Source organism: Phyllobates terribilis, unplaced genomic scaffold, assembly GCF_046119375.1.
Source record: "Phyllobates terribilis strain yellow unplaced genomic scaffold, ASM4611937v1 Scaffold_3__8_contigs__length_932513732, whole genome shotgun sequence".
Classification (NCBI taxonomy): Eukaryota; Metazoa; Chordata; class Amphibia; order Anura; family Dendrobatidae; genus Phyllobates; species Phyllobates terribilis.
This window is the reverse complement of record NW_027362763.1, coordinates 433,131,495-433,708,210: the sequence shown is the minus strand read 5'-3', so window position 1 is coordinate 433,708,210 and position 576,716 is coordinate 433,131,495. Positions and strand designations below refer to the sequence as shown.

The window sequence follows — 576,716 nt, the reverse complement described above, 5'->3', positions numbered from 1 at the left end:
AGATTTCATGCTAATACATCTTAAGACTTGTTTCAGGTGTATGTGATAATACAGAGGTTTGCAATTAATGAACTTTCTTTTTTTCCATTAGGTATGTGAAAAAGAAAAGCTATTAACCGAAAGGAACCAGCTAAAGGCCTGCATGGGAGAGCTACTAGACAACTTCTCTTGCCTATCCCAAGAAGTATGTAGAGATATTCAAAGTCCAGAACAGATCCAAGCTCTTCACAGGTACTGTCCTGTTTTGAGGCCTATGGATCTACCAACAGCTGCTGCATTCAACCCTTTACCAGCAAGAATAGAGCAAAAACTTATCACGTCCCAGGACGTTGGAGAAAACATGCAGTGCTGCAACGAGCTAGGTCAAGTTCAGCTTGGAGGCCACTCAATTTCAAACAGCATGCCAGAGAATTGTATAGCAAGAAGTGTGGAGGGATCAGAGCTTGGTACTTACTCAGAGAGGGAGACGTGTTTGGAACAGAACAGCCAAACAGTGACAGTAGACTTCTGTCAGGAGATGACCGAGAAATGTACAACGGATGAACAACCAAGGAAAGATTTCTCCTAGTGATGTTACAACCGCATGGTCAACCAGAAGTCACCCGTCAGCCTTTGGCTGCCACTGCCTCCAGAAAACATTATTGGTGCACACTACAGCAGTCTTAGCAGCAATACTGTTTTATAAGTATTTTCCTCCTCTCTGAAAGTTGGAGATCCTTTCACGATGGTGCTATACCTTGCTCAGGCAAGGGGGACAAGACAGTGGCTGCACTGTCCTCCTTGTGTTCTATGATATTTGTTAATGTATTCTAATTTCAGATCTTAACAGGGATGGATTTAATACTCATGAAGACCCGACAGCAGCTTATATTCTCAGTGACTCAGTCACAAAACCTATCTCAGGAATTTCCTCAGAATGTTCATTTATTTTCATTAAAGACCGCTAATCAAGATTTTATAGGTGAACTGTATATAGGTTCTATGTCCATATGCAAAAAGTCCACGCATCCCTCGATGTTCACAACCTAAAACTGGAAGTCAACTCTTTATTTCTGTTCATATAATACCCTACATTCCTTTTTATGTCATTGATGCCACAGACTGCTTCTTATATTTTATTTTTCAGTCTGACACTATCATTTAGTTTTTAATTATTTATAAACCGCTGTATTGGAATTTTTTTTTCTATTTTTTTTTTATTATTACACATGAGCTTTTAGCGCAACACAGCGCCAGTCTCCATTTCAATCAAGCCGTACTTTTGTACGTTTTCTTACTGAGCTTCTCCTAGCCACATGCACTGAGTTTTGCTGTTGTGTGTAAATTTAACATGACTACATATGCATTGTTTGTATAACAAAGAAAACAAAAAAAAAAGAAAGAAAATACTCAGGATATTAGGAACATTTTCTTGCCAAATATTGCATTTACCATACAGTGTAAAATTTCAATTCAGAATTTCCCTAGACCCTGGTACGTTAAAACTGTTCTGAAGAATGAACTTGGATTGATGTCATCTCCGGATTTCTGTAGGTTAAATATATGAAAAAGTAAGAATGCCGACAAAGGGAGTTTGCAGTCCATCAAACCAATGAAAATCACATACCTCATATTAACAAATGCAGGAATTCTAGAACATGTTTTTAACACATTATACTTTTTTTTTGTTTCAAAATTAGTTTTATATTCTGTTTTTAGAAAGAATCTTATCCTGGTTTCCCTGGGTGTTTTCCTTAATGACATGGCCACAAACAACTCCTATGTTGGATCTCATGAGGATATGCTGTATTGCTGGTATTTAGATATCAAAAACGTAAAAACCGCAGAATTAACTGTTCGTTTGAATTGTTGCTATGCAAATGTGACGCAAGGCAGCTCAGATGTATATTGAAATATTGACCATGTAGTGCGCATATGTGCTGCAGCAGTCTGTCAGTTTATTAAGCTTGGCAACGTGTATTGCCTCATTTCCCTGCTTTGCATGTAACATAAAATGACAATGAAATTGCTATTGAGTATATCGAAATACACACTTGCGGTTTTTAGCTTGAATAAGTAGTGACTATGTTATTCAGATTCTCCCCAAATACTGTCAGGTGTCAAAGAATGCCTTCTATCCATCCATCTGTACCCCATTCTAGAATATTAAGTATCGAGACGGTCAGAATTGCTTCCACCACATTAGAATGATTGGGGTAATGATTAATGAAAGACTGTTTTATACTGTGTTAGTAATACTATCTACCGTACTTTTACTTGGAAATCTCTGCATTATGAGAATTATAACTAATACTCCAAATGTTTCTTCCACAATTATCTGATAGTGTTATAGTTAGCGAAAACCATGAAGTATTATCAGATGGCCTAAAAGCCATACAAGTAAAGTCTCACAGTTTACTATGCTAAAGAAGGACTATAAAGAATCGGATCCGTACGTAGGTAATGTGTTGTCCCCTCTTGTTACATCCCTTTTACAGTCTGTATGACAAACCCACACTCTTCATTACATTGTATTGATGGCATAGAGTGCTGTAACGATCATAATATCAAAGTAAGTTTAGAGGGAGCGTGTTGCATTAATGCAATACATATGTCATATTAATCCAATGCATGATTTCACCTGTGCTCCACATTGAAGCATACCACATGTATAACATGCATTTTCCTACAATAGCCCATTCCAACTATGTGAGGACCGATGGACTTTCTAAACCGAAAATCTAACTTGTAGCATTTTCACTTCTAGATAACTTAGTCAAAAAAGCAAACATTCATTTTACAGCCATTTTTTGTCTTTTAAATGTGTATTGCCATCAGCCATTGTACATCAAAAATAGTATGGTACCAGATATTGGCCAAAACATCTTTCTGTAGTTAAAGGGAATCTGTCAGCAGGTTTTTGCTTCCTCATCTGAGAGCAGCAGAATTTAAGAAAAGTGACCCTGATTCCAGTGATGTATCACTTAGTTTACTGGGTGCAGCAGCTGTGACACTATCAGAGTTGTTAGATGCAGCAGACCTCAGAAAGCTGATCCCTCCCACACCAGGCTCTCTATCTACATTGTCTATTGACAGTGAATTCTTATCACACGAGGGGGTGGAGACAGACTAGCAGTCAGGTGCCCATCAGACCAAGCAATGATAATCTCCTAGTGATAAAGCCTTGTATGTAAGTAAGCAACTGCACACAGTATAATAAATGACACATCCCTGAATTCTGTGTTTCAGCCCATATCTCCTGCGGTCTTCAAATTACATAGAAAAAAAACAGCTGTCAGATTCCCTTTAAGTAATTTGTATAAAAAAGACAAAAGGTTTATTTGTGCATTTTGTTGGGAACTCTTCCTTTCCTGAATGAGTTTGGGCAGTTGGACTAGGTTTTTTAGACTCTAGATTGGGTACAACAGAAAGCAGAATGAGAATTAATAAGTATATATTTACCATTTAGCCATAGTAGACCCCTGTGACACCCCAAGTGTCTTGATACAAGTGATCAGGTATTGGATTACAAATGTGAATTTTCCTTAATCCGAAAAAAATACTTATGTCCGATGTATCGGTCAGCCAGATATAAGCCATCGGTAACCTATAGGCTTCCAGGTTAAAAAAATAATAATAGTACATTAATTATACATTAAGGTTTACATTTTGGGTTGGATGATAAAAGATTGTATTGAATTGGCAGAATTACTGGTTGTATAACTTAACAAAATCCAAGAAAAGTTAATAGAGAAGACTTCTGTTGTTCTGGTTGGATCCCTATAAAATCTCATTTTAGTAGAATGTCCAACACCAGAGGTTTGTTAGAATCTTGTTTTTATTTAGTTTCTTATTTAGCTCTTGCATAAGATTCACATGATAAATTTTATATATATGGTTTTGAAGGCCTAATGTCTTGAAACTATTAAGACAGAACCTCTTCCCACTTTTACTATTTGACCTGCTTGGCAGCATTTTGTGCATTGACTGCAAGTTTCTGTTAAAGGGAAGCTGTCGGCAGGTTTTTAATGTGTAAACTAAAGACAGCAGGAGATAGAGGCTGAAACAAAGAATTCAGGGATGTGTCACTTGTCAAAGTGCTTGCTGTTGTTTACAAACTGTGAAGGATTTATCACTAAGAAATTAATACTGCTTGACTACACTGCCGGCAACGCCCCCTCCTGTGATAAGCACCTCACTGTCTATGGACTTGATAAACAGAGAGCCTGGTGTGGGCGGGGTTAGCTTTCTCAGCTCTGCTTCATTCTAAACCTAAAAGCTCTGATTGTGTGAGAACGGATGCACCCAGTAAACTAAGTGATACATCGTTGGATAAAGCTTCTCTTTACTACATCAGGCTGCTCTCAGATGAGGTAACAAAAATCTGCTGACAGATTCCCTTTAAGAAGAATTATATAATCATTCATGTCCGTGTTAAATTTATAACTTATGACACTTTGGTGATAGTGGTAAAAATCCTATATCTTGTGTCAATTAAATGTTAAAAAGTTAACAAGCGAAAATATTTCTTAAAATTTTATTTTCTATGTTGCATCACAAGTTTCCAATAATTCAGGTTTGTGCTAGAGACTTGGTGGCTACTTAATCTCTAAATTTGTAATTTTCTTTCATTTAAAAAAAAAAAAAGGATATTTTAGGGCAAGCAAAGCAAGTTTACTTTACAGAAATAGGACAACACGTGGAAAATCCCACATGTGATATATTCAAATCAAATCGAAAAATGTGTTGTTTTTTTATGTATTCTAGATTATGATGTGTAATCCTCACTCATTGTGTAGTATTTGTGGTGTACACTATCTTGCCTTTGGAATTGTGTATATGTGTATTATTATACCAGTATTTTAATTTACCCTTGAAAGTTCATTTATATGAGCTACTCTCTAAAATATTAAGAGGACAAGTATCAAGAGGCAACAAAAATTTAAATGTTATGCCTGTTAAGATACCCTAACAATTTATTGCCGTGGTGCAAAGATCTGACACTGGCGGCAGATTGAATCCTGTTCTAGGTAATTTTTTTTTATTTATTTCTTTTTGTATATAATTTATTGGGGTTCCAGTACACATAATGTTTATATATTGTACTTGTACAAAGGTTATGCGATTTTCTGCACCGTATCTAACACTTGACTGAAGATTAAGTGGTGTGGCTAAAGAGCAAATGCCCGCATACTTCATTAAGCTTAGCAGTGTTTTTACTTTATGTTCTTTTATATTTATTAATATGAACCTTGTCATTTTTTCTGTTCACTTCTTTAGGTTCACCTTCTCGGTTGCTAACATTTTATGCCATGTATTACTTTTATACATGACCCTAATCTATCTTCCCCTATATACTGCAGGTACTTGTTCTCATTTAGTATGCCATATATCCTGCAGTGACTTCTAGCTACTCTGTATTTGACTGCAAGTAATTATCTTAAAAAAAAACTTGTCTAACCATACCAAACTCATATACTTCTACTAAGGTCTTTCATGTTTCACACAAGCATTGCTATCGTTAAACAATTAACTCTTATTCTGCTGCTCATCATATTCAAATGAGCCAGGAGTAGTCCAATATTGTCAGTTCCCCCAGACAAGATCCACCTTGGATTCTCCTTGAACATGATTGACATCCTCAATTCAATCCCCATCATGGTCATCACATGAGCAGGATTTCTAGCAGTCCTACCATGATGAGGATTTTCCGGAGTATGTCAGTCACATCCAGGCAGGTTTCATTAGAGGATCTTTAGGCAGGACTAATCTGGGGGAAACTATGACCAGGTGGACTACTCCTTCCTCATTTACATATGCAGAGCAGCAAAAAAATAGTTCATTTTTAATAGATCTCAACCATTGTGTTCGTCATATAAGAACTTACTAGAGACCAGTAATCGCCATATATAACGCAACAGTGGCAATTTAGGACATTTAAGGGACCTGTCAGATTACCTTTAATTTGATAAACAGTACATTTCTGATTGTGCAATTTCCCTTTTTTAATTAATATCTCAATAATTTCACAAATTTCATTTTTATATGTGAATTTTTTTTTTTCTAAAAAGCTATTTTTTTGTTTATTTGAAGCTCATGTATTCTTTCACTCTTCCGTGCATCTAATAAGATTCTATACCTTTTTTCACTTGTGCTGTAATCGCTAGCAATGGTATCTGCTATCTATGTACCAGCTTTATGTGCTAGCATAGCAATTGATCTAACAGAGTAGCAGATGCTATCCTTTCCAACTTCCCTGGGGGCCCAGCTGCCGATCTTATATACTGTATGTGCTGCTTCTTTTTTCACCTTGACTTTGTATTCATGTGGAATCTCTACTTTTGGAGCTCCAAGAAACAGACAAGGCTTGTAAGACATTTGTATTTGTTTGGTTGTATTAGGGGTAAGGAAGCATGACAGATGAGATGGGTCTCAGCGCAGGAACATCAAGTTATCAAAGTATTATGTACTATGATGTTTTCTTCAGCTTAATTTAAATGAGTGTAAATGAATTCTCATGCACAACGACTTATTGAGAGCCAGTACATTAGTTATACCTATACTTTTCTATTGTATGCTGACAGCAGTTGATGGGAACTCAACTGTAGCCATTATTAATTTAACTTACAATAAGTATTGCTTGATAACAGAACCAGTGAACAATGCACATCTATATTGGATGGATCTTACATGTCTAATCAGTTTTCAGAATGGACAGTTTGGAAAGAAAAACTGGATTTCAGTTAAATCTACTGATGTCAAAATATAGTAAAAGTGAATTTATTAAGTTAAACTGTTTATAACTGTTTAACAGTTTACTTGCTTATATGCAGTTATAGAATGAATGCTACTTAATATATAGTACATTGTATCTACAGATGTGATAAAAATAGACAGCATGAAAAACTATAAGCCATATTAGATTTATTAAAGTGGTTATCCAGAACTATTTTATTTTTTTTCTATGGGCCTAAGCTCTAACAGGCCGGTAGTTACTAACTACTTACCTGTTGTACCCGGCGCCGGCTAGGAGCAGTCACGGATCGCTCCCGCCAGCGATTCTGTTGCTTCACGTCAAGAGAGCAGCTCTTCCTCTTCCAGGCTGCTTTGTTAATGGGGCGTGACTGCCGATGTCATCCTCATTGACAGCTGGCTTCCTCCAGTTAGGCAGCAGGGAACCAGCTATAAGTGAGCATGAATTGTCAGTCACCCCCCAACCAAAGAGCAGAGTGGAAAAGAAGCAACTGCTCTGCTGAGGTGATGTCACTGGAAGCCAGCAGACATCTGCATCGGGCAGAACAGGCAGTTAGTTAGCAACTACCTGCCTGTTAATTCTTAGGCCCATAGTAAAAAAAAATAAAATTGTCCCAGATAATCCCTAAAAGTTACACACCATTTAAGTGTTGAGTAGTAGAGGCCTAATTAGCTGCACTGTCAACTTGTACCATAGGGCCTCAAGTGATGCTTCAAGGAGTAGGGAGAACAACCTATTCAGATGTTGCCAAATTTAAATTGTATCAGTATAAACAACATTAGCATCTCCTTGTATCAGGTAACAGTGTCCTGCTGCGAACAAAATGCTAAATCAAGGTTAAAGGCTTTATCCAGGGCCATTTTATTTTTTTTCTCATTGAGCTTAGAACTGATAGGCAGGTAGTTGCTAACTACCTATAAATTGAAACACCCTGCAAACGTTTTCTTCAATAGAAATGTCTTTATCCAATATAGTGCAAGAAATATAGTCCAACAAGAATATATACAAAAAGTAGTTCACTTTTGGTGTATACTGCTACTTTAAATAGACATTGCTGTAGATCCACAGGAGATCTCCTCCATGCTGAGACACTGCCAGGAGGAACAAGATGCCCGCACACCTGTGTGATGTTTTGGGGGTAAACTTCCCTTTCTTTAAGCAGTTGTTAACTACCTGCCTGTTCTACCTGGTGCTAGCTCAAAGGGTTCACAGACCACTCCTACCAACGATTCTGCTGCTTCATGTCAAATGAGCAGGACTTCCTCTTCCAGGCTGTTCTGTCGCCGGGGCATGACTGCCGATGCCCCATGGTTTGGCAGTAAGGAGATGGCTGTCAATCAGCATGGCATCAGCAGGCATGCCCTGTTAATAAAACAGACCAGAAGAGAAGCAGATGCTCTGTCAACGTGATGTCACCGGAAGCTACAGGAGTGGTCCGGGGTTGCTCTGAGCCAGCAGAGATCGGCGCCATGCACGACAAGCAGGTAGTCAGCAACTACCTGCCTGTAAGTTCTTAGGCACATAGGAGGAAAATAAAATAGTCCTGGATAACCCCTTTAAAAACTACAGTCATTTTGTAGAGTAAGAGGTATCCATATAGTTCAAACTGAATAACACCTCTTTGCAGAATGTGTGATTCATGATATTGCATACCCCTGCTTTAGAATACTCTGTTGTTTGTAGTAGTTCTCTATGTGGCTCCCAGATGACTTCTTCTCTTGGTGTCTACTAAGCAGGAAGTATGAAGAAATGGTGCACAAAACATGCATTAGAATGGAGCAGTGGCTCAATCCATTGTCTATGAGACAGTCGAAGCTAGGTGATAAGTTTCCCAGTTGGAACAACCCATTTAAATGTGTACATTGTAAAGCATTAATATATTAATTTATTGGAAATATAAAAGAAATATATTAAAAATGCAACATGGCCATTTGTTGACCAGTGTTAATGCAGCAAGCAGATAATATGAATATGTTGCTGTGCAGCGAAATATAAAGCTTACAGAGAGCAATCATTTAACATTAAATAGTATTCACCATTTTTTCATGTCGAGTATAAAGTACATTTATAAATGCCAAATGTGTAAGATAGAGAACTGGGTCCTGACCTCAAATAGCCTGTAGCTTTATTTTATTTGACCAGAATTTTAGCTTTTTCGTGGGCATTACTATTATTATGATACTATTGCTAGTTATTTCCCTTGCTTTTTCTAGTTATATACTATCCTCAGTGTAAACCCCTTTTGTTTCCACTTTCACAGATTGACACAAAGAGGAATTATTTTACATTTTTGCTTGGGTTTGGTATACAGTATATTATTGTGTATATATTTACATGACTATGGGAAGTATATAGATGACATTTTAGAAATGTAAAGTGGGTTTCCCCTCTGATAAATATATTGCCACTATCATAAACTATTGTGAACATCATTTTAATCCACCTATTTTGGATTAATGAGGTGAGACCCTTCACCTCTACTGTTGATAGTTTATCAAACATTATGATGGGCAAAACCCATCCCCTTTTAACATTTCTAAAGAAAAAAACTAACTACAAATATGCTATTTGCCTAATTTACTTTGGTCTTATAAAGGTTTTTAAGCTAAAATTGCTTCGGCACGAAGTTTTGTAAAAAGTTTAATTTGCAAATTACCGGCATCAGTCACCCACACAAAAAGTATAGAAAATGTATTAAAGCCAATAGATTTGTGCTGAAAGATATCTATCTAAATAAACTACAAACTATCCTGATCTTAAATAGTAGTGGTGGTGTTGAAATGCTCAATGCTTATATATACTGTTGTTGGGTAACCTCTTAAATGGAAAAGAATTGAAAATAAGAAAACTGTACATGCAGCGCACTTTCATATGCCATTTCTGCAAATAAATATTTACCCTATTGCATATAATGAGGAACAAAAGACATTTCCTAAAAGTTGAAAATGTCAAAATTTGGGCAATTTGATCACTTCCTAATGACTCTAAGAAAAATCTTGTTGATTTTCATCTAAGATAGTCACAATAGAAGGTGACAAAATGTAGTATTCATTCTGTACTCGGGATGAATTGCAGAACATACATGTGATTTAATTAATTTATCTATAGATAAATATAAATGAATTAAATATAACCTGAAATAAATATACTGAACGGAGAAAACTAAATTTATATTTTCTACACAAATGCTAAAAAAAGACTAATTACGTTTAACTTGAGAACATATATTTTATGCCATTAGCTTACTCTATCAAAATCATTTTGGAGTAGCTATGCTTAACCCTTAAGCACTTTAACTATATTTATTGATTGGTTAGAGGATACACCTATTTAAAATGATATTATAAAGCACTTAAGATGTCAAAAAGTTGCCATTATTCAAAGGTATCTCCCAAAATACTGGAAGATCAAAATGTAAACCATTGTAAATTTTGAGTTCACTTTCTATATTTATCACATTATCAGTTTCTGTAAAACAGAAAACTCTCTCTAAAAAAGGTGAGCAGAGGATCAATTGTTGAGCTGTTTAACAGTCATCTACCTATTTGCTTATCATTCTTTTTTAGTATAACGGGGTCTTCTAAATCCCTTATAATTAAATACTGTGTAGGTTCCACCTATTCCACTGCAGTAACTGTGCCCACATACTGTACTTCTGTTAGCATAGCATACCTTTGCAAAAGGTTTAGTTCTCTTCTTGTAGATCCCCTTCCCTTTCTTGCAGCCCCTTCTAGCAACCCTTTGACACCCGGGTGTACACCAGCTGATATTATGCACAAAAGTTCTATTAGACTGTTTTTTAATGGTACATAGCTTTGATTCCAGTCATACCTAGTCACACAATGCAAAGTTTCAGAAGATGGCACTGACATTTGCAGGGTATTTAGTGAGATGGCAGGTTACGAATACCTCTAAGCTGCGCATATTGCAAATGTTAAAATTAAAACCATGCAGACAGCTTTTACTGTTATTGAGCTAGATAACCTTCAATTGGTATGTAATTAACTATTTTCTTCCCAAAAACATTAGCTTAGAGGGTACAAAGAAGTGCATTAACAGACTGTGCGATCTGTACACTGAGATTGAAGTCGTGGTGAAGCTTTTGATTGTAAACTCTGCAAGTCTTCAGTTTGACCATATAATTGGTATGTACCATCCTGGTATAATGTACCACATTTTGGTATATTGTCCCCATCCAGGTATAATGCCCCCATCCAGGTATAATGCCCCCATCCTAGTATAATGTCCCCATTCTGGTATAATGTCCCCATCCTGGTATAATTTCCACATTCTGGCATAATACAGCCATCTGGTATAATGACCCCATTTTAGTATAATATGTTGGGCCCCTTCCATTCTTCACCAGCACATTTTAAAAAGAAACAATTCTACTCGCCTTCCTCAACTCCCACACCGCGCAATGTCCTCTTCTGGAGCCGGAGCTGGCTGCTGTCCTCTGTGTGACCGGCTGCTTGTAGGGATCCGCAGGTCTCTGCACCACAATAAATTTTAACTGAATATGTGTCCAAAGATGCACTTCCAGGTGAAATTGGCGTTGGCAGGCCCTCTCCAGCATGGGCCTGGTCGCGGTCGCACCCTCTGCGACTGCGATCGTTACACCCCTGATAATATCTATGGCACATAGCTGAATAAATTAAATGTATGGTTAGAATGATCCAGTCCATTCATATTATTGCACTGTTTATTCTGCTCTTCAAATAGAAATGGCAGGTTATTGAATATTATACATTTAGATTTAATAGAAGTTTTAACTATTTAAAGACAATGAGGCAGATTTATTAATACTGGCACAAGATTCAAGCTCAATGCCATCAGTAGCTCGAATGTTCATGATTTTGCATGTGTGGGGAGAGGGGGCACATGGGGCTTTCTGAATAGGTTATCCTGAGCATCATAGATATTTTATAATCTGTTTATAACAGGAATTATTTTCCCCTCATTGGGAAAATTGCATTTATCATCAGTGCACAGAACATAACTATGTTGTGCGTTGAAGAATCCAGCAAATCATTTCAGTAGAGATCAATGAAATCAGAAATAAAAGACATCACTAGTTCCTCCTCCTATAATACTGACTATAGCATAAGACTATACACCTGTATGTAGGTGACTAATGCACTTAACCAAAATGATTGTGTTATTTTGTGAGCGATTTTAAAACCCTGACTTATTTTGCATGTTTTACTCAAATTCATTTAACATAAAAATTTCCATTCATTGGTTTCCATTCATTTTTCATATGCAGTAATTTAAGCCAAATACTTTAATTTTCCGAGATATATCCTACATCAAAGCCTGATGTTTATTTTGTGCGTGTCTGTGAACGATATACTGTAGCTGCATTCATCTGCTTCTTGTAAATAATGCTCTGCGATATGATTTGCTTACCATATACATATGTGCAGTAAAGTAACGTATTTATAACAGAGACATACAGTAATATTTAATGACTTTGGCAACCTCTAGGTTGCTGTATAACAGTATATATTGACCCACTGTCATAGGTGTACATAGGAAGTATACATGCTTATAAATAGAGGATTTATGAAAACATAATATGCGGCAATGAAATAATTTTTATTTTTGCAAAACATTTGAAAAAACATTTCACGCTGTACTTTTTTTTTTTTTTTTTAGCTGTTCAGAATTTGGAGACCAATTCATTTTAAGTGCAAGACAATGTATTATTGCAGGACCCTTCAGTGCTTTACAGGTTAAATGGTTTCATAATTATGTAGTAAACAAATTACAGATACTTTTCATGCCGATCTACTTATGTTTGGGTAGTAGTATTAGACTGTGTCATGGGATTCCAGTATATATGCTTGTGTAAGCAACCAAAAAGGCAAATGCGATCATTGTGACTACCTGGACAGATTTTGGTTGACCTCTATTATGACACTTTAGTTTCTGGAAATGAAAACAAATATCTGCCAAGGTGAACAGTTATTCATTTTGGGTGCCATATCTGTACCTGCTGTCTGTCTGTAAGCCGAGGGTGGACACACTACTGGTGCAACCTCTACAGTTGCACAGGGGCCCATAGGGTAAGAGGGTCCACTTCCAAAGCAGGTGGAATTGTGCGTTATGAAGAGCTATTGGACTGCAAAGGGGCCCATATATTGTTCTTGCACAGTGGCCCTATTCTGCCTGTGTTCTCCCTGCTGTAAGCTGATTCAACTTTGACATGACAGTAGGAAATAGATAGTACTTCATAGTACACTCAGTATATGGTACCTAAACTAATAGAGTGGGAAATATTACTGACATGTTTGGGTGGTAATCCTCTACTTAGGGCATCCATTCTGATTTTGCCCATAGCAGTAACCCAGATTCCAATTACAACTTTCTCCAGTACCAGTTGCCTGATTGATTTGTCGTGTCCCTAATTGATACCCAATGGGTCTATTGGGTACTTGTGAATTAGGGGTTTCTTTTTGGTTGTAGGTAACACAAAACAGTTGTGAACTCATTGAGACTGAAGCTGACGCTGTTCTTTTGTATGAATTTCCCTATTGAATTGAGTTTTAATGAAAATTGAGAATGTTAAACCTGTAATGTATTGGGTGGAGGGTTTTTATCATCCCAGTATGTTCTGGCGTGACACAGGAAGGATGGTCCTTCCCATGATTAGGCCTAACCAGTTTATTGTTGTACGTCCACAGCCAAGATAACAAGGACGCTTTGGCAATTCATAAGACCGTTAAGGGTTACTCAAAGGTACCAAGAGAAATCAAAGTACTCATTTGTATGTATAATAAAGCTAAGCAATTAAATACATATTGACTCTAGGTATTCTTTTGTTGCTGACGATGATCCTCACAACTGTAATGTCAATTTATTATAAAACTAGGTTATACTCATTCACCTCTATGAAGGTGCAAATACAGAGCTCTAATCCTGCAGTGTAACATTTTTATCAGTGAAATTTCTGTCTGTATGGAGCATCTTAAAATTTGGGTTCTTTATTTCTTTTACAACAGGCTGCTTGATCTCGCATTTGTTCTTCTCACTCCTGCTCTGTTAAGGCCTAGAATTATGACTCTTACTCATCTGACCAAAGCAACACCCCTACCTTCTGCTAGCAGAATTGTAAAATGTTGTAGCGGTTGTAGAACTAATAGGAAACAAGTGCACCTATCATTATTTTGCCTTACAAGCTTCAAACTCCATAGTCAAACAGGGTTTTTCTCAGTGTATGCAAGTGGAGGCCCCTACCTCCCCTTCTTCCCTACGCCCCAGGTCAAACAGAATGGACAGTTTTCACACACATCTACCTGTAAAATCCTCCGTACCTCTCATAACTGGTCAATGACTGTAACAGGTTACATCAGGTGTTTTTCTACATACTTTTTACACAGATTCTATGCGATGTAACTTAATTCAATGCAGCATTTTATTGTACTAGTTCTTAAGCGTGTCTATTATTTTTTTTTCTAGGTAACTGTGGTTTTTCTTGTGGTTTTCTTGTAAAAATGAGCTGTTTACGCTTGTTATATGTTACTAAAAGTTTTTACCTTTTTGAAAGAAAATGCAATGCTATAAACTAATGAATTAAAATGTGTAAATACAGTATTGTGCAAATTTCATTTTACTGCTAGTGTTAACTCATTTTTTTGGTCTAGACACCATCTCTGTTGATGAAATAAAGACATATCATTATGTATTAAAATCTTTTTTTTTTCTATTCTTGTCATGTGTGATACCTACAAATGAAAAAGTGAATTGACATCTGACATAACACCAAGATGAGTCAAATGAAAAGAGGTGTTTTTAATTGATTTGCAACTAGCAAAATGTGAAATTGAGTTGGAAAGCAAGTGACTACAAGACCACAAACAGCATGGCCCCATATAATGTGTTTAGTCAGACTTCAAAGGGACGAGAATATAAATTTTATAATGAATTATTAGGTGGTTGACCAACATATCAAGAGTCCTTATCTCCTATTCACTTGCAGAGGAGATATGGTGCAGTATCCTGATAGTGGCCACTAAATAATGTATGATTAGGCAACCACTGGAGCAGATAACCTCTGATCGATGGGGATGCCGGGATTCAGTCATCCACCGATCTGATAATGATGACCTAAACTACAGATCAGTCATCAATATTTCCGTATTGGATAACCCCTTAACATCTTGGCTGTGCAAGCATTCTTAGTTCTGTGAGCAGATACCAGCAAAGATTCTAGAATTATGTTCATATTAGAAGTATTTAGATGTCCCTGCCGGAACATTCCCCATCACATTTTGGATCCGAGAACTCCTCCAAGTCATTCTCTTAAGCCATCATTTATTTCAGTGTGATTCATATGAGTAAAAAGTGGCTAAAATTAATTTGAAATGTGAAGAGTGAGATGTCCATTCTATCCTTGAGTAGAAAATAGAACCACGACTCTCTGGTTGAAGGAAGAGAGTAGAGATGCAGCAGGTAGGTTCCCAATCCCGAATATTTAATATGCAATATACTCTACCTTTCACAGATATAACTTTTGATCGCTTGTTTTATATACAGCAATACTTGGTTTTTGCCATATATAGTAAAAATCACGGTCTGCTTTGAAGCCCTGCCACAGGCTTGGTTTCAATGGTGTGCCATGTTGGCGTGCATAGAGGTCTTCAGCAAACCTCCAGCTGCCAGTTGTTGTTTTTTGTTGGTTTTTTTACCACGTTTACTGAATGCTAAAACTGACCTACCATTATTATTCTCCAGGTCATTACGAGTTCGTAGACATCAAACATGTATAGGTTCTTTTTTATTTAAGTGGTGAAAAAAAATCCAAACTTTGCTAAAATTAAAAAAATTGTGTCATTTTCCGAGACCTGTAGTGTCTCCATTTTTTGGGATCTAGGGCTGGATGAGAGCTTATTTCTTTGTGCGCTCAGCTGACGTTTTTATTGATACCATTTTGGGGTAGATCCGATGTTTTGATCGCCGGTTATTACATTTTATTGCAATGTTGCGGAGACCAAAAAAATGTAATTCTGGCATTTAGAATTTTTTTATTGTTACGCCGTTTACTGATCGGATTAATTCTTTTTTTATATTGATAGATCGGGTGATTCTGAACGTGGCGATACCAAATATGTGTATGTGTGGGGGTTTTTTTTACTGTTTTATTTTGAATGGAGCAAAAGGGGGGTGATTTAAACTTTTATATTTTTTTTAATATTTTTAAAAACATTTTTTTCACACTTTTCACATGCTTCAATAGTCTCCATAGGAGACTAGAAGTTGCACTTGTCTGATCCCATCTGCTACACACAGGCGATGATCAGATCGCCTGTGTGTAGCAGAATTGCTCACTTGCTATGAGCGCCCGCCACTGGGTGGCACTCATAGCAATCTGGCAATGACAACCACAGGGATCTCCTGCAGACCCTGGGTTGTCATGCCAACCCATTAGTGACCCGCGATCATGTGACGGGGTCACCGATGGGCTGGGCCAATGATGCGCTTCCAGTGATGCGCTAATGGCTTCACCTGCCCCTTTCCCTATTTACTGCATATTTCCAAAACAGTTACTTTATGATCACTGTTATGTCTAGACTTTTTCTACCTACATCCACTGCTGAGCAAGCAGCTTTATCCTTACTCACTTGTGTCCTCTTACAGTGCAGAAGAAAAAAAAGATGAACAAAAATATCATATGATGTTTCACATGTTGACTGGATACTGCCTATAAAACATTTATTTTTTAAAGTCAATTTTTTTTTGATAAGTATATGTATTAACAACATATGACGTGCATTTTCGTCATGGATCACTAAGTAAGGTATGAACTGGATCAGGGGCTGGACGTCATTGCCGGTGAGTTACCATGACACCTGCTTAAAGCTGCCGTAACAGCCATCTTGGTCCTCCTGAGATGCTCAACCATAGGGATACATAGGAGAACTGTGATTTTGCTATATAATCCAATAGTGTGGTATTACAGTATAGAGAATAAGCGTTCAACTGCTCTCAGGTTCAAGGGTGACTAAAAAATAAATAGTATTGTCATGTCTAAAATAGTCTGAACTATCAAAATATACATCTATTTAAACCATAAGTTTTAAATCTTGAAAAGAAAAAACTTGGAATACCAGAATTGCCATTTTTTGGTCAACGCACTTACCAAACAAATGCAAAATTGTATCAATAAAAACATTGGCTTTGCAATATAAGCAATCAAACAGTCTCAGAATGTGGCAATGCAAACATTTTTTTTCTACAAATTTCATATGTTTTTTATCATTAAAATATAAAAAAAAACTGAACAAGCTTGGTATTGCTGTAACTATATTGACCCAGAAAAAAATGTAAATATGCCATCTTTACAACAGGAACACTAGAAAAAAAATAATATAATAATAACAATAATAATAATAATGGAAAAATTAGAATTTTTTTCCTGTTTTCCAATACATTGTATGATAAAATGAATGGTGTCACTCAAAATTACAAGTTGTCCAGCAAGCAAACCCTAATATGCATATGTTGATGGAAGAATAAAAAAAGTTATGGCTCTTGGAAGAAAGGAAGGCACAGGGAGTGAGTATAGGTGGTGTTATGTTCCTGGCGCAAACATGCAAATTGATACAGGCATGCCCAAGTAGTGGACAACCCCTTTAAGAAAGGAATCTGTTCACATCTGAATCACCGCATGATGAACTCTGACAGCGACCAGCAAATATCATTAACTTTATGGTGATGGTAAAAGTTTTGCTTTCTGCATCTCTACCTGCCAGAATGATGAAATCTGTGGCAGATGTGAACATAACTTTACATTTTTTTTATTAATTTTTTTAGAATTAAGGCATAAGTCATGTAAAATTTTATTATACTTTGATGGCCCTCAAAATAATTCTCATTAGTTTTTGTTATGAACACTAGCTTCACTTTATGTCACTGTAACAGTTCAATAATGCAAGAAATATGGAGCTTTGGTCAACAAAGCAAACATAGGAATGTATTTAGGAATACTATTTCATGTGACATGTGGGCTTGATAACTGTGAGAATACAGTCCCACTTGGCACATGCAGAGGCGGACACACTATTGGTGCAACCTTGGCAGCCACATAGGGGCCCAAGAGTTAAAGGGGTCCATTTACACCTCCAAAGAAAGTGGAATTGTGTATCATGATGACCTACTGGACTGCAATGGGCCCATATACTGTTCTTGCGCAGAGGTCCTCTTCTATCTGTGTCTGCCACTGATGGTGATGGAAAAAAAATCAAAAATTTGTAAAAACAAATTATTTTTCTTTTATCGCTTTTCCCAGACCCGTAATGCTTTCAATTTTTCAGGATATGGGGCTATTTCAGGGCTTATTTTTTTGTACCCTGAGCTGACGTTTTAACTGATACCATTTTGAGGTAGATATGATATTTTGATCGCCTCATTGCATTTTATTGTAATGTTGGGGTGGTCAAAAAAACATAATTCTGGCATTTCAATTTATTTTCTCATTATGCCATTTACCAATTGTATTAAATTACTTTATATTTTGATAGATCGGACTTTTATGAACGCAGCGATACCAAATATGTGTATTTTTTTAATGGTTTTATTTTTAATCGGAAAAAGGGGGGTGATTTGAACTTGTTTGTTTTTTTCGTAGTTTTAAACCCTTTACAAACCAAGGTGGGTTGCACGTTAATGACCAGGCCAATTTTTACAATTCTGACCACTGTCACTTTATGAAGTAATTACTCTGGAACGCTTTATCGGATCCCCCTGATTCTGAGATTGTTTTTTTGTGACATATTGTACTTCATGATTGTGGTAAAATTTCTTTGATATCACTTGCGTTTATTTGTGAAAAAAACAGAAATTTGGCGAAAATTTAGAAAATTTTGCAATTTTCAAACTTTGAATTTTTATGCCCTTAAATCAGAGAGATATGTCACACAAAATAGTTAATAAATAACATTTTCCACATGTCTACTTTACACCAGCACAATTTTGGAACCAAATTTTTTTTTGATTAGGGAGCTATAAGGGTTAAAAGTTGATCAGCGATTTCTCATTTTTCCAACAAAATTTACAAAACCATTTTTTTAGGGACCACATCACATTTGAAGTGACTTTGAGGGGCCTTTATGACAGAAAATACCCAAAAGTGACACCATTCTAAAAACTGCACCCCTCAAGGTGCTCAAAACCACATTCAAGAACTTTATTAACCCTTCAGGTGCTTCACAGGAATTTTTGTAATGCGGAAGAAAAAAATGAACATTTAACTTTTTTTCACAAAAATGTTACTTTAGACCCAACTTTTTTTAGTTTCGCAGGGGTAACAGGAAAAAAAGGACCCCAAAATTTGTTGTGCAATTTCCCCTGAGCACGCAGATACCCCATATGTGGGGAAAAAACACTGTTTGGGTTCACGGCAGGGTTCGGAAGGGAAGGAGCGCCATTTGACTTTTTGAATGTAAAATTTGCTTGAATAATTAGCAGACGCCATGTTGCGTTTGGGGAGCCCCTGAGGGGTGTAGTTTCCAAAATGGGGTCACTTGTGGGGGGTTTCCACTATTTAGGCACATCAGGGGCTCTCCAAACGCGACATGGCGTCCGCTCTCGATTCCAGCCAATTTTGCATTCAAAAAGTCACACGGTGCTCCTTCCCTTCTAAACTCTGCCGTGAGCTCAAACACTGTATTTTCCCCACATATGGGGTATTGGCGTACTCAGGAGAAATTACACAAAAGTTTTTTCTCCTCTTACCCTTGTGAAAATAAAAAAATTCAATAGCAGCATTGCCGGGGTTAATGTGCCGGGAGCGGTGCGGGACCGCTCCCTGCACATTGTCACAGCTGACACCCGGTGCTATCAGCTGACACCCGGCAGCGATCGCGCCCGCAAAGCCTGTGTGGGCACGATCGCAAACACGTATTAATACGCATCAGGCTCTTAAAGCCCAGGGCGCAGACACTTCTTGGGCTTTAAAGGGGTTAAAAACATTTTTTTACTTTTTACTGTAATAGTCCGCTTAGAGGACTTGAAGCTGCTATCGTCTGAATGCTTGTGATATACATATCAGTGCTCCACCCACAGCTGTTAAGGGCACATGATGGCTGATTAAATCAGCCATCATCTGTCCGGAAAGACGGAAAGATACAGGCTCGCATGCAGAGTCAGTCAGGAAGCTGGCATATGATGCACCAGTATGTCATATGTTGGTGAGGGGTTAATACACACACTACACTACATTTACCATTTACATACTTAGAAATAGATACAGTGGGTACGGAAAGTATTCAGACCCCTTTAAATTTTTCACTCTTTGTTTCATTGCAGCCATTTGGTGAATTCTAAAATGTTAATTTTTTTTTTCATTAAAGTACACTCTGCACCCCATCTTGACTGAAAAAAAACAGAAATGTAGAAATTTTTGCAAATTTATTAAAAAAGAAAAACTGAAATATCACATGGTCATAAGTATTCAGACCCTTTGCTCAGATACTCATAGTTAAGTCACAAGCTGTCCATTTCCTTGTGATCCTCCTTGAAATGGTTCTACTGCTTCATTGGAGTCCAGCTGTGTTTAATTAAACTGATAGAACTTGATTTGGAAAGGCACACACCTGTCTATATAAGACCTCACAGCTCACAGTGCATGTCAGACCAAATGAGAATCATGAGCTCAAAGGAACTGCCCAAGGAGCTCAGAGACAGAATTGTGGCAAGACACAGATCTGGCCAAGGTTACAAAAGAATTTTTGCATTACTCAAGGTTCCTAAGAGCACCGTGACCTCCATAATCCTTAAATGGAAGAAGTTTGGGACCACCAGAAGTCTTCCTAGACCTGGCCGTCCAGCCAAAGTGAGCAATTGTGGGTGAAGAGCCTTGGTGACAGAGGTAAAGAAGAACCCCAAGATCACTGTGGCTGGTGAAGCCCTCCACCAGTCGGGCCTTTATGGCAAAGTGGCCTGACGGAAGCGTCTCCTCAGTGCAAGACATGAGTTTGCTCAAAAACACATGAAGGACTCCCAGACTATGAGAAATAAGATTCTCTGGTCTTATGAGATGAAGATAGAAATTTTTGGTGATAATTGTAAGCGGTATGTGTGGAGAAAACCAGGCACTGCTCATCACCTGCCAATACAATCCCAACAGTGAAACATGGTGGTGGCTGCATCATGCTATGGGGGTGTTTTTCAGCTGCAGGGACAGGATGACTGGTTGCAATTGAAGGAAACATGAATGCGGCTAAGTATAGAGATATCCTGGATGAAAACCTCTTCCAGAGTACGCTGGACCTCAGACTTGGCCGAAGGTTCACCTTCCAACAAGATAATGACCCTAAGCATACAGCTAAAATAACAAAGGAGTGGCTTCAGAACAACTCTGTGACCATTCTTGACTGGCGCAGCCAGGACCTTGACCCCAACTCAATTGAGCATCTCTGGAGAGACCTGAAAATGGCTGTTCACCATTCAACCTGACGGAACTGGAGAGGTTCTGCAAGGAAGAATGGCAGAGGATCCTCAAATCCAGGTGTGAAAAACTTGTTGCATCATTCCCAAGAAGACTCATGGCTGTACTAGCTTAAAAGGGTGCTTCTACTCAATACTGAGCAAAGGGTCTGAATACTTATGACCATGTGATATATCAGTTTTTCTTTTTTAATAAATTTGCAAAAATTTCTACATTTCTGTTTTTTTTTCAGTCAAGGTGGGGTGCAGAGTGTACTTTAATGAGAAAAAAATGAACTTTTTAGAATTTACCAAATGGCTGCAATGAAACAAAGAGTGAAAAATTTAAAGGGGTCTGAATACTTTCCGTACCCACTGTATATAAAAGCAATCTTCATGGGAGTTCTTGCTTCTTTAATTGTACAATGTTTTAGGCACATCCCACTACCAGATACGTTAAAAGAGAACATGCAACTTAATGCAATTTAACTCAGATTTTTTTATAAAGAATTGCAAAGAAAATGCGTTGTAGTTTTGAGGCAGATTTATTTATTTGTCATTGCTTTCTAACCAAAGAAAATATACATTTCCCATTCTCTTAGGATTCACTTATTATTAGCAACCTCCTTTATGACATATTAGCTTAAGAATAAGTTAAGAATTCCCAAAATATATCTGAATTCTGTTTTGTCGCTCATGTAAGGTGTTACATATTGCTGATGCTTTACTGGCGTAAACCCCATTTTTCTTGGCTTAATCAATGAGGGAGCCAAAGATCTGCAGTTCACCTGCTAAGATAGACGTTGGCCCCCTAAACAGCACTTTCTGCTGGTATCTGTTGTGCAACGTCAGTGTCTTCCACATTAGGCACTATTTTTTCATGATAGAGGAAAGCTCCAGAAGCATGCTCTGAAAAAAATATATGAAAAGAAGGTTAGAAGGTAAGATTTGAAAAGTATTCATTTACAATGAAACAAAGATGTTATGACTCCTACTGAAAACATTTGCCACAATGCACATTAACCCCTTAGAGACAAGCTCAATTTTTCAAAACTGACATTTGTTACTCAATGTCGTAATAACTATGAAATGTTGCATTATATCCCAGTGATTATGAGATTGTTGCTTTTAATAGCCGCTGACATACTCTGTACTGCTGTGGTGGATTCGCTGACATACTCCGTGCTGCTGTGGTGGTGTCGCTGACATACTCTGTGCTGCTGTGGTGGAGTTGGTGACATACTCTGTGCTGCTGTGGTAGGGTCTCTAGAGGGGGCTGTGTAGGTATGAGTGGTTGATGTAGAAGAGATACTCAGTCTATCTGTCTCTTTGTGTCTGGCTGTCTCTATGATGAGCAACATATTTGTGCTTCGGGGCAGGCCTATGGTCGGGTGTTATCTTGCTGATCTGGCTTAGAGCACTAGGATAAGAACCTGTCTACAGTCCCGCCCCAAAGCACGGGCATATCATCATAGAAAACTCATTCGCAAGATGACTTCACTGCATTCAAAAAAGCAACACTCGCATTCAAATCAGCCCTCACCTACTTCACAACCCTCATATCTTCCATATCCTACAACCACAAACAGTTACTCAACACTTTTAACTCTCTCCTCCACCCTCCACTGCCCCCTCCGACCTCCATCATCTCTGCTGAGGAGTTTGCCACACACTTCAAAAACAAGATTGACCAAACACGGCAAGTCTTTATTGTCCGACCACCACAACCCCTTTGTTTCCCAGACCATTGCCCTTCCCCCATAACCTCCCTTTCCAACATCACAGAAGGAGACCTCATTCGTCTCCCTCCAAATCACACCTCACCACTTGTGCACTCAACCCCATCCCACCTCCTCCCCAACTTCACCCCCACACTCATCCCATCCCTAACCCATCTCTTCAATCTATCACTTACTTCTGGTACCTTCCCCGCTGCCTTCAAACATGGCACAATCACACCCATCCTCAAAAAGCCATCCCTCGACCCAACCGCCTTGTCCAGCTACCGCCCCATATCGCTGCTCCTATTGGCCTCCAAACTCCTTGAGCAACACATTCACGCTGAACTTTCTTCTCACTTCTCATCTAACTCTCTCTTCGACAATCTGGCTTCCGCCCCCACCATTCCACCGAAACTACCCTTACCAAAATTACTAATGACTTACAGTCAAAGCTAGCAGACAATTCTCTGTACTCCTTCTTGACTTGTCCTCTGCCTTCGACATAGTTGACCACTGCCTCCTACTACAGATCCTCTCTTCCTTTGGCATCAAAGACCTTGCCCTATCTTGGATCTCCTCATAGCTTTCTAACCACACATTTAGCGTCTCCCACTCCCACACTACCTCCTCATCCTGCCCCCCCTCCATTGGAGTCCCTCAAGGCTCTGTCCTAGGACCCCTACTCTTCTCAATCTACACCCTTGGCCTGGGACAGCTCATAAAATCCCATGGCTTCCAGTACCATCTGTACGCTGATGACACCCAGATCTACCTCTCTGGCCCAGATGTCACCTCTCTGCTGTCCAGAATCCCAGCATGTCTATCAGCCATATCCTCCTTCTTCTCCTCTCGCTTCCTCAAGCTCAATGTGGACAAAACTGAACTCATCATCTTTCCCCCATCTCGCATATCTTCCCCACCTGATCTTTCTATCACAATAAATGACATCACACTTTCCCCTGTACCGGCAATCAGCTGCCTCGGAGTAACCCTTGACTCTGCCCTGTCCTTCAAACCCCACATCCAAGCTCTCACCACCTACTGTCGCCTCCAGCTCAAAAATATTTCCAGAATCCGTCCTTTCCTCAACCCTCAGTCTACTAAACTGTTTGTACATGCCCTCATAATTTCCCGCCTTGACTACTGCAACATCCTCCTCTGTGGCCTACCTGCTAACACTCGCAGTCCGTCCTCAACTCTGCTGCGTGACTAGTTTATCTCTCGCCTCCCTACTCCTCTGCTACCCCCCTTTGCATATCCCTACACTGGCTCCCAATTGCCCAGCGTATCCAGTTCAAACTACTAACACTGACCTACAAAGCCATCCATAACCTTTCTCCTCTGTATATCTCTGAACTAATCTCTCGATATTTTCCTTCCGATTAGCCCCCACATTTGGTTCCTTCAGACGGAACCTGAAAACCCATCTCTTCAAACAAGCTTACAGCCTGCCATGACCTTGCTTGCTGCCACCTCAACAACACCGGAGCTACTGCAACCCCCCCAACCTACTGTCTCCTTCCCTGTTCCTGTAGACTGTAAGCCCTCGAGGGCAGGGTCCTCTTCCCTCTCTACCAGTCTATCATTGTTAGTTTTGTTTACTGTAAGTGATATCTGTATTTGGTATGTAACCCCTTCTTATGTACAGCACCATGGAACCAATGGCGCTATATAAATAAAAAAAAAAAAATAATAATCATTAACTCAAAACTGCAAACACTGATTACACAAGAAAAGCAAGGTGGATTTCTTCACCTCAGGTATCATTTTAATCAGTGCAACAACCCCAACATGACTATGCCTGTAGTTTACTCAGCAAAATCCTGCTGACAGATTTCCTTTAAGGAAATTTACAAAACATATTTTTAGTGTCCCATTCATTTTTTAAAGTGACTTTAAGAGGCCTATATATTTTGGAAACTCCCCAAAAGTGATACCATTTTTAAAACAGCACCTCTTATTGAACATAAAGTGGAATGCATGGAATGAAACATTTTTTACAGTAAAAAGTTGCTAACAGCTCACCATAACTGGTAGTTCCCAAAGCCTCTACTTGGCCTTGGATTGCCATGCCAACCATTGGGACTACACAATCGCAATCACAGTGTACCTATGGGGTTAAAGAGGGAGCCCCATTTCTCTGTTAACTATCTAGATGTCGCTGTCACTATGACAGCAGCATTGAAGGGGGTTAAACAGCTATAATTGGTGCTAAAACTGATCATGGTCGATGCAGCAGCTATATTATACAGCTGACTCCAGCTGCATTTTCGCCTGTCGGGAGCGCTATTCTCTTATTCTTCTCATCAGTAAAAAGGCGTATTGTCATAAAAAGCAGTTAGAAATAATGCTTGATCTTCTGTGCAAAATTTTCACTGTCACTGGAAGGGTCCAAGCACCTTTTTTAGCCAGAAATCGGTATAAATCCCAGAAAAAAATTAAACAAGGAATAGATTCACAAATCTTTCATTTGTGAGTGTTTTCCTTTTGCTTGTATCCTCTTTATATTTATGGCTGCAAAATTGAAGAGTCTTCTTCAATGTTTCAGTGTAAACTAAAAAACTGATTGCATCCATGTACAACCACTTTTAGTTGAAAATGACTATTAGGCTATGTTCACACGTTGCGTTTTTGCAGCGTTTTATTTTTATGCAATTTTTTTGCTGCATTTTACAGTACCAGCAAAGTCTATGAGATTTCAGAATGTCATGTACACACCTTGTTTTTTTTCCTGACTGTTTTGTCAAACAGCTGCGTTTTTTTCAAAATGCAGCATGTCACTTTTCATAATTTTTTCAGTGTTTTTGCAGCATTTTTCACCCATAGAAAGCAATGGGTAGAGCAAAAACGCAGGAAAAAAATGCAGTTATCAGGTTTTGCTGCGTTTTTGGTACCAAAACCTGAGAAAGTTGAATCAGGTTATTTTTTTATGCACTAAACTTTATTAGCATGCACAACAGACAAATATACCCTGACAAAAATGGCTAAAAAAATGCAACGTGTGGACATAGCGCACCACTCCAGCATTTTTTTTCAGCACTGGAGTGGTGCTTCTAATCTAAGGTCCATGCCTGTTGTCTTATACTTACCTGCTGCCATCTTCACCTTTAATCGGCGCCATACTTTGACCACAACTTCTGAGTGGCTGGAAGTCAGAAGTAAGAGTCACAAGCTCTCAATGCAAGTCTATGAAAGCCAGAACAAGGCTCTCATAGAATTGCATTGGAAAGTGACCTGCGGCTTGCTCCAGTAAACAGTGAAGCGATCTGGCAGGTCACTAAAGGAGCGGCTGCAATAGAAGGTGATGATGGCGGCAGGGAAGTATACGACTAAGTGCAGGAACCTTACATAGATTAGTAACACCACTCTAGCACTGCAATAAAAAAACTCTGGAGTGGTGCTTAAGGGTACGTGCCCACGATCAGGAACCAACAGTGTTTTGGAAGCAGTGTATTTTCGCTACATACAAAACGCTGCGTTCTAATTACACAGGTAAATCCACATGTGTTCAGTGAAGAATACGGATTTACCGCATCTAATACATTCTATTGTCGAAATTTCTGTAGAGGAGACTAGCGTCTCTGCTGTAGATAATTGACGTGCTGTGGCTCGTAAACCCGGGCCGCCGGTAAGTTTACCCGGCGTCATATAGAAGCACAGTGGGCATGGGATTTCAAGAAATCATCCACTGTGCTTCTAATGTAGTACGCAGCGTTTTGGACGCAGCGCAGGTGAGCTGCGTCCAAAACGCTGCTCTTCCTGGTCATGGGCACATAGCCTTAAAGTAAAACTCTCAGTCAATTTTTAGAATTAGTAAAACAAATATCTTAGGATCATTTAATATACCAAGATTGGTAATTCTTTCACGCTGGCTTGCAAGGTGCTGCATGTACTAAACATTGCAGTAGTAACATATATCTGCAAGTTGTTGGGCTGTACAGGAGAAGTTGCTCAAACAACAAACCGTTTTCTGACATCATCTCCCACTTGGCAGATATTGACTGAAGTGGCACCACGCCAACCTTTTTCTCTACGCTCCCTCTGCTAGTCGTCTGCACAAATGGTAATATGTAATGGTAATGAAACTATCTATTTCTTCCTCCCTTTGGACTAGACAGCAGACTATTACTTGAAAAGAAGCAGGAAGATTAAGTACTGTATAAAGGAAACCTGTCAGTGGGAAACCCTCATAAGCCGTCTATATGGGCATACAATTCCTAGAAAGTTTAATAAGATAATAACTTCATATGTGTTATCTGTTGTCTTATTCCAAAGAAGTCTACTTTTTTCTTATATGTAAATGAGCTGTTAAGATCTTTGGGCAGGATACTGATCTGCATGAGAATCTGTCTCCAGAACTTCATTTCAATAAAAGGGGGCGTTAGCAGTTTGAACCAAGCAATAGCTGACACTTTGCTCTTATAATTACACACAGCTCTGCACTGAGATGAAAACTAACATAGTACAGCAGAAGTGAACTTTATCTTATTACAAACATTTGCAGCAGTACTTGTCCTCTTAGTGCTGTCAGCCTTGTTGCAGAGCTGTGCCTGATTAAAGCTAACACAGTACAGCAGAATTGATCCTTGGAAAGGGGATAACTTACTGTTCACTCGGGTCTGGTAGCTGGGACTTCCACTGGTCCTGAGAATGGGGCTCTTGCCAACTAAATGGAGCAAGTGACAAGCATGCGCACCTCAACTCCATTTATACTTAAAGGGGTATTCCCATCTCCAAGATCCTATCCTAATATGTAGTAGTTATAATAATAATAATATTAGCAAATACCTCCAATTAGAAATATAGTATAGTTCTTCTGATTCGCTATGTCTCTTTCTTCATGTGCAGGCATTGCAGTAGCTTAGGCATCCATGGTTACGACCCATTGCAACTAGCTAACTAACTGTCACTATATGAGTGGTCGTAACCATGGATACCTAAGCTACTGCAATGCCCTGCACATGGAGTAAGCAACATAGCCAATCAGGAGAATTATAGTACATTTCTAGTTGGAGGAATTTGCTAATATTATTATTATTGGGATAGGATCTTGGAGATCCTTGGAGGTCTTGGCACTCCCATTAAAGTGGTATTCCCATCTCTGGTGGTCTATTTAGAATGGATAAAGTGGGGGTTGGGCATGCTCAGTCTCTAATGTATCCAGACAGGGCTCTTGAGATATTGTGGGGGTCCCCGTTTGTGGACCCTCAGCAATAGGAAATGTATCCCTTAACCTATGCATGGAGGGTAACTTATAATCTTGGTATATACCCTTTTCCTTGAGTAGAAGCTGATCTGCAGCTCACTTATTATATCCAGATGCCACTGAAGCAGATAACAGCTGATTGGGGGTGGTGCTGGGAGTAGGACTCCCAACAATTTGATTTAGATGGCCTATCCTACAATTCCGGTCCGTAAATTGCAAATAGTGTTAATCGTAACCTCTATGCTTCCTCTCAAGTAGATTTCTTTTAAGTCATCAATATATCTTGGACAACCCCTTTAGCAGACCAGGTATGTTACATGCCCCTAGTAGGTACATTTTACTAATTATGAACATTTGCCTTTAGTTTCATAACAGCTAGTGATGAGCGAGCAATAAAATGCTCGGGTACTCATTGTTTGAGTAGAGCAAATTAGAATGCTCGAGTGCTCGATCCGAGCAAAGAGCCCAATGTAAGTCTATGGGAAACTCAAGCATTTTTCGCCCCCCCCCCCCTACCCCCACAGAGGTCTGCAGAGGGCCTAAAAATAGCCCAAATCGATGGGAACAGTGCTCAAATGACATGGGAACAGCATGGGAAAGACCCCTGGAAGCATCTCTGACTCCGAGGTCACTGATGTCAACAATGTTTTCAGAGTATTACGCCACTTTTACGGACTCACAATAAAACATACAAAAACCAAACCAAAATGTATTTTCGTGGGAAAAAATGTTAAGGAACATCCTTTCCAGTATAATGACTTGCATCTAAGGCAAAATAAATAACCAAAAACAAAAATGCTCCTCCACACCTTGGGCTATGTTCACACGTAGCGTTTTTGATGCGTTTTTGTACTTTTACATTGCTTTCAATGTCATTTTAACATTTTACCACCTTATCTGGCCATGTTGTGTATGAAACATGATCAGACACATCCTGTTTCATTTATGAAGGAGGGACTCTGAAAATCATAAAGCCTATTTTTATAGGGCCATCAGGCGGCCCTTACTATTCTTAAAGGGACAACAGTCAGCTCTCACTATTGTTAGAGAGACATCAGCCAGCTATGCTTTGTTGTTCCCATTATTAAAGAGTGGGTCACCTATACTGTTATTGCGTATGCAGTGACTGCAAGGGCTGCCAAAAATTTGGACACACCCCAATACCCCTTTGAAGAGACATAGAGGATGGCCTCAGTAAAAAAAAAAATGTTCCCATTATAAAGGCGTGGGCCTCCTATAGTGATAATGTCCATGCAGTTACTGCAACGGCTGCCTAAATTTGGGAAAAACCCCAGTACCAATTTAAAGACACATAGAGGTGGGCCTCAGTAACGACATGTTCCAATTATTAGGAAGTGGGTCTCCCATACTGTTATTGCCTATGCAGTGAATGCAAGGGCTGCGAAAAATTTGGACGGACTCCAATGCCCCTTGGAAGAGACATAGATATGGTGACATGGTAGATATCGTGGTGATATGGTGGCCATCCACGCTGAACAGACGGTATGACAGTTGGGCGGGTAGTACTTTCTATAGCTCAGGAAACTAGCTCCTGTTCCTCATCCTCCTCCTGTTCCTCATTGTCACCCAATCCATGTTGGGATGAGATGAGGCTGGGCTGTATGGCATCACCCTGTATTGTTACTTGCTCCATCTCATCGTGCTCCGCCTGCAATGCCTTCTCTTTAATTGTGAGCAGCGAGCATTTCAGAAGACAGAGAAGCGGAATGGTAACGCTAATTATGGCGTCATCGCCGCTCACCATCTTGGTGGAGTCCTCAAAGTTTTGGAGGATGGCACAGATGTCTCACATCCATGCCCACTCCTGAGGTCTTATGTGTGGAGGCTGACCTGAATACTGATGGCCGTGTTAATGCTGGTAGTCAATAACTGTCCTCTTCTGCTCACAAATCCTTCCCAACATCTGCAACGTTGAGTTCCAATGTGTGGGGACATTGCACACCCGGAAGCTGCAAACGCTGCTGAAGCACGGCAAGGGCGGCAGAAGCTGTAGCTGACTTTCTAAAATGGGCACTCACGCAGTGTACTTTGACAAGCAGATCTGGGTAGGTTTTGAGAAACTGCTGAACCACGAGGTGGTTCAGCACATGGGCCAGGCATGGTACGTGTGTGAGCTCGCCTCGCTTCAGAGCTGCCACCAGGTTCCGGCCATTGTCACACATAACCATGCATGGCTATAGGTTCAGCGGTGTCAGCCACAGATCTGCCTGCTCTTTCAGAGCTGTCCATAACTCTTCAGCGGTGTGCGGTTTGTGACTCAAACATATTAGCTTCAGCACAGCCTGTTGCCCCTTGGCCAAGACAGTGCTGCAGTGCTTCCAGCTTGTGACTGATGTGGTCATTTCGGACATAGAGGCTGAAGAGAAGGAGGTGCAGGAGCTGTATGTAACATCCCTGGCGGCATGCTGGCGTAGCTTACCATCTCCCACCATACAAGACCACCAACTTACCTATCAGTCCAGTCTGCACACTTTGCTCCATTACTTGCTGTGTGCATGTCTCTCGTCTGATTGCTTAGGGCGGCAGCCCTGTTTCTTCCTGATTCTTAAAGTTACAGTGTGCACAGTCCTAATGCATCCCCAGCCTATTGCTGTGAGTCACTGGATACTTAAACCCCCTCCACCCAGTAGGATGTGCCTGAGCAATGCTTTCTTTCAGTGTGTTCTATGCAACTGAGTTTCCAGGTCCTGTCCTGTATCTTGCCTGTTTCTGCCACCCTGGGGCTGAGTACCCAGGCCCGTTACCTGTATCTGTGACTTCTAGTCTGTTTCCGCCACCCTGGGGGCTGAGTACCCAGGCTCGTTCCTGCATCTTGTTCCAGGTTCAGTTCCTGTCTGAATTGTGTCCTAGCCCATTACCTGTTTGTCTCTATGTCCGATCCGTTCCTTTTCCTGCAGTGTCTGAACCTGCACCTAACTCCAACTTGTTGTCTCTGTACTTCTGTTTGTGAGTTTTGTGTCCACTCACTACTTCATTGCAAGTACCTTGTGTATTTGGTTCTGCTTGTCCCGTTTCCCTGCCTCCGTATCTACCTCCTGTGTTCTAGCTATCTTCCTGTGTTTCCCAGTCTGTTCCATGTGAACAGAGCCCTGTCCTGTCTGCCTGCACCTGCGGTTCTGCTCTGCTCCTCTTGTCCTCCACACCTGCGGTTCTGCTCTGCTCCTCTTGTCCTCCACACCTGCGGTTCCGCTCAGCTCCGCTTGTCCTCCGCACCTATGGTTCCGCTCTGCTCTGCTCCACTTGTGCTCCTCACCTGCGGTTTCGCTCTGCTCTCCTCCGCTTGTCCTCCGCACCTGCGGTTCCGCTCTGCTCTGCTTGTCCTCCGCACCTGCTGTTTAGCTCAGCTCTGCTCCGCTTGTCCTCCGTGCCTGCGGTTCTGCTCTGCTCTCCTCCGCTTGTCCTCCGTGCCTGCGGTTCTGCTCTGCTCCGCTTATACTCCACGCCTGCAGTTCTGCTCTGCTCCGTGCCTGCGTTTCTGCTCTGCTCCACTTGTCCTCCGCACCTGCGGTTCCGCTCTTCTCTGCTCCGCTTGTCCTCCGCACCTGCGGTTCCGCTCTGCTCTGCTCCGCTTGTCCTCTGCACCTGTGGTTCCGCTCTGCTCTGCTCCGCTTGTCCTCCACACCTGCGGTTCCACTCTGCTCTGCTCCGCCTGTCCTCCGCTCCTGCGGTTCCACTCTGCTCTCCTCCGCTTGTCCGCCCCGCCTGCGGCTCTGCTCTGCTCCGCTTCTCCTCTGCGCCTGCAATTCTGCTCTGCTCCGCTTGTCCTTCGCGCATGCGGTTCTGCTCTTCTCCACTTGTACTCCGCGCCTGCGGTTCTGCTCTGCTTGTCCTCCGCGCCTGCGGCTCTGTTCCCAGTCTGTACTGGTCCCTATCCAGCCTGCTTTCTTACCTGCCAGTACCCGCCTGTCTGCATACCTGCCATATCTGCCAGTACCCGCCTGTCTTCATACCTGCCTGCCAATACCCGGCTGTCTGCAAACCAGCCGTGCCAGCCAGTATCCACCTGTCTGCATACCAACCGTGCCTGACAGTACCCACCTGTCTGCATTCCAGCCTAACCTGCCCGTTCCTGCATTCCCCAGTGTGGGTCAACAGCTGTGACTGGGGTCTGACCTGGAGTAGCTCCTGGGCCACCTCCCACGTCCCTCCTCGGACCACGGATTAAGCCGCTGTGTGTTCGTGGACAGATCTGGCGAGACCCCTAGTCACGCCCCTCCAGGCACTCCTCGGTTCGTGGACCAGTGGGATCACTAACCATGCTCACACCAGTCAGTCCGGGCATCAGCGTAACAGTTTGCTCAGGCCATGGTCCCGTTGAGCCCCACAGCCCTTCGCTCTCGGAGGCATTTGAATCCTTGCCTGGCGAATACGTGCACCAAGGAAAAAAATTTTCTCAAGCTGAGGTCCAGGCGATTTATGCACCAGCCCAAATGGAGCTATCAGCACTCGTTCCTGCAGATCCACCACGGTGCTATGGGGATCCAAAACAAAGCCGTGCGTTTGTGGAGCAATGCATGCTGCATTTTAAATTCTATGCTCACTATTTTCCCACCGATCGGGTTAAAGTAGCATTTCTGATGTCCTACCTAGCAGTCAATGCCTTGAATTGGATCACCCCCTATGGGAAGCATGGGATCCTATCGTCTCTGACCTGCAGGCCTTCCTGGTGGCCTTTTTAATGGTCTTCGATGACCCTAACCCTGAAGCTTCTGCTAAAGCTTCCCTTCCCAATATCCTGGAGCAGTCCCGATGGGTGATGCGTGTAGGTAGCCGACCAGTTCCCCAGCCTGAAGAGGCTGCTGCCCATGCAAAATCCACACAGGATGACAATGCTCTGCAGAATACTTCCCTTCCCAACCTCAAGAGGCAGTCCAGACGTGCAAGGCGTAGAGGTAAACCGTCACGTCAGGTTCTGTCCTCCCAAAGACCTCCTGTTCCCCAGCCTGTAGAGGCAGCTATCCGCACAGAATCCATGAAGGTTGACCATGTTCGTCAGGCAAGCAGAGGCTGGAACTCAGTCATAAAATCGGATTGCGGACCCGCTGCGGTTGTTTGGATCACCCTGACAGTCTTTGTACAGCGAAGGTTGGAGAGTCCCAAGACATTAGGCCTGTAGGAGAGGCTGCCCTTGGCGTTAGTGTTTCCTCTCCACAGATGACCATGACTGTCTTTGTGGTAAGTGAAGGCCTCAGATTAACCGGAAGTTTCAGGCTTAAAGCCTTGAAGAGTCGGTGTTTGATTCCCGTCCGACAACTCCAGAATCCGGTTTGGGCATTGTCAGCGGAAGGACGAGCCCTACTCAGAAACAGTCAAAATATGTCTGTACAAATTAAGCTCCAGATTGGAGCATTACACATGAAGAAGTTCACATTCCAGGTGCTGTCTGGTTTACCCACAGGTCGTCCAGAGCCGAGAGATCTAGTGTCCGCTCAGGTCTGGAGATCCTGCATGGTGTTTCCTGGGGAACTGCTGAGGTACAAGGGGTGTCCAGTCCCCATACCTTCAGGACAGCCAGCAATGTCTTCTTCTTCTTCACCAGATCTGCTAGTTGCTGACTCGCTATGCGTTGAAGTCTCTGAAGGAAGGGAAGCGGAGGCAATGTCCCCACACAGTCTCGACGATTGTACCAATGATCTGGCTTCAGGTACCGCCCCGCCTCGCAGACGTGTCATCTCAGAAACCAGACTGAAGATGGTCCCAAAGCAAGGATCCTCCATCTCTAATAAATCTGGCAATAAGTCCATCAAGGCGGTGGCTACCTCCAAGTCTCTGCACCCCTCCAACCAGGCAGAGGACCTCCAGTTGTCTCTTGAATCCTCCGGGGTGCTACCTGATAACAAATGGAGAGAGACTTTCCTACACCCTCTACCTGGTACTTCGCCCACTTCATCCAGTAAGCTTGGCAAAGTGTACGTCAAGGCGGTGGTTACCACCGAGTCTCTGCACCCCTCCAACCCGGTGGAGGATCTCCAGTTGCCCCGTGAATCCTTTGGGGTGCTACCCCATATTAACAAATGGAGAGAGACTTTCCTGTGTCCTGTTCCCGGTACTCCGCTCACTTCATCTGATGCTGAGGATGGCTCGATGGGAGGAAGCATCCTAGTCACCAAGATGGTGAGACCAGTCTCGTTCCCTCTAGTGGACAGAAGAGGTAATCTTCTTGAAGAGAAGCATCGGCCTCCAAATTCTCTGCAGAAAATCCTTGCAGGCTTGAAGAAGAGGGGGCGTAAAGGGGGGGGTACTGTAACATCCCTGGCGGCGTGCTGGCATGGCTTATCATCTCCCACCATGCAAGACCGCCAACTTACTTATCAGTACAGGCTGCATACTTCGCTCCATTACTTGCTGTGTGCATGTCTCTAGTCTGATTGCTTAGGGCGGCGGCCCTGTTACTTCTTGATTCTTAAAGCTACAGTGTGCGCAGTCCTAATGCGTCCCCAGCCTATTGCTGTGAGTCACTAGATACTTAAACCCCCTCCAACCAGTAGGAGGTGCCTGAGCAATGCTTTCTTTCAGTGTGTTCTGTGCAACTGAGTTGCCAGGTCCTGTCCTGTCCTGTATCTTGTCTGTTTCCGCCACCCTGGGGGCTGAGTACCCAGGCCCATTACCTGTATCTGAGACTTCTAGTCTGTTTCTGCCACCCTGGGGGCTGAGTACCCAGGCCCGATACCTGTATCTGTGACTTCTAGTCTGTTTCCGCCACCCTGGGGGCTGAGTACCCAGACTCGTTCCTGTATCTTGTTCCAGGTTCAGTTCCTGTCTGAACTGTGTCCTAGCCCGTTACATGTTTGTCTCTATGTCCGATCCTTCCTTTTCCTGCAGTGTCTGAACCTGCACCTAACTCCAACTCGTTGTCTCTGTACTTCTGTTTGTGAGTTTTGTGTCCACTCACTACTTCATTTCAAGTACCTTGTGTATATCTGGTTCTGCTTGTCCCGTTTCCCTGCCTCCGTATCTACCTCCTGTGTTCTAGCTATCTTCCTGTGTTTCCCAGTCTGTTCCATGTTAACAGAGCCCTGTCCTGTCTGCCTGCACCTGCAGTTCCGCTCTGCTCCTCTTGTCCTCCGCACCTGTGGTTCCGCTCTGCTCTGCTTGTCCTCCGCACCTGTGGTTCCGCTCTCTGCTCTGCTCTGCTTGTCCCCCGCACCTGTGGTTCTGCTCTGCTTGTCCTCTGCACCTGCGGTTCCGCTCTGCTCTGCTCCGCTTCTCCTCCGCACCTGCGGTTCCACTCTGCTCTGCTTCGCTTGTCCTCCGCGCCTGCGGTTCTGCTCTGCTCCGCTTCTCCTCCGTGCCTGTGGCTCTGCTCCGCTTGTCCTCCGCGCCTGCAATTCTGCTCTGCTCCGCTTGTCCTCCGTGCCTGCGGTTCTGCTCTGCTTGTCCTCCGCGCCTGCGGTTCTGCTCTGCTTGTCCTCCGTGCATGCGGCTCTGCTCTGCTTTTCTTGTCCACCGCACCTGTGGCTCTGTTCCTGTATTCCAGTCTGTACTGGTCCCTATCCAGCCTGCTTTCCTACCTGCCAGTACCCGCCTGTCTGCATACCTGCCGTGCCTGCCAGTATCCGCATGTCTGCATACCTGACACTGTGGCGCCCCTGAGGGTTCGGCCGCCACAGGGATGCTGCACTTCTCTAATGGAGTGTAGTGATCCTCCTCTGAGGTAAGAACAGTGTGATGGTCAGGACCCCACCTCCACATCCAACACCACACTTCTCCCACCAGAGGGAGCTAGAATGCACTAGGTGCTGCCCCTGCTGGAAGTGGGAGACTGGGGAACCAAGAGATAGGGGAACCATTTAGTGGGTGAGGGTGGAGGACTCACATTTTAGTGACACTTAATAATTGATATTTAATACACAGCCATCTTGGTTCATGGTCTTTTGATGTCCTTTTGATGTCTTTTGATGGTTCTTTGACTGTCTCTGGCATTGTGATCTCCCACGCTGAGCGTGGATCCTGTCTGGGCCTGCAGCGGATAGAGACACAGCCCTCGTACCTTGGCCTTGGGTCGAGGGGCAGGTTGCAGATAATGGATGTCTCAACCCGGTCAAGGACCATGACCAAGAAGGCCCGGAGCTTAAGAGTGTAGCTCCACCGCAAATGGATCCCAGGGAGGATGCAGACGGAGCGGTATACGCCACCTGTCCTCGCCAACCTGATATATTCAGAGGGATTCCGGCTGCAAGAGGGGTACCGGCCCCCGACCACGTCCTGGTCGGGAATGCCCGGTAGGCCCAGAGGATCCCACCATGTAACGGAAGGAGCGAGGCTGCCACCTGTACCCTTTTTCTGAGAGGAGTTCAGAGGGAGACCCGGTCTATCTACACACACACAGACAGGAAAGTACCCGGTCTGAAGTCTAGGAACACTCTGGTGCGGGGTCCTGATCGAACACTGGACTTACTCGGAGGTTGTCGGACCCCCCCCCCTGTCTCTGGTGACCGCAGAACTCCGCGAGGAGCAGGGAGAAGCCTTGCAGCTGTACTCTTCAACGTGAGTAAAAACCCTGGAAGTTAACCCCTGTGGCCTCCGGCCCTTTTATTCTGCATTACACCACTCTATGCAGCACCCGACCTCCTAGACTACTACCCCCGTCATCCTGTCCCTCTGCCCTTAGGCCCTGCTCCGCCTGTGGGGAGTAGTAACAATGACGGCTGCCATAACACCATGCCTCGGCGGACTGCAGCTGCGCTGGTGGCCTTCACCGGGTGCCACAGGTGGCGTAGTCGAGATCAGCCAGTCAACCCGGACAAGCCCATACCATCCTTTTTAAAGTGCGACGGCCCTGGGCACGGAGCGGGTCCGGGCCACGGCTGCACCCCATCAACAACAACAGGACCCGGCTCCGAGTCCCCATCTCCCAGGGTAGGGCTTTCGAGCGTCACACACCTGCCTGCCAGTACCCGCCTGTCTGCATACCAGCCGTGCCTGACAGTACCCACCTGTCTGCATACCAGCCGTGCCTGCCAGTACCCACCTGTCTGCATACCAGCCGTGCCTGCCAGTATCCACCTGTCTGCATACCAGCCTAACCTGCCCATTCCTGCATTCCCCGGTGTGCGTCAACAGCTGTGACCGGGGTCTGACCTGGAATAGCACCTGGGCCACCTCCCACGTCCCTCCTCGGACCACGGAGTCGATTAAGCCACCGTGTGTTCGTGGTCGGATCTGGCGAGGCACCTAGTCACGCCCCTCCAGGCACTCCTCGGTTTGTGGCCCAGTGGGACCACTAACCACGCTCACGCCAGTCAGTCCGGACGTGAGCGTAACACTGTAGAATGTGGGGGCAACCCTGATTGACCCATGACTCACAATCCTCAGCGTCGGGAGGGCGTGTTCCATCCCAAGGTCCAACTGAGTCCCGGCTTTCACTATATTAACCCAGTGTGCCATCAGCGAGATGCAAAGTCCCTGCCCACAAGCAATTGTCCACGTGTCCATGGTTAGGTGGACCTTCCCAGTAATTACGATGTTGAGGGCACGGCTAATGTTCTGGGGCACGTACTTGTGTAATGCGGGGACGGCACACCGGGAGAAATAGTGGCAGCTGGGGACCGAGTACTGAGGGACGGCTGCCGCCATCAGATTGCGGAAAGCTTTAGGCTCCGCAAACCTAAAAGACAACATTTCGAGCACAAGCATTCGTGAAATGTGTGAGTTTAGTAGTGTGGCCTGTGGGGCGTTGGCTGCGTATTTGCGCTTGCGTTCCAAGGACTGGGGTAGAGATAACTGAACGCTGTGCTGGGACAAAGACGTGGACGTGGTTGTTCATTGTGCTAGTTGAGAGTGTGCAACGACAGGTGCAGGGCGGGAGACATTTATGCATCCACCATGGACAGGGGATTGGTGTGCACACACAACAGTTGGACAAGCAGAAGTGTCACCCGCAGACACTGTTTCTGGACCCTGATGTTCGCCTCACTTAGTCGGGTGCTTTGCTTTCATGTACCTGATCATGCTGGTGGTGGTCAGGCTGCTAGTTTTGCTACCCCTGTTGATGCTGGCCTGGCAGATGGTTCAAATGCCCTTTTTGGGGTTATCTGCAGAGTCTTTAAAAAAGAACCAGACTCGGGAAGACCTAACAGTTGTACTGGCAACTTCTATGTTCCAGGGAACGATAGCCCGCCTTGTGTCTGTGGCCACCACACTGCTTGTTCCTGCCTGTTGTGGTGCTACGTCTCCCTACCCCTGTTTGCTGCTGTCCTTGCTCTGCATGTCACCTTGCTAGGTTGGGTTAGTGACTTCATCGTCCACCACCTCGTCTTCCACTTACGCACCCTGGTCCTCCTCCTGACCTTCTGGCAATTGTGTCTCATCATCATCATCCACCTCTTGCGACAGTAATTGCCCTTTCTCACCATCGCCTTCTTGTGACCGTGGCTGCTCAAATATTTGGGCATCGCTACACGCGTTCTCCTCTTGCCCCGCTTGAAGCTGGCTGGGCGAGAGGCTCGAATCTATAAATGTAAAAGCGAACAGCTCTTCGGAGTGTCCAAGTGTGGGATCTGTTGTCTCTGGGCACTCGGCATGGTGAAAGGAAGGAGGATCAGGGTGAGGAATATGCAATCCAGACTCACGGCTACTGAGACTTGACCGTGCGGAAGACAGGGTGATGGTGGTAGTGGCAAAGTGACTGGAAGCATTATCTGCTATCCAGCCAACTACCTTCTGACACTGCTCTGGGTTCAATAGTGGTGTGCTGCGGTCCCCTAGCAATTGAGACCGGAAGGTCGAGCAGCAAGATGTGGGTGTTTGTTGTGGCACAATTTCAGTTTGCCCACGGCCTCAGCCTCGGCCTCTGCATGCACCATCACCATCATGTCCACTTCCCCGTCCCTTGCCACGCGCCTTGCCCATTTTAAATGGAGGACAATATTTTCCACGTTCACTACAAATTGCTGGATTTGAACCGCAGTTATATGTGATACGTCTGACAGACACCCACCGTTTTAAATAGCAGCCCTGTAGTTTACTATTCTTCTCAGTGACCACGTGTGAATAGCTTCACTTATTCTCAATAAAGTATACCTCATTTTTTTTAAAAATGACCACCTAGTTGCATAGAGCATTATAGCAAATCATGCATTCAGCTGGGATTTGTAGAGACCCAAACCCAAAATGTGGTAGCAAGTTGAATAAGGATGTGAGTGAAATATCTGGCTTTGCCATTAGCTATAGTGGAGAGAGGGAAGAAGAATACTTATTTTCCACCAAAATTTGAAAAAAAATTCTTTCCAAATCAGACAATGTGATTTTCAGGATTTGTTTTCTCATTTTGTATCTCATAGTTGAGTTCTACCTATGATGTCAATTACAGGCCCCTCTCATCTTTTTAAGTGGGAGAACTTGCAGAATTGGTGGCTGACTAAATACTTTTTTTCCCCACTGTAGCTGGCATCAGTGTATAACATCAGTGGCCTGATTAGCTACAAAGTATGCTGCTAACCATTTAAATGCCGCGGTCAATCTCTGACCATTGGCATTTAAATGGACCGGCGACGCTCACCCACACCGGCTTCTATTAGCCCCCGCGACACAATCACAGGGCACTGATAGGTTACCATGGCAGCCGGCAGCCTTCTGAAGGCCTACATCTCTGCCATCCTGGCACTCCCGTGCAGCTCAGCCCCAGGGTGACCTTCATAGGAGACAACAATTTTTGACAATATGCTGCAATACGTTTGTATTGATGTATACAGTTGTGCTCAAAAGTTTACATACCCCTGCAGAATTTTTCCTTTCTTGGTCTTGTTTCAGAGAATATGAATAATAACAAAAAAAACTTTTCTCCACTCATGGTTATTGGTTGGGTGAAGCCATTTATTGTCAAACTACTGTGTTTTCTCTTTTTAAATCTTAATGACAACCAAAAACATCCAAATGACCCTGATCAAAAGTTCACATACCCCAGTTCTTAATACCGTCTATTGCCCCCCCAACATCAATGACAGCTTGAAGTCTTTTGTGGTAGTTGTGGGTGAGGTTCTTTATTTTCTCAGATGGTAAAGTTGCCCATTCTTCTTGGCAAAAAGCCTCCAGTTCCTGTAAATTCCTGGGCTGTTATCTTGAAACAGTCGCAATGCTAGTTTTCAGAGAGTCCTGAATTTCAGTTGATGTTATTTGTGGGTTTTTCTTTGCATCCCGAACAATTTTCCTGGCAGTTGTGGCCAAGATTTTTGTTTTAAAAAATTTACCTGACCGTGGTTTGGTTTTTACAGAGCCCCTGATTTTCCATTTGCTAATCACAGTTTGAACGCTGCTGACTGGCATTATAAATTCCTTGGATATTTTTTTGTGTCCCTTTCCTGTGCTATACAGTTCAACTACCTTTTCCCGTAGATCCGTTGACAATTCTTTTCCTTTCCCTATGACTCACAATCCAAAAACGTCAGTGGCTGGATGAAAGATGCAAGAGTCTGTCTGGATCCCAGAAACTCACTCAGCTTTTATGCACACACACTGATTACAAGCAAACAGGTCACAGGTGAGGATGTTACCTTTAGTAGCAATTCAAACCCATTTATGTCAAATTCTGTGCATGTTATCGGGCCAAAATCACCAGGGTATGTGAACTTTTGATCAGGGTCATTTGCATGTTTTTGGTTGTCATTAAGATTTAAAAAGAGAAAATACAGTAGTTTGACAATAAATGGCTTCACCTAACCAATTCACCTAACCAATTACCATGAGTGGAGAAAAAGTTTTTTGTTATCATTCATATTCTCTGAAACAAGGCCAAGAAAGGAAAAATGTTGCCGGGGTTTGTAAACTTTTGAGCACAACCGTATATATAGTATAAGTGATTGGATGATCGCAGGTTCAAGTCCTCGAAGGGGACTAAAAATAAAGTAATAATTTTAAATAAAGTTTTAAAAAAATAATTTAAATCACCCTCCTTGTCCTTCATTAAAAATAAACAAATACAACAAAAACAAATTTGGTATAGCCACATCTGTAAGCATCACGTCTGTAAAAATGTAAAATTGATTCACCCATACAGCGAAAGCTGTAAAGAGAGAAAAAGATCAATACAGCAGAATTGCTGTTTTTCTGTTATTACTGATTCCTTAAAAAATGCAATAAAAAAGCAATCAAAAAATTGTACGTATTCCAAATTGGCATTAGTAAAACCATCAGCTTGTCATGCAAAAAAGCTCTCATACAACTAAATCAGCAAAAAAATTAGAGTCTTGGAAAATAGTGACCAAAATCAATAATTTTTTTTACAAATTCAGAAAATTTTCACCACTTGAATTAAGTTAAAAAATTATGCAACTTTGGTATCGCTGTGATTCAAAATACTAACCCATCCCACAAAAAACAGGCCCTCACACAGCTATGTTCAGGGAAAGAAGTTATGTCTCTTGGAAGAAGGGGAGGAAAAATGAAAGTGCAAAAATGAAAAATCGCCTGATGCTTGAGGAGTTGACTAAACATTTTTTAAGATGCTAACGTTGACCTTGTTTTTAAAACAAGGAGATTAAAGGGGATATCTGGGACTTTAAAAAAAAATGTGCTTAAGCACTAACAGGAAAGTAGTTGCTACCTACCTGCCTTTTGTGCCCGGCGCCGTTCTCCGCCGGCACAGAGAGGTCACAGACTTCAGCTGACATCACGTCAACAGAGCGGCAGCTTCTTTTCCTGTTGACAGGGCGGTACTACTGGTGTCATGCTGCCTAATTGGGTGAAGCCGGCTGTCAATCAGCATGATGTCAGTAGGCCCGCCCTGTCAACAGGAAGAGAAAACACTGCTTTATTGACAGGGAGCACCTGAATCGGTCAATGACTGGCATCGGGTACAGCAGGCAGGAGGTTGCCTCTGTTAAAAACGACATGCCTGTTGGTGCTTAGGCACTTTTTTTTTTTTTTTTTAAAGTCCCTTGATATTCCCTTTAATCTGGTATATTGTACCTATTGCTGGTACATTGCTTCTAATTTGATCTTTAGGATGAAGATTGACAGTTTGGACAAGTGGAATGGTTTTGCCACAGACTCGAACTGTGGGTACCAAATCATGCACTCCAGCAATCCAGCTAGCTTTAGATAAATGCTTATAAATTCTATTAAAAAGAGTTTGTAAGCACTGCACATGCTCAGCCACTGCTGCAAGATTTCGGAGGTAGCTGGTAACCCAATACAGTGAGCAATAAAATTAAAATCCCTTTTTGAGAGGATTCTTAATAGAAGGTAAATGGCAACGTTTTTACGAGCACTTTATAATTTGAACCATTAGTTATGTTGAGACTAACCCTTTAAACATGTATTTATGCCATTTGTCAGAAACACATAACACACTTGTATTGGAATAAAATGGTGCTCTGAACTAAAGTTTTAGATCTACTTAAGTATGATCTGAAGCCAAAACATATAAATGAGATATTAGGGCAGTTACAAAATTGGTAATTAGGTTAGTTTTATTCCCAGAGACATTGACATGTCTATAGTCTGGTCCTGCAGTGACCAAAAGAAGGGAATGTCATTTTTTAATTATTTTAATTTTAGCAGCATGTCAAATCGTTAAATGGGTTGTCATTCAGTATACCATTGATAACCTATGTTTTGGATAAGTCATCAATTTCAGATTGATGGTGGTCCGACCAGGGCCTCAATCAGGGCATTACTACCCTCACTGGCATATGGGGCCCGGTGAGCAGAAGGCCCCCCGTCTGCTCACCTGGCCCCAGCGAACTGAAATTGCATCCTCGGATGCAAGTTCACTTTAAATCTATTGCTCTGCGGGAGTCTTCCCGCACGGCAATAGTTAACAGCCAGAGATGCAGATGTGTTATGTGCAGCATGAGACGGGGCATTATCATGCATGAAAATGATCTTGCTGCGGAATGCTCGGTTCTTCTTCTTGAACCATGGAAGGAAGTGCTGTTTGAGAAACTCAACATACATTATGGAGTTCATCTTTACCCCTTCAGGGATCCTAAAAGGGCCGACAATCTCTCTCCCCATGATTCCAGCCCAAAACATTACTCCACCTCCTCCTTGTTAGCGCCATAGCCGTGTTTGCATGGGGTGTCCATCAACCAGCCATCCTCCACTCCATCCATCTGGACCATCGAGATCATTTCATGCATGATAATGCCCCGTTTCATGCTGCACATAACACATCTGCATCTCTGGCTGCTATGGGCATAAAAGGGGACAAACTTATGGTGTGGCACCCATGCTCCCCTGACCTCAACCCCATTGAGAACCTCTGGAGCATCATCAAAAGGAGTGTCTATGATGGCGGGAGGCAGTTCACATCTAAGCAACAGCTCTGGGAGGTTATTCTGTCCTCATGCAAAACAATTAAAGCAGAAACCATCCAAAACCTGACAAATTCAATGGACGAAAGAGTTCAGAAGCTCCTTTCGAACAAGGGGTCCTATGTGCAAATGTAATATCACCTAGAATAAAGTTTTGAGTTGAAAACTGTTTGATTTCAGTTTGTAATAACCTGCTAATGCTTATAATTTCAAAAATGACCATTTTTTTGTTCTTTATTAAAATGAAAAGGTTGAAAACTCTGCTGTGCATAATAATTTGGAACATGCATTATGAGTGCAGTTTGAGTTTTTTATTTTTTTAAAAATATATTGTTATCATAGGCAGTTTGTACAAAAACCTTTCAATTCTACTCTAATAGTTATTTGACTGGAAAATTAAAATGACTGCAATTCATATAGGTAATTTGGGAAAATCTGAGAAAATATTATTTGCATAATAATTTGGAACACAGTGTATAGAGAGAGGGGGTGACAGCCTGCATGGGGCATTATAGAGAGAGGGGGTGACATCCTGCATGGGGCATAATAGAGAGAGGGGGGTGACATCCTGCATGGGGCATTATAGACAGAGGGGGGTGTGACATCCTGCATGGGGCATTATAGAGAGAGGGGGGGTGACATCCTGCATGGGGCATTATAGAGAGAGGGGGTGACATCCTGCATGGGGCATTATAGAGAGAGGGGGTGACAGCCTGCATGGGTCATTATAGAGAGAGGGGGTGACATCCTGCATGGGGCATTATAGAGAGAGGGGGTGACATCCTGCATGGGGCATTATAGAGAGAGGGGGTGACAGCCTACATGAGGCATTATAGAGAGAGGGGGTGACATCCTGCATGGGTCATTATAGAGAGAGGGGGTGACAGCCTGCATGGGGCATTATAAAGAGGGGGGGTGACATCCTGCATGGGGCACTATAGAGAGAAGGGGTGACATCCTGCATGGGGCATTATAGAGAGAGGGGGTGACATCCTGCATGGGGCATTATAGAGAGAGGGGGTGACAGCCTGCATGGGGCATTATAGAGAGAGGGGGTGACAGCCTGCATGGGGCATTATAGAGAGAGGGGGTGACAGCCTGCATGGGGCATTATAAAGAGAGGGGGGTGACATCCTGCATGAGGCATTATAGAGAGAGGGGGTGACATCCTGCATGGGGCCTTATAAAGAGGGGGGGTGCATCCTGCATGGGGCATTATAAAGAGAGGGGGGGTGACATCCTGCATGGGGCATTATAAAGAGAGGGGGTGACATCCTGCATGGGGCATTATAAAGAGAGGGGGTGACATCCAGCATGGGGCATTATAAAGAGAGGGTGGTGAAATCCTGAATGGGGCATTATAAAGAGAGGGGGGTGACATCCTGCATGGGGCATTATAAAGAGAGGGGGTGACATCCTGCATGGGGCATTATAAAGAGAGGGGGGTGACATCCTGCATGGGGCATTATAAAGAGGGGGGGTGACATCCTGCATGGGGCCTTATAAAGAGGGGGGGTAAATCCTGCATGGGGCATTATAAGGAGGAGGGGTGACAGCCTGCATGGGGCATTATAAGGGGGGGAACAGCCTGCATGGGGCATTATAAGGGGGGGGGACAGCCTGCATAGTGCTTTATGTGGGGGGAACAGCCTTCATGGAGCATTATAAGGGGGGGCACAGCCTGTATGGGGCATTATGTGAGGGGTAACAGCCTGCATGGAGCATTATATGGGGGCCAGTATCCTGTATGGAGCTTTATAAGGGGACCAGTATCCTGTATGTAGCGTTATATGGGGGCCAGTATTCCGTATGGAGCCTTATATGGAGGCCAGTATTCCATATGAAGCCTTATATGGGGGCCAGTATTCCGTATGGAGCGTTATATGGGGGCCAGTATCCTGTATGGAGCTTTATAAGGGGACCAGTATCCTGTATGTAGCGTTATATGGGGGCCAGTATTCCGTATGGAGCCTTATATGGAGGCCAGTATTCTATATGGAGCCTTATATGGGGGCCAGTATTCCGTATGGAGCGTTATATGGGGGCCAGTATCCTGTATAGAGCGTTATATGGGGGCCAGTATCCTGTATGGAGCGTTATATGGGGGCCAGTATTCTGTGTGGAGCGATTCGCCGGTTTCTGAGCTATTGTGGAATTTACAATAGATATCGCTCATGTAATGTAAGAAGTGAAATCTTTGCATTGTACTATATATATATATTTCTCTGCGGTATCTGTGCATCATGAATCGTGGTATGTGTTAAAGGGGCCCACTGAGACTCTTTCGCCTGGGGCCCAGAAAAACCTGGAGCCGGCCCTGACTATGACTCAAGGTAAATGGATACTCTGATATTTTCCTTCCATAACTATTGCACAACAATGTTTCAGATTCAGTGCCGGATGCTTGATCGATATCTATATGATTAATCTGCTACTGCACCGACCCATTACGTTGTGCTGTCTAAACTGGACCATAGGTTCACCATTTGGAGTCTCTATGATAGCTATGCATACTAGTATCTGCACTTTATGCACGGAGTACTTTTTATGCCTATTGTGTATGTTGTCACATGCGGAGCATAATTAGGCCTGCATGCGAGCATACCCTTATCGGCTGGATCAACATATTTATAGGCCCCATTTGCCTGTCAATCACGGCTCATAAAAACAGCAGTACTCTATGTTTTAGCTGCCCATAATTCTGGTATATATCATTGATACCAGTGTTTTGTAGTACTTTATGGTGGGCCGTGTTTATACTACTAGGCTTATCAAAAATATTTCCATACATGGATTTCATGCAAGGGATGTAGGTTTCTGTACAGGTGTTTTTTCCATCATACCCTGTCTTTTTTAGCCGTATTTCTCCCACTCATCACCCCTTGAGTATTTTTGTACTGTGTTATGATTTTGTAATTTATATTTAATAAACTTTACAGGCATTTCTTGAATCTCTTGTTGGTGGTTGCCTGCTTTGATTAATTTTCCTATTTAGGATTATCAGCAGTATTTACAACTTTTTGAACTTTTTCATTATTATTTTTCTCTTTTTTGTGGAGCTGGGGTGGAGCCTGGGGCGGAGTCCCAGGGAGACCCGAAAATGTTTCCAGTATGGAGCCCTGAAATTCCTGGTGGCAGCCCTAGGTCCGACACCCGACATCCCTTCACTCAGCTTTTATAATCTCCAGCAGCAGATCCGCCCCTATGAAAAATAATAGAAGTTGAACTGCAGTACTTAGCAGTGGCCACTATGCATTCATTGGAGCTGTGCTGTTCAGCTTCTTTCAATGTGTATATGTGTATGCCACTGGAGCTAATAACAGCTGATCAGTGGGGGTGCCATGTGTCGGATCCCCACCTATCTGATGTTTATACCTATCCCAAGCATAGGTCATCATCAATACTTTACACCTAGGAATCCTTTTCTTTTTTTCAGGGTTTTCCAGAGAACATTATTGTTTAAATGCCGAAGACTGTCTAGAAAACAATAAAGGTTCGCTCACATTGGCGTATATCATGGCCGAGTGCTATACAATGTTTTATCGGATAGCACTCATAGCAATGTCATTCCATGGGGCATTGCAGATCTGTGATTATTTTCTTATTCCGATGATAAAGCAATCACAGCCTGCAGTGAATGCATCTGATACTCAGATCACGCGCACCCATACGAGTCTATGGGTGCGTGTGAAACATCAGACTGCACTCGAATCTCATTCGAGTGCAGTTCAATGTATGTTCATATAGACAATGGAGAAGATAGAGAAATTAAGTTCTCTGTATCCTCCGCAACTGTGCAGCAATTCTCTCATGCAAGAAAATCGGATCACAGTAAGATGACACTCGGATCAAACAAGGAGGAGAGTTTGAGCCAAGTGTCAGTAGCATTATCCACCCAATTCTCTCTCCTGAGAGAATATACCCCAGTGTGCAAACCCTTAACCTTTTTCTGACATGAGACGTATCCATACGTCCCTGTGGCCTGGTACTTACTGACCTGGGACGTATGGATAAGTCTAGGCACACAATCGCCACCGGGTGTCAGCTGATTCTGACAGCTGACACCCGGCACTCAGTGCCAGGAGCAGTGCCCGCACCGCTCCCAGCACTTTAGCCCCCTAAATGCTGCGATCGCAGCATTTAGCAGGCGAGTAGAGGGAAGAAAGCCCCTCTGCTCTTGGATCGGAGACCCCGCGTCATCATCGCAGGGTCCTGATCGTTGCCATGGTGACCCGATGTCATCATGACGACATCCAGGCACTAGCAAGGTAGTTAGATCATGCGCAGTTCATTAACTAACTTGTGTCTGCAGGGCTGACAGCATAAGGCATAGCAGTGATCCTGCACTGCTATGCCTTATAACTGCGATCAGACTGCAGAAATTGAAAGTCCCATAGTGGGACTAAGTAAAAAATGTAAAAAAAATACAAAAAAGAAAAGTTTTAAAAATATTGAAAAAAAAATCACAAAATAATAAAAAAAACTAAAACAAAATATTGTACTCATAAATGAATATTATTATGGAAAAAAAACCAAAACAATAAAGTACACATAATTGATATCCCCAGGACCGGAACGACCCAACCTATAAAACTGTCCAACTAGTGCACACAGTAAAAAACGAACATAAAAAACGAGGCAAAAAACTATGCTTTATCATCATACCGCTGAGCAAAAAGTGGAATAAAACGCTCCATAAAGACATATTTAAATAAAAATGTTACTTCTGAAAACGTCATCTTGTCCCGCTAAAAACAAGCCACCATATAGCTCAAAAATAAAAAAGTTAGAGCTCTCAGAATAAAGCGATGCAAAAATCAATCTTTTCTACATAAAATAGTTTTTTTTGTGTAAAAGCGCCGAAACATAAAAAAAACTATATTAATGTTGTATCACTGTAATCGTACTGACCTGAAGAATAAATTTGTCTTATCGATTTGACCATACGCAGAATGGCATAAAATATACCCCAAAAAACAATTCCTTAATTGTTGGTTTTTGTTTATACTGTCTCCCAAAAATCTAAATAGAAAGCGATCAAAAAATGTCATGTGCCCTAAAATGTTACCAATAAAAATGTCAACTCGTCCTGCAAAAAACAAGCCCTTAAATGACTGTTGGCCAAAATATGGAAAAATTATAGCTCTTAAAATATGGCAGTGCAAAAACCAGTTTTTGCAACAAAAAAAAGCATCTTTTAGTATGTGACAGAAGCCAAACATAAAAACCCGATATAAATCTGATATCGCTGTAATCACACAGACCGAAGAATAAAGTCGTCTAATCACTTATACCACACAAGGAACGACATACAAAATAAATAAAACCAATTCTCCATCTGCTGCTGATTTGTTCATTCTGCCTTCCAAAGATCGCAGTAAAGCTCAGCTCACATTTATCCTGAGCGCTTACACCCTGGTTTCCGTGTAAATCTCTGAAACACGTGTTTCAGACAGACCCCCTGGCAAAAGATTTCCTATAGTGAGGCAGATGGAGGCATTGTGGACGCCGTCTGACATATGATCATATGATCCGGCGGTGTCCGTCTTTTTAGGCGTGCATAAAAGTGCCGTCGGCCAGAGTTTTGTGAACCTCTAAAAAAAATAGGACACTACTCAACAGAGGCCAGACGGAGTCCAGAGTAACTCAGCTGCCTCATTATAGTGAATGGATCCCTTGGGGGTTTAATCTGAATTACGTCACTGGAAGATTAAAATGGAAACCCTGATATCAGTACTCAGCGTAGAGCACAGAATAAATGGAAACATTTTACATAATATTTAGGATCACAATAAAAGCTTTGACTCAATCCATAAAGAAAGCAAGTCCCAACTCAGGTCCGTCATCTGTTAAAGGAAATATAAGGGGCTTCCACGTTACTAGTAGCACAAAGGCTTTGGCAAAGCAAAATGGCCCTTGCCCCCAAAAGAAATTCTGCAAATTCTGTGCTCCCAAATCCAAATGCCCACTTCCCTTCTGAGCCCCACAGTGTGCCTAAACCGCAGTTAGCAACCACATGTTTGGCATTTCTGTAGCAATGAGAGCCCGCCTAATTTACTGGTGCATGTCTTCAGAAGCATGGGCTGGGCATAACGTACTTGTCACTACAACGTACTTGTCACTACAACGGCAGTTTGCAATTTTCAGTCAGCAACATCCACTGCTGCTTGTTTCTGGAAAGCACGCATTTAGTTAAAATCCTCACCACACCTGTAGATAAATTCCCAAAGGGTATAATTTCCAAAATGGGGTCACTTGAGGGAGGATTCTGCTCTTCTAGCACTTAGGGTCTCTGTATATTGAGTCTGCATACTATTCTAGGAAAATCTGCATTCCAAGAGGCAAATAGCGCTCTTTCCCTCCCGAGTATCGCCATATGGCTAAGCAGTACTGTACAGCCACATATGGGGTATTTCTACCTTCAGCAAAAATTGTGGGACAAATTTTGGTGTCATTTTTACCCATTTTCCAGTAATTATTCTTTCTTCACTGCCCAATGGTGTTAAATTCTGTGAGGCACATGTGGTGTTAACATGCTAGATGAATTTATTGAGAGGTGTAGTTTCTAAAATGGGGTCTCTTATGGGGAGTTCTGCTGTTCTGGACCTTAGGGGCTCTGCCAATGTGACATGGCACCGTCAAACCAGCCCAGCAAAATATGAACTCCACTATGATGATTCTTCCCTTCTGAGCTTTGCACTGTGCCGCAAAAGTAGTTTTCAACCACATATGGGGTATCTGCGTACTCAGGAGAAATTGCACAACAAATTTTGGAGTCCATTTTCTCTTGCTGTCCTTGTGAAAATGAAAATATTGGGGGCTAAAACAACATTTTTGTGGGAAAAATATTTTTTTTTCTTCTTCACAGATCAACGTTGTAAAATTCTGTGAAGCACCTGTGGTTTTAAGGTGCTCACCACACACCGGGGTTTAGTTTCCAAAATGGTGTCACTAGTGGGGGGTTTCCAATGTTTAGGCACATCAAGGGCTCTCCAAACGCGATATGACATCCGCAGACCATTCCATCAAAGTCTGCGTTCCAAACCTCCACTCCTTTTCTGAGCTCTGCCATGCCCCTAAACAGTAGTTTTCCTCCACATATGGAGTATATGCGTACGCAGGAGAAATTGTACAACAAATTTTAGGTTCCAATTTCTCCTGTTACCCTTGTAAAAATTAAAAAATTGGTGCTAAAAGAACATTTTTGCGGGAAATATGTGAAATTTTTATTTTCACGGCTCAATGTTGTAAACTTCTGTGAAGCACCTGGGGGTTCACCACACATCTAAATAAGTTCCCTGAGGGGTCTAGTTTCCAAAATGGTGTCATTTGTGGAGAGTTTCAACTGTTTAGGCACATCGCGGGTTCTCCAAATGCAGCATGGCATCCACTAATTATTCCAGCAAATTTTGCATTCAAAAAGTCAAATGTTGCTTCTTCCCTTCCAACCCCTGCTGTGCACCGAAACAGTAGTTTTCCTCCAAATATTGGGTATCTGCGTACTCAGGAGAAATTGCGCAACAAATTGTACAGTGCAATTTCAACTTTTAACCTTATGAAAATGCAAAATTTGGGGCTGAAAAACATTTTTTGCAGGAAATATGTGAAATTTTTATTTTCACGACTCAATGTTGTAAACTTTTGTGAAGCACCTGGGGGTTCAAGGTGCTCATCACACATCTAGATAAGTTCCCTGAGGGGTCTAGTTTCCAAAATGGTGTCACTTGTGGGGAGATTCCACTGTTTTGGCACATCAGGGGCTCTCCAAACGCAACACCGCGTCCGCTAATTATTCCAGAAAATTTTGCATTCAAAAAGTCAAATGGTTCTCCTTCCCTTCAAGCCCTACTGTGCACCCAGTGGTTTTCATCCACATATCAGGTATCGGCATGCTCAGGAAAAATTGCACAACAAATTTTGGGGTCCATTTTTCCTGGTACCCTTGCGAAAATAAAAAAATTTGGGTCTAAAGTAACATTTTTGTGAAAAAAAGTTAAATGTTCATTTTTTTCTTCAATATTCCAAAAATTCCTGTGAAGCACCTGAAGGGTTAATAAACTTCATGAATAGTGTCACTTTTGGGTATTTTCTGTCATATGGACCCCTCAAAGCCACTTCAAATGTGATGTGGTATTTTAAAAAATGTTTTTGTAAATGTTGGAAAATTGAGAAATCGCTGGTCAAATTTTAACCCTTATAACGTCCTAACAAAAAAAAAATGTAGTTTAAAAAATTGTGCTGATGTAAAGTAGACATGTGGGAAATGTTATTTATTAACTATTTTGTGTGACATGACTTTCTGATTTAAGGGCATAAAAATTCAAAGTTTGAAAATTGCTAAATTTTCCAAATTTTTGCCAAAATTTCCATTTTTTTCACAAATAAACACAAGTCATATCAAAGAAATGTTACCACTATTATGAAGTACAATATGTCATGAGAAAAGAATCTTAGAATCAGTGGGATCCGTTGAAGGGTTCCAGAGTTATTAGCTCATAAACTTACACTGGTCAGAATTGTAAAAATTGGCCTGGTCATTAACGTGCAATCAGCCTTGGGATGGGGAAGGGGTTCAAGTAATACTCTTAGCAATCCCCGTTAACCCCCAATTCCAGTGCCTAGCCATTCCATGTTTCTTGGTCCAGTCCTTTAAGCAGTGGAAATATCTGCTCATCCAGTCACTAGCCACAGTGTTGACCCATCTTATCCAGTGATCGGCTAAGGTTAATTTCTGGAAACAGGAACTGGGAAACTGCAGGGGATCACTGAGGGTATTTTTTTTTATTATTGATATTGCAAACTGCGCTGTAGTGCAATCATAAAGGTCTCTATAACATAACAATGATGAATTGCCAAAATACTCTTCCTACCCACAGTGGGTACGTAAAGTATTCAGACCCCTTTAATTTATTCACTCTTTGTTTCATTGCAGCCATTTGGTAAATTCTAAAAAGTTCAAGTTATAAGACATCAGAGCTCACAGTGCATGTCAGACCAAATGAGAATCATGAGCTCAAAGGAACTGCCCAAGGAGCTCAGCGACAGAATTATGGCAAAGCACAGATCTGGCCAAGGTTACAAAAGAATTTCTGCATTACTCAAGGTTCCTAAGAGCACAGTGACCTCCATCATCCTTAAATGGAAGAAGTTTGGGACCACCAGAAGTCTTACTAGACCTGGCTGTCCAGCCAAATTGAGGAATCATGGGAGAAAAACCTTGGTAAGAGAGGTAAAGAAGACCCCCAAAATCACTGTGGCTGAGCTCCAGAGATGCAGTAGGGAGATGGGAGAAAGTTCCATGAGGTCAACAATCACTGAAGCCCTCCACCAGTCGGGCCTTTATGGCAGAGTGGCCCAACGGAAGCCTCTCCTCAGTGCAAGACATATGAAAGCCCGCATAGAGTTTGCTCAAAAACACATGAAGGACTCCCAGACTTTGAGAAATAAGATTCTCTGCTCTGATGAGATGAAGATAGAACTTTTTGGTGATAATTCTAAGCGGTATGTGTGGAGAAAACCAGGCACTGCTCATCATCTTCCCAATACAATCCCAACGGCGAAACATGGTGGTGGCAGAATCATGTTATGGGGGTGTTTTTCAGCTGCAGGGACAAGACGACTGGTTGCAATTGAAGGAAACATGAATGCGGCCAAGTATAGAGATACCCTGGATGAAAACCTCTTCCAGAGTGCTCTGGACCTCAGACTTGGCCGAAGGTTCACCTTCCAACAAGACAATGACCCTAAGCACACAGCTAAAATAACAAAGGAGTGGCTTCAAAACAACTCTGTGACCATTCTTGACTGGCCCAGCCAGAGCCCTGACCTAAACCCAATTGAGCATCTCTGAAGAGACCTGAAAATGGCTGTACACCAATGTTCACCATCCAACCTGACGGAACTGGAGAGGATCTGTAAGGAAGAATGGCAGAGGATCCAGGTGTGAAAAACTTGTTGCATCATTCCCAAGAAGACTCGTGGCTGTACTAGCTCAAAAGGGTGCTTCTACTCTACTATACTGAGCAAAGGGTCTGAATACTTATGACCATGTGATATTTCAGTTTTTCTTTTTTAATAAATTTGCAAAAATGTCTACATTTCTGTTTTTTTTCAGTCAAGATGGGGTGCAGAGTGTACTTTAATGAGACAAAAAAATGAAGTTTTTAGAATTTACCAAATGGCTGCAATGAAACAAAGAGTGAAAAGTTTAAAGGAGTCTGAATACTTTCCGTACCCAATGTATATGAATGGTAGTCCAGTATTCGGAGTAATGTGCCCACTGGATACAATGTTGCAAAAAGACTTTGACTCGCCGAGCATTCATCGTGAGAGACGCTTCAGAACTCACACATGCTGAGAAAGGAATAGCACTGACAGATGGTCTGCAGTTAATGTTCTATCCTGTATCCCTGAAAGTTTTAACTTTTTGCAACATTGTATCCAGCGGACACATTACCCTGAATACTGGACTACCATTCATATAGGTAGGAAGAATATTTTGGCAATTCATCATTGATATGTTATAGAGACCTTTATGATTGCACTACAGCGCAGCTTGCAATATCAATAATTTTACTATATTCCAACCAGGCAAGGTTATAGCATATACAGTAACTTGCCGCTAATTGCAGCAGCAGTGCATACATCAAGGTGGGAGTGCCAATATTACTGTTTTTACAACTTTTATTATTTTTTATTGTTTTTTGCATTCTAAGGTATTTAAACAATAATTTATATTTCCCTGGAAAACCCTTTGAACAAAGTGACAGTTTAGCATCAGTTTAGAAAATTCTAATTCATAAGTGACAATGAATATGGTTACAATTCCTGCAGTTGCTTTTCAAAAATGATAGCCGTGATATAATTAATAAAAGCAAATTGTCCTAATTCATCGAGACTGGAATTTTCCGGTCTTGATGAAGGGGCATAGTGGAGTCAGATGCTCCTAATTCATGAAGAGATGCAGATCTTTTCATGAATCAACAGCATCTGACAAGTGACATGCGGCTCCATGCACCACGCCAGAAATCTTACTCTAGTCCCTAACTAGAGTAAGAAGTCTTAAGTAAGAAATGCCACAGCTCATCAAGAATTGGACGAGTGTCACGGGTGTATCAGAGGTGACACACAGTCGCCCTGCAGTTGGTTGCAGGAGATCTCTACATTTGGCATTACAGACATCTTTTTAGATGAGAGTCTGTCTCTAGGACCTAGCGGCTACGTCCCTCTAGTAATTAGCTCCCTAGTCTGGGTGTATATATACCTGGTGTGTCTGAGAGGGAGGTGCCAGCGATATTCATTTCTACTTGTGAAGGCTTAGCAAGAGCAGTACTTAGTCCTCTCTGGAGCTTGAGGCCGAATTCGCATTTGTCTGGAGTTGTCTAAAGCTAAGCATTCTCCCCCTGTTTATCTACCCTTGTTGTCTATAAAGTTTAGTGGAGATCGACTAGTGCTCATCTCCTCCCATCCCTAGTCTTAGCCATACACCAGGGAAAGACAGGGTGAGGCACGCATGTGGCGATTGCTGAAGAGGCAATATAGGGACGGTAGTTGAGACAGGGTGACACTAGACCAGACTAGGAAGTCTCCACTTCCCCCTTACCCTAGTGTCTGGGCTCCCTTTCCCTCTTCCCTCTGTGTTGCACTAAGTCTTTCCCACACCTGGCGTGACAACGAGCTGTGGCATTGCGCCTCTGTCATGCCCCAACTCCACCCATTTGGGCTGAGCTGCGAGAAATTAGAGAAAAAAAATTGTGTTTTTCATCAGTGATTTTCACATATTGAAAAATAGATACTTTTTTTTTTTTTTTTTACAAATCTTCTCTTACTCTTTGTAATGTTGATTACGGGCAACACATGAATTGCACACTCATGGCATGTGCTGTCCATGATTTTCATGGACCCATAGAATTTTATGGGTAATTTTGATCCATGATACAGATGAAAAAGCGGACATGTCAATATTTTTCAGAAACACGGTCCACAAAAAACAGACAGCTCCAAAAATTATAATGGATACATGTTCTATCTGTAAAAACCACAGAGAGAACACATACATGAAAAATGAATGTCTGAATGAGGCCAAACTTTAATTTAACTGCTGCCCACTTCTATTTAAAATACCTATGTGACCACTACCTGAATAAACACCATTTTTAATTAAACAATATGAAGTATAAAAGTTTTTGGCTCAATATTAGAATGACATCTAAACTTTAATTATTGATTGTCCCGAAGGGAAAATTAGATCATGAAAAGATATTGATTTGATCAATTGTCTAATGAGTTCACAGTAGGAAAAAAATGCATTTAAACAAGTCACACTATTTGCCTATCATACAAATATCTATTAAACTTTCCTGGAAAGATATAAAGAGAAAAATAATTAGCCATTTTGGTATTTGAGAAAACAATTTTGTTTTTTACTGGACAAAAACCAAATGTTTTTCTTACTATATATGTTCAGCAGTAAAGTAATCCTGAATATCAGTAGAAAGAAAATGGAATCTATTTTTCTATGTGATAATCATCTGTAATAGGATAAGGATTTTAGAGGTGGTAGATATGTTTTTAAATAATGCTACTCCTTCATATATGGGAAGAGGTGAATACTCTCAAGCACACTAAATAAGTAATTATGCCTGAATGTAACTCACACACTTGCTCCTTACCACCAGATAATCTTCTTCTGATGTAAAGCAAATCCAAGAATTTATAACAAATGGTGGGAATTTACCTACAGAATAGTACAATGGTGGACCAAAGACTAAACCAATAGCCTGTAAAGAGGAGAAGACTTTGACAGTCGGCCTCTACTTGCCATTGACATTCTGCGCCCAGATGGGGGAGGTGGTGTAATGCTGGAGCTTTCCTCTCGTCTTCTTGACTCAGATCCTGAACCATTTCTTGAATCAGAGCTATCTGGGTCACTGGCCAGTCTGCCTTCTGAGAACCCTCTGGAGGTGGAGCTCACTTTGCGTTGTCCACTATCTGGAGAGTCACTTCGATCTTCAGCAAAGTCTTTGCAGCTACTGACTCTGCTGTATTTGCGCAGTGCTGTTGGGAGCTCTATATGGCTTGAATGAAGGCATGATTTGAGAGGATGCACTGCACTATGCCTTGTTTGATCCAAAGACTGATGGCTTTTAAGGCAGCTCTTGGACCCGAGACAACTGTTACGTTGAGATTTCCTGTTTGAATCCTCACTGCTAGATGAGAGATTCCTCTTCTGTAGGGAAGAAATGTGGGGTTCTTCTCGATGCTCTCCTGTGTTATGGTCAAGGGAAGTCTTGCTAAGAACTTGTCCATGGTATTGGTCAATATGATTACCCATTCTCTGGCGCTCTACATAACGAGACTGTCCACTCTGTTGATCTGTGTTAAGTTGGTCTACATTTCTTTTATGTTTTTCTGTAGCCATAACTTTACTATACTGATTTTGGTCACAGATCATATGTACATCTTTAAATCCAGGTGCTGGTGGAAGGTAGGCTGGCAATCCAACTGTGTCCAATTGCTGGTCAGGAAAAAATTTGTAGCCACTTGAGGACAGAGGAATAATCTTGTTTGGTGAAGAATTACTTAGCATACAAACCTGCTGCACTGAGCTCTTCTTAGACTTACAAATGCTTATTTCATCCTCTGTCACATTGGCAATGTGTTTTCCATAAAGTCCTTTTCTGATCTTCTTTATACCTAAATGAAAGATTTCTAAAATATTCAGAAATAGTGACACAGCAGCTATACTGTGCATAAATACCATAAATATAGTCTTCTCTGTTGGTCTTGAAACAAAGCAGTCTACTACATTGGGACAAGGAGAATGAGAACATTTATACAAAGGGTTAAGGTCAAATCCATACAAAAAATACTGGCCCACCATAAAGCCAACTTCCACAACTGATCTGGTTAGGATATGCAGTACGTATGTATGTAATAGTGATCCTCTAAGGGGGGCTTTGTTGACTTTCTTTTGCTCCTCTAGCTTTCTTAGCTCTTTCTCAAGTCTCCTGTGTTCATCAATAACAGTTTCCAATTCTTCCAGCTCTGCCCTGAGCTGTGCTTTTTTTCTTTGCCTCTCCTTTTCCAGAGCTCTCAGTCTGTAAAGTGCATGTCCCATATACACAAGGGATGGAGACGACACAAAGATTATTTGTAATACCCAGTAGCGAATAAGTGAGATAGGGAATGCTTGGTCATAACAAACATTCCTGCAACCTGGCTGATCTGTGTTACATATAAATTCCTCCTGTTCATCATCCCAAACGTCTTCAGCAGCCACCCCAAGCACCAACATTCGAAATATGAAAAGGATAGTGAGCCATATTTTCCCAACTATGGTTGAATGAATGTGAACTTCTTCAAGTATGCTTCCTAGCAAGTTCCAGTCACCCATTTTCACACTAGCATGCCTGTAATAACAAAAATTGCATTTCATTTGTTGAGAATGTTTTCTTTTACAGGCCATCAAATATTACAAACAATTAACAGATTTTCTGATTATCCTATTACCCTTCCATCTATCTCTTCAAAATGACATCATTCCAGTTGTGCACTTATAAACATTACTGTCTGACCTGAGCTTGTACACTTGCATGTTTATGGTGGAGTCGAGTGATATAGCTAATGTTTATTGTCGGTTTTATAAGATAGATATCAATATGTATCGGACTCCAATGTGATCATGCTAAAAAATAATACAATTACTATTGAATCATTTACTGTTTAATTAATTATTGATGTAATAGTAATTTCAGCACTCGATTGTAAGTGATGATCTGAGCAGCAACAACTGCACAAAGCTAACGTAAATGGCTGTTAGTGATCTGATTTTGTAATATTTGTGTTGTAAGTAAGAAAATATGCTCATGTTATTTTAGGAAACCTACAGTAATTTGTCAGAGAAACTCAATTATCTGTGAAATTTGAAGTATTAACCTCTATCATCCCTAATCAGTACTCATTGACAACTCTGTTCCCTACATAACACTAGATGCACTTACTAACATCAATTATTAAATAATTCCCCAAAAATTTCACTTCCTAAGAGGTATAGGGTATTAGACTGATCTATGGGCTAAATGTGGTTATGTTAGTACGATCACCTTTTCTTCATATTATCTAGTCGAGCATAAATGTGGAGGGTATACATAGTCTAAGGTTTATTTATCGAATTCAATTATTTAACCAAATGTAATATTACAGGATTTCAATACAGTCTAATGCTGTTACATGGTGTTTGAGTTCTGTGACCGCTTCCAAAATTTTCAAAATAGGCAATAAAATTGTCATTAATTATATGAATCTATAAACCAATAAATTACCATTGGAAACAAAGTATTTGGGATTCTAGATGATTGCATTTAAGAATTGCTTCTAGATCCATAGATAAGAAATCGGTGGTTGGACTGAGTAGGAGACAAAGTATCATGAAAGAGTTGATAACATTTATTTTATAAAAACAAGAGCAATGTATATATCTATAGATATATCTATAGATATATATACTGTAGATTAACGGAACGAAATATGAAATTGTACAGTAATAGTTTACATCTCCATAATCTTAGTTAATATACAAGTCGTCTCGTTACCATCCGTGACGGATGTAGACTTATTCAGTTTGCATCATATCAGACTTACCTAATGTATAGAGATAAGGCCGCACATCACTGGCACATCCTCTGTCTTGGTTGTTGCTGGCACTGATAAAATGAAGGCTCTTGTGTTAAATATAGCTGGGAGTCAACAGGGCATAATTCTGAGAAACTGCATATTGATAAACCAGAGTATAAAAACAGCAATTGATTATGTTGTCTCTGAAAAGCGCCGGTGGCAAGCATGAATTGTTGGTGTGGTGACATGTTACCCCATCCTGAGGCTTTGTTTCAACTCCTATTTTTTCGCATATTTTGTATCAGCCGTCATCTTAAAAATAAATAAAAAACTGAAATTGTTTATGCCTAACCTAAGGGACAGTTTCTTATACATTTTAGCTAGAGAACGAGATATCGCATTGTTGTGTCGTTCTTATAACGGACATGTCAATAGAAAGTAATCAATCGGGCATGTCCGATTTTATGCTTCCCTGCACCATGTGCTATTTAGAGAACAGCTGGCAGAAAGCTGTCTGGGCCACATGATTCTTCACAGGAAAATCATAGACTTATAAAAAGCAATACCAACATATCAGCAATATTCTGATGGATTAGAAGGTACAGGTGCTTTTCACAAAATTAGAATGTCATCAAAAACTTAATTTATTTCAGTTCTTCAATACAAAAAGTGAAACTCATATATTATATAGAGTCATTACAAGCAGAGTGATCTATTTCAAGTGTTTATTTCTGTTAATGTTGATGATTATGGCTTACAAAGAAAACACAAAAGTAATTATCTCAGTAAATTAGAATACTTTATAACAACAGCTTGAAAAAAAAATTTAAAATCCGAAATGTTGGCCAACTGAAATGTATATTCAGTAAATGCACTCAATACTTGGTCAGGGCTGCTTTTGCATCAATTACTGCATCAATGTGGCGTGGCATGGAGGCGATCAGCCTGTGGCACTGGAAGCCCAGGTTGCTTTGATAGCAGCCTTCAGCTCATCTGCATTGTTGGGTCTGGTGTCTCTCATCTTCCTCTTGACAATACCCCATAGATTCTCTATGGGGTTAAGGTCAGGCGAGTTTGCTCGCCATTCAAGCATAGTGATACTATTGTTTTTAAACCAGGTATTGGTACTTTTGGCAGTGTGGACAGGTGCCAAGTCCTGCTGGAGAATGACATTTCCATCTCCAAAAAGCTTGTCGGCAGAGGGAAGCATGAAGTGCTGTAAAATTTCCTGGTAGATGGCTGCGCTGACTTTGGTCTTGCTAAAACACAGTGGACCTACACCAGCAGATGACATGGCTCCCCAAACCGTCACTGATTGTGGAAACTTCACACTGGACCTCAAGCAGCTTGGATTGTGGCCTCTCTACTCTTCTTCCAGACTCTGGGACCTTGATTTCCAAAAGAAATGCAAAATGTGCTTTCATCTGAAAACAACACCTTGGACCCCACTGAGCAACAGTCCAGGTCTTTTTCTCCTTGGCCCAGGTAAGACGCTTCTGGTGTTGTCTATTGGTCATGAGTGGCTTAACACAAGGAATGCGACACTTGTAGCCCATGTCCTGGATACGTCTGTGTGTGGTGGATCTTGAAGCAATGACTCCAGCAGCAGTCCACTCCTTGTGAATCTCCCCCAAACTTTTGAATGGCCTTTTCTTAACAATCCTTTAAAGGCTGCGGTTATCCCGGTTGCTTGTGCACCTTTTTCTACCACACTTTTTCCTTCCACTTAACTTTCTATTAATATGCTTCGATACAGCACTCTGTTGCTTCCTTAGAAATGACCTTTTGTGGCTTACCCTTGTTGTGGAGTGTGTCAATGACTGCCTTCTGGACATCTGTCAAGTCAGCAGTCTTCCCCATGATTGTGGAGCCTACCGAAACAGACTAAGGGACCTTTTTAAATGCTTAGGAAGCGTTTGCAGGTGTTTTTTGTTAATTATTCTAATTTACTGAGATAATGACTTTTGTGTTTTCATTGGCTGTAAACCATAATCATCAACATTAACAGAAATAAACACTTGAAATAGATCACTCTGCTTGTAATGACTCTATATAATATGAGTTTCACCTTTTGTATCGAAGAACTGAAATAAATTAACTTTTTGATGATATTCTAATTTTGTGAGAAGCACCTGTATCTGCACCAGAGTAAAATAGGATCTCAACATTAGTGTTTGATATAGGTAACTTTAGTACAGATCTTTTGGAACAAGAAACATGGACAGTCAGTTGTCATATGTCCCTTATACAAGAGCTGATTCAGACCATTAAATGACCTCTGATCGGCTATATACCAGCTTATCGGTGGTCATTTAGAGGCCTGTTTAGACAGGCTAATGAACATTCTATGCACACAGAATGATCGCTAATACAAGTGTTCTTTGTGCACAGAATATCATGTTATCGGCAGCACATCACAGGGCAATGTGCTGCTCAGAAAGATGATTTTCATGCAAATATTGAAATTATAACACGTGATGAATGTGTTTTCCTCGTTCGTTGGTTGATTACCAGCCTATTTAGACAGTTCGATTGTTGGGAGTGAGCATTCCTATCAACGCTTGTTTGCCAATTATAGGTTCGTCTAAGGGGGGGCAAGAAAGGATTCTCAACATTTCAAATCATGGTGAAGTTGCACAGTTAGGAAGAAAAAATAAATCAGTAATATATGAAGTGCAGAAAATAAGACTCAGTTATTGTAAATGAATGACCTACAAAAAATTACCTTCTATTATAGCTTATGTCTCATCACAAAACTCCAAAAGCATCAAAAACATTGGCCAAGGTAACAATATTATTCCCACTTAGGCTGTGTGCCCACTATGCATTTTTTAAGCGTTTCCTTAGCGACAATTCTGCTGCAAAAACGCTTGGTAGAAGGTCTGCAATGTTCCCCAATGATAATCCGCATGAGCTGTGCACTTGCTGGGGAAATTTCTGCTGCGGATTATCATTGCGGAAATATCCGCAGCACTACCAATTATTTTGCGTAATCGTGGCGTTTTCGCCGCCATTGACTTGCATTGAATCGCTTAATATCCGCATGACTACATGTGCACATGCGGATATTAAGCGATTCAATGTGTGGATGGTACCCGGGTCTGGAGAAGAGGACCCGGGTACCATAGTACCTGTAATAAAAAAGAATTAAAATAAAAAATATACATTATACTCACCTTCTGATGGCCCCCGGTCTCCATAGCAATGCGTCCTGGCTCCCCGGCAGCTCGCGATGGTCTAAAAGGACCTGCCATGACGTCATTTAGTCATGTGACAGGTCACGCGACCGGTCGCGTGACCTGTCACATGACTAAATGACGTCATGGAAGGTCCTTTTACACAACCGGGAGACACTGGGAAGACCAGATGCATCGGATAAGGAGACCGGGGGCCATCAGAAAGTGAGTATAATGTTTTTTTTAATTTTTTACCATTTTTGTTCTTTTTTTTTAACTTGGTCACACTATATAAATCCATGCCGGTTGCATGGATTTATATAGTGTGACCAAGTTGTCAAGCATTTTCTAAGTGATGCTAAAATTGCTTGGAAAGCGCTTGACAACCCGCATGTCAAATCGCATAATCAAAACGCTTAACTTACGCTTGTCCCTGGCAGGAAAAACGCATGTACAATCCGCATGCGTTTTTTTCTGCCAGGGAGATGCAGAAACTCTCAGGAAAAATCTGGAGCATTTCTGCATCGTGGGCACTTATACAGTATAAATACATTTTATTAAATGCAATAATATTAAAAATGTGCGTGAATAAATACACATATAGTATATGGTTCATATTGAGGCAGTCAGATAAAAACTATACCAGTGAGGCTGTGACCACATATCAATATCAACAGTGGGGTGAAAAAGTATTTGCCCCTTTCCTGATTCCTTATTCTTTTGCATGTTTGTCACACTTAAATGTTTCAGATCACAAATCAAATTTAAATATTAGACAAAGATAACGCAAGTAAACAAAAAATGCAGTTTTCAAATGAAGGTCTTTATTATTAAAGGAAAAAGAAATTCAAACCTACAGGGCCCTGTGTGAAAAAGTTATTGCCCCCTAAACCTAATAACTGGTTGGGCCTCCCTTAGCAGCAACAACTGCAATCAAGTATTTGTGATAACTGGCAATGAGTCTTTTCCACCACTCTGGAGAAATTTTGGCCCACACATCTTTGAAAAATTGTTGTAATTCAGCCATATTGGATGGTTTCCGAGCATGAACCACCTTTTTAAGGTCATGCCACAGCATCTCAATCAGATTAAGGTCAGGACTTTGACAAGGACACTCCAAAGTCTTAATTTTTTTTCTCAAGCCATTCAGAGGTGCATTGTCCATTGTCTTGCTGCATAACCCAAGTGCGCTTCAGCTTGAGGTCACGAACAGATGGCCTGACATTCTCCTTTGGGATTTTTTGATAGACAGCAGAATTCATGGTTCCATTTACTACAGCAAGTCTTCCAGCAAAACAGCCCCAAACCATCACACTATCACCATCATATTTTACTGTTAGTATGATGTTCCTTTTCTGAAATGCTGTGTTACTTCTACGTCAGATGAAATGGGATACACCTTCCAAAAAGTTCAACTTTTTTCTCATCAGTCCACAGAGTATTCTCCCAAAAGTCTTGGCAATCATCTGTTTTCTGGTAAAACTGAGACAAGCCTTTATGTTTTGTTTTCTTAGCAGTAGTTTTCATCTTGGAACTCTGTCATGCATGCCATTTTTACCCAGTCTCTTTGTTATGGTGGAGTCATGAACACTGACCTTAACCGAGGCAAGTGAGGCCTGCAGTTCTTTCAATGTTATTGTGGGTCTTTTGTGACCTCTTGAATGAGTCATTGCTGAGTCTTGGGGTAATTTTGGTCGGCTGGCCACTCCTGGGAAGGTTCACCACTGTTCCATGTTTTTGCCATTTTTGGATAATGGCTCTCACTGTGGTTCGCTGGAGTCCCAAAGCTTTAGGAATGGCTCTATAGCCTTTTCCAGACTAATAGATCTCAATTACTTTGTTTTTCATTTGTACCTGAATTTCTTCGGATCGCAGCATGAATATTGTCTCACTTTTGAGGGTCTTTTGGTCTATTTCACTTTGTCAGGCAGGTCCTATTTAAGTGATTTCTTGATTGAGAACAGGAGTACCAGTAATCAGGCCTGTGTGTGGCTAGGGAAATTGAACTCAGCTTCCCAAAGATGTGATAAACCACAGTTAATGTATGTTTGGGGGGGGGGGGGGCATTCACACAGGGCCCCAGTAGGTTTGGATTTCTTTTTCCCTTAATAATAAAGATCTTCATTTAAAACTGCATTTTGTGTTTACTTGTGTCATCTTTGTCTAATAATTAAATTTGTATTGTGATCTGAAACATTTCATTGTGACAAACATGCAAAGAATAAGAAATCAGAAAGGGGGCAAGCACTTTTTCACACCACTGTATATTAAGAGGAAATGTACTATCTAGGACATTTCACACGTACTTGTCATTTCATTCACAGTCATGAAAGTAGTTGTTCACCAATTACCATAAAAAAACTGAATTATCATTGGAAAAACCTGGTGCAGTCAACCTGTAGTATCTGTGGTATACCTCTATGATGTAAGGCACAAATCCTGAAAAAAACACCACCACAAGCAGATGGCAGTAAAAAAAATCTACAGTAGATTTTGCTGTGGAAAATCCACAGAGAATTTGTGGCAAAATCTGCATGTGTTACATGTGGATTTTTCAAGGATTTCACCCATTACATGTGCAAAGGATGAAATCCGTGGCCCAAAAATTATGGAAAACGCTGTTGACAGGCTGCAGCATGCCCCAAAATCTAGACAAACCCTATTCACATGGACTAATATTAATTTATGATACTAATATAATTCCTGATATGCTTTACCACTCGCTAGCTGCACATTTAGATATTGTTTATTCATTGTAATAAATGAAGATCAATGATCACAAATAAGTTTATTCTCTCCTAGACATTTGACGGTCTTCTTCTGCTGATTATTATGATAAGGCCTAGGTTATGTTATATTACCACATGACAACCTAGCCGTCATTGTTTCCTATAAGTCTCTGCAGCTGCTGAATGGAGTGGTTAGGGACCTGGGCAACATTCCATTAAAGGGGTTGTCCGGTCAAAGCTGATAAATCACAAATTCCCCCAGAGCACGCACTGTGCGCTGCGGGGATTTGCCGGTTTCAGACCTGGGACCGGAGGGTATGTATGAGTTATATATACCCCCAGCCAGTGGGCACCATCATACACTTATATAGAGTGAGGCCACGCCCCATCTAGTGACGCATACGGCCAGTGTGCTTGTCCGACTAGAGGGTGCGATCTCGCTCAATACAAGTGTATCGAGAGTGAGGCCGTGCCCAATGGCTGGGGGTATTTATAGCTCATACATACCCTCCGGTCCCAGGTCTAAAACCGGCGAATCCCCACAGCGCACAGTCTGTGCACTGGGGGAATTCATAAGTCTGAAGTAACACAGAATGACTGCAGACTTATCGGTTTTGATCGGACAACCCATTTAAAGGTGGCTGCAAATCCCTGACAAGTCCTACATGAAAATGCTTCAGATTCCTCATTATGAGGCTTCTTGAACCACAACTTTTCTTATTCAATCCTCACATGTTTAATTAATTGGTAGATCACAAATAATTGATAAATAAGAGAAAAGTGTGATAAACTAAAAGTTAACACAGAACATTACAACTCTCATATGGGAACGGTGTGATTACTCATTATGAAAAATGTGAGCAGCGCAGAAAAAAAAGTGTAGCACAAAGGACAAAGAGACCTGTTGGACATAAAGGTATCTTCACTAGAGATGAGCGTTGTTCTACTCGAACTGTTCGCCAATCTCAAATTCGAGTTGTTTTGGGCGGTGTTCGAGCCGTTCGGCGAACACGAACAATTTGAGAAAAATTCGGCTGTTCGAGGTTATGTTCGATAACTGTTCGTGCACCAAAATCATAACTGGATTTTTTCTCAGTAATGATGAAAATTAATGTTAATACGCAGTGTGAGTGTACAGCGGGGTGGGGGGAGGGGCAGGGGATGGATCTCTGCAGGAACAATGAAGATCTCCATTTTTTTTTCTCTTTCCCGCATTTGCAGTGGGGAGGTGCAATCTGTCAGCCTATCAGCAGCGCACACACGGAGCGAACTGCTTTTTTTCACACAAGCAAGGGCATGTGTCATTGGCAGTGTATGTCACATGTCCTTGCCCTATAAGACCAAGCCATTTTCCCCGTCGCCACCATTTTCTCACTGCTGCAGCTGCGTGTTAGACGGCACCGCTGTTGCTGTGTGCGCTATACCTTGTTAATTTCAAGCCAATTTTCGCACAAATCTACAGATAGCTTGGGAGTAGGGAATAGTTGTGATTGCAGTCCTTTTAAGAACTAGGTTACAGCATTTCCTACGACTTTTATCAGGCAGGTCTGTGCTCTTAAATAGATAGATTGTGGGAGTAAAGACTAATTGTAATTGGAGTCCTTTTCAGGACTAGGTTACATCAGTTCCTATCAGTTTTTGCCAGGCAGGTCTGTGCCAGTGCTGTGCAAGTTTTTTTCACAGCATTTGGCTGAATCTAGCAAAGCTAATCCTTTTTGGCCTATTGCAGAGTGTGTTAGTCAGTGGAGTAGCCTATCTGTGTTGCAAGATATACCACCTGTGTATAGAATACCAATTTTTTTACTGCACCTAGTGAAGTAAAATCTTTTGGGCATAGCATCATTCTATTAGTCCATCTATACTGACCTCCATCAGGTTGCAAATTGAATATAATTTTTTTCTGCATCTAGCTCTGAAAAAATATTGGGCTTCTAGCTGTGTGTGGGACTTGTTCTATTAATCCATCTATACAGACCTCCATCAGGTTGCAAACTGAATATATTTTTTTCTGCATCTACCTCTGAAAAAATATTGGGCTTCTAGCTGTGTGTGGGACTTGTTCTATTAATCCATCTATACAGACCTCCATCAGGTTGCAAACTGAATATATTTTTTTCTGCATCTACCTCTGAAAAAATATTGGGCTTCTAGCTGTGTGTGGGACTTGTTCTATTAATCCATCTATACAGACCTCCATCAGGTTGCAAACTGAATATATTTTTTTCTGCATCTACCTCTGAAAAAATATTGGGCTTCTAGCTGTGTGTGGGACTTGTTCTATTAATCCATCTATACAGACCTCCATCAGGTTGCAAACTGAATATATTTTTTTCTGCATCTACCTCTGAAAAAATATTGGGCTTCTAGCTGTGTGTGGGACTTGTTCTATTAATCCATCTATACAGACCTCCATCAGGTTGCAAACTGAATATATTTTTTTCTGCATCTACCTCTGAAAAAATATTGGGCTTCTAGCTGTGTGTGGGACTTGTTGTATTAGTCCATCTATACTGACCTCCATCAGGTTGCAAACTGAATATATATTTTTCTGCATCTACCTCTGAAAAAATATTGGGCTTCTAGCTGTGTGTGGGACTTGTTGTATTAGTCCATCTATACTGACCTCCATCAGGTTGCAAACTGAATATATTTTTTTCTGCATCTACCTCTGAAAAAATATTGGGCTTCTAGCTGTGTGTGGGACTTGTTCTATTAATCCATCTATACAGACCTCCATCAGGTTGCAAACTGAATATATTTTTTTCTGCATCTATCTCTGAAAAAATATTGGGCTTCTAGCTGTGTGTGGGACTTGTTCTATTAATCCATCTATACAGACCTCCATCAGGTTGCAAACTGAATATATTTTTTTCTGCATCTACCTCTGAAAAAATATTGGGCTTCTAGCTGTGTGTGGGACTTGTTCTATTAATCCATCTATACAGACCTCCATCAGGTTGCAAACTGAATATATTTTTTTCTGCATCTACCTCTGAAAAAATATTGGGCTTCTACCTGTGTGTGGGACTTGTTGTATTAGTCCATCTATACAGACCTCCATCAGGTTGCAAACTGAATATATTTTTTTCTGCATCTACCTCTGAAAAAATATTGGGCTTCTAGCTGTGTGTGGGACTTGTTGTATTAGTCCATCTATACTGACCTCCATCAGGTTGCAAACTGAATATATTTTTTTCTGCATCTAGCTCTGAAAAAATATTGGGCTTCTAGCTGTGTGTGGGACTTGTTCTATTAATCCATCTATACAGACCTCCATCAGGTTGCAAACTGAATATATTTTTTTTCTGCATCTACCTCTGAAAAAATATTGGGCTTCTAGCTGTGTGTGGGACTTGTTGTATTAGTCCATCTATACTGACCTCCATCAGGTTGCAAACTGAATATATTTTTTTCTGCATCTACCTCTGAAAAAATATTGGGCTTCTAGCTGTGTGCGGGACTTGTTCTATTAATCCATCTATACAGACCTCCATCAGGTTGCAAATTGAATATAATTTTTTTCTGCATCTAACCCAGCCAATAGTTTTGGCCTAATACCACAGTTTGGCCACTCAGCTCTGCTCGGTTCCCATCCATTGTTTTTTTGTGCAAACAACTCCAGAGTTGTGAATTAGTTAACCACCAAAATGAGTGGAAAAAGGCCTGCTGCTGGTGGAAAGGGGAATAGGCGTGTTGGGAAGGGGAAAAAAGGTTGTGTCCGTGGGGTAGGTGTTAAAGCAACAGTAACATCTGCAGAAGAAAGACCATCTTCCAGCCAAACTAAAATGTCTACTTCTTTTAGCGGACAATGTGATAAGATCCCTTTCTTACGGCCACGCCAATCGCTACAAATTCCAGATGAGGCACAAAAACAGCAGGTGCTTCAACGGATATCAAGTGCTCCTTTAAGTGGGCTCTCCTCCACATCAACTTCAACATCACAAATACTCCAGTCCTCAAAGGTGTCACCCCAATCGCACTTGCTTCCTCACAGCTCCCAAATCTCCAGCTGCCCGTCTGAGTATGAGGTAGAACAGATGGTTGAGTCTGCAGAGCTGTTTACTCATACTATAGCCTGGGAATCAGAGGTCGACTCCAGCGCTTCTGTGAATCCAGACGAGGAAATGATCTGCACTGATGCCCAGAATCTTTATGAGTCGGATCCAGGACCAGACGCAGAAGGTTCTGACCATAATGTAGACCCTCATTCCCAAACTGTAACTCCTGTTGGTGGAGACAATGAGGAAGACGATGATAAGACTCAAATACCTGATTGGAGCGACAACTTTAGTTTTTTGTCAGGGCAGGAACAGGTTGGCTCTGAGGACGACGGGTGTGATAACGCACAGGGTGATGATGATGAGGTTGGAGATCCCACTTACTGTCAACCCACAGTCAGCCAAGAGATGAGGTCAGCAGAGGAGGTGGAGGAAGATGCTAGTGACGACGAGGTCAGGTTGCGCCTTCCTGGACAGAGACGTAGTACTGGAAGCACGTCAACAACTGCATCCTCAAACACAACTCTGCCTCTCACCACAAGTCGTGGTGGCTCTTCAGGTCGCATGGGTGCTAAGCCTTGCATAGCCTGGGCATTTTTTCAGATCGATAAAGATGACCCAACTCGTGTTATCTGTAACATTTGTCAGCAAAAGCTAAGTAGAGGCCAAAAAATACATAGTTTGAGTACTTCATGCATGAACCGGCACATGGACATGAAGCATAAGTTGCAGTGGGAAGCTCAGTGTGCTACAATGCGGCCTAGCCGGCCGGGCCAACCACCGTCTGCCATATCTTGTGCATCGGCGGCCTCTTCATCTTCTGTGACTGGGGGGACAGCAGTCACACCTGTTTTGGGGCGCAGACCTGCCACCTCTTTACCTGCAACAGCCAGCGTGATTGGCAGGTCATCATTTTCTTTGGAGGTGGTAACACCAGCTGGTGTTGAGCGCTGTCCGACATCGATAGCACCACCTTTGGATCAAGGCAACCTAACATGTCCGCCTGCATCTTCCTCACAGACCGGCAGTTTGCCGGGGACACCCTTATCAACCCCGTCTAAGCACAATAGCCAGCCCTCGGTCCCTCAGATGTGGACAAGTAAAAGACCATTTCCTCCTAGCCATGAGAAAGCTAAGAGGTTGAATTTCACCATCTGCAAGCTCTTGGCTACAGAAATGCTGCCTTTCCGCCTGGTGGACACAGAGGATTTTCGAGACCTTATGTCCGTCGCAGTGCCCCAGTACCAGATGCCCAGTCGGCACTACTTCTCAAAGAAAGGTGTGCCTGCGCTCCACCAGCATGTCGCACACAACATCACCGCTTCTTTGAGAAACTCTGTGTGTGACAGGGTGCATTTCACCACAGACACTTGGACGAGTAGGCATGGACAGGGGCATTACATGTCGCTGACTGGGCACTGGGTAACTATGGTGACAGCAGGACAAGGGGCTGCTGTCCAAGTCTTGCCATCCCCACGAGTTGTGCGTCAATCCTCTTTATGTCAAAGTTCCTCCACTGCTTCTGCCTCCTCAACCTCCTCTCGGTCTTCCACCTGCACCCAAAGCCTGTCTGGTCATGCCACAAGCTTTCTAACTGCGCAGAAGGGATCCTGCACACCTCCTTACTATGCTGGCAGTAGGGCTCAACGTCATCAGGCGGTTTTTACATTGAAATGTCTGGGAAATGTGAGTCACACAGCTGAGGAGTTGTGGTCAGCTCTGGAGAACCAATTTCATGAATGGTTGTCTCCACTGGACCTGAAACCAGGGAAGGCCATGTGCGACAATGCTGCAAACCTGGGTGCGGCCCTTCGCCGGGGCAATGTCACACACGTGCCTTGTATGGCTCACGTGTTGAACCTGGTTGTCCAGCAATTTTTAGCCCACTATCCCAGACTAGATGGCCTTCTGCAGAGGGCACGGTCGCTGTGTGCTCACTTCCGCCGTTCGCATCCCGCAGCTCAGCGACTTACATCTCTACAGAAGTCGTTGGGCCTGCCACTTCACCGGCTAAAATGCGATGTGCCTACCCGGTGGAATTCAACTCTGCACATGTTGCAGCGACTGTGGCAGCACCGACAAGCCCTGGTGCAATACGTTCTGACGTATAGCCTGGGCCAACGAGATTCAGAGGTGGGGCAAATCACGCTGGAGGAGTGCTCTCAGATCAGGGACCTATACACCCTTCTGCACAGTTTTGAAATGGCGACGAAGATGTTTAGTGCTGACGATGCCATTATCAGCATGACTATTCCGGTGATTTACATGCTGGAGCACATGTTAAACAGAATTCGGAGTCAGGTGGTGGCACAAGAGGAGGTGGAAGAAGTAGAGGAGGAGGAGTTGTATGCGGAAGGGCTAACATCTGCAAGGTCCAGACAGTCGGCAGCACCAAGGCGGCAGGCATGTGAGGGTGGGGGAGATGGTTTTACCAGGGCGCATGGTAGCAGCCAAACTAGTGAGGAAGGTGCAGGAGCCCAGGAAGAAGTGGAGGACGAACTGATGGAAGACTCATCAGATGAGGGAGACCTTGATCACATTTCTGTTGTGCGAGGTTGGGGGGAGAGGACAGAGGAAGGAAGCATGATTGTTACCTCGCCACCAACACAACAGGGACTTGGTGCTCCTGGATGCGCAACACACATGAGTGCCTTCTTGCTGCACTACCTGCAACATGACCCTCGAATTGTGAGAATTAGAAATAATCCTGACTACTGGGTTGCCACACTGTTAGATCCCCGGTACAAAAGTAAATTTGCAGAAATTATTCCTGCCATAGAAAGGGATGCACGCATGCAGGAGTATCAGCAGAGACTGTTGCAGAATCTTACATGTGCTTTTCCACAAAATACCAGTGGTGCACGTAGTGAATCTCACAGTTCCAACTTGCCAACCGTGGGACCGTCAAGTGTTCAGCACTCAAACCGTAACAGAACCACAGTATCTGCTGGTAACATCAATTTTGCGGAATCATTTCACCACTTTTTTAGCCCATCCTTTGCAAGGCCACAGGAGACAAGAAGTCTGACACATAGTCAACGCCTAGAGACGATGGTACAGGAGTATCTCCAAGTAAACATTGAAGCCACGACTGTGTCACTGGACCCTTGCTCTTTTTGGGCTTCCAATCTGGATAAATGGCCGGAGCTAGCCACTTACGCCTTGGAGATCTTGTCATGCCCCGCAGCCAGCGTTCTGTCTGTGTTCAGCGCTGCTGGTGGTGTGCTGACAGATAAGCGCACGCGGCTCTCCACTGATAATGTAGACAGACTCACGTTCATAAAGATGAACAAATCATGGATCCGAAACGACTTTTCTACCCCTGTGTCATCCTGGGGAGAGTAAAAGCTTGATGATTGGTTAAAATCACCCTACCATCCGTTTTAAGCTTTCAAATTACTAATCATGTTTATCTGTATCTTGGCTGGAAAATAATTTGGGCTTTGTAGCAGTGTGCAGCACTGATCCTATTAGGCCATCTATACTAAAGCTTCACCAGATTTAAAATTAATAATAATTTTTAGCTGCATCTAGCCCGGAAAATAATTTTGGGGCTCCGAGATGCGCAAGACACATAAGTGCCTTCTTGCTGCACTACCTGCAGCATGACCCTCATATTGTCAGAATTCGAAGTAATCATGACTACTGGGTTGCCACACTCTTAGATCCCCCAAACTTTTCGATCAACCTTTTCATTTTAATAAAGACCAAAAAAATGGTCATTTTTGAAATTATAAGCATTAGCAGGTTGTTAGAAACTGAAATCAAACAGTTTTCAACTCAAAACTTTATTCTAGGTGATGTTACATTTTCACATAGGACCCCTTGTTCGAAAGGAGCTTCTGAACTCTCTCGTCCATTGAATTTGTCAGGTTTTGGATGGTTTCTGCTTCAATTGTTTTGCATGAGGACAGAATACCCTCCCAGAGCTGTTGCTTAGATGTGAACTGCCTCCCGCCATCATAGACACTCCTTTTAATGATGCTCCAAAGGTTCTGAATGGGGTACAGGTCAGGGGAGCATGGGGGTCACACCATAAGTTTGTCCCCTTTTATGCCCATATCAGCCAGAGATGCAGATGTTTTATGTGCAGCATGAGATGGTGCATTATCATGCAGAAAAATGATCTTGCTGTGAAATACACGGTTCTTCTTCTTGAACCATGGCAGGAAGTGCTGTTTGAGAAAATCCACATACATTATGGAGTTCATCTTTAGCGCCTTCAGGGATCCTAAAGGGGCCGACAATCTCTCTCCCCATGATTCCAGCCCAAAACATTACTCCACCTCCTCCTTGTTGGCGCTGTAGCCGTGTTTGCGTGGGGTGTCCATCAACCAGCCATCCTCCACTCCATCCATCTGGACCATCGAGCGCTGCACGGCACTCATCCGTGAACAAAACAGTTTTGAAATCAGTCTTCATGTAATGTTTGGCCCACTGGAGCCGTTTCTGCTTGTGTGAAGTGGATAGAGGAGGTCGACAGGATGGCGTATGCACAGCTGCAAACCTCTGAAGGACCCTGCATCTTGTTGTTCGGGGGACGTTGGAGGCACAAGCAGCTTCAAAAACTTGTCTGCTGCTATGACAAGGCTTTTTTGCCGCTGCTCTTTCAACCTGACGTAATTGCCTGTAGGAAAGAGTCCTCAATTTGCCCTTATCAGCACGCACACGTGTGTACTGTGAATCAGCTACATACTTCTTGATTGCCAAGACACTTCATCCTGATCATCGCACAATGTTGATTGTAGTCATGCCTTGACCTAAACACTCCACAATTTGTTGCTTCTCAGCAGCCGACACATCCTTTTTCTTTCCCATTTTGGCAGAAAATGTAGGCTGCTTAATAATGTGAGACAGCCTTCTTAAGTAAAACCTACAAAAGACAAAAATATATCTCATACCCTACCATCATTATATATAAATGTAAAGCAAAGTTGCATAATAAATATAGGGTACTTAGTGAACTATTTTTGATCAAAAAAAGTATACAAGCCGTCCCACCAGCGGCAAGGTGACCCTAAATTGGGACGGTACCTATACTGTCTATATTAAAAACCTTACTGTATATCAAAGTTGAAGTAGTGCATATAAAAGGGTAGACAAATAGGACCGGGTCCCAACTCCAGACCACCTAGGCCCGTGGTAAGCTACATATATACTAATCAGCTCAACAAAGGGGATGCCACACCCTTAAATTGCACAGAATGCAAACAAGACAAAAAACCAAGCAATGTGAACTGAGGTCTAAGATGGTAGACATGCAAGAAATAGGAGCATGTTCACACTAGCAAAAAGAAGCAAAACCTACAAAAGACAAAAATATATCTCATACCCTACCATCATTATATATAAATGTAAAGTAAAGTTGCATAATAAATATAGGGTACTTAGTGAACTATTTTTGATCAAAAAAAGTATACAAGCCATCCCACCAGCGGCAAGGTGACCCTAAATTGGGACGGTACCTATACTGTCTATATTAAAAACCTTACTGTATATCAAAGTTGAAGTAATGCATATAAAAGGGTAGACAAATAGGACCGGGTCCCAACTCCAGACCACCTAGGCCCGTGGTAAGCTACATATATACTAATCAGCTCAACAAAGGGGATGCCACACCCTTAAATTGCACAGAATGCAAACAAGACAAAAAACCAAGCAATGTGAACTGAGGTCTAAGATGGTAGACATGCAAGAAATAGGAGCATGTTCACACTAGCAAAAAGAAGCAAAACCTACAAAAGACAAAAATATATCTCATACCCTACCATCATTATATATAAATGTAAAGCAAAGTTGCATAATAAATATAGGGTACTTAGTGAACTATTTTTGATCAAAAAAAGTATACAAGCCGTCCCACCAGCGGCAAGGTGACCCTAAATTGGGACGGTACCTATACTGTCTATATTAAAAACCTTACTGTATATCAAAGTTGAAGTAATGCATATAAAAGGGTAGACAAATAGGACCGGGTCCCAACTCCAGACCACCTAGGCCCGTGGTAAGCTACATATATACTAATCAGCTCAACAAAGGGGATGCCACACCCTTAAATTGCACAGAATGCAAACAAGACAAAAAACCAAGCAATGTGAACTGAGGTCTAAGATGGTAGACATGCAAGAAATAGGAGCATGTTCACACTAGCAAAAAGAAGCAAAACCTACAAAAGACAAAAATATATCTCATACCCTACCATCATTATATATAAATGTAAAGCAAAGTTGCATAATAAATATAGGGTACTTAGTGAACTATTTTTGATCAAAAAAAGTATACAAGCCGTCCCACCAGCGGCAAGGTGACCCTAAATTGGGACGGTACCTATACTGTCTATATTAAAAACCTTACTGTATATCAAAGTTGAAGTAATGCATATAAAAGGGTAGACAAATAGGACCGGGTCCCAACTCCAGACCACCTAGGCCCGTGGTAAGCTACATATATACTAATCAGCTCAACAAAGGGGATGCCACACCCTTAAATTGCACAGAATGCAAACAAGACAAAAAACCAAGCAATGTGAACTGAGGTCTAAGAAGGTAGACATGCAAGAAATAGGAGCATGTTCACACTAGCAAAAAGAAGCAAAACCTACAAAAGACAAAAATATATCTCATACCCTACCATCATTATATATAAATGTAAAGCAAAGTTGCATAATAAATATAGGGTACTTAGTGAACTATTTTTGATCAAAAAAAGTATACAAGCCGTCCCACCAGCGGCAAGGTGACCCTAAATTGGGACGGTACCTATACTGTCTATATTAAAAACCTTACTGTATATCAAAGTTGAAGTAATGCATATAAAAGGGTAGACAAATAGGACCGGGTCCCAACTCCAGACCACCTAGGCCCGTGGTAAGCTACATATATACTAATCAGCTCAACAAAGGGGATGCCACACCCTTAAATTGCACAGAATGCAAACAAGACAAAAAACCAAGCAATGTGAACTGAGGTCTAAGATGGTAGACATGCAAGAAATAGGAGCATGTTCACACTAGCAAAAAGAAGCAAAACCTACAAAAGACAAAAATATATCTCATACCCTACCATCATTATATATAAATGTAAAGCAAAGTTGCATAATAAATATAGGGTACTTAGTGAACTATTTTTGATCAAAAAAAGTATACAAGCCGTCCCACCAGCGGCAAGGTGACCCTAAAATGGGACGGTACCTATACTGTCTATATTAAAAACCTTACTGTATATCAAAGTTGAAGTAATGCATATAAAAGGGTAGACAAATAGGACCGGGTCCCAACTCCAGACCACCTAGGCCCGTGGTAAGCTACATATATACTAATCAGCTCAACAAAGGGGATGCCACACCCTTAAATTGCACAGAATGCAAACAAGACAAAAAACCAAGCAATGTGAACTGAGGTCTAAGATGGTAGACATGCAAGAAATAGGAGCATGTTCACACTAGCAAAAAGAAGCAAAACCTACAAAAGACAAAAATATATCTCATACCCTACCATCATTATATATAAATGTGAAGCAAAGTTGCATAATAAATATAGGGTACTTAGTGAACTATTTTTGATCAAAAAGAGTATACAAGCCGTCCCACCAGCGGCAAGGTGACCCTAAATTGGGACGGTACCTATACTGTCTATATTAAAAACCTTACTGTATATCAAAGTTGAAGTAATGCATATAAAAGGGTAGACAAATAGGACCGGGTCCCAACTCCAGTCCACCTTTTGTAGGTTTTGCTTCTTTTTGCTAGTGTGAACATGCTCCTATTTCCTGCATGTCTACCATCTTAGACCTCAGTTCACATTGCTTAGCCTTCTTAAGTAGTCTTGCCTTTCATTGGACACACCTGCCAAACTAATTAGCACAGGTGTCTGCAATTGCTTACAGTGATATAAAGAGCCCTGACACACATCACCATCAATGAGTTTAACTGACAAACAAATTCTTCCCTTATCACTCCTAAACACTTTTTGCATAATAATTTGGAACGCAGTGTACATGTGCTTTTCCACAAAACACCAGTGGTTCACGTAGTGAATCTTACAGTTCTAACTTGCCAACCGTGGTCTGTATGGAGTTGTTCAATAAAGGGCCCAAAATTAAGATAACATAGATGGGAGAGGTCTCTATGAATAGGAATTCCTAAGTATTTGATACCCTGTGAGGGCCAGGCAAAGGGAAAGTTGGACTGGATGGAATCCTATATGGATTTGGGGAGGGAGACATCGAGGGCCTCAGACTTCGCTGCATTGATTTTAAAATTTGACCATGTAACAAAGTGATCTATTTCAGCCATAACAGCATGGATGGATATATGTGATTGAGTGATATATACTAGGACATCATCAGCAAATAGAGAGCACTTGTACTCGGTGCCTCCCACCTCAATCCACCTAATATTGGGGTTATGGCGAATTGATGAGAGCAGGTGCTCCGTCACTAGGATGTATAAGAGAGGGGACAGAGGACATCCCTGCCTTGTCCCATTGGTGATTGTGAAAGGTGATGAAAATGTTCTGATGCACCCCCTGGGCCTTGGGACACCCGGAGCCGGACCCTTTTTGGTGAATGCTGGTGGTTGTAGTCTTCGTGGCGGCGACCCGGTTCCGTGGCTCAGGGTGGTCAAACCAGTGGCGGAACTATTTATGTGGTTTTGATGTTTAAATGTCCGACTACGCCACCCGTGGATTGCGGTCAGAGTGAACCGCCGCTGCAGGGCAGACCGCTGAGGCTGGTGTTGTGGGTGCAGCAGAGCGTAGCATAACTCCCCACGGGAGGAGTATAGCCTCAGGGCAGTGTATGCGGAGGATGGGGGTGATGGTGCAGGGCAGCAGCAGTAACGACACGGAGTCAGTGATGCAGTCCAGGGCCTTTACTCACAGTTCTTATTATCCAGACCACGTCTGCAGGTAACGGCTGCCCACGTCGTACTGTGCTCACCAGGTGAGGGGCTCAGACAACTCCCAGATAACTTTGGAGCGCTTCACAGGACCCCCTTTGTGTGTCCTTTGTCTGGCCTTTCTTACCAACCCTTCTGTCCGGCTGCCTCGGGCCTCCTCTTGGTAAACTTGGCGCCAGTTTCCCTGACGGTATGTGGTGCCTTCCTAGCGGGTGTAGCGAGGGGCTGCGCCACATAAAATGTCACAGCCTCCGGTTTCTAGCTGAGGGTCGTTTCCTGCCTCCACTAGTTTCGGGGACCGGTCTCCCCCTTTGGCCTGACCCCTCCACGCAGGTGGATTCGGGCGTGCGGTGGCGACTCGCCCGTCCGCACCCCTGGGATCCCTTCATTCCTCGTTCCTGGAGCCTTCTCCGCTCCTCTTCCTTCCTTCTCCCTCTTCCAGGCCTGGGCCTCTGTTACTAGGCCCGCCTCCGGAGCAGAGCTCATGCAGAGCCCCTGCTCCCTGCCACTTCTGCTCAGACTTCTCTGCACTGAACTAAGATGATGCCCACCTTTTATACTCCCTTCTCAATGCACCCAGGAACTGCTTCCTCCCTGCTCCTGCACTACAGGGTTCCCCTTCCTCAGTGTTCCCTCCCCCCACTCCAGCCAGGGACAGGGACTGTCGTGCCCATCTCAGAGGCATATTGGTCGCCCTGCCCCACGGCAATGTGGTGTAATGCATGCAGGTGTCGGGTCCTGATCCACAATCCATCCTTACCTGAGAGTGAGATATCACACCTCTGGGTGAGGTGCAATACCTCTGTAGCAACCGAGCCCTCAGGGTGCTACAGTTCCATTTATCTTCAGCCTAGGTGACGTAATGTGATACAGGGCCGTGATTTTGGCTATAAAAGGGTCCCCTAGACCCCTACCCCAAGCTTTTTAAGAGAATCATATATGGCGTGCCAGGAGACTCTATGGAATGCTTTCTCAGCATCCAACGAGAGTATCTAATTACAAATTTTTAACTGCATCTAGCCCAGGAAATACTTTGTGCCTAGTAGCAGTGTCTGCTAGTCAGCGGATTATCCCGGCTGTTAAGCAAGCTACACCACCTGTAGTTTAGACACTTAATTTTTTCAAAGGAAATGCTTCGGGACCATGGGATACTCAGTGAAGAGCATCAGGAGGCACCCCAAGGCATAGGGGCTGGGACTGGCAGTAGGATGCCTTGCGGTGGACAGCCGAGCTCGATCCTTATAAAAGCTTTTTAACTGCAGCAGCTTTAGTGGACGCTACTGGAGCTGGAATTACGCGGCTGCTGGCATGAGACTTGCCCTCCAATAGATCCTTGTAAATGGATTTAAAGTGTATTCATTCAAATTAGAGAGACAATTTAAATTAAAAAGCTTAGAGCTGCCTCCACCACAGGGGGGCTTGCTCGACCCACCAGCGGACAGGCACCAGTATTGGGAGAGGGGGGCTGGCCATCAGGGTTCACCGCGGCTCTGGCACAAACCCGGCGACACGGAGGTGGCACGGGCAGGAGCGGACTGGCCGTGTCGGCTTCTCACTTTTTGGATTTTAGAAGGGCATGACATGGCTATATCTGTGTCTCCCCCTCCTTTTACTCCTCCACCTCTTTTATTTTCGCATGACTATATGTACTTGTCACTTTTCCATGTGTTAGTTATGTCTTCTGAGCAGTTTGTCAGCTTTTGGACACCTTTGAAGGTGTTTTCTATGTGTTTCTATGTGTTTTTGTTTGCCTGCCATTGGTTTTAACGGTGTTCGAAGGTGTTCGACGAACAGTTCGACGAACAGTTCGGCGAACACACGGGTGTTCGACGAACCGAACCGAACTCGAACACTACGGGGGTGGCTCAACACTAATCTTCACGTGAGTTTTTAGGTGGATTTTTCGGGCCGAAAAATCCACTTCTAAAAATGTTACTTAAAGGAATGTAGCATTTGAAGTGGTTTTGTAAGAACACACTGTTTTGATGTGGTCTTTAATGTGCAGTGTTTATTTATGCATTTTTCACCCCTTACCGACATATAATGAACTGGTACGTCATATGCCAGCTCCCTGACTTTGATATGGGCTCTCACGCCGAGCCCGCATCCTTGCCTGCACATGATGGCTGATTTAATCAGCCATCATGTGTCTCTGACAGCGACAGGTGATGTCCCGCCCATGGCTTTTAACCTGATAAATCCTGCTATCAATCTTTGACAGCACCATTTAACACACACCTGCAGGGAGGTGCATTGTTGCACACAGTCCCATGGGCGCACCTCTGACATGATTGCAGGGCGCCGATGGGTTGCTATGACATTAAAAAAAAACTATGCATGTTTGGTATCTGCATACTCGTATTGACCTGGAGAATCATATTCCCAGGTCAGTTTTACTGTATAGTGAACATTGTAAATAAAAAAAAAACATAAAACAATTGTGAAATTGCACTTTTTTTGCAATTTCAGCAGTAAAATGAATGGTATCATTCAACTGCTGTATTGATGTCAAAATAAAAAAGTAATGGGTCTTTAAAGAAGGGGAGGAAAAAACAAGAAGGAAAAAAAAGGAAAACGGCCCGGGGGTGAAGAAGTTAAGTATAATATGAAGTTTAGCTATAGAGTATGGGGCTTTTTACATAAATTGAGTCACGTCAGAACGCTTGATATAAAATATGCACAAGTAATGCAGCTATAAGAATACATATATATCGTCTAGATTGTGAGCCCTCACGGGCAGGGTCCTCTCTCTTCCTGTACCAGTCGGTGACTTGTTTTTGTTCAAACTATTGTACTATTGTACTTGTTGTTTGCTACGTATACCCCTTTTTCACTTGTAAAGCGCCATGGAATTAATGGCGCTATAATAATAAATAATAATAAAAATAATATTTCTAAACTGCTCCTTAGTCACATGCCACCCAGCTTTGCTCTATGTGTGTGTGTTTTTGTGACATCATAAGGAAACATCCAGTGGCATACATTTAATGTACACACTTAAAGAGGTTCTTTGGGAAAAGAAAAAGTAAATAACTAAAGGAAATAAATTCTTAAATATCTTTAATTAGCAAATAACACTTAATATGTCTAGAATTCAAATGGCTGCAGTCTTGTTACACCTGTCATAGTGGTGCCTGCCAGCATCTGCAGCAGAAAGCTCTACTGATGTGATCAGCATTCAGAAAAACAGGATGGACAGCACCTCTAGTATTAGATCAGATAGACGGAGTGGTTTACAGTGTAAGCAGCCTTTTCTTACTCAGCACCATCTAATCTAATACTAATACTCAGTCTATCTAATCTAATACTAAAGATACCTTTAGTATTAGATTAGATAGACAGGATGGATAGCAGTATAAGCAGCCTCTTCTTGCCTCATCACATGTGGTATATCCAGTGTTAGATCAGACAGGGAGGACATGAATGTGAGCAGCTTCTTTTAACTTTGGCAATCCCGATATCTCCAATATTAGATCAAAAATAGAGGGTCCGAAAGCAGTGTGAGCAGTCTCTTTTTTACCTAAACATCCCTGGTATTTCCATTATTGGATCAGAAATGTGGAGAAGGTAGCAATATGAGCAGCCTCTTGTTACCTCAGCACTCCTGGTATCTTCAGTATTAGATCAGAAAAACATGGTAGACATTAGCGTTAGCAGTCTCTTCTTACCTCAGCACCTATGGTATTTCCAGTATTAGATCAGAGAGCTGTTCCTGGGTAGTAGGGCTAAGAGTGCTGTCCCTGGGTTGTAGGGCTATGTGTGCACGTTCAGGATTTGAAGCAAAAATTTCTGCAGCGTTTCTGCATCTCCTTGGCAGGAAAAATGTTGCGGGGAAAAAAAAAGCATTTTGCCGCGTTTTTGATGCATTTTTTAATGTGTTTTTTTAAGCGTTTTTTAATGCGTTTTTTAAGCGTTTTTGTACATCAATGAATGCTTTTTGGAGCTTAATAAGGTTATTTGAAAAGGAACGGTGGACATTGCTTTAACCCTTGGATTACCGTCAGAACTGGGGTGAGTATATTGGTTAATTTAAGAATGTGTCTGTTGTATTTCAAATAAAGTGTTTACACTGTGTCTGTGTGTTCTTTACTTTACTTTAATTAAGTTTGGTGTTGAAAGGGTCTGATTGACACCTTGTCATCACCAAACAAAAGAGCTAGGTGTCAGCTAATCCCATTCACCCAATCTTCATTAGCATTTCCATTCATGTAATTTTGGGGGCAGCTGTGAGCTGCTATTTTTAGCCTAGGAAGAACATGGTCCCTGGCCATTATTAACAGCTCACAGCTGTTTTGTTAGCTGCTAAGTCCCCCCAATCAGCACTCAGCAGTGCTTTGGACGCAGCATATTTTTGCTGCGTCCAAAACGTTGTGTTCTAATGCCGCACTTTTGTTGTCGGTACATGTGAATCCACCGCATATAATGACACTTCAATCGGTCAAAATCTGCAGTGGAGACTAGCATGTCTGCTACAGAAATTGACATGCTGTGGGTGAGTTTGAGTACGTAGCCACGATCAGGAGCCGCTGCAGGTTTGACACTGAGTGTTTATACAGCGTCAAACCCGCAGCGTCCAGATGTTACAGCATAGTGGATGGGATCTCTAGAAATCCCATGTCCACTATGTGTGGATCTGAGGCTGTGGATCACCTGTGGTCACTGACATGCCGTATGTCTTTCAGGACCGCAGCATGTCAAATTCTCTTTCTGGCTAGATTACAGGGGGACCCCAGAAAAAATTTAATTGTATACCTGCGGATTTGCTGCGCTTCAATTAAAGTCAATGAGCGAGAAACACTGCAGAAACGCTACATAGAAATGACATGCTGTATTTTTAAACGCAGTGGCAATCCTGAGCGGAAATTTCCGCATCATGTGCACAGCACATCAGGATTGCCATTGCATTTGCTGGCAGACTGATTACAAAGTGTTTTTGATGCATTTCCGCGTGGAAAAAATGCTGCGAAAACGCATCAAAAATGCTACGTGCGCACTTAAGCTAAGACTGTTGACCCTGGATAGTAGGGTTATGAGAGCGTTCCTGGGTAGTAGGGCTAAGAGCGCTGACCCTGGGTAGTAGAGCTAAGAGAGCTGTTCCTGGGTAGTAGAGCAATGAGAACTGTTCCTGGGGAGTAGGGCTAAGAGCACTGACCATGGGTAGCAGAGCTATGAGAGCTGTTCCTGGATAGTAGGACTAAGAGAGCTGTTCCTGTGTAGTAAGGCTAAGAGCGCTGACCATGGGTAGTAGGGCAATGAGAGCTGTTCCTGGGTAGTAAGACTAAGAGCGCTGACCATGGGTAGTAGGTTTAAGAGAGCTGTTCCAGGATAGTAGGGCTAAAGAGCTGTGCCTGGGTAGTAGGGCTAAGAGAGATGTCCCTGGGTAGTAGGGTTATGAGAGCTGACCCTGGGTAGTAGAGCTAAGAGAGCTGTCCCTGGGTAGTAGGGCTAAGAAAGCTGTTCCAGGGTAGTAGGGCTATGAGAGCTGTTCCTGGGTAGTAAGGCTAAGAGCGCAGACCATGGGTAGTAGGGCTAAGAGACCTGTTCCAGGATAGTAGGGCTAAGAGAGCTGTCCCTGGGTAGTAGGGCTATGTCCCTGGGAAGTAGGGCAATGAGAGCTGACCCTGGGTAGTAGAGCTAAGAGAGCTGTCCCTGGGTAGTAGGGCTAAGAGAGCTGTTCCAGGGTAGCAGGGCTATGCGAGCTGTTCCTGGGTAGTAAGGCTAAGAGCGCCGACCATGGGTAGTAGGGCTAAGAGAGCTGTTCCAGAATAGTAGGACTAAGAGAGCTGTCCCTGGGTAGTAGGGCTAAGAGAGATGTCCTTGGGTAGTAGGGCTAAGAGAGCTGACCCTGGGTAGTAGAGCTAAGAGAGCTGTCCCTGGGTAGTAGGGTTAAGAGAGCTGTCCCTGGGCAGTAGGGCTAAGAGAGTTGTTCTTGGGTAGTATGGCTATGAGAGCTTTTCCTAGGTAGTAAAGCTAAGAGCGTTGACTCTTGGTAGTAGGGCTGAGAGAGCTGTTCCAGGGTAGTAGGGTTAAGAGAGCTGTCGCCGGGTAGTTGGGCTAAGAGAGCTGACCCTGGGTAGTAGACTTGCATTGAGCTTTTGTGATGTAACTTCTGACTTCCGGCTAGTCAGAAGTTACGGGCACAAGATGGAGCTGTGGGACCGCAGCGGCATCATTAAAAGGTGAAGCTACCGGAAGGTGAGAATAAGAATAGGGACTGGAGACCCACATCTAAACCGCCACTCCAGCGCTGAAAAAAAAATGCTGGAGTGGTGCTTTTAAAAAATATCAGCAACCAGTTCAGCCAGCACAAAGAATAAACGCAGTCAGCCAGCAAAAAATGTGAACACAGTCAGCAAGCACAAAAAGAGAACGCAGTCAGCAAGCACAAAAAGTGAATGCAGTCAGCCAGCACAAACAGTGAACGCCGTGAATGCAGTCAGCCAGCACAAACAGTGAATGCAGTGAACTTAGTCAGCCAGAATGTTTGCGTGGTTCTATCTTTTAATCAGAGCAGACAAAGCCAGTACTTAGCATTGGGAGCAGTCCATCTTGGTCTGGCAGAGCTCTCTTAGCCCCATCACCTAGAAACAACTTTCTTAGCCCTACTATCAAGGGACAGCTCTCTTAGCCCTACTCCCCAGGGACAGCTCTCTTAGCCCTTCTACGCAGGGTCAGCACTCTTAGCGCTACTACCTAGGAACAGCTCTCTGAGTCATACTACCCACTGTCAGCGCTGTTAGCCTTACTACCCAGGAAAAGCTCTCATAGCCCTATTATCCAGGGACAGCCAGAACGAGGCTCCCATAAAATTGTATTGAAAAGTGACCTCTGAGAAGCTCCATGAAACACTGGAGCTCCTGGTAGGTCACTTTTCACTGGAGACCAAGAAAGTTTGAAGGCGGCAACAGGGACAGGAGAATTACATTTCGAGCATCACTCCAGCGGTGCAATAAAAAAAAATGCTAGAGTGGTACTTTGCATTAACATATATTTTCCTGCAGAGGCAACTTGCATAATAAATTACTATTTCTGTCTTGCTGGTGATATTATGTGTAATGGCATAATCTTGTACCCCTTTGAAATTAGTTGCACTTTCCACATATTTACATGTGGAACAGTCCCTGCTTGGAAATTATCCCCATCTGGGACCTCTTGTCCCTAGGGATGAAGGTTGAGCTGGACAGACCTACTGGCTGTTTGTCAAGAGAGCTTTCATATTTTGAGATCTCCTCCAAGTTATTGTTAGACACATGGCCAGTCCATTTGATTTTCTGGTGCCCCACGTTGGGCCTTGCAAGTAGTCTGGTGTGCTCCCATTTGTTGTATTTCTTGAGCCTGTATAAGGCCACCTAAGACTCACACCGGTGTCTTGGTATTGCTCTAAGCCTTGCTAGTAACTCTTTTCATGGTCTTTGCACAGTTCCAGTCCGCAGTCATCAGTAGTCTCCTGGCTGTCTGTGGTTTTCAGTACATTATAAAGACTTTAAAGAAGCTGTCCACTACTTTATTCCCCCCCCCCTCAATGTATCCCCCCGGGGCCCCTAAGACTTATTGTAAATACCTTCTGTTGCTGATAATGCCTGTGAGCAGTGCTATCGGTGACCGCTCACAGGCATCACGTGACCCCTCGCTAACGTCACGACAAGTGAGTCGTGACTCAGCACTGGGGTCCCCGCGGTGGCTGCTGGTTGTGGGCGGGGTTACCCCCCACGTCACACCAAGCATCCACCCCGCGCTTTCCCAATGAATGGGGAAAGGCAGAGCGCGCGGTGGATGCTGGGTGTGACGTGCGGGGTAACCCCGCCCACAGCCTGGCAACCACCATGGAAACAGGAAGATCGTGACCCCCGGCTGCTGCCAGCACTTGTCGTGACATCAACGGATGTCAGAGCCGGCTGCAGCCGGGGGTCACGTGATGACTGTGAGCGGCCAGTGCTCACAGGCATTATCAGCAACAGAAGGTATTTACAAGAAGTCCTAGGGGCCCCGGGGGATACATGGGGGGGATATAAAGTAGTGGACAACACCTTTAAGTTTGCATTTGACTTGTCCACCTGCAGCTTTCAGGACATCTCCTAGCCGCTTGAAGTTTCTAGAACTTTATTAAAACTTTAGTTTACCTTCTGTGTGACCGCCTGCTTGCCTGCAATCTCCTGGAAGTCTCCTGCTTGCTTGCGGTTTCCATTTCCTCAGCTATCCATGTTCTGCATGCTTCAACTAGCTGCTTCACTGACACCCATGGCCCGTGTGCACACCCGGACCTTGGGCTTAGAGGATCCACCTCTCTGTGTGAGTGACCCGGCTTTGTGTAATAGTTATAGAGGAATTTTTTAGAAAGCTTTGAGCCAAATATCCATTTGTCAGAAGTACTGGCCAATGTTTCGAAAAAACTAATTGTATCTCCCTTTCCCACAGTCCCAGAAATAAATTAGAATAGACAGGCAAACTAGTTGCCTCAAAAGCTGTTCCCCAGAGCTGTAAGAAGAAGCAGTCCTTAAATACAAAAATATTGTGAGTAAATGAGAATTCTAACAGTTCAATGAAAAATGTAACAAGTTCATTGTTAGTAGTGTTGAGCGATACCTTCCGATATCAGACAATGTGAACTGAGGTCTAAGATGGCAGACATACAAGAAACAGAGGCATGTTCACACTAGCAAAAAAGAAGCAAGACAAAAATATATCTCATACCCTACCATAATTATATATAAATGTAAAGCAAAGTTGCATAATAAATATAGGGTACTTAGTGAACTATTTTTGATCAAAAAAAATATACAAGCCGTCCCACCAGCGGCAAGGTGACCCTAAATTGGGACGGTACCTATACTGCCTATATTAAAAACCTTACTGTATATCAAAGTTGAAGTAATGCATATAAAAGGGTAGACAAATAGGACCGGGTCCCAACTCCAGACCACCTAGGCCCGTGGTAAGCTACATATATATCAATCAGCTCAACAAAGGGCATGCCACACCCTTAAATTGCACAGAATGCAAACAAGTCAAAAAACCAGACAATGTGAACTGAGGTCTAAGATGGCAGACATACAAGAAACAGAGGCATGTTCACACTAGCAAAAAAGAAGCAAGACAAAAATATATCTCATACCCTACCATAATTATATATAAATGTAAAGCAAAGTTGCATAATAAATATAGGGTACTTAGTGAACTATTTTTGATCAAAAAAAGTATACAAGCCGTCCCACCAGCGGCAAGGTGACCCTAAATTGGGACGGTACCTATACTGCCTATATTAAAAACCTTACTGTATATCAAAGTTGAAGTAATGCATATAAAAGGGTAGACAAATAGGACCAGGTCCCAACTCCAGACCACCTAGGCCCGTGGTAAGCTACATATATACCAATCAGCTCAACAAAGGGCATGCCACACCCTTAAATTGCACAGAATGCAAACAAGTCAAAAAACCAGACAATGTGAACTGAGGTCTAAGATGGCAGACATACAAGAAACAGAGGCATGTTCACACTAGCAAAAAAGAAGCAAGACAAAAATATATCTCATACCCTACCATAATTATATATAAATGTAAAGCAAAGTTGCATAATAAATATAGGGTACTTAGTGAACTATTTTTGATCAAAAAAAGTATACAAGCCGTCCCACCAGCGGCAAGGTGACCCTAAATTGGGACGGTACCTATACTGCCTATATTAAAAACCTTACTGTATATCAAAGTTGAAGTAATGCATATAAAAGGGTAGACAAATAGGACCGGGTCCCAACTCCAGACCACCTAGGCCCGTGGTAAGCTACATATATACCAATCAGCTCAACAAAGGGCATGCCACACCCTTAAATTGCACAGAATGCAAACAAGTCAAAAAACCAGACAATGTGAACTGAGGTCTAAGATGGCAGACATACAAGAAACAGAGGCATGTTCACACTAGCAAAAAAGAAGCAAGACAAAAATATATCTCATACCCTACCATAATTATATATAAATGTAAAGCAAAGTTGCATAATAAATATAGGGTACTTAGTGAACTATTTTTGATCAAAAAAAGTATACAAGCCGTCCCACCAGCGGCAAGGTGACCCTAAATTGGGACGGTACCTATACTGCCTATATTAAAAACCTTACTGTATATCAAAGTTGAAGTAATGCATATAAAAGGGTAGACAAATAGGACCGGGTCCCAACTCCAGACCACCTAGGCCCGTGGTAAGCTACATATATACCAATCAGCTCAACAAAGGGCATGCCACACCCTTAAATTGCACAGAATGCAAACAAGTCAAAAAACCAGACAATGTGAACTGAGGTCTAAGATGGCAGACATACAAGAAACAGAGGCATGTTCACACTAGCAAAAAAGAAGCAAGACAAAAATATATCTCATACCCTACCATAATTATATATAAATGTAAAGCAAAGTTGCATAATAAATATAGGGTACTTAGTGAACTATTTTTGATCAAAAAAAGTATACAAGCCGTCCCACCAGCGGCAAGGTGACCCTAAATTGGGACGGTACCTATACTGCCTATATTAAAAACCTTACTGTATATCAAAGTTGAAGTAATGCATATAAAAGGGTAGACAAATAGGACCAGGTCCCAACTCCAGACCACCTAGGCCCGTGGTAAGCTACATATATACCAATCAGCTCAACAAAGGGCATGCCACACCCTTAAATTGCACAGAATGCAAACAAGTCAAAAAACCAGACAATGTGAACTGAGGTCTAAGATGGCAGACATACAAGAAACAGAGGCATGTTCACACTAGCAAAAAAGAAGCAAGACAAAAATATATCTCATACCCTACCATAATTATATATAAATGTAAAGCAAAGTTGCATAATAAATATAGGGTACTTAGTGAACTATTTTTGATCAAAAAAAGTATACAAGCCGTCCCACCAGCGGCAAGGTGACCCTAAATTGGGACGGTACCTATACTGCCTATATTAAAAACCTTACTGTATATCAAAGTTGAAGTAATGCATATAAAAGGGTAGACAAATAGGACCGGGTCCCAACTCCAGACCACCTAGGCCCGTGGTAAGCTACATATATACCAATCAGCTCAACAAAGGGCATGCCACACCCTTAAATTGCACAGAATGCAAACAAGTCAAAAAACCAGACAATGTGAACTGAGGTCTAAGATGGCAGACATACAAGAAACAGAGGCATGTTCACACTAGCAAAAAAGAAGCAAGACAAAAATATATCTCATACCCTACCATAATTATATATAAATGTAAAGCAAAGTTGCATAATAAATATAGGGTACTTAGTGAACTATTTTTGATCAAAAAAAGTATACAAGCCGTCCCACCAGCGGCAAGGTGACCCTAAATTGGGACGGTACCTATACTGCCTATATTAAAAACCTTACTGTATATCAAAGTTGAAGTAATGCATATAAAAGGGTAGACAAATAGGACCAGGTCCCAACTCCAGACCACCTAGGCCCGTGGTAAGCTACATATATACCAATCAGCTCAACAAAGGGCATGCCACACCCTTAAATTGCACAGAATGCAAACAAGTCAAAAAACCAGACAATGTGAACTGAGGTCTAAGATGGCAGACATACAAGAAACAGAGGCATGTTCACACTAGCAAAAAAGAAGCAAGACAAAAATATATCTCATACCCTACCATAATTATATATAAATGTAAAGCAAAGTTGCATAATAAATATAGGGTACTTAGTGAACTATTTTTGATCAAAAAAAGTATACAAGCCGTCCCACCAGCGGCAAGGTGACCCTAAATTGGGACGGTACCTATACTGCCTATATTAAAAACCTTACTGTATATCAAAGTTGAAGTAATGCATATAAAAGGGTAGACAAATAGGAACGGGTCCCAACTCCAGACCACCTAGGCCCGTGGTAAGCTACATATATACCAATCAGCTCAACAAAGGGCATGCCACACCCTTAAATTGCACAGAATGCAAACAAGTCAAAAAACCAGACAATGTGAACTGAGGTCTAAGATGGCAGACATACAAGAAACAGAGGCATGTTCACACTAGCAAAAAAGAAGCAAGACAAAAATATATCTCATACCCTACCATAATTATATATAAATGTAAAGCAAAGTTGCATAATAAATATAGGGTACTTAGTGAACTATTTTTGATCAAAAAAAGTATACAAGCCGTCCCACCAGCGGCAAGGTGACCCTAAATTGGGACGGTACCTATACTGCCTATATTAAAAACCTTACTGTATATCAAAGTTGAAGTAATGCATATAAAAGGGTAGACAAATAGGACCCGGTCCTATTATTATGCAACTTTGCTTTACATTTATATATAATTATGGTAGGGTATGAGATATATTTTTGTCTTGCTTCTTTTTTGCTAGTGTGAACATGCCTCTGTTTCTTGTATGTCTGCCATCTTAGACCTCAGTTCACATTGTCTGGTTTTTTGACTTGTTTGCATTCTGTGCAATTTAAGGGTGTGGCATGCCCTTTGTTGAGCTGATTGGTATATATGTAGCTTACCACGGGCCTAGGTGGTCTGGAGTTGGGACCCGGTCCTTTTTGTCTACCCTTTTATATGCATTACTTCAACTTTGATATACAGTAAGGTTTTTAATATAGGCAGTATAGGTACCGTCCCAATTTAGGGTCACCTTGCCGCTGGTGGGACGGCTTGTATACTTTTTTTGATCAAAAATAGTTCACTAAGTACCCTATATTTATTATGCAACTTTGCTTTACATTTATATATAATTATGGTAGGGTATGAGATATATTTTTGTCTTGCTTCTTTTTTGCTAGTGTGAACATGCCTCTGTTTCTTGTATGTCTGCCATCTTAGACCTCAGTTCACATTGTCTGGTTTTTTGACTTGTTTGCATTCTGTGCAATTTAAGGGTGTGGCATGCCCTTTGTTGAGGTGATTGGTATATATGTAGCTTACCACGGGCCTAGGTGGTCTGGAGTTGGGACCCGGTCCTATTTGTCTACCCTTTTATATGCATTACTTCAACTTTGATATACAGTAAGGTTTTTAATATAGGCAGTATAGGTACCGTCCCAATTTAGGGTCACCTTGCCGCTGGTGGGACGGCTTGTATACTTTTTTTGATCAAAAATAGTTCACTAAGTACCCTATATTTATTATGCAACTTTGCTTTACATTTATATATAATTATGGTAGGGTATGAGATATATTTTTGTCTTGCTTCTTTTTTGCTAGTGTGAACATGCCTCTGTTTCTTGTATGTCTGCCATCTTAGACCTCAGTTCACATTGTCTGGTTTTTTGACTTGTTTGCATTCTGTGCAATTTAAGGGTGTGGCATGCACTTTGTTGAGCTGATTGGTATATCTGTAGCTTACCACGGTCCTAGGTGGTCTGGAGTTGGGACCCGGTCCTATTTGTCTACCCTTTTATATGCATTACTTCAACTTTGATATACAGTAAGGTTTTTAATATAGGCAGTATAGGTACCGTCCCAATTTAGGGTCACCTTGCCGCTGGTGGGACGGCTTGTATACTTTTTTTGATCAAAAATAGTTCACTAAGTACCCTATATTTATTATGCAACTTTGCTTTACATTTATATATAATTATGGTAGGGTATGAGATATATTTTTGTCTTGCTTCTTTTTTGCTAGTGTGAACATGCCTCTGTTTCTTGTATGTCTGCCATCTTAGACCTCAGTTCACATTGTCTGGTTTTTTGACTTGTTTGCATTCTGTGCAATTTAAGGGTGTGGCATGCACTTTGTTGAGCTGATTGGTATATATGTAGCTTACCACGGGCCTAGGTGGTCTGGAGTTGGGACCCGGTCCTATTTGTCTACCCTTTTATATGCATTACTTCAACTTTGATATACAGTAAGGTTTTTAATATAGGCAGTATAGGTACCGTCCCAATTTAGGGTCACCTTGCCGCTGGTGGGACGGCTTGTATACTTTTTTTGATCAAAAATAGTTCACTAAGTACCCTATATTTATTATGCAACTTTGCTTTACATTTATATATAATTATGGTAGGGTATGAGATATATTTTTGTCTTGCTTCTTTTTTGCTAGTGTGAACATGCCTCTGTTTCTTGTATGTCTGCCATCTTAGACCTCAGTTCACATTGTCTGGTTTTTTGACTTGTTTGCATTCTGTGCAATTTAAGGGTGTGGCATGCCCTTTGTTGAGCTGATTGGTATATATGTAGCTTACCACGGGCCTAGGTGGTCTGGAGTTGGGACCCGGTCCTATTTGTCTACCCTTTTATATGCATTACTTCAACTTTGATATACAGTAAGGTTTTTAATATAGGCAGTATAGGTACCGTCCCAATTTAGGGTCACCTTGCCGCTGGTGGGACGGCTTGTATACTTTTTTTGATCAAAAATAGTTCACTAAGTACCCTATATTTATTATGCAACTTTGCTTTACATTTATATATAATTATGGTAGGGTATGAGATATATTTTTGTCTTGCTTCTTCCGATATCAGGAAATATCGTATCGGATTGGATATTATTTTTCTTTTATTGCAGGAGATCGTTGGCTTCAGCTGGAATGGGCGTGATGGTAAGTATAGTTTAATTTAGAACAATAAAGAATGGTGTCTTTATTTCAATTAAAGGACTTTATTCTGGGTGTTGTGTTTTTTTTAAATACTTTACTAGAAATTCATGGTGGTCATGTCTAATATTGGCGTGACCCCATGAATTTCGGGCTTAGGGCCAGCTGATAATGCCAAGCTGGCCTTAACCCTTTTATTACCCAGTGAGCCACCGCACCAGGGCCCTGGATGAGTTGGGTACAGTGCCAGAAGATGGCGCTTCTATGAACGCGCCATTTTCCGGGGCGGCTGCGGACTGCAATTTGCAGCAGGGGGGGCCCAGAAAGCTTGGGTCTCCCTGCGCTGCAGATTCTAGCCCCCAGCTGCCTAGTTGTACCTGGCTGGACACAAAAATAGGGCGAAGCTCCACGTATTTTTTTTTTTAAATTATTTCATGAAATTCATGAAATAATTAAGAAAAAAAGGGCTTCCCTATATTGTTGTGTCCGGCCAGGTACAAATAGGCAGCTGGTGGTTGGGGGCAGCCCGTTCCTGCCTGCTGTACCTGGCTGGACCCAAATATAGTGCGAAGCTCCACGTCAATTTTTTTTTAATTATTTCATGAAATAATTTTTGAAAAAAAGGGCTTCCCTATATTGTTGTGTCCGGCCAGGTACAAATAGGCAGCTGGTGGTTGGGGGCAGCCCGTTCCTGCCTGCTGTACCTGGCTGGACACAAATATAGGGCGAAGCCCCACATCAATTTTTTTTTAATTATTTCATGAATTTCCTGAAATAATTAAAAAAAATTGACGTGGGGCTTCGCACTATATTTGTGTCCAGCCAGGTACAGCAGGCAGGAACGGGCTGCCCCCAACCACCAGCTGCCTATTTGTACCTGGCCGGACACAACAATATAGGGAAGCCCTTTTTTTCTTTATTATTTCATGAATTTCATGAAATAATTTAAAAAAAAAATACATGGGGCTTCTCCCTATTTTTGTGTCCAGCCAGGTACAACTAGGCAGCTGGGGGATGGAATCTGCAGCGCAGGGAGACCCAAGCTTTCTGGGCCCCCCCCCCCGCTGCAAATTGCAGTCCGCAGCCACCCCGGAAAATGGCGCGTTCATAGAAGCTGGATGCTGTACCTGGCTGGCATACAAAAATATGGCAAAGCCCACGTCAAAATTTTTGGGAAAAATTAATTAAAAAATAAATAATAATTTAGGGACTGCATCTTTATTAACTCCTCAAATGTCATTTAGTGTTAAAATAAAGGATTTATTTAAAAAAAAAATTGGCGTGGGATCCCCCATAATTTTAGTCTCTAGCGGAGGTTAAGCAGACAGCTGGGGCAGATGTTTGAAGCCTGGGAAGGGGGTAATACCCACGGAGCTTCCCAGACTGCTAATATCAGCCCCCAGCTGAATACCTAGCCTTTACTAGCTATTAAAATGGGGGACCCCCCCAAAAAAATGACGTGGGGTCCCCCCTATTTTAATAGCTAGCAAAGGCTAGGCAGACAGCTGGGGGCTGATATTAATAGCCCAGGAAGGGTGCCATGAATATTGGCCCCCTCCCAGGCTAGAAACACCAGCCGTCAGCCGCCCCAGAAATGGCGCATCCATAGGATGCGCCAATTCTGGCACTTAGCCTCGCTCTTCCACGCTGCCCTGGTGCGGTGGCAGGGGGTAATAGGGCTGGGGTTCATGTCAGCGCCAGCTGCCATGAAGCCCAGGTTAGTAATGATGGGCGTCTATAAGACACCCCCATTACTAACCTACAAAGTGTTAAAAAGAGAAAACACAAACACCCAGAAAAAAATAATTTATTTGAAATAAAACACACCATTTTATTTAATTCTTAGTTTACTAAAAAAAAATAGTTACCTGTCCACGTTCCTGCGCTGATCTCCCATGCACAGCTGTCACATCTGGAGATGGTGACAGCTGTGCATGGCTGCTGTAAGCTCACGCTGCCGGGAACACGTCCGCTCCCGGCAGTGGGAGCCACTGACTGAGGTCACCGGAGTGCATTCAGGCAGCGCAGCTCCGGAGACCTCCTTTACGGCACTGCTGTACCGTGAGAATTTCTCACGATACAGCAGGGCCGTAAAGGAGCTGACCGGAGCAGCGCTGCCTGAACTCCGGCGAACCCACTTATGCAATGACGGGGCTGCTTTACGGCCCCATCATTCTAGCGGCGGCAGCGGTTCAGAGCGGTCACATTCTATGTGGCTGCTCTGAACTGGAGATCTTCGTGGGACACTCGTGGACTACTACGGAGGGGTAAGGATAAGGTTGTGGTTTATTATTTTATATTTTATTACAGGAGATCGATGGCTTCGGGGAATTAGGTGTCTAGGTGAGTATAGGTGTAGTTTTTTATTTTTTACTTTATTTTAGGTGGCGATCGGCGGGGACAGGTAATGTATGAACTAATTTATTGTAGGTAACCACTGGCCACCAATGAAATGTATTTAAAATTTATTGGGGACACAGTAGGGCAATTTAAATAGCAGGATCAGGCTGATGGGAACTACTGCTCCCATTGAGCTGATCCTGCTGGCACGAGTGGACGGGGGACAGACATAGGCCGATGGGAGTAGTAGTGTCACATCGGCCTATGTTTGCCTGCACGCACACACCCACAGACATCGCACAGACACCGCGCACACCCGCACACACTCACAGACATCGCACACACTCGCACACACCCGCAGACATCGCACACACACCGTGCACACCCGCACAGACACCAATTATGACGGGCTGATGGTCTGGGAGGTGAGGCTGACCTGTGCGACCGTGGGAAAGTTCATGTGAGTTCATGCAATGCAGTCAAGCATGAACTCACATGAACTCTCTGAGGGAACCGCCGCTACTTCAAATGAACAGCTGATCAGCATCACCTGATACCTCAGCTGTTCATTTGAAATAACCGGCGGGAAAGCGCAGCACAGAGCGGGAAAGCCGGCGGTGAAGTCTTTTCACTGCCAGCTTCCCGCCCGGGTCCTTCGCTCCCCGCTCCTTGGTGCTGCGCTCCCCGCCCGGTCCTAACTTACGATCAGGATGGGAGGTGGCGAGGGGAGCGGAGGATCGGGGTGGGAGGCTGCGGGGAAGCAGTATGGGGCTGTGTGATTGTTTAAAAGCCGGCAGCTTTTTACGCGCGCCGGCTTTTAAACAATCAGGAGAATTCTCCCACGCTGGGATGGCATTCTGATGGCAGGCTGGATCTCAGCTGAGCGCTGCCATCCAGCTTGTCATCGTTCAGAGACACTGCAGAGCGCAGGCATTATGGGAACTTCCGATTCCGGTATTCGATATTGTAAAAGTATCGGAATTAAGTATCGGAGTTCCGATACCGCGAATATCGGCCGATACCCGATATTTCAGTATCGGAATGCTCAACACTAATTGTTAGTCATTTTAAGAAAGATTCTCATTGCAGAGACCCCGTGGCCATGATCTATCGATGTATACAGGGACTTCACATCACATGTCACCAATTTCTTGTCCTGTTCCAAATGGACATCAATTAAGTGTCTGAGATTATTGGTAGTATCTTTCACAATTGATGATAACGTCTCTGCACATTTTTGTAAGTAGGAGTCAATAAAACTACAGATGTTCTCTCATAGCTACAGTTTTCAGTCTTTCCCACATTTTGGCTGTGATAACACCCCTTTCATCGTTTGCTTTCAAAATACTATCCAATTGGGCCTTGAACTGAGTGGTAGGATTGCTATCAAGTCTTCCATTGGATCATTTTTAATTGTCAAAATGCCTTCCATTCATACATATCTGCAGACCACAACACAACATTGCCTGCCTTATCAGATGGTTTAATAACTACTAGTTTGTTAGATATAAGTTATTTGATAGCTTTCTTTTCCTCAGTTGTAAGGTTTTGTTCAGAAATGCTTTGTGGAATCTTTGCTAGTTCTTTTCACATTAATTCGAGAAAAATATCTACATTTGGACATAGACATAAAAGAGTAAAATGTAAGTGGCCATGCAATGCAGAACTGTACAAAACCTTATATCAGGAGACTCCTCTTTGCTTATGTAAAAATGAATCTAGAACTGATAGTGCCTGTTTATCTAAAATGTGGGTAATAATTCATTAGTAGTGTTGAGCGAGCATGCTCGACACTGCTCGGTACTCGCCCGAGCATCTCACTACTATTTTCGGGTTACTCGGGCGGGAGCTCGGGTCTCCGCCCTGCATGTTTGGCGCTTTTTACAGAGCCAATGAACATGCAGGGATTGCCAGCCAGTCACTGTAATGCCGCAGCCATGTTGGTTGTGGGCATTACAGTGATTGGCTTTCCACACAGCGTCACCTCGAGTATTTAAAATCGGGCGCCGCCATCTTGGACACAGTCGCTCCGGATCAGACAGTGTAGGGAGAGTACTGCTGAGCTAGGGAGAGATTTATACTGCGAAATAGGTAGTGAAATGTCTCTAAAGCCTGCAAAATCAAACAAACAGTCCTTCTGACGACTAATATCCATCCCAGATATCAGGCAGGCAGGCTGTATAGGAGATGCAGTGGTTATACCAACAAACACTGCATTATAGTCCTGTGTACTGCTTCTCAAATTGCTAGACTTAACCCCAGGTCTCAGGGGCCAGGAAAAATCCTTTTTTTTTCATCTAAATCCTCTTTTTTTCTTTTCCTCAGTCAGTCTGTACAAGTACCCATCTTATTAACCTTTTGGCATTCCCCCCCACCAAAAAAAATTGAGTGTGTCTGTGAGTGTTCAGACATAAATATATCTGTTTAAAAGAGTCTGGTTTCGGCCAGATAACTAGAACTGTGGTTTTGCAGTTTCACGGTTCAAATCTCTGTATTATCCACTTTTTTTCCTTTTTCCATAAAAAAAACAGTTTGAGTGTCTCGCTGACTGTTCAGACACAAATATATCTGTTTAAAAGATTCTGGTGTAGGCCAGAGAAATAGAACTGTGGTTTTCCTCTTCCGCGGTTCAAATCTGGATGTAATCCACCTTTTTGCCTTTTTTACATAAAAAAAAAAAAAAGTTTGAGTGTCTCGCTGACTGTTCAGACACAAATATATCTGTTTAAAAGATTCTGGTGTAGGCCAGCGAACTACAACTGTGGTTTTCCTCTTCCACAGTTCAAATCTGGGTGTAATCCACCTTTTTGCCTTTTTTACATAAAAAAAAACAGTTTGAGTGTCACGCTGACTGTTCAGAGACAAATATATCTGTTTAAAAGATTCTGGTGTAGGCCAGAGAAATAGAACTGTGGTTTTCCTCTTCCTCTTTCCTCTAATCTCCTTTTTATTACCCTTTTGCCATTGATAGTGCGAGTGTAAGCTATTTTACTTCATTTACAATGGGCAAGGCGCGTGGCAAGGGACGTGCAACTGGACATTCTGGTGATGGTGCGTGCAGAGGACGGGGCCGTGGCCAAGGTGAAAGTGTGCCACAACCAACAGTCACATCTTCTCGCTCCCAGTTCTTGACCAAATTACTAGGGAAGCACACAACAACACCACTATTGCGAACTGATCAGTGTGAACAGGTTATTAATTGGATAGCAGATAATACTTCCAGTCACTTGGGCACCACCACCTCCGGTCTGTCTTCAACACGGTCAAGTGTTAGTAGCCGTGAGTCTCGACCGCATACTCCTCCTCATCCTGATGCTCCTTCCTCCCACCATGCCGAGTGTCGTCAGACAGCAACTGATCCCACAGTGGGACACTCTGAAGAGCTGTTCACTGGTCCATTTTCATATTTGGGCCCCTCGCCTGCTCCGCTTGAAGTGGTCGAAGAGGAGATCCCATGTAGCGATGGCCAAATATTTGAACAGCCACGGCCACAGGAAGGCGACGCTGGCAATTTGTCATAAGAGGTGGACGATGACGAGACACAGTTGCCACAAAGTGAGGAGGAGGACCGTGGTGCGGAAGTGGAAGAGGAGGTGGTGGTGGATGATCTAGTAACTGACCCAACATGGCAGTAGGACACGCAGAGCAAGGCCAACAGCACACAGGGGGAGGGAGGCAGAGTACCCCAACAGGCAGGAAGAAGCAGTGTGGTGGTTGCAGACAGAAGGCGGGCAACCGTTCCCCGTAACACCAACAGGAGGGACGTTGCCAGTACAAACGGTAGGTCTTCCAGAGTCTGGAATTTTTTTAAAGACTCTGCTGATAACCCCAAAAAGGCCATTTGTACCACCTGCCAGGCCAGCATCAGCAGGGGTGACAAAACTACCAGCCTGACCAGCACCAGCATGATCAGGCACATGTCAGCAAAGCACCCGACTTTGTGGGGTGAACCCCAGGGTCCACGACCAGTGTCAGCGGGTGTCACCACTGCTTCTTCCGCTATTGTGCGTGTAAGAGAACCCCATGTTGTGCGTGCAAGGCAATCACCTGTCCATACTGCATGCAAAGATGCCCCCTCCTCTCAGTCTTCACTTGTTATGGCAGTTTCTCAAGAAACAGCATCAACGTCCACGTCCACGTCCCACCGCAGCATTCAATTGTCCATATCCCAGACCTTTGAACGAAAGCGCAAATTCGCAGCCAACGCCCCCACAGGCCACAGTCCTAAATTCGCACATTTCACGACTGCTTACGTTGGAAATGCTGCCTTTTAGGCTGGTGGAGACGGAATCCTTCCACAACCTTATGGCGGTGGCCGTCCCTCGGTACTCGGTCCCCAGCCGACACTATTTTGCCCGGTTTGCCATCCCCACACTACACAAGCACGTGTTCCAAAACATCTGACGTGCCCTCAACAATGCAGTTACTGGGAGAGTCCACCTGACAACGGACACGTGGACAAGTGCTTGTGGCCAGGGATGGTACATCTCCCTGACGGCACACTGGGTAAACATAGTGGAAGCCGGGACCCAGTCGGACCTTGGGACGGAACACATCCTCCCCACACCGAGGATTGCGGGCCCTATGTCAGTCAGACTTGCCCCCACAGTGTACAGCTCCTCCGCATCATCCTCCTCCTCATGTTCAGCCTCCATCTCAGATATCACCACATCAGTTACAAGCTGGAAGCACTGCAGTACTGCCTCAGCCAAGCGGCAACAGGCTGTGTTGAAACTCATAAGCTTAGGTGATAAACCTCACACTGCTTGTGTGAGTTGTGGACAGCTGTGAAAGAGCAGGCAGATCTGTGGCTGAGACCGCTGAACCTACATCCAGGCATGGTCGTGTGTGACAATGACCGTAACCTGGTGGCGGCTCTGAGGCGAGGCGAGATCACACACATTCCATGCCTGGCTCATGTGCTTAACCTCGTGGTTCAGCGGTTTCTTAAATCGTACCCCGAGTTGCCAGATCTGCTCGTCAAGGTACGCCGCCTATCAGCTCATTTTCGCAAGTCGGCTACAGCTTCCGTTGCCCTTGCTGTGTTGCAGCAGCGTTTGCAGCTTCAGGCACACCGACTGGTGTGTGATGTCCCCACACGTTGGAACTCTACCCTCCACATGTTGCAAAGGATTTGTGAGCAGAAGAGAGCAGTTGTGGAGTACCAGCTGCAACAAGGCCGTCGATATTCAGGTCAGACTACACACATAAGACCTCAGGAGTGGACCTGGATGTCTGACATATGTACCTTCCTGACAAACTTTGAGGAGTCCACCATGGTGAGTGGTGATGACGCCATCATTAGCATCATCATCTCACTTGTCTGTCTTTTGCAACGCTCTCTGCAGAGAATTAAAGAGGAGGCATTGCAGCCAGAGTATGATGAGATGGATCAAGAAGCCGTAGCGGGCGATTATACACAGCCCAGCCTCATCTCATCCCAACGTGCATTGGGGGGACAATGAGGGAGAGGAGGAGGAGGAGGAAGAACAGGAGCTGGTATCATGCGCTGTAGACGGTAGTACCTGTACAACTGTCATACCGTCGGTTCAGCGTGGGTGGCCTGAGGACAGGGGGGAGGAGGAGGAGGAGAGCATGGTCAGTCGTCATCTTGGTGAGGACACGGAAGTCTTGCCCGAAACCAGTCTGGCACGCGTGGCTGACTTTATGTTACGCTACCTTAACTGTGACCCTCGCGTTGTCAAAATGTTGGGTGACAGTCATTACTGGTTGGTGACACTTTTAGACCCCCGCTACAAGGAGAACTTTCACTCTCTTATTCCTGAGATGGAGAAGTCTACAAAAATGGGGCAGTACCAGAAGGCCCTTGCTGCAGAACTGTTAAAAAAATTCCCATCTGAACACGCTAGCGGCAGAGGTCACAGTTCGTTGCCCAACCAAGGTGCACAGGCGAGAGAGATGCAACTCCAATCCAGCAGAGGCAGGGGAACACTGTCAACGTTCTGGGACAGTTTTCTGAGACCCGCCCAGCTTACAGGCCCTGAGGCGCGGGGTACTCTCACAAGGAGTGGAAAGTTTCAAAAGATGGTGAGGGAGTACCTTGTCGACCGTACCAGCGTCCTCCGTGATTCCGCTCTGTGCCTTTTAATTATTGGGTATCCAAGCTGGACACTTGGAATGAACTCGCTCTGTATGCCTTGGAGGTCCTGGCCTGCCCTGCTGCTAGCGTGCTATCGGAGCGTGTTTTTAGTGCCGCTGGAGGAATTATAACTGATAAGCGCACTCGCCTGTCAACTGACAATGCTGACAAGCTGACCCTTATCAAAATGAACAAGGGCTGGATTGGGCCAGACTTCTAATCACCACCAAATGACAGCAGAGTAACATAAAGTCAAATCCACTGTGTTATTTCGGGAGGTGTATTCCCATGCACCGCTTCACACCCACACATGGGTATACGCTTCCTCATTTCAGCTGTTTTTTGCTCTTCTCCTTATCCTCAGCCTCCACCACCACTATACCACCAAGGTGACCATGGTCCGTGTTGCCAGCATTGCAAGTTCCCCCGTCCTAATTTTTGGCAGCTTTTGCTTGGAAGGCATAGGCAAAGACTATGGGAGACCCACTCCCCAATAATGGGAATAATGTTTTTAATATGCTGTACTGCATGGCTCTTGTAAGGGGCATTGCAAGTTCCTCTGTCCTAATTTTTAGCAGCTTTTGCTTGGAAGGCATAGGCAAAGACTATGGGAGACCCACTCCCCAATAATGGGAATAATGTTTTTAATATGCTGTACTGCATGGCTCTTGTAAGGGGCATTGCAAGTTCCTCTGTCCTAATTTTTGGCAGCTTTTGCTTGGAAGGCATAGGCAAAGACTATGGGAGACCCACTTCCCAATAATGGGAATAATGTTTTTAATATGCTGTACTGTATGGCTCTTGTAAGGGGCATTAAAATCGTCTTGTTAAGCTACTATGACCTCCACGTCTCTTCCAAGGGTCATTGATATTGTCTTTTTATTCCACTGGGACCTCCACGTCTCTTCCAAGGGGCATTGATATTGTCTTTTTAATCCACTGTGACCTCCACGTCTCTTCCAAGGGGCATTAAAACCGTCTTGTTGAGCTACTGTGACCTCCACGTCTCTTCCAAGGGGCATTAAAACCGTCTAGTTAAACCACTCTGAACTCCACCACTCTTCCAAGGGGCATTGATATTGTCTTTTTAATCCACTGGGACCTCCACGTCTCTTCCAAGGGGCATTAAAACCCTCTTGTTAAGCTACTGTGACCTCCACGTCTCTTCCAAGGGGCATTAAAACCATCTTGTTAAACCACTCTGAACTCCACGTCTCTTCCAAGGGGTATTAAAACCATCTTGTTAAGCTACTGTGACCTCCACGTCTCTTCCAAGGGGCATTAAAACCGTCTTGTTAAACCACTCTGAACTCCACAGCTCTTCCAAGGGGCATTGAAATGTTGTTTTTAATTACCTCTAACCTCCACGACTCTTCCAACGGGCATTGCATTTCCTCCTAATTTTAGTCAGCTTTTGCTTTTCAATGCATAGGCGAACATAAGGGAGACCCACTCCCCAATAATGGGTAGAAGGTTTTTAGTACGCTGTAATCCACGTCAGTTTCAAGGGGCATTGCAGTTCCTCATAATTTTTGGAAAGCCTTCCATTCACTGCTTAGGCCAACAGTGTACAGGAGACCCAGTTGCTATAAATGGAAAAAACGGTTTAGTTAAGGCCCTCTGACCTCCATGTCACTTCTAAGGGGCATTGGAGTGCCTCGAAATTTTTGTTAGGCATTGCACTCACTGTATGCCCTATAACTGTGTAGCCGAACCGCTCCTTTTGGTACAGAAACATATCCTACAAGACATGTGTGGTTCACTGGCCTGATATTGATGTGAATGGTCCCTGTTCCTCCTGCTCTTTCTCCTTTGCCACCACCTCATCCATCATTCATCACCTGAAGCTTTGTTTTAACGGGAGTCATAGAACTGGGATAGTAGCAGGAAAACATCCAGCAATCCTCGGAGGAGGTAGGATATGCGCCAAAACTCTGACCACCTCAGGCCTAGCCGCTACTACAACATACATGCACTTGCATTCCAAGGAACAGAAAGCTAAGGAGATGGATGGCCTCATGATCATGAATAATTTACTCGTTGTGTAGGAGGTCGACCACTGCTGCTGTCTACCTTCTGAACTTTGTGTTGAAGCCTGATTGACCCAGGACCCGCAATTCTCTATGTCTGGAGGACGTGTTGCATCCCAGTGTCCAACTGTGTCCCGGCTTCCACAATATTAACCCAGTGTGAAGGCGTCAGTGAGATGGACCATCCCTGGCCACATTCACTTGTCCACATGTTTGTGGTTAGGCTATCCTTCCCACTAAATGCACTGGGGAGGGCACAGGTAATGTTTTGGTATGCGCGCTTGTGTATAAGGCGCACAGGGACAAATAGGGGCGGCTGGGGACCGTTTATGGACACCCGGCTGCCCCCAGGCAGCTGGGGACCGTGTGTGGGCACCCGGCCGCGGGGCGGCTGGGGACCGAGTATGGACACTCGGCCACCTCCTGGTGGCTGGGGACCAAGTGTGGACACCCGGCCGCCGGGCGGCTGGGGACTGAGTATGGATACCAGGCCGCCGACGCAGCCATGACGTGATGGCCAGATTCCGCCTCCACATGCCTAAAAGGCCCAATTTCAAGTGCAAGCAAGCAAGCAGTATGGTATTGCAGCCTGGGGGTGGGTGGGTGGCAGGCTGCATACTTGTGCTTACATTGCAAGGAATGGGGGAGGTACAATTGAACACTGCCCTGGGACAAGGACTTGCACGGGGATAGTTGCAAGTCTGCATCTTCTGATGCGGCAAGGATCACTTCTGATGGGCACACTTTTAGGCAGTGACCTGGGTGTCAGAGATGCTTCCAGGGGTCTTTCCCATGCTGTTCCCATGTCTTTTCAGCGCTGTATGCATGTGTCACACAGCACATGGCCACATAAGGTTGTAAAATGTTAAAATGACATTTGCCGGTGAATGCATTTGTCACGGTTGAAAGCAATACAAAAGTGCAAAAACGCATAAAAAATGCTACTTGTGAACATAGCCCAAGGTGTGGAGGAGTATTTTTGTTTTTGGTTATTTATTTTACCTTATACACAAGTCTTTACCCTGGAAAGGATGTTCCTTAACATATTTCACAGGAAATCAGTTTCAGTTTCGTTTTTGAACGTTTTATTGTGAGCCCCTAAAAGTGGCTTAATACCTCTGACCACGTTGTTGACAGCAGTGACATGGCGGTCAGAAATGTTTCCTGGGGCGATCCCCATGCTGTCCCCATGTCATTTGAGCATTGTCACTATCGTTTTGGGCACTTTTTAGGCTTTCTACAGACTGCCGGGGGTGCCGCCGCAAAAATGCTCGGATCTCCCATAGACTAACATTGGGCTCGTTGCTCGGGTCGAGCACCCGAGTATCACGGTGAGCTCGGCCCGAGCTTCGAGCACCCGAGCATTTTAGCGCTCAATCAACACTATTCATTAGTCTTGTTGGTGAAGTATTTTTTAACCCCTTTACCCCCGAAAGTTGCTTGCACGTTAATGACCTGGCCAATTTTTCAATTCTGACCAGTGTCACTTTATGAGGTAATAACTCTAGAACGCTTCAACGGATCCCCCTGATTCTGAGACTGTTTTTTCATGACATATTGTGCTTCATGAAAGTGGTAAAATTTATTTGATATGACTTGTGTTTATTTGTGAAAAATTGGAAATTTGGCAAAAATTTTGAAGAGTTCGCAATTTTCAAACTTTGAATTTTCATGCCCTTAAATCAGAGAGATATTTCAGACAAAATAGTTAATAAATAACATTTCCCACATGTCTACTTTACATCAGCACAATTTTGGAACCAACATTTTTTTTAGGAAGTTATAAGGGTTAAAAGTTGACCAGCGATTTCTCATTTTTCCAACTAAATTTACAAAACCATATTTTTAATGACTACATCACATTTGAAGTGACTTTGAGGGGCCTTTATGACAGAAAATACCCAAAAGTGACACCATTCTAAAAACTGCACCCTCAAGGTGCTCAAAACTGCATTCAAGAAGTTTATTAACCCTTCAGGTGTTTCACAGTAATTTTTGGAACGTGGAAGAAAACAATGAACATTTAACTTTTCTTCACTAAAATGTTAATTTAGACTCAATTTTTCTTATTTTTGCAAGGGTAACAGGAAAAAATGGACCCCAAAATTTTGAAATTTCTCCTGAGCACGCTGATACCCCATATGTGGGTGAAAACCACTGTTTGGGCGCACAGCAGGGCTCGGAAAGGAAGGTGCGCCATTTGACTTTTTGAATGTAATATTTGCTTGAATAATTAGCGGACACCATGTCGCTTTTGGAGAGCACCTGATGTGCCTAAACAGTGGAAACCCCTCACAAGTGACAACATTTTGGAAGCTAGACCCTTCTGGGAACTTATCTAGATGTGTGGTGAGCACCTTGACCCCTCAGGTGCTTCACAGAAGTTTATAACATTGAGCCATAAAAATAAAATTTTCACATTTTTTCCACAAAAATGTTCTTTAGCACCCAATTTTGCATTTTCATAAGGGTAACAGGAGAAATTGCACCATACCATTTGTTGTGCAATTTCTCCTGAGTCAGCCGATACCCCATATGTGTGGAGAAAACACTGTTTGGATGCACGGCTGGACTCGGAAGGGAAGGAGCGCCATTTGACTTTTTGAATGTAAAATTTGCTGGAATAATTAGCGGACTCCATGTCGTGTTTGGGGAGCCCCTCATGTGCCTAAACAGTGTAAACCCCGCAAAAGTGACACCATTTTGGAAACTAGACCCCTCAAGGAATGTATCTAGATGTGTGGTGAGCACCTTGAACCCCCAGGTGCTTCACAGAAGTTTATAACTTAGAGCCGTGAAAATAAAAAAATAAAATTTTTTCCACAAAAATTATATTTTAGCCCCAAATTTTTTATTTTCACAAGGGTAAGAGGATAAAATGGACCCTAAAAATTGTTGTGCAATTTCTCCTGAGTATGCCAATACCCCATATGTGGGGAAAAACCACTGTTTGGACGTACCTCAGGGTTCAGAAGGGAAGGATCACTGTGTGACTTTTTGAACGCAAAATTGACTGGAATCGAGAGCGGACGCCATGCTGCATTTGGAGAGCCCCTGATGTTCCTAAACAGTGGAAACCCCCCCCACAAGTGACACCATTTTGGAAACTGTACCCCTCAAGGATTTTATCAACGGGTATAGTGAACATTTTGAACCCAGAGGTACGACACAGAATTTGATAACATTAGGTGATCATATTGAATATGTTGTCATAAGTCTTGAGTGCAAGTGCTTGCTACCTGAGTTTGCATCGGGTACTCGGGTATGCACCAAGTATTGTGAGTGTTCGAGTGACATGCTTGAGTCCCCGCCCTGCATGTTTCACGGTTGTTAGATACCCCAAAAAAACATGCGGCGATTGTGCTCGTGTATGGCAGGCAATTCCCGTGTGGTTTTTTTGGCTGAATAACAGTCGCGAAACAAGCGGGGCGGGGACTTGAGCATGTCACTCAAGCACCTGCGATACTTGGTGCATACCCAAGCACCCGATGTAAACTCGCCATATCGTCATTTTTTTTCTTTACTTTTGAAAAAATCCCAACCCTAACACAATCCTAACCTTAATCGTAACCATAACCCTATCCCTAACACAACCCTATCCCTAACACAACCCTAACCCTAATACAACCCTAAACCTAACACAACCCTAACACAACCCTAACCCCAACACAACCCTAACACAACTCCAACCCTAATCCTAACCCTAACACAACCTTAATCCTAACCCTAATACAACCTTATCACAACCCTAACCCTATCCCGAGGGATCCATTCACTATAATGAGGCAGCAGAGTTACTCTGCCCTCCGTCTGGCCTCTGTTTAGCGGTGTCCTTTTTTCCAGAGGTTCACAAAACTGTGGCACTTTTATGCACGCCTAAAAAAAGACGGACACCGTGGGGTCACAGGCCAGACGGCGTCCGTGGTGCCTCCATCTGTCTCATTACAGGGAATCTTCCGCTGGGAGTTCCGTCTGAATCACGTATTTCAATGATTTGCACAGAAACCCTGGTGTAAGCGCTCAGTGAAGCATGCAGGATAAATGTGAGCCGAGCCAAGCCATACTGCGATCTTTGGGAGGTAGAATGAACAAATCAGGAGCAGGTGAAGAATTGGTTTTATTTCTTTTTTACGCAGTTCCTCATGTGGTGTAATTGATTAGACTACTTTATTCTTCGGGTCGGTGCGATTACAGTGATACCAGATTTATATTGGGTTTTGATTATTGGCTGCTGTCACACACTAAAAAACACTTTTTTTTGCCATATTTTGAGAGCTATAATTTTTCCATATAGTCATGTAAGGGATTGTGTTTTTTTGGTGGGACAAGTTGACATTTTTATTGGTACCATTTTCGGGCATGTAACATTTTGGATTGCTTTTTGGGGGGCAGAATAAACAAAAGCCAACAATTCAGGAATTGTTTTTTTTTTTTTTTTAATGTCGTTCCGCGTGTGTTAAAATTGATAGGGCAGCTTTATTCTCCGGATGAGTAAGTTTACAGCGATACTACATTTATATCGCTTTTTATATTTTGGCGCTTTTACACAATAAAAACTATTTTATAGAAAAAATAATTTTTCTTGTATGGCTTTATTCTGAGATCAATAACATTTTTATTTTTTGGCTGATGGAGCTGTATGGCAGTTTTTTTTTGCGGGACAAGATGACGTTTTCAGCGGTACCATTTTTATTTACGTTCATCTTTTTGATCGCGTTTTATTCCCCTTTTTGTTCGGCAGTATGATGATAAAGCACCGTTTTTTGCTTACAGTTAGGTCCATATATATTTGGACAGAGACAACATTTTTCTAAGTTTGGTTCTAGACATTGCCACAATGAATTTTAAACAAAACAATTCAGATGCAGTTGAAGTTCAGACTTTCAGCTTTCATTTGAGGGTATCCACATTAAAATTGGATGAAGGGTTTAGGAGTTTCAGCTCCTTAACATGTGCCACCCTGTTTTTAAAGGGATCAAAAGTAATTGGACAGATGAAATAATTGTAAATAAAATGTTCTTTTCTAGTACTTGGTTGAAAACCCTTTGTTGGCAATGACTGCCTGAAGTCTTGAACTCATGGACATCACCAGACGCTGTGTTTCCTCCTTTTTGATGCTCTGCCAGGCCTTCACTGCGGTGGTTTTCAGTTGCTGTTTGTTTGTGGGTCTTTCTGTCTGAAGTTTAGTCTTTAACAAGTGAAATGCATGCTCAATTGGGTTGAGATCAGGTGACCGACTTGGCCATTCAAGAATATTCCACTTGTTTGCTTTAATAAACTCCTGGGTTGCTTTGGCTTTATGTTTTGTGTCATTGTCCATCTGTAGTATGAAACGATGACCAATCAGTTTGGCTGCGTTTGGCTGGATCTGAGCACACAGTATGGCTCTGAATACATCAGAATTCATTTGGCTGCTTCTGTCCTGTGTCACATCATCAATAAACACTAGTGACCCAGTGCCACTGGTAGCCATGCATGCCCAAGCCATCACACTGCCTCTGCCGTGTTTTACAGATGATGTGGTATGCTTTGGATCATGAGCTGTACCACGCCTTCGCCATACTTTTCTCTTTCCATCATTCTGGTAGAGGTTGATCTTGGTTTCATCTGTCCAAAGAATGTTCTTCCACAACTGTGCTGGCTTTTTTAGATGTTTTTTAGCAAAGTCCAGTCTAGCCTTTTTATTCTTGATGCTTATGAGTGGCTTGCACCGTGCAGTGAACCCTCTGTATTTACTTTCCTGCAGTCTTCTCTTTATGGTAGATTTCGATATTGATACACCTACCTCCTGGAGAGTGTTGTTCACTTGGTTGGCTGTTGTGAAGGGGTTTCTCTTCACCTTGGAGATTATTCTGCAATCATCCACCACTGTTGTCTTCCATGGGCGCCCAGGTCTTTTTGCATTGATGAGTTCACCATTGCTTTCTTTCTTTCTCAGGATGTACCAAACTGTAGATTTTTCCACTCCTAAGATTGTAGCAATTTCTCGGATGTTTTTTTTCTGTTTTTGCAGCTTAAGGATGGCTTGTTTCACCTGCATGGAGAGCTCCTTTGACCGCATGTTTACTTCACAGCAAAACCTTCCAAATGCAAGCCCCACACCTCAAATCAACTCCAGGCCTTTTATCTGCTTAATTGAGAATGACATAATGAAGGGATTGCCCACACCTGTCCATGAAACAGCCTTGGAGTCAATTGTTCAATTACTTTTGGTCCCTTTAAAAACAGGGCGGCACATGTTAAGGAGCTGAAACTCCTAAACCCTTCATCCAATTTTAATGTGGATACCCTCAAATGAAAGCTGAAAGTCTGAACTTCAACTGCATCTGAATTGTTTTGTTTAAAATTCATTGTGGTAATGTCTAGAACCAAAATTAGAAAAATGTTGTCTCTGTCCAAATATATATGGACCTAACTGTATATGGACCTAACTGTAGTTTGTTTGTTTTTTTCCGGTGTTCATTAAAGGGGTTAACTAGTGGGACAGTTCATTCTGGAATCGAAGATGCCAAATATGTGTACTTTTATTGTTTTTTTGTTATTTTTTTTTCATAATAATATTTATTTATGGGTACAATATATATATATATATACATATATATATATATATATATAATTTTATTTTATTTTTTTAAGAATTATTTTTACAACTTTTTTTTACTTTTTTTCACTTTTTAACTTAGTCCCACATTGGGACTTTCAGTTTCTGCAGGCTGATCGCAGTTATAAGGTATAGCAGTGCCGGATCACGCTATACCTTGTAAACTGTCAGCCCTGCAGACACAAGTTACTTTGATCATGCAGTGCGCATGATCAAACTAACTTGATTATGCCTGGTGACCCAGATGTTGTCATAACAACATCGGGTCACCATGGCAACGATTCGGACCATGCACTGACAGTGCAGGGTCTCCGATCCAAGAGCAGAGGGACTTTTGTCCCTCTGCTCACTTGCTAAATGCTGCGATCACAGCATTTAGGGGGTTAAAGTAGCAGGAGCGGTGCGGGCAGAATCAGCTGACACCCGGCGCCGATGTGTGCCTGTGTGCGGGCACAATCGCCATGTCGTAATAATACGTACCTGGTCTATAAATGCCAAGGCATAGGGGTAAGACATATTTTGGAAAGTCATTGAATTTTGGGATGGGGTTCCCTGTCCACTTCCTTCGCCCAATCCACTTCGTTTGTCTAAAAAACAATCTCCACATGATTCATCAGATTGCAACAATATAGTTGATGAAGACTGTGAGCTAGGTCCTGTGTTAGATTTATTATATTGCCAGCTAAACACTTTGTTACCAACAAATTTATACTGCACTCTGAAACGCTATAATATGTAAACATTGAATATATAAAATTGTAACTGCATTACTGCTGTAGAAAACATGTTAAAGAATTAAGGAACTTAGCACACAAAATGGCCAAAGTATGTGAGCCCAACAGCAAGCGACAAGGCGCACCCCTTTGTTGGGACCCTAAACCTAATATGATGCCTCTCTTGAGCTAAAAGCCTACAGTTATATGGGCTGGTATGATCAAGCTCTATTTAAAAACGCCTTAGGCTGATGGGAGGATGCTCATTCAGAGGGCATGTACTTTCACCTGCGCTGCGTCCAAAATGCTACGTTGTACAGTAGAAGCACAGTGGATGGGATTTATAGAAATCCCATACCCACTGTGCTTCTGTTTGATGCCGCATAAACACACCGGCGGCAAGGCTTTACGAGCCGCAGCATGTCAATTTCTGTTGCTGAGTCGCTAGTCTCTGCAACAGAAATTTCCACAATAGAATGTATAGGGTGTGTTAAATCTGCATGGTTCAATGAACACATGCGGATTTACATGCGGGATCGGATGCAGCCCTTTGGATGCAGCGAAAATGCACTGCGTCCAAAGCGCTGCTATAGCCTGATCGTGGACACATAGCCTTACTCCTACATGTCATCCACACTAACTGACAACCAACTGTCTTCTGGCCTTCTTCTCTACTGCCTAGTTGCTAAGTGAAACCTGCTTGCTAGCAACAAGTAAGGCTTGCTGGTGGCTGAGACAATGTGTGCCGCAGCCAGAATACTGTGTTACCTGCCCTTTCAACACCCATCTTAGATGACACAGTACATGAGGGAACAAGGTAAAGCACACATGGGGGAATGAGAAGACACATGAAGAAGGGAAGTACAAGACAAATGCACTGCACTCAGAGAGGTAAGCTTTAGCCTCCTTACCTTATCATCCATGTATATTCTGATATGCCATCTCGACAGAAAAAATACACTACTCAAAAAATAAAGGGAACACTCAAATAACTCATCCTAGATCTGAATGAATGAAATATTCTCATTGAATACTTTGTTCTGTACAAAGTTGAATGTGCTGACAACAAAATCACACAAAAATCATCAATGGAAATCAAATTTATTAACCAATGGAAGCCTGGATTTGGAGTCACCCCCAAAATTAAAGTGGAAAGACACACTACAGGCTGATCCAACTTTGATGAAATGTCCTTAAAACAAGTCAAAATGAGGCTCAGTATTGTGTGTGGCCTCCACGTGCCTGTATGACCTCCCTACAATGCCTGGGCATGCTCCTGATGAGGTTGCGGATGGTCCCCTGTGGGATCTCCTCCCAGACCTGGACTAAAGCATCCGCTAACTCCTGGACAGTCTGTGGTGCAATGTGACGTTGGTGGATGGAGCGAGACATGATGTCCCAGATGTGCTCAATCGGATTCAGGTCTGGGGAACGGGCGGGCCAGTCCATAGCTTCAATGCCTTCATCTTGCAGGAACTGCTGACACACTCCAGCCACATGAGGTCTGGCATTGTCCTACATTAGGAGGAACTCAGGGCCAACCGCACCAGCATATGGTCTCACAAGGGGTCTGAGGATCTCATCTCGGTACCTAATGGCAGTCAGGTTACCTCTGGCGAGCACATGGAGGGCTGTGCGGCCCTCCAAAGAAATGCCACCCCACGCCATTACTGACCCACTGCCAAACTGGTCATGCTGAAGGATGTTGCAGGCAGCAGATCGCTCTCCACGGCGTCTCCAGACTCGGTCATATGTGCTCAGTGTGAACCTGCTTTCATCTGTGAAGAGCACAGGACGCCAGTGGCGACTTTGCCAGTCCTAGTGTTCTGTGGCAAATGCCAAGCGTCCTGCACGGTGTTGGGCTGGAGGTCATTTGCAAGACTCTGGCAGTGCTCCTCCTGTTCCTCCGTGCACAAAGGCGGAGGTAGCAGTCCTGCTGCTGGGTTGTTGCCCTCCTACGGCTCCCTCCATGTCTCCTGGTGTACTGGCCTGTCTCCTGGTAGCGCCTCCAGCCTCTGGACACTACGCTGACAGACACAGCAAATCTTCTTGCCACAGCCCACATTGATGTGCCATTCTGAATGAGTTGCACTTCCTGAGCAACTTCTGTGGGTTGTAGAGTCCGTCTCATGCTACCACGAGTGTGAAAGCACAACGAACATTCAAAAGTGACCAAAACATCAGCCAGAAAGCATTGGTACTGAGATGTCGTCTTTGGTTCCCACCTGCAGAACCACTCCTTTATTGAGGGGGGTCTTGATAATTGCCAATAATTTCCATCTATTGTCTATTCCATTTGCACAACAGCATGTGAAATTGATTGTCAATCAGAGTTTCTTCCTAAGTGGACAGTTTGATTTCACAGAAGTTTGATTTACTTGGAGTTATATTCTGTTGTTTAAGTGTTCCCTTTATTTTTTTGAGCAGTGTACATAAAAGTCCTCCAACCATATTATACATATTAAGATGAATAACTAAATATTTTACTGTCCAAATGTAGGTACATCAACTAACCCTTCATTTGGATAATCCTATAAGAAAGAATTGGGCCATGTTAGTATCTCAGTTCAGTAATCTAATAAATTCGCCACCAGTAACATTACGGGTATCTCCTGCTGGTATCTGCTCCTTTGCCCTATTACATGCATTTTAATTTATATTTGTCCGGTGTGTATTTTAATGTGTATGTTATGTTCTCATTTGTATTTTAATGTGTATGTAATCATCTGGTGTACAATAAAGTTTTCTATGTTGGAGCACTAGTTGTCATTTATTGATTAACTAGATGGTGGCCCGATTCTAACGCATCGGGTATTCTAGAATATGTATGCGGCCGAGCGGGGGGAATCAGCAGAGCGGTGTTTAAATTTGGCGCCCAAATCGCTGATTGGTTGCGGCCAGCAACCGCGACCAATCAGCAAAACAGTGTTTAAATTTGGCGGCAATATCGGTGATTGGTCACGGCCGGCGGTCGCGACTAATCAGTAGAGCGGAGTTTAAATTTGGCGCAAATAATTCTGATTGGTCGTGGCCAGCGAACGCGACCAATCAGCAGAGCGGGGTTTAAATTTGGCGCCAATAATGCTGATTGGTTGCGGCCGGCGGTCGCGACCAATCAGCAGAGCGGTGTTTAAATTTGGCGCCAATAATGGTGATTGGTCGCGGCCGGCGACCGTGACCAATCAGCGATATGGGCGGCAAATTTAAACGCCGCTCTGCTGATTGGTCACGGCCGGCGGAAACGCTATTGAAACACACATGCGGTTTTTACACATGCGGATTTTCCTCATCTCATGCAAATCTATGGGGAAAATCCACATGCATTTCCGAGAGAGAAATTGACATGCTGCGGTCTGGAAAGACGCGCCCCATCAGTTTCCGCGGGTGATCCGCAGGTGCACAAAAACACATAGTGGGCATGGGATCTCTAGAAATCCCATGCACTATGCTGTAATTTCTGGCCGCTGCAGTTTTGATGCTGCATAAAAACGCAGCGTCAAAACCGCAGCAAATCCGGATTGTGTGCACATACCCTTACTGTCCCCTGATCGAATAGCAGCTCTCGGAAGCTAATTTTGTCTTTGTTTGATGATACCAATTAACATGATAAGTAGAACCACATGAATTAGAAATTCGCAAACAATAACTAGAATAAAATGTAAATCTTTATTTAATTATATAAGGTAAAAAAATACAATGAGTAAACACAAGGGGGTGACATACAGCAGGAGGAGATGTAAACATGAACTGATAGCCATTTACAAACAAATCCATATAGGGCTAATACATATAAAGTTCACAGTGCAAATAAATAAATATTAAATAATGTTACATTTGTTTCAAGTATTTGGTATGAATGTATTCATTCAATATGCACCAATGGGTAAAAAACATACATGAATTTAGCAACAGAGCTCATGCTGAAATAACATCTATATTCATGTATCTAAGAGATACTGAGTTAGAGAAACAGTAGGGTGGTAAGTACCTGAAGTCATCTCCTCCTGCTGGAATGGTGCATAGTCTGAAGTACGTTTCGTTTTTTGTCTTTGTTTACAGAGAGCAGCGACATCATGCCAGTAGTGCATGTGACCACTGCAGCCAATCACTTAGTTCAACGTCTTATCATGGCTAAATAGATATTAGTGCTGAGCATTCTGTTTTCTCAGGGGAGAGTAAAGCGTAGAGCTCAGTAGAGCTCAGCAGGACAGTGCCATGCTCAAGCCGTGCAGAACTACGGCAGATTTAGGCTATGTGCACACTGTGCGTTTTTGGTGCATTATCGCAGCATTTTTTCAGTGCGGAAATGGTCCAAAAAGACTAGGTAATCCGTGTGCCAGCTAGTGCAATGACAACCCTGAAGTGCTGTGCACATGATCAGGAATTTTCCTGTCAGGATTGTCATTGTGTTTAAATCTGAAGCATGTCAATTCTTTGTGCGTTTATGCAGAGTTTTTCACCCATTGACTTTAATTGAGTCAGTAAAATATGCAGCAAAAACACAGGTATAAAAGTATTTGCTGTGGATGTTTGCTGCATATTTGACTGACTCAATTCAAGTCAATGAGTCAAAAACGCGGCAAAAATGCACAAAGAATTGCCTGCAGGAGACTACTCCTCCCATAGCGGGATCAGGCGCGCCTGAAGTAGTCTCCTCAGCCGGCGTCTGTGTGCTGTGTAAAAAAAAAAGTTAAAAAAACACCTTATATTCACCTGTCCGCCGTACCCTGAGTGTCCCACGGCGATTCAATCACCCGGCAGCCCTCTATACACTGACAGGAGCGCAATCACTCCCAGGAGTGTATAGCGCTGAGTTGCCTGCAGTGAGGTCACTGGAGTTCAAACAGCTGAAGATCAGCTGAAAGCTCCAGTGATCTCGCTTACAGCATCGGTGCTGCATGAGAATTTTTCCATGTAACACTGATGCAGTAGGTGAGGGCACCGGAGCTCTCAGCTGATTGAACTCAAGTGACCTCACTCGCAGCAGCTCAGCTATACACTGACAGGAGTGATTGCACTCCTGTCAGTGTATACAGTGCTGTGTTCTACAACAGTCACATCAGTGATTACTGATATGGCTGCTGTGAAAGTGACCCAGATCGTCATGGTGTTATGATCTGCTACAGGGACTAAGGAAAGACAGGAGAACTGTCCCTACAATAGAACTAAACTAGATCCCTACGATGTAACGGGGAACCTGATCCTGCGATCAGACCCGCTAAAGTCCTCGGCTAGTCTGAACGAAAACCTATAGATGTGAGGGAGTGATCCCTACAAGAACTAGGGACTGGGATAAGTTGGACACCTCCTAGCAGAAATAGTAGCAGTCAAAGACAAACACACAACAAAAAGCATAGAGGTCAGAAGACCTAGCAAAACTAACAGAGAACGGCAACAGAGCACCAAGCTAGCTCAAGAGTAGAAAATACAATGAAGTCCAGCAAGACCAGGAGGGCGGAGCCGGATTAAATAGGCAAAAATGGTCATGTGACCAGCAAACTAAAAAAAACCTAACAGGAGAGTTCTAACAGTACCCCCTCTTCTAAGAGGATCCTCCGGATCCCCTAGGCCCAGGCTTACCAGGAAACCTCCTGTGAAACGCTCTGACAAGTCTGGAAGCAGAAACATCATCCGCCCTCACCCATGAGTTATCCTCAGGTCCGAAACCCTTCCAAGCGACGAGATACTGCAAACTCCCTCTATACCGTCTAGAATTTAGGATGCGGGAAATTTCATATTCCCCGTCCTCCACCACCGGAGGAACAGTGGCAGAGGAGTCACAATCAGACACATCAGCTTTTTTCAACAGAGAAACATGAAACACCGGGTTAATCTTCCAGGACGTAGGAACCTCCAACCTAACAGCAGATTGGTTAACTATCTGAAGCACCTTAAAGTGCCCTACGAACTTGGGACCCAATTTTTTAGAAGGAATCCTCAATCGCAGATTCTTAGAGGACAACCAAACCATGTCACCAACAGCAAACAAAACCTCTTGCCGTTTCCTATCAAAGTACCTCTTAGATTTTTTGTTAGCCTCCTGAAGATTACCACGCACATCCGTCCAAACTCTCCTCCTCAGGCACAGCCGAAACCAATTTGGAGAATGACCCAAAAGACGGATGTCTCCCAGAACAACAAAAAAAAGGCGAACACCCAGCAGAAGAGGATGTATGGTTGTTAAGAGCAAATTCAGCAAGTGGCAGAAACTCAGACCACCCCTCTTGATTGTCTGCCACAAAACAACGCAAGAACTGTTCAACATCCTGGTTCTTCCTTTCTGTCTGGCCATTAGACTCAGGATGATATCCAGATGAAAACGACAAATGAACTCCCAACCTGTCACAAAAGGCACGCCAAAAATGAGCCACGAACTGAGGTCCCCTATCAGAAACAATGTCAGTAGGAACACCATGTAGTCTGACAATTTCCTTGACAAAGGCCTTAGCGAGTGTCTTAGCGCAAGGCAGTTTGATGAAGGGAACCAAGTGACACATCTTGCTAAAACGGTCCACGACCACCCAGATGACCGTGAAACCTTCAGAGGGGGGAAGGTCAGTAATAAAGTCCATAGCCAGATGTGTCCAAGGTGCACTAGGAACCTCCAGAGGGCAAAGCAACCCCGCAGCAGGAGCATGCGAAGACTTGGATCTATCACACACAGTACATTAGCGCACCCACTTAATGACTTCCTTCTGCCATCCAGGCCACCAAAAACTGCGACCCACAAGACTCTTGGTCTCAGAAATTCCTGAATGACCTGCCAACCGAGACTCATGACACTCAACAAACAAATCTCTCCTAAAGGTCCTAGGCACAAACAACCTCCCATGGGGAGTGTTAGATGGGGCATTCTCCTGAGCTTTAAGAATCTCATCCTCCAAAACGGAGTCCAAAGCAGCAATCACAACACCTTCTTGTAAAATGCTCTCCTCTTCCTCCTCAACACCGACCATGGGAGAAAAGCTGCGAGACAAAGCATCCGCTTTAACATTCTTGGTACCCGGGATGTAAGTAACGGAAAAATTAAACCGCGAGAAAAAAAGTGCCCACCTAGCCTGATGGGCATTCAAGCGCTTGGCAGCATCAAGATAGATCAGATTTTTATGATCAGTGAAAACCTGAATGGGAAATTCAGCACCTTCCAAGAGGTGACACCAGTGTTTAAATGCGAGTTTAATCGCCAGCAATTCCCGATTACCAATATCGTAATTAAGTTTAGTCTCAGAAAATTTTTTTGAAAAAAAGGCACAGGGATGTACTCCATCCTTGTTTTCATGAGACAACACCGCACCGACCCCCACCGAAGAAGCATCAACCTCAACCAAAAACGGCTTAGTCACATCAGGCTGCATAAGGATGGGAGCAGAGGTGAACCTCTCCTTCAGAAACACAAAAGCTTCAATGGCCTCAGAAGTCCACTGAACCGCATTAGCACCTTTCCTGGTGAGATCGGTCAGCGGTTTGACAATAATAGAAATTTTTTTTATGAATTTTCTGTAATAATTGGCGAAACCCAAAAACCTCTGTATCGATTTCAAACCAATAGGCCTAGGCCATTCCTGCACAGCTTGAACTTTAACCGGGTCCATCTCAAAACCTTCACTGGAGATAATGTAGCCCAAAAAACTAATTCTCTGTACAGCGAACTCACATTTCTCCAGCTTAGCAAAAAGCGAATTGTCCATTAATAACTGTAATACCTCACGTACGCTCCGCCAATGAGACTCCAGATTTTTTACAAAAAAAAAATCCAACAGCCACAGGAGACTTGGAAGGCCTAATGTGACCGGCGGCCAAGCTTGTCTGTATGTATTCCTCCAAAGCCTTTCTCTCAGGAATAGTAAGATTAAATAAACGACTTTTAGGAAGAGTCGCTCCAGGGACAAATTCAATGGTACAATCATAGTCTCTATGGGGAGGCAAAATTTGTGACTCCTCCTCAGAAAAAACTCTCCAAAAATCCTGAATAGGTACAGGCAATTCCCCTTTATCCACAGCAGCAATACGTCCGTTACAACACTTGTCATAACACTTAGGGCTCCAGGACTTAATTTCATTGGTAGACGAATCCAGTACAGGATTGTGCAATTTTAACCAGGGTAACCCCAATATTACTGGAGAAGGCAAATTATCCAATACCACCAAATCCAAATTTTCTTGGTGAATACCATTAATAGTGAGGGGAAATTCACAGACCTTATGAGTAACACTCTTCAAGGGAGAGCCATCAACAGAAACCACAGCAATAGGGGATGACAAAGTTTTAGGTTCTAATCTAAGTTTTTCCAAGAATCCCCCATCAGTCACATCCAGAGTAGAACCACAATCCACAAATACCCAAAATTCAATTAATTCATCCTGAACAGCAGTAGTGGCAGATAGGAATACTCCCTTAGAATTTAAACAGGCAATACGGGCATAACTGACCATTTTTTTTTCTTTCTTCATACGAAGCACACAGTTCTTAATAAAATGACCAGAATTTCCGCAATAGAAGCAAAAGCCTTCAGAAAGCCTGCGATCTTTTTCCATCGCCCCAATCTTCATCGGCTCTCCATTGTCAGCACAGACCCTCTCAAGACTCGGAGCTGACATAGCAGAGGATTTGCTCTCATTAACCCTTGCACGCAGTCTCCTGTCCACCCGTATAGCTAATTGCATTGCCTCCTGCAAGTTTCCAGGTGTGGGATAAGCAATCAGTAAATCCTTAACCCTTTCACCTAGCCCTGCAAGAAACAAGCTTTTCAAAGCTGAATCGTTCCACCCCACCTGGGCAGACCACCGACGGAAGTGAGAACAATATTTTTCCACATTACCTGATCCCTGCCTCAAACGTCTCAATTCAGACTCAGCAGATGAGACACGATCAGGATCATCATACAACAAACCCAAAGCAGAAAAAAAACTATCCACTGATCTAAAGCACGGATCACTAGGTTGGAGAGAGAAGGCCCATCCCTGAGGATCTTTGCGCAAAAGTGACATTATGAACCCTATGCGCTGTGATTCATCACCAGAGGATCCGGGTCTCAAACGAAAATACAATAAACAAGCATTTTTAAAAGAAAAAAAATCTTGTTGTTCGCCAAAAAATAAATCAGGCAGACGTACCTTAGGTTCCACAAAATGTGCTCCAGAACAGCTACTCACGTGTTGTTGGAGCTTGGCCACCTCCAGAGAGAGTCCCTGCAAGCGTTGAGCCAAATCTTGAACCGAGACCATGATTGAAAACTGGAGGTCTTTCCTTAGAGAAAATTTTTTTTTTTTCTTTTAGGGCTGGACTTACTGTTATGATCTGCTACAGGGACTAAGAAAAGACAGGAGAACTGTCCCTACAATAGAACTAAACTAGATCCCTACGATGTAACGGGGAACCTGATCCTGCGATCAGACCCGCTAAAGTCCTCGGCTAGTCTGAACGAAGACCTATAGATGTGAGGGAGGGATCCCTACAAGAACTAGGGACTGGGATAAGTTGAACACCTCCTAGCAGAAATAGTAGCAGTCAAAGACAAACACACAACAAAAAGCATAGAGGTCAGAAGACCTAGCAAAACTAACAGAGAACGGCAACAGAGCACCAAGCTAGCTCAAGAGTAGAAAATACAATGAAGTCCAGCAAGACCAGGAGGGCGGAGCCGGATTAAATAGGCAAAAATGGTCATGTGACCAGCAAACTAAAAAAAAACTAACAGGAGAGTTCTAACACATGGGACACTGTGGATTACGTCATGATGGCGGACAGGTGAGGAATATTGTTGTTTTTTGAGGGGGAGTTTCTTACAGGAGACGAGGGCTTCGGGATTAGGTGAGTATATAGTGTTTTTATTTTTAAATAAATTATTAAAACTGTGTGGAATTTTATTTACATAAAAGACTTTATTCTGGCCATCCTTATTTCAAAAACCTTACTATGGGGTTAGTAATGGGGCATGCTTTACTAACCTGGGCTTCATGTCAGCCGCCAATACAAAGCTGACATGAACCCCAACCCTTTTGCCCCACTTGCCACCGCACCAGGGCAAGTGGGAAGAGCGGAGGCTAAGCGCCGGATTTGGCGCATCTTATGGATGTGCCAGTTCTGGTGCCGCTGAGGGCTGATATTATTAGCCTAGGAAGGGGCCAGGATCCATGGCCTAGAAGACGCGCCGCATGTCAGTGTCCGTGGGTGACCCGCAGCATCAGATGCACACATAGTGGACATGGGATTTCTCGAAATACCATCCACTATGCTGTAACATCTGGCCACTGAGGGTGTGATGCTGCATAAACACGCAACTTCAAACCCGCAGCGGCTCCTCATTGTGGACATGTACTTAAACTCACCTGCAGCATGTCAATTTCTGTAGTGGAGACGCTAGCCTCCGCTACAGATTTTGACCAGTTGAAATGTCATTACATGCGGTGGATCCGCATGTACTGACAACAAAAGTACGGCATTAGAACACAGTGTTTTGGATGCAGCTAAAATACGCTGCGTCCAAAGAGCTGCTAGTTTCTGATCGTGGGGACGTAAACGACTAATCAAACAGCTGTGAGCTGTTATTAATAGCCAGGGAACATGTCTAATATCACCTTCCTAGGCTAAAAATAGTAGCTCTCAGCTGCCCCAGAAATTACATGAATGGGAATGATAATGGGATTAAGGTTTATGGGATTAGCTGACACCTAGCCCTTTGTTTAGTGATGAAGAGGTGTCAATCAAACACCTTCATTACTAAACTTAAGTAAAGTTAAGAGTTAAATAGACACATACACAGAGTAAAAAACTTTATTTGAAATACACATTCTGTAATCATTTAAATTAACCAATATACTCACCCCAGGTCTGATGGTAATCCAAGGGTTAAAGCGATGTACCACATTTCTTTTTTTCAAATATCTTTATTTAGCTCCAAAAATCATTCATTGCTGTACAAAAACGCCTCAAAATCGCAGCAAAATGCGCATTTTTGCAGCAGTGTTTTGCTGCCAAGAGATGCAGAAACCTTGCAGAAATTTCTGCAACTAAATACTCAATTTGCTCACATATCACAGTTCACTCCTCATGATTCACACTTCAGACCAGCAGTGATGCTGCACTGTGGATCCAAAATGGGCCCTCTGCTATGCTGCTATCAAAAGCAAGTCGGAAGAGCACAAGAGCACTGTAGCTGGCTGGAACTAGCTTGTAAGTACTGCACTCCTTTCCTCAGAAACTGGCCAACACTAATAGTCTCTAGAGAAAACGGTAATCTAGGCAATGAGCAGTAAACCAGAACATTAAAAATCCCTGCATTCTGGATAATTGAATTGACTTTTGATAAGAGGTACATTTGCGAACTTGCTTATTTTTTTAAGTACTTTGCAATTTTATCCATTTTAGAAGATGAGACAACCTCTTTAAGATTGGGCAAAAGTAGTGGTGCAGGAGTTTCAAAATTAAGGATTGCTTCCCAAAAGAAACCTTGAAATCATCATCAATAGCAATCATGATTATAAATAACAGTGGAGTATCTATTGTGTTGCACTTCAAATAAATATAATAGAAACCATTTACTCTTCAGTAACAATCAAGTAGTCTTATGATACTGCATAGAGGTACTGTAGCACCATCTACTGGTAGACTGTATATCTAACAGTGCATGTTAATTCTATGGTCTCTTAATAAATGCATTAACCAAACCGGTATAGTATGGATAAAAAATGTAAATATGTTGATAACCACTGTGAAACATCTAGGATATGCAGTATATTGTCCTAATCCTATTATTGTGAATAAAAATACTTACAGTAGATGTAAACTACACTCCTCAACTTTGGATGTGCAGCATCAACAAGAATAAAGCGTAACGTTATGCAAATCAAGGAAGTAGCAAGTGTAATATATGCAAATGATCATATTTTCAAGTGCCTAGTTCCAATTTGTGGCATTTGGGAGGGGCATAAAATTCAGATTGAATGCAGCTTTTTTTAGCCACATGAAACCTCAAAAATCGGATCAAGTTTTGTGGGATGATTGCGTGATGCCTCTTGTGCGATGATGTGCTACTTAGTGCCACGTATTGCTAACTACAAAGGACAGAATCCTTGAATGCAAAGACCTTGGCTTATCACTTCAGCAGATCACAATGCACATAGGCCAAAATGTCAGCATTGTTCAACTATGCGTGTCCCAGTTATTGGACGAACAAGGATGAACTAGAATGACAGCAAGAGGTGCACAGAGGCGAACCACTACATGGACAGATTGTCAGGTTAGCAAAATGGCTCATAGTGATCCATTAAGTACTGCAAGTGAAATTAGATGTCACAAACTCAGCCTCAGGCCACGGCCCCACTATCAGTATTTGGTCAGTATTCGTTCAGTATTTTTTCTCAGGAGAAAAGGTATAATAGAAACAAGTGCACCAATTCTGCATTTATCACCCACTCCTGGTTTTGGCTCCCACTCTTGAGAAAAAATACTGATTGAATACTGATAGTGGGGTCGTGGCCTAAGTCATCAAACAGTGTCTATACAAACCATCAGAAGGTATAATCCCAGACTAACCCAATGATATTGAGACCAGGGCTCTGTGGAAGCCATATTATCACTTACAGGACTCCTTGTTCTTCTTTAGCTGAAGATAGTCTTACTGATATTTTCTGTCTGTTTGGTGTCGTTCTCCTGCTGCAGAATAAATTTGGAGCTCTATCTGATGGTATTGCATGATGGATAAGTATCTGCCTGTATTTCTCGGCATTGAGAACACCATTAATCTTGACCAAATCCCCAACTCTATTTATTGAAATGCAGCCACAAACTTACAAGGAACCTCCACCATGCTTCACTGTTGCCTCCTGACACTCATTATTGTACTGCTCCCCAGCCCTTCAGTGAACACACTGCCTTCTGTTAAAGCCAAATATTGCAAATTGTGACTCAACAGTCCAGAGAATCTGCTGCCATTTTTGTGCATCCCTGTTCCTATGTGCAGAGTTGAGTCACTTGGCCTTGTTTCAATGTAAAAGGTATCGATTTTTGGCTGCAATTCTTCCATGTACAGTATGTCCTGACTTTCTCATAATCTATTCCTTTTTACTTAAAGAGTACTATTCACCAGTCCAGGTTGTGGCATGCACAGCAGGATCCCCAACTATCTGCAGCAGCTCTCACCATGAAAGAGCAAGATCTAGCTACACCACACTCTTTGCACTAAGTGAGCGCTACCACGTACATTGCTAATGAGTTAATAAATTGTAGCATCATTAGAGTTCCTATTGTACATCCCACATATCAGAGTTAAAGCTTCTGACTAACTGTTTATTTTATGGTTTTATTTTCTTGCAGGTAGACATGTCAAAACATCCAGTTAAACATGGAAAAAAATACACCTTTCGAAGGACTGAACTGGGACAACCGGTAATCGTCCAAAACATTAGATTATTACTCCACTTATTTTTAGGTTTCTAAATTAAAGGTATTTCAGTCTAATGTATAAACAATTCTGTTTTGTCAAACACATATGATGTTTCGGATTATGTCATATGAATAATGAAAAAGTATTTACCTCCTGGGACATCCTTTATGCTTTATTATGCACAATATTGAATCAGGCTACGTGCCCACTATGCGTTTTTCAAGCGTTTTTGCAGCGGGATTTTCATTGTGAAAACGCTTAAAAAATGCTTGGTAATACGTGCCCCATGGTCCCCAATGATAATCCGCATGTGCTGTGCACATGCTGCGGAAATTTCCGCTGCGGATTATCATTGTGGAAAAATCCGCATCATGTCCATTATTTTTGTGGAAACGCTGCGTAATTGCCGCCATTGACTTGCATTGAATTGCATAATATCTGCATGACTACATGTGCACATGTGGATATTAAGACTTTCAATGTGTGGAGGGTACCCAGGTCTGGAGAAGAGGAGAGTCTCATCCAGACCCGGATACCATAGTACCTGTAAAAAAAAAGAATTTAAAATAAAAAATAAACATTATAATCATCTTCTTATGGCCCGTGGTCTTCTCTCCGGTGCTTCCTGGTTACCTGATGGCTGGAAATGGTGTAAAAGGAACTTCTATGACGTCATTTAGTCACGCTGACGTCATGCAAGGTCCTTTTACACCACCGCGAGCCACCGGGGAGCCAGAACGCACCGGAGAGAAGACCGCGGGCCATCAGAAGGTGAGTATAATGTTTATTTTTTACCATTTTTATTCTTTTTTTAACTATTACTTGGTCACACTATATAAAGCCATACCGGTTGCATGGATTTATATAGTGTGACCAAGTTGTCAAGCACTTTCCAAGTGATGCTAAAATCGCTTGGAAAAGCGCTTGATAACCCGCATGCAGAAATGCATGCAAAAACGCTTGACAAACGCTTCTACCTGGCAGGAAAAAAGCATGTAAAATCCGCATGCATTTTTCCTGCCAGGGAGATGCAGAAAAAATCAGCAGCATTTCTGCATCGTGGGCACTTAGCCTCACAGGTGGAATTAAACTTTTTTACAAAACTAAAAATAAGTAGCAAGTACCATGTTACCATGACACATCTAAATTATCATTAAAAGCTTTTACCAATATGCTCCACTAGTCTAATGAATGATTACTTTAAAAGGGTTGTCCACTACTCAGACATCAATCCTTATGTTTTCGCTTTGTAAAATAATAGCACTTATACTAACCTCTGGTGAAGGCAGCATTCCAGCGGAGTTGGCACTGGATATACATTATTATTAGTGTTGAGCGAACATGCTCGACACTGCTCGGTACTCGCCCGAGCATCACGCTACTCGGGATGTTCGGCGAGCACCGAGCATTTCCGGGTTACTCGGGCGGGAGCTCGGGTCTCCGCCCTGCATGTTTGGCGCTCTTTACAGAGCCAATGAACATGCAGGGATTGCCAGCCAGTCACTGTAATGCCGCAGCCATGTTGTTTGTGGGCATTACAGTGATTGGCTGGCCGCACACCGTCACCTCAAGTATTTAAAACCGGGCGCCGCCATCTTGGACACAGTCGTTCCGGATCAGACAGTGTAGGGACAGCGCTGCTGATTTAGGGAGAGATATACAGTTATATGAAAAAGTTTGGGCACCCCTATTAATCTTAAGCTTAATGTTTTATAAAAATTGGTGTTTTTGCAACAGCTATTTCAGTTTGATATATGTAATAACTGTTGGACACAGTAATGTTTCTGCCTTGAAATGAGGTTTATTGTACTAACAGAAAATGTGCAATCTGCATTCAAACAAAATTTGACAGGTGCATAAGTATGGGCACCTCACCAGAAAAGTGACATTAATATTTAGTAGATCCTCCTTTTGCAAAACTAACAGCCTCTAGTCGCTTCCTGTAGCTTTTAATGAGTTCCTGGATCCTGGATGAAGGCATTTTTGACCATTCCTCTTTACAAAACAATTCCAGTTCAGTTAAGTTTGATGGTCGCCGAGCATGGACAGCCCTCTTCAAATGATCCCACAGATGTTCAATGATATTCAGGTCTGGGGACTGGGATGGCCATTCCAGAACATTGTAATTGTTCCTCTGCATGAATGCCTGAGTAGATTTGGAGCGGTGTTTTGGATCATTGTCTTGCTGAAAGATCCATTCCCTGCGTAACTTCAACTTTATCACTGATTCTTGAACATTATTGTCAAGAATCTGCTGATACTGAGTGGAATCCATGCGTCCCTCAACTTTAACAAGATTCCCGGTGCCGGCATTGGCCACACAACCCCAAAGCATGATGGAACCTCCACCAAATTTTACTGTGGGTAGCAAGTGTTTTTCTTGGAATGCTGTGTTTTTTTGCCACCATGCATAACGGGTTTTTGTATGACCAAACAACTCAATCTTGGTTTCATCAGTCCACAGGACCTTCTTCCAAAAAGAAATTGGCTTCTCCAAATGTGCTTTTGCATACCTCAGCCGACTCTGCTTGTGGCGTGCTTGCAGAAACGGCTTCTTTCGCATGACTCTCCCATACAGCTTCTCCTTGTGCAAAGTGTGTTGTATAGTTCACCGATGCACAGTGACACCATCTGCAGCAAGTTGATGCTGCAGCTCTCTGGAGGTGGTCTGAGGATTGGCCTTGACTGATCTCACCATTCTTCTTCTCTGCCTTTCTGATGTTTTTCTTGGCCTGCCACTTCTGGCCTTAACAAGAACTGTCCCTGTGCTCTTCCATTTCCTTACTATGTTCCTCACAGTGGAAACTGACAGGTTAAATCTCTGAGACAGCTTTTTGTATCCTTCCCCTGAACAACTATGTTGAATAATCTTTGTTTTCAAATCATTTGACAGTTGTTTTGAGGAGCCCATGATGCCACTCTTCAGAGGAGATTCAAACAGGAGAAAAACTTGCAAGTGGCCACTTTAAGTAGCTTATCTCATGATTGCATGCACCTGGCTATGAAGTTCAAAGCTCAATGAGGTTACAAAACCAAAAAAGTGCTTTAGTAAGTCAGTAAAAAGTAGGTAGGAGTATTTAAAACAAGAAAATGATAAGGGTGCCCATACTTATGCACCTGTCAAATTTTGTTTGAATGCAGATTGCACATTTTCTGTTAGTACAATAAACCTCATTTCAAGGCAGAAACATTACTGTGTCCAACAGTTATTACATATATCAAACTGAAATAGCTGTTGCAAAAACACCAATTTTTATAAAACATTAAGCTTAAGATTAATAGGGGTGCCCAAACTTTTTCATATAACTGTATCCTGCAAAATAGTTAGTGTAGGGTCTGTAAAGGCTGCCAGATCAAACAAACAGTCCTTCTCAGGACTAATATCCATTCCAGGTATATCAGGCAGGCAGGCAGGCAGGCTGTATAGGAGACGCAGTGGTTATACCAGCAAACGCTGCATTACAGTCCTGTGTGCTGCTCCTGTTGCTGAAATTGCTGGACTTAGCTCCAGGTCCCGGGGGCCAGGAAAAATCCTTTTTTTTTATCTAAATCCTCTTTTTTTTTTCCTCCTTCATAATGTACAAATACCCATCTTATTAACCTTTTGGTGCCCCACCCCCCCCCAAAAAAAAAAGTGTGCCTCTGATTTTTCAGACACAAATATATCTGTTGAAAATAATCTGGTGTAGGCCAGAGAAATAGAAGTGTGGTTTTGCAGTTCTATGGGCCATTTGTATATAAAAAAAACAGTTTGAGTGTGTCGCTCACTGTTCAGCTGCAAATATATATATATTTTAAAAAGCCTGGTATACACCAGTAAATTATTACTGTGGTTTTGATGTTCCACGGTAAAACATCTCTATTATCCTGTTTTTGGCATTTTTTGCTGTATAAAAATAATAAGTGTCTCCCTGATTTTTCAGACACAAATATATCTGTTGAAAATAGTCTGGTGTAGGCCAGAGAGACAGAAGTGTGCTTTTGCTGTTCCACGGTAAAAAATCTCTATTATCCTGCTTTTTGCTGTAAAAAAAAAAAAATAGTGTCTCCCTGATTTTTCAGACACAAATATATCTGTTGAAAATAGTCTGGTGTAGGCCCGAGAAATACAAGTGTGGTTTTGCAGTTCCACGGTACAAACCTCTGTATTATCCACTTTTGGGCCATTTGTATCTAAAAAAAACAGATTGAGTGTGTCGCTCACTGTTCAGCCGCAAATATATATATATTTTAAAAAGCCTGGTGTACACCAGTAAATTATTACTGTGGTTTTGATGTTCCACGGTAAAACATCTCTATTATCCTGTTTTTGGCATTTTTTGCTGTATAAAAATAATAATAGTGTCTCCCTGATTTTTCAGACACAAATATATCTGTTGAAAATAGTCTGGTGTAGGCCAGAGAGACAGAAGTGTGCTTTTGCTGTTCCACGGTAAAAAATCTCTATTATCCTGCTTTTTGCATTTTTTGCTGTAAAAAAAAAAAAAATAGTGTCTCCCTGATTTTTTAGACACAAATATATCTGTTGAAAATAGTCTGGTGTAGGCCCGAGAAATACAAGTGTGGCTTTGCAGTTCCACGGTACAAACCTCTGTATTATCCACTTTTGGGCCATTTGTATCTAAAAAAAACAGTTTGAGTGTGTCGCTCACTGTTCAGCCGCAAATATATATATATTTTAAAAAGCCTGGTATACACCAGTAAATTATAACTGTGGTTTTGCTGTTCCACGGTAAAAAATCTCTATTATTCAGGTTTTGGTAGGTTTTTCCGTAAAGAAAAACAGTAGTGTCTCCTGACTGTTGTGACACAAAAATATATCTGTTGAAAATAGTCTTGTGTAGGCCCGACATCCCAGTGTGGTTTCGCAGTTCCATGGGTCAAATCGCTGTACTATCCAGTTTTGGGCCTTTGGTATCTAAAAAAAAAGCAGTTTGAGTGTGTCGCTCACTGTTCAGCCGAAAATATCTCTATTTAAAAAAGTGTGGTATACCCCAGTAAACAATAACTGTGGTTTTCCTCTTCCACGGTTCTAATCTACTCTTTATTACCCTTTTTCCATTGATAGTGCAAGTGTAAGCTATTTTACTTCATTTACAATGGGCAAGGCGCGTGGCAAGGGACGTGGAAGTGGACGTTCTGGTGATGGTTCGTGCAGAGGACGGGGCCGTGGCCAAGGTGAAAATGTGCCACAACCAACAGCCACATCTTCTCGCTCCCACTTCTTGACCGAATTACTAGGGAAGCACAGAACAACACCAGTATTGAGAACTGATCAGTGTGAACAGGTTATTAATGGGATAGCAGACAATACTTCCAGTTACCTGGGCACCACCACCTCCGGTCTGTCTTCCACACGGTCAACTCTTAGTAGCCGTGAGTCTCGACCGCATACTCCTCCTCACCCTGATGCTCCTTCCTCCCACCATGCCGAGTATCGTCAGACAGCAAGTGATCCCATACTTGGACACTCTGAAGAGCTGTTCACTGGTCCATTTCCATATTTGGGCCCCTCGCCTGATACGCTTGAAGTGGTGGAAGAGGAGATCCCATGTTGCGATGCCCAAATATTTGAACAGCCACGGCCACAGGAAGTCGACGTTGGCAATCTGTCACAAGAGGTGGACGATGACGAGACACAATTGCCAGGAAGTGAGGAGGAGGATCGTGGTGTGCAAGTGGAAGAGGAGGAGGTGGTGGATGATCTAGTAACTGACCCAACGTGGAAGGAGGACATGCAGAGTGAGGCCAGCAGCACACAGGGGGAGGGAGGCAGAGTACCCCAATAGGCAGGAAGAAGCAGTGTGGTGGCCGCAGACAGAAGGCAGGCAACCGTTCCCCGTAACACCAACACGAGGGACGTTGCCAGTACAAGCGGTAGGTCTTCCAGAGTCTGGAATTTTTTTAAAGACTCTGCTGATAACCCCAAAAAGGCCATATGTTCCACCTGCCATGCCAGCATCAGCATGGGTGACAAAACTACCAGCCTGACCACCACCAGCATGATCAGGCACATGGCAGCAAAGCACCCGACTTTGTGGGGCGAAACCCAGGGTCCACGACCAGTGTCAGCGGGTGTCACCACTGCTTCTTCCACTGTTGTGCGTGCAATAGAACCCCCTGTTGTGTGTGCAAGGCAATCCCCTGTCCATACTGCATGTAAAGATGCCCCCTCCTCTCAGTCTTCACTTGTTATGGCAGTTTCTCAAGAAACAGCATCAACGTCCACGTCCACGTCCCACCGCAGCGTTCAATTGTCCATATCCCAGACCTTTGAACGAAAGCGGAAATTCGCAGCTAACGCCCCACAGGCCACAGTCCTAAATTCGCATATTTCACGACTGCTTGCATTGGAAATGCTGCCTTTTAGGCTGGTGGAGACGGAATCCTTCCGCAATCTTATGGCGGTGGCCGTCCCTCGGTACTCGGTCCCCAGCCGACACTATTTTGCCCGGTGTGCCATCCCCGCACTACACAAGCACGTGTCCCAAAGCATCTGCCGTGCCCTCAACAACGCAGTTACTGGGAGAGTCCACCTGACAACAGACACGTGGACAAGTGCTTGTGGCAAGGGATGGTACATCTCTCTGACGGCACACTGGGTAAACATAGTGGAAGCCGGGACCCAGTCGGACCTTGGGACGGAACACATCCTCCCCACACCGAGGATTGCGGGCCCTATGTCAGTCAGAGTTGCCCCCACAGTGTACAGCTCCTGCGCATCCTCCTCCTCCTCATGTTCAGCCTCCATCTCAGATATCACCACATCAGTTACAAGCTGGAAGCATTGCAGTACTGCCTCCGCCAAGCGGCAACAGGCTGTGCTGAAACTCATAAGCTTAGGTGATAAACCTCACACTGCTTGTGAGTTGTGGACAGCTGTGAAAGAGCAGGCAGATCTGTGGCTGAGACCGCTGAACCTACATCCCGGCATGGTCGTGTGTGACAATGGCCGTAACCTGGTGGCGGCTCTGAGGCGAGGTGAGATCACACACGTACCATGCCTGGCTCATGTGCTTAACCTCGTGGTTCAGCGGTTTCTTAAATCGTACCCCGAGTTGCCAGATCTGCTCGTGAAAGTACGCCGCCTGTCAGCTCATTTTCGCAAGTCGGCTACAGCTTCCGCCGCCCTTGCTGTGTTGCAGCAGCGTTTGCAGCTTCCGGCACACCGACTGGTGTGTGATGTCCCCACACGTTGGAACTCTACCCTCCACATGTTGCAAAGGATTTGTGTGCAGAAGAGAGCAGTTGTGGAGTACCAGCTGCAACAAGGCCGTCGATATTCAGGTCAGACTCCACACATAAGACCTCAGGAGTGGACCTGGATGTCTGACATATGTACCATCCTGACAAACTTTGAGGAGGCCACCAAGATGGTGAGTGGCGATGACGCCATCATTAGTGTCAGCATCCCACTTGTCTGTCTTTTGCAACGCTCTCTGCAGAGAATTAAAGAGGAGGCATTGCAGCCAGAGTATGATGAGATGGATCAAGAAGCCGTAGCGGGCGATTACACACAGCCCAGCCTCATCTCATCCCAACGTGCATTGGGGGACAATGAGGGAGAGGAGGAGGAGGAGGAGGAGGAGGAAGAACAGGAGCTGCTATCATGCGTTGTAGACGGTAGTACCTGTACAAGTGTCATACCGTCAGTTCAGCGTGGGTGGCCTGAGGACAGGGGGGAGGAGGAAGAGGAGGAGGTGGAGGAGAGCATGGTCAGTCGTCATCTTGGTGAGGACACGGAAATCTTGCCCGTTACCAGTCTGGCACGCATGGCTGACTTTATGTTACGCTGCCTTAACCGTGACCCTCGCGTTGTCAAAATGTTGGGTGACAGTCATTACTGGTTGGTGACACTTGTAGACCCCCGCTACAAGGAGAACTTTCACTCTCTTATTCCTGAGGTGGAGAGGTCTACAAAAATGGGGCAATACCAGAAGGCCCTTGCTGCAGAACTCTTAAAAAAATTCCCATCTGAACACGCTAGCGGCAGAGGTCACAGTTCGTTGCCCAACCAAGGCGTACAGGCGAGAGAGATGCAACTCCAATCCAGCAGAGGCAGGGGAACACTGTCAATGTTCTGGGACAGTTTTCTGACACCCGCCCAGCTTACAGGCCCTGAGGCGCGGGGTACTCTCACAAGGAGTGGAAAGTTTCAAAAGATGGTGAGGGAGTACCTTGCCGATCGTACCAGCGTCCTCCGTGATTCCTCTGTGCCTTTTAATTATTGGGTATCCAAGCTGGACACTTGGAATGAACTCGCTCTGTACGCCTTGGAGGTCCTGGCCTGCCCTGCCGCTAGCGTGTTATCGGAGCGTGTTTTTAGTGCCGCTGGGGGAATTATAACTGATAAGCGCACTCGCCTGTCAACTGACAATGCTGACAAGCTGACCTTATCAAAATGAACAAGGGCTGGATTGGGCCAGACTTCTCATCACCACCAAATGACAGCAGAGTAACATAAAGTCAAATCCACTGTGTTATTTCGGGAGGTGTATTCACATGCACCGCTTCACACCCACACATGGGTATACGCTTCCTCGTTTCGGCTGTTTAATCTTCTTCTCCTTATCCTCAGCCTCCACCACCACTATACCACCAGGGTGCCAGCATTGCAAGTTCCTCCATCCTAATTTTTGGCAGCATTTGCTGGGAAAGCATAAGCAAATACCATGGGACACCCACTCCCCAATAATGGGACTTATGTTTGTAATATGCTGTACTGCAATGGCTCTTGTAAGGGGCATTGCAAGTTGCTCCACCCTAATTTTTGGCAGCTTTTGCTGGGAAAGCATAAGCAAATACTATGGGAGACCCACTCCCCAATAATGGGACTTATGTTTGTAATATGCTGTACTGCATGGCTCTTGTAAGGGACATTGCAAGTTGCTCCGTCCTAATTTTTGGCAGCTTTTTCTGGGAAAGCATAAGCAAATACTATGGGAGACCCACTCCCCAATAATGGGACTTATGTTTGTAATATGCTGTACTGCATGGCTCTTGTAAGGGGCTTTGCAAGTTGCTCCGTCCTAATTTTTGGCAGCTTTTGCTGGGAAAGCATAAGCAAATACTATGGGAGACCCACTCCCCAATAATGGGACTTATGTTTGTAATATGCTGTACTGCATGGCTCTTGTAAGGGGCATTGCAAGTTGCTCCGTCCTAATTTTTGGCAGCTTTTGCTTGCAAGGCATAAGCAAATACTATGGGACACCCACTCCCCAATAATGGGACTTATGTTTGTAATATGCTGTACTGCATGTGACGCGCCCCCTGGGCCGTGTGTACACGTGTGTGGGATACCCGGTGCCGGGTCTCTGGGGTCTGTAGTCTCCGTGGCGGTGACCCGGTCCCGTGGCTCAGGCTGGTCAAACCAGTGGCAATCTTTCTTAGGTTTTGAGGTTAATTGTCCGACTGCGCCACCCGTGGATTGCGGTCAGGGAGTACCACCGCTGCGAGGCAGACCGCTGAGGCTGGTGTTGTGTAGGGAGGAGTATAGCCTCAGGGCAGTGAGTGTGGATGATGGGGGTGATGGTGCACGAGCGCAGCAGGAATGACTCAGAGTCTTTGCAGTGCAGTTCAGGGTCTTTACTGATGATTATAAGATAGACCCTCCCGGGAGTACTGGCTAGCATTAGAGGCCTGGTCAGTCTGTGAGCAAGCAGGAGTTCCCCTGGCCAGGTGGAGTTGTAGGCCTCCCCGTCTGTCTGCACTCTTCCTGGCTACCTTGCTGTAAGCGGGTAGAAGTAGCCCACGTCCCTGAGTGTACCGTGTAGTGCTCACCCGTATGGCTGGTGACTTGGGGCCTTCTGTTAGCCTCCGCTCCACAACGGCGGTGCTGGTCCCTTGCTTGTGACTGAGCCTCCGGGCTTCTATGGCCAGAGGACCTGAAATCCCCTGCCGGCTGGTTTCTGCTGCTGGATATATAAGTCCTCACAGCTTCGGACTCCTGTGTCCGGTTCCTATTGTCTTCTGCCAGGGCGAGCTCTGCTCAGCTTCCAGCCCCTGGTCTTTAGCTCCTAGCTCCTACAGAGCTCCTTGCTGTTACTTTCCCTTGCTCTCACTCTGACTCTGACTGTTCTCTGACTCACTCAACCCCACCCCAGATCCAGTTTATAAGGGCAGAATTCTCCCCTCCCAGGACTGGGGCAGGATGTTGCATGTTTAAGGGATCCTGACCAGGAAACCTCCCACTTGCTCTCCGACATAATATCTCTATTACTGTGGTGACCAGACCCCTGGCGTGCCACACATGGCTCTTGTAAGGGGCATTGCAGTTCCTCATAATTTTTGGAAAGCCTTCCATTCACTGCTTAGGCCAACAGTGCACGGGAGACCCAGTTGCTATAAATCGAAAAAAAGGTTTAGTTAACGCCCTCTGACCTCCATGTCATTAAAGTTGTCAAACAGTCGCAAATCATGCACACAGGAGTGATTCAAACATAACACCGAGCAGCTGTAACTACTCGGTGCTCGGCCCGAGCATACTCGGTGAAAGGGTTAACAAAACATACTCGCTCATCACTACTCACATGTATTAAATCTGTCAAACAGTCGCAAATCATGTTCACGGAGCGACAAAAACTTAAAGCCCGAGCACGCTATAAATACTCGGTGCTCGGCCGAGCATACTCAGCAAAAGGGTTAACAAAACATACTCGCTCATCACTAGTTGCAATTTATTGCTAAAATAAATGGTTTGCAAAACTTTTGCAAAATCTTGATCAGGCTATGAAAAACAAAATTCCATCAATATCCAGTTTATTTTAGATACATTAAAATAATATGGCCATAACTAAGGCACCAACAACAAATTGGAAGGCTTCTGACTCAAGAATCCCCACAGTCTTTAATGGTCAAGTCTGATCCACAAACCTGGATCAGAATAGGACTTGCTCTGAGTCACACAGATCTCACTCTCAGTTCTGTGATTTTAATGAATTTGTTATTCTATTCACTCTACTCTATAGGTCCAAATGCTGTCCGAGAAAAAATCGGACAGCACTCGGACTTTTCACACGGATTTGAAAATGCCGCCTCAGTTTTATCCAACAGAATAAATGTTTATGAGTGACGACAGAGTCTGGGAGGTACAGTTATATGAAAAAGTTTGGGCACCCCTATTAATCTTAAGCTTAATGTTTTATAAAAATTGGTGTTTTTGCAACAGCTATTTCAGTTTGATATATGTAATAACTGTTGGACACAGTAATATTTCTGCCTTGAAATGAGGTTTATTGTACTAACAGAAAATGTGCAATCTGCATTCAAACAAAATTTGACAGGTGCATAAGTATGGGCACCTCACCAGAAAAGTGACATTAATATTTAGTAGATCTTCCTTTTGCAAAAATAACAGCCTCTAGTCGCTTCCTGTAGCTTTTAATGAGTTCCTGGATCCTGGATGAAGGTATTTTTGACCATTCCTCTTTACAAAACAATTCCAGTTCAGTTAAGTTTGATGGTCACCGAGCATGGACAGCCCTCTTCAAATGATCCCACAGATGTTCAATGATATTCAGGTCTGGGGACTGGGATGGCCATTCCAGAACATTGTAATTGTTCCTCTGCATGAATGCCTGAGTAGATTTGGAGCGGTGTTTTGGATCATTGTCTTGCTGAAAGATCCATCCCCTGCGTAACTTCAACTTTATCACTGATTCTTGAACATTATTGTCAAGAATCTGCTGATACTGAGTGGAATCCATGCGTCCCTCAACTTTAACAAGATTCCCGGTGCCGGCATTGGCCACACAGCTCCAAAGCATGATGGAACCTCCACCAAATTTTACTGTGGGTAGCAAGTGCTTTTCTTGGAATGCTGTGTTTTTTTGCCGCTATGCATAACGCCTTTTTGTATGACCAAACAACTCAATCTTGGTTTCATCAGTCCACAGGACCTTCTTCCAAAAAGAAATTGGCTTCTCCAAATGTGCTTTTGCATACCTCAGCCGACTCTGTTTGTGGCGTGCTTGCAGAAACGGCTTCTTTCGCATCACTCTCCCATACAGCTTCTCCTTGTGCAAAGTGCGTTGTATAGTTGACCGTTGCACAGTGACACCATCTGCAGCAAGTTGATGCTGCAGCTCTCTGGAGGTGGTCTGAGGATTGTCCTTGACTGATCTCACCATTCTTCTTCTCTGCCTTTCTGATGTTTTTCTTGGCCTGCCACTTCTGGCCTTAACAAGAACTGTCCCTGTGTTCTTCCATTTCCTTACTATGTTCCTCACAGTGGAAACTGACAGGTTAAATCTCTGAGACAGCTTTTGGTATCCTTCCCCTGAACAACTATGTTGAATAATCTTTGTTCTCAGATCATTTGACAGTTGTTTTGAGGAGCCCATGATGCCACTCTTCAGAGGAGATTCAAACAGGAGAACAACTTGCAAGTGGCCACTTTAAGTAGATTTTCTCATGATTGCATACACCTGGCTATGAAGTTCAAAGCTCAATGAGGTTACAAAACCAAAAAAAGCTCTTTAGTAAGTCAGTAGAAAGTAGGTAGGAGTATTTAAAACAAGAAAATGATAAGGGTGCCCATACTTATGCACCTGTGAAATTTTGTTTGAATGCAGATTGCACGTTTTCTGTTAGTACAATAAACCTCATTTCAAGGCAGAAACATTACTGTGTCCAACAGTTATTACATATATCAAACTGAAATAGCTGTTGCAAAAACACCAATTTTTATAAAACATTAAGCTTAAGATTAATAGGGGTGCCCAAACTTTTTCATATAACTGTAGCTGGCTATGAAAATGCACAAGGCACATAGTTATAACAGCTCTAATTATATTATCAGTTGTTGGCACTGTAGCCTTGCAGCACTGAGGTCCTGGGTTCAAATCCCACCACGAACAACATCTGCAAGGAGTTTGTATGTTCTCCCAGTGTTTGCTTGGGTTTCCTCCCACACTCCAAAAACACACTGATAGGGAATTTACATTGTGAGCCCCAATGGGGACAGTGATCATGATGTCCATAAAGCGCTGTGGATAATGGTGGCGCTATATAAATAAGCATAATAAAATTCTTTAATTTAACCACCAGTTAAGTATCAGTGATGTATGTTCTGTGTGTGTAGTAGAATATTTACTACTGGTCGCCATCTTCTATTATTTCCAGTGTCACTTCGGTACTTTTCCGCCATCTTGTGACCACAGCCATAACTGGCCGGAAATCACTACCAACCATTACATTCTCTCTTAATGGGAGTCTATGAGAGTCACTTTCTGAGTCTCATAGACTTACATCGAGAAGTCATTTCTGATGTGCACAGCAAATACTGCAGGGAGTCGGGAGGTCACAACTGCGGTCAAATGGTCCAGAAGAGGACTGGAGTGGCACTGGAAACTGCAGAAGACAGCGACTGGTAAGTATTTTACTACAAAAACAGAACATACATTACTGTTGTATATCCGGTGGTAAAAATAAATACACAAGTGATACTTTAAGGCCCTTATACCTTGTATATATTACTTTCATGGCATAAAACCTTGTCAATAAGTTGTAATATACTTCGTGATTTATTTTTTTTAAAAGCCTCCATGGAGTAAAGCTAAAGTAAAGATTTTCCATTTCAGCTTCACCTACCAAGGCAGGAATTTGACTTATCAAATCCAAAATGCCCTTTAATAAAAAATGAATATAAAAATCTACATGATCCTCATTTAAAAGATTATTTTAATAGAAAAGCAATGCACCAGCATCTTCTATCAGATGGATACATAACAAGTGATAACAAGGTAGGTGTTATACTGTTATTCCAACTCGTGTTTTTTTTAACAGCCATAATAGTATAATATTTCAACATATCTCAAGAAAAGTTAAAAAATTTACTAAGAAGTAAATTGCAAAATTGCTTGTATTTACAAACATTATCTGACAATGCCCATTTATGAAAATGGAAATAACCCGTTAATGTATTTTCAAAAAAATTGTGTTTCATCCTTTGTAACTCTGTTGTAACTCTGTGGACCAAAGTAACTGAACAAACAATTAGTATACGTTGGACTAAACAATGTAAAGATACGCTACGTTTATCAACAAGACACTTTGATAAATCGGGCACATTTTAAAACTGTCTAGTTTAATTTTTCACTGTGTAAGTTAGAAAGCTTTAGTAACTCAGCTCTAATGTCTTGAAAATACCCTTGAGAATTGTTATTTCATGGAGAATAATGGTCTTTAATAATCAAATATTTCACAATTCTTGTGAATTGGTGAAAAATGCCAAAGGTGGCTATGAATAGAGCATAAAATTACCAAAGAGAGTAATCCCTTAATGTCAAACCTTCATGACCGGGCAAATCCAATGCCCAATTTCACATTTCTTATTTTAGCACTGAAGGACCTGAGTTCATTTTATTAGTGGTGCCTTGTAGAACTAGAGCTCCCGAGTCCCTACTATAGTCAATACAAGCTCATGGCTGCCTAGGTTCTTCATCCCCTGTATGCTTATTATTTTCACTTTATTTTTCACTTAGCCCAATGCAGCTTACCCAATGAGCTGGTGCTGATCTAAGCAGGAAAGTCAAGGTATGGTATTTCGGCAATATAAGTAACCTTGGCTCTGGCGTGTCCAGAACTCTTCTTTCAACCTTGCAAATAGTTCTCAGCAATTATCATTTTCTCATAGTCTTTGAATTTGGTACTTAAAAGGAATCTGTCAGCAGGTTTTTGTTATGTAATCTGAGAGCAGTATAATGTAGCGGCTGAGTCAGTGATTCCAGTGATGTTTCACTTACTGGGCTGCTTGATGTAATTTTGATACAATCACAGTTTTCTTTGCTGCAGATCCACCAGTTCCCTGAATGCGAAACTCTGTCTAACCCTACCCACACCACTAATTGGCAGCATCTGTATACATTGTACATTAACAGAAAGCTGCCAATCAGTGGTTGGGGATGTGGTTATACAGAGCAGCTGAATAGGAAGCACAATATATCTTGTCCTGTAGTGATTTTCTTCTGCTGATAAAACACTGATTTTATTGAAACTGCAACACATAGTCTAGTAAGTGACATGTCATTGGAATCAGGGTTTCTACTCCTACATCAAGCAACGTTCAGATTACATACTAAAAACCTGCTGATAGATTCCCTGTAACATCCCTCCATTATTGCAGACAGAAACACACCACCCTCAAGAACATTTTTTCAAAGTCCAAAGAGCACTCATACCTTCCAAACTCAAAGGTGATATGATAATTGACAATAACGTGTCTGTCTGTGTGCATACCTCTGCACTAAAACAGCATGTAAGCTTATTTTCCAGAAGTGCCAGACCATCAGATGCCAAGATGACTGTTGTTTTATGAATTATATATATTTTTCAGGTCAAATGTTCATTAGAGGAATATAATGCATACAAGGGATACATGGACAGAAAAATAGCTGTCTTGAAAAAAAAATATGAGGATGAACAAGTGAGTAAAACTAGTCTCTTCTATTTTTATAATATTTATGTATAACAATAATAATCAAGTTTTGTGGAGGTTAGACTCTTCTATAACCTCTTCCCTTGTCAACGAAAAACTGTTTTGTGTACCCTAATTCTTCCCCCAATTCATAGCTTGTTCTTTAAAAACTGCATTGCTTCCAGTGTACATTATCATGAGCTGTATTTATTTATAATGCTTGCTTATATAGCGCCATCATATTCTGTAGCACTTTACATTATATCCTCATTAAGGATACTCCTCCCTGTCCCCATTGGGACTCACAATCTAAATTACCTATACAGTTGAAACCAGAAGTTTACATACACAATATAAAAAGAGACATATGCATGTTTATCTCAATATGTGACATGAAATCAGTACAAACCTTTCCCATTTTAAGTCAATTAGGATTACCATAATTTTTAATATTTGCCAAATGCCAGAATAATGAGAGAGAGAGAATGTTTTAAGGCATTTTTATTTTATATGTGTCTTTTTATATAGTGGTTGTAAAATTCTGGTTTCAACTGTATATACTTTCTTTGGACACAGAAAAAAAGGTAAAAAAATAGTAAAAAGCCCAAACAATGAATTAATGTAACGAAAGTAACTTTATTTGATAAAATTAGTCATGGTCAAAGTATCAATACATCAGTAAAAAAAAGGCATCACACACAACAGCAAAAGACACCCAATAAGGCATGTACTATCGCATGACATGATATAATGGGGCTGTGAATTGATTATAGGAAATGAAGTAACAATTGGAGTATATCAACTTACATACCTATAAATGTCTTCACCTGCTGGAATGATGCCAACCTCGACGTGTGTTTCAGACTGACTTTTTGGCCCAACCCCCAGATGAAGGCATTGCGGCGAAACACGGGCATGCCTTATTGTGTGACCTCTCCTGTTGTGTGTGATTTCTTTTTTTTACTGATGTATTCATTGTTTCACCATGATTGTTTTTTACCAAATAAAGTTCCTTTTATTACATTCATTTATTGTTTGGGATTATTAACATTTCTTTTCCTTTTCTGTGTTAATTCTTGGTTTGCCCTATATTTAGTCTTCTACTATATACCTTTAATTATATGTCACCAGATTTCATATTATCTTGTGTTGGGTATTTTTTCCTGGTGCGTTTATTTGATTTTGATTCTTTGGAGTGTGGGAGGCAACAAGAGTTCCCAGAGGAAACACAAGCAAACATGGGGAGAACATACAAACTCCTTGCAGATATATTTGGTGGCTTTTGAACCCAGGACTGCAAAGCAACAGTGCTAACCACTGAGCCATCATGCTGCCTATATAGAGAACATAGATAGCACACGAATACAGTATATCTTAGATATAAGTTACTGAACAACTTATGTCAATTTTGTTTTGAACTGACTAGTGATGAGCGAGCATGCTCGCCACTGCTCGGTACTCGCCCGAGCATCTCAGTACTCGAGATGCTCGGAGCTCGCCGAGTACTTTCGAGATGCTCGGGCGGGAGCTCGGGTCTCCGTCCTGCATGTTTGGCGCTATTTAGAGCACCAATCATGCAGGGATTGTCTGCCACTCACTGTAATCTCACAGCCATTGTGGTTGTGGTATTACAGTGATTGCCCAAATCGATGGGAACAGTGCTCACAGTGAAACATGAAAAGCCGGCAATTCATCAGCGGCATACACCGGTACCCGACAATTTAGAACAGAAAGAATAGAGCATCACACATAGATTAGATAGATAGAAACATGTCAGTCACATATATAATAAGTACAGTGACAGTGTTGGTTACTGTACTTGTTATTTAGTGTTAAAATAAAGGATTTATTAAAAAAAAAATAATAGTGTTTTCATGCACCCGTCTCTTTAAAAAAGCCGGCCGACAATTCTCCAGCGGCATACATCGGTACCCGACAATTTAGAACAGAAAGAATAGAGCATCACACTTTGATTAGATAGATAGAAACATGTCAGTCACATATATAATAAGTACAGTGACAGTGTTGGTTACTGTACTTGTCATTTAGTGTTAAAATAAAGGATTTATTAAAAAAAAAATTGGCGTAGGGTTCCCCGTAATTTTAGTCTCTAGCGGAGGTTAAGCAGACTTCTGGGGCAGATGTTTGAAGCCGGGGAAGGGGGTAATACCAATGGAGCTTCCCAGGCTACTAATATCAGTCCCCAGCTGAATACCTAGCCTTTACCAGCTATTAAAATGGGGGACCCCCGAAAAAAATGACGTTGGGTCCCCCCCTATTTTAATAGCTAGCAAAGGCTAGGCAGACAGCTGGGGGCTGATATTAATAGCCCAGGACGAGTGCCATGAATATTGGCCCCCTTCCAGGCTAGAAACACCAGTTCTCTCACGCTCACCGCAAGCGCAGGAGAATTTTCCCACGCTGTCAGTGACGTGCATGAGGTGAGCTGAGTTCATTGGACATGAACTCGGCTCATCTGGATGCCGTCACAGCCAGACACTGTGGAGCACAAGCATGCCTGCGCTTCTCAGTGTCTGCGGCATGGCTAGCTGGATGGCAGCTTTCTGCTGCGATCAAGCCTGTCATGTGAATGTAGCTGAGCTGAAGCTGTCCTGGGAACCGTGGAAAGGTAAGGATGAGGTTGGTTTTTTATTTTACTTTTATTGCAGAAGACATTGGCTACAGCTGGAATGGGCGTGATGGTAAGTATAGTTTAATTTAGAACAATAAAGAATTGTGTGTTTATTTCAATTAAAGGACTTTATTCTGGGATTTGTGTTTTTTTTAAATAGTTTACTAGAAATTCATGGCGGTCATGTCTAATATTGGCGTGACCCCATGAATTTCGGGCTTAGGGCCAGCTGATAATACCAAGCTGGCCCTAACCCCTTTATTACCCAGTGAGCCACCGCACAAGGGCCCTGGATGAGTTGGGTACAGCGCCAGAAGATGGCGCTTCTATGAACGCGCCATTTTCTGGGGTTGCTGCGGACTGCAATTTGCAGCGGGGGGGGGGGGCCAGAAAGCTTGGGCCTCCCTGCACTGCGGATTCCAGCCCCCAGCTGCCTAGTTGTACCTGGCTGGACACAAAAATAGGGCGAAGCCCCACATATTTTTTTTTATTATTATTTCATGAAATTCATGAAATAATAATAAAAAAAAAGGGCTTCCCTATATTGTTGTGTCCGGCCAGGTACAAATAGGCAGCTGGTGGTTGGGGGCAGCCCGCTCCTGGATGCTGTACCTGGCTGGACACAAAAATAGGGCGAAGCCCCACGTCAATTTTTCTTTTAATTATTTCATGACGGCTGGTGTTTCTAGCCTGGGAGGGGGCCAATATTCATGGCACCCTTCCTGGGCTATTAATATCAGCCCCCAGCTGTCTGCCTAGCCTTTGCTAGCTATTAAAATAGGGGGGACCCCACGTAATTTTTTTTGGGGTCCCCCATTTTAATAGATAGTAAAGGCTAGGTATTCAGCTGGGGGGGCTGATATTAGTAGCCTGGGAAGCTCCGTGCGTATTACCCCCTTCCCAGGCTTCAAACATCTGCCTCAGCCATCTGCTTAACCTCCGCTAGAGACTAAAATTACGGGGAACCCCACGCCAATTTTTTTTTTAATAAATCCTTTATTTTAACACTAAATGACAAGTACAGTAATCAACACTATCACTGTCCTTATTATATATGTGACTGACATGTTTCTATCTATCTAATCTATGTGTGATGCTCTATTCTTTCTGTTATAAATTGTCGGGTACCGATGCTGAATTGCCGGCCGGCTTTTTTAAAGAGACAAAAACACTATTATTTTTTTTTAATAAATCCTTTATTTTAACACTAAATAACAAGTACAGTAACCAACACTGCCACTGTACTTATTATATATGTGACTGACATGTTTCTATCTATCTAATCTATGTGTGATGCTCTATTCTTTCTGTTCTAAATTGTCGGGTACCGGTGTATGCCGCTGATGAATTGCCAGCCGGCTTTTTTAAAGAGACAGGTGCATGAAAATCGGAGGACACTAGTGTGTTCCAAGTGCCCTGCTATGTTTTTCATGCACCCTCCTATGTACCCTGCCTGCCTGTCTGCCTATATATTCTGCCTGCCTGACGTTTAATTGAGCACCGTTCCCATCGATTTGGGCAATTTTTGACCTTCTGCAGACCGCCGGGGGGGACCACCAGAAAAATGCTCGAGTTTCCCATAGACTTACATTGGGCTCGTTGCTCGGGTCGAGCACCCGAGTATTCCAATGTGCTCGACCTGAGCTTCGAGCACCCGAGCATTTTAGTGCTCGCTCATCACTAGTACTGACGTATTGTCAGCTGTGGCCTTCAGGAACATACATGTTAAAGTTTGGGCACCCCATATCAAAATTACTGTTATTGTGAACAGTTAAGCAAGTTGAAGATGAAATGATCTCTAAAAGGCCTAAAGTTAAAGATGACACATTTCCTTTGTATTTTAGGCACTATATATATATATTCAGGTCTGGCAAAAATTAAGAGACCACTGCAAAATTTTCATTTTCTCAGATTTTTCTCTTTATATGTATATTTTTGAGTAAAATGTACATTGTTGTTTTATTCTATAAACTACTGACAACATGTCTCCGAAATTCAAAGCTAAAAATTTTGAATTTATTTGCAGCAAATGAAAAATCGTCAAAATAATAAAAAAGAAACAGTGCTTTCAGATCTTAAATAATGCAAAGAAAACAAGTTCTTATTCATTTAGAAACAACAATACTCGTGTTTTAACTCAGGAAGAGTTCAGAAATCAATATTTGGTGGAATAACCATGATTTTTAATCACAGCTTTCATGCGTCTTGGCATGCTTTCCACCAGTCTTTCACACTGCTTTTGGGTGACCTTATGCCACTCCTGGCACAAAAATGTAAGCAGTTCTTCTTTGTTTGATGGCTTGTGACTATCCATCTTCTTCTTGATTACATTCCAGAGGTTTTCAATGGGGTTCAGGTCTGGAGATTGGGCTGGTCATGACAGTGTCTTGATGTGGTGCTCCTTCATCCACACATTGATTGACCTAGCTGTGTGGCATGGGGCATTGTCCTGCTGGAAAAACCAATCCTCAGAGTTGGGGAACATTGCCTGAGCAGAAGGAAGCAAGTGTTTTTCAAGGATAACCTTGTATGCGGCTTGATTCATATGTCCTTCTCAAAGATTAAACTGCCCAATTCCAGCCTTGCTAAAGCATCCCCAGATCATCACCAATCCTCCACCAAATTTCACAGTGGGTGCAAGACACTGTGGCTTGTATGCCTCTCCAGGTCTCCGTCTAACCATTAGACGACCAGATGTTGGGCAAAGCTGAAAATTAGACTCATCAAAGTAGATTACCTTACTCCAGTCCTCTATGGTCCAATCCTTATGGTCTTTGGCAAACTTCAGCCTGGCTCTCCTTTTCTTCTCATTGATGAAAGGCTTTTTTCTAGCTTTACATGACTTGAGGCCTCTAGGAGCCGGTTACAAACTGTTCTTGCCGTGCACTTCACCCCAGCTGCCATTTGCCATTCTTTTGTAGGTCACTTGATGTCATCCTGCGGTTGCTGAGTGACATTCGAATAAGATGACGTCATGGGGGCGTGGCCTGGGCTCAATGGATGTAGGAGGTTGGTGAGCCGAGCTCCGTGCAGGCAGCCTATATACTGCGACTTAACAGCGACATAAAAAGAGTGTCTCTGTCCGTATCATATATACATCGATTGGGGATAGTCCCAGGAATATTTTAAGACCATCCACGTTAAAATCTGACGATTTTTGGAGGAGAAAGCAGTGTATGACATCAGCTGTGCTGCGTCACTGCGGCCGTTAGTGTCTCTACTGAGCCTCTCTGAGGGGACGAAGGAGAGGAAAGGGGTGACTCGGCGACTAGTGCCATTGCACATCGTGCCATCTCCCAAAGACCCCAGCTCAAACAGTGGGTGTGATCTCATCCCGGAACAAGTGTCAGACACCGGGAGCCCGGCGGTACCTCAGGACCACCGGCGAAGAACAGCGGCGGCTGTGAAGACAGCGCGGAATAAGCTCCATCAATAGCCCTGCAGGCAAGTGTCTACCCCTACCTCCCCCGTCGCGCCCTTAAACACTTACGTGAAATCCCCATGAGTCCAGCTCCTTACGATTCGGTGTGCGGTGTGGAGAAGCGGAGGGTGACATCACGCTGTGAAGCCGGCTGGTAACAGAGCGTCTCCTAGCAACAGTGTCCGTTCCCTCCTTCATAGAGAGATTTACCTCAAACCTGACGCCAACTATCGTGGTCACCTTCACATACAACACCTCACGGTTCATGGGAGAGGCATCGGGAGATCTGATCACAGGGGTAGATGAGCAGAGGCAACACTGACAACACGATTTAAGACCCACAGAAGTTTCTGCAGGTGCAGCTCTGGAGTAAGTAACTTGTGATCCCGCGGTGCTGCGACGCTACAGCTGAAGTATCCCTATTGTGCCTCTCTGAGGTGACATAGAAAAAAGAAGAGGGGACTCAGTGATCGGTGCGATTGCACACTGCATTAACCCCTAAAATCTCCAGCTCACACGGTGGGTGTGAGATCAACCAGGATCAAGTCACAGATTTTGGGAGCCTGGCGGTACCTCAGGATCACCGCCAAAAAATAGTGGTGGCTGCGATAATAGCGAGACGCGAGCTACTCTGAAAACCCCACAGGCAAGTGTCTGTCTCTTCCCTCCCCTGTCTCGTCCTCAAGCACTTACTGTGAAAGCATCACGAGGTCAGCTCCCCTCGATCCAGGTGAGCGGTGTGGTGAAGCGGAGGGTGACGTCAAGCAGAGGTGCCGGTAGGTAAAAGAGCGTCCTTCCACCATCAGTTTCAGCTCCCATCTTCAGAGCGAGGTCGGAATCGATTTCAACAAAGGCCATCGTGGTCCCTTCCACTTGCTACGGAAGTGTTCATCTCGCGATTCGTGAGTGTGACAACGGGAGACCTGCACTGTATAAAGTCTATATTGGAAACTCAGCGGAAGGGGGGTTGGCAGCGCTGTTCAAGAATCCCAGAAGTCTCTGCAGGCAAGTGCTAATATCCCCGTGTCCTGTCTTTTGTCATCCTTCTGGTGGTCCTTGAGAAGTCGCCTCTTCCCTGGCACCAGGACCCAGTTGGTTGTGTGGGAGTAGTGGAGGAGCCAGTTATACAGCGGAGTTGGTCAGCAACAGAGTTCCCTTAAATACTCTGTGCCTGCTCCAGTCATAAAGCTCATTTCCCGCATATTGACACAGCTTCAACTAAAGAAGGAACTTAGCATCACTGCTCTTATACAGTAAAACAACGAGCAGTCTCTACTTGCCCATCTTGTGTCTTCTACAGTGCTCTTAGGACATCTACTTAAAACAGAAGTTTTATTGAATATTGAAAATTTTAGCTTTGGGACTAGGCTAATAGCCTCACAGCAACACAGCAGATTTACCCTTTCTTCCAAACTTGTTGTGAGATCCAACATCGCTCACTCAGCTCTCTGATACTGTTGATTTCAAACTTTACCTCCGCTAGTAAGCAAAGTCAAGTCTACATTCTGCCTGTGGATCATTTATATTTCATCGTCCAACAGGGGGTATATGCCCTCTCACCCGTTTTTTTCTACCATTAATCGGTCAATCTTGTGAAGTTACTCTTTCACCTTTCACTTGTAGTGCATCACTTATAATTCTACAGCTGTGCTAGCATATATTTGTATATTTTTGTGGTATCGTTTTCTCCTACTAGGTAGAATATCTAGCCCATTTATGCTCAGTGTTCAGCCTTCGCTAATATACCCACATTAAGAATAATATTGCTGGATTCTTATTACACTGATTCTAACAGTATTTTTTTTTAACAGGTTTGTATTAAATATAACTGTATTGTGTTAAACCATTCCCAAACGTATATTCTGATTAAATAAACTATTTAATCCACCAAAGTCAAATAAAATATTGTTTGAGGGTAGGAGCTCAAGTATTTGCCCAGCTTCAGCCTGACTAAGTCTGGTCAAACATGAGTACCACCAAAAAAAAAATTGCTACCACTGGAAGCAAACCTCCCAATTCTGCAAATAAAGTCAATTATCCAAAAGAGAAAAGTCTCCAATTTCATGTACATTGTAATCTCCCAGAGGATTTCCCAAACTTAATCAGCCCATTTAAATCCAGATCTCCCCTTAAAAGAGAGGACAAATTAGATTCGAAGAAAAATCTTCAAAAAGTGGTCCCTCAAAATCCTCCTCAAAATACATCCTTTTCTTGCTCACCTTCACTTTCAGATTTAAACAGAGATTACTCCCCAACAACCAACTCTAATAATCAGAAAAGTGAGGACATGGATACTTCCTCCTCTCATAAAAGACCAAAACCGGAAAACTGGGGACATAAGAGCACAATTTCACAGGAACTTCCTGTTTCTGAATCAGACTCTGAATATGCTGATTCTTCCCCAAATTTAAGTCCCGAAAAAAACAAGCAAAAAAGAGAACATGTCAAGACCCCTGATAAAATTGTCCTCAATACATACAACCTTAAAGAGCTCCCCTCTCCCTCAATTATGAATGCTGAAACTTACATGTTGGAGTTGGCAAAAGTAATTAACGTCAACATGAAAATAAGCTTAGACAAACAAACAGAACTAATAAACTCTAATTTCCAAATATTTAATAAAAGATTTGAGGAAAATAAGGAAAGGCTCGCTTCAGTCGAAGTTAAAACTGAAAAATTGACAAATGACCAGATCAACATGCAATTAGAAATTAGTAAACTTAAGGCAAAATTGGCAGACTTGGAGGACCGCAACCGCAGAAATAATCTTAAACTACATGGAAGACCGGAGACTGTTCCTGCTCATGGCCTCACTGACTATGTCAAATCTTTTTTCAAACAAACACTTCCCTCACTATCCAATCAGGAGTTAATCATTGATAGGATCCATAGATTACCTCACCCTAACTCAATCTCAGCAGATTTACCTAGAGACTAGTGTTGAGCGAACATGCTCGACACTGCTCGGTACTCGCCCGAGCATCACGCTATTCGGGATGTTCGGCGAGCACCGAGCATTTCCGGGTTACTCGGGCGGGAGCTCGGGTCTCCACCCTGCATGTTTGGCGCTCTTTACAGAGCCAATGAACATGCAGGGATTGCCAGCCAGTCACTGTAATGCCGCAGCCATGTTGTTTGTGGGCATTACAGTGATTGTCTGGCCGCACAGCGTCACCTCGAGTATTTAAAACCGGGCGCCGCCATCTTGGACACAGTCGCTCCGGATCAGACAGTGTAGGGACAGCGCTGCTGATTTAGAGAGAGATATATCCTGCAAAATAGTTAGTGTAGGGTCTGTAAAGGCTGCCAGATCAAACAAACAGTCCTTCTCAGGACTAATATCCATCCCAGGTATATCAGGCAGGCAGGCAGGCTGTATAGGAGACGCAGTGGTTATACCAGCAAACGCTGCATTACAGTCCTGTGTGCTGCTCCTGTTGCTGAAATTGCTGGACTTAGCTCCAGGTCCCGGGGGCCAGGAAAAATCCTTTTTTTTTATCTAAATCCTCTTTTTTTTTCCTCCTTCACAATGTACAAATACCCATCTTATTAACCTTTTGGTGCCCCCCCCCCCAAAAAAAAATAAAAGTGTGCCTCTGATTTTTCAGACACAAATATATCTGTTGAAAATAGTCTGGTGTAGGCCAGAGAAATAGAAGTGTGGTTTTGCAGTTCTATGGGCCATTTGTATCTAAAAAAAACAGTTTGAGTGTGTCGCTCACTGTTCAGCCGCAAATATATATATATTTTAAAAAGCCTGGTATACACCAGTAAATTATTACTGTGGTTTTGATGTTCCACGGTAAAACATCTCTATTATCCTGTTTTTGGCATTTATTGCTGTATAAAAATAATAAGTGTCTCCCTGATTTTTCAGACACAAATATATCTGTTGAAAATAGTCTGGTGTAGGCCAGAGAGACAGAAGTGTGCTTTTGCTGTTCCACGGTAAAAAATCTCTATTATCCTGCTTTTTGCATTTTTTGCTGTAAAAAAAAAAAATAGTGTCTCCCTGATTTTTCAGACACAAATATATCTGTTGAAAATAGTCTGGTGTAGGTCCGAAAAATACAAGTGTGGTTTTGCAGTTCCACGGTACAAACTTCTGTATTATCCACTTTTGGGCCATTTGTATCTAAAAAAAACAGTTTGAGTGTGTCGCTCACTGTTCAGCCGCAAATATATATATATTTTAAAAAGCCTGGTATACACCAGTAAATTATTACTGTGGTTTTGATGTTCCACGGTAAAACATCTCTATTATCCTGTTTTTGGCATTTTTGATTTTTCAGACACAAATATCTCTGTTGAAAATAGTCTGGTGTAGGCCAGAGAGACAGAAGTGTGCTTTTGCTGTTCCACGGTAAAAAATCTCTATTATCCTGCTTTTTGCATTTTTTGCTGTAAAAAAAAAAAAAATAGTGTCTCCCTGATTTTTCAGACACAAATATCTCTGTTGAAAATAGTCTGGTGTAGGCCAGAGAGACAGAAGTGTGCTTTTGCGGTTCCACGGTAAAAAATCTCTATTATCCTGCTTTTTGCATTTTTTGCTGAAAAAAAAAAAAAAATAGTGTCTCCCTGATTTTTCAGACACAAATATATCTGTTGAAAATAGTCTGGTGTAGGCACGAGAAATACAAGTGTGGTTTTGCAGTTCCACGGTACAAACCTCTGTATTATCCACTTTTGGGCCATTTGTATCTAAAAAAAACAGTTTGAGTATGTCGCTCACTGTTCAGCCGCAAATATATATATATTTTAAAAAGCCTGGTATACACCAGTAAATTATAACTGTGGTTTTGCTGTTCCACGGTAAAAAATCTCTGTTATTCAGGTTTTGGTAGTTTTTTCCGTAAAGAAAAACAGTAGTGTCTCGTGACTGTTGTGACACAAAAATATATCTGTTGAAAATAGTCTTGTGTAGGCCCGACATCCCATTGTGGTTTCGCAGTTCCACGGGTCAAATCGCTGTACTATCCAGTTTTGGGCCTTTGGTATCTAAAAAAAAAAGCAGTTTGAGTGTGTCGCTCACTGTTCAGCCGCAAATATCTCTATTTAAAAAAGTGTGGTATACCCCAGTAAACAATAACTGTGGTTTTCCTCTTCCACGGTTCTAATCTACTCTTTATTACCCTTTTTCCATTGATAGTGCAAGTGTAAGCTATTTTACTTCATTTACAATGGGCAAGGCGCGTGGCAAGGGACGTGGAAGTGGACGTTCTGGTGATGGTTCGTGCAGAGGACGGGGCCGTGGCCAAGGTGAAAATGTGCCACAACCAACAGCCACATCTTCTCGCTCCCACTTCTTGACCGAATTACTAGGGAAGCACAGAACAACACCAGTATTGAGAACTGATCAGTGTGAACAGGTTATTAATTGGATAGCAGACAATACTTCCAGTTACCTGGGCACCACCACCTCCGGTCTGTCTTCCACACGGTCAACTCTTAGTAGCCGTGAGTCTCGACCGCATACTCCTCCTCACCCTGATGCTCCTTCCTCCCACCATGCCGAGTGTCGTCAGACAGCAAGTGATCCCACACTTGGACACTCTGAAGAGCTGTTCACTGGTCCATTTCCATATTTGGGCCCCTCGCCTGATACGCTTGAAGTGGTGGAAGAGGAGATCCCATGTTGCGATGCCCAAATATTTGAACAGCCACGGCCACAGGAAGTCGACGTTGGCAATCTGTCACAAGAGGTGGACGATGACGAGACACAATTGTCAGGAAGTGAGGAGGAGGATCGTGGTGTGCAAGTGGAAGAGGAGGAGGTGGTGGATGATCTAGTAACTGACCCAACGTGGAAGGAGGACATGCAGAGTGAGGCCAGCAGCACACAGGGGGAGGGAGGCAGAGTACCCCAACAGGCAGGAAGAAGCAGTGTGGTGGCCGCAGACAGAAGGCAGGCAACCGTTCCCCGTAACACCAACGCGAGGGACGTTGCCAGTACAAGCGGTAGGTCTTCCAGAGTCTGGAATTTTTTTAAAGACTCTGCTGATAACCCCAAAAAGGCCATATGTTCCACCTGCCATGCCAGCATCAGCAGGGGTGACAAAACTACCAGCCTGACCACCACCAGCATGATCAGGCACATGGCAGCAAAGCACCCGACTTTGTGGGGCGAAACCCAGGGTCCACGACCAGTGTCAGCGGGTGTCACCACTGCTTCTTCCACTGTTGTGCGTGCAATAGAACCCCCTGTTGTGTGTGCAAGGCAATCCCCTGTCCATACTGCATGTAAAGATGCCCCCTCCTCTCAGTCTTCACTTGTTATGGCAGTTTCTCAAGAAACAGCATCAACGTCCACGTCCACGTCCCACCGCAGCGTTCAATTGTCCATATCCCAGACCTTTGAACGAAAGCGGAAATTCGCAGCTAACGCCCCACAGGCCACAGTCCTAAATTCGCACATTTCACGACTGCTTGCATTGGAAATGCTGCCTTTTAGGCTGGTGGAGACGGAATCCTTCCGCAATCTTATGGCGGTGGCCGTCCCTCGGTACTCGGTCCCCAGCCGACACTATTTTGCCCGGTGTGCCATCCCCGCACTACACAAGCACGTTTCCCAAAGCATCTGCCGTGCCCTCAACAACGCAGTTACTGGGAGAGTCCACCTGACAACGGACACGTGGACAAGTGCTTGTGGCCAGGGACGGTACATCTCTCTGACGGCACACTGGGTAAACATAGTGGAAGCCGGGACCCAGTCGGACCTTGGGACGGAACACATCCTCCCCACACCGAGGATTGCGGGCCCTATGTCAGTCAGAGTTGCCCCCACAGTGTACAGCTCCTGCGCATCCTCCTCCTCCTCATGTTCAGCCTCCATCTCAGATATCACCACATCAGTTACAAGCTGGAAGCATTGCAGTACTGCCTCCGCCAAGCGGCAACAGGCTGTGCTGAAACTCATAAGCTTAGGTGATAAACCTCACACTGCTTGTGAGTTGTGGACAGCTATGAAAGAGCAGGCAGATCTGTGGCTGAGACCGCTGAACCTACATCCCGTCATGGTCGTGTGTGACAATGGCCGTAACCTGGTGGCGGCTCTGAGGCGAGGTGAGATCACACACGTACCATGCCTGGCTCATGTGCTTAACCTCGTGGTTCAGCGGTTTCTTAAATCGTACCCCGAGTTGCCAGATCTGCTCGTGAAAGTACGCCGCCTGTCAGCTCATTTTCGCAAGTCGGCTACAGCTTCCGCCGCCCTTGCTGTGTTGCAGCAGCGTTTGCAGCTTCCGGCACACTGACTGGTGTGTGATGTCCCCACATGTTGGAACTCTACCCTCCACATGTTGCAAAGGATTTGTGAGCAGAAGAGAGCAGTTGTGGAGTACCAGCTGCAATAAGGCCGTCGATATTCAGGTCAGACTCCACCATCATTAGTGTCAGCATCCCACTTGTCTGTCTTTTGCAACGCTCTCTGCAGAGAATTAAAGAGGAGGCATTGCAGCCAGAGTATGATGAGATGGATCAAGAAGCCGTAGCGGGCGATTACACACAGCCCAGCCTCATCTCATCCCAACGTGCATTGGGGGACAATGAGGGAGAGGAGGAGGAGGAGGAGGAGAAGGAAGAACAGGAGCTGCTATCATGCGTTGTAGACGGTAGTACCTGTACAAGTGTCATACCGTCGGTTCAGCGTGGGTGGCTTGAGGACAGAGGGGAGGAGGAAGAGGAGGAGGAGGAGGAGAGCATGGTCAGTCGTCATCTTGGTGAGGACACGGAAATCTTGCCCGTTACCAGTCTGGCACGCATGGCTAACTTTATGTTACGCTGCCTTAACCGTGACCCTCGCGTTGTCAAAATGTTGGGTGACAGTTGTAGACCCCCGCTACAAGGAGAACTTTCACTCTCTTATTCCTGAGGTGGAGAGGTCTACAAAAATGGGGCAATACCAGAAGGCCCTTGCTGCAGAACTCTTAAAAAAATTCCCATCTGAACACGCTAGTGGCAGAGGTCACAGTTCGTTGCCCAACCAAGGCGTACAGGCGAGAGAGATGCAACTCCAATCCAGCAGAGGCAGGGGAACACTGTCAACGTTCTGGGACAGTTTTCTGACACCCGCCCAGCTTACAGGCCCTGAGGCGCGGGGTACTCTCACAAGGAGTGGAAAGTTTCAAAAGATGGTGAGGGAGTACCTTGCCGATCGTACCAGCGTCCTCCGTGATTCCTCTGTGCCTTTTAATTATTGGGTATCCAAGCTGGACACTTGGAATGAACTCGCTTTGTACGCCTTGGAGGTCCTGGCCTGCCCTGCCGCTAGCGTGTTATCGGAGCGTGTTTTAGTGCCGCTGGGGGAATTATAACTGATAAGCGCACTCGCCTGTCAACTGACAATGCTGACAAGCTGACCCTTATCAAAATGAACAAGGGCTGGATTGGGCCAGACTTCTCATCACCACCAAATGACAGCAGAGTAACATAAAGTCAAATCCACTGTGTTATTTCGGGAGGTGTATTCACATGCACCGCTTCACACCCACACATGGGTATACGCTTCCTCGTTTCGGCTGTTTAATCTTCTTCTCCTTATCCTCAGCCTCCACCACCACTATACCTCCAGGGTGCCAGCATTGCAAGTTCCTCCGTCCTAATTTTTGGCAGCTTTTGCTGGGAAAGCATAAGCAAATACCATGGGACACCCACTCCCCAATAATGGGACTTATGTTTGTAATATGCTGTACTGCATCGCTCTTGTAAGGGGCATTGCAAGTTGCTCCGTCGTAATTTTTGGCAGCTTTTGCTGGGAAAGCATAAGCAAATACTATGGGAGACCCACTCCCCAATAATGGGACTTATGTTTGTAATATGCTGTACTGCATGGCTCTTGTAAGGGGCATTGCAAGTTGCTCCGTCCTAATTTTTGGCAGCTTTTGCTGGGAAAGCATAAGCAAATACTATGGGAGACCCACTCCCCAATAATGGGACTTATGTTTGTAATATGCTGTACTGCATGGCTCTTGTAAGGGGCATTGCAAGGTGCTCCGTCCTAATTTTTGGCAGCTTTTGCTGGGAAAGCATAAGCAAATACTATGGGAGACCCACTCCCCAATAATGGGACTTATGTTTGTAATATGCTGTACTGCATGGCTCTTGTAAGGGGCATTGCAAGTTGCTCCATCCTAATTTTTGGCAGCTTTTGCTTGCAAGGCATAAGCAAATACTATGGGACACCCACTCCCCAATAATGGGACTTATGTTTGTAATATGCTGTACTGCATGTGACGCGCCCCCTGGGCCGTGTGTACACGTGTGTGGGATACCCGGTGCCGGGTCTCTGGGGTCTGTAGTCTCCGTGGCGGTGACCCGGTCCCGTGGCTCAGGCTGGTCAAACCAGTGGCAATCTTTCTTAGGTTTTGAGGTTAATTGTCCGACTGCGCCACCCGTGGATTGCGGTCAGGGAGTACCACCGCTGAGAGGCAGACCGCCGAGGCTGGTGTGTTCGCAGCATAAAATGGGATAACTCCCCTCGGGAGGAGTATAGCCTCAGGGCAGTGAGTGTGGATGATGGGGGTGATGGTGCACGAGCGCAGCAGGAATGACTCAGAGTCTTTGCAGTGCAGTTCAGGGTCTTTACTGATGATTATAAGGTAGACCCTCCCGGGAGTACTGGCTAGCATAAGAGGCCTGGTCAGTCTGTGAGCAAGCAGGAGTTCCCCTGGCCAGGTGGAGTTGTAGGCCTCCGCGTCTGTCTGCACTCTTCCTGGCTACCTTGCTGTAAGCGGGTAGAAGTAGCCCACGTCCCTGAGTGTACCGTGTAGTGCTCACCCGTATGGCTGGTGACTTGGGGCCTTCTGTTAGCCTCCGCTCCACGACGGCGGTGCTGGTCCCTTGCTTGTGACTGAGCCTCCGGGCTTCTATGGCCAGAGGACCTGAAATTCCCTGCCGGCTGGTTTCTGCTGCTGGATATATAAGTCCTCACAGCTTCGGACTCCTGTGTCCGGTTCCTATTGTCTTCTGCCAGGGCGAGCTCTGCTCAGCTTCCAGCCCCTCGTCTTTAGCTCCTAGCTCCTACAGAGCTCCTTGCTGTTACTTTCCCTTGCTCTCACTCTGACTCTGACTGTTCTCTGTTCTCTGACTCACTCAACCCCACCCCAGATCCAGTTTATAAGGGCAGAATTCTCCCCTCCCAGGACTGGGGCAGGAGGATGTTGCATGTTTAAGGGATCCTGACCAGGAAACCTCCCACTTGCTCTCCGACGTAATCTCTATTACTGTGGTGACCAGACCCCTGGGGTGCCACACATGGCTCTTGTAAGGTGCATTGCAGTACCTCATAATTTTTGGAAAGCATTCCATTCACTGCTTAGGCCAACAGTGCACAGGAGACCCAGTTGCTATAAATGGAAAAAAAGGTTTAGTTAACGCCCTCTGACCTCCATGTCATTTCCAAGGGGCATTGGAGTGCCTCGAAATTTTTGGTAGGCATTGCACTCACTGTATGCCCTATAACTGTGTAGCCGAACCGCTCCTTTTGTTACAGAAACATATCCTACAAGACATATCTGGTTGACTGGCCTGATATTGATGTGAATGGTCCCTGTTCCTCCTGCTCTTTCTCCTTTGCCACTACCTCATCCATCATTTATCACCTGAAGCTTTGTTTTAACGGGAGTCATAGAACTTGGATAGTAGCAGGAAAACATCCAGCAATCCTCGGAGAAGGTAGGATATGCGCCAAAACGCTGACCTCCTCAGGCCTAGCCGCTACTACATACATGCGCTTGCATTACAACAAAACAAAGCAGATGCTAACTTCTATCATCCTCATCATGCTCCTCACCTTGGCACTCTCAACTCCCCTGATGGAGAAGCCAGGGCCCACCGGAGGAGTCTGATAGTCCGGTGGGCTCGGCCAATGCTGCCCTAAAGCAGGCCAGGCTAAGAAAAGTGTGGAAAAGGTTATCGGTACAAATAGGGGTGGCTGGGGACCGAGTATGGACACCCGGCCACCCCCTGGAGGCTGGGGAGCAAGCGGGGACACCTGGCCACCAGGCGGCTGGGGACTGAGTATGGATACCAGGCCGCCGACACAGCCATGGCGTGGTGGCCAGATTCCGCCTCCACATGCCTAAAAGGCCCAATTTAAAGTGCAAGCAAGCAGTATGGTATTGCAGCCTGGGGGTGGGTGGGTGGCAGGCTGCATACTTGCGCTTCCATTGCAAGGAATGGGAGAGGTACAATTGAACACTGCCCTGGGACAAGGACTTGAATGGGGATAGTTGCAAGTCTGCAACGACAGGTGCAAGGTGGGAGGCATCTTCGCATGTACCATGAACAGGGGTTTGGCATGCACACACTACAGCGGAATAGGCTCTCCTTCCCACTAAATGCACTGGGGAGGGCACAGGTAATGTTTTGGTATACGCGCTTAATCTTATGTATAAGGCACACCAGGACAAATAGGGGCGGCTGGGGACTGAGTATGGATACCTCGCTGCCGAAGCAGCCATGAGGTAGTGGCCAGCTTCGGCCTCCTCTAAACTAAAAGGAAGCCCCATTTCAAGTGCAAGCTAACAGTATGAATTGCAGTCTGGGGGTGGGTGGGTGGCAGGCTGCACACTTACACTTGCATTAAAAGAAAACATAGCAGATGCTAACTTCTGTCATCATCATCATGCTCCTCACCTTGGCACTCTCAACTCCACCGATGAAGAAGTCAGGGCCCACCGGAGGAGTCTGGTTCTCTGGTGGGCTCGTCCAATACTGCCTAAAGCAGGCCGGGCTAAGAAAAGTGTGTGGGGGGATGTTCCAAGGAGAAATGGGGGCGGCTCGGGACCGTTTATGGACACCCGACTGCCCCCAGGCGGCTGGGGACCGTGTGGACACTCGGCCGCGGGGCGGCTGGGGACTGAGTATGGACACCCGGCCGCCGGGCGGCTGGGGACTGAGTATGGATTCCAGGCCGCCAACACAGCCATGACGTGGTGGCCAGATTCCGCCTCCACATGCCTAAAAGGCCCAATTTCAAGTTCAAGCAAGCAAGCAGTATGGTATTGCAGCCTGGGGGTGGGTGGGTGGCAGGCTGCATACTTGCGCTTGTATTGCAAGGAATGGGGGAGGTACAATTGAACACTGCCCTGGGACTAGAACTTGCATGGGGATAGTTGCAAGTCTGCATCTTCTGATGCGGCAAGGATCACTTATGATGGGCACACTTTTAGACAGTGACCTGGGAGTCAGAGATGCTTCCAGGGGTCTTCCCCATGCTGTTCCCATGTCTTTTCAGCACTTTATGCATGTGTCACACAGCACATGGCCAGATAAGGTTGTAAAATGTTAAAATGACATTTCCCGGTGAATGCATTTGTCATAGTTGAAAGCAATACAAAAGTGCAAAAACGCATAAAAAATGCTACTTGTGAACATAGCCGAAGGTGTGGAGGAGTATTTTTGTTTTTGGTCATTTATTTTAACTTATACACAAGTCTTTTCCCTGGAAAGGATGTTCCTTAACATATTTCACAGGAAAAAAGTTTCACTTTCGTTTTATTGTGAGCCTGTAAAAGTGGCTTAATACCTCTGACCACGTTGTTGACAGCAGTGACCTGGGGGTCAGAAATGCTTACTGGGGCGATCCCCATGCTGTCCCCATGTCATTTGAGCACTGTCACTATCGTTTTGGGCACTTGTTAGGCTTTTAAAAGACTGCCGGGGGTGCCACCGCAAAAATGCTCGAATCTCCCATAGACTAACATTGGGCTCGTTGCTCGGGTCGAGCATCCGAGTATCACGGCGAGCTCGGCCCGAGCTTCGAGCACCCGAGCATTTTAGTGCTCGCTCAACACTACTAGAGACACATTATTGCGGATCCACTTTTTTCACACAAAGCAAAGAATACAAAATTTTATCAGAGTAGAAAAAAGTTTCCCAGAGCCCTATAATAACCTAAAAATATTCACAGACTTGTCTAAAGAGACAGTTGAGGCAAGGAAATCATTTAGAGACACCACTACTTACTTAAGAGAAGTGGGTTTAACTCACAGATGGGGTTTTCCTTTAAAACTGCTGGTCTTTCACAAGGAAAAAACCATAATACTCTTTTCACCAGAGGAAGGACGCAATTTTGTAGCATCCTTGAAAGATGACCCTTCATTTAAAACTCCTCCTCTCCCTCAGAGAAATAAGCTTTGATCTTCTGCCATTTGAAAATTCTAATTCCATTTTAGGAGATTTTACTACATAACGCTCAGTTAATAAAAATCGTAGGTTTTTCTCTTACTTATGAATGACCGATTGTAAGTTATGTTTGTATAATTGTTTCATTCTATAGTTAATAGGCTATGTTTCATATTCCCATTCTATTTGAACTGTCATATTCTAGAATCCAACTAAACAGAATAATCTATGCTCCCTGATTCCAATCCTCAGATCCCTGTCCACCCTAACTAATTTCACATAACTTTATTCCATTATGAGCATTAAGATTCTATCATATAATGTTAAAGGGTTGAATAGCCCAAACAAGAGATTCACCCTTTGGAAAGAACTTAATTCCCACAGAGCAGATATCATTTGTCTTCAGGAGACAAAATTTTCTGAAGATAATCATCCTAAATTTAATCACAAAAATTTATCTAACATTTTTGAATCCACAATTAAAAATAAAAAGAAAGCTGGGGTCGCAACCATCATAAAAAATACAATACCTTTTAAATTTGAAGAGGAGCTTCTCGATTCACATGGTAGATTTCACATTCTCGTCTGTAAAATTAATAATCAAATCAAATATGTACAATTGTCAATCTCTATGTCCCTAATAGAAGACAAATTAGTTTTCTCAATAAAGTTATGAAAAAAATCACCAAGGTAAGAAAAGGGGAATTAATTATTATAGGAGATTTCAATATTGTCCCTGATTGCCATTTGGACTCCTCTTCCCCTAAAAGATGTTTATCTGCCTCCCTGAATCATTGGCTCGCAAAAAATGAAAGGTTTGACATCTTTAGATGTATTAACACCACATCCAAAGAATTTACATTTTTGTCAGATGCTCACCAATCAGCATCTAGAATTAACTTATTATTAACAGATGTCTTCTCCATTTCCAAATTCGATAAAATTTCAATCCTCCCAAAAACTATTTCGGATCATTCTCCTCTACTAGGAGAAATCAGTTTAGGCCCATATCTCAAAAACAACTTTCTTTGGAAGTGTAACCCCACCCTTCTTTTCTCACCAGAATATAAAGCCATAATAGAAGAGAACTTAAAAAACTATTTCAAAGAAAATGAAACTATTAGCCCCTTTACTTATTGGTATGCTCATAAAGCTGTTCTTAGAGGGGAAATGTTGAAGTTATCTTCTTCGGCTATGTGCCCATGATGCAGAAATGAAGCAGAAAATTTCTGCAGCATTTCTGCATCTCCCTGGCAGAAAAAACGCATGCAGATTGTGCATGTGTTTTTCCTGCCAAATACATGCGGATTTGAAGCGTTATTCACATGCGTTTCTGCATGCGGATTGACAAGCGCTTTCCAGGCGATTTTAGCATCACTTGGAAAGTGCTTGACAACTAGGTAACACTATATAAATCCATGCAAACAGCATGGATTTATATAGTGTGACCATAAGAATGTTTAAAAATAAAAAAAAACCTATACTTACCTTCCGATGGCCCGGCGTGTGTTGCTGCGCTCGCTCCTTTCTGCCAGATGATCGCGGGACACTGCACTGAAGGGCCTGCGGTCACATGACTGTGACGTCACCGCAGGTCCTTCAGTCCTGCTCGCAAGCACAGGGAAGGAGACCGGGGGCCATCGGAAGGTGAATATGATCTTTTTTTTTAATTTTATTCTTTTTTTTACAGGTACAATGATACCCAGGTCTGGATGAGAGTCTCTTCTCCTCCAGAACTGGGTACCATCCGCACATTGAAACGCATATAATCCGTGAGTACAAATGTACTGACACGGATTATATGCGTCTCAATGCAAGTCAATGGCGGCGATTACACCGCGTTTCCGCAAAATTAATGGACATACTGCGAATTTTTGAGTGCAGCATAAACGCTGCGGAAAAATCCGCAGCATGGGCATAGAACTTGCGGAATCCCCTTGGGGACCATGGGGGGGGGATTACCTAGCGTTTAACAAGCATTTATGCTGCGGAAATTCCACAGCATATATGCTTGAAAAATGCTACGTGGGCACTTAACCTTCCATTAAAAAGAAAAATAGGGCTAAAATCACTGAGATACAATCTCAAATTAGATCCAAAGAAGAGATCCAAGCCAATTCACATTCGCCTTCGCCAAGGATTAGACAAGAAATCAATATTCTGAGGTCAGAACTCTAAAAAGAAATTTTCGCATCCTTTGACTCATTAATCAAAAACTCCAAATTCAAACTCTACGCTTCTTTGAATAAACCAACAAACTTTATGATGCGCCGTATCCCAAAAAAAAGATTACATAACAGAATCGACAAAATTCTATCGGAAGACGGCACATATAAATACCATCCTAAAGAAATATTCGCCACTTTTGCCAAATATTACCACAAATTATACAACATCAATATGGATGATTCCGTCCCGAAACCCAACAAAGATTCAATTAACGCATTTCTTCCTTCTATCAATCTTCCCCATATCAACAAACAGGAATTAGATTCTTTAATGTCCCCCTTTACAGAAAAAGAGGTGATTGATACCATTAGACAATTAAAATCACATAAATCCCCAGGCCCCGACGGATTCACTAATGAATATTTTAAAATATTTGATCATATTCTAGCCCCACACTTAACTCAGATCTTCAAACAGGCATCTTCTTAAGGATCCTTCTCACTTGAAATGTTAGAAGCTACAATAATTCTGATCCCTAAATCGAAAGGAGACCTGGAAGATGTAAAAAATTATAGACCCATCTCTCTTATTAACTCAGATGTTAAAATATACTCTAAAGCGTTAGCAAACAGACTCAAATCTATCTTACCCACCATAATTAATAATGATCAAATTGGTTTTGTTGAGAAAAGACAGCCTACGGATGGTACAAGACGTCTAATTAACATTATTAAATTGTTAAACTCATCCAAACTCCCCTCAATTCTTCTTACATTAGACGCAGAAAAAGCGTTCGACCGACTGAATTGGCTCTATTTAGAACACGTCCTTACAAAATTTGGCTTCGATAAAAAAATTCTATCTTCAATTTTAGCATTATACTCCAATCCCACGGCCAAAATATATGCCAATAACCATCTTTCAAGTCCATTCAAGATCACCAATGGAACGAGACAGGGCTGCCCCCTTTCACCTTTACTATTCGTCATCGCAATTGAACCCCTCGCGCAGAAAATAAGGGAGAACCAAAATATTAAAGGAATCCAAGCCGGTCCCCTACAATTTAAAATCAATTTGTTTGCTGACGACATTCTACTCACTCTACTAGACCCTCTTAGTTCCATCAAAGAGGTTGCACACATCCTTGAAGAATTTTCGGATATATCGTATTTTAAAATTAATAGCAACAAATCAAAAATAATCCAAATCAATTTAAGCGACAATACAATAAACAAAATCAAAAGAGACTTCAAATACGGATGGGAGGAGGAAGAATTTACATACCTGGGAATTATTATATCAAAAAATATAAATTCAATCATTAATAAAAACATGGAATCAATTATAGAGGTAATAAACAAAGATACATTATACTATGGTGACAAAGACCTCTCGTGGTTGGGTAAGTCGTTAATTATAAAAACATTTGTCCTACTCAAAATCCTGTATGTTCTAAGAAATCTTCCTCTGATTATTCCATATTTTTACATAACCAGAATGCAAAATTTTGTTAACTCCTTTACTTGGAGCGGTAAAAAGGCTAGAACTCCGACTGCTTTATTATACAAAAGCAAGGCTAACGGCGGTATAGGACTCATTAACATTAACGCTTACTATCTCGTAAACATTGTGAAAGAATCAGTACTGGTTAAGCCAAGGGCACTCCCCAGCTTGGATCAAAATTGAGACCCTGCTTAATGGTAATCTTCCCCCGCATAGCACCCTTTTTAATAAATTCTTCAAGAAAATTCATAGCGTTTCATCACACCCAATTTTCCAAGCAGCTTTGTTCGCTTTGTAAAAGTTCTCTAACCTTAAAAAAAAAACAAAATAATTTTAACAATTCTGCAAACTTCTCTCTCTCGTTTATTGCAGCCATATTTAAACACCCGTTCCCCCCACATTGGTCAACTCTTGGCATAAACAAAATTAAAGACGTTTTTGATGGCACTAATTTTATCTCCTTCATAGAACTTAAATCTAAATTTAAATTGGCATCAAGTGACTTTCTTTACTACTCAATGACAAAAGATCTCATTTTGCTATTTCTCTCAAATAAAAGATCATTATCAGAAGTTTCAACAAATCTACAATGCAACATAGACCATAAAATTTTCTGGAGTTTGAAGTACATTTCTAGCTGTTTTAACAAGGATAATTTGTTAACTAAGACAACTTTCATGAAAAGGTGGGAAACAGACCTCAGCTTATCTTTTACAATAGAAATGTGGGAGAATGCCCTATGCTCCTCATATGCCTCAAATATTTGCATGTCGCTGCATGAGGGATATTATAAAATTTTATCAAGATGGTATTACACCCCCTCAAGACTTTCACATATCGACCTTAACAACTCTCCTCTGTGCTGGAGGAACTGTGGACAGCATGGAAATTTGCGGCATATATTTTGGGAATGTCCCAAAATCAGGAAACTTTGGGCGCAAACTTCAAAATTAATCGACAGTTTAACAAGTCAAACAATTACGCTTACCCCCCAAAAAGACCTTCTATCCCTTGAATTGGAATCTCTCACTTCACAAACTAGATTTCTTATTATTCATATTTGTTTGGTAATTAAAAACGCCATCGCTTTCAGTTGGAAAAAAACAGACCCTCCTCGTTTCTTTGAAATTATAGACAGGATTTCACTTCACAAATCTTACGAGTTAAGATACGTATTCAGCAATATGGGTTCAACCAAAAATTAAAAAAAATGGTCTCTATTGTCTAAAAAATTCTCAGATTAAGAAGATGCCATGGAAATCGTGTCTTTTCTCATACTTAAATTTATGGGTTGACTCTTTTCTAGAGTAAATGTTTTGATATTGATAAAGACAGTACAGATCGAAGTACATTTCTCTTTTGTGTCATTGTAAGATGCTATCTTCTTTTAATTATTTTTGTCTCAGAAAATTGTGCTTAATCATTTGAGCATCCCTCTTTCTTCCTCCTATTTCCCCTCCCCCATCCCCTTCCCTCTTAGTGTAATTTGTTTGTATTATCATAAATTCCAATAAAAATCATTGGAAAATAAGATGACGGTCATCCCGGTCAGTGGAGAGTTGCTTTCGCCCTCTGCCGGTCTGTAGCTTTTTTGTCCCCAATGTCTGCTGCTTGACCCTGTTGTAATGGACTGCCGTCTTCGAAATTTTAAGGATGGAGGCAACGACGCTCACTGTATCCCTCTGCAGAATTGAGCCCTTCTTTTGCTCAATCAAGATTTTTCTTTTCAACTCCTTTGGCATGGTTAAAAGTTATTTTTTCATTCAAATTACTTTTGGGCTATTCCTTCCACTTGTTTTGCCATCCAGCTTGTCCTATTGCAAGAGGATTGTGAAGACTACAGCATTGTTTTTTAGACTTTCCCTCGTTACATAAGATTTGGTTCAGGTGATCACCTAATCAGAAGAACATTAAGTAGAATGAGGTGCACTTTGGTTGGAATTCAACTGACACTGGAATGGAATGGCTGTCAGACATGTAGAGATGGTGATTTTTAGAAATCTGTGCAGTGGTCTCTTAATTTTTGCCAGAACTGTATATATATATATATATATATATATATATATATATATATATATATATATACAGTTATATGAAAAAGTTTGGGCACCCCTATTAATCTTAAGCTTAATGTTTTCTTAAAATTGGTGTTTTTGCAACAGCTATTTCAGTTTGATATATGTAATAACTGTTGGACACAGTAATGTTTCTGCCTTGAAATGAGGTTTATTGTACTAACAGAAAATGTGCAATCTGCATTCAAACAAAATTTGACAGGTGCATAAGAATGGGCACCCTTATCATTTTCTTGTTTTAAATACTCCTACCTACTTTTTACTGACTTACTAATGCACATTTTTTGGTTTTGTAACCTTTGTAAGCCATATCTGAGACTGGCTAATAAAAAGAAAAGATTAATATGGGCAAAAGAACATAGACATTGGACAGAGGAAGATTGGAAAAAAGTTTTATGGACAGACGAATCAAAGTTTGAGGTGTTTGGATCACACAGAAGAACTTTTGTGAGACGCAGAACAACTGAAAAGATGCTGGAAGAGTGCATGACACCATCAGTCAAGCATGGTGGAGGTAATGTGATGGTCTGGGGTTGCTTTGGTGCTGGTAAAGTGGGAGATTTGTACAAGGTAAATGGGGTTTTGAATAAGGAAGGCTATCACTCCATTTTGCAATGCCATGCCATACCCTGTGGACATGGATTGGAGCCAATTTCATCCTACAACAGGACAATGACCCAAAGCACACCTCCAAATTATGCATGAACTATTTAGGGAAGAAGCAGGCAGCTGGTATTCTATCTGTAATGGAGTGACCAGCGCAGTCACCAGATCTCAACCCCATTGAGCTGTTGTGGGAGCAGCTTGACCGTATGGTACGCAAAAAGTGACCATCAAGCCAATCCAACTTGTGGGAGGGGCTTCAGGAAGCATGGGGTGAAATTTCTCAAGATTACCTCAGCAAATTAATAGCTAAAATGCCAAAGGTCTGCAATGCTGTAATTGCTGCAAAGGAGCATTCTGTGACGAAAGCAAAGTTTGAAGGAGAAAATTATTCTTTCAAATAAAAATCATTATTTCTAACCTTGTCAATGTCTGGACTATATTTTCTATTCATTTTGCAACTCATTTGATAAAAAAAGTATGAGTTTTCATGGAAAACACAAAATTGTCTGGGTGACCCCAAACTTTTGAACGGTAGTGTATATATATACACTGCTCAAAAAAATAAAGGGAACACTTAAACAACAGAATATAACTCCAAGTAAATCAAACTTCTGTGAAATCAAACTGTCCACTTAGGAAGCAACACTGATTGACAATCAATATCACATGCTGTTGTGCAAATGGAATAGACAATAGATGGAAATTATTGGCAATTATCAAGACACACTCAATAAAGGAGTGGTTCTGCAGACCACATCTCAGTACCAATGCTTTCTGGCTGATGTTTTGGTCACTTTTGAATGTTGGTTGTGCTTTTACACTCGTGGTAGCATGATAACGGACTCTACAACCCACAGAAGTTGCTCAGGGGGTGCAGCTCATCCAGGATGGCACATCAATGCGAGCTGTGGCAAGAAGGTTTGCTGTGTCTGTCAACGTAGTGTCCAGAGACTGGAGGCGCTACCAGGAGACAGGCAAGTACACCACGAGAAGTGGGGGGGGCCATAGGAGGGCAACAACCCAGCAGCAGGACCGCTACCTCTGCCTTTGTGCAAGGAGGAACAGGAGGAGCACTGCCAGAGCCCTGAAAAATGACCTCCAGCAGGCCACAAATGTACATGAGTCTGCACAAATGGTTAGAAACCGACTCCATGAGGGTGGTATGGGGGCCCGACGTGCACAGATGGGGGTTGTGCTCACAGCCCAACACCGTGCAGGACGCTTTGCATTTACCACAGAACACCAGGATTGGCAAAGTCGCCACTAGCGCCCTGTGCTCTTCACAGATGAAAGCAGGTTCACACTGAGCACATGTGAGAGAGCGATCTGCTGCCTGCAACATCCTTCAGCATGACTGGTTTGGCAGTGGATCAGTAATGGTGTGGGGTGTCATTTCTTTGGAGGGCCGCACAGCCCCCCTAGCCACAGATTTTCAATGATGTTCAGATAAGTGGACTGTGAGGGCCATTGTAAAACCTTCAGCTTGCGCCTTTCGAGGTAATCTATTGTGGATTTTGACGTGTGTTTAGGATCATTATCCATTTGTAGAAGCCATCCTCTGTTCAACTTCAGCTTTTTTACACATGGTGTTATGTTTGCATCAAGAATTTGTTGACATTTCATTGAATCCATTCTTCCCTCTACCTATGAAATGTTCCTCATGCCATTGGCTTCAACACAACCCCAAAACATGATTGACCCACCCCCATGCTTAATGGTTGGCGAGATGTTCTTTTCCTGAAATTACGAGCCCTTTTTTCTCCACACATACCTTTGATCATTATGGCCAAAAGAGTTCTATTTTCACCTCATCAGTCCACAGGACTTGTTTCCAAAATGCATCAGGCTTGTTTAGATGTTCTTTTGCATACTTCTGATGCTGAATTTTATGGAGAGGATGCAGGAGAGGTTTTCTTCTGATGCTCTTCCATGAAGGCCATATTTTTGCAGGTGTCTCTGAACAGTTGAACAATGTACCACAAAGGATTAACCTAATCAAAATGATTATTCTTCCAAAATGTTTGTATGTATTAGAACATTCATCCATTAAAATCCCCAAAGAATTTTTTCGGAAACTGCACGGCATGATGGCGACATTTATATGGGACTCAGCAAGGCCCAAACTAAGTATTAGATCTCTGCAGAGACCCAAGGATTAAGGGGGTAGCGCGGTGCCCGACCTATTTCTCTATTATTTAGCTGGTCAGATATGATATTTGAAGTGCTGGATAAGTAGTGATAAGCTCACTAATGCAGAAGCGCATCTTATACATTTTTTAAGTGGGAATATACCATAGGCTATATTAGAAGGCTCTTACAGACCACCACAGGGCTCATTATTTGTACATAGCCTAGCGATACAGGTGTAGCGTGAGAGTAGGGGTATCGTGAGATTTACTGATCAAATGGGAGAAACCCAAATGTGGGATAACCCTGAATTTCCGCAGCTTAAAAACCTACAGGACACAATCTTCTGGAAGCAACACGGAATAACAACACTTAATCAGATTTTTGAAAATGAAATTTTATTGTCATCATAGGGACTTTTACAGATATCTACAAATGAGGCATGCCATTAACACACCAATTCCCACATCCTAGGAGGCGAATATCTAAATACCCATTAATAGGAGTACTAAAAACTCAAGGACCCACAGGTGTGGTATCTTCTCTATATACCTTTCTAAATTTCTAAATTCTAAAATCACTTCTACCCAACTTGTTGAGAGAAAATGGCGGCAATTAATCCCTTCTATAACAGATGATCAGTGGAATGATGCGCTGGAGGGCGCATATGGTGGTGTCACCAGCCGCCAATAATAAATTAATTAAATTATATATACTACATCAATCTGACCTGACCCCAGTGAGAATGCATAGATTTGGTAGAATGGCATCTGATGAATGCCACAGATGTGGGGAATCAGGAGAGGATTTCTGGCATCTTATTTGGAATTGTGGGATAATACGAAGATATTGGGGTGAAGTGATAACTACACTGGAACGGATAGTTGGGATGCCAATTGAATGTAGTCCAGAGTTTTGTGTCTTGGGTATTGTGGACGAGGAAATGTGGACACACTATGATCGGATATTCCTTCGGGAGGTTATATTTATGGCCAGGAAAGCAATAGCACTAAGATGGATGGGAGGGAAATCTCCTACTATCAACCAGTGGAAAAAACTAGTGAATGATACAATACCATATGAAAATATAGTATATAGAAATAGGGGATGTCCCCAGAAATTCCAAAGGATATGGGAAAGATGGTGTGATTCGCCCTTAACACACTTGTCCCCTGGTGCCATGACTTCGCTAATCTCACGTTATGAGTCCTGATATATGCCCCTTTGAGTGCATGGGAAATGACATATGATATATATGGGCTGTAAGAGTGTACCTCTATTGCAACTATAATTGATATATATACTGAATTCTGATAGGGAATGGGTCGGTTTAGTAAAGAGTGTAGTGCTCCACAATGAAGCTTATGTTTCAAACTATTTGTTTTCTTCTGTTTACTCTGATTATTGAGAACGTGATGTAAATCGTATTAAACTAAGAAGTTTTGGATTACCCTGACCTTATATTATGACAGTATCTGTTTGTAACCATTATCCTGTGGAATTTTTCAATAAAAAGAGTTAAAAAAAAACAACAACACCAGAGTCTTGTAAATCTTTCTGAAGGTCTTTTGCAGTCAAGCGTGGGTTCTGATTTGCCTCTCTAGCAATCTTACGAGCAACCCTCACTCAAATTTTGCTTGGGCTTCCAGACCTCACCTTGACCTAAAATACAAAGGAAATGTGTCATCTTTAACTTTAGGCCTTTTAGAGATCATTTCATATTCAAATTGCTTAAATGTTAACAATAACAGTCATTTTGACCAGGGGTGCCCAAATTTTTACATGCCACTATGTGTAGAGAGACCTAATTCCAGTCACACGCTGAATTATAGTTAGATTAAGTTATATATATTTTAGCTAAACTTAACTTTCTTGTCTTTTTATGTTTTCTAATGTTACAGGACAATATTAAAAAACAAATTGATGCCATGAATGAGAAAAAGTGAGTTTCTAATTATAGCATATACAGTATGATCTAAAAACAGACCATTCATATTCTTATATACATTTCATTAGAATGTATCTGGCACAGCCTTGGTACACTGACAACGACATGTAATCAGGGCTGCTACTAGGAATTTCGAGGCCCCATACTCCACCCCAGCTCCGCGTCCACCCCTTGAACCTTCCACAGTCCCACCGCCCACTCTTGGAAAATCTCCACTTCTGCACCATCCTCACCAATAACACATTAACAGTTCCCATCGAACACCAGAACACATACATAGCCAGCAGCTATTATTTTGGCCAAAAGATTTTGTAAGCCGCCACCAGGACAAGGTATACTCTTCTGGCCGGGCCCTACTCTACTCTAACCTATTAAACATTTCTTAAAAATATACAATACTCATTTTTAGGTATATTTTATCTATTTTTCTTTAAGGGAATGTGTCACATACATTTTTTTAAACTAATTGTAACCAAATTGTGCTAATTTTTTTTATAATCTGTATTTCTGATTGATGGAATCTGCAATCATTCCCTCCCCAACCAAAATGTATAAGCTACTGGAGAATCCTGAGCGCTGCCGCCTGATGTTGTAATTCGGCATTTGGATTTGCAGCATCGCTCAGGATCATCCAGTAGCTTATAAATTTTGGTTGGAGGTTGGAAGTGGGGAGAGGAATGATTGCATCATACAATCAATGAAATGGTGGACAAATTAATACTTGGACTTAAGTTAGCTACTCACATAACCAGTGGCACCACCGCACCCGCCGCCCAGTCAAGAAGAATCTAATGGTCGCCTCAGCTTGCCCACCGCCGCCACCTGCCCACCACCGCCGCCTCAGCCTGCAAACTGCCTCCGCAGCCTGCGATCACCGGATTAATAAATATAAACAGGGTATATTATTGAATATAAATTCACAGATTATATACTACTAAAATATCTTTATTGGTATTCATTAAAAACCTATAAATTCTAGAATATAAATACAAATACACCTCAAAACATGATAACGCAAAGTGATAATATAAAAAAATTATCAAGTAGTCAAGAGTAAAGGGGGAAGGGGGGATACCACATTTAACAACTATACGTCCCTACCTGTCTGCGGTTGGCACCCTCTTGAAACAAAATCGGTGCTCCCACTTCTCAGCCACTCAACAGCCTCCCCTCACCAGAATCCACTCAGCAGCCTCCCCTCACCAGCCTCCCTAGCATCCCCTCCCTCACCAGCCTCCCCTCCCACATCAGCTTCCCCTCAGCAGCCTCCCCACCTTCATCAGCATCCCCTCAGCAGACTCATCAGCGTCCCCTCAGCAACCTCCCCTCCCTCATCTGCGTCCCCTCAGCAGCCTCCCCTCCCTCATCAGCGTCCTCTCAGCAGCTTCCCCTCCCTCATCAGCATCCCCTCAGCATCCTCCCCTCCCTCATCACCGTCTCCTCAGCAGCCTCCCCTCCCTCATCAGCATCCCCTCAGCAGCTTCCCCTCCCTCATCAGCCTCCTCTCCCTAAGCAGCCTCCCCTCCCTCATCAGCGTCCTCTCAGCAGCCTCTCCTCCCTCATCAGCCTCCCCTCACTCATCAGCGTCCCCTCAGCAGCCTCCCCTCCCTCATCAGCATCCCCACAGCAGCCTCCCCTCCCTCATCAGCATCCCCACAGCAGCCTCCCCTCCCTCATCAGCATCCCCACAGCAGCCTCCCCTCCCTCATCACCAGTGACGCGCCCCCTAGGACAGTGGGATACTCGCCACCGGGTCAGTCGGTTCCTTGGGATTGTCACGGGGCTTGACCCAGTCCGGGGCCCTAGGCGGTCATTAAAAATGCAAGGACAGTTTGTTTAGAGGAAAAGTTTTGTGACGCCTCCCGTGGTATGCGGCTATATGGGGCCGCCGCTGCGGTGCAGATCCACTGGGGCTGATGGAGACGCAGCAGAGTTGGTTCAGCTCTCCATGGGCAGAGCTAAGCTCCAGGGCAGTATATGGTGATTTGAAAAGGTAGATGTTGTCGGCAGGGACAGTGCAGTGCAGATAATGACCAGATGACACAAGAAGGGCGGTTTCCTCTACCTTTACTTGAGGTTTGATAGTGTAGACCGGGGCATTGGTAACAGAAGGTGATGGATATCCGGGTGGCCTAGAAGCAATTTGGGTATCCACCTCGCCAGTAGAGATGAGCGTTGTTCGACTCGAACTGTTCGCCAATCTCAAATTCGAGCTGTTTTGGGCGGTGTTCGAGCCGTTCGGCGAACACGAACGATTTGAGAAAAAATCGGCTGTTCGAGGTTATGTTCGATAACTGTTCGTGCACCAAAATCATAGCTGGATTTTTTCTCAGTAATGATGAAAATTAATGTTAATACGCAGTTTGAGTGTACAGCGGGGCGGGGGGAGGGGCAGGGGATGGATCTCTGCAGGAATAATGAAGATCTCCATTTTTTTTTCTCTTTCCCGCATTTACAGTGGGGAGGTGCAATCTGTCAGCTTATCAGCAGCGCACACACGGAGCGAAGTGCTTTTTTTCACACAAGCAAGGGCATGTTTCATTGGCAGTGTATGTCACATGTCCTTGCCCTATAAGACCAAGCCATTTTCCCCGTCGCCACCATTTTCTCACTGCTGCAGCTGCGTGTTAGACGGCACCGCTGTTGCTGTGTGCGCTATACCTTGTTAATTTCAAGCCAATTTTCGCACAAATCTACAGATAGCTTGGGAGTAGGGAATAGTTGTGATTGCAGTCCTTTTAAGGACTAGGTTACAGCATTTCCTACGACTTTTATCAGGCAGGTCTGTGCTCTTAAATAGATAGGTTGTGGGAGTAAAGACTAATTGTAATTGCAGTCCTTTTCAGGACTAGGTTACATCAGTTCCTATCAGTTTTTGCCAGGCAGGTCTGTGCCAGTGCTGTGCAAGTTTTTTTCACAGCATTTGGCTGAATCTAGCAAAGCTAATCCTTTTTGGCCTATTGCAGAGTGTGTTAGTCAGTGGAGTAGCCTATCTGTGTTGCAAGATACACCACCTGTGTATAGAATACCAATTTTTTTACTGCACCTAGTGAAGTAAAATCTTTTGGGCATAGCATCATTCTATTAGTCCATCTATACTGACCTCCATCAGGTTGCAAATTGAATATCATTTTTTTCTGCATCTAGCTCTGAAAAAACATTTGGGCTTCTAGCAGTATGTGGGACTTGTTCTATTAGTCCATCTATACTGACTTCCATCAGGTTGCAAACTGAATATAATTTTTTTCTGCATCTAGCTCTGAAAAAATATTTGGGCTTCTAGCAGTGTGTGGGACTTTCTCTGTTAGTCCATCTATACTGATCTCCATCAGGTTGCAAATTAAAAATAATTTTTATCTGCATCTACCTCTGAAAAAATATTTGGGCTTCTAGCTGTGTGTGGGACTTGTTCTATTAGTCCATCTATACTGACCTCCATCAGGTTGCAAATTGAATATAATTTTTATCTGCATCTAGCTCTGAAAAAATATTTGGCCTTCTAGCAGTGTGTGGGACTTTCTCTGTTAGTCCATCTATACTGATCTCCATCAGGTTGCAAATTAAAAATAATTTTTATCTGCATCTAGCTCTGAAAAAATATTTGGGCTTCTAGCAGTGTGTGGGACTTTCTCTATTAGTCCATCTATACTGACCTCAATCAGGTTGCAAATTAAAAATAATTTTTATCTGCATCTACCTCTGAAAAAATATTTGGGCTTCTAGCTGTGTGTGGGACTTGTTCTATTAGTCCATCTATACTGACCTCCATCAGGTTGCAAATTGAATATAATTTTTATCTGCATCTAGCTCTGAAAATATATTTGGCCTTCTAGCAGTGTGTGGGACTTTCTCTGTTAGTCCATCTATACTGACCTCCATCAGGTTGCAAATTAAAAATAATTTTTATCTGCATCTAGCTCTGAAAAAATATTTGGCCTTCTAGCAGTGTGTGGGACTTTCTCTATTAGTCCATCTATACTGACCTCCATCAGGTTGCAAATTAAAAATAATTTTTATCTGCATCTAGCTCTGAAAAAATATTTGGCCTTCTAGCAGTGTGTGGGACTTTCTCTATTAGTCCATCTATACTGACCTCCATCAGGTTGCAAACTGAATATATTTTTTTTCTGCATCTACCTCTGAAAAAATATTTGGGCTTCTAGCTGTGTGTGGGACTTGTTCTATTAGTCCATCTATACTGACCTCCATCAGGTTGCAAACTGAATATAATTTTTTTCTGCATCTACCTCTGAAAAAATATTTGGGCTTCTAGCTGTGTGTGGGACTTGTTCTATTGGTCCATCTATACTGACCTCCATCAGGTTGCAAACTGAATATAATTTTTTTCTGCATCTAGCTCTGAAAAAATATTTGGCCTTCTAGCAGTGTGTGGGACTTGTTCTATTAGTCCACCTATACTGACCTCCATCAGGTTGCAAATTCAAAATAATTTTTTGTCTTCATCTAGCTCTGAAAAAATATTTGGCCTTCTAGCAGTGTGTGGGACTTTCTCTATTAGTCCATCTATACTGACCTCCATCAGGTTGCAAATTGAATATAATTTTTTTCTGCATCTAGCTCTGAAAAAATATTTGGGCTTCTAGCAGTGTGTGGGACTTGTTCTATTAGTCCATCTATACTGACCTCCATCAGGTTGCAAACTGAATATAATTTTTTTCTGCATCTAGCTCTGAAAAAATATTTGGCCTTCTAGCAGTGTGTGGGACTTGTTCTATTAGTCCATCTATACTGACCTCCATCACGTTGCAAATTCAAAATAATTTTTTGTCTGCATCTAGCTCTGAAAAAATATTTGGCCTTCTAGCAGTGTGTGGGACTTTCTCTATTAGTCCATCTATACTGACCTCCATCAGGTTGCAAACTGAATATAATTTTTTTCTGCATCTAGCTCTGAAAAAATATTTGGCCTTCTAGCAGTGTGTGGGACTTTCTCTATTAGTCCATCTATATTGACCTCCATCAGGTTGCAAATTAAAAATAATTTTTATCTGCATCTAGCTCTGAAAAAATATTTGGCCTTCTAGCAGTGTGTGGGACTTTCTCTATTAGTCCATCTATACTGACCTCCATCAGGTTGCAAATTAAAAATAATTTTTATCTGCATCTAGCTCTGAAAAAATATTTGGCCTTCTAGCAGTGTGTGGGACTTTCTCTATTAGTCCATCTATACTGACCTCCATCAGGTTGCAAATTAAAAATAATTTTTTGTCTGCATCTAGCTCTGAAAAAATATTTGGCCTTCTAGCAGTGTGTGGGACTTTCTCTATTAGTCCATCTATACTGACCTCCATCAGGTTGCAAACTGAATATTTTTTTTTTCTGCATCTACCTCTGAAAAAATATTTGGGCTTCTAGCAGTGTGTGGGACTTGTTCTATTAGTCCATCTATACTGACCTCCATCAGGTTGCAAATTGAATATAATTTTTTTCTGCATCTAACCCAGCCAATAGTTTTGGCCTAATACCACAGTTTGGCCACTCAGCTCTGCTCGGTTCCCATCCATTGTTTTTTTGTGCAATCAACTCCAGAGTTGTGAATTAGTTAACCACCAAAATGAGTGGAAAAAGGCCTGCTGCTGGTGGAAAGGGGTATAGGCGTGTTGGGAAGGGGAAAAAAGGTTGTGTCCGTGGGGTAGGTGTTAAAGCAACAGTAACATCTGCAGAAGAAAGACCATCTTCCAGCCAAACTAAAATGTCTACTTCTTTTAGCGGACAATGTGATAAGATCCCTTTCTTACGGCCACGCCAATCGCTACAAATTCCAGATGAGGCACAAAAACAGCAGGTGCTTCAACTGATATCAAGTGTTCCTTTAAGTGGGCTCTCCTCCACATCAACTTCAACATCACAAATACTCCAGTCCTCAAAGGTGTCACCCCAATCGCACTTGCTTCCTCACAGCTCCCAAATCTCCAGCTGCCCGTCTGAGTATGAGGTAGAACAGATGGTTGAGTCTGCAGAGCTGTTTACTCATACTATAGCCTGGGAATCAGAGGTCGACTCCAGCGCTTCTGTGAATCCAGACGAGGAAATGATCTGCACTGATGCCCAGAATCTTTATGAGTCGGATCCAGGACCAGACGCAGAAGGTTCTGACCATAATGTAGACCCTCATTCCCAAACTGTAACTCCTGTTGGTGGAGACAATGAGGAAGACGATGATGAGACTCAAATACCTGATTGGAGCGACAACTTTAGTTTTTTGTCAGGGCAGGAACAGGTTGGCTCTGAGGACGACGGGTGTGATAACGCACAGGGTGATGATGATGAGGTTGGAGATCCCACTTACTGTCAATCCACAGTCAGCCAAGAGATGAGGTCAGCAGAGGAGGTGGAGGAGGATGCTAGTGACGACGAGGTCAGGTTGCGCCTTCCTGGACAGAGACGTAGTACTGGAAGCACGTCAACAACTGCATCCGCAAACACAACTCTGCCTCTCACCACAAGTCGTGGTGGCTCTTCAGGTCGCATGGGTGCTAAGCCTTGCATAGCCTGGGCATTTTTTCAGATCGATAAAGATGACCCAACTCGTGTTATCTGTAACATTTGTCAGCAAAAGCTAAGTAGAGGCCAAAAAATCAATAGTTTGAGTACTTCATGCATGAACCGGCACATGGACATGAAGCATAAGTTGCAGTGGGAAGCTCACTGTGCTACAATGCGGCCTAGCCGGCCGGGCCAACCACCGTTTGCCATATCTTGTGCATCCGCGGCCTCTTCATCCTCTGTGACTGGGGGGACAGCAGTCACACCTGTTTTGGGGCGCAGACCTGCCACCTCTTTACCCGCAACAGCCAGCGTGATTGGCAGGTCATCATTTTCTTTGGAGGTGGTAACACCAGCTGGTGTTGAGCGCTGTCCGACATCGATAGCACCACCTTTGGATCAAGGCAACCTAACATGTCCGCCTGCATCTTCCTCACAGACCGGCAGTTTGCCGGGGACACCCTTATCAACCCCGTCTAAGCACAATAGCCAGCCCTCGGTCCCTCAGATGTGGACAAGTAAAAGACTATTTCCTCCTAGCCATGAGAAAGCTAAGAGGTTGAATTTCACCATCTGCAAGCTCTTGGCTACAGAAATGCTGCCTTTCCGCCTGGTGGACACAGAGGATTTTCGAGACCTTATGTCCGTCGCAGTGCCCCAGTACCAGATGCCCAGTCGGCACTACTTCTCAAAGAAAGGTGTGCCTGCGCTCCACCAGTATGTCGCACACAACATCACCGCTTCTTTGTGAAACTCTGTGTGTGACAGGGTGCATTTCACCACAGACACTTGGACGAGTAGGCATGGACAGGGGCGTTACATGTCGCTGACTGGGCACTGGGTAACTATGGTGACAGCAGGACAAGGGGCTGCTGTCCAAGTCTTGCCGTCCCCACGAGTTGTGCGTCAATCCTCTTTATCTCAAAGTTCCTCCACTGCTTCTGGCTCCTCAACCTCCTCTCGGTCCTCCACCTGCACCCAAAGCCTGTCTGTTCATGCCACAAGCTTTCTAACTGCGCAGAAGGGATCCTGCACACCTCCTTACTATGCTGGCAGTAGGGCTCAACGTCATCAGGCGGTTTTTACTTTGAAATGTCTGGGAAATGTGAGTCACACAGCTGAGGAGTTGTGGTCAGCTCTGGAGAACCAATTTCATGAATGGTTGTCTCCACTGGACCTGAAACCAGGGAAGGCCGTGTGCGACAATGCTGCAAACCTTGGTGCGGCCCTTCACCGGGGCAATGTCACACACGTGCCTTGTATGGCTCACGTGTTGAACCTGGTTGTCCAGCAATTTTTAGCCCACTATCCCGGACTAGATGGCCTTCTGCAGAGGGCACGGTCGCTGTGTGCTCACTTCCGCCGTTCGCATCCCGCAGCTCAGCGACTTACATCTCTACAGAAGTCGTTGGGCCTGCCACTTCACCGGCTAAAATGCGATGTGCCTACCCGGTGGAATTCAACTCTGCACATGTTGCAGCGACTGTGGCAGCACTGACAAGCCCTGGTGCAATATGTTCTGACGTATAGCCTGGGCCAACGAGATCCAGAGGTGGGATCAAATCACGCTGGAGGAGTGGTCTCAGATCAGGGACCTATGAAGTTGATGCTCCCCCTGGGCCGTGGGGCACCCTTCTGCACAGTTTTGAAATGGCGACAAAGATGTTTAGTGCTGACGATGCCATTATCAGCATGACTATTCCGGTGATTTACATGCTGGAGCACATGTTAAACAGAATTCAGAGTCAGGTGGTGGCACAAGAGGAGGTGGAGGAAGTAGAGGAGGAGGAGTTGTATGCGGAAGGGCTAACATCTGCAAGGTCCAGATGGTCGGCAGCACCAAGGCGGCAGGCATGTGAGGGTGGGGGAGATGGTTTTACCAGGGCGCATGGTAGCAGCCAAACTAGTGAGGAAGGTGCAGGAGCCCAGGAAGAAGTGGAGGATGAACTGATGGAAGACTCATCAGATGAGGGAGACCTTGATCACATTTCTGTTGTGCGAGGTTGGGGGGAGAGGACAGAGGAAGAAAGCATGATTGTTACCTCGCCACCAACACAACAGGGACTTGGTGCTCCTGGATGCGCAACACACGAGTGCCTTCTTGCTGCACTACCTGCAACATGACCCTCGAATTGTGAGAATTAGAAATAATCCTGACTACTGGGTTGCCACACTGTTAGATCCCCGGTACAAAAGTAAATTTGCAGAAATTATTCCTGCCATAGAAAGGGATGCACGCATGCAGGAGTATCAGCAGAGACTGTTTTGCTTTTCCACAAAACACCAGTGGTGCACGTAGTGAATCTCACAGTTCCAACTTGCCAATCGTGGGACCGTCGAGTGTTCAGCACTCAAACCGTAACAGAACCACAGTATCTGCTGGTAACATCAATTTTGCGGAATCATTTCACGACTTTTTTAGCCCATCCTTTGCAAGGCCACAGGAGACAAGAAGTCTGACACATAGTCAACGCCTAGAGACGATGGTACAGGAGTATCTCCCAGTAAACATTGAAGCCATGACTGTGTCACTGGACCCTTGCTCTTTTTGGGCTTCCAATCTGGATAAATGGCCGGAGCTAGCCACTTACGCCTTGGAGATCTTGTCATGCCCCGCAGCCAGCGTTCTGTCTGAACGTGTGTTCAGCGCTGCTGGTGGTGTGCTGATAGGTAAGCGCACGCGGCTCTCCACTGATAATGTAGACAGACTCACGTTCATAAAGATGAACAAATCATGGATCCGAAACGACTTTTCTACCCCTGTGTCATCCTGGGGAGAGTAAAAGCTTGATGATTGGTTAAAATCACCTCACCAACCGTTTTAAGCTTTCAAATTACTAATCATGTTTATCTGTATCTTGGCTGGAAAATAATTTGGGCTTTGTAGCAGTGTGCAGCACTGATTCTATTAGGCCATCTATAATAAGCTCCACCAGATTTAAAATTACTAATCATGTTTATCTGTATCTTGGCTGGAAAATAATTTAGGCTTTGTAGCAGTGTACAGTACTGATTCTATTAGGCCATCTATACTAAGCTCCACCAGATTTAAAATTACTAATCATGTTTATCTGTACCTTGGCTGGAAAATAATTTGGGCTTTGTAGCAGTGTGCAGCACTGATTCTATTAGGCCATCTATACTAAGCTCCACCAGATTTAAAATTAATAATAATTTTTAGCTGCATCTAGCCCGGAAAATAATTTTGGGGCTCCGAGATGCGCAAGACACATAAGTGCCTTCTTGCTGCACTACCTGCAACATGACCCTCATATTGTCAGAATTTGAAGTAATCCTGACTACTGGGTTGCCACACTCTTAGATCCCCCAAACTTTTCGATCAACCTTTTCATTTTAATAAAGACCAAAAAATTGGTCATTTTTGAAATTATAAGCATTAGCAGGTTATTATAAACTGAAATCAAACAGTTGTCAACTCAAAACTTTATTCTAGGTGATGTTACATTTTCACATAGGACCCTTTGTTCGAAAGGAGCTTCTGAACTCTCTCGTCCATTGAATTTGTCAGGTTTTGGATGGTTTCTGCTTCAATTGTTTTGCATGAGGACAGAATACCCTCCCAGAGCTGTTGCTTAAATGTGAACTGCCTCCTGCCATCATAGACACTCCTTTTGATGATGCTCCAGAGGTTCTGAATGGGGTAGAGGTCAGGGGAGCATGGGGGTCACACCATAAGTTTGTCCCCTTTTATGCCCATATCAGCCAGAGATGCAGATGTTTTATGTGCAGCATGAGATGGTGCATTATCATGCATAAAAATGATCTTGCTGTGGAATACACGGTTCTTCTTCTTGAACCATGGCAGGAAGTGCTGTTTGAGAAACTTCACATACATTATGGAGTTCATCTTTACCCCTTCAGGGATCCTAAAGGGGCCGACAATCTCTCTCCCCATGATTCCAGCCCAAAACATTACTCCACCTCCTCCTTGTTGGCGCTGTAGCCGTGTTTGCGTGGGGTGTCCATCAACCAGCCATCCTCCACTCCATCCATCTGGACCATCGAGCGTTGCACGGCACTCATCCGTGAACAAAACAGTTTTGAAATCAGTCTTCATGTAATGTTTGGCCCACTGGAGCCGTTTCTGCTTGTGTGAAGTGGATAGAAGAGGTCGACAGGATGGCGTATGCACAGCTGCAAACCTCTGAAGGACCCTGCATCTTGTTGTTCGGGGGACGTTGGAGGCACCAGCAGCTTCAAAAACTTGTCTGCTGCTATGACAAGGCTTTTTTGCCGCTGCTCTTTTAACCTGACGTAATTGCCTGTAGGAAAGAGTCCTCAATTTGCCCTTATCAGCACGCACACGTGTGTACTGTGAATCAGCTACATACTTCTTGATTGCCAAGACACTTCATCCTGATCATCGCACAATGTTGATTGTAGTCATGCCTTGACCTAAACACTCCACAATTTGTTGCTTCTCAGCAGCCGACACATCCTTTTTCTTTCCCATTTTGGCACAAAATGTAGGCTGCTTATCATTGGACACACCTGCCAAACTAATTAGCACAGGTGTCTGCAATTGCTTACAGTGATATAAAGAGCCCTGACACACATCACCATCAATGAGTTTAACTGACAAACAAACAAATTCTTCCCTTATCACTCCTAAACACTTTTTGCATAATAATTTGGAACACAGTGTACATGTGCTTTTCCACAAAACACCAGTGGTTCACGTAGTGAATCTTACAGTTCTAACTTGCCAACCGTGGTCTGTATGGAGTTGTTCAATAAAGGGCCCACAATTAAGATAACATAGATGGGAGAGGTCTCTATGAATAGGAATTCCTAAGTATTTGATACCCTGTGAGGGCCAGGCAAAGGGAAAGTTGGACCGGATGGAATCCTGTATGGATTTGGGGAGGGAGACATCGAGGGCCTCAGACTTCGCTGCATTGATTTTAAAATTTGACCATGTAACAAAGTGATCTATTTCAGCCATAACAGCATGGATGGATATATGTGATTGAGTGATATATACTAGGACATCATCAGCAAATAGAGAGCACTTGTACTCGGTGCCTCCCACCTCAATCCACCTAATATTGGGGTTATGGCGAATTGATGAGAGCAGGTGCTCCGTCACTAGGATGTATAAGAGAGGGGACAGAGGACATCCCTGCCTTGTCCCATTGGTGATTGTGAAAGGTGATGAAAATGTTCTGATGCACCCCCTGGGCCTTGGGACACCCGGAGCCGGACCCTTTTTGGTGGATGCTGGTGGTTGTAGTCTCCGTGGCGGCGACCCGGTTCCGTGGCTCAGGGCGGTCAAACCAGTGGCGGAACTATTTATGTGGTTTTGATGTTTAAATGTCCGACTACGCCACCCGTGGATTGCGGTCAGAGTGAACCGCCGCTGCAGGGCAGACCGCTGAGGCTGGTGTTGTGGGTGCAGCAGAGCGTAGCATAACTCCCCACGGGAGGAGTATAGCCTCAGGGCAGTGTATGCGGAGGATGGGGGTGATGGTGCAGGGCAGCAGCAGTAACGACACGGAGTCAGTGATGCAGTTCAGGGCCTTTACTCACAGTTCTTATTATCCAGACCACGTCTGCAGGTAACGGCTGCCCACGTCGTACTGTGCTCACCAGGTGAGGGGCTCAGACAACTCCCAGATAACTTTGGAGCGCTTCACAGGTCCCCCTTTGTGTGTCCTTTGTCTGGCCTTTCTTACCAACCCTTCTGTCCGGCTGCCTCGGACCTCCTCTTGGTAAACTTGGCGCCAGTTTCCCTGACCCTATGTGGTGCCTTCCTAGCGGGTGTAGCGAGGGGCTGCGCCACATAAAATGTCACAGCCTCCGGTTTCTAGCTGAGGGTCGTTTCCTGCCTCCACTAGTTTCGGGGACCGGTCTCCCCCTTTGGCCTGACCCCTCCACGCAGGTGGATTCGGGCGTGCGGTGGCGATTCGCCCGTCCGCACCCCTGGGATGCCTTCGTTCCTCGTTCCTGGAGCCTTCTCCGCTCCTCTTCCTTCCTTCTCCCTCTTCCAGGCCTGGGCCTCTGTTACTAGGCCCGCCTCCGGAGCAGAGCTCATGCAGAGCCCCTGCTCCCTGTCACTTCTGCTCAGACTTCTCTGCACTGAACTAAGATGGTGCCCACCTTTTATACTCCCTTCTCAATGCACCCAGGAACTGCTTCCTCCCTGCTCCTGCACTACAGGGTTCCCCTTCCTCAGTGTTCCCTCCCCCCACTCCAGCCAGGGACAGGGACTGTCGTGCCCATCTCAGGGGCATATTGGTCGCCCTGCCCCACGGCAATGTGGTGTAATGCATGCAGGTGTCGGGTCCTGATCCACACTCCATCCTTACCTGAGAGTGAGATATCACACCTCTGGGTGAGGTGCAATACCTCTGTAGCAACCGAGCCCTCAGGGTGCTACAGTTCCATTTATCTTCAGCCTAGGTGACGTATTGCGATACAGGGCCGTGATTTTGGCTATAAAAGGGTCCCCTAGACCCCTTCCCCAAGCTTTTTAAGAGAATCATATATGGCGTGCCAGGAGACTCTATGGAATGCTTTTTCAGCATCCAACGAGAGTATCTAATTACAAATTTTTAACTGCATCTAGCCCAGGAAATACTTTGTGCCTAGTAGCAGTGTCTGCTAGTCAGCGGATTATCCCGGCTGTTAAGCAAGCTACACCACCTGTAGTTTGGACACTTAATTTTTTCAAAGGAAATGCTTCGGGACCACGGGATACTCAGTGAAGAGCATCAGGAGGCACCCCAAGGCATAGGGGCTGGGACTGGCAGTAGGATGCCTTGCGGTGGACAGCCGAGCTCGATCCTTATAAAAGCTTTTTAACTGCAGCAGCTTTAGTGGACGCTACTGGAGCTGGAATTACGCGGCTGCTGGCATGAGACTTGCCCTCCAATAGATCCTTGTAAATGGATTTAAAGTGTATTCATTCAAATTAGAGAGACAATTTAAATTAAAAAGCTTAGAGCTGCCTCCACCACAGAGGGGCTCGCTCGACCCACCAGCGGACAGGCACCAGTATTGGGAGAGGGGGGCTGGCCATCAGGGTTCACCGCGGCTCTGGCACAAACCCGGCGACACGGAGGTGGCACGGGCAGGAGCGGACTGGCCGTGTCGGCTTCTCACTTTTTGGATTTTAGAAGGGCATGACATGCCTATATCTGTGTCTCCCCCTCCTTTTACTCCTCCACCTCTTTTCTTTTCGCATGACTATATGTACTTGTCACTTTTCCATGTGTTAGTTGTGTCTTCTGAGCAGTTTGTCAGCTTTTGGACACCTTTGAAGGTGTTTTCTATGTGTTTCTATGTGTTTTTGTTTGCCTGCCATTGGTTTTAACGGTGTTCGAAGGTGTTCGACGAACAGTTCGGCGAACACATGGGTGTTCGACGAACCGAACTCGAACACTACGGGGGTGGCTCAACACTACTCGCCAGGTGGAGTTGTAGGCTTTCCGTCTGCGCTGTCCCCTTTGGCCCTGCTGCCTAATGCTATGCTGCGGCCCTCTTTCCTGAGCAATCGTTTAATTCTCACCCATATGATAAGCAGCTCAAGCCTTTTTCAGGTGTCGCTCCTTCATGGCGGCTCCGGGCTCTAGTATACTGCTGAGCCGCCGGGCGTTTGGTGGGGCCAGGAGACCTGCAGTCTCCTGCCCTCCGGATTTAGCTGCCGGGACTTCAGTACCCGAACAACCACGGACACCAGTGTCGGGTTTCTTGCTCTTTTCTCTGGGGCGAGCTTGGTCACAGCTCCCCTCCCCAGGTTCTCCCTCGTCACTCTCCTGTCTCCAACTGACTTTTCTCACTCCAACTGACTTTTTTAAACCCCGCCTCCAGGCTCCAATTTAAAGGGGAAGCTCCCCGTTCTGGTCTAGAGCCAGGAAAAGTGTTGGATGCTGGTGTTACCTGATAAGGGGACCCCTCCTTGCTTCTAGGCATGGCATCACGCCCTGTGAGGGAGGCAATGCCAATGTGGCAACCAGACTCCTGGGGTGCCGCACCAGCGTCCCCCTCAGAAGTGCACCTCACACACGCATGCACACACACACACATACGATTCCTTACCTGACCACCCGCCGCCATCCCCACAACACATATGGCACGCTGCTGCTCTGCTCTGGATTGAAAATGAGCATGCGGCGTGTCACATGACCGGTGTCAGGACCATGATGCACCCGGCCGCGGATTAAAGGTACAGCGCTTATTTCCGTCCGCCGGGTGCATCATGCACTGAACTGCTGTCTCTAAGATGCCCGGTAAGTAGAAGCAAAGAGAGGGGGGCCCCGGACTGTGGGCTTGGGGCCCAGGCTGGCCGGGCCCCCACTTTTTGCTTCTGGTCACCGGGCCCCATACAGCAGTAAGGGCAGTAATGCCCTGATGGCGGTCTTGCATGTAATAACTCTTTCATGTAACGTTTCATGTAATAACTCTGGCCCTGTAGTCCCATCAGCACTAGCTATACTGTGACCACAATAAGCGCACATAGCCATGGACAACTAGGGGCAGTGATAAAAATAAGGAGGACAGATGTTTGGATGATAAATGGCAAGCAAAAGTCATAACTTAATAACAAAAAGTCCCTTTAATTCTATCAATTCATTTGATTTGATACTTTATATACTTTTCATTATATTTGACAGTGTTCAGACTGTGAAAAAAATACGTCAGAAAGAGGAATACAAACAGCGCTTATTAAAGAGACTGGAAACGGTAAGAAGAAGCACCTTTAATACACAATACACAAAATATTAGCTTGTTCATACAGTCCTTTTATAATATTAGTATCAAGAGAATATAGTCGGCACTCCGTACAGCTGGGTGGTGCACGTGGAAAATAATGTTTCTAGGAAAAGCAAATCCCGGCACTCACGTATTGATGGTTAATTCATTTATTCCACAACTCAAAAGACGTTTCAGCCTGTCCAAGGCTTTTTTCAATTGAAAAAAGCCTTGAACAGGCTGAAACGTCTTTAGAGTTGTGGAATTGGAATAAACGAATTAACCACCAACACGTGAGTGCCGGGATTTGATTTTCCTTTTATAATATTAAACCTGTAACCTTGCCAAAAGACAGCTACAAACATGAAACAAAACTAAAAAATTCTGAAAAAGTAGTGTAACATCATATGCTATGAACCAACTTCAATAAAATTTGGAGCTGTTATATAAAGACTGACATTTTCTACTCCAGAGTTTATGAAGAGTCTGCTGAAGTAAGATGCAACAAATGTATTAAATAGGACCTATCAATCATCAAATTGAAAGGGAACCTGCTTCTGTAAGCACAGAAGCCTGTGAGTGAGTCTCCCAACCACAGAGCTGTGAGCGCAATAGCAGAGAGGCGCTTCCCCGTGCTCACAGATCTGTGACGCAGAACGATCTCACCCAGAGGGGGGTTGGGGAGACCCACTCACACGCTTCCATAGCAATCTGCCCCCTGCGCTGTCAGACTTGTATGAGGGAGATTACGTTGTGCACACTGCGGGTGGGGAGTTGGGGGAGTCCAACTCTTATGATGACAGGAACTGTTCAAACTCAATCAGCTGATCTCCCACTACCAGGATATAATGGAGTAATGCCAGGGGGCTCTAGGGAGCATACTTTAGAATATAAAAGCTTGGTATTTATTGAATGCAGCATAATTTTTAATAAATGTAAATTGCAAAACCATTTATTTCCACATTTTCTGCTTGGTTAAAAGTATTCTTCATGGTGGCACAACCCCTTTAAGTTTTTTTATATGATAATATAAAAAAAATCTGGTCCTTAGAAAGTCTTAAATTAGGGCAAATACATACTCAGAAGCACAATTACACAGGACAAATCACACCGTGTCATTATTTTTTTAACAAAAAGCTGACCAAAATGCACAAGCATTGTGTAAAAAAATAAGTACACCCCATGTATTCATAGCTTGTAGAACCAACCTTTGCAGAAATAACTTGAAGTCATTGATCTTGAAGAAATCCTGTATGACTCTGTCAGTCTCTCACATCATTCTGGAAGATTTTTGGTCCACTCTACTTTACAATGCTGCTTCAGTTCATTGATGTTTATGGGTGGGGCAATCACTTTTCACGCAGGGCCTTGTAGGTTTGGATTTCTTTTTTCTATAATAATAAAGACCTGCATTTTAAAACTGCATGTTGTGTTTACTTGTGTTATCTTTGTCTAATATTTAAATTAACTCCCCGCTGCCTGTGCACAGGATCACAGCAGAAAAAATATAGCCGGGCACTGTGATGTGCAGGGGAGGGGGGGGACATTGTAATTAGGAAAGTAGGCGGGAATTTCTTCCCGTCCCCCGGCCCGCAAGAATGAAAAAAAGGACTGAATAAAAAGACATTTCAAAGCAACCAGACCTCTAATATGAGGCATACAGGTATGTATAGATTTCCATTTCTATCACCTGTATGGCCATATTAGAGGTTTGATATCGCCCAGGGGGTGACAGATTCCCTTTAACACACAGCTGAATGCTCCAGACCAGCAAACTGACAAAACCTCTGCATTTGCTGATAAAGAATGACTCAAGGGTATTTGATTAGCAGCACCTGGCTGCTACATAACCTCTTAATTCTGATGAAAGTAGTAAGAGTGTACTAATTTTTCACACACTGCTTCTGCTTTTTTACTTAGTTTTTGTTTAATACATTATGACATGGTATAATTTGTCATGTCATGTTGTTCATCTAAGATTTTGTTTATTCTATTTTAAGACATTCTAAGAACCATATGTTTTTATTGTAAAATTATGGAATTCACAGAGGGTGTACATGATTTTTTTTACTTCAGTAGTGAAAGGAACATCAAACTCCTGATGAAGATAGCAAAATGCTAATGGCAGTGTTCCCATTATTGGTCCTTTCCCTTCCTTCGCCATGTTTACAGGTATCTGCACTATTGGTATTACAATGGGGATCATATGTGTCTGATGATGACTTTATTATATTTAGTGCAAAATGATTTATCAGTTGCAGAGAACACATTCCTATGCTCAAGAGTTTAGAGTTGTGCATGGTGTAACTGCTAGACTATAAAAATCCATTTAATTACAGGGAACTTATCATGTTAAAGTTAAAAATGGTGTCTTATCTGCAGGCAGGATGTTTTTGAGGATCAGACTGATATACATGTCTGTAGGAAAAGTTTCAGTAAAACTTGCATTTTATTCATTGAAATCCCTAGTGTTTGTTTGCATTAGAGTCCTATGGGCGGTCCTACTTAGTGAGTGACAGTCATCCCTGTAAGGTTGTGCAGGCAGTCATAGCTGTCAGTCACCACTAGTAAGACCGCCTACTGGAGTCATATGAATGCAAATAATAGGAATGTTAATGAATAAAATAAAAGTTATACTGATTCTTTTCTATCAAGCCTATACCATGCTATCGGATTGGACTGCATGCACAATCTGTCAGGTTCCTAAAGCACAATTTCAGGCAGATTTATGCACCATGTGAATCAGCTCGGGGTGGTCCTATTCTGTATGAGATCTTCTGTTTTGTGGCTGATCTATGTTAATCTTAAATGCTTCCACTTCACAATAATGGCATTTAAAATGACCCTCCATCCCAGAAATGAAAAACTAACTATATATTTGTCATATACCAACCTGATGTCCTCTGCAAGGCTCCTACTGCCTTCTTTGCTGTCATTGTCAGCTCGTTTCTTCTTCAGCCAAAATTGCTGCCATAATGGCATGGGGAGCACTGTAGTAAGTCTGAACCACTCCGCTAATGCCGTTCCTGTGCATTATATAGGAAGAATTGCACAGTGTATATATGTTATGTAGAAAGGTCTAAGGTTACATTCACAGATGTGCTCAGCTCGTAACACTGCATTTGGGGCGGGTGGGCAGGCCAGAAAACAGTTGTAAGACATGTAATGAGACAGAGTCTGAATGATGAACATTTAGCTTAATTTGATATTTTTTTCTTGCAGTGTTTTTTGACTACACTATTAACATGAGATACTATTAAGATACGGTTGCAATCAAAATTGTTCAACCACCATTGCACATTAGGTTTACTAGCAAAACTTTATTTGCAATAAACCATTCAAACAAAAAAAAAATTAAATAGCTCAACACAACTAATATAACAAGTGGTTTCTCCAAATTCAACACAGAATGCCACTTTTAATGACTACTGCAGTCTCAGTATTATTCAACCCTCCAAATAGCATACCTCATAAGTAGTGTTGAGCCACCCCTGTAGTGTTCGAGTTCGGTTCGGTTCGGTTCGTCGAACACCCGTATGTTCGCCGAACTGTTCGTCGAACACCTTCGAACACCGTTAAAACCAATGGCAGGCAAACAAAAACACATAGAAACACATAGAAAACACATAGAAAACACTTCAAAGGTGTCCAAAAGCTGACAAACTGCTCAGAAGACACAACTAACACATGGAAAAGTGACAAGTACATATAGTCATGCGAAAAGAAAAGAGGTGGAGGAGTAAAAGGAGGGGGAGACACAGATATAGGCATGTCATGCCCTTCTAAAATCAAGAAAGGCTGGAGTAAACATCTAAAATCAGCCTACCAACACCCAGACGTCGTGACAAGAAAATTAAAAAAAGAAATATCTTTAGGTAGAATGGCGGTTCCATTCAGAACACTTTCCTTACAAGACGTAGTGGTATCCCCGTTGTGAGTTGTGCCAAAAACGGAACCCAATACATTCGGACTAATCCACCATTTGTCATATCCAAGGGGCAGGTCCGTAAATGACAACATCGACGCGGAACCAAGTACAGTAGTATATACTGTACATCCTTTGACAAGGCAATCAGGCGGATCAAGAAGTTGGGAAGGGTCACCCTAATGGCCAAAACAGACATTGATGCGGCGTTCCAGTTACTTACTACCTGTGCCTCCAAATAGTGTCCACCTATTGGGCTGCTTCTGGGAAGAAGCATACTATATAGATCGCTGTTTGTCCATGAGGTGCTCCAGATCCTGCTCACTATTTGAGGCGTTTAGTTGCTTCCTCGAATGGGTTGTAATGGACGTTTCTAAGGGGGCACATATTATCCATTACCTCGACAACTTCTTATGCCTGGGCCCAAAAGATTTGCCACAGTGTGAATACACGCGGTAGTCCACCTGTGAGAAGGAGAGAGCTGGAGGGAGAGCGGACACCACAGAGCCGAGGGGTTAGATGGAGAACGGAAGAAGGAAAGAGGGCGAGGGAGGTAAGGGAGTATAGTGGAAGGCCGACCTGAGCTCCCCCACGTTCCTGCTGGGCGGGGAACAGCCCTGGGAAGAAAAGCCGCTTGCGCATCCCTTTGAGGTTACGGGCGCGAGCTGGCAGAGGGACTACGCTGGAGTGCGAAGCCGACATGGCCAGTCCGTTCCTGCCCGTGCGACCTCCGTGTCGCCGGGTTTGTGCCAGAGCCGCGGTGGACCCTGACGGCCAGCCCCCCTCTCCCAATACTGGTGCCTGTCCGCTGGTGGGTCGAGCCCCCCCGCGATGGGGGGGAGTAACATCTGCAGAAGAAAGACCATCTTCCAGCCAAACTAAGATGTCTACTTCTTTTCGTGGACAATGTGATACGATCCCTTTCTTATGGACACGCCCATCGCTACAAATTCCAGATGAGGCACAAAAACAGCAGGTGCTTCAACGGATATCAAGTGCTCCTTCAAGTGGGCTCTCCTCCACCTCAACTTCAACATCACAAATACTCCAGTCCTCAGAGGTGTCACCCCAATCGCACTTGCTTCCTCACATCTCCCAAGTATCCAGCTGCCCGTCTGAGTATGGGGTAACACAGATGGTTGAGTCTGCACAGCTGTTTACTCATACTATAGCCTGGGAAACGGAGGTCCGCTCCAGAGCTTCTGTTAATCCAGACGAGGAAATGATCTGCACTGATGCCCAGAATCTTTATGAGTCGGATCCAGGACCAGATGAAGAAGGTTCTGAGCATAATGTAGACCCTCGTTCCCAAACTGTAACTCCTGTTGGTGGAGACAATGATGAAGACGATTATGAGACTCAAATACCTGATTGGAGTGACAACTTGACTTTTCGGTCAGGGCAGGAAGAGGTTGGCTCTGAGGACGACGGGTGTGAGAACACACAGGGTGATGATGACAAGGTTGGAGATCCCACTTACTGTCAACCCACAGTCAGCCAGTCGATGAGGTCAGCAGAGGAGGTGGAGGAGGATGTGACTAGCCCAGGGGATGGGGATGACTCGGTACCCTGGCCTTTGCCTGGCCTTTGGGATGTCGCGGTGGTCGGTTCCCGGGCCCGTACCCTGGGGTCAATATTTAAAAGGGTGGATAATTGTTAATTTTATAAGAGTTCGTGACGCCACCTGTGGTATCTGGTGAGAAGCACCAGCGCTGCAGCAGTCCACTGAGGCCGGTGATAAGGCAGATCGATGGTATAGCTCCCCACAGGTGGAGCTAGGCCTCAGAAAAGCGTATGCAGGGGGAACGCAGGACAGGCGAGACCCAGCTGGGTCAGAGCAAGAACGGGAAAAGTCACGGTAGTCACTTCAGTACCTTTTACTGGTGGAAATTCAGGCACATCCCAGAGCACTGTAGGGTGAAGGGTGCATTTCAGGATCCTCCCCAATGAGCGGGTGTAGGGCCTCCTGTTTCTTGCCTCTGCGTAGTAAGTTTCTGACCTGCCTGGAGCTAGGCCTAACTTTGTCTCTGTCCTGCGCTGGCTGACCTTGTGGTAGGGCCTTGTCTTGGAGTTCACGCTCCCAGTATGCGGGGCCTAAGCGTCTCCTGGCTCTGTTACGTATCAGCACCTTAGCGATCCTGGGACTTGTAGTTCTCCAGGGATTCCGGTTATGCCTTACTGGGTCATAGAGATCCCGGTAAGCTCGGATCCGGTGTCCGGTAAATGCTTCGGGGTGAGCTGGTTAAGCTCCTCTGCCCCCTATGTACTAACTCTCCACTCGCCTTCAGCCTACTCGGGCCCTCACTAGGCTATACACACTAACGGCAGCTTGCAGCGCTTCACCGATCTTATGGCGCCGGCACACCTTAAGCTCTAACTGGGCTCCCTGAATCTAGCTAACAGGAGCCTCGTGCTCCACTGCTGAACTATTAACTGAGTTCTCTAGACTAGATTGAGCTCCACTGCAGACTGACCTCTCTTAGGCTTCTATACTGCAGGAACTCTTCAGAGGAACTGAACTGCCTAGCTCCACCTTCCCTATTTATATCCCTAACGGGCTCCCTCAGCTGGTCTGAGGTGGAAGGTGGAGATGTGTGAATGTTTATGGGGGCCTCTTGTGGAGGATTCCATCAATGCACTCTTCTAGGATCTGTGATACCAAGCGCAGCTGGGCGTCACAGATGCTATTGACGACGAGGTTAGGTTGCGCCTTCCTGGACAGAGAAGGAGTACTGGAAGCATGTCAACAACTGCATCCTCAACCACAACTCTGCCTCTGACCACAAGTCGTAGTGGCTCTTCAGGTCGCATGGACTCTAAGCCTTGCATAGCCTGGGCATTTTTTCAGATCGATAAGGATGACCCAACTCGTGTTATCTGTAATATTTGTCACCAAAAGCTAAGTAGAGGCCAAAAAATCTATAGTTTGAGTACTTCATGCATGAACCGTCACATGGATATGAAGCATAAGTTGCAGTGGGAAGCTCACTGTGCTACAATGCGGCCTAGCAGGCCGGGCCAACCACCGTCTGCTCCATCTTGTGCATCTGCGGCCTCTTCATCCTCTGTGACTGGGGGGACAGCAGTCACACATGTTTTTGGATGCAGACCTGCCACCTCTTTACCCGCAACAGCCAGAGTGATTGGCAGGTCATCATTTCATTTGGAAGTGGAAACACCAGCTGGTGTTGAGCGCTCTCCGACATCGAGAGCACCACCTTTGGATCAAGGCAACCTAACTTTTCAGCCTGCAACTTCCGCACAGACCGGCAAGTTTGCCGGGGACACCCTACTCAACCCCGTCTAAGCACAACAGCCAGCCCTCGGTCCCTCAGATGTGGACAAGTAAAAGACCATTTCCTCCTAGCCATGACAAAGCTAAGAGGTTGAATTTCACCATCTTCAAGCTGCTGGCTACAGAAATGCTGCCTTTCCGCCTGGTGGACACAGAGGATTTTCGAGACCTTATGTCCGTCGCAGTGCCCCAGTACCAGATGCCCAGTCGGCACTACTTCTCAAAGAAAGGTGTGCCTGCGCTCCACCAGCATGTCGCACACAACATCACCGCTTCTTTGAGAAACTCTGTGTGTGACAGGGTGCATTTCACCACAGACACTTGGGCGAGTAGGCATGGACAGGGGCGTTACATGTCGCTGACTGGGCACTGGGTAACTATGGTGACATCAGGACAAGGGGCTGCTGTCCAAGTCTTGCCGTCCCCACGAGTTGTACGTCAATTCTCTTTATCTAGAAGTTCCTCCACTGATTCTGCCTCCTCAACCTCCTCTCGGTCCTCCACCTGCACCCAAAGCCTGTCTGGTAATGCCACCCGCTTTCTAACTGTGCAGAAGGAATCCTGCACACCTCCTTACTATGCTGGCAGCAGGGCTCAACGGCATCAGGCGGTGTTTACTTTGAAATGTCTGGGAAATGTGAGTCACACAGCTGAGAAGTTGTGGTCAGCTCTGGAGACCCAGTTTCATGAATGGTTGTCTCCACTGGACCTGCAACCAGGGAAGGCCGTGTGCGACAATGCTGCAAACCTGGGTGCGGCCCTTCGCCGGGGCAATGTCACACACGTGCCTTGTATGGCTCACGTGTTGAACCTGGTTGTCCAGCAATTTTTAGCCCACTATCCCGGACTAGATGGCCTTCTGCAGAGGGCATGGTCGCTGTGTGCTCACTTCCGCCGTTCGCATCCCGCAGCTCAACGACTTACATCTCTACAAAAGTCGTTGGGCCTGCCAGTTCACCGGCTGAAATGCGATGTACCGACATGGTGGAATTCAACTCTGCACATGTTGCAGCAACTGTGGCAGCACCGACAAGCCCTGGTGCAATACGTTCAGACGTATAGCCTGGGCCAACGAGATCCAGAGGTGGGGCAAATCACGCTGCAGGAGTGGTCTCAGATCAGGGACCTATGAAGTTGACGCTCCCCCTGGGCCGTGGAGTACACGGAGCTGGGCCGGTAGACGCTGGGGGTTGTAGTCACTGTGGCGGTGACCCGGTCCGTAACCCAGGGCGGTCAATCCAAGGGTAATTTGTATATATGGGTTTTATAATGTCCGACTACGCCACCTGTGGAGTGCGGCCAAAGGGGCCGCCGCTACGGAACTGTCCTCTGAAGCTGGTGGTTTTGCAGCAATGGTATTATTACTCCCCACAGGAAGAGTGTAGCTTCAGGGCAGTGTGGGTGGATGATGGCAGTTGTAGTGCAGGGAGTCAGTAATGAACACAGAGTCCGTGTGAAGCAGTCCCAAGATCTTTACTCACAGTTGTTGCAGTCCAGATTACAGGTACCAGAGCAATCTCCCCCGGTGTGCTGTGCATACTCAGTGAGGGGCTCAGTCCACCCCCAGATAGCTCCGGACCCCCTTCTGTGTGTCCTTTCTCTGGGCTTCTCCCTGCACCTCACACCCAGTGACACTTCTATCCGGTATCCTCGGGCCTTGGCTGGCAACGTGTGTTCCGTCCCCTGGGTCCTATGTGGCTTCCTTCTTAGTGAGACTGGTGTGGACTTTGGCCTGCAGTACATGAAATGCTGCAGCCTCTGGTTTCTAGTTGAGCCTTGCTGTTTCTCCGCTAGTTGAGGGACCGGTTCCCCTTATCTGGCCTGACCCTTCTACCTCCTGGTAGCAGCGGGCGTACGGGTGGCCTTCTGCACGGCCCGTACCCCTAGGGTCCCTTCGGTTCCTGGAGCCTTCCTGCTCCCACTCCTCTCTTCTCTCCTTCAGTCCTGGGCCTCCCAGGCTAGGCCCGCCTCCGGAGCAGAGCTCATGCAGAGCCTCTGCTCCTGTCACTTCTCCTCCTCTGACTGGCTTGCTCTTTCTAAGATGGCTTCCTATTTATACTCTCCCTGTCATGTGCTCCCCTAAGCTTCTATCTCCACCCACACCCACTACATAGGACCCTCCCACCAGCTAGGGACCTGGGACTGTGCTCTCCCTTAGGAGCAATCTCGCCCTACCCCCACTGCGGGTATGTGTTGGATGCAGGTGTTAGGGTCCCGAGCCATACTCCTTCCTTACCTGAGGGTGAGATACCACACCTCTGGGTGAGATGCAGTACCTCTGTGGCGACTGAACCCTCAGGGGCGCCACACACCCTTCTGCACAGTTTTGAAATGGCGACGAAGATGTTTAGTGCTGACACCGATGCCATTATCAGCATGACTATTCCGGTGATTTACATGCTGGAGCACACGTTAAACAGAATTCAGAGTCAGGTGGTGGGACAAGAGGAGGTGGAGGAAGTAGAGGAGGAGTCGTATGCGGAAGGGATAACATCTCCAAGGTCCAGACGGTCGGCAGCACCACGGCGGCAGGCATGGGAGGGAGGGGGAGAGGGATTAACCAGGGCGCATGGTAGCAGCCAAACTGTTGAGGAAGGTGCAGGAGCCGAGGAAGAAGTGGAGGACGAATTGGCGATGGGCATGTAAGACTCATCAGATGAGGGAGACCTTGATCACATTTCTGTTGTGTGAGGTTAGGGGGAGAGGGCAGAGGAAGGAAGCATGATTCTTACCTCGCTACCAACACAACAAGGACTTGGTCCTCCTGGATGCGCAAGACACATGAGTGCCTTCTTGCTGCACTACCTGCAACATGACCCTTGGATTGTCAGAATTCGAAGTAATCCCGACTACTGGGTTCCCACACTCTTAGATCCCCGGTACAAAAGTAAATTTGCCGAAATAATTCCTGCCATAGAAAGGGATTCACGCATGCAGGAGTATCAGCAGAGACTGTTGCAGAATATTACATGCGCTTTTCCACAAAACACCAATGGTGCACGTAGTGAATCTCACAGTTCTAACTTGCAAACCGTGGGACTGTCGAGTCTTCATCACTCAAACCGTAACAGTAACACAGTATCTGCTGGTAACAGCAATTTTGTGGAATCATTTCACCACTTTTTTAGACCATCCTTTGCAAGGCCACAGGAGACAAGAAGTCTGACACATAGTCAACGCCTAGAGAGGATGGTACAGGAGTATCTCCAAGTGAACATCGAAGCCATGACTGTGTCACTGGACCCTTGCTCATTTTGGGATTCCAATCTGGAAAAATGTCCGGAGCTCGCCACTCACGCCTTGCAGATCTTGTCATGCCCTGCAGCCAGCGTTCTCTCTGAATGTGTGTTCAGCGCTGCTGGTGGTGTGCTGACAGAAAAGCGCACGCGGCTGTCCACTGACAATGTAGACAGACTCACGTTCATAAAGATGAACAAATCATGGATCCGCGAGGACTTTTCTACCCCTGTGTCATCCTGGGGAGACTAAAAGCTTGAGGATTTGGTAAAATCACCTCACCAACCGTTTTAAGCAACTCTGGGGCAATTGATGCCACTTAAGTGGTGTCTGTGCCACAATTTTTGGAAAAAATGGAGACTCTTTTTGGAGTCCCCTTGCTGTGTTTTACGTGACGTTGGCATCGTCAATTCCAGGTGGGTTGGGTGCCCCCCCCCCTTTTAACTGTAAGAAACTACATACACTATGGCTTGGGGTAACACAGATGGTTGAGTCTGAAGAGCTGTTTACTCAGAGGTCTGCTCCAAAGCTTCAGTGTCTGCTAGTCAGCGTAGAATTTTTAACTGCATCTAGCCTAGGCAATACTTTTGGCGTAGTAGCCCAGCTGCAAAGCAAGCTGCACCGCCTGTGTATCTAATAAGAAGTTTTAAATGCATCTAGCCTAGGCAGAGTGTGGGGACCCCCAACCAAGCCCAGACGCTCAGCCCCCCTACCGCACCCCTTTCCTTGACAATACAATAATGTAACTCTTACAACTGGATGGGTGAGGATCGGTCACAGCTTTATTAACTCTTTATACTCATTCCATTAGAAAGGCATTTTATTTCTAAAATACTATAGTTAGTTTTGGAAAAAATTCTCTGAAGCGCTCAGTGTCTAGTTTCATTATTGCCATTAGTTATGCATTCTTGTGATGACCTAGGTCGTTTCCCCCGGCCTGTATAACTAAGATGACCGGACCTCTTGCCTCTCTCCCTACCTTGATTACCTCCATTAGTACCTGTGGCCATAGCAGGCCTCTAATACCACTCCAGTTGAAATATGTGTTATGAAACTCTAATTTCCTCCCGCCTGGGCGGACTTTCGCCCTTTTTTCTGCCCAATATATATACGAGTGGCCTATCACCCACACTGTTGGCTTAGCGTCACCTGTAAAAGATACAAACCAAGTTAGGATAACAAGTCCGGTCTTATGTATCTCGCCAAACACGTGGATCGCCATCTCCCTATCCTCTGAACTTCCGTTTCTGACAGTCCTGCTCTTGCTGCTTCCGTGGCCGAGCCTATGCGGAATGAGTGTGTCCCATAATCTTTGGGGTGGTTCCCTGCCTATGTTATGCATTTATTAAATATAGCTTGGAACTGGTATCTTAATAATGGCATTCCATCAATGTGTGATAGGAAGAAATTACTTTGTGATCTGATGGTTATATATGTTTTTACTATTGTTACCCGACTCAGTGTACCGTTTATGAGTTGTAGAAGTACCCAAGTGCCCCTGCCCGCTGGAACCGTTTTCGATTGGCGTATGCGTAGACGTATTGCATTATTGGCTATGACTACGTCCTGTTGTAATAAGCCTCCACTGGTGATAATTTTGGATTGAGGGACTAATTCGCTTATGCATAGCGCCTCGAAGAAGGCGATCGCAAATGCAGTAGACAGTAGTGTTGCTTCAAATTGTGAGTGTCATGTTAATGGTGTTAGGGATATGATGTGAGAAATCAGTTTTAGTGACACGGGACGGGCCAAATACACTCCTGACTTGGTTGACCCCTTTTCCACCCTTTTATGGATTGTCTGATGATGAATCTCTTTGTCACATCTCCCCAATTCAGTAGTTGGAAGTGAAATGCTACTCCGGTCAGACACCGCTGCGCTGACGCCCCTGATATGCCCCTCATCATTAGCTGGTGGAGAAATTCTATGGTGACTTGTAATCTGGCTTGTTCACATTGGTCAACCCGTCTGCCTGCTACTAGTCGTGTCCACTCTTCCCATGCCTTACTGTATGCTTGCCACGTCGACGGGCAACTGACGCTCTGATTAATGGCATCAACTATTAGCCACTAGATCCCATAGGGAGGGTGGGCAACTGTTGCCCGATGGGTGGGCGTTGGGGAGGAGCTCTGTGAAAATCTGCCAATTGAATTGTGATAAAGCGTTAGCTTTAGACCCCTCAGCATCGTGGCTAGCGCGGACCCATACATTGTGTTTTAGGCACAGGAATGCTAGCCGGCATAGTAGGCCTAGCACTGGGAGAGACGATGATGCCATTTTATTAATGCAGTGCGCTAGGCTAGTGTTTTTTGTTATGAAGCGTATATTTTTGTTAGCCAGGTGCGCGCCCCATATTTCTATTGCTACCACTATTGGGAAGAAAAATTATTTTCTGGGCTAGATGCAGCTAAAAATTCTTATTAATTTCAAAGCTGGTGGAGCTTGGTATAGATGGCCTAATACAATGAGTACCACACACTGCTACAAGCCCAAATATTTTTTCAGAGCTAGATGCAGATAAAAATATATTGAATTTGCAACCTGGTGGAGGTTAGTATAGATGGACTAATAGAACAAGTCCCACACACTGCTACAAGCCCAAATATTTTTTCAGAGCTAGATGCAGATAAAAATTATTTTGAATTTGCAACCTGGTGGAGGTTATTATAGATGGACTAATAGAACAAGTCCCACACACTGCTACAAGCCCAAATATTTTTTCTGAGCTAGATGCAGCTAAAAATTCTTATTAATTTCAAAGTTGGTGGAGCTTGGTATAGATGGCCTAATACAATGAGTACCACACACTGCTACAAGCCCAAATATTTTTTCAGAGCTAGATGCAGATAAAAATTATTTTGAATTTGCAACCTGGTGGAGGTTAGTATAGATGGACTAATAGAACAAGTCCCACACACTGCTACAAGCCCAAATATTTTTTCAGAGCTAGATGCAGATAAAAATTATTTGGAATTTGCAACCTGGTGGAGGTTAGTATAGATGGACTAATAGAACAAGTCCCACACACTGCTACAAGCCCAAATATTTTTTCAGAGCTAGATTCAGATAAAAATTATTTTGAATTTGCAACCTGATGGAGGTTAGTATAGATGGACTAATAGGACAAGCACCACACACTGCTACAAGCCCAAATATTTTTTCAGAGCTAGATGCAGGTAAAAATTATTTTGAATTTGCAACCTGGTGCAGGTTAGTATAGATGGACTAATAGAATGATGCTATGCCCAAAAGGTTTTACTTGGCTAGGTGCAGTAAAAAAATTTGTATTCTATACACAGGTGCTGTAGCTTGCAACACAGATAGGCTACTCCACTGACTAACACACACTGCAAGAGGCCAAAAAGGATTTGCTTAGCTAGATTTAGCCAAATGCTGTGAAAAAAACTTGCACAGCACTGGCACAGACCTTCCTGGAAAAAGTGATAGGAACTGATGTAACCTAGCCCTCAAAAGGACTGCAATTACAATTAGTCCCTACTCCCAACCTATCTATTTAAGAGCACAGACCTGCCTGATAAAAGTCGTAGGAAATTATGTAACCTAGTCCTCAAAAGGACTGCAATCACAACTATTCCCTACTCCCAAGCTATCTGTAGATTTGTGCGAAAATTGGCTTGAAATTAACACTCAAAGTATAGCGCACACAGCAACAGCGGTGCAGTCTAACACGCAGCTGCAGCAGTGAGAAAATGGTGGCTACGTGGAAAATGGCTGGGTCTTATAGGGCAAGGACATGTGACATACACTGCCAATGACACATGCCCTTGCTTGTGTGAAAAAAAGCACTTCGCTCCGTGTGTGCGCTGCTGATAGGCTGACAGATTGCACCTCCCCACTGTAAATGCGGGAAAGAGAAAAAAAAATGGAGATCTTCATTATTTATGCAGAGATCCATCCCCTGCCCCTCCCCCCGCCCCGCTGTACACTCAAACTGCGTATTAACATTAATTTTCAGCATTACTGAGAAAAAATCCAGTTATGATTTTGGTACACGAACAGTTATCGAACATAACCTCGAACAGCCGGATTTTTTTCAAATCGTTCGGGTTCGTCAAACGGCTCGAACACCGCCCAAAACAGCTCGAATTTGAGATTGGCAAACAGTTCAAGTCAAACACCGCTCATCTCTACTCATAAGAGCACACATTTACAAATCAGATGTCTCAAGCACATGTATCTAATCAAGAGACTAACTAATTATGAGAAAAAAACATTTGATTGCCAAGTCAGTACTGTGGTCCAAAAAGGCTAAGAGAAGAGATCATTGCCTTGCATAAAAAGTGAAAAGGATACAAAAAGATTGCAAGGGCATTGAATTTACCTACACATAAAGTTAGAAGCATAGTTTGTAAGTTGAAAAGAACACTGGCTACAATGTCACCAAATTCTTGAAGAGGCAGGTGGTCAAAAATTCTCGAGTGACTGCAAAAGACCTGCGGTAAAGATCTCATGGTTACAAGCAGTGAGGTTTAAGTTTGCACAGTACATTATATTCTAAATGCAGAAGGTCCCCACTCAAGTGTTGGGATTCAAATTTGTGAAGCAAGGAAACAAAACTGCATCTTTTTCGGCCTATGGATGAGCTGTATGTCTAGAGAAAGAAGATTCAAGCTTACTTTGAAAAGAACACCCTGCCTACAGTGTAGCATGGTGGAGGTTTGGTGATGCTCTGAGGCTGTTTTCCTTCTTCTGACACTGGAAACCTGCAGCCTGTGGTGGGCAAGATGGATTAAGTCAACTATCGAGAAATCTAATGAGAAAACTACACGCCTTCTGTGAGAAAGCTAAAAATTGGAGATCATCGGACCTTCGAACAGGACAATGGTCCCAAGCATAACTTAAATCCACCAAGGCTTGGTTTCAGAAGAAGTCCTGAAGATTCTAGAGTGGCAATCACAGTCGCCTTATTTAAAAACCATGGAAAATCTTTGGTGGAATTTGAAGAAGGCAGTTGCAGCAAACAAATCCAAGAATATTAGTGAACTGGAAGTGATTACCAATGAGTAATGGACTACGTGGCATTTCATGTTGAATCTGGAGAAACCACTTATTATATTAGTTGTGTTCAGCTATTTAAATAGTTTTCGTTTGATTGGTTTATTATAAACAGCAGAAACTTTCAAAATGTTGCTCTTAAACTGAATTGCAATGGTTGTGGAATTACTTCATTGCAAATATATATAGTGATAGATTATGCCCCACTACTAAAGACAGGTTGAGATTAAAACAGAAAGAAAGTGGTTATATAGCATATTAAATAAGTCATTTCTCAATTATATAAATTTTAGAAATGTAGAGAATAATTTAAATAACTTGCATTACTTAACTGAATGCAATATAATATTATAGATTTATTTTGTATTGACCCAATACTTTATTTTTATAAATTAATACACACACGCAGAGGATTTTAACATTTATTTACTTATGTTGCAGAGCACACAGATGTGAAGTCCAACTTTTGCTCATCTCTTTATACATATAAGATCTACACGAATAATCTTTGGATTTTGGAACATATGATGCCAGAGATGTAGCTCCATATTTGAAGCATCATGCTACTGAATTCTGATGATGCACGCCTTATATTAGAGCATACATGGAGCGTTGCAGTGTGTATACCATGCTCTGCTCTTTGCAGATACATTTTTATATAAAACATTTAGTTGCAAAACAACCAGATGATTTGATTCTATACCCATATATTTATCCCAAAGATGCACTTAATGCAGTTATATGATGTCTTTTGTCAATTGGGGTGTAAAATGTACTTACAATATGCACAGAAATTCAGAAAATGAATGTTTGGAAAAACAGAAAAGTGCCAAAGTGTTGCTCAATACCTGACACTTACCTTTCTGCAATTCTGCACCTTCTGTCAGTCACTCCAGTGGCTGCCATTCAACCATATGGCAAACTAACCATTATTATTTAAAATGTTTACAATCTAGCTTTAATGCCAATTACAGTTAAAAGGGAGCTATAGTAGTACAGCCAAAATAAATTTGTGATATGTCTTATCAGAATATCCAGCCTCTTTCTCCACTTATGAGACATTTCATCCCCTTCCACATACCTCGTCAAGTTGTCATCCACTCTGAAAAAAAACAGCTCAACTCCATCTTGCTCAAGACAAGACAGACTGTTAGCACAGTGAGGTGTCAGGTTACACAACCCTGCTATACTCTATGGAGTAGTTAAGGGGAAGGAGAAGTAAGGAGCTTAGGAAAAAGGAAGAGGGAAAGACAGTAAGATTGTACTGAGCTTTCCAGCAAGTCTTTTACCTCAGCTATCTAAATTCATATCTACAGTGCTCAGTACTGCTGTGTAATTTCCACCATGTTGCTGCTGCTCTTTATGTGTTAACTAAGGAATGAAGAGCAGGAATCCATCTTTGTGTACTGTGTATTGGAGAGATCGTAGCAGCAAACATTCCCCCACCAGCTCAGAGTAAATTGGAAATTCTAATAATGTAGACAAATAGCATTATTCCTCATGTACACATGACAGCTTCTGAAAAGTTACTTGGTAGTAGTAACCCTTTAAAATTTCACTAGCTAGATTTTTGCTTTCATGCTATTTTTAAGTTAATGGGGTTTTTACACAAATAAAGTACATTTTAATCAATAGATATTGGAATAAAGAGACGTTTCACAAATTGATGTGTTCTAAAAAAAATGTACCTGTGCTGAGATAATCTTATAAATGTGTCCTTGCTATTTGCTGTGTAATGGCTGTTTTTGACCGTACAGGAACATGGTCTTATCATACCACATTTCCTGGGCAGGGGAGGAAGCAAAAAAGCGTTTAAAGACATTACAGCATGGTATACAGAATTCTGGCATAAAAGCTTTGAAAAGTCGCAAAATTTAGACGCAAACCGAAGTTGCGTTAAAGTGTTGCGACTTTTGGCGTTTCCACACCAGTTTCTCCCATCTGCTCTAAAATGGGTAGAGCTGGAGCGTGACGCCACAGCTCCCTAATTTCTGATGAGCTGTTATGTACCGTACTCCAGAATATCTCACTCGATTCCATGAATGGAGTTAGATTTCTGGCATAGAGCATGGAGGCTCATGCCAGACACTTCAGATTCTTAAGAGGTGTGCATCTCTTCATAAATTAGGAGCTTCTGACTCCAGCACACTCCCTCAGCAAGATCAGCATGAACAATGCCGGTCTTGATGAATTGGGCCCAGTAAGTATACTTGGGCACCTTGAGAGGCCTGGCTCAGCGCAACAGGTCAAATAGACCACAGCAAGAGATGAGTTTTACTGCTTACTCTGGACCTACAGTCTGTTTGCTCGCCTGTGCTGAACTAGGCCCTTCAAGTCACTCCAGCGTGCCTTTTGTTTGCACATTTTGGCAACTCCTTAGTTGGGCACTAGGTCAAAGACCAAAGCAATAGTTTTGATAGGCTTGAGTTTAATCTCTTGCTCTGAGCCTTTGTAAGTTTTTAAATTACCACCTACACCGAGTGTCATGCCCCTCAACTTGTGAATTATACAGTATTGTATTATGATTGTATTGTTGCTGTTATACTGCTATGCAATCAGGTTTACCTTTTGAAATTTCTCCCATCAGTCTCCCTTTAGTCTAGCTCTGATTTATACAACCCTTCCCTTCTTCCGCCTCAGTTAGTATTCAGTCAGCCATTATTGTATAAGGTTCATCTTCTCTCTGGTTCAGAATCATCTTTTCGCTTGCTGCTGCAGTTTTATTGTGCATAATACAAAAATTTCAGCCTGAACATAAAGCCCTCCAGGAATCTTAATACATGCCTCTGCAGCTGAGTTGACAGTCTGACAAAGTTCTTTATGTGAGTATTGGTTCAATACAGGCATTCATAGGAACACTATCTAAGTAACCCCACACTTGCAGCCCAGTTATAGAGTCAGGATACTGAGGTAAGCCTCTCATGTAGCCCAAGCATGCATATTGTCTGCCAACTTGGGCAAATCGAGAGACCTGGCTCAATTTTGCAGTTCAAACAGACCACAGCAATGAATGAGTTTGATCCTTTGCTTGAGGTCTGTGGTCTATTTGACTACTTGCACAGAGTCAGTACTTTTAATTTGCTGAAGTGTACATAGTATCTACATATTTGGGTGACTTGAGGGACCAGGTTCAGTATAACAAGTAAATTAAACCAAGGCAGATGATCAATTTGTTCTGTTGCTCAAAAAGAGTGTTGGGGCAGTCCGTTGTTAAATGATCCAAAGAGTAAAATCATATAACAATAACTTAAATACAACAAATATAGACTAGCTAGCTCCATATGCCTTGGTTGCTTTGTCTATGCAACAAATGGAACCATATGTTAGACCCTCCAATCTAACTTCAGCCCAGCAGGGTTTAGGATCACAAATAAAGTGCAAATGTATACTCACAAGTAAACATCAGGAAAATAATAATTGCACACATCCATGACTGTCTGCCCGTTCTGTGGTCTGACTGGTTGCAACAAGGTAAGCCATTCAAGTTGCCCAAATCTGCAGCCTTGGGTACCTTGAGAGGCATGGCTTCGTACAGCAGGTCAAACAGACCACAGGAAGGGACTAGTTTTATAGGAACCTGTCACCCGATTCATGCTGCCCTAACTTAAGGCAGGATGAATCAGATACATTCAAATGCCCCCACGTATGCTAATTTATTCCTGGGCTGGTGGGAGGAAACTCTGGTTTTTAGTGATGCAAATGAGGAATGGACATCTAATGTGTCGTTATGGATAAGGTTCATAGACGACGTCCTCATTTTGTGCACTGGAACCATTGAGTAGTTTGAAAACTTTGTCTCAGTATTAAACAATAATAACATTGGTCTGAGACTTACATCCGCCATTCATAAACATCAAATGTCATTTTTGGATTTGAATATACAAATTGACTCCACAGGACATCTGGTCACGAATCTCTTTCGTAAATCTACGGCCACCAATAGCCTCCTTCAATATAATAGTCATCATCCTCCTCCCTTAAAACGTGGAATTTCGAAGGGACAATATTTAAGACTTAGGCGTAATTGTTCATTTTTGGTGGATTTTGAGAAGGAGGCCATTAAATTGAGAGATAGATTTTTGAGACGTGGATAGCACTTTGGAATCAGCATACCATCATGCCAAAGCTGCCAATAGGACCTCCTTGTTGGTTCCTAGGCAGAGAAAAGAGGATGATAAATGTATACGCCTTATAGGTACCTATGATGATAAGTCAAGGGAGGTTATGAACATCTTTTTGGGAAGTCCTTAAACTGGATCCTGATTTGAGGGAAGTGATAACCCCTCGTCCTTCAGTCACTTATCGGAGAGGCCGAAATTTGAAGGATTGTCTCGTCCATAGTCATCTCTCACCTGATGCGGCCGACCCGACATGGTTGAATAAGACCACACCTAGAGGTACCTTTAGATGTGGCCTATATAAGGCTTGTGATTATATTTTAAAGGGTAATACCTTTGAAAGTGATACGACGGTGATTGTCTATGAAAATAGAGAGTTCATTAATTGTCGTACTGAAGGCCTAGTGTATTTGGCTAAATGCACATGTCTTAAATCTTATGTTGGGAAAACGAGTCGAGAATTTAGAAGGAGAATTCTTGAACACATAGGGGATATTAGGAGAAAAGAGGACACCCCCATTGCTAGGCATGTTTGGGAGAAACATGGTGGTGACCTTAAAGTAATGCGGTTTCAAGGTGTGGAGAAAGTTAGATCGTCTCCTGGGGGGGGAGGGGTGATAATGATAATAGGATTTTGAGGAAGGAGGCCCAATGGATTTTTAGATTAAAAACGGTGACCCCATTGGGCCTTAATGAATGTATTTCCTTTGTCCCCTTTATTTGATGAGAAGAGAGTGGGACAGTATTTTTAGGGTAAAATGCCCCAAACTGAGAGAAGATATTAGTTTAATATAGTGCCCTATAGTTGTCAATAAGTTGTGAATTATGCTTTGACATTGATATGAAGGCCTATTTCACTGGAAGTGATCAGTAGAGATATATAAGTCCCTTATATGTTCCTTTAGACATGCTTAGTAATCTTTGTGTCATATAGTGGGGATCTAGATAGTGGGCATGTTATGTTTGCGCAGACTTTCCCACTGTATATCTTTCTCCGCTATCTATCTGTTGTTTCTGTGCCTGTATCTAGGATACCTCCGCTTCTGGGATGGCGCTATGACGTCTGCGCCAGACGTGGCCACCACTGATTGGTCCGATGGGACGAAGCATGGGATTGTCCGGTGTGAATGTGCGTCATCTGTTGGGGCGGAGGATTCTTTACAAATGTCAGGCGTCACGTGCGGCTCATATCGTGGCCGGTACCTGTTAAGCTCCGGTGCTAAACAAATGCACCATATTCTAATAAGCCTCCTGATGTAACCCTATGAGCATTAAAAAGGGATGAAACGCGTTGAGGTGTGATATAAATGTGCTCCCCTGTTATGAATGAAGCAGTGTGAGTTATAGTATTATTCACTGGCTACCAATGGAGCAGTGAAATCAAGGAGCTAGTAATCAATTTTTAGGCAGTGACCTGTGTTATAGACCATAATATTTGTGGGAGCTATTTGTAGTAAACTCGAAGGTGCTCTGGGTGAATGAGGGTTATAATAAGGAGCTCTATGACAAGGCTCTATGATAGGCAATTGGGCTATTGTGCAATATACAACTGAGTGCACTTTATGAAATAAGGAGCTCTGTGATAGGGCTCTATGACAAGTATTTGGGCTAGTGTGCAATATACAACTAATTGCACTTTATGAAGGGGGTCTCCCTTCTTGGTTTAGTTTTTCTATGCCCTCTTTCATCAGTTGAGGATTTGAAATATCAGTTAGTCTAGTACCTCTATATCTTATGAGCTGATGCTGGACATTTATTTGTCATTTTTAGGTCTAATACCCATGGTGTGTCCTGCCTATGCAGGCACACTTGGGTAGACTGCACACAAGCACGGTGGATTTGGTGTATTGTTATTTTATATATTCAATAAAAGTTATATTTTATTATGTTCCACCGCAGTCAGTGATATACATTCAAGTATATTTTTCTCTGAAACACTCCGGCTCTTCAGAGAACATATACTTTGAAGATCCAGGACCATAACCAGTGATGAGACTAGTTTACTTCCATTGCAGATGATTGAGAGGTCTATCCCATAGCAAATGACAGGTCAATCAATTCTAGCAATTGATAAGAGCCGGCTTGGGGCGGCACCAAACTAGTCTTGTCTTCGGATACGTTGCTCTAAGAGTGCTCAAGTGCACAATTCCTTGCTTTATGTCTGTGATGTGTTTGTGCTGCTATGTCTAATGAAGCCTCTCAAATTGCCCATATACGTTAATTGAAAACTTGATCTTTCCTTGTGGGCCTGCGGTCTGTTGAATCTGCTGCTCTGAGCCAGGGCTCTCAGGTCATTCAACTAAACTTATTGGCGACAATTCATCAAGACCAGCGATTCTCATGAAGAAGTGCATGCCCCTTCATGAATATGGAGCGTCTGACGAGTACCTCCATGCACCATGCCAGAGTTCTTACTTCAGTTAGGGACTAGAGTGAGATTTCTGGAGCAGAGAACTCCACAGCTTATTATTAGATAAGCCGTGGTGTCACACCCCTGCTGTTCCCCAGCTCTGCCCATTTTGGAGGAGCTGGGAGAAACTGGTGTGAAAACTTTCCAAAGCTTTTACGCCATTTTTTGAGCGTAAAAGCTTTGATTAATCAGGACCATTGTCTGCAAATTTTAAAAGACTTGAAAGGCCTAGCTCAGATCAGTCAAAAATATATTACTAGAAGGTCGGGGCAATTGGTTGGTTTTTAGTCTTAACCTACCTAGAGCCATTTAAATAACAAGGCACTTCCTTATAAATGACAAAAACCTACAATTTCATGGAAGTGAAAAAAGCCATAATATTTGAAAAAATCACATGAATCTTTATTATCAGAATATTATAAAAACAATTAAAATAAGGGAAAACACTAGTAGAAAAAAATTCATAAACCCGTCATAACATGCTACGCCACTGGAGGGAGCCCAAGCTTCCAAAAAAATAAAAAAAATAACCATTAACTCACATCTACAGCAGGTGTAACGTAAAAAAAAAGACTTAAAGAAGTTGTCCAGTACTTTACATTACCCCCCCCCCCCTCCCCCCCAATGTATCCCCCGGGGCCCCTAAGATTTTTGTAAATACCTTACGTTGCTGTTTCTGACTGTGAACGGCGCTATCCTTGGCCGCTCACAGGCATCATGTGACCCTGCACTGATGTCACGACAAGTGAGGCGTGACTCAGCGCGGGGGTCCCCACGGTGGCTGCTGGGTTGTGGGCGGGGTTACCCCCCCCCGCATCACACCCAGCATCCACCGCTGCTTTCCCAATGAATGGGGAGGAGGAGATAGCGCGGTGGATGCCGGGTGTGATGCGGGGGGGTAACCCCGCCCACAGCCTGGCATCCACCGTGGAATGCAGAAGACAGAGACCCTCGACTGCTGCCAGCACTCGTCGTGACGTCAGTGGATGTCAGAGCCGGCTGCAGCCAGGGGTCACGTGATGCTTGTGAGCGGCTAGTGATAGCGCCGCTCACAGGCAGTATCTGCAACGTAAGGTAATTACAAAAATTCTTAGGGGCCCCGGGGGGATACATTGGTGGGGTAAAATAAAGTACTGGACAACCCCTTTAAGTAAATATATTATAGACATGTGTCTAAACCAGTACAGTATATAAAACCTCATTGGTGTAATGGTCCATGTATATAATTGTTCCTATTATAAAAATAATAATCTATTAATTACTCCAGATCATGAAAGATTTCCAACTAATAATAGGGACATAAAGTGCAAATTAAATAAGGTACAAATGTAGCACCCTGAGGACTCGGCTGCTACAGGGGTATTACACCTCAAGCCAGAGGTGTGGTATTCCACTCCCGGGTAAGGATGGAGTGTGGAACTGAGCTCAGATAGCTGCATACACTACATACATCCCATTTCCGGGGGACAGATCGACGGTACTCCCACCAATATATGTGCAGGTACGATAGTGTCTGTCCCTGGCTGGAGTGGGAGGGGGTTGGAACATCCCAGTAGTGTAGGGGCAGATAGGGGGAGCAGTCTGGGTAATGCTAGGAGCTCATTGGGTGCTGGTCACCTGAGCTCACACATAGAGGGAGTATATAAGGTGGGCACCATCTTAGGACAGGGTCAGTCTTTTGTAGAGTGAGTCAGTCTGTAGCAGAGCAGAGAAACTCAGCCAGAAGGGCTGACAGGGAGTTGTGGTTCCGGCTGGGCCCAGCTCCAAGGCCAAGTCTGAGAGAGAGAGAGAGGAGTGAGAAGGACCCAGAGAGAAGAAGAAGGAACCCCAAGACCCCAGAATACAAACAGAAGGGTGAAGGGTTGGCACCCAGGGTACCGGATCCCAAGCTGGCAGAGAGAAAAGCACACCTTAGCCAGAGACCAGAGGTCGTGGGCAGGATCTGCCACGACCCTCACTAAATCCACTAGGAAAGCATACCAAGTATAGGGTCAGGGAACCCAGAAGAGGTGTACCCACCAAGAGACCCGAGGGAGCCGGACAAAAGTGGATCCCTAGTGAGAACGGCCAGAAGAGAGGGAAAGTCAGACAGGAGCTCAGGACCACGCTCCAGAATTGCTTGGGGGTTGGCCGAGTCCAGGACCTGGTGGACGCAGCACGGCTCGGGTGGTCGCTTCAGGCCAGAGTGACCATAAGAACACCCGTAAGTAAAAACCCCTGAACTGCACAGCCCGACTCTGAGTCTTCTTGCTTAGCTCTCCTGCACCTGCACAACCACCATCCTCTACATCTGACCCCCTGAGGCTATACCCCTCCCGTTGGGGGTTATACTACCAAAGCTGCACACATACCAACAGCCTCAGCGGACCCTGCTGCAGCGGCGGCCTTTTGACCGCAAATCAACGGGTGGCGTAGTCGACACTAAAGAACACGAATAACATCTATCAAGACTGCCACACACTGAGTTTGACACCCTGGGCACGGACCGGGTCGCCGCCACTCGGAGACTACAACCCCCATCTGATCCGGCTCCGGGTAATCCCCAAACAGCACTGGCCCAGGGGGCGCGTCACATGGTTAGTGCAAAGTGCATACGCCCATATTAAATAAAAGCATTAAATGAAAATGCACAGTGCAGTGCAGAGTGCATGTGAATACTAATTCATTAAATGGATGCAGAGATTAATGAGGTAGATAAGATAAAGTGCTTATAGTAGAAAAAAGGGAGCAGCAAGTATGACCTGGTTCAATGAATCACCGGCCCCAATGCGCGTTTCGCGATGTGCACCCCCCTGGAAGAAGCACATTGCGAAACCATGGTGACCCAATGTCATTACGATTACAGCCGGGTCACCAGAGCTAGCAAACTTGTTACACCATGCTCAGAGCATGGGGACTCAAGCTTGTACACACGTGGTCAAAATTGTTGGTACCCCTCGTTTAATGAAAGAAAAATCCACAACAGTCACAAAAATAACTTGAATCTGACAAAAGTAATAATAAATTAAAATCTATGACAATAAACAAATGAAAGTCAGACATTGCTTTTCAAACCAGCTTCCACAGAATTTTCCAAAAAATTAAACTCATGAAATAGGCCTGGACAGAAATGATGGTACCCCTGAAAAGGGACATGTTAAATCAAGTTGTGTCCACTAATTAGCATCACAGGTGTCTACAATCAGTCAGTGGGCCTGTATATAGGGCTACAGATACTCACCTTGCTCTTTGGTGACATGGTGTGTACCACACTCAACATGGACCAAAGGAAGCAAAGGAAAGAGTTGTCTCAGGAGATTAGAAAGAAAATTATAGACAAGCATGTTAAAGGTAAAGGTTATAAGACCATCTCCAAGCAGCTTGATGTTCCTGTGACTACAGTTGCACATATTATTCAGAAATTTAAGATCCATGGGACTGTAGCCAACCTCCCTGGACGTGGCCGCAGGAGGAAAATTGATGACAAATCAAAGAGATGGATAATACGAATGGTAACAAAAGAGCCCAGGATAACTTCTAAAGAGATTAAAGGTGAACTTCAAGCTCAAGGAACATCAGTGTCAGATCGCACCATCCGTCGTTGTTTGGTCCAAAGTGGACTTCATGGGAGACTATCAAGGAGAACACCATTGTTGAAAAAAAATCATAAAAAAGCTAGACTGGAATTTGCCAAACTACATGTTGACAAGCCACAAAGCTTCTGGGAGAATGTCCTATGGACATGTGAGACAAAAAATGGAAGTTTTTGGCAAGGCACGTCAGCTCTTTATTCACAGACGGAAAAATGAAGCATATCAAGAAAAGAACACTGTCCCTACTGTGAAACATGGAGGAGGCTCTGTTATGTTCTGGGGCTGCTTTGCTGCATCTGACACAGGAAGTCTTGAATCTGCGCAAGGTACAATGAAATCTCAAGACTATGGCTATGTGCTCACGATGCAGAAATGTTCCGGATTTTTCCTGAGCGTTTCTGCATCTCCCTTGCAGAAAAAACGCATGCGGATTTTACATGCGTTTTTCCTGCCAGGGACAAGCGGAAGTGAAGCGTTCTTCACATGCATTTTCGCATGCGGGTTGTCAAGCGCTTTCCAAGAGATTTTAGCATCACTTGGAAAGTGCTTGACAACTTGGTCACACTATATAAATCCACGCAACAGGCATGGATTTATATAGTGTGACCGTAAAAGAATGATAAAAAAAATAAATATTATACTTACCTTCTGATGGCCCCCGGTGTCCTTATCTGATGCGTATTGGCTTGCCGGCAGCTCGCGGTGGACTAAAAGGACCTGCCATGACGTCATTTAGTCATGTGACGGGTCACGCGACCTTCCGCACATTGAAACGCATGGTATAGCATCTGCAGATGCAGTGATGCGGATGTCATGCGGTCCAATGCAAGTCAATGGCGGCGAAAACGCCGCGATTCCTCAAAATAATTGGTAGTGCTGCGGATTTTTCCGCAATGATAATCCGCAGCATGTGCACAGTACATGCGGATTATCATTGGGGAACATGGCAGACCTTCTATCAAGCGTTTTTTAAGCGTTTCTGCAGCGGAATTGCTGCTGCGGAAACACTTAAAAAACGCATAGTGGGCACACAGCCTATCAAGGGATTCTAGATAGAAATGTGCTTCCCAGTGTCAGAAAGCTTGGTCTCGGTCGCAGGTCATGGGTCTTGCAACAGGATAATGACCCAAAACACACAGCTAAAAACACTCAAGAATGGCTAAGAGGAAAACATTGGACTATTCTGAAGTGGCCTTCTATGAGCCCTGACCTAAATCCTATTGAGCATCTTTGGAAAGAGCTGAAACATGCCGTCTGGAAAAGGCAACCTTCAAACACGAGACAACTGGAGCAGTTTGCTCATGAGGAGTGGGCCAAAATACCTGTCGAGAGGTGCAGAAGTCTCATTGACAGTTGCAGGAATCGTTTGATTGCAGTGATTGCCTCAAAAGGTTGTTCAACAAAATATTAAGTTAAGAGTACTATCATTTCTGTCCAGACCTATTTCATGAGTTTAATTTTTTTTTAATTCTGTGGAAGCAGAAAAGCAATGTCTGTCTTTCATTTATTCATTTTGAAAGATTTTTAGTTTATTATTACTTTTGTCAGATTCAAGTTATTTCTGCGACCATTGTGGGTTTTTCTTTCATTAAACGAGGGGTACCAACAATTTTGACCAAATGTGTATGTCAGTGCAGCACTGGCAGTTTATAAAGCATAGGATTGCTAATGCAATGCTATGATTTATAAGCCATCAGAGCTGTCAAAGTCATAGACCCATAGAGGGACTAAGTATAAACAAAATGGTGAAAATACAAAAAAAAATAATAAAAAAATTGCAAAATAATAATAATAATAATTAAATAAATAATAATTTTATATATAAAGATACAAACAAAAAAAGTAAACATATTTGGTATCGCCACGTCCGGAATGACCCGACGTATGAAACTGTCCTGCTAGTTAACTCCTTCAGAAAACACTGTAAAAAAAAACAAAAAAACACTATGCTTTATCGTCATATCACCGAACAAAAAGTGGAATAAACCGCGATCAAAAAGACAAATGTAAATAAAAATGCTGTAGCTTAAAACATCATCTTGTCCCGCAAAAAACAAGCCACCATACAGCTCCATCAGAGTAAAAATAAAAAAGTTATAGCTATCAGAATAAAGCTATGCAAAAATAATAATTTTTTATATAAAATAGTTTTCATTGTGTAAAACGAAACGGCATAAAAAAAAAATCTTGAATTGCTGGTTTTTGTTCATTCTACCTCCCAAAAATCGGAATAGACAGTGATCCAAAAATGTCATGCGACCGAAAATGGTATCAATAAAAACGTTAACTCGTTCCACAAAAAACAAGCCCTCACATAACTCTATCGACCAAAATTATAGCTATCAAAATATGGGGATGCAATAAAAATCAGTAAAAAACAATATAAATCTGGTATCGTTGTAATTGCACCGACCCTAAGAATAAAGTCGTCTAATCACTTATACAGTTATATGAAAAAGTTTGGGCACCCCTATTAATCTTAAGCTTAATGTTTTATAAAAATTGGTGTTTTGTCACTTTTCTGGTGAGGTGCCCATACTTATGCACATGTCAAATTTTGTTTGAATGCAGATTGCACATTTTCTGTTAGTACAATAAACCTCATTTCAAGGCAGAAACATTACTGTGTCCAACAGTTATTACATATATCAAACTGAAATAGCTGTTGCAAAAACACCAATTTTTATAAAACATTAAGCTTAAGATTAATAGGGGTGCCCAAACTTTTTCATATAAATGTACCACACAAGGAATGGCATAAAAAAATAAATAAAACCAATTTTTCTCCTGAGGTTGATTTTTTCATTCTGTCTCCCAAAGATCACAGTAAGGCTCGGCTCACATTTATCCTGCGCTCTGAGCTTTCATGTAAATCTCTGAAATATATGATTCAGAAAGAACCCCGGCAGAAGATTCCCTCTAAGGGAAGATGAAGGCAGATGAAGGCACTGTGGACGCCATCTGGCCTTTGATCTAGCGGTGTCTTTTAAGGCATGCATAAAAGAGAGGTCGGCCACAGTTTTGTGCACTTCTGAAAAGAAGGACCCTGCTGAACAGAGGCCAGATGGAGTCTAAAGTAACTCTGCTGCCTCATTATAGTGAATGGATCCCTCGGGGGTTTCATCTGAATCACGTCACTCGGACATTTAGATGGAAACCCCAATGTAAGTGCTCAGCATAGAGCACAGAATAAATGTGATCCCAAACATTATATAAAATGTTCCCAATAAAATCTTCAACTCAATCCACAAAAAAAGCAAGTCCCCACTCAGGTCCATCATCTGTTAACAGAAATTTAGGGGGCTTCCACGTTACTAGTAGTACAAAGGCTCTGGAAAAGTGAAATGGCTCCTCGCCCACCCAAAAGAAATTCAGCAAATTCTGCACTCCCAAATCCAAATGCCCCTCTCCCTTCTGAGCCCCAGTGTGTGGCTAAACCACATTTAGCGTCCACTTGTTCGGCATTTTTGTAGCAATAAAAGCCTGCCTAATTTACTGGTGCGTGTCTCTAGAAGCGTGAGCTGGGCACTACAACGTACTAGTGACTACAATGTACTGGGCAATACAATGGCAGTTTGCAATTTTCACTCAGCAACATCCACTGCTGCTTGTTTCTGGAAAACACCCATGAGATCAAAATCATCACTACACCTGTAGATAAATTCCCAAAGGGGTATAATTTCCAAAATGGGGTCACTTGAGGGGGAGGAATTCTGCTCTTCTAGCAGTTAAGGCTGTGTTACGCTCAACGGTGGCACACATGGATTTGTGGACCAACTGTGCCGCAGGACCAGGCCTGCCTAGAAAGGGGTGTAGCTGAGCACCTACCTGGGGTTCACTGGAGCTACTGATGGTGGAGACAGACTGAGCTGCAGGTAGCCGCCAGGTACCACTCCTAGGCAGATCCCGGTACTGCAGCTGCTGACCCCAGACGTCAGGTTCACTGACACGGACTAGAGTTATGTTCAGAAACACCGATCTAGGATACTGAAACAATGACTGGCTACACATGGATATGGTGACAATATTCGGGCACTGGCCGCACTAGGACCAGGGGACTTCGGGAATAGGACTGGTCGCAGTGGGACCAGGTGACCTAGGATCTAGGACTCGCCGCACTAGGACCAGGGAAAAATGTTCAGGCCCTGGCTGCACCAGGACCAGGGATTTGGGTTCAGGACACTGGCCACACCGGGACCAGGGGATCTCACAACTGAACTGGTAGAGCACCACATTACCTAAATACGTTGCTTGGCAACTCCCTAAAGGGGAAGGATTCTTTTATACAGGATGACTCCCAGCAATTGCCTGAGAGCCATCTTGCCGGTGTACTCATTATGCTAAATGCCTCACCGCAACAGGCGCACCGCCAGCACGCTCTACAGCAGGGACACGCCGGAGACCACACCATGGGGCCGATGAGTATGCTGGCATCCCTGCATGGAGGGGAAAGGGGACACCATGCAGTGACGCCAGTCATAGCGCTACACTCTGTATATGGAGTCTGCAAACTATTCTAGTAAAATCTGCGCTTCAGGAGGCAAGTACCACTCACCATATGGCTAAGCAGTACTGTACAGGCACATATGGGGTATTTCTAGATTCAGAAGAAATTGTGAGACAAATTTTGGTGCCATTTATACGCATTTTCCAGTGTGAAAATGTAAAATCTGAGGCTAAAACAAAAATTTTGGGGGTAAAAATGTAATTATTTTTTCTTCACTGCCCGATGGTATAAAATTTTGTGACACACCTGTGGTGTCAATATGATCACTGCACACCTAGATTAATTCATTGAAAGGTGTAGTTTGTAAAATGGGGTCACTTATTCTGCTGTTCTGGCACCACAGGGGCTCTTCCAATGTGACATGGAACCCTCAAACCATTCCAGCAAAATCTGAACTCCAATTTTGCGCTTCTTTCCTTCTGCGCTTTGCACTGTGCCTCAAAAGTAGCTTTCGACTACATACTGTAATGTTCAAAATAATAGCAGTCCAATATGACTAACCTGATTAATCACTGTTTTTGGTATAAACTATATTATCACATGTCAAACAATTTACCAGTTGGTGCAGTAGATTCTAAGAAAACCAACAGACTCAGCATTCATGATCTGCATGTTTTTGAGTCTCTGTATTTGAATAATTAATTGAAAGGGGGTGTGTTCAAAATAATAGCAGTGTGGAGATCAATTAGTGAGGTTAATCATTCTGTGAATAAACAGGTGTGAATCAGGTGGCCCTTATTTAAGGGTGCAGCCAACACATGTACATGCATTTCTACTTGAAAGCCTGAGAAATATGGTTCGTTCGAGACATTGTTCAGAAGAACAGCGTACTTTGATTAAAAAGTTGATTGGAGTGGGTACAACTTATAAATAAGTGCAGACAATGATAGGCTGTTCAGCTAAAATGATCTCCAATGCTTTAAAATGGAAAGCAAAACCAGAGAGACGTGGAAGAAAACGGAAGACTACCATTCAACTGGATCGAAGAATAGCCAGAATAGCAAAGGCTCAGCCAATGATCAGTTCCAGGATTATCAAAGACAGTCTCAAATTACCTGTGAATACTGTGACAGTTAGAAGACACCTGTGTGAAGCTAATCTTTTAGCAAGAAGTCCTCGCAAAGTCCCACTGTTAAAAAAGACGTAGTGAAGCAGATACAATTTTCCAAAGAACAAATCAACTGGCCTAAAGAGAAATGGAGAAACATTTTGTGGACTAATGAAAGTAAAATTGTTCTTTTTTAAGCCCAAGGGCCTCACACAGTTCGTCGGACGACCCCCAAACTCTGCATTCAAGCCACAGTACACTCTGAAGACAGTGAAGCATTGTGGTGCAAACATCATGATATGGGCATGTTTCTCTTACTTTGGTGCCAGACCTATTTACAGCATACCAAGGATCATGGACCAGTCTGCATATATTAAAATACTTGGAAGAGGTCATGTTGCTTTACACTGAAGAGGATATGCCCTTGAAATGGGTGTTTCAACAATACAACGACCCTAAACACACCAGTAAACGAGCAAAATCTTGGTTCCAGTCCAACATAATTGAGGTTAGGGAGTGGCCAGCCCAATGCCCGGACCTTAATCCGATAGAACACTTGTGGGGTGATTTCTGAGGCAAAGCCAACAAATGACAAAAAATTGTGGGATGTAGTCAAAGCATCCTGGGCTGGAATAACAGTTGACAGGTGCCAGAAGTTGGTTGACTCTATGCAACATAGATGTGAAGCAGTTCTAAAAAACTGTGGGTATACAACTAAATATTAGGTTAGTGATTCACAGGAATGCTAAATCCTCAAAATAAAGAGTACATATTGTGAGTTTGTAAAGACAAATGCAGAAAATGCTATTTTTTAGAAAAGCCCAATGTTCATTTTTTATGTTCTGTAAAGTAGTTAAAAATTATATACATTTCTCATGTTTTGAATTAGAAAACAGTGTTCAATGTTCCCAATGGATGGAAATAAAAATTAGTATAAAGGTTTTGTGCTTAACTCATGTTTCTGAACACTACTGTATGTGGTATCGGGTGTACTCAGGGGAAATTGCACAACAAATTTTGGGGTTCATTTCCTTGTGAAAATGAAAACATTTGAGGCTAAAAACATTTTTGTGTGCAAAAGTCTTAGTTACTTACTGGTAACGGGATTTTTCGGAACCTATGACAGCACCACGAGAAAGGGGATCTGCCCACCAAAGACAGGAAACCTACAGGTTAAAAGGGGTGGCACCTCTCTCTCTCCCGAGTTTGGTTTACAGAGCATGAGAGGAACGCCAAGGTTAGTACAACAACAATCCAAGTATAACAGCGTTCATTACCAATTCATCTGTTTTTTCTTTCTTTTTTTTTTTAACACCTTATAAGAATAAGCAATAATGATTAACGGGAGTGCTCCCAAAATGTGAAGGGAGGGAATATAAGGGTGCTGTCATGGGTTCCGAAAAATCCCATTACCGGTAAGTAATTTATTCTTTATTCGTTCACCCATGATAGCACCACAAGAGAATTACAGAGAAGAGATTTCTAGGGAGGGACCACAGCCTGGAGCACCCTTCTACCAAAAGTGAGGTCAGTAGAAGCACTCATGTCAGTGGAGACATCTGTCTTCTCCACCCAGGAGGTCGCCACGGCCCTAGTAGAATGGGCTCTCAGACCTTCTGGTATTTCCTTGCCTCTCGAAGAATAGGCAAGAGAAATGGCATCTCTTATCCATCTGGTGATCGTAGATTTTGAAGCCTTGCACCCCTTCCTAATACCCTGGTGACATATGAAGAGGGATCTATCCTATACTCTTTAGTGACTGAAAGATATTTAAGGCTATGTGCGCACAATGCGCATTTGAAGCAGAAATTTTCTGTGTATTCCTGCTTCTCCTTGGCAGGGAAAACGCATGCATTTTTACATGCGCTTTTACATGCGTTTTTGACATGTTTTTGGCGCTTTTTTATGCGTTTTTTAAGCGTTTTTGTACTTCAATTAATGATTTTTGGAACTAAATAAAGTTATTTGGTGGGACATTGCTTAAACCTTGGATTACCATTAGAACTGGGGTGAGTATATTGGTTAATTTGAATGATTAAAGAACGTGTCAGTTGTAATTCAATTTACTTTACTTTAATTAAGTTTGATCATGAAAAGGTCTGATTGACACCTTGTCATAACCAAACAAAATAGCTAGGTGTCAGCTAGTCTCATTCACCCATTCTTCATTATCATTTCTATTCACATAATTTATCCGGCTGCTGTGAGCTGCTATTTTTAGCCTGGGAAGGTGCCATTAGGCAAACATAGTCCATGGCCATTAATAACATCTCACAGCTGGTTCGTTAGCTGCCACGTACCCCCGAAGAGCACTCAGAAACGCTTTGGACACAGCTTATTTTTGCTGCGTCCAAAACGCGGTGTTCTAATGCCCTACTTTTGTTGTCGGTAAATGTGAATCCACCACATATAATGACACTTCAATCTGTCAAAATCAGCAGCAGAGACTGGCGTGTCCGCTACAGAAATTGACATGCTGTGTGTGAGTTTGGGTACGTGGCCACAATCAGGAGCCGCTGCATGTCTGATGCATGTTTATACAGCGTCAAACCTGCAGCATCCAGTTGCTTGTTACAGCATAGTGGATGGGATCTCTAGAAATCCCATGTCCACTATGCGTGCATCAGAGGCTGCGAATCACCCGTGGACAATGACATGCGGCGCGTCTTTCAGGACCGCAGCATGTCAAATCCTCGTGCAGAGTCGCTAGTCTCCGCAACAGAAATTTGACCACTAGAAAGTATTGAAGTATTGAATGCAGTAAATCCGCATGGTTCAGTGAACACATGTGGATTTACCTGCGTTCAATAGAATGCAACGTTTTGGATGTAGTAAAAAAATATGCGTCCAAAGCGCTGTACATCCAGATCGTGGGCACAGAGCCGAATTTTTTTTTAAAAAATGATGTGGGCTTCCACATCATTTTTATAACCAGCAGAGGAAAAGCCGACCACTGGGGGCTGATATTAGTAGCCAGGGAAGAGGCCATTAGCCAACAATGTTCACTGGCTATTAATATCAGCCCACAGCTGTTTGTTTAGCCGTTACTGACTAGATTACAGGGGGACCCCAGAAAAAAATTGACGTAGGGTTCCCCTATAAAATCTATCCAGCAAAGGCTAAACTAGACAGCTGCGGGCTGATATTAATAGCTAGGGAAGGGGCCATGGATACTAGCCCCCTCTGCGGCTATTAATATCACCGCTCAGCAGTCCCAGAAATGGCGTATCCACAAGATGTGCCAAATCTGGCGCTTAGCCTCCGCTCTTCCCACTGCCCTGTAGTGGTGGCAAGTGGGGTAATGGGGTTGGGGTTAACGTCAGCCTTGTATTGGTGGCTGACATGAAACCCAGGTTAGTAATGGAGGGTGTCTATAAGACGCCCCCATTACTAACTGCGTAGTAAAATGGTCACCGCTTTTTCAATAAAAGACACGGCCAGAATAAAGTATTTAAGTATTTTAATGAAATAAAAAACACACGGTTCTATAATTTTTTTTATTACACGGGTCAGCGAAGTCCTTGATCTCCTGAATAAAACGTAAAATAAAAACAACCATATTCCTTACCTATCCGCCGTCAACAACGCAGTCCACGTACCACCGAGTGTCCCACGACGATTCGTGTCACTTCTACAGCAGTGACATCACTGATGTTACTGCTGTAGAATGCAGCAATGTATACTGACAGGGGTGTAAAATCACCCCTGTCAGTATACATGCTGCAGGAGGTCACTGGCGTTGATCAGCTGAAAATCAGCTGATCAGCCCCAGTCAGCTTACGATCAGCTGATGGTCACGTGACCATCAGCTGACCAGCCACGTGACCATCAGCTGATCTGTGACATCAGCCTAGATCCTGACGGTCACGTGACCATCAGGACCTGTGCTGATGTCACCACTCAGCTGAGCGGTCATGTGACCATCAGCTGATCTGTGACATCAGTGCAGGTCCTGTAAGTACCACCGGCCGCCGGGAGGAGAAGATCGCCGCTGGGGGCCACCGGACAGGTGCGTATAGAGGTTTATTTTTTATTTTTAACTTTTTTATTTCTTTTTTTTTTACCGCGCGTGGTAGCCGGCTTGGCTGGGAAGGCTACTTCTCCTCCCATCCACGCCGCTCCCGATGTTATCAGCGGAAGCGGCGGTCAGGATGAGAGGAGTTGTAGTCTTCTCTTCATCCCGGGTACCACACGCACCGCAAATTCACGGCCATTGAATTTAATTGAAAAGCAGCAAATCCACACTTAACTGCTGGTTTGCTGTGTTTCAATGTAACTCAATGGCGACGATTCTTGTCACTTTTACAGCAATGAGATCGGCAATCACAGATGTCACTGCTGTCGAAGACAGCAGTGTATACTGACAGGGGTGTAAAATCACCACTGTCAGTATACATGCTGCTGCAGGAGGTCACTGGAGTTCATCAGCTGAAGATCAGAGGATCAGCCCCGGTGAGCTCTCACAGCCATCACCCTGGGAACTTTCTTCTGAAGGTTCCCACAGTGAGGTGATGTGAGCAATCAGCTGATCGGTGACGTGACCAATCAACTGATCACTAATGTCACTGCAGGTCCTGGCAACTCAGTACACTGTGGAGAGTGATCCCGCTCCCCACAGTAAACCTCCGGCCGCCGGGAGGAGAGGGGGCTGCCAGACAGGTGAGTATAAAAGGTTGCTTTTTATTTTTCTTTTAGTTTTTCTTTTTTTTTTTACATCGCGTGGTAGCCGGCTTGGTTGGGAAGACTACTGCTTCTTCCTGCCACGCCGCTCCCGCTGTTACCACCCACACCGCGTTTCTGACGCAAATTCGCAGCCATTGACTTTAATTGAAACGCAGCAAATCCACATATACCTGCGGGTTTACTGCAGTTGAATGCAAGTCAATGGGCACAAATTCGCAGCGGAAAGGCCTGCAAAATGGTCATGGTGCGTTTATTAACGCAATGCGAATCCGGCGCGGAAATTTCTGCATCATGTGCACAGCACATCCAGATTAGCATTGTTATACCTGGCAGACCTATTAACAAGCGTTTTCACAGCGTTTCCGCGGCGGGAAATCCACCACGAAAACGCATCAAAAACGCTTCGTGTGCACATAGCCTAATAACACATCTCCTCACTAGTGATGAGTGAACGTGCTCGCCACTGCTCGGTACTCGCCCGAGAATCTCACTGCTCGAGATGCTCGGAGCTCTGCGAGTATTTCCTGATTGCTCGGGCGGGAGCTCGGATCCCCTCCCTGCATGTTTGGCGCTCTTTAGAGAGCCAATGAACATTCAGGGATTGTCTGCCACACACTGTAATGCCGTAGCCATGTTGGTTGTGGCATTACAGTGATTAGCTGGCCGCACAGCATCATCAGGTGTATATAAGATCGGGCGCCGCCATGCTCGTCACAGTCTACTCCGGAATCAGACAGAGTAGGGAGAGATGCCGCTGAGCTAGGGAGAGATGCCGCTGAGCTAGGGAGAGATTTGCTTGTTTATTAGTTAATGTAGGTATACCACAACATCTATATGTATCTGTCTGAACTAGCAGTCCTTCTCAGCAGTGATGGTCGAGCATGCTCGTTGCTCGAGATTTACGAGCATGCTCGGGCGAGCACCTATTATCTTCAGCGTGCTCGGGGGTTAAGTTTTCGTCATGCCGTGAACATGATTTGCGACTGTTTGACAGATTTAATACATGTGAGAAATGCTGGATAAACAGGCATTCCTCACATGTATTAAAGCTGTCAAACAGTCACAAATCATGTTCACGGCGTGACAAAAATGTAACCCCCGAGCACGCTGAAGACAATAGGTGCTCGCCCGAGCATGCTCGTAAATCTCGAGCAACGAGCATGCGCGATCATCACTACTTCTGAGGACTATATATATACACACGTAGTCAAAATTGTTGGTACCCCTCGTTTAATGAAAGAAAAATCCACAATCGTCAAAGAAATAACTTGAATCTGACAAAAGTAATAATAAATTAAAAATCTATGAAAATGGACAAATGAAAATCAATCATTGCTTTTCAACCCTGCTTCCACTGAATTTTTAAAAAAAATTAAACTCATGAAATAGGCCTGGACAGAAATGATGGTACTCTTAACTTAACATTTTGTTGAACAACCTTTTGAGGCAATCACTGCAATCAAACGATTCTTGCAACTGTCAATGAGACTTCTGCACCTCTTGACAGGTATTTTGGCCCACTCCTCGTGAGGAAACTGCTCTAGTTGTCTCGTGTTTGAAGGTTGCCTTTTCCAGACTGCATATTTCAGATCTTTCCAAAGATGCTCAATAGGATTTAGGTCAGGACTCATAGAAGGCCACTTCAGAATAATCCAATGTTTTCCTCTTAGCTATTCTTGGGTGTTTTTAGCTGTGTGTTTTGGGTCATTATCCTGTTGCAAGACCCATGACCTGCGACTGAGACCAAGCTTTCTGACACTGAGCAGCACATTTCTCTCTAGAATCCCTTGATAGTCTTGAGATTTCATTGTACCCTGCACAGATTCAAGACACCCTGTGCCGGATGCAGCACAGCAGCCCCAGAACATAACAGAGCCTCCTCCAAGTTTCACAGTAGGGACAGTGTTCTTTTCTTGATATTCTTCATTTTTCCGTCTGTGAACATAGAGCTGATGTGCCTTGCCAAAAACTTCCATTTTTGTCTTATCTGTTCATAGGACATTCTCCCAGAAGCTTTGTGGCTTGACAACATGTAGTGTGGCAAATTCCAGTCTTACTTTTTTATGATTTTTTTTCAACAATGGTGTTCTCGTTGGTCGTCTCCCATGAAGTCCACTTTGGATCAAACAACGATGGATGGTGTGATCTGACACTGATGTTCCTTTACCTTGAAGTTCACCTTTAATCTCTTTAGAAGTTATCCTGGGCTCTTTTGATACCATTCGTATTATCCATCTCTTTGGTTTGTCATCAATTTTCCTCCTGCGGCCACGTCCAGGGAGGTTGGCTACAGTCCCATGGATCTTAAATTTCTGAATAATATGTGCAACTGTAGTCACAGGAACATCAAGCTGCTTGGAGATGGTTTTAGAACCTTTACCTTTAACATGCTTGCCTATAATTTTCTTTCTAATCTCCTGAGACAACTCTTTCCTTTGCTTCCTCTGGTCCATGTTGAGTGTGGTACACACCATGTCACCAAACAGCACAGTGAGTATCTGTAGCCCTATATACAGGCCCACTGACTGATTACAAGATTGTAGACACCTGTGATGCTAATTAGTGGACACAACTTGATTTAACTGATTTAACATGTCCATCTTGTCACATTATTTTCAGGGGTACCATCAATTCTGTCCAGGTCTATTTCATGAGATTAATTTTTTTTAAATTCTGTGGAAGCAGGAATGAAAAGCAATGACTGACTTTTATTTGTTCATTTTCATAGATTTTTAACTTATTATTACTTTTGCTAAATTCAAGTTGTTTCTGTGACCATTGTGGTTTTTTCTTTCATTAAACGAGGGGTACCAACAATTTTGACCACGTGTGTGTATATATATATATCAGAGCTAGGTATTCAGGCAGTGTATGTGGCAGAGTGCAGTGTATAATACAGCACAAGAGGCTCCATTCCAGTTCTGTCTGCTGCTTCTGTTACAGATATTTCTACAAATAGCCCCAGGTATCAAGGGCCAGGGATAATTCATTTTTTTATCTTAATCTTAATTATTTGGTTAAAAAGCAATCCAGAGAACACCGCTTTTCTGCTTCATTTGCTTGTTGCCACTGCAGAATACAGCCAGATCCTTTCCATATTACAGAGATAAAAATCCAGAAATTTGTAGTGAACGTGGAAAATATTGGTTGCAGTGTGTCAGTGAAGTTATTGACACCAGGTCGCTGTGAAAAATAGTAACCTACAGGCCAGCTATTTAAAACTGTGGTTTTCCATCACACGTATCACATACAAGTTCGCTCCAAATTCAGCCATTTCTGGCCTCCATGTAAATTTTGTTGCAGTGTGCCAGTGAAGTTATTGACACCAGGTCGCTGTGAAAAATAGTAATCTACGGGCCAGCTATTTAAAACTGTGGTTTTCCGTCACACGTATCACATATAAGTGTGCTCCAAATTCAGCCATTTCTGGCCTCCATTTCAATTTTGCTGCAGTGTGTCAGTGAAGTTATTGACACGAGGTTGCTGTGAAAAATAGTAACCTCCAGGCCAGCTACTTAAAGCTGTGGTTTTCCGTCACACGTATCACATACAAGATCGCTCCAAATTCAGGCATTTCTGGCCTCCATGTAAATTTTGTTGCAGTGTGTCAGTGAAGTTATTGACACCAGGTCGCTGTGAAAAATAGTAACCTTCAGGCCAGCTATTTAAAACTGTGGTTTTCCGTCACACGTATCACATACAAGTTCGCTCCAAATTCCGTCACACGTATCACATATCACTGCGGTTCAAATCCAGCCATTTGTAGTGAACGTGGAAAATATTGTCCTCCATTTAAAATGAGCAAGGCGCGTGGCAAGGGATGAGGAAGTGGACATGATGGTGATGGTGCATGCAGAGGATGAGGCCGAAGCCGTGGGCAAGCTGAAATTGTGCCACAACAAACACCCACATCTTCTCGCTCGACCTTCCTGTCCCAATTAATAGGGGACCACAGAACACCACTATTGAACACAGAGCATGGTGAAAAGGTTATTGGTTGGATAGCAGATAATGCTTCCAGTCACTTAGCCACCACCACCACCCTGTCTTCCACACGGTCAAGTCTCAGTTGCCGTGAGTTTGGACTGCATATTCCTCACCCTGATCCTCCCTCCCACCATGCTGAGTGCCCGGAGACAATGATCCCACACTTGGACACTCCGAAGAGCTGTTCACTTTTCCCGGTCCACTTGAAGCAGGACAAGAGGAGATCGCATGTAGCGATGCCCAAATATTTGAGCAGCCATGGTCACATGGAGGCGACGGTGGGAAACTGTCACAAGAGGTGGATGATGATGAGACACAATTGTCAGAAAGTCAGGAGGAGGACCATGGTGCGGAAGTGGAACATGAGGTGGTGGAGGATAAAGTCACTGACCCAACCTGGCAAGGGGACATGCAGAGAGAGGACAGTAGCACACAGGGGGAGGGAGGCATAGCACCACAACAGGCAATAACAAGCAGTGTGGTGGTCACAGACATAAGGCAGGCAACCGTTCCTCGTAACATTAACACGATGGAAGTTGTTAGTACAACTGTTAGGTCTTCTAGAGTCTGGTTGTTTTTTAAAGACTTTGCCGATAACCCCAAAAAGGCCATTTGCACCACCTGCCAGGCCAGCATCAGCAGGGGCAGCAAAACTAGCAGTCTGACCACCACCAGCATGATCAGGCGCATGGCAGCAAAGCACCCAACTAAGTGGGCCGAACCACAGGGTCCAGGAACAGTGTCTGCGGGTGACACCACTGCTTGTTCTGCTGTTGTGCATGCATGCCAATCCCCTGTCCATGGTGCATGCCAAGATGCCTCCCGCCCTGCACCTGTTGTTGAACATTCTCAACTTGCACCATCAGCAAGCATGTCCACGTCCCTACCCCAGTCCTTGGAACGCAAGCGCAAATACGCAACTAACGCCCCACAGGCCACACTACTAAATTCACACATTTCGAGAATGCTTGCGCTCAAAATATTGCCTTTTAGGCTAATGGAGACTGAAGATTTCCACAACCTGATGGTGGCAGCAGTCTCTCGGTACTTGGTCCCCAGCCACCACTATTTCTCCTGGTGTGCCATCCCCACATTACACAAGCACGTGTCCCACAACATTAGCCGTGCCCTCAACAATGCAGTTACTGGGAAAGTCAACCTAACCACGGACACATGGACAAGTGCTTGTGGGCAGGGATGGTACATCTCGCTGACGGCACACTGGGTTAACATAGTGGAAGCCGGGACTCAGTCGGACCTTGGGACGGAACATGTCCTCCTGACGTCGAGGATTGCGGGCCATGGGTCCATCAGGGTTGCCCCCACAGTCTATAGCTCCTGCACCTACTCCTCCTCCTCTTCAGCATTCATCTCCGAAAAGACCACATCAGTCGCAAGCTGGAAGCACTGCAGCACTGCCTAGGCCAAGCGGCAACAGGCTGTGCTGAAGCTAATATGCTTAGGTGACAAACCACACAATGCTGAAGAGTTATGGACAGCTCTGAAAGAGCAGGCAGATCTGTGTTTGACACCGCTGAACCTACAGCCAGGCATGGTCGTGTGTGACAATGGCTGGAACCTGGTGGCGGCTCTGAGGCGAGCTCACACACATACTATTATGCACACGCCCGGACTGATTGGCGTGTGTGAGATTAGTGATCCCACTGTGCCATGAACCGGAGAGTGCCTGGAGGGGCGTAACTAAGTATCAACCCGATCCGACCCAGGTCGCACGCCAGCTACGACGCCGTGCACAAGGGAGGAACCGAGCAGAGGGACCAGGTGCAACTCCAGGTCAGACCCCGGACACGGCTGTTGACCCACACCGGGGAGTACAGAAATAGGCAGGTCAGAGCACAGGCTGAGTAGGGTCCAGTACAGACTAGGAGACGGGTTCAGAGCCGCAGATGCGGTAATCAATCAGAGTAGAGCGAAACCACAGGTGCGGTGGACAAGGCTGAGCAGAGCAAAACCGTAGGTGCGGTGGACAAGGCTGAGCAGAGCGAAACCGCAGGTGCGGTGAACAAGGCTGAGCAGAGCGAAACCTCTGGTGCGGTGGACAAGGGTGAGCAGAGCAAAACCGCAGGTGCGGTGGACAAGGCTGAGCAGAGCGAAACCGCAGGTGCGGTGGACAAGGCTGAGCAGAGCGAAACCGCAGGTGCGGTGGACAAGGCTGAGCAGAGCGAAACCGCAGATGCGGTGGACAAGGCAGAGCAGAGCGAAACCGCAGATGCGGTGGACAAGGCTGAGCAGAGCAAAACCTCAGGTGCAGTGGACAAGGCAGAGCAGAGCGAAACCGCAAGTGCGGTAGACAAGGCTGAGCAGAGCGAAACTGCAAGCGCAGTGGACAAGGCTGAGCAGAGCGAAACCACAAGTGCGGTGGACAAGGCTGAGCAGAGCGAAACCGCAAGTGTGGTGGACAAAGCAGAGCAGAGCGGGCAGAAACCGCCAGAGTGGTAAGTAAGGCAGAACAGAGATAAACCGCAAAAGTGGTAAGCAAAGACAGAGCAGAGGAGACAGGGCTCTGTTCACACGGAACAGACTGGAAGGGAAAGGCAGAAACAGATACACACAAGGTACTTGCAAAGAAGTAGCGAGTGGACTCCAAACTCACAAACAGAAGTACAGCGACAACGAGAAGGAGTTAGGTGCAGGTTCAGACTCTGCAGAAAAAGAGAAGAAACGGACAAAGAGACAAAACAGGTAACAAGTTAGGAGACAGTTCAGACAGGAACTGTACTGCAATGAAACACAGGAACGAGCCTAGGTATAGCCAAGTGCTGGTTCAGACACTGCAGCAAAAGGGAGGAAACGGACATAGGGACCAAACAGGTAACAGGATAGGAGACAGTTCAGACAGGAACTGTACTGCAACGAAATACAGGAACGAGCCTAGGTATAGCCAAAAGCTGGTTCAGACACTGCAGCAAAAGGGAGGAAAAGGACATAGAGACAAAACAAGTAACAGGTTAGGAGACAGTTCAGACAAGAACTGTTACTGCAGCGAAATACAGGAACGAGCCTGGGTATACAGCCCCCAGAGGCGGAAACGAACAGGCTAGGAGCGTGTTCAGACAGGCCTGGGAATACAGCCTCCAGGAAGGCAGACAGGCAGGGAAAAACAGGACAGGACCTGGCACATTCAGAGTCAAGGAGCACACTGAATGATAAAGTTGCTCAGGCACCAGCTTGTATGTGGAGCTGGTTTAAATATCCAATGACTGACAGCAATAGGCTGAGGACGCATTAGGGGTATGCCCACAGCAGCTACAAGAAACAGGAAGTGACCGGGCCGCCGCCCTAAGCAGCCAGAACAGAGGCAAGCAAACAGCATGGAAAGAAGCCAGGCTAGAAGACTGGACTGATGATCAAGTTTGCGATCTTGCATAGTGGGAGATGGTGCCCTATGCAAGAATGCAGCCAGGTATGGTACAGTACCCCCCCCCCTTTACGCCCCCTCTTCTTCAAGCCTGCAAGAGTGTTCCGCAAAGAATTTGGAGGCCAATCCTTCTCTTCAAGAGGACTACCTCTTCTGTCCACTAGAGGAAACGAAACTGATTTCATCATCTTGGTAACTAGGATGCTTCCTCCCATCAAGCCATCCTCAGCAACAGACGAAGTGGGTGAAGTACCAGGAACAGCACACAGGAAAGTCTCTGCCCACTTATTATCAGATAACACCCAGGTGGATTCTGGAGACAACTGGAGGTCCTCCGCCTGGTTAGAGGGGTGAGGAGACTCGGGGGTCATTACTGCTTCGAAGTACATTTTGCCAAGCTTACCAGATGAAGTAGGCGCAGTACCAGATACAGGGTGTAAGAAAGTCTCTGTCCATTTGTTACCAGGTAGCACCCCGGGGAATACAGTAGACAACTGGAGGTCCTCTACCTGGTTGGAGGGGTGCAGAGACTCGGGGGTAACCAATGCTTCGGGGAACACTTGGTCCAGCTCACAGGAAGAAGTGGGCGAGGTATCAGGTACAGGGTGTAGGAAAGTCTCACTGCAATTGTTACCAGGCAGCACCCTGAGGAATACAGGAGACAAATGGAGGTCCTCCGCCTGGCCGGAGGGGTGCAGGGACTCGGGGGTAACCACTGCTTCGGAGTACACTTGGTCAAGCTCACTGGAAGAAGTGGGCGATGTATCCGATACAGGGTGTAGGAAAGTCTCTCTCCATTCGTTAACAGATAGCACCCCGGAGGATTCAGAAGGCAACTAGAGGTCCCTCCGCCTGGTTGGAGGGGTGCAGAGACTCGGGGGTAACCACTGTTTCGGAGTACACTTGGTCAAGCTCACTGGATGAAGTGGGCGAAGTATCCGGTACAGGGTGTAGGAAAGTCTCTCTCCATTCGTTAACAGGTAGCACCCCGGAGGATTCAGGAGGCAACTGGAGGTCCTCCGCCAGGTTAGAGGGGTGCAGAGACTTGGGAGCATCCTCTGCCTCGATGGACGTATCACCAGATTCATTAAAGATGGAGAGTCTCTGCTTTGGGACCATCTTCAGTCTGGTTTCTGGGTGGGCAGCAGTCTCTTCGGGCAGGAGAACTGGTGAGCTACCCACACACATCATCCATCGGGGCTGCTCTGGGACACTGGGAAGGGCAGCTTCAACAGAGTCCCCAAGATTAGGGTCACCGAAGACCATTAGAAAGGCCACCAGGAAGGCCTGCAGGTCAAGGACGATAGGATCCCATGCTTCCCATAGGGGGGTGATCCATTTCAAGGCATCACCCGCTAGGTAGGATAACATAAATGCCACTTTAGACCAATCAGTAGGAAAATAGAGAGGGTAGAACTTGAAATGCAGCATACATTGCTCCACAAACGCACGGCTTTGTTTAGGATCCCCATAGTACCGTGGCGGATCCGCAGGAACGGGTGCAAAAAGCTCCATTTGGGCTGGTGTGTACATCGCCTGGACATCAGCTTGCGAAAAAAAAAAATTCTTGGTGCACATTTTTGCCAGAAAATGTCTCTGAGAGCGAAGGGCCGTGGGGCTCAACGGGAACCATGGCCTGAGGAAACTGTTATGCACACGCCCGGACTGACTGGCGTGTGCGAGATTAGTGATCCCACTGTGCCATGAACCGGAGAGTGCCTGGAGGGGCGTAACTAAGTATCAACCCGATCCGACCCAGGTCGCATGCCGGCTACGACGCCGTGCACCAGGGAGGAACCGAGCAGAGGGACCAGGTGCGACTCCAGGTCAGACCCCGGACACGGCTGTTGACCCACACCGGGGAGTACAGAAACAGGCAGGTTAGAGCACAGGCTGAGTAGGGTCCAGTACAGACTAGGAGACGGGTTCAGAGACGCAGATGCGGTAATCAAGCAGAGTAGAGCGAAACCGCAGGTGCGGTGGACAAGGCTGAGCAGAGCGAAACCGCAGGTGCGGTGGACAAGGCTGAGCAGAGCGAAACTGCAGGTGCAGTGGACAAGGCTAAGCAGAGCGAAACCGCAGGAGCGGTGGACAAGGCTGAGCAGAGCGAAACCGCAGGTGCGGTGGACAGGGCTGAGCAGAGCGAAACCGCAGGTGCGGTGGACAAGGCTGAGCAGAGCGAAACCGCAGGTACGGTGGACAGGGCTGAGCAGAGCGAAACCGCAGGTGCGGTGGACAAGGCTGAGCAGAGCGAAACCGCAGGTGCGGTGGACAAGGCTGAGCAGAGCGAAACCGCAGATGCGGTGGACAAGGCAGAGCAGGGCGAAACCGCAAGTGCAGTGGACAGGGCTGAGCAGAGCGAAACCGCAAGTGCGGTGGACAGGGCTGAGCAGAGCGAAACCGCAAGTGCGGCGGACAAGACTGAGCAGAGCGAAACCGCAGATGCGGTGGACAAGGCAGAGCAGGGCGAAACTGCAGGTGCAGTGGACAAGGCTAAGCAGAGCGAAACCGCAGGAGCGGTGGACAAGGCTGAGCAGAGCGAAACCGCAGGTGCGGTGGACAGGGCTGAGCAGAGCGAAACCGCAGGTGCGGTGGACAAGGCTGAGCAGAGCGAAACCGCAGATGCGGTGGACAAGGCAGAGCAGGGCGAAACCGCAAGTGCAGTGGACAGGGCTGAGCAGAGCGAAACCGCAAGTGCGGTGGACAGGGCTGAGCAGAGCGAAACCGCAAGTGCGGCGGACAAGACTGAGCAGAGCGAAACCGCAGATGCGGTGGACAAGGCAGTGCAGAGCGAAACCGCAGATGCGGTGGACAAGGCAGAGCAGAGCGAAACCGCAGGTGCGGTGGACAAGGCTGAGCAGAGCGAAACCGCAGGTGTGGTAGACAAGGCTGAGCAGAGCGAAACCGCAAGTGCGGTGGACAAAGCAGAGCAGAGCGAGCAGAAACCGCCAGAGCAGTAAGTAAGGCAGAACAGAGATAAACCGCAAAAGTGGTAAGCAAAGACAGAGCAGAGGGGACAGGGCTCTGTTCACACGGAAGAGACTGGAAGGGAAAGGCAGAACCAGATACACACAAGGTACTTGCAAAGAAGTAGCGAGTAGACTCCAAACTCACAAACAGAAGTACAGCGATAACGAGTAGGAGTTAGGTGCAGGTTCAGACTCTGCAGAAAAAGAGAGGAAACGGACAAAGAGACAAAACAGGTAACAAGTTAGGAGACAGTTCAGACAGGAACTGTACTGCAACGAAATACAGGAACGAGCCTAGGTATAGCCAAAAGCTGGTTCAGATACTGCAGCAAAAGGGAGGAAACGGACATAGAGACAAAACAAGTAACAGGTTAGGAGACAGTTCAGACAGGAAATGTTACTGCAACGAAATACAGGAACGAGCCTGGGTATACGGCCCCAGAGGCGGAAACGAACAGGCTAGGAGCGTGTTCAGACAGGCCTGGGAATACAGCCTCCAGGAAGGCAGACAGGCAGGGAAAAACAGGACAGGACCTGGCACATTCAGAGTCAAGGAGCACACTGAATGATAAAGTTGCTCAGGCACCAGCTTGTATGTGGAGCTGGTTTAAATATCCAATGACTGACAGCAATAGGCTGAGGATGCATTAGGGGTGTGCCCACAGCAGCTACAAGAAACAGGAAGTGACCGGGCCGCCGCCCTAAGCATCCAGAACAGAGGCAAGCAAACAGCATGGAAAGAAGCCAGGCTAGCAGACTGGACTGATGATCAAGTTTGCGATCTTGCATAGTGGGAGATGGTGCCCTATGCAAGAACGCCGCCAGGTATGTTACACGTACCATGCCTGGCCCATGTGCTTAACCTCGTGGTTCAGCGATTTCTCAAAACCTACCCAGATCTGTCGGATCTGCTTGTCAAAGTACGCCGCCTGTGTGCCATTTTAGAAAGTCAGCTACAGCTTCCGCCGATCTTGCTGTGCTTCAGCAGAGTTTGCAGCTTCCGGCTCACCGACTGGTGTGTGATGTCCCCACGCGTTGGAGCTCTACACTGCAGATATTGGAAAGGATTTGTGAGCAGAAGAGGGCAGTTGTTAACTACCTGCATCAACAAGGCCGTCGGTATTCAGGTCAGACTCCAGACATTAAAACCTCAGGAGTGGACATGGATGTCAGACATCTGTACTATCCTCCAAAACTTTAGGACTCCACCAAGATGGTGACCGGCGATGACGCCATAATTAGCATCACCATCCCGCTTCTCTGTCTTCTGAAACGTTCTATGCTCTCAATTAAAGAGGATGCATTGCAGGCGGAGCACAATGAGATGGAGCAAGGAACCATACAGGGTGATTACACACAGCCCAGCCTCATCTCATCGCAACGTGGATTGGGTGACAATGAGGAAGAGGAGGAGGAAGAACAGGAGCTAGTTTCCTGTGCTATAGACAGTACTACCTGCACAACTGCCATACTGTTTGTTCAGCGTGGATGGTCTGAGGACAGGGAGGAGGAAGAAAAGGAGGAGGATGAGGAGAGCTTGGTCAGTCGTCTTCTTGGTGAGGACACGGAAGTCTTGCCTCTTTGCAGTCTGGCACACATGGCTGAGTTTATGTTATGCTGCCTTTCCCATGACCCTCGCATTGTCAACATTTTGGGTGACAGTCATTACTGGTTGGTGACGCTTCTAGACCCACGCTACAGGGAGAACTTTATGTCTCTTATTCCTTTGCAGGACAGGCCTAATAAAATGGGGTAGTATGAGAAGGCCCTTGTTTCGGAATTAGTGAAAAAATTCCCACCTGAAAACGCTGGCAACAGAGGTCACAGTTCATTGGACAACCAAGGAGTACAAGCGAGAGAGCCACAAATGCAATCCAGCAGAGGCAGGGGAACACTGTCAAAGTTCTGGGACAGTTTTCTCAGACCCTCCCATCACACAGGCCCTGAGGTAGGGGGTACTCTCACAAGGAGTGCAAAGTTTCAAAAGATGGTGAGGGAGTACATTGCCAACCATACCAACGTCCTCCGTGATTCCTCTGTGCCTTATAATTATTGGGTATCCAAGCTGGACACGTGGCATGAACTGGCTCTCTATGCCTTGGAGGTCCTGGCTTGCCCTGCCGCTAGCATTTTGTCAGAGCGGGTTTTTAGTGCCGCCGGTGGAATTATAACCGATAGCCGCATTCGCCTGTCAACTGAAAATGCTGACAGGCTGACTCTTATAAAAATGAACAAGGGCTGGATTGGGCCAGACTTCTTAACACCACCGAATGATAGCAGAGTAACATAAACTCAAATACAGTGTTTTTTGGGGAGGTCTAACTATTCCCATGTACCTCTGTCTTCACACCCAGACATAGGTATACGCTTCCTGATTTTGTCTATTTGCTCTTGTCCTCCTCCTTCTCCGCATCCTCATCCTCCACCACCATATCACTACCATATGTTCCATATCAACATATCTACGACTCTTGCAAGGGGCATTGGAGTTCCTCCAAATTTTTGGCAGCCGTTGCTTCACTGCATAGGCAAACACTATGGGAGACCCACTTCCTAATAATGGGAACATTGATTTTAGGAGGCTCTCTGACCTCTACGTCTCTTGCAAGGGGCATTGGAGTTCCTCCAAACTTTTGGCAGCCGTTGCAGTCACTGCATACGCAATAACAGTATAGGAGACCCACTCGTTAATAATGGGAACAACAAAGCATAGTCGACTGATGGCTCTCTAACAATAGCAAGGGCCGACTGCTGGCCCTTTAAGAATAGTAAGGGCCCCTTGAAGGCCCTATAAAAATAGGCTTTGTGACTTTCAGAGTCCCTCCATCATAAATGAAACAGGATGTGTCTGATGATGTGTCACACACCAGATGGCCAGATAAGGTTGTAAAATGTTAAAATGACATTTCCCAGTGAATGCATTTGTCTTAATTGAAAGCAAAATGGAGTATTTTTGGTTTTGGTTATTTATTTTGCCTTATATACAAGTCATTACCCTGGAAAGGATTTTCCTTAACATATTTCCCAGGAAAATCCATTTTGGATTCGTTTTTGTATGTTTTATTGTGAGTCCGTAAAAGTGGCGTAATACCTCTGACAAAGTTGTTGATAGCAGTGACCTGGGAGTCAGAAATGCTTCAAGGTGTTTTCCCCATGCTGTTCCCATGTCATTTGAGCACTGTACCCGTCGATTTTGGCAATTTTTAGTCCCTCTGCAGACCGCCGGGGGGAGCCGACGGAAAAATGCTCGAGTTTCCCATAGACTTACATTGGGCTCATTACTCGGACCGAGCACTCGAGCATTCCAATTTGCTTGACCTGAGCAACGAGTACCCGAGCATTTTAGTGCTCACTCATCACTACTCCTCACATCTAATTTGTGTAGTTTTTCTTCCTTCCTGTTCTTTAGAGAGGAACATAAGGTGGGAAGGACTATATCCTGAGTTCTATGAAAGCGACAGGCTACTTTCGGAAGACAGGCCGGGTCTGGTTTAAGGATTATCCTATCCTCTAAAATTTGGGTAAATGGAGGAGCCCTGGACAGAGCTTGGATGTCGCTTACTCTTCTGGCTGAGGTTAAGGCGACTAACAGGGCTGTTTTCAGGGTAACAAGTTTTAGGGACGTTGACTCCAATGGCTCAAAAGACGGGTTAGTTAGTGCAGTCAGGACCAGTTTTAAGTCCCACAGCATTAGACTTGTTTTTACAATGGGTCTGGATCTAAACGATGCTTTGATGAAACGGGAGATCCAGTAATTTTCTGCTAAATCATGGGAAAATAAGGCTCCAAGAGCTGAGACCTGGACCTTCAGGGTACTAGTGGATAAGCCCAACTCCAGTCCCTTTTGTTAAAATTCTAATATTTTCCCTATGGGTGCAGCTTCTTCCACCCTAGCTCCTGAGAAAGATAAGAATTTCCTCCAAGTCCTGGCATAAATACGAGTAGTAACCTGCTTCCTACTACGTAGAAGGGTGTACGTGAGGTTTGATGAGAAGCCTCTGCTAATTAATTCCTGCCTTTCAAATTCCACGCCGTCAAATGTAGTCCTGGCGCTGGAGGATGAACAACCAGCCCTTGTGAAAGGAGATCTGGGATCTCTGGTAAGATCCAATGATCAGTTACCGACATCTCTTTTAGGCAGGAGAACCAACGTCTATTGGGCCAGAATGGAGCTATGAGAATGACCCTGGCTCTGTCCGTTCAGATTTTCCTTATGACCACTGGAAGGAGTAATGAAGGAGGAACTGCATATGCCAGGCTGAACTTCCAGGGAACTAGAAGAGCGTCCACCATCAGGTGATTTTCCCTGGGATTCAGGGAGCAGAACTCCGGAACCTTCCGATTCTGTTTGGTGGCAAACAGATCCACTACCAGAAGGCCCCACATCAGAACTATCTGAGAGAAGATCTGTGGATTCAGTACCCATTCTCCTTCCATCAGAATGTTGCGGCTCAGGAAGCCTGCCTTGACATTTTCTTTCCCTTTTAAGTGTAGGACAGTCAGGGAGAGTAAATGACTTTCTGATTTTTGAAACAGCTTGTCCGCTACTCTCATTAGGTTTTTGGACTTTGTACCTCCTTGATGGTTTACATATGCCACTGATACTTGATTGTCTGATAACACACGGACGTCCCGACCCTGTAGAGATATAAGGAATCCGCTTACTGCTCGATCTATTGCCAACAGTTCTTTAACATTAGAGGAAATTTTTTTCTCACTCTCAGTCCATAGTCTCTGGATTATATCACCATCCAAGTGGTTAACATGTGGGTTGGTCTCACCTCCTAGAGGACCCCCTGGACTAGATTCCCCGTCCCCAACCACCATTTAAGGGATTGTATTGAGTGAGGGGATAAAGTTAGAGTATGCTCAAGACGCCCCCCAAGGACTGACTCATTATACAACATATCCCACTGAAGGGCCCTAGAGTGGAATTGTGCCCACAGGACAGCGGGAAAACATGATGTTAATGTGCCTAATAAGGACATCGCACTACGAAGAGTCATGGAGGGCTTATTTATGGCTTTTTTAACCAGACTCTGAATTAATTGAACCTTTAAGGATGGTAGACGTGACGACTGCTTCTCTGAGACTAGAATAACCCCCAAAAACGCTGGGCTCTCAAGGGGACTAATTTAGATTTTGGTAAGTTTAATAACCACCCCAGACCTTCTAGGACGGACATGACCTCTACTAAATGGGCTTCATATTGATGGAAAGAATTACCCACTATAAGGAAATCATTGAGGTAAGGAATAATAAGGATGTCTTTTTCCCTGATATGTGCCATGGCTTCCACCACAACTTTAGTAAAAACTCTCGGTGTGATGGCTAGTCCGAAGGGAAGGATAGTGTATTGAAAATGTTTAATTACGCCTTCCATCTTTACTGCTACCCTTAGGTATTTTCGGTAATCCCTGTGAATGGGTACGTGATAGTATGCATCTTTAAGATCCAAAACAGCCATGTAACTACTGGGAAATAGAAGTTTAATTGCTGACTTCAAGTATTCCATTTTAACCCCTTCACCCAAAGCTTGTTTTCACCTTCCTTACCAGGCCAATTTTTTTAAGTCTGACCACTGTCATTTTATTAGGTAATTACTCTGGAACGTTTCAACGGATAATGGTGATTCTGAGATTGTTTTTTCATGACATATTGTACTTCATGACAGTAGTAAAATTTATTTGATATGACTTACTTTTATTTGTGAAAAAATCATAAATTTGGCTAAAATTTTTAAAATTTTGCAATTTTCAAAATTTTAATCTTTATGCCCTTCATATCAGAGAGATACACACGTGGTCAAAATTGTTTAATGAAAGAAAAACCCACAATAGTCACAGAAATAACTTGAATCTGACAAAAGTAATAATAAATTAAAAATCTTTGAAAATGAACAAGTGAAAGTCAGACATTGCTTTCCAACCCTGCTTCCACAGAATTTTTAAAAAAATTAAACTCATGAAATAGGCCTGGACAGAAATGATGGTACCCCTGAAAATAATGTTAAATCAAGTTGTGTCCACTAATTAGCATCACAGGTGTCTACAATCTTGTAATCAGTCAGTGGGCCTGAATATAGGGCTACAGATACTCACTGTGCTCTTTGTTGACATGGTGTGTACCACACTCAACATGGACCAGAGGAAGCAAAGGAAAGAGTTGTCTCAGGAGATTAGAAAGAAAATTATAGACAAGCATGTTAAAGGTAAAGGTTATAAGACCATCTCCAAGCAGCTTGATGTTCCTGTGACTACAGTTGCACATATTATTCAGAAATTGAAGATCCATGGGACTGTAGCCAACCTCCCTGGACATGGCCGCAGGAGGAAAATTGATGACAAATCAAAGAGAAGGATAATACAAATGGTATCAAAAGAGCCTAGGATAACTTCTAAAGAGATTAACCCCTTTACCCCCAATGTGGTTTGCACATTAATGACCAGGCCAATTTTTACAATTCTGACCACTGTCACTTTATGAGGTAATTACTCTGGAACGCTTCAACGGATCCCCCTGATTCTGAGATTGTTTTTTCGTGACATATTGTGCTTCATGATTCTGGTAAAATTTCTTCGATATCACTTGCGTTTATTTGTGAAAAAAATGGAAATTTGGCAAAAATTTAGCAATTTTCAAAATTTGAATTTTTATGCCCTTAAATCAGAGAGATATGTCACACAAAATAGTTAATAAATAACATTTCCCACATATCAACTTTACATCAGCACAATTTTGGAACCAAATTTTTTTTTTTATTAGGGAGCTACAAGGGTTAAAATTTGACCAGCAATTTCTCATTTTTCCAGCAAAATTTACAAAACCATTTTTTTAGTTACCACATCACATTTGAAGTCACTTTGAGGGGTCTTTATGACAGAAAATACCCAAAAAGTGACACCATTCTAAAAACGGCACCCCTCAAGGTGCTCAAAACCACATTCAAGAACTTTATTAACCCTTCAGGTGCTTCACAGGAATTTTTGGAATGTGGAAGAAAAAAATTAATATTTAACTTTTTTCGCAAAAAATGTTAATTTAGAACCAATTTTTTTTAATTTCGCAGGGGTAACAGGAAAAAATGGACCCCAAAATTTGTTGTGCAATTTCCCCTGAGCACGCAGATTCCCCATATGTGGGGAAAAACACTGTTTGGGCGCACAGCAAGGTTCAGAAGGGAAGGAGCGCCATTTGACTTTTTGAATGTAAAATTTGCTTGAATAATTAGCGGACGCCATGTTGCGTTTGTAGAGCCCCTGATGTGCCTAAACAGTGGAAACCCCCCACAAGTGACACCATTTTGGAATCTAGATCCTTCAGGGAACTTATTTGGATGTGTGGTGAGCACCTTGAACCCCCAGGTGCTTCACAGAAGTTTATAACATTGAGCCATAAAAATAAAATTTTCACATTTTTCCCACAAAAATGTTTTTCAGCCCCCAGTTTTGCATTTTCATAAGGGTAACAGGAGAAATTGCACCATGCAACTTGTGTGCAATCTCTCCTGAGTAAGCCGATACCCCATATGTGGGGGAAAACCACTGCTTGGGCATATGGCAGGGTTCGGAAGGGAAGGAGTACCATTTGACTTTTTGAATGTAAAATTTGCTTGAATAATTAGCGGATGTGCCCCTGATGTGTTTAAACAGTGGAAACCCCACACAAGTGACACCATTTTGGAAACTATACCCCTCAGGGAACTTATCTAGATGTGTGGTGAGCATGCTGAACCCCCAAGTGCTTTACAGGAGTTTATAACATGAAGCCGTGAAAATAAAGAAAATCTAACTTTTTCCACAAAAATGATGTTTTAGCCCCAATTTTTTTATTTTCACAAGGGTAAGAGGAGAAAATGGACCGAAAAAACTTTTGTGCAATTTCTCCTGAGTACGCCAATACCCCATATGTGGGGAAAATACAGTGTTTGGGCGCACGGCAGGGAAGGAGCACTGTGTGACTTTTTGAAAACAAAATTGGCTGGAATAGAGAGTGGACGTCATGTCTCGTTTGGAGAGCCCCTGATGTGCCTAAATAGTGGAAACCCCCCACAAGTGACCCCATTGTGGAAACTACACCCCTCAAGGATTTTATCAAGGGGTAAAGTGAACATTTTGAACCCAGAGGTACAACAGAATTTGATAACATTAGGTTATCATATTGAATAAGTTGTCATTAATCTTGAGCGCAAGTGCTCACTACTTGAGTTTGCATCGGGTACTCAGGTATGCACCATGTATCGAGCGTGCTCGAGTAGCATGCTTGAGTCCGCACCTGCATGTTTCACGGTTATTAGACACACAAAACAAACATATGGGGATTGCCCGTGCATGGCAGGCAATCCCAGCGGGGTTTTTTTGGCCGCGAAGCATATGGGGCGGAGACTCGAGCATGTCACTCGAGCACGCGCGATACTCAGTTCATACCTGAGTACCCGATGCAAACTCAACTAGCGAGCACTTGCGCTCAACACTAGTCACCATATCGTCATCTTTTTATTTTTTTACTTTTGAAAAAAATCCCAACCCTAACCCCAAACCCAACTGTAACCCTAGCCCAACCCTAACCCCAAGCCCAACCCTAGCCCAACCCCAAGCCCAACCCTAACCCTAGCCCAACCCTAACCCTAGCCCAACCCTAACCCTAGCCCAACCCTAACCCAACCCTAACCCAACCCTAACCCTAGCACAACCCTAACCCTAGCACAACCCTAACCCTAACCCTAGAGTTTATTTTTTATGCCGTTCCTCGTGCGGTATAAGTGATTAGACGACTTTATTCTTTGGGTGGGTGGGTGCGATTACAGCGATACCAGAATAATATGGGGTTTCTATGATTGAGAGCTGTCACACACTAAAAGACACATTTTTTTGCAAAATCTAGTTTTTGCATTGCCATATTTTGAGAGCTATAATTTTTCCATATTTTCGCCGACAGAGTCATGTGAAGACTTGTTTTTTGTGTGATGAGTTGACGTTTTTTGATCGCTTTCTATTTTGATTTTTGGGAGGCAGAATAAACAAAAACCAACAATTCAGGAATTGTTTTTTTTAAAATGTTTTTATGCTGTTCCGCGTGTGGTAAAATTGATAAGGTAGCTTTATTCTTCGGGTCAGTAAGTTTACAGCGGTACCACATTTATATTTATATAGTTTTTTTATGTTTTGGCACTTTTACACAATAAAAGCTATTTTATAGAAAAAATTATTTTTTTGCATCGCTTTATTCTGAGAGGTATAATTTTTTTATTTTTCGGCTGATGGAGCTGTATGGCGGCTTGTTTTTTGCAGGACAAGATGACGTTTTCTGCTGTACCATTTTTATTTATAGTCGTCTTTTTGATTGCGTGTTATTCCATTTTTTGTTTGGCGGTATGATGATAAAGCATTGTTTTTTGCTTCGTTTTTTTTTTCTTTTTTTTTACCGTGTTCACTAAAGGGGTTAACTAGTGGGACAGTTTTATAGGTCAGGTCGTTCCGGATGCGGCGATACCAAAAATGTGTACTTTTATTTTTTTTTTTGTTTTTTTTTTTAATAATATTTATTGATGGGTACATTATATTTTTATTTTTAGTGGATTATTTTTTTGATTTTTTAAAATATTTTTACATTTTTTATTCATTTATTTATTTAAATTTTTTAACACTTTTATTTACTTTTATACTTTGTCCCACTATGGGACTTTCACTTTTTTTACTCTGATCGCTTGTATAGTATAGGGATGGAGCACCATCCCTATGCTATACAGGCTGTCAGTGCTGCAGATGCAGAAGATACTTTGGCACTGCGCATGAACAAAGTATCTTCCTGCTGTCAGGTGACCTGGATGTTGTCATGACGACATCGGGTCATCATGGCAACATCCGGGAAGCCACGGCAGACAGCGTTGGACGCCGGCAGGAGAGGTGAGTATCGCGATCACCTCCCCTTACCCCCGCAATGCTGCGATCGACTTCGATCGTAGCATTGCGGGGGTTAATGTGCTGGGAGTGGTGCTGGACCGCTCCCAGCACATAGCACCGGGTTTCAGCTATGACAATCAGCTAACACCCGGCGGCGATCGCGCCCGCACAACCTGTGTGCGGGCGAAATCAACAGGACGTACTAATACATACCTGGCTCTTAAGTCCCAGGGCGCAGATACGTATTAGTACTTCCTGGGCTTTAAAGGGGTTAAAGGTGAACTTCAAGTACAAGGAACATCAGTGTCAGATCGCACTATCCGTCGTTGTTTGATCCAAAGTGGACTTCATGGGAGACGACCAAGGAGAACACCATTGTTGAAACAAAATCATAAAAAAGCCAGACTGGAATTTGCCAAACTACATATTGACAAGCCACAAAGCTTCTGGGAGAATGTCCTATGGACAGATGAGACGAAAATGGAAGTTTTTGGCAAGGCACATCAGCTCTATGTTCACAGACGGTAAAATGAAGCATATCAAGAAAAGAACACTGTCTCTACTGTGAAACATGGAGGAGGCTCTGTTATGTTATGGGGCTGCTTTGCTGCATCTGGCACAGGGTGCCTTGAATCTGTGCAGGGTACAATGAAATCTCAAGACTATCAAGGGATTCTAGAGAGAAATGTGCTGCCCAGTGTCAGAAAGCTTGGTCTCAGTCGCAGGTTATGGGTCTTGCAACAGGATAATGACCCAAAACACACAGCTAAAAACACCCAAGAATGGCTAAGAGGAAAACATTGGACTATTCTGAAGTGGCCTTCTATGAGCCCTGACCTAAATCCTATTGAGCATCTTTGGAAAGAGCTGAAACATGCAGTCTGAAAAAGGCAACCTTCAAACACGAGACAACTGGAGCAGTTTGCTCATGAGGAGTGGGCCAAAATACCTGTCGAGAAGTGCAGAAGTCTCATTGACAGTTACAGGAATCATTTGATTGCAGTGATTGCCTCAAAAGATTGTTCAACAAAATGTTAAGTTAAGAGTACTATCATTTCTGTCCAGGCCTATTTCATGAGTATAATTTTTAAAACAATTCTGTGGAAGCAGGGTTGAAAAGCAATGTCTGACTTTCATTTGTTCGTTTACATAGATTTTTAATTTATTATTACTTTTGTCAGATTCAAGTTATTTTTGTGACCATTGTGGGTTTTTCTTTCATTAAAAGAAAGAACCAACAATTTTGACCACGTGTGTATGTCACACAAAATAGTTAATAAATAACATTTCCCACATGTCTACTTTACATCAGGACAATTTTGGAACCAAATTTTTTTTTCGTTAGGAAGTTATAAGGGTTAAAAGTTGACCAACAAAAATTTTTCCAACAAAATTTACAAAACCATTATTTTAGGGACCTCTGCACATTTGAAGCGACTTTGAGGGGTCTATATGACAGAAAATACCCAAAAGTGACACAATTCTAAAAACTGCACCCCTCAAGGTGCTCAAAACCACATTCAAGAAGTTTATTAACTCTTCAGGTGCTTCACAGGAATTTTTGGAATGTGGAAGAAAAAAATAAACATTTAACTTTTTTTCTTACAAAAATGTTACTTTAGACCCATTTTTTTTCCTTTCACAAGAGTAACAGAAAAAATGGACCCCAACATTTGTTGTGCAGTTTCTCTTGAGCACACCAATACTCAATATGTGGGGGAAAACCACTTTTTGTGCGCACGGCAGGGTTTTTGAAGGGAATGAGCGCCATTTGACTTTTTGAATGTAAAATTTGCTGGCATAATTAATGGACGCCATGTCATGTTTGGAGGGCAGCTGATGTGCCTAAACAGTGGAAACCCCTCACAAGTGACACCATTTTGGAAACTCTACCCCTTAGGGAACTTATCTAGATGGGTGGTGACCACCTTGAACCCCCAGGTGCTTCACAGAAGTTTATAACGTTGAGTAGTAAAAATAAAGTTTTCACATTTTTCCCACAAAAATGTTTTTCAGCCCCCAATTTTGCATTTTCATAGGAGTAACAGGAGAAATTTCCCCATACCATTTGTTGTGCAAGTTCTCCTGAGTAAGCCAATACCCCATATGTGGGGAAAAAACACTGTTTGGGCGCATGGCAGGGCTCGGAAGGGAAGCAGTGCCATTTGACTTTTTGAATGTAAAATTTGCTGGAATAATTAGTGGACACTATGTTGCGTTTGGAGAGCCCCTGATGTGCCTAAACAGTGGAAACCTCCCACAAGTGACACCATTTTGGAAACTAGACCCACCAGGGAACTTATCTAGATGGGTGGTGAGCACCTTGAACCCCCAGATGCTTCACAGAAGTTTACAAATTGAGCCGTGAAAATAAAAAAACAAACACATTTGTCCAGTAAGAATGTTTTTTAGCACATTTTGCATTTTCACAAGGGTAACAGGAGAAAATGGAACCCAAAATATGTTGTGCAATATCTATTGAGCATGCCGATACCCCGTATGAGGTCAAAAACTACTTTTGAGCCATAGTGCAAAGCTCAGAAGGGAAGCACCATATTGGAGTTCAAATTTTGTTGGACTGGTTTGAGGGTGCCAAGTCACATTAGTAGAGCTCCTGAGGTGTCAGATCAGTTGAACCCCCCCATAAGTGACCTCATTTTCCAAACTACACCTCTCAATGAATTTATCTAGGGGTGCAGTGATCTTATTGACACCACAGGTTTGTCACATAATTTTATACCATTGGGCAGTGAAGAAAAAATAATTACATTTTTACCATGAAAATTTTGTTTTAGCCCCAGATTTTACATTTTCACACTGGGAAATGGGTAAAAATGGCACCAAAATTTGTCCCAAAAATTCTGCTGAATGTAGAAATACCCCATATGTGGCTGTACAGTACTGCATAGCCACACGGCGAGACTCGAGAGGGACGGCACGCTTTTTGCCTCCTGGAGCGCAGATTTTCCTAGAATAGTTTGCGGACTCCATATACAGAGACCCTACATGATAGAAGAGCAGAATCCCCCTCAAGCGATCCCATTTTGTAAATTATACCCTTTTGTGAATTTATCTTCAGGTGTAGTGACGATTTTGACATGGGTGTTTTCCAGAAACAAGCAGCAGTGGATGTTGCGAAGTGAAGATTGCAAACTGCCATTGTAGTGACCAGTACGTTGTAGTGACCAGTACATTATCCCCAGCTCGGTCTTCTGGAGACATGCACCTATAAATTAGGCAGGCTCTCATTGCTACAGGAATGCCAAACATGTGGACGTTAACTGCGGTTTAGACACACACACTAGAGCGCAGAATGGAGGGGGACATTTGGATTTGGGAGCGCATAATTTGCTGGATTTCTTTTGGAGGGTGAGGAGCCATTTAGTTTTCCAGAGCCTTTGTGCTACCAGTATTGTGGAAGCCTATATATTATTGTTAACAGATGTCGGACCTGAGTGGAGGCTTTTTTTGTGAATGGAGTGGAAGCTTTTATAGGGAACATTTTACATAACATTTTGGATCACATTTTTCCTGCACTCTACGCTGAGCGAGGTTTCCATCTAAATCTCCGAGTGATTTGATTTAGATGAAATCCCCAAGGGATCCATTCACTATGATGAGGCAGCAGAGTTAGTCTGGACTCCGTCGGGCCTCTGTTCAGCGTCGTCCTTCTTTTCAAAAGTGCATAGAACTGTGGCCGACGGCACTTTTATGTACGCCTAATAAAAAGACGAACACTGTGGGATCACAGGTCCTACGGCATCCACAGTGCCTCCATCTGCCTCATTATAGGGAATCTTCCACTGGGGGTTCCGTCTGAATCACATATTTCAGAGATTTACACGGAAACCCCGGTGTAAGCGCTCAGCGCAGAGTGCAGGATAAATGTGAGCCGAAACTTACTGCAATCTTTGGGAGGCAGAATGAATAAATCAACAGCATGTGAAGAATTGTTTTTAGATATTTTTTACGCCTTTCCTCGTGCAGTATAAGTGATTAGACGACTTTAATCTTCGGGTCGGTTGCGATTACAGCGATACCAGATTTATATCCGGTTTTTATGATTGGCTGCTGTCACACTCTAAAAGACGCTTTTTATTGTAAAAACAAGTTTTTGCATCGCCATATTTTGAGAGCTATAATTTTTCTATATTTTGGCCGACAGAGTCATGTAAGGGCTTGTTTTTTGTGGGAGGAGTTGCCGTATTTATTGGTACCATTTTCGGGCAGGTGACATTTTTTGATCGCTTTCTATTCAGTTTTTTGGGAGGCAGAATGAACAAAATCCAGCAATTCAGGAATTGTTTTTTGGGGATTTCTTTATGCCTTTCCGCGTGTGGTAAAATTAATAAGGCAGATTTATTCTTCGGGTCGGTGCGATTACAGCGATACCACATTTATATTTTTTTTTATGTTTTGGCGCTTTCACACAATAAAAACTATTTTATAGAAAAATAATTATTTTGGCATCGCTTTATTCTGAAAGCTGTAACTTTTTTATTTTTCTGCTGACGGAGCTGTATGGTGGCTTGTTTTTTGCGGGACAAGATGACGTTTTCAGCGGTACCATATTTATTTACAGGCATCTTTTTCATCGCGTTTTATTCCACTTTTTGTTTGGCGATATGATGCTAAAGCATCGTTTTTTGCCTTGTTTTTTACGGTGTTCACTGAAGGGGTTAACTAGTGGGACAGTTTTATAGGTAGGGTCGTTACGGACACGGCGATACCAAATATGTGTACTTTTATTGTTTGTTTGTTTTTTACACAAATAAATATATTTATTGGATTAATATTTTTTCTTTTTTTTGTGATTTTTTTAAAAATATTCTAATAATTTTTATTAAATAACAAAACCTACAAAAGACAAAAATATATCTCATACCCTACCATCATTATATATAAATGTAAAGCAAAGTTGCATAATAAATATAGGGTACTTAGTGAACTATTTTTGATCAAAAAAAGTTTTTATTAAATGTTTTATTATTTTTTTACATTGTCCCAGGGTGGGACATCATTATGAAACTGAGAGATCGCTGATCTGATGCTCTGCAATGCATCTGTACTGCAGAGCAGCGTCTGACAGGCAGGAAGGAGGCGTCTCAGCTCCTGCTTTCTGAGCAGGTGCTGACAGGCCACCTTCCTGCAGGAACCCTACGGCCATCTTGGGACCGGGGGTCACCATGGAGACCATCAACACAACGTGATCAAATCGCGTTGTGTTGATGGGATCACAGAGGGAGCCCACTCCCTCTGCGATATCGCTGTCAATACAGACAGCGGCATCACAGGGGTTAACAGCCCACAATCGGTGCTAGCACAGATCGTGGGCAGTGCTGAGGGGTGTCAGCTCTCACACAGAGGTGACACCCGCATGTGATCGTGGCGGCGCTCAGCGTGAGCCCGCCAGATCACCGCACCGTACACGTACTGCTTTTTGCGGGAACGCAACTCCCGCAGAGCAGTGCATATATGGCGCATGTCGGGAAGGGGTTAAATGTATGTACTTTCAGATGTCTATTCAGGGATTTCAGATTAATTATAGTCCTGAAAGATCCGTCTGGCTTGGGAACTAAAAAGAGAGGGGAGTAGAACCCCCTACCTCTCTCTATCTCCAGGACCTCAATTAAGACAGATTTCCTAACTAGGTCATGGACCTCCAACTGGAGAGCCGACCGTTGTACAGGGAGTCGTAAGGAGTAACCAAAAACATCTCGAGAGGAATTGATTCGAACTCCAATTTTAGTCCTGATCCCACCAGGCCGAGGATCCAGGCACTTGCTGTAATACGTTCTCAGGCTGGGAGAAAAAAGGATAATCTTCCTCCCACCTGGGCCGGCCATCATTGTCCCGATTTTTGTGCACCTTGAGAAGACCAGCCAAAAAAGTAGACCTCTACCTTTCTGGCTATGGGCTTAATACTTGTCCTGTTCTTTAGTTGGTCTTCTGCGGACAAACTTCTTTTTTCTGAAAGACCGTATACAAGTAGGTAAGGATACAGAGGGAAACCAGCTTTTTCCAACAAATCATCCATGGCGGGACTGAACAGGTACTGGATAGAACACCGTCTAGATTTGGCCTGTATGTCTCCCAGCCAACATTTGAGCAACAGAGCCCGTCGGGCAGCATTGGATAGAGCCGCTAATCTTGCTGCTAATCTGACAGAGTCAGCCGAGGCGTCAGCAAGAAAAGCCGCAGCACCTTGAACGAGAGGGATGGAGGATAGGATTTCTTTCCTTTTTTTTTATCTGGGATCCTAACTGCTCCAACCAAATCATTAGGGATCTGGAGGTGCAGGTGGCTGCAACTGCTGGTTTCAAAGCACATGCTGCGGTTTCCCAGGTTCCTTTCAGGAAGGTATCTGCCTTCCTATCAAGCGGGTCCTTTAGGGCTCCCATGTCATCAAAAGGCAAGGAGGATTTTCCAGAAGCTTTTGTTATAGCCACAACCAGTTTTGGTTCCTTAGACCAAGAGGAAGATGGGGTATCTCCTTTTAAATTAGGGTGGTAGAGAACATTTTCTCTCCGGTTCCTTCCACTCTCTGTCGATTAGACCCTGAATTTTATTATTCATAGGAAAACATTTTTTCTTCTTATGATCCAGGGCCCTAAACATTACTTCTATCACTGATCTTTCAGATCTAGTATCTACAATGCCCATGGTGGACCGAACGGCCTTGACTAATGCGTCCACCTCACTTAAGGGAAAACATTGAGGACCTGAATCACTATCCGAGGAGGAGGATGAGTGAGAGGGGTCATCTGAATCCTCGTTAACAATAGGGAGGAATCTTCTGATACTGGAGAGGGTTCCCTTTTTTGCATACTTAATGTTTTTTACAAGGGCCTTGCCAATTTCATCTTTGATTAGAGATCTCAACCCTGAGGAAAAACTGGGGGTTTCCTCTGTGACTGTTTGGTCAATACAAGATTGACAGAGTCTTTTCCCATAGTTATCAGGCAGAGGGATCTTACATAGAGCACATTCCCTGTGCTTTGACTTTGAATTGCATTTCTTGTTCTGAAAAACACTTAGCAAGAAGGAGGGGACAATTACCAAGTGAACATTCCTGTAGATCCACTTACCCCTGCTCAAATACATGGTACCAGTTTTGCAGAAGAATCATCTACGGATGGAGGGACCTCCCTCTGAACTGCAGGATCTTTCTGTCTGATTTTTTTGGGCTGGACCTCGAGGATCCATGCTTATCCGAGGAACGGCTCCCACTAGTGCGTGAGCGATGCTCCACAGACAGCAGCTGATCTTCCTGCTGCTGCAGCTGCTCAATATCTGCCATCACTCCTACTCCTGGATGAACTGGGAAGCAATTTGATAGTAGTGCCCACAAGTTTTATTACCAGCACTCTATCCCAGCACCTGGTCAACAGACTCCTCGTGTGGCCAATAGAAACACCTCCATATTTGATGGGGAACATCCCCCCTACCTGACACCACATGGCTCTGGCCGTGACCTCCATCCTGGAAGCGGCGTATGCTGGGTACGCCCGCCAGCTCCCCAGCTGCGCCTCCGATTACGTCACCTGCCGCGACATTCGGCTGTCTTCCGCGTCACCCGCTGGCGTGGCCCAAACTTCCTGTTTGCGCACATTGGGTAACATTCCCCAGGCCGAGAACCGCTCCTGCATCCCACGGTCTGGGCAAAGCACGAGTGGCCGGCCCCCGGCAGGGGACGCCGCTGCTACTCCAACGCACACAGCGCAGCCCCCCGAGCTCTACCGTGGCGTCTCCAGGCTGATCGCGGCAGAGAAGATATCCCTACCTGGACCGGCCGGCCTGGGACAGGAAGACACCTTCTTTCTTCATCAAGGACAGGAAACCAAACTGGGGCTAGAGGTGCCACCCCTTTTAACCTGTAGGTTTAATGTCCTTGGTGGGCGGATCCCCTCTCTCTTGGTGCTGTCATGGGGGAACGAATAAATATATATTTTTTCATTTTCACAGATTAACGTTGTTGATCTAGTTTCCAAAATGGGATCACTTGTATATGTGTGTGGGGGGTTTTCACTGTTGGGCTCTCCAAACGCAACATGGCGTCCGCTAAGGATTCCAGCCAATTTTGACCCCCAAAAGTCAATCGGCGCTCCTTCCGCCCTACCGTGCACCTAAACAGTAGTTTTCCTCCACATATTGGGGATTGGGGTACTCACGAGAAATTGCACAACAAAATGTGAAAATAATAAATTGGGGCTAAAGTGAAATTTTTATGAAAATTAGTTAAAATGTTCTTTTTTTCCTTACACATTCCATTAATTCATGTGAAGCATCTGAAAAGGTTAATAAACTTCTTGAAAGTGGTTTTGAGCACCTTGAGGGTGCAGTTTTTAGAAAGGTGTCACTTTGGGGTATTTTTTGTCATATGGACCCCTTAAAAGTCACAAAAAAAATGGTTTTGTAAATTGTGTTGGAAAAATGAGAAATTGCTGGTCAACTTTTAACCATTCTAACCTCCTAACAAACAAAAAATTATGCTTAAAAATTGTGCTGATGTAAAGTAGACATGTGGGAAATGTTAACTATTTTGTTAACAATTTTTATGCCCTTAAGTCAGTCAGAGTTAAGTTTGAAAATTGTGAACTTTTAATTTTTTCACAATTTTTCTTTAAATGCAAGTCAAATCAAACAACTTTAACAAACATTATGAAGTACAATATATCACGAAAAAACAATCTCAGAATCAATGAGATCCGTTGAAGCACGTCAGCGTTACCGCCACATAAAGGGACACTGCCCAAAATTGTAAAATTTGGCCTCATCAGGAAGGTGAAAACGGGCTTGGGGGTGAAGGGGTTAATGAAGCACTGGCGCAATTAGCACAAAATGTACGTTTTTATGCATTATAACTGTAAGCTTCTCACTTTCTTCCGTTCCTTTTTGGGGGGGTTGCATTTCTATATTGTTGTCAATATGATTGTGCATGGATAGTGGAGATATATAAACTTTGACATAAAAAATGATTATAACCTTGCACTATTGTGAGAAAAAAAAGGCAATGGATTCAGAAAAAGGTCCAAACATTTTTTTTTAACATATCTTTAAATAAATGTACACAGTTTTATATAAAATACAAGGCTGAATTCTTTACACAGAAATACCTGGATCTGTACAAGGATTTACATTAATAAAAAAACTAAAGTGAAATTCATATTTATAACATCAGGAACTCAAAGGCATATTACAGAAGAAAGATAGAAAATCTAAAGTTACAAATGAAAACATTACAAATTCTATACATCTGGAGCACTGCAGCAACTGGCTCTCATTTTAGGGAGCACTTTATTTTATAAAAGGATTGGGGCATTGCTCACATAACCAAATGTAATTATAAAGTGTAAAAGGTGTTACACAAAACAATTAACATGAACACATGAAATTAGAGAACTTGGGATATTAGTAATTCACTGGCTTAAAATAGGCTTTTTCAAAATAAAACGTAAAGATAAACTGGTTAATAAAAAACACCTGCTCATTCAACAATGCTTGTGTTTGTAGCAAGTGTGTTTTTACAATATAATGTATTTAGCAACTACTGCACTTCAAGGGAGTCTATCATCAGGTCTTTGCTACACAATCTGAGCAGCATGATGTAGGGGGTAGAGAACTCGATTCCAGCGAGCTGTCACTTACTGGGCTGCTTGCTGTAGTTTTGAGAAAATCAAGTTTTATCTGCTGCAGATCTGCAAGTTCTCTGAATGTGGAGCTCTGTATAATGCCATCCACACCACTAATTGGCAGATGTGTGTATACTGTGCATAGGCAAAAAGCTGCCAATCAGTGCTGGGGCCAGTTATACAGGGCTCATGAATATTGAGGACTACATGGCAGCAGGATTATTAGTCTTCGGCCATGGCCCTGCTATCAGTATTTTTTCTCAGGAGTGGGAGCCAAAACCAGGTGAGGAGCAATCAGAGAAAAGGTATAATAGGAACAAGTCACCAATTCTGCATTTATCACCCACTCCTGGTTTTGGCTCCCACTCCTGAGAAAAAATACTGACCGAATACTGATAGTGGGGCCGTGGCGTTCTAGAGACAATCTTCTGATAAAACAGTGATTTTATGAAAATACACTGCCCAGTAAGTGAAAGCGCTGGAATCAGGGTCTCTGTACAGAAGCATCTTGGGTCTTCTAAATATTAAGACTTTCACCTGCCAGCATCTTAGAATGTCTAACAATAGATCACAAATGTTTATTTCTGTACAATCTGGCCTTAATGCTAGCTCCAGTGATCTGACTAGGAATGTGTTGTATAAAATGTTGTCCAGGATTAGTAAGTGACGGTGGGTTGCAATACCAGTCACAGCCCAAGGACCAGAGTGATGCTTGTTCTAAGAGTTTTATTTTCTTCTAATACTGGACAACCCCTTCATGTTAGCTAAAGCGCTGTTGAAATAAAAGATTACTGTCAGTATTCATTCAACGTGTCCCAAGTATGGATTTCTAGGGAAAAGAGGTAGGCACAGAGGAATGGACTTGGGATACACAATTATCCTTACAAATGCAGCCTCAAGAGTCATGGGTTAAAGATTATATGCACATGTGTCTTTTTACTGGGAAAAGATTTATTTTTTTTTAGAGAAAATACACAATTTGGATGCTGCTTGACAACTTAATAGATTATTAGCGCTGCTGAAAATTCACTGTGGAGATGTATTTTTGAAAAAAAAAAAAAAGAGAAATATCTCCACAGTGAATTTTCAGCAACACTGACAATACATTGGCTTATCCAGGGGTGCTCAATAGGTGTATTTTCTCCATAGCCATAATCTTCTTCAAACTGTATGGGTGCATCACTGTCCCTACTAGTTTCTGATAAAGGATCCTGTACTTTGACCCCAGGCAGCAAGAACGGACCCCCACCACTCCGGCCCTAGATATGGTATATATGTGATATAACTACTTAAAAAAAGGCGAGTAGCCCCTTGTTAACCCTGGTAGGTTAGATGGTCCTCACCCTTAAAAGTATCACACAAGGCACCATCCTCTTTTTCTTTACTTACCTTAGATAAAGGTTAAACAATTTTTTATAGTGTTTTATGGCTCCATCCATGTGTCCTAATAGGCTCATTTTGCAGTAGCCATTTTTATAAATTGCATTCTTTAAACGAACATGTCTGCACTTACAAACACTACCGATGTCAAGAACCAGGGAAATATTTTCTGGACAACAGGCATAGTTCCCTTTTCATATTGCAGTCTTCCTTTATCATGTAAAAAGTCTTCTTACTGGAATACGTAAAATACAATAAACCTCCAAAAGTTTCTTATTGATGTTAAGAAAACAAGACTATTTTTGTTACTTTTACTGCAGTTGATTACTAGAAAGTCTCATGCTGGTAGTTTTCCCCCAAACTTAACAGGAATCTATCAGCAGAATTTCTGCCCCTAAACTATTTATAAGTGCATGTAGCTCTTTCAAAGACAAGTCCAGCAATACCTTTACATGGCTGGTCTGTTCCTTCATTGCTGAGAAATTAGCATTTGAATTGATATGCAAATGAGGTTGAGGAGCTATTTGTAGATCTGAAGCCTGTCACTCCAGCTCTAGTCCCCACACAGTGCCACCTGAAGCTGGAGTGACAGAGGCTTCAGATGTACAACTTCATTTGCATATCAATTTAAATGCTCATTTCCCAGTAACTGAGGAATCCACTGGCCATATAAAGTAAGTGCTGGACTTGTCTTTGAAAGAGCTACATGTATGTATAAAGTTTGAGGGTGATAGTTTGCTGATAAGTTTACCTTTAAAAAGCATTGTTCAATCAAAGTTCAAGTGGGTTTTTATCAATTATTTTTGAGGTTTCAGGAAACCTCAAACCCCCAACCCCTCCCCCATCAAACCCCTTAACAATGCAACAATTATTTCAAAATGGGAGAACGGGGTAACCGAAGTAGATTGATGTTAAAGATTAAGTTGCCAATTAGTTGGCAATAGTATAAGTAATGAAAAATGTATAATTTAAACAAAGATATATTTCACACTCCTAGACACAAGTAGAACACAATGCAGATGTTGAAAAGAGGTTGATCTTCTCCACAAAGCTTGTCTGATTGACCTTCTTGAGATGTTACTATAATACATATCCCATTATATTTACACAATCAGGTATTTATGCAGATCATCATGTAACTAATACTATCTTTCTGCAAGATGATGGAAATATACAGTATATTACACAAAAAAAATGCATTTTCAGCTGCTTGAGTTTCTGCTCTTCTTGAACAACTTCATTAACTGACGGAATCTCTCTTCCACCTAAGGATATAAAAATAATAGCTTTTGTTATACTGTATTGTGAAGTACCCAGGGAAAAACGGATTCTTAATGATCCAGTAACTAGCTTCAGCATTCGAGATAAGCGCAATTCTAAAGCAGAATCAGCCTAGCAAAGCATTTACAGACACAAGAGTGTTAATAATAAAGTTAAAACTTAAAGCGGTTGTCCACTAGTTTTAGTCAAATAGGAGCGATATGCAGTACCAACCGCGACCACTATACAGTTGACGGAGCTGTGCAGCTGCACAAATGATCACATCTGGCCACCAGTGATCGGTGGGGGTGGCGAGTGTTGCACCCCCACTGATCAGGATAGGATATCAATATAAGAAGTAGTGGGCAACCCCTTCAACTCCTTAAGGAGCGAGTGATTTTTCATTTTGCCTCGCCTTCTTCCAAGAGCTGTAACTTTTTACATTTCCCGATGACAAGGGCTTATTTTATCATCTATTTTATCAAACGTTGTACTTGAAAATTGGGGGGAAAAAAAATCCACAATTTTTTTTTCTGTATTCATTCTGCAGTAAGAACTTCCTGGAAATATGATTGTCCAGTTCAATACTATGACAATACCAAAATTGCATTTTTAAGTGTCTTAAACAAATTCAGGAACTTGCAAAATAAGAAATAAAATAAAAAAACTTCCGTCATTTTCCAAAATCTGTAACATTTTTATTTTTCAGTCAATGGAGCTTCATGAGGGCCTGTTTTTTTGCGTGGTGCCCTGATGTTTTTATTGATACTATTTTGGGGTAGATATTACGCTTCAATTGCTTTTTACAGCATTTTTTTGTGGCGTTGCGGCAACCAAAACCCCACAATTATGGCATCTTTTTTTTTCTCTATACAGTTTTTATAGAGAGATTGGACTTTTCAGAATATGTAGATATCAAATACGTGGGGGCCTTTTTTTTTTATTAACTGTAGAAAAGGGATGTGATTTGGATTTTTATTATGTTTTTTTTTCAGCTTTAAAAAAAAATAATTCTTTAGTTCTTACATTATGTCAGTCCCATTAGGGGACTTCAACCTATGATTATTTGCTATATATAGTAAAATGTCACAGAAGAGATCACATGGCAGGCACGGGGACATTGAGCAGAGCCAGGCCATCATAGCAACTCATCAGCTCCCTACTGGAATGCTTTGCTTAAATGACGCTGTCAGTAATTGGCGGGCACAGCGATCACTACTGTTTAGAGCGGTCTCTGCTTCTGACCCTGCTCCAAAGACTGACACTCTCCATAACAAATATATCCATCACGAGGCGTTAAGGAATAAAAGGGTTGTCTGGGACTTTATGTCAATAATGTGAGGGCTGTTATATCCCCCCCGTTCAGAACTTGCATCCGCCAACCAATCACAGCAGATAATAGCTGATCAATGCGTGTGATCAGACCCCATCGACCTAATACTGATGACAGAAGCTATGGATAAGTCATCAATATGCAAGTCCCGGACAACCCATTTAAAAGGGGAATGTAGATCTCAGACATGTATAACATATCCTCTGGATCAATTTTCCCCTCTTCTCAACAGGTGCACGAGTATGAAGTCCAACCAAAAAAAGAATATAAAATACATATTCAGTACAGCAAAAAAAAAACCAAAAATGAAGAAATTTCTGCAATTATCACAAAACATGGAAGATATTATTGTGCTTAAAAACAAAAAAAGGTCAAACAAAACATGAAATGTAGGTTTAAGATAGTCAAAAATAGTATTTGACGCAATTAGCTATAAAATAAAAAACTGAAAAAAAAATAGTTGTAATAAAGTGCATGCAGGTTAGACGCAAGAAATAAAATATTGGTAATGGATCTCATTTGATTAATCTGGAGAAACAGACAACGACAGCCTAATGAGCAACAGAACTGCTTGGTAAGGAGTTGTTAAAATGACACGTCTGTACAGCAATAATTAGTGGTTATATCTGCTCCTATCTCATCTGGGGCTGCTGCTCAGTGTGCCCCCAATACTTTACACTGCAACACTATGTACTCATATTGTTTTACTGTCCATAATGGCAAACTCATCAGTAAGTCAGTGTTAGACCATGGCCCCACTATCAGTATTTGGTCAGTATTCGGTCAGTATTTTTTCTCAGGAGTGGGAGACAAAACCAGGTGAGGAACAATGAGAGAAAAGGTATAATAGAAACAAGTCACCAATTCTGTATTGATCACCCACTCCTGAGAAAAAATACTGACCGAATACTGACCAAATACTGACAGTGGGGCCATGGCCTTATACTGAGCTATTTCAATGACACATGCACACAATTAAACTACTAAATGCGGTAAGCTGTATATAAAAAAAAAAAAAAAGTCAAAAAGAGTGTCATTGAGAAGTCAACCTGAGGTTAATACACACCTGATGTGGATATTTATTCATAGTAGAAGATAGGAAGACAAATGTCTTTTTAGTTGGACCAAGCTTTTGACACTCCAGGAGAATTGCACGATCTTCATCTCTGGAATAAATTAATACATGAATAAAATAGATATGAATCTGCTTGGAATATGCACTTTGAAGAGTTAAAAAAATAAATCTACGGTAATTACCAGGAGTCAGGTCTACCAGTGACGTCCGTATTCTGCGGCCACTAGCCGGTATACCAGGCCTGCTTTTTGATTTAGAGGCCCAGCACGACGTTAACATTGTGGCAAAGCACACAGGACATCACACTGGGCCTACTAATCAGAAGAGATAGCTGGGAACCAGCATGTAGAAGGGGGTTCACAAGGCTCCCATCTGATGGACCGGGAATACCGACATGGCCTCTGGACCAGAGGTTATGCGAATCAGTTCACACATCTCTATTTGATTTACATGAGTTACATAATTGAAAAAAAAATCACCAGAACTACATTCTATTGACCACTTCATAATAAACTATGCCAATTACTTGGATGAAATGTCACGCATGCAAATTCACCTCATGGGTCAAGCTGCATACATTAAAGATCAATATACATAGATTGTTTCCCTTAAAGAGGTAGTCCAAAACAAATATATTTATTTGATCCAAAATGTCTGTCTATTTAATCTAATACAGTTTTCTAATATGCTTTAATTAAAAAGTCCCTTCAGTTTCCGCTCTACTCTAACAGCTTTATTTATTTTTTTACCCACTTTCGGTTTGATGACATTTCATTTCAGAATCCCCAGTGCATGCTGGGATACTAAAAAGGGATGTCAGAGGGCAGAGGCTAAAAAATGCAAATGCAATGACAGTGCACTCCCTCATCAGCTCTGATGAGAAGCCGGCAAAAGAGCACACTGTCCATGCACATTGTAAGGAAAGAACCTGGTGAACAGGAAAAGCAGACCAGTCCCACCCCAAAACAGATATCACTTTTGGGGTCGGGCTGGTGTCTGTTCTCCCTGCTCAGCAGGTTCTCTCCTTACAGTACGCTGGGTTCTCTTAATGAGTGTTTTATTTAATTCAGAACTATGGGCGTCTACTTTTTCCTACCTGTGATGCTGCCTTTTTTTGATTGGACAGCATTATAATAGGATTAAAGTACAAGCCAGGAGTTGAACTACATCAAAATTCCAGTTGAATAACAAAAAGTAACCGATTGAGTGCCAGTAATTTCGGTGCCCTGCATCTCCACAATGGAGGGGAGAAGAAAAAAACTACTCTTTTTTTTTTTTTTTTTTTTTTTTTTTTTTTTATGAGCAAAATTGTACCATTTATAAAAAGTTCCAAGTTTGGGAAAGGTCTTCTTAAAAAGGTCAAACTACTCAGATACTGATGACCTATCACCAGGATAGGTCACCAATATCAAATAAGTGGAGGTTTTACACCCACATCAATTATCTTTTTGCAACTCTGCAGAGGCCAGATGTAAACAGTGTACAAGCCAGAACAGGTTGCCTCTGTACACGGTCGTGGCAATTCACATGTGATGCAGCTTGGTTGGAAAGAAGCTGTAGTTCCAAAGACCGACCACTACACAGTGTACAGAGCTGTGCTGTTTCAGGTCTGTACACAGTTTGCACTTGGCTGATGTCGATCCTCCAATTTGATACTGATGACTTAACTTCAGGATAGGTCATCAATAGCCAAGTAGTGGACATCCTCTTTAAGGTAGTTTTTCCTAGGGGGCCTAGTCAAGAATTACTATATACACATTAAAAAATGAAAATACTAATTAAAAACAAAAAAATTCTACAAATGAAAAAAACAAAAACATCACATTTACCTTGTCCAAGAAACAACAACTTCTCCCTTCTTTTTGATGACGTTCTTTGCAGACAAGTTAGTTGGAGACACTTTGGAGGATTGGACGTTTATAGCACTATCACTAACAGCTCTCTTGTGTTTCCCCTTATTGGATTTCTCCAAATTCAAGCCTTCAATTATATTATGCCTTGTACCTTTATCTCTATCAGGAGGAGATAACTTTTTCTGACGTTTGGCTGATGGTTCCTCATCTAATGACTTCCTTTTCTTTTTCTTCATATTTAAGCCAGCGGTGTTGGCATCAAATGTTTTCATTGGTAGTACTTCAGCAGGTTGAACTGGGCAGCATGCTTCCTCAATGCAGCTTGTATCATTCTTTTCAATATCCATTCCAGAAGGTTCTGCCTTATCATCAGAAGTTTGTTTTACTACAGCTGGGATTTCTGCAGGTTTGCTTCTACTAGGAGGCAACTTAAATACAGATTCATTTTCTAGTACCGCAAGGGGGACACTCCCCAGTCTCTCTAGGTCAACTGTACAATTCTCAGCGACAACTGCTAGATCTAAGTGATCTGAATGGAGCATTTTGCTGTCATTATGTTCTTCTGACTTTATGTCCAGCCTAGGTTCCATTTCAAGTGCATTGCCTTCTACAGATTTTACAGATCTGAGAGTGGTTTTATCAGTCCGTTCTGGAGAGCAGTCAGAAACTGGAGAGCTAGAAGACACAGCACGTCTTATTTTCACAATGAAATGGTCATTAGACTTTTCCATTATAACAGCCTGCATGGGTTCACTTGGATGGTACTGGAAGCTGCCTAATTCGCCTGAATCTTCTAAAGAACCAATGCTTGAGTTATCAGAATCCAAAGTTAAATGTATGTCTTGTTCAGTTGCATCTTCTTCTTCCAGTATAGACCCCTCACAGCATTTTCCATCAACTTCCGATACAGGCTCTGCAGCACAAGTTGGTCTAAGAAAACTGAGAGATGAATCTGATTTCAAAGGTGAAGGAACAGTTAAAGATACTGCAAGATCTTCCAGAAGAATTGAAGAATATGATTTGAGTCGATCATCTGAGCCATTTAAGGACTTGCTGGAAGAGGCAGTGGTAGGAGTCTCTAGTAAACAGTTTTCATCGAAGACATCAGGGTTCAGTACGGTTTCAAGACAAGGGAAAGTTGGAATATGTGGAGGAGAAATTAAAGGCCAGGAAAAGGCAGCTTTAGGTGGAGTTTTATTTTCAGACAGGGAATCTAAATTGTCAAATTTCTGACTTGACAAGGATTTTTCTGGAGTTCCAAATATCAGCATGCTTTCTGGTAAAGTGTTATAGGACAAATTATCAGAATCACGAATCAAGCTCTTAAAAATGTCCCCCATGTGATCATCATTTACCAAATTAAAAGATAAACCTGATGTATTTTGTTGACTTTTGAGTTCATTAGATGTAGACACCTTGGCGGGTGAATCAAGATGAAGATTCGAGGCTGGGCTGACTTTACTAGAAGTGAAATGAACACTATTGGAGTTAAGGGAAATTGATTTCAACTCCTTTACAAGTTCTACTTGTACATCCATTTCAGTATCATTTTGTGTCTTAGGATGCGATACTTCCACTTGACTGTGGAACTCAAGTTTTCTTAGACAGGTAACTGATCCTGATTTAGGCAAAGTGTGTTTATCTACATGCTTGCTTTTCTTATTTTGAGAATTTGTTACAGGACCAGATTTTGGGATATTAGTGCAAGATTCTGTATCTTTTTCTACTTCAGCCTTGTCACAAAGTTTCACAATCACTACCTTCAGGATTTCAAACAACGAATCAAGTTGCTCCTCTACAAACTTCCACAATCTTTTCTTCATATCAAGGAGATGTTGTTCAAAAATTCTGTCGACAATCCCATTCTTTTTCAACTTTTTCAGTCTGATCTCAATTTGCCTACAAAGCTTTTTTTGCAATCTTTCTGGTGAGGAACATATGCAGGACCAGTCTAGACTTCTTACCAAAGTAATAAAATATAAAGTTGCTGCTTCAATTACACGATGAAACTGGGTAAGGGGAAACTGAATCTTAAATTTCATGTATTTTTGTCGTATGTGTTTTCTTATAATTCGTAACATCTGTAGAACATCTTGAGTACTTGATGGGGTGACAATTTTTAAGATCCCATCAAGGCAAGAATCGGCACTTAACTTTCGTTGTTTACTGGTTGAAAGTGCTGACAATTTTGATCGTGTGTCAATTTTCGTTCTCTTTTTCGTTGCAGATTTTTCTGGAAGCATAATCAGCTTCTCTGTTTTGGACAAAGGTTCACTATCCTGACCAGACGGGCTTTTAGTCACACTTGTCACGTCATCAGGCACCAATTGGCCAGGATTACTTATAGGCTGGATTGTTTGGTTAGGCATTTGCTCATCTTCACTTAAAATCTCCCCTTCTTCCAATTCATCATTACAAGCTACTGCAGGGATTTTACAGCCAAAGTCTAGCTTGTTATCTGGTTGACAATTTTCTTTGTTTATTTCGTCAGATGCTGATAAACAGGTGGATTTGGTATTTGTCTCTGGTAACAATTCTAAAGTAAAAATGACAAAAAATATTAGCAATTTGTAACCACGAATAACAGAAGACAACTTTTGGATGTTTATGGATAAAGATGAATATTAATACTAAAGAAATAAGCACTAACGATTGTCTTTTAAAATATCACTTACTATAACTATACTTCTCGCAACATTCAATTGGCTATATAAACGCTGTTAAAGGGAATCTGTCACATGTTTTTTTTTACTAAGGGCAGTATGATGTGGGGGGCAGAGATGCAGATTCTAGTGATGTATCACTTACTGGGTTGTTTGCGGTGAGTTAAAAAAATAAAAAATAAAATCACTTTCCATCTGCTGCAGATCTACCAGTTCGCCGAATGCTGAACTCAGTATAACTCAATCCACATCATTGGTTGGCAGGTGTCTGTGTATACTGTGCAAGCTGCCAATCAATGGTGGTGGACGTGGCTGTAGAGAGCTCATGAACATGGAAGACTGCAGAGCAGCAGGTCCTCTAGTGATCAAATCACTTAGCAGCAGATCATCAAAACTACAGCATGCAGCCCAGTAAATGACATCGCTGGAATCAGGGTCTCTATCTTAACATTATGAGGCTCTCCGATAAAATGGTAGAAGTCTTGTGATAGATTCCCTCTGAATCCAAACCTTTTGTTATTGTTAATCTATTAGCCATTATCACCGGATGAAACTGTTGAAGGCTGGCTCTTGAGGTGTAAAAGTAGTGGATGGCCAAATAATATGTAAATTACTTTATAAGCAGCTGTTTGCTTTGCCTAAAAAAGAAGACTGGTCTCATAATGAGTCTTTTATTTGGATAGATATGTGGAGAGTCATAGAGCTATATAGTCCAGGACCCAGCTCTAGACATCTCTTTTTGTAACTTTTTATTTTACACTGCGTTATAACATACTCAGCTCTCATACATATCCATCCAGGTTTATTGGTTATGCATATAAAGAACACTTGCCAATATAAGAAAGCTCATTTTTGGCAAAAAATCTAGAGAGATTCTAATGGCATGACTTTTGCTGCTTCTAAAAATAAAAGATTTTTAAATTGATATCCATTACAGGTATAGTAAAAAAAAAAAAAAAAAAAAAAGAAGATCCAGTTTAACAATTGAAAATAAAAACACAAAAGTCCATGAGAATGACCATTATATAACTCAAGAAAGAAAAACCGAGGCCAGCAGATTCAATGAAAAGGCATTTTTACGCACACGGCTACAATACAATATTTTACGTGTACTTTGATTTGTTAGAAGGACTTATGGAAAAAACAACAACTTTGGAACAACTAGTATTGATTTGAATAAAATATAAGTTATATTAAGTCTTTTTAAAAACTTAACAACATACTCTAATGTGACTGTATAGTACTGAAACTACTTTACTATAACACCATTACAGTCACGAATGCCTTAGCAAACAAATCAAAGTATATACTTCAGAGTATAGTTAAGTCATGCATGCAAAACTATTTCTACAATAAAAAAGAAAAAACTGCAGTTGAGAATACCTTTATGTAAATTGCTCACTACAGAAGCCTTAGCTGTGCGCTCAAGCGTATGCAGAGCTTTAGGCCGGGCTGGGCTTTTCAGTGGACTGAGGAGTTTTGGAATATATCTTAAACAGTTAAAGTCAATAGAGCCTTCATCATGGAAACCATGCTTATTCTCAATTTCTTTTGTGCTTATGTTTACAGGGTCAGTATCTGGAGATTCACATATACCTTTTGTGGTTTCAGTTAGATTCGAATTTGGTTTCATTACTTGGTCGTCTTCTTCACTTGGCTCTACAATACGGATATCTTGAGTCGGTTCAGCAGGCGTAGACACATTTAGAGTTTCAGAACTAGGACTTCCACTGCATCTATCAATTTCTATAAACGAATCAAGATCGATGAGATCTGAATCATCAAAAGGACTGTGGGTGTCCATCACCTCCGAGTCCAATGTATGTAAATCCACAGACACAAGCTGTTTATCACCTACTGTTAACTTTTCCAGTAGCTGGTTCTCATCAACAGCTGTATTTGGTTGCCCTTTCGTTTCTATAACCGGTTCAGATGAAGATACTTGTTTGGAGTCTTCAATATTTAAAACTTTGGTTGATATGTTATCCATTGAAACAAGGTCACTGAGTGTCAAGTCAGTCTGTTGAGGACAGAGAGAGTCCGCATTGTTTTCAATCGCACATAAAGGGGACGAGCCTTTAGCTAGGTTTTCCTCCACCTCACAGACCTTAATAGAGGCAACTGGGAACACCTGGTGTGTGTCATCAGGTGGTTTTTTAGCGGGAGAAAGTGTTAAATTAAGGGTCTCCATAAATGACAGCTTCAGATCTTTTTGGCCACTGTCCACTTTAATTTTGTCGCTATTTTTGCTCTTCTCGCTTACTTTAGAATGGGAGCCTTTACCTTTGCTTGATGACTGATTGGCATCTTTTCCTTTAGTTTCGTGCACTTTATCCTTTCGGTCATGCCTACTTCGATCATGGTCATCTCTAGATCTTTTCTTTTCATCTCCTCTCTTTTCACGATCAGATCTTTCAGTTTTGTCACGATTAGGCTTATTCCTTGGCGAGTTTTCAGATTTGCTTTGTTTTGAATCTTTGTTTCCATGTTTGGACTCCTTGTACTCTGAGGAACGCTTATCCTTTCTACCTGTATCGTTACTTCTTCTACCATCACTCTGCTCCAAGAACTTGTGGGAACCATCATCCTTTGGGGTTGAAAAATGTGTTCTTTTAGATCTTCGTGGCTCTTCAATCTTCTCAGATGTCTTATGCCTTGATTCTGTGTTTTTTTCTTTTTCATATGCTCTAGATTCTCTTCTGAGTGGAGACTTTTCATATTTTCTTACTTCTTTCTCTTTAGGAAACTCCAGCTCTTTTAGCTGCATTTTTTCTTTAGAGGAGCTTGAATGGTACTTGCGGTCTTCTATCTCAGAGCTGGCTTCAGACTTTGAATTTCTTTTTTCCTGAGAAGATTCATTTCTTCCACATTTTTGAGGTGATTTAAGTACCTTTTCTTTTAAATCACAACTTTCACTTACTAAATTGGCTGAGCTAGATTTTGGTCTCTCCTTTGTCCGATTTCTCTCAGTGAACTTATTTATGTTAGCCAAGTTCATTTCTTTCTTATTTGTATCATTTGCTTCACAGCATGACAGCTCTACATGGGAGCTCTTCACTGTACTTTCTTTGCACTGCTTAGAAATAGGTTTATTTATTGATGGGCATGTTTGGCTACTTTCCACACAAGTCTTCTCCTTATCACAAAGATTTTTAGAATAGCGAATTATGTCTTTAGATTGTAAAGTAATGGCTTTCTTTGTCAAGTTCTCTGTGCTTCTAATGTTCTTTGATAGGTCATCAGATTGTGATCTATTATTAATATTCATTAATGGTATTGGATTCGGTTTAAAACTGTGGTTTATTCCTGGCATGCCCAACCTGTTAATGACAAACATATTTTAAAATATGTTATATAAATAGCCTGGCAGTATTATCCTCCAGGCTAGTACAAATACAGAGAAACTATACTCGCATTAGGGGTGAAAATAAAAATTTCAGACATCCGTAAGAGGAAAAAAAAAATAAAATAAAAATGGTATTGCCATTTTTCCAAGACCTGTAACATTTTGATTTTTATGTCGTTGGAGATGTGACTATTTTTTGGCGAAGAGGAGCGCTGCGAGTCTGTGAAGAAGGCTACACTAACAGGTGCAAGATGAGGACCTGGAATACTTATATTAGTAAGTGCCACCCACAAAACCATGTTCTTAGTACATCTGCTAAGATAAAGAGGTGGAAGCCTCTTCAACTTTACATTGTTTTTTTTTTGCAAAATTACAAACTACTGGAACACTGCTGTATGCCAGGACATTGTTTATAGAATCTTGCACAGGCACCAAGAGCCTATGTTGGGTCAAATGTTACTTTTGTGTCAATGCCCACCTGATAGACCATCACAACCAGCTCATTTCTTATATAGGGTGTGTAACTTCCCTGCAGTCGAGCCATCTGTTGCATCTTGTTAGACTCAAATTGAAGTCCAACTCCAAGCTAATCTATATAAATAAAAATGTAAATGTTCATTTGTTCAAAATCTTAAATCTCCGAAAGTTCTTCACCGATTGCTTTGAAATTTTGACACACTGTTGCATTCGAATACACGCATGTTTTTATATACCAGCTCTTGGACGTAAAAGCAAAAGTGAGAGGGGAGTGTTACGAGCTCAGTCCCAGGCTTACTCTTCCCGGCGGCCGCCTGGCATTTTCCCACCCTTAGTGACATCTCATTCATAAACCCTTCTCCCTCTCCTTCATTCGCCCCAGCCGCTGCCTGTGCTCTGCTCCTTTTGTGTCCCCTGTGAGGGTTGGGGGGGGGGGGGGTGACGAGACCGTCTGTTTGAGGCCGAAAGACGCTGCTGCTCATCACCACCACCACCTGAGATGCGGCCGCCTCTGCTCTCTGGCACCGCTGTTTCTCCAGCAGGTGAATCTTATTTCCGACTGGGCAACAACAAGAGGGGGGGGGGGGGGGAGGAGGAGAGAGGGAGGCTGCACGGAGAGGCGCAGGCCACGGCCTCCGCTCTGGGTGCTGAGCTGGGCCTAAGCCTTGCAGCAGTGGGCGGATAGCGAGCGGGTGCAAATCCCACTGCGTAACTGGCGGGAGCAGCGCTGTGATCTGGCCAGTACCGGCCCGGGACATGTTAAGCGGATCACCCCCTCCTACTCTGCTGCCTGCTTTCATCTCTGCGCCCCTTCCTGTCACATTCCCTCTGTACTCGGGAATTGCATAAATAGCATTCCCTGACATGACCTGCTCCATTGTGACACCTGACCTCTTTAGTGACCTGTGCAGAGTACAGGCTGCCACCATGCCTGCCTGATGGGCACAACTATCAAAAGCGCCAGCATTGCCCCATCGGATATATATGTATATAAACAAAAATGACCATTGCATTCGAATACACGCATGTTTTTATATACTTACAGACAATGGAACAACAAAAAAATATTGTATACCAACAAGCATTGTGAAATTAAATATTTTAGAAACGTGCGCTCTCTTTTTTCCATTTAACCAGACTGAGCCACAGCAACGTGTGGTCGGGTACAGCTAGTATATAATAAGTATACGAGCAGTCATCTTCTACTATATAAAACATGTGACAGGGTCCATACAACCATCATCAGAATCTGTGCCAGAAGTTTCTGTCTCCTAGGTGGAGAACTTCCATGAAATTTCATAATACAAGCCGTTCAGATGAGGTGGTGACCCCTGACAAGAAAATAAAGACCTATAATTCCTGGGGAGTCACCATAAGATTATGTGACCAGACTGAAGAGAAGGATATCATGAATTTTCATATAGAAATGAATGACTAAAGGCACTGACTAAATTGGTAAAAAATAAATTTTGATTGGAAATAAATAAAAAGCACTGGGCTGCACTTTTAATTCTATGTATAATAAATAGTTACACAAACAACTGGAAAACCACACGCGACAGCCATATCAGTGGATACTTTCTATGCATTCTTTCTATATGTACTATTAAATCATGAGAACAATTGGAAATAAGACAAATAAAAGGATTACCTCTGATTTAGTCTGTTGATCTCATCTTCTTTACGAGTAATTTCTACTCTGGCAGTCTTAATGAGGGCAGATATATTCTTTTTTAAGCACTGATTTTCATTTTGCAAACTTGAATTCTGCAAAGACAAAAAAAATGGCTTAATTTGTAGTTTAACTGTACAATTAAAATGTTCCAAAAGTATTGAACAAATATATATACACCAATAAAACAAATAAAACTTTGTAAACCAAGAAAGCAAAATGAGTTTTTGGGTTAAGCAAGAAATAATAATAATAAAAAAAAAAAAGGAGGACATAATATAATTTGTGTCACCTTGAAATGGGGTTCACTCCATCATCAGCATCCGTTGCTATACTTCTGGCTAGAGCTTACTGGTCCCAATTTTTGGGAATATACAAGCTCAAAATGTCAGGAGGTTGAAATCATGACAGTAGTTTTTATGGCCACTTTAATTTTGATTTTAGAGACAAACACAGGAGCGGACACAAGCAAATCATCAATACAGTTGATGCAAAAATGTTTGTCGGCCCATTTCTTTTCCGCTTCTCTCAACAGTTTCAATTGAGAGAAGAGAAAGGTGATTGCACATAAATCGCAAGTACGCAAAATGCAGCAGTGTGTATATAACAGTCAGGATTCGGCATGTTACACTCCCTATCTAGTTTTAATCAAGTCCAGGGCAACCTGCATCTGGGACATAAGCCACAAATGTCTGAGATATGTGGGACATACATTTTTTTCAGAATAATTTATGATGCTGCTCACATGGCTGTATGTTTTTTGCAGACCGAGCGCTGGCAAAAAAAATAAAATAAATAAGTCAGTTTTCTTATCCGAGCCATGGATCAAACTTGCCAATGTAAGTCAATCGGTCTGTGACAAAAATGAATAGCACTTTGATGAAACATCAGATTTATTAAAGAAATTTCTGCAATAAAAAAATTAGTTTCAAATTCAGCTTGTACTGTATGTGCCGTTAACTCCCTTACACCAGCGCTATAATAACATGCATCAAGTTAAACTAAGGCGTAGCTTGGCCTTATATTACACATGTTATGACTAATCATGAGAACAGGTGACAGATAATATTGATGTATATTTCACAATTCCTCCAGCAGATTGAGTGTGACTGGCTATTGGCAGTATCAGATGTTTGGCCAGGGTTTCAGGAGCTAGACCTGGACAATCAGCTAATTGCTGAGTGGGGATGGGCATTCTTTCAGTAAAGGGATCCCCTCTAGAGTCAAGTTTACCAAGTCAAATATGGCTAAATAGTAGGCAGATAATAGTGAAAAATCAGACTGAAATAATTTTAAATGATGCCTTACCATAGACTTCATTTCCTTCAGTCTTGTAATCAATTGCTTCATTTGTTTCTGGCACTTCTCATATTCAGCACTTAGCTGTCAAAGCAAAAAAAAAAAAAAAAAAAAGAAGATGATGTACAAGATTTAAACAAATGATAGATGCAAAATCTGGAGGAAATAAAGCCAGACTTTACCTATTAAGTGGAGCCACATTCATAAATGATATGTATAAGTGTGTAACACAAGCGCTGGCATGTAAGAAGGCAAATCCCTATACAGGACAAAGGGAGTAACTAATGCTTGTTCCAATTCCTGCTGGTGGCACCATCTTTCTTGGGGGAAGCGGAGAGACGTTAGCTCTCCTTAAGGGAACTTGCTGTGTAGATTTGTATTGGCAATGCTCCAAGTCAATATCTGACCCTTTAAGGGTGTGTTCACATTGTATCTTTTTTCACAGTTTTTTTTCACATAAAACTATGCAAAAAAAACACCGCTCAAAAGAATGAACATATTACATTCTAATGCAAAAAAAAAAAAGAGAAGACTTGCTGTTCATATGTTCAGGCTTTTGAGATTCTTTTAAACGCTTAGGCTTTCAAAAAACGGCAAACATTACAAGTGCAAATAAGGAGGAAAGTAATCCAGCTCAACGAACAGGTTCTTCTTTATTCAAATAAAATTCATACTGGTGAGAGGATAGTGAGTGGATTAGCGCTAGCATATCACTGGCGTCTACACGTTTCAGGTGTCAACGCCCCCTTTATCATGATGCCTCAACAAAAGTAACTGATGCATTTACATAGGTTCCTATTCCAGTGTTGCCACCAGTTGGATAAACATGATAAAATCACATTATAAACATACAAAAAATAACCTACAAAAACTGTAAATGTAAAAAATTGTAGTCACCTCCTGACAATATATGACATGAGAAATTTTGTTGTTGATGAAAAAAAAAAAAAAATGCAAAGCGCAGTAGGGTCTTATCCAAGTAATTTAGTGAGGAAAAAAAGGGGTTTAAACTCACCTGGAATGGTTGTGTATAGAGATACACAAACCTGGACTAAAAGTTCAGCGCTCGTCCCAGAGAGTTAGTGTCCGGTGATCAACTCTGAACATGGACTTTCCCCGGAAGCAGCGCTATGGAGTCAGTCGTAGCCCATTTTGGTGGAGTCTGAATAAAATGGACCGACTCCGAAAATATATAATAAATTGGGTACAGTAGTTCAATGCAGTTTGTGGGGAATATTTTTTTCAGAAGAATTTGGGAAAGTTATGAAATGTCCTATTAATGTCTGTCCTATTCCTGATCTAAGGGTCTAGACTTTTAGCTGAGATTAATCTGTGCTACAGTAAATTTATCACTTACATGAGCCATGTATGAGGGAGTCAGTGGCATGGAAATTGAGGAGACGGAGGTTTGGCTTACCGACTCCACAGCCCTACCCGGAAGTCCGTGGCGATGATCGGAGTTCCGGGGGAAGAGAGTGAGAGGAGAGGAGAAAGAAGAGAATTATTTTTTTTTCTTTCCTAGATCCAAAGTTTGGGTTTCCATCGTTTTCAATGGGGTTCGGGTTCAAGTTCGGGTACAGTTCTGGTACCCGCACCGAACTTTGGAATACAGTTCGGGTCGGGTACTAGAATTCGTACTCCCATGGGTCCACTCATCCGTAGTTGTGTATGACAACCACTGATGAGGAGAAAATGTCAGCAACAGCAATATCCTCGCATGAATTCAGAGAGCTACCAGGGTACGGTCGATTTTTGATTTACGCTGATTTATACACGACCCAAGAGATCCGAGGAAAAAGTGGTTTAATGTCAATGCGTTTCAGAGTCCATCTGACTTCTTCCTCAGGACAATCAAAAAAAAGTTAAATTTGGCATGGCGAGCTACCTCACTGGGTAACATCTTATCCCCTAGATTTGTTTGAGTTTTGGGAGATAAGTGAAGCCAATTGCTGGTATTAAGGGCTCGGTTTCGATCCTGCAATATGTGCCCTCATGTAAAAAAAAAAATGACAATTTTGTAAATTCAGCAGGAAAAAATTGTTTTCCTATTAAATCTTTTCTGAACTGTAAAACAATTTTTCATATACATAATTGAATGTACAGCTTACAATTTACAATATGTGGGCAGCACAAGACGGCAAGTTAGAACTAGAGTAAGAGAACATTTATATGACATTAAATATGCCAGTAATATTACAACTATGTCACAGGCCTCTAGACATTTTATTAACTGCCACAATAGTAGCTTGGCCACTTAAAATATATGCAACAGAAAACAAAAAAAACAACATGCAAGAAGAGGAGACCTGGATCGCGTGCTCAGAAATAGGGAGGCATGGTGGATCCTTAAACTTAATACCAGAGTACTTACAGGGTTAAATTTGAAAACAAGACATCATGTTACATTACTATATACCATACTTCTAGCATGTCGGTATTTTAGGTCTAGTATAGAGCTAGTCAGTCGATGCAGACACCGTGTCTGACTGCGGCTCTGTGCAGAAGCTTTGCTACCCACTCTTTATTAGATCTGTCGACCCCTATAGTATAGTGTGCTCATAAATTTTGGATGTGCCGAGCAGACTTCAGGACAATCATTCGCTGCCAATAGAGCCAAGTGGGCTCAGAAATTTGTGCGGTGAAAGTGCTCTGGATTCAGTAAGTTTCTCTCTTTTGGCTAGATGCACTCTTATTAAAATAATGGGATTTTTTTTTATATAATAAAAAATACAGGTTTAAAAAATGCTTATGAACCAGCAATCCAAATATGTCATAGGAGTGCAATATTGCTAATTATTTAAAACGTGCATTCTGTATTGAATCTATATCACATGCTTTAACAAACTATCCAAAGAAATGCATTTTCTGTTTGTGTATCTTAGAAACCAACTAATATGGTGTTGAAAATGTATAAGAAGATTATTTGAATGTCTCGAGAATACAATTTAGTAAAAGAAATTATATTATCATAGAAACAAACTTTCTAATAACATTTAATATCAGGAGGTGACTACAAACTTCTTAAATTCACAATTTTTGCATGTTACAATGTGATTTTATCATGTGTGTTAATTATCCAACCAAAGGCGACACAGGAATAGGAACATAAGTAAATGCATCAGTTACTTTGTTGAGGCATCATGATTAAGGGTATGTTAACACTTATTTATTTTACTCACTTATATAGGCGTCATTAATTCCACAGCACTTCACAGACAAAATTGGAACTGTCCCCATTGGGGCTCACAATCTAAACTCCTTATCAGAAGGTCTTTGGAATGTGGGAGGAAACGCACGCAAACACGGGAGAACATACAAACTCCTTGCAGATGTTGTCCTTGGTGGGATTTGAACTCAGGACCCCAGCGCTGCAAGGCAACAGTGCTAACCACTGAGCCACCGTGCTGAACTTGAAACGCATAGATGCCAGCGCTAATCCACTTGCTATCATCTTACCAGATGTTCTTTGTATGAATTTTAGCTGGATTCCTTTACTCCTTATTTGCACATTTTGGCCGTGGCAGAGCCAGTATCAGAGCTCGGAACGGATTGGGTAAATGTCAACGGTGAGCTGGAATCATTATTACTCCATTTACAAGAAGTAACATGTCCATTCCTAAAGTGTTTTCCACAAAAAAGATAATCAATACAAGTCAAAGGGAAGGATAAAAAGATAGTCAGAAGATGCTCAAGAGCTTTTTTTTTTTTCTTTGTGCTGTTTTTCAGTATTTCTGCCACAAAAAAAACAAAACAAAAAAAAAAAAGCAGCGTTTTGTTCATTGCTTAAAAAACAAACAAAAAAAAAAAAAAAAAAAAACACATCATAAAAACACTGTAAAAAAAGCACAAAGGAAAAAAAAACAAGCACACTTAAAAACTGGTGAATAAAAAGGTAAAAATACTCAGGAGACTACCTAAAAGGAGCAGAAAAAAAGGGCATTTTTAAATGTTTTAAACAGATGTAGTGTGCACATAACCTTACAAGCATTGGAACATGAATGAAAATTAGCCAAGCCAGACACCCATCCACTGGCAGATATTGTAGGTTTGGAGTGATTGCCCCCTCATCATTGTAGAACAGAGTTGCTCTGGGTGAATGCAATGCTCTCGGCACAGCTTTGAGAAAGTGGAACTCGCTCTCCCAAAGGAAACCCGCTGTGTAGGGAGTCTTACTGGCAACCCTCCACGGGTAGCAAATTAACTGCTAATAATACAGAGATTTTACTCAATGTGACTTCCATGAAATAATTCATACATCATTGAATGAAGTTTCTTTAGCAGTTCCTTCTTCTGTGAGGATTTCTTCATAGAGGTCCAAGCAGTTTCTTGAAGGACTGCTTTTTTCAACTGCTTGCTCTGAAAGAAAGAAAGAAAAAAAATTATGTCGTGTAATATCTATAATAAAATTATGACTTAAGCATGTGCTATGCAATATATTTTGTTTTATTGAGAAAATACCTGCATTGCTTGTACAGGTAAGCAGTCAACTAGAACAATTACCTGTTAAAGTTGATATGTCCAATCCATCATATATGTCAACAGAACTTGCATCACTTTTTGCAGGAGAAGCTGTAATAAAGAATTGTATTTCTAAGTGTCAAAGAAAAAGAAGGCCAACAATATCAAGCCACATTACATCAGTATGTACCAGTAGTGCATCTGTATTGTAAACCCGTACTATCAACCGCCTGTCATACAGAGAAGAAACCAAAATAACATAGGATAAGCCCCTTTATAATATGGAGGCACCATCATTTTAACACTAATGGATACTGACATTATAATAAAGTTAGAGCATCTTCAAACGTACAAAACAGATGGGGGCCTCGCTATTCCCAATGCTTGGGTTTATAATCTAGCTGCCCATATGCAACAGTTGAAAGGATGGGATCAGGGACATGACCAGGTGAAATGTGGACAATTAGTCAAACGGATAACTCCTTGACTTATACCCATTTACTTTGTAGAGGCAGGGAAAAGCTGGAAAACAACATCCCATTTACCAACATTGTCGATGATATACAAAGTGTGGGACAGAGGGAAGAATTTGCTGAATGGTAACAGTTGCACAGTAGTCACGCCACTCTGGGACAATTCCCTGTTGCCGGAGTTCGTGAAGCTGGAGGGTTGCTCCGAGTGGCAAGAGAGAGGTGTATTCATAATGTGGCCCAAATCCAATCAGGGAATATATTAAAGAATTTTGAGCAGTTGCAAAGTAAGTTTAACATAGCTAATCGCCAGTTCTATTGATTTCTGCAACTCAGACATGCCTACACTGGTCAGTTTAAGACTAAAGAACTGGCCATATGGCATAATCCTAATCCTCGGGAAAAATTCTAACTGCCCGAGATGGTGCTTTACCTAATGCATATGATGTGGGAATGCAATAATATTGGATAGTTCTGGAAAGATGTTCTAGATATAATTAACAGAATTTATGGTATAGTAAGGAACTCAGAGCCGAAAAAAAATGTATATTGGGAGACACATCAGATCTCCCTGAGGAGCATCCGGTGGAAACTGTTATGACCAGAATACTGAATACTGCAAGTAAAACTATTGCTTCTCACTGGATGCAACCTACAACACCATCCACTGGTGAATTTATTAATAGAGTAAATAGGTTTTTACATTTAAAAAAGGGATTTCTATAGAAAAGAAATGTGATTAAAAAATTTTTTTTATACTATTTGTGGTCTTTTGATCAACACCCCGGGTTTACTGTTGAGAATCCTGCTAGAAAATATATTTTCACCTCTACAGTAAACTACGGTAACTTTCCCTTTTTAGGCTTGTAATAAACAGTGTAATTGGACATTTGCTGGATGGCAGATAACTTATCTTTACACACTGAATCAAAGGAATTACTCTTAGTCTTATTGGCATATACGAAAATGACAAAATATGGAATACAGAAGAAACTAATTTTCCTATATAAAAACGGTTCCAGGACTTGTGTTTCGAAAGGGAGGGGAGAGGGAGTCATCATTTTTTATGTTTTTGTACGTTATTTATTTGGGGAGATATTCCCTGTGGTTGTAATTATTTGAATAATCTATCTAAATAAAAATGTAAAATGTTGTTTTGTTCAAAATCTTAAATCTCCGAAAGTTCTTCACAAATTGCTTTGAAATTTGCATTAGAACGTTGCATTCAAATACACGCATGTTTTTTATATACCTACTATGTTTTTATATACCAGCTGTTGGACGCAAAACCAACAGCAAGAGGGGGGGCTGTTAAGAGCTCAGTCCCAGGCTGACTCTCCTCGGCCGCCCGGCATTCTACCCCCCTTCGTGACATCTCATTCATAAACCCTTCTCCCTCTCCTTCATTCACCCCAGCCGCTGCCTTTGCTCTGCTCCTCTCGTGTCCCCCGTGGGGGTTGGGACGGGAATGACGAGACCGTTTGTTCGAGGCCGAAAGACGCTAATGCTCATCACCACCATCGCCTGAGAGGCAGCCGCCTCTGCTCTCCAGCACCACTGCTGCTGCTGCGGTTTCTTCTCCGACAGGTGAATCTTATTTCCGACTGCGCAACAAGCAAGGGAGGGAAGATGCACAGAGAGGCGCAGGCCACGGTCTCCACTCTGGGCGCTGAGCTGGGCCCGAGCCTCGCAGCAGTGGGCGGATAGTGAGCGAGTGCAAATCCCATTGCGCCACCGGTGCTGTGATCTGGCCGGTACCAGCCCGGGACATGTCAAGCAGATCACCCACTCCTCCTCTGCTGCCACTTGCCTTCATCTCTGTGCCCCGTCCTGTCACATTCCCTCAATTAAATGAGCAACGTTGTTGAAGCAACAATCTTGAAGGGATCTTTCAAAGATGAACATGTTCTCATTCCTCGCATTGCTATGATTCCAACAGATATGCCATTTCAATTTAAGAGATTGCAATTCCCATCAACAAAGCTCAGGGCCAATCTTTAGAATAGTGCGGTTTAAATCTAGACATGGATTGTTTCTCACATGGACAGTTATATGTTGCGTGTTTCTAGAGTCGGCAAACCAGACAGACAATCTCTATATCTACACAGACAGTGGAACAACAAAAAATATTGTATACCCACAAGCATTGTGAAATTAAATATTTTAGAAACGTGTGCTCTTTTCTTTCTTTCTTTTCCATTTAACCAGACTGAGTCACAGCAAAGCGTGGCCGGGTACAGCTAGTGTTTAATAAAAAGAATATGATAAAAAAAAAAAAAAAAGCCCCATAGATTATCTCTAGCTCTTTATTACAGATAAGTGATTGACTAAATCTAGAAATGAATGTTTAAATCCAAGGAGAAAAATTATTTGCCCTCACAGACTTGTTAGTCTTGTAGAAATCCTACGGAGAAGAAAGGGGTAAATTACTGTTAATCAGTTCCACTTTTGGTCGGTGGCCAACAGAAGCTTCACCCCCTTGGCCAACAGGGCAGGGTTAAGAGTTTTTTTCCTACTATGTACTATTATTTTTCAGACTATAAAGATACACCTGACCATAAGATGCACCTAGGTTTTAGAGGAGGAAAATTAATTTAAGGATCTCTGAGCTGACAGAGCCTGCCACTGAAGAAGCCTCCTATGACCTTGAGCCCATCTGACTGCTGGAAGACAGGATGTCATGGAACCTAGTAGGAACATTGCTTCTCTCAAAGACATTGCAAGAGATCCGATGGCTTATGTGGCCAAATTGATTATTTTGCATACTTTGTCCTCTGGAAGGAAGCAGGCTTGGGAGAGGAGAATTTGGAGTTAGATTTGAGCCCTTCAGGGAGTCAGTCTCGATTTTTGAGAATTTATTAACCATCCCAGCCATTGTAAAAACTGCCATGACCTCTAACAGTTGAGTGGAACAGTGGTCCTCCGATCTTCCTACGACAAGAAAATCGTCCAGGTAGGGAATGATCACCACATTCCTGATCTGTAGGAAGGCTGTCATCTCTGCTATGAGTTTGGTGAAAACTCTCGGAGCTATTGAGAGACCGAATGATAGGGCAGTGAATTGGAAATGTCTTAGTTTCCCTTGTATGAGGTATTAGGTATTTTTGGTAGGCTGGATGGATTGGGACGTGGTAACAGGCATCCTTTAGGTAGATTACTGCCATGAAGCAATTATGGTGGTGGAGTTTTACTGCCAAGTTCACCGATTCCATTTTGAACGTCTGATTCTCCACTAGTTGGTTTAGGCTTTTGAGGTTGATAATGGTCCTTAAGGACCCATTTGAAGAGGGGGGAATAAAATCCTCTTCCTTTTTGTGTGTCTGGAACCTTGTGAAGGACTTGTTTTTCTACTAGGGCCAATATTTCCACCTTCAAGGCGACTTCTTAGTCGTGGAGGAGGATGGTCCTCCAAAACATATAACCTGACTCCTTCTTAGTTCTGGAATCCCAGCTCTTCCTGTCTCCCGGAGGGCGACCCCGGTTAAATTTCTTCGTCGGAAATTAAGACCTTTTTGTATCCCCTGAGAATCCTGGAAAACCTTTTTTCCTATCACCTGCTTTTTCCAAAAGATCGTCCAGCTATTGGCCAAATAGGAACTTGCTGTCGCATGGGAGAGAGAATAGCTTGTGCTTTGACTGCAAGTCTCCTGGGCACCCCTTGAGCCACAATGTTCGCCTGGCTGCATTTGACAGGTTCGCCAACTTGGCTGACAGCTTAACCGAATCCGCTGAGGTATCAGCGAGGAAGGCAGATGCTGCCTGCATTAGAGGTAAATTAGACAGGATTTTCTCTCTGGGAGTTCTCTTATCTTTAAGCTGGTCTTCTAAATGCTGTAACTATACTATGAGTGACTTGGCTACACAGGTGCCTGCTATTGCCAGCTTAAGGCCTCCCACTGCTGCTTCACATGTGTGACGCAGGCAGGAGTCTACCTTTTTATCTAGCGCATCTTTGAGGACGCCTGAATCCTCTAGAGGTAGATATGATTTTTTAGAGGACCGAGCTACCGCGCCATGAACCTTGGGGATTTTGTCCCAAGATTCAGAATCGTTATCCTCAAAGGGGTATTTCCTCTTAGGAATGAGGATGAAGGTAATGCCTCCGTTTTCTCAGGTTTCCTCCATTCTCGGTCGATAAAGGCCTGAATTCTAGGATTTACTGGGAATGTGCGTCTTTTTCTCTTCTAGTCCGGCAAACTTAATATCCCCTCAAGGGTTTTGGCTGCTCTTGCATCTTTTAACCCCATAGTGCATCTAACAGCCTTGTCTACTTTGTCTCAATAGGGAAGTAGGGTCTACCACTATCTGAAGAGGAGAAGGACGATGAATCACTGAGATATTGTCTCTCTGACTGGGAAGAAGAATCATAGTTGGAGGAGATTTCCTTATGAGACCTTTTCTTCCCTTTAAGCAAACCCTTCAGGGAGCCTTGCACCTCTGAACGAATTATGGACCTCAGGATTAGCTGCGAAATCTGGCGTACTCTCCGCAATGGTCCTATCAATACAACCTGAACAAAGTTGTTTCTGCCAATCTACAGGAAGGGGTATTTGGCATAAGGCACACATCCTGTGTTTCTTTTTGGTGCTACTTTTCTTATGCTCCTAGGGGTTGAAGCACATAATAAACCTTCCATTAATACAAGGTGACATTTACGAAGATCACTCACCCCTGAAGTCACTGAGGAGTACCGGATTTGGAGGCTGGGGGAAGGACATGAGATGAATCCCTTCTGGATGGCACAGAGTCGTCCGCCACCTGGCTTCTACAGTTGCTGCTACGGTTGCTTGAGCGACTGTCTGTTTGTGGGGTGTCATCCTGCTGCTTCCGCTGACGCTGCTGCTGAGGTGGAGGGGTCAGCTGCTGCTGCTCCTGACTGTCCTGGTCTGCCATAGTTACCAAGACTGTATGGCAGACCATGGCTGGAGCATGAGCAGCATTGACCTGTCCTCCTCCACCTTAAATAGGGGTTGGTGCCATCCAGGTCCTCCTCCGGTTCATGTGCCCTACCCGGACCTTGCCCCTGCCGGCCGAGGCTTCACTTACGGGCCGGTGAGCGCTACAGAGCGCCGCCATATTGGATCCCCCCCGACGTCATCCGGCATGCCTCTCCTAGCGTGCTCCGCACCATGACGTCAGGGACAGAGTCACACCCGGAAGTACACCGCTCCGTGCATGCGGCCAGCGTGGAGCCCGAGCCCTCCTCACCACTTGCACCCGCTTGGACACAGCTCCAGAGAGCTGCGGATGGTGCCTCCGGAGCCCGGAACCCGCTGCACAGGCTGGAGCCTGCTCTTCCACAACTGGAATAGGTCCCGGGTAAGCTTGAAACTTCTTGAACTTCTAAAGACAGGTTCCCATCAAGGATAGGAAACCAACTTAAGTGGGAGAGAGGTACCGCCTTTTATTTCAGTTGGTTTCCTGTCCTTAGTGGGGTGGATCCCTCTCTCAACGTGTGCCGTCATGGGTGAAAGGAAAAATAAACAATTATACTCACCTCCTCATGGCACCAGCGCTGCTTCCTGCTCTGCTGCAGACACTGATCTCACAGTGTGAGCCGCGCATGGAATCACTGCCATGCGCCCTCACACTGAGATGCTGTCCCAGAATAGTCACTGCTCCCCACGCCAGGACTATCGACGTGGGGAGCAATAACCACTCACTCTAATAGCGCGCACACTGTACCCGCAGCGCGGCTCGGTTGTCTGTGCGCCCGCAATTAAAGAGCATGAATAGTCACTACTCCCCACGCCCATGGGAGTGGGGTTGTAGTAAATATTCATGGTCTTTAATAGCGGGCACACATGACCGCAGAGCCACGGCCGCGCAGCGGGTACAGTGTGCGCGCTGTTAAGGAAAATTAATATTCACTGCTCCCAACACCCATGGGCGTAGGGAGCAGAGAATATTCATTTTCTTTAGCAGCGGGCACAGTGCAGGATGCAGCAGCTGTATATTATAATATATTTTCGGACTATAACAGCACAAGATTCTGCCTCCAGAGCTTATTTTAAATACAAGGGGACATTACCGGTGTGCTGTGTAATGGCCGCTCTCTGCTCTCCTGATCTCACTGCAGAGCTGTGTGTGATTATACCTGACACATCTGCAGGTTCCTCTAAGCTTCAGCTTCCATCTCACAGGCAGACAGGGTTACAACACACCAGAGCTGTGAGAGATTCTGCAAATGTGTTTGTAATTAGACAAAAGTTCAGTTCTCCTGTACACTGCTAGTCACTTGTCTCACACTGGTAACAACCCCTTCATTCAAAATAATTTCTGGAGGCAGACTCTCATGCAGATCACTGTCCGGCCCATAGCCTGGAACAGCTCAATTACATATAAGAGAAACATTAATGTCTCTGGAAAAAGACATCGGATTGCAGACCGCAAGGTTTCATTTTATTCAGCTTCCTATGAACTACATGCCCATATAGACAGCTTAGAAGACTTGATCCTACTAACAGATTCCCTTTAAACAGAACCTGTCAGCAGGAATATCCATGTTAAACTAAAGGTATTGGCAGAATGGCGCGGTCATACTTATTGAACACACACCTTCAGTGTAAAAATCAGCAGCCTGGTTTTCGTTAAATCATCATGATAAATTTCAGCTTACTCATCTATTCGTGCCTCGGGGCGGGACTGTGGATAGGGTCTTCACCTCAGATGGCTCAGCCACGGCCCCTCCGCTGCCTCTGTTGTATTCATCAGCTTCGTCATTTAAATTTTGGGCTGGCGGTATTCTAGCTGTGGGCGGCGCTCTCACAGATTCAGCTGGTGGTGGTCTTCATGAAAATGACACCGGTGCATGCGTAGATTGATCTCCAGCGGTGTGGAGACACGAGGCTCAGTGCATGCTCTTGCCCGCTGGCCTAGCTGTCTTTAGAAAGACTGCATGAACCAGGGCTCATCCCACTGAATGCCTGCACTTCTTTCCCGTTAGCAGAATACTACTCAAACACAGGGTGAGGGTAAAACAGTGTGGCAATACTTTATTGAACCACCAATAGACAATAACATCATACAAAATACAGAGTCTTGTCCTGCCGCTGGCTTGCCAGTAATTCGTACATCTGCGACTTCGGGGCTTCCAGGGCCAACTTACCCAAAGAATGGCCCCCCCGCTTTGGGCAGGCAGCAATAGAGAGGGGGAAGCAGCAAGCTTAGGAAGTTGACCGTCCACTGAAGTACGTGGCCAGGTGAGCTGATTGGAGAAGCCAGATTGGGACAATCAGCTCACCTGGCCCCATAGAGATGTTTGGAGAAGCCAGGTTGGGACAATCGTCTCCATGGGGCCAGGAAACCTGATTGGAGAAGCCTGGCTTCTCCAAAAGTATCCATGGGTTCAGTGAGTCAATGGAGCACATTGTATTCCGCTAGCTGGGCCTATGGTCCCTTAAGCTGGTGTCCTGTAGAGTGTCTCAAATCTGTATTTCTCTGGTAGGAGCCATTGTTCCCTGGCTGCTGTTCTGCAGAAGAATAGAGGTAATTTTTATACCCACAGCAGTCCTCCAGGCTATCATCCATATGTCTAGGGGGAGGTGGGAGGAGGTTATTTCTAATTGATCAAGTATTCAATCAACCTGCAAAGTTTGTCCATCAATGGGTAATCAACATATTAGCAAACAGATTGTTTAATAACCCTGCGTCCCTGTCTTCCAAGGATAGCAGCACAATAAACTGTAACAAACATGAATTCAAGAGTCAATGTTCAGGCTCATGAAAAATGGCCTGTGTCTCCTGACCTACTGAAAAATATGTCTGGCCTAATTAAGAATAAATGCGATGTCATCACAGGCAGTCTTCAGAAAAATGGTGCCGGTGCATGTGCAGAATAAGATCTCGGCTCAATAACGAGTAGAGATCTCATTCTGCGCATGTGCCATCTCCGGCGCCATTTTCCTGAAGGACACCGGAGATTGACCTGCGCATGCACCGGCGTCATTTTCATGATGACCACCACCAGATGAATCTGCAACAGCGCCGCCCACAGCTAGAACGGCACCAACCCAAACTTTAAATGACAAAGACGATGAATACAACAGAGGCAGCGGAGGGGCCGTGGCCGAGTCCTCTGAGCCGAACTTCCTACCTATAGTCCTGACCCGAAGCGATGAGGAAACCAAAATTTATTATGATGATTTAACGAAAACCAGGCTGCAGATTTTTACACTAAAGGTATGTAGTAAATCAGTATGACAGTGCCATTCTGCCAATACCTTTAAACATGTACAGGTGCATCTCACTAAATTAGAATATCATCAAAAAGTTAATTTATTAAAGTTCTACTTCAAAACAAAAAGTGAAACTCATATAGAGTCATTACAGAATGATCTATTTCAAGTGTTTATTTCTGTTAATGTTGATGAGTATGGCTTAAAGCCAATGAAAATACAAAAGTCATTATCTCAGTAAATTAAAATAATTAACAAAAAACACCTGCAAAACACGCCAACCCATCGGCGGCCCACGATCATGTGACGGGTGTGCCAATGGACGGAGCTAGAACGTGCTTCCAGCGCGATCTTGTTAAATGCCACTGTCAGAGGTTGACATGTTAATAGCGGCTGTTAGGGGCACATGTCAGCTAAAAAGAGGGAGTCACCTATGATGTACCGTTATAGGTCGTAAAGGGGTTAAGTCAAATGTGGCTGAGTTGTAAGCTCTGCAGGTGAGTTGTTGTGGGAGAACATATGTCGCACTGGGCCAGATGGAAGGGACGGGAAAAAACCAACAACTCCATTAGGAAGAACGTCATCTAATATACAGTGAAGGAAATAATTATTTGATCCCTTGCTGTTTTTGTAAGTTTGCCCACTGACATTTTGCTGTGAGAAATAAGCATATGATTCCTCTGGCAAACAACACTTAATACTTGGTGGTAAAACCCTTGTTGGCAAACACAGCAGTCAGACGTTGTTTGTGGTTGATGATCAGGGTTGTGCACATGTCAGGAGGAATTTTGGTCCACTCCTCTTTACAGATCATCTTTAAATCATTAAAATTTTGAGGCTGTCGCTTGGCAACTCAGAGCTTCAACTCCATCCATAAGTTTTCTATGGGATTAAGGTCTGGAGACTTACTAGGCCACTCCATAATCTTACTGCGCTTCTTTTTTGAGCCACTCCTTTGTTGCCTTGGCTGTATGTTTTGGGTCATTCTCTTGCTGGAAGATCCATCCACGACCCATCTTCAATGCTCTTACTGTGGGAAGGAGGTTGTCGGCCAAAATTGTGCGATACATGACCCCATCCATTTTCCCTTCAGAACAGTGCAATCGTCATGTCCCCTTTGCAGAGAAGCACCCCCAAAGTATAATGTTTCCCCCACCATGCTTCACGATTGGGACGATGTTCTTAGGGTTGTACTTATCCTTCTTCTTCCTCCAAACATGGTGAGTTGAGTTAATGCCAAAGAGCTCAATTTTTGTCTCATCTGACCATAGCACCTTCTCCCAATAACTCACAGAATCATCCAGGTGTTCATTGGCAAACTTCAGACGGGCCTGCAGGGGGACCTTGCGGGCACTGCAGGATTTTAAACCTTTAAGGAGTAATGTGTTACCAATTGTTTTCTTGCAGGCTGATCTCTCACCTTCCTCATGATCAAGGATACCCCACTAGATGAGATTTTGCATGGTGCCCCAGATCGAAGTCGATTGACAGTCATTTTGTATTTCTTCCATTTTCTTACTATTGCACCACAGTTGTCTCCTTCTCACCCAGTGTCTTACTTATGGTTTTGTAGGCCATTCCAGCTTTGTGCAGGTCTATGATCTTGACCCTGACATCGTTAGAAAGCTCTTTGGTCTTGCCCATGTTGTAGAGGTTAGAGTCTGACTTGATTAATTGAGTCTGTGGACAGGAGTCTTTTATATAGGCTACTATGCAAGACAGCTGTCTTAGATGCAGGTAATGAGTTGATTAGGAGCGTCTAACTGGTCTGTTAGGTGCCAGAACTCATAATGGTTTGTAGGGGATCAAATACTTATTTCTCACTGCAAAATGCAAATAAATTTATCCAATTTATACAATGTGATTTTCTTGATTTTTTTTGGGATATTCTATTTCTCAATGTTAAAATTAACCTACCCTTAAAATTATAGACTGTTCATGTCTTTGACAGTGGGCAAACTTACAAAAACAGCAAGGGATCAAATAATTATTCCCTTCACTGTAACACTCTTATATGTGCTGCAAAACTGGTATGTACCATTATAAGGTAACTGTATGGCCGTAGTATCGTTCTTGGTTTTTGTATAGGGATTTGTTTTTCAGTAACATCATGGTGCTATGCATGTGCTAAGGTTCCCCTCTACCCATTATGATTAAAGTGTGCCATTGTAGTTGTAAACATGGTTACTTAGCCTAGAAGACCACTCAGATGTGTTTCGCTATCCCTGTGCTAAACCCCTAGCTATGCCTCTGGTGGCACTGACTGCCTTTAGCTAAGATCTGATATACTTTTCCATTTGAAATAGTCAGGAGCCAACGTTTGAATGAACTTGTGGTCAGGGTACAGGGATACCATTTGATCACTTTGGAGTGGCAGTGCACATGCTTCATCATCACAGCTCTATGCTAAATTCACAGAAACAGAGGCTCAGGACCCCTTTCTAGTGAGCTTTAGTGGGTCTTATCAACTGTCTTCATATGGATAGGTGATAATTCCTTTTTGCGTAATAATCCCTTTCAGCGGACTGCATTTGTGATGAGTTTTCTTAAGAATTCAGAATTAGACCAGCTAACTTATGTACCACTTACCATAGAGATCTCGAAAATACATCATGTCCTCATCACTGTGTCCTTGTTTGAACGGCATCTTAGTAAATCCATCCATCTGCAGAGGAGAAAAATTAACAAGTTATTAATAATCAATTATAACCAACAACTGCCACAGAAAATACACTATATTGTTTATTCGGTATGCAGAAAGCACAATGGCAATTCTGCGAGCTCCTCCTGCATCAGTATCTGTTAGCAGAGATCCACATACAAGAGTGGGGTGGCATTGTTGTCACTACTGGGGAGAAGACAGTTAGTGCAGTCATTACGAGGGGGTGGAGAGTCCTACTCTGATGAGACTACTGAGATGGTGGAAAGAGTTCTGCTGAGGCACACAAGTTGGTGGGATGGCTTGGGTTATCCCGCTATGCCTTCCGGTGGAGAAAGGGGTGTAAACGGGAAAGCTGTAATTACTTGTCATAAGGCCATGTTCACACATTCAGTATTTGATCAGTTTTTTACATCAGTATTTGTAACCCAAAACCAGGAGTGGGTGAAGAATGCAGAATTGGTGACGTGTTTCTATTATAATTTTCCTCCGAGGGTCCCACTCCTGGTTTTGGTTTACAAATACTGAGGTAACTGTCTTTATTGGTCTAACAATAGGATTATATATTACTTCCTATATGGAAAACTAATAAAAGACTACCTGGGATTACAAACATCTATTAACAAGTGGAATGATAAGGATATGGCATTCACAGCTACAATGGATTACAACAATTTTTTTTTTTTTTTTTTGTCTGCCAACGACTTTCGTGGGATCCAGGTAATATTTTCAGATGACATGCCATACGGATAGGGCATTAATGTATGATCAGCCGGGGTCCCGCAAGCGGCACCCCCGCCGATCAGCTATTATCGGTGCCGGCCGGAAGTGCTCACCTGAGGGGCTCCGCCGTCAAGTGGTAGTGGCCGCCACGGTGAACTGCCTCCCGTGGGAGGCGGATCTGCAGTACACCGCGGTGGCCACTGCCACTTGACGGCGGAGCCCCGCAGGTGAGCACTTACGGCCGGCGGCCACCACCGCCACAGGTAACAGCTGATCGGCGGGGGTATCCGCAAGATAGGGCATCAATGTAAAAGTAGTGGACAACCCCTTTAACACTTGTGAGTACACTTGTACTTCATCTCTATCTTTATAGGAATTTTTACTTTCCCTTTTTTTCCCCCCATTCCTTCCCTTCTTATTAAAATATTATCGCTTTCCTCCCCCTCCCATCTTTCCTCGCTTATATGATTGTCTATGTATATTGAAATAAGAAACAAGTCACCAATTCTGCATTTATCACCCACTCCTGAGAAAAAATACTGACCAAATATGGATAGTGGGGCTGTGGCCTTAGCCTTTAAATTTAAAACTCAATAAAAACTATTGAAACAAATACTGATGTAAAATACTAACCACATACTCAACGTGTGCACATAGCCCAAGGAAGAAAATCTGTGGTGGCTCCAGAAAGGGAGGGTTAGCTGAATAGTTTGGCTGTGACCATTAACATGGAAAACTGTGGGAATTCTGTGAATATGGAGGGTAATCCCATTAGGAATTCTGTTGTCACTTCTAAAAGGGGTTTGGTACAGTGAAGTAGATTTGCAGACTGTTCTCCCAACCCGAGCCCGACAGCTGTATAGAAATACATGAAACGGACATGCTCGAGTCGGGAGAACTGACAGAAGATCAGTGCACTGTGTTTCGCTCTCTCTGAGATATATGGCCGTCTGACTGCACTTAGTCTTATTAATTACAGCGTTCGTTTAAAGATGGCAGTGGTGTTTGGATAACAGAAAAGATGTACAGTAAAAAAAATTATATTGCGATAAAGGGGACACTCCTAGAATATATGTTTGTCTTTTGGGGGCATAAAAGTATTTAGTTCAAAAAGTAAAAAAGGAAAGCTGTTCTTTATATCCATTAGTTCTTGCAGAAGGAAGGATGCGTGAAAAACTGCACAAGTGTCTATATACATGGAGCTACCCCTGCTTCCACCACCCATACACCTCTAGCACCATTTCAAGGATTATTTCTGCCACCTGCTTCATTCATTACTGAGGCTTTAGTTTCCTTTATTGTGACCCTTAGATACTTGTTATTGTACTTACAAAAACTTGCATTAACCAACAATACCCATTTACGAAAATGGGAATAACCCTTTAAGCAAACATAAAAAATTATCACAGCTGAAAAACTAGCATACTAACATACAAATGCTGCAAAAGGCATAATGAAATTGGTGCAAAAATGGCTAAAATCAGCATCTTTTTATGTATTCCTTCTACCCACAGTGGGCCTAATCTATCCATTACACGGCCACTTATGCTTCTTGTTCATAATTTCTGGGGTGTGTAGAATTTGGCGAACTTACATAATTACCGCAGGAGTGCATTACTCTGTCGCTTTATGACTATGTGAACTTGGTCTAACATACTTTTCATAAATACAATATATAAAAATACTTTCACAAAACCCAGTACAAACAATCCCTCCAGTGAATGAGCTCTCAATATTAAATCTACGTTCACATTTCTGTTACACCCTTCATTTTTGGACTCAGACATCCATGTATACATAAAAATAGTACGAGTGTCTTGTATCCGAGTTTCATTAGTGTATGGTTGTGTTTCAGTTTTAACCACCAAGTGTTTCATCAGCGATTTTCTTGTATGGAAAAATAAAAATACACTTACAAAGCTTCTCCTATCCTTTCCAATGTTTATCGCAGACAGCACAGGACTGTGCACTGATGCCATCCATGTGCTGTCCGTGATTTTCACTGACCCATAGACTTGTACAGACACTGGTAAAAAATAGACATGTCTCTGTGATTTTTGCATGGCCCACAAAAACACACAGTGACGTGAACAGCCTCACAGCCTTTAATGGGTACATGTTCTATTCATGTGAATCATGGATAGAACATGAATGTGAAAACCAGACATCTAAATGAGGCCTTCGGCACAGACAAAAATGGAAATTTATGTGTAAAAAGGACGAATTGCATACTTCTGTGTGGAATCCACTGAATGTCGGTTTTTACAATGGAAGAAAGTTCAACATGATGCGCTTTATAGTCCGTTCTAGAAACTGACACAAAATGGCGTAGACAGAACCTATAACAATCAGTTTTGTCTATTATAACAAAGCGACAGAATGGAAATGTGAACACAGCCTATGCATATAGAAAAAAATACAAATAGAAAACAGTCTTAGAAAAAAAAATGAACTCCACTATACTTGCCTGGAGTGATTTACATTTTGTAACATTACTTTCAGCATAACCAATGTAATACTAACATTAAAGGGAACCTGTCATGTCCCCAAACGCTATTATCTGAAGATACGGGGTTAATCTGCAGGTTAATGGCGTTCCAATGCTATATGGCCGCTGTACAGAAATGGTGACTAGTGGGATAAAATGAACTGTATTCCTCCCAGGAGCTGCTGGACTCAGTCATAGAGGGAGCCGGAGTGGCTTCAGTCAGCGCCGGCTGTACACATCAGTGGAGAGAGCGGTCAATGAAAATGCAGGGCAAGCTTAATGTGAAGCGCACTATCCGGCCGGACAGCAATGTAGCACTATTAACCTGCAGACTGAACCTGATAATGTTTGGGGACATGGCAGGATCCCTAACAGAGGGGATATGCAATCTATGGTTTGTGCCCATATGTAGTTCAGCATTTTCAACAGTTTAGCGTGGTCCTGTGCTGGTAATATGTGGCACATAAATGCTGGCCAAATCCACTGTATTGGGTTTATTTCATAATGGCAGTGTCTGAAAACAGTATATTTCCCCTCTCCTTATTGAGGAGACAATGATCTATTGCCATCTATAGGAAAGGGACACATAGCGACACCAAGGCCCGGGTTATATGGTGGCACACCGCAGCTGAGAACCCCCTAAGCTAAGACCAAGGGACACTAGAAGTGCACGACGTTAGATAGAGGCATTTATCAGAATGAATGGCACCCGCTTCCATCTGCTACAATCGCCATTATATTCTACCCCACCACATTGCCCGTGCTGCCATGATTTGTGGCTCCTGGCCCTCTAATATAATGTGTCCCTCCACTGTCTACATCCACATGGGCAGCAATGCCACTGACAACTGTATAACTGCTAACACTGCGTGTACAACACGGCGGGCGCCAGGTTCTGTTTAAAGAGAACCAAAAAAACATAGGCTGACGAGGACATGCTGGGAGGTGTAGTTCCCTCACAGCATACATTTCTGCACATAGTAATTATGGCTGGATGGAACACGCACTGTGTGAACACATTCAGAGGCAGAACTTCCTCCTCAGCACCGCAGTAACCAATCACATTGCTGCTTACAGGCTCTACACTGAAAGCAGTGATGTGATTGGCTGTTGGGCTCGCCCTTCTCATAAGTCTGGCACTGGATGCAGACATTAGTGCAGTCACATGGACGCGTTCCATCTAGTGACCGGTGTGCGGGTCAGACACAGACGTTCTCCGCAGACATGCCTACTCCGTACACAATGCAGACGGCCTGCACGCTGCTCCAAGCACTCACCCTATATCTAGTGCCGCCAACCACAGCAGGTGGAAGCCTCTTCCGCCTCCCGTCATGGGTCAGCTGTCCACGGTTTCACCCAACCCCCGCACTCACAGCCGCTTCCAGCAACTTCCCCCCCGATAATACCGACGTCCCCACTTCTCTACCCGACACTCGCCCCTCCAATCAGAGAGGACGTAATAACGTGACCGAGGGACGTTCCTTAGCCACGCCCACTGAGTACAGCTTCTTTGGCGGGAAGGCTTGTCTCCAGTCAGAGGCAGTGGTCGGTGCTGAGCAGTGCAGTGCTGAGCGTTGAGCTGGCGGACAGCTGTGTGCAGTGCTGAGCGTTGAGCTGGCGGACAGCTGTGTGCAGCCATGTAGCTGGGGCATTGTGCTGATCTGATTATGTTACCAGTCTCTCTCTCTTATCATCCTCACTCGCGCATGCGGCTTATCTATTGTCCCTCTCCTGACAACAAACGTCTCGTTCCCATGTAACACTGTGATGGTATATAGTGTGTGAGCCGCGGCTGAAACCTGGCTGCACCTAAACCACTATAGACTGCCAGTGCAATTCCACAGTTGTTTTTTTTTTTTTTTTTTTACCACGTTCACTGAATGCTAAAACTGACCTGCCATTATTATTCTCCAGGTCATTACGAGTTTGTAGACACCAAACATGTATAGGTTCTTTTTTATTTAAGTGGTGAAAAAAAAATCCAAAGTTTGCTAAAAAAAAAAAAAAATGGCGCCGTTTTCCGAGACCCGTAGCATCTCCATTTTTTGTGACCTGGGACCAGGTGAGGGTTATTTTGTGCGTCAAGCTGACGTTTTTATTGATACCATTTTGGGGTAGATATGATGTTTTGATCGACCATTATTGCATTTTATTGCAGTGTTGCGGTGACCAAAAAAACTTAATTCTGGCGTTTAGAATTTTTTCCTTGTTACGCCATTAATCAATCGGATTAATTTTTTTTTTTATATTGATAGATCGGGCGATTCTGAACGCGACGATACCAAACATAACATTTTTAAAAACTTATTTTTTTACTTTTTGTTTGCTTCAATAGTCTCCATGGGAGACTTGAAGCTGCAGTTACCTGATCGGCTCTGCTACATACAGGCTATGAGCAGGTTGCCTGTATGTACCAGATTTGCTCACTTGCTATGAGCGCCGACCACTGGGCGGCGCTCATAGCAATCTAGACATGACAACCACAGGGGTCTGCTGCAGACCCCGGGTTGTCATGCCAACCCATCTGTGACCCACGATCATGTGGCAGGGTAAGGGACGCGCTTCCGGAGCGGCACTATTAAATGCCGCTGTCAGAGATTGACAATGGCATTTAACTAGTTAACAGCCACGAGTGGATCGCATTCCATCCCCAGCTGTTGCAGGCACATGACAGCTTGTATAAATCAGCTGGCATGTGCCCGATCTAGTGTGCTCGCGCAGCGCGCTGCACCGGGGGTTACGACGTGGTGTGTACTATTACGTACCACGTTGTGAAGGGGTTAATTCCCCAGAGAAAAATATACCGGCCTACAATCATGCAACCAGACTGTTCATGCTGCCCACAGTTTGGGCAACACTAATCACGTGATATGTTCCCTTTGAACGGAATCTCACTATGTAATCTGAAAGGAGCATAATGTAGAAACAGATACCCGATTCCAGAGATATATCACTGGGCTGCTTGCTGTAGTTTTTATAAAATCACAGTTTTCTTTGCTGCAGATCTACCAGTTCTCCGAATGCTGAGCTCTGTATAACCCCATCCACACCACTCTGGCAAATTTCTGTGTATACTCTGCATAGGCGGAAAGCTGCCAATCTGTGTTGGGGGCAGAGATACAGATCATGTTGACTAGAAAGCATGGGACACTTAGTCCTGTAGTGATAATATCCTGATGATAAAACACTTATTTTATTGAAACTACAACACACAGCCCGGTAAGTGACACATTACTGTAATCATTGTCTCAGCTCCTACATCATGATGCTCTCAGATTACATAGCAAAAACCTGCTGACCGATTCCCTTTAACCACTTACTGTGTCAATTTTTTAGGACAGGTGGGAATGATAGGCCCCACAGGGAACGTGGCAATAAGGCTGTGTGCCCACGTAGCGTTTTTCAAGCGTATATGCTGCGGAATTTCCGCAGCGTAAACGCTTGAAAAACGCATGTAGATCCGCACCCCATGGTCCCCAATGGCATTCCGCAATGTCAATGCCCATGCTGCGGATTTTTCCGCAGCGTATATGCTGCGGTCAAAAATCCGCAGCATGTTCATTAATTTTGCGGAAGCGCAGCGGAATCAATGTGCGGATGGTACCCAAGTCTGGATGAGAGGAGACTCTCCTCCAGACCTGGGTACCAAAGAACCTGTAAAAAAAAGAAAAAAATAAAGTTTATACTTATCTTCTGATGTTTTCCCTCCGTCGCGCTGTTGTCTGAAGGACCTGCCACGTCATTGAGTCATGTGACCCACCACATGACTCAATGACGTCACCGCAGGTCCTGCACACAACAGCGTGAGCCGCTCAAGCCTCCGGACGGGGCAGAGAATGCATCAGAAGGTGAGTATAACGTTTATTTTTTTATTTTTTACCATTCTGAACAAGTTGTCAAGCACTTTTCCAAGTGATGCTTGGAGAAGTGCTTGATAACCCGCATGCGGAAATGCATGCAAAGACGCCTCACAAACGCTTCTACCTGGCGGGAAAACCGCATGTAATATCCGCATGCGATTTTCCCGCCAGGGAGAAGCGTAAAAAATATGCTTCAGGTCCGCAACGTGGGCACATAGCCTAACAGGGAGCATGTGAGTAGGTTTTTCTACCCCACTAATGTTATCTAAGCAAAGTTGCTTAAATGTAAGGTAAATTCATACTTTTGTTGTAGAAAATTGATTTTTCATTTCGTTTTATGAAAATGCCTTGCTGAATTTTTTATGCTAATGAGCAGTAAGTGCATGGGGCTTGGCATGCACTTACAAGCTCTCCTGCATCTCTCTCTCTAAATATTAATGTATGCAGAGCCACAACAAGGGTTAGGCACCTGCTTAAGGCGCCACCTCCTGCCTATCCGAGGGGGTGCACTTTAAAAAAAAAAAATTGCTGAATGTCTGCGGTCGCCCGGCACCTTCCTCCGGCCGCAGACATTAAGCACAGTATCGGCCGGGGGCGCAGGCAAGGAGGTGAGCGATGTCAGTCACTGACACCGCTCACCCCCCTCTCTGCCTGGGCCCCGGACGTGGCTCCTTCCCTGCACTCAATTGTATTCGCGTCTTTCAGACGAGAATACAATTGCTGTGTTCATCGCCCGGCAGGGGAACTGTAATCTGTCTCCTGCTCCTCTGGGAACTCCAGCAAGACACAGGCCACTTACGGCCTGCACCTTGTTGGACAAGGCACACGCAGGAGACATTGGATGGCGTGATTGAGTGACTTCATCGCACCGTCCAGCATCCACTGCTGTACTTCACAGAAAAAGAGACGGTGGACTAGGTGAGAATAATTTTTTCTTTTTAAAACTTATATTACTGTGCAAGGGGGCATAAAATGAAGGACTGTGCTGATGGAGGGGAATAAAATGATGGGAGGTGCTGTGCTGATGGGTGGGGGAATAAAACGAGGGTCTGTGCAGAGGAGGGGGAATAAAACGTGTCAGAGCAGCGGGTGCGATGACGTCATTACAGCGCGCCTGCTGTACTGAGATGGCAGCAGCACTTCACACTACACGCTCAAGAGACGGGAGAATCAGGTGAAATGAGGAGTTGTGATATTTGTATTTTTTTTTTTTTAATCAGTAAATGGTGGCCATAATAGTGTATGTAGGGCCATGGTGGTTGCATTATATTCTATGGAAGACCATGGGGAGTGCATTATATTGCATGGAGGACCATGGGGAGTGCGTTATACTAAATGGAAGACTATGGGGGGCGCATTATACTATATATGGAGGATTGTGGGGGGTGCATTAAACTATATACGGAGGATTATGGGGGGCATATTATACTATATGAAGGACTATATAGGGCTGATTATACTTTATGGAAGCCTATGTGTGGCCATTATACTATATGGAAGCCTATGTGTGGCCATTATAATATTTGGAGGGCTATGTGGGGGCTATTATACTGTATGCAATTATATGCAAACAATTATACAGTGTGAAGGTTTATGTGGGGTCTATTATACTGTGTCGAGGGCTGTGTGGGCGCCATTATATTCTTTGGAGGGCTAGTGGGGGCCATTATACAGTGTGGAGAGGAGTGAGGCCATTATACTGTATGTAGGTCCATTATACTGCATGGAGGGCTGTGTGAGGGATCATACTGTGTTGGTGTCATCATACTTTGGCTTGGGAGTTGAGGTGGGGTGCAGTAGGGTCATTATATTGTGCATGTGGAGGCTAATGTGGAGGAATCGACCATGGAGGTATCATACTGCGTTTGGGGGGCACTTGTGTTGGCATCATACTTTATGGGTGCACTGAAAGAGGAATCTTGGACTTCAGTAGGAGGAAAATTACTATGTAAGAGCTGCAAAGTTGTGAGATATGCTCTTATGTGACCCCCACAATTTTTTTTTTTGTGGGGGGTGGTCCAATTAGAACTATTGCTGTGGGGCCCAATGATTCCTAAGTACACCCCTGGCTGGAATGACAGGCTTATCTTTCAAAGAGACTGGTCGTAAAACGTCTGTTTAGCCCCATCAATCCCTATATGAGGGAAGAATGGGCCAAGCGCCGTAGTACCGTAGCAGAGTAGTAACCATGATAAACAGCGGGTTACTAGGTGCGCGTGTGCCCCTAGTAACCCGCTGTTTATCATGGTTACCAGCCTGCTCCTGCTTCAGCAGGCTGGTAACCAGGAGCAGGACATTGTGGAAAGATTCTTTCCACGATGTCGCTGCTCCCCTGATCGCTGGTGAGCCTGCCTGTTTGACAGCTCACTGCCTGACAGGTCGTATCGTTGTCGGGATCGCTGTAGTGTCGCTAAGTGTGACGGGGCCTTAAGGCAAGAAATCCCACTTATTACACCTGACAGGGCACACCTGTGAAGTGAAAACCATCAAGAGAAAGCCAAGAGTGTGCAAAGCAGTCATCAAAGCAAAAGGTGGCTACTTTGAAGAACCTAGAATATAAGACATATTTTCAGTTGTTTCACACTTTTTTGATAAGTATATAATTCCACGTGTGTTAATTCATAGTTTTGATGCCTTCAGTGTGAATGTACAATTTTCACAGTCATGAAAATACAGAAAAATCTTTAAATGAGAAGGTGTGTCCAAACTTTTGGTCTGTACTGTAGATTGCTACCTTTTTATACCAGGCCCTAGTCTTACGCTTCACTAGATATGGTTGAAGCAACTGGTCTACACATCCCATAAATTTATAGGAGGAGGCAGTCAGCACCCATACCGCTGAAAAACTGCTACCAGGCTCTCACACAGGACCACTATGAAGATGTTCATCAAAAAAGTGCTTTGCCCACAAAGAACACTCTAGTAAGCAGTCAGAAGCCTTTTGAAGAGAGAAAAAGAAGCGCTGTGGTGAAGAGAAAAAGGAGAGTGATGGTTGTGAGGGATTCCCTACTGAAAGAAACAGAAGCCGCAATATGCCAACCGGACATCACCTCACAAGACGTGTGTTGTCTTCCAGGTGCCCAAATCAAAGATGTGTCTTATAGGGTATCAAGACCTCTTTAGTGCTACAGATGATTACACATGCTTTGTTCTACACGTAGGAACTAATTACACAGCAAAAAAGAACCTGGAAACTATATGCAGAGACTTTGAAGACCTAGGCCGGAAAGTGAAGGAACTGAGAGCTCAGGCCATCTTCTTATTCATCCTCCCAGTGGATGGACATGTAATAAGGAGATTGAACAGGATTCTACCGGTGAACAATTGGCTACGTCGATGGTGCCGTCAGCAACGTTTTGGGTTTCTTGACCATCATTACTTTTATGATGGACTCCTTGCTAGAGATTGTTTGCATCTTACAAAAACAGGAAAACACATATTTGTTAAATGCCTTGCTACGGTCATCAGGAGAGCTTTAAACTAGAGCAATATGGGATGGGAAATATAGGGCCAAGAAAAAGTATGCAGCTAATGAATACTTTTGAGAACAAATTCTGAATGAAAATAGAGGAGCAAGAGAAACCAACTTGAAGAGAATTGGAGCTGCTAACACAGGAAGAGAAATATAATGTCATAGGCATCACTGAAACTTGGTGGGATGATACGAACTGTAACGGGTCTGGGAGGTGGAACCTCTGAGCAACTATACAAAGGGGCAGTCCTTGTAAGGAAGCGGGTGGCTCCCCAGGAAGGCGGGCAGGTTGTCACGGCAAGTGACAGGGACAGTCTCTGGGTAGAAGGGCAGGAGGTCACGGCAAGTGACGGGGACAGTCTCTTGACAGGCGGATGGTCACGGCAAGTGACAGCAGGGTAAGAGTCTCTAGACGGGCAGGTGGTCACGGCAAGTGACAGCAGGGAGAGAGTCTCTAGATAGGCTAGCAGGCAGGTAGCAGGTGAGCGCTCCCAGGTGAGCGGGCAAGAGTCTCTGGACAGGCAGGTGGTCACGGCAAGTGACGGCAGAGCCTCCAGGTAGGCTAGCAGGCAGGTAGCAGGTGAGCGCTCCCAGGTGAGCGGGCAAGAGTTTCTGGACAGGCAGGTGGTCACGGCAAGTGACGGCAGAGCCTCCAGGTAGGCTAGCAGGCAGGTAGCAGGTGAGCACTCCCAGGTGAGCGGGCAAGAGTCTCTGGACAGGCAGGTGGTCACGGCAAGTGACGGCAGAGCCTCCAGGTAGGCTAGCAGGCAGGTAGCAGGTGAGCGCTCCCAGGTGAGTGGGCGGGCAGATCCATAGACAGACTGACAGGAGTTGGAAGGCAGACTGTCGGACCGCAGGAATGCAAGCAGATAGACTGGAACCAGGTAGGTATCAAGCAGAGATCTGGCAGGTATCTGGTAACGGGACCTGAGGGCTGAAGCAGAGTTGAAAGGCTTTGCAACAATATTGCTCGGGCACCTCCATTTTGGAGGAGGTGCCTTATATATGGTGAGGTCCTCCGGCGATTGGCCGGGGAATCCTTAGGACGGCGCGCGCGGCCCCTTCAAGAGAGGGGGAGCGCGCGCCCTAAGCACAAAGGCCGGGAAGCAGCGCGCGCTGCCAGCAGAGCGGGAGGAAGCCGCCGGGCACGGAGCGGAGAGGTGAGGGGAACGGCGTCCCTGCCTAGCAGGAGGCAGGGACGTCGACGCTACACGAATGATTGGAATACAAACCTTGAAAGCTACAACTTATTTATGAGAAACAGGCTTAACAAGAGGGGAGGAGGTGTTGCATTTTATGTTAGGAAATTGTATATCTCCACAGAGATCCAAGCTTCCCAGAATGGTAGCTCTGTAGAAACTGTTTTGGAAAGAATACAAGGTGAGAAGAACGAAAAGGACACTATTGTAGGTGTTTACTATGGGCCACCTAGAAAGACTGAAGACACGGATGAACTCTTTTTACATCAGATGTCTTTGTTCTATAAAAAAAAAGTACAACATAGTCATCATGGGAGATGTTAAGTATCCAGATATTTGTTAGGATTCTCTCTCAGGCAAAAGTAATGGGTCCAGAATATTCTCTTGCTGACAACTTTATCTTTCAAAAGGTAGAAGAGAGAACAATAGGAACTGCTATCTTGGACCTAATTCTTATCAACAGGGAGGAGGAAATGGTTGAGGAAGCAAAGGTGGCTGGGAATTTAGGAGGCAGAGATCATGCTATCCTTGAATTTTAGATTACAAGAGGAAGACCTGCGAGGACTCAGACTTTAAGGTTGGACTTCAGAAAGGCTGATTATTATGGACTCAGAAAGAGGGTAGGAAAGGCCCAATGGCTGGATGTTCTAAAGAACAGAAATGTCCAAGAAGGATGGAAGATTTTTCAAGATGAAATTATCACTGCGCTTCAGTAACAATCCTGAAGAGAAGGAAGAATTGGAAGCATTTAAAGAGACCAGGATGGATGAACAAATTATTAAACAGCATGTATGTAAGAACTTGGATAAGAATACAGTAATTACCAGAGCCAACATGGGTTTGTAGCAAGTCATGCCAGACTCATCTAATTTCCTTCTGTGATGGAATCACTGACTGGGTGGATCAGGGAAATGCGGTAGCTACAGTATATCTCGATTTCAGCAAAGCATTTGATAAAGTATCTCATACTATTATTATTGAAAAAATGACCAAGTATGGGATTGGCAAGGGTACAGTTAGGTGGATTAATAACTGGCTCAGTGATCGTACTCAAAGAGTGGTAATTAATGGTTGAACATCCAATTGGAAGAGTGTCTCAAGTGGGGTACCACAAGGCTCTGTATTGGCCCCAGTGTTGTTCAACATTTTTATAAATGATCTAGATAAGAGAACTGAAGGTAAACTAATCAAATTTGCAGACGATGCAAAGCTAGGAGGGATAGCTAACACTAGAGAAGACAGAGAAAGCATTCAGAAGGATCTAGATACGCTTGAACGATGGGCAGCAACTAATAAAATGGCATTTAACAGGGAGAAATGCAAGATTCTACATCTGGGCAAGAAAAATGAAAATTACATCTACAAAATGGCAGGAATAGAACTAAGCAATAGCACGTGTGAAAAAGACTTGGTTAACTAATTCACAAAATACACGAGTCAAGTGTGTGATGCAGCAGCAAAAAAGGCAAACACAGTTTTGGGATATATTAAAAGAAGCATAGAGTCTAGATCACATGAAGGAAATATCACCCTCTACTCTACCTTGGTCAGACCTCATCAGAAATACTGTGTCCAGTTCTGGGCACCACATTTTAAAAAAAGACATCGAAAAACTGGAGCAAATTCAGAGAAGAGCTACCAAGATGGTGAGCGGACTGCAAACTATGTCCTACGAGGAACGGTTAAAGGATCTGGGAATGTTTAGCTTGCAAAAAAGAAAGGTAAGAAGAGACTTAATAGCTTTCTACAAATGTCTGAAGGGATGTCACAGTGTAGAGGGATCATCCTTATTCTCATTTGCACTTGGAAACATGAGAAGCAATGGAATTAAACTGAAAGGAAGAATATACAGATTAGATATTAGAAAAAAAACTTTTTGACAGTGAAGGTGATCAATAAGTGGAACAGGCTGCCTTGACAGGTGGCGATTACTCCTTCAATGGAAGTCTTCAAACAGAGCCGGGACAGACATATGTCTGAGATGGTTTACTGAATCCTGCATTGAGTGTTACGCACACGCCCGGACTGACTGGCGTGAGCATAGTTAGTGATCCCACTAGACCATGAACCGAGGAGTGCCTGGAGGGGCGTGACTAAGTATCAACTCGGTCCGACCAAGGTCGCACGGCGGCTCAATCGGCTCCGTGAACCAGGGAGGAACCGAGCAGAGGGATCAGGTGCTACTCCAGGTCAGACCCCGGTCACAGTTGTTGACCCACACCGGGGAATGCAGGAACAGGCAGGTTAGGTTGGCATACTGACAGGTGGGTACTTGCAGGCACGGCTAGTATGCAGACAGGTGGGTACTGGCAGGCACGGCTAGTATGCAGACAGGTGGGTACTGGCAGGCATGGCTGGTATACAGACAGGTGAGTACTGGCAGGTAGGAACGCAGGCAGGATAGGGACCAGTGCAGACTGGGATACAGGAACAGAGCCGCAAGTGCGGCAGACAAGCAGAACAAAGCAAAACCCGCAGGTGCGGTAGACGAGCAGAGCAGAGCAAAACCCGCAAGTGCGGTAGACAAGCAGAGCAGAGCAAAACCCGCAGGTGCGGTAGACAAGCAGAGCAGAGAAAAACCTGCAGGTGCGGTAGACAAGCAGAGCAGAGCAAAACCTGCAGGTGGGGTAGACAAGCAGAGCAGAGCAAAACCTGCAGGTGCGGTAGACAAGCAGAGCAGAGCAAAACCTGCAGGTGCGGTAGACAAGCAGAGCAGAGCAAAACCCGCAGGTGCGGTAGACAAGCAGAGCAGAGCAAAACCCGCAGGTGCGGTAGACAAGCAGAGCAGAGCAAAACCCGCAGGTGCGGTAGACAAGCAGAGCAGAGCAAAACCCGCAGGTGCGGTAGACAAGCAGAGCAGAGCAAAACCCGCAGGTGCGGTAGACAAGCAGAGCAGAGCAAAACCCGCAGGTGCGGTAGACAAGCAGAGCAGAGCAAAACCCGCAGGTGCGGTAGACAAGCAGAGCAGAGCAAAACCCGCAGGTGCGGTAGACAAGCAGAGCAGAGCAAAACCCGCAGGTGCGGTAGACAAGCAGAGCAGAGCAAAACCCGCAGGTGCGGTAGACAAGCAGAGCAGAGCAAAACCCGCAGGTGCGGTAGACAAGCAGAGCAGAGCAAAACCCGCAGATGCGGTAGACAAGCAGAGCAGAGCAAAATCCGCAGGTGCGGTAGACAAGCAGAGCAGAGCAAAACCCGCAGGTGCGGTAGACGAGCAGAGCAAAGCCCGCAGGTGCGGCAGACAAGCAGAGCAAAACCCGCAGGTGCGGTAGACAAGCAGAGCAGAGCAAAACCTGCAAGTGCGGTAGACAAGCAGAGCAGAGCAAAACCCGCAGGTGCGGTAGACAAGCAGAGCAGAGCAAAACCCGCAGATGCGGTAGACAAGCAGAGCAGAGCAAAACCCGCAGGTGCGGTAGACAAGCAGAGCAGAGCAAAACCCGCAGATGCGGTAGCCAAGCTGACCAAAGCAAAACCCGCAGGTGCGGTAGACAAGCAGAGCAGAGCAAAACCCGCAGGTGCGGTAGACAAGCAGAGCAGAGCAAAACCCGCAAGTGCGGTAGACAAGCAGAGCAGAGCAAAACCCGCAGGTGCGGTAGACAAGTAGAGCAAAACCCGCAGGTGCGGTAGACAAGCAGAGCAGAGCAAAACCCACAGCTGCGGTAAACAAGCAGAGCAGAGCAAAACCCACAGGTGCGGTAGACAAGCAGAGCAGATACAAGGTACTTGCAATGAAGTAGCGAGTGGACACTAAACTCACAAACAGAAGTACAGAGACAACGAGTTGGAGTTAGGTGCAGGTTGAGACACTGCAGGAAAAGGAAAAATACGAACATAGAGACAAACAAGTAACGGGCTAGGACACTGTTCAGACAGGAACTGAACCAGGAACAAGATACAGGAATGAGCCTGGGAACTCAGCCCCCAGGGTGGCGGAAACAGACTAGAAGTCACAGATACAGGCAACGGGCCTGGGTATACAGCCCCCAGGGTGGTGGAACAGACTAGAAGTCACAGATACAGGTAACAGGCCTGGGTACTCAGCCCCCAGGGTGGCGGAAACAAACAAGATGCAGAACAGGACCTGAAAGAAACACACACACTGAAAGAAAGTGTTGCTCAGGCGCCTCCTACTGAGTGGAGGGGGTTTAAGTATCCAGTGACTCACAACAATAGGCTGGGGAAGCATTAGGAGTGCGCACACAGTAACTATAAGAATCAGACAGTAACCGCGCCGCCGCCCTAAGCAATCAGACAAGAGACATGCACACAGTAGGTACTGGAGCAAAGTGTGCAGCCTGGACTGATGGGTAAGATGGCGGTCTTGCATGGTGGGAGGTGGTAAACCATGCCAGCACGCCGCCAGGCATGTTACATTGAGCAGGAGATTGGACACGATGACCCAGGAGGTCCCTTCGAACTCTTAACATTTTATGATTCTATAATGTGAAACAGCTCAAACACAAGTGGATTATACAATACAGAAGGTGCAGTGAGTCCTAGAATTCACTTTAAAGGTTACGGAAGTCTCTGATTATTCTCATAACGCTGTAACGGGTTGTACTCCCATCATGTGGGAGCTAACGTGCTGGCTCTTCCTTTCTTAATGGTCCTAGTGGGGGTCGCCAGTTCTTCCCGTTAGGCCCCAAGTCCTCTTGATAAAGGGTCCTCGGCCTTGACTGGTGTAATCTATACTCAGGGCCTGGTCTAGTGCTGTTTGGGTCCTGTTTCCAAACAGCTTAAGCATCTTCTCCAGTGCACGTCTGGACCGCTGTCTCTCTTGGTGCTGAACCCTCCTCTGGTTTGGCTCACAAACCTTTTATATTCAGGAACCTTTGTCATCAATGTCGCCTGACTAGATGCTTCATCTAAACTTGCCCCCCCTGAAACTCTTCCTCTTCCGGTTGGTTCCGCATGGTCCCATTTGGACTGTAGGTGGCAGTCTTCTCACACCAATGATGCACAGCGCTGTGGATTTTCATGATTATTATCACATCCTCTTACATTCCTCCTCCCTTTTAGCTCGCCAGTCCTTGGGTGAGTAGTACCTCTGAAGGATTGGAGCTTCCCCGAAGATAGTCCAATTTTGGCCAGAAGTTGAGTGTACTCCCAGGTTTTCTTTTTTGTCTATTCCCAAACGAATTCGTCTTGTGCGTATCATTGGGGGAAATGCCAGCATTGGCGTGTTTGGTCCTTTGGGGCTTTTCCTGTGAAGGTGTCTCTTGAGCTTCCAGAACTTCAGTCACATGGGTCTGCGGATCATTTCCTGGTCCATTCTCCGGCTCCCACGAGAGCGGTATGGGCAACTCCTGAGGTCTCATAGGCACAATAACCCATTTTTCCTGACCCCCAAAGGTCTTACCTTGGGTAGCATCAGACGGCTCCCTTTGGGCAGTCGTTTCAGTGGGCTCCTCCACTTCGGAAGAAACAGGGATGGAGAATATTTTGATGTAACACCCGAGGTAGCGCCTCTTCGTTTCCCTCAAGCTGGACCTCATAGACTGGATTATCAAGGTGAATCTTCATCACTACTCGGTAGGGCACGGCCTCCCAGCAGTGGTCCAGCTTATTCTTGGGCCGTTTGCCTCGCACTAGCATACGGTCTCCCGACTGGAGCCGTTCGCCCGGCATTGGGGGCTTGTCCGCATGCTCCAGCTCCAAAAAACATTTGTTCTACCAGACACCTCACCGTTTTGAATCGGTGTTCTTGGACCCAAGTACTAGGACTACTCCCCGGACAGGGGTCTTCCGGATCCAACTCTAATCGCCCAACCAGCAGCATATATGGCGTGTATCCGAAAGTCGCGTGGACTCGATTATTGTACACCCACCCCAACTCGGATATAAATCCGGGCCACTTGTTCTTCTTGTCTTCCTCCAAGGTTTGCAACATTTGTAACAAGGTCCTGTTGAAGCGTTTGCAGACTCCGTTCTCCTGCGGGTGATATGGTGTGGTTCTTCAATTACTCTTCCTTGGAAGCAGGCTCCCTGGTCCGAATGAATCTTTCATGAGTCACCCATATACGCAGATAAAGTCCCGACAGATGGCCTTGGCCACCGCCTCTGTGAACTTAGTGAAGTGGTCGGTCATCACCAAACAATATTCATAGCTGTTGTGGAATGTCACGATCATCAGGTAGTCGATCATCAACTCCTCCAAAGGCACGGAGGTTTGGTTAGCTTGGATAAGGGTAATTTGGTCTGGGGGCTTGGTCAGCTCACACCGGTGACATTTTCTGCAGATATCTTTAACCACCTGTCATAAATGAGGCCAATAAACCAGTTGCTGCAACCACTGGAAGGTCTTCTCAGTACCAAAGTGGGCACCCCTCTCGTGAGCTTCCTTGGTTAGATGCATCACCAACCCTTCCAGGGCCACCACTTGCCAAATTCTCAAGGTAGCTGGATCCTTCAATCCTATAACCCATCTGGGTAGGTCTGGGTTGTTCTTTAGACTCGTGGGCGGCTATTACGTCCATGGCAAACTGCTTGAAATCTGGAATCTTGTCACCTTTGAGTTCCTCACCTATATCTCTCTTTGGACCCGCTTGAGTGACTCGAGACAATGCTTCTGTACGCGTGTTCTTGAATTTAGACCGATAGGAGATCTTATATCAGTACTTGGACATTCTCGTGACCCATCTTTCCTTAAATGCGCCCAACTTCGCATTCTCCAGGTGGGCAAGGTGATTGTTATCAGTCCGCATGTGTATCTCCAATCCCAATGGTATACAGCACAAAGGGCTGAAAGAAATCAGCGTAGGCTAAGATGGGAGCATTCATTAACCAAGGCTGTGGAGTCAGAGTCGTGGAGTCGGTGTCCATTTTGGTGTAGTTGGAGTCGGTATAAAATGGACCGACTCCGAAAATATATCATAAATTGGGTATAGTAGTTCAATGCAGTATGTGCTGTAAATGTTTTCAGAAGAATTTAAGAAAGTTATGAAATGTCCTATAAATGTCTTCTGTTCTTGATCTAAGGATCTAGGCTTTTAGTTGAGATGAATCTGTGCTGCACTTTATGTACATGCTCAGTAGTGAGCCAGTGAGTCTGAGGTTTAGCTTACCGACTCCACAGCCCTGCAACGCCATCTTCAAAGTCTGGGAAGCTTCTTCGTGCCTGGGGCCCCACTGGATTGGCTGTTGCTTAGCTTCCCCTGCAGTTCCTCTTGGCAACTTTTTGAGTGGTGCCACAATTTTAGCTAAGTTTTTGATAAATCTCTGGTAATGTCAGGCCAGTCCCAGGAATGCTCTCAGCTCTATTAGGGTGGTTGGAGTAGGCCATTTTTGCACTGGGACCACTTTCTCTGTGGAGGAATAGACTCCGGTGTTGGAAACAGTGTGCCCCAAATATTCAATCTCCCTTTGAAACAAGTGGAACTTCCGAGGTTTGACCTTTAGCCCGAGACTTTGAAGCCGCTACAACACCTGTTCCAACAGGATAAAATGGTCCTCAAATGTGGGTGAGTAAATTATGTCATTAAGATATAAGTGGCCTCCACTTCACCCACGCTCCTCGCCCTGGTAACAGACATGGTGGAGGAGTGGGTCTTCTCCTTTCTCCAAACTGCACCTTTAGCCCTATCTCACCTCTGCCCTCCCTTATTCTCCCTTCGTTTGAAGTCCACTCTGTCCGCATCTACTCTCCCTCCAACCTCCAAGTGACTGTTATATACCGACCTCTGGGCCTAGTCACTGCCTTTATTGACCAATTCTCCACCTGGCTTCTCTACTTTCTCTTTGCTGACATTCCCACAATCATCATGGGCGATTTCAACATCCCCACTGACACTCGCCAGTCAACAGCATTCAAACTCCTGTCGATTACTTCTTACTTTGGACTTACTCAGTGGTCCTCCTTAGCCACTCACACAGACGGACACACACTAGACCTCATCTTCACCCAACTCTGCTCCCTATCTAACCTCACAACCTCCCCCCTACCCCTATCTGAGCATCATCAACTAACTTTCTCATCTCTGTCCTCCTCACCTGTCACCCATGTCCAGCAACTAGCACCCCCCCGCAGAAACCTTGCACATCTAGACACTCACACACTCTCTGACTCTATTATCGCACTGACATCCGTATCCTCACTCAACGACACAAGACAGCACCACTGCTTTCTACAATTCCACTCTCACATAAGCTATTGACTTGGTCGCCCCTCTTGTGCATGGCAGAGCGCGACGAGTCAACAGGCAACCCTGGCACAACAACCTCACTAAATAAATAGCTTCGGCAAGTATCCAGGGTTGCGGAGCGGCATTGGAAGAAAACACATTTGCAAGATGACTTCACTGCATCCAAACAAGCAACACTCGCATTCAAATCAGCCCTCACCTCTGTTAAACAGGCCTACTTCACAACCCTCATATCTTCCTTATCCTACAACCCCAAACAGTTATTCAACACTTTTAACTCTCGCCTCCGCCCTCCACTGCCCCCTCCGACCTCCGTCATCTCTGCTGAGGAGTTTACCACACACTTCAAAAAAAAGATTGACCAAACAAGGCAAGTCTTTACTGTCCGACCACCACAACCCCTTTGTTTCCCAGACCATTGCCCTTTCCCCATAACCTCCCTTTCCAACATCACGGAAGGAGACCTCACTAGTCTCCTCTCCAAATCACACCTCACCTCTTGTGCACTCGACCACATCCCATCCCACCTCCTCCCCTATCTCGCTCCCACACTCATCCCATCCCTAACCCATCTCTTCAACCTATCACTAACTTCTGGTACCTTCCCCACTGTTTTCAAACATGCCACAATCACATCCATCCTCAAAAAGCCATCCCTCGACCCAACCGCCTTGTCCAGCTACCACCCAAAATCGCTGCTCCCATTTGCCTCCAAAGTCCTTGAGCAACATGTTCACGCTGAACTTTCCTATCACTTCTCATCTAACTCTCTCTTTGACAACCGTCAATTTGGCTTCCATCCTCACCATTCCACCGAAACTGCCCTTACCAAAATTACTAATGGCTTACTTACAACCAAAGCTAGCAGGCAATTCTGTGTACTCCTTCTTCTTGACCTATCCTCTGCCTTTGACACAGTTGACCACTGCCTCCTACTACAGATCCTCTCTTCCTTTGGCGTCAAAGACCTTGCCCTTTCTTGGATCTCCTCATACCTTTCTAACCAAACATTTAGCATCTCCCACTCCCACACTACCTCCTCATCCTGCCCCCTCTCTGTTGGAGTCCCTCAAGGCTCTGTCCCAGGACCCCTTCTTCTCAATTTACACCCTTGGCCTGGGACAGCTCATAAAATCCCATGGCTTCCAGTATCATCTGTACGCTGATGACACTCAGATCTACCTCTCTGGCCCAGATGTCACCTCTCTGCTGCCGAGAATCCCAGCATGTCTATCAGCCATATCCTCCTTCTTCTCCTCTCGCTTCCTCAAGCTCAATGTGGACAAAACTGAACTCATCATCTTTCCCCCATCTCGCATATCTTCCCCACCTGATCTTTCTATCACAATAAATGGCATCACACTTTCCCCTGTACCGGCAATCCGCTGCCTCGGAGTAATCCTTGACTCTGCCCTGTCCTTCAAACCCCACATCCAAGCTCTCGCCACCTCCTGTCACCTCAAGCTCAAATATATTTCCAGAATATGTCCTTTCCTCAACCCTCAATCTACTAAACTGCTTGTGCATGCCCTCATCATCTCTCGCCTCGACTACTGCAACATCCTCCTCTGTGGCCTACCTGCTAACACTCTCGCATCCCTCAAGTCTGTCCTCAACTCTGCTGCGCGACTAGTACATCTCTCGCCTCGCTACTCCTCTGTTGCCCCCCTTTGCATATCCCTTCACTGGCTCCCAATTGCCCAGCGTATCCAGTTCAAACTACTAACATTGACCTACAAAGCCATCCATAACCTTTCTCCTCCATACATCTCTGAACTAATCTCCCGATATACTCCCTTACGTAGTCTCGGGTCCTCCCAAGACCTCGTTCTCTCCTCCACACTTATTCGTTCCTCACCGAATCGCCTCCAAAATTTCTCCCGAATATCCCCCATCCTATGGAATTCTGTGCCTCAACAGTCCGATTAGCCTCCACATTTAGATCCTTCAGACGGAACCTGAAAACCCATCTCTTCAAACAAGCTTACAGCCTGCCATGACCTTGCTTGCTGCCACCTCAACAATACCGAAGCTACTGCAACCTCCCCAACCTACTGTCTCCTTCCCCGTTCCTGTAGAATGTAAGCCTGCAGGGCAGGGTCCTCTTCCCTCTGTACCAGTCTATCATTTTTAGTTTTGTTTACTGTAAGTGATATCTATATTTGGTATGTAACCCTTTCTTATGTACAGCACCATGGAATCAATGGTGCTATATAAATAAATAATAATATTAGGTGTTACGCATGTGGTTGTGGAACCACTGTGCCACGGCCCTGGCAGAGCCTGGAGGGGCGTAAATAACCAAACATCTGGTTCTTCACTAGAACCCCTGATGGTGTGATTAGACATGAACCCAGGTGAATGCCAGGTGCTACTCCAGGACAGATCCCGAAGCTATTGCAGCTGACCCCCAAAGGGGTAGGGAAGCAGGACCGGTCAGGAACTGGATTAGCAGGAGGGATACGGTTGGTAGACAGATGCAGAATTCAGGCACAGGCATGACAACTACAGGAACACGGGATAGCCAAAGGTATGGGATCACATGTGCAGGTACACAGGTGCTGCTTCAGAAGAAACAGGAATGGGACTAGGCACAGGTAGGGCGCATTCGGATATAGGTACAGCAGGATGGACTGGAACAGGTGCAGACAGGGTGGACAGTATTAGGTAAATGGGACGGACAGGATCAGATTCAGAGGGCACAGGTACAGTGACCTTACAACCAGTATGCAGGAACTTGCTGATGCAAACAAAGTTGCTAAGACACCTCCCCTATTGGGAAGGTGCCTTAAATACCTAATGTCTCCCAGCCATTGGCTGGGGACATTTTCAGGAGCGCTTGCGGCCCCTGTAAGAGGCAGGAAAAGCGTGCACATTTTAAGCATTCTCCCAGGACATCTGCGTTGCATGTGCAGGCCCCAGGAGGAGTGAGACACTGGGGGAGCGTGGACGGGTAAGTAAACATGCTGGCGTCCTTGCAAGGTGGAGGAATGGAACACATGCAGGGGTGCCGGTGTTGTTATAACATCAGGGTCGCTTCAAAATTTAGATCTCCCAGGCATCTTTCTATGAAGCTGGAACGTCCCCAATGCATTTGTCAGCCCGAAAGGCATCCTGTTAAATTCAAATAGACCCATGGGCAAGACGAAGGCAGTCGAGAGAGGAGAAGTACTTGGCCTTTCCCAAGGCGGACAGGGATTCCTCTATCCTGAGAAGGGGATAAGAGTCCCACACTATGCAGGCATTCAGCCGTCTATAGTCCACACGAAACCTCAGCTACCATCTTTCTTCCGGACTAACAATAGGTGCAGCCCAGGGGCTCTGGCTTTCACGTATCACTCCATTACGTAGCATGTGTGACAACAGTTCCTTCACTTCCTAGTACATTTAAGGTGGGATTTGCCAATATCTCTCTCGAATGGGAGCGGTGGTCCCCATGGGAATCTTGTGTTGTATGGCCTGGGTGCTTACGAATTTATCTTCGTGTTGTGGAAACACTCCTTGGTACCGCAGCAATTGTTCTACCTGTCCCACTTGTCGTGGGGAGAATTCCGTGAGATTTGCCTACATTTGTTCTAAGAGATGGCGGCCGGCTCGGGGCTCATCCTTATACTCTTCACCATTGAGGGACACTGACAGGGTCCACGGGTCTCCATTCATAGGCGTTAATTCTATGGCATCGGCCCTGGTGAGATTTTCCGGCATCTCATAGACTTGCTCCACTTCTTGCTGGGGGGTTAACTGTAGGCTTGTTCCGCTCAAATTTATGCAACGCACGGTTACGCATCCTTGTCGTACGGTGGCTATGGTGCGGGCAATCAGTAGTCCTGAGATCGCTTCGTCCCCCTCCACAGGATCAATTTGGACATCCACTCCTAGCGACACACAGGCCAGTAATGGCATGGTGAGTACAGTCTGTCCCACAAGTAAAGCCGCTGTAGCCTCCTACCATCACTTTGCCGAGGCATTGTGAGACTGCTGGTAACTTCTGAATTTGGCTGACCTGCACAGGCTCCTGGAATACTTTCTTACTGGTGTGACTGTGAGTGGCACGGGTCCAACTGTTTCTTTGTGGCCTATCAGCCAGGAAGTGTCCTACTTCCTTCATCACATTCATCTCCAGAGTCACGATGGGCCCCCCTCTCTGGGGCCTTTCACAAAAACAATCCCTTTTTGGCCTAGCTCTTTTCTGCACACCCGTACAGACATCTACACCAGTCCGGCCACTAGAATTGGCAATTGGTTGGCAGCCACTAGTCGAATGGTTGGTTCATTCTTGGAGCGGGAAACTTCTGGGAAGTGAACCTAAAACTACTGTTCTGGCATAGCAGTTGTAACGGGTCTGGGAGGTGGAACCTCTGAGCGACTATACAAGGGGGCAGTCCTTGTAAGGAAGCGGGTGGCTCCCAGGGAAGACGGGCAGGTACTCACGGCAAGTGACACGGACAGTCTCTGGGTAGAAGGGCAGGTAGTCACGGCAGGTGACAGGGACAGTCTCTGGGTAGAAGGGCAGGTAGTCACAGCAAGTAACAGGGACAGTCTCTGGACAGGCAGGTGGTCACGGCAAGTGAAGGCAGAACCTCCAGGTAGACTAGCAGACAGGTAGCAGGTGGACGCTCCCAGGTGAGCGGTCATGAGTCTCTGGACAGGCAGGTGGTCACGGCAAGTGACGGCAGAGCCTCCAGGAAGGCTAGCAGGCAGGTAGCAGGTGAACGCTCCCAGGTGAGCGGGCAAGAGTCTCTGGACAGGCAGGTGGTCACGGCAAGTGATGGCAGAGCCTCCAGGTAGGCTAGCAGGCAGGTAACAGGTGAGCGCTCCCAGGTGAGCGGGCAAGAGTCTCTGGACAGGCAGGTGGTCACGGCAAGTGACGGCAGAGCCTCCAGGTAGCCTAGCAGGCAGGTAGCAGGTGAGCGCTCCCAGGTGAGCGGGCAGGCTGGTCCATAGACAGACTGACAGGTGTCGGAAGGCAGACCGTCGGACCGCAGGCTTGCAAGCAGGTAAGCGGATATCAGGCAGGTATCAAGCAGGAAACTGGCAGGTGACTGGCAGGTAACAGGCAGGAATCTGGCAGGTGACTGGCAGGTAACAGGCAGGAATCTGGCAGGTGACTGGCAGGTAACTAGCAGGAATCTGGCAGGTGACTGGCAGGTAACTGGTAACGGGACCTGAGGGCTGAAGCAGAGTGAAGGCTTTGCAACAACATTGCTCGGGCACCTCCATTTTGGAGAAGGTGCCTTATATATGGTGAGGTCCTCCGTCCATTGGCCGGGGACTCCTTAGGACGGCGCGCGCGGCCCCTTTAAGAGAGGGGGAGCGCGCGCGCGCCCTAAGCACAGTGGCCGGGAAGCAGCGCGCGCTGCCAGCAGAGCGGGAGGAGGACGCCGGGCACGGAGCGGAGAGGTGAGGGGAACAGCGTCCCTGCCTAGCAGGAGGCAGGGACGCCAATGCTACAGTACCCCCCCCCTTTAGGCCCCCCCCTTTTTAGGCCAGACAGAAATTTATCAAGGATGAGAGGGGCATGGATGTTCTCCCGGGGCTCCCAAGTTCTCTCCTCAGGACCAAACCCCTTCCAATCCACCAGAAAAAAGTTTTTTCCTCTTACCCTTTTGGTGGCCAGAATGTTCTCTACCTCAAACTCGTTTTCAGCGGAAACCGGAGCAGGAGGCGTACCTGTAGACTTGGAAAAAGAGTTAAGTACCAAACAATATTCATAGCTGTTGTGGAATGTCACGATCATCAGGTAGTCGATCATCAACACCTCCAAAGGCACGGAGGTTTGGTTAGCTTGGATAAGGGTAATTTGGTCTGGGGGCTTGGTCAGCTCACACCGGTGACATTTTCTGCAGATATCTTTAACCACCTGTCATAAATGAGGCCAATAAACCAGTTGCTGCAACCACTGGAAGGTCTTCTCAGTACCAAAGTGGGCACCCCTCTCGTGAGCTTCCTTGGTTAGATGCATCACCAACCCTTCCAGGGCCACCAATTGCCAAATTCTCAAGGTAGCTGGATCCTTCAATCCTATAACCCATCTGGGTAGGTCTGGGTTGTTCTTTAGACTCGTGGGCGGCTATTACGTCCATGGCAAACTGCTTGAAATCTGGAATCTTGTCACCTTTGAGTTCCTCACCTATATCTCTCTTTGGACCCGCTTGAGTGACTCGAGACAATGCTTCTGTACGCGTGTTCTTGAATTTAGACCGATAGGAGATCTTATATCAGTACTTGGACATTCTCGTGACCCATCTTTCCTTAAATGCGCCCAACTTCGCATTCTCCAGGTGGGCAAGGTGATTGTTATCAGTCCGCATGTGTATCTCCAATCCCAATGGTATACAGCACAAAGGGCTGAAAGAAATCAGCGTAGGCTAAGATGGGAGCATTCATTAACCAAGGCTGTGGAGTCAGAGTCGTGGAGTCGGTGTCCATTTTGGTGTAGTTGGAGTCGGTATAAAATGGACCGACTCCGAAAATATATCATAAATTGGGTACAGTAGTTCAATGCAGTATGTGCTGTAAATGTTTTCATAAGAATTTAAGAAAGTTATGAAATGTCCTATAAATGTCTTCTGTTCTTGATCTAAGGATCTAGGCTTTTAGTTGAGATGAATCTGTGCTGCACTTTATGTACATGCTCAGTAGTGAGCCAGTGAGTCTGAGGTTTAGCTTACCGACTCCACAGCCCTGCAACGCCATCTTCAAAGTCTGGGAAGCTTCTTCGTGCCTGGGGCCCCACTGGATTGGCTGTTGCTTAGCTTCCCCTGCAGTTCCTCTTGGCAACTTTTTGAGTGGTGCCACAATTTTAGCTAAGTTTTTGATAAATCTCTGGTAATGTCAGGCCAGTCCCAGGAATGCTCTCAGCTCTATTAGGGTGGTTGGAGTAGGCCATTTTTGCACTGGGACCACTTTCTCTGTGGAGGAATAGACTCCGGTGTTGGAAACAGTGTGCCCCAAATATTCAATCTCCCTTTGAAACAAGTGGAACTTCCGAGGTTTGACCTTTAGCCCGAGACTTTGAAGCCGCTACAACACCTGTTCCAACAGGATAAAATGGTCCTCAAATGTGGGTGAGTAAATTATGATGTCATTAAGATATAAGTGGCCTCCACTTCACCCACGCTCCTCGCCCTGGTAACAGACATGGTGGAGGAGTGGGTCTTCTCCTTTCTCCAAACTGCACCTTTAGCCCTATCTCACCTCTGCCCTCCCTTATTCTCCCTTCGTTTGAAGTCCACTCTGTCCGCATCTACTCTCCCTCCAACCTCCAAGTGACTGTTATATACCGACCTCTGGGCCTAGTCACTGCCTTTATTGACCAATTCTCCACCTGGCTTCTCTACTTTCTCTTTGCTGACATTCCCACAATCATCATGGGCGATTTCAACATCCCCACTGACACTCGCCAGTCAACAGCATTCAAACTCCTGTCGATTACTTCTTACTTTGGACTTACTCAGTGGTCCTCCTTAGCCACTCACACAGACGGACACACACTAGACCTCATCTTCACCCAACTCTGCTCCCTATCTAACCTCACAACCTCCCCCCTACCCCTATCTGAGCATCATTAACTAACTTTCTCATCTCTGTCCTCCTCACCTGTCACCCATGTCCAGCAACTAGCACCCCCCCGCAGAAACCTTGCACATCTAGACACTCACACACTCTCTGACTCTATTATCGCACTGACATCCGTATCCTCACTCAACGACACAAGACAGCATTACTGCTTTCTACAATTCCACTCTCACATCAGCTATTGACTTGGTCGCCCCTCTTGTGCATGGCAGAGCGCGACGAGTCGACAGGCAACCCTGGCACAACAACCTCACTAAATAGCTTCGGCAAGTATCCAGGGTTGCGGAGCGGCGTTGGAAGAAAACACATTTGCAAGATGACTTCACTGCATCCAAACAAGCAACACTCTCATTCAAATCAGCCCTCACCTCTGTTAAACAGGCCTACTTCACAACCCTCATATCTTCCTTATCCTACAACCCCAAACAGTTATTCAACACTTTTAACTCTCGCCTCCGCCCTCCACTGCCCCCTCCGACCTCCGTCATCTCTGCTGAGGAGTTTACCACACACTTCAAAAAAAAGATTGACCAAACAAGGCAAGTCTTTACTGTCCGACCACCACAACCCCTTTGTTTCCCAGACCATTGCCCTTCCCCCATAACCTCCCTTTCCAACATCACGGAAGGAGACCTCACTAGTCTCCTCTCCAAATCACACCTCACCTCTTGTGCACTCGACCACATCCCATCCCACCTCCTCCCCTATCTCGCTCCCACACTCATCCCATCCCTAACCCATCTCTTCAACCTATCACTAACTTCTGGTACCTTCCCCACTGTTTTCAAACATGCCACAATCACACCCATCCTCAAAAAGCCATCCTTCGACCCAACCGCCTTGTCCAGCTACCAACCAAAATCGCTACTCCCATTTGCCTCCAAACTCCTTGAGCAACATGTTCACGCTGAACTTTCCTATCACTTCTCATCTAACTCTCTCTTTGACAACCGTCAATTTGGCTTCCGTCCTCACCATTCCACCGAAACTGCCCTTACCAAAATTACTAATGGCTTACTTACAACCAAAGCTAGCAGGCAATTCTGTGTACTCCTTCTTCTTGACCTATCCTCTGCCTTTGACACAGTTGACCACTGCCTCCTACTACAGATCCTCTCTTCCTTTGGCGTCAAAGACCTTGCCCTTTCTTGGATCTCCTCATACCTTTCTAACTGAACATTTAGCATCTCCCACTCCCACACTACCTCCTCATCCCGCCCCCTCTCTGTTGGAGTCCATCAAGGCTCTGTCCCAGGACCCCTTCTTCTCAATTTACACCCTTGGCCTGGGACAGCTCATAAAATCCCATGGCTTCCAGTATCATCTGTACGCTGATGACACTCAGATCTACCTCTCTGGCCCAGATGTCACCTCTCTGCTGCCGAGAATCCCAGCATGTCTATCAGCCATATCCTCCTTCTTCTCCTCTCGCTTCCTCAAGCTCAATGTGGACAAAACTGAACTCATCATCTTTCCCCCATCTCGCATATCTTCCCCACTTGATCTTTCTATCACAATAAATGGCATCACACTTTCCCCTGTACCGGCAATCCGCTGCCTCGGAGTAATCCTTGACTCTGCCCTGTCCTTCAAACCCCACATCCAAGCTCTCGCCACCTCCTGTCGCCTCCAGCTCAAATATATTTACAGAATATGTCCTTTCCTCAACCCTCAATCTACTAAACTGCTTGTGCGTGCCCTCATCATCTCTCGCGTCGACTACTGCAACATCCTCCTCTGTGGCCTACCTGCTAACACTCTCGCACCCCTCAAGTCTGTCCTCAACTCTGCTGCGCGACTAGTACATCTCTCGCCTCGCTACTCCTCTGTTGCCCCCCTTTGCATATCCCTTCACTGGCTCCCAATTGCCCAGCGTATCCAGTTCAAACTACTAACATTGACCTACAAAGCCATCCATAACCTTTCTCCTCCGTACATCTCTGAACTAATCTCCCGATATACTCCCTTACGTAGTCTCGGGTCCTCCCAAGACCTCGTTCTCTCCTCCACACTTATTCGTTCCTCACCCAATCGCCTCCAAAATTTCTCCCGAATATCCCCCATCCTATGGAATTCTGTGCCTCAACAGTCCGATTAGCCTCCACATTTAGATCCTTCAGACGGAACCTGAAAACCCATCTCTTCAAACAAGCTTACAGCCTGCCATGACCTTGCTTGCTGCCACCTCAACAACACCGAAGCTACTGCAACCTCCCCAACCTACTGTCTCCTTCCCCGTTCCTGTAGAATGTAAGCCTGCAAGGGCAGGGTCCTCTTCCCTCTGTACCAGTCTATCAGTTTTAGTTTTGTTTACTGTAAGTGATATCTGTATTTGTTATGTAACCCTTTCTTATGTACAGCACCATGGAATCAATGGTGCTATATAAATAAATAATAATATTAGGTGTTACGCATGTGGTTGTGGAACCACTGTGCCATGGCCCTGGCAGAGCCTGGAGGGGCGTAAATAACCAAACATCTGGTTCTTCACTAGAACCCCTGATGGTGTGATTAGACATGAACCCAGGTGAATGCCAGGTGCTACTCCAGGACAGATCCCGAAGCTATTGCAGCTGACCCCCAAAGGGGTAGGGAAGCAGGATCGGTCAGGAACTGGATTAGCAGGAGGAATACGGTTGGTAGACAGATGCAGAATTCAGGCACAGGCATGACAACTACAGGAACACGGGATAGCCAAAGGTATGGGATCACATGTGCAGGTACACAGGTGCTGCTTCAGAAGAAACAGGAATGGGACTAGGCACAGGTAGGGCGCATTCGGATATAGGTACAGCAGGATGGACTGGAACAGGTGCAGACAGGGTGGACAGTATTAGGTAAATGGGACGGACAGGATCAGATTCAGAGGGCACAGGTACAGTGAGCTTACAACCAGTATGCAGGAACTTGCTGATGCAAACAAAGTTGCTAAGACACCTCCCCTATTGGGAAGGTGCCTTAAATACCTAATGTCTCCCAGCCATTGGCTGGGGACATTTTCAGGAAAGCGTGCGGCCCCTGTAAGAGGCAGGAAAAGCGTGCACATTTTAAGCATTCTCCCAGGACATCTGCGTTGCATGTGCAGGCCCCAGGAGGAGTGAGACACTGGGGGAGCGTGGACGGGTAAGTAAACATGCTGGCGTCCTTGCAAGGTGGAGGAATGGGACACATGCAGGGGTGCCGATGTTGTTATAACATCAGGGTCGCTTCAAAATTTAGATCTCCCAGGCATCTTTCTATGAAGCTGGAACGTCCCCAATGCATTTGTCAGCCCGAAAGGCATCCGGTTAAATTCAAATAGACCCATGGGCAAGATGAAGGCAGTCGAGAGAGGAGAAGTACTTGGCCTTTCCCAAGGCGGACAGGGATTCCTCTATCCTGAGAAGGGGATAAGAGTCCCACACTATGCAGGCATTCAGCCGTCTATAGTCCACACGAAACCTCAGCTACCATCTTTCTTCCGGACTAACAATAGGTGCAGCCCAGGGGCTCTGGCTTTCACGTATCACTCCATTACGTAGCATGTGTGACAACAGTTCCTTCACTTCCTAGTACATTTAAGGTGGGATTTGCCAATATCTCTCTCGAATGGGAGCGGTGGTCCCCATGGGAATCTTGTGTTGTATGGCCTGGGTGCTTACGAATTTATCTTCGTGTTGTGGAAACACTCCTTGGTACCGCAGCAACTGTTCTACCTGTCCCACTTGTCGTGGGGAGAATTCCGTGAGATTTGCCTACATTTGTTCTAAGAGATGGCGGCCGGCTCGGGGCTCATCCCTATACTCTTGACCATTGAGGGACACTGACAGGGTCCACGGGTCTCCATTCACAGGCGTTAATTCTATGGCATCGGCCCTGGTGAGATTTTCCGGCATCTCATAGACTTGCTCCACTTCTTGCTGGGGGGTTAACTGTAGGCTTGTTCCGCTCAAATTTATGCAACGCACGGTTATGCATCCTTGTCGTACAGTGGCTATGGTGCGGGCAATCAGTAGTCCTGAGATCGCTTCGTCCCCCTCCACAGGATCAATTTGGACATCCACTCCTAGCGACACACAGGCCAGTAATGGCATGGTGAGTACAGTCTGTCCCACAAGTAAAGCCGCTGTAGCCTCCTACCATCACTTTGCCGAGGCATTGTGAGACTGCTGGTAACTTCTGAATTTGGCTGACCTGCATAGGCTCCTGGAATACTTTCTTACTGGTGTGACTGTGAGTGGCACGGGTCCAACTGTTTCTTTGTGGCCTATCAGCCAGGAAGTGTCCTACTTCCTTCATCACATTCATCTCCAGAGTCACGATGGGCCCCCCTCTCTGGGGCCTTTCACAAAAACAATCCCTTTTTGGCCTAGCTCTTTTCTGCACACCCGTACAGACATCTACACCAGTCCGGCCACTAGAATTGGCAATTGGTTGGCAGCCACTAGTCGAATGGTTGGTTCATTCTTGGAGCGGGAAACTTCTGGGAAGTGAACCTAAAACTACTGTTCTGGCATAGCAGTTGTAACGGGTCTGGGAGGTGGAACCTCTGAGCGACTATACAAGGGGGCAGTCCTTGTAAGGAAGCGGGTGGCTCCCAGGGAAGACGGGCAGGTACTCACGGCAAGTGACAGGGACAGTCTCTGGGTAGAAGGGCAGGTAGTCACGGCAGGTGACAGGGACAGTCTCTGGGTAGAAGGGCAGGTAGTCACGGCAAGTGACAGGGACAGTCTCTGGACAGGCAGGTGGTCACGGCAAGTGACGGCAGAACCTCCAGGTAGACTAGCAGACAGGTAGCAGGTGGACGCTCCCAGATGAGCGGGCAAGAGTCTCTGGACAGGCAGGTGGTCACGGCAAGTGACGGCAGAGCCTCCAGGTAGGCTAGCAGGCAGGTAGCAGGTGAACGCTCCCAGGTGAGCGGGCAAGAGTCTCTGGACAGGCAGGTGGTCACGGCAAGTGACGGCAGAGCCTCCAGGTAGGCTAGCAGGCAGGTAACAGGTGAGCGCTCCCAGGTGAGCGGGCAAGAGTCTCTGGACAGGCAGGTGGTCACGGCAAGTGACGGCAGAGCCTCCAGGTAGGCTAGCAGGCAGGTAGCAGGTGACCGCTCCCAGGTGAGCGGGCAGGCTGGTCCATAGACAGACTGACAGGTGTCGGAAGGCAGACCGTCGGACCGCAGGCTTGCAAGCAGGTAAGCGGATATCAGGCAGGTATCAAGCAGGAAACTGGCAGGTGACTGGCAGGTAACAGGCAGGAATCTGGCAGGTGACTGGCAGGTAACAAGCAGGAATCTGGCAGGTGACTGGCAGGTAACAAGCAGGAATCTGACAGGTGACTGGCAGGTAACTAGCAGGAATCTGGCAGGTGACTGGCAGGTAACTGGTAACGGGACCTGAGGGCTGAAGCAGAGTGAAGGCTTTGCCACAACATTGCTCGGGCACCTCCATTTTGGAGGAGGTGCCTTATATATGGTGAGGTCCTCCGGCCATTGGCCGGGGACTCCTTAGGACGGCGTGCGCGGCCCCTTTAAGAGAGGGGGAGCGCGCGCGCGAACGCCCTAAGCACAGTGGCCGGGAAGCAGCGCGCGCTGCCAGCAGAGCGGGAGGAGGACGCTGGGCACGGAGCGGAGAGATGAGGGGAACAGCGTCCCTGCCTAGCAGGAGGCAGGGACGCCGACGCTACAGCAGTCATTTGGGACCCCGTGTCCATCAAACAGCGAATACGTTATCCATTAAACTCAGCCCAGGTAATGGGTCTCTCAGAAACAATATTTTCAGAGTCTTCGTCCTCTCTCTTTGGGGTTTGGGACCCCACGATGTGCTCCTCGACCAAGGGGTGTGTTCGTTTAATGGACGTACCCTCCTCCTTCGTTCCGAGTTTGGACAATCCCGTGAGACGCTGTTGCCCAAAAGCAATAAAGAATGGAGAACTTGCAGAAAACTCATTTACATGGTTGTTATAGAAGAACCGCGCCCATGGTAAGAGCTTGAACCAATCGTCATGATGTGCGTTTGTGAAGTGCCGCGGGAAGTTGGTCAGAATCTGGTTGATTCTCTCTACCTGTCCATTGGATCGTATGCAGATGAGAAATCAAGACAACGTTCAGAAGCTTACACAAAGCTCGCCAGAATCTGGATGTGAACTGAACACCTCGGTCAGACATGATGTGGCGAGGGAATCGTCCAATGTAGTAGGAATGTGCTGGATGAATTTCTCTGCGATTTCCGGAGTGGATAGAAGGCCTGGTAATGGGGGGTAATAGGCCATCTTTGAGTGGTGATCGATCACTACCCAGATGATGGAACAGTATGAGGACACAGGAAGTGGTAGGAGTTGCCCTGACAGGAGTTGCCTTGGAGTTTTCTTGCGGGTATAGGAAGGGCAGGTGGAAACGAACTCCATGATTTCCTTATGCATGGTAGGCCACCAGTAGTGACGTGATATGAGCTGCAATATCTTTTTCTGCCTGGCATGGCCGGACACCTTGGAGGAGTACCCCCATTGCAGAACTCGCCTCTTGTCTGATTCTGACACTAAGGTCTTACCTGGTGGAATTTGGGACAAGTTTGCCAGAGCCACAGTAACCATCTTGGATGACTTGTTAATGAGCTGAGGTTCTTCCTCTTGATCGGTGGGCAGGAAGGAGTGGGAAAGTGCATCAGCTTTGATGTTTTTGTTAGCTGGCCGAAAATGGAGAACAAAATCAAAAAGGGCAAAAAATAACGACCACCTAGCTTGACGCAGGTTCAGTCTTTGCACGGACTGCAGATAGGCCAGGTTCTTGTGGTCGGTATAAATGGCAACTGCATGGACTGCTCCCTCGAGAAGGTACCGCCACTCCTCTAGAGCCATCTTAATTGCTAACAACTCTCGGTCACCAATCGAGTAGTTGCGCTCCGGGCAGAGAAGGCCTTGGAGAAGAAACCACAGGTCACCATTCGGCCGAAAAGAGACTTTTTGGGTGGGAACTGCTCCAGCCCCAGAAGATGAAACGTCTACCTCCAGAAAGAATTGTTTGTTCACTTCTGGTCAACGTAATACTAGAGCGGAGGAAAAGACCTGTTTCAGGGAGAGAAAAGCCTCTGGAGTCCATAACTTCGGATTGGCGGAGATGAGAGCAGTCTGGGATGAAAAATGTGGAATGAATTGTTGGTAGTAATTGGCGAATCCCAGGAATCGCTGGATAGTTTTAATGCCGGCAGGGCGCGGCCACTCGAGCATGGAAGACACCTCTGGATCTTTCTCAAGGCCTGTGTCCAATATGATATAACCTAGGAAAGGCAGAGAAGATTGTTCAAACACACATTTTTTAAATTTAGCTGACAGACGATTCTCTCTGAGTTGCTGCAAGACTTGGCGATCGTTCCGCCTATGAGAGGGCAGATCTGGAGAGAAGACCAAAATATCATCCAGGCAAACCACAGGACAAGTGTAGAGGAGGTCTCGAAAGATGTCGTTCACAAATTCTTGGAAGACTAGTAGGAATATCTTGGCTTGCTAGCTCATCCTTGATTTTTCTGGACAATCCCTCCCAGAATAGTATAAAGTACTTGGCACTCAAAAATCAGGAAAATTATGCTTTTATATGTAAGACAATCCAAAAAAATAAAAATTTTTCATTTATTTCTATTTTCTACAGCAGTTATGCTATTCATATTTCATATCTATATACTCAGTGTTACAGTGTGCTACTTTATTTGTTCATTAATCCAAAAAAATAGTGATGTTTCGACGGCACAACATGGGCCTTTTTCAAACTCAGATTGCAGGGAAGATTGAAAATTCTGTATGGTAATCGCATTGTGTATAGCGAAGAATCGTGTGGTGCTGTGTGCACCCCCTAAAACTCTTCTTCTTCTGGTTGGTTCCGCATGGTCCCGTTTGGATGGTAGGTGGCAGTCTTCTCGTACCAATGATGCACAGCGCTGGGGATTTTCATGAATATTGTCACATCCTCTTACATCTGTATGTAGCTTGGTCAGCACGTAGATGTCTTTTCAGTCTTTCTACTCCACTGCAAGAAGTTGGTCACTTGCAGTGAGAATGGTGTCCCCTTCTCCAAACATCTGGACACCAACTGTGGTGAAAAACCTACTCCATTTTTAAGGACTTTCCCACAGGCCCCTGTATTTGCAGTATGGAGGGATTTACAGTGAAGGAAATAATTATTTGATCCCTTGCTGTTTTTGTAAGTTTGCCCACTGACAAAGACATGAACAGTCTATAATTTTAAGGGTAGGTTAATTTTAACATTGAGAGATAGACTATCCCCCCCAAAAATCAAGAAAATCACATTGTATAAATTAGATAAATTTATTTGCATTTTGCAGTGAGAAATAAGTATTTGATCCCTCTGGCAAACAACACTTAATACTTGGTAAGGGATCAAATACTTATTTCTCACTGCAAAATGCAAATAAATGTATCTAATTTATACCATGTGATTCTCTTGATTTTTTTGGGGTTATTCTATCTCTCAATGTTAAAATTAACCTACCCTTAAAATTATAGACTGTTCATGTCTTTGTCAGTGGGCAAACTTACAAAAACAGCAAGGGATCAAATAATTATTTCCTTTGCTGTATATAGGGGTATATCAATTGTCAGTACATGGTATCTTTGATTCAGAAATTGCATCATTGGTTCCCAAATAATTTTACCTGGGATGCCTATTGTCTGTGTGCAGCTAGGATTTATTTGGCTGTCCTTACCTTAAAGTGCACCTGTCAGCAATATTTTGCTCAGTAAACTACATACACTGTCAGGTGGGCGACATTACACTGATTAAAATGATACCTGGGTTGATGAAATCCGTTCTGTGGTTCTTGTGTAATCTATACTTTCAGTTTGGAGATAATGATATGCCCGTGCTCCAGGGTGGCCTGTGGGGGGCGCTCTATCTGATGCTCTGCTTACATATTCATCTGTATCCTCTTATGACAGCTCACTGTGCATTCACTGATCTGCCTCTTATTTTACTTAGCCCCCACTACTAGATGCATTATGTAAAATAGGAGGCAGGTCATTGATTGATCAGTGACCTGTCATAAGAGCAGATGAATAAGTAAGCAGAGCACGAGATCGAGCCCACCCCACAGGCCGCCCTGGAGCATGGACATATTATCTCCAAACTGAAAGTAAAGATTACACAATAACCACAGAACGCATTTCATCAACTAAGGTATCATTTTAATCAGTGTAATGGTGCCCACTTGACACTGCCCGTAGTTTACTGAGAACAATCCTGCTGACAGGTGTGCTTATAGGGAATCTGTCACCCCCTGGGACGTATATAACCTATTAATATGGGCATACAGGTGATAGAAATGTCAGTCTATTCCTACCTGTATGCCTCATATTAATGGTCTTGTTTTGTGAAATGTTATATTTTATCTTTATTTTAATGATCCCTTTCAAGCCCGGGGCCGGAAGGAATCTCCGCCTCCAGTCTTCATTATAATAGTAACACCCTCCCCTGCACATCACAGTGTTCTGTGACGTGCAGGGGAGGGGGTTACTATTATAATGAAGACAGGAGGCAGAGATTCCTTCAGGGGCCTGGAAGGGATCATTAGCATAAAGATAAAATATAAGATTTCACAAAACAAGACCATTAATATGAGGCATACAGGTCTGACTAGATTAACATTTCTATCACCTGTGTGCTCATATTAATAGGTTATATGCGTCCCAGGTGATTACAGGTTCCCTTTAATAAGAAAGCTGGACGTGTACCCCCTTGTGCTCTTGCACATTTTATATAATTTTATTCCATATTTGGTGCGATTGCAGGGAATAAATGGAGATGAAAGGAAAGGCGGCCCTTGAAGCTCATAAGAGACTTGTCAACTGTTATATTTTGGTCAGGGATATACAAATTTAAAAATGAATATTTTAAGAGCAAAATTAAGGGTTTCAATTTATTAAAGCGATCATAGTTGGGAGCCAGAATTCTTGCTAGTTGGTAGGTGATCAAATACTTATTTCATGCAACAAAATGCAATTTAATTATGTAAAAATCATACAATGTGATTTTCTGGATTTTTTTTTATTCTAACAGTTGAAGTGCACCTCCGATAAAAATTACAGACCTCTTCATTCTTTGTAGGTGGGAAAACTTGCAAATCATCAGTGTATCAAATACTTATTTTCCCCACTGTATGTAACTGAGTCCTCCCAAGCTCTTTGTATATTCGGGCAATCCCACACACTGTGCAATAAATCTGCTTTGTGTAGGTTACATTATGGGCAGGATTTTAAATAATGTGAAAGGGCATTTTAGAAAGAGAGATTAGATGCATACATGGCATTATAAATTAACTTATAATGCATTTCCCTCCATTGTTCGTTTATCATAATTTTCTTTACCTTTTCCCATCCTCTTAATATTTTGTCTGATAATCCTGGATCCCAACTGGAAAAGATGCCTGTTTTCCACATAAGCTGTGTTTCATTACATAAACGACTGTATATGGTCGATAATGAATATCTGGATTTCATACCTATTATTAGTATATCAAAATTGCCTTTTTTTTCCCAAATCTGCTATCAACAAGTTATAATAGCTTGTCACTTGACTGTACTGCAAAATCTGATGATTTCCCAAATTATATTAGGAAGAAAATTTTTGCCAACTTAAAAATCTCCCCTCGACCCTTCGAACTCCTCTCTGATTCCAAACTTCAAAAATGTATTTTGGGTCCCTTGTTTGAAGTTGGGATCTTTCCACAACGGAATATATTTAGAGCCACAAAATGGAAGCTTGTAAAGTTTTCTGAAGGCCTTCCATGTGGCTATAGTCTCTTTCAGTACAATACTCATTTTTTACATGTGATGGGATTTTCCTGCTTTCAAATGTAGTATTATTCTTAAATCATATTGCGCTGTTAGTTCGCTCTCTAGTGATGTATTGGAGAAATAATTTTGACCCATTAATCCAATCCCTTATGTGTCTTGTTAGGGCAGCTAGGTTATACGTTCTAATTAGTGGCATCTGGATTCCCCCATCTGATCTTTGTAGGGTCATCTTGTTATAAGATATCCTTGGCTTTTTATCTTGCCACAAAAATTTTAGAGGCTGATTGTAATTTTTTAACATCTGAATGCTTCAGCAATAAAGGAATAGTTTGTAAAGGATACAATAGTTGAGAGAAGCTGACCATTTTTATCAAATGAGCTATTCCGAATAGTCGATAATGTTAAATTGCCTCACTTATCTAGCTCCTTTACTATTTTGTCAATTAATTGGGTGTAATTGAGTCTATAAAGAGACAATGGATCTTTCCCTATTTTGACTCCTAGGTATGTCAAGTATTGAGAGGCTATGTTTACCTTGGTATTCAATTTTACTTTCCTCATTGATTGTCTTAAAAATAACATTTGCCTATATTGATTTTATATCCTGAGAAGGATCCGAAGTACGTCATGGTGTTTAGCACTTGTTGTAGTTTCCGCCCGGTCTTCTGGGGCAGAAAGAAACAGTAGCATATCATCTGCAAAACAAGTTATCTTTATTTTTGTTCCATACTTTAATATCTGAAAAGCAAGTCGAGACTATTAAATGTTGACCTAAAGGCTCAATGGCCAAATCAAACAGTAAGGGTGAGAGGGGGCAAGAAACCTGGCTTAAAGATCCTAGCTTGTAGGCTAGCATATAGAGCTGTCAAATAGTTTCTAAATAATCCTATTATCCCAAATTTATCTAAAACTGACTTCAACCATTTCCAGTTTATGTTATCGAAAGCCTTTTCTGTGTCTGACTAGCAACGCTGGTTCCCCTTCAATTAACTCTAGTCGTTTAATCCTATCTTGTACTGCAAGAACCGTTCTAATACATTCGGAAAAAAAAATGATCGAAATTTTGGCACCAATTAAAGGTTTATTTGTACACAGTATTAATTTGAACATGGGCCACATTCGAGTTGACCCATGACAACTCAGATTTCTATGTTTGATCTTAAGAGCAATGAGAATTGTGCTTTTATAGAAGGAATAGAACACTTTCTCACTGCACTAGCGCTGACATCAGTGAGATGAAAGGAGTTCATTGGCTATGAACTCTGCTCACCTTATTCTTGTCACTGTGAGGCACTGATGCTGCGCTATGCTGGATGCTAGGTTGAACGGTCACATCACGCCACTGTTCAGCAACGCATCTAGATGTAGCAGAGCTAGACTCGTCTCGGGAAAAATTGATTATCTTTTCGTTGGACAGATAAGTCATGTCACAATGTAGTTTAAAGGGAACCTGTCACCAGAATAAAAACACTTAACCTGCAGATATGGGATTAATCTGCTGGTTAATAGCGGGTTAGTAGCCCGCAGTTAGCTGAACGTTCCAGGGAGAAAATTAACTTTATTCTCCCCGGCAGCGTTCCGGGTTCTGTCACTGCTCTGAGCATACAGAGCGGTGGCTGTAGTTGCGCCCCCCAGCCCTGACTGAAAGCCGGCTCCAATACAGAGTGAGTGTCAGTCAGGACGGGGGTGCGGTTACAGCCGTATATAGAGCAGTGACTGAACCAGCGCTGCCCCGTGACTGAAACTTGAACGCTGATGGGGGAATAAAGTACATTTTCTTCCCACAGCGTTTGGCTGCGTGCAGGAGCCAGGCAGGTTAGTAAGGTTATTAACCCATAACCTGCAGATTAACCCATCTGCAGGTTAATAGCGTTTATTTCTGGTGGCAGGTTCCCTTTAAAGAACGCCAAAACAAGAAAAAGATAATCCATTTCCACGAACGTGCAATCTTCTTTATTAGTGGGTGGATACAAATCGGATGACAAAAGTTAAAATTTGATGTTAGTAACCTGTCTGAAGACATCTATGCGTTTCAGATTAAATTATAACTTTTGTCATCCGATTTGTATCCACCCACTAATAAAGAAGATTGCACGTTCGTGGAGATGGATTATCTTCTCCTTGTTTCGGCTATGTCTAGGCAGCGACGCTGTCTGTGCTTCGGCTTCAGTCTAACTATATGACGGTGAGCCTAAATACCGTGCATGGACAAACGTCTCACTGCTGCAAGACCCCAATGTGCCACTCGTGATAACAGTAGGAAACACACTAGGATTCTACATTAAAGGGGTTGTCCACAATTTAGGACTCTTTATTACAGCATTGATATGAAGATACAATTATCACAACTGGGTTTCATTACAAGTGTTGCCCTGTTTGTGGTCTGAAGAGTCAGAACTCTCCTCTTTCTTTGAGCTCCTCTCATATGATTCCTGACCACAGACCACATTGCACTTGTGTGGCAGAACAGTGTCAAATTTGTAATGAAACCCAATTGCAAAAATCATTTTTAGCCAACATAGAGATGTATGGAAGTAAAAGAAAGTCTCCAAAATTGGTAAACCCTTTTAAAAATGTACTTTCTGGGCGAGAAATGGCGGTATATATCCATAGCAGTGCACGGTGTGCAGAGCATTACACATGGTGTCGTGCGCTCAGCACAATGTCCCTGTCCCCTCTCCTCCAGCGTTTCTCCCGCCGCCGCGCCAGCTGCTGGGAGGTGTCGCGCCGTTGATGACGTGCCGGCGCTCCCGGAAGTGCTCCGTTGTGCTTGTGTCTTCCCCACGTGTGGAGCGGAGCTGGTGTTTGTTGTGCACACACGGCCGCCTCTCGGCCTGTTCCGGTCAGCCGTGTCCCCGGGATGGAGCACTTCCAGCTCAGCCTCTCGGGGCTCGGCGCTATTGCTCAGAGAAGCGGCGGAGAGCTCAGCCAGTTCCTCGCCAAGCAGGTGAGACAGACCACACAATAATGGCCAGCCCCGGGCCAATCCGTGCAGAGAGCGGCGCTGCGGGCTGCCATTGTCTTAGCACGTGTGCGCCGAGGAGCGGGAGCGCTATGAATAGCGCTGTAGATAGCGCCATCAGATGGAACGTGAGCTTACGGACAGGTGGCACTACAGAGTGCAGGTCTGGCACGGGGCAGATGTGGCATCCTGCAGGAGCCTGGCACGGGGCAGATGTGGCATCCTGCAGGAGCCTGGCCCGGGGCAGATGTGGCAGCCTGCAGGAGCCTGGCCCGGGGCAGATGTGGCAGCCTGCAGGAGCCTGGCCCGGGGCAGATGAGGCACTACAGAGTGCAGGGCCGGCACGGGGCAGATGTGGCATCCTCCGCGAGCCTGGCACGGGGCAGATGTGGCATCCTGCGCGGGGCTGATCTCATGGGCCAGTAATCTAGGGGCTGACTGTTTCCTGTAGAGCCAATACACAAGTGCACAGCCAGAAATTCACATTGTCAATGGAAATAAAACTTTCCAGGGTCCAGAAAACGTTTCCATGTGATTGTGATCCCTTTACTGTGCCTAGTTGGTGCTGATGTCCTCCTATTAATATGGTGAGCTATAGTACCTTGGTTTATAGGTAATGTGGCTGTCTGTGCATATCCTTAGGATTAGTGATCATCATCAGACCGGTGGTGCCCCAGGACCCCCACCTGCTATCAGCTCTAGGTGGGTGGAATCATGGAACAGATCTGTACTGCACAGCCCCCATTGGTGTGTAGGGGCCGCTGCCGGAGAATGCAGATCTGCTACTAGGAGATGTTCTGCAGCAGCCGCTTTACATTGAACAGCTCCATTCACTTGTTACTTCTGGCTGGAGGTGAAAACTGACTATCAGGAATGTTGGTTGTCGGACTACCATCGATCTGATATTGATGACCTACTCTTGATATGATATGCCCAGAGAAGTCCTTTAATTGGAATGTATCACAATTTAGTTGTATAAACAATTTTTTTTTAAAACAAAATAAAATTTATTATGTTAACTTTTTTTTTCTTTCAACCTCTGGGGGCTGCCATTTATATTTGCTGGTGTGTGAGTTTCAAAGCGCAACTCTACACACCACAAATTCAGCAGCCATAGGAAAGACTGAGGTCAGACTATTCATTCGTTGCTTATATATCTCCTTCATAGTCCGCTGCACTTCACAATCACTGTCCCCATTGGGGCTCACAATCTGAAATCCCTATCGGTAACTCTTTGGATGTGGGAGGAAACCCACGCAAACATGGGGAGAACATACAAACTCCTTGCAGATGTTGTCCTTGGTGGGAGTTGAACCCAGGACCAAAGCAACAATGCTAACCGCTGATCAGGGCTGTGGAGTTGGTAAGCCAAACCTCCGACTCCTCAATTTCCATGACACCGACTCCACGACTCCGACTCCCTCATACATGGCTCATGTTTAAGTGATAAATTTACTGTAGCACAGATTCATCTCAGCTAAAAGTCTAGACCCTTAGATCAGGAATAGGACAGACATTTATAGGACATTTCATAACTTTCCCAAATTCTTATGAAAATATATTCCCCACAAACTGCATTGAACTACTGTACCCAATTTATTATATATTTTAGGAGTTGGAGTCGGTCTATTTTATACCGATTCAGACTCCACCAAAATGGACTCCGACTCCACAGCCCTGATTGTAGCCATGCTTTGTGTGCTGAGCTACAATTCCCCCTGTCGCCACTACTTACAGTGGTGACAGGAGGCCTGGGAACCGCTGCAACAGTGTCGAGAATGCTTCGGCAGCCTGGTATTGTACTACTAATGCCAAGCTACTGCCAATCTGTTCTCACCTCTGGAAAAAGTTACCTCTGCACACCTGCTGTGAGTGGTGAGAGCAGTGCTACAGTGGTGACTTCTTCCAAAGGAGAGAACATGTTGGTAACCTGGCATTAGTAGGGCAGTGTCAGGCTTCCCGACGTGTTCAGAGCTCAGCAGTGTAATTATCACACTTGTTTGCTCTGCACACTGACTTGGCTTTGCTCAGTCAGTGTAAAGCCTCATTCAGATGGCCATGATACATAGACGTCTGAACTGTTGCATCTGCGAAATATATCTGAATAGATGACTTTGTCAATGGTTACAGCTCTCTGCACATTCAACCTCAATGTACAGAGTGCATTAACCAATGACAGTCATATCTTCTGATGCGCCTTGTAGATACAGCAGTAAAGTGTCATACAGAGGTCCCTGCTTCAGACATCTGAATGAGGCTTTACACTAACAAAGCAGTGCTCAGTATGTGTGCAGCGGTTGCAGTAGAAAAAGTGAAAAAAGTGTAAAAATAACATTCGAGTCGCCCATTAAAATTAAGTTCAAATAAAATAAAGTTGGTATTGCCACATTCATAAAAATCCATTCTATGAAAATACAAATTTAAATAACCCTTATGGTAAATGCAATAAACAAAAATATGACCATAATTCCCCCAAATTATTATTTTTTTGGTCACCCCACCTCCTTAAAAAAAAATGGAATAAACAGTGATCAGAACATTGTATGCACTCTAAAATAATATCTATAAAAATGTCATCACTCAAAAAACTAGACCTAACCGAACTACATCGACTGAAAAAAGCATAATGGGTCTCAGAACATGTTTCCCAAAGCCATTTTTTTTTTCTTAACATTAAATAATAACAAAATGAAGACCCGTTTGGTATCACCTTAATCAAGGTTGGAGAATCATGATACCAAGTCTTTTTTATCATACAATAAATGCTGTAAATAAAACACACCAAAAATGTAGGCATTGCAGTTTATTTACAGAAGGTTTTCATTACATTGTAGGGAGGGGCACCTTTTCAATTTTTCCTTAAGTTGGCAGGAAAGCCAGAATTGGCACTGTAGCTTACATGTATAGAGAGAGAACCATTAAAAGGGGTTGTCCTTCCTTATCCCGCAAAAAAACAAGCTGCCATACAGCTCCAAAATAATAGAAATAATGATCTTTATTAGAAAGAATAATTTTCTCCTTCAAATTTTGCTTTCGTCAAAGAATGCTCCATTTGCAGCAATTATAGCATTGCAGACCTTTGGCATTCTAGCTGTTAATTTGCTGAGGTAATCTTGAGAAATTTCCCCCCATGCTTCCTGAAGCCCCTCCCACAAGTTGGATTGGCATGATGGGCACTTTTTGCGTACCATACTGTCAAGCTGCTCCCACATCAGCTCAATGGGGTTGAGATCTGGTGACTGCACTGGTCACTCCATTACAGATAGAATACCAGCTGCCTGCTTCTTCCCTAAATAGTTCATGCATAATTTGGAGGTGTGCTTTGGGTCATTGTCCTGTTGTAGGATGAAATTGGCTCCAATCAAGCGCTGTCCACAGGGTATGGCATGGCATTGCAAAATGGAGTGATAGCCATCCTTATTCAATATTCCATTTACCTTGTACAAATCTCCCACTTTACCAGCACCAAAGCAACCCCAGTCCGTCACATTACCTCCACCATGCTTGACAGATGGCGTCAGGCACTCTTCCAGCATATTTTCAGTTGTTCTGCATCTCACAAATGTTCTTCTGTGTGATCCAAACACCTCAAATTTTGATTCGTCTGTCCATAAAACTTTTTTCCAATCTTCCTCTGTCCAATGTCTGTGTTCTTTTGCCCATATTAATCTTTTCCTTTTATTAGCCAGTCTCAGATATGGCTTTTTCTTTGCCACTTTGCCCTGAAGGCCAGCATCCCGGAGTCGCCTCTTCACTGTAGACATTGACACTGGCGTTTTGCGTGTACTATTTAATGAAGCTGCCAGTTCAGGAGCTGTGAGGCGTCAATTTCTCAAACTAGAGACTCTAATGTACTTGTCTTGTTGCTCAGTTGTGCAGCGGGGCTTCCCACTTCTCTTTCTTCTCTGGTTAGAGCCTGTTTGTGCTCTCCTCTGAAGGGAGTAGTACACACCGTTGAAGGAAATGTTCAATTTCTTGGCAAGTTATTCATAGCCTTCTTTTCTAAGAACAAGAATAGACTGTCGAGTTTCACATGAAAGTTCTCTTTTTCTGGCCATTTTGAGAGTTTCATAGAACAAACAAATGTAATGCTCCAGATTCTCAACTAGCTCAAAGGAAGGTCAGTTTTATAGCTTCTCAAATCAGCCAAACCATTTTCAGCTGGGCTAACATACTTGTGCAAGGGTTTTCTAGGGTTTTCTAAACATCCATTATCCTTCTTACACAGTTAGCAAACACAATGTACCATTAAAACACTGGAGTGGTGGTTGTCGGAAATGGGCCTGTATACACCTATGTAGATATTGCAATAAAAACAAGACGTTTGCAGCTAGAATAGTCATTTACCACATTAACAATGTATAGAGTGTATTTCTGATTAATTGAATGTTAGCTTCATAGAAAAAATATGTGCTTTTCTTTCAAAAATAATGAAATTTCTAAATGACCCCAAACTTTTGAACAGTAGTGTAAAAAGATATAAATGTAGTATCGCTGTAAACGTACCGACCCAAAGAATAACGGTGCCTTATTAATTTCACCACACGCGGAACGGCGCAAAAAAAAAATTCCTGAATCATTGGTTTTTGCTTATTCTGCCTCCCAATAATCGAAATAGAAAGCAATCAAAAAAGTCTTGTGCCTGAAATGATACCAAGAAAAACGTCAACTCGTCCTGCAAAAAACAAGCTCTCACATTTCGTCTGTCGGCCGAAATATGGAAAAATGATTGCAAAACCTAGTCTTTGCAAAAAAAAAAAAAAAGCGTCTTTTAGTGTGTGACGGCTGGCAAACATAAAAACCCGATCTGAATCTGGTATTGCATTGACCCGAATAATAGTCATCTAACCACTTATTCAGCATGAGGAACTGCGTAAAAAATAAGCTCTAGGACTAGAATTACTGTTGGGGCTAGGGTTGTGTTGGGGTTGGGATTTTTTCAAAAGTAAAAAAAAAAAAAAAATGATATGGCAACTAGTGTTGAGCGCAAGTGCTCACTACTTGAGTTTGCATCGGGTGCTCGGGTATGCACCCGCGTGCTTATGCTTTGCGGCTGTTATACAGCCAAAAAAAAACTCACGGGGATTGCCTGCCATGCACGAGCGACCCCTGCATGTTTTTTTTTTTTTGGGTGAAACATGCAGGGCGGGGACTCGAGCATGTCACTTGAGCACCCGTGATACATGATGCAAACTCAAGTAGCGAGCACTTGCGCTCAAGACTAATGACAACTTACTCAATATGATGACCTAATGTTATCAAATTCTGTTTCGTACCTCTGGGTTCAAAATGTTCACTATACCCCTTGATAAAATCCTTGAGGGGTCTAGTTTCCAAAATGGGGTCACTTGTGGGGGGTTTCCACTGTTTAGGCACATCAGAGGCTCCCCAAATGCAACATGGTGTCCGCTCTTGATTCCAGCCGATTTTGCGTTCAAAAAGTCACACAGTGCTTCTTCCCTTCTGAACCCTGCCGTGCGCCCAAACAGTATATTTTTCCCACATATGGTGTATCTGCGTACTCAGGAGAAATTGCACAACTGTTTTTGGGGTCCATTTTCTCCTCTTACCCTTGTAAAAATAAAAAATTCGGGGCTAAAAGATAATTTTTGTGGAAAAAGTTAGATTTTTTTATTTTCACAGCTCTACGTTCCTTGAGGGGTCTAGTTTCCAAAATGGGGTCCGTTTAGGCACATCAGGGGGCTCCCAAATGCGACATGGTGTCCACTAATTATTGAAGCAAATTTTACATTCAAAAAGTCAAATGGCGCTCCTTCCCTTCCGAGCCCTGCCGTGCGCCCAAACAGTGTTTTTCCCCCACATATGGGGTATCGGCGTGCTCAGGAGACATTGCACAGCAAATGGTGTGGTCCATTTTTTTCCTGTTACCCTTGTGAAAATAAATGTTAGTTTAGACCCAATTTTTTTTTTGTGAAAAAAAAGTTCATTGTTTTCTTCCACATTCCAAAAATTCCAGTGAAGCACATGAAGGGTTAATAAACTTGATTGTGGTTTTGAGCACCTTGAGGGGTGCAGTTTTTAGAATGGTTTCACTTTGGGGTATTTTCTGTCATCAAGGCCCCTCAAAGTCACTGCAAATGTGATCCCTAAAAAAATTGTTTTGGAAATTTTGTTGGAAAAATGAGAAATCGCTGGTCAACTTTTAACCCTTATAACATCATAGAATATATATATATATATATAATCTTAAAAAAAAAAATTGGTTCCAAAATTGTGCCGATGTAAAGTAGACATGTGGGAAATGTTATTTATTAACTATTTTGTGACATATCTCTCTGATTTAAGGGCATGAAAATTCAGAGTTCGAAAATTGCACGATTTTCTAAATTTTCACCAAATCTCCATTTTTTTCACTATCATGAACTACCATATGACACAACAAAACATTCTCAGAATCAGGGGGATCCGTTGAAGCGTCCCTGAGTTATTACCTCATAAAGTGACATGGTCAGAATTGTAAAAATTGACCTGGTCATTAATGTGCAAACCACCTTCGGGAGTAAAGGGGTTACCGGAAAAAAATGTTATCGCAGATATCCGTGTCCCGTGTGTCCTTGTGTGGCAACCGTGTGCCGCATCAGGATCACACAGACCAGCACCTAGGAATCAGTGGTACAGTTAGCACTGTTCCCAAGCCCTTGGTGCTGAACACTGCCCTCATCATGGTTCCCTGCCGGCGCTGCGATCTGCCCCAGCAGGGACAATGATGAGGGTAGTGTTGTCTGCTTGCGCAGTGTTTCTGTGTAAAAATAAGACTGCAGAAGCAGGCACTACTATCCTCATCATTGTCCCTGCTGGTGCTGATCGTGGCGCCGGCTGGGAACCATGATGAGGGCAGTGTTCAGCACCCGGCCCTTGGGAACGCTAACTGTACCACTGATTCGCAGGCTCCGGTACGTGTCACATTGATGACACACGAATGTCGTCCATGTGTGTTCAGTGTGAGATACTTTTGCGGACCGCGCATCCGCAAAAAAAATGGACATGTCAGCGTGTGGAGCACAAAGACACATGGTCCGTGGAAACACACTGACATGTGCTCAGACCCATAGATTTGAATGCATGTCAGTGTCTCCAGTACGTGTGGAAACTGTCACCACCCGTACTGGAAATACTGACGTGTGAAAGAGCCCTAAGGGTATGTGCACACGATGAGTGTTCACTGCGGATTGGACGCAACGCATGTGTTCTGCGTTCAATCCGCAGTGTTACATAGTTACATAGTTTATAAGGCCGAAAAAAGACAAGCGTCCATCCAGTTCAGCCTATTTCTTGTGCACTGCAGCTATTCCGCAGCGTTGATCCAGGGGAAGGCAAAAAAAAAACCCATGCGGTATAGGCCAATTTACATCATTGAGGAAAAATTCACTTCCCGACACCAATCTGGCAGTCAGATTAAATCCCTGGATTAATTAACTATCACTAAGCATAAGATGTAATTTTATTGTTCTCAAGAAAGGCGTCCAGGCCTCTCTTGAACTCATTAAGTGAGTTGGACATCACCACTTCCTCTCCCAGAGAGTTCCAGAGTCTCACGGCTCTGACCGTAAAGAATCCCCTTCTATGCTGGTGCAGGAACCTCCTTTCCTCCAGACGCATAGTGTGCCCCCTCGTCTTTGTCACCATCCTTGGTATAAACAGGTCATGGGAGAGATCTCTGTACTGCCCCCTGATGTATTTATACATGTTTATGAGGTCTCCCCTAAGCCTTCTCTTTTCCAACGTAAATAAGCCTAATTTTGACAACCTCTCTGGGTATTCTAGTCCCTCCATTCCCTTTATTACCTTAGTCGCCCTCCTTTGTACCCTCTCTAGCTCCAATATGTCTTTCCTGAGCACCGGAGCCCAGAACTGTGTACAATATTCTAAGTGCGGCCTTACCAGCGCTTTATACAGAGGAAGAACAATGTTCTCATCATATGCCCCTATTCCTCTTCTGATGCATGCCATGACTCTATTTGCCTTCGCAGCTGCTGCCTGACACTGGGCACTCCAATTTAATTTGCTATTATCCAAGACGCCCAGGTCCTTCTCCATGTCAGATTTCCCCAACGGTTTCCCATTTAATATGTATGGGTGACTGCTGTTTTTCTTTCCCATGTGCATGACCTTACATTTATCGGCATTGAACACCATTTGCCATTTTTTGGCCCAACTCCCCAATTTATCTAAATCCTCCTGTAGCTGTGCCCTATCCTCATCTGTATTAACTACTTTACAAAGTTTAGTATCATCTGCAAATATTGCTATTTTACTATGCAACCCTTCCACTAGATCATTAATAAATATATTAAATAATATAGGGCCCAAGACAGACCCTTGAGGCACCCCGCTAGTAACCCTGACACACCCTGAGCTTACTCCATTGATAACCACCCTCTGCTTTCTATCACTCAGCCAGCTATTTACCCACTTGCACACATTATCCCCCAGACCAAGCATTCTCATTTTATAAACCAACCTTTTGTGTGGCACGGTATCAAACACTTTGGAGAAGTCAAGGTATACAACATCCACTGACTCTCCCCGGTCCAGCTGTGAGCTCACCTCCTCGTAGAAGGCGATCAGGTTTGTTTGGCAGGAGCGATCCCTCATGAATCCATGTTGATGTGGAGTTAGACAGTTATTATCATTAAGATAATGATGACCAGATGTTACAGCATAGTGGATGGGATTTATACAAATCCCATGCCCACTATGTGTCTACGGCACACCCGCTGAAACTGACATGCGGCTCGTCTTTCCAGACCGCAGCATGTCAATTTCTCCTGCTGGTCCGCATGGTGGCTTTCCCCCATAGACCTAATCTGTATGGGGAAAGCCCGCTTGTGAAAAAAAATAAACCCGGCCGCCGCTCATTTGCATAATGAGCGGAAGTCGGAGGCGGCTTGTCCACGGCTCGGGGTCGGCTCTTAATCGTGTGGACGTAGCCTAAGTGAGTAAAATAAATATGTAGGACCATAAATGCAATAAAGCACTTGCACTTTTTTACAACCATATTGTATCATCATGTAATAAGATTGGTCAGCTGTATAAGAGGATTTTCTTTTCCTACCACATTTACTCCCTGTATTTCTTAATCAATTCTTATCATGGATTTTCTTCCAATGAATATAGACGTTACTTGTTCAAATATACTCCCTTTTTTGCAGGATCACATTGATTTTTCAGAGTTAGGAGGAAGTGTGCACACATTGATTATTTGGATACAGAAATTTCTGCACCATTTCTGCATCTCTTGGCAGAAAAAAACACAGAGTACAATACATTTAGGCTGTGTGCCCACGATGCGTTTTTTTAAGCATTTCCGCAGTGGCAATTCCACTGCAGAAACGCTTAAAAAATGCTTGGTAAAAGGCCTGCCATGTTCCCCAATGATCCGCATGTGCTGTGCGCATGCTGCGGAAATTTCCACTGCTGATTATCATTGCGGAAAAAAATGCAGCACTACCAATTATTTTGCGGAAGTGCTGCGTTTTCACCGCCATTGATTTGCATTGTAACGCATGGAATCCGCATAACTGGATCTGTACATGCGCATTCCAAGCGTTTCAATGTGCGGATGGTACCCGGGTCTGGAGGAGAGGAGGCTCTCCTCCGGACCCGGGTACCATAGAACCTGTAAAAAAAAAGAATTAAAATAAAAAATAAATATTATACTTGCCTTCTGATGACCCCCAGTGTGCTTGTCCTTTGCTTGCCGGCAGATCTCGGTGGACTGAAGGACCTGTGCTGACGTCATTTAGTCATGTGACGGCAGGTCCTTCAGTGTACCGCGAGCTGCCGGCAAGCCAGGACTGATCGAATAAAGACTCCGAGGGCCATCAGAAGGGAAGTATATATTTATTTTTTTTATTTTTTACCATTCTTTACGGTCACACTATATAAATCCATGCCGTTTGCATGGATTTATATAGTGTGACCAAGTTGTCAAGCACTTTCCAAGTGATGCTAAAATCGCTTGGAAAGCGCTTGTCAACCCGCATGTGAAGAACGCTTCACATCCGCTTGTCCCTGGCAGGAAAAACGCATGTACAATTTGCATACTTTTTTTCTGCCAGGGAGATGCATTGAGGCTGGGTGCCCACGTAGCGTTTTTCTAGCGTTTATGCTGCGGAATTTCCGCAGCGGAAACGCTTGTGAAACGCTAGGTAATCCGCACCCCATGGTCCCCAAGGGGATTCCGCATGTTCTATGCACATGCTGCGGATTTTTCTGCAGCGTTTATGCTGCGTACAAAAATCCGCAGCATGTCATTTAATTTTGCGGAAGCGCAGCGGAACTCCCGCCATTGACTTGCATTGAAACGCATAGAAACCGCGACTGTACATTTGTACAAGCGGCTTCTATGCGTCTCTATGTGCGGATGGTACCCAGTTCTGGAGGAGAGGAGACTCTCATCCAGACCTGGGTACCATTGTACCTGTAAAAAAAGAATAAAATAACAAATAAAGTTTATACTCACCTGTCCGAAGACTTTTCTCTGAATGCCGGCATCGCTTGAGGACCTGCGGTGACGTCACAGTCATGTGACCGCAGGCCCTTCACCGCTCTGTCTCGCGATATGCCGGCAGCCGGGAACCAGACAGGAACGAGCGCTGCTGCACACACCGGGGCCTCGGGGGTGAGTATAGCTTTATTTGTTTTAATTTTTACGGTTCACACTGTATAAATCCATGCCGTTTGCATGGATTTATATAGTGTGACCTAGTTGTCAAGCACTTTCCAAGTGATGCTATCGCCTGGAAAGTGCTTGTCAATCTGCATGCGGAAACGCATGTGAATACGCATGTATTCTGCAGGAAAAACGCATGCACAATCTGCATGCGTTTTTTTCTGCCAGGGAGATGCAGAAATTTTCTGCTTCATTTCTGCATCGTGGGCACAGCCAAACGCTCAGGAAAAAATCCGGAGCATTTCTGCATCGTGGGCACATAGCCTTATACCTGCGATTTTTACTGACTTCATCGAAGTCAATGGGTATAAAAAAGCTGAAAGAATTGACATGATGCAGATTTAAATCTGCAAGTCAGAAATAAGCAACATGTGCACATCCAGGATATCTCTGTACTTGGCCGCATTCATGTTTCCTTCAATTGCAACCAGTCATCCTGTCCCTGCAGCTGAAAAACACCCCCATAGCATTTTGCTGCCACCACCATGTTTCACTGTTGGGATTGTATTGGGCAGGTAATGAGCAGTGCCTGGTTTTCTCCACACATACCGCTTAGAATTATCACCAAAAAGTTCTATCTTCGTCTCATCAGACCAGAAAATCTTATTTCTCATAGTCTGGGAGTCCTTCATGTGTTTTTTTGTGCAAACTCTATCCAGGCTTTCATATGCCTTGCACTGAGGAGAGGCTTCCGTTGGGCCACTTTGCCATAAAGGCCCGACTTATGGAGGCTGCAGTTGACTTTCTGGAACTTTCTCCCATCTCCCTACTGCATCTCTGGAGCTCAGCCACAGTGATCTTGGGGTTCTTTACCTCTCTCGCCAAGGCTCTTCTCCCACGATTGCTCAGTTTGGCTGTACGGCCAGGTCTAGGAAGACTTCTGGCGGTCCCACACTAATTCCAATTAAGGATTATGGAGGCCACAGTGCTCTTAGGAACCTTGAGTAATGCAGAAAGTCTTTTGTAACCTTGGCCAGATCTGTGCCTTGCCACAATTCTGTCTCTGAGCTCCTTGGGCAGTTCCTTTTGAGCTCATGATTCTCATTTGGTCTGACATGCACTGTGAGCTGTGAGGTCATATATAGACAGGTGTGTGCTTTTCCAAATCAAGTCCTATTAGTTTAATTAAACACAGCTGGACTCCAATGAAGGAGTAGAACCACCTCAAGAAGGATCACAAGGAAATGGACAGCATGTGACTTAAATATGAGTGTCTGAGCAAAGGGTCTGAATACTTATGACCATGTGATATTACAGTTTTTCTTTTTTAATGAATTTGCAAAAATTTCTACATTTCTGTTTTTTTCAGTCAAGATGGGGTGCAGAGTGTACTTTAATGAGAAAAAAAAATGAACTTTTTATAATTTACCAAATGGCTGCAATGAAACAGAGTGAAAAATTTGAAGGGGTCTGAATACTTTCTGTACCCACTGTAAATGTTAAAACACAACGTTTAATTTTGTATTAAAAATATTGTTGCTATAATCATTGTTTATGCAAAAATGTAAAATTGTGACACATTCCGTTTAAAATTGTCAGGTTTTTTTTTTTTTTTTTTGACTTTTCTTTTACGCTATTGGATGTTTTTGGGGTCATTATCCTGCTGTAGGATCCAGTTTGCTAGACTCAAACCTAGTTTTCTTAAAATTGGGAGGACTTCTCGCTCTAAAATGCTTCAATTTCATTGTTCCTCTTACATATTTACGGCCTCCAGTCCCAGGGGCTGCTCTGCACATTATGGATCCTACCTCATATTTCACTGTAAGGGTGCATGATTCTTTACAGGCTTTATTTCATCCCCAATAAACCTAATACTGGGCATGAATAGCCAAAGAGATCTATGGTAGTTTGGTTTCATCTGTGCATATTTTCCCAGGATTGTGCTTTATGTAACCTTGGCAACAGTCACTCAGTCTTTTTATGCCTTTTATTAAGCAGTGTATCCAGCTTAGCCTGAACTTCTTTGGATGGTGTAAATGTTGTATTTTTTTAACCAGATTTTGAACCATCTTTTGTAGTATTCTCTCTGTTTTACTTTTTCTTCCATATCCTGGAAGATTCTTGACTTTTCCATGAGTAGCATACTTCTTGATAACATTTTGAACTCTTGAATCAGAATGCCACGTTCTTTTGAGATTGTCCTTTCTTCTTTATTGCTTGGTGGTTTATAGCATTTCTGGTCTGCTGATACAGCTCTCTTGTCTTTGCTGTTGTAAGAATAGGGAATAAAACAGACATTTTAAGGCCTTGTTCAGATTCCAATATGAAAAATACATGTCAGTTACATCCACACACTACAGACGTGACTGGCTTCTTGTGTAACTCCACTAGGGAATAGGGAGGCAGCTCAGAGTTTGAAAGGAAAGGCATGCTAGTGGAACAAAGTTCCTGTTTGAGTTCTTGGAGACTGAGAGGAAGTCCTCTGTTGTGACGGTTGTGGTAGGAGGTCCATATTGGAACTACTGTCTAATGGGAAATTGGTCTATACTGTGACCACTAGGCAAAGTTTACCAAAATTATTCCTTGCATATAAGGCATTTGCTGAATATTCATTCTTTCTCCTATATTACCATTCATTTCAATAGGTGATATAAATTAAATTATATTTATATATTTTTAACCTCTTATCTGAATATCTGGATTGTGTGACATTGGCTTATTAATGCATTATTGCTATATACTAGACTTCGTCTCTGAGGTTTCTCCAACAGTATTTATGGAATTTGAAGGCTCTCGGGCTAAAACTTTAATTCAAAGTGCATATGCTAATAAATAAATCTTAGACCTGATGAGGACGGTGTAGTTTATATGGAAAACCGTTTGATGCCCTTATATTAGCTTCAATGCTGGTTTGAAAACACTGATTCAACATAAAGAGCAAATATATGAAACATGGCCTGTTGCCACTTTGTGCAGTAATATATGCCAACTCCCAGTGATCATATCCTAGAACATACAAAAAAACGGATTTGATACCTTCAGGGAGCAAGAAAATGTTATCCCCATATGCTTGAATGAGATGTCAGTAATGATTTATTCAAACTTGGGGCTGAATCGCATCATCTGTAAATAAGACCTGTAGCTGCCGAAATTTCAATCTTCAGTCCACATAGAGGAGCAAAAAGAAGGGGGAAAAAAGGCGACACCTGATGACCCCTGCAATTAAAGGGAATCTGTCAGTAGGCTAGTCCCTCTTGATCTGTCCATATAGGCACGTAGGTCGTAGGAAGCTGAATAATATGATGCCTTGCTATCTGCTGTCCGATGTCTTATTCTAGAGAAATCCATGATTATCTTATATGTAAATGAGCAGTTCCAGACTATGCGCCAGACACTGATCTGCATGAGAATCTGCATTCAGAACTTATCTTAAATTAAAAGGGGGCATTATGAGACATCACCTCAAGCTTTGGACCACCTTTCTTCCCAAAGCTTAAATGCTCGGCTCTGCCGGAGGCTTATTGTGCATTTACCCTGAACAAGCGTTACTAGGAATGCTCATTTCACTATATTTGGGCAGAGTAAGCTGGCTGATAATCATCTGACCAAGCAGAATACTTGCTCATCAGGTGAAATGATATTTTGTGCTTGACAAAAGATCATCGTTCTCGGCAGCACATTGTCCTTTGTAAACTGAACTCGCGCTGCCAAGGACATAGTTTAGTGCACATAGGATCCCAATCTATTATGGATCATTAAAGGGGTTTTCCCATGAGTAAAGTTAATTTTAATCAACATTTTAATCAATAGATCTTGGAATAATAATAAGTTCCACAATTGGATGTATTTAAAAAAAAACGTTCCTGTGCTGAGATAATCTTATAAATGTGTCCCTGCTGTGTACTGTGTAATGGCTGTGTCTGACCGTCCAGGAACATGATTTGATCATACCACAGCTCCTGGGCAGGGGAGGAAGAAAAAGAGTATACAGACATTACTGTTGCGCTCGCGCCCGGACTGACTGGCGTGAACGTGATTAGTGATCCCACTGAACCATGAACCGAGGAGTGCCTGGAGGGGCGTGACTAAGTATCAACCCGGTCCGACCAAGGTCGCTCTGCGCCTCAGTCGACTCCTTGAACCAGGGAGGAACCGAGCAGAGGGACCAGGTGCTACTCCAGGTCAGACCCCGGTCACAGCTGTTGACCCACACCGGGGAATGCAGGAACCGGCAGGTTAGCAGGTATGAAGACAGGTGGGTACTAGCAGGCACGGCTAGTATGAAGGCAGGTGGGTACTAGCAGGCACGGCTGGTATGAAGGCAGGTGGGTACTGGCAGGCACGGCTGGTATGAAGGCTGGCGGGTGCTGACAGGCACGGCTGGAATGCAGACAGGCAGATACTGGCAGGTATGAAAGCAGGCTGGATAGGGACCAGTACAGACTGGGATACAGGAACAGAGCCACAGGTGCGGTGGACTAGCAGAGCGGCGCAAAACCGCAGGTGCGGCGAAGGAGCGGCGCAAAACCGCAGGTGCGGCGAAGGAGTGGCGCAAAACCGCAGGTGCGGCAAAGGAGCGGAGCCGAAGGTGAAGGCAGACAGGACAGGGCTCTGTTCACATGAAACAGACTGGAAGATAGCTAGAACACAGGAAGTAAATACGGAGGCAGGGAAACAGAACGAGCAGTACCAGATACACACAAGGTACTTACAATGAAGTAGCGAGTGGAAACAAAACTCACAAACAGAAGTACAGAGACAACGAGTTGGAGTTAGGTGCAGGTTCAGACACTGCAGAAAAAGGGAAGGTACAAACATAGAAACGGGCAAGGACACTGTTCTGACAGGAACTGAAACAGAAACAAGATACAGAAACGAGCCTGGGAACTCAGCCCCCAGGGTGGCGGAACAGACTAGATACAGGACAGTACCTGGAAATTCAGTTGCAAAGGACAAACTGAGAGAAAGTGTTGCTCAGGCACCTCCTACTGGGTGGAGGGGGTTTAAGTATGTAGTGAATCACAGCAATAGGCTGGGGACGCATTAGGACTGTGCACACAGTAGCTATAAGAAACAGGCAGAAAGCCGCGCTGACGCCCTAAGCAATCAGACAAGAGACATGGACACAGCCGGTACAGGAGCAAAGTGTGCAGCCTGGACTGACAGGTAAGATTGCGGTCTTGCATGGTGGGAGGTGGTGCACTATGCAAGCACGCCGCCAGGGATGTTACAGTAGGATTTTCTGCAGAGAATTTGGAGGCTGGTCCTTCTCCTCAAGAAGATTTCCTCTTCTGTCCACTAGAGGGAACAAAGCTGGTCTCATCATCATGGTAACTAGGATGCTTCCTTCCATCGGCCATAGTCAGCAACAGATGAAATGGGCGAGCAACCAGGAACAGGACACAGGAAAGTCTCTCTCCACTTATTAATATCGGGTAGCACCCCAAAGGATTCACGGGACAACTGGGGGTCCTCCGCCTGGTTGGAGGGGTGCAGAGACTCGGAGGTAGCCACCGCCTTGATGGACTTATTGCCAGATTTGTTAGAGATGGAGGATCCTTGCTTAGGGACCAACTTCAGTCTGGTTTCTGAGATGACACGTCTGCGAGGCAGGGCGGTGCCTAAAGCCAGATCATTGGCACAATCGTCGAGACTGTGTGGTGACAATGCCTCCGCTTCCCATCCTTCGGAGACTTCAGCGCACAGCGAGTCAGCGACTAGCAGATCTGGTAAAGAAGAAGAAGAAGAAGAAACTGCTGACTGTCCTGAAGATATGGGGACTGGACACCCCTTGCACCTCAGCAGTCCCCCAGGAAACACCATGCAGGGTCTCCAGACCTGAGCAGGAACTAGATCTCTCGGCTCTGGACGACCTGTGGGTAAACCAGACAGCACCTGGAATGTGAACTTCTTCATGTGTAATACTCCAATCTGGCGCTTAATTTGTACAGACATATTTTGACTTTCTGAGTAGGGCTCGTCCTTCCGCTGACAATGCCCAAACCGGCTTCTGGAGTTGTCAGACGGGAATCAAACACCGACTCTTCAAGGCTTTAAGCCCGAAACTTCCGGTTAATCCGAGGCCTTCACTTGCCACGGAGACAGTCATGGTCATCTGTGGAGAGGAAATGACGCGCCCCCTGGGCCATATTCGTTAGTGGGAATATCCGGAGCCGGATCAGATGGGAGTTGTAGTCTTCCGAGTGGCTGTGACCCGGTCCGTGCCCAGGGTGTCAAACTCAGTGTGTGTGGCAGTCCTACAGATGTTATAAGTTCTTTATTTGTCGACTACGCCACCCGTTGTGTTGCGGTCACTGTGGCCGCCGCTGCAGCAGGGTCCGCTGAGGCTGTTGGTGTAGGTGCAGCTTTGGTGATATAACCCCCAACGGGTGGGGTATAGCCTCAGGGGATCAGGTGCAGAGGATGGGAGTTGTGGTGATGCAGTGTAGACGGCAATCAGAGACAGAGTCGGGTTATGCAGTTTAGGATGTTTACTCACTGCTGATGTTCTGGTCACTCCAGCTTCGAGTGACCTCCCGAGCCGTGCTGCGTCCACCAGGTTCTGGATCCAGCCAACTCCCAAATAAGTCCGGAGCGTGACCCTGAGCTCTCCTTCAGTCCTTTCTCTGGCCGTCCCCACTATTGATCCACCCAGGTCCAGCTCCCTCGGGCCTTCTGTTGGGACACCCTTGGCCTTGGGTTCCCTGACCCTCCTCGTGGTATGCCTTCGTGGTGGATGTGGTGGGTGACCGTGGCAAACGCTGCCCACAGTCTCCGGTCTCTGGCTGGGGAGTGTTTTTACCCCCACCAGCTTGGGTTCCGGTACCCTGGTGCCGACTCTTCACCCGGGGATTTAAGTTGGGATCTTGGAGTCCTTTTCTGCTGTTTCCCCCTCTGGGTCTCTCTCTCTTCTCCTCTCTCACTCTGGGTCTCTCTTCTCCTCTGCTCCTGACTTTCTCTCTGCAACTGACCCTGTTCTTAGTTGGTGCCCACCTTATATACTCCCTCTATGTGTGAGCTCAGGTGACCAGCACCCAATGAGCTCCTATCTTTACCCAGGCTGCTCCCCCTATCTGCCCCTACACTACTTGGGATGTACCACCCCCCTCCCACTCCAGCCAGGAACAGACTCGGTCGTACCTGCACATTTCTAAGTGGGAGTACCGTCGGTCTGCTCCTCGGAAATGGGATGTGTGTAGTGCATGCAGCCTACCGAGCTCAGTTCCACGCTCCATCCTTACCCGGGAGTGGAATATCACACCTCTGGGTTGAGGTGCAATACCCCTGTAGCAGCCGAATCCTCAGGGTGCTACAGAAACACTAATGCCAAAGGCAGCCTCTCCTACGGGCCTAATATCTTGGGATTCTCCAACCTTCGCTGGACAAAGACCGTCAGGGAGTCCCAAACAACCGCAGCGGGACTGCAATCCGATTTTGTGACTGAGTTCTGGCCTCTGCTTTGCCTGACGAACATAGTCACACAGTAGCTTTAAGAAACAGGCAGAAAGCCGTGTCGACACTCTAAGCAATCAGACAAGAGACATGGACACAGCAGGTACAGGAGCAAAGTGTGCAGCCTGGACTGACAGGTAAGATTGCGGTCTTGCATGGTGGGAGGTGGTGCACTATGCAAGCACGCCGCCAGGGATGTTACAATTACAGCATGGGATCACAGCTGATTATTTCTGTGAGATAAAACATTGCTTAAAAACAGACAGGGAAATGTTTTGCCTCACAAAAAGAATCAGCTGTGATCCCCTGCTGTAATGTCTGTGTACTCTTTTGCTTCCCCCCCCCTGCCCAGGAGATGTGGTATGATCAGACAAGTCCCTGCAATGTCAGACACAGCCATTACACAGGACACAGCAGGGGCACATTTATAACATTATCTCAGCACAGGAACATTTTATTTTAACACATCCAATTGTGGAAATTATTATTCCAAGATCTATTAATTAAAATGTACTTTGTTTATGGAACAACCACTTTATGTGTTTATCGTTAATTGCAGTCACATGCTATTAACCCCTTAGTGACCGAACCCATTTTGACCTTAATGGCCAAGCCAAATTTTACAATTCTGACTAGTGTGACTTTATGAAGTAATAACTCTGGAACACTTCAACTGATCCCAGTGATTCTGAATTGTTTTTTTTGTGACATATTGTACGTCATGCTCGTGGTGAAATTTCTTCTATATAACTTGCATTTATTTGTGAAAAAAACGGAAATTTTGCAATTCTCAAACTTTGAATTTTCATGCCTTTAAATCAGAGAGAGGTGTCACACAAAATAATTAAAAAATAAAATTTCCCACATGTCTACTTTATATCAGCACAATTACCGAAACAATTTTTTTTTATTAGGAAGTCATAAGGGTTAAAAGTTGACCAGCGATTTCTCATTTTTCCAACAAAATTTACTAAACCATTTTTTTTAGGGACCAAATCACATTTAAAGTGACTTTGAGGGGTCTATATGACAGAAAATACCCAAAAGTGACCCCATTCTAAAAAAAAATTGCACTCCTCAAGGTGCTCAAAGCCACATTCAAGAAGTTTATTAACTCTTCACGTGCTTCACAAGAACTGAAGCAACGTGGAAAGAAAAAATTAACATTTAACTTTTTTTCACAAATATTTTATTTCAGACCCGTTTTTTTTTTATTTTCACAAATGTAACAAGAGAAAATGGGCCACAAAATTTGTTGTGCAATTTCTCCTGAGCACGCCGATACCCCATATGTGGGGGGAAACCACTGTTAGTGCGCACGGCAGAGCTCAGAAGGGAAGGAGCGCCATTTGACTTTTTGAATGCAAAATTGGCTGGAAGCTAGAGCGGACGTCATATCGTGTTTGGAGAGCCCCTGATGTGCCTAAACAGTGGAAAAGCCCCACAAATGACCCCATTTTGGAAACTAAACCTCTCAAGTGTTATTCAGAAGTATAGGGAGCATTTTGAACCGACAAGTATGACGCAGAATTTGATAACATTAGGCCGTCATACTGAAAAAGTTTTTGCTTTAGCCCAAAATTTCTCACTTTTGCTAGAGGTAACACCAGAAAGTGGACCACACAGTTTGTTAGCCACTTTCTTATGAGCGAAGTGATACCACAAAATGTAGTCAAAAAGTTCTGTTTGGACAAACTCCAAGGCTCGGAGCGGAAGGAGCAATATTTGAAAGTTGGAACACAAATTGGCTGAAATAGATTGTGGGCGACATGTCACATTTGTAGGACCCCTAAGGTGCCCAAACAGCAGAAACTCCCCACAAATGACCCCATTTTGGAAACTAAACTCCTCAAGGATTTTATATAGGGGTATTGCGAGGATTCTGAGCCCAAAGGCACTTCACAGAATTTGATAACATTAGGTTGTCATATTGAATATGTCGCCATTAGTGTTGAGCACAAGTGCTCGCTACTCGAGTTTGCATCGGGATCGTGGGTGCTCGAGTGAGATGCTCGAGTGCCGGCCCCGCATGTTTTGCAGCTGTTAGGCAATCCCCGCATGTTTTTGTGTGTGTCTGTGTATGGCAGGCAATTCCTGCATGTTTTTTGGGTGTCTTAACAGCTGCTAAACATTCGGGGAGGATACTTGAGCATCTCACTCGAGCACCCTCGATACTCAGCGCATACCCGAGCACCTGCCGATGCAAACTCGAGTAGCGAGTACTTGCACTCAACACTAGTCATAATTTATTTATTTTTTTAACTTTTGAAAAAACCCTAAGCCTAACTTCAACCCTAACCCTTAGCCCAAGCCTAATCCTAACTGCAAAAAAATAAAAGAAATAAAAAAGTATAAATGAAAAAAATAATAATCTGATTAACAGGATGACACAGGGAGGGGAGTGACATACTAATTATTGGATTTTGATCACTGTGATAGGGTCTATCGTAGTGTTCAAAATGAACCAATAAATGGCTTCATGTTTAATGGTTTTGTTGTTATTCGCTTGTTGTTTGCTCTCCCATATCTAAATTTCTCCTTCCCACTCCTACCCCTTTCCGCCCCCCACTTGTGTAATCCTAAAGTAACTGTATCCTATACCAATGCATCAATTTAAGTGTCTGAATAATTGTTACTGCTTGAAAAAGATGAATAAAAAGTTTATTGGTTTAAAAAAAAAAAAAAATGAACCAGTAGGAAAAATATCTCTGCTGTTGCCGGGTGCCGACCGGCAGATCTTGGAGGGCGCACTACGCATGCGCCCGCCATTTTTCTTTTTGGGGAAGATGATGCGGAGGGCTGGGGAAGGGGGTGTTGGTGCTTAATTTCTCTCTCCTCTAACATGTATATTATGTCAGAAGAGAGAGAAATGTTTTTAACAGCCGGCACATTTTTTTTCTTTCATGACCGGGGACCGTAAAATCCGGCCCTGGTCATGTCCTCCGGGGTCTCCGCTACCCCCGGTAGCTAAGACCCCGGAGATTTTTGGACTCTGGGGGTCGCTACAGCCTTATTTTAAAACTGCACTGAGGGAATAAGGCCCCTTAATGGCTGCCGTTTTAATGCATATTGGTAGTCGTTAAGGGGTTAAACAACTGATGATGGGTAAATATTTACTGACCTGCCATCGTTTATTGCCGTTAGATGGGCCATGTAAACGGTCCGTAAAAGAGAAGCTATTGTTTTAATTTTCATTTCATAAATCAATAGTACATATGAAAATAGGTAACTTTGTAATATATCTCATCAGAGAAATCTGCTTTGTGCTTTGCCAGAATTGATCATTGATTATGAAAAGTCTGAAATCAGAGGTAAAATCTGTACTCAGTGAAGACAGACTTTCCCATCACTGAGAGGAGATGGCAGCTGTTATGGATACAATTCTATCTAGACAGGAGGAGGGAGGAGCTCTGCCTCTAGCTCCTCCTCCTGTCTACATAGACTCATCAGAAATCCAAAACAAAACCGGCCTATTTAAAGCGGCACTTCCATCAGATATAGAGGCCCAATGAGAAAAGGAAGCTAAATACAGCCAAACATTAAAAATAATACGTTTTTGTTGGTTCATAATAAACATTTAAAATTTTTAAAAGGGGAGAAATGGAGACCTCACACATCCAGGTAACCGAAACCGTATCAATAATTAATGCTGAGAGATATATGCACTAACACAACCAGTATAGAGTTTTTCAAGACCAGTATATAAATTATGTCTTCTAAAGAAACTATCAATGTGGTCTGATAAATAATCTAAGTTCCCATACCGGGTAATCAGTAATCCTTGCCACAAGATACATATAGGAAGTTACATAGAAGAATCAATAATACAGCAGTAACGCACAAATCAATATTTTATATGATAATATACAGTGATTAGATAAAACACAAAGTGTACTGCCAATAGTATATTCAACTCAATGTGGTATTCAGTAGAGAGTATAATCATGCGTGGCTAGGGAATCCAACCCAGAATCATCCTAATAATTTGTATTGAGGTTAGTAACCACTAGTGCAGGGGTATACAAATCTCAACACACGCCACATAAGCAATATACTCATCTGCACAACCTGGACGGCGTAATGACAGGTACCCCAACACGCCTTTCGCGTTAGCTTCTTCAGGGGAATAAGTGTCGCTTTAGATAGACCGGTTTTGTTTCGGATTTCTGATAAGATACTATGTAGACAGGAGTCTGACTACGCACACTGTTGCCGCGAATAGCTGTCCTTGGTGGTCACCTGCCCGCCATGCTGTCATCACTGCTGAGGGCAATGATTGTAGTCAGAACGTCATCGCTGCAGGACTACCACGAAGAGGGAGATTTGCCAGATGTGTATCATTTTAGTTTTATTGCCTTCCCTTTTTGTGGTCATTTTAAAAAAACATTTTAGACAATACTTTTTAGGTCGACTGAAAGGCTGAAAATTGCATAAAACAGAAAAAATGTTCAGAATGGGTTTTTCATGAGTAAGCTGAAAAAGTCAGTAAAACCGGAAATTGAACCTTTTTTTTTTTGTGAATTGTGCAGCATAGGTGGGCTAAATTGCTTGGAACCCTAGTAATTTGAGTTATTGAAATGTTCTTGCTGTCTCTTAGGTATGGACTCCACAGGACAGAGAATCCATTTTGACTACACTAGCGCAGTTGCTCTTGGACAAGGAATATACCCTTTTTATTGGACGACAACTTCGACCTTTGCTATTAGATCTCCTGGAGAGAAATGCGGAATGTATTAAAGCTGGAGGCCAGGTGAACCATGATCTTCATGAGCGGCTGTGTGTGGCTATGAGCCGATTGGTCGCCACTCACCCTGATGTCCTTCCGTAAGTATCCGTCTTAACTATGAACACCAGCTTGAGTTTTGATTAGAAATGCTGTTGTAATCCCTTACAGTGGATATATTAAGTTTACACACCCTAGTTAGAATGCTAGATTTTTGTCATGAAAAAAAACATACCAAGAAGAATAATTTCAGAGCGTCTCATCCTGATAAAACATCACTCCAGCATTAAGTGTTTTTTTTTTGTTTCAATTTTCTCGCTGGAGTAATGTAATAAACTTACCAGCCGCCATCTTCTGTCCTCGGCACAGCTCCGGTCGTCTTCTGCAGATTGTGACCTGTCGGATCTCTCCAGTGCTTGCTGGGCGAGCCAGAGGCCACTACTCAATGTAAGTCTATGAGAGCCAGAACCAGGATCTCATAGACTTACACTGAGCGCCTGTGTCTGTTAGCTCTTACTTCTTGTCAGTCAGGTGCTGCGGTTGTGGTATGCCACAAAGTGGCCATAGTGTGTTCCATACAAATGCTGTGATTTCTGTGTAACCTGTATATTGTAAACACATTGTGAAACCTGCTGACAGGCAGCACAAAAAAGTTAATCTTCCCCCTCATAGACTTCATCATGTGACCCAGCTCTGCTTAGTATGCAGATGCTTCTGAAACAACCTCCCCTGGGCAGTCAGCCAATGACTGCAGCTGTAAGAGTCACATGAGTGGGAGGAGCTAAATCCTGTGAGGTAGTTAATGGGGGTTTTCCCACAAAGAAAAATTTATTTTAATAATTGTCTGTGTCTGACCGTGTACAGAACACACCACAGCTCCTGCGCAGGGGAGGAAGCAAAAGACAATACAGACATTACAGCAGGGGATCACAGAGGATTCATTTTGTGAGGTAAAACATTAAAAACAGGCAGTGAAAACAATACTTTACCACACAAAATAAATCCTCTGCGATCAGCACATGTTGTACATGCATTTCTCCTTGAAAGCCTGAGAAATATGGGTCGTTCGAGACATTATTCAGAAGAACAGCGTACTTTGATTAAAAAGTTAACTGAAGAGGGTAAAACTTATAAAGAAGTGCAGACAATGATAGGCTATTCAGCGAAAATGATCTCCAATGCTTTAAAATGGAAAGCAAAACCAGAGAGACGTGGAAGAAAACGGAAGACTACCATTCGAATCGATCGAAGAGTAGCCAGAATGGCAAAGGCTCTGCCAATGATCAGCTCCAGGATGATCAAAGACAGTCTCAAGTTACCTGTGAGTACTTTGACAGTGAGAAGACACCTGTGTGAAGCTAATCTCTTAGCAAGAAGTCCGGTAAAAAAAAGACATGTACTGAAGCAGATACAATTTGCCAAAGAACACATCAACTGGCCTAAAGAGAAATGGAGAAACATTTTGTGTACTGATGAAAGTAAAATTGTTGTTTTTGGGCCTAAGGGCTGCAGACCGTTTGTCAGATGACCCCCAAACTCTGCATTCAAGCCACAGTACACTCTGAAGACAGTGAAGCATGGTGCTGCAAGCATAATGATATGGGCATGTTTCTCTTACTATGGTGCCAGACCTATTTACCGCATAACAGGGATCATGGACCAGTTTGCATATATTAAAATACTTGAAGAGCTCATGTTGCCTTACGCTGAAGAGGATATGCCCTTGAAATGGGTGTTTCAACAAGACAACGACCCGTAAACAAGCAAAATCTTGGTTCCAGTCCAACAAAATTGAGGTTATGGAGCGGCCAGCCCAATCCCCGTACCTTAATTCGATAGAACACTTGTGGGGTGACATAAAAAATGTCGTTAATGAGGCAAAGCCAAAAATTGTGGGATGTAGTCAAAGCATCCTGGGCTGGAATAACAGTTGACAGGTGCCAGAGGTTGACTGACTCTATGCAACATAGATGTGAAGCAGTTCTAAAAAACTGTGGGTATACAATTAAATATTAGGTTAGTGATTCACGGGAATGCAATCTCCTCCCAACAAAAAAAAAGTGCATATTGTGAACTTGTAAAGGCAAATGCAGACACTGTTATTTTTTAGAACAGTCCAATGTTCATTTTTTGTTATTTTCTGTAAAGTAGTACGTTTTGAATTAGAAAACCGTGTGCAATGTTCCCAATGCATGGAATTAAAAACTAGTATAACTAGTAAAAACTAGTATATTTTGTGCTTTAACTCATGTTTTTGAACACACCTTCTATTTTTTCGAACACTACTGATAAACATGCAAAATATGAGCAACGACCAATATTGTGCCAATACTACCTCACTTCTCATAATAAAGATGTATAAATACCTAAATGACAAATACGTATGGATGATGTCATACAAAGAAAAATCCAAATAAAAAAAAAAAATAATGTAAATCATGATCGAAAAAAAGAATAAAAAACCCTAGAGACATGACCCCCAAGTACTTTGTTCAACCTGATATAATTGATAGTTACTATAGGAGGTTCACAAAAATTGAGCTAACTTTACTGTGATCACGTTACTTTGGGGTCTTAAACCTGCTGACAGGTTCCTTTTTAATATTTTGTTGACGTATCCTTTGAATTTATGACAACATTCAGTCTTTTTAGGTAGGGGTCTATCAGAATGGCACATCTAGAACTGGCAATCTTTGCCCACTCTTCCTTGCAGTAGCTTTCCAAATCTGTCAGATTGTGAGGGCATCTCCCATATACAGCTCCCTCTTCAGGTCAACCCACAGATATTCTATTGGATTTAGGTTTGGGATCTGGCTGGTCCATTCCACAACTGTGATCCTCTTCTGGCGAAGCCATTTTTTGTGGATTTTAAAGGTGTGCTTAGTCTTCGACTTTGAATCAAAAATACCTTATGGAATTATGGCCAAAAAAATGAACCTTGGTCTCATAAGACCGTGACACGTTTTTCCTCATGCTTTTGGGAGACTTGATGTAGGCTTTGGCAAAACATAGCCGGGTTTGGATGTTTTTCTTTGTAAGAAAAGGCTTCCATCTTGCCACTGTATACCTGAAGTCAGACATATGAAGAATATGAGAGATTGTTGTCACATGCAGTACGTAACCAGTATTTGCCAGAAATTCCTGCAGCACCTTTAATGTTTTTGAAGGCCTCTGGGCAGCCTCCCGGACCAAATATCTTTGTCTTTTCATCAATTTTTTAGGGACATCCAGTTCTAGGTAATGTCACTAAGGTGGCTTAAATTTGGCAATTTCTTGATAACCATCTTCACTGTTCCATGGTATTTCTTCTGCCTTGGATTTTTTTTCTGTACTTCTGATACTTTTCAACAGTGAGATCCATTTGCTGTGTTGTAAGTAGTTTATAGACCATGGCTTTTGTGGCAAAATGCTGCTAAGAAAATGGCAGGAAAAAAAAGACAGCTAAACTTTATATAGGGTTACATAGAATCACTTTTAATGATGGCAGCTATGTACTGACTACTATTTAACATGAGTTTAAATGTGTTTGGCTAATTCTGAACACAGCCACATCCCCAATTATAAGAGGGTGTTAACACTTATGCAACCAAATTCTTAGTTTTGTTACTTCTATTTTCCCTTTTCAAAATTATTTCAGTTTTTTTTTTTTTCAGAGGATTTTCTACAGATCATGGGGGACTTTAACGGTGGAATAAATTCTGAAATGTTTCTTCTTGTTATGATTTTTACATGACCAAAACCTGCCATTTTATCCCCCTTGGATCAAATTCTGTATGTAGTATTACATTGCGGATTGCCACAATTTCCAGTTATGACTCCTTATGTAATGTTTAACCTGTCCCAAAACTGATACTTTAATTGTTCCAGTGTGAAACGCAGTACCAGAGTTTGTGTACTGTTGAAATATAAAGAAAGATCACCATGTATCATTCTATTACAGATGGATGCATTCTACATACAGTCTTACAACCTCACCTTCTTAGTGTCTGAAAAGAAATGCATTCTGGGATGCATGGTTTAGACACTAGGCATCTCAAGTGCTTGTATTCTGTCTTGAACAACTTTTGATTAGGCCTCATCCACCGCAAGCGTCTTTCATGTAAACTCAAATTGAGAACTCCTATAAGTTGAACTTACTCTGCCTACATCCAAATAGTTGTCCCACTTGGTACTCGCGTCACAGTGCCTTATTTCCTAATAAGTGTTCAAATAAGAATATATCTCCCCATATACTACTGATATGGCTAAACCCTTTCAGTGATCCCATATCAGAACTAGCCATGTTGGACCTGTGTGGTAGTGGTGGAATAACCCCAACCTCATTGCTATGCTGTTCTTTTCCTTTGGAGCCAAGCTGAAAGTCACAAACATAGGCTGTTCTCTTTCATTAGGATAGGTCATCAATGTCTCATCTGTCGTGGTCCGACACCCTGCACCCCCGCCGATCAGCTGTTACTGATTTAATAGGAGGCGGATGTGCAGTACCTGTTTTGGACACTGTCAGAAGACTGACAGCTCCACAAGTGAGTATTTCCGACCGGTGGCCGCCGACACCAATAAAAGCTGATCTACAGGGGGTGCTGGGTGTCTGACCCCAACCAAAGGATAGGTCATCAATGAAAAAGTAGTGGACAGCCTGTTTAATGTTTGATGCGTGGGAGGTACATTGTGTTCAGCAGGAGTTAAGAGGAGGTCATCTGTCTTTTTGTAAAAAAAAAAAAAAAAAAATCATTCCCCTCTTCCCAAGTGCAATGCACCGGACGTTTTGACTGCTGCTTTAAAGGACTAATGGGCTAGGAAAAAAAAGGCTAAGGTCTCGTTCAGATGTGTTTTTTTTTATTTTATTTTTTATTATTTTTATTTATTTATACAGTACAGACCAAAAGTTTGGACACACCTTCTCATTTAAAGATTTTTCTGTATTTTCATGACTTTGAAAATTGTACATTCACACTGAAGGCATCAAAACTATGAATTAACACATGTGGAATTATATACTTAACAAAAAAGTGTGAAGAAACTGAAAATATGTCTTATATTCTAGGTTCTTCAAAGTAGCCACCTTTTTGCTTTGATGACTGCTTTGCACACTCTTGGCATTCTCTTGATGCGCTTCAAGGGGTAGTCACCGGAAATGGTCTTCCAACAATCTTGAAGGAGTTCCCAGAGATGCTTAGCACTTGTTGGCCCTTTTGCTTTCACTCTGCGGTCCAGCTCACCCCAAACCATCTCGATTGGGTTCAGGTCTGGTGACTGTGGAGGCCAGGTCATCTGGCGTAGCACCCCATCACTCTCCTTCTTGGTCAAATAGCCCTTACACAGCCTGGAGGTGTGTTTGGGGTCATTGTCCTGTTGAAAAATAAATGATGGTCCAACTAAACGCAAACCGGGTGGAATAGCATGCCGCTGCAAGATGCTGTGGTAGCCATGCTGGTTCAGTATGCCTTCAATTTTGAATAAATCCCCAACAGTGTCACCAGCAAAGCACCCCCACACCATCACACCTCCTCCTCCATGCTTCACTGTGGGAACCAGGCATGTAGAGTCCATCCGTTCACCTTTTCTGCTTCGCACAAAGACACGGTGGTTGGAAGCAAAGATCTCAAATTTGGACTCATCAGACCAAAGCACAGATTTCCACTGGTCTAATGTCCATTCCTTGTGTTCTTTAGCCCAAACAAGTCTCTTCTGCTTGTTGCCTGTCCTTAGCAGTGGTTTCCTAGCAGCAATTTTACCATGAAGGCCTGCTGCACAAAGTCTCCTCTTAACAGTTGTTGTAGAGATGTGTCTGCTGCTAGAACTCTGTGTGGCATTGACCTGGTCTCTAATCTGAGCTGCTGTTTAACCTGCGATTTCTGAGGCTGGTGACTCGGATAAACTTATCCTCAGAAGCAGAGGTGACTCTTGGTCTTCCTTTCCTGGGGTGGTCCTCATGTGAGCCAGTTTCTTTGTAGCGCTTGATGGTTTTTGCAACTGCACTTGGGGACACTTTCAAAGTTCGCACAATTTTTCAGACTGACTGACCTTCATTTCTTAAAGTAATGATGGCCTCTCGTTTTTCTTTACTTAGCTGCTTTTTTCTTGCCATAATAGAAATTCTAACAGTATATTCTGTAGGACTATCAGCTGTGTATCCACCTGACTTCTGCACAACACAACTGATGGTCCCAACCCCATTTATAAGGCAAGAAATCCCACTTATTAACCCCTTTTAAAGCCCATGACGTACTAATACGCGTCTGTGCCTGGGACTTAAGAGCCTGACCCGTATTAGTACGTCATCGCGATCGCGCGCGCACACAGGCTGTGCGGGCGCGATCGCTGCTGGGTGTCAGCTGATAGTACCGGGAGTCAGCTGTGACAATGTGCAGGGAGCGGTCCCGCACCGCTCCCGGCACATAGTACCGGGAGTCAGCTGTGACAATGTGCAGGGAGCGGTCCCGCACGGCTCTCGGCACATTAACCCCCGCAATTCTGTGATCGAAGTCGATCACAGCATTGCGGTGGCTAAGGGGAGGTGATCGGTATACTCACCTCCTCTTCCGGCCTCCCGTGCTGTCTGCCACGGCTTCCCGGGTGTTGCCATGACGATCCGATGTCGTCATGACAACATCCGGATCACCAGAGAAGCAGGAAGATTTTTTGGTCATGCGCGGTGCATGACCAAACAATCTTCTCACTGTGCAGTGCTGACTGCCTGCATAGCACAGGGATGGTGCTCCATCCCTATGCTATGCAGGCGATCAGAATAAAAAAAAGTGGAAGTCCCATAGTGGGACAAAGTGAAAAAAAAAAAAAAAAAAAAATTGTAAAAATATTTAAAAAATAAAAAAATAATCCAATAAAAATCTAATGTACCCATCAATAAATATTATGAAAAAAAAAGACAAACAATAAAAGTACACATTTGGTATCGCCGCGTCCGGAACGACCTGACCTATAAAATTGTCCCATTAGTTAACCCCTTCAGTGAACACGGTAAAAAATAAAAATAAAAAATGAAGCAAAAAACAATGCTTTATCATCATACCGCCAAACAAAAAATGGAATAAAACGCGATCAAAAAGACGAATATAAAATAAAAATGGTACCGCTGAAAACGTCACGTTGTCCCGCAAAAAACAAGCTGCCATACAGCTCCATCATCCAAAAAATCAAAAAGTTATAGCTCTCAGAATAAAGCGATGCAAAAAAATATTTTTTTCTATAAAATAGCTTTTATTGTGTAAAAGCGCCAAAACATAGAAAAACAATATAAATGTGGTACCGCTGTAAACGTACTGACCCGAAGAATAAAGCTACCTTATCAATTTTACCACACGCGGAGTAGAATAAGAAAAAAAAAAACAATTCCTGAATTGTTGGTTTTTGTTTATTCTGCCTCCCAAAAGGTGGAATAGAAAGCGATCAAAAAATGTGACGTGCCTGAAAATGGCACCAATAAAAACATCAACTCATCCCGCAAAAAACAAGCCGTCACATGACTGTCGGCTAAAATATGGAAAAATTATAGCCCTCAAAATATGGCGATGCAAAAACAAGATTTTACAAAATGTTTCTTTTAGTGTGTGACAGCTGTGAATCATAAAAACCCGATATCATTCTGGTATCTCTGTAGTCGCACCGACCCGAAGAATAAGGTCGTCTAATCACTTATACCGCACTGGGAACGGCGTAAAAAATAAACGCTAGGGCTGGGGTTGGGGTTAGGGTTGTGCTAATGTTGGGGTTTGAGTTTTTTTTTTTTTTTCAAAAGTAAAAAAATAAATAAAAATGACAATATGGCAACTAGTGTTGAATGCAAGTGCTCGCTACTTGAGTTTATATCGGGTGCTCGGGTATGCATTGAGTATTGCGGGTGCTCGAGTCTCCGCCCCGCATGTTTTTTTTGGGGTGTCTAATAACCGTGAAACATGCGGGCGGAGACTCGAGCATTTCACTTGAGCACCCGTGATACATGGTGCATACCTGAGTACCCGATGCAAACTCAAGTAGCGAGCACTTGCGCTCAAGACTAATGACAACTTATTCAATATGATGACCTAATGTCCTCAAATTCTGTGTTGTACCTCTGGGTTCAAAATGTTAACTATACCCCTTGATAAAATCCTTGAGAGGTGTAGTTTCCAAAATGGGGTCACTTGTGGGGGGTTTCAACTATTTAGGCACATCAGGGGCTCTCCAAACGCGACATGGCATCCGCTCTCGATTCCAGCCGATTTTGCATTCAAAAAGTCACACAGTGCTCCTTCCCTTCTGAACTTTGCCGTGCGCCCAAACACTGTATTTTCCCCACATATGGGGTACTGGCGTACTCAGGAGAAATGCACAAAAGTTTTTGGGGTCCATTTTCTCCTCTTACCCTTGTGAAAATAAAAAAATTGGGGCTAAAACATCATTTTTGTGGAAAAAGTTTGATTTTTTTTATTTTCACGGCTCCATGTTATAAACTTCTGTAAAGGACTTGGGGGTTCAAGATGGTCACCACACATCTAGATAAGTTCCCTGAGGGGTCTAGTTTCCAAAATGGTGTCACTTGTGGGGGGTTTCCACTGTTTAGGCATATCAGGGGCTCCCCAAATGCAACATGGCGTCCTCTAATTATTCAAGCAAATTTTACATTCAAAAAGTCTAATGGCGCTCCTTCCCTTCCGAACCCTGCCGTGTGCCCAAACAGTGGTTTTCCCCCACTTATGGGGTATCTGCTTACTCAGGAGAAATTGCACAACAAATTTTGGGGTCCATTTTTTCCTGTTACCCCTGCGAAAATAAAAAAAATTGGGTCTAAAGTAACATTTTTGTGAAAAAAGTTAAATGTTAATTTTTTTTTTCCACATTCCAAAAATTCCTGTGAAGCACCTGAAGGGTTAATAAAGTTCTTGAATGTGGTTTTGAGCACCTTGAGGGGTGCAGTTTTTAGAACGGTGTCACTTTGGGGTATTTTCTGTCTTAAAGACCCCTCAAAGTGACTTTAAATATGACGTGGTCCCTAAAAAAATGGTTTTGTAAATTTTGTTGGAAAAATGAGAAATCGCTGGTCAACTTTTAACCCTTAGCTCCCAAATAAAAAAAAATTGGTTCCAAAATTGTGCTGATGTAAAGTAGACATGTGGGAAATATTATTTATTAACTATTTTGTGTGACATCTCTCTGATTTAAGGGCATAAAAATTAAAATTTTGAAAATTGCAAAATTTTCGCCAAATTTCCATTTTTTTCACAAATAAACGCAAGTGATATCAAAGAAATTTTACCACAATCACGAAGTACAATATGTCACGAAAAAACAATCTCAGAATCAGGGGGATCCGTTGAAGCGTTCCAGAGTAATTACCTCATAAAGTGACAGTGGCCAGAATTGTAAAAATTGGCCCGGTCATTAACGTGCAAACCACCTTGGGTTGTAAAGGGGTTAAACCTGACAGGGCACACCTGTGAAGTGAAAACCATTTCCGGTGACTACCTCTTGAAGCTCATCAAGAGAATGCCATGAATGTGCAAAGCAGTCATCAAAGCAAAAGGTGGCTACTTTGAAGAATCTAGAATATAAGACATATTTTCAGTTGTTTCACACTTTTTTGTTAAGTATATAATTCCACATGTGTTAATTCATAGTTTTGATGCCTTCAGTGTGAATGTACAATTTTCATAGTCAAGAAAATACAGAAATTTCTTTAAATGAGAAGGTGTGTCTAAACTTTTGGTCTGTACTGTATACCTTGGTTGTTTTTTTTTTCCCCCATTCAGTTTTCATCAGTGTGCTGGATCAGATTTTCCTCATTGGTTGGTCATTGTTCCTGTTTTTAGCAACAATGATTCTTCTCATACGCACCCCCTCATTCCATAAAAAAAGTAATACTGCTTCTACACATAAAATTGTAATAAACAGGACAGCACACAAATGGCATACATGTAGTGTTCATGATTTTAAAGACCCATAGACTTTTGTGTAGAATTTTCATTCTAAAAAAAATGGAAATGTCTGTGAGTTTTCAGCGGACGCCGGTCCACAGAGAAAATATGCACAAGTGTGCAGCGTCACAGACTTTAATTGCTCTATCTGTGCCAAAGCCGTTACCACATGTATGGAGCTATGCTTAAGAAAGAAGAGGATATAGCACTTGCTGGATTGCTGCAGTCACTTAGCTCATACCGTGGGTGACATGAGTTTGTTTTGAACAACTCTGGATAGTGAACTGATCCACCAAGAGGAACTTGCTGTATAAAAGCAATGTACTGGAATGCATCTAAAATGAAAAATAAAGCAAATAAACAAAAAAAGTCATGCAGGCTTTTATTTGTCTCGTACTTTTCCTAGATGACCAAGTATAAAGCAATAGAAATTGATGAACAGAGGGGCTGACTGCTGGATCAGACTACAACTATTTGTTGTCTGTTACCGTGGAGACACTTGGGTCTACATTGGTGTCATAAATAAGAAACGGTAGCAAATAATTTCATCAAGACCATTTACAAAGTTGCTTTATTTTTCATTAGAAGCAAAATAAGTAAATTTGCCAGGGTAAACCTGTAATGCATTCATGCTGCTGATTTTGATTTTTTTATTTTTTTTTTATTTTTTTGTTTTCTATTTTTTTTTTTGGTTAATCTTGGTGTCCATCCAGTCAAAATTTAAAAAAAGTTTTTGGTCCTGAAACTTTTTTTTTTTTTTTATGTAGTGCAATAATTTTATTTTTTTAAGGCTTTTTCTGGGTTCAGTAACCCAAGTGGTGAAAGTGCAGTGTTTTTAAATCAGGCACTTTTTGGACAGGCTTCTCATTAGAATTTAAAAAAATGCGTGGTCTAAAATGGGTAATCAAATGTTTAATTAAAAACAAAACTAAAAAGATAACATACTCAAGCATGGAGCAGACCATAGGACGCAGCTGCCACTACGCACCCCTGCTCCTCCCTCACATGTTTCACCTAAACTGAGGTTAATTCAGCATTGCACTTTAATGTCAGTTTGGCTGAATGACTTGGATGTCGTTGAGTTGTAATACGAACACTAAAATGCATCTGTTACGACCCTATAAAGGTGAACGATTTAGCTCATTTGCATAGGAGTCAGTTGTTTTGTTCGGATTTATTCTCATTTATTTCTCTTTCATTTTTCTCCGGACAGGTTTGCACTTAGGTATTTTCAGAGTGCTCCTCCGGTATTCAATAGACTATTTTTGGAGACCTGTGACTCCAGCATAGTTCGTTATGGACGCAGACGAATGAAACTGCGAGACCTGATGGAAGCAGCCTACCGATTTCTGCTACAAGATGAGCTTTCCTTCAACGAAAAGTGGGACTGGAGTGTCTGTTTGCCTTTGCTGAAGAGTCATGATCTAGCTGTTCGATGGTGTGTTGACTTTTATTTAAAAAAAAATATATAAACAGATATAAATGATACTATGCCCATGAATTGCAGAAAATATGTACACCCTCTGCTGTGACAGCTGTAGTAGTCTCCTGGATGTATGCTAGAGCTGTCACTTGAAATGAGGTGTACTGTGCAGGGCGCCCATGGCACTGGACATGAGCACCTCCTTTGGGTCACTTTACAATCGTGGCATGAGGGTTATTAAAACGTCTCCTCTGTTTTGCTGATGTTAAAAACGTGTACAACAGTTTGAGTTTAAACAACTTTCCAGGTATCCAGTCTGTTGCTATCCGCAGTTTTTCAAGGTTAAAATTACCAACTCTCTGACAGAATGTGTCTGTCTTAACATTTTGATCTTAAAATGCATACTTAGGGCTCATGCAGATGTCCGAGCCTGGATCGCAATGCATGGACTATTCGCGGGTCTCCCGACCTGAACTTCACAGCCTGATATGTCTTGTCTCATTTCTCATTTGGGTAGGGAGACCCCAGAACATTCTGTGCATTACTGTCTGTGCTCAGACAGAGTTTCATGGACGTCTGCATGAGCCCTTAAAGGGGTTTTCCCTTGAACAAAGTAAATTTTAATCAATAGATCTTGGAATAATAATGACTTCCACAATTGGATGTGTTTAAATAAAATGTTCCTGTGCTGGGATAATCTTATAAATGTGCCCCTGCTGTGTACTGTGTAATGGCTGTGTATGACTGTACAGGGACATGGTCTGATCATACCACAGCTCCTGGGCAGAGGGGGAAGCAAAAGAGTATATAGACAGCTGATTCTGTCTTTGAGATAAAACATTGATTAAAAATAGGCAGCAAAATGTATTACTTCTCATAAAGAATCAGCTGTGATCCCCTGCTGTAATGTCTGTATTGTCTTTTGCTTCCTCCCCTGCCCAGGAGATGTGGTATAATCAGACCATGTTCCTGTACAGTCAGACACAGCCATTACACAGGACACAGCAGGGGCACATTTATAAGATTATCTCAGCACAGGAACATTTTTTTAAAACTCCTTCAATTGTGTAACTTATGTTTGTTCCAAGATCTGTTGATTAAAATGTACTTTGTTGGTGGAAAAACCCCTTTAACGTGGTTGTTTTACAGTACTCTCTATACAAACTACATGCAAAATGATCTATTAGTTCTGATGAAGCTGTTGTACTTACTTTGAACATCCTTATCAGAATGACTGCATAAGCTTAAAAATGAAAGTAGCATTCTTTAAGTTTCACTAAAGAGTGAGAGCTCATATGTCCTAGTGTTCAGTGGCTGCTCACCCAGCCTGACTGACGCTGCAGCTTGTATTGAGCAGTGTGTGATCTCGGCAGCGGTAGGGTCACTGAGGAGCTTTTAATATGGCTTAGTAGATAGAGATTTAGTATACATTTTTAGAAATGATTATATAGCCATTCTGACATGGATTTACAAAGTAAAGGCTCCTTCCCACTTGCGATTAAATCCAGCAAATGCAATCCGATTAAAAATTTAATCCGATTAAAATAATTTAATATTGTGCTTGTGTTCTCAGTGGCGTTTTTTTTTTCCTGCTGTGATCGAATTGCGATCGGACAGAAAGAAAAAAGCACAGCATGCTGCGATTGCATGCGGAATTCGGATCACACACACCCATCTAAGTTTATGGGTGCTTGTGAACCATCGCACTTCACACTAAAATATCACCCGAGTGCAGTGCGATTCCCGCCGACGCCAGCAGCAGAGGAGATGGAGAAATTACTTTCTCCATCTCCTCTTCACCTCTGGTCCAATTTTCACATGCGAGAGGAACAGAGCACTGACACTCTGCTGACACTCACAGCAGAGCAGGAGCCGAGTGTCCTTCGCATATAACATCCGATGCTCTTGCATCGGATGCCATGTGCTAGTGTGTCTCCGGTTTAAGTCTATCAATCTCATTAAGTCTATGAGATTGATTTAATGACGTCGGTAGTTTGTATGATCAAATCCAATAACAGATCTGCTTTAAAATGAGTTACTTAGAAAAACTTGAATATCGGAGTTGCTGTCTGTGAATGGATTTCTTACGTTTTATAATTATGTTTATAATATATGAGAGGCACTGCATATTGTTTTTGATCTATGAGGGTTTCAGGATCTGAACCTGCGTAGACGGGTCATAACACAGCTCTGAAGTTTGCAGCTACTGCTTGAGTTGTGCGCACACAGTGGTGTGTGGGTTCAGTTGTAAGTCTCTGGGTGTGCACTCGCACAAACTGTGTACAGACCCATAGACTTGCTATAGAGTCAGTACACTGCTCTGTGTGCTTAGCTCATGCACTTTAGTGGTATTTTGACCTATTGGTGGGGGTCTCAAGACCTGGACTCTTAATCAGAAATCCTCTGCAGCCCCTATGATATAGAACTTTCATAAAATGACAGTTACACTTAACTTGCAGAAATCACAATATTTACAACATATCTAGTGTGTATGGACTAACCATTATGATACAAATACTTTTATTGCATGAAGTATCAATAATAAACCTATGAATTGTTTTTTCTTAGGTACACGTCTCATTGCTTGGCTCTGGTAACTTGTATGTCAGATGAGAACAGACAGACCTTTCTGAAGAAGTTGTTTGGTATAGATGAATTGATAAATTTCAAACTTCAGTACGTACCTCTTTGACTTCATTACTCATATTAGAATTTCTTAAGACTACCTCTCTGACAGCGATTTTTATTTCAGATTGCTAGACGAACTTCATGGCCAAAACGTAGAACAGGGACTTCTTTTAACCAATCCGGAAAATTCTCTGTGGCATAAAGATGGAACCCAACAATACACACAAGGCCAAATTGTGTCTGGTGATTTGTGTTCAAATGTTGTACCTATTTGTGGAATAACACTTCCGAAAAAAATACAGGTAATTATTGCATATCTATGTGACAAGTGGATCACTTGGAAATGCTGCAGATCAAAGCAGTATCTAAGAATTTTAATTAACTCTACAGTTAAAATATAAACTTCAAAGCAGTTGTAACGTCATTTGTTCTAAAGGCGTTCTCCAGCACCCCTCACGTTTGCATTTAGATGAAAGTCACTGGTGGTGTGGTGCTGACTGACTATTTCTAGGTATCTGCACGTCTTCTGCATGCCATCAGGTATCTTTCATATACGATAAACAAGATGCTTAAATATAGACCTGGCATGCTTCCATTGCCACCACATCGCAGGCATCTCTCCCTGCCTGATGCAGAAGTGAGAGGTGTGGGATAACACCCTTTAACACTGGAATCTAGATTTTTCATCAGAAAATAGCGTTTAAGACTTATCTGTATCATAAATTTGGATTGGTAGAAAATGGATTCAAATGTTTTTGTTTTTTTTTTAAGTTGTGCTTTGGAGACTATTCATTTTTGGTATATTGATCACAAGATGTTTTACTCCTAGAAACCCGCGTAATTGGCTTTCATTTCTGGATGCAATATGGTAGCAAGTCTCCAGTTCACATGCAGTGCCAGGAATCAAAGACAATTTCTGTAATCTCTATGCCCTGTACTGGAGTATTTGCTAAAATTCAATCATGTTAAAAAAAACATAACATTTTTTATTTTTTTTTCTCATTGTAAAATGTAAGTTTAAAGCATTTTTAAATGTGAATATAAAAGTAATCGATAAAGCTATTTCTTTAAAATTCTCTGTGCGCCATGATTGTGAGGAATGTGTATACTTACATGTGTACACACTCAAACACTGTAGAACATTTTCCAACCTACGATATGTAATTCTTTTTTTTTTTAACCTATATGTTTGGTTGTTCTGTTACAGGAAATTAACAGTAATCAGCTTGTGTTGGTGGAAACAACTTGTAGAAGTCTCCAGAGTCTTGCTCATGCAGTCTCCTATCAGAATGCTGTACTTTTGGAAGGTCCCATAGGATGTGGGAAAACTGCTCTGGTGGAGCACTTGGCCCGGGTTACAGGACGCTTCAAAGCTCCTGATTTATTGAAGGTTCAGCTTGGAGATCAGACTGACAGCAAGGTAAGGAGTATTGGTAATGGGAAGTGTTGGGTAATCGGGCTCCATTAATGATGAAGAAATAAAACATTGTTTTGAACATCTGTCTCTGTAAAGGTCAGAGTGCCGCTAATTTGGCAATCATAGGCTATGTTTGCATGTCCAGTAATCATCTGTTAGAACGGATCCAGCAGCAATCTGTTGGCAAAAAAATTGTGCAGACACAACTTATTTGTCCATTTTTAAAAAACTGATATCAGCCCGATCTGTTTTTTTAACATTGAAGTCTATGGAAAACAGATCCGTTAATTAGCCATCCATTGTTTTCCCATTTGAATTGGATCTGTTTTTTGCTTACTGGATCCGTTTCAAACAGATGATTACTTGAAAGTTCGCATGTCCAGTAGTATAGGCTAAATATTTAATTTTCCACCTCCAGTAAGCAAAATCTTCAATGTTAAAATACTTCAGTGTTAGACACGGATCCAGCTGAAATCAGTTTTTTAAAAACGGAGAAAAAAGTTTTGACTGCACAACTTTCTTGTCGACGAATTGCTGCTGGGATCGGTTCTAATGAATGATCACTGAACATGTGAACATAGCCTTAAAGTTGTGGGACCCATAATACTCAAAGGTGTGGCTGTGGACCCTCACCTGTCAGGCACTTATGGGCACACCTCGTGGACAGTGGTGAATTGCATGCTGATGTAATTTGCCCTCTATCTGGACATGAAGTACCAAAACAGGACTTTAGTCACCCTATTTTATGTAGTGTCAAAAAAAAAAAAAAAAAAAGATAGCCAGCTCTAGAAATCTAAATAAATGTTATTACAAATATTTAAAATGCTCCATATTTCATTTGTATCTGTATTTGCACAGGTACTTAACGAACGGTTCATGTAGCTTTACTTGAATATCCCTATTTATTATGTTGATGGCTGGATCATACACGACAAGCACTTTTTACCATCTGTCACCCCTATTTTCTTGTAGATTGTAAGCTTGTGTGCAGGGACCTCTCTCCTCTTGGTAAATGTTAAATTGTTTTATCCTGTAATGTCTTCTATTGTCTGTACTTGTCCCCTCTCCACAGCTGCGAAAAATGTTGGTGCAATAGAAATAAAATGTATTATTATTGCTGCAATTATTATAGTAGAAAACTCTGGCTTGTACCACATTGCTAATAAAGGAACACCGATAGGAAGGGTCCACATCATATTATTCACTGCTGCTTAGGGTGGACACTGACAGAATCTTCCTTTGTACTCGTAAAGTCTGACAATTGGATTTCATCAACCTGAAAGAACGCAAAAGTGTCCTGCTTTGCTTGCATCATGCCAATCTTAAAAAATAAAAAGTTATATTGTAGTAAATCCTCTATCTATGCAGTTGTTGAATATTATAAGTAAATCCTCTTCACACCCCTTAAATTACCTAGCTACTTGTATAGTTACCTTTTCCATATTAATCTTGATGTAATGTCTGCACGAACACACTTTAGCATTGGACACATTTTTGTGATTCTTGTCTTTGCACTGTAGACAAGTCAGCAAACCTCAGCTATTTAAGATAACATAAGCCCATAGTATATCATTTTATTCTTTTCTCCCCCCCCCCCCCCCTCCATAGATGTTGCTTGGGATGTATCGCTGCACCGATATACCAGGAGAGTTTGTGTGGCAGCCGGGAACTTTAACACAAGCTGTTGCCAATGGCCACTGGATTTTGTTAGAGGACATTGATTATGCACCACTTGACGTGGTAAGGAAATATCTTTCATATAATATTGGCTAAAAACTTAATTGTGTTCCCTATTTGTTTTGAATATGTTCTGCAGTACTAAAAATGAATTGTTCTGGGCAAAACAAAAATGATTTATGGCTACAAATGTGTTGTCATATAACAGCATGTGCGTTGTTACTCTGCTGTGTTTCTCTTGAAACTTTGTAGGTGGGTTATGTGTTTCAAAAACTTTGTTCCTTTACCATAGCTCTACAACACTGGTACCAGCTTCTGTTGTGTATTTCTCATTTGTTCTCACAGATATCGGTGTTAATCTCTGTTTTGGAAAATGGCCAGCTTCTTATTCCTGGAAGAGGTGACTGCATCAAAGTGTCTCCAGGTTTTCAGCTATTTGCTACCAGAAGGTTAGAAATCAATGCTTGTTATTTTATACTAGCTAGTAAACAAGTTCTACGCATTTTTATTGGTACATTTTTAATTTTACGCCAGACTTCAAATATAATGAATAAACCCACCCCATCCTGGCATATGCTTCCCCTGCATCCTGGCATATGCTTCTCCCCCCTCCCCCCATCCTGGCATATGCTCTCCCCCCCCCCCCCCCCCCTCATACTTGTATATACCCCTTCCCCCCCCCCCTCATACTTGTATATACCCCTCCCCCCCCCTCATACTTGTATATACCCCTTCCCCCCCCCTCATCCTTGTATATGTCCTGGTATATGCCTCCCCCATCCTGGCATATGCCCCCCATATCCTTGTATATGTACCCCATCCTGGTATAAAAAAAAAAGCAAAAAAAAAAAATGCTCCTACTCACCTTTCCTCCGCTCCCCTGCAGCGTGTTGTCTTCTGAAGCCAGCAGCTGACTTCAGCATCCAAGCGATGGGGGTGCATGACGTCACTGCCATGCACCTAGTCACGTGCACACTGATGTCAGCTGCTGGCCTCTGATTGGCCGACAGCGTCTATTGCAGCGCACAGACCCGGCAAGTTCGTGCACTGCAATACACTTGGGCACCATTTTGTTAATGGCCCTGTGTCTGCAAATTCACATACACAGTGTCTTCAATAATATGGCGCTGTAGTTCGGTATGCGCACGTGCGGACTGGTGCCACACTGCGCAGGCGGTTTTGGACAGAAGGACACATCCACCGTTATATATGTGGTGGATGTGTCCTTCTATATATTTAACTAGCTATTAAACCCGTTCTATGCCCGGGTGGCAAGCATTTTATTGGTATATGGTCTCCCATCCTGTTATGTGCGCCCACATCCTGCTCCCCCATCCTGTTATGTGCTGCCCCCATCCTGGTATTTGTTCTGCCCCCATCCATACAAAAAACACTCGTACTCACATTTTTCCTCTCTTCCTTGCAGCGTGTCCTCGATCTCTGGCGAGTCTGGAGGAGGAGTGTGGCGCCTGCGCATAGCACGATCTCCGATGCCATTTTGTTGAAGACAAATTTGCACACTGCAAATTTGTCTTCAATAAAATGGCGCCAGAGATGGCCGTCAACGCTTCCGTATACCGCAATCTCCGGCACCACAGTCCTTCATCCTCGTCCTCCTCCCTCTCACCTATAACGGCTGATGTTTTCTTCAGTATCTGGCCAGACTGCGTGCTAGCGCAGTCTATAGAGGCTTCGGACAGATGGACACATCTACCGTTATATTATAGATGTCATGGTTCCTATTTTACAATCAAATATGTTCGGTTCGTGGATCTATTAAGTATAGACTTAAAGAGGACCGGTCACCAAGTCAAAAGTAGTGGCCACTTTTTGCTCTTACTTTATTCCTGCTGCCCCCCTGAGTATTTTATTTTTGGGGGTTAAACGGGAACTTTGGCCTCTACCTGCTCCACTACCAAAGTTCGCTAGATATCGCAGCTCAATACAAGTGAATGGGGTTACATAGCGACCACTGGGCTATTGCGACAAGGAAGTCCCAAAAAATCTGACACAGTTGGACTTCTTGCGACTTGCTTGGGGATAGGGGATTTAAAAATAAAAAATAATTGTCATATTGAGGCGAACAGCTAAAATGTAATAAGAGCTAAGTGGCCTAGTTTTCACTTGTTGACAAGTCCTCTTTAAGTACTTTAATACAGTAGAAAACAGTGGCTGTAGTTCTCTGCTCTTGGTTTTCATTTGTACCTTGCCTAAGTGAGTTAAAGAAAACCGCAAAGGAACTGCCTTAAGAAAATGCTAACTTATTTTGTTCCAGGTTACTTACTTCCAGTTCTGGATCATGGTACAGACCACAGAACAGCCACGCTTCATTGCTTGACAAGTATTGGACAAAAATACATCTTGACAACATGAACCGCAGTGAGCTGAGAGAGGTACTGTAGAAATGAGTTACTGTGAAAGTGTCAAGATGCATAATATTCCTTTCTAATGCTTTAAATTGTAAACAGTCAAGTCTGTATTTTAGTAGCAGGCACAGGTTTCCTCAAGGTCCCCCAACCATGATTGGTGCAATTCCTATAGCGAAAACCAGTAGCAGCTTCTGATGGCTTGCTAATAATGCCATCACTTGTGCAGTATTATGGAAGTGCTGAAAGCATGACCTGTTAGAGGGCCATGACTGGAGTTGAGAATCACTGCTTTTGAGGCAGTTTTCTTTATTAATTTGAATATTTTTTTTTTGTAAGTTTTTATCTGGTTGCCTATCATTTTCTTACAGTAGGCAGCCACATAATGGTGATGGGAGCTCTCCCAGAGTATGTTCTCAGGTGCCCGATCTGTGAAATTTCCACAGCGGAAAATTAGTGCTTAATACTACTGACAATTTCCTTTTAGAAAAGCTGTGGATTTGCTATGCATTTCTCACCCCTTTTTTTTCCCTTCAGAGGTGAAATCCATGCTGATATCCTAATTGTCATGGTGCAGAGTTTCAAATCTGCACTGTTAGTCACATTACATAATGGATTTGTTTCCAGTGTATTGAATGAATTTTTGGGAAAAAAATATGCTTCCCAGAGAACAGTTTTGCTAGTCTTACAGTGAAAGATGGCTGTGCTTAAAGGGGTGGTCCAGCTTTAGGGTACATGTCTGCAGTCATTGTGCGCTGTGAGGATTCTCCAGTGCCTGCGCTGTGAGCAGCGGGCATGTGGTCACATGCCAACTAGATGGGTGCAGCCTAGCTCAATGCAAGTGTATTCAGCGAGGCAGGAATCCTCTAGTTAGAATGTGGCCGGAAGTAAGGAAATCACATGCTTGCAGTAACATGACCGCCCGCTACTGGCGCTGGCACAGGAGACTCCTCACAGCATGCAGTGCTTGTGCAGTGAGGATTCACAAGTCTGCAGTCGCATATAGTGACTGCAGACTTGTACCTTAAGGCTGGAGAGCCTCTTTAACGGTTAGAGGATGTCTACTTTATTTATTTTCAGAAAGAACAGATCATGCAAAACTATACAATTTTCTAACATACATTAATAAACATTTTTCAAAGTTACCTTTACTTGTGATGTTCATTTATCTTTCCCGGACGTTTTTATTTGTTAGTTTGACAGACTCAGAAATTGCACCTTAATAGTGTGTCAATACATAGTCACTTTCGCTATTCTAGATCATACTCCCCTGCCACCCCCATTATCATAACCACTGCTCCTTGTGTGCAGAACCTTATTACTAACCATCCTCCCACTCCTTGATCAGTCAGCCCCCATTCAGAGCCTCAGTTGGTCACGAGTTTATACACAGGGGCAGTTCTAAAGACTAGAGGACAGCTGCCCCAGTATGCATCCTAGTGTTTTATTGTAGTGTCTCTACACCTGCCAGAAAAAAAGCTGCATTAAAACACGTGGACACTAACATCATAAAGAATGCCAAGGCTAGGTGTGTGTGTGAAGGAGGCCTCACAATAATAGAAGCATGGTACACTTGGCTGAAATCTAATTGGTTAGTTTTATTAGGACGTTTCTGTTTTGTGTTAGCCTCAGTTGGTCATAGAGAATAAAAAAAATCGTTATTTTATAGTAAATTTATATATACAGTACAGACCAAAAGTTTGGACACACCTTCTCATTTAAAGATTTTTCTGTATTTTCATTACTATGAAAATTGTACATTCACACTGAAGGCATCAAAACTATGAATTAACACATGTGGAATTATATACTTAACAAAAAAAGTGTGAAACTACTGAAAATATGTCTTATATTCTAGGTTCTCCAAAGTAGCCACCTTTTTGCTTTGATGACTGCTTTGCACACTCTTGACATTCTCTTGATGAACTTCAAGAGGTAGTTACCGGAAATGGTCTTCCAACGATCTTGAAGGAGTTCCCAGAGATGCTTAGCACTTGTTGGCCCTTTTGCCTTTACTCTGTGGTCTAGCTCACCCCAAACCATCTCGATTGGGTTCAGGTCTGGTGACTGTGGAGGCCAGGTCATCTGGCGTAGCTCCCCATCACTCTCCTTCTTGGTCAAATAGCCCTTACACAGCCTGGAGGTGTGTTTGGGGTCATTGTCCTGTTGAAAAATAAATGATGGTCCAACTAAACGCAAACCGGATGGAATAGCATGCCGCTGCAAGATGCTGTGGTAGCCATGCTGGTTCAGTATGCCTTCAATTTTGAATAAATCCCCAACAGTGTCACCAGCAAAGCACCCCCACACCATCACACCTCCTCCTCCTCCATGCTTCACGGTGGGAACCAGGCATGTACAGTCCATCAGTTCACCTTTTCTGCGTTGCACAAAGACACGGTAGTTGGAACCAAAGATCTCAAATTTGGACTCCTCAGACCAAAGCACAGATTTCCACTGGTCTAATGTCCATTCCTTGTGTTCTTTAGCCCAAACAAGTCTCTTCTGCTTGTTGCCTGTCCTTAGCAGTGGTTTCCTAGCAGCTATTTTACCATGAAGGCCTGCTGCACAAAGTCTCCTCTTAACAGTTGTTGTAGAGATGTGTCTGCTGCTAGAACTCTGTGTGGCATTGACCTGGTCTCTAATCTGAGCTGCAGTTAACCTGCGAATTCTGAGGCTGGTGACTCGGATAAACTTATCCTCAGAAGCAAAGGTGACTCTTCGTCTTCCTTTCTTGGGGCGGTCCTCATGTGAGCCAGTTTCTTTGTAGCGCTTGATGGTTTTTGCAACTGCACTTGGGGACACTTTCAAAGTTTGCCCAATTTTTCAGACTGACTGACCTTCATTTCTTAAAGTAATGATGGCCACTCGTTTTTCTTTACTTAGCTGCTTTTTTCTTGCCATAATACAAATTCTAACAGTCTATTCAGTAGGACTATTAGCTGTGTATCCACCAGACTTCTGCACAACACAACTGATGGCCCCAACCCCATTTATAAGGCAAGAAATCCCTCTTATTAAACCTGACAGGGCACACCTGTGAAGTGAAAACCATTTCCGGTGACAACCTCTTGAAGCTCATCAAGAGAATGCCAAGAGTGTGCAAAGCAGTCATCAAAGCAAAAGGTTCCTACTTTGAAGAACCTAGAATATAAGACATATTTTCAGCTGTTTCACACTTTTTTTGTTAAGTATATAATTCCACATGTGTTAATTCATAGTTTTGATGCCTTCAGTGTGAATGTACAATTTTCATAATCATGAAAATGCAGAAAAATCTTTTAAATGAGAAGGTGTGTCCAAACTTTTGGTCTGTACTGTATATTCTGTTAGTGTTTTCATGTAAATATTATTTACTTATCCTCAAATAACTTCTTTACAGGTTCTTCAACAACTGTACCCCAATTTGGACCTTGTGCTAGACCGATTGCTTGACATCTACATCCAACTTACAGGAGATAAGCACCAAACTGTGCCAATTGACAGCACTGATACAGAGAAGATGCCTGCTACTGAAGACCTGAAAATTGTAGACAAAAGACCCAGTCTTGAAGGCAGAGGATTATCATTACGGTAGTTCCATTATATTTGTACTCAGGCGTCTTGCGTCAATGCAATATTTTAACCTTTACTGACCCCAATGTGCCTTTTTACTGATTGAAGGAATGTAAGAATAGCACCTCCCCACCGATAGACAAAAGTGCAGCAGGTGTTCGCTGTATACTATAGCGGACACCCTTCTGCATCAGCCACAATCTGTGTTGTAACCTCCTAGATGTTACTGTCAAGAGTGAAAGTGGCATCTAAATGGTTAACAAGGGAAGGGGCCTCCTTTTTTACCTTATTGGCACCACTCGGTGCAATAGTGTAGTTCCATTGGTTGTCATGGCAACCTGAGGCCAAGCAATGACTTTGGAGACTGCCAGCTATGGTGACCTGTTAGGATGTTAGCAATGTGTTAGTGAAAAAAAAAAATGTAATTTTTCATTCCTTTCATCCCTGTGAAATACCTGACGGGTTGACAAATTTCCTGACTGCAGGTTTTGAATAATTTAAGGTGAGCTATTCTTAACCCCTTCGCGACATGCGCCTTATGTATACCACTCTGCTGGAGCTGCATTGCCGCAAAGTAATCGTGCGGGCTCACGGTGAGCACTGCCTCGATCGAGGGCGCGTGTCGGCTCTGTGAGAGCTGACACTCTGCACCAGCGCCCAGGATCGGTGTGGGTGTTTACCCCCTGTGATGCCACTGTCAATAGTGACAGCGACATCGCAGGGCATCGCATAGGGAGTGAGCTCCCTGTCTCCTTCCATTAGGACAACACGATGCGATCGCGTTGTGTTGATGGTCTCCATGGTAACCCCCGGTCCCAAGATGGCAGGAGCTGAGACGCCTCCTTCCGGCCTGTCAGACGCTGATCTAATGCTTTGTAGTGCAGATGCACTGCAGAGTATTAGATCAGTGATCAGGGGAGGGAAAGTTGATGTCTCACAGTGGGACAATGTAATAAAGTAATAAAAATGTTAAGAAAATAATAACAAAAAAAGCATAAAAAATAAATAAATAAACACAAAATTAAGGAAAAAAAAATATTAATCCAATAAATACTTTTATCTATGTAAAAAAAAAAGTACACATATTTGGTATTGCCGCTTCTGGAACAACCCGACCTATAAAATTGCCCCACTAGTTAACCCTTTCAGTGAACACCATGAAAAACAACGCAAAAAACGATGCTTTATCGTCATCGCCGAACAAAAAATGTAATAAAACGCGATCAAAAAGACGAATGTAAATAAAAATGGTACCGCTGAAAACGTCATCTTGTCCCGTAGAAAAATAAAAAAGTTAAACATAAAAAAAGATATAAATGTGGTATTGCTGCAATTGTACTGATCCAAAGAATAAAGCTGCCTTATTAATTTTACCACACGCGGAGCGGCATAAAAAAATGCCCAAAATACCATTCCTGAATTGCTGGTGTTTGTTCATTCTCCTTCCCAATATACTGAATAGAAGCGATCAAAAGACTTAATTTGCCCAAAAATTGTACCAATAAAAATGTCAATTCGTTCCACAAAAAAACAATCCGTCACATGACTCGGTCGACAGAAATATGGAAAAATTATAGCTATCAAAATATGGCGATGCAGAAACTTATTTTTACAATAAAAAGCGTTTTTTAGTGTGTGACAGCTGCCAATCATAAAAACCCGATATAAATCTATCGCTGTAATCGCACCAACCCGAAGAATAAAGTCGCCTAATCACTTATACCGCACGAAGAAAGGCGTAAAAAAATAAATAAAACAAATTCTTCATCTTCTATTGGTTTATTCATTCTAGCTCCCAAAGATTGCAGTAAGGCTCAAGCTCGCATTATTCCTGTTCTCTGCTCTTATACCGGGGTTTCAGTGTAAATCTTTGAAATATGTGATTCAAACGGGACCTCCGGTGGAAAATTCCCTATAATGAAGCAGATGGAGACACAGTGGACGTAGTCAGGCCTATGATCCGGCATAATCTGTCTTATTAGGCATGCATAAAAGTGCCGTCGACCACAGTTTTGTTCACTTCTGCAAAGAAGGACAACGGTGAACAGAGGGCAGACTGAGTCCAGAGTAACTCTGCTGCCTCATTATAGTGAATGGATCCCTCGGGTGTTTCATCTGAATCCCATCACTTAGAGCCGGATAAATGTGATCCCAAATGAATGTTATGTAAAATGTTCCCAATAAAAGCTTCCAGTCCATTCACAATAAAAGCAAGTCCCCACTACGGTCCATCATCTGTTATCGGAAATCTAGGGGCTTCTACATTACTTGTAGCATAAAGGCTCTGGAAAAACGAAATGGCACCTTGCCCTCCAAAAGAAATCCAGCTAATTCTGTGCTCCCAAATCCAAATGCCCACCTCCCTTCTGAGCTCCACAGTGTGTCTAAACCACAGTTAGCGTCCACTTGTTTGGCATTCCTGTAGCGATGAGAGCCCGCCTAATTTACTGGGTCCATGTCTCCAGAAGCACGAGCTGGGCATAACGTACTGGTCACTACAACGTACTGGTCACTACAACGACAGTTTGCAATTTTCACTTCGCAACATCCACTGCTGTTTTTCTGGAAAACACCCATGGAGTCAAAATAGTCACTACACCAGTAGATAAATTCACAAAGGGGTATAATTTCCAAAATGGGGTCACTTGTTGGGGAATTCTGCTCTTCTAGCACGTAGGGGCTCTGTATATGCAGTCCGCAAACTATTCTAGGAAAATCTGCGCACCAGGAGGAAAAAGCACTCCGTCCTGCTGTTTTTTTTTTTTTTTTTAAATGTCATCAAATATCAGATATTTCTACAAATAAATGCAAACATTTTGATCTAAATTTACCTCGAACATAAACAACATGTCACGAAAAAACATTCTCAGAATTCCCGGAATCTACTAAAGCATTCCAGTCATATTATAAAGTGACTCGTGTCAAATTTGAAAAATTGGGCTTGATCACTAAATGGTTAATTTGCGCACATCTTGGCAGTGATGTAAAGTCTATCTGTTGCCAAAGTGCGTGAGATAGATATGTCACTGCTCAAAAAAATAAAAGGAACGCTAAAATACCACATCCTAAATATCAATGAATGGATTATTCCAGTTGCAAATCTTTATTCATTACATAGGTGAACGTGTTGAGAACATTAAAACATAAAAATGATCAATGTAAATTAAATTTAATATCCCATGGAGGTCTGGATTTGGAATGATGCTGAAAATCAAAGTGGAAAATCAAATTACAGGCTGATTCAACTTCAGTGGAAATGCCTCAAGAGAAGGAAATGAGGCTCAGTATTGTGTGTGGCCTCCACGTGCCTGTATGACCTCCCTACAACACCCGGGCATACTCCTGATGTGACTGCGGATGTTCTCCTGAGGGATCTCCTCCCAGACCTGGATTAAAGCATCAGTCAACTCCTGGACAGTCTGTGGTGCAACATATGGCGTTGGTGGATGGAACGAGACATAATGTCCCAGATGTTCTCTATATGATTCAGGTCTGGGGAACGGGCGAGCCAGTCCAGAGCGTTAATGCCTTCATCTTGCAGGAACTGCTGACACACTCCAGCCACATGAGGCCTGCATTGTCATGCATCAGAAGGAACCCAGGGCCAACCGCACCAGCATATGGTCTCACAAGGGGTCTGAGGATCTCATCTCAGTACCTAATGGCAGTCAGGCTACCTCTGGCGAGCACATGGAGGGCTGTGCGGCCCTCCAAAGAAATGCCACGCCACACCATTACTGACCCACTGCCAAACCGGTCATGCTGAAGGATGTTGCAGGCAGCAGATCGCTCTCCACGGCATTTCCAGACTCTGTCAAGTCTGTCACATGTACTCAGTGTGAACCTGCTCTCATCCGTAAAGAGCACAGGGTGCCAATGTCAAATCTGTCAATTTTGGTGTTCTCTGTCAAATGGCAATTGCCATGCACGGTGTTTGGCTGTAAGCAGAACACCCACTTGTGGACTTCGGGCCCTCATACCATCCTCATGGAGTCTGTTTCTGACAGTTTGAGCAGACACATGGATGTTACTGGTCTGCTGGAGCTCATTTTGCAGGGCTATGGAACTGCTCATCCTTTCACAAAGGAGGAGGTAGCGGTCCTGCTGCTGTTGCCCTCCTTCGGCCCCCTCGACGTCTCATGGTGTACTGGCCTGCCTCCTGGTATTTGCTCCATGCTTTGGACACTGTGCTGACAGACATAGCTACCCTTCTTGCCACAGCTCGCACTGATGTGCCATCCTGGATGAACTGCACTACCTGAGCAACTTCTGTGGGTTGTAGACACCGCCTCATGCTACTGTACCTCTAGGGGTGAGAGCAATGACAAAATGCAAAAGTGACCAAAACATCAGCGAAAAAGAATGAGAACAGAGAAATGGTCTGTGGTCACCACCTGCAGAACCACTCCTTTTATAAGGGGCTGTCTTGCTTAATTGCCTATCATTTCTACCAGTTGTCTGTTCCATCTGTGCAACAGCAGGAGAAATTGATTCACAATCAGTGTTTCTTCATAACTGGACAGGTGGATAGCGAGAGAGATGTATATATAAATAATTTTTTTAATTTTTATTCCAAATAAGACAAACTCTTCAATGTACACAATAACCACTGAGCCTAATTCTTCAAAATGGAGCACCCAATTCATGAATTTGGCACAAAGCCCTAAATTTTATTTTTCTTGCGGTCTCAAACTGGTTTTGTGACTTTTTTTTTTTGGGTTGCCAAAAGTCATGTGCTGTGCAAAAAAAAAAAAAAAGCAGAATACAAAAAACCCAGTACATATAAAATAGATTTCAGAAAAGGGGCAAATTAGACTAGTCATTTGGGTGCAAACAAAAAACAGGTTCAGAGGCAATGATGAATCAGGGCCATAATCCTTGTTCTGTACAGGCAACCAGAGAGACACAGGCGGCTATCTTGCACAGGCGAGCTTTCTAGGCCTTGTCTCACCTGGACAAAGTTGATGAATGATGTCTGCTTTCTGTTAAAGTAAGAAAATCCCACAATGATCACTAAAATAACTTGAAACTGACAAATCAATTTACATTTCAATTTGGCCATTCTCCAGATCTGTTTTGGGGTAATGAATTAAAGGGGTTCTCTAGTACTGAAGAGGCCTTTTTTAAAGGCTACAGTGCCCCAAATAAAATAAAAGCGCCTTGCTGTCAGACCAGTTCTGTTCCAGAAATGTCGGTGCTGTCTCCAGGTTGTCATATGTTTGTCATTGAGTGCTGTAATCCATCGGTGGCCATTGATGGGCTGCAGCTTTCCATGAGGCGGAGGAGTTCTGTATGATGGAACGGTGACAGCTTCTTTAGTTATATTACTAAGTATGAGTGATGTTAATTAAACAAAATGGTGGCTTTATAGTCAAAATAGTTGCTGCACTGTGGTCCACCATAGGATATCATCTGCATCCCCATGTTTTCCTCCAGATATGTACATTGACTGTGAAGTTAGCTAGAGCCATACAGGTTGTGTCTGACCTAGGGTAGTAGAATGGGAGACAACTTCTTTACAGCACTGTGGTATATATTGATGCTAAATAAGTAGCAATCAAATACATTATTAAACCATGGTTTTTGTTTTTAATTTATAGAGACTTACTGAAGTGGAGCAACAGAATTGCATACAGTTTTGATGGTTCCTCGTCAAGCTCGGCTGTAAATATTTTCCATGAGGTAAAACGTTTAGGAGTATTTAAATTCTTTGATTGTATCAGTAAAATAGACATGAACACATTTTTTATATTTCCGTACTAGGCACTAGACTGCTTTACGGCAATGCTGTCAGCACCTGTGGCTAGACTTAAGATGGCAGAAGTAATTGGCAGCAAACTGAACATTTCCAAGCAAAAGGTGAGTTGCAGTGAAAATTAACACATTTCTTGACATTTTTCATTCCTTTTTGTTGTGTTTTCTTATGTCAAGTTCTTTGTAGAAAAAAATCCTGTAAACCCTGGCTTCTGAGCCTTGCAGTAGGCTGACACTTCAGCTTGTGTTATGTTCACTGTGGCGACAGTCCTCCATGTCAGCGGAGTCAGGATTGTGCTGAAAAATAACAGACATGTTAGACTCTGGTGACCTCATGCTAAGAGCTTTCCTAGAGAAATATATTCCAGGACGTTTAGATTATTTAACCCTTAGTGACATCCATCGCATGGTTCCTGAGTCTGCATCAAAGTCTGGGAGCCGGCATATGATGTACCAGAAAGTCCTATGTCGGTAAGGGGTTAAAACACACAATCTGTATGCCTTCACTATTCCACCATTAAAAATAAAGATGCATTAAGACATTTTTGTTATCTCCTTGTCAATAATAGTCTAATCTATCAAAATATAAAGTTAATCAACCAGATCGGTAAACACCATAAACAGAAAATATTAAAAATGCCCAAATTGTGTTTTTCAATAGACGCCAAAAAAGTCAAAAATGCTGTAAGAAGCGATCAAAATGTCATATGTATCCCAAAATGGCATCAATCAAAACGTCATCTTAACTCTCGAAAAATAAGTCGTCACACAGCTCCATCGACTGAAAAACGAAAACGTTATTACTCACAGAAAATGATGAGATGATGCCCACAAATTTTTTTTTACATTACAAATTTCTATTTTTTTTTTTTACCACTAAAATAATAATAATAATAATAATAAAAACTAGACCCGTTTGGTTTCTCCATAATTGTATTCTTTTGTTCAGTGTAGGGTCAAATAGTGAACAGACCCTTTGAAAACTAAAGACAGATAAGAGAATCACACAATTGCCTATACGTTATGGTCATGTCACAAAGCATGCTGACCACCCTCTTCCTCCCACATCTTGTCCCATCTCTGCACAGTGACTTCTGCACGTTACTAAGCATGCTCACAACCCTCCCCCTCCCACATCTTGTCCCCTCTGTGCACAGTGACTTCTGCACGCTACTAAGCATGCTCACAACCCTCCCCCTCCCACATCTTGTCCCCTCTGTGCACAGTGACTTCTGCACGCTATTAAGCATGCTCACAACCCTCCCCCTCCCACATCTTGTCCCATCTCTGCACAGTGACTTCTGCACGTTACTAAGCATGCTCACAACCCTCCCCCTCCCACATCTTGTCCCCTCTGTGCACAGTGACTTCTGCACGCTACTAAGCATGCTCACAACCCTCCCCCTCCCACATCTTGTCCCATCTCTGCACAGTGACTTCTGCACGTTACTAAGCATGCTCACAGCACACTCCCTTTAGTCAGTAGGTAGTTTTAAGTAAACTGATAATGCACTCTGATATGTTTGCTTGAAAGACTATTGCCTGAAGGCCAGACTAGGTACTGTAAGTGTTCATCTTCTGGATACAGAAAAAATGTGATGTGATGGAGCCTCAAACAGTTCAGTGGACAGTCTTAGATGGTGAACGTATGTCTTAACTTTTCTTCATTGAAATTTACAAGTTGAATTTTTCTCTTGCGTATACGGAAAGGGTTATTCTCATCTCAAATATCCTATCCCAATATGTAGTAGGTGTAATAATAATATTAGCAAATGCCTCCAATTAGAAATGTAGTATAGTATTTTTGATTCGCGATCTCTCACCTCATGTGCAGGCATCGCAGGACCTTAGGTATCCATGGTTACGTCCACTGATAAAGTCAGTTAGCTAGTTGCTAGTGGTCGTAACCGTGGATACCTAAGGTCCTGCGATGCCTGCACATGAGGTGAGAGATCGCGAATCAAAAATACTAGACTACATTTCTAATTGGAGGCATTTGCTAATATTATTATTATTACACCTACTACATATTGGGATAGGATCGTGGAGATGGGAATACCCCTTTAATTTAAAGAAGCACTCCTGCAGTTTTTTTTGCATATATAATGGATCATCATTAGTACCCTGTCTCCATAATGTAGTTTTTTCCACCTCCATTACAGCAATACAGCTTCCTTCATCATAGGAATTTGGATCATGGGATCCCTAGTTTGACAACTTGTCCAGGACATGTGCTAATGTGCAGACAGGAAGTCAGTCTCTGAGCCCTATCCTTCTCTCAACTCCACCCTCCTTGTCCCTCTGTATGTCTACATGCATTTTAGACAGAAATAGTCACATGAGCACATCTGCATTATATGTTAATAATTGCCAACTTTGCACTACAGGAAAAAAAAAGAATTCTAAAGTTCTGAGTTGTTGTACGTCAGAATAGTTTATCAAAACAAACTGGCAAAAATTCTACCTAACCCTTTAATTTGTGCTACAGGCAGAATTTTACTGTCAACTTTATAAGCCAGAGATTACAGTGCGAGAGCTGGATGTTTCTGTTGGCAGAGTTGAGATGCTTAGAAGACAAACTGAGAGCATTCGTGTTCACAGGTATGTAACTTTTATATATAATACATTTGAAGAGTTCATTCTCCGGGATCCCCAGCAACTGAATATCCACACAGAAGTGTAAGTGTCCACCTAAATTTTCAGCCGCAGAAAATCTCCCATCTGTGCAAATATCTGCAACTTGTGAACATTCCCGAAAAGCTCCAGAATTCAAAATGTATCTCAAGTTATGAAAACAAAATGGGATACATTTTAAGGAATCTGCTCATTAAAGGGGTTGTCCGGTCGTAAACTACAAGTCTGCAGTCACTCTGTGACTGCAGACTTGTGAATCCTCACATGGTGCGCACTGCTTTCTGTGAGGGTTCTCCAGTGCCGGCACCAGGAGCTGCACTCGTGACCACAATTATACAATATGCATACTCCTGGCCACATTCTGATTAGACTGTTGACAACATCTCTGAATACACTTGCATTGAGCAAGGCCTTGCCCAACTAGTCAGAATGTGGCTGGATGTATGCAGATCATATACTTGCAGTCACATGATTGTTGCCCCTGGCACTGGCAATGGAAAATTCTCATAACAGTGAAGATTCATTATTAGAATCTATTAAATTAGGCTCTATTTAGTAGATGGAGGTCACCACTCCTGAAATGACTATATGTGTAACTACTTATATTCTCAATAAAATAATTGAGTATGTGTTTAAGAACTTTGTTATGGTGTTACTCTAATACTTTTAGAAATTTATGCATAAACTAGGAACTAGGTTTTGTTGAGTGTGCTTTGCACAGTTCTATCAGTGTTGATAGTGCTCTAGGGATAGGGATGCAACCCTTTAATAAGGGAAAAATTATAACACACAGTTTTTCAATATTTTTATAAATATCATTGAGTGATTGTGCTATCCCTCATACCTGCCAGCGCTTGTGCACAAGACCTACAGTCTCCTGAATGACATTTGTTTTAGGGCTGTAAGAGCTGTTAACAACACAATCTACATTTCTGACTGTCACTGTCCCCGCTTTCGTACGTATAAGTAATCAACAAGAAGTGAGAGGTGCTGGTGGCTTCTCACTTCCTCTTCATTACTTACAGTTGTGCTCAAAAGTTTACATACCCTGGCAGAATTTTTCCTTTCTTGGCCTTGTTCCGAGAATATGAATAACAAAAAAAAACTTTTTCTCCACTCATGGTTATTGGTTGGATGAAGACATTTATTGTCAAAACACTGTTTTCTCTTTTTAAATCTTAATGACAACCAAAAACATCCAAATGACCCTGATCAAAAGTTCACATACCCTGGTGATTTTGGGATTTTGGCCTGATAACATGCACAGAATGACACAAATGAGTTTGAATGGCTACTAAAGGTAACATCCTCATCTGTGACCTGTTTGCTTGTAATCAGTGTGCGTGCGTAAAAGCTGAGTGCGTTTCTGGGATCCAAACAGACTCTTGCATCTTTCATCCAGCCACTGATGTTTCTGGATTGTGAGTCACGGGAAAAGCAAAAGAATTGTCAATGGATCTACGGGAAAAGGTAGTTGAACTGTATAACACAGGAAAGGGATACCAAAAAATATCCAAGGAATTGATAATGCCAGTCAGCAGCGTTCAAACTGTGATTAACAAATGGAAAATCAGGGGCTCTGTAAAAACCAAACCACTTTCAGGTAGACCAACAAAAATTTCAGCCACAACTGCCAGGAAAATTGTTCGGGATGCAAAGAAAAACCCACAAATAACATCAGCTGAAATTCAGGACTCTGAAAACTAGCAGTGTGGCTGTTTCAAGATGCACAATAAGGAGGCATTTAAAGAAAAATGGGCTACATGGTAGAGTCGCCAGAAGAAAGCCATTACTGCGCAAATGCCAAAAAGTATCTCCCCTACAATACGCCAAACAGCACAGAGACAAGCCTCAAAACTTCTGGAACAAGGTAATTTGGAGTGATGAGACTAAAATTGAACTTTTTGGCCACAACCATAAACGTTACATTTGGAGAGAGGTCAACATGGCCTGTGATGAAAGGAACACCATTCCTACAGTAAAGCACGGAGGTGGATAGCTGATGTTTTGGGGATGTGTGAGCTACAAAAGCACAGGAAACTTGGTGACAGTTGCAGGAAAGATGAATGCAGCACGATATCAGCAAATAATGGAGGCAAATTTGCACTCATCAGCCCAGAAGCTGCGCATGGGACATACTTGGATGTTCCCTCATGACAACGATCCAAAACACAAGGCCAAGTTGACCTGTCATTGGCTACAGCAGAGCAAAGTGAAGGTTCTGGAGTGGCCATCTCAGTCTCCTGACCTCAATATCATTGAGCCACTCTGGGGAGATCTCAAGCGCGCAGTTCATGCTAGACAGCCCAGAAATTTACAGGAACTGGAGGCTTTTTGCCAAGAAGAATGTGCAGCTTTACCATCTGAGAAAATAAAGACCCTCATCCACAACTACCACAAAAGACTTCAAGCTGTCAATGAGGGGGCAATACACTATATTTTATAGTATTAACCCCTTTAAAGCCTGGGGCATATTAATATTCCCCAGGTCATCACCCCCGCTTCAGTGAGGGTTCCTGCGGTGAGCCCGCACTGAACCGGGCACATGTCAGCTGATTCTTGTCAATCTCTGACAGCGGCATTTAACAGTGCCGCGTCGGAAGCCCGGCCTTAGTCCCGCCCATCAGTGACCCCCGTCACGTGATGGCGGGTCACTGATGGGTGGGCATGGCAACCCGGAGTCTGCAGCAGTCCACCCCTGTGGTTGTCATGTCTCGCTAGCAATGAGTGCCACTTAGTGGTCGGCGCTCATAGCACAGGAGCATTTCTCCTGCATACAGGCGATCTGTTAGTTTCTACTGCATACAGGTGACTATCAGGAAACTGCAGCTTCTAGTCTCCTAAGGAAACTTTTAACCACTTCGCGCCAGAGCCTGTTTTTGCCTTCGTGACCGGGCCAATTTTTTCAATTCTGACCACTGTCACTTTATGAGGTAATTACTCTGGAACGCTTCAACGGATCCCCCTGATTCTGAGATTGTTTTTTTGTGACATATTGTACTTCATGTTAGTGGTAAAATTTCTTCGATATCACTTGCGTTTATTTGTGAAAAAAATGGAAATTTGGCGAAAATTTTGAAAATTTTGCGATTTTCAAACTTTGAATTTTCATGCCCTTTAATCAGAGAGATATATCACACAAAATAGTTAATGAATAACATTTCCCACATGTCTACTTCACATCAGCACAATTTTGGAAACAAAATTTTTTTCTGTTAGGAAGCTATAAGGGTTAAAAGTTGACCAGCGATTTCTCATTTTTACAACAAAATTTACAAAAACATTTTTTTAGGGACCACATCTTATTTGAAGTGACTTTGAGGAGCCTTTATGACAGAAAATACCCAAAAGTGATACCATTCTAAAAACTGCACCCCTCAAGGTGCTCAAAACCACATTCAAGAAGTTTATTAACCCTTCAGGTGCTTCACAGGAATTTTTGGAATGTGGAAGAAAACAATGAACATTTAACTTTTTTTCACAAAACTGCTACTTTAGCCTCAAATTTTTAATTTTCACAAGGGCAGCCAGAAAAAATGGACCCCAAAATGTGTTGTGCAATTTCTCCTGAGCACGCTGATACCCCATATGTGGTGCAAAGCCACTGTTTGGGCGCACGGCATGGCTCGGAAGGTAAGGAGCGCCATTTGACTTTTGGAATGGAAATTTGACTGGAATCGATAGCGGACGCCATGTTGCATTTGGAGAGCCCCTGAGGTGCCTAAACAGAGGAAACCCCCAACAAGTCACCCCATTTTGGAAACTAGACCCCTCAAGGAACTTATCTAGATGTGTGGTGAGCACCTTGAACCCCCAGGGGCTTCACACAATTTTATAATGTTGAAGGGTGAAAATAAAAAAACACATTTTTAACACAAAACTGCTACTTTAGCCTCAAATTTTAAATTTTCACAAGGGCAGCCAGGAAAAATGGACCCCAAAATGTGTTGTGCAATTTCTCCTGACCACGCTGATACCCCATATGTGGTGCAAAGCCACTGTTTGGGCGCACGGCATGGCTCGGAAGGTAAGGAGCGCCATTTGACTTTTGGAATGGAAATTTGACTGGAATGGATAGCGGACGCCATGTTGCATTTGGAGAGCCCCTGAGGTGCCTAAACAGAGGAAACCCACAACAAGTGACCGAATTTTACAATCTACTCCTCTGTATAAATTAATCTAGTGGTGGGAAAATAAGTAGGTAAATGGTCACTAAACCCATAGATGAATTCCCACAGAGGTGTCATTTCCATAATGGGGTCACTTCAGGGGGGATTATGCTGTTCTGGCACTTTTCAGAGTACCAGAGCTAAAGAATCCCCCTGAAGTGACCCCATTTTGGAAATGACACCCCTCTGGGAATTCATCTATGGGTTTAGTGACCATTTTAACTCGATGGATGATTTCCAGAAACAAGCACGCAATGGAAGGTTTAGATTCTGGAGAACCCCCCCTGGAAATTAAGTGAGCTCTACTCGAATGTGTCATTCACTAAATGAACCAAATGTTTGAATGACAAATTGGGATACATTTTTACAGTTTAAAAACGTGGTTCTGTGTGGTAGATTTTAAAGCAGTCAGTGACGCATAAGGCTGGCAATGATGGGCATTGTGGGCAATAGTAGCGGGTATCACGCCTCATTCCTCTCTTAGTACATACACGACATCTTTTCTGGGGGTTCCTTCTTGTTTCCGTTGCTGGAATAAGTGCAATAAAATGTCGCTCAGTGAGTCTTTTCACATCCTCAGATTCTAATGGATGAGCGGGGCTAACACTTTGAAAGACAAGATTTTCAATTACCTTTTCTTGATAATCAAGAAAAGGATCTGAATTTCCTGCTTTTTTGTGCAACACAAAAGAATTGTATGTGGCCACCTGAAACAAATAAATAACCAACTTTTTATACCAGGTATAGGACTTTCTTGATACCTGGTATGGCTGTAGAACCTGGTCTGCAAGGTCCACACCCCCCATGTGTTTGTTGTAGTCAATGACTGACACAGGTTTTTGCTTCGGAGTGGTGGATCCTAGTTCTACAGTGGCCCTTGTGGCATCTGTGTGGATCGAGCTGAGGACAAAAATATCCCTCTTATCCCTATATTTCAGGGCAAGCAGCTCTCCGTTGCGTACTGCCCCTTTTGGAACTTTTGGTTGACCAATGGTTGTGGAAACCCCTGACGGTTTTTACGGATGGTCCCACAAGCCCCGATGTTGTGTTCAACCAGACTTTTAAATAGGGGTATGCTGGTGTAATAATTGTCCACATATAGATTGTAGCCTTTTTGAAAAAATGGACTTATCAGCTCCCAAACAATTTTTGCAGATGTCCCCAGATAAGTAGGGCATCCTGGTGGGTTTAGTTGGCTATCTTTCCCCTCATATATGCGGAAAGCGGATGTGTATCTGGTTGAACTTTCGCACATTTTATAGATCTTTATTCCAAACCTTGCCCTTTTAGATGGGATAAATTGCTTGAGGTGCAGTCTTCCTTTGAATTTTACAAGGGACTCATCTATAGAAATATTTTGTGTTGGGGTGTAGAGGCTTAAGAATTTTTCTGACAAATTTTCAATGATGGGTCTAATTTTATATAACCTGTCATGTTCTGGGGCATTTCTGGGCAGGCATTGACTATTGTCGTTAAAATGCCAAAACCGCATGAGCATTTCATAACGGGTCCTAGGCAGAATGACTGAAAACATAGGGGTGGCTTGAACAGGGTGGTTGGACCAGTAGGATCGAATGCTCGGTTTTTTAACAAGCCCCATGGCAAATGTAAGTCCTAAAAAATTTTTTATTTTCGGGACATTAGTTGGTGTCCATAAATTTGCCCTAGCATAGTAAGATTGGGGATTCTGGCTTATGAATTGGGATGCATATAAATTTGTTTGCACGACAATATGCTCTAGCAAGCTGTCTGTAAAAAACAAATTAAAAAAATGAATTGGTCCAAAATCTTCCACCTCCACATTTATACCAGGAGTGGCGTTGAAATCAGGGCTGAATGGAGCAGCCGAAGCCTCCCATCTGGGAAATGCTAGATCATGTGGCAAAGCCCCTTGTACACTGGCGTGCGCCAATTCACTAGTAGCAGGGACAGCGCTTGTACTGGGCAGTGTTCCCTGATTTGGAGACGTTTCTCCAGTAGCGCTATTTGCCCCTATTGTTGTACTGGTCCTTGGGCTTGAGGATGGACCAGAATCACTGCTCATTTCTGAGCTCTGTGTCGCCGCTACTAAAGCCCTCAAAATCCACATCTCCATCTGAGATTGCACTGTCATCAGTGTCAGAACACAGCAGGGCATACACCTCCTCTGCGGTATAAGTCTGACGGGCCATTTTATTTTTAGATTTTTTGACTGGACTGAACGGACGGGACTGACCTGACAGGACTGACTGACCTGACAGGACTGACTGACCTGACAGGACTGACTGACCTGACAGGACTGACTGACCTGACAGGACTGACTGACCTGACAGGACTGACTGACCTGACAGGACTGACTGACCTGACAGGACTGACTGACCTGACAGGACTGACTGACCTGACAGGACTGACTGACCTGACAGGACTGACTGACCTGACAGGACAGGACTGACTGACCTGACCTGACAGGACTACCTGACCTGACAGGACTGACTGACCTGACCTGACAGGACTGACTGACCTGACCTGACAGGACTGACTGACCTGACCTGACCTGACAGGACTGACTGACCTGACCTGACAGGACTGACTGACCTGACCTGACAGGACTGACTGACCTGACCTGACAGGACTGACTGACCTGACAGGACTGACTGACCTGACCTGACAGGACTGACTGACCTGACCTGACAGGACTGACTGACCTGACCTGACAGGACTGACTGACCTGACCTGACAGGACTGACTGACCTGACCTGACAGGACTGACTGACCTGACCTGACAGGACTGACTGACCTGACCTGACAGGACTGACTGACCTGACCTGACAGGACTGACTGACCTGACCTGACAGGACTGACTGACCTGACCTGACAGGACTGACTGACCTGACCTGACAGGACTGACTGACCTGACCTGACAGGACTGACTGACCTGACCTGACAGGACTGACTGACCTGACCTGACAGGACTGACTGACCTGACAGGACTGACTGACCTGACTGATCTGACAGGACTGACTGACCTGACTGATCTGACAGGACTGACTGACTGATCTGACAGGACTGACTGACTGATCTGACAGGACTGACTGACTGATCTGACAGGACTGACTGACTGATCTGACAGGACTGACTGACTGATCTGACAGGACTGACTGACTGATCTGACAGGACTGACTGACTGATCTGACAGGACTGACTGACTGATCTGACAGGACTGACTGACTGATCTGACAGGACTGACTGACTGATCTGACTGGACTGATCTGACTGGACTGACTGACTGGACTGATCTGACAGGACTGACTGACTGGACTGATCTGACTGGACTGATCTGACTGGACTGATCTGACTGGACTGATCTGACTGGACTGACTGACTGGACTGACTGACTGGACTGATCTGACTGGACTGACTGACTGGACTGATCTGACTGGACTGATCTGACTGGACTGATCTGACTGGACTGATCTGACAGGACTGACTGACTGGACTGATCTGACAGGACTGACTGACTGGACTGATCTGACAGGACTGACTGACTGGACTGATCTGACAGGACTGACTGACTGGACTGATCTGACAGGACTGACTGACTGATAGATCTGACAGGACTGACTGACTGATAGATCTGACAGGACTGACTGACTGATAGATCTGACAGGACTGACTGACTGATAGATCTGACAGGACTGACTGACTGATAGATCTGACAGGACTGACTGACTGATAGATCTGACTGATCTGACAGACTCACTAACCCTAACTCTTACTTTCTTTTTTATTTTATTTTTTTTACTTTCACAGTGGCAAGGCTGACACAGCTCTTGTCACACTGTTTCTCCTCTGCTCTCTCACTGAGATCGGAGGAGAAACAGTGTATTTATCAGGCAGATCGCCCGGGAAAGTTTGTTGCTAAAACAAACTTCCCTGGTGATCTCTCTGATTGGCTGGTGTGACGCTGACATCATCGAGACCTGAGCCAATCAGGTCTCAATGATGTCAGAGGTCACAGCCCCGGGATCCCCGCCGCTCCTGAGGTATGTGGGGGGTCCCGATCGCCGACCACCAGCTGTTACTATCTTTTAAATGCCACGATCGCTATGGATCGCGGCATCTAGAAGATAGGAACAGGTTAACATCATGGGGACCTGATCCATTCAGGTCCCCATGATGCCACATGTCAGAGCTATCGCTCTGAACCGGTACCGCAGCGCTAGCAGGACCCTGGGGGTCCTGAGCGCTGCGGGACCACCCACCGTTTTTAAACGTCGGCGCTGCACAGAGCCCGGGCAGCGCCGACGTTTATGTACAGTGGGCGGTCCTGAACCGGTTAAAGCATGCAGAAAGTGTGTTTAAAAAAAAAAATAATAAAAAATTAAATCACCTCCCTTTCGGCCCATTCAAAATAAAATAATAAAAAAAAATTCCCACATACACATATTTGGTATCGCCGCTTTCAGAATCGCCCGATTTATCAATATAAAAAAAGAATCCGATCGGTAAAATGCATAACGAGAAAAAAATTCTAAACGCCAGAATTACATTTTTTTTGGTCGTCGCAACATTACAATAAAATGCAATAACGGGCGATCAAAACATCAGATTTGTCCCAAAATGGTATCAATAAAAACTTGAGCTCGGTTCGCAAAAAATAAGCCTTCGCCCGGCCCCAGATCACGAAAAATGGAGACGCTACGGGTCTTGGAAAATGCCGCCATTTTTTTTTTTTACAGCAAACTTTGGAATTTTTTTTCACCACCTAAAAAAAAAATAACCTATACATGCTTGGAGTCTACAAAATCGTAATGACCTGGAAAATAATAATGGCGGGTCAGTTTTAGCGTTCAGTGAACGTGGTAAAAACAAAAAACCAACTGCATTTTTTTTTTTTGCAATTTCACCGCACTTGGAATTTTTTTCTCGTTTTCCAGTACACGATATGGTAAAACCAATGATGGCGTTTAAAAGTACCACTCGTCCTGCAAAAAATAAGCCCTCACACGACCAAAAAGTAAAAAGGCCATGGCTCTGGGAAGAAGGGGAGCAAAAAAGGGGTTAAGAACTGGGTTATGTGAACTTTTGATCAGGGTCATTTTGATGTATTTGGTTGTCCTTAAGATTTAAAAAGAGAAAACACCGTAGTTTGACATTAAATGGCTTCACCCAACCAATAACCATGAGTAAAGGAAAACGTTTTTTTTTTATCATTCATATTCTCTGAAACAAGGCCAAGAAAGGAAAAATTCTGCCAGGGTATGTAAACTTTTGAGTAAAACTGTATATGTCCAAAGATGGGGACAGTGACGCCAGTGCTGATTGGGCGCAGGGCTCACGTGACTGGACATAACCTCAGATGAGCCCCTGGAACGCGAGTACAGACACCGCTGGAACGGCATCGGAAGTGAGTATAGGTGTTTTTATTTTAACGGAGGGCAAACATTCAGAGTGCGTAGGGGTTTTCCTAGTAGTGGTCAACCCCTTTAAGGGTGTGTGCACATGTTAAGTATTTGCTACAGACATTTTTACATTAAAAATGTCTCCTTACAGTAATAATGTTGCATTAAAAATGCACGTGTTTACGTATGTGTTTTTTCTTTAATGTGCATTTCCCCAGTCATTAGAATGTGTGATAGATGCTGCAAAAACACTGAAAGAATTGACATTTTGCAGATTTGAAACCGCTTCCAATCTGCAGGGAGAAAATAAGTAACGTATGCAAAATACTAAAGGGATCTCATCCACCTTGCTGGCACTAGGAAATCCTTCCGTTTTTGTGACATAAATGTGTGGCAAAAACGTAGCAAATGCGTAACTTGTGCACATACTCTAATTGACTTGGGGTTATTATGGGATGTATAAGTATTCCCTTAATTTATTTGAGCAGTTAAAAGGAGTTAGGTTAATTTTAATTCCATTTAAAATGTGGTAGTTTTCTGATTTTTATGTCCCTTTCATAAGTCATAATTTTTTCCCCCATCAATATAGTTTTGTTTTTACAGCACTCATTGTTTGGTAAAAATGACCTGATGACTTCATTGTGCAGGTGTCATTCCATTTCAAGTGATCCAAATCTGAATATTTTTCTTACCTGATATCTTAGGACATTTATTTTCTTTGGTGTTTTTGAAGTGCTACTTTAGTGAATTAAAAAAAAAAAGTTTAGAATTTTTATTCTCATTAGTTAATGTCTCATAGATTTCTAAAGTTTTGAGAAAAACTGAGTTTTGGGCTTGTACATTTGTTATTATATATCGGGCTAGAATTAAGACTAAGGGATGGGAGAGCAACCATTTTGTTCATAGTTGTACAGGCTTTAATTTCATTTGTCACGAGATTGTTTGTTGATATTTTGTTTTCGAGGGGTCAAATTCAAAATTTTGATGGGCGATTTCAAAAACAATGTTATACATTTTTCTAAAAATGCTTGCGTTGTGTTCTTGGTTACATTTGTTCAGGGATCCAAGTTGGGCTCTCCTTGGCATCATATTTTGAAGCATGATTTTCTAAATGCAGTCTCATCCTAATCATATGTTTAATGCTAAATTAAAAGAATCATTATTTGTAACACCTTTTTAAATATACATGTAGCCATTTTTTTATTAAATCACTAGACCTTTCCTTTTTCAAGTTTTTAAAAAGAAAAGTACAGTAGTTAAATCATCAAGCTATAAAGTAAAACAATATGAACTAGTCCCTTCTACTGGGTGAAATGTAATTTTGCCCACAATCTCTTGCTAACATTGTCAGAGTGGGTACAGCCTGATATTGGGTTAATATCTGATTTTTTTTATTTACTTTTAAGATGTCTGTTTTTTTGGATACAAAGGTTGTGATGGACCAGAAGGTGCAAAGGTGCAAAAATAGTTACTTGTACTTCTTCATTAGCGTAATCTTTGGAGAGTCCATTAGCCCCCAGTCATATTCACAGGTTACATAACCAGTTATGTCGTCCATCGCCAATCTTGTGCCATCTTCAACCACTTCATGGACTTCACTGTCGTTGCTGAATGAAAAAATCCTTGTTTTTATTTCTGTTTCAGTACATGGAATGAAGTGTGGTATTGCTGAGTCCCTTAATGGGTTCTGCTTCCAGAAACCGAAATTTTAACAAACTCTCCTCTTCATAGTCCTGGTTTGTACAGTACATGAACTGGGTGTTAGAAATCTTTTTCTCACTCCAGTTGAAAAGCTTGGGTTTTAAGATTTGGTGGGAATACGGCCTATGGAGGCTAGCTCGAGCTCCAAGGCGTTTCATGGTGCCTCCTAAACCTTAAGTGCCATTCAGCTTCCACTACAAAATCTTTCTTGTGATGGCATACATTTATAAAGTTTTTCCTATTTTTATACTGTGCAGAAGAGCCATCTGAGAAGTATTAGACCTTCCTATAACTTGGTAGGATGTCCATATTTATCACTGAAATTTATTTTTTTTTTGGAACAAATGAACAGCAGTTGAATCATGAAGTAAGCACTTAGATATCAGAACTACACTTTTGTATTTTATTTCTGACTGTAAGCAGAGCCGGCTTATTGCTGTTCAGCTAAGCAGACAACAGACCGGATGCTGCTCTCATCGCACGCGGAGCTCGGGAAGTTATTGCACAAGGGAGTCACTCCAGGGACCAGCCCCTGAAACAAGCGTCACTGATGACGCTGAGCAGATTTGAATTCGAGATTTTCAAATTGACACTGTTCATAAAGTTGTATATATAGTGTATTGTGTATTTTTGTGTGTGTATATATAGTATGTATATGTGTATATACAGTTATATGAAAAAGTTTGGGCACCCCTATTAATCTTAAGCTTAATGTTTTATAAAAATTGGTGTTTTTGCAACAGCTATTTCAGTTTGATATATGTAATAACTGTTGGACACAGTAATGTTTCTGCCTTGAAATGAGGTTTATTGTACTAACAGAAAATGTGCAATCTGCATTCAAACAAAATTTGACAGGTGCATAAGTATAAGCACCCTTATCATTTTCTTGTTTTAAATACTCCTACCTACTTTTTACTGACTTACTAAAGCACTTTTTTTGGTTTTGTAACCTCATTGAGCTTTGAACTTCATAGCCAGGTGTATGCAATCATGAGAAAAGCTACTTAAAGTGGCCACTTGCAAGTTGTTCTCCTGTTTGAATCTCCTCTGAAGAGTGGCATCATGGGCTCCTCAAAACAACTGTCAAATGATCTGAAAACAAAGATTATTCAACATAGTTGTTCAGGGGAAGGATACAAAAAGCTGTCTCAGAGATTTAACCTGTCAGTTTCCACTGTGAGGAACATAGTAAGGAAATGGAAGAACACAGGGACAGTTCTTATTAAGGCCAGAAGTGGCAGGCCAAGAAAAACATCAGAAAGGCAGAGAAGAAGAATGGTGAGATCAGTCAAGGACAATCCTCAGACCACCTCCAGAGAGCTGCAGCATCAGCTTGCTGCAGATGGTGTCACTGTGCATCGGTCAACTATACAACACACTTTGCACAAGGAGAAGCTGTGTGGGAGAGTGATGCGAAAGAAGCCGTTTCTGCAAGCACGCCACAGAGTCGGCTGAGGTATGCAAAAGCACATTTGGAGAAGCCAATTTCTTTTTGGAAGAAGGTCCTGTGGACTGATGAAACCAAGATTGAGTTGTTTGGTCATACAAAAAGGCGTTATGCATGGCGGCAAAAAAGCACAGCATTCCAAGAAAAACACTTGCTACCCACAGTAAAATTTGGTGGAGGTTCCATCATGCTTTGGGACTGTGTGGCCAATGCCGGCAGCGGGAATCTTGTTAAAGTTGGGGGACGCATGGATTCCACTCAGCATCAGCAGATTCTTGACAATAATGTTCAAGAATCAGTGACAAAGTTGAAGTTACGCAGGGGTTGGATCTTTCCGCAAGACAATGATCCAAAACACCGCTCCAAATCTACTCAGGCATTCATGCAGAGGAACAATTACAATGTTCTGGAATTGCCATCCCAGTCCCCAGACCTGAATATCATTGAACATCTATGGGATCACTTGAAGAGGGCTGTCCATGCTAGGCGACCATCAAACTTAACTGAACCGGAATTGTTTTGTAAAGAGGAATGGTCAAAAATACCTTCATCCAGGATCCAGGAACTCATTAAAAGCTACAGGAAGCGACTAGAGGCTGTTATTTTTGCAAAAGGAGGATCTACTAAATATTAATGTCACTTTTCTGGTGAGGTGCCCATACTTATGCACCTGTCAAATTTTGTTTTGAATGCAGATTGCACATTTTCTGTTAGTACAATAAACCTCATTTCAAGGCAGAAACATTACTGTGTCCAACAGTTATTGCATAAATCAAACTGAAATAGCTGTTGCAAAAACACCAATTTTTATAAAACATTAAGCTTAAGATTAATAGGGGTGCCCAAACTTTTTCATATAACTGTATATATGTATGTGTGTATATGTATTATATATATATATATATATATATATATATATATATATATATATATATATATATATATAATATAGTACAGACCAAAAGTTTGGACACACCTTCTCATTTAAAGATTTTTCTGTATTTTCATGACTTTGAAAATTGTACATTCACACTGAAGGCATCAAAACTATGAATTAACACATGTGGAATTATATACTTAGCAAAAAAGTGTGAAACAACTGAAAATATGTCTTATATTCTATGTTCTTCAAAGTAGCCACCTTTTTCACTTCACAGGTGTGCCCTGTCAGGATTACTAAGTGGGATTTCTTGCCTTATAAATGGGTTTGGGACCATCAGTTGTGTTGTGCAGAAGTCTGGTGGATACACAGCTGATAGTCCTACTGGAAAGACTGTTAGAATTTGTATTATGGCAAGAAAAAAGCAGCTAAGTAAAGAAAAAAGAGTGGCCATCATTAATTTAAGAAATGAAGGTCAGTCAGACTGAAAAATTGGGTAAACTTTGAAAGTGTCCCCAAGTGCAGTTGCAAAAACTATCAAGCGCTAAAGAAACTGGCTCACATGAGGACCGCCCCAGGAAAGGAAGACCAAGAGTCACCTCTGCTTCTGAGGATAAGTTTATCCGAGTCACCAGCCTCAGAAATCGCAGGTTAACAGCAGCTCATATTAGAGACCAGGTCAATGCCACACAGAGTTCTAGCAGCAGACACATCTGTACAACAACTGTTAAGAGGAGACTCTGTGCAGCAGCCCTTCATGGTAAAATAGCTGCTAGGAAACCACTGCTAAGGACAGGCAACAAGCAGAAGAGACTTGTTTGGGCTAAAGAACACAAGGTATGGACATTAGGCTAGTGGAAATCTGTGCTTTGGTCTGATGAGTCCAAATTTGAGATCTTTGCTTCCAACCACCGTGTCTTTGTGCGACGCAGCAAAGGTGAACGGATGGACTCTACATGCCTGGTTCCCACCGTGAAGCATGGAGGAGGAGGTGTGATAGTGTGGGGTGCTTTGCTGGTGACACTGTTGGGGATTTATTCAAAATTAAGGCATACTGAACCAGCATGGCTACCATAGCATCTTGCAGCGGCATGCTATTCCATCCGGTTTGCGTATAGTTGGACCATCATTTACTTTTCAACAGGACAATGACCCCAAACACACTTCCAGGCTGTGTAAGGGCTATTTGACCAAGACGGAGAGTGATGGGGTGCTACGCCAGATGACCTGGCCTCCACAGTCACCAGACCTGAACCCAATCGAGATGGTTTGGGATGAGCTGGACCGCAGAGTGAAGGCAAAAGGGCCAACAAGTGCTGAGCATCTCTGGGAACTCCTTCAAGATTGTTGGAAGATCATTTCCGGTGACTACCTCTTGACATTCTTCAAGAGAATGCCAAGAGTGTGCAAAGCAGTCATCAAAGCAAAAGGTGGCTACTTTGAAGAACCTAGAATATAAGACATATTTTCAGTTTCACACTTTTTTGTTAAGTATATAATTCCACATGTGTTAATTCATAGTTTTGATGCCTTCAGTGTGAATGTACAATTTTCATAGTCATGAAAATACAGAAAAATCTTTAAATGAGAAGGTGTGTCCAAACTTTTGGTCTGTACTGTATGTGTGTGTGTGTGTATATCTATATATGTGTGTGTATATGTATATATATATATATAATAATGTGTATGTATATATATATATATATATTAGTATGCATATTGTATGTATGATCCCTTTGAGATCCCAGCGTGAATTTTGGTACAGATGTGGCTAGAAGCATTGGAGGCACATGTGAATTTTTTGAAAATTTTAAATTATATAGTTTATTTTGGAAATGCTCTTCAAAACTGCGTTTGAGTCCCCAATGGTAAAATATTAACAAAGATATTCTTGTGACATATCGCATGAAAGCCTGTTCTGTGTGCAATGGTGTTTTTTTGTTTCTTTATCTTGTTTCTGCCTTGAGTTATGAGGAGAAACTTAAAGGCATGCAACACAGAAATTCACATTTTTTCAAAACTTTGATAATTAAAGAATAAAAATGTGTGTGTATATGTGTGTATGTATTGGAATATCAAAAAATGTTTCAGTTCTTCAATACAAAAAGTGAAACACATATATAAATTCATTACAAACAGGGTGATCTATTTCAAGTGTTTATTTCTGTTAATGTTGATGATTATGGTTTACAGCCAATGAAAACACAAAACTCATTGTCTCAGTAAATTAGAATAATTAACAAAAAACACCTGCAAAGGCTTTCTAAACATTTAAAAAGGTCCCTTAGTCTGTTTCAGTAGGCTTCACAATCATGGGGAAGACTGCTGCCTTGACAGATGTCCAGAAGGCAGCCATTAACACATTCAACAGGGACAGTAAACCTCAAAAGGTCATTGCTAAAGAAGCTGGCTGTTCAGAGTGCTGTATCCAAGCATATTAATGGAAGGTTTAGTGGAAGGAAAAAGTGTCTTAGAAAAAGGTGCACAACCGGGATAACCGCAGCCTTGAAAGGATTAAGAAAAGGCCATTCAAAAATTTGGGGAGATTCTCAAGGAGTGGACTGCTGCTGGAGTCATTGCTTCTAGAGCCACCACACACAGACGTATCCAGGACATGGGCTACAAGTGTCGCATTCCTTGTGTCAAGCCACTCATGATCAATAGACAATGCTAGAAGCGTCTTACCTGGGCCAAGGAGAAAAAGACCTGGACTGAAAGTAAATTTTGCAATTCATTTGGAAATCAAGGTTCCAGAGTCTGGAGGAATAGTGGAGAGGCCACAATCCAAGCTGCTTGAGGTCCAGTGTGAAGTTTCCACAATCAGTGATGGTTTGGGGAGCCATGTCATCTGCTGGTTGTAGGTCCACTGTGTTTTATCAAGACCAAAGTCAGCGCAGCTGTCTACCAGGAAATTTTACAGCACTTCATGCTTCCCTCTGCCGACAAGCTTTTTGGAGATGGAAATTTCATTCTCCAGCAGGACTTGGCACCTGTCCACACTGCCAAAAGTACCAATACCTGGTTTAAAAACAACAGTATCACTGCGCTTCATTGGCCAGCAAATTCGCCTGACCTTAATCCTATAGAGAATCTGTGGGGTATTGTCAAGAGGGAGATGAGAGACACCAGACCCAACAATGCAGACGAGCTGAAGGCTGCTATCAAAGCAACCTGGGCTCCCATAACACCTCAGCAGTGCCACAGGCTGATCACCTCCATGCCACGCCGCATTGATGCAGTAATTGATGCAAAAGGAGCCCCGATCAAGTATTGAGTGCATTTACTGAACATACATTTCAGTAGGCCAACATTTCGGATTTTAAAAGCATTTTTCAAGCTGTTGTTATAAAGCATTCTAATTTACTGAGATAATGACTTTTGTGTTTTCATTGGCCGTAAGCCATAATCATCAACATTAACAGAAATAAACACTTGAAATAGATCACTCTGTTTGTAATGACTCTATATAATATATGAGTTTCACTTTTTGTATTGAAGAACTGAAATAAATTAACTTTTTGATGATATTCTAATTTAGTGAGAAGCATGTGTATGTATGTGTATGTAAAAATGTATGAATATAAATTTCTTTAAATTTTGCATTCTCTAACACACTATTACCAGAGAACAAAATCTAAAAAGAATTGAAAATATAGAGGAAAAATTCATTGGTTCACATGACATGGAATGACCCCGGTCTGTACGACCGCAGTGATAGTTTACTGCCTTTCAAAATAATGAAAAATTGAAATGTCACCACAATTTCAGGCCCATAATGTTTCTGACGGAGTGGTGTATGGGCCTTTTTTTTTTTTTTTTTTTTTTTTAATTTGCATTTGGTACAAACTTTTGATCGCTCTTAGCTCCATTCTTTTTTTTGGGGGGTGGGGGTGGGGGGGGATTTTCCATGTTTAATGCTCCTTTGATCTGCAGTGCATGCATTATTTGAATTGCCTTTTCTGATGTTTTATTTTTGTTTTCAGAGAGAAGATAAATTTTGCAGCCACACGACCATCTTCAATATTAATTGAACAGATTGCAGTGTGCGTTAATAAAGCAGAGCCGGTCTTGCTTGTTGGTGAAACCGGCACAGGCAAAACCTCCACCGTCCAGTATCTTGCTCATGTTGCAGGTAAATTGTTACATTTGTGCTGTGTTCATAGTCCGGGCACTATCTGATAAGTGTCTGTTTTTGCAGTTGCAAAAAAGAGAAGGAACTGTTAAAAAATGATGCCTTTAATGAGCCGCCCGTTTTAGTATAAATTGAAATAACAATTCTGACCCATATAAACAGATGAGAATAGCTCTTGCTTTGAGTTTACATTCTTGCAGTACATGATTTATTCATACAAATGGCAGCATTTCTGTTTCTGTAACTAAATATTTTTTTTTTTTAACTTGATAAAATTTTTGTATCGTCTATACATTTGGAGTCTGGCATTGGTCTGGTGAGTTGTCGTCTGGATCATGTTTTCAGACTGATTTTAGTTGAGTGTTGGTGTAAATTGCGTAGGTCTGAAGGGTACTTTCACTGTGGGAAATCTGTCACATGTAAGTCCTCAAAATCTGCTCCATTGTAGCTAATAATACTTGGCAATAATAGTTGCAGTAAAGCTACATCCTGTCCCAAAAACTTATGAAGCACAACCTGCTATACACAGTTGCCATTCGTAAGAATTCATGAGCACAGATGAGTTTCTCAATTACCAACCACACAAGAAAGGTATAAAGGAATAACACAGTACTCATTATTAATCATATATTAATTTTATTTAATTTAAACATCACAAAACAGACAACAAGAAGGATTAAAAATTCTTTAAAAACATGATTAAAATGCAGCTCAGGAGGAGGGGGACAGGAAGGGGGATGCTCGAAATAAATAACACAAAATGAATTTCCTCTATAAATCACCTGTATAATTATACATCAACCCAATTAGATTCCCAGTGGCTATTCACAATGATTAGATATACATAATTATCTCTAACAGCAGCAGCATTAGATAAATAATTTGTATAGAGTAAACACCAAAACTTAAAAATCAATATAAAGTAAAGTGCCCGTGCAAAAAAATTCTCTATATATATAAAAATTCAGGTGTATTGTGCTGCTGCCAGCAAGGGGAACCCTTAAATATTTTGAGCTGTCAGAATAAGGATCATAATTATATCACCCAAAGGGTAGTCACAGCTCTACTTCAACATCCCAGGGAAATAGAGTACTAAAGATGTAATACAAATCTAATTAGAGACATACCCCAGTCCCCTCACATCACTCCAATGCTGTTTCACTCCTCGCTTCATCACTCCCTATATATATGTGTGTGTGTGTGTGTGTGTGTGTATATATACATATAAAAATTCAGGGAGTTACGAAGCGAGGAGTGAAACAGCGTTGGAGTGATGTGAGGGGACTGGGTTATGTCTCTAATTAGATTTGTATTACATCTTTAGTACTCTATTTCCCTGGGATGTTGAAGTAGAGCTGTGACTACCCTTTGGGTGATATAATTATGATCCTTATTCTGACAGCTCAAAATATTTAAGGGTTCCCCTTGCTGGCAGCAGCACAATACACCTGAATTTTTATATATATAGAGAATTTTTTTGCACTGGCACTTTACTTTATATTGATTTTTAAGTTTTGGTGTTTACTCTATACAAATTATTTATCTAATGCTGCTGCTGTTAGAGATAATTATGTATATCTAATCATTGTGAATAGCCACTGGGAATCTAATTGGGTTGATATATAATTATACAGGTGATTTATAGAGGAAATTCATTTTGTGTTATTTATTTCGAGCATCCCCCTTCCTGTCCCCTTCCTCCTGAGCTGCATTTTAATCATGTTTTTAAAGAATTTTTAATCCTTCTTGTTGTCTGTTTTGTGGTGTTTAAATTAAATAAAATTAATATATGATTAATAATGAGTACTGTGTTATTCCTTTATACATTTCTTGTGTGGTTGGTATTCTGAGTTTGAGGTATTTTGGATTCATTTATTAAAATTTGTGGTACTTCCTTCTCGTTATAGGATTTGTTCTGAGTTTCTCAATTAGACCATTATATAATGGACTGTATAGCACAAAAAAGCTTTTGCATTTTTCTTGGGAATGTTGGCTTAAGACCCAGTTACTTGATAAATTGAGGGTATTATGTATATTAATTGGTTAATGGCCATTGTGGTTCAGCATCTTATGTAATTCATCTATTACTTATGTACAGGTCAGCGCCTTCGCATCGTCAATATGAACCAGCAGAGTGATACAGCTGATCTCTTAGGCGGGTAAGTGCATTGCATAGTGTGATCCGAGCGTCAAAATTTCCTAAATATTAAAGGGAATCTGTCAGTAGCATCGACCCTCCCAAGCTGCCGACATGAACATGCTGGTCGTAGAAAGTTGAATAAAGTGATACCTTGATATCTGCGATCCGATATCTTATTCTAAAGAAATCCACATTTTTCTAAATATGTAAATGAGCTGTTAAGGTCTATGTGCCTGACACAGATCTCCCTGATAATCTGCCTCCAGGGAAGGGGGCATTACCAGTGTGGGACATGTAGATCAGGAGAGCAGACTGTCAGTCATTACATGTCTCACACTAGGAATGAACACTCTGGAGGTAGATTCTCAGGGAAATTTGTGTCCGGCCCATATATTTTAATGACTAGTTTGGGTTGATCCTACTGACAGATAAAATAACTTCCAAATCGTATTTTCTTAGAACTTTGCATTGTTATTTCTCTTGAAAATGTATGAATAAATTAAATAACCGAGAATTGTATTCCCTTGAAAATGAGATGTGTCCCCAGCTAATTTGTTAGAGTAAGGGCTAATTCACATGTCCCATGTGCTTAAAGCAGACCTTTCGACATATCTGCTGGATCACATTTTCATCCAATTTTGGTCTGATCTGTGTATCCATTTTTACCATCCATGTGCAATTTGGTTTTCTTGCATGCAAAAAAATAAATAAATATGTATGTATGTACATATATACACACACACACACACACACACACACACACACACACACACACACACTCTAGTGGTATTCTCATTGCAACCAGTCATGAAAAATGAACTGTACTAAGATTCAACTCTGATGCCGTCCATATGCTGTCTGCATTTTCTCAGGTTCATTCTCTTGAGTAGGCAATTTAACCTTTTGATTTGCAAAAAGTGGATATTTGAATAATCCCGTAGACTAAATGTCCATGTTCGATCTCTTAAAAAAAAATAAAAAAAAATGGACAGAACACTTACAACCATAAACAGACCTATTAATGAGGCCTCTGGGTAAATTCACACTCAACCAGATTTGTTGCTGAGTTTTCTACGACTGTCTCATGTGTTTATATAGGACTTGCTGAAATCCATGCCCATGTTGCAAAAATATTCTTCAGACAAACAAAAATTTTAGTAACAAATCTGGCTGTAAATATCTTGTATCTGCTGAACTACTACCTGGTAATCTACTTATAGTTTGTCTGTTTTCTGGAATGATGAATCCTTGATCACTTTTGTTCTTATTTTAAAGTTACTGTCCACTTTTTGGACACTAATTAGCTTGTGTTGGTCTCCTTTAATAGTCCACAAGCTTAGTGACAGTAGTAATCTAATTTTCTCTTCCAAACAAGGGTATCCAGTAGTAAAGCATGTGCGTTAAAATAATTTATTTTTTACCTTTCAAAATGGCTGATACTCTGTGGACAGTGACCATTCTCTATTTTGTCTTTTTTTTATATATATAATAAATCTGCTCATTTTAGGTACAAGCCTGTGGACCACAAACTAATATGGTTACCTTTGCGTGAAGGCTTTGAGGGGCTTTTTGCACAAACTTTTTCAAGGAAACAAAACACAGCATTTTTGGGCCACATTAACACATGTTATAAAAAGAAGAGGTGGCAGGATCTTCTTAAATTAATGCAACATGTTCTGAAAAACGCCATGGCGAAGGTTCAGGCTGCAGACACGGGTGAGTTAGCACATAACTGGACAACGTGTCATTTTAGTTCTTGATTTCAAGATTCCATGTGACAATCTTTCCCTGCTCATTACATATATTTCATTCTTCTTACCTGCTTTCTTCATCTTCCCATTAGATTTCTTGTTAAAAGAAAAATGGGAAGCCTTTTCTCTGCGTCTTAATCAAGCCCAGCAGCAAATGAGAATGACTGAGAACGCTGTACTTTTTGCATTTGTAGAGGTATGTTTTGTAGAAAATAAAATTTTATTTTCCAACAAATTGGTACTATGATGAAGCAAATGCTGAAAATAGAGTTGCCTTCATTGCTGGACGTCTATATCCTTTTTGAATATGGTGCTTTTTAAAAGATAACCAATATAAAATTTTTACTTTTTTCTTATCCACGGCAAAATATATATTTTTTTTAAATCAGGTAATTTTTATTAAGCATTTTCAGAAACAAAAAAAAGGGCAATAACAAAATACAAACATAACTATCAAACTTCTAGCCTTTCCTATCCAATTCTTCCCTCCCTGCTCTCAGATTTAAGAAAGTCTTTCAGTGCACTGATCTATGTTTCATCAAGGGATTGTCCAAGTGTCCTTTACTTGCTGTATTTGAGATACTCTTTCCGATCCTTTTATTGTTTTTAACCTCTCCCCCCCCCCCCCCCCCCTTCTATAAGAATTGCATCATAGTAAAAGGTGGAGAAAACTTATACACACCTTCCCTCTTTACACAAAAATTACATACCGTACTTTCCAAGTTCTTTACAAAAATCATACACACCCTTAGCTGTCCCATTCAATTGATCATTAAAAGATGAGATTTCTGCTATATTTAACTTATTATACCCGCAACTTAACTCTCCTGATTAGTTTAGACCCTTTCATTTCCTCGGGGATTATTATCGAAAGCACTTTTTCATATAAAAATAGTGGGCTCTCAGGTTGATTAATTAGCGCTCCCATTAGTAATCTTGACCACGTTAACGTTAGAGGGGCTAAGCCCGGGGAAACTTGCCATGGGGCCCATCATTTTTCAAATTTTAAGTGGGGTTCCTCTCTTTTGAAACACATCTCTCAAGGCGGAGCATGCAGTTAATTTTGGGGATGTATTCTTGTATATTAGGAGGGTCAGTATCCTTTCAATCAAGAGCAATTCGTTTTCTGGCTTGGTAAATCAGACGTAGAATAGATATTTGGTGAACCTCCTCAGTTGGTAAGCAACATGACGTAGCATGCAAATAGTAGGGTCTGATGGAATTTCACACTCAAGTCATTGGATATGAGCTCTAGAACAGTCTTCCAGAATTATTTGAGTTTAGGACAACTCCACATTACATGACCTAGATCGGCATTGGGAGTTTCACATCTATAACTTTGTAAGTCTGCTTTATAACCTATGGTGTTTAGCCTCAATGGCAATGTTATACGCTCTATGGACCAAGTAATGTTGTGAAAGTCGTTGCACTTCACTCATTGATCCCTTAGGGACTGATTATAAGATATCCTTACTTATTGGGCGTACATCCCGCTCCCATTTGATTTTAAGTGTAGATCTCCCTTTTTTTAAGGACTCGCTCCAGCAAACATTTATAGCGGAGTGAGATGATGCCCTTTGTCGAGCCTACTCTGACTACACTGTCTAAGAACACAGCCCCCATGCTTTGAATAAGTGGAGTTTGCCTATTTTGCAATGTAAAAGCGTGTCTCAATTGCAGATATTGTTAAAATCTCTTACTCGAAATGCCAAGCTCTACCTGAAATTCCCTAAATGTCTTAAACTGGCTGTCTTGGATTAATTGCGGAATCCGGTAGAGCCCCTTGTTTTGCCAGTGACTAAAGCCTTCTAATTTGTCAAATTCCTTGAAATTGGAATTATTCCATATGGGTAAGAAATGAGAGTATCCCACTATTTCCAATGTGTCTTTAGCCTTAGACCATGCTTTATGTATCCCTCTAATGGTTACACATGAGGGATTGCAATTCCAAAAACTACCTCCCTCCCACATTTCCACCAGGTTCCCAATCCACAAAACATGATTTATTGGTCTAGCAGAGGAGGAAGGACCTTCCGGGCTACCCCAGCCTATTAGATGCTGTATTTGTGAGGAGAGGAAATATATCAGGGGATCCGGGATAGCCAGACCTCCACTCTCTTTAGGTCTTTAGGCAGATTTTAATGGGTTCTCCAAAATAAAAAATGTGGACTTCACCTACTTAATTTTTGTCACTTGGTCCCGGATTTGTAGAGTCTCATGACATTCTAAGGCCTCATTAACACATGCATTTTTCACATACGAGTGCAATCAATTTTTTTCACGTATAGCACTCGTATCTATGACAGCCTATGGGGCTGTTCACGTGTCACCGAGATTTTGCACAGACCACTTGGTCCAAGGAAGAAATCTGACAGGCCTGATATTAATCCGAGCGTCAGATCAAAATCGAGAAAAAGTCTATGGGTCCTTGATAAAAATCTGACAGCACTCAGATGCCATCCAAACATGTCCAAAATGCCATCCAATCATGTGTCAGAAAATTTGTTTACATCAGGTTTTTGTACTGTTGTGTTTTTTTACTTTTTTGGCAATTATTTTTGTTTCATATCAGAATCTTTATTAACAAAAAAACAACAACTTTGCACTAACCGCTTGGTCTGCAAAAAAAACAACCGACATGTGAACAGCCCCATAGACTGTTCTATCTGTGAAAAAAAAAAGTATAACACTCGTACGTAAAAAACGGACTACTGAATGAGCCTTTATGAGGAAAGTCTATACAACCTGCAAAATATGAGGGCTAGTGTTTTTGCCAGCCAAGTTATAATTTTGTATTTTATATAATTTGTATAAAATAACCTTTTATTGCTCCACTTTCTTATGGCATTCTTCATGCAATACAAATGACATGTTAAGTTTATTGCTACGTCAGTGAAAAAATAAACTATTTAAAGGAAAAAAATGCAGTTTCCTTAAAGCCTCAAAGCTGTGTTTTGTTTTTGTTTTTTTTAAATGATATTTTACTGTTTTATCGTAGGGTACCTTAGCTCAGGCTGTGAAGAAAGGAGAGTGGATTTTGTTGGATGAAATTAACTTAGCAGCTGCTGAAACACTGGAGTGCCTGTGTGGTTTACTTGAGGGCTCATCGGGTTCTCTTGTTCTGCTCGACAGGGGCGATACAGGTATATTGTTTTCTAACATAATTGGACTTATTGATCAGCAGCATGTTTTTTACCTTCAAAAACAACTTGTGTGGCCAACTTTTCCTACGACGCCCCATCCTTACAACCTCATGTACATATCAATTCAAACGCTGATTTCTCAGTAACGTAGGAACAGACTGGCCATATAAATGTATTACTGGACTTGTCTCTGAAAGAGCTACGTGCACATATAAGTAGTGGGGTGTGAAATCCTGCTGACCGATTCCCTTTAAGCCTGTCACAACCAGAGTGTTCAGTTTTAAATGACCAGCAAACATTGCAACATTTGTACGTTAATGGTGGTTTAAAGCGAAAAAATAAATTATTTACCTGGGGCTGTAATGGTAATCTGGCTTTTTAAAGGGAAGTTCAACTGCAGAGAGAAAAGGAAGTCATATTCTCCCTGCATTCGCAGACTCCCAGTCATCTGGGTGGCACCAGGGCAGTGAACAGTCAGCACTCACTACACAGCGTGCGCTGTAATCACTCCCCACTGGGTCTCGACGGACCTCTTATTCCCTCTCACCGTCCGGAGCAGGATATCAAGTCAAGAAGCGTTGGTTCTGATTATAGTGGGCTTACTGTTCATTGCCCACATGACTGGAAGTGAGCAAGTTCCTTGTTTTGATACACAGTATGAAGGTTCGATTGGAGTCTTTATTTTTTTCACCCAAACTGGGGCATCCATTGATGTCCAAGTCATAGGAGAAAATGGCCCCCTCTTGTGACAGAAATCACTAGCAGCATGTTTTTAAACAATGTTTTACTTGAAAGATAGTTATTTTCAATCCCGTTCTGTAATATCTGTACACTCTTTTGCTTCCTCCTCTCCCCAGTAGATGTGGTATTATCAGACCATGTTTCTGCTCAAAAAAACATAGATAGAAACACAGTACACAAATATCCTGCAATAAATAAACCGCAATAGTGCATGAAAATAATAAAGGGTACTTAGTTAACATAATTCTGATCAAAATAATACGAAAGCCATCCCGCCTCGTCACAACGACCCTCATGGGACAGTCCTAACTCTAATATTTAAAACCTTACCGTCTGTCAAGTGGCATCATACATGTGGATAAGGGCTGAGAGACTGAACCACTAGTGGAAGCAGAGACATGGGAAGCAAGATGAATAAACTTTCCAGCTCAGGAAAAGGGCGGCCACATCCTTATATGCACTTGTGCACACTAGACTGAAAAAAACCTGAAGAACTGAAATGGAATGTGAATAGGTGTGTGTAGCACCCTGAGGATTCGGCTGCTACAGGGGTATTGCACCTCAACCCAGAGGTGTGATATTCCACTCCCGGGTAAGGATGGAGTGTGGAACTGAGCTAGTAGGCTGCATGCACTACACACATCCCATTTCCGGGGAACAGACCGATGGTACTCCCACTAGAGAAATGTGCAGGTACGACAGTGTCTGTTCCTGGCTGGAGTGGGAGGGGGGTGGAACATCCCAGTAGTGTAGGGGCAGATAGGGGGAGCAGCCTGGGTAAAGCTAGGAGCTCATTGGGTGCTGGTCACCTGAGCTCACACATAGAGGGAGTATATAAGGTGGGAACCATCTTAGATCAGGGTCAGTCAGTCAGCCACAGTCAGTCAGTCAGACAGTCTGTCAGAGAGCCTGAGAAGCAGAGCAGAGGAGAAGGAAGAGAGGGACCCAGAGGCGCAGGAAGAGGGGACCCCAAGAGCCCATAAGAGAGCTAATAGGGTGAAGGGTCGGCAACAGGGTACCGGATCCCAAGCTGGTGGAGGCCACAGCACTAATCCTCAGCCAGAGACCGGAGGTCGTGGGCAGGATCTGCCACGACCACCCACTAAATCCACCCGGAAGGCAGACCAAGAATAGGGTCAGGGAACCCAGAGACAAGGGTTTACCAACAAGAGGCCCGAGGGAGCCGGACTTAGGTGGATCCCTGGTGGGAACGGCCAGAAGAAGGGAGAGTCAGAAAGGAGCTCAGGACCACACTCCGGAGTTGCCTGGGAGTTGACCGAGTCCAGGACCTGGTGGACGCAGCACGGCTCGGGTGGTCACTGCTGTACACAGTGACCCGAGCAACACCAGTAAGTAAAACCCTGGAACTGCATTTTATGCCTCTGAGTCTCTTTGCTGCACCTTCACAACCACCATCCTCCACGGCTGACCCCCTGAGGCTATACCCCTCCCGTTGGGGGTTATACTACCCAAAGCTGCACACACACCACCAGCCTCAGCGGACCCTGCTGCAGCGGCGGCCGTAGTGACCGCAAATCAACGGGTGGCGTAGTCGACATAAAAGAACATCTAGTAACATCTATAAGGACTGCCACACACTGAGTTTGACACCCTAGGCACGGACCGGGTCACCGCCACTCGGAGACTACAACCCCCATCTGATCCGGCTCCGGGTATCCCCTAAACAACACTGGCCCAGGGGGCGCGTCAACTTTGGCGTAGTCGGCAGGATAACGTGCCCGCAACAACCGGGTACTGCGTGCCTGAAGAAAAGTACACCGTTACCTCAAAAAGAAGTCTCCCGCCGGTTCCGGAGGGTCCCCGCCATCGGGCCCCATCACAGGTCGTTTCCCGCCGGTTGTCCGCCATTTGCAGCTTTTTCCCGCCCTCCATGGAGTTTCCCGCCACTGGGAGACTATTCCCGCCATTTCCAAAGATTTCCCGCCTTGGAAGAGCGGACGCCATTATGGGCGTGCCAGAGGGTGGCAAGAGGTCACCTCCCATCGTGGGCCAGGTCGAAGAATGGCGCCAAAAGCGGAAACCGCGCCCACCAACAGAGACTGTGATGCTGGAAGTGTCCATCAGCGTAAGAGAACTGCCCCTGGAACTGACAATCACTAAGTTGCCCCGGGACCACCCTCAATGTGGGCGGAGACAGAACAAGAGAGCAAAGATGGGTGTCGCCTGGAGAAGTCTGGAGAGAGCGCACCCGGAGACAAGAAGTCTGGAGGAGAGTCCAGAGAGAACACACCCGGAGATGGAGGGAGAGGCAGGCAGCACCGACCCAGTGGTCAGGAGCCTGTTGCAGGTCGCCACTCCAGAAGGCCTGCTGGAGATCCTGGCGCAGCTCCCCGGAGATCGGGAGCGTGCACAGACCGCGCTGGAGGGCCTAGCACGGAGGATGGCCCGGGTGCAGCAGGAAACACTGGCGGAGTGGACTCGAGAGATGGCCCAGCAAGCCGGAGCCCGCCAGCGAAGCATGCCACCCGCAGCGGGGAGCAAGTCCACCTCTGAGGACGGCGAAGGAGGGACGACGGCCGGAGACGGCGCCGCGGAGGGAGCCGAAGAGATGAAGGCAGGTAATGGGGACGACAGCATCCGGTGCCCAGAAGCCGTAAACCTGCCCCAGCTCCCCGTCGCAGAGCCCGAAGCCCCACTCACCGTTCCCGTAGCCGCTGCGTCATCGCTCCAAGCTAGGCCTCAAGCGGCCGGAGCCGCGGCCACGCCCCCTGCTATGTCACGTGCCTCAATCCAGAGCGCGGCCAAGCAGGAGAAGCCACCGGCCTGGTCGCAAGGCCGAGTGCCCACGGGCGCCGCAGTACCAACAGCGCCCTCCACCTCTGCCGAGCCGCCGGCCTGGTCGAAAGGCCAGGAACACCCGGGCGCCGCCGTCTTCACGGTGCCCTTCACATTCAGGGTGCCCCAAGCCTGGTCGCAAGGCCTGGTAAACCTGGGCGCCGCTACCACCACAGCGCCCTCAACCTCTAGAGCGCCGCACCTGGGTGAAGACCTGTTCGCCCAGCATACGTGCCCGGATGGGCAGCCCTTTGTGTGGCCTCCGGAGTTCGTCAATCCCCGACTCCGGAGGGAACGGCCTCTGGATGAGCCCCTGATACCGCCTCCGGCGCCTGTCAAGATGACCCCGCTCCCGCTGGAAGAAGCGCAGTTCGAGTGGGACCCCACCGGAGGAGACCTCATGGGGTTCACTCAGGAAACAAGGGCAGCCGCAGCTGAGCGTGCGGAGTGCTGCCGCCAGCAGTTGGAAGTCTTTGACAGGGAAAGGAGAGAGAGGCGGGTCCGTGAGCAGCGGCTGCAAATACAGAGCGCTGAACAGAAGAGCCGGACCCGGAGGAACCCCCGTGCAGCTCATGGTCCCCGCACCATCGGGACTGTGATTAAGTTCAACCTGCAGCATGGGTGGGGCTTCATTAGAGACCATCATACCCCCGGCGACGTCTTTGTGACCCGCAGAGACGTAGAAAGCCATCTGCCGGAGGGACACAGAGGTCGTGACCTGTATCTAGGGGACGAGGTCACCTTCACCCGGCACAAGTGTGTCAAAGGACCCTACGCCCTCCATGTGCATCGCCTGACGGAGGAGGAGCTGCGGTGTGAGGAGGAGCAAGAGGACCCGGACGGGTCTGAAACAGAAACTGAATCCAAAGAAAGGGCAGGAGGACGCCGTCGTTGAGTACGGTAGAGAAGAGACTGTATATAGTTGCCCGTAGGGGTACCAAAAAACTGTTGCTGCTTAAAATATGTTCCCCGTTGGGACAAAAGAGTGAACTGTACCCGTGTGTCCCCATCCCTTAACAGGCTGAGGACTGTGAACAGCCGTCCTTAATCCCACTGGTCGAGGACTGAGAGCGGCCATATCCCATTTGTATATAGTTGCGCTTCCTAAAGCGCCCTCTACCGGTTTTATAGGAAACTGTTTTCTTCCAAGAGAGACTGTCGCACTTTACCCGGTCACAAGTTGCACAGTGACCGGAGGAACCAGAAGCAAGAATGTTATTTATGAAAAATTTTATATGAAAAGTTTATTGCTGATGAGGATGTTTTATATGTTTATATGTTTATGTTTTGAAAAAAAAAAATTTGTATGTTTTTGGATGTTTATTCTTTTACAGCCCGAGGACGTGCTGTGATTTACCAGGGGGGAATGTAGCACCCTGAGGATTCGGCTGCTACAGGGGTATTGCACCTCAACCCAGAGGTGTGATATTCCACTCCCGGGTAAGGATGGAGTGTGGAACTGAGCTAGTAGGCTGCATGCACTACACACATCCCATTTCCGGGGAACAGACCGATGGTACTCCCACTAGAGAAATGTGCAGGTACGACAGTGTCTGTTCCTGGCTGGAGTGGGAGGGGGGTGGAACATCCCAGTAGTGTAGGGGCAGATAGGGGGAGCAGCCTGGGTAAAGCTAGGAGCTCATTGGGTGCTGGTCACCTGAGCTCACACATAGAGGGAGTATATAAGGTGGGAACCATCTTAGATCAGGGTCAGTCAGTCAGCCACAGTCAGTCAGTCAGACAGTCTGTTAGAGAGCCTGAGAAGCAGAGCAGAGGAGAAGGAAGAGGGACCCAGAGGCGCAGGAAGAGGGGACCCCAAGAGCCCATAAGAGAGCTAATAGGGTGAAGGGTCGGCAACAGGGTACCGGATCCCAAGCTGGTGGAGGCCACAGCACTAATCCTCAGCCAGAGACCGGAGGTCGTGGGCAGGATCTGCCACGACCACCCACTAAATCCACCCGGAAGGCAGACCAAGAATAGGGTCAGGGAACCCAGAGACAAGGGTTTACCAACAAGAGGCCCGAGGGAGCCGGACTTAGGTGGATCTCTGGTGGGAACGGCCAGAAGAAGGGAGAGTCAGAAAGGAGCTCAGGACCACACTCCGGAGTTGCCTGGGAGTTGACCGAGTCCAGGACCTGGTGGACGCAGCACGGCTCGGGTGGTCACTGTTGTACACAGTGACCCGAGCAACACCAGTAAGTAAAACCCTGGAACTGCATTTTATGCCTCTGAGTCTCTTTGCTGCACCTTCACAACCACCATCCTCCACGGCTGACCCCGTGAGGCTATACCCCTCCCGTTGGGGGTTATACTACCCAAAGCTGCACACACACCACCAGCCTCAGCGGACCCTGCTGCAGCGGTCAGCCGTAGTGACCGCAAATCAACGGGTGGCGTAGTCGACATAAAAGAACATCTAGTAACATCTATAAGGACTGCCACACACTGAGTTTGACACCCTGGGCACGGACCGGGTCACCGCCACTCGGAGACTACAACCCCCATCTGATCCGGCTCCGGGTATCCCCTAAACAACACTGGCCCAGGGGGCGCGTCATGTGCATGCAGCATGTAAGAGCATGTTCACACATGGCCATTAAACAGAACATGTTCCTGTATGGTCAGACACAGCCATTACACTGTATGGGTACATTTGTGAGATTAATTCAGCACAGGAATATTTTTTTAAACACATCCAATTGTGGAACTTATTATTCAAATATCTATTGATTCAAATATTGATTAAAATTAACTTATGTGAAAACCCCTTTAAGATACGTGATTTATATGCCTATGAGGCAGTAGCTCAGGTCAGGTGACCCGGTGGTCAGGCCTAGTCTTCTGAAGCTAGAATGGTCCGTATTTTATTGATGTGTGAATCCAATCTAATAGTCTCAAGTTCAAATAATTATAAAGTGTAAACTCTTGCCTTTTCTAAATTGTTTTACTACTTTAACGCAGAGCCTCTCTCTCGACATCCTGAATTTCGATTATTTGCCTGCATGAATCCTGCTACAGATGTGGGCAAGAGGAATTTACCACCTGGTATAAGAAATCGGTAAATATTTTACTCATGATGAATGCTTTGGCAGGAATATCACTTTATCACCGATCTACTTGTGGGGGTCCCTGTGACTGCAGAACCTTGGCTAGTTGATGCTTGCATAAATTGGCAGTCATGAATTCGCCTTGCTGCAGTTAGTCACTGATGAGAATAGTGTGACTTCCAGAATTCAAATGATTTAAAGGGGCTGTCCACCTATGGTAGAATCTTCTGCAAGTGCTGCAGCTTGTCAAATTCCATTGGTGTGCATGACGCAAACACCACTAGGATTCGGCTCTGCTTGCCTGTTCCAGCAGTTGTCACTGCGAGTATGCATTTTGCATCCCTGTGTTTACATGCCCTCTAGACTTTCAACCGCGTCTCGCAATGTTCTGTTGAGAGATGCAGCAAAGACTTTAGTTGGCACATGACTGCAAATATGAATTCTGACCACTGGAATCAGCAAGCAAAGCCAAATACTGGGGCCTCATTCAGACGTCCATTTTTTTGCATACGAGTGCTATCCATGATTTTCCATGATAGTCTATGGGACCATTTACATGTCTGAATCTTTTCTCATACCGAGTGGTCCGCGGAAAATATCGTAGACATGTCCAAATTTGATCCGAGGGTTGGATCAAAATCGGCAATGCAAGTCAATGGGTCCATGATAAAAATCAGTTTGCACTTACATTCAAGTGCAGTCTGATTTTCACGGACTGACAGAATGTAAAAAGTGTAGAATTTTTATATTTTTTTACTATTTCTCCACATACAAGAAAATTGGATGACACTCATACCACACTCTGATCAAACTCTGATCAGAATAATCAATCTGATTTTCTCGTACATGAAAAATTGGATGTCTGAAAGAGGCCTAATGGTGTGTGCATTATACCTTTAATATTTATTACCTGTCTAGTGGATTAGGTATAAGTGCTTTTGGTTGGTATACCCCTTTAAGAGCTCATTTACATTGGTCATGGCTTCGATTTGTAACAGAAGTCATGAAGGTGTACCAGCTGAACATTAGACCCTGTTTTTAACTAGGTTTTAGAAGTACTAAAGTAGTGCAGAAGTAGATAAAGCTAGCAAGATGAGGTGGACCAAGAGAAACAAAGTTCAGGAATATGTCTGAGGCCTATTTTGTCTGCAGGATACAAGCTCAGAATTTGATAGTAGTATGGCAAAATGTACATAATGAAAATAATTTCTCCAAAGATGCTGTCCCGGTCCGTCCGTCCCACCTCCCTCCCCCGTGTAGTCCACTGTTGGATTAACATTAAAAAAAAAAATCTAGTCTCCAGTTCACTAAAACTAGCATTATTATTTTGTCAGGCCCCACTTCGTCCACTTTTTTAAAGGTTGGTGGCCCTGATTGGGACACTCATAAAAAGACCAAGTGTTAGTAAATTTTTGCTCAATACCAAGTGCTCATGATCTGTTCCTGTACTATGCTATCCCCTCTCCTGGTTCTGTTTTGCCCCTTCGGCATTGAAATGGACCATCATTAGTTAGGTCTGCTTCATGGGTTGTTCGATTCTGCTCTCCTCTGACACTGCACTCTGCTCTGAATGGAGAGACAACACATTGTATATGCGTTTCTAATTTCAAGTAACTCCTTAAATTCCTGTGCAATCATCTCCATGACTCCTAGACCTCATGGCCTCTTAAAGGGACCCATGATAATATCCTCAAATCCTGGCATTATTGAATTACATTTTTCGAATCTTCTAAATGCTTATTTTTGGCAGTATCTCCTACATCTCCTTATCTTCATTCACCCCACCCTCACATTTTTTTCACCATTTGTCCCTTTTTTGTTTCCTTTTTCTTTCCCTTATTTTCTCTTCTGGATATCAGATATTAGGTTAAGGGGGTTGTCCCCTTTCAGAAAATATATTCACAGATTGTTGTAAAAACATCAAATTGTTATTTCCTTGCTCTTCCCGGATCCACCTTTGTGTCTCCGCCACTACATTGGTTACGTCGACATGGCGCTGTATCCAAACAGGGACTGGGGGCATCGGTGGTGGACCACAGGAGATGTTGCTAGGTGGTGAATAGAGCTGGAGTGACTGTTTTCTCAACGCTTTTGATTCTACGGGAGCATATGGTGCCCTTATACACAGCCTTCGATCATGCACCACTGTTTAGGTCCAAGCAAGTCATGTTCTTATAGATCATATAGAGTATTGTACTAACATGACTTAATTTCTGCTTTGCATTATTGTTTATAGGTTCACTGAGCTTTATGTTGAAGAGCTTGAAAATGAAAGTGACTTGCAGATACTTATTATTGATTATTTGAGAGGTCTAAATGTCAACATTTCAGTTGTCCAAGGAATTATCAGGTAAAAAAGAAACCTTTTGTAGTATTACGTTTTTGGGGTGTTTTTTTTTTTTTTTTTTTTTTTTATAATTCTCCATAAAATACAACATAAACGTTTTTTTTGTTTTTTTTTACACCACTTTTGATGAAGGATGCACTGAATTAAGATACACAAGTTTCATTAAAAGATGTGAACCCTTTAAAGAATTTGGTGCATCTTTCAGCTGGCTTTTGTGGTGAAAATTATAATTAATTTGTTGGCCGTTCTCTGTTATGCCTACTCTTCACTAAGCGCCGCACACTTAACAAAAAAGCAGTCTGGGACTGACGTAAAATGGAAAAAGTACCGAAATTTAGTTTTATTCTAGAATTCTGTCGAAATTCTGTTTGATGAATCTGGGTCAAAAGGCCCATATTGGGGCTCATTTATTAACTCCTGCTGGTTCTTCTGAGGCTGGGGAGGTCACACAGTCCAATCTGCAGCCACCATGTTATAGAGCAGGGGAGCTGAGCAGACTGATATAGTTTTGTAAGAAAAGATTCAGTATAACTTGTGTTTTCATCATTTAATCCTCTGGTCCAGTGGGTGGTCCTATCAGTGATTGGCAGCCTTCCCTGTATAAGTCTGCGTACAGAGACAACTGTTAAATCACTGATAGGACCACCCACTGGACCAGAAAAAGCTGAAAACACAGGTTATACAGAATCTTCTCTCACAAAACTATATATCCGTCCACTCAGCTCCCCCTGCAGTATAACATGGTGGCTGAAGATTGGACTCCATTTTCGTGGTGACAGGTTTTTTCATTTCTAATGTTGCGACATTTAGGAAGTGGCATATTGGTAGACGCACCGTGGACATGTGCTATACACATGCCGAGTGCTATGTGTGATCCAAGCCTAACCCTTTGGGGTAAGGCCTAATGGTGTAGTGGCTGTTGGCGATTTGGCCAAAGCTCTGTCCACTTGACAAGAGCCGTACGATTTTGAAAGAAAATCGTACAGCATTTGACCATTGTGTTGGGCGGTGTTTCCACCAACACTGTCTAACCTTACATTTTAGGTTTGGTTAAAAATCCATTCCGTACTGCTGAATAAATAAGGCATTTTTTACTGCAGCATGAACAAGTCATTTTTACCAACCAATTTCAGTGTATCAGACTGATATCTGGGGCAAACATTTCTGCAGTGGACATCTCTCAAAATGTGCTACATTTGGTGCTATACCAATTTTGGGTTTCAAATAAACCTTTGAATAATCCTTTTTAAATCTCGTATGCATTTCTTTATTTTGTCTTCAGTTTTTATTTGACTATTCGAAAGAGATCCGTTGCCGAGCTTGTGGATGGCACTGGTCACAGACCACATTTTAGCTTGCGTACTTTATGCAGGGCCCTGCGATACGCAGCTGCAAATCCATGCAACAACATCCAGCGATCCCTTTACGAGGTAAGCCACTTGCATTTTTAGCCTGCACATGACTTTAGTAATTCTGAAGATTTATGACATTTCCATTATTTGATGTTAACTTCATTCTATGTAGAGGTTTTTCAGCGTTTTTTGCTGCAGATTTTTATGCAAAGTTTCAGTTGCTTTTTGCAGTAACAGCAAAGTCTGAGAAACCAGAATTCTCTGATCACACATCTTGTTTTTTTTTTTTTTTTTGTTGCGTATTTTGTGCCTTGGTTGGGTTTTTGGGAAAATAGAGCATGTCACTTCTTTCAGCGTTTTTTCAGCATTTTTCACCCATTGAAAGTAATTTATTTTTGTGATTTTACTATCTTGTCTTAGTCACTGAGATGGTTGTTTGTATTAGGTGAGTTTAATTAAATTAGTGATGTGTACAGTTTAAACATTGGCTGAGCTACGTGTGAGATTGAACAATGCCTGTGCAACTGAATGGCTGACTCCATTGTGTGAAAGTAAATAGTGTCATACAAACTGAAGGCCAACTATTTCTGAACATTTCACCTCCTCCACTATTCCAAAACTAGAATGAGATTTTTTTTTCACTGAACTTTATGTACTTGCATAAAGAGTCAAAAAGACATTGAAAAAAAAACACTTAAAAAACGCAGCAAAACCTGTTTGGGTTTTGCAGCAGATTTGTGACGCAGATGAAGCCCAACATGTGTGAGCATAGCCTAAAAGTCACCCATTGCTGCTGTGTTGCGTTGCAGTTATTGGATGCTCAGTTTTAATGAATTCAAAAGTAAAAACCTATGTGGCCAAATATCGAATCGCAAGACTAAGGCTATGTTGCCATGATGAGCGCTGTTGGTGAGTGTTTGATGCATATTTTCTGCACCTATTAAGTAAAATAAGTTAATTGCATTTTTTCAAAAATGCGCAGTGTAAAAAGCTCACTAAAAGCTCATTGTGGGAACTTAGCTTAAAGCAGTGATTTTGAAGCAATTGACTGCACAGTCAATAAAGATCTAGTTTGTTTCCTTGCACCATGTGGCCAAAAAATATGCCGCCCTCCAGTGACTTGTTAGTCCTATCCCAAAAGCATGAACATTTTATAGAGAAATGGCTCCCTTTTGCCACTGGAACAGCCTCCAGAGTCTTTGTGAATTCGTGCCATAATTAAGTTTTTTATTTTTATTTTTTTTCAGGGATTTTGTCTCTCCTTCCTCACACAACTTGACAGAGCGTCTCATTCTAGCGTGCAGTCGTTAGTTTGTCGTTGGATTGTGCCTGGGAACATTAAATCCTTATTGAAGCAGGTATATGCAATGTCACTTTTTGTTGCACAGCGTGTTTATAAAGACATCTATTTTTACTTTGTTATATTTTATGTTTTCTGTAAATCGGCAGCAGAATGAGTAATTCCTGCTTTGTTTTCAGCCTCTTCCAGAGCCTTATGGAGGCAGGTTTATCCAAATAGAAGGATACTGGATTCCAGTGGGAAGTCAGGATCCCACCATAGATGAAAGCTACATCCTAACATCCTCAGTAAAATTAAATCTTCGAGACCTTGTGAGAGTTGTTTCTGCTGGGTATGTATATGTAAAGGATTAGTATTTTTTTTTTTGCCTTTTTAATTTGTGCCCTAAAACATTACCTTATTTTACAAACTGCTACCTATAAACTTTTACAGGTTTTATTTTTTTAACATGCATTTAAAAACGCTGAAAAGTGTGTATTTGTATAGAAGTTCCAAAGATGTCCTCTCTAAGACACCATGGGGAGATGTATGAAGAAGGGGATTGTCCAGGCTTGGGGTTCAAGTCTGCAATCAACTTATGTGACTGCAGACTTGTGGATCCTCCCATTGCGCACAGGATTCTCAGGTGCCGGAAGCCTGCAGTCATATAGTTGCAAGTGTGCGATTTGCATATTCCGACTGAGCATGTTTAGCCTTACTCAATTGACGTTCATTGAGCGAGGCCACGTACGTCTAGTTGGCATGTTACTGCATGTATACAAATCACACACTTGCAATCATACTCCCACCCACATCTGGCACCGGAGAATCCTGACAGCATGCATCATTTGTGCTGTGAGGATTTACAAGTCTGCCGTCATAGTGACTACAGACTTGAACCCCAAGTCTGGACAACCGTTAATACAGTTTATCCCTCAATTTTGAATATGTCACATACATTTACAGGTCAGGGATTAAAAAATGGCAGGTTGAACTTTTTTTTTTTTTTTTAAAGCACTAATAATTTGTTTTATTTTTCAGAAACCACCCAGTGCTCATCCAGGGAGAAACTTCTGTTGGTAAAACAAGTTTGATTCGCTGGTTGGCGTGTGCTAGTGGTAATCATTGTGTAAGGATTAATAATCATGAGCACACTGACATCCAGGAGTACATTGGCTGCTATACTTCAGATGCTTCAGGAAAACTTGTATTCCAGGAAGGTCAGTTTACTTGTGTGGATGTATATAATATATTAGAGTTGGGAGAATCTATTCATGGGACTCTGGTCCATCGGCCAGGTCAATTATCTGTGACCGCTGGACGTGAGCCCTGCGAACCTCTTTACTTCCCAGCTTTTCTTTTGAATATCTGGCAGTGTGTGCATCACGCAGAAATGATGACACCATCAATCGCGCCAGGCCAACCTGTCTAATCAAAAGAAGAGCTGGGAATGCCAGGAGGTAAAGCGATTCCCAGGCCTCCCGTCCAGCGGATATACACTGCTCAAAAAAATAAAGGGAACACTTAAACAGAATATAACTCCAAGTAAATCAAACTTCTGTGAAATAACTGTCCACTTAGGAAGCAACACTGATTGACCATCAATTTCACATGCTGTTGTGCAAATGGAATAGACAATAGATGGAAATTATTGGCAATTATCAATACACTCAATAAAGGAGTGGTTCTGCAGGTGGGGACCACAGACCACATCTCAGTACCAATGCTTTCTGGCTGATGTTTTGGTCACTTTTGATTGTTGGTTGTGCTTTCACACTCGTGGTAGTATGAGACGGACTCTACAACCCACAGAAGTTGCTCAGGTAGTGCAGCTCATCCAGGATGGCACATCAATGCGAGCTGTGGCAAGAAGGTTTGCTGTGTCTGTCAGCGTAGTGTCCAGAGGCTGGAGGCGCTACCAGGAGATAGGCCAGTACACCAGGAGACGTGGATGGGGCCGTAGGAGGGCAACAACCCAGCAGCAGGACCGCTACCTCTGCCTTTGTGCAAGGAGTAACAGGAGGAGCACTGCCAGAGCCCTGCAAAATGATCTTCAGCCAGCCACAAATGTGCATGTGTCTGCACAAGCGGTTAGAAACCGACTCCATGAGGGTGGTATGAGGGCCTGACGTCCACAGATGGGGGTTGTGCTCACAGCCCAACACCGTGCAGGACGCTTTGCATTTGCCACAGAACATCTGGATTGGCAAAGTCGCCACTGGCTCCCTGTGCTCTTCACAGATGAAAGCAGGGTCACACAGCACATGTGACAGAGTCTGGAGACGCTATGGAGAGAGATCTGCTGCCTGCAACATCCTTCAGCATGACCGGTTTGGCAGTGGGTCAGCTATAGTGTGGGGTGGCATTTCTTTGGAGGGCCGCACAGCCCTCCATGTGCTCACCAGAGGTAGCCTGACTGCCATTAGGTACCGAGATGAGTTCCTCGGACCCCTTGTGAGACCATATGCTGGTGCGGTTGGCCCTGGGTTCCTCCTAATGCAGGACAATGCCAGACATCATGTGGCTGGAGTGTGTCAGCAGTTCCTGCAACATGAAGGCATTGAAGCTATGAACTGGCCCGTCCATTCCCTAGACCTGGATCCGATTGAGCACATCTGGGACATCATGTCTCGCTCCATCCACCAACGTCACGGTGCACCACAGACTGTCCAGGAGTTGGCGGATGCTTTAGTCCGGGTCTGGGAGGAGATCCCACAGGAGACCATCTGCAACCTCATCAGGAGCATGCCCAGGCGTTGTAGGGAGGTCATGCAGGCACGTGGAGGCCACACACAATACTGAGCCTCATTTTGACTTGTTTTAAGGACATTACATCAAAGTTGGATCAGCCTGTAGTGTGTTTTTACACTTTAATTTTGGGGGTGACTCCAAATCCAGGCCTCCATTGGTTAATAAATTTGATTTCCATTGATGATTTTTGTGTGATTTTGTTGTCAGCACGTTCAACTTTGTACAGAACAAAGTATTCAATGAGAATATTTCATTCATTCAGATCTAGGATGTGTTATTTGAGTGTTCCCTTTATTTTTTTGAGCAGTGTATACAAAATATTCTCTTCCATCTATATACAGCAAAAAATGGCTCCAATTGTTGGTTTGTGGGAAAAAAATGGTCTTTATTCACCTATATTTGTGTATTGTTGGACTTTTTCACACTTTGAGCCTTTTACAAGCCGGTGTCCTTCCTACTTGTTTTCCTTTTATCTCCACCCTCTTAGCTCTTACTCTGAACTGTTTGTCCTTACTAAGGGTGCATAGCTGGAGCAGTCATTTTGTGCTGATAACTTCCTTCAACTTTAGTCACTTTTTTTCCCCCCTGCATCAGGTGTCCTAATTCATGCCATGAGGAACGGTTACTGGATTATACTGGATGAATTGAATCTGGCTCCTACAGATGTACTTGAAGCTCTCAACAGATTGCTGGATGACAACAGAGAACTTTTTATTGTCGAAACTCAAGAAGTAGTTAAAGCCCATCCAAGGTTCATGCTTTTTGCGACTCAGAATCCACCAGGCATATATGGTGGAAGAAAGGTTTGTTTCTTTAAAATTAGCAAGAACGAGAAAGAATTATAAATGATTTCTCTATTATTGTAATGTCTCTCTGCCCACTGGACAGACATACCTTTTTTAGAGAATAAAAAACATAATGTACAAGTTAGTGAAGCATTTCCCATGTCTAATGTTTATATAGTTTTTGAATGATTCCTCACAAGCCTAAAATGTGCTCTCAACACGTGTCTTACAGTAACGCACTGGTCTACAGCCTCCTCATTGCAAGTAGAGGGGGTGGATGGGCACTCATGTGGGTGACAGTTCTGGTTCAGTAGTTGTCAAAGCACCCTCAGGTCATCTGATCTCCCGAGGGTGCGGTAACCTGTTAGACCCGGCTTATAGGTGGGTCTAACAGGCAGAGTTAGTGAGAAAATGACGGGTCTCATGCACTGCAGCAATCAAAGTGAAAAATGTGATTGTGGGACTAAGTGAAACTTGAAAAAATTTTATATAAAAAATAATAATAAAAAAAAAAAAAGCGATCACAAAAACCTGTTTCGTGACGGAAAAAGCACCTTTTGTGTCAAAGCAAAAATAAACAAAAAACGTAGACATAATTGGTATCACCACGTCTGGAACGATCCGAACTATAAGTATCACATTATTTATTTCGTACAGCGAGCACCATAAAAAGAGTAACAAAAAACCCTCCAAAAATGTAGCTTTTTCATCATACTGACACACAAGTAAATAAAGTGATCAAAATTCATATGTAAAAAATAAAAAATGGTATAAATGAAAATGCCAAATCGTCCTGCAAAAAATGAAAAAGTTACAGCGCTCAAAATATGGCGACGCAAAAACAAATTAATTTTTGTGAAATATTGTTTTTAGTGTGCAAAAGTAGCTAACAAGTAGCATAAAAAAATTACAGATAGAAGTCTGGTATCGAACTGACCCAAAGAATTAATCGTGAACCCTGCAAAAAATATATATAAAACAATAACTAAATTGCTGTTTTTTGTTCATTTTGCATCTGAAAAAGTTGAATAAAAAGTGTTAAAAAAATGTTACATACCGCTAAATGGTGCCAAAAAAAATCTTCAACTCTTAACTCTCAAATACCACGTTGCATCCACAATCTGTTCCACCCAAATTTACGTTCAAAAATCAAATAGCGGTTTTTCCATTTCGGACCCTGCCATGAGCCCAAACAGCAGTTTTTGACCACAGATGAGATAGTACCACTTTTATGAGAAATTGCGTAACAAATTTTGGGGTCCATTTTCTCCCATTTAACTTTTGAAAATTGCAAAATAACATTTTACTGGAAAAAAAAATTTTTTTCATTATCGCAACCAAATATTCTAAAGCTCTGTGAAGCACCCGTGAGTTCAAAATACTCAACACACAACTAGATGAATTCAGCATGGAGATCAGTTTCCGAAAAGGGGTCACTTTGGTTGGGGGGGGGCCTTTTCTAGTACCTCAGGGGCCCTGCAAAGGTGGCATGGCATCAAATATCTATTCCAGCCAGATTTACATTCCAAATAGCGCTATTTCTCTTCCGATCCCTGGTGTATGCCCAAGTAACGTTGTCTGACCACATAAATGGGGTATTGCTTCGCTCGGGAGGAATCACATTATACATTTTAGAGTCAGTTTTCTTTTATTATCCCTTGTGAAAATGAAAAAAATAGCAGTTTAAGCGATATTTTAGTGGCAAACATGTAATTTTTCATTTTTTTTAATCCACTTTGCTTTAAAGGGGATATCTGGGACTTCGGAGACTGGTAACGTCTCGATCATACAACTTCTACCTTCATCAGACTATAATACAAAAAGCATATTGTAGGAATTACAAAAGGAAAAAATAAAAGGGGGGAGGGGGAAAAAAAACCTCACACGTATAAAGGACAACAAAATATACGAGAACTGTTATCAAAGATTCATGGAGGGTAATATAAGTTGTTTCTCAATGTTTACAATCCTCATTCTGTAGGAAAATAGGTAATTTATTGCGTAGTGATCAAGCCTCATCATAAAAGAAAAACAAGGGTATTGTGCCTGGTAATTTCCAAAGTGTTCCAAAACGGGAAAAAAAGACCTGGAAAAATTGATCAAAAAAATAAAAGAAGGACACTGCCTTCAGGGAATGGCAGAGAGCCATCTAGTATCTGGACTTGATGTCTAGACTAAAGAAAAACGTAATGTATCCATGACAAGTGGGAGCATAGAAAAGAAAATCTGATATGAATTATTATTATTTGTTATTATAACGCCATTTATTCCATGGCGCTTTACATGTGAAAAAGGGGTATAATACAAGAACAATTACAATAATCTTGAACACAATGTGACAGCGACTGGTACAGGAGGAGCGAGGTCCCTGCCCGCGAGAGCTCACAATCTACAAGGGATGGGTGAGGATACAGTAGGTGAGGGTAGAGCTGGTCGTGCAGCAGTATGGTGGAGCGGTGGTTACCGCAGGTTGTAGGCTTGTCGGAAGAGGTGGGTCTTCAGGCTCCTTTTGAAAGTTTCCATGGTCGACGAGAGTCTGATGTGTTGGGGTAGAGAGTTCCAGAGTAGGGGGGAAGCACGGGAGAAATCTTGTATGCGATTGTGGGAGGAGGAGATAAGAGGGGAGTAGAGAAGGAGATCTTGTGAGGATCGGAGGTTGCGTGCAGGTATGTAACGGGAGACTAGGTCAGAGATATATGGAGGAGATAGGTTGTGAATGGCTTTGTATGCAATGGTTAGGGTTTTGAACTGGAGTCTCTGAGCAATGGGGAGTCAGTGAAGAGATTGACAGAGAGGAGAGGTCGGGGAATAGCGGGGGGACAGGTGGATTAGTCGGGCAGCAGAGTGAATGAATGAATGGGGGCCTAGTAGGATGTTATAAGTAGAGAACATATGTTAAAGGGAGATGATATATATACTATAAGATGGTGCACGTGTAAGTGGTCAGCGTGTATCGTGTGATATGGACTTGCTGAGGGTGCTTACCGGAATGCTGATGAGACAGGACGCCAGGGAAAATAGTGCTGTGGAACCTGGGCATAAGTCGCCCGATGTGATAATGTAGAAGTTACATTTAAGTATCCCGCCGTGTGGGCGTGGCCGGGAGGTGCCTGTTGTACTCAGTGCCGGTCATTGACCGCTCCTGCCAGAGATCCAACTGCTCCCTGTCAACGGAGCATTGGTTTCTCTTCCTGTTGACAGGGTGGGACTACTGGTGTCATGCTGATAGCTGCTTCACCCAATTAGGCTGCACGGAGTCAGCTTTCAATCAGCATGACCCCAATAGTCCCGACCTGTCAACAGGAAGAGATAATGCCGCTCTGATGATGTGACGTCAGAGGTCTGTGACCGCTCTGTGCCGCAGAGAATGGAGCTGGGCACAACAGGCAGGTAGGTGGAGTCGGTATAAAATAGACCAACTCCGACTCCTAAATTATATAATAAATTGGGTACAGTAGTTCAATGCAGTTTGTGGGGAATATTTTTTCATAAGAATTTGGGAAAGTTACGAAATGTCCTATAAATGTCTGTCCTATTCCTGATCTAAAGGTCTAGACTTTTAGCTGAGATGAATCTGTGCTACAGTAAATCTATTACTTAAACATGAGCCATGTATGAGGGAGTCAGAGTTTTGGAAATTGAGGAGTTGGAGGTTTGGCTTACCAACTCCACAGCCCTGGCAACTACCTGCCCTTACACCTACCTTGGTGCTTGGTGCTTTGTTTTTTACAAAGTCCTATGTACAGGTGCAACTGACTACATTAGAATATCATCAAAAAGTTAATTTATTTCAGTTTAATACAAAAAGTGAAACTCCTATATAATCATTACAAACAGAGTGATCTATTTCAAGTGTTTATTTCTGTTAAATGTTGTTGATTATGGCTCACAGCCAATGAAAACACAAAAGTCATTATCTCAGTAAATTAAAATAATTAACAAAAAACACATGCAAAGGCTTTCTAAGTGTTTAAAAAGGTCCCTTAGTCTGTTTCAGTAGGCTCCACAATTATGGGGAAGACTGCTGACATTGGGTATTGTCAAGAGGGAGATGAGACACCAGACCCAACAATGCAGACGAGCTGAAGGCTGCTATCAAAGCAACCTGGGCTTCCATAACACCTCAGCAGTGTTACAGGCTGATCGCCTCCATGCCACGCCACATTGATGCAGTAATTAATGTAAAAGGAGTCCCGACCAAGTATTGAGTGCATTTACTGAACATACATTTCAGTAGGCCAACATTTCGGATTTTAAAAACATTTTTCAAGCTGTTGTTATAAAGTATTCTAATTTACTGAGATAATGACATTTGTGTTTTCATTGGCTGTAAGCCATAATCAACATTAACAGAAATAAACACTTGAAATAGATCACTCTGTGTGTAATGACTCTATATAATGAGTTTCACTTTTTGCATTGAAGAACTGAAATAAATGAACTTTTTGATAATCTAATTTAGTGAGATGAACCTGTATATCCTTTAACTCCTGTGTAACACTTGAATGGTTAACAAATTTCTTAACAGAAGTTTAGATTAATTTAAGGGGTGCAGATTTTAACCGGTTCCCGACCGCCCACTGTAGATAAACGTCGGCGCTTGCCGGGCTCTGTGCAGCGCCGACGTTTAAAAACGGTGGGTGGTCTCGCAGCGCTCAGGACCCCCAGGGTCCTGCAAGCGCTGCGATTCCGGTGCAGAGCGTTAGCTCTGACAGGGAACATCATCGGGACCTGATTAGATCAGGTCCCAGTGATGTTAACCCTTAGCTGTCTTCTATATGCTGTGATCTATAGTGATCGCGGCATATAGGAGACAGCAGGAGGAGAGGGGGTCGTCAACTTACCTCTCCGAAGACCTCCGAGTCCTTCCAGGACCTGGGGTTGCTATGGCAGCTGGAGGTCACATGACCGCCTCCAGCTCTGCCATATATGGTGTCCTGTCTGGCTCAGCTGCAGCTGTAGCCAGACAGGAGACTCTGACTGAAACAGTCAGGGAAGATCTCATGTAATGTAATATATGTCTATTACATTACATGAGATCAGAGATCAGAAAAATAAAAATTAATGTCCCATACAGGGACTAAGAAAAAATGTGAAAAAAAGTAAAAAAAAAAGTTTTTAAACTATTAATAAAAAAATCACAAAATAAATAAAAATAAATAAATAAAATATTAAACCAATAAATCCGTATATTTTTACAAAACCAAAAAAAGTACACATATTTGGTATCGCCGCGTCCGAAACAACCCGAGCTATAAAACTGTCACACTAATTAACTCCTTCTGTGCACACCGTAATAAAAATAAATAAAAAACGGAGCAAAAAAATATGCTTTTTCATCATATTGCCAAACAAAAAGTGGAAAAAAATGCGATCAAAAAACAAAATAGAAATAAAAATGGTACCACTGAAAACGTCATCTTGTTACGCAAAAAAAAAGCCGCCATACAGCTCCATCAGCCGAAAAATAAAAAAGTTATAGCGCTCAGAATAAAGCAATGCAAAAAAAATATTTTTTTCTATAAAATAGTTTTATTGTGTAAAAGCGCCAAAACATAAAAAAAATACAGTAAGTGTAGTATCGCTGTAAACGTACTGACCCGAAGAATAACGCTGCCTGATCACTTTTACCACACGCAGAACGGCATAAAAAAAAACCTCAAAAAACAATTCCTGAATTGTTTGTTTTTGTTAATTTTACCTCCCAAAAAACGGAATAGAAAGCGATCAAAAAATGTCACGTCCCCAAAAATGGTACCAATAAAAATGTCAACTCGTCCCGCAAAAAACAAGCCGTCACATGACTCTGTCGGCCGAAATATGGAAAAATTATAGCTCTCAAAATATGGTGATGCAAAAACTAGATTTTGCAAAAAAAGCGTCTTTTAGTGTGTGACAGCTGTCAGTCATAAAAACCCGATATCAATCTGGTATCTCTGTAATCACACCGACCCGAAGAATGAAGTAATCTAATCAGTTATATCACACTAGGAACGGCGTAAAAAATAAATAAAACCAATTCTTCACCTGCTACTGATTTGTTTATTATGTCCCCAAAGATCCCAGTAAGGCTCTGCCCACATTTATCCTGTGCTCTGCGCTGAGCACTTACACCAGAGTTTCCGTGTAAATCTCTGAAATACATGATTCAGCCGGAACCCATGACGGAAGATTCCCTGTAATGAGACAGATATAGGCCACTGTGGACGCCGTCTAGCCTGGGATCCCACGGTGTCATTTGTTTTAGGCGTGCATAAAAGTGCGGTTGGCCACAGTTTTGTGCACTTCTGAAAAAAAGGACACCGCTACACAGAGGCCAGACGGTGTCCAGAGTAACTCTGCTGCCTCATTACAGTGAATGGATCCCGCAGGGGTTTCATCTGAATTACATCACTTGGAAATTTAGATGGAAACCCCGATGTAAGTGCTCAGCCTAGAGCGCCGGATAAATGTTACGTAAAATGTTCCCAATAAAAGCTTCAACTCGGTCCTCAAAAAAAGCTAGTCCCCACTCAGGTCCGTCATCTGTTAAAAATATAAGGGACTTCCAAGTTACTGGTAGCAGAAAGGCTCTGGAAAAGCAAAATGACCCTTGCCCCCCAAAAGAAATTCAGAAAATTTTGTGCTCCCAAATCCAAATGCCTATTCTACAATAATTTGTTCTCCAATTGTCAAATAGCACTCCGTCCCCCCCAGATCTCACCGTATGGCTAAGCGGTACGATACAGCCACATATGGGGTATTGACACTTTTAGAAGAAATTGTGTGACACATTTCGGCACCATTTTTACCCATTGCCCTGTGTGAAAATGTAAAATCTGAGGGTAAAACATTTTTTTGTGGTAAAAATATAATTATGATTTTTTCACTGCCCAATGGTATAAATTTAAAAATTAAAAAATACTCACTACTTCCCTAGATGAATTCCTTGAGAGGTGTAGTTTACAAAATGGGGTCATTTGTGGAGGTTTCTGCTGTTTTGGCATGTCAGCGACTCTTCAAATGTGACATGGTGTCTGCTGCCTATCCCAGCCAACATAGCGCTCCTTTCTCTTCCGAACCCTGCCGTACACCAAAGCAGTGGTTTTCCCCCACATATGGGGTATCGGCGTACTCGGGAGAAATTGTACAACAAATTTCATGGTGCAATTTCTCCGGTTATCCTTATGATAATGCAAAATTAGGGGATGAAAAACATTTTTTATGGGAAAAATGTGAAAATTTTATTTTCACGGCTCAATATTATAAACTTCTGTGAAGCAGCTGGGGGTGCAAGGTGCTCACCACACATCTAGATAAGTTCCCTAAGGGGTCTAGTTTCCAAAATGGTGGCACTTGTGGGGGGTTTCCGCTGTTTAGACACATTAGGGGCTCCACAAATGTGACATGGCGTCTGCTAATTATTCAAACAAATTTTACATTCAAAAAGTCAAATGGCGCTCCTTCCCTTTCAAACCCTGCCGTGCGCCCAAACAGTGGTTTTCCCTCACATATGGGGTATCGGCGTGTTCAGGAGAAATTGCACAACAAACTTCATGGTGCAATTTATCCTGTTACCCTTATGATAATACAAAATTAGAGAATGAAAAAGATTTTTTGTGGGAAAAATGTGAAAATTTTATTTTCACGGCTCAATATTATAAACTTCTGTGAAGCAGCTGGGGGTGCGAGGTGCTCACCACACATCTAGATAAGTTCCCTAAGGGGTCTAGTTTCCAAAATAGTGGCACTTGTGGGGGGTTTCCACTGTTTAGTCACATTAGGGGCTCCCCAAATGCAACATGGTGTCCGCTAATTATTCAAACAAATTTTACATTCAAAAAGTCAAATGGCGCTCCTTCCCTTTCAAACCCTGCCGTGCGCCCAAACAGTAATTTGCCTCCACATATGGGGTATCAGCGTGTTCAGGAGAAATTGCACAACAAATTTCATGGTGCAATTTATCCTATTACCCTTATGATAATGCAAAATTAAGGGATGAAAAACGGTTTTGTGGGAAAAATGTGAAAATTTTATTTTTACAGCTCAATATTATAAACTTCTGTGAAGCACCTGGGGTTCAAGGTGCTCACCACACATCTAGATAAGTTCCCTAAGGGGTCTAGTTTCCAAAATGGTGTCACTTGTGGGGGGTTTCCACTGTTTAGGCACATCAGGAGCTCTCCAAACGCAACATGGCGTCTGCTAATTATTCAGACAAATTTTACATTCAAAAAGTCTAATGGCGCTCCTTCCCTTCTGAACCCTGCAGTGCGCCCAAACAGTGGTTTTCCCTCACATATGGGGTATCAGCACGCTCAAGAGAAATTGCACAAAAAAATTTGGGGTCCATTTTTTCCTGTTACCCCTGTGAAAATAAAAAAAATTGGGTCTAAAGTAACATTTTTGTGAAAAAAGTTAAATGTTAATTTTTTTTTTTCCACATTCCAAAAATTCCTGTGAAGCACCTGAAGGGTTAATAAAGTTCTTGAATGTGGTTTTGAGCACCTTGAGGGGTGCAGTTTTTAGAATGGTGTCACTTTTGGGTATTTTCTGTCATAAAGACCCCTCAAAGTGACTTCAAATATGATGTGGTCCCTAAAAAAATGTTTTTGTAAATTTTGTTGGAAAAATGAGAAATCGCTGGTCAACTTTTAACCCTTATAGCTCCCTAACAAAAAAAAATTTTGGTTCCAAAATTGTGCTGATGTAAAGTAGACATGTGGGAAATGTTATTTATTAACTATTTTGTGTGACATATCTCTCTGATTTAAGGGCATGAAAATTCAAAGTTTGAAAATTGCAAAATTTTCTAAATTTTCGCCAAATTTCCGATTTTTTCACAAATAAACGCAAGTTATATGGAAGAAATTTTACCACTATCATGAAGTACAATATGTCATGAAAAAACAGTCTCAGAATCAGGGGAATACGTTGAAGCGTTCCAGAGTAATTACTTCATAAAGTGACAGTGGTCAGAATTGAAAAAATTGGCCCGGTCACGAAGGCAAAAACAGGCTCTGGCGCGAAGTGGTTAAAATATCACTTTTGTGAGTTTTCTCATATACAAGTCCCTTCAGTTTGAATAAGTCTATAAAAAAATGGATTTGTAAATTTCCTTGAAAAAAATGAGATTGCTGCTATATTTTAACCCTTCTAACATTGTAACAAAGTAAAAGTACGTTTAAAAAATGATGCTGACATAAAGTAGACATGGAAAATGTTATTTATTAACTATTTTGTGTGGTATGACTACATTAAGTTTCAGATGTTTTCACAAAAAAACTAAAAACTTAACTTAAATTTAGCGACAACATTAAGTACAATGTGATATGAAAGAACATTCTCAGAATCACCAGGATATATAGTCATTACGGATTATTACCACATAAAGTGACACTGGTCAGATTTTAAAAATGTGGCTTGGTCTTTAAGGTTAAAATTGGCTCTGTCAATAAGGGTTTAAAGGGGATCTGTCACCAGGATTTTGCTATTAAACCTGAGAGCGGCATAGTATAAAAACAGAGATTATTATTCCAGTGATGTGTCACTTACTAGGCTGCTTGCTATAGTTTTTTGATAATTTACTGCTGATAAAACAGTGATTTTATCATTAAAGGACTAGTTGGCCTGCTGCTATGTATAACCCTGCCCCCACCTTTGAAATCTTTTTCTGTACTGTGTGTGCATAGACAGAGAGCTGCCAGTGGTGTGGGCCAGTTTATACAGAGCTCAGCATTCAAAGAACTGGTAGATCTGCAGCAGATAAAACAGTTTTTACTCAAAAGTGCATCAACCAGCAAAGTGACATATCGCTGGATTCAGGGTATCTGCCTCTAAATCAGGCTGCTCTCAAATGGGATAGCAAAATCCAGGTGACGGATTGACCCTGCAGACTTAAATTGAAAAATGTTTTAATATGATGGTGTGAAATCTACCTTGGAATGCAAATATTTTTATCTATTAAACTTTTTATGCATATTTATTTTGAATGTTTGTTTTTATTAACAGGTATTATCAAGAGCTTTTCGGAACCGGTTTGTGGAGCTGCATTATGACGAATTGCCAAGTGCTGAACTGGAAACCATACTGCACAAACGCTGTTGCCTGCCTCCATCTTATTGTAATAAGCTGGTTGCTGTGATGTTAGAACTGCAGGTAAATGCTCTATTACATGAAGATCCATCTAATATGGTGTAGCACTAACTATATAGAATCTTGCCTTATAACCCCTTACGGTTTCATACATTCTGTAGTCACATAGAAGAGGATCCTCTGTGTTTGCCGGAAAGCATGGATTTATCACACTACGCGATCTCTTCAGATGGGCTGAAAGATACCGCTTATCAGAACAAACCGAAAAAGATTATGACTGGCTACAGCACTTGGCCAATGATGGTAGAACGACTCCTGTTTATGAACTGATGAATTAATGCTGGTGACCAGTCAGATCTGACCAGTGTGTCTATTCCTTTAGGTTTCCTGCTGCTTGCTGGCAGAGTGAGAAAACAGGAGGAGGTTGATGTAATCAGAAAAGTCATAAAAAAGTGCTTCAGGAAAGAGGTGGTGCCGGAAGTCCTCTTCTCCATGGAAAATATGCAAAAGCAATTGGGTAAGTGTCCAAAGATCAGGGCTTTCCTTAAAACAACCTTGCTTGGACAACCCTTTCTTAAATACTATTTCCTTAATATAGAATAAAATTTACAAGATACTCCCCTCCTGCACAGGCACCGCTCCAGTGATGTTGGCACAGAGTCTTCAAGGACCTGAATGACATTTTTATGTCTCATGAGCTCTATAGCCAATCAGCAGCCGCTAATGTGCTGAAGTTCTCACACATTTTGATGTCAGAGGATCGACTGCTGATTGGCTGCAGTGCTCACATGCCATATCATTGTCATGTGATCCCTGGGAGATTCGGCGTTGACATTGCTGAAACAGCGCTGGGGTGGGAGGTATGGTGTTTTTTTTTTTTTTTTTTTTGTATTTTAGATCGGGGTACATGGTATTTAAAGAGAATCTGTCGGCTGGTTTTTGCTTTGTAATCTGGGGGCAACATGAGGTAGGGGATGAGACACTGATTTCAGCAGTATGTCGGTTATTAGGCTGTGTGCTGTTTCCATACAATGAGATTTACTGCTGGACTAGCTGCCCACATGCATCCTGATTCTATCACTCCCACTCCACTGATTAGTAGCTTATTGTCAATATACAATGTACACAGAAAGCTGCTAATCAGTGGTGTGGGTGGGTGAAGCTTTCTGAGCTCTGCTATATCTAAAAACTCTGATAGTTGTGATGTATCACTGGAATCAGGGTCTCTTTCTCTACATTATGCTGCTCTCAGATCAGGTAGCAAAAATCTGGTGACAGATTCCCTTTAAGAAGGATTTTTCCAAGTAGTGGACAATCCCTATAACCCTAAAACTAATTCTTCAATCATATAAGGATCATACTGGTTATGAAATTACTGATCTTGGCAGGCAAAATAGTGTTTATTTTTAATATAGAGAGGCTTTATGCCACCAGAAGTTTATTATTGATGCATATAGTTAGTATATGGTTCTCTACCTCTTTATTGCATCTGATTTGTCTTGAAATTTCACTCTCCGTGCCCTGAGGTCTAAGGAGTAATATTTCTCCTTGTGGAGAGTGACATACCAGCTCTGGCATGCCAAGGTAAGGGGGCTTATTCGCTGTGCAATGCTCCTCTGGGAAATTTAATATGCAAATTGCCTCTTCAGAGAAAAAGAGGACTTGAATTCTATAGCGCCACCTGTTGGAAGTGTTCAGCAGACACCTGTAGCTCCCATAATACATATGATATGCATTTACTAGCAGTGAATGTGGAGTGTTAGTGGACTTTAGTGTTTCGATGGAATCTTCGTCTGGATCCTCACAGCAGGTAACTTGTATCACAGGAAGCTTTTTACTAGTCAATTTCTATTTTAAAATACAGACATTTGAGTGGAGAATAAATAACATGTCCTGATGAAAATTTGTTTTCTTTTTGTATTGCAGAAAAATTGTCTGTGTTAGGTGATGTAATGGATCAGAACTTTTCACATGTTGTATGGACTCAAGGAATGAGACGGCTTGCAGTTCTTGTGGGTCGATCGTTGGAATTCGGGGAACCTATATTGCTTGTAGGGGATACAGGGTGAGTTTCCATTTTAATTCAGTAATTTTGTTCTTTTATTACCTTCACTTACTTTACAGTCTTTTCTTTGCGTTTTCTAGATGTGGCAAAACCACCATTTGCCAATTGTTTGCTGCTTTACGAAATCAGAAGCTTTACTCTGTTAACTGTCATCAACACATGGAAACCTCTGATTTTTTGGGAGGGCTACGACCTGTCAGACACAGGTCCAAAGACAAAGTAAGTTTTTTTTTTCTCTAGTTTTATGTATTAGTTTTGTCACTGCTGTGTTTGTCAGTTGTTTATATTTTTCTCTATAGGATGAGGATGATAATGACAGCTCAAAGCTTTTTGAGTGGCATGATGGTCCTTTAGTATTGGCTATGATGGAAGATGGGTTTTTCTTGTTGGATGAAATTTCACTTGCAGATGACTCTGTTCTGGAGAGATTAAACAGGTAAGTCATTCATGGAGTAAGCAGTTGCTTAAAGGGTTGTCCAGTCAAAACAGATAAGTGCGCTGTGGGGATTTGCTTGTTTCAGACCCGGTAACGGAGGGTATGTATGAGTTATACATACCCCGGCCAGTGGGCGCGGTCTCGTGCTCCATATACATTTTTCTATCGCTTCATTGGGGGACACAGGAAACCATGGGTGTATGCTGCTGCCACCAGGAGGCTGACACTAATGCACAAAAAAAAGTTAGCTCCTCGCCAGCAGTGTACACCCACCGACTGGCATTAAGTTAATCAGTTTAGCTTGGTGTCAGTAGGAGGTGGACTTGGGTCTTTTACTAGACCAAGATCTACCTCGGTTTTCGACATTTTCTTTTAAAAAAAACCCTCCCTCTCCTCTTTATCAGGAAGCATACACTTTTATTGAGCGAGGCCACGCACACTAATCGGACGCACCCACTGGCCGTCCATGTCACTAGGCGAAGCGAGGCCTCGCTCCATACAAGTGTATGGAGCGAGGCCGCGCCCACTATAACTCATACATGCCCTCTGGTTCCGGGTCTGAAACCGTCAAATGCCCGCAGCGCACATTGCGTGCACTCAACCCCTTTAACAGTTTATTGCGGATTTTAGACAGCTATGTGATTTTAAAATGTAATTTGCTTGTTAGTTTCCTTGAAAATAAACCAATCACGAAGTGTCCTCTTGCTGGGAACACAATCTGCTAAAAAATTGTAGGGAAACTTGACAGTCTTTGTTAAATTTCCCTGCAGTGGCAATGTAAAGGTGACTAGTCACTTTGTACATGCAGTCCTTCCTACGAGCAACCTTTGATAGAACAGATTGTTTTTTTCTAAAGTAGACAACTCTTTTAAAGTGCTTGTCTTTTTTTTTATTTTATGTATCTCATTACCTTCTTTAATGGGTAAAGTCATTTTAAATCATTAATGTCATTTTAGTGTTCTTGAAGTGGAAAAGACATTGGTTTTGGCTGAAAAGGGGAGCAAACAGGATGATAGCGAGGTGGAACTGTTAACAGCTGGAACAAATTTCCGAATTTTGGCTACTATGAACCCTGGCGGAGACTTTGGAAAAAAAGAGGTATTAATTTTATGAGGTTACAGTATATTCTTCACAAACTGTAAATGTACATAATTGTGTGTTTTGTCACGAGTCAAATATACGTACTGTAGCTTGACTTTTCTCATTTGTTTTATCGGGGGACAAGGGAAAACTCGACAAAGTTCAAATTTAAGTTATGGTACTTGGAAGACAGAAATGAATTTAAAGGAAAACAGAAAAAAACGCTATTAATCTGCAAGTTTTTCCTAAAACATAAAGGGTAACTGAACTGCCCTTCATCTTTCCCTTGAGAAAGCAGTTTTCCTTTCCCCTCCATTTCTGCATGACTATCTTGGGCAGCATGTTAGCTGCCATGGAGGTAGGCGGTACTGTTTGCTTTGTTATGCCAAACACCTTTAGATGGCCACTCTTGACAGTGGGCAAGTTCTTGGAAAATTCCCATTTTTCGCTTTGTGCAGGTTTCATCTCTGATTTCCAGAGTCTATCCTTCCTACTAGTCCATTGGCTAAGCAGGGTTGCTTGCCTTGGGGCATCTGTGGATGGAACTATGATGGTAAAGGCGACAAAACATACAAAATAAGGTCACCAGGTGAAAACGGGAGTGGTCAAGAGCCTAACTTTCACTCCTCCTTAGACCACGCTGGCCAGTAGATTTCACGGTGAAAAAATGACTGATACTAAAAGCTGCAAATTTAAAGGTTTAAAGTATACATAACAAAGCAGATAATACATCATAGAAGGTAAATCCAAAATATGGCTAAAAAGCGATATACTGAGGGAAGATATGTAAATGTATACTTGAATGAACAATTAGTGATTGAAAAATAACACTAAACATGCATTTGGAACATGGTAAATGGTAGTCCAAAGTTCTGGTTGTCATATTCTTGAGGCAGATTACTGATTGCCATGTGTTGTTCAGTTGTAGTTGTAGGTGCGAGAAATACAAAATATTCTAATATGCTACTGGAATTGGATGTCTTGGTATTGTAAAATTGTCCATGTTTTCCCAGCAAACTGGTATTAACATCTGCAAGGAGTTTGTATGTTCTCCCCGTGTTTGTGTGGGTTTCCTCCGGGTTCTCCGGTTTCTTCCCACACCCCAAAGACATACTGATAGGGAATTTAGATTGTGAGCCCAATGGGTTTAGTAATTATGTTTGTAAAGCTCAGTGGCAATTGATGGCGCTATGTTAGTAAAATCAAATAAATTACTGAAGGATAGTGTTTTTCTGTTTCAATTTAGCTCCTATTTACCACTCAAATTAATTATCCCTAATATACTGGCTTTGCGCTGGCTAATTCAACACTCCCTTTATTTTTTATTTTCTTTGAATTGAAATCAACTTATAAAAAATTACTACCAAACAATACCTTTCTTGCCAAACTGACTGTGGTCTTCCTTTTTGGACTGAAATGCGAGCAAATAAATCTTCAGAACCAGCGAAACCTTTCCTAATATCCCAAAAAGCTCCAGTACAATGTTATCAATGGGTTCATGAAGCGCAGACTACCATAGCAGTGCATAGTAGCCCATGATGGGAACTTTGGTATGATATCTCTTGTACCAATAGTCAGATCTAGTGATGAGCGAGTATGTTCTGTTAACCCTTTCAGCGAGTATGCTCGGGCGAACACCGAGTATCTTCAGCGTGCTCGGTGATATGTTTGAATCACTCCCGTGTGCATGATTTACGACTGTTTGACAGCTTTAATACATGTGAGGAATGCCTAAGAAGCAGACATTCCTCACTTGTATTAAAGCTGTCAAACAGTCGCAAATCATACACACAGAGAGACTGAAACATAACACCCGAGCACAGGGAAGATACTCTGTGTTCGCCTGATCATACTCGCTGAAAGGGTTAACAGAACATACTCGCTCATCACTAGTCGGGTCTTTTCAAAAGTTGAAGGGAATGTGTTGGAGTTGTAAACTGAACATCTTGGTTCTGATTGCTGAATGAGATATCTAAAATAACTTCCTCATCTAGTATAATAGTTTTATCCATGAGTAAAACTGCCAAAAGCCACTTTATCGGCCGTGCCATTGGGAGACACAGGACCATGGGTTAAATCTGGCTACCACTAGGAGGCGGACACTAAGCTACCGTATCTACTCGATTATAAGCTGACTTTTTCAGCACATTTTTTGAGCTGAAAAAGTTCCCCTCAACTTATACTCGGGTATATACTCGAGTATATACATTCCGGTGGTGGATAGTGATGGGGAGGGGGATTGCGGCGGAGGAGCGGGGCACACGCAGTAGCCGGCTGCTGCAGCTACCACGTGTGCCCGCTGCTAAAGGTGAATGAATATTCACTCCTTTCCACGCCCATACAAGTGGAGAAGAGTGAATATTCATTTTCTTAGCGGGCACAGAGGATCGCTGAAATGAGCTGCTTGCAGACAGGATACAGCACTGGAGCAGAGGGAGGAAGGTGAGTAGAAGTGTTTATTTTTTTCATGTGTTCAGTGATGGGGGGCCATACATACCACAATTGGGGATGAGTGGTGCCATACATACCAGGATTGAGAATGAGGGGGCCATGCATACAAGGATGGGGGCCATTCTTACCAGGATGGGGACCTTGCATACCACGATTGGGGATGAGGGGTGCCATACATAGCAGGATTGGGGATGAGAGGTGCCATACATAGCAGGATTGGGGACGAGGGGTGCCATACATAGCAGGATTGGGGACGAGGGGTTCCATACATAGCAGGATTCGGGACGAGGGGTGCCATACATAGCAGGATTGGGGACGAGGGGGGCCATACATAGCTGGATTGGGGATGAGGGGGCCATACATGCAAGGATGGGTGCCATTCTTACCAAGATGGGGAGCATGCATACCAGGATTGGGGATGAGGGGTGCCATACATACCAGGATTTGGGATGCCGGGGCAATGCATACCAGAATGGGGAAATTTACCAGTAGCTGCTGCATTTCCCACCCTCGACTTATACTCGAGTCAATACGTTTTCCCAGTTTTTTGTGGTAAAATTAGGTGCCTCGGTTTATACTAGAGTATATATGGTAAGTGTTTTTCTCTCACCAGCTATATACCTCTCCTGAAGGTAGTGAGCTAAAGAGAAATATTTCTTTTTCAATACGCATGGCTAGAAACAGCGATTTGGTCTGATATCATATATTTTAGACACTGTTCCCCCCCTCATAAGGTCTTAAAAGACCTATGGGGGTTATTTCAACATGTTAAGACATTCTTTTTATTCCTGATTTCCCCTGTAACTTAGTCTTGTATCTTTGTTAATGTTGAGCGAGTATGTTCTGTCCGAGTATGCTCGGGCCGAGCTCCGAGTATTTACAGCTGCTCGGTGATAAGGTTGAATCACTCCCATGTGCATGATTTGCAACTGTTTGACAGCTTTATTACATGTGAGGAATGTGTAAGAAATAGACATTCCTTCCATGTAATAAAGCTGTCAAACAGTTGCAAATCATGCAAAAGGGACCGATTCAACCATATCACCGAGCAGCTATAAATACTCGGAGCTCGGCCCGAGCATACTCTGCGAAAGGGTTATTAGGACATACTCGCTCAACACTAATCTTCGTTCCTAGTTACAGGGCAAATTCAGCCTCCTGCCTACATGACAGAGCTAACAAATGAAGTAGCACTCTGTAACGCTAAGTATGCGAACATGAAATATATGAAATTTGAATAGCGTTACTGCTCAAGAAGATAGAAATAATTGAGAAATCTTAGCGCATAAATTGGCCAATTCATGTGTACCTGGAAGCCGCGGTAAGGCGTTTCTCGTTGCCAGGAACCTACCAGTCTCTGAGAGGATTCACATTGGTAAGTTCCTGGCAACGAGAAATGCCTTACCGTGGCTGCCAGGTATACATGAATTGGCCAATTATTTTTTTAATCAAATAATTTTTATTGAAAACTCCAAATACACTTTTTTTTTCCAATTATCATGTATGACATAATTCCATAATATAAAACGGTGACAAAACATAACATCTTCTATTCCCTAGCTCTCCCTTATCCCAAATCTCTACATTCCAGAGAGAACCATTTTCATTTTCACGGCAGTTCTATAATAAAGGAGTATAAAATTCACCTTTGTGTGGCCAGGAGGGGGAAGGGGGGGGGGGAAGGACTAACAATTAAGGAGTAACATAGATTATATTCTATTTCTAATTAGAAGATTCATGGGTAGCCCTGGAGTATCAAGCCAAGGACTCTATATCTTTTCAAATTTGCTAATCGAGTTGAGTTGAAGATAGACTCTTCTTTCCAACCAGATTATGTTGTTTATCTTTAGCTGTAGTTCTCCAATACATGGTGGTTGTGTCTAACCAATGAAATGCAAGAATGTTAAAATAAAGTAAATTGTAAAAAATTTTGTTTTACAGCTTTCACCTGCCCTTCGCAACAGATTTACAGAGATTTGGTGTCCTCAAAGTAACGATCGACTAGATCTCGTAGAAATAATCAAGCACAATCTGAATCCAGGAATGACTCTCACCTTATCAGATGACAGTGGTAGTTATTTTATTTATTTATTTTTTTTACCCTCTTAAATGTGTGAAAACAAGCCTAGTCAGAAAGTATTTCCACTCGGATTCAAAGGAAAGTACATCGAGCTACACTGTTTAAAGGGAACCTGTCAAAAAACACTGTCCCTGTTCCAAACTGGTTGAACTGTGGGGATATGTTGGAAAATTAGTCATGGAAGTTTATGGCCTCCAAATTTTTCTAAATCCTAAGAGATGTATTATTGGTCTTGTTGGAGACAAGTAGGGTCAAGTCTAATCCAGCTGGCCATAACCAAAATATTATACCAAGCCAGAAAATCCGTAGCCAAGCGCTGGTTAGCAAATGACAAATACAAACACCTCTCCACTTAAAAAATAAAACTACGTAGAAAAGTGACTTTCCTTCCCCCTCATATCCAACCACTTTAATGCTGCGGTCACAGTTGAAATCTGCATCTAGTGTTAAACCTCTGTGATCTAGCTACACTTAAGCTATTTTTCTAGAGACCAAAAAAAACTATTCTATTTTTTTTGGATTGCACGCTGCCGTTGGTAGGTTAACATTTATCACTGTTGGTTACATCTGATGCTGTAATTTTGCTGTGTGTCCGGTATGACCAGCTGCATGCTAATATTTAGGTGGCCTTCAGCTTTGTGTTGTGATGACAGTGATCTGTACAGTATAATAACCCAGCGCGAGAAACTGCCACCTTCTCCAACACAAGCCAGATTAGGAGCCCTCTTACCTCTCCAGGCTCCAGCTTGTCATATCATTCATTGCAGCAATTCATATGAATAGTATGTCCTTTCCCTGCTTAGCAAAGTGCTAGGTCTTCATAACTGCAGACTTTTTACTAATACTTGCTTCTTGAAAATCTGACTATATGGTAGCTGCATGATTGATGTTCTCACTTAATTTCATAACAAATCTCCTCTTCAGGTGCCATTTTAGCAGATCTTATCATTGATTTTATTGAATGGTTGACAAACCAAGAATTTGGACGCCGGTGCATTGTCAGCATACGAGACATCCTTTCCTGGGTAAATTTCATGAATGTCACTGTAAAAAATGACTTCTCAGAAACTCCGTACGAAGGAACTAACCTGGATACCAGCACAGCTTTAATACATGCTGCTTGTCTTGTGTACATCGATGGCTTGGGATCAGGTGGGTTTTTTTTTTTTTTTTTTTTTAGTTTTATTTACATTTTTTATTATGACAATGACTTCTAGAAAAAATGAGAATAAGTTTTATATTAAATAATGACTGAGCAATTTTATTTACAAAGTATATTGTATTAATCCGCTTGAAATATATTTGTGGGGTTTCCATTGAAATATATTTGGGGGCTTCCATTATACAAAAAATAGGGCCCCCATGCCTTTAGTATGCGCAAGTGCCCATGCACGCTATGTGACCAATATAGTAACATATACATACACGATGCGCCAGCACACTGCGATTCATCACTACATGAACTCCGCTATTGCTGTAAATGTTAGAAACGCAAGGTACTTAGCGTGTTATGCCTCTGTACTTAAAATAATGCATCTTTGCAATTGATCTTTATTACACCGCTCTGTAGCCTGAGCCCACAGCTGTAATTCTATTCCAAAGGGTTAAAAGGAATGATTTATGATTGCATGATCCAATTTCAGAGTAATAAATTTTTTTTACCATTCAACTTTTTTCACTTCCGTGAGCCATATCATTTTAATTTGTCTTTTAATCCAGCTGCATATGTTCCCCTTTTGTTTAGCTAGTCTGGTGCAGTGTCGAGTGTGCATCGCGCCACAATGATGACATTGTGATAGACCGGCTAATCGAAAGAGGAGCAGGGGATGCCTGGAGGTCAAAAGCAGTTCACAGGGCGGCCAATTCAGAATTCAGTGACCACCAGACCCGGGTCTTGTAACTTTTTTTTTGCTTGTTTCCGTGTTAACTGATAGCCGTGCACGGCCAAAAAATAAAGTTATTCTTATTGGCTTCCTATTTTTGAGATGCACGTCATAAGGTTATGTCATAAATGTCTGCTGTTAAGCATTTTTTATGACTTTTTTTCTATTATTAAAGAGCGTAATGGCTGTACTAAAATGGCATTGCTAGGCCCCCAACTGCAATAGCCATCAGTCAGCTCAGCAAGATAACCCCTTATTACGTCTAACGACATAGATTCCCTTTAAAGGGGATTTAATCATGGATCTATCACCAGGTTTTTGCCACCTAATCTGACAGCAGCAGATTAGGTGGCAGACAGATACCCTGTTTCCAGTGATGTCTCACATACTAGTCTGCTTGCTGCTGTTTTGATCATCTCTCACTTACATAAGTGATTTTATCACTAGAGGACTAGTAAACCTGCTGCCATGTAGTCCTCCATATTCATGAGCTCTGTATAACCCCACCCCCACCACTGCAGCCTTTTGCCTATGCAGTATACACCAACAGCTGTCTATCAGTGGTGTTGGTGGGGTTATATAGAGCCAGGAGATCTGCAGCAGATAAAACTGATTTTTTTTTTTTTTTTTTTTCAAAACCACCTCAAGCAGCCAAGTAAATGATACATCGGTGGAATCAGCGTCTCTGCCCCTACATTATGCTGCACTCAGATGGTTAGAGACAGATTCTTTTTAACAGGAAAAAAAAAAACATTAAAGGGTTGCCCACTACTCGGACAACCTCTTCTCTATCACTTTGTTTCTCTCAAGTAATATAACAGCTGTACTCACCTCCCATGCGGGCGCCGTTCCAGCAGTGTCAGCTTCTAGCTCTCCTGGGGCTTGTGTGACATTGGCTGCAGGGTTTGCGTGACAATCACCGACACCTTGTCTCTCACCTCCTTTGGACAAATCTGACATCCGAAGGAAGTGAGAGCAGCCACAATTCTGACTTCCTCCAGATGTCAGATTTGTCCGAAGGAGGTGAGAGACAAGGGGTCACTGATTGGCTGTAGGGATCGTGTGACATAATGTCACACAAGCCCAGGGAGAGCCAGTGCATACACCAATGGAATGACGCCCGCACCCGAAGTGAGTAAAGCTGCTGTTATATTACCTGGGGGAAACATAATAATTGAAACGGGTTTGTCCTAAGAGTGGACCACGCCACTAATAATCTTAACACATTGAGTTTTTTATTTTAAGGAAAAATACTTGATTATGCCTTCCTCTTTAATTTTTTTTAATACTAATTTTAAGCTTCCTATTTCTTTTGTAGGCACTACATTTTGCTCTGCAGCTTCTGCCATATCTGCCAGAAAACAATGCATGCGTTTTTTACATGAGAAGCTCTCTGCTATTGGTGAAATTACTGTAGAGGTGCAATTCGATCTACAGATGTATGAGAGAACCATGCAGCGAAAGATTAATTATTTGGAAAGCTTGTTTGGGATTGATCCCTTCTATATAACTAGAGGTAATGGACACAGGATTTAGTGGTTCTTTTATCTCACTGAATCTGTTCGGGTCAAAGTCCTTCTTGTTTTCAAACTAAATGTAATAAAAACGTTTTCTATAGGTCACTCAGTTTGTAGATTGATTTCTAAAACCACATTGAGAGTGTTTTATTCTCCATTCTTCAAGGTCCTATATTTCATGAAGAAGCTTTGACTGAATATGCACTTGATTCAGAAACCACGTCAATGAATGCACAGAGGCTGCTGAGGGCGATGCAACTCAACAAACCCATTTTATTAGAGGGGTCCCCAGGTGTTGGCAAGACCAGCCTTGTCACTGCATTGGCTAAAGCGTCTGGACATCATCTTGTTCGGATTAACCTTTCTGAACAAACGGTAAAGACCTGTCCTTCTTTTCTACTAAAGCTGAAGTAAACCTGTGTCCAATGTAAAAGTTTTCCCATTTTTTTTTCAAAGGTTTTAAATATTTCAAACTGAAGTGATACATTTTTCTGGTTTTTGTATTCCTGCTATAGAGAAATAAATTGGTTAATATTATTTCTTCTATAGTTTGCATTCTCAATGTACTGAGCACATCTTAAAGGGAACCTTTCTTGTTGAAAATGATGTCTGATCCACCGTAGGAGCTGATCAGATTGATTAACATTGTTTGTGGGACAAGTTTCAGCAAACCTTGCATTGAAATCCCACTAAAGTCCATTGGGCGATCCTGGCATGGTTGCTGTTTAAATCAAATGATAAGATTGCAATTTTGTATAGCTTTCTATTTTTGCAAAAGTGAAACCTTTGGGTTGTGGAGTTCCCAGTTAAAGTGGTTGTCCGGTATTAAGCTACCAGTCGGCAGTTACGCTGTGTGACTGCAAAATTGTAAATTCGTCAGTGTGGTTTTGGTTACATTTTACTAATTGTACAAAAGGTTTTACTTCAGTTTTTTTGTTTTTTTTCTGAAGGATGTAACTGATTTATTTGGTACTGACCTTCCAATTGAAGGAGGCAAAGGTGGTGAATTTGCTTGGCGTGATGGACCACTTCTTTCAGCTTTAAAGGCAGGACATTGGATTGTACTAGATGAAGTAAGTTTATTACTCCAGATTATAGCCTCCTACTACACTGCTCATATTTAGGACTATCTCAATGCTAAATGCACAGTGCAAGAATGGCAGCATAGTGTTCAGTCGCATGCGTTACTTTGTTCTTTGATTTATTTTTATTTTTTCACTTTCAACCAGCTTAATCTGGCATCTCAGTCTGTGCTAGAAGGACTCAATGCATGCTTTGACCATCGTGCCGAGGTGTACGTTCCAGAACTTGGCATGAGCTTTCAGGTGCAACATAAAAAAACAAAGATCTTTGGTTGCCAGAACCCCTTTCGTCAAGGAGGTGGTCGGAAAGGACTCCCACAATCCTTTTTGAACAGGTTTACTCAGGTTTGTGTGTTTACTGTTTATTTTTTATTTTTTTTTGTGGCTTGTTTCTGAATTTGCCATGAAAACTGTTCGCAGCATTTAGTTCAGTTTCTGCTAAGCGTTGTTTTAATACTCCAGTATTCCTCGGCTCATATTGTGTATGGTACTTTATATTGTGGTGTTCCATGCATCGTAGTGTTGCTTTAGTTGTGATTTTGTATGTTGTTGTTTAGGTCTTTGTGGATCAACTCTCATCATCTGATATGCAGTTCATAGCTTTGTCTCTCTTTCCTGCCTTGGGTGAAGATATCATTGATAAAATGGTTGCATTCAATAACCAGGTATATATTTGACTTTTTCATTTGTGTGTCTGTATATGTGTGGTATATATATTTTAAATATATATTATATTTAGTTTGCCTATGATTTATAAACAAATTTATACAGAATGAGCTTTGTCCCTGCCTTAGATTGACTTGGAAGTTATGACTGAGAGAAAATGGGGCCAAAAAGGAGGACCATGGGAGTTTAATTTGAGGGATCTGTTTCGGTGGTGTAATCTTATGTTGCACGATCAATCACTTGGAAATTATGATCCATCCCAGCATGTATTTCTGGTATATGGAGAACGAATGAGAACTAAAGAGGATCGACAAAAGGTTAGTATTGGCAGGTACTGAAGCACTCAACAATTTGCAACTTCTGTATCTATATTATGTTAAAGACAACCTGACCGCTTCTCCAGGCCCCCAAACCGCCACCATGTATAGTATTTATTCCTATTTTTATACTTTTCCTAACATGCCCTTTTAATAGTCTTACTAATTACTGTATATGCAACCCTCCCCATAATTGTATTTTATTTTTTTTTAACTGCAATTGTTTACCCTAGACTAATCATCCCGCTAATTATGTTATCACCCCATGTGGGTGTTAGTCGCATGATATGTAAAAGTGGCATCACCGCCAGGTCTTTGTAAATCTCTGTGCTGTAAGCCAGATGTTCATTCAGCCATCCATAATTCCCGGCTCTGCAAATCCTGTGGCTGGCCGTGTCCTACGTCACCATTGCCTCCCTACACATTTGCAGTGTGCTAAGGCAAAGGTACGTACCCCAGCTTACTGCGCATTGTTGCGGAGGCACAGATTCTAAAGATAGCGATAAATATATGGTGGCAGTACGGGGGGTCTGCGGAGGCTCAATAAGCCAAGCATTGATCGTTTAATGTGCACGTCAGGAGTTTTATGCCTACCAACTTTTTGAAGTGTTTATTTTTACATAGCTTATGAAGCTTTAATGTATTTTTTTTCTATTTAAATAAACTTAACTAATCTTTTCCTTTTTAATCTTTTATTGTAGCTTATTTCTGTTTATGTGGCAGTATTTGGAGAAGAAAATGCCCCTTACTTGGGAACACGGCATTTTCACATCAGTCCTCAAAATATACAGGTAAATCTGCATTGTGAATTTGTTGCCATATTCTATGATCATTTGAATGCCCTCCTGCCCAAGGTTTGAAAGCAGTAGATTGTACTCGGGCGGGAGACATTTGTATTTGAAGATATGTCTTATTTTAATGATATTTAGGTGTAGCAAATTAAAATATTTTAAAGGAGTTGTCCGACCGTAATATATAAGGAATGGACTGATTAGAGCTTACCGGGCCTTTTAGCCCACTGCAAATCCAGTGCAGGCAGCTCTAAGGGGTCTTCACTGGCACTAGAAAGACTAGATGACGACACGTTCTTCTAGTCACCTGATCGTTGCAACCAGCTACAGGCTGCAGCGGTGCTGTGACCTCCCAATGGGGCAGACACCGTTTCTGGAGCTGGCGGAGACTTCCGGAGTGGCGTGCGCAGGATTGGCGGGCTGCTGGAAGGCGAGTTTGCCTCCATTTTATTATTTTACTGTTGGACGAACCCTCTAAATTACTAAATGTAAATTTCTTTGTGTGCTGTTGTTTCATGATTAAACTTGAAGGCAGTAATCTGTAACTGTAAGTGAAATATTTACTGAACTGCACACATTTTTATGTTATAGCCATGTGGGTTTTTTCCCCTCTTCTCATCTTTGCTTTCCTAAAGGTTTAATTATTTCAATAATTGAAGATGAAGGAAATACTCTACCTTACAAATGTTTTTTGTGCCTTCATACATCAGGTTGGCTTTTCTGTTCTTCCTCGTGGTGCCAGTTGTTCTTCAACTAAACGCCAACACCTGTCTCTTCTTCACCACTCTCTTCAATCCCTTGAACCAGTAATGAAATGCATAGAAATGGGCTGGATGGTTATACTTGTAGGCCCTGCAGCTGTGGGGAAGACCAGCCTTGTTCAGCTTTTGGCCCTTTTGACAGGAAATAAACTGAACATCATGGCAATGAACAGTGCTATGGACACCACAGAGCTTCTTGGTGGATTCGAGCAGGTACTAAAACTCTCTGTAAATTACATTGAAAGTAATTTAATTATGTTTTTAAGTGTAATCAGTTGGTTGCCGGGTGTATCAAATGTGTTAAAATTGATTATTTTTTTGCCTTTAATTTGTTAATATATAGATTTATTCAGCCATGAGGAAAAACTAAGTACACCCTCTTTTGAATTCTGAGGTTTTACATGTATACAATATGTAATATATATGTAATATGTTTTACATATATACAATAATAAAAAAAAACACTTGTCCTTAAAAGGTCTTAAAATTTGATAATCTATAAGATGAAGTGACATATTACAATGTATTATTTATTAAATGAATACTAAGCCAAAAAGCATAAGTAGTGCATGAAAAATTATGTATACCATAGGAATGAAAAAAGAAGGTAACAGCCAAGAGATTCTAGTCCATTGCTTTTGATTCTTCATCAACAAGTGTAACCACCTCAATAAAGATAGAAGTGTTGTCAGTTGACTGGCCTGGAGCATTCAGGGGACTTAGAACAATGCCTAGGAGGGAAGCCATCAGCATTGATGTTAGAGAAGCGATTTTTGCTGCCCATCAATCTGTGAAAGGTTAAAATCCATTTCCCCAAAAATTGGATTTCATTATTCTACTGTAAGAAAAATTATTCATAAGTTGAAACCATTCAAGACGCAAGTGGGTGTCAAGTTAACCCCAAGCTCAGGCCATGCGCTCAGTGAAATGGAAAAAAAAAAAACCAAGAGATACAGCTCTGACTCTAAAGGCCTCAGTTAGCTCTTCAAGTTCATGACAGTACAATTTTTTTTTTTTTTTTTTTTTTTTTTTTAAACTTGCTTGTTTTGGAGGGTTGCCAAGAGAAAACTGCCTATTTCTTAAAAGAACATAACAGCAAGGCGCAAAGTTGCATATGAACAAATCAAAAGGCTTCTTGGAAATGTCCTTTTGGAAAGATGAGACAAAGTGGAGAGGATTGGCCACAATGCCCAACTGTCACGCACGGTGGTGTAGGGATGATTTACACTAGTTTTGCTGCCATAGGTCCTGGGCACTTGGTATACATGGAAGTTCATGGTCAACTCAATGATTACAGACATATTCTAGAATCCAATGCAAGACCAAAAACGCAATTCTGGCTTTTTGATTTTTTTCCTTTTTACGCCCTTTACCGTTTGGGTTAAAATGCCATAGTCCGAGACAGATCTGGGCCTCAGACCTGTGACTGCCTCTTATGTGACACTAAGCTAAACTGGTCTAGTCTGGAGTCTGCAGGTGGGTGTAGCCTGCAAGGGAGGATCGGACTTCTTCTTTTAAGTGTAATTCTTTGTGTCAACCTTCTGGCGGCAGCATTGGCATACATCAGACATGTGAAACTTTGGCCCATGGGCCAAATCTGGCCCACAGGGTGGTTTTATTTGACCCGTGACACCAGAACCTTCACCCCTATGTAGGGCCATTATTCTGTTTAGAGGACTATATGGGTCCCATTATTCTGTATGGAGCATTATGTGGGGCCCATTATTATGTTTGGAGGACTTTGTGGGGCTCGTTATAATGTATACTGGTTGAATTTGTTCCAAGTTTTTCATTTTGGCCCTCTGTGTTTGAGTTTGACATCCATGGTTTCCTGTGTCCTCCAATGAAGGCTACAAGAAAGGGACTTTACAGTACCAAAAATTCTCTTTTTGATCTGACACTTATGAACATGGTGATGACAAATGTTTATTTTTTCATGTTTGTTATTTTTTATTAAAGGGAAAGGGGGGGGGATTCGATTGCTTGTACTATAATACTAGTGGATTGCAGCATATAGTAAAAATCGCACTCTTATTTGAAGCTTCGCTTAAGCCTGAGCTTCAGAAGAGAACTAAGATGGCGGCGATGGGGGCTCTCGGCAGGCCTCTGGCTGTCATAGTAACCCATCGGTGCCCCACAATCACTTCACAGGCCACTGATGGGAGCTGGTACCCCCGAGTACAAGTGCACGTTCCATTTAAACACAACTGTCAAAGCTTAGGTTTGGTCAAGGCTGTTCGAGAGATGCTGGCTGTTTAGCACAGTCGTATCTGCCACATGTGGAGAGTTCAGCTCCTGAGCCCCCTCCATACAAGATCATCTTCACAAACACACATGTGATTTTGGGTTAAAGGTTGTACTTTGCATCTAGAGTTATGAGAGAAACTGAGATTTGTAGAGCTTTATAGATATATTTATGTTGCCATGTAATTGTTATATACAAACGCTCTGTGCTTACCCGTGCTGTCACAAGGAATACTTATTCTTCTAGGGCAGAAGTTTTCATCCCATTCTGTTAACATATCCACATAAGGACTTGTATTTTACAGGACAAGTTGTAGTTCTGAATGACCACTAGTCATTTTACCACTGAAAAACCGTTAAATTATAAGTGGGGCGATATGATGAAGGAAAAAAAATGCAATCTTGCCACCGTGTTTTTTAGGTTTAGTTTTTAGAGTATGCATTGGGTCACTGCTCCGACGACTGTTTATTATTTATATGTGCCTGTAGCTCTTTCAAAGCAAAGTCCAGGAATACCTTTTGTATTTCCAGTCTGTTTCTCAATTTTTTTTGATAAATCAGCCTGTGAATTGATATGGAAATGAGACTAAATAGCTATTTGTGGATCTGAAATCTGTCTCACTCCAGATCTTTTCCTCGCCCAGCCCTGCGCCTTCTGCTTGACTGGTGGCTCCTTTGTTTGAAGTCACACACTGTAGAAGCTGTCAATCAATCAGGTGGATCCGACACTGGCCTGGGAATAGACCTGGAGTGACAGAGGCTTCAGATCTACCATAGTGCTTCAGGCTCATTTGCATATCAGTTCAAACGTTGATTTCGAAGTCAAGGAGGAACAGACTGACCATGTAAATGTATTGCTTGACTTGTCTTTGAAAGAGCTTTAAGCGCGCACAAATAGTTTGGGAGGTGAAATCATTCTCAGAGATTCCCTTCAAATTAAGACTATACATGCTTTTTAAGATGGCCAACTAAAATATTATATATTGGAATGTTTTTCTTATTAACTTATCTAATATTTTAGGCTGATATCAACAGACCATGGCAGCAGTTCCTTGAACAGGTTTGGAACGCAGTGGTAACGTTGGTAAGGGATAGTCTTCTTGCTACAGATATATCTCCGGATGAAACTGAAGTTTTGTTGCGTTCCTGGAGCAATTTAAATCTCACACACAAGGCCAAATCTATGCTAGATGATGGGCATGGCATTTCTACAGAGGTGCTGAACAAGCTCGATGCTATGCTTGTGCAAATCCAGAGGCTGAATGGAAAATTGAACTCCTTCTCTAAAGCAGGTGTGTAAATTGCTGGTTTATGAATATACATATTCTGTGCAACGTAAGACTTCAGATGGTGGAGGAGAAAAAAAGAACTAATGTGTTATTGATTTTTTTGTTACCTGAAGCATTTGTTTTTATTGTCAGAATTTACAGCCATTTTGGAAAGTTTACGTAATTTTAAGGATCAGCTCCTTCATTCTGTAGAGGGACAGACCGGTGGGACATTTGAGTGGGTTGATGGCATCTTGGTGCAATCTCTGCGAGCAGGAGACTGGCTTCTAATGGACAATGTCAACTTTTGTAGGTATGTTTTATTCAATTTGCCTTTTTGGGCTGCAGAAAGGCTAGCAGATGTTTTGGTAGTTGCTTAATTGTACAATTTGATGAGATTTCTTAGACCCTTTATGACCAGGTTAATTTTTGCTTTCATGTTTTCCGCCCCTTCTAAGAACCAGAACGTAATTTTTCTATTGACATAGCTATACGGGGAATTGTTTTTTTGCAGTGCGACTTGTAGTTTTGAATGACATTATTCATTGTACCACTGAAAAACAGGACGTAAATTTACATGTGGGGTGAAAAAAATGCTGCTATTGTTTGTTTTTTTCGGTTTCGTTTTTAAAGTGGTCCTTATGCAATAAAAATGAACTTGCAAATGATTTTCCAGGTCCGTACGATTTATGGCAATGCCAAACTTGTATAATGTGTTTATATTATAGTGGTTATAAAAAATTCTGAACTCTGCAAAAAAATAAAAAAATAACTGATGGGACACAGTACAAAAGTGAATAACAATGTTTATCTTGACTGATACTGATGAATCTACCCAAGCTGACATAATCATGAAGAGTAAGTTTAACGCTCATCTATTGCAGGAATATGCACCAATATCAAACAACTTGGCTTTCTATAAAGAGAATGCACATAAGTTACCTGCAGTGCAACTTAATTTTTTATTAAATTACCACATTTCTCAAAAGTCAAGCAATATTATCCTTAATGTTTTATTTAAGCTAAACTAGAAGAACCTTTGTGCCGGAGTTGCTTCTGAGAGTGTGAAAATCAATGTGTCCCGAATAAACATGAGTCCCATTAAGGCTGGGGCTATCCAGCAATTTTGGCTGTGACACAGGTCGTGCACCCAACGATCACTCTATGGCACTGCTACATCACAGTGAAATCCAAGTGAACAGGGTCGCAAAAAATCCAACTGGTTCTGACTTTTTATGACTTGTTGGTTGGGATTGCTGCTGTACTTTAGGTATCACAGTGCAACCCCCCTCCTGCATTACACAGCTATCTTTGGCCATGCTACCCGTGTTGTGGCCAAAGTCCTCTAGCCCCACCCTGAATAATGGGTGAAACATTATATTTATGTGTGTTGTAATGCCACACTATGAGCCACATGACACTGTAATCCAATTTTACCAGCAGACATTGCTAAAAAAATTAAACAATTTTTTTTTTCCCTGCAATCGATGTTTCACTTATCTGCAGCCTGATAGATTGGAACACCCACTAATCACTAGAGGGGGTCCTTAGCCCCCTGTTTATCCATACTGAACCTTATTATAGGACATTGTGATTATTGAAGTCATTGGCTCAGATTCATCCGCCGAAACAGGCCTGCTTGTCTAATTCATGACTAGCTGCAGCGTACCTTACACCACAATTCTTACTCCAGTCAATGACAGGAGTAACTTTGTGGAGAGGCACACACCTGTTTTTAAGATGCTGCTGATTCAATAATGGATGAATTATGGTCGTCTAACTCAAACATGCCCTTTCATCAAGACTGACATGAACAATGTTGATCTTGATAAATCTGAATCAGTGTTTTCTCTGGGCATGGCAAACTACCTTCACTGCTGGTGGTGACTTTGTTTGCTCCTGCACAATAGGTCTACCATTAAAGTCTTAAAAAAAAATAACTGGAAATGGCATGTCATAGTGCTGCGTTGCCCTGGCTTACAACACTCAGCACTGTGCTCTGAGCATACAAGCCTAAAACTAGATACTAGAGTTGAGCTCAAAGATTTGCAGGACCATGGTCAAGCAGCCACGTCTGTACTCCGCATATGCTGGGCAATAGTACTGCGAATGTACTAGTATGTACCAGTATCCACGTCACCTCTTCTAATTTGTAGACCAGGTATGGTATCATGTATGCATTCTACTTCAATGTAATCATGTCATGTGGCCTTTTAATCAGTAGAGGCATTGGGTATGCTAGCAGGTAAGAGGAGGTTCACATGGCTATGGTCTTTCAGCGATTAACTACTAATTTGGTCACTGGACCATCGTTCTGCTAATCTTTTTGCTCAACTGTGCTGAATAATTTCCCTCCATACACTCACAGAAGTAAGTATTTTTTTTTTCCTTTTTCTGTCTGACATTATGTCCATGTAGTAATGCATATCTTTAAAGGGAACCGGTGACTAGGTCAAAAGTGGTCAGATTTTGCTTTTACTTTTATTCCCTCTGCACCTCCAGACAACTTGCCCCACCCTGAGTATTCAGTTTTATATTTGCCATACAATTCCATAGATACAGGTACATTAGAATATCATCAAAAAGTTAATTTATTTCAGTTCTTCAATACAAAAAGTGAAACTCATATATAATCATTACAGAGTGATCTATTTCAAGTGTTTATTTCTGTTAATGTTGATTGTTATGGCTTACAGCCAATGAAAACACAAATGTCATTATCTCAGTAAGTTAGAATAATTAACAAAAAACTCCTTCAAAGGGCTTCCTAAGCATTTAAAAAGGTCCCTTAGTCTGTTTCAGTAGGCTCCACAATCATGGGGAAGACTGCTGACTTGACAGATGTCCAGAAGGCAGTCATTGACACACTCCACAAAGTCCCAGAGCCACGATTTTCATCTGGAAATCAATTTCCCAGAGTCTGGAGGAATAGTGGAGAGGTACACAATCCAAGCTGCTTGAGGTCTAGTGTGAAGTTTCCACAATCAGTGACGGTTTGGGGAGCCATGTCATCTGCTGGTGTAGGTCCACTGTGTTTTATCAAGACCAAAGTCAGCGCAGCCGTCTACCAGGAAATTTTAGAGCACTTCATGCTTCCCTCTGCCGACAAGCTTTTTGGAAATGGAAATGTCATTCTCCAGCAGGACTTGGCACCTGTCCACCCTGCCAAAAGTACCAATACCTGGTTTACACAACAGTATCACTGTGCTTGATTGGCCAGCAAACTCGCCTGACCTTAACCCCATAGATTGTCTATGGGGTATTGTCAATAGGAAGATGAGACACCAAACCCAACAATGCAGACGAGCTGAAGGCTGCTATCAAAGCAACCTGGGCTTCCATAACACCTCAGCAGTGCCACAGGCTGATCGCCTCCATGCCACGCCGCATTGATGCAGTAATTGATGCAAAAGGAGCCCCGACCAAGTATTGAGTGCATTTACTGAACATACATTTTGGATTTTAAAAACCTTTTTCAAGCTGTTGTTATAAAGTATTCTAATTTACTGAGATAATGACTTTTGTGTTTTCATGGGCTGTAAGCCATAATCATCAACATTAACAGAAATAAACACTTGAAATAGATCACTCTGTTTGTAATGACTCTATATAATATGAGTTTCACTTTTTGGATTGAAGAACTGAAATAAATTAACTTTTTGATGATATTCTAATTTAGTGAGATGCACCTTTTTACATAGTGCTGATTTTTTATCATCTTTACCACGGGGGCATTGATTATAGGGTAATCATGCTGAGCAGACTACAGGTGCGCCTCCAGAGATCCCTGTGAGCACTGTGCTCTGAACACTACAAAAAAAGGCTGATATGTAAATATACGGTGGATTTAGAAAAGCAAAAAAACCTGAATACTATGAAGCAGCAGGATAAAATAAGAGTTAAAACTGGCTGCTTTTGACCTGGGGACAGGTGCTCTGTAAACTGTAGTGTACTGTCCAGAGTAGTAGCTCAGGCAATTTGAGTTCCTAAATAATCAAGTAAAGAAAATTTATACAATGAGGGGAAAAAACATTATTAATATATTGTGTTCTCAAGTGAGTCAAAGCTGAAGGTGTTCCGTCGATCCTGATAGCGCCAGATTTACCTTGTGGAACTCTGAAAGGCTTCTCTAACCGAAAGGCCGTGTTGGCTGTAACCAGGTCTAGACAATAAAGAGAATGCTCCCATGGATGAACCAGAGGTAGACAAAAAGAGGAAGGCCAAAACCAATTTTGGAAGAACAGATTACATGTGGTGAGGGACCACCTTATCCTGGACATTGGAAGAGAGCTCTGAAGGACAGATCAGTCAATTCAGACACCCTACGAATAGAGGTTATGGCCACCAGAAATGCCACCTTCCGTGAAAGGATCTTTGAAGAGATACTGGGAAGAGGCTCATAGGTTGGTTCTTGGAGCACAGACATAACCAGATTGCGGTCCTAAGGTTCCACTGAATGCCTGTAAGGAGGGGCGCTATGAGCCTGGAGCAAAGTTTTCACCTAGCGTGCACTGAAAGAGCATGGAAACAGCGGAAACCTGTCCCTTCAGGAAGGAGAGGTTGAGGTCTGCATCCAGACCACACTGAAGAAAGGAAACTATCCTAAGAAAGGAAAAAAAAACATTGGATGGAAGTCCCTATCTTCACACCAAAGAAAGAAAGATCTATGGGTACAACAGGCAAATTGCCTCTTCAGAGAAAGAGAACTTAAACTCTATAGCGCCACCTATTGGAAGCAGCAATCCTGCAAGTCACAATCAACCCTTTAACGAGTCGTGCAATATGACTTGGGATAATAGCGAAATCAGAGGCTCTCACCTAGCCAAATCAGTTCTCATACTTTGCACTGACCAGGGCCAATAGCCCGAAACACCGTGTCTGCAAATTGAGATTTTGATTTGGCTTTTATCCTAAGTCATATTGTACGACTCGTTAAAGGGTTGATTGTAACTTGTAGGATTGCTGCTACCAATAGATGGCGCTATAGAGTACAAGTCCTCTTTTTCTCTGACGAGGCAATGTGCATATTACATTTCCCAGAGGAGCATTGCACAGCGAATAATCCTCCTTACTTTGGCATGCCAGAGCCGGTGTCCACACTCCACAAGGAGAAACGTTACCCCTTAGACCTCAGGTACAACAGTAAACTTTGGCAGATGTGGCTTGCAAGCCTTCAGCATAGTCTGTACTGCAGAGTTGGACAGACCTTTTAATCTCAGTATCTCGGCTTTAGCGTACACTCTGTTAAACTAAGCTGAGGTTACGTGGGATGAAAGTGGGTAGCTTTGTGAAAGAAGGTCCGAGAGAGAGGGGTGGTGCCATGGGGCATCTGCGATTAGCTGGATAAGATTGGAGTACCATGCGCGGCAATGACAATCCAAGGCTAGAACACATTCTGCTTTGGAAGGAAGGGAGAGAACTCTGTCCATGGAGTGACCAGAATGTCACACAGTCGAATGTCCCCCAGTTTTATTAAAGAGAAATGTGTAATGTATGTTTGTTCCATGTTTATGGTTCTCTGCTTTAAAAAAATGGTTGCAATGCATTAAAGGATATTATGCTTATGACAGTAAGGTAAAATGCTCTACTCTACAGACAATGTCGTCTTTTTAATTACCGTATATTCCGGCGTATAAGACGACCTGGTGTATAAGACTACCCCCCTACTTTCCTGTTAAAATATAGAGTTTAGGATATATTCACCGTATAAGACTACCCCTTTTCCAACGCATACCAAACACCGGTAAAAATTAAAAAAAAACAGATTTGAATTTAACATGGTCCTTTTTTAATTTAAATTCTTATGACATGCAGGTATATAGCAGGAAAACTGTCACTCATAAACATATTAAAATAGGGGGGACCCCACGTCATTTTTTGGGGGGGTCCCCCATTCTAATAGCTAGTAAAGGCTAGGTATTCAGCTGGGGGCTGATATTAGTAGCCTGGGAAGCTCCGTGGGTATTACCCCCTTCCCAGACTTCAAACATCTGCCCCAGCCGTCTGCTTAACCTCCGCTAGAGACTATAATGATGGTGGATCCCACGCCAATTTTCTTTTTAAAAAATCCTTTATTTTAACACTAAATGACAATTGAGGGGTTAATAAAGATGCAGTCCCTAAATTATTATTAATTTTGAAATTAATTTTTCCCAAAAATGTTGACGTGGGCTTCGCCATATTTTTGTGTCCAGCCAGGTACAGCAGGCAGGAACGGGCTGCCCCCAACCACCAGCTGCATATTTGTACCTGGCCGGACACAACAATATAGGGAAGCCCTTTTTTTTTTAATTATTTCATGAAATAATTAAAAAAAAAAGACATGGGGCTTCGCCCTATTTTTGTGTCCAGCCAGGTACAACTAGGCAGCTGGGGGCTGGAATCTGCAGCGCAGGGAGACCCAAGCTTTCTGGGCCCCCCCCGCTGCAAATTGCAGTCCGCAGCCGCCCCGGAAAATGGCGTGTTCATAGAAGCGCCATCTTCTGGCGCTGTACCCAACTCATCCAGGGCCCTGGTGCGGTGGCTCACTGGGTAATAAAGGGGTTAGGGCCAGCTTGGCATTATCAGCTGGCCCTAAGCCCGAAATTCATGGGGTCACGCCAATATTAGACATGACCACCATGAATTTCTAGTAAAGTAATTAAAAAAAACACAACACCCAGAATAAAGTCCTTTAATTGAAATAAAGACACAATTTTTTAATGTTCTAAATTAAACCATACTTACCGTCACGCCCATTCCAGCTGAAGCCAACGATCTCCTGCAATAAAAGTAAAATAATAAAGCAACCTCATCCTTACCTTTCCATGGTTCCCAGGACCGGTCCAGCTCTGCTACATTCACATGACAGGCTGCACCGCAGCAGAACGCTGCCGTTCAGCTTGCCATGCGGCAGACACTGAGAAGCGTAGGCATGCTTGTGCTCCTCAGTGTCTGACTGTGACGGCATCCAGATGAGCCGAGATCATGTCCAATGAACTCGGCTCACCTCATGCACGTCACTGACAGCGTGGGAAAATTCTCCTGCTCCCCGCATGCGCAGTAGAAGTTTCCCACGCTGTCAGTGACGGACATCCAGGAGGTGAGCTGAGTTCATTGTCGGCTCATCTGGATGCCGTCACAGCCAGACACTGCAGAGCGCAAGCATGCCTGCGCTTCTCAGTGTCTGCGGGGATGACAGGCTGGATGGCAGCGTTCTGCTGCGGTCCAGCCTGTCATCTCGATGTAGCAGAGCTGAAGCTGTCGTGGGAACCATGGAAAGGTAAGGATGATGTTGGTTTATTATTTTTCTTTTATTGCAGGAGATCGTTGGCTTCAGCTGGAATGGGCGTGATGGTAAGTATGGTTTAATTTAGAACAATAAAGAATTGTGTCTTTATTTCAATTAAAGGACTTTATTCTGGGTGTTTGTGTTTTTTTTAACTTTTACTATGGGGTTAGTAATGGGGGTGTCTTATAGACGCCTCTCCATTACTAACCTGGGCTTGATGTCAGCTGGCATTATAAGCTGACATCAACCCCAACCCTATTACCCCCTGCCACCGCACCAGGGCAGCGTGGAAGAGCGAGGCTAAGTGCCAGAATTGGCGCATCCTATGGATGCGCCATTTCTGGGGCGGCTGACGGCTGGTGTTTCTAGCCTGGGAGGGGGCCAATATTCATGGCTCGCTTCCTGGGCTATTAATATCAGCCCCCAGCTGTCTGCCTAGCCTTTGCTAGCTATTAAATTAGGGGGGACCCCACGTCATTTTTTTGGGGGGGTCCCCCATTTTAATAGCTAGTAAAGGCTAGGTATTCAGCTGGGGGCTGATATTAGTAGCCTGGGAAGCTCCGTGGGTATTACCCCCTTCCCAGGCTTCAAACATCTGCCCCAGCTGTCTGCTTAACCTCCGCTAGAGCCTAAAATTAAGGGGAACCCCACGCCAATTTTTTTTTAAATAAATCCTTTATTTTAACACTAGATGACAAGTACAGTAACCAACACTATCACTGTACTTCATATATATGTGACTGACATGTTTCTATCTATCTAATCTATGTGTGATTCTCTATTCTTTCTATTCTAAATTGTCGGGTACCGCTGCTGAATTGCCGGCCGGCTTTTTTAAAGAGACGGTGCATGAAAACACTATTATTTGTTTTAATAAATCCTTTACACTAAATGACAAGTACAGTAAGCAATACTGTCACTGTACTTCATATATATGTGACTGACATGTTTCTATCTATCTAATCTATGTGTGATGCTCTATTCTTTCTATTCTAAATTGTCGGGTGCCGGCTTATGCCGCTGCTGAATTGCCGGCTTTTCATATATTGTCACAGAAGCGATGCGAACTTCCCTGCTCCGGACACAGCGCAGCGCTTCTGTGACAAGTGAAAGCTGTCGGCACAGAAGCCCTGCGCTGTGTCCGGAGCTGGGAATACGCAGCGATGTGTCAGTTTCAGCACAGAAGCGCTGACTGTCTGGACCTACCGCCGCCGTATTTTAACTCCCTCCACCTTATATTAACTCCGACATGGCAGGGATACGGCCACGGCAGCTTATTAACACCCCCAGAGTATCCCCGCATGTCAATTTCTGAAAGTTCAAAAGCATTACCGGCGTATAAGACGACCCCAGACTAGACAGAAGATTTTTCAGTCTTCAAAAGTCGTCTTATACGCCGGAATATACGGTACCTTTATTTGTTTTCTTTATTTTTACAGTTCCTCGGTGTTGGATCGTCTCAATGCATTACTTGAACCTGGGGGAGTACTCACAGTCAGTGAGCGAGGAGTCATTGATGGAACAATACCCACTATATTGCCACACCCTAACTTCAGGTGAATGTTTTTGTAGTTCTAGAATATATGGATAAATATTTTGTTATGCTAAAAAAAAGTTTAAAAATTGCAGTATCTTTAGACTTTTCTAAAATGCTTTTACTTGGCTGTTCTCACATTTTCTATAAGGATCACGTTCACTCTCCTTTCAGTTTGTCACCAAAAATCAAATCTTTATCTAGAACTATGTTGCCTCTATCTTCTGGAAGCTGTTCTCGATCGTGGGAATTCCAGCAGTGCTGAGAAATGAACGGAGGCTCATGTCAGTTCCAAGCTTTCGTTCTCTTGAATGTGGATCTCTGTAAATAAATTTAATTCAGTTTGTCTTAATTGTTTGAAATATTGTATTTTCTATAGACTCTTTATGACACTGGATCCTGCTCATGGGGAAATCTCCAGAGCCATGAGGAATCGTGGCGTTGAGGTATACATACCTGAAGATGGTGATGCTGCATTGGATTCTTTTGACATTAAAACTTTATTGAACAGTCTTGGAGTGGTTGGAGATAATTTATGCAATGCTTTGATTCACGTTCATAAAGAGATCAACGAGACCATAATTGGTAAGTAGAAGAGACTGATGCTAGTGTGCTATCATATAGTAATTTCATCATTTTAAAAAGGTTGTCCAAAGCCCACAGTGATTACATACGAAGTGTCTAATTATTTAATTTAAAGGGAATCTGTCAGTAGGATCAACCCTCCTAAGTCATTTATCTGAGCATGCAGATCATAGAAAGTTGTATATCATGATACCTGCAATCTGATGTCTTTTGGAGCTCATTCACTTGTCGGTTTTCTTGTGTAAAAAAAAAACTGGCTGAGTTTCATCAGTGATTTCGGTCGGAGTTTTAACATTTTATCAGAGTTTGGTCCGAGCCTCATTAGTTTGTGCTATACAAAAAAAAGAAAATAGTTTATCCACCTTTCCCTATATGACAGTCCGTGAATATTGAACCGCAGTTGGATGGCAATGGCAGCTGAGACAGTGACTGCAGCACCAGCTTCCTGATGACTCGTTTGAGAATCCACAGTGTATGCTGGTAGAGGGAATAGTAGGGAATTTTAGATTGAACTACAATAGAAAAGTGGTTAGATTATTAGATTAAAAGGTCGAATGTGGTTAGATTCCCATCTAAACTATTAATATGCACGTACAGGTTATAGACTGCTGAGCAGAGTGACACCTGTATATTCCTCGTTTCAGATGCCTTGTTGTTAAGCCCTCTTTTATCACTTTATATAAATGACCTTTTCCAGGCTATAGGGCAGATGCTGCCTGGATAATAGCTCAGCCTCCAGAGCATATTTTACATGAAGGGGGCATTACCAGTGTGACGTGTAATGGCCGCTCTCTGCTCTCCTGACCTCACTGCAGAGCTGTGTGTGATTATACCTGACACATCTGCAGGTTCCTCTAAGCTTCAGCTTTCATCTCCCAGGCAGACAAGGTTAAAATACAGCAGAGCTCAGAGAGAAGCAAAAATGTGTTTGCAATAAAACAAATTTAATTTCTCCTGTCCTGTTAATTGAATGTCACACAGTGGTAACTCTGCCTTCATGTAAAATAATCTCTGGAGGCAGAGTTATCTTCCAGGCAGCATCCTTCCCAGAGCCTGGTACTGATCATTTATATAAAGTGATAAAAGATGATTTCTCAACAACCAGGCATCTGATATGAGGCATACAGGGATGACTTTTTTCAGCATTCTATAACCTGTATGCCTATATGAATAGTTCAGATAGGTCAAATGTGGTGACAGATTCCCTTTAAATAGTTAGACTTTTAATGTGAAATTCACTGTTGGTTTCCTACAATGAGGACCTATCACCGGGTCAAAACGGGACTGTTTTTGCTCTTATTTTATTCCTGTTGCTGACCCTCTGCCCCCTCCCCTAATTACAGCATGATTTTTTTTTATCCATCATACAGAATCTTCCAAGGGAGTGGTGCTCGCAGGATTATCTAAGGGCATGTCTTTAGGCTGCTTTGTATAATTACAACGTGAGCCTCACTTCCTTGTAAAGACCGTAAAAAGCCTATATCTTACTCTGGGAAGCAGCCGGAATAAAATAAAAAACTGGCCACTTTGGCCCGAGTGACAAATCTTCTGTAGGCTGCTTCTCAAGAGATGGTAGTTTTTATTTTCTTAAATGTTTGACGATTCTTTTACTTTTCTATTGCTTACATTTCTTCTAGGTTCTCCATGCAGTTCTCTTTCTTATTTGCTGCATGCTGGAGTTCTGCTATCCCAGCAGTTACAAAGAGGAATTGACCTAGAACATGCTTTCCAAAAGGCCTGTAGTGAAGTGTTTGTCTCCTCTCAGCCCACGGCTGTGGTCCAACAGGTGAGTTCTCTCAGTAAATGAGAAATTTGCTGCACATTTTGTTTGCCTAACGCAAGATTGCCACCAAAATTATTTTGTTCCTTTTTACTACTTTACTACATACTATTGTGTTAACATCCAACACAGACTTTCCCTGAATTTTCTGCTCACCTATGAATGTCACACACCATTTTACGGATTTTACATATACTAAAGAATTTAACTTTTCCATAGTTACAGTGCAGAACTGTATTTCTTTTCTTTTTTATCAAGTGACGTTTTATTTAAACATAGTAACGTAATGTTATCATAATGTTGCATCTCTGGTGGTCTCAGGCATTGATTACAATTCTAGGTAATCCTAAGGAAGCCCATTTCTCTTTCAGTCTTTCTTACGAGCACCTTACCTTTTTATTCGTCCCCTTTTGAGTTGCCGGTAGTGCAGTTGGCTTGCCTCATGTGTTGATCATCACTTCCAACAAAATAGTTTCAGCTTTCCTTTTAAATATTTCTGAAAACACTGCAGCATGGATTAGTTTGTATTATTCACATAATCTATATGTTGCTTTTTTTTTCAGCAAGTACAGGATATTATTCAAGGTCAGGTGTGTGTTCTCAGACCCACACATGGTGGTTGTATGTTATCTATTGGACTGTGGCCTGATCAAGTACCAGACGCCATCTTTTCTTCTGAGGACTCCACTTTGTCTACTATTCTGAGGGACAGTCAAGTCCTCCTTTATATTCTGAACAGACATTGCCTACAGAAAAACAGGTAACACTAAATGAAGCAAATTGAAAAAAAATTACTACAATAAACAGACTGTATATAAAACGCATGTGTTTCCTTACTGTATCTAGTACTGCATCCCATTTCTTTTTTTATTTTTGTCTTGGGAAAACGTGCCTATAGTGTTTTTTTAAAGCAGGATTTTACATCCCAATGTCTTTGTGTGCATGTAGCTTTTTCAAAGACCAGTCCACCAATACCTTTACATGGCCAGTCTGTTACTGAGAAATCAGTGTTTGAATTGATTTGGAAATGGCTATGGTAAATCTGCAACCTCTGTCATTTCATCTCTGTTTCCTGCCCAGCGCCGCTGCCCCCTGCTTGACCAACCCACCATGCTGTGTGACTTCAGGCATAGGAGTCATCAGTCAAGCAGGAAGAGGCTGTGCTGGGTGGGGAATAGAGCTGGAGTGACAAGAGGCTTCAGATCCAAACCCTTATTTGCATATTGTTTCAAAGGCTGATTTCTCAATAACCGAGGAACAGACTGGCCATGTAAGGCTACGTTTCCACGATGAGTATTTGATGATGCAGATTTTCTGCGCCAGTTAAGTTAAATTAGGTTGCTTGTGTTTTTTCATTGCTTTTTTGAGTGTGTGTTTTTTTTCTTTTGACACTGCGTCTTTTGTCTCATTAACCTGTTAAATTCCGCTGTCAATCTGACAGCGGCATTTAACACGCGCCGGCAGAGGGGCACGTCATTCCATTCGCCCATCGGCTCACCCTTGACATGATCGCGGGGCGCTGATGGGTTTCCATGACAGCCGGCGGTCTGCTGAAGACCTCTGTGCTTGTCATGACAATTCTCCTATGATGGCCAGTATGCTGGCATTCATAGGAGATCGTGATTTTCACTATACATAGAAATGCTGATGCAATGCTGTGTTTGGCACAAGTGATCAGGCAACCACAGCATCAACTCCCCTAAGGGGACAATTAAATACATGTATCTAATATTAATAACAAAAATAGTACTTACTCTGGAGCATCCAAACACTTTGATTGTGTTCACAAAGGTGATCTTACATCCTTTGTGTTTTTTGGTTTTGAAAAAGTGAGTTATCCCAAACGTGGTGCACAAATGCCTTACAGTGAGAGAGGCATATTGGATATTGCGCCTTGATACTGAATATCCCATGGGTATGAATTTTAGAAACTATCTATTATATATATATATTTATACATACATACATAGACTTGTTTCCACTGCATTTTCCAGATTGTTGGTTTTTGTCTGCACAGCTGCTGTTTATTTAATGAGATTTATTTTCTTCACTTGTGATTGCATCACTTCCTCTATATATACCGTATAAGCGGACCCAAATATAAGTCGAGGCACCTAATTTAACAAAAAAAAAACTGGGAAAACCTATTGACTCGAGTATAAGCCTAGGGTGGTAAATGCAGCAGCTACTGGTAAATTTTCCCATTCTGGTATGCATGGCCCCCTCATCCCCCAATCCTGGTAGGCATGGCCCCCTCATCCCCCAATCCTGGTAGGCATGGCCCCCTCATCCCCAATCCTGGTAGGCATGGGCTCCTATCACTGCATACATGACAAAAATAAACGCTTCTATTCACCTTCCTTCCCTCTGCTCCAGCTCTGCGTCCTCTTCTACCAGCAGCTGACCTCAGAATAAAAAATAAAAAAATACACATTTGGTATTGATGCATTCGTAAAAGTTTGATATATCATAATATCAAATAAATTAATCCAATCAGGAATCAGTGTAACGAGAAAAAAAAATCAAAACACCAGAATTTAAGATTTTTTTGGCCGCCGCCAAATTGCAAAAAAAATGCAACAAGAGGCCATCAAAACATCGTATTTACCTCAAAATAGTATATAAATGTATCAGCTCAGGGTGCAAAAAATAAACCATCACGCACAGCACTATAACCTGAAAATTGAAAGCATTAAATGGCGACAAGCAACTTTTTTTTCGTATTTCACCATTTAAACAAAATAACTATACATTTGGTATCTACGTACTCGTGCTGACCTGGGGAATTATATTGCCAGATCAGTTTTACATAGTGAACATGGTAAATAATAATAAAAAAAAAATAAAATTGTGAAGTGTCACTTTTTTTTGCAATTTCAATGCACTTGGATTTTTTTTCCTGCTTTCCATTGCATCACATGATACAATGAATGGTGTCATTGAAATGTACAACTCATCCCACAAAAAACAAGCCCTCATACGGCTATGTGAATAAAAAAATAAAACCGTTATGGCTCTTGGAAGAAGGAGAGGAAACCAATAAAACAGAAAATCGCCTGCAGATAAAGCGGTTAAATACTAACCTTCATTGTCAAAAATACTCTGTTGTTAGGATTACAAGTGTAATCCAATAAGAAGTGAATTGGCTCTTCTCCTACGTTTGTTAGGATGTATAATTGAATCAGATAATTTTTCTGTATTTATGTTCACACCTTGCACTTAGTGCTTACATTTCTGGAAAGCTCAGTTCCTCTTTATGTCTTTGCACCATGTTTGACAGCCATTTTGTTCTGGTTGCTGATGTATGTCCATAATTTGACAGGCTTTTAGCACTGATCTTATGAATTCTAAATTGTTGTTCTTTTCCATTACAGGAAAAATCCTCTGGCTATACAAGATCTTCAATTAATAGCTAAGTCACCCAATGCAGAAAATCTGAGTTTTAATGCTTTGGAAATGGAAGGCGTTTGGATGGATGACCCTGTAGTTATTCAACATTCTGTCCAGCTGATCATTGAGAAATCCACATCATTAGATTGGATGCTAAGGATGCGATGGCTAAGTCATTTATCCAAAAAAATACCGACTGAGCTGGGTGTGTTTATTGAAGTGGCTCTCCTCGTTTTTAGTTTTTTTATATTCTCATGTACACGATGTTGCCTTATGCTAGGCCAATATAATACATATTAAGTGTGTGATGTACAGTAACTGCATTCTAAAAGTCAGAGAAATGTATGGGCTGATATGGATCATTATTAGAAGTACATAATAGCATATATAATCGTTAGAATTACACTGCCGTATATAAATGGGTTAATGTTTCTTTTACAGACTCTTAAACTTCAAACGAGTTTTTATGTTTTTTACTTAATTGAATATCGATTTCCCTTAAATTCTATTACATCTTATTAGTCATTAAAAAAACCTAACAATTAGGCTGGGGCTATACTACTATATTGGCTGTTACATAGGTCATATTCTGCCGTTACATCTCATCATAATGCTAGTGAGGTCATATGCTGCCGTTACATCTCATCATAATGCTAGTGAGGTCATATGCTGCCGTTACATCTCATCATAATGCTAGTGAGGTCATATGCTGCCGTTACATCTCATCATAATGCTAGTGAGGTCATATGCTGCCGTTACATCTCATCATAATGCTAGTGAGGTCATATGCTGCCGTTACACCTCATCATAATGCTAGTGAGGTCATATGCTGCCGTTACGTCTCATCATAATGCTAGTGAGGTCATATGCTGCCGTTACGTCTCATCATAATGCTAGTGAGGTCATATGCTGCCGTTACGTCTCATCATAATGCTAGTGAGGTCATATGCTGCCGTTACGTCTCATCATAATGCTAGTGAGGTCATATGCTGCTGTTACACCTCATCATAATGCTAGTGAGGTCATATGCTGCCGTTACGTCTCATCATAATGCTAGTGAGGTCATATGCTGCCGTTACATCTCATCATAATGCTAGTGAGGTCATATGCTGCTGTTACATCTCATCATAATGCTAGTGAGGTCATATGCTGCCGTTACATCTCATCATAATGCTAGTGAGGTCATATGCTGCCGTTACGTCTCATCATAATGCTAGTGAGGTCATATGCTGCCGTTACGTCTCATCATAATGCTAGTGAGGTCATATGCTGCCGTTACGTCTCATCATAATGCTAGTGAGGTCATATGCTGCCGTTACGTCTCATCATTATGCTAGTGAGGTCATATGCTGCCGTTACATCTCATCATAATGCTAGTGAGGTCATATGCTGCCGTTACGTCTCATCATAATGCTAGTGAGGTCATATGCTGCCGTTACGTCTCATCATAATGCTAGTGAGGTCATATGCTGCCGTTACGTCTCATCATAATGCTAGTGAGGTCATATGCTGCCGTTACACCTCATCATAATGCTAGTGAGGTCATATGCTGCCGTTACGTCTCATCATAATGATAGTGAGGTCATATGCTGCCGTTACGTCTCATCATAATGCTAGTGACTGTGGTCCTATTGTGATCGGCATGTTACCTTGACCATGACAAGCAAGTCACAAAACAATCCCATCTAGTTCTATGCTTGTTGCGGTACCTCGCGGCTCGCAACCACCTGTGTTATGACGCGACTTGGCATACAGTGATCTTTGGCTGTGTGACTTGTGTCGTGTAGTCTAAACATTAGGCCACGCTCAGTATTTGGTCAGTATTTTACATCAGTATTTGTTAGCCAAAACCAGGAGTGGGTGATAAATACAGAAGTGGTGACTTGTTTCTATTATACTTTTCCTCTGATTGTTCCACTCCTGGTTTTGAAATACTGATGTAAAATACTGACCAAATACTGAACGTGTAACCGTGACCTTAGTGACATGCACATAAGTGCAAGCATATTACTAACTTAAGCATTCTAAAGGATATTTGGCACCAGGTTTTTGCTACCCCATTTGAGAGCAACAGAATGTAAAGGAACAGATTTCAGCAATGTCCCTTACTGGGCTGCTTGTGGCAGTTTTGATAAAATCACGGTTGTATCTTCTGCAAATCTACTACTTCTCTGAATGCTGACCTTTCTATAACCCCACCCACACTACGGTGTCCACTGTGCATAGGCAGAAAGCTGACAATAAACGGTGGGAGCCGGGTTATACAGAGCTCATAAATATGGAGCATTCTATAGCTGCAGATTCACTAGTCCTTTATTGATTTCCTGTGTGGTTTTCCAAAAACTGCAGCAAGCAGTCCAGTAAGTGACACATCGTTGGAATTGGGACCTCTGCCCCTACAATCCTGCTTCTCTCAGATTAGATGGCAAAAACCTGATGACAAATTCCCTTTCATTTTTCGGCGTGAATAGGAGTAATGATTGTTGCTTTGAATAATCCTAACAAATGATACCACAACATTACAAATCAGCTCATGGACACGTGTACTTTCACATTGCTTAGAGCCCTCTCGATTAGACAAACTTACATTGACAAATTCCATTTTTATCCTTTATGAATAGATCATGTGCGCACAGAGCTGGATGCTGGGGCACAAGCTTTGAGTAGGTTCTACTCTAGTCCACTGTCTGATGAATTGAATAGCGTCATGAAACTCCTCTACAGTTCAGGACTAGGTAAGGTTTTTTCCTAAAAATAAATAAATAAATTAGCGGTATGTAGAAGGTGACCTATTCAAGTATATCTTGTGTTCTTGGATGCATGTTAGGGTTAAAAAAAAAATTGCAATTGGGTTTCATTCAAAACTTTGCATTGCTTGCCTTTTAAAACCTCTGTGTAGAACAGTCTATGGCTGGCTGAAAAATAAGCTGAGAATCTGTCGGTCATACTGCTATGACGGTCTGACGGAGTTTCTAATGCTTTCTTCTGTCTTCTGAACTCCTCTCAACTGATTTATGACCACACATCACATCAAAGTTGAATGTGCAGGAAAACCGTGTCTGTAAAAGCCAAGAAGTGAAACCTTTTTAATGAAACCCAATTGTAAAATAACTTCTAGCCCCAAATACGTGCTTTCAGTTAAAAAAAAAAAAAATTGTCCCCAAAGGTTGACTACTGCTTCTAAGATGATTCTACTCTTCACCCCAACTTGTCTGTAGTGCTTGAGAGGGAGGCGGCCACAAATGGATTTTCTGTACTCCTGACTCTTTGTAGGGTAAGGGGTAACTGCCTGTTTGTAGATTCATGACTGCTAATTTGAGTAAATGGAGACCATGATCATTGAAAACTCATGTTAGAGATTTTAATGAAGTAGATCCAAGTTTAATAAACTAGATCTACTGAGAGAAAGATACAGCATGAAGGACTTTGCCCAATTTATTAATAGACCGGCTTAGCCCCCATATTGATCAATCAGATGTATAGCCCTTGGGATGGTAGTATCTGGAAAGGAACCATAATAGATCATCTGCATACAGCGCCAGACGATTTGTTGCTTGCACCTCTAAGTATCGTCAGATGTAATACGAATAGCCAGTGGCTCCCGGGCCAACACACAGTAAGGCCATGTGCCCACGTAGCGTTTTTGCTGCGTTTTTACGGCTGCAAAAACGCCACAAAAATGCTTGTAAAACAGTCTGCCATGCAAAGCAATGTGAATTCGGATGTGCTGTGCACATGATGCACTAATTTGCGCGCCGAATTTGCATTGCGTTGCAAAACGCAGCATGACCATTTCTACCGCGATTACGCTGCAAATTCGCGGCCATTGAGGAACATTGAAACGCAGCAAACCCGCAGGTATATGTGCATTTGCTGCGTTTCAATTAAATTCAATGGCCTCGAATTTGCGGTGTATGTGGTACCAGGGATGAAGAGGAGACTACAACTCCTCTTCATCCCGGCTACCACGCGGTGAAAAAAAGAAATAAAGTTAAAAATAAACAAAACCTGTATACTCACCTCTCCGGCGGCCCCCGGTCTGCTCCCGGCCACGTCCTCTCTCCTTGGCGTCCGGCGGTGTACTGTCAGGACCTGCGGTGACGTCATTTAGTCACCTGATGGTCACGCGACTGCTGAAGTCAGCAGTCAGGTGATGGTCGCGTGACCATCAGCCGACTAAATGACGTCACCGCAGGTCCTGACAGTACACCGCCGGACGCCAAGGAGAGAGGACGCCGCTGGGAGCAGACTGGAGGAGACCTGAGAGGTGAGTATACAGGTTTTTTTTTTTTTTTTTATGTTTTAATTCTCTTTTTTTTTTTTTACTATAGATGCAGCATTTAAAGCATCAGTTCACACATTATAAATCCATGCCGGTTGCATGGATTTATATTGTGTGACCAACTTGTCAAGCACTTTCCAAGTGATGCTCAAAATCGCTTGGAAAACTGCTTGAAAAAACGCATGCGAAAACGCTGAAAAAATGCTTCTTTCTGGCAGAAAAAACGCATGTAAATCTGCATGCGTTTTTTTCTGACAGAGTGAGGCAAAAACGCTCTGCATCAAATCTGCCACGTGGGCACATAGCCTAAGGGTGATAAGGGGCATCCTTGACAAGTAACCCTAAACAAAGGAAAATAATCAGATGGTACACCATTTAGTTGCATAGCTGCCTTAGTGTTTCTATAGATGATTGTTAACAATTTTATAAATTACTTCCAAAGACAAATTTATGTAATACTTCTATTAGAAAAGGTCGTTCTATGGAATCAAAGGCCTTGGCTTCATCTAATGAAACCAGAGCCCAGTCATCCCCTCTACTAGCCCCAATCTGAGACACAATCTGAGCTCGCCTCAAGTTATCTGAGGTGCTTCTACCAGGTATAAAGCTGGACTGATCAGAGTGTATTATGCTAATTATAAACTTGTTTAATCTATTGGCTCTTATTTTTGTGAGGAGTTTATAGTCCATATCTAGTAAAGAATTGAGTCTATAGGATCCGCACTTCAACGGACTATTGAAGCAGAAGATGTGTTAATAAATGTTTTTGCCACTTAGTTATTAAAAATTATGCTCCGTTCAAAAAATAACCTTTCATCTTCTGAAATGGGCCCCCTGGGGTTATTCCCTCTGCATGCTTTATCCGTCAATCCCCGTGGGTAATCAGCTGGCCGTGCGTGTGCAGTTCCTGTCATCATAATAAAAAGAGAGTTCCCCCAACTCCAGCGTGTGCAATGTATGTGAGCAGTGATGGCAAACACTTCCCGCACTCACACAAGTCTGACAGCTGGGTGAGATGGTTCTGCTTCACCTGTGCACTGTCAGCTGTGTGAGTGTGATTGCAGACAGATGCTCCCCGTGCTCACACAGGTCGCAGGTGGAGGAGATTGATATCACCCAGCTGACGGAGCTTTGTGAGTATGGGGAGCATCTGTCTGCAATCATTGCACACACTTTTAGCATTTTGTATCCTGCTTGCGCTGACAGACCTGTGTCTCCGCTCTCTGGGTCCACATGCAAGCAGCTTTTTCCAGAGAAGCTAGCTTAACCTCCACCACAGCAGAAGTGTCTTCCAATGTAGAGATCTTGGATTCAGTCTCCTCACCCGCTTCTGGAGATTTTTCAAGTCCAGCCTCAGCAGATCCACATCTATCTTCACTTCATCTATTTTGCCATTAAGAGATAAAGTCGAGGCTTGAATAGCCGAAAGCAGTTGGGTGGATGCCTTCTTTAATGTGAGTTCGAGTTCCACTGGTTGCATCTTCCCTTTTGTGACTCCATGCTCTGTCGCCTCCTTTGCTTATTGTACTGTGGTCCAGGCGATATTTTGTGAGGCAGACCTCGCAAATTCTTGGAGCTTCTCCACCGGCACCGATTGCCATTTTCTGTTCATCGTATCGCTCATGAAACTCTGAAGTATAAGGTACCTCTGGGTGCTTTTACAGCCCTGTTACTACAGGATAATGGAGAGTAAACTGATTGTGTCTAGGAGCCTTCCTTACGTTTGTCCGAACATGCCGGCTGGTGGTCATGCTCCCCCCTAACCCAACCTAGACCATAAAAGCTCTTGCTAAGCACTTCTAGACTCCCTGTCTTGTGTGCTGTTGTCTGACTACTATCACGCTTCCCCCCACTCTCAACAGCAGTCCTTTTTCTCTTTCAGCGCTGATTGACTCCCATGGCTTCTTTCCTTATCAACAGCGGGCAAATAAATAGCTCCCGGCTTTTCCTTTTTCTAGGCCTCAACTCTTTCTCCTAGTTTCCAGACATGGAGGCAGATAATGCACTTGTTCCTTGAGCTTTTTATGCATTGTAAAGGTGGGTCCTTCTCTCCACGAACTTTCCCTACTCGTTTTGTTCCTTTGTCAGAACTTGTTTCTTATCACAACAGTGTTTGTCTTTGTCTGATCCATCAGCTGTAGACATCCATCATGCTATGAGAGTAGGCCTAGGCCTTGGTGGCTTCCTTCCCCTTGTCCATATTGCAGTACTTGAGTGGAATCAAAAAATGTCACTTACCCCTTAAACAAAAAAAGTGGGAAATATAAGCGCTATGTCAAACTTTAGAGGAGAATCTTTCTGCCAGACTACAGCTGGGACTACTTACTTTGCAAGTTCTGCTATATTCCAGTGTGGTTCGCTTGATACTCTGTCCTGAATTCCTGGGTACCAGACATCCCTCCACAGCCCCACTGCTCTCTGAGCCAGCCACAACTTAAAATGCTGCAATGCTATGTTTACTTCCACTGTGTGATTGTTAGTAATCTCACCAAGGTATCTCATTTCTAAACCACATTTTTGTGACTGGGCTATTCAACCTAACCAACCCCATCATGAGGCAGGACAAAGAAAAGGACCAAATCCAAGCACTCTAATTCACAGACTGTTTTGTTAGTCTTTCCTCCGCCTCCACTTGTTTGACCTAGACTTCCTCTTTTACTAGAAAGCCTTTGTCTGAAGGCAAAATGTCAGATTGTCATTAGGACTTAAGAGCAAAACGGACCTCTAAATTAAGGAGTGTAGTGGACAGCTTTGTTGAAACAGTTAGGGTCAGTCTTCAGATCACGACACAGACTGCCTTGCGCAAGGATACTCATTTGGCTACTTGAATTTATTTTTTTTGCCAGATCTTCCTTTGAGACTGGTAGGCCTGACCCCCAGGCTAGTCTTTACATGTGCCTGTGTAAGCAGGGCTTCCACTGAATGGATCCGCCAGCTCCACTAAGCTTTTCTTTCAGGACTTCTTCACAAATTTTTAATGGAACTGACCTACCTGCTTTTGTTATGCTACCGTTTTTTGAAACTTCCCTGGATGTACAAATAATTGTTTACCATGCCTTAAAGGGGTTGTCCACTACTATTTAAAATATGCCAAAGCGTTTTTATGATGAAAAGCAACTTCTTTCTAATTACCTCCTGGTGCTGTTTCTGCCTGTGAGCGGCGCTATCGGTGGCCGCTCACAGACGTCACGTGACCCACGGTGTGACTCAGTGCTGGGGTCCCCGCAGTGACTGCTGGGTCGTGGGCGGGGTTACTGCACTGCGTCACACCCAGCATCCACTGCTCGCTTTCCAAATGAATGGGGAGAGGGAGAGCGCGCGGTGTATGCCGGGAGTGACTCGCGGGGTAACCCCGCCCATAACCCAGCAGCCACCGTGGAACGCGGAAGAGAGATCCTCAGCTGTAGCCTGGACTTGTCGTGACATGAGCGGATGTCAGAGTCGGCTGCAGCCGGGGTCACGTGATGCCTGTAAGCGGCCAGTGATAGCGCCACTCACAGGCAGAAAAGGCAAAGGGAGGTAATTACAAAGAAGCTGCTTTTCATCATAATAACGCTTTGGCATATTTTAAATAGTAGTGGAAAACCCCTTTAACCTACATTATAGCCATCTGCTGAATTGCCTTGATCTAATGATGAATTGCGGACACAACTTCCACGTTCCACTTTAAAACCTCTATCTTTGTGGGTTTCAATCTTTTGTGAGGCCTTCGTAGACAAGATTTTATTTGAAGCCACAGGTAGGAATAGTTCCATTAGCATTCAGAGTAAGGAAAATCTGCCACTGTTTCTTGCCTTTTACAATTTCTCAAATCCTTCCGCCTCTGTGTTTCTCACAGCAGGAAGGAAAGAACAAAGATTTCCACCTTGCATGCTGCGGAGACTTGCCTACTTTAGGGGATGATTGTACTCATGCCACCAGATAAAAGTTTTCAGTGTTTCTTCTCCAAACTCATTGTGGTACCCAATTATGACTGATCATGCCCATCCCAATGTGTCAACAAATTTGTCCTGGCTTGTCATTTCTACATGGAATCCCTAACATTAGTGATCTCCATACATCTCACAACATTGAGGTATGCTGGTCATGCATCCTTTATCTGCTTGTTTCACCAGGATTTCCCATGCTTTGCAGAGCTCTACCTCCACTTCCCTTTTGTGCTTTAACATGTGCCCTGGGAACTGCTCCCTGAGAGTTCATTAAGGTATTGTCACTAGTGATGGCACTACCCTTCTTTAGGGAGGTGACAGACATGACATATATTTGGACTACATGATGGTGAAGGCCACAACCAAAGAAGAAAATGTTTTTCAAATCACTGTAGACGCTTTGTCTCACTTTGGTTGTCAATCACCCAAATAATATATGCTTCTTTCCACATGGCAATTACAATATGAATCCACTCTGCAATGGCAGACATTACACTTAATTGTGTGATTTTGCTGTGGATATTCCTATTCAAATAATTTAGGTTTTCCTCTAATTCTACCCTTTACATTATGAAGGGTGAAGTTTGAAATGAATATCAGCAACTTAAATTGACAGGTTGAGATATAGACTCATAGACTCTTTCACAATGTTGATGCTTTAACATGCAGTATGCAAACATTGGATCCCCAAACAGATTCCAGCAATCCTGGTAGCTCTGGATCTGCCCCAACCAGGCTGGTCTGAGGTGATGTCAGCACTGGCATATGTTCCTCAAAGATGATAATCTTTTAACTCTAGAACCACCCTCATTTACCATGGTTTGGGGCCACAACGTTTAATGGCATAGCTGTTTAAACTGAAGTTTTCTGCTATCAGATTATTATTTTTTTTTTTAACAGATCTACCATTGAAGTAGGAAATCTTGTTTCTTGGTTTGAGGCAAGAAAACATTCACTACCCCTTTTTTTTTTGGTTATCAAAAGTGATGTCTGGGTAAACACTTTAATCTCAATGATTTCTCAGTGAACTCAACAAGAAAACTACAGTTTTTTTCAAAATTTATCGAGGTCATTTTGTGAATGACTTGCTATTCACGGTTGGTCTGTGAAGATCGGTACGATACACGTCTGCAAGAATAAAATGACCGATAGATCTATGTTAGGCTGTGTGCCCATGATGCGTTTTTAATGCGTTTTTGCAGCTGCGGAAACGCATTAAAAACACATGGTAGAAGGCCTGCCATGTTCCCCAATGATAATCCGCATGTGCTGTGCACATGCTGCGGAAATTTCCGCTGCGTATTATCATTGCGGAAAAAAACGCAGCACTACCAATTATTTTGCGGAAGTGCTGCGTTTTCGCCGCCATTGACTTGCATTAGAACACGCCAATTCCGCAAGACTGCATCTGTACTTGCGTAATTGGCGCGTTCTAATGTGCGGATGGTACCCGGGTGTAGAGGAGAGGAGAGTCTCATCCACATCCAGGTACCATTAAAAAAATCTGTAAAAAAAAAAAAAGAATAAAATAAAAAATAAATGTATACTTACCTTCTGGCTGCCCGCAGTGCGCTCATCCTTGCTTCCCGGCACTTCGCGATGGAATGAAGGACCTGCGCTGATGTCAGTGTCATGTGACGGGTCACGCGACGCTGACATCGGCAGGTCTTTCAATCCACCGCTGCCGGCAAGGGAGAACGGAGTGAGCAGGACACCAGGGGCCATCGGTGGGTAAGTATTAGTTTATTTTTTTTATTTTTAACCACTCTCTCTCGGGTCACACTATATAAATCCATGCCGGTTGCATGGATTTATATAGTGTGACCTAGTTGTCGCAAGCACTTTCCAAGTGATGCTAATCTCTTGGAAAGCGCTTGAGAATCCGCATGCGGAAATGCCAGTGAATAACGCTTCACATCCGCATGTCCCTGGCAGGAAAACGCATGTACAATCCGCATGCGTTTTTTTCTGCCAGGGAGATGCAGAAACGCTCAGGAAAAAATCCTGAGCATTTCTGCATCGTGGGCACATAGCCTTACATTGTTTTTTCTGTTCTGGGCTTCTCTATGATGGGATGCTGATTTGTCCTTCAGTATTAACAACATTTTGACTGCCAACTCCAAGAACAACTGAAAAATCCAAGACATCATATCAGCTGTTCAACATATATGCTATTCGTTGCGGCCCATCGTGCTTTTTCACGTCATGAAAAGGCACCAAAAGTCTGAAAATGGTCTCAATTGGTCGTCTTTAAAATATTTAGGCCCCCAATGCATCAAGACGAGTGGTTTTCTTGCTGATCTTGATGAAGGGGCATGGTGGTGTCAGATGCTCCTGATTCATGAAAAGGTGCACCCCTCTAAATGAATCCGGAGTGTCTGACGAGCGGTGTGCGCCATGCCACCAATCTTACTCCAGTAGTTGAACAGATTTCTGGCGTAGGGACCGCCACAGCTCTTCATGAATTAAACGAGCTCTTGGGTCATACCTCCACCCCAGTTCTGCCCATTTAAAATTGCGTGAAAAGGCCAAAATTTGCTACATTTTTACACAACTTAGTTGCGCCAAAACTTTGCATCATTTCAAAGTGATTTCTGCCAGCATTCTGGAGAAATTGCTTTAATGTGTGTATAGTTGCTTGGAGTATTGTCCTCTCCCGTTATTAGTCAGCTACACAGTGCTTCATGATTCCCACACACGGTGCCACATTGCTCTTGAGAAAATAAAGTTCAGTGCTTGTTTTGCAAAACTTTTAGCAATGTCGGCTTAATCTTGACTTAAAGGGTTTGACTGATCTACAATAAGTCTGCAGTCACTGTATGTGAATCCTTGCAGCTCGTGCACTGTGAAGATTTGTAGGTGTCAGCGCCGGGAACATGAGGTAAGTATGCGGCATGCATAATCCTGGCCAGAAACCAACAACTGTTTCCGGCCTCGCACAATACACTTGTATTGAGCGCACCAGAAACAGTCGGATTCTGACCGGTAGTATGCATATCGCATTCTTGAGGTCACGTGACTGCCGTTCCCATGTGTGCGCTGGGAGGATTCACATAGAGTGAATGCAGACTTGTCATTTTAGACTGGACAACTCCTTTAAGCAATAAAACATACCCGTTTTATTTTTTATACCAGTGAACATGGAATATTGTAAGAAAAAAAATATATACTGACATTTTTTTTTTTTTTTAATGCAGGTGACAATTGTGTCCCAATTGATCCTCGCTGGAATATGCAATTATTAAACACAATGAAACATTCCCTTACACTTGATACTGGCATGGAACCAGATATGGAAATATTTAGCCAGTTGGATAGTGTAATTAACAGGTAAGTTTTAAATGTGTGATACTTGTGTACGTTATATCATTTTCTTAGGCCTCATTGTACTAAATAAATACAATTCAGTCTTCTTGACATAACCTAAAGCCAGGTATGTTTGGTTCTGAAATGCTTCTGAAATGCTGCGGTGTGTTAAAAAAATATATATATATATGATTTCAAAGCTGCTTCTCCCTATGCTCTCCTGTTGAGTGACAGGTCTCACACCGTGCATGTATAGGGAGAGACCTTTCACTCCAGGGGAGTGAGTGGGGAGAAGCTGGCGTGTACCAGACTGTCCGACTAGTCTCCTGTGCAGCTCGGTTCACACCGCAGCATTTTGGAGACAAACGTACTTGGCTGGAATCATACAGCCAGTGTTTCATGCATACAGGATCAGGCAACATGTTTTTGCTGGCAAGTTCCATTTAAGAGAGAATGGAAACTAAAGTGAACGCTCCTGAAGAACACAGATAGCCCCAACTGGACCCTTCTATTCAGTGCTTATTTGTGTGACCCCTTTGAGTTTTCACTGATGATCATAAGGTGTCTCTTTTAGAGCAATGGGAGTACACATATGCTCAGCAAGAGCCCTGCAGCATTGTGGAGAGACCTTGCTATAAAAAGAGCTTTTTGACATTCTTCCTTTTTGCTGGTATGATACTTATTGATGTAAAAAAAAAATATCCTCTTCTATAAACTTGAATAGGTTCACTTTTTATTTCCAGTTTCCATTAATCAATGTAACCAGGGTATGAATACAGAACTCTTGCTACTTCATAAAGCAGAGGTTCACAACATTTTTTGGTCCTAGGGTCACATTATCATACTGAATCAATCCCAAGAGTGGCAAAAAAATGTGACAGGGGGACTTGCATGAATACATAACCAAAACCAAGTTTTGAGTGTTTGAGGAGGATAAGGAGAGTTTATTGTCGAATACTGCTACAAAATAATCAGTTTCAACACACCCTAACTTAAACTGAGTTTTTGGAACAGAAACACTGCAGAAACTCCACGAATCCTCCTGATGATCTCAAAACTCTTAAGTTTTGAGGATTTTGTGACTATTAACATAGCCATGCTGCACATCATCTGACCAGTTATGTACTGCTACATGTGTAGAAGGTTAGAACTACCGTCAGTACATGAATCCATCACCAGAACCATTGTTAGTACATGAATGCAGCACCAGAACCACCGTCGGTACATGATTGCATCACCAAGCTTAGTACAGCAATCAATTGCAATGTCGGGGCAGCCCCATGTACACTTGTATAGCATGAATCTGCAACTGCCAGTATGTCCTTAACCGTGGTAAGGAGATACTAGGAGTTAAGTCATCATCAGACTGTGGACCAATCAGGAACACCAGTACTGATGAGACGTAGTCTGTATCACAATAAACACTATTATTCTTCTCAGTAGGAAAAACAAGATAATCTTGTAGTTCTACCTTTTAATGGCTAACGAAAAATAAATGCTGTTACAAGGCAAGCTTTCAGGACAACTTAGGTCCCTTCCTCAGGTATGGTATATCATGATATACAATGGTATCATAACTACAAGATTATCTTGTTTTTCCCACTGAGAGCAATCTTTTTACAACTGGCTAACACGGTACCAAACCACTTTTTTTTTCTTTTTACAATAAACACTTACATACAGGTGCCTTACAGAATACATCTTATCTGATTGAAGTAGTTCCCATCCTTTTTGTCTCCATGTAGTACAGACGCCATCATTACATGGACATCCATAGTTCATCTCTGCAGACTTCCATCTTCTCCGGTCTTCTGCAGCACATGCCAACATGGTGCCCTTAAATATAACAGTGTCATTATAATGCTCCTGACACTGCCCCTCTCCATAATAGCTCCCCCACACTGTCCCTCTCCATAATATCTCCCCCACACTGTCTCTCTCCATAATATCTCCCCCACATTGCCCCTCTACATAATATCTCCCCCACACGGCCCCTCTCTATAATATCCCCTCCCTCTCTCCATATGTCTCCCACACTGCCCCTCTCCATAATACGTAATTGCGAACCAAGAGAAACACACAGAATTATAACCTATGAAATATTGTAAAAAAAATATAACGCATATATATCGCTAGAATGAGAATTGTCAAAAAATAAGTTATGTGGGATAAATAATGGCAATTTAGACAGTCAATACAATGAATGAGCAACAAACAGAAAAAAAACCACTAGAAAGTCTAGAATCAAGATGTAAGTTTTAAAAAAGTTTGTATATTTATTGAGGATCAGGAAGATAACAAAAACATACAACATGGCAGGGGCACACGTGCTGATAATATTCAAAAGGACATTGCCAAAGTTAGGGATCCCAGGATAGATGTAACCGGTATAAGTATATGCTGCATGGGAACAAATGAATTATAATATTTACCAATACATTGTGTAGTTGAAAAGTGCAGCAATTATATGCTTGAAGAGGATTTATTTATGCAGCTCTATTTGTATGTCTCAAATGGACAAAGAGGGGCAAATAAGAGTAGAGTAATGAGAACTTACTACTTGTGGGACCCTAAGCAGCGTGGCGCCCTCCCCTGCCTTGTTGTATGTTTTTGTTGTCTTCCTGATCCTCAATAAATATATAAACTTTTTTAAAACTTACATCTTGTATTTTAGACTTTCTGGTCATTTTTTTCTTTCTGTTTGTTGCCCTCTCCATAATGTCTGCCACATAGCCCCTCTCTATGCTGTCCGTCTCCATAATCTCCCTCCCACTACCCATCTCCATCATAATATTCCCACCCATACTGCTTCTCCTCTCACTATTTTCCCCTCACTTCCCCATAATTTTTCCAAACAAGAACACACCCCTCCCCTCTACAATAATAATCCATACATTAAAGCTTCATCCCCTAAGTGGAGGGCTTGCCTTCCCCTGCTACATCTGCTGCGTCCTCACCGCCTCTTTGACCACAGCATTGTAATGTGGTCAGCAGCGTGATGACCTCTGCACGCTGGGGTGAGGGCTCACGAGCGCTGCTCTGCTTCTATCCCGGCGCTGCAGTGTTCAAGTATATCTGAAAAAATGCAAATACTTTAGAATACATGAAGAAGGGAGCCGGCGTCTCCCGGTTCTCCACTAGCCGCAAGTTGTGCAGACCTGTCATGAAGTATAGCGTCAGCCGCCTAGTAAGATTTTCTTGTGTAGTATACAGTCGTGGGCATCCGTTTTGAGACTGACACAAATTTTGGTTTACACATACTTTGCTGCTTCATTGTTTTTAGATCGTGTAGTCAGATGTTTCTATGGTTTTGCAAGTACAATTATAAGTATTTCATAAGTGTTTACACTTTTATTGACAAATACAAAAAGTTTCTGCAGAGTTTTTCAAGACTTCTGCAATTCGCCCTGGCATGCTGGATATCAGCTTCTAAGCCATACCCTGACTGATGACAGCCCATTCATGGCTATTTAGTTCTTGAAATTTATCACAATTCCTGTGTTTTTGTTTGTCCTCCCAGTTTTTGAGGATTGACCACAAGTTCTCAATGGAATTAAGATCTGGGAAGTTTCCTGGGAGAGAACCCCAAATTTCAATGTTTTGTTTACTGAGCCACTTTAATTCTCAATTTTGCCTTGTGACATGGTTCATTGATGATCACCAAATTGCTCCTACGTCGTGGAGAGAAGTTGTTCTTGTAGGATGTTCAGATGCCATTTTTTAGTCATGGCAGTGTTGTTAAACAAAATTGTGAGTGATCCCACGCTCCCAACCCCACACATGAATGGTCTCAGGAAGCTTTACTGTTGGCATGACACAGGAGTTATGGTAGTGCTCACCTTTTCGTCTCTGGACAACTATTTTTTCAGATGTCTTAAACAGTCTGAAGGGGGCTTCATCAGAGAAAATAAACTTACCCCAGTCCTCTGGAGTCCAATCCCTATATCTTCTGCAAAGTTGTTTTCTCTGATGAAGCCCGCTTCAGATTGTTTGGGACATCTGGAAGAATGATTGTCTGGAGAAGAAAAGGTGAGCATTTCATTGAGCACTCAAAACCACAAAAAGTTTAACTGGCTATATATATTTTCTTTACAGGGCAATTCTTCTAATCGACCGGCAAAAGCAATCTTTCACTGAAGCACATGTATCTAGGAAGCCAAAAAGACTAAGTGCTTTAAAAATTGCTGTTGAATTTCACAAAGGTAGGGTTTGTTTTGCTCATCAAATGAATATATATTGTGATTTAGATTTTCTGGGTTAAAAAATTTGCCGCCACATGAACAAAAAACATAGCAGGTTACCTTATTGCTGTGTGCTTGCTGTGGAAAAATCACCAATTAAATATTTATAAGTTTTTATAGAAAAGGGAAAAAGCTAAAAATTGCATTTTTTTAGCATAATGCTGTAGCTTACTTTAAAGGGAACTTGCCATGTCAAAGCATGTAAACTGCCCCCAGGTTGTTTTTGGTGATGCAATGTGCATCACTAACACGCTTTTTTCATTAAAATTGATGCTATAATCTTTTGTAAAAAGCACTTTATGTACTTATATCATACCTGCTTGTTTAGTCATAGGGGTGTTCTTCGCTTCATTCAGTCCGACTTGTCGCCGCCCACTCAATTTGAATTGTCCCCGGGTTTGCGCCAACGTCACATGAAAATTCCTGCTGAAATCGCGCACTTTTGCACTGTGTACTGTCAGCCGCGCTTTTGCACTGTGTACTGTCAGCCGCGCTTTTGCACTGTGTACTGTCAGCCGCGCTTTTGCACTGTGTACTGTCAGCCGCGCTTTTGCACTGTGTACGGTCAGCCGCGCTTTTGCACTGTGTACGGTCAGCCGCGCTTTTGCACTGTGTACTGTCAGCCGCGCTTTTGCACTGTGTACACTGTGTTCCAAATTATTATGCAAATAATATTTTCTCAGATTTTCCCAAATTACCTATATGAATTGCAGTCATTGTAATTTTCCAGTCAAATAACTATTAGAGTACAAGTGAAAGGTTTTTGTACAAACTGCCTATGATAACAGTATATTTTTAAAAAAATAAAAAACTCAAACTGCACTCAAAATGCATGTTCCAAATTATTATGCACAGCAGTTTTCAACCTTTTCATTTTAATAAAGAACAAAAAAATGGTCATTTTTGAAATTCTAAGCATTAGCAGGTTATTACAAACTGAAATCAGTTTTCAACTCAAAACTTTATTCTAGGTGATGTTACATTTGCACATAGGACCCCTTGTTCGAAAGGAGCTTCTGAACTCTCTCATTCATTGAATTTGTCAGGTTTTGGATGGTTTCTGCTTTAATTGTTTTGCATGAGGACAGAATACCCTCCCAGAGCTGTTGCTTAGATGTGAACTTCCTCCTGCCATTATAGACACTCCTTTTGATGATGCTCCAGAGGTTCTCAATGGGGTTGAGGTCAGGGGAGCATGGGTGCCACACCATAAGTTTGTCCCCTTTTATGCCCATAGCAGCCAGAGATGCAGATGTGTTATGTGCAGCATGAGACGGGGCATTATCATGCATGAAAATGATCTCGATGGTCCAGATGGATGGAGTGGAGGATGGCTGGTTGATGGACACCCCATGCAAACACGGCTACCGCGCTAACAAGGAGGAGGTGGAGTAATGTTTTGGGCTGGAATCATGGGGAAAGAGATTGTCGGCTCTTTTAGGATCCCTGAAGGGGTAAAGATGAACTCCATAATGTATGTTGAGTTTCTCAAACAGCACTTCCTTCCATGGTTCAAGTAGAAGAACCGTGCATTCCGCAGCAAGATCATTTTCATGCATGATAATGCCCCGTCTCATGATGCACATAACACATCTGCATCTCTGGCTACTATGGGCATAAAAGGGGCCAAACTTATGGTGTGGCCCCCATGCTCCCCTGACCTCAACCCCATTGAGAACCTCTGGAGCATCATCAAAAGGAGTGTCTATGATGGCGGGAGGCAGTTCACATCTAAGCAACAGCTCTGGGAGGATATTCTGTCCTCATGCAAAACAATTGAAGCAGAAACCATCCAAAACCTGACAAATTCAGTGGACGAGAGAGTTCAGAAGCTCCTTTCGAACAAGGGGTCCTATGTGAAAATGTAACATCACCTAGAATAAAGTTTTGAGTTGAAAACTGTTTGATTTCAGTTTGTAATAACCTGTTAATGCTTATAATTTAAAAAATGACAATTTTTTGGCTCTTTATTAAAATGAAAAGGTTGAAAACTCTTCTGTGCATAATAATTTGGAACATGCATTTTGAGTGCAGTTTGAGTTTTTTATTTTTTAAAAAATATACTGTTATAGGCAGTTTGTACAAAAACCTTTCAATTGTACTCTAATAGTTATTTGACTGGAAAATTACAATGACTGCAAATCATATAGGTAATTTGGGAAATTTGGAGCACGGTGTACTGTCAGCCGCGCTTTTGCACGGTGTACTGTCAGCCGCGCTTTTGCACGGTGTGCTGTCAGCCGCGCTTTTGCACGGTGTGCTGTCAGCCGCGCTTTTGCACGGTGTGCTGTCAGCCGCGCTTTTGCACGGTGTACTGTCAGCCGCGCTTTTGCACGGTGTACTGTCAGCCGCGCTTTTGCACGGTGTACTGTCAGCCGCGCTTTTGCACGGTGTACTGTTAGCCGCGCTTGCGCACTCTCGATCCGCGCGTGACGAACAGCTTGCGCAGTCAAGCTGTGCTTAGTTCCCAGCTTCACTGGCTGGCTGTACACGCGTGGGAGCTGCTCGTCAAAGCGCACACGCGGATCGCCAATCGAGAATGAGCAAGTGCCGCTTTAAAATGTACATTGCACACCTTGGCTGACAGCACATAGTGAGAAAGCGCGGGATTTCAGCAGGAATATTCATGACTTCGGCGCAAACCCGGGGACAATTCAAATTGAGTGGGCGACGACAAATCGGACTGAATGAAGTGAAGAACACCCCTATGACTAAACAAGCAGATAAGATATAAGAACTTAAAGTGCTTTTTACAGAAGATTATAGCGCCGATTTTAATGAAAAAAGCGTGTTAGTGATGCACATTGCATCACCAAAAACAACCTGGGGGCAGTTTACATGCTTCAAATCACATGACTGGTTCCCTTTAATGATTGTGTTTCAGATAGATTAATACAAAGTGAAAACAAAACAGATGTGTGTATATTCATTTATATTATTCAAGAAAAACACCATGGGGCCGATAAAAATTAGGGGTTTGTATCGGAATTCTGACTTAAAATTCCTTAAAAAATTCACTGTATTTTACAACAAATTGTGACTTTTGGTCTTTTCACACTAGTCCCAGACACCTTCTCTAAAATGAGCAGACGGGGCGTGAGTAAGCACGCACATCTAATTTTTGAAAATTTCGCCAAAAATGCACTCCAGTCCTTGATTGGGGTACATCTCTAACAGAGGCACACGGCACGTGGAAGATTACACTAATTCATCAATTGATGTGCACCTTTTTATGTATTAGGAGCTTTTTACTCCTGCAAGCCTCTTCATTAAGACTGGCATGTACATCACCAGTCTTAAAGAATTTGCCCCCAGAAAGCCAAAATGTAACAAATTGCAGAGTTTAATGTTATTACATATGTACAAATAACTTATAAACTCGTAAAAAGGTGACCTGAAGGTGAATGATACTTTGAAAATCATTTTGAAGTATTCATGTTTTAATATGAAATCCAGTTGGGGGTCTGTGTACTAATACCACACCCCATTCCCTCCTCGCCCCATTTAAAATATCTGAGCTGAGTTTGTGATCCTGAAGTTACACTTTGAATCATCTTTATAAAAAAAAAATTGTTGTGCATTAACCCTTAGGTTAAGTGCACATGTAGTGTTTTTGATGCGTTTTCGCGGCGGTTTTTCGGTGCGGAAACGCATCAAAAACGTTTAATAATCGGTCTGCCAGCTATTGCAATGGCAATCCTGATGTGCTGTGCACATGATGCGGAAATTTCCATTCAGGATTGCCATTGCGTTTTAAAACGCAACGTGTCCATTGTATGCAGTGTTCCCCGCCCATAGACTTTAGTTTAACCGCAGCAAATTCGCAGGTATAATACTTATACCTGCGGATTTTCTGCGGTTCAGTTAAAGTCAATGGGCCGCTGAAACACTGCGGCCCAGTGGGGAGGACTACTACTCCCATCATCCGACCGCTGATTTCAGCGAGAGCGGCGGCGGCTGCTGAGGGAAGCAGTAGTCTCCTCAACCGAGCCGGGACTGTGCAAGGTGGCAAAAAAAACAACAAAAAAAACAGTATACTCGCCTGTCCGGAACCCCCCCCCCCCCAGGTGTCCTCCCGATGTCCCCTGGCGAAGTCATCCTCCCGGCTGCCAGTATACATTGCTGTCTTCTACAGCAGTGACATTAGTGATTGCTGATGTCACTGCTGTAGAAGTGACCCGGATCGCCGAGGGACAATCGTGACTGCAGTAATTGTGGACTACGTCGTGATGGCGGACAGGTGAGGGATACTGTTGTTTTTTATTTTACTTTTTTTTTTTTTTTTACAGAAGATCGAGGGATTCAGGGACTTTTTTTTTTTTTTTTTTTTAAAAACCGTGTGTTTTTTATTTCATTAAAATACTTTATTCTGGCCGTGCATTTATTGAAAAAGCAGCGACAACTTTACGCAGTTAGTAATGGGGGCGTCTTATAGACACCCTCCTTTACTAACCTGGGCTTCACATCAGCCGCCAATTCAAGGCTAAGGTGAACCCCAACCCCATTACCCCACTCGCCACCGCTACAGAGCAGTGGGAAGAGCGGAGGCTAAGCGCCAGATTTGGCGCATCTTATGGATGCGCCGTTTCTGGGACTGCTGAGGGGTGATATTAGCCGTGGAGGGGTCTAGTATTCATGGCCCCTTCCCTGGTTATTAATATCAGCCTGCAGCTGTCTGTTTAGCCTTTTCTGGTTAGATTTTTATAGGGGACCCTACGTCAATTTTTTTCTGGGGTCCCCCCCTATAATCTAGTTAGTAAAGGCTAAACAAACAGCTGTGGGCTGATATTAATAGCCAGGGAACGTTTTGGCTACTGGCCCCCTTGGCTAATGGCCCCGGCTACTAATATCAGCCCCCAGCGGTCTGCTTTCCCTCTGCTGGTTCTAAAAATGACGCGGGAGCCCACGCCATTTTTTTAAAAAAATGTAGGCTCTGTGCCCACGATCCGGACGTAGCAGCATTTTTGACGCATATTTCTGCTGCGTCCAAAACTTTGCATTCTATTGAACGCGTGTGTTCCATGAACCATGCTGATTTATCGCATTCAATACTTTTTAGTGGTCAAATTTCTGTTGCGAAGACTAGCGACTCCGCAAGAGAATTTGACATGCTGCGGTCCTGAAAGACTCGCCGCATGTCAGTGTCCACGGGTAATTCGCAGCCTCTGATGCACGCATATTGGTCATGGGATTTCTAGAGATCCCATCCACTATGCTGTAACATCTGAACGCTGCGGGTTTGACGCTGTATAAACACATAGCGTCAAACCTACAGCAGCTCCGGATCGTGGCCACGTACCCAACCTCACCCGCAGCATGTCAATTTCTGTAGCGGACACGCCAGTCTCCGCTGCAGATTTTGACCGATTGAAGTGTCATTACATGCGGTGGATTCACATGTACCGACAACAAAAGTGCGGCATTAGAACACAGCGTTTTGGACGCATCAAAAATATGCTGCTTCCAAAGCGCTGCTGAGTGCTGATCGGGGGGATGTAGCTGCTAACGAAACAACTGTGAGCTGTTAATAATGGCTAGGGAATATATTTGCCTAATGGCACCTTCCTAGGCTAAAAATAACAGCTCTCAGCTGCCCCAGAAATTGCATGAATGGAAATGCTAATGAAGATTGGGTAAATGGGATTAGCTGACACCTAGCTCTTTTGTTTGGTGATTACAAGGTGTCAATCAGACCCTTTCATCACCAAACCTAATTAAAGTAAAGTAAAGAGTTAAATAAACAGACACAGAGTAAACACTTTATTTGAAATACAACAGACACATTCTTTAATCATTTAAATTAACCAATATACTCACCCCAGTTCTGACGGTAATTCAAGGGTTAAAGCAATGTCCCACCATAATAACTTTATTTAGCTCCAAAAAGCATTCATTGATGTACAAAAACGCTTAAAAAAAAACGTCCGAAACGCGGCAAAACCACACGTTTTTCCTGCCAAGGAGATGCAGAAGCGCTGCAGAAATTTCTGCTTCAAATCCTGAACGTGCGCACATAGCCTCAGAACGTTGTACGTCCTTAGGTTACACGGAATTAGACACCTGACCAAGACAAACCAATATAAGTTTGTAAAATATCCCATTCAAAAACCATGTCAATTTCTAAGAAACTGAGCCCTCTTGTGTTCTAACATCTTCATTTCGTTTGGGAATATTTTCCACACATTTTTGTAGTGTGACTGCATATTTGTAGCAAAGTTTGGAAAGTCAGATATTGTCTAGCAATGTGCATTCCAATTTATTCCAGCAGTCTTTAGTGGGCTTGAGGTCAGAGTACTGTGCATTAAAGTATGTTCACGCTAAAATTTTAAACCATGTCTTTATATACATCACAATCTTATTCCGCGATGTCTAAAATGTGTTTGTTTTTACCATAAACCCAAATCCTCAAAATTGTTCTTTACCACCAAATTTACTACCGCATGATAAACTTTACATTTCAACAGCCTCACTTTATTCTTTTGATGTTGAGCTGTTAATTAAAAAGGGATTTCTAGATGCTTTAGGTCAGAAAGTGTATGTCCTGTAAGAGCAATAATTTTTATAATGCAATTGAAAGTCCTTACGTTCTGTGAAGAGAAAAGGGTGTGCCTTAACATCATCATCCTCTAGTGAGCCCATGGAAACCCAGTCCAATACTAAATTTTTCTAGGAATCATCCCTTGGGGTAAATACAATCTCATGACAAAAGATATATATTTTTTATTGTTTTTTTGCAATTAGATCCAGCTGTCCATCAAGATCTTCCTCATCCAGTGATAGCCCATCTTGCAGCGTTTTTTGACCTCTGGGACATGCTTGTGTGTGAATACCTTGAGTCTAGCCTTTCTCCATTGACAGATGAAGTAACTAGCAAGGTAGGATCAGGTTTATATCTATATTTTAGTGTCATTTGTAAGTAAACCTTAATATCCAGTACTAGTTCTGTGGAGGTGTTTTGGTTTTTTTTTGTACAAGTTTACTAAAAATGTGTATCCTATGCTGAAATTTCAAATTCTAATTGTAAAAAGTAAATACTTTTACATTTTTATAACTGCTGTGTGTGTATAAAGTTAGTAAAAGTTCAAGTTAGTAAGTTTAGTTACTTTTTTAATGCAAGTGCTGTCTATTTCCTGCATAAGCACTCAGCGTCAAACCTACAGCGGCTCTTGACCGTGGCCACGTACCCAAACTCACCCGCAGCATGTCAATTTCTGTAGCGGACACGCTAGTCTCCTATGCAGATTTTGACTGATTGAAGTGTCATTATATGCGGTGGATTCACATGTACCGACAACAAAAGTGCGGCATTAGAACACAGCGTTTTGAACGCTGCAAAAATACGCTGTGTCCAAAGCACTGCTGAGTGCTGTTTTTTCGCATGTAGCGGCTAGCGAAACAGCTGTGAGCTGTTAATAATGGCCAGGACCATGATTGCCTAATGGCACCTTCCTAGGCTAAAAATAGCAGCTCCCAGCTGCCCCAGAAATTACATGAATGGAAATGCTAATGAGATTAAGTGAATGGGATTAGTTGACACCTAGCTCTATTGTTTGGTGATGACATGGTGTCATTCAGACCCTTTCATCACCAAACCTAATTAAAGTAAAGAGTTAAATAAACACACAGACACAGAGTAAATACTTTATTTGAAATACAACAGGCACATTCTTTAATCATTTAAATTAACCAATATACTCACCCAAGTTCTGATGGTAATCCAAGGGTTTAAGCAATGTCCCACCAAATAACTTTATTTAGCTCCAAAAAGCATTCATTGATGTACAAAAACGTGTCAAAAATGCACCGTTTTTCCTGCCAAGTAGATGCAGAAACGCTCAGGACATTTTTGCTTCAAATCCTGAACTTGCGCACATAGCCTTAGACTGTATATTGCAGGCTGCAGAATGAGGTAACTGGGTTGGCCACGTTATTTTTATCAGATGTGTTGGGGACATGATATTGTGACAGTTACCATTACATAGATATGACAGGTTCTCCTCCTGCTCTGGTTAGTGCAGCTTTACTCCTAGACAGCACAGTTCTCCAGTCCATACAATGGCTGCTGGAGGAGAAGAGACCACACCTGTCCATCAGCGATGTCCAATAGAAACGCAGTTTTCTCGTGAGGTTTTCAGTTGGACAAGACTGATGGACAGGTCTGGTCACCGCTCCTCCACCTGCAGCCATTGTAAGGACTGGATGGAGAGCTGTGCAGTCTGTGAGGAAAGCTGCACTAACTAGCAGGAGGAGGACCTGTCCTACCTGTAAGTATCTCAAAATCATGTCCTCAACACATCTGGTAAAATAAAGATAATGTGGCTGACCTCATTAACTCATTATGCAGCCGGCAATAGACAGTGTAATACAGTGGCTAGAAGAGGCAAACGCTGCAACATTTTTAATGAAACCCAATTGCAAAACGTATTTTTAGCCCAAGTTGTATGGATTTAAGTAAGAAAAAAAAAAACATTTTAAAGAATCAATATTGACTTTTACCATAGCTACTTTCAATAGGTGTCAATAGCGTTCAACTCATCTTCCTCTCTGAAGAAGCAATTTGCATTGTTTTCTTTATAATTTAAAGTCTTACATTTGCTGATTCCTACTTTCTAGGTTTTCTCCTGCCTCAGGTGGCGTGATAGGTTCAGGCTCATATCAGAAAATGTTGGCTTGGAGCATGATGATCTTGCCTTGTTAACCCTTCATTGGAACTGGGTTGCGAAACATTCTGTGAAACAGATTTCAGAAATCTTCATTGGAGAGCTCCAAAGGTTGGTGATCAATGTTTTTAAAAGCCATACAAATAAAGCTACCTGTCATTTCAGATAACTTCTCATTAAAAAAAACTATCTTGTTTACATGAGGAATAACCTCATTACTGGCCATTAAACAATTTGTGTCTTGCATTTTTCACAAGTTTCCCCTGTATAGACTCTCTCTAATTTTTAGTCTCTAAGCTAGTGGCTGCAGACTAGCTGCTATAATGTCTCCCATAAATTCATAAATTTCTCACAGAGGCCTGAGTGATTCTTGCTCCTTTCTTTGTGTAGTATATTTAGAAGATTCATGGAGCAGCATTGAAGATACTATACCGCAGTACTGAGCTGTGTGGCTGTGAGTCCAGCCTTGTAGTGAGGTAGATTGAAGCTGCAGCATTCATCTGTGTGCCTCTTACTGTGCTGAGAGCTCCTCACTCCTTCCTCCCATCTCCATAATCTTCAGTATGCTATGTAACCTGACACATCTCTCTGCTGGCAGTTTTTCTTGCTTTGACCAATACTGATTTGAGCAGTTTTTCAGAGTGAATGTTGAGTTGATAAGATGGAAGGAGCATAAATGGCACATAAATGGAGGAAGAAGTCGAATTCTATGATTAAGATACATTACAAAGTTTCTTATATTTGCTTATAATGTATGTTGAAACAGTAACACAAAAGGTGCTTCCTTCTTCAAGTCTTCATTAGAGTTTCAAGGCTTTAAGCATACAATATTGTTAGTGCATACCATCTGAAAAGGGAAATTTCTTATTTTTACTTTTATACTTACTGCTAATCAAGGGCATTTCATTCTCATGTTATCTACGCAACACAATCTGAATTTTGAGGCCTTGAGAAAAGGGTGTATACACCCAAAATAGACATAGGTCATCTTGAAATTCAACCCCTCTGTACAGTGCGTTTATGAACAATAGAACAATTTAAATGGACATATGGTGAAGACCATCGATACGGTTCTAGGTACAATTTTGTATTTGTCTTTTCTAGGCTTTGTGAAGAAGTCCAGTGCTTATCTTTGAATATTCAGGAATGTCTCGCTACATCCTCTTCTCAGCCGCCTGCCAGCATAAAATTGTTACAGAAAGTTCTCGGTAGACCACTACCATTCAAGGTATTTCTATTCAGTCCATGGATATAGTTATACTGAGCAACATAGAAACGTCACTACTCTCATGCTTCATTATTTCCTTGTTTCAAGTTTTGCATTTTAATTATTTCAAGTCATACTGTGAATAGTGTTGAGCATTCCGATACCGCTAATATCGGCCGATACCCGATAGTACAGTATCGGAGTTCCGATACTGAGTTCCGATATTTTTACAATATCGGATACCGAAATCGGAAGTTCCCATAATGCTTGCGCTCTGCAGTGTCTCTGAAGGATGACAAGCTGGATGGCAGTCCTCAGCTGCGATCCAGCCTGTCATCAGAATGCCATCCCAGCGTGGGAGAATTCTCCTGATTGTTTAAAAGCCGGCGGCTTTTTACCGCCCGCTGGCTTTTTACCGCCCGCCGGCTTTTAAACAATTACTCAGCCCCATACTCGCTTCCCCGCAGCCTCCCACCCCGATCCTCCGCTCCCCTCGCCACCTCCCATCCCGATCGTAAGTTAGGACAGGGCGGGGAGCACAGCACCAAGGAGCGGGGAGCGAAGGACCCGGGCGGGGAAGCCGGCAATGAAAAGACTTCACAGCCGGCTTTCCCGTTCTGTGCTGCGCTTTCCCGCCGGTTATTTCAAATGAACAGCTGAGGTATCAGGTGATGCTGATCAGCTGTTCATTTGAAGTCGCCGCGTGCCCTCAGAGGGTTCATGTGAGTTCATGTTTGACTGCATTGCATGAACTCACATGAACTTTCCCACGGCCGCACAGGTCAGCCTCACCTCTCAGAACATCAGCCCGTCATGATTGGTGTGTGCGGGTGTCTGTGCGATGTCTGCCGGTGTGTGCGTGCAGGCAGACATAGGCCGATGTGACACTACTACTCCCATCGGCCTATGTCTGTCCCCCGTCCACTCGTGCCAGCAGGATCAGCTCGATGGGATCAGTAGTTCCCATCAGCCTGATCCTGCTATTTAAATTGCCCTACTGTGTCCCCAATAAATTTTAAATACATTTCATTGGTGGCCAGTGGTTACCTAAAATAAATTAGTTTATACATTACCTGTCCCTGCCGATCGCCACCTAAAATAAAGTAAAAAAAATAAAAAACTACACCTATACTCACCTAGACACCTAATTCCCCAAAGCCATCGATCTCCTGTAATAAAATATAAAATAATAAACCACAACCTTATCCTTACCCCTCCGTAGTAGTCCACGAGTGTCCCACAAAGATCTCCAGTTTAGAGCAGCCACATAGAATGTGACCGCTCTGAACCGCTGCCGCCGTTAGAATGACGGGGCCGTAAAGCAGCTCCGTCATTGCATAAGCGGGTTCGCCGGAGTTCAGGCAGCGCTGCTCCGGTCAGCTCCTTTACGGCCTTGCTGTACCGTGAGAAATTCCCACGGTACAGCAGTGCCGTAAAGGAGGTCTCCGGAGCTGCGCTGCCTGAATGCACTCCGGTGACCTCAGTCAGTGGCTCCCGCTGCCGGGAGTGGACGTGTTCCCGGCAGTGTGAGCTTACAGCAGCCATGCACAGCTGTCACCATCTCCAGATGTGACAGCTGTGCATGGGAGATCAGCGCAGGAACGTGGACAGGTAACTATTTTTTTTTAGTAAACTATGAATTAAATAAAATGGTGTGTTTTATTTCCAATAAATTATTTTTTTCTGGGTGTAGTGTGTTTTTTCTTTTTAACACTTTGTAGGTTAGTAATGGAGGTGTCTTATAGACGCCCATCATTACTAACCTGGGCTTCATGGCAGCTGGCGCTGACATGAACCCCAACCCTATTACCCCCTGCCACCGCACCAGGGCAGCGTGGAAGAGCGAGGCTAAGTGCCTGCGCCATTTCTGGGGCGGCTGACTGCTGGTGTTTCTAGCCTGGGAGAGGGCCAGTATTCATGGCACCCTTCCTGGGCTATTAATATCAGCCCCCAGCTGTCTGCCTAGCCTTTGCTAGCTATTAAAATAGGGGGGACCCCACGTCATTTTTTTGGGGGGGGTCTCCCATTTAATAGCTAGTAAAGGCTAGGTATTTAGCTGGGGGCTGATATTAGTAGCCTGGGAAGCTCCGTGGGTATTACCCCCTTCCCAGGCTTCAAACATCTGCCCCAGCTGTCTGCTTAACCTCCGCTAGAGACTAAAATTGCGGGGAACCCCACACCAATTTTTTTTTTTTAATAAATCCTTTATTTTAACACTAAATGACAAGTACAGTAACCAACACTATCACTGTACTTCATATTTATGTGACTGACCTGTTTCTATCTATCTAATCTATGTGTGATGCTCTATTCTTTCTGTTATAAATTGTCGGGTACCGCTGCTGAATTGCCGGCCGGCTTTTTTTAAAGAGATGGTGCATGAAAACACTAATATTTTTTTAAATAAATCCTTTACATTAAATGACAAGTACAGTAAGCAACACTGTCACTGTACTTCATATATATGTGACTGACATGTTTCTATCTATCTAATCTATGTGTGAAGCTCTATTCTTTCTGTTCTAAATTGTCGGGTACCGGTGTATGCCGCTGCTGAATTGCCGGCTTTTCATGTTTCACTGTGAGCACTGTTCCCATCGATTTGGGCAACCACCTCCCCCAATACATTCTACATTATTCTTAGTTGTTTTCCTTCATGTAGAATTAACCTACAAGGAAAGAAAGGGTTTATTTTCATTCCGATATTTCTGTCCCATTGACTTGCATTGGTTTCCGGTTTCGGAATCAGCGATATCCGATACTTTTTGGGTATCGGCCCGATCCAATCCGATCCGATATTTCCTGATATCGGAAGGTATCGCTCAACACTAACTGTGAATAATTTCTGTTCAGTGAATAAAAGTGGAGTTTTCTAGTCACCCTCATAAATTATGGCATTTTGCGTTGTAATATCTTTTGGCTGTAGATACATCGTTAACATTAAGGTTGGAAGGTACCTGAACAATATCTACAAGGTTTTAAAGCAAAACACTCTTCAGCCTCTTAATCATAATTTTTTGCTTTACTTATCATTATCCTTCACACTTATACTTTATAGCATGGACAATATTTTTTTTTATACAAACGTTTAACTTTTCCATAAATATTTTCAATTTGCCTTTTTACCAAACAATTATCTGGGTAATCATATAAAGAAATGTTCCACTACTATTTAACCCTTTTTCTGTGATATATCCTAGCTCTTCATAACAATCGCTTTTTTAATGTACTTTCATTACCTGCGCTTCTTCTGAGCGCTTTCTGGTTTGGGTCACACCCTTTGTTGACATGCTGGCACTACTTCCTATACGTAATGTCCGATTCACCCCTCATCTAGGAACAGGATTGGACAGAAAGTGTGGCACATGTCACTCTGCTCCTGATGGTGGCAGAGTTGTCTGTAAATGATTGACAAGGCTCCTGAGTGGGAAAGCTTGGATGACAAACTTTACAGTCCTCTGCACTGATCCTGTTGATGCTTTTGAAAGCACATTGCAGCACTTGTCTATTGAAGCTGGCACTAGCGCTGCAAAACATCGGCACAGTCAGTGCAGAGGACAGTGTTTCTGAGCTTGCTAGTGTGTGGTGCAGACTGACCCAATTGATGCTTTGGAGCATTGGTGCCAGACCCTTCAATTTAAAAATTCTGCAATGTAGTTTGTAATGATAAGCACTTTGCAGAGCTTGTTAATTGAAGGGTCTATTCGTTGGCAGGATCGGTGAAGACTGATCTGAGCGTGCATGCTCAGACACCCTGTCATCATTCATCATCAATCATTTTAAAGGCGACTTCACTCCCATTTATTCAATCTGAGTCCTGTGCCCAAATGAGGGGCTTATTGGACGTAACAGACAAGTAGTGCCTGCATGTCAACAAAGCACTACTTAACCCACACCGGAATGCATTCATAGAAGTAGTGCAGGTAATGAAAGTGTATTAGAAAAGCAATTATTAAGAGTAAAAATATATGAAAGAGGGTCAAAAAATAGTGGAAAACCCCTTTAATGTTGCCCTAAAAATTTGTGCTTGGACTGAGCATTAGCATCTTTATAGATTTTGAGTTACTGAATAGTTCCTTGATTGTCCTTGTGGTGTGAAAGGGAATTCTCTCTTGGTTTAATGCTTCACCATTGCTTACAGGAGGATTGTGTAGTACAGTGTGTGCAGAAGTTGAAAGCACTCGGTGCCCCCCTTAATGTAACGGACCTGCGGCCAGTTAAACAAGAGAGCACATGGCAGCTGGAGACTTGCAAGTTAAAAGCAGCTTGCTCAGCGTGGGAAACCAAGTTCAACCTGCTGGAGGCTTGGGCCTCCGTTCTTCAAGCAAATCATCAAGAACATATCAATGCTGGTAAATTTAGTTTTTTAATCTTTTCAAAGAATCATGAGCACATAAAAGAACTGAATGTTATTTCTGCGTTATTGATTTCTACTGATTTGCAACATTTCTGTCTATTGAAAAAGATTTGTACATTTAAAGTATCATTTTATGGCTTAGATATGTCATGACAAATATTCTAAGGGTGGAAAAAATCAATTCCCCGCTAAAATTGTTTCGTTTCTTTTGAGATTACACTATTTTAACCCTTTCACGCCTGTTTTAGCCTTCATGACCAGGCCAATTTTTTTCAATTCTGACCACTGTCACTTTATGAGGTTTATGAGGTAATAGCTCTGGAACGCTTTACCCCGACGGCTGTTTGCACGTTAATGACCAGGCCAATTTTTACAATTCTGACCACTGTCACTTTGAGGTAATTACTCTGGAACGCTTCAATGGATCCCCCTGATTCTGAGATTGTTTTTTCGTGACATATTGTACTTCATGATTGTGGTAAAATTTCTTCGATATCACTTGCGTTTTTTTGTGTGAAAAAAACGTAAATTTGGTGGAAATTTTGCAATTTTCAAAATTTGAATTTTTATGCCCTTAAATCAGAGAGATATGTCACACAAAATAGTTAATAAATAACATTTACAACATATCTACTTTACATCAGCACAATTTTGGAACCAAATTTTTTTTTATTAGGGAGCTATTAGGGTTAAAAGATGACCAGCGATTTTTTTTTATTTTTCCAACAAAATTTACAAAACCATTTTTTTAGGGACCACATTACATTTGAAGTGACTTTGAGGGGTCTTTATGACAAAAAATACCCAAAAGTGACACCATTCTAAAAACTGCACCCCTCAAGGTGCTCAAACCCACATTCAAGAACTTTATTAACCCTTCAGGTGCTTCACAGGAATTTTTGGAATGTGGAAGAAAAAAATTAACATTTAACTTTTTTCACAAAATGTTACTTTAGACCCCATTTTTTTATTTTCTAAGGGTAACAGAAAAAAATGGACCCCAAAATTTGTTGTGCAATTTCCCCTGAGCATGCAGATACCCCATATGTGGGGATAAACCACTGTTGGGGCGCATTGCAGGGTTTGGAAGGAGCGCCATTTGACTTTTTGATTGTAAAATTTGCTTGAATAATTAGTGGACGCCATGTTGCGTTTGGAGAGCCCCTGATGTGCCTAAACAGTGGAAACCCCCCACAAGTGACACCATTTTGGAAACTAGACCCTTCAGGGAACTTATCTAGATGTGTGGTAAGCACATTGAACCCCCAGGTGCTTCACAGAAGTTTAGAACATTGAGCTGTAAAAATAAAATGTTCACATTTTTCCCCCAAAAATGTTTTTCAGCCTCCAATTTTGCATTTTCATGAGGGTAACAGGAGAAATTGCACCTTGCAATTTGTTGTGCAATTCCTCCTGAGCACGCCGATACCCCATATGTGGGGGAAAACGACTGTTTGGGCGCACGGCAGGGCTCGGAAGAGAAGGAGCGCCATTTGACTTTTTGAATTCAAAATTTGCTTGAATAATTAGCGGACGCCATGTTGCGTTTGGAGAGCCCCTGATGTGCCTCAACAGTGGAAACCCCCCACAAGTGACACCATTTTGGAAACTAGACCCCTCAGGGAGCTTATCTAGATGTGTGGTCAGCACCCTGAACCCCCAAGTGCTTTACAGAAGTTTATAACATGGAGCCGTGAAAATAAAATTTTCACATTTTTCCCACAAAAATGTTTTTCGGCCCCCAGTTTTGCATTTTCATAAGGGTCACAGGAGAAATTGCACCATGCAACTTGTTATGCAATCTCTCTTGAGTAAGCCAATACCCCATAAAAATCAAACTTTTTCCGCAAAAATTATGTGTTAGCCCCAATTTTTTTTATTTTCACAAGGGTAAGAGGAGAAAATGGACCCCAAAAACTGTTGTGCAATTTCTCCTAAGTACGTCAATACCCCATATGTGGGGAAAATACAGTGTTTGTTTTCACGGCAGAGTTCAGAAGGGAAGGAGCACTGTGTGACTTTTTGAATGCAAAATTGGCTGGAATTGAGAGCGGATGCCATGTCGCGTTTGGAGAGCCCCTGATGTGCCTAAATAGTGGAAACCCCCCACAAGTGACCCCATTTTGGAAACTACACCCCTCAAGGATTTTATCAAGGGGTATAGTGAATATTTTGAACCCAGAGGTACGACACAGAATTTGATAACATTAGGTCATCATATTGAATAAGTTGTCATTAGTCTTGAGCGCAAGTGCTCGCTACTTGAGTTTGCAGCGGGTACTTGGGTATGCACCATGTATCACGCGTGCTTGAGTGACATGCTCGAGTCCCCGCTCGCATGTTTCATGGTTATTAGACACCCCAAAAAAAAACATACGGGGATCGCTCGTGCATGGCAGTCAATACCCGTGAGGTTTTTTTGGCCACGAAGCATATGGGGCGGAGACTCGAATATGTCACTCGAGCACCCGCGATACTCAGTGCCTACCCGAGCACCCGATGCAAACTCAAGTAGCGAGCACTTGCGCTCAACACTGGTCGCCATATCGTCATCTTTTTTTTTTTAACTTATGAAAAAAATCCCAACCCTAATACAACCCTAACCCTAATCCTAGCCCAACCCTAACCCCGAGTTTATTATTTACGCTGTTCCTCGTGCGGTATAAGTGATTAGATGACTTTATACTTCGGGTCGGTGCTATTACAGCCATACCAGAATCATATCAGGTTTTTATGATTGACAGCTGTCACACACTAAAAGACGCATTTTTTTTTTGTAAAATCTAGTTTTTGCATCACCATATTTTGAGAGCTATAATTTTTCCATATTTTGGCCGACAGTCATATGACTGCTTGATTTTCGCGGGATGAGTTGATGCTTTTATTGGTACCATTTTCAGGCACTTGATATTTTTTGATCGCTTTCTATTCCGATTTTTGGAGGCAGAATAAACAAAAACTAGCAATTTCGGAATTGTTTTTATGGGAGTTTTTTTTATGCTGTTCCGCGTGTGGTAAAATTTATAAGGTAGCTTTATTCTTCAGGTCAGTACATTTACAGTGGAACCACATCTATATAGTTTTTCTATGTTTTGGCGCTTTTACACAATAAAAGCTATTTTATAGAAAAAAATATTTTTTTGCATCGCTTTATTCTGAGAGCTATAACTTTTTTATTTTTCGGCTGATGGAGCTGTATGGCGGCTTGTTTTTTGCAAGACGAGATGACATTTTCAGCGGTACCATTTTTATTTATATTCGTCTTTTGATCACATGTTATTCCATTTTTTGTTTGGCGATATGATGATAAAGCATTGTTTTTTGCTTAGGTGTTTTTTTTTTGTTTTTTTTTTTACTGTGTTCACTTAAGGGGTTAACTAGTGGGACAGTTTTATAGGTCAAGTCGTTCTGGACGCGCTGATACCAAATATATGTACTTTTATTGTTTTTTGTTTTTTTTCCATAATATTTATTGATGGGTACATTTATATTTTTATTTTTCATATTTTTACAAACATTTTTTTTTAACGCTTTTTGGACTTTTACACATTGTCCCACTATGGGACCTTCACTTTTTTTTATTCTGATCGCCTGTATAGCACAGGAATGCGGCACCAACCCTATGCTATACAGGCTGTCAGTGCTGCAGATGCAGAAGATACTTTGGTCATGCACTGTGCATGACCAAAATATCTTCCTGCTGTCTGTTGACCCGGATGTTATCATGTCGATAACATTTTGAATGTAAAATTTGTTTGAATAATTAGCGGACGACATGTCACATTTAGGGAGCCCCTGATGTGCCTAAACAGTGGAAACCCCACACAAATGACACCATTTTGGAAACTAGACCCCTTAGGGAACTTATCTAGATGTGTGGTGCTTCACAGAAGTTTATAACATTGAGCCGTAAAAATAAAATTTTCATATTTTTCCCACAAAAATGTTTTTCATCCCCTAATTATGCATTATCATAAGGGTAACAGGAGAAATTGCACCATAAAATTTGTTGTGCAATTTTTACTGAGTACGCCGATACCCCATATGTGGGGGAAAACTACTGCTTTGTCACACGGCAGGGCTTGGAAGTGAAAGGAGCGCTATGTTGGCTGGGATAGGTTGCAGACACCATGTCACATTTGAAGTCACATTTGAAGAGTAGCTGACATGCAGAAACAGCAGAAAACTCCCACAAGTGTCCCCATTTTGTAAACTACACCTCTCAAGGAATTCATCTAGGGAAGTAGTGAGTATTTTTTAATTTTTACATTTATACCATTGGGCAGTGAAGAAAACATAATTATATTTTTACTACAAAAAAAATGTTTTAGCGTCAGATTTTACATTTTCACACAGGGCAATGGGTAAAAATGGTCCCGAAATGTGTCACACAATTTCTTCTAAACGTGGCAATACCCCATATGTGGCTGTACAGTACCGCTTAGCCATATGGCGAGACTCGGGAGAGACGGAGCGCTATTTGACTCTTGGAGAACAAATTATTGTAGAATAGTTTGCGGACTCCATATACACAGCTCCTAAGTGCTAGAAGAGCAGAATCCCCCCCCTCCCCCCTCCCAAGTGAACCCATTTTGGAAATTATACCCCTTTGAGAATTTACCTACAGGTGTAGTGACTATTTTAACTCCATGGGTCTTTTCCAGAAAAAAGCTTCAGTGGATGTTGCGGAGTGAAAATTTCAAACTGCCGTTGAAGTGACCAGTACACTGTAGTGACCAGTACGTTGTGCCCAGCTCATGCTTCTGGAGACATGCACTTGTAAATTAGGCAAACTCTCATCGCTACAGGAATGCCAAACATGTGGACCCTAAATGTAGTTTAGGCACATTGTGGGGCTCAGAAGGGAGGGAGGCATTTGGATTTGGGAGCACAACATTTTCTGAATTTCTTTTGGGGGACAGGGGCCATTTCGCTTTTCCAGAGCCTTTGTACTACCAGTAACTTGGAAGTCCCTTATATTTTTAACAGATAACGGACCCGAGTGGGGACTTGCTTTTTTGAGGACTGAGTTTAAGCTTTTATTGGGAACATTTTACATAACGTTTATCTGGCGCTCTAGGCTGAGCACTTACATCGGGGTTTCCATCTAAATTTCAAAGTGATGTAATTCAGATGAAACCCCCGCCGGATCCTTTCACTGTAATGAGGCAGCAGTGTTACTCTTGACTCCGTCTGGCCTCTGTTTAGCGGTGTCCTATTTTTCAGAAGTGCACAAAACTGTGGCCAACCGCACTTTTATTTACACCTAAAAAAACTAACACCATGGGTTCACAGGCCAGATGACATCCATAGTGCTTATATCTGCCTCGTTACAGGGAATCTTCCGCCAGGGGTTCTGTCTGAATCACGTATTTCAGAGATTTACATGGAAACCATGGTGTAAGTGCTCAGCGCAGAGCACAGGATAAATGTGAGCAGAGCCTTACTGCGATCTTTGGGAGACGTAATAAACAAATCAGTAGCAGGTGAAGAATTGGTTTTATTTATTTTTTACGCCGTTCCTCGTGCAGTATAAGTGATTAGACGACTTTATTCTTCGGGTCGGTGCGATTACAGCGATACCAGATTCATATCGAATTTTTATGATTGACCGTTGTCACACACTAAAAGACTTTTTTTTTTTTTTTTTTGCAAAATCTATTTTTTGCATCGCCATATTTTGAGCTATAATTTTTCATTACTCTGTCGCCTCATTGGGGGAAACAGGACCATGGGTGTTATGCTGCTGTTATTAACCGTGGCTCCTCCTCTGCAGTATACACCTGTGGATGGAATCAGCCTTCTCCAGTTTTTGCTTAGTGTCGCATAAGAGGCACACCTAAAACCTTTACACAGCACCTCCCTAATACCCCCCCGGGGGTATTAGGTTGAAACGCCTCAGGTAGGGCCTGTACAGGCAGCAGCTCCCAGCAGCCAGCACACTACGGCTGAATCCAGGGACCCCAGCCCTGCTGCGGGCTCCTGTCGGGGCCGGGTGGGAGCACAGGTAGAACACAACAGAGGCACAGGCCTCCCTGCACCCTGTTTCTGCGGCAGCACCAGCTCTACGGTGCTTCAGGGGGACCCTTCACAGGGCCGCCCCTTCCGCTTATACCCCACCGCTATCCTGCCTTTAAATCCGGGGGGGTGGGGTCCAGTTCAGATCCGGCCCCCTCCCGGACTTCCGCGCCGGCCTGCAGTCCCTTTGGGCATCAGGCATCTAATTTAGGCCGCGGCAAATATGACACTCTACAGTGTCACAGAGGGGGTGGATCGAGACTGAAAGGGCGCGATTTCACACAGTTCTGCCGCCCTTTTCAGCTCTCCGCCCCCCCTTCTTTCTTAACTTTACTCCGGCGGCCATTATCTGCTGCAGGATAAGGGAAGACCAGCCAGTCTCCGGGGGGCACAGGACTGTGGATCTTCGGCGCTGGACCTAGGGGCACACCGGTGGGATTAGATTGCAGCTGGAGTTCTTCCTCGGCTGTGAGTCCAGGCTCCTCTGCATAGCCACCCCTGCCAGGACTGCATCCAGACTACTGTGCCAGAGCCCCAAGAAGCCCCTGCCAGTGCTTCGGTGTCTAATGCCACGCCGGAATGGGTCACTCAGATGTCGCAATCTATGACGCAGTCTATAGATAACCTAACCTCCACATTGCTTCAGGCTCTGCAGAGTCATGCCACGGCTATGAACGCTACCCAGCAAAGGGAAGGCTCGACTCAGGGACATGACGACCCGGGCACGTCTAGGTCAGGATGCAAGCGGACCCACAGGTCACGTTCATCTGCGTCATCCCATAGCACATGGTCATCCCCTTCTAGGGAGAGACACCGTAGTTCCAGGTCATCTAGACCGTCCCCTACCAGAGACAGACAATGCAGTTCTCCGCAGCGATCCCCGACCAGAGAAGGCCTCAACCCTGGTTCACCCAGCAGGAGACGCCTTAGCGATACACAGGATTCGGAAGGCATCTGTGATTCTGACTCAGACAAGGAAACTGAAGGGTCTCTGATCCCAATCCCCCCTAGCAATACAGCGCTAGTTGAGGACGTAATCTCGTCCATCCATCGGGTGCTGGACATTTCTGATCCGCCCCCGGAGGCACCACAACACAAGATTTCCTTTGAAGGAATTCTGAAGCCGCCTAAGGTCTTCTTTGACTACCCAGAGTTTAAGTCGATCCTTAAAAAGCAGTTCTCACAGCCTGAGAAGAAGTTTACCAATCGCAAATATCTGGAGGCGCGGTACCCCTTCCCACAGGAGACCACCAAGGAATGGACAGATCCACCCGAAGTGGATCCCCCAGTCTCTAGGCTAGCAGCACAGTCACTCCTTTCACTGCCAGATAGCTCAACCCTCAGGGACACAGCAGACCGGCAGGTAGAACGCATGGCTCGTTCAATTTTCGAAGCCGCAGGGGCCTCCCTGGCTCCCGCGTTCGCTTCAGTTTGGGCTGCCAAGGCCATCCTGGCTTGGGCCCAAAACTTACAAGCTGGACTCCCAAGTATCTGCTCCTGAGCTGTCGGACCAAGCGGTTCAAATAGCAGTTGTAGCAGATTACATGCTTCATGCAGCTCTGGATTCTGCAAAGGGTGCAGCGGGATAGCATCAAACGCCATCACGATTCGGCGTATCCTCTGGCTGCGAGAATGGAAAGCAGACGCAGCCTCAAAGAAGTCCCTCATGCACCTCCCGTACCTCAGTGGTCGACTTTTTGGTGAACAGTTGGACACGATGATATCCAATGCCACCGGGGGTAAGAGTACCTCTTTTCCCCAACTGAAACCCAAACGCACTTACAAGAAGCGTAACCAAACTCTATTCCGATCCTTTCGGAACTCTTCGGGCTGATCCGTCTCGCGGCCAGCACAAAATAGCAACCGCTCCCTACGCAGGAACAACTCGCAGTCGACGCAAAAGTTGGACAAGACCTGGCAGTCAAGAGCTGGCCAGTCAAAGTTCAAAGGAGGAAAATCTCAGACTTCCTCCTCATCATGACTCACGGACTCTGGAAGACACCCCACCTGTAGGCGGCCGACTTTTGCTCTTTCATCAAGTCTGGCTGCCTATTACAGAAGACAGGTGGGTCAGGGAACTAGTGTCTTCGGGATACAAGATAGAGTTCACTTCCAACCCACCAGACAGACTTTCTTTCTGTTCCCCTAAAACCGCCAGCCAAGGCTTGTGCCTTCCGCCAAGCGGTCTTCTCGTTTCTTCAAGCAGGAGTCATAGTACCTTTCCCCGCGGCCAAGCGCTTCCGAGGGTTCTGCTCCAATTTATTCGTAGTCCCCAAGAAAGGAGGCGGCGTACTGCCCATACTGGACCTAAAACAGCTCAACAAATATGTACGGGTACGTCACTTCCGCATGGAGTCCCTTCGGTCCATCATTGCGTCCATGGAAAAGGGAGAATTTCTTGCCTGCATAGACATACAAGACGCATACCTGCATATACCAGTTGCACCCGCCCATCAGAGATTTCTCAGGTTCGAAATAGACCAGGACCACTACCAGTTCGTGGCTCTCCCATTCGGACTCGCCACGGCTCCCAGAGTGTTTACCAAAGCCATGGCAGCCACCATGGACATCCTGCACTCCAGAGACATAGTAGTCGTTCCATACCTGGACGATCTCCTTGTCAAGGCTCCCACCTTCAAGGACTGCGAGCTCAGCGTCTCAATCACAATAGACACTGAGTCGCCTGGGCTGGTTAGTCAACCTACAAAAGTCATCACCAACCCCGAGTCAGTCTCTGACCTTCCTGGGAATGCTATTCAACACCTTCAGGGGTCTAGTGTTCCTTCCCAAGGACAAGGCACTGCCTCTCCGTCTAGGAGTTTGCACTCTCCTCAGCAAACCCCCTCTATCTCTCCGGTTTGCCATGAGAGTCCTCGGCAGGATGGTGGCGGCAATAGAAGCGGTCTCATTTGCCCAGCTTCACCTCAGGCCTCTCCAACTAGTCATCCTCAAGTCATGGGACAGGAACCCTTTTTCTCTCGACAGGGAGTTCCAGCTGACGTCATCAACCAGGAGGTCCCTGCACTGGTGGCTCAAGCCAACCTCACTAACAAAGGGGAAATCCTTTCTCACGGGTCAATGGAAGGTTCTGACCACCGACGCGAGCCTGATGGGTTGGGGTGCGGTGCACCTACACCACAGAGCACAGGGCAAGTGGTCACCACCGGAAGCGACCATGCGCATCAACATCGTGGAAATTCGTGCCATCCATCACTTACTAGCAGCCTCTCACATCAGAGTACAGTCGGACAATGCCACGGCTGTGGCATATGTGAATCACCAAGGGGGGCCCCGCAGTTCCCAGGCGATGCGAGAAGTGACGCACATTCTCCACTGGGCGGAACACACAGGTTCGGTTCTCTCTGCGGTCCACATTCCGGGTGTGGACAACTGGGAAGCAGACTTCCTCAGCCGGCAAGGAATGGACTCGGGAGAGTGGTCTCTCCATCCCGAAGTTTTTCGCCAGATCTGCCATCGCTGGGGAACTCCGGACGTGGACCTAATGGCATCCCACTTCAATGCCAAGGTCTCCAACTTCATGGCCAGAACTCACGACCCGCAGGCGCTAGGAGCGGACGCCCTGGTTCAGGACTGGACCAAGTTCCAGCTCCTGTACATTTTTCCACCTCTCCCCCTGATATCCAGAGTGGTGAGGTGAGGAAGATCAAGCAAGAGGGAGTTCCAACCATCCTAATCGCACCGGACTGGCCCAGACGTACACGGTACGCCGACATCGTACATCTCACAGCAGACGTCCCCTGGCGTCTTCCCGACCGCCCGGATATTTTGTCACAAGGCCTGTTCTACCACCAGAACTCAGGGGCCCTCAATTTGACGGCGTGGCCATTGAGACCTGGGTTCTAACCCAGTCAGGGTTCTCGCCGGACGTCATTGGAACCATGATCAGGGCACGGAAGCTAACCTCTGCTAAGATTTATTACCGTACCTGGAAAGCCTTCTTTACCTGGTGCGAATCTCGTGGCCAGACCCCATTCCCTTATTCCCTCCCCAGGGTACTTGGGTTTCTCCAATCGGGTCTGGAGGCCAGACTGTCCCTTTCCTCCCTTAAGAGCCAGGTGTCAGCTCTCTGTGCTTTTTCAGAGGTGCATTGCTAACAAGCCACAAGTAAGGACATTTCTTCAGGGGGTTTCCCGCTTGGTTCCCCCCTACAGACCACCACTAGAAACGTGGGACCTCAACCTGGTGCTGACAGCATTGCAGGAAACACCCTTTGAACCCCTTAGGGAAGTCCCACTCCGCCTTCTATCCCAGAAAATGGTTTTCCTGGTGGCAATCACCTCACTACGCAGGGTTTCTGAACTGACAGCACTCTCCTGCAGACGGCCCTTCCTGGCTTTTACAAGGTAGTTCTCCGTACTGTCCCATCCTTCCTTCCGAAGGTTGTGTCCAACTTCCACCTCAATGAGGAAATTTCACTGCCATCCCTCTGTCCGGTCCCGGTTCATAGAGTGGAGAAGCATACGCTTGACCTTGTCAGAGCATTGCGTATCTATGTGTCTAGGACTGCGCTCTTCCAGAAGTCTGATTCTCTTTTCCTTCTTCTAGAAGGCGGCCGCAAGGGTCTGCCAGCTTCCAAGGCTACCCTTGCCAGGTGAATCAAATCCACCATGCAAGAGGCCTACCGCCTCAAAAATTATCCTCTTCCAGCAGGTATTACGGCACACTCTATACGTGCGGTAGGGGCCTCCTGGGCCATTCGGCACCAGGCTTTGGCACAACAAATGTGTAAGGCTGCCACCTGGACTAGCCTACACACATTAACCAAACACTACAGGGTTCATACCCAGTCCTCAGCAGACGCGAGCCTGGGTAGATGTGTTCTGCAGGCTGCGGTACCCCAATTGTAGGGGCCCGTCTACACAATATTCGTCCATTGCTTCCCACTCAGGGACTACTTTGGGACGTCCCATGGTCCTGTGTCCCCCAATGAGGCGACAGAGTAAAGGAGATTTTTGTGTACTCACTATAAAATCTCTTTCTCTTAGCCTCTAATTGGGGGACACAGCTCCCACCCTGTCGCCCGTTCTGGGCCATTATGTTGAGTTATCATATTGTTTTTTTGAGCTCGTACATAGTTGCCTTCTTATAGGCAAGGTTATGTTATCCATGTTATGTTCCTCCTAATGCTTTTGCACAAAACTGGAGAAGGCTGATGCTTCCAGGGGTGTATACTGCAGAGGAGGAGCCACGGTTAATATTTTTCTGATTATGCATAGTGTCTCCTCCTAGTGGACAGCAGCATAACACCCATGGCCTGTGTCCCCCAATTAGAGGCTAAGAGAAAGATTTTACTGCGAGTACACAAAAATCTCCTTGTTTTTTGCGGGACGAGTTGACGTTTTTATTGGTACCATTTTTGGGTACGTGACATTTTTTGATCGCTTTCTATTCTGATTTTTGGGAGGCAGAATAAACAAAAAAACAGCAATTCAGGATTTGTTTTTTGAGGGTTTTTTTATGCCGTTCTGTGTGTGGTAAAAGATAAGGCAGCTTTATTCTTCAGGTCAGTACGTTTATAGCGATACTACACTTAGTTTTTTTTTATGTTTTGGCGCTTTTACACAAAAAATTTTTTTTTTCTATAAAATAGTTTTTCTTTTTTTTTGCTTCGCTTTATTCTGAGAGCTATAACTTTTATTTTTCGGCTGATAGAGCTGTATGGCAGCTTTTTTTTTTTTGCAGGACAAGATGAATTTTTCAGCGGTACTATTTTTATTTTCCATTTGGCTTTTTGATCGCATTTTATTCCACTTTTTGTTTGGCGATATGATGAAAAAGTTCAGATTTTTGCTCTGTTTTTTATTTTTATATTTTTTTACGCTGTGCACAGAAGGGGTTAATTAGTGTAACAGTTTTATAGATCGGGTTGTTCCAGACGCAGCGATACCAAATGTGTACTTTTTTTGTTTTTGCATAATTTTCCGAAATTATTGGTTTAATATATATATTTATTTATTTTTAACAGTTTGAAAACATTTTTTAGACTTTTTTTTACATTTTTACTTAGTCCCTGTATGGGACTTCAATTTTCATTTTTCTAATCACTGTTCTCATGCAATGCAATAGACATGTATTGCATTGCATGAGAGCTCCGCTGACAGTTTTACTCTGTCATTATCTCCTGCTAGACTTCAGCTGCTGGCTGAGCCTAGCAGGACACCGTGCATGGCAGACCCGGAGTTAGTCATGTGACCTCCGGCTGATATGACCACGCCAGGTCCTGTAAGCTATCACAAGGACTGTCGGAAAGGTAAGTGGACGACCCCCTCTCCTCTCACTATCTTCTAAATGTCGCGATCGCTATGGATCGCAGCATCTAGAAGATAGCAAAGGGTTAACATCACTGGGACCTGATATAATCAGTTCCCGATGTCCCCTGTCAGAGCTGTCTCTCTGCACCGCATCCACAGCACTTGCAGGGCCCTGGGGGTCCTGAGCACTGCGGGTCCGCCCACCGTTTATAAACGTTGGCGCTGTACAGAACCCAGGCAGCGCCGACGTTTATATACAGTGGGCAGTCGGGTTAAAGAAACCAATTACCCTTTTTTGAATTTCTGAATGATTTGATGCTGGAGTATAACTTATTGCTGTCATTTTACTTTATTATTTTCTGTAACTTTCCGATTTTAGACCTTTTTTCTCAGTATATTACAATTGTTTTTCTTTGCTTAAGAAGTAACCCTAGATTATTTTTCTTATTTTAAGACTATCTTTTTGAGTCTGTGGAAATACTGAGATCACAAATTAAGAAACGAGGTATTCTTTTTGGTCCTGGAGATGGGAGTCAAGAAGAGACTGTGTGCGCACCATTAAACCAAGAATGTTTGGCAAAGCTTTCAAGCCGCGTTCAGATGTGGCCTGGAATGGAGTACCTCATGCTCTTGTGGCAGTACAAAATGATTACTGACCTGCTGTCCCATTCTTACTATGTTAGGTGAGTATGTGACAACTCTTTTAGGAAACCGTACATGCACAAATGTTATGTTTGCTGAGTACTTCTTGATCTTCTCCTCTTCAGAAAGAACATACAGTCAGACCTAAACCAGTTGGTTGCATTTTGCCTGGAACATACGCCGGTGTCTATAGAGCAGCTTCGTGCATTCAGCTTCCTTAGCAAGCAATCAGAGGTATTGCTTTTTATTTTATGTAAGAAGACAGTGTTTGGTATTGTGTACAGAGAAGAGCTCCATTGTCTCTACAGCTCTGTATTATGGAGCATTGAGCTCAGTTTAACAGGCACAAATTTTTCCCAATTGAGTGCTGATTGACCATATAATGAAATGATCGACTGTTGATTTAACCCCTTTACAACCCAGGGTGGTTTGCACATTAATGACCAGGCCAATTTTTACAATTCTGACCACTGTCACTTTGAGGTAATTACGCTGAAACGCTTCAACTTATCCCACTGATTCTGAGAATGTTTTATCATGACATATTGTACTTCATGATAGTGGTAAAATTTATTTGATATCACTTACATTTATTTGTGAAAAAATTTGAAATTTGGCGAAAATTTTGAATAATTTCACAATTTTCAAAATTTTAATTTTTATTCCATTAAGTCAGAGAGGTATGTTACACAAAATAGTTAATAAATAACATTTCCCACATGTCTACTTTACATGAGCAGAATTTTGGAACCAAAGTTTTTTTTTTTATATTAGTGTTCTATAAGGGTTAAAAGTTGATCAGCGATTTCTAATTTTTCCAACAAAATTTACAAAACCATTTTTTTAGGGGCCACATCACATTTGAAGTGACTTTGAGGGGCCTTTATGACAGAAAATATGCAAAAGTGACACCATTCTAAAAACTGCACCCCTCAAGGTGCTCAAAACCACATTCAAGAAGTTTATTAACCCTTCACAGGAATTTTTGGGATGGGGAAGAAAAAAATTAATATTTAACTTTTTTCACAAAAATGTTACTTTAGACCCCTATTTTTTATTTTTGCATTGGTAACAGGAAAAAATGGACCCCAAAATTTGTTGAGCAATTTCCCCTGAGCACGCAGATACCCCATACATGGGGAAAAAACCCTGTTTGGGCGCACAGCAGGACTCAGAAGAGAAGGAGCGCCATTTGACTTTTTGAATGTAAAATTTGCTTGAATAATTAGCGGACGCCATGTTGCGTTTGGAGAGCCCCTGATGTGCCTAAACAGTGGAAACCCCCCACAAGTGACACCATTTTGGAAACTAGACCCCTCAGGGGACTTATCTAGATGTATGGTGAGCACCTTGAACCCTCAGGTGCTTCACAGAAGTTTATAACATGGAGCCGTGAAAATAAAATTTTCACATTTTTCCCACAAAAATGTTTTTCGGCCCCCAGTTTTGCATTTTCATAAGGGTCACAGGAGAAATTGCACCATGCAACTTGTTATGCAATCTCTCTTGAGTAAGCCAATACCCCATATGTGGGGGAAAACCACAGCTTGGGCATACGGCAGGGTTCAGAAGGGAAGGAGCGCCATTTGACTTTTTGAATGTAAAATTTGCTTGAATAATTAGCGGATGTGCCCCTGATGTGCCTAAACAGTGGAAAACTCTCACAAGTGACTCCATTTTGGAAGCTAAACCCCTCAGGGAACTTATCTAGATGTGTGGTGAGCACCCTTAACCCCCAGGTGCTTCACAGAAGTTTAGAACATAAAGCCGTGAAAAAAAAAATATATAACTTTTTCCACAAAAATTATCTTTTTGCCCAATTTTTTTAGTTTCACAAGGGTAAGAGGAGAAAATGGAACCTAAAAACTGTTCTGCAATTTCTCCTGAGTACACCAATGCCCCATATGTGGGGAAAATACACTGTTTGGGCGCACGTCAGGGTTCAGAAGGGAAGGAGCACTGTGTGACTTTTTGAACGCAAAATTGGCTGCAATCAAGAGCGGGCGCCATGTCACTTTTCGTGAGCCCCTGATGTGCCAAAATAGTGGAAACCCCCCCACAATTGAATCCATTTTGGAAACTAGACCCCTCAAGGATTTTATCAAGGGGCATAGTGTACATTTTGAACCCAAAGGTACGACAGAATTTGATAACATTAGGTCATCATATTGAATAAGTTGTCATTAGTCTTGAGCGCAAGTGCTCGCTACTTGAGTTTGCAGCGGGTACTCAGGTATGCACCAAGTATCGCGGGTGCTCGAGTCCCTGCCCCGCATGTTTCACGGTTGTTAGACACCCAAATGCATGGCATGCGATCCCAGCAACTTTTTTTGGGCCGTGAAGCATATGGAGCAGAGACTCGATCATGTCACTCAAACACCCGCGATGCGCAGTGCATACCCGAACACCCGATGCAAACTCAAGTAGCGAGCACTTGCGCTCAACACTGGTAGCCATATTGTCATCATTTTTTTTTTTCTTTACTTTTGAAAAAATCCCAACCCTGGCACAACCCTAACCCTAAATTTTATTTTTTTACACCATTCCTCGTGTAGTATAAGTGATTAGACGACTTTATTCTTCCGGTCGGTGCGATTACAGAGATACCAGAATCATATCGGGTTTTTATGATTGTCAGCTGTCACACACTAAAAGACGCTTTTTTTTTTTTTGCAAAGGCTAGTTTTTGCATCACCATATTTCGAGAGCTATAATTTTTTCATATTTTGGCCGGCAGAGTCATGTGATGGCTTGTTTTATGCGGGACAAGTTGACGTTTTTATTGATACAATTTTCGGGCACGTGACATTTTTTGATCGCTTTCTATTCTGATTTTTGGGAGGCAGAATAAACAAAAACCAACTATTCTGGATTTTTGGGGGGTTTTTTTTATGCCATTCCGCGTGTGCTAAAATTAATAATGCAGCGTTATTCTTCGGGTCAGTACATTTACAGCGGTACCGCATTTATGTAGTTTTTTTATGTTTTGGCGCTTTTACACAAAAACTATTTTCTAGAAAAAATAATTTTTTTGCATCGCTTTATTCTGAGAGCTATAACTTTTTTATTTTTCGGATGATGGAGCTGTGTAGCAGCTTGTTTTTTGCGGGACAAGATGACTTTTTCAGCGGTACCATTTTAATTTATATTCGTCTTTTTGATCGCGTGTTATTCCATTTTTTGTTTGGCGGTATGATGATAAAGCATGGTTTTTTGCTTCGTTTTTTATTTATTTTTTTTACCATGTTCACTAAAGGGGTTAACTAGTGGGACCGTTTTATAGGTCAGTTCGTTACGGATGCGGCGATACCAAATGTGTGCTTTTATTGGTTTAATTTTTTTTTTCATAATAAATATGGGTATCAATATATTTTTATTTTTTGGGGATTGTTTTTTTTTTATTTTTTTTTTTCACTTTTCTACTTTTTTTTTTTACTCTTACACATTGTCCCACTATGGGACTTTCACTTTTTGCAGCCTGATCGGCTGCATGGCATAGAGAGCAGCAGCTCCCTATACCATGCTGCCTGTCAGCGCTGCACACAGGGGAGACATTACTTTTGTCGCGCACTGCGCATGACCAAAAGTAACGTCCTGCCTCCTGGAGACCCTGATGTTGTCATGACGACATCGGGTCGTCATGGCAACATCTGGAAGCCGCCGCAGACATCGCTGGACGCCGGCAGGAGAGGTGAGTATACCGATCACCTCCGCAGCATTGCGGTGGCAAGGGGGATCAACTTCGATCGCAGCATTGCGGGGGTTAATGTGCCGGGAGAGGTGCGGGACCGCTCCCAGCACATAGCACCGGGTGTCAGCTGTGACAATCAGCTGACACCCGGCGGCGATCGCACCGCTTGTGTGCGGGCGCGATCGCAGCGCGCGTAATAATACGTAGCTGGTCCATAAGTCCCAGGGCACAGCTACGTACTATTACTGACAAGGTCGGAAAGGAGTTAAAGTGCATTTCACATGATCTGTTTGAATTATTGTGCTCTTAAATTTTTTTTATTTTTTTTTTTACTACAGGTTAACTCTGGTGATGTTGCATTATTATGGTCAGAGTTGATCAGCAGCGTATTTTCATCTTTCTGGACTAGTACTGTAACCACTGACCCAGATTATTGGTCATCCTGGAAAGTACACACCTGCCCGGACGATGCAAGTGTACCCCAAACTCTCATGGAACTCTCTATGAAGGTTTGTAAGAAATGTACTGCACAACTCTAAGGGTATGTGCACACTTTAAGTATTTGCTGCATTTTTGGCTTGTATTTTTTTGTCTGCAAAACTGACGGATTTCCTAGTGCCAGAAAAGTATTTTCTATCTCATGTGCACGCTGCTTATTTTTTTTCCTTGCAGATTTGAAGCTGTTTCAAATCTGCAGCATGTTAATTCTTTCAGAGTTTTTGTGCGTATTTTACTTTCCATTTTTCCTGTAACATTTTAGGACTTGCTGCAGATTTTTTGCCAATGTGTTATATAAATTTGGTAGCCAAGTCTTCAGTTTTTCTCAGATAATTAGAATGTATCTTTTCCTGTAAGTTGCTATAAATCAATGGTTCTAGTTAAAGAGAATCTGTCGGCATTATTTCACACCCCAAACTATGCAGGACCATACAGGAAGCACAGTACTGATGGTTTCATAGTCAGTATCACAGATAAACATTTACACCTAGGTACCTTATAGGTGACATCTCTGATTGGAGCCATTGTCTTTATTTTTTTCTCCATCTTGTACAGATGCCATAATGGCTTTTCACATTCACAGCTCATATCTGCAGACTTACCTCTTCTTCATTCTTCTGCGGCAAATCCTGACACTGTGACCTTAAAAATAACCGTCATTTTAATGCTCATGAATCAAAATATCTGTCCTATGCGGTGTCCCTGAATAATTGCCCCTTACTGTGCTCCTTTCACAAAATATAATTCCCACACTGTCCTCCTTATGGTACATCGCCTCCACAAGGTCCACTCCTTTTAATAATGGGCCTTTTCTTCACAATGTGCACTCATGCTGTATCCCCCCTATACTGCTCAGCCTCAATAAGGTGTCCCCTCCTTACACCAAACCCCTGCGTACTTTCTCCTCCACTCTGTGCCCTCACTGTACCCATGCACTACCGACTACCTATACTGTGCCCCCTCACTTTTTTCTCCCCATACTGTCCCCTCACATTCCCCCCCCCCATACTGTTCTCTCACACAATTTACCCCATACTGTCTTCTCATGCATTCCACCCTCCTCCAGTGCTATCACCTTACGCGTTACCCACCCTCCCTACATACTGTCTCCTCACACATTTCCTTCCTCGCTCCTCACCATGTTGTCTCCTCATACATTTTCACCTCCCCATACTGACGTCTCCTTCCCCCTTTAATAAAACTGTTTCTATGGCTCCTTTGCAGCACTTGCCTTGCTGTCTGTGCAGTGCAGTTGGGACATCTGCAGCATGATCAGCTGACGTGATCATGCTGCTGACGTTGCTCTGACGCAGAAGTGCCAGAGGTCAGGGCTTCAATTGTATTCACCCCTGAAAGACGTGAGTAAAATTGAAGCAAGTAACCCAGCAGTTTACAGCTTTTCTGAGCTGGCCATCAGTTTGACAACCGGCCCTGAGAATGGCCAAATCCCACTTCTTGGAGTACACACAATGTCACTGTTCTAGGAGATGCCTCAAACCACAACTCTAAGGTATCCCCCTACTGGCTGCGCCCGGGTTAAACACCTGCCTCCCCACACCCACCCTAGATACGCCGTTGGTTTGACGGGTGAATTCCTGCTTATAGATTCCCTTTAAATCATGCTTTTATGTTTTTTGCTTAACACGTCGTTACCTTATTTTTCAGGGTCCTGGTATTTTAAACAGGGCTGTGCTGTCAAAATGCTTCTGTGAAGTTCTGACAGGTTGCAGCAAGGCATTGTCATGGGATATGAATGAGCTTCCAGTCCTCCTGACTTCACGGGTGAGCCTTGGAGAAGGGGTTGAGAGACTTCAACAGCTTCATGAAATCAGCTCCACTCTATGGACGAATATGGCAATCTCTTCCTTGGCAGGCTTTAGGTATGGAACCATAGGGCCCGATTCATGATATGCATTTTTTTTTTTTTTAAGTTATTTTTATTTTCATGTCTTGTAGCGTTGATATTTTTTGCTCCAGATTCTTCAAAATGATACAAGTGTATAATTAATTTTGTGCAAAAAAAAAACAACACTGTTCATTTTTATCTTTTAACCTATTTTGCAACTTTTTACTGCAAAAAGTTGCACATTCCGCTAGATGGCACAAAAGTAGCTCAGACATTTTAAGCTTAAAATCACTTTGAGGGTGGTCTGACTTTTTAAAAAGTCAGTTGATGAATCAGCCGAAAATATCTGTACATCCCAAACATCCGACATCAATGCCGATCATAAAAAATATTAAACAAGCATATAAACTTTAAAAAAAAAAAACACAAATTAAAAGAAAGTCGAAAATGAAAAATATAGACATACAAAACGAAAAATACATAATGCCTGATTACTTTATTTGCATTTTTTTGTCTAGTTTTTGTTATATTTTGCTTATGTTCTACCTTAACCATATATCACATTTACATATGCCAAGGATGGACTGTGACTATTTAATTTCTTTTTACAGAAACACTGATGCCAGACTGCAAGGTCTTCTGTTATATCACCATTTTGTTGCTCTGAAGGATCTTGTACCAGAAAGTCTACAAGAAGAATTTTTGCAATATTGTGACCATCTGCCACAGAAAGATCTCTCTGCATTTCACTATATCCAGGATATCCTAAGAGACTGGTCTAATGAGGAAAGATTACCTGAAAACATTGTTAAGCTGTGGTTGACATGCTTACAGCAGTTTTATGCGGATGATGTTGATGATGCAGTTCAGGCATCTGAAGCCGCACATCGTGGCTCTATGTGGATTAATTTGGGTATTCTGCAGATTCATCTTTGGCTTCCACAAACTACCTTTGATCCAGCAGTGAAACAAAAATACAAATTACAGTATGCAGAGGAAGAGGTAAATAAGTATAAGACTCAAATGAATATATAGGTTAGGGCAGACCTGGGCAGAGTGCGGCCTGCGGGCCACATCCGGCCCTCTGACTGTTCCAGTCTGGGCCGCGGCAGCCGAAGGGCTAAAGCAATGACCCACGGACCGCACCGTGCCCGCCCACTCGCAGTCACCGCCGCCTGACCCTTTCTCCGTATGCGCGCCGCTTCTGCATTGGTACAGGAGGGGCCGCCGCCAATCAGCGTGTGAAGCATCTGACGTGATGACGTCATCACGTCAATGCATCGGAGACAGGATCAGGGGCATAGCATCGGGGAAATGGGGGTGAGGTGTGTGTTTTTTTTTTGTTTTTTTTTTTTTATAATGTGTTGCTGGACATGGGGAGGCTATGGGAGTCTGTTGCTGGTCATGGGAAGGCTATGGGAGTCTGTTGCTGGACATGGAAAGGCTATGGGGGTGTCATGCTGGACATTGGGTGGCTGTTTGGGGCTCTCATCCTGGATGTAGGGAGGCTGTTTGGGGCTCTCATGCTGGGGGGTGCTCATACGGTATATAGAAGTGGTTGTATTCGGGTTCAAACGGTATATGGTGGGATATCAGCATACTTCTGCTCAATATTAAGTCATGCAATTAATACTAATATAATATTTTAATTAATATATTGATATTAATATGTAGCTGAATTAATTTCTGCCTATTGGTTCGGCCCTCCACAACTATCACAGTCTCTCATATGGCCCCTCGGGAAAATTAATTGCCCACCCCTGGGTTAGGGCTATAGTGCAGTGTACATTCACCGACCACACAAGGAGAGCTCCTGATGCATATGTCAGAATTTTTCTATAGACCCCCAGTTAACAATGGAAACCAGATGTGGACATCTGTTCTATTGGTATATGTTAGCATAATTTTTTTTAGACATCAAATGCTTATGTCAAGGTTCGAGTGCTAGGTTTTCCACTTCTGTAATAATTGGATGTTGAATAGAAAATAACTTTAAGGGGAGGAAAAAATGAGTTTTTGTTACTTGCCTGTAAAATAGTTGTCCTAATTTGGAAAACAAGACCTTGGCTTTAAGCTGCTACCACTAAAAGGTTACAACCAAAAGTGTTAATTTTCCAACACCGGCTATACACTTTTCTGCAGAGCCAATACTGAGCTAACCAGTTTGTATACATGTAGTAGAAACAACCAAAAGGTAAACAGGAAATCAATATCTAAGAACAAGAGGCACCCTCCCAGTAAAACCAATCATATCCAAAAATGAGTAGAGCGAAATAACCGGTTGGGAGCTGTCTCCCAATAAACTCGGTGGTAAAAGGTGACACAAAAATCCTCTTTTTTTCCCACTCATGTTATCGGGGCACAGAAGATAATGCTCTATCACAAAGCATTCCCATGGTGAGAGCACAAAATAAACATGACCCAAGTGGTTTTCTGATCCACTACTACTATGGGGATGCCAAAGAGTGCATAGTATTGTGCTTAGTGAAGGAGTGGCCAAAAGACCGCTTTTACAGTAGAAAACGGATGGCACATATTGTAAGGCCCACAGTTTTGGTGGAACGCGTCTGGCCATTTTTATCCATGAATGTAACGTAACCTTGGAAGCCTTTGAGATGATGAAAATAAAGTCAGAACAAGGGGATAGATTACCCTCACAGACATGTGCTGGATGGATCTGACAAATGACAAACAAAAAAGACTGTTAACCAAAATTAAACCGCAGATCAATCTCATGCAGAAGCTAAAAGATGGCAGTGATATAGTTTATAGAAGGTAATTAGAGCTGGATGGGTGATCTCTTATAGAAAGCTTCATCAGGTCTAGAGGCAGAAGATCACTGGAATAATATGGAGATCTGGCCAATAAAGACCCAATCCAGAGTGGCAGAAAGACAGATTTCTAGACAGAAGGTGTTTCTCTTCACACGAACATGAGGAAGACTTCTAGGCTTTGAGGTGTAAAAGGTTGTCTTGCCTTTAGCATGTGACTTCTTATTCATTGAAACTACAAGACTTTAGGACTTGGTTTCAATGTCCCTGGAGGTAGCGACTATGAAAACATGGAAGACTAAACCAGGGCTGTGGAGTCGGTAAGCCACACCTCTGACTCCTCAATTTCCATGACACCGACTCCACGACTGCGACTCCCTCATGTTTAAGTGATAAATTTACTGTAGCACAGATTAATCTCAGCTAAAAGTCTAGACCCTTAGATCAGGAATAGGACAGACATTTATAGGACATTTCATAACTTTCCCATATTCTTATGAAAAAATATTCCCCACATACTGCATTGAACTACTGTACCCAATTTATTATATATTTTCAGAGTCGGTCCATTTTATTCCGACTCCAGCAACATGGGCTCCAACTCCATGACTCCGACTCCACAGCCCTGGACTAAACCCCAAAAGAGTGGGTCATCGATCAGTACGAAGCCCACAGGAAAGTTGGTATGCGAGACCAACTGGAGTCCATTGTGAAGATTATGCAGTGAAGTAATTGGGAAAATTAGCCTTGAAGTGTTTCATCTGGGGAGTATATCGTACATACCACAAGAGGAACAAAGAAGGATAATCCAGAGACTAAAGATCAATCCCAAAGGTCCACAATTACTCAGTGAAGTCAGAAGGTGTGGCACTGTGTGTATGGTATGGCCTCCGTCGAAGACGAGATCACGGATGCTATTGTAATCTGTACTATTGGTAAGAATTGTCCTGCTGTGGGTGAAGAGAGATTGGCACCCATATCCAGGACAGCTTCAAAACTGTCCATGTTTTTGAAACAGAAGGTGACTATCGCCAGAATATTGTCTTCCCTGTATGATCAAACTAAAATTCTACTGGACTAAAAAATGGTCTTTGTTCATGGTAACGACGCTAGCTGCCAGACCTCAGAGAAGCACCACAATCTGAAAGAAGTGATTTGTATCCAAAAGCAGAGGAAACTGGACTGGGCATATAGTGGTATCCAAGAAACCCACTGTTGGAAGAGAATTTGATCACAATCCGCAGTGATTCCATCCAAAAGTATCAACCCATAACCAAAATAAAAAGGATCGAGGTACTTAAGGATAAGGTTGCCTGTTAGGTTTTTTTGGGAACCATAAAAAAGGAGCAAACCTCCAAAGGCAGGTTTCTGAGATGTGACTGAAACAAGAGTCTACAAAATTAGAGCCTGCCCAGTATACGAATAGGCCTGAGTGAGGACTGACCTGCATGCAAAGGAGGGTTTGCCTGAACCCATTTAAAAGACTAACAGTGTCGCTCCTTTTGCCACCTTCTGCCTATTTTGGGGGTAACCTGGAAGAAGGAACTACAGAAACACTGAGTGACCCTATTGCATGTAAAAACAGAGTTAGGAGGCTCTGTTCCACTTTATCTTTGGAGAGAATAAGATCATGAATGTATCAATGCCATTATCCCTCCCCACTTGTCGATTAAATGATTATTCTCCCCATTTCCCACCTTGTAGGTAGAGAGGGAAAACAACCGGAACTAATAAAAGCTGATGAAACTTACAAAGATGGGAGGTCTGCCTTCTACCAACACTAAATTTGATTGAATTAGTGTCTGCCTCCTGGTGCCAGCTGTCTTTGGTGTCACAATAATGGCAACAAGAAAAAACAGTTCATCTTGTTTGACCTCTTTAATATGAATATATGGAGTTGATCATATGCCATGCTAAGTTGCGCAATGAGCTTGATACTAAGGATAAATGCATTTTGGACATATTTGCTGTGAATATACCCCACACCTCATATCCTATGCAATGCAAAGGGTAAAATCTGCGGTAAATAATTAAACTTATAAATTTACAGGCTGGTTGGTGTCAAATCTTCAGCACCCAGCATTTATTGCCATAAGTTTTCTGCCCAGTCTTTGAAAGAGATGCCATAAAATCCCATCCACAACACTGGCACTGTAATTTGCAGTGTATTTTGCATGTGGAAAATATATACAGGTCTATGTAGGTTTAAATTTACTAAAATATTGTTTTGTGTCTTAGCAGTATTGTAATTGTTTCCTCCTGTAATATTTGTGTTGATGTATCAAAACTAAATGTCCATTTTTTTTTTTTTTTTTTTCAGCTGCATGAATTAGAGCTTGAGTGGAAGACGCGAAATTTGTCATGTAGCCTTCTTACTGGACAAGAACTTAGTGATGATGCATTGCAAAAGCATTTACATCCTCATATAAGGTGGGCCTGTGATCTGGCCATTTAACCCCCTGTATTCCTGGCACATGTTTCATGCTGGGTCTTTCTCACAGTGTTTGAGCAAGTGGTTTCTCTTCCAGGAGAGCCGCTGCTGCAACCACCCAATGCAGGTGTCATACACTTGGCCTGCTAAAGCAGATCTATCACCAGATTTCACATTACAATCTACATACATTATTAAATGGTCCAAATCAGAATAGCTGTATAACCCTGCTTGAAAGTTGTTGTTTTTTTATTTGCATTAAATGAGTATTAGGTTCACACGTTAGGCGTTTTTGCTGCGTTTTTTATGCAAATTAAAAACTGCCTTTTACAATACCAGCAAAAACTATGAATTTCATAAATCTCATGCACACACATTGGTTTTTCACGTCTTTCAGCATTTTTGCAGCGTGTTTTCACCCATATAAAGCGATGAATAAGTGCAGAAACGCAGCAAAAAACTTTGCCATCAGTTTTTGCTGCATTTTTAGTGTTAAAAAGCATGTACAGAAGGATGTGAAAGACCTTTTTTTTTGCGATTTTTCTCAAGTTTAAGCCAAAATGTCTTGGTGTCCTCACCTGAGCATGGCAGTTAGAATTAGTACAGTTTAATTAAATTAGTATTGTATTAAAGCAAACAATTGCCTAAGCAATTAAAATGGCTGACCAGTGTGTAAAAGTAAACATTGCCTGACCAATGTGTGAAATTGAACAATGCCTGGCCAACTAAATGGCCCTGACCAATGTATGAAACTAAACAGTGTCCACCCTACAAAATGCTCTGTTAATGTCTTAGGTAAACTATTCCGGACAAATCGATTATCAACCGCTGTTACATTTGTAACATTAGGCATAGGTTGAAAAAGGACCTAGGTCCATCAAGTTCAACCTTCCTCCCCCAATTGTACTCCCTACACTAGCACTACACTAACTTGCTAACTAACAGGGACTAACCAGGGTTCTAGAACTGATGGCCTTTTCTTGGGGTCCAGAAGGAATTTTTCCCCCGTTACACAAATTGGCTGAATGTGTCCTGGGGTTTTTGCCTTCTTCTGGATCAACAGATTTAAGCATATTGATTTTAGTAATACCATTATTAGAATCACAAGAGTAATACAAAATCTAAAATTAATTAAAAAAATTAAATTAGAAACGGGTACATTTTTATCTGTAATAGTGCAGCAATAACAAAAAATGATGATAATACATTGTGAGGCCTAGCCTGGATCAAAGCTAATTATATTACTCGTTATTTAATTACTATTACCGTACTAAATATACTACTATAGGTGTAACATTTTGTCTAATTTAACTGTAACCCACAATCTTATGTGTATCGAGGAAATCGTCCAGCCCTTTTTTGAAAGGTGTTAGTGTCGGCCATTACTACCTCTTGTGTTCCGGCATTCCACAGTCTGACTGCTCTGACTGTAAAGAACCCTTTCCTGTTTAGGTGCTGGAATCGCCTTTCTTCCACCCGTAATGAGTGCCCCCTGGTCCTTAGTATGGTCTTTGGAAGGAATAAGTCATGTGCTAGGCCTTTATAATGACCACATATATATTTTATACATGTAAATGAGATCCCCTCCGAGGCGTCGTTTTTCTAAGCTAAACAAGCTCAACTTTTTCAACCTCTCATCATATGAGAGGCCTTCCATTCCTTGTAATAATCTGGTTGCCCATCTTTGAACTGACTCTAACTCCTGTAATTGTGTATTTTTTCATTAACTTTTTTGTGTAGTATAGTCACTATTTTTTCAGACAGAAAAACCTGTTTCCACTAAATTTCATCAATTTGCCTTTTTTTCCAAAAATGTTTTATGGTTTCACGTTTTGCATTGGTGCCCTAACACCTTGCATTGTTCATTCTTGTATGGTGGAAGCGAAGCTAAACTTTGGGATCCTGAAAAATGCAGAAAAAAAACATAGCAAAAATGCAGCATGAAAAGCAGCAAAAAAGCCAACAAAACCTGCTTTTTTTACTGCCAAGAGATCAGGCTGCAGAAAAAAAAAAAAAAAGCAACGTGTGAACATAGTCTTATCTTTAGTAGCTGGATTATGCAGCAATTCTGATGTGGACTTTCGAAGTGCACCAGTATCCAAGAGATCAATAGTTCAAGCTGCATACATTATCCTAACATCAGGCACTTAAAAAGTAATCTCATATATTTAGGAACTTATTGCAAGTGTTTTTAATTACTCTTTCTCCACAGGTCTTTGCTGCAAAAAACTCAGAGACTGAAAGCATTCATATACAATCTTTCCAAAAAGCAGGCCTACCGCCCCACATGTCCAACTTATAACACCTTGTACCAGGACATTCATAACTACCTCAACAGCATTGGCAAGATATCTTCCATCCAGGATTTTTCTACACGTCTTTTTAAAGCCCTCAATGGGAAGGCTACAAAGTCACGCCAAGGTATACTCAACCTGCTGTCCGAAGAGGTCACGTGGCAGCGATCCCAACAACAATTCCGAAAGCGTCTTTCAGAGGAGTATTCCCTTTATCCAGATATAGTTATTCCTCTTCAAGCTGCCATTTTGCAAGTGCAACATGGCATGAGAGTAATGGCCTCTGAGCTCTACGTCACAATGAACAGTGCTTTAATTTCGCCCTCCAAAATAACAAGCATAATTTCCTCTCTTCTTGCTTTTCCATCTACATCTGAAGCATTTCCAACGTACTTTTCACACGCTGACAGTTTGTGTTCAGTTGGTTCCCTTGACATTCTGAAAAGCCTTAAAAAACTGTCTCAAAAATATCCCTGTAAAGACCAAACACCCCAAGCGAAGGATTTAAGCTGTTGCCTAACCAAGGAGCAGCTGCTTGTCAATGGGTTACTCTATCTGCGCTGCCATATTCTTTCCAAAGGGGAAATGGAACAAAAGTCTCTGAAGCTTTTCAGGCACATTTGTCAGGTGAGTGTTTTACTTTATTATCTTGTATTTTTTATTAGATATGACACTTTAGATATAAGAATGTGTATTTTATAGGTTTATGTACTGATCCTTTTTTCAATATATGTTTCTTTGTAGGCCATCATTAATGAGTGGGATGAGCAAGAGCAGATGGCTAAAGAAGAGGCAGAGCAAGAAAGTAGTCTGTATAAATATAAGAGCAAAAGTCTTGGCACAGGAGTTACAGAAAATGAGGAAGAAGAAAGAGAATTCCGCTTGCGATTTCCAGTTTATGAACAGGTATGATTTTCGCAAGGAAAATTTACTCAAAGTGAACCAATAGGAGATTCATGCTGCCCAAACCACAGGTAGCATGAATTCGGACATCACTTGAGTTATGGCACCCATGTAGGTTTTACTTTGAAACGCTGTAGTGTTTCAGAGACTGCATACTCTGGAAAAAAAAAGCGACCAGGGAACATGGTACTCCGATGACAAGTCTAAGAGGCCCATTCCACGCGGCTTCTCCCTGCCCTAGACTGACAAGTCTTTTCTTTAGGCCACGGCCCCACTATCAGTATTTGGTCAATATTCCTCCTCAGTATTTGTAAGCCAAAACCAGGAGTGGGTGATAAATGCAAAATTGGTGACTTGTTTCTATTATACCTTTTCTCTGATTGCTCCTCACCTGGTTTTGTCGCCCACACCTAAGAAGAAATACTGACCAAATACTGATAGTGGGGCTGTAGCCTTAAACTAATGATTGTTAACTCCTCTGCACCCCATGAAATAACTATCTACCTGGTTTTCAACCTCCCCATCACTGCAAGCAAGCAAAGCCCAAAAGGCTAATGCTTTGCAATACATAGAATTATCACAATATAACAAATGCCCAGTTGATCTCAGACATGTTTTTGTCCTCTGAGAGAAAAACTAAAAAAGTTTTAAAATTTTAAAAAAAGCAGACCCCCCCCCCTCACTCCCCCTCCATAAGGAAAAAAATGCTAGTTTTTTTTAGTCTAAAATGCAAGAATACTCTTCTACATGTATTCTTGACTAGCAATGCTTCTTTCCATTAAAACTTTAACAAGTGAGTCATGAAGCTTGTTGCACTGGTAAAGTAACCTCTTCATGATGCAGCAAATTTTCGTTTTTGCGTTTTTGTTTTTTCCTCCCCTTCTTCCCAGAGTCATCATTTTTTTTTTTTTTTCTTTCCACGTAGACGTATGAGGGCTTGTTTTTGAGGACGAGTTGTATTTTGAATGACCAATCATTTTACCATCATTTATCATGTTGGAAATGGTATCTGATCTGCAGGCAGGATGTTATAGAGAAGGAGGAGCTGATGGTGTTTTTTATGCATAGGAGTCTAGTGGCGGTCCTATTCAGTGACTGACTGTCTTCTCTGTATGACTGACTACAGGCAGAGATAGCTGTCAATCATTGAGCTGGACCACACACTGGACTCCTATGTATACAAACATCAAGAATTTCAATGAATTAAATGCAAGTTATGCTGCATCTTTTCTGACTAACTTTATATATCATTCTGCTCAGCTTCTCCTTTATAGCATGAAGTCCACAGATCAGACTGCATGTACAATGTAAAACCCTATATGTATTTGGGGATATATTTGGCAGTATTCAAACCAGCAGAGTAAAGGTTTCATGGTATTATTGCTGCACTGTGCATGGCATAAAGTAAAATTAAAATGCTAAAAAAGAATGGCAGAATAACCCCCTCCCACTCCATCCCTGAAAGTTTATAAATGCTTCCAATACATAAATACATATTTTATATTAAAGGGTATCTTTAAAAATTACTTTTTCACACAGGACCCTGTAGGTTTGGATTTCTTTTTCCCTTGACAATAAAGACCTTCATTTAAAAACTGCATTTTTTTTGTTTACTAGTGTTATCTATATCTAATATTTAAATTTGTTTTGTGATCGGAAACATTTAAGTGTGACGAACATGCAAAAGATTAAGAAATCAGAAAGGGGGCAAACACTTTTTTGCACCACTGTCTATGTGCATGTAGTTGTTTCCAAGAAAAATCCAGCAATACCTTTACATGTCCAGTGTTTTCCTCCATTACTGACAAATCAGTGTTTGTTTGAATTGATATGCAAATGAGGCTGTAGATCTGAATCTTCTGTCACTCCAGCTCTGCTCCCTGCCCAGCATTGCCGCCTTTTGCTTGACTTGCCATCCTCTGTGCTGTATGACTTCAGGCACAGGAGTTGTCAGTGGAGTAGGAGGAAGCAGCAGTGCTGTGTGGGGAATAGAGCTGGAGTGACAAAGTCTTCAAATCTATATCCTCATTTGCATATAATTTCAAACATTTAATTTCTCCGTAACGAAGGAACAGACAAGCCATGTAAAGGTATTACTAGACTTGTCTTTGAATGAGATACATGTACATAAGTTTGTCATGTGAAATCCAGCTGACAGATTCCCTTTACAATATTATTGGTACTCCAAATTTAGAACTTGTGTTTCTCCATAAGAATCTGGGATGGCACACCGTTAGAGAAGCAGTGCATGTCAAGGACATGTCTTTATAGCTATGAAATTAAAAGAAGTGAATTATATAAGAACAAGTGGGACTTCCAGGGTCCAGTTTTAATAAGCTGTTCTTGGTGGTTATTCCTTTTACCCTGTTCATACATTTTAAGATTCCTCATGTACAGTTTTTTGATGTATACTTCTTTGCCAACTTATAGGATTTTGCAGACTTAACAGAACAATTCAACCTGGATGATATTATGGAGACACAAGGCAGCGATGGTGAAGTAGCGGATCAATCTAGACTGTTGTCTCAGAGTTCAATGCATACTGTGATGCTCGTTCATCAGCAGCTTTGTCTAAGTGTTGCCAGATCTCGTTGGTATCACCAGAAGAAAACACTACATCTTACCAGAAATTACCTGACCGTGTTCCTGTCTTGTTACCAGACCTGTGCTGCCCTCATAGAATCTCTGTACCCTCTTTTAGGTATGTTTTTTATATTTAGTAGTATGGGTGAAGGGGATAACTTTATCATGCGTATAGGGTAAATAGGATAACTTTATATGCAATAGTAAGTGTTTTAGCGATTATATCCACTACATTGGATAAGCAGCTTCTCCTTTTATTTATTCTTGAAAATCATCATTTTGCATAGAACCTAACAGACATCATCATCTCTGTCCCCATTGGGGCTCACAATCTAAATTCCCAATCAATATGTTTTTGTAATGTGGGAGGAAACCCATGCAAACTTCTTGCAGATGGTATCCTCGGTGGGATTTGAATCCAGGACTCGAGCAAAGCAACTGTGCTAACCACTGAACTACTGGGTGCACAGTACAGCCTACCTTAAAAACTAAATGTCATCACTACCAGGTGATGGATTATCCAGGTTTAAAAACACATGGCTGCTTTTGAAGAAAAAAAAAACAGGTTGTGTTTAGTAACGTGGCTCAGTTCCATTTACTTCAATAGATTTCGTGTGCACTATCAGATACACCCTATGAATAGGAAGGAGGGGTACTGTTCATCGAAGAAAGCAGTAATGTTCTTTCTTCCTGTTCAAGCCCTTTAATGACCAAATGAGGGGTCAGTTTTGATTAAAATTGTAGACCAGAGCATGGTGAAGGGCCAGAGGCCTAGTGATGCCACTGTCTATCTCCTGCTGTAAAGGAGTTGGGGGCAGTGTTTCACAGACTACTGTTTTCAGGAGGTAAGCAAAACATAATGTAAAAGTAAGTAATTGGAGACAACATTTAAGCAAACCGTGCACTCCTAATCCTTACTACAAAGTGCTATCGATTTAAAGTGATCACTCTCTGTGCGGATCTTAAATCAAGTCCGTAACATAAGAGCTAATGTGGCCTCTGGAACTTGTCTGCCACCTGACTTGATTTATGGTGTGCTCAAAGGGCTGGTGTCTTGGCAGAAACACTCACTCCTGTGATAAAACAAACACACAGGGAAATGTATTCCCTCACTTAAAAGAGCAGCTGAGAGTCCCTGCTGTGTCACCAGTATATTCATTTATGCTTTCTTCCCTGGCAGGAGCAGATTTTGCTTGACCATGAACTCAAGCAGCTATAGATTCGAACACCACAAATAACACCGTAGATATCAGGGGCTTATTTATGTGATTATTTCAGCACAGGAACATTTTTAAAAACGCATCTAATTATGGAATGTATTATTATTCCAAGATCTATTGATTACAATGTACTTTGTTCATGGAACAATCCCTCTAAGTTTGATTCCCTGCCATGTGTTAGATCAGTGCTGATGGCAGCAGAAGGGTAAAAGAGACTAGTACAAACATTTCACAATGCCTGCTATGCCACTGCTGCAGACATTTTGCTCAAGAAGAAAATGGCCACATAGTGTGTAAACTAAGGCGGTGTCAGCTTAAACGAAGCCTATAGATGTAGTATGGATAAGAAATGTATACTTATTTATTGTTAGGAATCACTTTCAAGGAGTTTTTTTGAGCTCTGCTGCTCTGCCCTAGATGAGTCCACTGATTGGCTGCAGCGCTGTCAATTTGTTGTTGGCCATGCAGGCAATAATGGACACCGGAAGTAATAGTGGAGACCCAATGAGACTTGATAAGAACAAATTGCAGCTAATGGACAGGAGTTAAACGAAACCGGAATCCCTTTTTAAAGCTAGAAGTGATTGATCTGTGGGGAAATAGTGCTGCATGTTTTCTCATTAAGATGGCCAAACACCCTCAGCAAAACACTTAAGCGACTTTTCCCACGAACAAAGTTAATTTTAATCAATTGATCTTGAAATAATAATTTACAAAATTGGATGTGTTTAAATAAAATGTCCCTGTGCTGAGACAATCTTATAAATGTTCCCCTGCTGTGTACAGTGTAATGGCTGTGTCTAACCATACACCTACATGGTCTGATCATACCACATCTCCTGGGCAGGGGAGGAAGCAAAAGACTATACAGACATTACAGCATGGGATCACAGCTGATTCTTTCTTTGACATAAAACATTTTTTAAAAACATGAAGGGAAATGTTTTACCTCACAAAAAGAATCAGCTGTGATTGCGTGCTGTCCTATCTGTGTAGTCTTTTGCTTCCTCCCCTGTCCAGGAGCTGTGGTATGATCAGACCATGTTCCTGTACGGTCAGACACAGCCATTACACAGTACATAGCAGGGGCACATGTATAAGATTATCTCAGCACAGGAAAAAAAATTTAAACACATCCAATTGTGGAAGTGATTTTTATTTCAAGATGTATTGATTAAAATAAACTTTAAAATTACATCTGTGGGAAAACCACTTTAAATATTAAGCAAGTTTAAAGTAAACTGGTTTCTGGTAAATTATCTGTTTAGTCATGTGCATCTTTGCTACATTATGTAAGACACTCCACTTGTGTTGTCACCTTTGTGCCCTTTCCTTGTATATTGAGCATGCACTTAGCACTTAATTGGTTTTATTCTTTTATATTTAATTTTACTTTTAGGGGCTGACTTAAATGATCATCTTTTCAGCAGCCATCTGCTGGCAAGCACGCTCCTGCAGAACACAATCTTGGGGAACAGTGCTTCTGACCTCGTAGTGCAGCTTGAAGGCCCTTATGACTTTTATCAGCATCCCAACATCCAGCAGGTCACGCAGTGCCAGTGTGTGCTGAGGCGCTTCAGCGAGGAGGTGAACAAGTTGATGGGAGATTGGCCAGATCACCCTGCTTTGGTTCAGGTGAGAAGAGAGTACTAGCGGGCTCAGATTGATCCTTTTAAAGCAAAGTAAAATTAGAATTCTGTATGCCAGAATCCTAAATGTGAATGTCAATCCTTTTCATTTTTAGAGGGTTTACAATCTGTGCTAATTAAAAAAAAATGTTAACTCTTGCTTTGACATACATTTAAAAAAAATAGCATGTGAGTTCGCTCCAGCTTCCACTGGTGGGAACTTGAGAATTTACTGCATACTGTCTAATAATTGCTGTAAATAGGTAGCAGTCCTCAGGGATCAGGGGCTGCAGGTATTAAATCTGTCTTTCTAGAGGCTATTGAGCTCAGTATTAAGGGAAACCTGTCACGTTGTACATGCTAACTGATCTGTGGACATCATGGTATAAAAAAAGGAAAATCTGAGCAGATTGCCATCTATATACGTTTGTTTCCCTTTATTCCCAGCACAGTCATATAGGGCAGACTGTCACTGCACTGACTGCCACTGGACTCATAAGCATACAAATACCAGGGATTTCAATAAATAAAATGCAAATTTTACTGAAACTTTTTCCCACAAAAATGGTTGTCAGTTTTTCCTGCTTTATGACATGCTGCTTGCTAGATCAGTTACCATTTTCAACGTGGCAGGTTTCCTTTTAGGCCCATATACACATAAGACTGTCAACTGTTATCAACAGGCTTGCCCAGCACTCCAGTATGTATGGGGGCCTACTGACTCTTCCCTGACACAAGATGTCTTTGAACAGAAAAATACTATCTGTCCAATTTTGGATTGCTGATCCTTTTGTTCTTTAACCTAGAAGGTATACCTGGGGCCTCGCAGGCCCGCCCTGTTAATTGTTTTCTATTTTCTGCAAGATTACTTTAGTTAGAATTTTGAAACTCCAGGTATTCCTCAGGTATATAGTTGTTTGTCATTTTTGTTTGAGTTATTCCATGTTATTTGCACACGGGCCTAAAAGGCCCCAGGTATGTGAAAGTGTAGATTTTTATGGTCATGCGTTCTAGGGTTAAGGCTAGGGTCACAAGACAGTTTTCTCTAATCTGAGAAAATCTAGAGTGTGTGTGGCTAGAGTGTGTGTGGCTAGAGTGTGTGTGGCTAGAGTGTGTGTGGCTAGAGTGTGTGTGGCTAGAGTGTGTGTGGCTAGAGTGTGTGTGGCTAGAGTGTGTGTGGCTAGAGTGTGTGTGGCTAGAGTGTGTGTGGCTAGAGTGTGTGTGGCTAGAGTGTGTGTGGCTAGAGTGTGTGTGGCTAGAGTGTGTGTGGCTAGAGTGTGTGTGGCTAGAGTGTGTGTGGCTAGAGTGTGTGTGGCTAGAGTGTGTGTGGCTAGAGTGTGTGTGGCTAGAGTGTGTGTGGCTAGAGTGTGTGTGGCTAGAGTGTGTGTGGCTAGAGTGTGTGTGGCTAGAGTGTGTGTGGCTAGAGTGTGTGTGGCTAGAGTGTGTGTGGCTAGAGTGTGTGTGGCTAGAGTGTGTGTGGCTAGAGTGTGTGTGGCTAGAGTGTGTGTGGCTAGAGTGTGTGTGGCTAGAGTGTGTGTGGCTAGAGTGTGTGTGGCTAGAGTGTGTGTGGCTAGAGTGTGTGTGGCTAGAGTGTGTGTGGCTAGAGTGTGTGTGGCTAGAGTGTGTGTGGCTAGAGTGTGTGTGGCTAGAGTGTGTGTGGCTAGAGTGTGTGTGGCTAGAGTGTGTGTGGCTAGAGTGTGTGTGGCCAGAGTGTGTGTGTGTGTGTGTGTGGCCAGAGTGTGTGTGTGTGTGTGTGTGGCCAGAGTGTGTGTGTGTGTGTGTGTGGCCAGAGTGTGTGTGTGTGGCCAGAGTGTGTGTGTGTGTGTGTGTGGCCAGAGTGTGTGTGTGTGTGGCCAGAGTCAAATCGACGAATAGCACTCGTCTGATTTTTATGGTCATGTGCACGAGCCCTAGGAGATAGACTGCTAGAGATGCCTGTCCTTGTCTTTCTCATAGAGTGCTCTTTATCATTTAACCTTTCTATCTTTTTATTTTCAGCTTATGGTTATCATTGATAGAATTCAAGGATTTGCGCTCTCCAGTCCTCTATCCAAATTTTTAAATGGTCTGGAAATTCTTTTAGCAAAATCTCAAGTAAGTACACTTGCAAGTAGGATATACAGACTTTTCTTCATGGTGTCAATGCTCACCCAACCCATGTGCAAATAAGGATACATGTTGAACTTTTTGTTTTTAAAATTAAATATAAATCTAGGCATTTTCACATTGTGCCAGGTGTCTTATCCCAGAAAATATATTGTTTTTAGGGTATAATATGATTTTTTTTTTTTTTAAATTAACCTTTTATGCTTGTCAAAAGTGTGAGAATTGTCATGACAGCGGAAGAATTAAAGTGCATCTGTCAGTATAATCAACCCTCCTAAGCTGTCTATATGGGCATGTAGGTCATAGGAAGCTGAATAAAATAATACCTTTATATCTGCAATCGAATGTCTTATTCCAGAGAAATCCACATTTTTCTTGTATGTAAATGAGCTGTTCCAGGCTAAGGGGAGGACATTGATGTGCATGAGAATCTGCCTCCAGAATATATTTTAAATGTAATGTGTAATTACCGGTGTGATGTGTAATGGCCGCTCTCTGCTCTCCTGACCTCACTGCAGAGCTGTGTGTGATTATACCTGACACATCTGCAGGTTCCTCACAGCTTCAGCGTTCATCTCACAGGCAGACAGTGCTGCAGTAGTGTTACCATACAGCTGAGCTGTGAGAGCTGCAGCTGCATACTTGCTTGTAATGAGGCATGGTTCACTTCTACTGGACTGCGTTAGTTTCCTGTCTCATACTGGTAATGGTCCTTTTCATTTAAAATAAGCTCTGGAGGCAGATTCTTTCCGATCAGTGTCCAGCCCAAAGTTCCTATCAGATCATTTACATATTAAAAAAATGTTGCTTCTCTGGAATAAGACATCAGATAGCAGGTATCAAGGCACTAAGCCGTTAGCTTTTTAGGCAACTTATAGAGTATGTTTTAACCAATCTGTGGCTTTCCATTTCATTTAAGAAAATAATGGGCAGCCGTCGATTAATTTTAGTATTTAACACCTAATGACAAAAAATGTTGGTAAGCATTGGTAATGCCCCCCCCTAAAGATTTTAAAGCAAAAGTCGTGCCTGACTTCTGGGTTGTGGGACCCTGGCATGCAGAGCTGGATTCCACAACTCTGTGTCGCCCATCACAGTGAAAGCGCAAAAACATGCTCTTTAAACTAAATAAGCTGTGCTAAATCCGTTACTGAACAATTAGCAAATGGTAACAGCCTTAGTGATGCTATCGTTCATTAACTGCTCAGTAAAGGATGTAGCAGAGCTTGTTTAATCCAGAGCACAAGATCTTGTGCTTTAACCATGAGAAGGGCCATGGAGAGTTGTGGTATCCTGCTCTGCATGCTGGGATCCAACAACTCAAAATTTTAGACACTACTTTTCCTAGGTCAATTCCTTTAGGCAATCATTTTGGACACTTCTCAGTACTTTAACAGATGTTTTTAACAGGGTTTAACCATTTTTTTTTTTTGGCTATGGGCTTAGAAACAGGCAGGTAGCTTCTAACTACCTGTCTGTTCTACCCAGCGTCGGAAAAGAGCGGTCATTAACCACTCTTGCCAGGCATTCAGCTGCTCAACATCAACAGAGCAGCTCTTCTTCTTCCGGGCTGCTCTGTTGATGGGGCGTGCCTGCCGACCTCATGATGATTGGCAGGCGGATTCTCACTGTTAGGCAGCGGTGAGCCGGCTGTCAATCAGCATGACGTCTGCAGTCACGTCCCCGTCAACCAAGCCGAGCATAAAAGAAGCCTCTGTTCCTACAACGTGGTGTCAGCGGAATCTGCTGAATAGAAATTGTACTTTCTGTTTTGTACCATTTTGCCATAAACGTACATTTTGGGAAATGCAAAGGGCGGGAAAAAAACTGATTCTGACTATTTTTGTTTAGCATAATTTATAATGTGAATACTTCAGTTTCTTTATTCTTCAATAGGACTGGGAAGAAAATGCTAGCCGGAATCTGTCTCTTCGAAAGAACCTTGATGAAATTACACAGCTTATATTCCAGTGGCGTAAACTCGAACTGAAGTAAGCATTTTTGTCATTTGATCTTTAGTTAAAGCCATTATTCTAATCCTGCTGCATCCAGATTCATGCTGGTTAGTGTCGGCCTGTAGACGAATGCTCCATGAAGCTCTGCCTTTACTGATGTTAGGGCAAAAGATAAAAAAATATCAGTGGTACTGGAACCTCCACAGATGCAATGCTGTCTGTTCTACCCCCCTCCCAGATTTCTGGAAGTCATTTAGCATTCCATTATTCCCTAAGTAAAGGTTAATTTCTACTCTAACAATACTTACGGAGCATTACTTTTATTTCTTGATAGTAAAGTTTGTCATTCTTCCTTGTCCAATATGTAAATTGTCGCAGTTGTTTTCGTCTATTCATTGTACAGTTTATAAACCAAATGGATTTCTTTATTGGCTCGCAGCTGCTGGTCTTTGAGTCTTGACAATGCCATGAAGCGACATGCCGAAAAATCCCATAGGCACTGGTTTTCTATTTACCAGGTGATTGAAGATTACCTGCAAGTGGAACAGGAGGAAGGTGACGTAATAAATGTCTGTCTGTCATTGATGTGCTTGCCTAGTACAAAGCTGTTCGTTTGACATTTGTGTACTGGTTTTATATGCAGAGAATGATCAAGAGCAATCATTTGAGTCTGTTACAAAGACATTACAGGCATTTATCGAAGGATCCACTTTGGGAGAATTCCAGTCTCGTCTCCACATGATACTGGTTTTTCACTGTCATGTTCTTCTTGTCCCGCAAACATCTAGGAAAGGTATGCCATTGTTTTAATGAATACAACTTTACATCTAATCTGCTATTTCTCTCAGGTTTTTTTTTTAAACCCATACTGAAAATAATGCAATAAAGGGAATATTTACCCCTTTATTGCATGTGGCTTATGGCGATATTTAGGAACATCATCATTTGCACCTTCTGCTCTGTTGTGCTTGGCCAATGCATGCATTGGCCATGAACCTTCATAAGCTAAGTGATTAGAAATGATGCAGCTCTGTAAAAACTGAGCTTTAACCCATGCAAAGATATAATATAAACATAATCAGCACAACATTTTAGACCTAATCTAAGCACACAACAAATTTATAATCACAAGCTGTATTGCACATAGCAAATCTGCAGAATCCAGCAGCGGCTACTCCAGTGTTAACAGAGGTGTGCATTGAAGCTGAGCTGCTGCCGGCACAGAGAACATCAGTGAGGATGCTGGCTATCGGACCCCCACCCATCTGATATTGGTGACCTACATTGAGGCTAGATCATCAGTATAAAAGTAGTGGAACAACTCTTTTGAAAAAAGTAACTGAACAATAAGTGGTTGAGTAAAATAAAAAAAGTATAAAAATGTTTTTATTCTTAAACATATTAGTAAGTTAATTGTCATAGTACTTACTGTATGTAAAGGTGATTCCGTTACTGCAGTATAGATTTTGCTACTGGCAATTAACATGTCATTTTTTTTTCTTTCCAGATTCTTTGTGCAGTCTACTCTGGAATCTTTACCATTATTATAAGCAATTTTTGCCGTCTGTTGAAGCAAGAATTAATGAATTGCGTAAGCCTGTGGAGAAAGAGCTCAAAGTATGTGTATAGGCTTGTATGCTGTATTTAGTCCTACAGGACGGGTTAGTTAAGGAAAAATAAGTCTGTTAGTTGCAGTCAGCACTGAAGGCAAAGTGGTTATTGAATGATCTATTCTAGAATGTTTTGTAGACTGACCCAATTTGTAGATGTGGTTTCTCACCAAGACTGTAATTGTTCCCTTTTCTATATCTACCACATACAAATTACAAGTTAAGATTTAATGTGGCACAGCTTATAGCTGTAGCAATCACTTCTACATCTCTAAACTTGACAGGGGTAAGTTGTATTAGAGAGGTGATCCCGAATTTCTCTCCATTTCCGAAACTTCAGACCATTTTTTTGTGATTTTTGTGCAAATCAGACCTGTAAAATCTGAGAGTGAAGAAAAAATTCATACGGATGCCATCTATGTACAACCTCTGGCAAAAGTCATGGAATCACCGGGCTCGGAGGATGTTCATTCAGTTGTTTAATGTTGTTGAAAAAAAGCAGATCACAGACATGGCACAAAACTAAAGTCATTTTAAATGGCAACTTTATGGTTTTAAGAAACACTAAAAGAAGTCAAGAAAAAAAAATGTGGTACTCAGTAAGGGTAATTTTTTTTCAGACCAAGCAGAGGGAAAAAATTATGGAATCACTCAATTCTGAGGAAAAAATTATGGAATCACCCTGTAAATTTTCATTTCCAAAACTAACACCTGCATCAAATTAGATCTGCTCGTTAGTCTGCATCTAAAAATGAGTGATCACACCTTAGAGAGCTGCTGCACCAAGTGGACTGACATGAATCATGGCTCCAATACGAGAGATGTCAATTGAAACAAAGGAGAGGATTATCAAGCTCTTAAAAGAAGGTAAATCATAACGCAATGTTGCAAAAGATGTTGGTTGTTCACAGTTAGCTGTCTCTAAAATCTGGACCAAATACAAACAACATGGGAAGGTTGTTAAAGGTAAACATACAGGTAGACCAAGGAAGACATCAAAGAGCCAAGACCGGAAACTTAAAGCAATAAGTCTCCAAAACAGGAAATGCACAACAAAACAAATGAGGAACAAATGGGAGGAAACTGGAGTCAATGTCTGTGACCCAACTGTAAGAAGCTGCCTAAAGGAAATGGGATTTACATACAGAAAAGCTAAGCAAAAACCATCATTAACACCTAAACAGAAAAAAACAAGGTTACATTGGGCTAAGGAAAAGCAATCGTGGACTGTGGATGACTGGATGAAAGTCATATTCAGTGATGAATCGCGAATCTGCATTGGGCAAGGTGATGATGCTGGAACTTTTGTTTGGTGCCGTTCCAATGAGATTTATAAAGATGACTGCATGAAGAGAACATGCTAATTTCCACAGTCATTGATGATATGGGGCTGCATGTCAGGTAAAGGCACTGGGGAGATGGCTGTCACTACATCTTCAATAAATGCCCAAGTTTACATTGATATTTTGGATAGTTTTCTTATCCCATCAATTGAAAGGATGTTTGGGGATGATGACATCATTTTTCAAGATGATAATTCATCCTGCCATAGAGCAAAAACTGTGAAAACATTCCTTGAAAAAAGACACATAAGGTCAATGTCATGGCCTGCTAATAGTCTGGATCTCAATCCAATTGAATATCTTTGGTGGAAGTTGAAGAAAATTGTCCATGACAAGGCTCCAACCTGCAAAGCTGATCTGGCAACAGCAATCAGAGAAAGTTGGAGCCAGATTGATGAAGAGTACTGTTTGTCACTCGTTAAGTCCATGCCTCAGAGACTGCAAGCGGTTATTAAAGCCAGAGGTAGTGCAACAAAATACTAGTGATATATTGGAGTGTTCTTTTGTGTGTTTGTTTTTCATGATTCCATAATTTTTTCCTCAGAATTGAGTGATTCCATAATTTTTTCCCTCTGCTTGGTCTGAAAAAAATTACCCTTACTGAGTACCACTTTTTTTTTCTTGATTTCTTTTAGTGTTTCTTAAAGCCATAAAGTTGCCATTTTAAATGACTTTAGTTTTGTGCCATGTCTGTGATCTGCTTTTTTTTCAACAACATTAAACAACTGAATGAACATCCTCCAAGCCCGGTGATTCCATAATTTTTGCCAGGGGTTGTAATATCCATTTTTAACACATGTAAAATCGGATGATTGTGTGAATATAGTCTAATATCCGTCCCTGAAAAATACACCATGCTTGGACTGCAATAAGCAGTCTGACCGCTAGGACCTCTGGCCTTCTACCTCATGAGGTAGCTATTTTAGGTCAGGAAACCTGGCGATCTGATTACAGTTTGTGCTTCACAGAAGTGTGAAACTGGCCTGGTAGGTGTAGATTTTATGAAATTGGCAAGTGTGATAAAGAACTTGTAACCCTTCTTATACTGCGGAATATGTTGGTGCTAAATAAGCAATGGAAATGTATCTGCTTATATTCCTCCATGTCAAAACTGGTGGGAATGTGTAGAAACTTGGGTTTGTGCAGTACCCAGCCACTGCTCATGGTGCAGCATTTTATTACAAGATAATAGTTTATTCTTCCTCTTTTGAGTATTAATGTTTTTAACAAGATCATCATTTTTGCAAGTTAATGTCTAATTTTTGGAGCGATTTTTTTGTAGGATTTTGTGAAAATTTCCAAGTGGAATGATGTCAGTTTTTGGTCCGTGAAACAGTCAGTGGAGAAGACTCATCGGTAAGATAATGGCTGTAGGCACATGATGCTCTTCCAGTTGATTACTAATCTAATTCATGGAGCTTGTGATAGTTTATATAGCTCAAGAGCACTTTTGTTGCCTTTATGTGGAGCTTTGCTTGAACCGCATGTTTCAGTGGATGTTCCAGGATTCTTGTTAATATCTCGCTTTCCTTTTAGAAAACTCTTTAAACACATTAAGAAGTTTGAAGCAACCCTGAATGAATCGTCCTCTTCAGCTTTAGTAGAAAGTGTCCACGAGGATCAGCTGGATTTCACTGGCACCGCAGCAGACTTGAAAGTCAAAAGAAATGCTGTGCAACAACTCTCTTCTTTATTGAACTCGCCCTTATCGGGAGCCAGCAGTGTACCAGTAAGGGAATGAAAGCATTTCAATTAACTGTTATGCAAAATCTTTTTTTTGTTGTTTGCTTTTATCTATGTCCAGTTTTTATATATATATATTATTTATAATATGTTGTTTTGTCAATTCTAGAAATACTGTTGACAAAAGTTACACACTTTGTATTTGTTTGTCGATATAGCCATATGAGGGCTTGTGTTTTTGCAGCATGAGTTGTACTTTTCAATGACCGCATCCATTTTACCATGTGCTGTATTGGAAAATGGGAAAAAAAAGTCCAAATGCCACAAAATTGTGTGGAAAAAAAAGCACAATTCTGCCATTGTCTTTGGGTTTTGTTTATGCAGCATTCATTGCATGGTAAAAATGGCCAGGTGATATGATTCTCTAGGGCACTGTGATTTCGACAATACTAAACATTCATAGTATGTGTGTTTTTTTTATTATTATTTTAATGGTGAGAAAAAGGATGATTCAACACATTTTTATTTCATATTGTTATAAACTTTTTTTTTATTTATTTTTTTTAAGTTTTATTGTATTTTTTGGTTTCCTTAGGGAACGATGTCTTGTACTATATACTACAGTATTTTTTTGCTATATATTGGAAAAATCACAGTCTCCTATGAAGTCCAGCCACAGGCTGGTCTTCATAGGAGTGCAGTCATGACAGGGTCTTCAGTAGATTCCTTGCCATCAACACCCTGTGATCTTGCCGTTGAGGGTCCGATGGGCACTTGGAACAGTGCACTTTCCAAGCCACGCTGTAACTGGCCCATGTCAGAGATTTGCAGCAGCATTTAACAGGTTATTAGCAGCAGGAAGAGCTTTGCTCCACCTGTGGCTGATAGAGGTAGATGATAGCTGAATAATACAGCCATCATTTGCCATTAAAAATGTAGGTATTAGTGTTGAGCGCGTATGTTCTATTAACCCTTTCCCCGAGTATGCTCGGGCCGAGCTCCGAGTATTTATAGCTGCTCGGTGATGTGGTTAAATCGCTCCCATGTGCATGATTTGCGACGGTTTGACAGTTTTACTACATGGGAGGAATGTCTATTTCTTACACATTCCTCACATGTAATAAAGCTGTCAAACAGTTGCAAATCATGCACACGGGAGCGATTCAACCGTATCACCGAGCAGCTGTAAATACTCGGAGCTCGGCCCGAGCATACTCGGATAGAACATACTCGCTCAACCCTAGTAGGTATACCTCCTGAGTCCACATCAAAGACTTGGACCCAATGCTGTTTTTGTGTTGGTTCAATACTTAAAATGAGATGTATCGAAACCAGTGCAAATGAAATTGCCTGTGGCAAACAATCAGATTCCATCTAATTTTTCTGAGGCCGTATAGAAATGAAAGCTGCAACCTGCTTGCCGTGGTTGACTACTACACTTTTCCAAAATGGCAATACACCTTTTCCCACTGTGTGAGTTGTGAAATGGCAGTTCTGTTAGGTTTGTATGTTTGCTACGTCACCCCTTTTTCTTTTTTTTTTTTTTTCTTTTTTTTAAAGGTAAGCTGTCACCAGGTATTTGCAACCCCATATGAGAACATCATGAATGTAAGACAGATATCCTGACTTCATTAGTGTATTAGTTACTGAGCTTATTGCTGCAGTTTTGATTAAAAACTATTTTATCTGCTGCAGATCTACCAGTTTTCTTAATGCTGAGCTCTATATTAACCTCACCCTCACTGCTGGTGGACAGCTTTTGGTGTATACTGTGCATAGGCAGAAAGCTGCCAATCAGAGGTCTGGCGGGGTTCTTCAGAGCTCATGAATATGGAGGATTTCCTGGCAGCAGATTTACTTGTCCCCTAGTTATCTCCTGCTGATAAAGCAATGATTTTATCAATACTACAGTAAGCAGCCCGGTAACTGATACATTGTTGGAGTCTGGGGTCTCCGTCTCTACATTATGCTGCTCTATGAACCTAATGACAGATTCCCTTTAAAGGTGACGTTTTATCATTTATTCTTCACTAGCTATAAAGTATTAATCCAGTCTGTTCTTTATCAGCTAACCTGTGGAGAGGATATCTATTCCACTGCCTCCCTTCAGTGCCGCCTTCCAAAACTGACTAAAAGAATGAGGCAATTGTGCAATACATTCGTAAAGGAGAGCGTATTGCCATCCTTGTTTGAAAGCCTCAATACATTTACAGGTATGAAAAAGACTGTACACTTTAACACTTGTGTTCGAGTCTGTCTAGAAAATGTAGTTTGTGTTATTTTGTCTTGTGCCAGAATCAGTCATTTCATTGTTTCATTACAGATGGGATTATAGAATCTGTGCAAGAGCTTCAGAATCTTACCATCAACCAGACGGCAGAGAAGGAGAAGCAGAAATCTGAGGCCAAACACATCTTAATGCAAAAACAAAGGGCACTTGCGGAGCTTTTTAAAATGTTGTCTAAAACAGGTATACTATGAGATGTTAGGAAGACATTTCGGACCTGTGTGCACCAATTGCTTTCTCCTTTGGTCCCATACTGCATTTGTACTTGCATAGCATCCTTGATCAATGATTAAATGTTTTAGCGTCCAGAATTGTATAGAATATTTAAAAAAAAAAACCACCTTTTAAATAGGTCTATAATGTTTAATTAAAACAATCGCCACCTGAAAAGTGGAGTATAGCACAGTTTAGTGCTGCATTTCTTTTGTATTTTTATTTATTTTATTCTTACGAGTAAAAGGAACCTGTCAGTTGATTTGTGCTACCCAAATCATGTGCAGCATGAATCAGAGCCTTGCTGTGTGATTGTAAAGAAGTTTATTCTGAAATTCCGGAGCGTTTCAGAGAAAAACTTACCTTACTACAAAGCCAGCCAGGAACCATAGAGAGAGACCTGACTTCTCCCCATGTCGCTCTAGTTGATTGACAGATCTCTCCCTTATGTACACACGAGACACACCTGTCCATCAACTAGAGCAGTGTGGGGAGAAGCCGGCTGTGGGCCACACCAGACTAGTTACTTACATTCCTATGGCCTCTGGCCAGCTCTTCAAACTAGATTTCCTTTGAAATGCTGGAGCGTTCAGAGAAAAACATACATTACTGCAATGGTGGAGCCAGGCTCTGATTCTTTGTTCCTGTGGTTTGGGCATGAAAGATCCTAGTGACAGGTTACTGCATAGCAGAACATGTTAATAGCTGGGTACATGTAGAAACCCTTTTTTGCTTTTTAGTGGTCACAATGCCATTTTCACCTAGTTACTGCATCTAGTGCAAGAATAAGGCTGAACTGCAGTATTAACAACTGCTCTTGGATGTGATTTACACTGTGTCTATATAAATACTGTTCTATAGTATAATAGTTATGTTCTTGTGGACAACAAAGAAATGCCTGAATGCAGTACATTTTTGGAAAATTAAGGTCCTTATTTATTCAAATTTTATTTCATTGGTGTAACTTTAAAAGATGATGAAATGTTTTTTGTTAAAGTTTAATAATGATTATATCTCTTCTACTGCCAAGCATTGCTGTTTATTAGAGACTTTAAACCATCCTTAAAGAGTAACTCTACTTTTTTTATTTAATTATTCTTCAGATATTGCAAAGGTATGCTTTTTGTAATCTACTTCATTACTGTATTTTGCTTCCTTCCCTCACAAACAGTATGTTGCTGTGCCATGTCAATGCTCAATTCATGCTCCGTTAGAAGCTCCATCCACCTGCAGCTCAGCAATATCCATACACTACCTTCAAACAGAGTAAAGTACTTTCTCTGTCTGCTTCCCACTTGGTAATCAGACTGGGGAATTCCCATACTCTTATTATTTATTTATTTATTTTTTAAACATAGTGTAGGAATCTTTGCTGAGCAGCAGTTGAAAGCAGCTTTTCAAGGAGCATGAAGTGAACATTAAAACAATACTACAGAGTTTTCGAAAGAAGAAGGCGAAATAAAGTGGTGAAATATATTTTAAAAATTCATAACTTTGTGAAGTTAAGAATTATTAAATAAAAAACGATGCTATTTAAGGGTATGTGTACACGTCTTTTTCAGGCGGATTAATTCAGAACTGCAAAAAATAAACATAGTGTACAACAATGTGAAAACAATATTTTTTAGCATTTTTTTGTCTTGAGACACTTCATTTAACCGCTTCAGGGTTCACAAACTTTTAAACTATTACAAGAAGTAATATGTTCATTCTTCTGGTGACTTCATTTGTAAGACCCCTGCTGTATACACTTGAAAGTATAGCGTAAAGGCGCTGACGAAGCTCCTTCAGGAAAAAGACAGACTTTTTCCTGTAGCGGCTTTCCTTCGGAACAGAGTCCACCTTAAAGACGCCATGTGCACATTCCCTAAAGCCGAAAAGGAAAATTTCTCCAATGCTTACATCTTCTTTATTGACATTCTTCCTATCATAAATTGTAGGCTTGTCGTATCGCCGAGGAATTGCATGGATGCGTACTAAGGACAATAAGGATATGCTTTGCCTCCGGCCTTTGGACCTTCACAGTGCTTTTGTCATCTCAAATCATGCCCTGGAAAACAAATCTGAGTATGGATATGATCTGTTTTCTAAGATAGTAATGTTTGCTTTAATCATTTTTTTAATAATTGCAAGTGAGGTCAATCACTAGGCGATCTGCAATTCCTTTCATGATAATCAAGATATGTATTTACCCAAGGTAACCAAAATATCTGGTGGTCTTTTTAGAAATAAATGCCTGTAAAGGTTGTTGTATAGGAAGTAGGCCAAGGAATCAATGCTGATGGATATTTTCTCTTCCTTCCAAAAGATTCTAGCACACGATTGGACAGCCGTTCAGCCCTCATGTAACGCATAGCATTCATTAGTTTGTAAAAACATCAGAACTATGAATACAAATTGCAGTGTTCATCTTTTCTTCACCCAGATACTCGACAGTTTCCAAAGCCAATAGGTACCTTAGATGTAACTTCCTAACACCCATGTAGTGACACAATATCAAACTCCATGGCATCGCAATCCTATCCAGCTAGGAGCAACACATACTCTGAAACTGTTTGTGTCACCACTTCTCATATTGGCTTTCTACTATTGTGGTGTTAAAATAAGCAATCTGTATTCTATCCTATTATGAAACAGTCAAGATAAGAATACAGCATACTGGATTGTTTTAAAAAGTAGAATTATACTCTCTAAACTATTTTTTGTAAATGAATAACACACAAACGTTTGATTAATTCCATCTTCATAGTTCCACGACTTGGCCTGAAAATAATGTGTATTGTTAAAAAATATATGTATGGATTTTGGTACTTGAACATATTTTTCCTTCAGGCTGCTTGCAGAAATCACAGCCACCTGGGATGGTTGTCAGAAGTATTTCTACAGATCTCTAGCTCGTAATGCTAGGCTGGAGACCGCACTGCTGAATCCTGTCAAGGTGAGAGATACAGATGCATTGTGGTGGTGAATCTGGGTATGTCTGGGAACTGAAGACCTATCATTTCTGTTCTGGAAAACCATTGTTACGTTTTACAGGCTATGGATCTGAGATGAGCATATTTTTCCAATTGCTGTGTCTGCTGCCAATTAGAGAGGAACTGCAATAAATAATATTTTATATTCACCACTTAATGATTGGCATGTTTTAGTCCTAAGCAACGAAACACTTTTGAGCGATTTTGCACACTTGGTTTTTAATAGCCCGAACTTTTTGATCTCTGGCTTTTTTTTAATAATTTTTGCAGATTTTAACTCCTTTTTCTGTGTCACATAGCACGGTTTTATTACACTTTTAGAAAGAAAAAAGATCCCTAAGCCATGACATTAGTAAGTGGCAAAACTTATCTGGTGATTTATGTAATTTTTTTGTCAACTAGAGCAACCGGCATTACCACGGACGTTGCTCATTGACTACTATGTGTGCCAAAAAAACAGTAGCAGTTAATAACGGTCTTAAATTTCTTAAATGGGCTCTTGCATTGTACATTTAAAGAGGTTTTCCCATGTTCATTTTAATCAATAGATCTTGGAATAATAATGACTTCCACAATTGGATGTGTTTAAATAAAATGTTCCTGTGCTGAGATAATCTTATAAATGTGCCCCTGCTGTGTACTGTGTAATGGCTGTGTCTGACCGTACAGGGACATGGTCTGATCATACCACAGCTCCTGGGCAGGGGAGGAAGCAAAAGGGTTTACAGAAAGGACAGCCCGGGATCGCAAATGATTCTTTGTTTGAGGTAAAACATTGATTAACCCCTTAATAACATCTGACGTACTAATACGCGTCTGTGCCCTGGGACTTAAGAGCCAGACCCGTATTAGTACGTCATCGCGATCGCGCGCGCACACAGGCTGTGCGGGCGCGATCGCCGCCGGGTGTCAGCTGATTGTCACAGCTGACACCCGGTACTATGTGCAGGGAGCGGTCCTGCACCGTTCCCAGCACATTAACCCCCGCGATCGAAGTCGATCGCGGCATTGCGGGGGCAAGGGGAGGTGATCGGCGATACTCACCTCCTCTTCCGGCTTCCAGCGCAGTCTGCAAAGGCTTCCCGGGTGTTGCCATGACAACCCGATGTCGTCATGACAACATCCGGGTCACCAGAGAGCAGGAAGATTGCTTGGACATGCGCAGTGCATCTCCAAGCAATCTTCACACTGTGCACTTCTGACAGCCTTCATGGCATAGGGATGGTGCTCCATTCCTGTGCCATGCAGGCGATCAGAAAAAAAAAAGTGAAAGTCCCAGAGTGGGACAAAGTAATAGTGTATAAACTGTGTGAAAGTGGAAAAAAAAAAAAAAAAAATGTGCAAAAATATTATAAAAAAATAAAAAAAATAATACACCAAAAATAAAAATATAATGTACCCATCAATAAATATTATTATAAAAAAAAAAAAAAACAATAAAAGTACACATATTTGGTATCGCCGCGTCCGGAACAACCTGACCTATAAAACTGTCCCACTAGTTAACCCCTTCAGTGAACACGGTAAAAAAAAAAAAAAAAAAAAACGAAGCAAAAAACAATGCTTTATCACCATACCGCCAAACAAAAAGTGGAATAACACGCGATCAAAAAGACGCATATAAATAAAAATGATACCGCTGAAAACGTCATCTCGTCCCGCAAAAAACAAGCCGCCATACAGCTCCATCAGCCGAAAAATAAAAAAGTTATAGCTCTCAGAATAAAGCGATACAAAAAATATTTTTTTCTATAAAATAGCTTTTATTGTGTATAAGCGCCAAAACATAGAAAAATGATACAAATGTGGTACCGCTGTAAACGTACTGACCCGAAGAATAAAGCTACCTCATCAATTTTACCACACGCGGAACAGAATAAAAAAAAAAAATAAAACAATTCCTGAATTGTTGGTTTTTGTTTATTCTGCCTCCCAAAAATCATAATAGAAAGCGATCAAAAAATGTCACGTGCCTGAAAATGGCACCAATAACAACGTCAAGTCATCCCGCAAAAAACGAGCCCTTACATGACTGTCTGCCAAAATCTGGAAAATTATAGCTCTCAAAATATGGCGATGCAAAAACTAGATTTTACAAAAAATGCGTCTTTTAGTGTGTGACAGCTGTCCGTCATAAAAACCCCATATGATTCTGGCATTGCTGTAATCACACCGACCCGAAGAATAAAGTCGTCTAATCGCTTATACCGCACAAGGAACGGCGTCAAAAATAAACTCTTGGGTTAGGATTGGGCTAGGGTTAGGGCTGGGTTTGGGGCTAGTGTTGTGCTGGGGCTAGGGTTGTGCTGGGGCTAGGGTTGTGCTGGGGCTAGGGTTGTGCTGGGGCTAGGGTTGTGCTGGGGCTAGGGCTGGGATTGGGATTTTTTTCAAAAGTAAGAAAAAAAGATGACGATATGGCGACTAGTGTTGAGAGCAAGTGCTCGCTACTTGAGTTTGCATCGGGTGCTCTGGTATGCATTGAGTATCGTGGGTATTTGAGTGACATGCTCGAGTCTCTGCCCCATATGCTTCGCAGCCAAAAAACTTTACGGGGATTGCCTGCCATGCACGAGCGATCCCCGCATGTTTTTTTTTGGGTGTCTAATAACCGTGAAACATGCGGAGCAGGGACTCGAGCATGTCACTCGAGCACACGCTGTACATGGTGCATACCTGAGTACCCGATGCAAACTCAAGTAGCGAGCACTTGCGCTCAAGAATAATGACAACTTATTCAATATGATGACCTAATGTAAACAAATTCTGTGCCGTACCTCTGGGTTCAAAATGTTCACTATACACCTTAATAAAATCCTTGAGGGGTATAGTTTCCAAAATGGGGACACTTGTGGGGGAGCTCCACTGTTTAGGCACATCACGGGCTCTCCAAACGCGACATGGTGTCCGCTAACAAATTGAATGGAAAATCGGCTCAAATTGTTAGCGGACGCCATGTTGCTTTTGGAGAGCCCCTGTGTGCCCAAACATTGGAGCTCCCCCACAAGTGACCCCATTTTGGAAACTAGACCCCCCAAGGCACCTATCTAGATGCATAGTGAGCACTTGGAATCCCCAGGTGCTTCACAAATTGATTCGTAAAAATGAAAAAGTGAAAAAAAAAACACTTTTTCATTTTTATGAATCAATTTGTGAAGCACCTGGGGTTCCAAGTGCTCACTATGAATCTAGATAGGTGCCTTGGGGGGTCTAGTTTCCAAAATGGGGTCACTTGTGGGGGAGCTCCAATGTTTGGGCACGCAGGGACTCTCTAAATGCAACATGGTATCCGCTAACAAATTGAATGGAAAATCGGCTCAAATTGTTAGCGGACACCACATTGCGTTTGGAGAGCCCCTCTGTGCCCAAACTTTGGAGCTCCCCCACAAGTGACCCCATTTTGGAAACTAGACCCCCCAAGGCACCTTTCTAGATGCATAGTGAGCACTTGGAACCCCCAGGTGCTTCACAAATTGATTCGTAATAATGAAAAAGTAAAAAAAAAACACTTTTTCATTTTTATGAATCAATTTGTGAAGCACCTGGGGTTCCAAGTGCTCACTATGAATCTAGATAGGTGCCTTGGGGGGTCTAGTTTCCAAAATGGGGTCACTTGTGGGGGAGCTCCAATGTTTGGGCACACAGGGACTCTCCAAATGCAACATGATATCCGCTAACAAATTGTCGGCTCAAATTGTTAGCGGATATCATGTTGCATTTGGAGAGTCCCTGTGTGCCCAAACATTGGAGCTCCCCCACAAGTGACCCCATTTTGGAAACTAGACCCCCCAAGGCACCTATCTAGATGCATAGTGAGCACTTGGAACCCCTAGGTGCTTCACAAATTGATTCGTAAAATTGAAAAAGTGTTTTTTTTTTTCACTTTTTCATTATTACGAATCAATTTGTGAAGCACCTGGGGGTTCCAAGTGCTCACTATGCATCTAGAAAGGTGCCTTGGGGGGTCTAGTTTCCAAAATGGGGTCACTTGTGGGGGAGCTCCAAAGTTTGGGCACAGAGGGGCTCTCCAAACGCAATGTGGTGTCCGCTAACAATTTGAGCCGATTTTCCATTCAATTTGTTAGCGGATACCATGTTGCATTTAGAGAGTCCCTGTGTGCCCAAACATTGGAGCTCCCCCACAAGTGACCCCATTTTGGAAACTAAACCCCCCAAGGCACCTATCTAGATGCATAGTGAGCACTTGGAACCCCTAGGTGCTTCACAAATTGATTCGTAACAATGAAAAAGTGTTTTCTTTTTCACTTTTTCATTTTTACGAATCAATTTGTGAAGCACCTGGGGGTTGCAAGTGCTCACTATGCATCTAGATAGGTGCCTTGGGGGGTCTAGTTTCCAAAATGGGGTCACTTGTGGGGGAGCTCCAATGTTTGGGCACACAGGGGCTCTCTAAACGCAACATGGTGTCCGCTAATTATTCAAGCAAATTTTACAATCAAAAAGTCAAATGGCGCTCCTTCCCTTCCGAGCCCTACAGTGCGCCCAAACAGTGTTTTTTCCCCAAATATTGGGTATCTGCGTGCCCAGGGGAAATTGCACAACAAATTTTGGGGTCCATTTTTTCTTGTTACCCCTGTGAAAATAAAAAGAATTGGGTCTAAAGTAACATTTTTGTGAAAAAAGTTAAATGTTCATTTTTTTCTTCCACATTCAAAAAATTCCTGTGAAGCACCTGAAGGGTTAATAAAGTTCTTGAATGTGGTTTTGAGCACCTTGAGGGGTGCAGTTTTTAGAATGGTGTCACTTTTGGGTATTTTCTGTCATAAAGACCTCTCAAAGTGACTTCAAATGTGATGTGGTCCCTAAAAAAATGGTTTTGTAAATTTTGTTGGAAAAATGAGAAATCGCTGGTCAACTTTTAACCCTTATAGCTCCCTAACAAAAAAAAATTTTGGTTCCAAAATTGTGCTGATGTAAAGTAGACATGTGGGAAATGTTATTTATTAACTCTTTTGTGTGACATATCGCTCTGATTTCAGGGCTTAAAAATTCAAATTTTGAAAATTGCAAAATTTTCAAAATTTTTGCCAAATTTCCGTTTTTTTCACAAATAAACGCAAGTGATATCGAAGAAATTTTTCCACAATCATGAAGTACAATATGTCACGAAAAAACAATCTCAGAATCAGGGGGATCCGTTGAAGCGTTCCAGAGTAATTACCTCATAAAGTGACAGTGGTCAGAATTGTAAAAATTGGCCCGGTCATTAACGTGCAAACCACCCGCGGGGCTTAAGGGGTTAAAAACAGGCAGTGAAATGTTTTACCTCACAGAAAGCATCAGCTGTGATCCCGTGCTGTAATGTCTGTATACTCTTTGCTTCCTCCCCTGCCCAGGAGATGTGGTATGATCAGACCATGTTCCTGCACGGTCAGACACAGCCATTACACAGTACACAGAAGGGGCACATTTATAAAATTAAATAAAATGTTCCTGTGCTGAGATAAACATCCATTTGTGGAAGTTATTATTCCAAAATCTATTGATTTAGAATGAACTTTTGTTAACGGGAAAACCCCTTAAAATAAAATTCATATATCTGTGAAACACTGTTCGTTTATGCACCAGTCAGAAGTGTCCCGTCCCATGCTTCCCAGCCTCAAAGGCCAAATGAGGTTGAGTTCAGGTTGAGAGACCTGTGGCCAGTAGGTACTGTACATGATGGTCTTTACACGGACTGTGTTATACAGACATCTGAATTTGCCTTAGGCCTCATTCACACATCTGTATGTTTGATCAGTATTTCATTATTGTTTGTATGCTAAAACCAGGAGTTTCTCCAAATACCCAGAACAGGCGTCAATCTTTCAATTCTAGTTTTTCTCTGTAAGTTCCACTCCTGGCTTTGGCATACAAACTCTGATGCAAAAATACTGACGTGTGAGTGAGGCCTTAGAATGATGTAGAATAAAATCCAAATGCAAGTGACATTTTGTTTACCTCATTTATCCAATATTCGGCTAATGCAATTGTCGACATTGAATTGGAGATGCAATATACAGCTCTGGCAAAAATTAAGAGACCACTGCAAAATGTTCAGTTTCTCTGATTTTTCTCTTTCTAGGTATATTTTTGAGTAAAATGTACATTGTTGTTTTAGTCTATAAACTACTGACAACATGTCTCCGAAATTCAAAGCTAAAAATTTTGCATTTATTTTCAGCAAATGATAAAGCATCAAAATACTAAAAAAGTAACAGTGCTTTCAGACCTCAAATTACTCATGTTGTAACTGTGAAATCAATATTTGGTGGACTAACCATGATCTTTAATCACAGCTTTCATGCGTCTTGACATGCTTTCCACCAAGTCTTTCCATGCTTTCCAATAGAAAACTGTTCAGTGGTCTCTTAAGTTTTGCCAGAGCTGTATATTGTGAATAGGTGCATGCAATCCAGAACCAGACAAAGCAATCTCCATAGACCAACATTGTTGGGAGTATGGATCCTTTGCTACCATATTGGTTTTTGAAAAAACTGGGAATACAAATATTCCCCTTCCTAGGAGTATAGAGGAGGTTAATACTGCAAAAAAGGGTCCGACTACCTCTCAATACCTATGGTTTTGGAATGAGGTGTCCAAAAAGCCTATATAGGAGTGATGATCAGGTGTCCACATATTTTTGACCATTAGGAGTATAAATTACAAAGACTTCTCATCTTTTAGGGTGTGTGCGTGTGTATATAATGCGCACACACACAGTGTATGTGTGTATATGTATATACATATATATACCCCAAGCGAATTGCAGCTGTAATCGCAGCAAAAGGTGGCGCTACAAAGTATTAACTCAAGGGGGCCGAATCATATTGCACACCCCACTTTTCAGTTTTAAATTTTTTTTAAAAAGTTTAAAATATCCAATAAATTTCGTTCCACTTCAAGATTGTGTCCCACTTGTTGATTCAAATTTAAGCAAAAAATGTGGTCATGATGCACTTTTAAGGGGGAGGGGGGTCTTCTGCTGACACTGGTATAGGGGTAATGTCCCCCAATTATGACAATATCCCCCATCCTGGTATATATGCCACCCTCCTTCCTTTTATACGTAGTCCCCATCCCCATCCTGGTATGCCTGGCACACCTCCATCCTGGTATGCATGGCACTCCTCATCCCTATTCTGATATGCATGGCACCCCTCATCCCTATCCTGATATGCATGGCACCCCTCATCCCTGTCCTGGTATGCATGTCACCCTTAATCCCTATCCTGGTATGCTTGGCATCCCTAATCCCTGTCCTGGTATGCTTGGCATCCCTAATCCCTGTCCTGGTATGCTTGGCATCCCTAATCCCTGTCCTGGTATGCTTGGCATCCCTAATCCCTGTCCTGGTATGCATGGCACCCCTAATCCCTGTCCTGGTATGCATGGCACCCCTAATCCCCGTCATAGTATGCATGGTCCCCCTAATCCCCATCATGCTGCACATTAAAAAAAAAATAAACACTCATAGGCTGTGTGCCCACGTAGCATTTTTCAAGCGTATATGCTGCGGAATTTCCGCAGCGTAAACGCTTGAAAAACGCATGTATATCCGCACCCCATGGTCCCCAATGGGATTCCGCAAGTTCTATGCACATGCTGCGGATTTTTCCGCAGCGTTTATGCTGCGTTCAAAAATCCGCAGCATGTCATTTAATTTTGCGTTTCCGCAAGCGGAATTGCCTTTGTCCAATGCATAAAAAACGCAAGGCAATTCCGCATGTGGAAAACGCGTGATAAACGCGCGAAAAATGCGCGATAAACGCGTGCGGAATTCCGCATGCGTTTTTCCGGGAGAGGACTTGCATTTATGAAGCAGAAATTTTCTGCTTCATAAATGCAACGTGGGCACATAGCCATACTCTCCTTTCTTTCTCCTCCAGCGCTGCATCCGGTCTGCCTGCACTGATCTCTCCATGTGAGCCGTGCATGATGTCTCTGCCATGCGCAGCTCACAAGGAGAGATCAGCTGCCGGAAGTCACTGCTCCCCACGCCGGGTCTGTGTGCGCTGGGAGCAGTGACTTCACTCTCCTTCATAGCTGACACACAGCGGAGCCGCGCTGCGGCTGCTGCTGCCGGCTTTCTCCTGTGCCCGCTCATTAAAGGGCATGAATATTCACCCACTCCCCACGCCCATGGGCGTGGAGAGAGGTTGAATGTTCATGCCCTTTAACAGCGGGCACAGGAGATAGCTGGCAGCAGCAGGAGCCGCAGCGTGGCTACACTGTATACCGCTATTAAGGAGCATGAATATTCATTTTCTTTAGCAGCGGGGACAGTGTAGGCTGCAGTAGGCGGCTGCTGCCTCCTGTGCCCCACTCCTCCACCAATACCGCTCCCCCCACACCACACACAAATATACACCCCCCCCAACATTTGGACTATAAGACGCACCCCACATTTTCCCTTTGGTCAATGTGCGCCTTGACAAGGGATCTTCCTAGTTCCTCAAGAAACATCCTCCGCTTGTGTTTTTTCTTTGAATTCCATCCTTGGTGAATGTGGGTCCACAACACAAATGAATTGCATGCTGACACATCAAGGATGTTGTAAAATACAACCATTGGCCATCTCCTAGTCATTCGCTGGCAAGTGTAGGTGGCAGTCAGCTTGTCCAGGTTGTCCACTCCTCCTTTGTTTTTGTTATAGTCCAGGATGATTCTGGGCTTTTTGTCACTTCCTGATGACACAGCTGCATCTTTGTGAAGTGTGGACATCAGTACCACATTCCTTCGTTTTTTGGGGCAGTATGAAACGGCAGTGGTGGTGTCTCTAAAAACAAACGTTGAGGAAAGTGGAGCCCTGTCCTTCATCTGCAACAATTCAGCGGGCAGCTCAGGTTTGTTTTTTTTTCACTGTGCCCACCATGGTGATTTTCCTCCTGAGAAGTTCTTGTCCAAGGTCATAGCTGGTAAAAAAAAATTGTCACAAGTAATGTCGTGACCCTGCAGTCCAGTAGTCATATCGAGGACTACACGTTTTCCTTGTTTTTTTTCAGGGATGCCGCTTGCAGACTTGCCTGTGTAAATCTGTAGATTCCATGCATAGCTAGTTTTTGCATCACAGGCTGCCCAAATTTTTATGCCGTATTTGCCTGGTTTACTTGGCATGTATTGCCAGAAGGGGCATTTTCCGTGGAAAGGGAGAAAACGTTCGTCTACTGTCACCTCTGGCCCTGGCTTGAACATCAGTGGAAGGAGCTGCACCCATTTCTCCCAAACATCCCTGATGGGAGCAAGTTTGTCAGATTTTGTTCTGGTGTCTCTGTTGTCAAATCTGAGGACTCTTGATATCATTTGAAAATTTTGAAGTGACATTGTTGCCCGGAAAATATTCCTGCCTGTGGATGCGTCCCAGAGACTATCAGTGGCCTCATTGCAGGATTTGTACACTCCAGCAAGGAGAAGAACACCAATGTAGGCATCCAGCACATCATCATGAAGGTCATTCCACATGTTGCCGTGGACTTTTTTTCCTTCAAGGTTTGTCATAGCAATAATGACTTTTTTTATTGACAATGGCATAAACAGATCAAAACATGACTTGATGTCACTTACTCTTGTCACAGCAAACCTTGTGATCCCAGGGGTAATTTTTTATGACATTTGCAGCATCTGCCCTGCCATGTACATCTGGAGGTACTGACCTCCAACTGATCTTGCCACTTTTGGATTTGAATCTTTCAGCGGGAGCAGCTTCAGCACCAGTGACCTCCTCATCAGACTGATCAGAACTGTCTGTGTCTTCTGGTTGATACTCCACATCATCTTCCTCCTCAGAAACCTGTTCATCTGTATCAGTTTGCTGCTGTGTGTCCTCTGATTCATTATCATCTAAGATATAATCCAGAATTTGGCTTACATCAAATCTTCTCCTCATTGTTGCATGTGTAAACTGGAGATGTATACTCTGCAAAGTACCAACTCTAAGCTGATTTGGCCATACATGCCTGGACATGTCCCTAACTCAAGTTGCTGGAGGTAGAGCTGGCTGTGGGCTGTTGGTTTATATTGTGTTTATGAGTTCAGTTTTGGGACTTATTATAGTTTTTTTACTCTTATATTAGACCTGGGTCGAAATTGACCCCAACAACACAAATGCTATAATTTTAATAAGAGCATTTTTACAATTTAGTAAAATAGTTTTATTTATTGTATTTTGTTTAAAAATAAATTCCTGAAAAAGTCAAAAAGTCTTGATGCAATAAACAAATGTATGTAGAATTTGTATGCATTTAAAACCTAAAACGGGTCGGTCACGACCCTAACACAAGAGGAAGGGTAAAGTGAAACTGGCTCATAATGGTATAATGAGAACATGCATTTAACATTAGACCAACAAGTAAATGAGCCTGGTGTCAATGTTTGTGGTGGTATTTCAAGTTTTGGTGTTTTAGGACCAATATTTTTTGATGGAACAGTCACAGGAGATAAGTATCTCGAAATTCTAATGAATCAAGTTGTTCCCCAGTTACAGCAACAGCCTAATTCAAATGACCTTTATTTCCAACAAGATAGGGCCCCTCCACATTATTCAAGAGTAGTCCGCGAGTATCTTGATGAAACATTTCCCAATAAATGGATTGGCTGAAGAGGCCCACTTGATTGGCCGGCACGTTCACCAGACTTGACCCCAATGGATTTTTTCTTTTGGGGAGTACTCAAGGACAAAGTTTATAGTCGAAAACCAAAAAGTGTCAGTGACTTGAAAAATTACATAAGAGATGCATTTCAAGAAATTAATACCCAAAGAGACTTGTGCAAAAAAGTTTGTCGAAGTGTAAGAGGCGACTTCAAAGCTGTGCAAATTGTAATGGAAAACAGTTTGAGCACCTGCGTTGATAAAATTTAAGGGCTTTTCTATTATTGTTCAGAATAAAATTTAATTGTCAATGTTATGCTTGTGTTAGTAAATATAATTTTATATATAACTCAAAATTAAATATTTTCTGTCCACCTACTTTTGGACTATATATATATATCTATATCTCAAAAATAGGAAACAGCACAAAAATTATTTTGGTGCAAAAAAAGCCCCCCGGGTACATACCAGTCCTTTAAGTATCCATGCAAAAATATGGAGGCAGCACACAGAGTAGAATAAAGTGATAAGGTTTAATAGCCCATACGGCAACGTTTCGGTCCAAAATTGTGGACCTTTCTCAAGCATAGGTAAGGTGCAAGTGCAGAGTATTTAAGGTGATCTTATTACAATAGTAATCAGCAGCAATTGTATGAAAAGTGCATAATATACGTGATTTTTCAAACAAACAATGTTACAAGACATCCTAGTGCATAATCAGTGTAAAGTCACATAGTGCATAAATACAATGATTACAGGCTTATAGCAATAAAGCTCATATCAATGTATAATTGGTCATATGCAACAGCTGCGCATTTGTGCACTAAAGACCGGATATACTGGCGCCATCTTGTGATCTCCATGTGATAGATGTAATGGGCGATATGGCCTCTTCCAAGATGTCGCCGGTATATTTCCTACTCTGGCATGCACGATATTAGTTACAGGGATGCCGAGATTTTGGCACTATATGCAAATGAAATTTGGGGTGAGCCATGTTTTCTTTTATGTATACACAGCTGCAGCATCTGCTGTTATCAGTTCCGGAAGTCATTACCTGCGGTGCCTGGCCGTCAAGTTGCAGTGGCTGGCGCTTGTTACTGCAAATCCGCCTCTTATTCAATTGAGCAGCGGCCACTACAACTTGGCGGCCAGGCACCGCAGGTAATGATTTCCAGCTGGCAGCGGCACCGATAACAGCTGATTGGCGGGGGTGCAGCGTGCGGGACCCCGGCCGATCATACATTGGTGCCCTATCCTACGGTTAGGGCATCAATGTCAAAGTAGCGGACAACCCCTTTAATACACACACACACACACACACACACACACACACACACACACACACATATATAATGTGTATATAATCTCATGATGTATATAAATTTTGTTTAGTCTGAATCTATGTACTATTTTTAGGCATTTTTACATATCTTCCTGTTCTTTCCTGTTTAGGAACTTGGCTTAGGGAACATTCAGAGATGCAAGGGTTTCTCCGGTCATCTTTTAAAGACCCTAATGAAACAGAGGAGCTCCCTTGCCGATGTTACAGATCAGTGGATTGTTCTACGGTAAAGTCTAGACATGTTTTTTATGAAGTGAAATAAAGATCTCAAAATTTAAATTATTTATTTTTCTTAACAAATTTTAGATCTGGCATCTGATGTTTAGATTTTTTCTGGCATCTTACATGGAATCTATTACCCTGTTTTGCCACCTAATCTGAGAGCAACATAATGTAGGGGCATGGACATTTTGAGATATTCACCAAGAAACCGAGTACATACCATCTGATTTCATTTTTCGTCAAATAGCAAATTGACAGTTTGGGGTAGCCTTCTGTTTAATCCCCTCAAGTAGTGTCTATATCTGGTCATTAATTTCTGTTTTCTCTGTCTTTTCATGTTAAAGAAATTTGATAAGCTGTATGCAGGAAATCAGCTCTCGACTGGATTCATCGAACGAGTACAAGATTGCATTCCCGCCCCAGGATGGGGTGCAGCTGTGGCTAGATAAACTGCAGAATCTTGCAGTGCAATGCAGCATTGTACTGGAGCAGTTATCTTGGTTACTGGAATGCTGCCCTGCAGATAATAAGGAAAAACAGAATAAGACTTGTGAAGAAGCCAAGCCTTGGACAGCAGCACTGAACGTTCCTTCTCCAGCCGCTGCAGACTGGCTGCCAAAACTTTGTACCGTCCGTAGATCAGACAATGATTGGCAGGAGCTGAATTCGACAGTAACAAAGATGTCAACAGAAATTAAGTCCATAAAAACAGATGTGGACACAATTCGACTGCAGTCAAGCGAGACTCTGTTTTACTCTTGGTAAGATCTCAATTAAGATTTGCTTTAAAAATTGCTTAAATGCGATAGGGATTTTTAGTAAGTAATTAGTAATAATATTACTGAAATATTTGCGTATACCGTGCTTATCCCGATAGATAATAAAAGGTTTAAACTCGTCATCTCAGTAGTTTTATCTTCCAGTTTTCTATTTTGCTCTATTTGATTTATTTCTTGTAATGACTTTCCATTTGCATATGTTGTATCAACTATACAATAGAAGGAAATGGGATTTCCCTAATGTTTTGCTGTTCTTGGAGATGCAGTAGTGATCCAGACCCAGCATGATGGCTACAGAATGTCCCATTCTTTACCTACTTGCTACAAGTTTTCCATGATTCCACGAACATCCCTCACCTCTTTACAGCTCTTTATTTTGTTAAATTAAGAGATATCCAGAGACAGAACTACAAATTTAAGCTTTTATAATACATGTGTGTAGCGATTGTTTTCATTTTTTTTCTATTTTAGGACCAATTTTGAGACTTGCTCTTCTGCACTAGAAACCATGCAGCAGGTTGCTCTTGACCTGAGAGAGGTAGAGTTGCTGTTTGTCCTCCCTGAGACGGAAGTAAAAGAGGCGGCACAGCACGTGATTTTTCTGAAGAGTATCCACCACATAAGAGAAGAAATTCGTGTGGCAATTCGAGACTTCGCTTTGTGGAAATCCCGTCTGCAGGCAATTGGAAGAGCAAAGAGTAAGAACTACCTAAACTATATTAGATGAACCTGACTCGTCTCAATATGTAATGTCCAGGGTAGGGACGGGACTGTCTTTGATCTGCACAAATAACATGGCATGAAGCTTTTGTAGTTCTAGTACTGCATTGTCAAACCTGCTTTTTTACGTTCATTATATATTTTCAAAAATGGACACGTAAACCATAAAAGCTTTCTTTTCTCCTTCCCCCATGACTGCACCACAGAGAGGTGGGGGGGGGGGGGGGTAAAAGGTTAAAAAAAACTAAAAACATATCCCCCGAGTCCGGGTCTAGCAGTTCTGAGAATGGCGGAGATTCGGACACATCCATCTCTTCCTCTTCCTCGTCTACAGATAGAGGAGGACGGAGCTGTTTCCCTATCGAGGAAACAGATGGCCTCATTAAGGCAGTCAGGTCTACCATGAGGTTAGCAGATCCCCGGCCCAAGAAATCTATCCAGGACGTAATGTTCAGCGGTCTAGAGCAAAAAAAAAGATCTTTTCCACTAAATGAGCGTGTTCACTCTTTAATTAAGAAAGCATGGAAAAGACCGGAGAGGAAGGACTTCCTTTCCCCGAAACGAAAGTACCCGTTCGATGACCCTGCATGTTCCTTTTGGGAGAAAGCACCAAAACTGGACGTCGCCATAGCCAAAGCCTCAAAGAAATACTCCCTTCCATTTGAGAACATGGGCATCTTAAAAGACCCCATGGATAAAAAAGCAGACACTTTCCTAAAGGGTTCCTGGGAAGCCGCTGGGGGGGATAAAACCTGCGGTAGCTGCCACATGTACGGCCAGGTCATTAATGGTCTGGCTGGACCAGCTTGAAACACAACTGAGGCAGAAAACATCTAGAGACCCAATTCTTGAAACTATCCCAGTAATGAAAGGGGCAGCGGCCTTCCTAGCTGACGCCTCGGCGGACTCCGTCAGATTAGGTGCTAGGGCGACAGGGCTCGCTAACGCGGCCAGACGAGCCCTCTGGCTCAAATGTTGGCCCAGGGATCTACAGACTAACTCAAGATTGTGCTCCATCCCCTGGGAGGGCGAGTTTCTATTCGGGCCCGCCCTTGATGACATCTTGGAAAAAGCAGGGGACAATAAGAAGCGGTTCCCTATCCTGTCTAACACTGCTTACAGAAAACCTTTTCGGAGCAAAAGGTTTATCCGTAGAAAACCCCCTAAAGAGCAGGATAGGTGGGAAGACAGGAGAAGGAAGACCAAAGGGTTCCTATTTAACAAACCCCCCCCAACGATAGCCTTCCCCCCACCCGGGGCAAATCCTCATTGGGAGGGCTTTCTGCTATCAGGCTTTCTCCCGGCCTGGGAGTTAATATCCGACAGCTCATGGATTCTGAGCCTAATACAATCGGGCCTGAAACTCCAGTTTCTCACATTCCCTCAGCCAAACTTTGTCGTGACCCCTGAAAGGTCCTCAAACGAGGAGCAGCTGGCCTTGGAGCTGGAAATCCGAGGACTGGTAGGGAAGGCAGTCCTTCAGGAGGTCCTGGGGGGGGGAGGCAATGTCTTCTATTCTCCGTTATTCCTAAGGAAAAAAACAGATGGGACGTACAGGACGACTGTAAATCTAAAAAAGCTGAACAAACTTTTAAAGGTGGAAGCCTTCAAAATGGAAACCATAAAATCATCAGTAAAAATGCTGTTTCCCGATTCTTTCATGGCCGTCCTGGATTTAAAAGACTCTTATTATCACGTCCTGATACACAAAGACTACCGGAAGTTCCTCAGAGTAGCAGTTCCTATGGGTGGAGTGGTCAAACACTATCAATATACGGCCCTCCCGTTCGGCATCGCCATAGCCCCAAGGGTTTTCACCAAAGTTGTTGCAGAGGTAATGGCTCATCTAAGGGAACAGAACACCCTGGTCGTCCCATACCTAGATGACTTCCTGGTAATAGGCAGCTCCTTCCTAAACTGCAAATCCCATCTGGGAAAAGTCATGGATTCTTTGACTCGCTTAGGATGGCTTTTGAATCTGGAAAAATCCAAAACAGAACCATGCCAGATACAGGAATACCTAGGCATCGTGCTGGATTCAAAAAGACAGGAGTGTCGCCTCCCCACAGGGAAAATTCACAAAATCATAGGCCAGATATCATGGGCAAAGTCCCACCCGTCTATGTCCCTACGGAAAGCCATGTCCCTTCTGGGCTCCCTGACAGCATGTTTCCCGGCCGTCCAATGGGCTCAAATACATACCAGGACCCTACAGTGGGAAATCCAAGAGGCAGAAAAATCCCTAAAAGGGCATTTAGAAGGGCAGCTAACGCTATCTGCAGAAACCACACTTTCCCTACAGTGGTGGGGGAACATAGACAATCTAGCCCGGGGAATTCCTTGCACAATCCCTACACCTCAAATCCTGACAACAAATGCAAGTCCAGGGGGCTGGGGGACTCACCTCAACAACCTTGTAGCTGGACAGAACTCCTAAAGCTAGTTTCCTCAAACATGAAGGAGCTCCTAGCAGTAGAGTGGGCACTTCGGTAATTCATGCACACACTACAAGGCCACCACGTGAGGGTCTTTTCAGACAACCGAGTAGTAGTGGCGTACCTGAACCACCAGGGGGGTACACGGTCCCATTCCCTAATGCAGGCGACAGAGGTCATCTTTCGCTTAGCCGAGGAAAACTTACAATCTCTATCAGCCCTACACATAAAGGGGATAGAAAATCACACCGCAGACTTCCTGAGTCGGACACAGCTAAAGCAGGGCGAATGGGAGTTAAATCAGTCAGTTTTTCGGCAGATTGTACAAATGTGGGGACGTCCCTCCATAGATCTGTTCGGCAACAATCGGAACAAGAAAACACACTTTCTGCTCCCTAGACCCCAAAGGGAGCCCCGTAGCTGTGAATGCCTTCATTATCCCATGGAGTTACCCTCTAGCTTACGCTTTTCCTCTGACTGCTCTGATTCCAGCTGTTCTGAGGAAAATCAAGGAAGAGAAAGCGAGGGTAATCTTGATAGCCCCCTTTTGGCCAAAGAGGGCGTGGTTTTCGTGGCTGAGGATGTTATCAATCTCCAACCCATGAGTTCTTCCGGACCTTCTTTCTCAGGGTCTGGTTCTCCATCCTCGGGCTTCAAACTTACACTTGACAGCCTGGAATTTGAGAGTGCTCTTCTGAAGGACAAAGGTTTCTTCCCAAATCTTATCACCACGCTACTTCAAAGTAGGAAACCTGTGACCACCAAACTGTACGGGAAAACCTGGAAGAAATTCCTTTCAGTCTCAGGTTCCTGGCTGGGAGGGAAGGTTCCATTGACAGCTATCCTGGAATTTTTACAGAGGGGTTTGGAGCAGGGTCTGGCCACAAGTACCTTAAAAGTTCAAGTTGCGGCTCTGGGAGCGCTCTACAATTTTGATCTGGCTAGGGATATAGGGATAGACGGGTGTCTAGGTTCATTAAAGCATCATCTAGATCCCGACCCATCCCATTCCGAAATACTACACCCTGGGATTTAAACTTGGTCCTTTCAGCTTTAACGGAGGCTTCTTTTGAACCTCTGTCGGAAGCATCCCTAAAAATTCTGTCCCTCAAAACAGCATTCTTAGTAGCTCTCACATCCGCACGTAGGGTTAGTGATATTCAGGCCCTATCGGCAGGCCCCCCCTTCACACAAATCTTGGAGGGTTACTCTGAAAACTGACCCTGCCTATCTGCCAAAAGTGGTGTCAAGATTTCACAGGTCCCAGGAAATCACCCTCCCTTCTTTCTGCCAAAACCCTAGGAACACGAAAGAGAAGGTCTTGCATACACTAGACGTCAGAAGGTGCCTAATCCGATACCTAGAGGCAACACAAGTGTAGGGAGGATACTTCTTTGTTTGCTTTCAGGGCCTTCGTAAGGAGAAGAAAGCTTCTAAGGGCACGCTGGCCAGATGGATAAGGGAGGCCATCATACTATCTTACTCCTCACCTGGGGAAGCTGCCCCGTAGAAACTGAAGGCCCAGTCAACAAGAGCGGTGGCAGCCTCCTGGACGGAGAAGACCGTTACTACGATAGAGCAGATATGTAGAACGGCAACCTGGTCTTCCCCTCTACCTTCTTCAATCACTACCGGCTAGACTTAACCTCTTCTTCAGACCTTACTTTCGGGAGAAGGGTTCTGGAAGCTGTGGTCGCCCCCCCCCCCACCCCACCAATGAGTCACTTCTCTGTAATTCTCTCCATGGTGCCGTCATGGGGGAAGGAGAAAGACATAGTTACTTACCGGTAACGGGATTTCTCAGAGCCCATGACAGCACCCGTACATTCCTTCCCTTCACGTGTGGGTGTGCACACTTATTAGTTACCTGTTGTAGCCACGTGGTGTTTCTGACGAGTTCTTAAATTGTAAAATTTTGTGTTACTAACCTGGTGGTCCTCCCATGCTCTGTAAGCAAATGATGCGGGAGAGAGGCACCGCCCTTTTATCTGTAGGTTTCCTGTCCTTGAATTGCTTATCCCCTCTCTCCGTGGTGCCGTCATGGGCTCTGAGAAATCCTGTTACCGGTAAGTAACTACTTCTTTCCCACACATAAAGCATATTGAAAATGTTTTTGTTTTTTTTATTATATAAACCTATTATTTTACCAGTACCATTTCATAACACAGTTTATGCTAAACTATAGTTATTGACCTAGATACAATTCACCCCTTTATAAATTGTTACACGGAATCTGTCAGCAGGTTTTTGCTATGTAATCTGAGAGCAGCATGGTGTAGGGGCTGAGACCCTGATTCCAGAGACGTCACTTACTTTGGGCTGTTTTCTGCTGTTTCAGTAAAATCAGTGTTAAACGAGCAGGAGACTATCAGTACTGGACTAGGTGTTGTGTTTCGCCTGGTCCAACCCCACTCAAACCACTGATTATCAGCTTTCTGTCAAGTACACAAAAGCTGCTAATCAGTTGAGTGGGTGGGGTTACCAAGGCTCAACATTCTGAGCTCTACTACATCAGCAGCAGCGAAAACTGTGATTCTATCACAACTGCTGCACCCAATAAACTAAGTGATATATCGCTGGAATCTGAGTTTCTGTCCCTACATCTTGCTGCTGTCATATTACAGAGGAAAAACCTGCTGACAGATTTTCCTTTACTATGTAACCTGTAACTTTTTGCAACACCAAGTGTGACCACCTTTAAAATTATATAATAAATGGTGCATGCATTAGAGAGCTAGTGAAAAACCTTCACCTGTACCTCTGGTTGACTTGTATATTCATCGCCTATGACTATAGGTTTGTAGCCCTTTGTCTTGTTACATTTAACACATATATATTCATTGGTCCATTGTAGCCCATATACTTCTAGGCTGCCCCTGTCCCTAGTGTAATAATGACTCTAGCCTACCCTGGTTTCCCAGTTGAGTTATTGCTTTCCATGTCCTCACGTGGGATTAAACTTTATCTAAGGTCATTACATCTTACGTTACACTTTAAGGGTTTAGCTGCAGGCTCCTTCTTCTTTTCCTACTGTTCACACAAGTAGTATGAGCCCTCAGTCGTATAAGGGATTGGTAATGCTTTCATTATCATTGCTCAAGTGGTGTCATTTCTTGTATTTTACTTGTAATCGACACTTTTGTTTTTATTAAAAGGGAACCAAGAGTCTGATGAAAAATATGTTAAAGATTTCTCACATCAGGTGGAAGCTGCCATTAAGAGCATTTTATGTGGCGTTCAGAAACTTGTAGAAAAAAATGAGCAAAAGGAAATGCCTAAACCCGTGAAAACCGAGGAAGGAGGTAAAAGCTGCAGTTAGAACGTCTGACTTCATCTGTCTAATAAATTCAGCTACTTGGGATTATCTGTTTTACTTTGTGTAACTGTTTTATATTCTGTTTTTTTTTCTTTAAGTTGAAGACCAGAAAGAAGACAGTCTTCAGGAAGGCCTCATTACAAAATTACTGACTGAAGACCTTTGCCAGAATTTAAAGACTTTGGATGTACCGACTATAATATCTTCTGTCTCCGGTCTGCTTGAGCGCCTTAAAAGCTACGTCGCTGACTGCATAAAGGATAAACACACGGTAGACTTATTTCTGTACTATTTATATGCAAATACATGTTAAAGGGTAATCTCTTGAATGGTTATTCCATAGTTATCATCTATCCATCATCTGGCACCGGCACAAATTCTGAAATAGGGCTCTGAAAAGTCCATCAGAATGCGCGCCACCACTCCATTTTTTTTATGGGACTGCCAGAAGAAGCCGAGCACTGTACTGAGTACATGCAGCCACCAATTCATCCCAATGGGGCTTATCAGAGTTCCATTCTCCGGATCGGTGGGGGTCGCAGCAGTACAACTTACACCATTCTGCAAGTTATCTCTTAGAATTTCAATAGGTCGTGCTATTAATAATGGGAAGAATCTTGTAAGTGGTTGTTTCTTGCTCACATTTTGTAACAAATTTTCTTTGCTTTTCAGTTTTTCAACCAGTGTTGTGGCTTGCTTGTCCGGCTCCTACCCATGCTGTCTTCCTACTCGGACCTCCTCTTGTTTTACCTCACTGTGTCATTGACCACACACAGGGCTACAGGCAAACTACTCTCAGTCTTGACCTATATATTTACAGAACTTGCTCAGAAGGTCAGTATTAGTGTCTGCCTCGTCAGATAAGTTAGATTTGTTCCTAATTAATGAATACTTTGATTGTATCTTAAAGTTCTACATCCAGCTGCAGTTAAAAAATAAATAGTGGTAGCAGTATTTTTAAGTGTTTTTGCTGTGTTTTTTTAAACAGCCAAAACCTTCACTCTTGGCAATAAAAAGACAGCAAACAGCTACGTTTTTCACGTGGATGACGTGTGATTTCTCTCCAGTACATGTTAATAACGTTAGTTTTATTAACCAAAAATGCTGCCAAAACGCAGCACAAATGCTGCATTTTTTCACTGATTATTCAGTTTCTCACTACTTTCAATGAATAAAAAAAACTGCAAAAACGCTGAAAGAATTTTCAAAAACGCTGGTTAAAAAAAAAGGCTTTGTGTGCATGAGACTTCAGAAATCTCATTGCATTTGCTGGTACTGTAAAATGCAGTTTCTTTTCCCCTAACAACACAACAATAAAGCCACATGTGAACATACCCTGAAACTACTAGAAATAGTCAAAATACATTCCTAGGCGACCTCTTTTTTTAGGATTGCCATGAGCAGCCTTGGCTTTTTCAGGATATTTCTCTATTATTTTGTTTTATATTTTCCCTGAATGCATTTACAGGGATGGGAAGAAATAAAATAATTCATGTTTGTTAATTGTTGTCAATTTCAAGGGAGTGAGGGGCTTTTGTAGTCCATGATCAGTAGTATCCTTGGCTTTGGAATATTGTGTGGAATTGTGTGCTACTTAAGATTCTTTAGAAAACGTCTTTCTTTAGAAGAAGCACTTTGGGAAGCCAATATTGCTTGTGTCAATTATCTTGCAATTCAACATTGTTTCCCCTTCTTGTGTCTTATTTTAATCTTGATTTATTTGATAAAGTGTCCAAACTTTTAGACCAGCCATTGTAAAAGCTAAATTATAATCTTACAGGGATTCTGTGTTCCTAAAGAACTGATTGAGGATTCTGCCGGTGAGGGAGCTACAGAATTCCATGATTATGAGGGAGGAGGCATAGGGGAAGGAGAAGGCATGAAGGATGTGAGTGATAAAATTGAAAATGAAGACCAGGTACGGCTCATTCCTTTTTATATACTCGTCGCATACAAGGTTTTACCTGGTATTTGTTGAGAGTGTGGTTGACTTTATTGTGGTACATTGAAAGGTTGAAGATACCTTGAAAAAGGGTCAAGAAAAAGACAAGGATAATCCTGACGATAAGCCTGACGTGAAAGAAGAAGATAATGCTATTGAGATGTCTGACGATTTTGATGGGAAAATGCATGATGGAGATCAAGAAAATCAAGGTACATACATCTTGTTTAGTTATTAAACTTAATTAAGAAGGAAATTTCTTAAGTAAATGCGGTCTAAGAAGAAATCACTGTAAACAGGCTTCATGTCGTATGTATACTTGGGGTGTGCTTGGACCCCCAGTGTAGCATTTACTTGGTGCTGTTGCCTATCACCGTCGATTGTAGTATACTAACAGATATGTCCATTCTTACCTTTTCTGGAACTTAAGGATCCCAGTTTCTCTTGACGGAAACTCAATACAACATCACAACATGCAAGCAGAACTCTTGACTGACTGCAATTCACATCACAACCACTGGGCGGCCACACACAGCAGCACATGGCATAAACCTAGTGTGACATCATATCACAGGACTGTGTTTTGTAAAGTTGTCTATCCTGCATTGCATGTTTCAGGAAATGCTGAGCCGAGAGAAAAGATAAGAGTCGTCACATCTGTATCTTAGGACTACTGTGATCTATAAAGTTACTGTTGCAAGATTTCCAAAAGTTCTGTTTTTAAGTGTTCAATCCACCCCATTTTGACAAATCAGAATGGATAACAGAATAATAAAATATTGCTGGAACTGCTGCTATGAAAAAATGCAATTGCAGTAATTATACTTCAATTTTCCCTGTTTATATCAATCCCATGAAATCACATTGATAGCCAGGGCACACTTCAATATTAATGTATTTATTTGTCTTATCTGATATTTTTTTAAATTCCTTCTACAGAAGATGATGATGATAAATCCAGCAGCGAGCAAGATGACCTTGATAAACAAATGGGAGATCTTGGTGATGCTGATGCAGACAAACTTGATGAACGTCTTTGGGGAGATGAAGATGATGATGATGACAGTGATGGTGACAGCGATAAAGCAGAAGAGACTGGACCAGGAATGGATATGGTGAGCGCTTAACTTGTTATTCTATACCTCGTTATTCTATGGGTATAAAGTACAAATGCTAAATGTAAAAAAAATCCTAATTGCTGTGTAAATGAAGAGTTCTGCAAATTGTAGTTTTATTCTTCACTATATTCAGGATGTTAGTTTGTGGTCTGTGAATGAGAATACACTTTCAAACTTGTATATGCCTAGTTCTGCTGGCATTTGGCAAGTGGATACAATTGAATCCAGTCTAATAATTTTCTGTGAGACAATTTAGTAAGATACAATGTATTCGTCTGAAGCCCAAGCTGTTTAGCTCAGAGAGCATTGCCTATAGAGAGATCATTGACAATTGGCCGGGATTGGAAACACAAATCATATTTGATTATTAGATCAGTTGTACTTTTCACTTATTTGGTTTACATAGCCAATATATTTTATGCATATCTGTAAAGTCCAGCAAACAAAGAGTTTCTAAATACATGGATGACCTATGTAGCTGTAGTTTTTGGAGAGACGGCACACGTTCTTTCCGACTCTCTTGTATTTGGACGTGAGTTTGGAATATAGCCTGCGTCCTTCTACTTAAGAAAAGGAAAATGTTCTTATTCCGGGGAGGGTTCTCTCCCCTTCCTAGTAGCACAGATAACTTATAGAATATGGACTGTGTGAAATGATAATTACATTTTAAGACCCAATACCAATAACTTGCTACGCCGGGTTTCTGGAGGCCGAGATCTTGGTGCACTTCTGAGGGTTGTGCATGCTATAGACCTGCGTAAAAAAAGTATCCTCAAAGTTACTTCTGAAGTTATTTTTTTTTCTCTTGACTGCTAAAATGCCTGATTTACAATGATAAGCAGATTTTCTACTCTGTGATCCGAAGAACTGTTATTTTGGTATTTGTCGCAGTTTACTTTTGTGTTGCTGCATATGTTGGGTGCGCAAGGACAGATCAAGCAGTTTTTTGATGTAACTACACTACCAACAGCTTCCCCATATTTCACCATATTTGTTTGGTTCCCTGGCAGTATAGCCATTACTGACTACCATGAAGATTGTATTAGGCACTTTCCACTGATGTTTTATACTATTATATAATATTTGAAGGGTGAATCTGAGCTGGTTGCTAAAGATGACAACCCGAATGGTGATCAGGGAAAAGATAAGAAGCAGAACCAAAAAGAGGAGACTAAAGAGGAAAAAGGAGAGGAAAATCGCAAAGACAAAGTTCATGAGCAAATTGATGAGGTAAGTCAAAATTATTGTAACCCGAAATTCAAACCTGCCACCAGACGTATTTAGATACCTTTTCATTTGGTAATGCCACCATATATACCCTATAAGCACTACCTCAGTGGTTAATTCACATTTGTTGTTTGCCATTTGCCTCCTTTATATTGAATGGGCCATATAGTGCTGGGCTATGTTGTCCAGAATCTAGTCGCTTTTGTTCCTGGAACTGCAAATACTTCTCTGAACTGTAATAGATGTGTAATCAAATTGCATGAAGCCTCACTTGAACGGCAAGTTAAATTATGATTGATTCAGTTCAATTTAATATTTATATTTTTCTCATTTAGATATTCTTCCTAATAAAACTTAAATTATCGACTTTCTTTGTTCATATTTCAGCGTGAATATGATGAGAATGAGACTGACCCTTACCATGGCAAGCAAGACACTGATCAAGAGCCAGAGGCTCTTGATCTACCCGATGACCTGAACCTAGAAACTGATGAGGGTAAAGCCAGTGGAGATGAAAAAGATAAAGAAAATGGTGAAGGTAATAATTAATATATGGATATCAGTCTTTCACAAGCTTATAGACTGTTGTTTGAGGCTGTTTATGCCATATCATGTCCTGGGTACCATAGTCATGTACATACCTTCCATATTAGTGGTGATCAATGGTTCCTATGCCCATTCGATAATTGTGACACTGCACCTGCCATCTACAGGAGCTGCAATAGTCACATTGGCAAAACTAGTGGGGCCCTCTTCTTGAGGGTTGCTGGCATGGCCCTCTTTCTCATTTTTTTTTTCATTAGTTGCTTACAACAGCCTAATTTGTATTTTTACCTGTATTTGTGTTTCTGACCGGCGCATTGCCTTATCTTTTTATGGTTTCCCTCTATGCCTTATGGAGTATTCCTGTTTGAACTGTTACTGATTTTATCTTTATTGGAATAAAAAACTTTTTTTTTATGGATGAAGCGAGTGCTGGCCTCTTCCCTGGACTTTATCTTTAGGATAGGTCATCAATGTCTGATCGGTTAGGGTCTGACACCTGGCACTCCTGCCGATCAGCTATTCTCGGTGTCTTTGGCCGCCGGCCGGACTACTCGATTACGGAGCTGCTCTGTCTTCTGATAGTGGCCGTGGCAGGGTACTACAAATCCGCCTCCTATTCAAATCGATAGCATCAGAAGACAAGTCAGCTCTGCAATTGAGCAGTCTGGCCAACACAGAACAGCTGATTGGTTGGTGTCTGACACCAGGCACCCCTGCCAATCAGACATTGATGACCTATCCTTTGGATAGGTCATCAATGAAATAGTGGACAACCACTTTAAGACTTTCTTGCATGCTAAGCACTTACAAGGCTGATTGGAGAGCTAATGCTTGGGTTCCTTCTGCCATAATATACAAGAAAGTAGATACTACAAGGCACTGGATGTAATGATTTTTGTTTACTTGGAGTCCCATATCGAATGGCCTCTTTTGCCAGGACTCATTGTTAATACAGCTCACGCCTTACAAGTATCAGTATGCAGATCCATTTTACAGACCACTTTGTTAATTTATTGCAGAAGAGAATCCTTTTGAAATTGAAGAGAAACCAATGGATATAAAAGAAGAAGGTAAAGGCCAAGAAGAGAATGATGAGGAAAAAACTGATGGAGAGGCTCAGGAAATTAATGTAGGAGACCAGGAGAACCTGGACAAGGATGAGCAGAAGGAAGAACCAGGCCCACAAGAAGCAGAGGAAGAGTCTACAAACAATGAGACTGGGGAGAATGCTGCAAACCTAGCAGAGGAGGAGGAAAAGCAGGAACCAGAAAAAGAGAATGAAAATGGACTGCCAACAGATAGTGGACTCCTGCCTCAGGTAAAACTTCACATCATTTTGAAGAACCATTTGTAGCTTCATATGTAAAATGCCTAAAGGTAAACAGCCTAATTTTTCTGCTGATGTTTGTTCTGTGGATGGGCACAATCTTCTGTAAGACAGCATTGTCTCCTGAATAAAAATGTATAGATTTCGTAGGTTGCTTTCATCCTGGTAAGGTAATGATTAAAGGGGTTGTCCACTATTAGGACAACCCTTTTTTGAACTAAATGTTTGGCCCCGATAAAATAAAAAAACCTATACTCACCTCGCGTGCCGTTGCCGTTCCAGTGGTGTCAGCACTCGCAATCCCGGGGCTCTGGTGCCGTGGAATGACATGTGGTGCCCGGTGCCCGATCAGCGCTGGCGTCACTGTCCCCGCCTTTGTACATTTTGAACATGAAGAGGAAGTGAGAAATCAGCTGCAGCCTGGACTTCCTCTTCATGTTCAATTTCGTAAGAAGGCGGGGATAGTGACCACAGTGCTGATTGGGCACCACATGTCATTTCATCAGACCAGAGCCCAAGGACCGCAAGTGCCGACACTGCTGGAACAGCGCAGGCACAAGACACGGGAGGTGAATATGTTTGTTTTTTTTATTTTATTGGGGCCAAACATTTAGTTAAAGAAGGGGTTGTCCTAGTAGTGGACAACCCCTTTAAAGAAAGTCAGTATCTCTCTAATATATTCTTTACTTGCTTGAATGACTTCACATATAAGTAAAAGTTTGTCAGTCTGTACAAGCCATAAAATGGGCACAGATGGTTAGAGAAAATTACAGGGATTGTTGGTTAAAACAAGTTATTTCCTATCTACCCGCACTGACAGGCAGAATGGGGAACTTTTATCTCTATTAGAATGGATCAGCAGCAACAAGTGCAATCTGCGATCCATTCATTGCCCATGGGGCTTTCAAGTGATGCGCTTAGCTTTTTCTGGCAGTCCCGTAGAGAATGGAGCGTTGTTCGAGCGTTCGACCTGATGCACCATTTTAAAACTGGGATAAAAGTTCCCCGATGCAGATAATAATTCCCCTATCTGCTCACAATTGGTGCTACCTCCACCGATCAGTAAGTTATCATCTATGCTTCCGATAGGTTATAACCCTTTTAATACTGACAAGACAGTTAGAAATGTTTTCCTCTTCCTGTCTCTTATTGTATAGCGCACACTTTTATAGTTTGCATTGGACACAAAAGATATTGGACCATCACTACCTTTGAGTCTTTAGATTAGTGGGCGCCGCTTTTATGACTTCTGTGTCTACAATGTTTTGTCCCTTGAGTCATCGCTATGTAGAGATTGAGAGAGACAAATATTACCTACCGACTTTGAAGACATTTTTTAATGAATGTTACGTTGCCGCACTAGTTTATAAAGAAGCTACGCAGCAATCAATACGCTTCATGCATGAACTCAGGAGCCCATTATTCTACATGCTCAGGGCTTTTAAAGTCTCAATATATATCGGCAGGCTGACATTTTTTTTTCTGTCAGAATGACGAGGAAGAAAAAATTGCTGAAGATGAAGAGGTTCCCGACTCTGCTCAGAGAATGGAACATGAGACTTGTGGGCAAACTGCAGAGGACAACTTGCAGAGCGACACCGCGGCTGAACTGGCTGGTGCCGCCTCAGAAAAGGATGAAGCCAAGGAGGTAACTTACTACATGTTCGCTTTGGGGCTTTTCCAGCTTGATAAATTGTTACGTATGATTTTCAAATTGAAAATAATACAACTTGGTAATATACTTTCATTATGAAAACTCCACCATTGACCCGCTGTGAGCATTGTACCTATCAGTACCATCTTTGGCCTCACCTCAGCACAAAAGAGGGCTTCCTCCCCCTCCCTGTGGTGGTAATGTGTATGATGTGAATAGCTTTTTATTCGCTAAGCCCCATTCTTTGTCAATAAATAAGTTATACAGGAGAAGGGGACTGGCTTAACTATTGAAAGGAGCCAAACAACCAGCTCCTGTCATGTTTTATATGCTTTTTTCTGTGTTTAAACTAAGTCATTGCAGCTGCTGGAAATTAGGACCAACCCTGGCAAGTAGGCCTTTGAAAATGAAAGTTTTGAAAATTATTATTGTGGAAAAGTTATTTTATCTTTGTAACTTAGCCTTTTCCTGAGTAATGGTTTGCCAATTCATGAATGAAATTCTTCTCTAGGAGCATGGGACAGGATCAGCCGATGCAAGTCATTCTGAGGGGCATGAGTCGAAACTGATGGCACGTATGGCTGTAGAGAAACAGAGCGTCCATCCGACTCAGGTAAGCAGTTTGTCTTTAGGATCTGTAGACATTAATGCTGAGTTCACATGCAGCATTTTTTTATTTTTCTGGTGTTCACTGCCTTTTTCATTTGAATTTTTTTCTGTATATAGCATAAAACATACGTTTTACTTTGTCGTTGGTGTTTCTTTTGTGTCCTGTTTTTTTTGTTTTGTCTTTTATTTCCCCCTCAAATCACAGTTTTCCTTGGGCTTTTTTTTCTTAATTTTTTTGTCCTATAGACTTCTTTATAGTATTCAGAATGCAGTAGGTTATAAATGTGTAACAATGTAAAAATTGTCCACCAAAATGCTTGTAAACACTATGAATAACGTTTGTATTGTAAGGCTGTGTGCTCACTATGCGTTTTCCAAGCGTTTATGCTGCGGAATTTCCGCAGCATAAACGCTTGGTAATCCGCCCCCATGGTCCCCAATGACAAGCCGCAATGTCAATGCCCATGCTGCGGATTTTTCTGCAGCATTTATGCTGCGCTCAAAAATCTGCAGCATGTCAGTTAATTTTGCGGACACGCAGCGTAATCGCCACCATTGACTTGCATTGAAACGCATAATATCCGTGTCAGTACATTTGTACACACGGATATTATGCGTTTCTGTGTGCGGATGGTACCAAAGTCTGGAGGAGAGGAGACGCTCATCCAGACCTGGGTACCATAGAAACTGTAAAAAAAAAGAATTTAAAATAAAAAATAAAGTTTATTCTCCCCTTCCGATGTCCTCCCGGTGTTTTGTCTGCTCCGTCCGGTCTCTTGCAATGCTCGCGCTGTTGTGAAGGACCTGCCATGACGTCACTGAGTCATGTGACCCATCACATGGCTCAATGATGTCACCGCAGGTCCTTCACAACAGCGCGAGCAGCCCAACACAGCAGAGAACACCGGGAGGACAACGGAAGGTGAGTATTAACTTTATTTTTTTATTTTTTACCATTCTTATTCTTTTTTTTTTTTTTTTTAACTAACTTGGTCACACTACTATAAATCCATGCCGGTTGCATGGATTTATATAGTGTGACCAAGTTGTCAAGCACTTTCCAAGTGATGCTAAAATCGCTTGGAAAAGCGCTTGATAACCCGCATGCAGAAATGGATGCAAAGACGCTTGACAAACGCTTCTACCTGGCGGGAAAAACCCATGTAAAATCCGCATGCGTTTTTCCTGCCAGGGAGAAGCGGAAAAAATATGCAGCATTTCTGCATCGTGGGCACTTAGCCTAAGGGTTTATAACGTGTGAGTCCCACAGCTTGAATTGCATACAATTTAGCAGCTTCCTATTTTATCTAAGACTTTGTAATTCCTCAGCTCAGTGGCATGAAATTTCACCAAAATTTGCTTTTTAGTGTAGACTCTGATCTTTTGCAAGAGACTGAGCCTTGATACCGTAAAATAAGGGTATCCTGAGGTTGTGACATGTTAATTTATCTTTGGCTCTTTCCTGCTCAAGAGCCATTATTCAGCAGTAAACCAGATGGCTATATTGTATTCTCATTTATCTTGTGTGCTTCAAAAATAATTGGTAGTAAAATGCAGGTGATAAACCATTCAAAGTCAATGTTATGGTCTGAAAGCACCGTCTGAATCTATAATGCTAAAAATGATGATCTTGAGGACAGACCATTTTTATATGTCTAAATTGGCTGGTTACAGGGAACAATAGCTTACAGCACACATAAGATGTGGATACATTAGACTTTAGAGTTCAAGGCTACATGTTACTTGAGTCATCTTTTCAGTGTTTGTTCTTGACCTATATCTATCTACCTGATATTCATTGTTAGAGTTTCAAGCGAAAACCAGGCCACACAGATGACAATCGCACTTTGGGGGATGACACTGAACAAGTCCACAAAAGGCTGAAGACCATTGAATCCAGCAGTGAAATGGAAGACCATGACAAGAAAACCAAACACCAGGCAGAAGAAGCTGACGCTTACGAGCACATCAAGCAGGGAGCCGAGTCTTTTGATGCTCAGACATATGGTAACTTGTCATCCACTGATTTATGCAAATCTGACATTCACAGATTCATTTTACTTTGTGCCGAGCTGATGAATGTTTAACTCTTAAACATTAAGGCAAATTTATCAAAACCGTTTAATTCTTAGACAGTGCAAAGTTAAAACTGGAAAGTCTTAAAATGTGCCATATTTATCTTAGTTTGATAAATGTAAGTTTAGACCACCTATTAGTTATACTTTGTGCCAGAAAATATACAACACAATATCAGCTTTTTTTATATATATATATATATATATATATATATATATATATATATATATATATATATATATATATATATATATATATATATATATATATATATATATATATATATATATATATATATATATATATATATATATATATATATATATAACACCAACATAGGACATAAGGGTACAATGATATGTAGTCTCTGTCTTTGATGCAGGGACAGGAGCAGGGCCTGCATCTCTGCCAGCAGATGATGATTGTGTTATTCCGCCATCATCTGCCTCTAATAGCCGTGAGTAGAGCTGAGCGCCAACTGCAGATGCTAACTTGTTATGCCACTGTGAATGCTTTTACAGTGTTATCTGGGGGTCGAGCTATTGTAACTGCTATCATGGGTTACCATGTTCCTGGTATTGCTGATCGCAGGTTCAAGTCCTCTAAAGGGATTACAAAAATAAAATAAAAAAACATTATTTTTTTCTAAATAAAAAATATATGTAAGTTTGAATCACTTGAGTAAATAGTGAACGCTCTAAATACAAAGCCAAAAATCAATTGCTTAATTGCAACTTCACTGTACTTGGAATTTTTCTCTCGCTTTCCAGTACAGTATACGACATAAAATGCATAGTGTGTTATTAAAAAAGTACAACTCATCCCACAAAAAAAGTCCTCACATGACTTTTAAATATATATATTTTTTTACATTGATATAGCTAGGTCTCTTAAAAGAAAAGGCAAAAAAAAAAAAAAAAAAAGGTGCAAAAATGGAAAATCTGGCAGGAAGGGCGGTCTGTTTTTTTTTTTGCACAAATTGCACCTGAATGCTGGCGCATTTAGCTTGATATGGATGCCCCATTGTTTTTACGATATTTCTTCCAATATAGAGAACATATGAAGCCTAACTTGACCTTGAGCGAGGCATAGCGCACGTCTGAGCAATTGCTTTCTCCAGACATTTGTGTTTTAACCCTGTGTGCTGTCACTACATAGCGAGTAACTCTTGACGTGGCTAATGATTGCTATTCTGAATGACACCTACTAGTACATGAGGATTGCATTACTTGGGAAATGCACAGTAAATGTGAGGTGACCCGTTTTAGTCCATTTCTATTTGACATTTCTGTATTTTCCGCTATAACAGTGATGTCTTTACCGGGTGCTGGATTTCTTTATTTTCTTTACAGATACCGCCAGTAAAGAGCAAGAGAAATCCATACAGCCTCAGAAAGAGGAAAAGGATGAAAGTGCGGCCCAGGAGGATGTGGAAATGGAGACGCAAGAAGATGAGTGTCTTGAATCTGTCAGCGTGGAACAGCTAAAGCCGGAGCAATCGAAGTCCAGAGAGTCCATTGCACAAGGTAAATGTTCAGAAAAAGGGCCAATATTCTAAAATATGCATTATCCAATTCATAAGGATTGCTTTGGCATTAGTCATTTCATGTGCCTTATTCACAAAAATATAATTAATTGCTGTGGGCTACAAAGGAATTAAGGAGGCAACTGTTTCACACACAGGGCCCATGGAAACCGAACCTGAGGTGCAGGGTGTAAGTAATGAAGATGAGATACCGATCAGAGATTCTGAACCCACAAATACGGACATGGCGAAACCTGACCGAAGCATGGAATCAACTATACATACTGTCTGGGATCTTTTAAGAGAGCAACCCGTGCAGGTATAACCCGTTATATTCATTGCTATAGATCTTTTTTGTATATTTCACTCCGAAAGACTTGTGTGCCTAGACTTACCATTGCCATCTGACGGGAGGCGCTGGAACGTTTCTGCCATATTGTAGAATAGTTTTCATGACATGTTTTTGTAAACTTCTACTATGCTACTTCTGGCTTTGTCGTTAAGGTTTTATGTTTCATTTGCTCCATGTACTAGTGTTACTAGCATGCAAGTAAAAAATATATTTTCAATGTACTCTGTATTCTGAACAGTCTTCACAAAATCTTGAAGAGCTGAGGAAAGAACTTGAAAAGCAGCTTGAAGCCTGGTACGCCCATGGTGATGCTGAAGAGGTGAGGACTTTAGCCTAAGCTTTCATTTGGGAATACTGGAACTTTTCTTCCTTTGCCTTTACTGGGTTCCCTCATTTTTTTACATTCACCACTCTGAAGGTCCATTTTATCCCAGTGTAATCCTGTTTTGATTTTTCACCTACTCTAACTTTTTCTAGTGTTAAGGGGGTTTTCCCACAAACAAAGTACATTTTAATTAATACGTCTTTGAATAATAATAAGTCACATAAATGGATGTGTTTAAATAAAATGTTCCTGTGCTGAGATAATCTTATAAATGTGCCCCTGCTGTGTACTGTGTAATGGCTGTGTCTCACCGTGCAGGAACATGGTCTGATCATACCACATCTCCTGGACAGGGGAGGAAGCAAAAGACTATACAGACATTACCGCATGGGATCACAAATTGTTCTTTTTGTGAGGTAAAACATTTCCCTGCCTCTTTTTAAGCAAAGTTTTACTAGAAAGAAAAAATCATTTTAGATCTCATGGTGTCCTTCCTGTCTGTATACTCTCTTGCTTCCTCCCCTGCCCAGGAGCTGTGGTATGATCAGACCATGTTCCTGCACGGTCAGACACAGCCATTACACAGTACACAGCAGGGGCCCAATTATAAGATTATCTCAGCACAGGAACTTTTTTTTTAGACACATCCAATTGTGGAAGCTATTATTATTCCAAGATCTATTGATTAAAATGAACATGGGAAAACCTCTTTAATTAACCAAGGTTTGGGGTTTTTTTGTCATTGGAGGTTTGTTAAATTGGAAATTCTCCTTTGTGTTATCTTCCTCATTCTGCCGCATAGCACTCCATGTCCTTTTTATACGCTCATCCCATCTATCAACTATTTCATTCTCCTGATGACATGACAAATCAGTATATAACAATGGTGTCATTCTCACTGTATAAAATACTACTAGTCGGCTGTCATTTTTCTTACAGGAGAAGTCAGCTGCTGAAATGTGGCAGAATTACCTTCTTCTCACCGCTCCCCTGTCTCAGCAGTTGTGTGAACAGCTCCGACTTATACTGGAGCCTACAAAAGCCGCCAAACTCAAGTGAGTATAGAGTTCTGTTCCGTTATTTCAATATAGGAATATGTTCACCTGAAGACAGTGACTTTCGCTGCATCCTCCCAGGAAACGTATATTTTACAAGCCGCCTCCTGATGGCATTAGCAAGAATTAATTGACGAGAACAATTCAACCAGTTACACAAATATCAATCAGTTACTTGATTAAACATCAGAAATTGTTACTGAAGGATATTTGTGACTGAACAGAAAAGGTCATTGTATCTATTGCAGCATGATTCCATAATCTTCTTTTGATTTAACTCTTGCAGAGGGGATTACAGAACTGGGAAGAGATTGAATATGCGGAAAGTGATTCCATACATAGCCAGTCAGTTCCGCAAAGACAAAATCTGGCTGCGCCGAACGAAGCCCAGCAAACGAGAATACCAGATCTGTTTAGCTATAGATGATTCATCCAGTATGGTTGATAACCACTCCAAACAGGTTAGAATTTGTCACCCGGGGTATTTAACTCTTTTAGGACCAGTGATTTTTTAGCTTTTGCCTTTCATTCTTTCCTCCTCCTATTTCAAGAGCAGTATCTTTTTTATTCAACGTGGACGTGTGAGGACTTATTGTTTTTGTTTTTTTGCAGGACGAGTTGTAGTTTTGAATCACACCTTTCATTTGACTATATAATGTGCTAAAAAAAAATTCAAGTATGATGAAATAAATGCAATTTCGCCATTTTTGTTTTTGTTTTTATGGCATTCATTGTGCAGTAAAAATGATCTAGAAACATGATTGTCCAGGTCAGTCCAATTACAGCAATACCAAACAAAAAAATTTTATGTTGCCATTTTTCGAGACCCATTACTTTTTATTCTGTTTATGGGGCTGATTGAGGGCTTGTTTGCGTAGTGAGCAGATGTTTTTTGTAATACCAAGTTTGTATACATATGATGCTCTGATTGCTTATGACATTTTATTAGGGAGGTGAAATGACCAAAAAATGCTAGTCTGGCGGTTTGATTTTTTTTTTCTCTTTATGGTGTTTACCGATCGGATTAATTTTATATTTTAATAGACTTTAACAAATTCAGCAATACCAAAATGTTTTTCCTTTATTTTTTAACAGGGGGAAAAAGGAATGATTTTACTTTTTTTATGTATATTTTTAAAAACTTATTTTTTTTTTTCCCCCTTATAACGTGCAATAACACAGTATTGTAGTAAATGGTAAAAAATTCGGTCTCCTATGGCTGAGTATCACAGAACAGAGATGACATCAGTGGGGGTCTTCAGCATACCCCCAGCTGTCATAGGAACAGACATTCACGTTAGAGCCAGCATGAACACACTCATGTAAACATTTAAATTCCACTGTCCGAGATTGACAACAATGTTTAAAGGAGTTGTCCACTACTTGGACAACCCCTTCTCATTCCCCATGTTTGCCCCTGATAAAATAAAAAAGCTTATACTCCCCTCCCATGCTGGCACCGTTCCAACAGTATCAGCACTCCTGTTCACGGGGCTCATGTGAGGTTATGACACGTGAGCCCTGCTCTCAATCAGTCCTGGCGTCACTGTGCCCACCTTCAGACAGCCACACCTCTCATTTCCTCTTGACTATAAGTCTGAAGCCTAGGACAATGATGCCAGCGCTGATTGGGCGCAGGGCTCACATGTCATAACCTCACATGAGCATCGGGAATAGGAGTGCGGACACCGCTGGAATGGCGTTGGCACAGGAGGTGAGTAATAAGCTTTTTTATTTTATCGTGGGAAAACATGGGGAATGAAAAAGGGGTTGTCCTAGTAGTGGACAAACCCTTTAAAAGATTACCAGCTGCGGCTGTCAGAGACTGATGTTGGCTACTTAATATAGCTAGCAACAGCCACGCCTGGAGGGAGCTCAACTTCTGAGCCCACTGTACACATGTATACCCCTAATTTATGTGCTAATTCGGGAAGGGAATTAATATCCAAAAATCTGGTTTGATGGTTATCTCGAGGGATAAAATTAATTTGTTGGTTTTTGATTTTATTTTTTTTCTTAGCTTGCCTATGAGTCCCTGGCAGTGATCGGAAATGCACTGACACTCCTGGAAGTTGGTCAAATCGCTGTGTACAGGTATTCAACTTTTGTTGAGTATGCATACCATGTCGTTGCTTATGTTTTATTTGTAGAAACTTTATTTAACTTCTTTATCTACCAATGACACTATGATTTCACTACCCATCTAAACCATCCTATGTAAAAATGTGTCAAGTTGTCAAGGAGAGTATAATGGGGAACATTTTCCGGTTTCTGCCATAGAATTTTTAAATCCTGTGTTTGACTTTGAAAAGTACCGCGATGATTTTCTGTTTAGCTCAGCTGTGAGTATGTATGATCTGATGTAGAATGCTGCTATCGATTCTTTAGTTTCTGCTGTTTACATTATTACAGTTCAGTTGGTCAACCGTGTGAATCCTCTTTCCTCACTTTTCAATGGGGCCCCATTAAATGTGGTCATACCTTTTCCTGCTAAATATATGTACACTTGCATGATCTGTTTCTACCTTAGTTTTGGAGAAAACGTCAAGCTTTTACATCCCTTCCATGAACAATTTAGCGAGCAGTCTGGCTCCAGAATACTCAGCCAGTGCAAGTTTCAGCAAAAGAAAACACTGCTGGCCCAGGTAACCAAAGAAATCTACATATCTAATCCATGAGCTTGCCTTTTTGTCCCAGGTCTGATGGTTCACCTTTTTTCCCCCTACAGTTTTTAGAATCTTGTGTGCCCATGTTTGCTGCCGCACAACAAATGCTTCAAAGCAGTAATCCAGGTGAGTGAAGTTCTGTGCATTATATGGCTTGTCCTGTGATTATTCTAGCAATGTAACCAACAGAAATGGTTAAACCAACATGTGTTATGAATTCATCAATGAATAAGTATTCTTTACCATCAAATCTTGTCCTACCTTTGCTGGGAATTTGCCGTTCTTAAGGTGAGATTAAACGTCTTCCCTCAGGTAATCCTTCTAAATGTTCTACTTATCCCTTTTCATAAACAACCTATTTCCTGCCCCAACTCTGTAGCGTTTTTTTTAGCCGAAGTATTCTTTTACCGACTTGTACTTTAAAGGCATTGCATGGGAACTAAAACCAGTTATTTCTGTTCCCGCTGCGATGTCAAAACAATTATTTTTTTTAACTAGTGGACTCCCAATAAATATTAATAAAATAAAAATGAAAGCAGATGTAATATATATTCAAGAAAAGCCGAAAGAAATGAACTGGAGCATAAGTTGGTATACATGCAAGTGTAGGAGCATGTTCACATTTGCCACTAAACAAACAAAAGCTAAGACAGAGACAAAATGAAAATATACCCGGCTGTAAGGAAGTAAAAAGCAATAGTGCATATAAATAACATGGGGTATTTGGTAAGCTATGTTTTTGATCAAAAAAGCGTAAAAGTCATCCCAGCAGCGCCAAGCTGTTCCCAGTTGGGACCTAATATACTAAGTACCGTGTGTTATTTATATGCACTATTGCTTTTTACTTATTTATAGCAGGGTATATGTTCATTTTGTCTCTATCTTAGGTTTTGTATTATATGTTTAGTTGGATTTCTAGCACAATGCTGTGTTCACTTGCATCACTCACTGTCATAGTCTATTGCCAGATGTGCCCTTGTACTAGGAGCTTCAATCAATGTACAGGCTTGTAGACTGGGGCTCTGCTTGTAAAAATGCACCATAACCCTCTATGATGAAAACTCCAGTACCCATAAAGCAATCACAACCCCAGTGTCCTGATTTTAAGACTCTTGCTAATTTCTAGAGAGAAGTTTTTCTAGTGTTTGGGACCTTTTCTCATTATTACTGATTTTATCTAGATGGGTTGCATTTTAAGTTCCTACCTACTCCTTGGAGGCAGAGAACCCTTTTCCTATGATGCATTCCAGTGTTCATCAGCTCCGTTCTGATAATGAGATGGGCAGCAACATCAGCATCCCTAAAAGAATGCGATTCTGGATAATGACTCCTTATACATTGTTTTGTTTCAGAAACCGCCCAACTGCTTATAATAGTATCTGATGGAAGAGGATTGTTTGTAGAGGGGACAGAGCGTGTCACAAGAGCAGTAAAGGCAGCCCGCAACGCTAACATATTTATTATTTTCATTATTTTGGACAGCCCTACTTCCAAGGTAAATGTTTTGTAGTGTTTTTTTGCAGATGCAGTCTTTCCATATTAACCAAGGGTCCATTTTGTACAAACAAAAATGGGCAGATGACAAAGCAGGAAAAAATAAACAGAAATTAAGTAAATAATATATATAAAAAAGTATAATGACATGGTGGTGAGAACATTTTCATTACAATTGTATCCTTACAGATTGATAACTTATTTCATAATTATAAGATAACGTCCATGTATGACTCCACTATTACATTCTGTCTAAATTGGTGCAAATCAATTTTACTTTTATTTTTGAGTGTTTCCAATAAGTTTCAATACAAGTGGGGATTATCCTTTGTATTTCAAATTGCTTGAAACAGAATATAAACCCGTATCCTTCCACTTATCCATCTTGATGCAGAATCCCTAGAGGATAAAACATGCCGATTAAATATTGTTAAACTTATATTAGCGGATTTAACATGGTATGAATTTTTACTATAGCTTTACTGTAGTGTTAGTGTAGATGGAGAAGTAAAAACACTGCTTCTGCGGGTGGGAGTGAATACATTCTTTCCTTTACCCATTGCACTGCTGCCTCCTCTTTCTTTCTGTCTTCCTTAGTGTAGCCGTTAACCATCTCATATTGTTTTTAGGATTCCATCTTGAATATTAAAGTGCCAATTTTTACTGACCCCAAAGAGATGCCAAAAATGATATCTTACATGGAACAATTTCCGTTTCCATTCTACATCATTCTTCGAGATGTGAACACTCTTCCAGAAACCCTAAGCGATGCCCTCAGGCAGTGGTTTGAGCTGGTGACTACCTCAGAACATGTGTAAACCATGCCTGTATACATGCACTGCAGCCTGGCAGCAGCAGAATGAAGAGATTATTGGGGAAGATTCATGGAACTGTGCACAGCGGAATAAAACTGCATATCCTGCAGCTCAGGTCAAGTCATTTCAATGATGCAGGAAGCTATGCAATGCACCTCTCAATTAGAAAATGGCTTACCTTCTAATGTGTGATGGCATCCTATAGCCATCTAACCATCCTCATGTAATACATAACCGGTTTATTCTAATACCAAGCACACTGCTTCTTGCGGTGCACAGTGGACGGACAAATTGCGGGAAAGATTGTAAGGCATAATATGTAGAAATGTAGGACATGTTTGTATTTTTCCCAAGTAAAACAAATACAAAAATCCAAGGTTTTATTTTTCTAATAAACCAAAGTTCCCTAGTTCCCTGAGAATCCAAACATTTCTACTCTTGTTGTGGTCTGACTTGTTTTCCATACTCCGTATCGTAAATCACAACATTATACTGTGAAGCCTGCACATTTTGTACTATATTGTTAGAAAATACAAGTTCTTTGTCTGTCACACATGTCTAACTTTTTTTAATTATTTTTGTTAACCCCATAGCTATGCAGCCTAATAAAGATCATTCGTAACTGTATCAATCTGGTTTCCGAAAGAAAGAGACCTGTCTGATCCAAGCGTTCAGATATTATTTTGTATTGTGCATTTGCATTCTCCCACAGGCATTTATCTCCAATGTTGGGGAACTGAAGGCTGTGATTACCATTATGAATCAAACCTCATTTGGAAGCATGAACAAAATAAGTGTTCTGACAAGTGGAGAAGGTTTAGTTTAGTGTTCTAGTCAGAATATATTTTAGTATTGTAAAATTGTTTAGTTCATTAACAGTAATTATGTCCTCTATGACCAACTTTACGGAGGATTTAACACCAATTATGGTGGTTTGGGTGGGTTGTGTTCCACTACAGACTATGGAATAAAAGCTTCAATAGTACATAGAAGGTAGCAATCTACTAATATGGACTGCTATGTTATTTCTGTCTGTTGATAAAGTATGAGATAAAGGTCAAATGAAGCGTACCCCATCCATTATGTCCCTCAAATCTACACGATGGAACTACAGTGATTAGATACACATAATACAATCCACATTGTTGAAATAAATGTTTAGAGAATTTGTGCACAAGTGTGGTGCAATGTCTAGAAATTGTCCATGTTTTTCTAATCCTGGACAACATCCTTGAGGAAATCTTGATATTTTGAGGGGTGCAGGACCAGGAGGGAGTCTTGATACCTGGTAATCATCATAAGATCACGCAGACTGAAAGTTTCTAAATAAAACTCTTTATCTTATCAGTGCCACTTCAGTTTTTTCTTTGGATTTTGTCCTAGAACAAGCCCATTTATCCTGAGCACTACTTCTAATCCTGTGGTATTATTCACCATACATTTAGAGCTGAGCCCTCTCCATACAGAGTTGGTGCCAGGGATGTACAGTGGGCGCCCAAGAGTACTGCAATCAGATGCAACAGTTCATCCACTTCTATCTACTTACAGCAGCATTTAGGAGGTTAACAATGGAGAGGATTTCTTCCATCGGCCCACAAAGTGCTGATGGGTTGTCA

At 42.9% G+C, this 576,716-nt stretch overlaps 4 protein-coding genes across 6 annotated transcripts in view; 2 read left to right on the top strand and 2 right to left on the bottom strand.

The window, feature by feature from the left end:
- The window catches only part of BACH2 (BTB domain and CNC homolog 2), a 302,749-nt gene extending 288,323 nt beyond the window's left edge, over positions 1 to 14,426 (top strand). For both annotated transcript variants that reach the window (XM_073675711.1, XM_073675710.1), the window contains one exon: positions 92 to 14,426. In XM_073675711.1, the coding sequence (XP_073531812.1) occupies positions 92 to 568 (477 nt within the window). In that variant the 3' untranslated portion in view covers positions 569 to 14,426. The remainder of the gene's footprint in view (positions 1 to 91) is intronic.
- Positions 14,427 to 56,128: 41,702 nt separating this feature from the next.
- On the bottom strand, positions 56,129 to 57,757 carry GJA10 (gap junction protein alpha 10). Its single transcript, XM_073673168.1, has one exon. The coding sequence runs from the start codon at positions 57,755 to 57,757 to the stop codon at positions 56,129 to 56,131; it is 1,629 nt and encodes a 542-aa protein (XP_073529269.1).
- Positions 57,758 to 250,448: 192,691 nt separating this feature from the next.
- CASP8AP2 (caspase 8 associated protein 2) lies at positions 250,449 to 286,236 on the bottom strand. 2 transcript variants are annotated; one of them, XM_073675708.1, is made up of 10 exons: positions 286,017 to 286,236; positions 281,459 to 281,534; positions 270,265 to 270,333; positions 270,020 to 270,120; positions 265,774 to 265,848; positions 264,445 to 264,560; positions 260,354 to 262,290; positions 256,284 to 258,843; positions 254,446 to 254,545; positions 250,449 to 252,051 (listed from the first exon to the last, which is right to left on the bottom strand). In XM_073675708.1, exons 2-10 carry the CDS (start codon positions 281,532 to 281,534, stop codon positions 251,989 to 251,991), a joined length of 5,097 nt encoding a protein of 1,698 aa, XP_073531809.1. In that variant the 5' UTR covers positions 286,017 to 286,236; the 3' UTR covers positions 250,449 to 251,988. The 2 variants fall into 2 exon arrangements, with proteins under 2 accessions (XP_073531809.1, XP_073531810.1); XM_073675709.1 differs by having other exon boundaries at positions 260,567 to 262,290; positions 286,017 to 286,235.
- A 36,259-nt stretch (positions 286,237 to 322,495) lies between these two features.
- On the top strand, positions 322,496 to 576,383 carry MDN1 (midasin AAA ATPase 1). Its single transcript, XM_073675707.1, has 102 exons — positions 322,496 to 322,706; positions 345,407 to 345,633; positions 356,657 to 356,881; positions 359,435 to 359,542; positions 359,619 to 359,796; positions 360,702 to 360,914; positions 362,520 to 362,651; positions 362,934 to 363,037; positions 364,864 to 364,981; positions 368,337 to 368,527; positions 374,110 to 374,191; positions 374,273 to 374,368; positions 376,752 to 376,864; positions 394,462 to 394,610; positions 396,709 to 396,769; positions 398,258 to 398,466; positions 398,594 to 398,697; positions 401,500 to 401,644; positions 408,143 to 408,239; positions 410,465 to 410,578; positions 411,858 to 412,005; positions 413,175 to 413,285; positions 413,407 to 413,558; positions 414,248 to 414,426; positions 416,552 to 416,760; positions 426,733 to 426,879; positions 426,978 to 427,119; positions 427,199 to 427,333; positions 428,743 to 428,881; positions 428,962 to 429,100; positions 429,181 to 429,317; positions 430,274 to 430,415; positions 434,790 to 434,919; positions 435,853 to 436,080; positions 438,130 to 438,327; positions 438,495 to 438,703; positions 439,279 to 439,401; positions 439,558 to 439,755; positions 439,968 to 440,075; positions 440,205 to 440,393; positions 441,095 to 441,184; positions 441,895 to 442,158; positions 445,211 to 445,481; positions 445,611 to 445,770; positions 454,167 to 454,283; positions 454,641 to 454,846; positions 456,484 to 456,632; positions 457,190 to 457,386; positions 460,001 to 460,221; positions 462,638 to 462,751; positions 471,425 to 471,557; positions 475,629 to 475,735; positions 482,516 to 482,649; positions 484,388 to 484,545; positions 485,539 to 485,662; positions 489,783 to 489,993; positions 502,743 to 502,971; positions 503,056 to 503,164; positions 506,960 to 507,130; positions 508,785 to 508,999; positions 509,577 to 509,967; positions 514,057 to 514,166; positions 516,380 to 517,088; positions 517,206 to 517,367; positions 519,795 to 520,065; positions 522,567 to 522,802; positions 524,794 to 524,889; positions 526,798 to 526,892; positions 527,296 to 527,411; positions 527,500 to 527,649; positions 528,364 to 528,473; positions 531,092 to 531,165; positions 531,346 to 531,538; positions 533,561 to 533,705; positions 533,816 to 533,962; positions 535,933 to 536,059; positions 536,825 to 536,930; positions 549,008 to 549,123; positions 549,464 to 549,880; positions 550,370 to 550,596; positions 556,209 to 556,355; positions 556,468 to 556,640; positions 557,042 to 557,203; positions 558,150 to 558,287; positions 558,382 to 558,523; positions 559,251 to 559,426; positions 560,519 to 560,659; positions 561,044 to 561,194; positions 562,222 to 562,520; positions 564,019 to 564,177; positions 564,695 to 564,796; positions 566,598 to 566,799; positions 568,221 to 568,394; positions 568,552 to 568,712; positions 568,984 to 569,064; positions 570,010 to 570,125; positions 570,412 to 570,586; positions 572,146 to 572,219; positions 572,656 to 572,770; positions 572,854 to 572,917; positions 574,144 to 574,286; positions 574,915 to 576,383. The coding sequence occupies exons 1-102, from the start codon at positions 322,620 to 322,622 to the stop codon at positions 575,101 to 575,103; spliced, it is 16,578 nt and encodes a 5,525-aa protein (XP_073531808.1). The 5' UTR covers positions 322,496 to 322,619; the 3' UTR covers positions 575,104 to 576,383.
- The last annotated feature ends 333 nt before the right edge of the window (positions 576,384 to 576,716 follow it).

Excerpts from the sequence above, each read along its gene's own strand:
- GJA10 (XM_073673168.1), bottom strand. The coding sequence starts at position 57,757 with ATGGGTGACTGGAACTTGCTAGGAAGCATACTTGAAGAAGTTCACATT.
- CASP8AP2 (XM_073675708.1), bottom strand. The coding sequence starts at position 281,534 with ATGGATGGATTTACTAAGATGCCGTTCAAACAAGGACACAGTGATGAG. Across the intron at positions 262,291-264,444 it reads ATCAACAGACTAAATCAGAG|GTTGGGCATGCCAGGAATAA; the intron begins GTAATCCTTTTA and ends TGTCATTAACAG. Across the intron at positions 254,546-256,283 it reads GTTGTTGTTTCTTGGACAAG|AGATGAAGATCGTGCAATTC; the intron begins GTAAATGTGATG and ends AATTTATTCCAG.
- MDN1 (XM_073675707.1), top strand. The coding sequence starts at position 322,620 with ATGGAGCACTTCCAGCTCAGCCTCTCGGGGCTCGGCGCTATTGCTCAG. Across the intron at positions 430,416-434,789 it reads GAGACTTTGGAAAAAAAGAG|CTTTCACCTGCCCTTCGCAA; the intron begins GTATTAATTTTA and ends TTTGTTTTACAG. Across the intron at positions 572,771-572,853 it reads AGAAAACACTGCTGGCCCAG|TTTTTAGAATCTTGTGTGCC; the intron begins GTAACCAAAGAA and ends TTCCCCCTACAG.